This window comes from Homo sapiens, chromosome 14 (genome assembly GCF_000001405.40).
Source record: "Homo sapiens chromosome 14, GRCh38.p14 Primary Assembly".
Classification (NCBI taxonomy): Eukaryota; Metazoa; Chordata; class Mammalia; order Primates; family Hominidae; genus Homo; species Homo sapiens.
The window spans coordinates 74,741,211-75,303,532 of record NC_000014.9 but is presented as its reverse complement, the minus strand read 5'-3'; the positions used below and the strand labels follow the sequence as shown (position 1 = coordinate 75,303,532).

At 44.7% G+C, this 562,322-nt stretch overlaps 12 protein-coding genes, 4 long non-coding RNA genes and 6 pseudogenes across 93 annotated transcripts, besides 64 other annotated features; 11 read left to right on the top strand and 11 right to left on the bottom strand.

The window, feature by feature from the left end:
* Nucleotides 1–7,122: 7,122 nt before the first annotated feature.
* Nucleotides 7,123–9,129, bottom strand: LINC01220 (long intergenic non-protein coding RNA 1220). The gene is made up of 3 exons (NR_038421.1): nt 8,992–9,129; nt 8,796–8,856; nt 7,123–7,413 (listed from the first exon to the last, which is right to left on the bottom strand). It is a non-coding gene; the product is annotated as a long intergenic non-protein coding RNA 1220 (long non-coding RNA).
* Nucleotides 8,892–9,351: a silencer, noted in NCBI's record as "silent region_5944". NCBI's record gives its function as "represses an Ori minimal core promoter by ATAC-STARR-seq in GM12878 lymphoblastoid cells {active_cell/tissue: GM12878}" and the evidence as "EXISTENCE:reporter gene assay evidence [ECO:0000049][PMID:35858748]".
* Nucleotides 9,422–9,561: an enhancer, noted in NCBI's record as "active region_8743". NCBI's record gives its function as "activates an Ori minimal core promoter by ATAC-STARR-seq in GM12878 lymphoblastoid cells {active_cell/tissue: GM12878}" and the evidence as "EXISTENCE:reporter gene assay evidence [ECO:0000049][PMID:35858748]".
* Nucleotides 11,072–11,651, top strand: DPPA5P4 (developmental pluripotency associated 5 pseudogene 4; annotated as a pseudogene).
* Nucleotides 14,204–14,388: a silencer, noted in NCBI's record as "fragment chr14:75755848-75756032 (GRCh37/hg19 assembly coordinates)". NCBI's record gives its function as "represses an EF-1alpha promoter that drives an FKBP-Casp9 reporter gene in an ReSE screen in K562 erythroleukemia cells {active_cell/tissue: K562}" and the evidence as "EXISTENCE:reporter gene assay evidence [ECO:0000049][PMID:32094911]".
* On the bottom strand, nt 21,303–24,705 carry FOS (Fos proto-oncogene, AP-1 transcription factor subunit). The gene is made up of 4 exons (NM_005252.4): nt 24,410–24,705; nt 23,405–23,656; nt 22,866–22,973; nt 21,303–22,750 (listed from the first exon to the last, which is right to left on the bottom strand). The coding sequence occupies exons 1-4, from the start codon at nt 24,548–24,550 to the stop codon at nt 22,109–22,111; spliced, it is 1,143 nt and encodes a 380-aa protein (NP_005243.1). The 5' UTR covers nt 24,551–24,705; the 3' UTR covers nt 21,303–22,108.
* Nucleotides 21,716–22,275: an enhancer, noted in NCBI's record as "H3K4me1 hESC enhancer chr14:75747961-75748520 (GRCh37/hg19 assembly coordinates)". NCBI's record gives its function as "activates a minimal SCP1, AML or CMV promoter by ChIP-STARR-seq in primed H9 embryonic stem cells {active_cell/tissue: H9 hESC(primed)}" and the evidence as "EXISTENCE:reporter gene assay evidence [ECO:0000049][PMID:30033119]".
* Nucleotides 22,276–22,835: an enhancer, noted in NCBI's record as "H3K4me1 hESC enhancer chr14:75747401-75747960 (GRCh37/hg19 assembly coordinates)". NCBI's record gives its function as "activates a minimal SCP1, AML or CMV promoter by ChIP-STARR-seq in primed H9 embryonic stem cells {active_cell/tissue: H9 hESC(primed)}" and the evidence as "EXISTENCE:reporter gene assay evidence [ECO:0000049][PMID:30033119]".
* Nucleotides 22,862–23,787: an enhancer, noted in NCBI's record as "NANOG-H3K27ac-H3K4me1 hESC enhancer chr14:75746449-75747374 (GRCh37/hg19 assembly coordinates)". NCBI's record gives its function as "activates a minimal SCP1, AML or CMV promoter by ChIP-STARR-seq in naive H9 embryonic stem cells {active_cell/tissue: H9 hESC(naive)}" and the evidence as "EXISTENCE:reporter gene assay evidence [ECO:0000049][PMID:30033119]".
* Nucleotides 23,788–24,715: an enhancer, noted in NCBI's record as "NANOG-H3K27ac-H3K4me1 hESC enhancer chr14:75745521-75746448 (GRCh37/hg19 assembly coordinates)". NCBI's record gives its function as "activates a minimal SCP1, AML or CMV promoter by ChIP-STARR-seq in naive H9 embryonic stem cells {active_cell/tissue: H9 hESC(naive)}" and the evidence as "EXISTENCE:reporter gene assay evidence [ECO:0000049][PMID:30033119]".
* Nucleotides 24,374–24,433: an enhancer, noted in NCBI's record as "active region_8742". NCBI's record gives its function as "activates an Ori minimal core promoter by ATAC-STARR-seq in GM12878 lymphoblastoid cells {active_cell/tissue: GM12878}" and the evidence as "EXISTENCE:reporter gene assay evidence [ECO:0000049][PMID:35858748]".
* Nucleotides 24,804–24,863: a silencer, noted in NCBI's record as "silent region_5943". NCBI's record gives its function as "represses an Ori minimal core promoter by ATAC-STARR-seq in GM12878 lymphoblastoid cells {active_cell/tissue: GM12878}" and the evidence as "EXISTENCE:reporter gene assay evidence [ECO:0000049][PMID:35858748]".
* Nucleotides 25,214–25,303: a silencer, noted in NCBI's record as "silent region_5942". NCBI's record gives its function as "represses an Ori minimal core promoter by ATAC-STARR-seq in GM12878 lymphoblastoid cells {active_cell/tissue: GM12878}" and the evidence as "EXISTENCE:reporter gene assay evidence [ECO:0000049][PMID:35858748]".
* Nucleotides 26,032–26,541: a silencer, noted in NCBI's record as "silent region_5941". NCBI's record gives its function as "represses an Ori minimal core promoter by ATAC-STARR-seq in GM12878 lymphoblastoid cells {active_cell/tissue: GM12878}" and the evidence as "EXISTENCE:reporter gene assay evidence [ECO:0000049][PMID:35858748]".
* LOC124903434 (uncharacterized) lies at nt 32,753–32,858 on the top strand (annotated as a pseudogene).
* Nucleotides 43,238–45,812: an enhancer, noted in NCBI's record as "VISTA enhancer hs1481". NCBI's record gives its function as "enhancer in: heart[3/5]" and the evidence as "EXISTENCE:transgenic organism evidence [ECO:0001131][PMID:17130149]".
* Nucleotides 43,972–44,231: an enhancer, noted in NCBI's record as "active region_8741". NCBI's record gives its function as "activates an Ori minimal core promoter by ATAC-STARR-seq in GM12878 lymphoblastoid cells {active_cell/tissue: GM12878}" and the evidence as "EXISTENCE:reporter gene assay evidence [ECO:0000049][PMID:35858748]".
* Nucleotides 44,412–45,390: an enhancer, noted in NCBI's record as "H3K27ac hESC enhancer chr14:75724846-75725824 (GRCh37/hg19 assembly coordinates)". NCBI's record gives its function as "activates a minimal SCP1, AML or CMV promoter by ChIP-STARR-seq in naive H9 embryonic stem cells {active_cell/tissue: H9 hESC(naive)}" and the evidence as "EXISTENCE:reporter gene assay evidence [ECO:0000049][PMID:30033119]".
* Nucleotides 46,090–46,589: an enhancer, noted in NCBI's record as "H3K27ac hESC enhancer chr14:75723647-75724146 (GRCh37/hg19 assembly coordinates)". NCBI's record gives its function as "activates a minimal SCP1, AML or CMV promoter by ChIP-STARR-seq in primed H9 embryonic stem cells {active_cell/tissue: H9 hESC(primed)}" and the evidence as "EXISTENCE:reporter gene assay evidence [ECO:0000049][PMID:30033119]".
* Nucleotides 46,090–46,653: a biological region, named in NCBI's record as "H3K27ac hESC enhancer GRCh37_chr14:75723647-75724146".
* Nucleotides 46,484–46,653: an enhancer, noted in NCBI's record as "experimental_36704 CRE fragment used in MPRA reporter constructs". NCBI's record gives its function as "activates a minimal promoter by MPRAs in K562 erythroleukemia cells, with activity observed for the non-introgressed 14:75723668 variant allele {active_cell/tissue: K562}" and the evidence as "EXISTENCE:reporter gene assay evidence [ECO:0000049][PMID:34662402]".
* Nucleotides 48,388–49,587: an enhancer, noted in NCBI's record as "BRD4-independent group 4 enhancer chr14:75720649-75721848 (GRCh37/hg19 assembly coordinates)". NCBI's record gives its function as "activates an origin of replication core promoter dependent on BRD2, P300/CBP, MED14 and CDK7 cofactors, and independent of BRD4, by STARR-seq in HCT116 cells {active_cell/tissue: HCT116}" and the evidence as "EXISTENCE:reporter gene assay evidence [ECO:0000049][PMID:35650434]".
* Nucleotides 53,286–53,405: an enhancer, noted in NCBI's record as "active region_8740". NCBI's record gives its function as "activates an Ori minimal core promoter by ATAC-STARR-seq in GM12878 lymphoblastoid cells {active_cell/tissue: GM12878}" and the evidence as "EXISTENCE:reporter gene assay evidence [ECO:0000049][PMID:35858748]".
* Nucleotides 53,606–53,775: an enhancer, noted in NCBI's record as "active region_8739". NCBI's record gives its function as "activates an Ori minimal core promoter by ATAC-STARR-seq in GM12878 lymphoblastoid cells {active_cell/tissue: GM12878}" and the evidence as "EXISTENCE:reporter gene assay evidence [ECO:0000049][PMID:35858748]".
* Nucleotides 65,183–66,863: an enhancer, noted in NCBI's record as "VISTA enhancer hs1657". NCBI's record gives its function as "enhancer in: somite[7/7] | heart[7/7]" and the evidence as "EXISTENCE:transgenic organism evidence [ECO:0001131][PMID:17130149]".
* Nucleotides 73,235–73,790: a transcriptional cis regulatory region, noted in NCBI's record as "candidate enhancer chr14.1538 targeted for multiplex CRISPR interference". NCBI's record gives its function as "positively regulates NEK9 gene expression in K562 cells {active_cell/tissue: K562}" and the evidence as "EXISTENCE:mutant phenotype evidence [ECO:0000015][PMID:30612741]".
* Nucleotides 80,016–80,913: an enhancer, noted in NCBI's record as "H3K27ac hESC enhancer chr14:75689323-75690220 (GRCh37/hg19 assembly coordinates)". NCBI's record gives its function as "activates a minimal SCP1, AML or CMV promoter by ChIP-STARR-seq in primed H9 embryonic stem cells {active_cell/tissue: H9 hESC(primed)}" and the evidence as "EXISTENCE:reporter gene assay evidence [ECO:0000049][PMID:30033119]".
* Nucleotides 80,914–81,810: an enhancer, noted in NCBI's record as "H3K27ac-H3K4me1 hESC enhancer chr14:75688426-75689322 (GRCh37/hg19 assembly coordinates)". NCBI's record gives its function as "activates a minimal SCP1, AML or CMV promoter by ChIP-STARR-seq in primed H9 embryonic stem cells {active_cell/tissue: H9 hESC(primed)}" and the evidence as "EXISTENCE:reporter gene assay evidence [ECO:0000049][PMID:30033119]".
* Nucleotides 81,811–82,708: an enhancer, noted in NCBI's record as "H3K4me1 hESC enhancer chr14:75687528-75688425 (GRCh37/hg19 assembly coordinates)". NCBI's record gives its function as "activates a minimal SCP1, AML or CMV promoter by ChIP-STARR-seq in primed H9 embryonic stem cells {active_cell/tissue: H9 hESC(primed)}" and the evidence as "EXISTENCE:reporter gene assay evidence [ECO:0000049][PMID:30033119]".
* On the top strand, nt 101,364–101,452 carry RNU4ATAC14P (RNA, U4atac small nuclear 14, pseudogene; annotated as a pseudogene).
* Nucleotides 126,525–127,097: an enhancer, noted in NCBI's record as "H3K27ac hESC enhancer chr14:75643139-75643711 (GRCh37/hg19 assembly coordinates)". NCBI's record gives its function as "activates a minimal SCP1, AML or CMV promoter by ChIP-STARR-seq in naive H9 embryonic stem cells {active_cell/tissue: H9 hESC(naive)}" and the evidence as "EXISTENCE:reporter gene assay evidence [ECO:0000049][PMID:30033119]".
* Nucleotides 126,771–127,010: an enhancer, noted in NCBI's record as "active region_8738". NCBI's record gives its function as "activates an Ori minimal core promoter by ATAC-STARR-seq in GM12878 lymphoblastoid cells {active_cell/tissue: GM12878}" and the evidence as "EXISTENCE:reporter gene assay evidence [ECO:0000049][PMID:35858748]".
* TMED10 (transmembrane p24 trafficking protein 10) lies at nt 126,921–172,064 on the top strand. Its single transcript, NM_006827.6, has 5 exons — nt 126,921–127,178; nt 151,390–151,501; nt 155,796–155,869; nt 167,647–167,773; nt 168,527–172,064. The coding sequence occupies exons 1-5, from the start codon at nt 126,954–126,956 to the stop codon at nt 168,646–168,648; spliced, it is 660 nt and encodes a 219-aa protein (NP_006818.3). The 5' UTR covers nt 126,921–126,953; the 3' UTR covers nt 168,649–172,064.
* Nucleotides 150,505–151,169: an enhancer, noted in NCBI's record as "H3K27ac-H3K4me1 hESC enhancer chr14:75619067-75619731 (GRCh37/hg19 assembly coordinates)". NCBI's record gives its function as "activates a minimal SCP1, AML or CMV promoter by ChIP-STARR-seq in naive H9 embryonic stem cells {active_cell/tissue: H9 hESC(naive)}" and the evidence as "EXISTENCE:reporter gene assay evidence [ECO:0000049][PMID:30033119]".
* Nucleotides 155,533–155,827: a silencer, noted in NCBI's record as "tiled region #744; K562 Repressive non-DNase unmatched - State 13:Ctcf". NCBI's record gives its function as "represses a minimal TATA promoter and a strong SV40 promoter by Sharpr-MPRA in K562 cells {active_cell/tissue: K562}" and the evidence as "EXISTENCE:reporter gene assay evidence [ECO:0000049][PMID:27701403]".
* Nucleotides 155,533–156,067: a biological region, named in NCBI's record as "Sharpr-MPRA regulatory regions 714 and 744".
* Nucleotides 155,773–156,067: a silencer, noted in NCBI's record as "tiled region #714; K562 Repressive non-DNase unmatched - State 12:CtcfO". NCBI's record gives its function as "represses a minimal TATA promoter and a strong SV40 promoter by Sharpr-MPRA in K562 cells {active_cell/tissue: K562}" and the evidence as "EXISTENCE:reporter gene assay evidence [ECO:0000049][PMID:27701403]".
* NEK9 (NIMA related kinase 9) lies at nt 176,331–224,180 on the top strand. Of its 5 annotated transcripts, none has more exons than XM_047431919.1 (22): nt 176,331–176,411; nt 179,310–179,487; nt 182,359–182,414; nt 182,953–183,023; nt 184,598–184,703; nt 186,207–186,338; nt 189,220–189,330; nt 190,130–190,194; nt 193,162–193,212; nt 193,656–193,848; nt 196,046–196,190; nt 196,831–197,031; nt 197,537–197,583; nt 199,536–199,691; nt 201,768–201,876; nt 202,380–202,541; nt 206,263–206,433; nt 208,102–208,161; nt 212,055–212,263; nt 214,892–215,053; nt 216,303–216,515; nt 218,847–224,180. In XM_047431919.1, exons 2-22 carry the CDS (start codon nt 179,445–179,447, stop codon nt 218,967–218,969), a joined length of 2,586 nt encoding a protein of 861 aa, XP_047287875.1. In that variant the 5' UTR covers nt 176,331–176,411; nt 179,310–179,444; the 3' UTR covers nt 218,970–224,180. The 5 variants fall into 5 exon arrangements, with proteins under 5 accessions (XP_047287875.1, NP_001316167.1, XP_005268266.1 ...); NM_001329238.2 differs by lacking the exon at nt 176,331–176,411 and adding an exon at nt 176,485–176,628; XM_005268209.4 differs by lacking the exon at nt 176,331–176,411 and adding an exon at nt 176,485–176,628 and having other exon boundaries at nt 196,831–197,067.
* Nucleotides 176,432–176,561: an enhancer, noted in NCBI's record as "active region_8737". NCBI's record gives its function as "activates an Ori minimal core promoter by ATAC-STARR-seq in GM12878 lymphoblastoid cells {active_cell/tissue: GM12878}" and the evidence as "EXISTENCE:reporter gene assay evidence [ECO:0000049][PMID:35858748]".
* Nucleotides 176,572–176,621: an enhancer, noted in NCBI's record as "active region_8736". NCBI's record gives its function as "activates an Ori minimal core promoter by ATAC-STARR-seq in GM12878 lymphoblastoid cells {active_cell/tissue: GM12878}" and the evidence as "EXISTENCE:reporter gene assay evidence [ECO:0000049][PMID:35858748]".
* Nucleotides 186,925–187,107, top strand: HIF1AP1 (HIF1AP pseudogene 1; annotated as a pseudogene).
* Nucleotides 204,272–204,469: a silencer, noted in NCBI's record as "fragment chr14:75565767-75565964 (GRCh37/hg19 assembly coordinates)". NCBI's record gives its function as "represses an EF-1alpha promoter that drives an FKBP-Casp9 reporter gene in an ReSE screen in K562 erythroleukemia cells {active_cell/tissue: K562}" and the evidence as "EXISTENCE:reporter gene assay evidence [ECO:0000049][PMID:32094911]".
* On the bottom strand, nt 223,545–233,892 carry ZC2HC1C (zinc finger C2HC-type containing 1C). 7 transcript variants are annotated; one of them, XM_011537155.3, is made up of 3 exons: nt 233,585–233,892; nt 231,622–232,978; nt 223,545–226,001 (listed from the first exon to the last, which is right to left on the bottom strand). In XM_011537155.3, exons 2-3 carry the CDS (start codon nt 232,957–232,959, stop codon nt 225,969–225,971), a joined length of 1,371 nt encoding a protein of 456 aa, XP_011535457.1. In that variant the 5' UTR covers nt 232,960–232,978; nt 233,585–233,892; the 3' UTR covers nt 223,545–225,968. The 7 variants fall into 7 exon arrangements, 6 of the variants coding, with proteins under 6 accessions (XP_011535457.1, XP_005268119.1, NP_078919.2 ...); XM_005268062.4 differs by having other exon boundaries at nt 233,608–233,892; NM_024643.4 differs by having other exon boundaries at nt 233,784–233,892.
* Nucleotides 233,146–233,697: an enhancer, noted in NCBI's record as "H3K27ac hESC enhancer chr14:75536539-75537090 (GRCh37/hg19 assembly coordinates)". NCBI's record gives its function as "activates a minimal SCP1, AML or CMV promoter by ChIP-STARR-seq in naive H9 embryonic stem cells {active_cell/tissue: H9 hESC(naive)}" and the evidence as "EXISTENCE:reporter gene assay evidence [ECO:0000049][PMID:30033119]".
* Nucleotides 233,698–234,249: an enhancer, noted in NCBI's record as "H3K27ac hESC enhancer chr14:75535987-75536538 (GRCh37/hg19 assembly coordinates)". NCBI's record gives its function as "activates a minimal SCP1, AML or CMV promoter by ChIP-STARR-seq in naive H9 embryonic stem cells {active_cell/tissue: H9 hESC(naive)}" and the evidence as "EXISTENCE:reporter gene assay evidence [ECO:0000049][PMID:30033119]".
* Nucleotides 233,874–233,993: a silencer, noted in NCBI's record as "silent region_5940". NCBI's record gives its function as "represses an Ori minimal core promoter by ATAC-STARR-seq in GM12878 lymphoblastoid cells {active_cell/tissue: GM12878}" and the evidence as "EXISTENCE:reporter gene assay evidence [ECO:0000049][PMID:35858748]".
* On the top strand, nt 234,043–250,290 carry ACYP1 (acylphosphatase 1). Of its 6 annotated transcripts, NR_126393.2 has the most exons (4): nt 239,509–239,579; nt 239,972–240,063; nt 241,771–241,849; nt 249,874–250,290. NR_126393.2 is itself a non-coding variant. In NM_001302617.2 (3 exons), exons 1-3 carry the CDS (start codon nt 234,242–234,244, stop codon nt 250,087–250,089), a joined length of 390 nt encoding a protein of 129 aa, NP_001289546.1. In that variant the 5' UTR covers nt 234,043–234,241; the 3' UTR covers nt 250,090–250,290. The 6 variants fall into 6 exon arrangements, 3 of the variants coding, with proteins under 3 accessions (NP_001289546.1, NP_001289545.1, NP_001098.1); NM_001302617.2 differs by lacking the exons at nt 239,509–239,579; nt 241,771–241,849 and adding an exon at nt 234,043–234,323; NM_001302616.2 differs by lacking the exon at nt 241,771–241,849 and having other exon boundaries at nt 239,509–239,561.
* Nucleotides 239,169–239,338: an enhancer, noted in NCBI's record as "active region_8735". NCBI's record gives its function as "activates an Ori minimal core promoter by ATAC-STARR-seq in GM12878 lymphoblastoid cells {active_cell/tissue: GM12878}" and the evidence as "EXISTENCE:reporter gene assay evidence [ECO:0000049][PMID:35858748]".
* MLH3 (mutL homolog 3) lies at nt 252,066–289,758 on the top strand. Of its 17 annotated transcripts, XR_245681.5 has the most exons (14): nt 252,066–252,153; nt 253,815–257,157; nt 261,056–261,154; nt 261,833–261,918; nt 263,518–263,622; nt 265,121–265,193; nt 270,043–270,114; nt 271,354–271,465; nt 272,831–272,990; nt 280,515–280,538; nt 280,641–280,719; nt 284,553–284,704; nt 286,332–286,525; nt 287,671–289,758. XR_245681.5 is itself a non-coding variant. In XM_006720116.5 (13 exons), the coding sequence occupies exons 2-13, from the start codon at nt 253,878–253,880 to the stop codon at nt 286,449–286,451; spliced, it is 4,362 nt and encodes a 1,453-aa protein (XP_006720179.1). In that variant the 5' UTR covers nt 252,066–252,094; nt 253,815–253,877; the 3' UTR covers nt 286,452–289,758. The 17 variants fall into 17 exon arrangements, 13 of the variants coding, with proteins under 13 accessions (XP_006720179.1, NP_001035197.1, XP_024305306.1 ...); XR_007064004.1 differs by lacking the exon at nt 263,518–263,622; XR_001750225.3 differs by lacking the exon at nt 270,043–270,114.
* Nucleotides 252,264–252,453: a silencer, noted in NCBI's record as "silent region_5939". NCBI's record gives its function as "represses an Ori minimal core promoter by ATAC-STARR-seq in GM12878 lymphoblastoid cells {active_cell/tissue: GM12878}" and the evidence as "EXISTENCE:reporter gene assay evidence [ECO:0000049][PMID:35858748]".
* RNU6-689P (RNA, U6 small nuclear 689, pseudogene) lies at nt 282,666–282,772 on the bottom strand (annotated as a pseudogene).
* EIF2B2 (eukaryotic translation initiation factor 2B subunit beta) lies at nt 291,167–300,612 on the bottom strand. Its single transcript, NM_014239.4, has 8 exons — nt 300,380–300,612; nt 300,138–300,258; nt 299,834–299,982; nt 298,633–298,796; nt 297,572–297,667; nt 296,819–296,956; nt 295,745–295,811; nt 291,167–294,502 (listed from the first exon to the last, which is right to left on the bottom strand). Exons 1-8 carry the CDS (start codon nt 300,540–300,542, stop codon nt 294,345–294,347), a joined length of 1,056 nt encoding a protein of 351 aa, NP_055054.1. The 5' UTR covers nt 300,543–300,612; the 3' UTR covers nt 291,167–294,344.
* Nucleotides 300,254–300,934: an enhancer, noted in NCBI's record as "H3K27ac hESC enhancer chr14:75469302-75469982 (GRCh37/hg19 assembly coordinates)". NCBI's record gives its function as "activates a minimal SCP1, AML or CMV promoter by ChIP-STARR-seq in naive H9 embryonic stem cells {active_cell/tissue: H9 hESC(naive)}" and the evidence as "EXISTENCE:reporter gene assay evidence [ECO:0000049][PMID:30033119]".
* Nucleotides 300,976–301,065: an enhancer, noted in NCBI's record as "active region_8734". NCBI's record gives its function as "activates an Ori minimal core promoter by ATAC-STARR-seq in GM12878 lymphoblastoid cells {active_cell/tissue: GM12878}" and the evidence as "EXISTENCE:reporter gene assay evidence [ECO:0000049][PMID:35858748]".
* Nucleotides 321,736–322,359: an enhancer, noted in NCBI's record as "H3K27ac-H3K4me1 hESC enhancer chr14:75447877-75448500 (GRCh37/hg19 assembly coordinates)". NCBI's record gives its function as "activates a minimal SCP1, AML or CMV promoter by ChIP-STARR-seq in naive H9 embryonic stem cells {active_cell/tissue: H9 hESC(naive)}" and the evidence as "EXISTENCE:reporter gene assay evidence [ECO:0000049][PMID:30033119]".
* Nucleotides 322,360–322,985: an enhancer, noted in NCBI's record as "H3K27ac-H3K4me1 hESC enhancer chr14:75447251-75447876 (GRCh37/hg19 assembly coordinates)". NCBI's record gives its function as "activates a minimal SCP1, AML or CMV promoter by ChIP-STARR-seq in naive H9 embryonic stem cells {active_cell/tissue: H9 hESC(naive)}" and the evidence as "EXISTENCE:reporter gene assay evidence [ECO:0000049][PMID:30033119]".
* Nucleotides 322,986–323,611: an enhancer, noted in NCBI's record as "H3K27ac-H3K4me1 hESC enhancer chr14:75446625-75447250 (GRCh37/hg19 assembly coordinates)". NCBI's record gives its function as "activates a minimal SCP1, AML or CMV promoter by ChIP-STARR-seq in naive H9 embryonic stem cells {active_cell/tissue: H9 hESC(naive)}" and the evidence as "EXISTENCE:reporter gene assay evidence [ECO:0000049][PMID:30033119]".
* Nucleotides 337,099–338,298: an enhancer, noted in NCBI's record as "BRD4-independent group 4 enhancer chr14:75431938-75433137 (GRCh37/hg19 assembly coordinates)". NCBI's record gives its function as "activates an origin of replication core promoter dependent on BRD2, P300/CBP, MED14 and CDK7 cofactors, and independent of BRD4, by STARR-seq in HCT116 cells {active_cell/tissue: HCT116}" and the evidence as "EXISTENCE:reporter gene assay evidence [ECO:0000049][PMID:35650434]".
* Nucleotides 340,058–340,207: an enhancer, noted in NCBI's record as "active region_8733". NCBI's record gives its function as "activates an Ori minimal core promoter by ATAC-STARR-seq in GM12878 lymphoblastoid cells {active_cell/tissue: GM12878}" and the evidence as "EXISTENCE:reporter gene assay evidence [ECO:0000049][PMID:35858748]".
* Nucleotides 347,769–361,703, top strand: PGF (placental growth factor). 4 transcript variants are annotated; one of them, NM_001293643.1, is made up of 7 exons: nt 347,769–348,365; nt 349,590–349,629; nt 353,980–354,176; nt 354,950–355,026; nt 357,125–357,154; nt 357,258–357,320; nt 360,800–361,703. In NM_001293643.1, the coding sequence occupies exons 1-7, from the start codon at nt 348,291–348,293 to the stop codon at nt 360,825–360,827; spliced, it is 510 nt and encodes a 169-aa protein (NP_001280572.1). In that variant the 5' UTR covers nt 347,769–348,290; the 3' UTR covers nt 360,828–361,703. The 4 variants fall into 4 exon arrangements, with proteins under 4 accessions (NP_001280572.1, XP_047287432.1, NP_001193941.1 ...); NM_002632.6 differs by having other exon boundaries at nt 347,936–348,365; nt 349,587–349,629; nt 360,800–361,699; XM_047431476.1 differs by lacking the exon at nt 357,258–357,320.
* Nucleotides 347,790–347,889: a silencer, noted in NCBI's record as "silent region_5938". NCBI's record gives its function as "represses an Ori minimal core promoter by ATAC-STARR-seq in GM12878 lymphoblastoid cells {active_cell/tissue: GM12878}" and the evidence as "EXISTENCE:reporter gene assay evidence [ECO:0000049][PMID:35858748]".
* Nucleotides 348,070–348,139: a silencer, noted in NCBI's record as "silent region_5937". NCBI's record gives its function as "represses an Ori minimal core promoter by ATAC-STARR-seq in GM12878 lymphoblastoid cells {active_cell/tissue: GM12878}" and the evidence as "EXISTENCE:reporter gene assay evidence [ECO:0000049][PMID:35858748]".
* On the bottom strand, nt 353,306–360,804 carry LOC107984690 (uncharacterized). The gene is made up of 3 exons (XR_001750826.3): nt 359,101–360,804; nt 354,534–358,293; nt 353,306–354,228 (listed from the first exon to the last, which is right to left on the bottom strand). It is a non-coding gene; the product is annotated as an uncharacterized LOC107984690 (long non-coding RNA).
* Nucleotides 357,025–357,074: a silencer, noted in NCBI's record as "silent region_5936". NCBI's record gives its function as "represses an Ori minimal core promoter by ATAC-STARR-seq in GM12878 lymphoblastoid cells {active_cell/tissue: GM12878}" and the evidence as "EXISTENCE:reporter gene assay evidence [ECO:0000049][PMID:35858748]".
* Nucleotides 368,526–369,093: an enhancer, noted in NCBI's record as "H3K4me1 hESC enhancer chr14:75401143-75401710 (GRCh37/hg19 assembly coordinates)". NCBI's record gives its function as "activates a minimal SCP1, AML or CMV promoter by ChIP-STARR-seq in primed H9 embryonic stem cells {active_cell/tissue: H9 hESC(primed)}" and the evidence as "EXISTENCE:reporter gene assay evidence [ECO:0000049][PMID:30033119]".
* Nucleotides 379,978–380,748: an enhancer, noted in NCBI's record as "H3K27ac-H3K4me1 hESC enhancer chr14:75389488-75390258 (GRCh37/hg19 assembly coordinates)". NCBI's record gives its function as "activates a minimal SCP1, AML or CMV promoter by ChIP-STARR-seq in primed H9 embryonic stem cells {active_cell/tissue: H9 hESC(primed)}" and the evidence as "EXISTENCE:reporter gene assay evidence [ECO:0000049][PMID:30033119]".
* Nucleotides 380,048–380,107: a silencer, noted in NCBI's record as "silent region_5935". NCBI's record gives its function as "represses an Ori minimal core promoter by ATAC-STARR-seq in GM12878 lymphoblastoid cells {active_cell/tissue: GM12878}" and the evidence as "EXISTENCE:reporter gene assay evidence [ECO:0000049][PMID:35858748]".
* Nucleotides 380,198–380,607: a silencer, noted in NCBI's record as "silent region_5934". NCBI's record gives its function as "represses an Ori minimal core promoter by ATAC-STARR-seq in GM12878 lymphoblastoid cells {active_cell/tissue: GM12878}" and the evidence as "EXISTENCE:reporter gene assay evidence [ECO:0000049][PMID:35858748]".
* RPS6KL1 (ribosomal protein S6 kinase like 1) lies at nt 380,273–399,582 on the top strand. Of its 30 annotated transcripts, none has more exons than NR_163404.1 (14): nt 380,273–380,353; nt 381,048–381,555; nt 381,972–382,256; nt 383,564–383,688; nt 384,928–385,020; nt 391,692–391,739; nt 392,153–392,285; nt 393,385–393,990; nt 394,343–394,432; nt 394,601–394,683; nt 396,003–396,098; nt 396,409–396,515; nt 396,912–397,088; nt 397,381–399,582. NR_163404.1 is itself a non-coding variant. In XM_011537206.4 (14 exons), exons 3-14 carry the CDS (start codon nt 381,992–381,994, stop codon nt 398,649–398,651), a joined length of 1,812 nt encoding a protein of 603 aa, XP_011535508.1. In that variant the 5' UTR covers nt 380,273–380,353; nt 381,048–381,523; nt 381,972–381,991; the 3' UTR covers nt 398,652–399,582. The 30 variants fall into 30 exon arrangements, 27 of the variants coding, with proteins under 27 accessions (XP_011535508.1, XP_016877169.1, XP_011535509.1 ...); NR_163405.1 differs by having other exon boundaries at nt 396,003–396,103; XM_011537206.4 differs by lacking the exon at nt 396,912–397,088 and adding an exon at nt 387,013–387,060 and having other exon boundaries at nt 381,048–381,523; nt 398,534–399,582.
* Nucleotides 380,749–381,520: an enhancer, noted in NCBI's record as "H3K27ac-H3K4me1 hESC enhancer chr14:75388716-75389487 (GRCh37/hg19 assembly coordinates)". NCBI's record gives its function as "activates a minimal SCP1, AML or CMV promoter by ChIP-STARR-seq in naive and primed H9 embryonic stem cells {active_cell/tissue: H9 hESC(naive and primed)}" and the evidence as "EXISTENCE:reporter gene assay evidence [ECO:0000049][PMID:30033119]".
* DLST (dihydrolipoamide S-succinyltransferase) lies at nt 399,790–421,617 on the bottom strand. 6 transcript variants are annotated; one of them, NM_001933.5, is made up of 15 exons: nt 421,517–421,617; nt 420,909–420,942; nt 417,899–417,947; nt 414,386–414,438; nt 414,184–414,258; nt 413,581–413,636; nt 412,366–412,477; nt 410,547–410,699; nt 410,109–410,185; nt 409,124–409,221; nt 405,034–405,164; nt 403,537–403,610; nt 403,161–403,244; nt 402,300–402,467; nt 399,790–401,337 (listed from the first exon to the last, which is right to left on the bottom strand). In NM_001933.5, exons 1-15 carry the CDS (start codon nt 421,577–421,579, stop codon nt 401,203–401,205), a joined length of 1,362 nt encoding a protein of 453 aa, NP_001924.2. In that variant the 5' UTR covers nt 421,580–421,617; the 3' UTR covers nt 399,790–401,202. The 6 variants fall into 6 exon arrangements, 4 of the variants coding, with proteins under 4 accessions (NP_001924.2, XP_047287021.1, XP_047287022.1 ...); NR_033814.2 differs by lacking the exon at nt 413,581–413,636 and having other exon boundaries at nt 414,184–414,256; NR_045209.2 differs by lacking the exon at nt 417,899–417,947.
* Nucleotides 404,570–404,714: an enhancer, noted in NCBI's record as "145 bp enhancer 140 fragment used in the MPRA reporter construct; PK_construct_1641". NCBI's record gives its function as "activates an SV40 promoter by MPRA in HepG2 cells {active_cell/tissue: HepG2}" and the evidence as "EXISTENCE:reporter gene assay evidence [ECO:0000049][PMID:23512712]".
* Nucleotides 404,636–404,649: a transcriptional cis regulatory region, noted in NCBI's record as "HNF4 motif; enhancer activity is reduced when this motif is scrambled". NCBI's record gives its function as "necessary for full MPRA enhancer 140 activity {active_cell/tissue: HepG2}" and the evidence as "EXISTENCE:site-directed mutagenesis evidence [ECO:0005528][PMID:23512712]".
* Nucleotides 410,402–410,551: an enhancer, noted in NCBI's record as "active region_8732". NCBI's record gives its function as "activates an Ori minimal core promoter by ATAC-STARR-seq in GM12878 lymphoblastoid cells {active_cell/tissue: GM12878}" and the evidence as "EXISTENCE:reporter gene assay evidence [ECO:0000049][PMID:35858748]".
* Nucleotides 421,273–421,602: a silencer, noted in NCBI's record as "silent region_5933". NCBI's record gives its function as "represses an Ori minimal core promoter by ATAC-STARR-seq in GM12878 lymphoblastoid cells {active_cell/tissue: GM12878}" and the evidence as "EXISTENCE:reporter gene assay evidence [ECO:0000049][PMID:35858748]".
* Nucleotides 421,273–421,685: a biological region, named in NCBI's record as "ReSE screen-validated silencer GRCh37_chr14:75348551-75348777".
* Nucleotides 421,459–421,685: a silencer, noted in NCBI's record as "fragment chr14:75348551-75348777 (GRCh37/hg19 assembly coordinates)". NCBI's record gives its function as "represses an EF-1alpha promoter that drives an FKBP-Casp9 reporter gene in an ReSE screen in HepG2 liver carcinoma cells {active_cell/tissue: HepG2}" and the evidence as "EXISTENCE:reporter gene assay evidence [ECO:0000049][PMID:32094911]".
* Nucleotides 426,944–427,443: an enhancer, noted in NCBI's record as "H3K4me1 hESC enhancer chr14:75342793-75343292 (GRCh37/hg19 assembly coordinates)". NCBI's record gives its function as "activates a minimal SCP1, AML or CMV promoter by ChIP-STARR-seq in primed H9 embryonic stem cells {active_cell/tissue: H9 hESC(primed)}" and the evidence as "EXISTENCE:reporter gene assay evidence [ECO:0000049][PMID:30033119]".
* Nucleotides 427,388–450,500, top strand: PROX2 (prospero homeobox 2). Of its 5 annotated transcripts, NM_001384314.1 has the most exons (7): nt 427,388–427,638; nt 432,296–432,430; nt 438,201–438,277; nt 439,525–441,003; nt 445,019–445,126; nt 446,538–446,732; nt 448,231–450,500. In NM_001384314.1, the coding sequence occupies exons 4-7, from the start codon at nt 439,699–439,701 to the stop codon at nt 448,399–448,401; spliced, it is 1,779 nt and encodes a 592-aa protein (NP_001371243.1). In that variant the 5' UTR covers nt 427,388–427,638; nt 432,296–432,430; nt 438,201–438,277; nt 439,525–439,698; the 3' UTR covers nt 448,402–450,500. The 5 variants fall into 5 exon arrangements, 4 of the variants coding, with proteins under 4 accessions (NP_001371243.1, NP_001229936.1, NP_001073877.2 ...); NR_169190.1 differs by lacking the exon at nt 432,296–432,430 and having other exon boundaries at nt 446,415–446,732; NM_001243007.2 differs by lacking the exon at nt 438,201–438,277.
* Nucleotides 429,279–429,933, bottom strand: METTL5P1 (METTL5 pseudogene 1; annotated as a pseudogene).
* Nucleotides 444,098–445,027, bottom strand: LOC124903348 (uncharacterized). Its single transcript, XR_007064269.1, has 2 exons — nt 444,767–445,027; nt 444,098–444,700 (listed from the first exon to the last, which is right to left on the bottom strand). It is a non-coding gene; the product is annotated as an uncharacterized LOC124903348 (long non-coding RNA).
* Nucleotides 447,653–448,852: an enhancer, noted in NCBI's record as "CDK7 strongly-dependent group 2 enhancer chr14:75321384-75322583 (GRCh37/hg19 assembly coordinates)". NCBI's record gives its function as "activates an origin of replication core promoter dependent on BRD2, BRD4, P300/CBP, MED14 and CDK7 cofactors, with strong dependence on CDK7, by STARR-seq in HCT116 cells {active_cell/tissue: HCT116}" and the evidence as "EXISTENCE:reporter gene assay evidence [ECO:0000049][PMID:35650434]".
* Nucleotides 461,472–461,631: an enhancer, noted in NCBI's record as "active region_8731". NCBI's record gives its function as "activates an Ori minimal core promoter by ATAC-STARR-seq in GM12878 lymphoblastoid cells {active_cell/tissue: GM12878}" and the evidence as "EXISTENCE:reporter gene assay evidence [ECO:0000049][PMID:35858748]".
* Nucleotides 461,514–464,367, bottom strand: LOC105370569 (uncharacterized). The gene is made up of 2 exons (XR_944033.3): nt 463,388–464,367; nt 461,514–462,932 (listed from the first exon to the last, which is right to left on the bottom strand). It is a non-coding gene; the product is annotated as an uncharacterized LOC105370569 (long non-coding RNA).
* A 1,847-nt stretch (nt 464,368–466,214) lies between these two features.
* On the bottom strand, nt 466,215–540,217 carry YLPM1 (YLP motif containing 1). 6 transcript variants are annotated; one of them, XM_011536966.3, is made up of 22 exons: nt 539,171–540,217; nt 531,787–531,841; nt 524,850–525,086; nt 522,949–523,128; nt 521,208–522,199; nt 503,836–505,953; nt 500,857–500,977; nt 493,736–494,153; nt 493,531–493,623; nt 493,113–493,308; nt 491,795–491,913; nt 490,751–490,905; nt 487,268–487,330; nt 486,843–486,962; nt 486,426–486,602; nt 486,256–486,339; nt 485,219–485,302; nt 482,396–482,476; nt 479,226–479,277; nt 474,190–474,320; nt 468,086–468,268; nt 466,215–467,758 (listed from the first exon to the last, which is right to left on the bottom strand). In XM_011536966.3, exons 4-21 carry the CDS (start codon nt 523,021–523,023, stop codon nt 468,122–468,124), a joined length of 5,226 nt encoding a protein of 1,741 aa, XP_011535268.1. In that variant the 5' UTR covers nt 523,024–523,128; nt 524,850–525,086; nt 531,787–531,841; nt 539,171–540,217; the 3' UTR covers nt 466,215–467,758; nt 468,086–468,121. The 6 variants fall into 6 exon arrangements, with proteins under 6 accessions (XP_011535268.1, NP_062535.2, NP_001397981.1 ...); NM_019589.3 differs by lacking the exon at nt 531,787–531,841; NM_001411052.1 differs by lacking the exons at nt 503,836–505,953; nt 531,787–531,841.
* Nucleotides 540,170–540,509: an enhancer, noted in NCBI's record as "active region_8730". NCBI's record gives its function as "activates an Ori minimal core promoter by ATAC-STARR-seq in GM12878 lymphoblastoid cells {active_cell/tissue: GM12878}" and the evidence as "EXISTENCE:reporter gene assay evidence [ECO:0000049][PMID:35858748]".

The window sequence follows — 562,322 nt, the reverse complement described above, 5'->3', positions numbered from 1 at the left end:
TTAAGAAGATCCCCGGTCGAAGGACAGGCACAGAGGCTCAGGTCTGTAATCCCAGCACTTTGGGAGGCCAAGGCGGGTGGATCAGGAATTCCTGCTGGTCAGGAGTTCGACACACAGCCTGGCCAACATGGTGAAACCTCGTCTCTACTAAAAACACAAAAATTAGCCGGACGTGCTGGTGAGTGCCTGTACTCCCAGATACTTGGGAGGCTGAGGCAGGAGAATGGCTTGAACCCGGGAGGCGGAGGTGGCAGTGAGCCGAGATCACGCCACTGCACTCCAGCCTGGGCGACAGAGTGAGACTTGGTCTCAAAATAAAAAATAAAAATAAAAAAAAGAAGATCCCCGGGGTAATTTATAGACACATTAAAATTTGAGAAGTACTGGTTGAAAGTGTCTAGTCATAGAAAGGGAAGCTTCTTCCTCAAAGGAAAAGAGGGTAGGAAAGGAGCTGGCTAAGGCCTCCCTTGAAGCCCCCAAATGTCCTGTTCCTTCGACCAAGCAACCAACATCAATCAAGATGGAATTGGAGCCACAGGAGAGGGTGTAAAAGCATTTCATTGGTCATAAATGCATAGGCTTGGCCGGGCGCAGTGGTTCACGACTGTAATCTCAGCACTTTGGGAGGCCGAGACAGGCAGATCACTTGTGGTCAGAAGTTCGAGACCAGCCTGGGCAACATGGTGAAACCCCATCTCTACGAAAAATACAAAAATTAGCCAGATGTGGTAGCACGCACTTGTAATACCAGCTACTCAGGAGGCTGAGGCAGGAGAATCACTTGAACCAGGGAAGTGGAGGTTGCAGTGAGCCGAGATGGCACCACTGCACTCCAGCCTGGGGGACAAAGCAAGACTCCGTCTCAAAAAAAAAAAAAAAAGGCATAGGCTTTTTCCATTTCAATAAATGCTTATTGATTGCTTACTGTGTGCTGGGCATCAGGGATACAATTGTGAGCAAAAATCAGACCCTGTTCCTGCCCTCATGGAGCTTTCAGCCTAGTGGGGACACCAAGTGTGTGTAATCCCATAATCACACATAACTACAAACCTTGTCCTTGCTCTGCAGGTTCAGAGAGAGGGCCATGACAGAGTAAAGGGAAAGGGAGTGGGGATGAGGGGCTGCTTTATATGGAATGTTCAGAGAAATCCTCAGAAGAAGTCATCTTTTTGTTTTGTTTTGTTTTCAGAGTTGAGGTGTCACTTTGTCATCCAGGCTGGAGTAAAGTGGTGCCATCATGACTCATTGCAGCCTCCACCTCCAAGCCTCAAGCGATCCTCCCACCTCAGCCTCCCAGCTAGCTGGGACCACAGGTATGCACCACCACGCCTGGATAATTTTGTTTATCTTTTGTAGAGATGAGGTCTCACTGTGTTGCCCAGGCTGGTCTTGAACTCCTGAGCTCAAATGACCCTCCTGTCTCGGCCTCCAAAGTGCTGGGATTACAGGCATGAGCCACCAGGCCTGACCAGGAAGTGAGCTTTAAGCTAGAGATCTGAAGGATGTGTGGGAGTTAGCCAGGAAAGAGTAGAGTTCCTGTGCGGGGGGTGGCGGGGGAGGGGACAGAATGTACAAAGGTCACGCAACAGAGAGGAACATGCTTACTCAAGGAACTGAGAGAAGACAGGCATGGAGTGATGCAAGATGAGGCTGAGACAGAGGAGGGCAGGAAGGGGCAGCTCGATGGGGCCAGGGACCAGAGGACACAGGCTCACCCAGACCTGATTGAGGTAGCCCCCCAGTTCCCAAAGTGACTACTGCATGGTTCTGCCTCCCGGGGGCCCTGCACCAAATGGCCCATGTGGACATCTCACCTCTGTCCTTCCAGTTCCCATTCTCTTCCTATCCTCCCCTGCTCTCCCCGCTACTAATCCTTTCTTTACCTCGTCACCATCAGCTCCTCTATTGCTTATCCTCTTCTCGCTTGCCCTCCCCAGCATCTTCCTCATTCACCCTTTTTTTTTTTTTTTAAGGCAAGGTTTCACTCTGTTGCCCCCAGGTTGGAGTACAGTGGCATGATTGTGGCTCACTGCAGCCTCAAACTCCCAGGCTTAGTTGATCCTCCCAAGTAGCTGGGACTACAGGTGCATGCCACCATGCTGAGCTAATTTTTTTTGTATTTTCTGTAAAGATGGGGTTTCACCATGTTGCCTAGGCTGGTCTTGAACTGCTAAACTCAAGCGATCCACCAGCCTCGGTCTCCCAAAGTACTAGAATTACCAGCATGAGCCACTGCACCCAGCCTCATTTACCATCTCCACCTGCTCCCAACTTTTCCAGGAAATCGAACGTCAGTCTCCAAGCCTATCTTCCCCTGAAAAGAAGATAATCTTTAAGTCAGACACAACCAGCATTCATTGAGAGCTCACCATGTGCTGGGCCCGGCATCACTTTCCACATTTTTTTCATTTAACCCTCACAGCAATCTTATCCAATAGCTACTATCATTCCAGTTTTACACTTGAGGAAATCGAAGTGTAGAGACAGTAAGTAGTTTTCTCAAGATTACGCAGCTAGAAACTGGTTGAACCAATACTACCCTCCTGTGTGATAACAGGGACTGCACATTGTCCTGTTTGACAGCGTACTAACTGCACGACTACATTTCGAAAGCCTTAAAAATGTGCACACCCTTTGGCCCATTTCTGAAAAAGTCAACTTAGATGTGTACAGAGGTCCCTGCAGCATTTCTACAATAGCACAGAATTTGGAAACAACCCAAAGGTTCAACAATATAGGGTTGGTTAAATTGTGGGTCATTTAGAACTAGAAACCTATATAACCTTTTTTTTTTTTTTTTTTTTTTTGAGACAGAGTCTCGCACTGTCGCCCAGGCTGGAGTGCAATGACACGATCTTGGCTCACTGCAACCTCCGCCTCCCAGGTTCAAGCAATTCTCCTGCCTCAGCCTCCCAAGTAGCTAGGCTTACAGGCGCGTGCCACCACGCCGGGCTAATTTTTTGTATTTTTAGTAGAGACAGGGTTTCACGGTTGGCCAGGCTGGTCGCGAACTCCTGACCTCATGATCCACCCACCTGGGCCTCCCAAAGTGCTGGGATTATAGGCATGACCCACCACGCCCAGTCTCATGACTATTAAAGTGATCATGTAAAAAAAATTTGATGTCCATGAACTACCATGTAGAAGAAGCAAAATGACAATACTTGTAATTACAAGTATTACAGCATGGTCCTGTTTTTGCAAAAACTACAGTATGTGAATTGAAGTAGAAAACTAACATGCAGAGAGGATCCTTGCGGCCAGGAGTTTGACACCAGCCTGGCCAACATAGTGAGACCCCCCACACACACACCATCTCTATAAAAAATAAAAAATTAGCCCAGAGTGGTGGCATGTGCTTCTAGTCTCAGCTACTCAGGAGGCTGAAGTAGGAGGGTCACTTGAGCCCAGGAGTTGAAGGCTGCAGTGAGCTAGGACCGTGCCACTGCACTACTCCAGCCTGGGTGACAGAGCAATATTCTGTCCAAAAAATAAATAAAAAATGAAACTAGTGTGTGTATTGGAAAGGTAGAATTAAAAATGTTGACAGTGGTTATTCCTGTGATGGGATTACAGTCAATTTTTATTTTCTTTATTTTTTGATGATCTGAATTTTCAAAGGTTTCTACCAGGAGCATGTATTTCTTTTGGGAAAAGTTTTTTTTAAAAAGTGAGGAGGTGTTGGAAACTTCCCATTTATTATGTTGTCATCTATTTTAAAAACAAACATACTACTTTGCTGAGAACGTTTTGAAAATATTTTTTTCCTATTACAAAAGCAATATGTGCTTGCCAAAAAAGGCAATCAGAAAGTACAGACAAGCAAAAAGAAGAAAATAAAAACACATTCCCTCCTACCCAGGAACAGCCAATATTAGCACCTTCATGACTCTTCATAAGCTATGTTGTTTTTTTTTTTTCAAGAGATGGTGTCTCACTATGTTGACCAGGTTGGTCTTGAATTCCTGGCCTCAAGTGATCCTCCCACCTCAGCCTCCCACAGTGCTGGGATGAGCCACCACGCCTGCCATGTTTTTTTTAAAGATAGCTCAACCTTCAATTTCTGCTCCAGGAGCTATTAAGGGCCCACCCTGTTGCCATTACTGGAAATATGAGTTTAGAAGGAGGTTTGCAGAGTCCTCTGTGATCCCCAGTTCCTAAGATGGTTTTGCCAGGTCTCAGGCTGTGTTTGAGGCCCCCAAATCACAGCTAGTGGTAAGCGTGGTAGACACCCTGGCCCTGGCCTGTTTCGGAGCACAAAACTCCTCATGTGTCATGGGGGCCCGGAGCTGTCAAGTACGAGGACCTTAAGAGTAATTCCTCACACGTTTAGGATTGCGACACCCTATCATTGTTTGATGTTGCAACCCTCCTTCCCCTTTACTGAAGGAATACATGCAGCATTTGCATATTTCGTTGGGTACTTTTCCACACGAGTTGAAGGGAATTAAGATTAATTTGGCTGCAAGACTACCAAAACCCTCCTTCCCCCACTCCTCGGATAATTGCAGGCAATCAGTCAGGGGTGTCTTCAGTTGGAGTGAAGGATGGCAGCTTTGAGGAGCCGTGAAGGCAGGTTCTGCCATGAGGAAGGCCACCCCAGGCCTGGGAGTACACCTACCAAGGCCAGATATCCCTGGGCCATTCTGACACTCCCCCGCACCCCACGCACACACAACAAGAGGTTTCCAAGGCCCACCCACACCCTCTCTACTAAAATCTCCCCTCCTGGGAAGGAGAGCCGGAGAGGCCTCCAGCTCCTGGCATCCAGCCCCAGTGGGTCCACGCCCTCAGCACAGCCCTGGAGCAGAAAATGTTCTTAGAGCTGATGTGCAAGTCACACCGTTTCTGCTTCCTCAAATGGGGTGATATTTACTCCTGGCGCAGACCCAGGCCCACCCTCCCACCAAGCTCCACAAGTTGAGCTGGTCTCATTGCTATCTGATATGTTCAGTCTTTCTGGAAACTTCAATGACCTTGGAAACTCTATTTTCCTTTACATGTGGCTGCTCTTGTCCACAATAATAACTATAGCTTCTGTTTATTACACTCCTTCTGTGCCAGGCACATTACAAACATGCAATACCCACAACAGTCTTTTGAAGTAGACACAATTATTCCCATTTCACAGATAAGAACACTGAGGTTCCGAGAAGTTATCTGTGCAAAGTCACACAACTACCGACAAAGATAGGAGTCAACCCAGACCTGCCTGACCCCAAAGCTTATGCACTGCCCTGAAAGGTCACTGCTCGAGGGAACCAAGAGAACATATAATCAATCCCCATTCCAATGACAAGACAGCTAAGCTGGAAAATTCATTTACAAACAGTTACATGGTACTTACGAGGTGCAAGGTGTTGCTTTAGCACTTTACAAATACCAGCTAATTCACCCTCATTGTATCACTATGAGATAGGTACTTTTTTTTTTTTTTTTTTTTTTGGAGACGGAGTCTTGCTCAGTCACCCAGGCTGGACTGCAGTGGTGCGATCTTGGCTCACTGCAACCTCTGCCTCCTGAGTTCAAGCGATTTTTCCTGCCTCAGTCTCCAGAGTAGCTGGGACTACAGGCGCGTGCCACCACACCTTGCTAATTTTTGTATTTATAGTAGAGATGGGTTTTCACCATGTTGTCCAGGCTCGTCTCAAGCTCCTGACCGCTGGTGATCCGCCCACCTTGGCCCCCCAAAGTGCTGGGATTACAGGCAGGAGCCACCATGCCCGGCCTTTTTTTACAGAGGAGAAAACTGAGGCACAGAGAGAAGAGTAAACTTGCCCAGGGACATACAGCAAGTGGTAGAGTCTGGATATGAAGCTAACTCTAGGGCCCGTGCTGCGTCTTCTATCCCAGAAGCAGAGACCCACCTCTCCTAAGTCATTGTCCTTTGACCTGTCTACAGCACCGCCACCTTCCTCATCTTTCTGAGAGTCCACTTCAAATTTCAGACTTCCTCATCCCACTCTGGGTGATGTTAGTGTTCTCTTGTGAAATTGCTTTGTGAAATGACTTACTGTGCAAGGCCATATTTGATTAGATCACTATCCAGAGTCCCTAAAGAACTAAGAGTTCTGCAAGGTTTATTGAAGCAAAACCTCAGTTGTTTCTGTGGAAGCTAATCAATTAATTAATAAACAGGGGCTTATTGAGAGCAGTTTGTGTCCCCAGCCCTGTGCTGGGCACCCTGGGGTCTGTGAACACAAAAGATGCACAGACTTGGACCCCAATAAAGAAATACAGTATATAAGTGCACACTGTGTGCTGAGCCTGTGTACAGCCATATTTCAAAAGACATATAGGATGGCTGGGCGCGGTGGCTCATGCCTGTAATCCCAGCACTTTGGGAGGCCAAGGCGGGTGGATCACTTGAGGTTAGGAGTTCGAGACCAGCCTGACAAACATGATGAAACCCCGTCTCTACTAAAAATACAAAAAATCAGCCAGGCATGGTGGCGGGTGGCTGTAATCCCAGCTACTCGGGAGGCTGAGGCAGAACTGCTTGAACCCCAGAGGCGGAGGTTGCAGTGAGCGGAGATTGCGACACTGCACTCCAGCCTGGGTGACACAGTGAGACTCCAGCTCAAAAATAAAAAATAAAAAAGACGCATAGGAGAGGAAAGTCAGAAGTCAGGAAAAGTTTTTAGGCAAGGGGTGGAATTTGAAATAGGCTTTTTTTTTTTTTTTTTTGAGATGGAGTCTCACTCTGTCACCCAGGCTGGAGTGCAGTGGCCTGATATCAGCTCACTGTAACCTCCGTCTCTCGGGTTCAAGTGATTCTCCTGCCTCAGCCTCCCGAGTAGCTGGGATTACAGGCGTGTGCTACCATGTCCAGCTAATTTTTGTATTTTTAGTAGAGACAGGGTTTCACCATTTTGGCCAGGCTGGTCTCAAACTCTTGACCTCAAGTGATCCGTCTGTCTCGGCCTCCCAAAGTGCTGGGATTACAGGCGTGAGCCACCGCGCCTGGCCTGAATTAGGCTTTGAAAGAAGGGACAGGGTTCCGATAGCAGGAAGAGAAAGAGCAGATTTCGCAGCAGAAGCAACAGGCATGTTTTCTGCATCCAAATCGGCCAGATCCTCAGAAAGAAACGAAAGAGAGAAAAGGCTAGAATGGTTCGTGTGTTTTGGTTTGGCTTGGGTTTTTTTTCTGTCAAGTTTTGCTATTTCCACCAAAGTGAATACAGAAAAACTCCCTTGCTGGCAGCACCGCGACGAGGCTTCTGGATTGGAGAAGGGCGCGCTGCCTCACATGTGCACTAGGGGGCAGAGCTGCCGCGGGGCTGCTGTAACTCCAAGAACAACCAGAGGGCAAGGGGAAGGATCCCAGCCCCTTCCTCAAATCAGGCGGCTGCAGGACGGGAGGGCAGTTGGAAAGCAGTCGTCTTCTTAGTCCGAGTTGCCTTCATATTCAGCCTAGAAGTTAGGGAAGAAACAGCGTGTAAGAGGAAGTTGGGTGAGACTGAAAGGGGAAAGAGAAAGAGAGAAGCATTGAAGAGGCACTCTTCCCCACCCCCAGCAAGGAACCCTCCATGTGCCATGAAAAGACTTCCAAACAGCAGAAAAGGGTTAGGGCTACTCCTGCCTCCTGCTGTAATCTTGGCTGAGAAAAGTTTAATGCAAGGCTTGGGTAACTATGAAAAGTGACCAACTGCTAGACTAAGACTGGTTTCAGAACAGCCGACTCCTGTTCCCTGGACAGGGGTGACCATTCCAGCTGCTCTAAGGAGGAATGCTTGAGGCTTTAGGAAGTACACAATTCTTGGCCATCCCCCCCAGGCCCTGGTGTCATGGTGTGGGCTGCGTGTGGCAGCAGACGTGACAATGGCGTTCTTTAAGAGCCCTGAAGTCAATATTTAGCCTAAATGTACAACCCACCAGCTGAGCCAGGCAACAGGGTTCTGAAGCACAGGAAATTAGAAGCACCTAGGCGATGTGGAACACTATTTGAAGCTAGATATCCTGACTTTTATCAGTTTCTAACTAGCTGTGCAAGTTTGGATGGTCGAACCAACTTCTCTGAGCTTTAATTTCCCTGTTGGCGAAATAGGTTAAATTAGATTAAAAGTCTCCGATGTGACTTCCAGCTCTGAAACTCTGGAAAACACACACTCCTTCAGCCAGAGGAACTGGGGAATCTAGGGGGCAGGGATGGGGGTGGGAGGATGGTGACAGGCGTCTTGAAGGATTAACCCCACGCTTCTCCTCGCAATTGCAATCGGCTCCCCAGCAGCGGCCACTGCGGCACTGCCTGCCCCACCCCCGCCCTCTGGGCCCGGCGGTACACACCCACGGCTCCCTCAGAGACTTCTGGAATCTCGCTGGATTTCTCCCAGGAATGCTTATTGCCCTTTAGATCTGCAAATCGCTTTACATCAGCAACCCTGCCGCGCGATTATTAATCATCTCAATATTCTCCCCCATCCCCTACCCTCCCCCTCGCCCGGCCTGGAAGAGGAATTGCAGGGGTCCGGATTTATGAAGGTGATTCGTATTATTCATTCAATAATCAGTTAACTAAAGTTCATTAAGCGCCTAATAGGAGCAAGGTGCAGAGACACACAAATCCAATCACCACAGGGGGCAGAACTGTAGGGGGTCGATGCTCAAAGAACTTCACTGATATTCCAGTTATGTCCTGGGGAGGGGGTGGTTAGAGGGTGATGGAAAAGCTCCCCTCACAAGCCTGATGACAGTGCTGCAACCATTATGGACCACCCCCACGGTTCGTTTTATCATGCCAGGAAAAGGAAAATGGCCTTCCCAAGGTCACTTATCCCCCGAGGGGCAACACTGACCCCAGAACCGCCGTCTTCAAAGCTTTCCACTGTGCCATGAAGGAAAATTTTGAGTTGAAGCCTATAAAATACAGCGTTGGGCGAGAGATGGCATGATTTCCGGGCACAGAGTGAGAAAATCGTGATCCCAGATCACCCACCCACAACAAACGAGACCGCCCCAAATCTTGACTGCAGCTACAACCAGCAGACGCACAGGAATGCTGGAAACAGCTCATTCATCCATCGCGGCGCCCTCTCTCTGGGCCCCCAGCGCCCCTGCCCTTGCCTCCGCCTGGGTGGGTCCCGGGACAGGAGGCGGGGGTCTCGTGGCTCGGAGCCTTCGCCCAGCATTCCAGGGGCGGGGCAGGGACCGGGGGCGGGGCGCGGCGGGAGTCCCGCCCACAGCCTACCCCGGGCCGGCGGCGCAGTGGCTGAGCCAAATATGGGCAGAGCGGAAGCGGCGGGCCGGCGTCACGGCGCCGGGTGGGGGCCGCGCTGCGGGGCGGTGACGGGAGTCGCTGACGGCGCCTACGTGTCACCGTGGAAACCAAACAGTAAACAGAGGACTCGCGAGCTCCTGGCACCGTCTGGCCCTGCGACCTGCCCTGGAGCAAAGGGCCGGAAGCTGGGAAGGGCCAGGAGAAACCTTGGCCTGGCCGACGAGGACAGGGGCGCGGCAAGGGTGTAGAGAGGGCGGTGGAGGGGACGCTGAGAGAGCACTCCCAAACGTCCCTCCCTGAGGTCCCTGGAAGCCGGCTCTCCCTCTGCCCACGGGCCAGCAGGGGCTGGTCAGGAGCGGAAGGAGGCCCTCCTGTCCCTTCTTTTTCTTTTCCTTTGTTTTTTTTTTTTTTTTTTTTTTTTTTTTTGAGATGGAGTCACGCTCTATCGCCCAGGCTGGAGTGCACTGGCGCGATCTCTGCTCACTGCAACCTCTGCCTCCCGGTTCAAGCGATTCTCCCGCCCCAGGCTCCCAAGTAGCTGGAACTACAGGCGCGCGCCACCGTACCCGGCTAATTTTTTACATTTTTAGTAGAGACAGGATTTCACCACGTTGGCCAGGTTGGTCTCCAACTCCTGACCTCAGGTGATCCGCCCGCCTCGGCCTCCCAAAGTGCTGGGATTACCGCGCCCGGCCTCTCCTGTCCCTTCTGAGGGCCTCCGTGCCTGCAAGGTTGTTGCGGATACTGATTTTGCTTTGTTTTTCCTTTCTAATGGCTAAGAGTTCAGGCATTGAAGCCACACTGCCTGGACTCTAATTCCAGCGCTGCCACTCCAGTTGGATGATCTTGAGCAGACCTCTGCGCCCCAGACTATATTATTATCTACAAAAATAAGGATAATAGCAGGACCTACCTTTAAGAGTAGATGAGGACTTTTAAAATGAGTGTGTGTGTGTGTGTGTGTGTGTGTGTGTGTGTGTGTGTTTGGAACAGTGTCAAGCATGTTGTGAGCCCCAAGTTAGTGTTAAGTGTTTATTTTTATTCCCAGGCAGCACAAGAGAAACTTACGTAGTATTAGTAGTGCATCTCCTAAATCTACTACTGACGTAATGTTTTTTTTCTCGAGTCTTCTTTAGATTTAAAATAAAAGGGGGCCGGGCGCTGTGGCCCACGCCTGTAATCCCAGCACTTTGGGAGGCCAAGGCAGGAGGATCACTTGAACCTAGGAGTTCTAGACCAGCCTGGGCAACATAAGGAGACCCCGACTCTACAAAAATAAAAAAAAATAGCTGGGCATGGTGGTGCACACCTGTGATCCCAGCTACTTGGGAGGCTGAGGTGGGAAGATCTTGGGCCAGGGCAGTCAAGGCTGCAGTGAGCCTTGATTGCAGTCACTGCACTCCAGCCTGAGTGACAGGGAGACCCTCTCTCAAAAATAAATAAGCAAAAGGAATTATCTATTTTAAAGATAATATTCAAATCTAGTAAAAATATTTAGTTATTAACTAAAATGTGCATTTGTCAAATAAAAACATGGCAAAACACTGTATCACACTGCTTCGCAATTTTAAATTTTAAACACGAAAACTCCAAATGGTTACATGGAACAGAAGCAACTCAAATTCAGTCTTCACAGTCATTGTGTTATCTCTGTTTTTTAAGTAATTTTTTAAAATGAAGCGTACATATTACATTATTCAAACTCAATAGTAATCCCAGCAACTGTTTAGGACTTAAAACAACCAAAGATTTTTTCAGGAAGAAGTACTTTGTCACTGACAACATTAGAATTGCCAGCTCATAGTGTTTATTTAAAAGGCAGACTGCCCAAAGACCTGAAAGGCCCAGAGGTGTTCTAGGTCCCGACGCGGCTGCTGGAAGCCACCTTTGGTGAGTGTGCCCAGTGCTGGCCTGGGTGCCCTACCTGGGAGCTCTCATCCCCTTCCCCCAGCAGGCCCGTATGGATAATCCCTTACATCGAGCAGATGAGCAAGGCCATGCTCCAGCTGAAGGCTCTGGAGTCTTCAGACCTCACCGAGGTCGTGGTTTACAGCTCCTATTGGTACAAGCTCCAAACCAAGTGGATGCTCCAGTCCATGGCTGAGTGGCACTGCCAGCACCAGGAGCAAGGGATGCTCAAACTTGCAGAAGCCATGAATGCCCTCAAACTAGACCCTTGGATGAAGCGAACCAGCTTCCGGCCAATGTGATGGAGGCCAGGATGTAGAGATTAGGTTGTGGCCAGAGCCGGAGTGGTTCCAGCTTGGTTTAAACTCTGCTCCAGCCTGATGAATTAAGGAAAAACCATCTCTTTGGGGATCTCTGCCCTTGCTCTGAGTCCTGTTGTGAATATCTTTTTTGAAGGTTGCCAATTAAAGAAGAAAGTTTTGGGGTTTTCTCATTTTTCTTTATTAAGAATAAAGTTTTAAATAAGGGAAAATTTTTAAAAGGCAGACCAACTTTTTTTGGTTTTATTATTCGTTTGAAATTCTAAGCAGATAATGTGATCCCTTGTGGATAACAAATCCTAGAGTGACCCACAGTGATTCCTGCTTCCTGATGTCCATGCCTTTGTGTAATTCCCTCCATCTGAGTGCAGGTGGAACCTGAGACTTGCCTCTTAGCAATAGAAAATGCAAAGGTGATGGGATGTCACTCCCGTAATTTTATGTCTGTGTATGGCCCCATCTTGCTGGCATGCACTGGAGAGGTTCTTGTCGCAGGCTTGATGAAGTGAGCAGCTGTGTTGAAGAAGTTTACAAGGCAGCCTCTAGAACCGAAGGGTAGCCTCAGCCAACAGCCAGCAAAATGCCAGAGTTCTTAGTTATACAGCCACAAGGAAATACAGTCTGTGAACAACCTGAGTGAGCTTGGAGGTGGACTCTTCCCCACTCAAACATCCAGCTGAAAACACAGCTCAGCTGACACCTTGATTGCAGCCTCGCGAGACCTTGAACACAACACTGTTCTGTTCAGAAGATGGATGGAGTTTGCTAGATAAGCAACTGGCTATACCTGGACTCCTGATGTTCAGAAACTGTGAGATAATAAATGTGTGTTGCTTTAAGCTGCTAAGTTTGTGGTAAATTGTTATACAGAAATAGAACCAAATACATTCTCATTGCCTATCCCTAGAACAGACTGCTCCCACCTCCCCATGCTTGGTACACTTCTGTGGCTCTGTACACACTGCTCAGGCCTCCCATCTTAAAAAGGTTCCGTGAGAGGATTACAAGGAGTGTCAACTGCAGAGCATGCCCCAGTGTTGCTACTAGAACATCAAGCATCTAAGAATGATGTGGTGCGGGCACTTTAGGGCATTTTCGTAGCAGTCTCCTGATGTCATCAGAGTTTTGAAGATGGAAAGGGAGCTTAGAGATTTTTGAATCCCACCCCTAATCTGGCATAGGAAATAGTCTCAGAGGGGTTGAAATCTCACCCCAGGTCACATAAGCACATCTTTAAGAGCAGATGTTCACATTCTAGCAATGCAGTTAAGCACTTTGGGTTTTAGAGTCACAAAGAGCTGGATTCAAATCTTAGATCTGCTACTTACCAGTTGTGTGACCTTGGTCAGCTTATTTAACCTTTCCTAAATTGTTTTCCTTATCTGTAAAATGACACTAATCATATCTGCCTCATAGGATTGTTGTGAGGACTAAATGAGAGCATTTATTAAACAAAATAATTATTGTATGCCCATTACGTGCCAGTTGCTAGAGGTACAATGATTAGCAAACCAAAGTCATTGATTTAGCATGGCCTATAAAGTGCATAGCACAACCTGGCACAGAGCAAGCACATGTGAAATACTGGGCATTATCAATATTTTCTCTTAAGGCTCCAGGTTCTATCCCAACCATTTGCCTCCAGACAAGCTCTATAAACTCATATCATAGAACCTCTGCTGTGGTTCCAACTGCCCACATCTCCCCATAGATACTCCCCAGGCATTGCAAACTCAACATGTCCAACATAGAATTTACCTTTTTAACCCCCAAACCTGTTCCTCTTCCTATAGTCACAAAGCCATTGGTGGAAACACAAGCCTCCCGTGTTTCAAGCCTGGTAAACCTGACGGTGAGCTTGGGTTCCTCCCTCTCCCTCACCTCCACCACCTACTCAATCACCAGGTCCTGACCCCCTAATTACCTCTTGTTCCCTCTCCATTCCCACCACCACTGCCTTGGTTCAGCCTACACATAACTGAGCTAAGTAAGCACCAGGCTTTTCATGATCTGGTCACAGTGATCTCTTCTTGGCTGATCTTCAGCCCCATCTATTTGATGATGCAATATTGATATAAGTGAAATTAAATGCACTTGCGTGATGTTCTGTAATTTACATCTCCTCCTCATCATCTCCCCCTCACTGCCCCCTCACACACTTTGTAGTTGAGCAAAACCAAATTCAGTGTTTTATGAGTCTGTGCCCTTGCAGTGCTAATCCTCAGCCCAGAAGCTCTCTACCCTGCCACTTGCTCATCTAGCAAGCTCCATACACCTTCGAAGCCTAGCTGAAAGGTCACCTTCCTCAGAGACTCCCCCAGAGAGAGTTTGTCACTACCTCTTCCATGTAACTCCTGAACCTGGTGTTAATTTCCATTGTTACAGTGTATTATAAGGTTTGTGTTTACCTGTCTTTCTCCCTTACTTGAGCTCTTTGAGGACAGGATTGTCTCTTCCTCACACTGAATTCAATACCTGATACATAGCAGACACCCAGAAACTTTTTATTAAATGAAATGAAGCCCATACATGTTCCCCTGACCCCCATCTCCCTAAACTATAAAGATAATAAAAGCAGCTAACATTTCTTCTTTTTTTTATTTTTTTTTTTCTGAGATGGAGTTTCGCTCTTGTTGCCCAGGCTGGAGTGCAATGGCGCCATCTCAGCTCACTGCAACCTCTGCCTCCCAGGCGCAAGCAACTCTCCTGCCTCAGCCTCCCAAGTAGCTGGGATTACAGGTCCCACCACCACGCCCAGCTAATTTTTGTATTTTTAGTAGAGATGGAGTTTCAACATGTTGGCCAGGCCGGTCTTGAACTCCTGACCTCAGGTGATCCACCCACCTCGGCGTCCCAAAGTGCTGGGATTACCGGCGTGAGCCACTGTGCCCAGCCAAAAACAACTAACCCTTCTATCATACTTCTGTGTGCCCAGATGCTGTGATATTCAGTCTATACATACCAACTTATTTAATGTCCACAACAACCCCAAGAAGTGGATACAATTATTATCCCCATCTTACAGGAGGGAAAACTAAGGAGCAGAGAGGTTAAATAACTTACCCAAAGTCTAGGAGTGAGGATTCAGGGCTAAGTCTATGCTTTGGACCACTCTGCTAAATTGGATCCAATTCTTGCCTGGGTGCGGTGGCTCACGCCTGTAATCCCAGCACTTTGGGAGCCCAAGGCAGACGGATCATTTGAGGTCAGGAGTTCGAGACCAGCCTGGGAAACATGGTGAAACCCCATCTCTACTAAAATTACAAAAAGTCACCAGGCATGGTGGCATGCGCCTGTAATACCAGCTACTCAGGAGGCTGAGGCAGGAGAACCGCTTGAATCCAGGAGGCAGAGGTTGCAATGAGCCGAGATTGTGCCACTGCACTCCAGCCTGGATGACAGAATGAGATACTGTCTCAATACATAAATACATACATACATACATACATTGGATCCAATTCCCCAAATTTAGATCAATATATTATATTGTTTTGATAAATTTAGCTGTGATGATAGTCACATCACTGACAAAAAGCCTAAAAACAAATCATTGCTTCCATAGATTTGACCAAAAATTGTTCCCCAAAGTAAGCATGGCGGCAACTGGAGACTGGGTCACTTACATTTAGCACGAAGGTATTTCGTTTTGCTCAGTCTAGACCCTTTAATAGGGGCCCCTTTGTATGGGTCTGCTTCTAACATAACCAACAATTAAACCCGTGCGGGTTCCCAGCCCTCCCAGTCACCTGACTGTACCAAACCCAATCACCTTGAGCTGAAAGGGAAAAGGGCTTATTAAGAAGAGCTGGCTGGGCTCGGTGGCTCATGCCTGTAATCCCAGCACTTTGGGAGGCTGAGACCGGCGGATCACCTGAGGTCAGCAGTTGGAGACCAACCTGGGCAACATGGTGAAACCCCATCTCTACAACAATACAAAAATTAGCCAGGCATGATAGCAGTTGCCTGGAATCCCAGCTACTCTGGTGGCTGAGACGGGAGTGAGGCAGGACAATCGCTTGAACTCAGGAGGCAGAGGTTGCAGTGAGCCAGCCTGGGTGACAGAGTGAGACTCCGTCTCAGAAAAAAAAAAATGGAGAGCTGATGGCCATAAGGCCAGGCAGGCTCCAGAGCCCTTACTGCTCTGTGTCCTCTTAAGCAACTGAAGAATGCTTGGGCAAAGGAAAGGCAACTTAGTTTAGTCCAAAAATAGATGTGTGGAACCACGAAAATAAATTGTGTTGCAACGGAACTGGTTTACGTTTCTGTTGCTTTCTCCCGCATGCAAAGGAAATGGAAATCTATCCAACCATCCCCCTTCAGAGACTTTGCACTGATTCCTCAGGATTCAATGTACCCTATTTCTACCTGCTTCTCCTCAGGTCTGGGCATATTCTTGGCAAATGATAATTATGATGATGATGTTGATGTGATAATAATGATAGTAGCTAACCCTTATTCTTCTATTTTAATGCAGACTAAATTATAGGTTTTACCATTTAGCACACTGATTGCTAGGAACCATTGAACTCAAATGGGATTTTTGTGATAGTCTGAAAGTTTTATAGCAGTAAGAGTGAAAAACATAATTTTGTTTGTTTCTTTGAAAATGATTATATCTAAATTTATATATGCATTCATTCTGCATTTAATAGCGAAACAATTTCTCAACCTATAATTAGCCTAGAAGTGTCACTGACCTACAGCTTACTTGTATTTTTTGTACCCCTTAAAATTCTTTCCCAAGCTAGCTAGCTCCTCATCTTAATATTGTAGAATCCTCGAAGGCAATTTTTTTAAACAAATGGGCATACTCTTCTACCCTGAAAAAAATCTGTGAAGTATATAGTTTATCTTCACTTTAAGTTCTAGCTATGTCCCTGTCAATATTTTTGTAATTTTCATCTGCATTCATTCACTCATTCATCTTCTTTATTCAACATGCACTTGAGGGCCTAATAGACACTAGAGATACAAATGTGATCAAGACAGAAAAGGTTCCCGCTCACATGGAACTTACAGTTCAGGGATAAGAGACAGACAATTTTCTTTTTTTTTTGAGACAGGGTCTTGCTCTGTCACCCAGGTTAGAGTGCATTGGCACGATCTTGGCTCACTGCAACCTACACCTCCTGGGTTCAAGCGATTCTCCTGCCTAAGCCTCCTGAGTAGCTGGGATTACAGGTGCACACCACCCACCCCCAGCTAATTTTTGCATTTTTAGTAGAGACAGGGTTTTGCCATGTTGGCCAGGCTGGTCTCGAACTCTTGACCTCAGGTAATCCGCCCACCTAGGTCTCCCAAAGTGCTGGGATTACAGGCGTGAGCTACTGCACCCGATGAGACAGACAATTTTTTAAAAGGAAAATAACACATAAATTAGATATTGCAAGTAGGGATACAGGCTGTGAAAAAACAAAGCAGGATAACTAAATAGAGAGTCCTAGGGAGCAAGTATGTCCCGAAGTCACCCTAGATAGAATGACCAGGGAAAGCCCCTTGGAGGACATGTCCTTTGAGCAGAGTCCCAAATGACAGGATGCCGCCAGCCTGGGGCAAGAGGCCCCGGCAGAGGGACTGCAAGTGCAGAGGCCCTGCTGCAGGAGTACGTGTTCTATGTGCCAGGAGTGGAAGGAAGGCTCGTGAGCAGAGTGCCTGTAGGGAAGAAGGAAAAGAGATAGAGTGGGAGAGGAATTAAAAGTCAACTTTTTTTTTTTTTTTTGGTGGAGGGGTGGTGTTTAGGAGTAGAGGTTTAATAAGCAAAAGAAAGAGAAAGGAGAATAACTCTCTCTTCAGTAGAGAGACAGGGGACCCTGAGTGAGACTTCCTAAAAGTCAACTCTTTAATATTAATAGGAAAACAGCACAATTTAAAGCATTCTGCTATTCAGCATTCAAGTGAGGCTCATATCTCTTTTTTTTTTTTTTTTTTTTTTTTTGAGGAGTTTGGTTACTCTGTTTGGAATGAGTCTCATACACCATTTAGAGATCAATTTTGTTTTAGCTTTTTTTCAACTGTAAAAACATTGAAACTTTAGACGATTACCTCAAGATAATCAACTGAGAACTTTTACTGTGCCTCAATTTTTTTTTGTCCGTTAATTAAAGATAGCATAATTGATTTACTTTCATTCACACATGGGAATTGCTGTTGATACAAAATTACTGTTATTAGAACAAATTGTTAAATCCTACCCTTTAATTTTGATAATTACACAAGATGCAGTGATGTGCAAAGATGATGCAGAATCTACAATCCACTATTCTACAGAGATAAATATTTTTCCTCTTCCCTCTTCCCATTGAAAATTAATTTGGAGCCAGAAGCCCAATGGCAGCTTTGAAGTTGAATTGGCAGAGGTCATCCAGGAAGACAGTGAAGGAATTCCAGGAGGCAAGGATGGGAATGGGGTATATTTTTGCAGCCAGACATAAAAGATGTAAAATTCCCATTGCTTAATATACTAACAGGGACCAGGAGAGGAGAAGTTAAAGAATATGTGTGGAATATATTTCTGTGTATGGAAATAGCACAGAATTTATTCATCCACTGGGCAAAATATTAATTAACCTTGTACCATGTGCCAGGCACTGAGCCAGTTCTGGGGATCCTGGTGAGCTAAACTGGACATAATCCCCATGAGGAAATGACTTCTGCCTCTATCCCCTTCAATTATATGTATATGTCTTTAGCAATGTTGAATAGTGGTGCCCTCTGGTAGTTGTTTTCTTTTTTGTTTGTTTTTTGTTTTTTTGAGACAGAGTTTCACGCTTGTCACCCAGGCTGGAGTGCAATGGCATGATCTCAGCTCACTGCAAGCTCCGCCTCCCAGGTTCATGCCATTCTCCTACCTCAGCCTCCCGAGTAGCTGGGATTACAGGTGCCCGCCACCACACCCAGCTAATTTTTTTGTATTTTTAGTAAAGACGGGGTTTCACTATGTTGGCCAGGCTGGTTTCGAACTCCTGACCTCAGGCGATCCACCCACCTTGGCCTCCCAAAGTGTTGGGATTACAGGTGTGAGCCACCGCGCCTGGCAGGTAGTTGTTTTATTGAGATTAGCATGAGGCCATAGCTTGTGGGTAGGAATCCGACAAAGTCTTTTTCAAAAGAAAGTTGAAGGCCAGGTATGGTGGCTCACATCTGTAATCCCAGCACTTTGGGGACCAAGGTTGGGGGGATCACTTGAGGTCAGGAGTTCGAGGCCAGCCTGGCCAACATGGTGAAACCCTGTCTCTACTAAAAATACAAAAATTAGCCAGGAGTGGTGGCAGTTGCCTGTAATTCCAGCTACTCAGGAGGCTGAGGCAGGAGAATCACTTGAAGCCGGGAGGCGGAGGTTGAAGTGAGCCGAGATGGCAGCAGAGCGAGACCCTGCCTAAAAAACAAAAAAAATAAACAAAAAACAAAAACAAAAAATTTCCCAGAGTTAATAATCCCTGAGAGTTGTCCAGTCCTGAGTGAGTAAAAGGGATTTGGAAGGAGCCATTTAGCTGGAGAAAGGAGGAAGGAATTTCTTCTCTCAAGCCCATGAAAGTGGTCAGCAGGAAGCTTGGTGGGATGTCAACCCTGGGGATCCGATGGTCTCTGATTTCCTCTTTCTGGACCTTTAACGCCATCTTGATGTAGCAGCCTGGTCTCCACTGGGCTGTGCAATAAGCTAGAGCAAGGGTCTGTGTCTGGGCCTTGGCCAGGGCTGTCAAAGGGAAAGCAATGCTCACCCTCTAGAGTAAGCATGGGGCTGACAGGGACCATGATTGAGGTCCCCAGGAGCAGGTCAATGTCCGAAGGTCCAGCTGCCCTTCTTCATCTGGGAAATCGTCTTCCTTTTCTTCCTCTGGTTGTTATTATTGCACACCTACAGGAACCAGCTGGGTTCCTTTTTTTTTTTTTTTTTTTTTTTGAGATAGGGTTTTGCTGTGTCACCCAGGCTGGAGTGCAGTGGTGGTGCAATATCAGTTCTCTGCAACCTCCCCCTCCCAGGCTCAAGTCATACTCCTGCCTCAGCCTCCTGAGTAGTGTAGCTGGGACAACAGAAGCACACTGGGTTTTGCCATGTTGCCCAGGCTGGTCTCAAACTCCTGGACTCCAGTGATCCTCCTGTCTCAGCCTCCCAAAGTGCTGGAATTACAGGTGTGAGCCACCGCTCCTGGCCCACCAGCTGGGTTCCTTACAGGGTAGATCACCTTGTTATTTCAGACCAGGTGTTTGTTAGTTATATTAATTCTGTATTTAGTTTAGGTATATTTAAAGGCTATAAAATATTTGCCCTTTGAACAGCAAACAGGGATCCTAAGGCCACTGTCATCACAAGTCTAGCAGAAACAGCACCCCAAGTGGTGTGTGATATAGGAGTGATCTAAAGAGCGGTAAGTTGCTTTTAAATGTCCATTTTTATGGGAGGGGCAGAGATATCATAGACGAGAACATCAACCTCAGTAAAACTGTCATTTTGAATTAAAACTTTTAACTCGGTTGAATATGACACCCCATAAGCACCCAGTGATTTTCATTATCACCAAAGCATTAGAAGACTGGCGCTGAAGCTCTTCTTCCACCCAGTGTGTGTGAAAACATAGTGCATGGTGCCTGCATGATACTCGCGAGCAGAGGCAGAAGGGCGGTCTCCTTTCCCTGTGGTTTGTACGTGTGCATGTGTGTGTAAGTGCCCCATTACCAGAGACGTCCCGGACAAAGGTCACGTTCTTCCTTAAGATGATAAAGTTTCTAAGTTAAAGCTTGTTCAGAGTCATGTTGACTTCTCCTTCTTGAGCTATTATGTAACTTTTTGTTTGCAGAACGATCAGCCATTATTTGTGCTGTTTGAGATATCTTTTGATTTCTGAGCAACTTTTTCTCCCCCACTTCCGCCCACTATAAACTGAATGAAGGGCATATGGTATTAGAGAAACCAGAAACCACAATGCATTTATTAATAAGGGATAGGGCAATAGCCCTCCTTCCCTTTCGAGAATAAAAGAGTACAAAAAAATGTACACATTAGTGAAAACTTTTTTTTTTAAACAGAGTTTCAATCTTGTTGCCCAGGCTGGAGTGCAATGGCGCAATCTCAGTTCGCTGCAACATCCGCCTCCCGAGTTCAAGTGATTTTCCTGTCTCAGCCTCTCAAGTAGCTAGGATTACAGGCATGCACCACCACACCAGGCTAATTTTGTATTTTTAGTAAAGACGGGGTTTCTCCATGTTGGTCAGGCTGGTCTCGAACTCCCGACCTCAGGTGATCCGCCTGCCTCGGCCTCCCAAAGTGCTAGGATTACAGGCATGGGCCACCGCGCCCGGCCTGAAAATTTTTTTTAACCAAGTATCAAGAGGCAGTTCAGCCTGCTGGATACGATAACGAGCAGGAAGATTCTAATGCCGATAACGGAATATCAAGAAAGTTGTTTATTCTAACCATTCTTCAATTTGCTCATCTTTGAAGTAGAATAACCCTCCACGTGATTTTGTGAGAATAAAAAGTTAAAATAGTCTGTACAAAGCTAGGTTCTGTTTGCTTAAAGGGTTCCTTTAAGATCAAAACATCTGAATTTAATATTAGCACAACAAAATTTAAATATTTCCCCCTGCGAGTACTGAAACAGAAAAAATGTATTCCCACAAAAGCTGTTACACAGCGGTTTCCCGTCCCCAGAAGCAGTAGAAAATCTTAGCATTCCAATGGAAGGCATGTATTTGTAAAATATTCTAAAATCAGCTCTATAGTTTCCTTGTCCTCTTTGATAAGGGATCAGACAGAGGGTGTGTCCCCCTCCAGCAGCTACCCTTCTTGACAAACTGGTCTCCAATAATACCTTTCAGAAACTTACAAGACTTCCAGAATGAAAAGAGCACAAGGTTGGTCGCATTCAACTTAAATGCTTTTATTGACAATGTCTTGGAACAATAAGCAAACAATGCTTAAATTTTTCATTCAAATTCACTTTCCACATGTCAAAAGACCTCAAGGTAGAAAAAAATAAAATAAAAATATAAATATCTGAGAATCCATCTTAATAAATAAATTAAAAACACAATAAAACGTTTTCATGGAAAACTGTTAATGTCAGAACATTCAGACCACCTCAACAATGCATGATCAGTAACATTACAATGAACATTGATGTTGAAGAAAAACTACAGTACATGGATATAGCTATTTATTTCTATCTACCAGAAAATAAAGTCGTATCTTTTCTTAGTATAATATTGGTCATTTCTAATCAGAACACACTATTGCCAGGAACACAGTAGTTATTGTTAAAATCAGCTGCACTAGATACAATTTGAAAATATCCAGCACCAGGTTAATTCCAATAATGAACCCAATAGATTAGTTAATGCTATGAGAAGACTAAGGAGAAAGAGAAAAGAGACACAGACCCAGGCCTGGCTCAACATGCTACTAACTACCAGCTCTCTGAAGTGTCACTGGGAACAATACACACTCCATGCGTTTTGCTACATCTCCGGAAGAGGTAAGGACTTGAGTCCACACATGGATGCTTTCAAGTCCTTGAGGCCCACAGCCTGGTGTGTTTCACGCACAGATAAGGTCCTCCCTAGGTCTACAGGAACCCTCTAGGGAAGATGTGTTTCTCCTCTCTGTAATGCACCAGCTCGGGCAGTGGCACTTGTGGGTGCCGGCTGCCTCCCCTTCCCTGCCCCCTCACAGGGCCAGCAGCGTGGGTGAGCTGAGCGAGTCAGAGGAAGGCTCATTGCTGCTGCTGCCCTTGCGGTGGGCAGCTGCACAGCTGGGGAAGGAGTCAGCCTCGGGGTAGGTGAAGACGAAGGAAGACGTGTAAGCAGTGCAGCTGGGAGTACAGGTGACCACCGGAGTGCACAGGGGCTCCAGCTCTGTGGCCATGGGCCCCATCCCCAGGGAGCCACTGTGCAGAGGCTCCCAGTCTGCTGCATAGAAGGACCCAGATAGGTCCATGTCTGGCACGGAGCGGGCTGTCTCAGAGCCACTGGGCCTGGATGATGCTGGGAACAGGAAGTCATCAAAGGGCTCGGTCTTCAGCTCCATGCTGCTGATGCTCTTGACAGGTTCCACTGAGGGCTTGGGCTCAGGGTCATTGAGGAGAGGCAGGGTGAAGGCCTCCTCAGACTCCGGGGTGGCAACCTCTGGCAGGCCCCCAGTCAGATCAAGGGAAGCCACAGACATCTCTTCTGGGAAGCCCAGGTCATCAGGGATCTTGCAGGCAGGTCGGTGAGCTGCCAGGATGAACTCTAGTTTTTCCTTCTCCTTCAGCAGGTTGGCAATCTCGGTCTGCAAAGCAGACTTCTCATCTTCTAGTTGGTCTGTCTCCTGTATACAGAGGGATAAAGGAAAGCATAAGACACAGTCTTACTCAAGGGCCCTTATGCTCAATCTCCAACTTTCCCCTTAAGTTTTAAAAAGGAGCAACCCACAGAGTACCTACCGCTTGGAGTGTATCAGTCAGCTCCCTCCTCCGGTTGCGGCATTTGGCTGCAGCCATCTTATTCCTTTCCCTTCGGATTCTCCTTTTCTCTTCTTCTTCTGGAGATAACTAGAATAATCACAAAAAAAGACCGACATTCAGTAAAAGTGTCTGCCATCACCTCCATTCACCCACCCCAGTAGAACTGGCTCCTGCAGCTTCCCTGCTTCCTGGCACCCCACTGTGAAACCATTTCTGACCTGCAGTTGCAGACTAGGTGTGACTTGCATTTAAAATAAGATCCTCAGCAAGAGAACAAAGAAGAGCCCAGTCTGAAAGCATGCGGTAAGAAACTTAGGGAAGAAACTATGAGAGTACTTCTTAGGGTGAGACTCAGAGTCTGAGTTGGGATGGAATGGGCTTGGAGCCAGGGCTCCCAGTTACGGATGTGCAGCCAGCCCCATCAGTGGCTTCATCCTCTGTACTGGGCTCCTGCATCTCCGGGGCTGCTTCCCACCCAGCCCCCACATTCCCAGGAAGAGTACGCTAGAGTTCCTCACCTGTTCCACCTTGCCCCTCCTGCCAATGCTCTGCGCTCGGCCTCCTGTCATGGTCTTCACAACGCCAGCCCTGGAGTAAGCCCCAGCGGAGGGGGCGGGGACTCCGAAAGGGTGAGGGGCTCTGGTCTGCGATGGGGCCACGGAGGAGACGAGGGCGGGCTGCACCAGCCACTGCAGGTCCGGACTGGTCGAGATGGCAGTGACCGTGGGAATGAAGTTGGCACTGGAGACGGCCAGGTCCGTGCAGAAGTCCTAGAACAAAACAGAAGGGGAAAGCCGACGTGAGCGAGCAGGTTCCGGACACAGGTGGGGCGAGTTCCCAGTGCCGCATGCAGCAGTGAAGAGAAACGATCCTGCCACGGACATTTCATCTTAAATGTCCCTCATCCTGGATGAAAGGTCTCCCCCTTTTCCTCCCAGGCATTCCGCAGCGCAGTGCCTGTCTCTTCCATCCTGCCGCTGCGTTCCCGTTATCCCTTCAGCATCACTTGCTTGAAAGGGGGTTTGTTATAAATATCCCTGACGTCTGCGCTGACGCAGGCGCCGCTCCGGAGTCTCCAGAATGAACTCGCTTTTTATCAATGAAACTGCCTTACACACCCGCCCGCTGCACCCTCCTCCCTCATCCCTCCTCCGTGCTCCAGGCTGCCGGGGGAGGGGGGATTGCCGCTTTCTGCCACCTCCCCGGAGAAGCCAGGCTCTAGTTAGCGAGTTTGTGCTTGGGACACGTCTGCTCCAGCTAATGTCAGAGATCCGTCCTGGAGTGCAGACCAGAGGTTGCTCAGAACGAACCTGCCTCCCGAAGGGGGAACCAATTCTTACTATGGCAAGCGTGCGTGCGCTCAGAGCAAGTCCCGAGCCCCCGAGCCGGCACCGCTCCGGCCACGGCAGCCTCCCTCCAGGCACAAGGGAGCCCCCTACTCATCTACTGGAGCGTCCCGCCCGGTGTCTCCTCCTCCGCGACCCCAAGCCCCCGGCCCCGCGGCGACGGGAAGCCAGCCTTACCTGCGCGTTGACAGGCGAGCCCATGCTGGAGAAGGAGTCTGCGGGTGAGTGGTAGTAAGAGAGGCTATCCCCGGCCGGGGACGCGCTGCTGCAGCGGGAGGATGACGCCTCGTAGTCTGCGTTGAAGCCCGAGAACATCATCGTGGCGGTTAGGCAAAGCCGGGCGAGGGGCCGAGGGGCGGAGACAGGTGGGCGCTGTGGAGCAGAGCTGGGTAGGAGCACGGTCACTGCTCGTTCGCTGCGCCGCGGCCGCCGGCTCAGTCTTGGCTTCTCAGATGCTCGCTGCAGATGCGGTTGGAGTACGAGGCGCCGCAGCCACTGCTTTTATAACAAGCGTTTTATGAATGAGTGTAAACGTCACGGGCTCAACCACGGTGGCGCCAGAGGGGTGGCGCGCGGGCCTGGGCGCTTCTGCGGCCGCCCGGCTGCGTCCCCAGCGCTCGCAGCTCCCTGCCCCCGCCTTGGCGCGTGTCCTAATCTCGTGAGCATTTCGCAGTTCCTGTCTCAGAGGTCTCGTGGGCCCCCCAAGATGAGGGGTTTCGGGGATGGCTCCCCCCAGGGCTACAGGGAAAGGCCGTGGAAACCTGCTGACGCAGATGTCCTAATATGGACATCCTGTGTAAGGGGGGAGGGATTGACGGGAACTGCTCGCGGGCTGCAGCCAACACCGAGGGTGCAGTGCGGGGGGAGGCGGGGGCCGCGGCTGGGGGAGGGGAGGCGGGAACGGCGCAGAATGAGAGAGAACATTCGCACCTGGTTCAATGCGGACCCTTGTTCCCGAGGTCGGGGGGGATGGGGCAGAGAGCGCCTTTTTACCCTTGTACGGAAACTGAAGACAGTTCTGAGGCTCAGAGATAGGAGAAACGGCATCGAGTACAGGACCCCGAGGACTTAAGCCTCGGCTCCCGAAGGAATGCGCCCCTACCCCCATCCCCAATTCTAGCCCTAATTCAGTGCAAAGCGTGGAAGCAGACCTTCATCCCCTAACCTCCAGCCCTCGGGCTCGAGCAATACTAGCACTGTTCCTGCGTTTGGAAGCAGAAAGTGGAGGATCCAAAATAAGAGAATACGATAACCTACTTTACGATACTGGGTACTTTATTTATTTATTTTTTTAAAGAAGACAGCGCATTTATTTATTTATTTTTCTCGGCCATGTGTGGGAATATTAAGGAAACTGTCAAATCCCTGAGACACCAGCAGATAAACACTGTGCAAAACCTACGTGCGAAGACATTTGAAGGGGGTGTCTGCCCGGTTCTGAGCTGGGCCCCAGGGGTAGGGAGTGCGAGGTGTGGTTATGTGGGCAGGGTGGTCAGTTCGGGATGACAAGGCGGGGTGTGCTTCCTGCGGGGAACTCAAATCTGCGCTGAGGGCTGGTTCGGTCCCGCCAGGAAGCTGTGCTTACGGGAGCCCGCAGCGGGTGATTTTCCAGCGCGGACTTGGAGGGTGGAGGACGGGGGCTGGAAGGACAGTGTCCAGCTGCGCCTGGGCGGAATACCTCGACTGCTGGGACCCCAGGAGCGGCTCCACGTCCTGGAACACGGGGCTTTGGGGAGGCAAGGTGCTCCAGAGTGTGCCACGCCCCCCAATCTCCTGCCCTGCTGCGTAGGACAGCCGGGGTCACGCTGCCGGGGCTCAGCCCCAGCGCGCTGGCCACCTCCAGGGCGCGAAGACGCATGTCCCCGCACAGCCCCGGTCTTCCCTTCTCCACTCTTCGGGCCCGGGGGTCGGGGCCCGCGGTGGGCACCTGGAGAGGGGCGAGGCAGGATGAGGCCGGCGGGCGGATAGTTCGGGGCGCGCGGGGAGCCGGACCGCAGACCTGCCTCCAGCCGCCGCGCCCGGGAGCCAGGAGATCCTGCTATAGATAGTAACAGGGAAGCGGCTGTTTACAGCAACACAGCGCCGCCAGGGCCGTCTCCAGGCAACGCCGCGCGGCCGGGCGCGCCGTCGGCCTGGCGAGGCCACCCTCCCTCCCAGCTCCCCTGGGCCGCGGCCTCCCCGGCCCGGCCGCGGCCGCTCCCGTCGCCTGACATCATCCGCCGGGTCCGGGGGCTGAGCGGCCCGCGCGAGGCTGTGCGCTAACCTCCATTCTTAGAGATCCAACCCGGCAGGAGCGGGGAGGGCAGGAGGCGGGGATTCGTGGAACTGGGCCACTTGCTATTTTTGCATTCCCTGTCACAGGCAGAGGTGAAAACAGAATTTCATCATTGTATGTCATTGGTTTATGTTGGTGGGAATTTAGGCGCTTTTTTTTCTCACTCATAAAAAGGGAGGGAAACGGAAAAACACACATAATACGTAAACACAGATTCCTTGGAGCTGCTCTGAATCCTAAAGCAATTCTGCGGCCTTCGGTACTTCTAATTCTATCCTTGATTACAGAAAGAAAGAGGGGGACGGGAGGGAAAGGGGTTATGAAGCCAAATACATCTCTCTTATTATTAATATTAGCTTCAGACAAAATAGGTCAAGCTTTGAATTCCTGAGTCTGGCCATGACTGCCATTCACAACTAGATCTCAGGCCACTTAACAGGAAACCTGACTGGGTGCGGTGGCTCACTCCTGTAATTCCTGCACTTTGGGAGCCCGAGGCGGGTGGATCACTTGAGGCCAGGAGTTCGAGACCAGCTTGGCCATCATGGTGAAACTCTGTCCCTGCTAAAAATACAAAACAGCCGGGTGTGGTGGCGCACGCCTGTAGTCCCAGCTACTCAGGAGGCTGAGGCAGGAGAATTGCTTGAACCCGGGAGGCAGAGGTTCCTGTGAGCCGAGATCGTGCCACCGCACTCCAGCCTGGGCAACAGAGCAAGATTCTGTCTCCAAAAGAAAAGAAAAGAAAACCTAGAATGATTTGATTTACTTCCCTTTCAGGTCCAAAGCATCTCGGCCAATACCTAAAAGATGTGTCAAGATTTTATATCCAGGATTTATCTCAAATACACTTATCCTGCCTTTGCCAATTAAAAAAAAAAAAAAGAAGAAGGGTCTTTGAGTGAGCCTATTTCCTCCAGATAGCTTAACTCTTTCCTTCTGGCACCATTATGACCAGAGTTGGAGACTTACTAAATCCATCCTCTGGAAAGGACAAACTAAGTCCATCCTCTGGAAAGGACAAACCATTATTTAACAAATAATTTTGTTCAATTATTTATTTAACAAAACTATTGACTGGGCTGGAGGCTGGTGCTCACTGTAATGAAGAGGGTAGGCCTGTCCCGACCCTCAGAGAGATTCCAGTCTCATAGGAAGACCAACAAGTCAATCGAGCTTACAGGGTAGCAGTAAGTGGTTTGAAAGAGGTAAGAAAGGGGTGCCAGGCAACACAGAAGAAGGCTTGGAAACAGGTCCCAGAGGAGGTGACTGCAATACAGAGATGGGGCTCAGATCCTCTGTCCTCTGGATAATGGAATGATAAAGATTGAGTAAGGCCAGAGCATCATCCAGGCAAACCAAGTGCTCAACCAGAAGCCACAGTATAGGCCAATACAATCTCAGACTCCCTCTCCTGCCCCACTAACATCCGAACCTGTGATCATTCTAACATATTCTCACATCTCAATCTGCTCATGGTATCCATTTCAGGACTGCAAAATCACATTCTAAAAAGTGGAGCTCACACAAGGTAGCCTAAAAATGAAGACAAATCAGAACAAACATGTGAAATTATTTTTGCCATTTGCAGATCTGCAGGTCAGGGTGACTTTGAGACAGGTGCTTGTGTGCCTCCGTGAGCACGGCGCTGCCTTCCAACAGGGCAGGGATTTCATGCTCTGGACAAGTCTGAGCATATAAAACCAAAATGTGTGTAGTTCATGATTATCTATGTGCTGAGTTCCTCCTATCTGGGGATCCAAAAGTGAAAAGGAGGGTAGAATTCCACATCTGAATTTTAACCCAAATTGAAAAAAAATTCACTTTCCCTCTACAGTGTTTCCTCATCCGATAGACTTTTCCTACTTTGCACTCTCCCTGTGGCACTTGAAGGAGACCTGACCCCACACTTTTGAAGTCAGTGCACATTGTTTAGCCTGGTGTTATTGCAACATTAAGTGAAAGGCTGCTGTCTGTACCGCCTACGTAAATGCTGCCGCACACAGCCCATCCCCAGCATGCAGAAGTAGTTGTTTATTTGGGGAAGTCTGGTCTAGTGGTGAAGGGTTGTGGTCAAAGCACGGGACCAGAAGTCAGGAAGATGCATATACCGAAATCAACTTAGACTTGTTTGGTAACTTTTCGCCTTTGTCTTGTTCATGTGCTGATATTCACTTAGGATCTAGCACAGTGCCTGAAACATAGTAGGTGTTCAATAAATACCCCTTTTCTTTTTCTTTTTCTTTCTTTTTTTTGAGACAGGGTCTCACTCTGTTACCCAGGCTGGAGTGCAGTGGTGTGATTATAGCTCACTGCAGCCTTGAACTCCTAGGCTCAATGCCCCTACCTCAGCCTCCCAAGTAGCTAGGACCACAGGCACATACCACCATGCCCAGCTAATTTTTTATTTTTTGTAGAGATGGGGTCTCGCTATGTTGCCCAGGCTAGCCTTAAGCTCCTGGCCTCAAGTGATCCTCCCACCTCTGCCTCCCAAAGTGCCGAGATTACAGGCGTGAGCCACCAGGTCTGGCAATAAATATCTCTTGAATGGATGAATGAATGCATGTCCTCATCCAGCCAAGGTGAATGTAGACGGTTGTGCTTTTTGGGTACTTAGAAAGCAAATAGATAATGTTCTTTAAATCTTTGGAAAGGCTGAACAGGCTCTTTTATTCTGGGATATGAATAGGCAAAAATTGGGAAAGACAAAATTACAAGATGTTTGGGCTATTTTCAGCTGGTACAGCCTCTGTGTATAAAGAACACCCCAGTGGTTCATGATGAAAGATCAAACTTACCCTTGTTCCTGAGCCCCATGAGAAAGACAGCTAGTGCCCATATATAAATACCACATTGTCTGCAATGACAATGACCATGTTACCACTACCCTTTAATTTATTCATTCTAAATGTCTGGACCCAACAAGAGAAAGAGGCATTCCACAATTCCTGTGGGACTCACACACACGTGAGCCCAGTGAAGGGTCTTAGGAGGTCGAGGTTACTCATTCGATGGCTCAGACCGTGAGCAAAAAGATTGCCCCTATTTAGAACACTGGAGGCACAAGATTACCATGCCACCCCCCCCCCACACACACACACATGCCACTACTGCAACTAATTAGTACTAGAGATTTAGCCTCTTTGAGAAAAACTGTTTTTTCCTTCTGAACAACTCTTGGCTTTTTGACAGGAGAGGATGATTCAATGGGATCCCCGTCCTTCTGCTAATGTGAGCATTTAAACAAAGCTCTGTGTGGTCCCTGAGACATGCTCCATCTGGAGCTGAGGAAACTGGGGAACAGTGGCAGTGCCAAAGACAGGCACACTGCAGCCCAAGCCTGAAACATCTTTTGCAGCCACCAGCAGTATGGGAAACTGGTTCTGTCAGTGTTGCAGAATCTTGCTTTAGAAACAAGTGCTCCCTACCAGCAGACAAGCACAGCTTCTCCAGGCTGTCAGCTCCTCCGATGTCCTGAGCTGACCTTCTGCAGCTCCGGCGGACTTAGCTGCTGAAATTCCAAAGGAACCCCGTCGACGTCACTAAACCTACAGGACAAAAACACACCCCAAGAAACCTCAATTCCAGGGCTCCCATCCAATGAGAAAAATCTCATAATCACCATGTGCAGGGCCAGGGGTGGCTAGAAGAAGCTGCCACATGACGCGATTCGAGGTGTTAAGACATCTTCAGCAGAGGTCACACCATGTCATCCATGACCTTACTCTTACTCAACAAGACAAATCTTTTTTTTCTCTCTCTCTCCCTATACTGAAAAGTTGCAAAGGACAGATTTTATTTATTTATTTATTTTTTGAGACTGAGTCTCACTCTGTCGCCCAGGCTGGATTGCAGTAGCATGATCTCGGCTCACTGCAACCTCCACCTCCCCAGTTCAAGCGATTCTTGTGCCTCAGCCTCCCAAGTAGCTGGGATTACAGGCGCCCACCACCACGCCTGGCTAATTTTTGTATTTTTAGTAGAGATGGGGTTTCACCGTGTTGGCCAGACTGGTCTCGAACTCCTGACCTCAGGTGATCTGCCGGACTTGGCCTCCCAAAGTGCTGGGATTACAGGCATGAGCCACACCACCCGGCCACAAAGGACAGATCTTTAAAAGAGACATTGGCCATTGTAATGCCAAAGAAATTCCCCTTTCCCAAACCAGGAAAATACTGACTAGTATGTATGAATTCATTTAGGCTGCCCTCTGATCTAGAACTCGTAATTTCATCCTCAGATGTGACAACTTTTTGTCTTAGTTTAGTACATGATTGTGTTCCAAAAGAAAACTTTCTATTGTAACTCCCAGGTGAGGTCTGATTTCTCCACGGATGTTTTATTACTCTGGAGTACTGAGTTAGAGATTGATGGTGAAATTCCCAAAATGACTCTTCTGAAGAATTCCATCTTTAAACTCTGGCCCATCCCAGACTGTGAGGTAATCAGTTAGGACAAGGGCAGATTATACACTGGCAGAGTCTACTCTCCCACCTCGGGGGGCTCTGAATTAAATCAGAACACCAAACAGAACTGTTATCCCCCCAAACCTGTTTAGAGGTCAGTTTACAGAATGACACTTAGATAAAAATCTACACTTCTTATGAGGATTCCCAGTCCACAGGCTTCAGCCTCTGCCTTGCCTTCCAACCTTACCTTGAACCACTTTCCTGCACTCCACTCCAGCTACATTGGCCTTTCTCTCCCTCAAATATGCCAAGCTGCTTCTGCCTCTGGGCCTCTGTACCCACTCTTCCCTCTTCCTCACAGACCTTGACAAGTTGACTCTTCCTCCTGACCAACATCTGCTCAAATGTCACCTTCTCCAGGAAGCCCCTCCTGTCTTCCCCATCCATTGTTGCAAACTCCTTTGCCCTTCAGTCACTTTCTGTCATGTTACCTGGTTTTCTTTTCTATCTAGCACTTATCACTACATTACCCTGTCCATTTATGTACTGTTTCATTGCCATCGTCAACTAGTCCGTAAGCTCCACAAGAGCAGGGACCTTATCTGTCTTATTTAGCAGTTATCTATCCTCAGTACCATGCTTCCTGACACCAAGGCACTCAAATCCTTGTAGAATAAACGTATATTTTTATTTTTGTTTATTTATTTTTTTGAGACAGGGTCTCACTCTGTCACCCAGGCTAGGATGCGGTCGCTCACTGCAGCCTCGACCTCCTGGGCTCAGGCGATCATCTTGCCTCAGCCTCCCAAGTAGCTGGGACCACAGGCATGGGCCACCAAGCCCGGCTACTTTTTTTTATTATTTGTAGAGATGGGGTCTCACTATATTGTCCAGGCTGGTCTCGAACTCCTGGGCTCAAGCAATCCTCCCACTTTGGCCTCCCAAAGTATTGGGATTCTGGGCGTGAGCCACCGTGCCTGGCCTATGAATAAATGTTAAACAGAGGTTCATCAGTTATTGTCCTTGTGACGGAGAAGGCAGCATGGATTCCCTTTCTGGACAGAGAGCTTTGATGGGTGGTTTATTACCTCTATCCTTCTCAGGTTAGGAAACCAAAATCCTAGTCAGCAATTTCTTTTTTTTTTTTTTTTTTTGAGACAGAGTCTCGCTCTGTCGCCCAGGCTGGAATGCAGTCTGCAACCTCTGCCTCCCAGGTTCAAGCGATTCTCTTGCCTCAGCCTCCCGAGTAGCTGGGATTATAGGCATGTGCCACTATGCCCAGCTAATTTTTTTTTTTTTTTTTTTTTGAGACAGAGTCTTGCTCCGTTGCCGAGGCTGGAGTGCAGTGGCACCAGCTTGGCTCACTGCAACCTCCGACTCCTGGGTTCAAGCAATTATCCTGTCTCAGCCTCCTGAGTAGCTGGGATTACAGACAGGCACCACCACGCCTGGCTAATTTTTTGTATTTTTAGTAGAGACGGAGTTTCACCATGTTGGTCAAGCTGGTCTCAAACTCCTAACCTCAGGTGATCCACACGCCTCAGCCTCCCAAAGTGCTGGATTACAGGCGTGAGCCACCGCGCCTGGCCTAATTTTGTATTTTTAGTAGAGACAGGGTTTTTCCATGTTGGTCAGGCTGGTCTCGAACTCCTGACCTCAGGTGATCCGCCTGCCTGGGCCTCCCAAAGTGCTGGGATTACAGGCGTGAGCCACTATGCCCAGCCCCTAGTCAGCAATTTTCTTATCGGGCATAATTTAGATGCTTATAAACCCAAGGGGTATACCCATCCTTAGAACTACAAAGACCCATCACACCTGCTGTCTAAATGTTTCCACATAATCACTTCTTGGCCTTTTGGCTAAGATCAAGTGTAGTAAATGTTTCCACTACCTACCGCACAAGATCGTACGGGATGCTTTAGTTTTAAATCCACAACCACCCCACCCCAAAACAATGATTAGCACAATGAGAAACTTTACCTGAGGTTGGTTACACCCCAGATCCTTTCTTTTACACAAATTTAGCCTAATTCAAAATGAATTTTTTTTTTTTTTTTTTTTTTTTTTTTTTTTTGTCAGAGTCTCACTCTATCACCTAGGCTGGAGTGCAATGGCGCGATCTCGGCTCGCTGAAACCTCCGTCTCCTGGGTTCAAGCAATTCTCCTGCCTCAGCCTCCCAAGTAGCTGGGATTACAGGAGCACACCACCACGTCCTGCTAATTTTTTGTATTTTTATAGAGAAGAGATTTCGCCATGTTGGCCAGGCTGTTCTTGAACTCCTGACCTCAGGTGATCCACCCACCTCAGCCTCCCAAAATGCTGGGATTACAGGCATGAGCCACCATGCCCGGCCAAGAAACTTTTTAGAAAATATGTGTGCATAAAAGTAAAAATCTAACCAATTTTTAGTTTAAAAGTGCTGGCCACAGGGCCACAGTAAACATTTATGGCCCTAATAGTGAAATGATTATGGTGTCCTTTCAAGTAATTAAAAACAAAAGCAACACTGCGTTGTAAAATACATTTTTATTTAAAAAAGTAAAACTCATCCGGGTGCAGTGGCTCACGCCTGTAATCCCAGCACTTTGGGAGGCTGAGGGAGGCAGATCACTGGAGGTCAGGAGTTCAAGACCAGCCTGGCCAACATGGTGAAACCCCCGTCTCTACTAAAAACATAAAAAATTAGCCCAGTGTGATGGTGGGCACCTGTAATTCCAGCTACTTGGGAGGCTGAGGCAGGAGAATCGTTTGAACCCAGGAGGCAGAGGTTGCAGTGAGCTGAGATCGCGCCACTGTACTCCAGCCTGGGCGACAGAGCAAAACTGTCTCAATAAGTAAGTAAGTAAATAAATAAATAATAAATAAGGAAAACTCATAAGTATGCTGAAATAATGCCCGGATGTAAGTTCCATGAGGGAAAGAGACATTACTGTTTCCCCGTTGCCAGATCAGTGCCTGACACAATACTAAGCCTTCAGTCAATAGAATAATGAATACAGCTTTCTGATTTCTTTCTTGAATGCCCCCCACCCCTGCCCCAGAATGTGCTTAGTTGGTTTCTTGGGCAGCCCAGCAATGACTGGGCACGTGGCTGGGGCCAGGTCAGTATTTGTCAATTGTTTGGATCGCACAGAACTGTGCTCACATACCACAGGCTCAGCTGAGGCCAGCATATAGAACCTACAACAGGAGCTGATCTGGCAGCTATAAACAGAACACCACACACCTGCCGGCTTCAGATTGGTTAGCATAGAGGGCTGGGCTGGGCCCACAGGATTCTTCATTTAAATCATTTGGCAGAACCATTCTATTCCTTTCTCCAGATTCATCAGGTGGCTGGGAATACATCATGAGTTACCTGCCCAGAGGGTTTCTGCGGGTGAAGAATCTTTGCTTTCACCTGGACTTTGCTTGCAGTGAATGGGAAACTTCACAGCAGGTGAGGAATTGGGAGTTCCTTTGCTACTAGTACTTTGATATCCAAGGCAAGTTTGTTTGAACCTGGGGCTTCATCCAGCTGATGTCTGTCTGAGCTTAGAATTTGGAAAAGAAGGAAGTAAGAGGTTATGAAATAGGCTGGGGAAATGGAAGAAAAAAAAAAAAAGTTCTTCAACTAGCACTCTACTCATTGGCCCACGAAATCAACGGTTTCACCAAACAACAGCTCCAAGCCCCAGGTCATAATTTCTATACTTCTTACCCATTTCTGGCCCATATGGTAAAATGACCAGAGAATAATGCAGAAAGCTGAGGAATTTCAGATTAAGATGTTTTAGATTTACATTTAGATAAGAGCAGCCCTGAGGCATTTATTTCACACATCTAGTTTGAGATTAATTCAGTCGTATTCTTATCAGATATCTCTAGCCTGCTTTCTATTTTTCCATTGGTTTCAGAATTCTTTCCAGGAAAGAAATGACTTTCACATACCTCAAAATATTATTACCTTGTATAAGGGTCAGAAAAAAACCAATTACCTACAGTTACTTTGTATGGACGCTGCAAAGTTAATCCCTTCTTAACTCAAATTGTACAAAGTCAATTATCCTATTCCTTGCTACTCATTCATCACTTTTATTGAGCACCTACTATGTACCAGTCACTAGACTCCACAGTAAACAGGCAAGCTTCCTACCAACATGAAGCTTATAGTCCAGTAATGAATTAATAAGAAAACAAAAATGTCAGATAAAAGTAAGTAAGTGCTGGGCAGGTAATTTTTTTGTTTGTTTTTTGTTTTTTGAGACAAAGTCTTGCTCTGTCGCCCATGCTGGAGTGCAGTGGCACGATATTAGCTTACTACAACCTCTGCCTCACCAGTTCAAGTGATTCTCGTGCCTCAGCCTCCCGAGTAGCTGGGTCAACAGGTGTGCACCACCAAACCCAGCTAATTCTGGTATTTTTAGCAGAGACAGGGTTTCACCATGTTGGCCAGGCTAGTCTCGAACTCCTGACCTCAAGTGATCTGCCCACCTTGGCCTCCCAAAGTGCTGGGATTACAGGTGTGAGCCAACATGCCCAGCCTTGGGCAGGTAATTAAAATGGAAGAATATGTTGTGAAGAAGTGTGTTGCTACTTTGGACTGGGTAGAAGAAGGAGACAATTTCCATGAGAAGCAAATGATAGCAAGGAACTAGCCATGGAAGAACAAGGAGCAGGGTATTCAGGGCAGAGGAGATGCTTCCCAATGTAAGGTTATGTACTGAGAAACATAAGTGCCAATGCCCCCACACCTTTGAAACCAGCCGTCTTTGCAAGGTGCACCTCAAACCCTACTGCCTGACTTACCAACAGCAATCTCCTCCTCCCTCCAGATCTTTGGATCAGTGCTACTAAATGTAAAAAGTTCCCAGCTACTCCCAGCTCACTTTCCTCCCTAGCTGTCCCTACACTTCCAACAGGATATGGATAGTTGTATTTTATTCTCACTCAATTACAGCCCATCTAGATCCTTCTTATACGTAGCTCCACACTAATGTTGATGATTGGTAAGAACTCTCTCAAAAGCTTAGAGTCTTAAGTGAAATCACTGAAAAATAGTGAAGTAAATCACCGACACCAGGCTTGGAGGTCTTCCAGGGCCCTTTTTTACAGGAATTTGAAAACAGGCACATTCCATTGTGTCCTTTGTTAGAGAGCTGTTGACAATAAACAGAGTTCAGAATTTGTGCTGTAAAACAGCAAACAGTGAACAAACCAAGGCTTTCTCAAACAGGGCCCTACTTTCCTGGATTCTGCTGATCCTTACACAGGATTTAAGCCTGTATATTTGAGAAGTTTATGGGAAACTAGACTCTCAAAGCATTTGCTTCTCAAATTCTTTGTTATTTTGACTGCACTGGAGACTATTCCACAAGCCACTATCAGAATCCACCCATCTCTGGTTCCCGTAAATATTATGTCTACACAGAACTATGTGAACTATTTCTAAGCTAGAATATGAACCAGGGCTTGAAAGCTTGCTGGTGGAAATGACCTAAGAAGAGCTTTAAAACTTAAATTAGAGAAAATTCAGTAGCAAAGGAAAAGTGGGCTAAAGGATTATGTGCATGTTTGTAGCTCAGAAGCTAGTTCAACTCTCAAAGATTGATTATTCAGCCCACCCTAGATTATTTAAATCCAGCAGCAAATGTATGCTGACATATTTCTGGGGGCCCTAGGGTGACACTCACTAAGGCAAGTAAAAGAAGCTGAAGTCAATTCCCAGAGAGGTGATTCCTTTTTTTTTTTTTTTTTTTTTTGAGACGGAGTCTCGCTCTGTCACCCAGGCTGGAATGCAGTGGCATGATCTCAGCTCACTGCAACCTCTGCCTCTTAGGTTCAAGCAATTCTTCGTGCCTCAGCCTCCCAAGTAGCTGGGATTACAGGCGCACACCACCACACCTAGCTACAGAGAGGTCATTCCTAGCGTAGTTGGGACTGATTGTTCCAGGTAATGGGGACCAAGGGAAGCTGAGGTGGCAACTGCCAACTGTCAGTGATTCCTGAGAAGGCAAAAACTAGGCAGCTGCTGCCATGCATCCTGGAGCTGAGAACTAAATTCAATCTGATTGGGAATGTCTTTAAAAGAGAGGCAGGGTTGGGGGAGAGAGAGAGAGGCAGGATCTCCCTATATTGCCCAGGCTGGTCTTGAACTCCTGGGCTCAAGCAATCCTTCCACCTCCGCCTCCCAAAGTGCTGGGATTACAGGCATGAGCCACTGCACCCGGCCTGATTGCAAACTTCGGATGCAGGAATCTCCTCTCATCTTTGGCAGTCCTGTCCTCTAGAACGTTTGTGAAAAGGCATGGAACATGGAATTAAATATGAGCTACTAGCATTATACATATGTTCTCTGCCTCCACCTCCCACTCTTCGTCTCAGTTCAGCCTACTTTTTATCTAGATCTCAAACTTAAAATGTCACATCCACATAAAGGACTTTCCCCAGCAGCCAGGCTGAATTAGGAACCTTTTAGAAGCCCTCATTCCACCCTAGGCTTTTCATGATTAGCACTTACCACCATTTCTAGTAATACATTTATTTAGAAAGCATTTGGGCTAATTTCTAAAAATTAAGTTCCACAAGAGTAGGGATCTTTGTTTTATTCACTGATGTACCCCCAAGGAGTTAGAGAAGCCTGATCCTAATAGCTGTTAATTGTTGAATTAAATGAATTCATTTAATGTCTATCTCCCCACTCCAAGAAGGCAGACACCTTGCCTATTTTACTCATCAATGACTCTCTAGCCCCTAACACAGTATCTGGCATATAATAGCTGCTCAAAAAATACTTCTTGAATAAAGAGAAATAATGATAGCTAATATTTATTGAGTGCTTGCTCAGGAATTATGCGAAGTGCTTTACAAATATTGTTATGGTTTTTGTTGTTGTTTTGTTTTGAGACGGAGTCTCACTCTGTCACCCAGGCTGGAGTGCAGTGGCGCAATCTCAGCTCACTGCTACCTCCACCTCCCGGTTCAAGCGATTCTCCTGCCTCAGCCTCCTGAGTAGCTGGGATTACAGGTGCCCGCCACAATGCCTGGCTACTTTTTTTGAGATGGAGTCTCACTCTGTCACCCAGGCTGGAGTGCAGTGGCATGATCTCAGCTCACAGCAACCTCTGCCTCCCAGGTTTAAGCGATTCTCCTGCCTCAGCCTCCCGAGTAGCTGGGATCACAGGCACCCACCACCACACCCGGCTAATTTTGTATTTTTAGTAGAGACAAGGTTTCTCTATGTTGGTCAGGCTGGTCTCGAACTCTCAACCTCAGGTGATCTGCCCACCTCGCCCTCCCAAAGTGCTGGGATTACAGGTGTGAGCCACCATGCCCGGCCTACTTTTTGTATTTTTTTTAGTAGAGACAGGGTTTTACTATGTCGGCCAGGCTGGTCTCAAACTCCTGACCTCAAGGAATCCTCCTGCCTCGGTCTCCCAAAGTGCTGGGATCACAGGTGTCAGCCACCGCACCCAGCCTTGTTATGTTATTTAATATTCACCACGATTCAATGATGTAGGTATATTATTCCACTATTTTGGTTGAATAGGTTCAATAATTTTTTTTTTTAGTAGAGATGGGATCTCACTATGTTGCTCAGGCTGATCTCAAACTCCTGGCTCAAGCAAATTTTCCCACCCCAGCCTCCCAAAGTACTGGGATTACAGGCGTGAGCCACCACACCCAGCCAATTCAATATAATTTTTAAAATAATGATCTTATAATTTTCTAATCCACACCATATAATTGGGCTAAATATTTCCCCAGTGTAGTTGATAGTGCTCTGGTGACCTGCATAAGTAAATTTATTTCCCTAAGTACCTACCAGGGAATGACTAATAAGAGAGAAACTCAGGGCCAGGTGCAGTAGCTCACGCCTGTAATCCCAGCACTTTGGGAGGCCCAGGCGGGTGGATCACCTGAGGTCAGGAGTTTGAGACCAGGCTGACCAACATGGTGAAACCCCATCCCTACTAAAAATACAAAAATTAGCTGGGCATGATGGTACGTGCCTGTAGTCTCAGCTACTCGGGAGGCTGAGGCAGGAGAATCGCTTGAACCTGGGAGGCCGAGGTCGGCAGTGAGCCAAGATCGCACCATTGCACTCCAGCATGAGCAACAGAATGAGACTCCATCTCAAAAAAAAAGAGAGAAACTCAATCTCATGGGCCTTAATTATGCTAATGTTGCTTGGAATTAAAATATAGGCTCAGCTTCTAGAGACATTGGGCTTTGGAGAAAAATTTATCTATGTTGTGCTGGTTGCATTGGGTTCATATGCAACCACAGAAAATATAGAATGCTTCCAGTTTTGCTAGGGGACACTGGAGGCAGGAAAACAGTATGCGCCAAATCTTGCCCAAGATGCTGGTTAAACCTGCTTTGCCAGCGTCTCCTGTACCTACCTGGGACACCAGCTGGAAGGCAGGTTTGTTCCCTCCTCTGGGAGGAACCATGCCAGTCCCTAACACTCTGCCCCATCTGATCTGGCTAGATCAGGCTTTGGGAAGTCAACAATCCCACCTCGCCAGGTAAAACCAGAAGTGTTCAGGTGGTGCAGCATGGTCCCAGCAAGGAATGGACTCACTGAAAACAAACTGATCTGCCCAGAGTGGAAGTAATTCCAAGAGAATTATTCAAAGTATTATATTCCCCATATCAGAACCCATTCTGGTGAGATTATGTTACTCTCCTTTAACAAAGAAACTGGTGACCCAAAGAAGCATCGTGTGAGAAGTGGTCATCTTATCAGGAACATTAATTCTTGAGTTAAATTTTTACCTCTCCTTGATTTCTCTATCTGCTCTTTGTCACTGTCAGCACCACCCCATAAATACTGAAGAAGAAACAGGAGTGTCCAAGGTAAATAGGAAAAATAAAGACAAAGCAGGGAATTTGCATACAGCTACATATCTTTGATTTAAAAGGACTATCCTTCAGTTTTAAATAATGTCCTTTTTTTTTTTTTTTTTGAGACAGAGCCTTGCTCTGTCATGCAGGCTGCAGGCTGGAGTGCAGTGGTGCGATCTTGACTCACTACAACCTCTTCCTCCCACTTTCAAGTGATTCTCCTGCCTCAGTCTCCCAAGTAGCTGGGATTACAGGCGTGCACCACCACGCCCGGCTACTTTTTGTATTTTTAGTAGAGGTGGGGTTTCTCCATGTTGGCCAGGCTGGTCTCGAACTCCTGACCTCAGATGATCCACCTGCCTAAGCCTCCCAAAGTGCTGGGATTGCAGGTGTGTACCACCGTACCCAGCCAGATAATGTCCTTTTGACTTTTTTAGTGTTAAAATGTCTTCTCATTTATGAAATGATAGTGATAATAAGTAGTAATTGTTGTTCGGTAAAATTCAAAGTTGGCAACCCATGTCAATTCCCAAACTTGTAAAAAAAACTTTGCTTGCCCCTATAGTATATGGGAGTCTCTGGATGACTGCAGTGGTGTCTTCGGAGGTTTTAGGTGAGGATGGGGAGAAGCATTTCCCCCCTCATCTGTGAGTGGAACTACGGGTCTGCTGGGTGGGTTCCGAGGGTCCTGTGTCAGCAACTGGTACACCATGAAGGTTGACTTTGACTAAAATGAATAATCTCTAGGATTCCAGCATCTCATTTCTCAGACCTACCCAAGAGCCCAGTGCACCTGTCTGGTGCCATCTCACCTGTCGGGGAGGAACATGTCTGGTAATGTAATTTACATTAAATTTCAGGAGCCTACTGCTCACAAGAGAATTTGTCTTTTAAGAGTAGGACCCAAAGGGAATGGCAAATGCTTAATCCAAAGAAATATATTGCTGATGATGGAATTTTAGGGACAGTGAGGGAGCATTCCTTGGCATAGGGCATATCAAATCACATAGATGGGCATTTATCCAGTCTCTCTATGAATTACATCTCTTGACACTTGACCTTGACACTGCTCCATTTACAGACCACCTCATCTTGCAGAATATTTTTAAACTTTAAAATACCCTCTGACTTACGGTTTTTGAAGCCCTTCCACAAGCATGACCTAGTATGACCCTCCTAACAGTCCCGAGAGGTAAGGAGGCCAGGTAGCAACATCTCCTTTTTTTTTTTAGAAGGAATTTCGCTCTTGTTGCCCAAGCTGGAGTGCAATGGTGCAATCTTGGCTCACTGCAACCTCCACCTCCGGGGTTCAAGCAATTCTCCTGCCTCAGCCTCCCAAGTAGCTGGGATTATAGGCATGTGCCACCACACCTGGCTAATTTTTTGTATTTTTAGTAGAAATGGGGTTTCACCATGTTAGCCAGCATGAGTGGAAGAGTGAATTCTATCATGGCTGAGATGTGAAGGAGGATAGTGTGAACCTGGGCCTTGAAAGGCCAGGTAGGTCACAGCTCCTACACATCCTGGCCTGGGCCAAGGCCTCTTCTTTGCCAGGGAAACCTGGCAAGTGGAGGCTTCACTCAGCACTAAGATGGAGAGGTGTTGAGGGAAAATATACCCACAAATAATAATCAAGCATTTATGCAGCATTTAGTATTTCCACACCACCAACTAATAATCACTGTATCATTGCAATCCTCTTGGGTCAAAGCAAACGTGTGGGGTCAGTGAGTTGTCCAGACCCCATTTTATAGATGAGGAAATAGGTTGGGGAAATTAATCATCTTGTGGTTTAAGGAAGTCAGCAACATAGAAGGACATCATGGTCCTTATGTTGAATCTGGTCATCTAAACAGAGAGGCTCAGCCGAAACACAAGGCAGCAAAAGAATATGCATGTGTGTGCGCATGCAAGCATATATGAAACAAACTGCTTCTCACGATACAATCAAAACGATATCTATTTGGTATTTCCTAGACTAAAAATTCGCTGGGTCCCACATCATGGCCCATGACCATGTTTGGGTCAAACAAAAAGAAAGAACTGGCCTGGCCGGCTGTGGTGGCTCACGTCTGTAATCCTAGCACTTTGGGAGGCTGAGGCAGGTGGATTGCCTGAGCTCATGAGTTCAAGACCAGCCCGGGGAACACGGTGAAACCCCGTCTCTACTAAAAATACAAAAAATTAGCCGGGCGTGGCAGTGTGCACCTGTAATCCCAGCTACTCGGGAGGCTGAGGCAGGAGAATTGCTTGAACCTGGGAGACGGAGGTTGTAGTGAGCCGAGATTGCGCCATTGCACTCCAGCCTGGGTGACAGAGCGAGATTCCATTGAAAGGAAGGAAGGAAGGAAGGAAGGAAGGAAGGAAGGAAGGAAGGAAGGAAGGAAGGAAGGAGGGAGGGAGGGAAAGGAGAGAGAAAGAAAAAAAAGAAAGAACTGGCCAGGCGCGGTGGCTCACGCCTGTAATCCCAGCAGCACTTTGGGAGGCCAAGGTGGGCAGATCACTTGAGGTCAGGAGTTCAAGACTAGCTTGGCCAATACGGCAAAACCCTGTCTCTACTAAAAATACAAAAATTAGCCAGACGTTGTGGCAGGCGCCTGTATTCCCAGCCACTTGGGAGGCTGAGGCAGGAGAATCACTTGAACCTGAGAGGTGGAAGTTGCAGTGAGCCAAGATCCTGCCACTACACTCCAGCCTGGGTGACAGAGCAAGACTCTGTCTCAAAAAAAAAAAAAAAAAAAAATTCTAAGACTGGGAGATGGAGAAGGACATGGAAATTTGGAGGTTATAACTGATGCCCTTGGACAGAATCATAAAATGGGTTCATATGCTAGAATCAAATCTAGGCACTTAGATATTCTGTCATCTTTCACCTTCCTCCCCTCTTCTTCATCCACACTGAGAAAATGCCCTCAGTCACCTCTTCCAGCTTTTCAGGTCATCTTCAATGTACAGTGTAAATATTATCTCGTTATTCCTCTTTCAGTGTAACCCAGATATATTGGCTCTCAGAGACCAAGACATGCTATATTCCTGGAAACATAAAGAGAGATGATAGAATTAGAAGGGATGTTTGATGGTCTAAAATGGATCTTATATCCGACTTTCAAATATTCCCTGGCAGTGTCAGGACAGAAGGGAGACTAGCCTAGCAATTTAATATATTTACTGGGTAAATAGTAAGCACTTGCAGTCCCTGACTTAATCAGAATGAAGTTCATTACGATAAAGAGCTGTGCCCTTTGGTCCTGTTTGCATTAAGCAGGCTCTTAATTTCATTTAATTTCACTACATCTCTGAAGGAAATTATAGGCTATAAGGCTAGCCAAAGAGTCGGAGGGGAGGACAGATAGCAAGCATATCCACCAGAGGAGATAGAGGAAAGGAGGTAGTGGGCTAAGATTAGAGCATAGAGGACAGAGATTCCCCTTATCAACCCCAATCTATGAAACTAATTTTACTTTCTTGTTTTTAACTTGACGTTTGTATCAGTCTCTCTCTTTCTCTCTGGGTTTTAGAAACATGTTATCAGGTCATCTAAACCTTTTATGAAACATTTCAGACTTGTACGTGCATGAGCTGGTGAAGATTTATTATATTTGACACCATAACTACAGATTTTAAGGCATTCTTTTAAGCGCAACTTGACTGAAACCCCTGAGGCTAGATCGCTATCTTTTGCCAGATGTTAACTTGGTTTCACTGATGGAAACCCAGGGTAAGGTTAAAACTGTTTCTGGACACATTCGTACCTTGGAATGTTTAACTCCATCAGTATATTAGTATTAGATATCAAGAAACCTGGGCTCTTGATCTGTGTTCATCTCTGTCTTCAATTTCTTTCTGTTTCTATTGGAGAAATCAAATGGTCCCCCCGATTTGAATTAAAACAGGCGGAGAGGAAAGAATAAGATCCAATGAGCCCATAAATAGAAGTACCCACCCAGGTCCTTTGGGATTCTTTGGTATCTATTCAGGTTACAAGAAATCTGCCCATCTCTGGGTGGGAATACGGATAAATGATGTCATTCAACAGAATTAGGACCAGACGGGGAAATGTATCCAAATCCTGCAGGGGGTAGCACTGAATGCAGGCTTTAGATATGGAAAGGCCTCCGAGTGCTCTCAAGCATAAACAAGAGTAACCGTGAAGGCAACACAGTTTCTGGGATGTGACTGAGAGGGTAACGGCACTTCTGAGATGTGCTGGGGGGTGGGAGCAGGGGTTATAACACCAAATATTGGGTTGTGACAGACGCCGGGCATGAGGGCCATAATTCCCACAATGGACTAGAGCACAGTGGAACTATGTCATCTGCTGGGCTGTAATCGGTAGGAGCAAGCTGCACGTTCAGCACGTTTTCTCCTGGATCCCATCCTTGGCGACCGATCTAGACCTCAGCCTCCAGGATCTGTTAGAGAAATAAACAAGTGGGAGACAACAACCAAAACAGCAACACAGTCGAGCGGGCGCGGGAGACGAAGCTCCGCCTTTGGAAGCCTCGGGCCAATCAGAAGCCTGTTGCTGGGGCCCGGTGTTTGGCCGCCTGACGTTCCCATGGAGACGGAAGAACGTTACACACCAAACACTGGCGACGTTGACGTCTATGCATTATATCCATGGAGACGACAGAGTAAACGTCATCCCCCCACACTTCCCCGCCTCCCTTAGCGCCAGGGGCTGAGGGAGCGACGCAGGCGTCGCCGTCACGTGCTGGACGCCAGGAGCGAAGCCCGGTGGGCGGGGCCTGTTGCTATGACTGCAGCTGCGGCTGTTTGGAGCTGCAATTAGAAAGTGCTGAGGTGGCAGTGGAGCCAGAACCGATTCTGGAACAGCTTCTCCCGCCCCCGGGCCAGAGAGGGTTCCCCAGCCCCTGGAAAGCCAGGACACCCCCTAGGCTGTCCCAGCACGCCTCAGCCTCAGGTCCTGAGCCAACATCTCTCTGCGCTGCCTGTGAATCCAGACTGTGACTCCAGACTGAGGGCCAAACCGAGACCACTCCCTCCACCGTCAGTTGGCCATAATTGTCAGGGTGACCTCCCCGACCGACCGTCTCCACCGACCGTCTCCTCCAGACAGCAGCCCACAGAACAGCCACCGACCAAACTGCCTTGCCCATGAGACAGGAGCAAAACCAGCTTAGAAAACTTTCCCACTGTTGGAGTAAAACCCAGAATTCTCCCAGAAAGGAGAAGCATAAGGAACTTTGAATTTATCTTTTATACTTTAAAAGCAGCAGAACTTGAGACATTCATTCCTCGGAGCTTTGTTGAAGAATTGAGGAAGGGGTGCTTAATAATCCCATTCAAGAATAGTTCCTCTGGAAGGGAGAGAAAACTCAGAAATCCCTGAGTACTGTGATACTCCAAAATGGGAAGGCCTGGAAAAACCTAGGTCATTAAAAACTGAAGCTTAAATTTCTACATTGCTTAATTTTGTCTCAACTGCACAAGCCAACAGAGTGTGAGAAATCTCTCTGCGTGCCAGCCTCCCTTTTCGTCACACAACTCTGGAAACAGTTATAGGAAGATTGCAGCAACAAATTGTAAACAAAACCAGGTCAAGAAACAGAGGAGAGGGCCAGGCAGGGTGGCTCAGGCCTATAATCCCAGCACTTTGGGCAGCTGAGGCAGGTGGATCACCTGAAGTCAGGAGTTCAAGACCAGCCTGGGCAACATGGCGAAACCTCCTCTCTAATTAAAAAATAAAAAATAAAAATAAAAATTAGCCAGGCTTGGTGGCGGGCGCCTGTAATCCCAGCTACTCGGGAGGGTGAGGCAGGAGGATCGCTTGAAACCAGGAGGCGGAGGTTGCAGTGAGTCAAGATCGCGCCACTGCACACTCCAGCCTGGGCGACAGAGCGAGACTCTGTCTCAAAAAAAAAGAAGAAAGAAACAGGAGTGAAAAGTTGAGATGACCATGTGAAGCCAGCCAACCTGAACAAAATGTAACTTTTGAATGATAAGGCACAGCTGAGCGGCCCAGACTTTGAATTTTCTCCAAATATCATGATCTTCCATCCTGGCTGAATTTAAATGGTGTCTTTTGTATTTGGGGGAAAGCAGAGGGGATATTATTTGCTGGAATTAAAAGCAAGCCATTTGGGTGAGCACATAGTCTGTTGCAGATGGTGGAGGCATAAAGAGGGATTTCATGTAAATGAATGGCATTCGGAGTTGGCCTGGGCTTTCTGCATTCCTCCACCAACACATATCCAATCCCATTGTCTATCTCTGAGAAATCAGCACCTCAGGGTCCCTTCCCTGTTACTCCATAGTAGCCCTCCCTGGGCCCCCATTCAGATATTTTGCCACCTGTCCACAGAGCATATCCGTTGCCTTTCAACATTCCCTTGCTCCATCCTCTGACCTACCTATTACTCACTTCCCCGACATCCTTCCCTAAACACTTCTTGACTCCCTTCCCACTCAATTGCCACTCCCCAGGATTTTACCCAGTTGATCATTGCTCCCCAAACCCTTGCCCCATCCACTCATCCCCACCATAAAGTTTTTCATGTCTGGTCCTTACTTAATAGAAGACAGTAGCTTATTGGAACTTCTGTCCAGTTCCAAGCAGAGGAAGAAGGGCACAGTGAGTGGAACAAAGCCATGATCAGCCCTTCAGGAAAAAAAAACCCTGGCCGGGCACAGTGGCTCACGCCTGTAATCCCATCACTTTGGGAGGCAGGCGAATCACTTGAAGCCAGGAGTTCGAGACCAGCCTGGCCAACATGGTGAAACCCTGTCTCCTAAAAATACAAAAGTTAGCCAGGTGTGGTAGTGCAGGCCTGTAGTCCCAGCTACTCAGGAGGCTGAGGCAGGAGAATTGCTTGAGCCTGGAAGGCAGAGATTGCAGTGAGCCAAGATCCCACCACTGCCCTCCAGGCTGGGCGACAGACTCTGACTCAAAAAAAGAAAAAAAAAAAAGGAGAAAAGAAAAAAGAAAAAAATATTGGCCGGGCGCAGTGGCTTACGCCTGTAATCCCAACACTTTGCGAGGCTGAGGCGGGTGGATCACCTAAGGTCAGGAGTTCGAGACCAGCCTGGCCAACATAGTGAAAACCCGTCTCTACTAAAAATACAAAAAATTTAGCCGGGCGTGGTGGCGCACACCTGTAATCCCAGCTACTTAAGAGGCTGAGGTAGGAGAATCACTTGAACCTGGGAGGCCGAGGTTGCAGTGAGCCGAGATTGCGCCACTGTACTCCATCCTGGGCAACAAAGTGAGACTCAGTCTCAAAAATAAATAAATAAATAAAAATAAAAACAAAAACCCAGATAGTAGTTGAGATTCATGCTATATATCCAACCATAATGCAGATTCTGCTTATTACAGGATTATGGGCAAGGTAGCAATTTACTAATTCTGGTATTTTCAGGGAAGAAATGACAATTTCTACTTTTTTCTGTCAACGAATGGTTAAGCTAGACTTCTCTTTTCTAAACTCCACCTAGAGCATAAAAGCAGCTGGAAAAGAGAGAAACTTCAAATTCAGGTTAATGAGAAAGCCTGATTTATGGGTAGATTAGATTGAATCAGTTTTTGACATGGAAATGAAGTGGTTTGTGTTTTGTTTCAGATGGGAAAGCACTGATGCAATTTACCTCTAGGCACAGAAATAACCCATTTTAGGCCTGGCATGGTAGCTCTTGCCTGTAATCCCAGTACTTTGGGAGGCTAAGGCAGGCGGATCACCTGAGGTCAGGAGTTCGAGACCAGCCTGACCAACATGGTGAAACCCCGTCTCTACTAAAAATACAAAATTAGCCAAGCATGGTGGCGCATGCCTGTAATCCCAGCTACTAGGGAGGCTGAGGCAGGAGAATCACTTGAACCCGGGAGGCAGAGGTTGCGGTGAGCCAAGATCATGCCGTTGCACTCCAGCCTGGGCAACAAGAGCGAAACTGTCTCAAAAATAAAAAATAAAAATAACCCATCTTGTCATCTAGAAAAGAAGTGGAACAGCAGTCCTTCTTATCTCCCTACTTGAAACGCAGAGTTAAGTTCGAATAAGATGGTCGTATTTACTTTGCCATTCTCTCTCTTGAGGTCTCTCTTTCAGTCCTTCAGGCTAATCAAGGACCCAGCAAGCCACTGACACAGTGTATGAGAAGGAGAAAATAAAGGCAAGATTTATCTAATACTTTTGATATGCTAGGACTATGTAGAGTACTTGAGAGTACTCTATGTGTTATCTCGTTTTATCCTGTTAATATCCATGAGAACTAGGTCTTCATGTGCCCACTTTTACAACGGAAGAAACTGAGATTCAAGTAGTTAAGTAAGTACAGAGCCAGGACATCTCCAATGATGCCATGGAATGCATGGAAAACCTCCACTTGGATCATTCCACGAGCTTTCTTTTCCATAGGGAGACTCTAGCCCCCTTTTCCAAACTTTTTTCTTTTTCTTTTTTTTTTTAAAGAAGGGAAGATTGTGAGATCTGCTAGAGCTTCATGAAAAGGTGCTGACACCACAAAGAACACAAATTCATCCCTGCCTTCTGGGACTAGCCTATATTTCCTCATTGGCTCAAGATCCAAGGAGGCAAAGAGAGACATGCCCCAGAGCACACGCAGCAGAAAGGTTTGGGTGGTTCGGGGAGACTCTGACCTGCCCCAGGCTAGGGAGGGCACTACCTGAGTTCAACAGCTCCCTGGACAGCTCCACACAGATTTATCTGCAGCTGTCACTTACAACCAGCTCCTCCTTCCTCTTCTCCCTCCTCCCCAATGCCTGACCCTGCAGGGAAGCACGTCCAGCACGAATTCTTTCAAACCTCAGCTACCTTTAGGATTTTTATGTGTCTGAAGAGTTCCCTTCTTGACAAGCAGCATTAGTCAAGTCCAGTAGGTGGGAAGGGCATTTCCCGGTGATCCTGGGCTTGGAGGAAGGGGAGACCCTTCTCCCTCCCGGCTTTGGCAAGCAACCATAGAGAGGTCCATGTGGGTGGCAATGAATACAGACAAGCCAGAGGGGTTCTTGCTGGACAGGAATGCCCACGGGCCACACCTTCCTCAGCCCTCAGAGCACTTCATCATGTCTGGACCCGTGAATGGGGTGGCAGTGCCAGGGAGTGGGTTCTCCCAGTGTCTGGCTCCAACAGCTGGTTTACTGTGATGATTCTATTTGTGTTCCCTGTGTTCTGTTTGGCTTGGCAGCAGGGAAGGAAGAGGGCAACAGGTTCACTCCAGTTTGTACTGGGTTGTTCCTGCAGCCACACCCGGGCATTAAAGCAGGCGGCTTGCACCCTGGATGCCTTTACCTGGGGGCCCTTGGTGTGCAAAAGCAAAGCGTGGGAAGTATTTCCTTTTCATGGGCCAGCCAGGTGTGGCTGGCATTTCACCTATTCCTGTATTACTAACGTCATCCAGATTCAGGTCAAAGGGCAGGTTTCCTAGACTCCCATCACGCTGAGATCCGGGATCAGGGGATGGTTGATCAAGTCCATTTGGGCTGGATTACCTGAGTTCCTACTACTCATGGACACTTAACTCCTGCTTCTAAAACAAAATCTGTCCAGGCACAGTGGCTCATACCTATAATTCTAGCACTTTGGGAGGCTGAGGCAGGCGGACCACTTGAGCCAAGGAGGCCTAGACTGCAGTGAGTTATGATCATGCTACTACACTCCAGACTGGGAGACAGAGCAATACCTTGTTTGTTAAAAAAAAGAAAAGAAAAGAAAAGAAAATTCTGGACCAAGCGCAGTAGCTCATGCCTGTAATCCCAGCACTTTGGGAGGCCAAGGCGGGCGGATCACCAGAGGTCAGGAGTTTGAAAACAGCCTGACCAACATGGAGAAACCCCATCTCTACTAAAAACACAAAATTAGCTGGGTGTGGTGGCACATGCCTATAATCCCAGCTACTCGGGAGGCTGAAGCAGGAGAATCACTTGAACCAGGGAGTCGAAGGTTGCGGTGAGCCAAGATCACGCCATTGCACTCCAGCCTGGGCAACAAGAGCGAAACTCTGTCTCAAAAAAAAAAAAAAAAAAAAAATTCTGAGGTCAGGCAACTGTGCTGTACCTTGAAGGACTGGTGTCCCCAAAATTGAAATATGGTCTCTCCTAAAGCATACAAATTAGGGGTTCTTTTTATACAAGGTGGTAGCTTTCAAGGAAAACAGACTTCAAGGTCAAATAGACTTAGTCTAGAACTCTGGATTTGCCCCCTTACTTAGATGAGCCTCCATCCAGAACTAAAATCTCTAGCATGTGAAAAATAACAGCAAATATTTATGCTACTACATGCCAGGCACTGTTCTAAGCATTTTTGTAAAAACTCATTTAAGCCTCAAAACAACATAAAGAGGTGAGTAGGTGAGTAGATTATTGTCATCCCCTCTTACAGATGAGAAATGGAGGCAGAGAGGTTAAGGAGATTTTCAAAGGTCACACAGTTGATAAATGACAGTGCTAGGATTCAACGGAAGGAAGTCTGGAACCCATACGGAAGCGGAACCAGAACCTCTGGAACACATCTCAGAACCAGAATGGTAGCGATGTTCCTGGAGAGCCCTGCTGTGCCGGTGGCTAGATGCCTTAGACAGCAGACACAGACACAGCACCCCAGACCCGCCCTGTCATCTCTATGCTTCCCTTCTGAGGCTCCCAAGTCAACTTTGGAAAGGGCCTTTCTTTTTTCTGAGACAGGGTCTCGCTGTCTTTCCCAGGCTGAAAATCACTGAAATGCAGTCACTGAAATGCAGTGACTTTATCCTAGCTCACAGCAGCCTTGACCTCCCAGGCTCAAGTGATCCTCCCTCCTCATCCTCCTGAATAGCTGGGACTACAAGCCCCCACCACCACACCAGGCCAATTTTTGTATTTTTTGTAGAGATGGGGTTTCACCATGTTGCCCAGGCTGGTCTCAAACTCTTGGGCTCAAGCGATGGCCCGCCTTAGCCTCCCAAAATGTTGGGATTACAGGTGTGAGCCACCGCACCCAGCCAGAAAGGGCCTTTCTACTAGCCTAAACATTGCCCTTGCCCTGGACCCTGGGGCAGCCTTCCCTTGAATGCAGGGATTTCCTGGCTGAAGGTCACAGTCATGGTCATCCAGCCAGATCAACGAAAGGATCTTCAGAAGTGCACTAGCTTCCATGGGCTCCTCACCTGCTCCAGGGGCAAGAACAAGGCCTAGCATTATGACGCTATGGACCTGTCATGAATGAGCATTCTTCCCGGCAGGCAGGCTTATGCCTCTCTGTGCTCCTTCACACGCTGGGGGCCGGCAGAGCCAGGCTGGCATGCTGGGCATAACCAAGCATGTCGAGCAGGCAAGGCCACAGACAGCCCTGCCCTGAAGAAAGTGGCCATGACCTAGACAGCTGAATAATGAAACCATTTCCTCTCCAGGAGAGACCTGAGCACATGGCTGCAGGGCCTGGCAAAGCCATAGGCTTTGTTCCTGGGGCCGCTCCCTACCCGGATGAGATAATGTGCATTGTGGGGCTTGAGACAGTTAGAATGACTTCTTAAACGGAAGCAAGGTGTAGTTCATTACCATCACCCACGTTTACTGAGTGCCAAGTGTGCTTTATGTGACTGATAGGAATTCGTTTACTTTGTCCTTAAAACAACCCTGTGAGGTAGGTTCTTATACTATCCCCTTTGACAGATGAAGATATGGAAGCACAGAGATTGCTCGAGGCCAGGGGTTCAAGAGCAGCCTGGGCAACATGGCAAGACCCAGTATATATATATATATATATGTGTGTGTGTGTGTGTGTGTGTATTTTTTTTTTTTTTTTTTTGAGACTGAGTCTCGCTCTGTCACCAGGCTGGAGTGCAGTGGCGCAACCTCAGCTCACTGCAACCCCCACCTCCCACTTCAAGCAATTCTCCTGCTTCAGCCTCCCAAGTAGCTGGGACTACAGGTGCCTGCCACCACATCCAGCTAATTTTTTTGTATTTTTAGTAGGGACGGGGTTTCACCGTGTTGGCCAGCATGGTCTCAATCTCTTGACCTCATGATCCACCCACCTTGGCCTCCCGAAGTGCTGGGATTACAGGTGTGAGCCCCTGCGTCCAGCCTTCTATATTTTTAGTTTTTTAAAAAAGCAGTAGAGGCATAGAGAAGTTAACTTTCCCAACTCAGCACAGGCAATAAATGAGATTCAAACTCAGAAATGGCTGACTTCCCAGACTGTGCTAAACTATCTAAAGCAAAATGGAGGCCCTTTCCTCAGGGTCAGTGAAGACACAAGACCAGAGAAGGGTCTTGAGACGCTTCCATATTAGGCTGGGGATCCAAGGCCCTTGTCCAGTTACTGGGGACCCTTGGGACCATAGCCCATGCCTCCAGAAGTGTCATCTGATCCAACTTCCAGGCTCTCACTGGCCACTCTGGAGCTCAATGAGCCAGAGATGGCTCCACTAATCCCTTAGGCTAGCTAGAGCCATACTACAAGTTTACAACTCAGCTGGAACCTGGCTGGCCCCACAAGAACAGCAAAGGATGGGGACAGAGAGTGGGTACAAAACTGTGACTGTCTTACTTCTGGGTATTTGTCAGGATGTGGCCTTGTCCATCTGGGCTGGGGCTCTGTTTGTGACTGGGACAGCATCGTGCTATAGGCCAAAGCTTAAGCTCCCAAGACACCCTTCTATTTCTTTACAGTGCCTCTTCTCCCTCTGCTTCCTCCTGATAAAATACACATATCTTAGTAGCATTTGACAACACCAGCCCTGGAGCTCGACTCCCTGGGTTCAAATCCCTGCTCTGCTACTCATTGCAAACTATTTATCTTACGAGTTAATCTTTCTGTGCCTCAGTTTCCTTCTCTGCAAAATGGGCACACCAATACTACCTTCCTTATACTGTTGTTGGAGGACAACAAGATAAGGTGTGTGGATGGCAAATGCTTGACAAACAGTAGGCATTAACGTGGTGGTGGTTTATTATATATTTGCTTCCTTCCTTCTCAGTATACTGAGATAAGTTTATTGAACGCTGGCTATAAGCTACAACCTACTGGGCTATTGTTTGTACTCCTCCTTCCATGCCCTCCTACCATCAATTCTTAGGTTAGTCCTTTTTTTTTTCTTTTGAGATGGAGTCTTGCTCTGTCATCCAGGCTGGAGTACAGTGGCATGATCTCGGCTCACTGCAACCTCCACCTCCTGGGTTCAACCATTCTCCTGTCTAAGCCTTCCAAGTAGCTGGGATTACAGGTGTGCACCACCATGCCTGGCTAATTTTTGTATTTTTAGTAGAGATGGGGTTTCGCCATGTTGGCCAGGCTGGCCTCGAGCTCCTGGCCTCAGGTGATTTGCCTGCCTCGGCCTCCCAAAGTGCTAGGATTACAGGTGTGAGCCACCGTGTCGGCCCGTAGGTTAGTCCTATATGGGGAGATTTGGGCTTAAAAGGAAAAACCAAAAAATAAATAAAATAAATAAAAAAGAAATCTAGGAATAGGCACTCCTGGAACGGGACAGAGGTCCCATTAGACTGGGTGAGGGGTCTTTGAGAAATACCTTAATGCCAATTGTCTTCACAATTTTAATGGTTCAACATGCGAAGGGAGCCAAGGCTATTAATTTGTAACAGCTGCAAAGAAATCATGTCAACACCTCAGTATAGATTCTCTCTGTGGGCACAGAGGTTAGGTTGAAAGTCATGAGACCTAAAATAATTATTGAGCAACAGCATTGTAGGGGATTACTGATGGCAAAATAAACAACCTTCAACAGAATCCACCCCACTTGGTTGTATCCTCCGGGAGACTCTCACCTCCTTTTTTTAGATTGTCATCTCAGTCTGACTACAAACCATGTCTTAATAGATAAAGCTTTGATTCCACCTCTAACATAAGAGCAATACAAACCCACATGCCTACTAAATATAAGTGGCTGATGATATGGGCCTAGGATAGAAAGTGAGCAACTTAATGGGTGAGTTCATGCCGCAAAGGAGAGTCAAGGTGAAGGGGTACCTTATCTCAAATCTGAACAAAGACGTATATTTCCTGTGAAGTCTGATGAGAAAAAGAAGAAAAAAAATGTGGTTTGACTCCATCACACAAAGTAAGTCACAGTGGGTCCTGCTCTGCTGTAGAACTTTAAAGCCTGAGCGGCAGGCACATTTGTGGTTTGGTTGTGTTATCCGATTCTGCGGCTGACACACGCTGCTTTTAGTTCATGGCTGTAGAGTTTCCAGTCTCCCTTGGGCTCTTACGTTATGGTTTCAGGTTTCAGCGTGGCCACACACCTCTCTCCACTATTCAGGTGGAACAGCTGCAAGGGTTCCCCCTGCAAAGAGATCATAATAATAGCAGTAGCTGCCACTGAGGCCTGGCCCTGTGCCAGATGCTGCTTTGTTTTGCATGGTTTCATTCTTTATGCCCACTTTGCAGATCAGGAAACTGAGGCTTAATACAAGTAAAATAATTGATGTAGGGCCACTCAGGTAGAAAGGTGCTGAGGCTGGATTCACACCCAGGACCATGTAACTGCTGAAACTGAGAGTTTATGCACCAGATCATACTGCATCAGCATATTCCTCCTCTTTCTACACTTTCGTTTATGCCGTGCTTTGTCCCTTTTCTCCTGCATACCAGCTGAGCATGTCCTCTTTACTCTGCCTGTCCCTCAAAGACCTGCCTCCTCTGTTCCAGTGCCCCACCCGTGTCAGCCTAAAGTAGCCTCTCATCCCTCTGAACTTTTTCACCTGGACCATTTACTTTGGCACTTAATTATGCATTATTTTGTGTTATTATTTAAATGTTTTATTGCATAGGCTTTGTCTCCCAAACTGAATTACAAGCTCCCAGAAGTCAGGATCAGCTTTTCATGCGGCTTTTTGTTTTTTGTTTTTTGTTTTTTTTTTTGAGACGGAGTCTCACTCTTGTCGCCCAGGCTGGAGTGAGTGGTACAATCTCAGCTTACTGCAACCTCCACCTCCTGGGTCCAAGCGATTCTCCTGCCTCAACCTCCCAAGTAGCTGGGATTACAGGCACCCACCACCACGTCCAGCTAATTTTTGTTTGTTTGTTTTTTTTGTATTTTTAGTAGAGACATGGTTTCACCATGTTGGCCAGGCTGGTCTCGAACTCCTGACCTCAGGTGATCCGCCTGCCTCGGCCTCCCAAAGGGCTGGATTACAGGTGTGAGCCACCGTGCCCGGCCTTCATACAGCTTTGTATTCCTTCCAGCACTCAGCATAGAACTGTGCTCAGTAAGAGTCTAGATCCTGCTGAGGAGCACCAGGGGAAAAGATAAAATGCAATAAAAATGTTAAAGTCTGAAGAAATAAAAGAAAACCGAATGCCGTGGCTCATGCCTGTAATCCCAGCACTTCGGGAGGCGGAGGCACAGGCAGGAGGATCACTTGAGGCCAGGAGTTTGGGGCTGCAGTGAGCTATGATTTTATCACTGCTATGCAACAGAGCAAGACCCTGTCTCTAAAAAGAAAGGAAGAAAACTCAAAATAAATATTCCAAATGTGGCTTCTCCACAGAGGTTATTTTCAGCAAGTGGGATTCATTCTGAGCTCAGCTGCCTTCAACCCTCAATCTTTCTGTAGTGTCTAGCCTAATAAATAGGCGACCTATAAATATTTAATGAATGAAAGAAAGAATGAAACCCCATCTCCGTCAGTTAAAGTAACTTGGACAAATTATCTTAACTCCTCCAAACCTCAGTTTCCTCATCTGTAAAATGGGAATCATTCTTGGAGCGTTTACCCCAGAATTAGAGGCATGTGAGGCACCTCTCACTGTCCCTGGCACATGAGAACTACCATAGTTATTATCACCGTTATTATATTCTAAATCTTTCGTGGGAAATGGTTCCAGCAACTCGAAAATAAAGGACATAGCCACTAGTCTGATGACTTTAAGGTGGAAAATTGCTGCACAAGATGATCAAAACACCCCTAAGCAACCACATGGCCCACAGTTTTCTGCATATTGCTATTTACCAGGTTTCAGGGTTACGTTTTGTTTTTGCTTGTGGCCAAGTTGGAACCCCCGTGGTGTCTTCCTATGGAACTCAGCTTACCGTTGCTGCGGGGGCCCACTTTTCCTTTCTTTATTAAGAAAAGGAAACAGGAAATCGAATGTAAAACCCTCCGACGGTTAGTATCACACCAAAGTTGTGAATTTAACCACACCCCCGCCAGGAAATGGAAGTACAGTTCTCACAGTGATGTTCCCTCACCTTTCATGGCCCACGTGGTATTTTTCAGCTTTTAGTTAGATAAGGTAGATGAAAGGGCTGAACTTTGGGCAGTGGGCTGTCATTGGGTAATTGTTGATTTGGGCATAGATTAGCACACAGATTTAATATTGTACTAATCGAGAAGGGTCTTCCATTTGCTCTGTGGCTATATGGCTCTATCAGATGTCACAAACTTGGGGGTTGGGGAGGTCCGTGCAGTGGTGGGACCGTGGCTCACTGCAGCCTCGAGCTCCCAGACTCAAGTGATCCTCCCACCTCAGCTTCCTGAGTTGCTGGGACTACAGGCACGAGCCACCGAGCCTGACAACATAGTGTATTTTAACATTTGCTTCAGTTGTCAACATTTAAAAACAGAGAAGCCAGGCATGTTAAGTCACACCGATAATGTCAACACTTTGGGAGGCTGAGGCAGGAGGATCAAGACCAGCCCAGGAGTTCGAGACCAGCCTGGGCAACATAGGGAGAACCCCGTCTCTACAAAAATAAAAACGAAAAAATTAGCCAGATGTGGTGGCACATGCCTGTGGTCCCAGCTGCTTGAGAGGCTGAAGTGGGAGGCTTGCTTGAGCCCAGGGGGTCGAGGCTGCAGTGAGCTGTGATTGCACTATTGCACTCCAGCCTGGGCAACAGAGCAAGACCCTGTCCCCCCAAAATAAAATAAGAATAAAAACAGGGAGATTGCACACATGTGCACATGCACATACATCCATTCTGGATTTACAGACTCTCCTGGGGAAAAATAGTGATAGTGGGTTATAGACGCCACTGTTAGGTGGGCACGTGTCTTGGGTTTGGTGCAGCAGCCCTCTGCACTCATTTGCTTCACCTGCCTGCCCCCAGGGCATTGAGATTCCAGGCTTAAGTCTTGTGTATCTGAGAGGCATTCACAAATCTGCCACTCCCAGGAGACAGGTATAGTTTCCTGACACCTTAAGCCTGGCCTTCTGTATATTCAATCTTTTGCTTTCACCTTCTCTTCCCTGCCTGAGTCTCCTGATTCCAAGTCACTAGTCCTGATGACCCCAGAGATGGACAGATGCCTAGCCTAGGCATAAGGAAAGTTTGCCATTTCTTTGCTCCACCCCAGGTTAGGTCTGTATGTGAGACGTATCTACAAGGAAGCTTTGGAAAAGCAAATCAATTGAGGAGATAATAGCACCATCAGGTCACCCCCGAAACTGCACATTTTCCTTCGTTGATGTGTTTGGAACTCTTGCTTTGCCACCCAGCACTCATTCAGGCTTCTTCTGGCAACTGGATTCCCATTTTCCTCTAGGAAATTACCCTTCCCCAATCCTAATCTCTGTGCATTAAGCGCAGTTGACTCTACCTCTCCCTCCATAGATGGCCTGGCCAATCAGAGCACTGCTCAATTCCTCTGCTGTAGTGATTGGTTCAGAGGTGGGCACATTACCCCCGTGAAACACAATGAGACCTTTGCCGGGATTGCCCAGAGACAAGCATGTGCTGTTTTCCACTAGACTTGAACCTGAGCACATACAGACCTAGAGTTGCTGTCCGCCACCTTGCATGAAGAGCCTGAGAATTGCACTGGCAGTGAAGGATAGCCCTACTTAAAGATAAACAGAGATGGGGTCCTGGAGCCCTAGATGAAGCCTTGCCTGATGCAGCCTACCTTGTACTTTTTAATTCTACAAGCAGCTCCCTAGAGAAACTAGACCAGAATGTTTTTAGGTTTCCTACCTGAAGTCAATTTTCCCTAAAAAACAGGCACCAGGTGAGAGAGGGTGAAAAGGGGTACACTTTTTTTTTTTTGAGATGGAGTCTTGCTATGTCGCCCAGGCTGGAGTGCAGTGGTGCAATCTCGGCTCACTGCAACCTCCACCTCCCGAGTTCAAGCGATTCTCCTGCCTTAGCCTCCCGAGTAGCTGGGATTACAGGCGCCTGCCATCATGCCCAGCTAATTTGTTGTATTTTTAGTAAAGATGGTGTTTCACCGTGTTGGCCAGGCTGGTCTCAAACTCCTGAACTCAAGTGATCCGCTGCCTCGGCCTCCCAAAGTGCTGGGATTACAGGCGTGAGCCACTGCATCTGGCCGAGGGGTACTCTTTTTATGTACCTTTCAGGTGATTCATTATGTTTCAATAGGAGCCTCCAGATAGCCAAAATAAAGGGTTAGTTTAGTTTTTGTTTTTTTGAGACGGAGTCTCACTCTTGTTGCCCAGACTGGAGTGCAATGGCACGATCTCGGCTCACTGCAACCCCTGCCTCCCAGGTTCAAGTGATTCTCCTGCCTCAGCCTCCCGAGTAGCTGGGATTACAAACTCATGCTACCATGCCCGGCCAGTTTAGTTTGTTTTTATTTTTCTGCACTGGATACTCCTACTCAAGGTTTGTTGTTTTTTAATTATAAAAGTAATACATGTTTTTAAAATTCCAATAATCAAGAAGTAAGTAACACTAATAAAAAGGTAAAGTCTTCTCCACCTTCATCCCTGGAGCCACTTTTTAGAGGTAGCTTTGGGGAGTAATAATATTGATGAGAATAATCACTAATGTTTATAAAGGGCTTACTGTGTTCCAGGCATCACTGTAAGTACTTTACATGTGTTTTCACACTGAATGTGTGGGATAGAAATGTTAAAGTTGCAAAGCTAATAAAATCCAAATAATCTGACTCTAGAACCACTACACTGCCTACAATTAGATGTTTAGTCATAAATATACACATACACATATTTAAACCACAGTGAGTTCATGTTACACATTCTGTTCATAATCATCTATTTTAACTGACTATCATCTTTGACACCACTCAATGTCACTTTCCCGTTAAGAACGTGGAGCTCTTGGCTAGGAAAACTTTCCTGGATACAGATGACTTTCAGGATGGCAGCCCATTCATTTCGGAGTTGAGCTTCCCTAGGCCTCCAGCAAATAGTAATAACCCTCATGTCTGAAGCAGGTGACAAATGGAAAAGAGGTGGGCATCAGCCTTAGGATATTGAGCTTTTAACCTATTGGTCATTGGTTGAGAGATGTCCATGTGTTACATGCCCTTTGAGGGCAGAGACTATGCCTTAGACCCAAGTATATTTCCAGAGCCTAGTACAGTGTGTTTGGCATGGTTGGCACAGAGAGAGTGCTCAAGAAACATTTATTGAGTGAATAGATAAAGAGACTACTTGTTGAAAATCACTTTGGTGCAGGGCATCAAGAAATGAGACTCATGCTGGGTCCTCTGTGGAGAGGTTCCTAAGCCCTAAAGGTGAACACAACTGACCTGGATTCATGAGCATTTATTATTAATGACGTCATGCTGATGTTCAAACAGGATTTCCACAGTTTCTCATTCTTACGCATTGAAGTAAAACAAATATCTTGCATACCATCAGTAGACAGTTTTAAAAGGGCATCTGGGCCAAGCATGGTGGCTCACGCTTATAATCCTAGCACTTTGGGAGGCCGAGGTGGGTGGATCGCTTGAGGCCAGGAGTTTGAGACCAGCCTGGCCAACATGGTAAAACCCCATCTCTACTAAAAATACAAAAATTAGCCAGGCATGGTGGCACGTGCCTGTGGTCCCAGCTACTCGGGAGGCTGAGGAGGGAGAATTACTTGAACTCAGGAGGCGGAGGTTGCAGTGAGCAGAGATCACGCCACTGCACTCCAGCCTGGGCAACAGAGCAAGACTCTGTCTTAAAAAAAAAAAAAAGGCATCTGGTCCATCATAAAGGTGGTATAGAATGGTGGTTATAAGTTTGGGATCTAGGTAATCCCAGCACTTTGGGAGGCCGAGGTGGGTGGATCACAAGGTCATGAGTTCAAGACCAGCCTGGCCAAGATGGTGAAGCCCCGTCTCTACTAAAAATACAAAAATTAGCTGGGTGTGATGGCGGGTGCCTGTAATCCCAGCTACTCGGGAGGCTGAGGAAGGAGAATCGCTTGAACCCGGGAGGCAGAGGTTGTGGTGAGCTGAGATCGCACCATTGCACTCCAGCTTGGGCAACGAGTGAAATTCTGTCTCAATAAATAAATAAATAATAAGTTTGGGATCTAGAGTCAGCCAACCTAGGTTCAAATCATCCTAGCTGTGACATGTACTAGCTGTGTGGTCTTGGCATGTTACTTAATCTCTCTGTGGCTTTATTTTCCCATCTGTGAAATGGGGCTAGTAAGAGTACCTACCTCATAAAGTTGTGGGGGTTATCTGAGTTGATGGATATAGAACGTTTTTTTTTTTTTTTGAGACCGAGTCTCGCCCTGTTGCCCAGGCTGGAGTGCAGTGGTGTGATCTCAGCTTACTGCAACCTCTGCCTCCTGGGTTCAAGTGATTCTCATACCTCAGCCTCCCAAATAGCTGGGACTACAGGCACATGCCAACATGCCTGGCTACTTTTTGTATTTTAAGTAGAGACGGAGTTTCGCCGTATTAGCCAGGTTGGTCTCGAACTCCTGACCTGAAGTGATCCACCCGTCTCAGCTTCCCAAAGTGCTGGGATTACAGGCATGAGCCACCACACCCAGCCTGGATATAGAACCTTTAAATGAGTAATAAGCATACAGTCAACATTCAATAAATATTAGCTAGTACCTTTACTATGGAGAGTCCTGTTATGTGACTTTTAAAAAGAGACCAAATTAAATGATGATATGAGATCTTCTGTAATTTCTCCCTCATCATGTCCCGTAAAGCCAAATGTGCTACTGATTTTGAAATATTGTACATGTTGAGCACAGAATATATTGTTTTAACTTGTTCTCATCCCTGGAAGGCATTCCAATTCATTATTAGTTTCTTGGCAGTTAAAGCACATGCCTTTCTGGTAATACTGCCTAATACACATAATCCCTTTAATACCCACCCACTGAGTATAGCGAGTGCTCCCTCCTCCGTGTCATTGGCTGCAGAATCTTCTCTCCCTTTCCCCTAAGTGGCCCAGCGTCATCGCATTCAGGGGGAGCTACTGTAACCACTGCAGCTGTTCTAAAATTGCAAGTGTGCCAACAGCCATCTTCCTTTCCTCTCTAGTCCCGCAGGCTCCTGTTCACACAGGCTTTCTCCATCTCCCTCTCTGTCACAGCGGGCTATCTGTCAGGATTCATGAGCCTAAGAAGGCACTGTCTAAAATTCTGAAAGCTGGCCAGGCACAGTGGCTCACGCCTGTAATCCCAGCACTTTGGGATGCCAAGGCGGGCGGATCATTTCAGGCCAGGAGTTCGAGACCAGCCTGGCCAACATGGTGAAACCCCGTCTCTACTAAAAATACAAAAGTTAGCCAAGCGTGGTGGCAGGCGCCTGTAGTCCCAGCTACTCGAGAGGCTGAGGCAGGAGAATCGCTTGAAGCCGGGAGGCAGAGGTTGCAGTGTGCCAAGATCGCACCACTGCACTCCAGCCTGGGCGATAGAGCGAGACTCAAAAAAAATAAAATAAATAAAATAAAATTCTGAAAGTTTCCCAAAAAAATGCCCGTTATGTACCCACCTTTCCCACTGCAAGTTTGTTTATTGATTGATTGAGATAGAGTCTTGCTCTGCCACCCAGGTTGGAGTGCAGTGGCTCAATCTCAGCTCACTGCAACCTCTGCCTCCCAGGTTCAAGCAATTCCCATGCCTCAGCCTCTTAAGGATTACAAGCATGCACCACAATGCCTGGCTAATTTTTGTTTTTGTACCATTAGTAGAGACAGGGTTTCACCATGTTTGCCAGGCTGGTCTGGAACTCCCAGCCTCAAGTGTGATCCACCCACTTCGGCCTCCCAAAGTGCTGGGATTACAGGTATGAGCCACCACTCGGAGCCCCCACATTGCAAGTTTATTCTGGAATAACATCATTATTATTCTGTTATCATGGGGCAGACTCTGAGAAGAGGAGACAAAGGACTTAGGACAACAGTCCATGTACACACACACACACACACACACACACACAGATCTGTCTTTGGAAGATAAGTAGGCAGTTTTTGACACAGTATTAAATGAAAATATTTTGGGCAGTGATGCCTTCAGAGTATAGAAAAGCTAGGTCCGACGACGCGCGGTGGTTCACGCCTGTAATCCCAGCACTTTGGGAGGCCAAGGCAGGTGGATCACGAGGCCAGGAGATTGAGACCATCCTGGCTAACACAGTGAAACCCCGTCTCTACTAAAAATACAAAAAAATTAGCTGGGTGTGGTGGCAGGCGCCTGTAGTTCCAGCTACTCGGGAGGCTGAGGTAGGAGAATGGCGTGAACCTGGGAGGCGGAGCTTGCAGTGAGCCGATGGTGCCACTGAACTCCAGCCTGGGCGACAGAGCGAGACTCCGTCTCAAAAAAAAAGGAAAGCTAGGTCCTACTTTAATAAAGCCTAATAAATGAAGATGTAAATATTAAAACAGATGAATTAAGTGGTGATTAACTGTCTTGTAAAAAATTGCTTTGTGTATATAGGCAGTATCAGGGATTTAATTAGTCTCTCTCCATGCATTTGAACCTGATTTATAGCATGAGGTCTCTTTTAATCCTATCTCCACTTCCTCAAAGATACTGATGTCAGCTACCACCAGAATTGCTGAGCTGAATTCCCTGACCCAAGGTGGCTCGGTTTAATTCAGTCAAGTATTAGGCATTCAGCCTGTTGAATCCTCTCCTGTGCCCAGATCCCTAAGGCCAGCCTCACCCAGGGTGTGGCCTGGGCAGAGAGGGCAACCCGCCCGTGGGATGGAGCTGCAAGGTTCTGATGGTCTTCGTAGAATCACAGCTGGCTTGGCAGTTTCTTGGCAGTTTCTTGACCAAGCGGGAGACATAGATGGAGGCATGTTGTCTTCCAGGAAGGACACGGAGGTCCATATAAAAATTCTCTACTCTTATCCCACAGATGCGTGGTGGCATGGGAGTGCGGAAAAGGCAGGCCCCGCCATAGATGGTGGGAAAACCGCTGGAAAGATGCTGATCCATGGTGGCTGATCACCATGGTGAGATGGGTACCATACTAATGGTTCCATCCTCAACAGTGCTACCTGCATGATACAACTGTGGGCAGGACAGGCCAGGTCTATTCTCTGCCCTTCTGTTTGAGGCTTTGGAGACAGACAACTGCAGGCCCACTGGTTTTACTCATGGTCAGACTTCCCAGGACCTGGCCTTTCCTCTTCAATGTCACTGTCATTTCCCACAAACCCTATCCCTCACAACATTTGAGAAAGCTTTAGTTCAAAAATGTGGCTTCTTCCCCTATTCATTCATTCGGCAAAAACTTATTGGGCAGGCTGAGCAGTAGGCCCAGTAAGGAAATGCAGTCTTGGCTGGGCGGGTGGCTCATGCCTGTAATCCCAGCACTTTGGGAGGCTGAGGCAAGGGATCACTTGAGGTCAGGAGTTTGAGACCAGCCTGGCCAACATGACAAAACCCCATCTCTACTAAAAATACAAAAAAAAAAAATGAAATGCAGTCTTGTCTTGTAGAACCCCAGGAAAGATTGCAGAGCATTCAAGCACTGCAGCAAGGGTGAGCAAAGATGGAGTAGAAAGGGACCTGATCCAGGTGTGGAGGAGTTAACACATCCTGCTTGAGTTGAGGCCTGAAAGAAGCTTTGGAATTTTTCAGGGGAAAAAAAGTGACAGGAAGGGCATTCTAGGCAGATGGAATGGTGCATGCTAACACACAGAGGATGGGAGAGTTCAGCACATTTAGCTTTAAGGTGCCAAGGACAGGATACCGTAGCTCATGCCCATAATCCCAGCAATTTGGGAGGGTGAGACGCATGGATCACTTGAGCCCAGGAGTTAAAGACCTGCCTGGGCAATATGGCAAAACCCCATCTCTACAAAAAAAAAAAAGTGGAAAAATTAGCCAGGCGTGGTGGCACATGCCTGTGGTCCCAGCTACTGGGGAAGCTAAAGTGGGAGGATGGGAGGATCCCTTGAACCCCGGAAGTCGAGGCTACAGTGAGTCGAGATCACGCACTGCATCCCAGCCTGGGTGACAGAGTGAGACATTGTATCCAAAAAAAAAAAAAAATGTGCCAAGGAGTGGAAGGAGGAGAGGGCTGGTGTGAAGGGTTGAGAGGATTGCAGTTTGAGCTGAGCCAGAGAAATAAGCAGGTCCCAGGTTGCAGAGGGCCTTGTCTACCTGGTAAAACATTTAGGTTTTCTCCAGAGAGAGAAATGAAGGGCCATGGAACAGGCTTACCCAGTGGGATCACAGGATTTGTGTTTTAGAAAGGACACAGACAGCATGATGGAGTGGCATTGGAAGGCAACAAGCAGACCACTAAAGAGCCAGAATGGTGAGCTCCTGCCCCCAGCCATGGTGGGGGGAGGACATGAGTAGCAAGATTCTGCCTAAATTAATTATTAATAAGCGACGCAGTGATTCATCTATACCTTCCCCATTCCTAGCTTCATTTCCCCATCCAGCCCCTAGGAGCCCTGACTTTGATTCTAGTCCGTTTCTGTTTCCTTCTTCCCTTAGCTGCCCTCTTCACTGGAATTCTCTAAGGTGCCTGTTCAGCCCTATGGAAACGGCTGCCAGATTCTTCTGTTTTCTTCATGGAAAGCTCCCAAGTTTTTCTCTCCAAAATCCCTTAGAAGTGCTTTGGCCAGTGGAAGAGAGGGGTCTTCAACGTCTTTCAAAGAACAGCTAAGAAATAGTGGCTCAGTGAAGTTGCTAGTTATGGGAACGCCACCTGCTGTGGGAGCTGCCAGTGACGGGAAGCCCAAATCAGCAAGATGAGCCCCAGCCGCAGGCCTCACATTCTGGCAGTCTCCACGAGCCAAGAGGTGTCCATGCCAAGTCCTCATTCCCATGGTGATGCCTTATGGGCTCCATCATGTTAGCCAGAATATACCCTGGGAGATTATACCTGGGAGACACGTAGCTCAACAAGTACGGAACATGTCTTCCCTGCTGGTATTGGGGGGACAGGATGAATATCTGTCTGATAAGCTCACTGAGATATGTTAGGCTTGTTCCCTGTGAATAATTTATATTTTGAGAAACCTAGTACTTTCAAATTCATACAATAATGAGCTGTGTTATATTAGGATTCTGTTGTATGTTCACCTATCAAAATTTATACCTTAAATACTCACACTCAATATGGGGAGATACAAAGATAATTTAGATATCATATATGATTAACTATAGAAAACACATATCTTTTTTTTTTTAAGAGACAGGGGTCTCACTATGTTGCCCAGGCTGGTGTCAAACTCCTGGGCTCATGCAATTCTCCTACCTCAGGTTCCCAACATGCTGGGATTACAGGTGTGGGTAACCATGCCTGGTCAGAAAACACATATCTTAACACAATACACGATAATCACAATAGCAGGAAACAAGTTTTGTTTTGTTTTGTTTTTTTAATCAGAAAGGCAACATTTCCAGGTGAAAATTTTCCTCAGTGATGTAGGAAATGCCATCTTCTGTCATCAGCCCATCTCTAAATTCTCACTCTCACATTTGTTCATGTAGCTGCTACTCCTAATTCCAGATGAAAAATTCCTGTCGTTCAAAGGCAGAGCCGTTTGTAATTTATGCAACCCCTGGGTTCCATCAAATGAAAAGAGTTACTGAAATAGAAGTTATTCTTATTGCCATGCCAACAGCAGACCCACAACCTCAGCTTACAAACACATTCTGTGCTAAAGCCCAAAGCACATACCCTCACGTGCCTCCATCAGAAAGATCTTTCCATTTCCTTCAAGAACAGACCTCCTTCACGTACAATATCCCTCCCAGTAGCATACGTAGGCCTCATTCCTCAGGGAGCTGGCAGGAACACACACACACACACACACACACACACACACACACACACACACTCCTCCAGCACACACCTCCTTTCTCATTTTCCAGAGACCCGGGGGTGTGTGTGTGTGAATGTCTGAACTGATGACATATTGTGACAGAGGACGCAAGACAGTGAGGCACAGCCTCAAAGCAATGCAGGTCACAGCAATAGGCTTTATATAACCCAGAGCCATGGAGAGACCCAAAATAGCAGCCTCCCTGCTGCTCAGTTAGTCTCCTCCATCAACCAGGGATAAAATTAGAGCAGGCGCTGACGTGCACCTGCGTCTGCACAGGGACTCCAGGGAGACAGTGAGAACAGGCTCGACACTCTGCCATCGGCCACGCAGACTGCCAGATTTTTCAGACCCAATCTGTTACCAGACAGAACTCTGTGTGTGTGTGTGTGTGTGTGTGTGTGTGTGTGGTACACACACGCACGGGTGTACATGTGAGCCATGTGGAGCCCTGCTCTGAGAACATTTCAAGGGAATGGCTGGGAAGTTTGGCGGCATGGGGCTTTGAGAAGAATGTTCCAGGTTTTTGGGGGAGGAAGTCAGTCCCCACACCAGTCCCCATTTTACTTCATAGTTCCTTCTCGCCGCCCTCCCTACCGCTTCTCTCTGGCCTGTGTGGGGTCAAGTTTGGCTGGGAAGTCCTTCCTCTAAGACCTCGTTCTGCAAAACAAACAACAAACTAAAACAAAATCCTGCTGTGTTTATTTCAATTCAACCAAACACACACAGTCTGGAGAGTAAAAGCTTGTGCCAAGAGGTCCAGAGGAGAGACAGGCTGGTGAATGTGGCCGACTGTTCTGCAGGCCCCGGGCCCCCACTTTGTCTGGAAGCCATGAACGCTGCTTACAGGTGGGATTGGCAGAAATCCTGTCCTGCCGAGGCAGCAGGTGATTTGTTCTTTTTCTGCTTGAGGGAAAACAGGGCAGAATGATTTTTTCCCCCAAAAGATGCACAGTTAAAGGTTAGTCATTTTGTACCAGATATGATACAAATTTCAAGGGAGGAAGCATGGCTGACCCCAGGAACCAGAGACCAGATAAATAGGTACAAACTAGATGGAATGAGACAAGATTGTGTTTTGTTTTGTTTTTAGGAAAGAGCCGTCATCCCACACTATGACCTCTGAAATTCTACTATTATACATTAATTTTGGGAAGTTTATGTTCTTGGACTTCCCTTTTAAGTAAATACTTTAGAAGCTGGCCATGGTGGCGCGTGCATATAGTCCTAGCTATTTGGGAGACTGAGGTGGGAGGATTGCTTGAGCCCAAGAGTTCAAGGTTACAGTGAGCTACAATCATACTACTGCACCCCAGCCCACTGGGTGACAGAGCGAGACGGCCTCTCTAAAAAAGTTTTGGCCAGGCGCAGTTACTGGCCAGCTACTCGGGAGGCTGAGGCGGGAGGGTCGCTTGAGCCCAGGAGGTTGAGGCTGCAGTGAGCAGTGACTGTGCCACTGCACTCCTGGCTAGGTGACACAGTGAGACCTTGTCTCAAAAAAAAAAAAAAAAATGTGGGGGGCTGGGCGCAGTGGCTCACGCCAGTAATTCCAGCACTTTGGGAGGCTGAGGCAGGTGGATCACGAGGTCAGGAGATCGAGATCAGCCTGGCCAACATGATGAAACCCTATCTCTACTAAAGATACAAAAATTAGCCAGGCATGGTGGCACACGCCTGTAATCTCAGCTACTCCAGAGGCTGAGGCAGGAAAATCACTTGATCCAGAGAGTCAGAGGTTGCAGTGAGCCGAGATCGCGCCACTGCACTGCAGCCTGGTGACAGTGCAAGCCTCCATCTCAAAAAAAATAAATAAAAAATAAAAAAATTTAAGAAGAAAAAAAACACCTTAGTGAGTGGTAATATATTCAACTATTTCACATGGAGGTATCCATAATTTATCCTTTTCCTTTTAAGGTAACCCAAATAAATCCTGGATTCCCATATAGCCCAGGATCTGTGCAGTATCATTTTCACAAAACAAAACAATATACACACGCATGCGAGAGCACACACACACACACACAATAATCTAATTTTTAATGGCCGGGTGTGGTAGCTCACACTTGTAATCCCAGCATTTTGGGAGTTCAAGATGGGTGGATTACCCTAAGGTCAGGAGTTTCAGACCATCCTGGCCAACATGGCGAAACCCCGTCTCCACTAAAAATACAAAAAATTACCTGGGCGTGGTAACACATGCCTGTAATGCCAGCTCCTCGGGGGGCTGAGGAAGGAGAATCACTTGAACCCAGGAGGCAGAGGTTGCAGCGAGCCAAAATCGAGCCACTGCACTCAATCCTGGGCAACAAGAGCGAAACTCCGTCTCAAAATAAAATAAAATAAAATAATTTTTAAAATAATTCCCATTTTTATTTAAATATTGAGAAAAGCAACAAAAAGGATCTGACAGCAAGCAAAGCCACACTCTGAACTTCCCCTTTCCCTCCTCCAAGTCTTTTTTTTTTTTTTTTGAGACGGAATCTTGCTCTGTCACCCAGGCTGGAGTGCAGTGGTGTGATCTCAGCCCACTGCAACCTCCACTTCCCAGGTTCAAGCAATTCTCCTGCCTCAGCCTCCCAAGTAGCTCGGACTACAGGTGCGTGCCACCACACCCAGCTAATTTTTGTATTTTTATTTTATTTTATTTTATTATTTTTTTTTTTTTGAGACAGAGTCTTGCTCTGTCGCCAGGCTGGAGTGCAGTGGTGCGGTCTTGGCTCACTGCAACCTCTGCCTCCCGGGTTCAAGCGATTCTCCTGCCTCAGCCTCCTGAGTAGCTGGGATTACAGGCACACAACCACACCCGGCTAAATTTTGTATTTTTAGTAGAGACGGGGTTGCACCATGTTGGTCAGGCTGCTCTCAAACTCCTGACCTCGTGATTTGCCCACCTTGGCCTCCCAAAGTGCTCGGATAACAGGCGTGAGCCACCACGCCCGGCCCCCTCCTCCTCTGAGCCCTTTAAAAATTCCAGACACCCATAGATATTGCTCTCCCTCTCTCAACCTCTCCCTTAGCTCTTTATTTTTGTGTCAATTGACCAGCATCTCTGGCTTCTTTTAGTCCTCTCCAATCTGCTCACTCTTTGGCTTCTTCAAGCACAAAAAGGAAGCAGCCGAGGCTGACTCAGTAAGCAAGAATCTGTTCCCCCTTCAAAGTCCAGGCGTAAGGGTTCAGAGACAGTGCGGCTACTCACCCTGCTAGACCGACAGGGCTGTGGGGCTGTGGCGGGTGGGGTGGGGGAGATCTCTGAGGAAAGGACTTTGCTAAAGGAGATAGGAAGGAAGGGGGTGGAGAAATGGAGTGGAGGGAACTTCAAAGTGAAATTTCTGTCGTTGGACAGTTTTTGTCTTTGGCCTACCTTGTACAGTCACCAAGAGTTGAGACCAAGAGCTTATTGAAAGTACACGGTACTTTGTCTTAGTATTCTGTCCACCTTTTCTGTACTCTCTACCGGCTTTCAACCTCTGGTCTCACTATCCCCACTGAACATTGGCCCCACTGAACAGCCCCGCTGCTACTGAACAGGTTTCTTCATGCCCTTTGTTCATGAAGAAACTTTGTTCTTGACTTTCTCTTTCTTTCTTTTTTTTTTTTCTGTTTTTTTGAGATGGAATCTCTCCCTGTCACCCAGGCTGAAGTGCAGTGGCACAATCTCTGCTCACTGCAACCTCCGCTTCCCGGGTTCAAGCAGTTCTCCTGCCTCAGCCTCCCTAGTAGCTGGGATTACAGGTGCACACCACCATGCCCAGCTAATTTTTGTATTTTTAGTAGAGACAGGGTTTCACCATGTTGGCCATCAGGGTCTCAAACCCCTGACCTCAGATGATCCGCCCACCTCAGCCTCCCAAAAGTGCTGGGATTACAGGCATGAGCCACCGCACCCGGCCCCATCTCTCTTTCCATAATGTTCTTTCCTCTCTGCCCTTTCTCCTACCCACTTGTCTCCCTTCTTGGCAGCCTAGAGAACTTAAATTCATTCTTCAGTACTCAGCTCAAAGGTTACCCACCCTGGCACTTTCCCCTTCCCTTCCCTCTCCCCGTCTCGCACATGGTATGCAGAATTCTAAGATGGCCTCCAAGATTTCTGTCTCCTGGTATACACATCTTACATAATCCCCTCTCCTTGAGTGTTGGCAGCATTTGTGAATATGATGGGATGTCACTCTCTTGATTATGGTAAAAAGGATTTTGCAGATGTAATTAAGGTCCCTAATCAGCTGATTTTGGGTTAATCAAAAGGGAGTTTAGTCTGGCTAGGTCTGTCCTAATTAGGGGAGACCTTCAAAAAGGGACTAGGGGCCAGGCATGATGGCTTATGCCTATAACCCAGCACTTTGGGAGGCAAGAGGACCTCTTGAGCCCAGGGGTTGTAGAACAGCTGAGGCAGCATAGGAAGACCCCCATCTCTACAAAGAAAAAATTGTTTTAATTAGCCAGGCATGGTGGCATATGCCTGTAGTCCCAGCTACTTGGGAGGCTGAGCGGGAGGATGGCCTAAGCCCAGGAGTTCGAGGCTGCAGTGAGCTGTGATCGCATCACTGCACTCCAGTCTGGGTGACAGAGTGAAACCCTGTCTCAAAAATAAATAAATAGCCAGGCACGCTGGCTCATGCCTGTAATCCCAGCACTTTGGGAGGCCGAGGCAGGTGGATCACCTCAGGTCAGGAGTTTGAGACCAGCCTGGCCAACATGGTAAAACCCCATCTCTACTAAAAATACAAAATTAGCTGGGCATGGTGGTACATGCCTGTAATCTCAGCTACTCAGGAGACTGACATGGGAGAATCACTTGAACCCAGGAGGTAGAGATTGGAGCAAGCCAAGATCATACCATTGCACTCCAGCCTGGGCAACAAGAGCAAAACTCTATCTCAAAATAAATAAATAATAAAACCCTGAAAACAAAAAGGGACTAGGATCCTCCCTGAAGTCAAAGAGAATTTCCTGCTAGTCTTGAAGAAGAAAGCTGCCACCTTATGAGAGGATGTGTGAAGTGGGCCATGTGACAAAGACTTGAGGGAAGCCTCTAGTTGATAAGAGTGGCCCCTGGTGACAGCTGCCAAGACAACAAAGGCCTCAATCATACAGATGCAAGAAACTAAATTCTGCCAACAATCACGTGAGCCTGGAAGAGGACCTCAACCTCCAGAAAGAAATGCAACCCGGCAGACACCTTGATTGTCAGCTTGTGAGACCCTGAGCAGAGGACTTGGTTCAGCCATACCTGTACCCCTGACACATGGAAACTGTGAGATAATACATTGTTGTTGCTTTAAGCTGCTAAATTGTAGTAATTTATTACATAGTAGTAGGAAACTAATACCACCACCCCTCCCAAGAATTCTTCATCTTCTGGATTCTGTAGCACATTGCACTCATCAGTATTATAACCCTCCCTACACCATATCATACTTATCCCCCACACATCTGCCACCCTACTGTCACTGCAATCCCAGGCCCAGTCTTCTTTGGGCGTGGTACCAAGTATCTGGGAGCTAATAGGTAGGAAGTAATACATGCTTGTTGAATTAATGTCATGCAAACCCAAAATTGGCTGCTATCTCTACTGCCTGAGTATTTTTAACAGAGGTAATCTTTTCTTTTTCTTTTTCTTTCTTTTCTTTTCTTTTTTTTTAGACCAAGTCTCACTCTGTTGCCCAGGCTGGTGTGCAGTGGTGTGATCTCAGCTCACTGCAACCTCTGCCTCCTGGGTTCAAGCGATTCTAGTGCCTCAGCCTCCCGAGTAGCTGGGACTACAGGCGGGAGTCACCACGCCCAGCTAATTTTTGTATTTTTAGTAGAGACAGGGTTTTACCATGTTTACCAGGCTGGTCTCGAACTCCTGACCTCAGATGTTCCACCCAGCTTGGCCTCCCAAAGTGCTGGGATTACAGGTGTGAGCCACCGTGCCCGGCCAGAGGTAATCTTTCTGACATCTTGTGTGTGTGTAGGGCTGGCTCAGTTGTCCATAACATTTTGTATGTACATACATAGATTTAATTATTAATTTAATGAATTCTATAGTAGCCCCTAAAAGAAGATATGGTTTCAGATTTCCCCTCTGGTTTTAGGCTATAACATTTCTCTTGAATGTTCTGAGAATATCAGATCCTCCATGACAATGTCTTTAAAATTGTGTCGAGTAACACTAACCCTTAAATGGGCTGTGGGCAGCTGTCAAGTTTCAGGCCTCAACTCTTGGCAAGACATTGTCTCTCTCAGAGGCCTTTAGAATGTCTCCAAAGCACGCTACAGTGTATCTGCTGAACTGTTAGCCAACAGCCTCTGTATCTCATGGGCAGGTATCAGTTTCACTGTTGTAATATCCCCTCAACAACCATTGCAATGGCCAGGACATGTGGCCTGGCCTGTGGTTCAGAAACATAGTCACTGTAGCCATATATGACCCCAGAAACAGGGAACAGGTCTATGAGGTTGATTTGCCTGATTCCTACTCCACCCCCACATATGTGTATGCACACACACAGACACATACATGCATGTGTGCACACACACCCATATACATGCAGGTGTGCACACACACCCATATACACGCATGTGTGCACACACATGCACCCACCTTATTGGCGCCACTGATAATATAAAATACCTGTAACAAGGGACAGAACTTTTTATTTTTCTATGTGTAAGAAGATTTATGGGGTAAAAGCTCCTGAATAGGCCGGGCGCGGTGGCTCGTGTCTGTAATTCCAGCACTTTGGGAGTCTGAGGCAGGTGGATCACAAGCTCAAGAGATCAAGACCATACTAGCCAACATGGTGAAACCCCATGTCTACTAAAAATACAAAACTTCGCTGGGCGTGGTGGCGCACTCCTATAGTCTCAGCCACTAAGGAGGCTGAGGCAAGAGAATTGCTGGAACCCTGGAGGTGGAGGTTGCAGTGAGCCAAGATCACGCCTGGGAAACAGAGCGAGACTCCAGAAAAAAAAAGAAAGAAGAAGAGAGAGAGCGAGAGAAAGGAAGAAAAAAGAAAGGAAGGAAGGAAGGAAGGAAGGAAGGAAGGAAGGAAGGAAGAGAGAGGAGGGATTTCTCAAGGATCAGCGTATCTAAGCCAAAGGCCTTAGGGGAAGGGAGAGAAAGGAAGTGCGGGGCTTGGCAGGCACCTCTCCCTGCCTTTGATTCAGACATTCCTGGTGCTTACTGGGTGTAGACACTTTTCTCTCAGCCTGCTTCCTTGTAGGCAAAATGGGTGTAATAATCGCACTCACCTCATGGGGTTATTTTAAGAATTATATGAAACAATGCATGTTAGGCAGACAATTCAAGGCTCAGCACACAGAAAGCCACCCTTTAGCTATTACCAGTATTTGACCTGTAATCAGGCTCAAAGAGTGTCTTTTAGGGTCTCAAAAATTGGGTGCAAATTGGCTCTCCTCAGTAGTTGGTGGTTGCTCATCAGGTGTTTAGGACGTCTGCAAAGTAAGGAGGTCTGACAGACTCCTCATTGTAAGCTGTTCCCTAGTCACTCTGCCCCCATACTGGGAGTGGCAAGGGAGGCATTTGGCAAGAAACCCAGCAGTGAGACAATAGGTGTGAAAGATGAACAGGAAGTGTGGTTTGGAAGCAAGTGCTAGCACCAAACCACTCATGGAGAACACCTAATCTGGCTGCTGATTGGGCGCTGAGCCATCACTCATATCAAGCTTCAATGGGAAGGTTTGTATCCATGCCCAAACTTACAGCACACGGACCTTCACCAGGGAGATTGACTGAACTGGTGACCAAGGGCTCCCTTGAGACAGCATGGCCTTTGGCCTTCCAGGTTCAAATCCTAGGTCACTCAGTTACTACCTGAGGCACATTATTTAACCTCTTGGAGCCCCATCTGTCTTATCTTTGAAACAGGCATGGCTGTTGGGAGGGTTAGTGGAGATAACATGGAAAGAGCCTAGCACAGGGCCTGGCCCACTCCACAAATGCGAGCTCCCTCCCATTTCCCCTCCCAGGCATCTGAGACACCCCTCCACCCCTTCCTTGTCTCCTCACTGAAGACAGTTAAGCATGCTGTCTGGGGATGACGCCAGTTCTTGATTATTTGATATTGCCACACATCTGGCCTTATCACTGACTATTGACTATAAGACTGGCTGCCCTCTGCTCCACCTGGCTCCTTCCGGCCAGGTGGCTTCTCCTGACGCACTTGGACAACAGTGAAGGGTTGGGCCAGGTCGCCTGGTGGCACCAGGGTTGATGTGAAAGAGTTTTTCCTCAATATTCCAAACTTAAGAGAAGGAATGACTTTAAAAATGCATATGTATCTGCATGCCTGAAACACACACCTTTGAGAAGTTTCCTTCCTTTGAGTACCCAGACTGCAGTTGTTCTGACAAGTGCCCTGCCTGATCCTCCCTCTGAACACTTTCGTAGTTCCCAAGCTTCTCTTCCAGATAATCTAGGGTTCCTGTTTCTCAGCTCATCTCCTAAATGTTGGGGTTCTAGGAGATTCTGCCGTCAGTGCCCCCACCCACCATGCTCTCTGCATGACCTCAACCACAGCCATACCCTGCTGAGTTCCGAATCCATCTGCCTGGCTCTTCTGCCCACACATCTGCATACACAGCTGCCTCCATTTCCACCTGGTGGTTCTTAGACTTAACGTGTACAAAACAGAATGATGGATCTTCTTGACACACACCTAATTCTTCTATATTCTGTGCCCCAGTAAATGGCATGTCCTGCAAACCCAGAAGCATAAGCAAATCTCTTGATCTCCCTCTTCTGTTAATTCTATTTCCTTAGTATCTCTTGACTGTATCCCCTCCTTCCCATCTACCTTCCACCTCTGCATTCTGGCTGCCGCTGTATCTCCCCTGTAACACGGGAACCACGGCCTCAGTGGGCTCCTTGCTTCTAGTCGTTGTTCTCCACCATTGCCCCTAGAGACAACTTTCTAAAATGTAAATCTGACGGCACGCCTCCTCTTACTTAAAAATCTCTCAGCCAGGAGCGATAGCTCACGCCTGTAATCCCAGCACTTTGGGAGGCTGAGGCGGGCAGATCATGAGGTCAGGAGATTGAGACCAGCCTGACCAACATGGAGAAATTCCGTCTCTACTAAAAATACAAAAATTATCCGAGCGTGGTGGTGCATGCCTGTAATCCCAGCTACTCGGGAGGCTGAGGCAGGAGAATCGCTTGAATCCGGGAGGCGGAGGTTGCAGTGAGCCAAGATTGTGCCATTGCACTCCAGCCTGGCAACAAGAGTGAAACTGTCTCAAAAACAAAAACAAAAACCTCTCAAGGGCCCTTTCTCAGTCAAGGTCCAGACGGGGAACTGAAATCACACCAGCTATTGTAACACATTGTAACAGGGTCAATTTAAGATAAAGAATTGTTTACTAGGTCCAAAACAAAAAAGAATTGTTAACTTCAACTTGGAAAGTGAAATGACAAAGAGAACACTGAGGTATCACTGAGGCAGCAACTGCAGGAAACAGCTACTCCTCCTCCCAGGACTGTGGGAACAAAGGGAAAAAGGTGGGATTATTCATTTAGGGAGGAGGGATCCATGGCTTTAATGATAAGAAACAAACTAGTATGACATGCAAAGTCCTCGTGGTCTGTCCCCTGCTTTCTTTCTGGCTTCCTCTGTAGTCACAGCACCGGCTTCCTCATCCTCAGCCCAGGCTGAGCCACTCTGCTCTCACCACTCCATGCTTTTTACACGTGCAGCTGCTGCCTGGAATACTGTTCTTCACCCTTTTTCCTGGTAACTCACCATTCATTCACAAGACTTTGCTGACCGCTGCCCCACTTCAGGCTGAGTTCAGTAGCCCCCTTTCTTTTCTTTTCTTTTCTTTTTTTATTTTTTTGAGACGGAGTTTCACTCTTGTTGCCCAGGCTGGAGTGCAATGGCACAATCTCAGCTCACTGCAACCTCCACCTCCTGGGTTCAAGCGATTCTCCTGCCTCAGCCTCCTGAGTAGCTGGGATTACAGGCAAATGCCACCACACCTGGCTAATTTTTTGTATATTTTAGTAGAGACAGGGTTTCACCATGTTGGTCAGGCTGGTCTCGAACTCCCGACCTCAGGTGATCTGCTCACCTCAGCCTCCCCAAGTGCTAGGATTACAGGCATGAGCCACCGTGCCCAGCCTCAGTGGCCCCCTTTCTTTTATTTTTTTGAGACAAGGTCTTGCTCTGTCACCCAGGCTAGGTGCAGTGGCACGATCTCAACTCACTGCAGCCTCAACCTCCCGGGCTCAAGCAATGCTCCCATGACAGCCTCCCAAGTAGCCAGGACTACAGGCACGTGTCACCATGCCCAGCAAATATGTAAATGTTTTGTAGAGACGGGGTTTCACCATGTTGCCCAGGGTGGTCTTGAACTCCTAGACTTAAGCCATCCACCTGCCTCGGCCTCCGAAAGTGCTGGGATTACAAGTGTGAGCCACCGTGCCCAGCCTCAGTGGCCCCCTTTCTTAAGGGCACCCATAACATGCTGGTCATATCACTACCACATCACACTGTATCATCATTGTCAGTTTAGTCATCTACGAGCTCCATGGGACAGGACAGGGGCAGTCCCTTTTTTCTCTTTGCCCCTCCAGTTTTCAGTATTGGCAGGTACCATGCACTCATTACATTGTTGAGTATTAAAATCAAACCCATGTTGCCTCTCATATAAATAAATAGTATTCTCCTGCCTGATTTCCCCACCAAATCCAACCTTCCTAAGGGCCAGCTCTGGTCCTATCTCTCTAATAATCAAAAAATCTTCAGTGGCTCCCCATTGTCTGTGGCATAAAGTCCAAACTCCTTAGCATGCCATGTCTGGTGTTGTCTCTGACCTTGCTATCTAGGCTTATTGCCCCCTACACCCCTGCATGCACCACCCCTGCCAGGCTCCTCCCATGCCAGGCCACTCTATTTCCTCAGCACCTTGGACTCTGTCCCTCTGGATCAGAGTTCACTCTGTTACCTTCACCTGGAATACCTTTTGGGGCTACCTTTCCCTGTTGCAATTCTCACCAACCTTCAGGGCCTGGTTCCTAGACCATCTGCCTCAAGAATCCTTCCTGCATCCTCCTGAAGCAGTGGAGGATCAAGTCTCGAATGTTGAACAGGACCTTTATATCCCTATGGGGTCGGTCTAGCTTCTACTCACTAGTCTCACCTTCTCTCTTCCCACTCACCTCTTTGCTCTGTCTGCCCTAGAATGCTGGCCTTCTCTGGGCTCCTGACATGTGCCAGGCTGTTCCATGCTGCTCAGCCATTGTGCATGCTGTTCCTTCTGTCTGGAAGGCTGTCCTGCTCACCCTTCACCCACCTCACTTTCCTGACCCCAGACCATGTGAGCGCTCTCTATTGGCATTCTGTGTGTGACCTTTTATTCAGTTGTGTCTCCCGGCTCTGCTGGACTCTATACTGCATGAAAGAAGAGACTGTGTGTATCTTTTTAATTATTATTATTATTATTATTTTAAACGGAGTTTCGCTCTTGTTGTGCAGGCCAGAGTGCAATGACGCGATCTCGGCTCACCACAACCTCTGTCTAACAGGTTCAAGTGATTCTCCTGCCTCAGCCTCCTGAGTAGCTGGGATTACAGGCATGCGCCAGCACACCCAGCTAATTTTGTATTTTTAGTAGAGACGGGGGTTTCTCCATGCTGGTCAGGCTGGTCTCGAACTCCTGACCTCAGGTGATCCGCCCGCCTCAGCCTCCCAAAGTACTGGGATTACAGGCATGAGCCACTGCAGCTGGCTACTTTTTATTATTTTTATTTTTTGAGATAGATTCTCGCTCTGTCACCCAGGCTGGAGTGCCGTGGAACAAATCCGGCTCACTGCACCTTCTGCCTCCCAGGCTCAAGCAATCCTCCCACCTCAGTCTGCTGAGTAGCTAGGATTACAGGCGTGCACCACACTCCTGGCTAATTTTTTTTGTATTTTTAGTAGAGATAGAGTTTCACCATGTTGGCCAGGCTGGTCTCGAACTCCTAACCTCAGGTGATCCGCCCTCCTCGGCCTCCCAAAGTGCTGGGATTACAGGTGTGAGCCACCATGCCCAGCCCTGTGCGTGTCTTGTTATCATTCTATCCCTAGTGCTTAGCACAGTGCCTAGGCATACCAGATGCTCAAAAATGTTTATTCACTAACAAGTTTCTCCATTTATACCACTCTCAGCAATCTTCAGCAAAATGGTTATTTGTATATACATACTTTTCCCCATCTTGATCATAAGCTGCCTTTTTTTTTTCTTTTTTTTTTGAGACAGGGTCTCACTCTGTTGCCCAGGCTGGAGTGCAGTGGCACATTCTTGGCTCACTGCAGCCTCGACCTCCTGGGCTCAAGCAATCCTCTCACCCTCAGCCTTCTGAGCAGCAGGGACTGCAAGAGCATGCCACTACACCCAGCTAATTTTTTGTATTTTTTGTAAAGACAGGGCTTTGTCATGCTGCCTAGGCTGGTCTCAAACTCCTGAGCTCAAGCAATCCACCCGCCTCAGCCTCCCAAAGTGCTAGGATTACAGGAATAAGCCACCATGCCTAGCCATAGCTGCTTTTTAAATAAAAATTTTAAAATACCTTTTTGTTTTGTTTTGTTTTGTTTTGTTTTGAGCAGGAGTCTTGCTCTGTTGCCCAGGCTGGAGTGCAGTGATGCCATCTCGACTCACTGCAACCTCTGCCTCCCAGGTTCAAGCAATTCTCCTGCCTCAGCCTCCCGAGTAGCTGAGATTACAGGCGCCCGCCACCACGCCTGGCTAATTTTTGTATTTTTAGTAGAGACGAGGTTTCACCATGTTGGCCAGACTGGTCTGGGACTCCTGACCTCAAGTGATCCTCCCGCCTCAGCCTCCGAAAGTGCTGGGATTACAGGTGTGAGTCACCGCACCTGGCCAAAAATACCTTTTTATTATGTACATTTTGAAAGATACACAAAAGTCAAAAAATAATGTAATAACCCCCCTTTTCCATCATGCTACCTCGATAGTCATCAACATTTGGCCAGTTGTATTTCATCTGTCCTCCTTTTTTTTCTGCATTATTTAAAAGTACATCTCAGACATCATGAATCAAACACTTCTTGAGAGCTGATGTGTCTTGTTTATGTTTCTCATGGCCTTTAGCTTAGTATCTGGCCCCAACAGATGAAAATTGTTAACTGAATTAATCAAGGAAAAATGTGATTCATTCATTCAAAAATTCATTCAACAAATACTTATCGAGCAGCCACTATATACCAGACACTCTTCTAGGCATTGGGGATAGATTCTAGTGGAAGGACACAGGAATGAACAAATGAATGAATGAATAAATGACAAAATTTTAATTTTTTTATTTTTTTGAGACAGAGTCTCACTCTGTCACCCAGGCTGGAGTGCAGTGGTGCGATCTCAGCTCACTGCAAACTCCGCCTCCTGAGTTCAAGCAATTCTCCTGCCTCAACCTTCCAAGTAGCTGGGATTACAGGCTTGCACCACCACACTGGCTAATTTTTGTATTTTTAGTAGAGGTAGGGTTTCACCATTTTGCCTAGGCTGCTCTCGAACTCCTGAGCTCAGGCAATCCACTTACCTTGGCCTCCCAAAGTGCTGGGATTATAGGTGTGAGCCACTGCACCCCGCCAAAATGACAAAATTTTAAAGAGCACATTACTGCAGATTACCTGGGGCAAAAAAAAAAAAAAGAAAGAAAGAAAGAAAAAACCCCATAGTGATAAGTGGTATGCAAATAATTAAAACAGGTGAATGTGATAGCAAGTGATTAAGTGGCTACTTAGAACAGGTGGTTAGGGAGAGCCTCTCTGAGAAGGTGACCTTTATACTGCGTCTTGAATGGCAAGAAGGAACCAGCCGTGGGAAACTGAGTGAGAAAAGCAGTCCAGATGGAAAGAATAGCAACTGCAGTGTCCCTAAGGCAGAGCCAGCTTGACTGTTTGAGGAACAGAGAGAAAGGCAGTGTGGCTAGAGTGTGGGGGTGGGGGAAGTGGCAGGAGTGAGGTCTGAGAAGCAAGCAGAGGCCACATCCTGTAGGGATTAAGGGTTTTGTTGAAGGTTTGTCTGGAATCCATTGGAGGCTTTGCAGGGGAGTGATACAATCTGTTTAAAAGATCATTTTGCAGGCCACGTGCGGTGGCACATGCCTGCAATCCCAGCATTTTGGGAGGCTGAGGCAGGTGGATCCCTTGAGTTCAGGAGTTTGAGATCAGCCTGGCCAACACGGTGAAACCTCATCTCTACTAAAAATACAAAAATTAGCCAGGTGTGGTGGCACGTGCCTGTAATCCCAGCTAGTCAGGAGACTGAGGCAGGAGAATCACTTGAGCCTGGGAGGTAGAGGTTGTAGTGAGTAGAGATCGTGCCACCACACTCCAGCTTGGATGACAGAGTGAGACTCCATCTCAAAAGAAAAAAAAAATCATTTTGCAGCCTGTGCAATATATCAGACCCTGTATCTACAAAAAAAACAAAATAAAAAATTAGCTGGGGCCAGGCGCAGTGGCTCACGCCTGTAATCCCAGCACTTTGGGAGGCCGAGTGGGCGGATCACAAGGTCGATTTCATCCTGGCCAATATGGTGAAACCCTGTCTCTACTAAAAATACAAAAATAAAAATTAGCTGGGTGTGGTGGCGCACACCTGTAGTCCTAGCTACTCAGGAGGCTGAGGCAGGAGAATCGCTTAATCCTGGCAGGTGGAGGTTGCAGTGAGTAGAGATCATGCCATTGCACTCCAGCCTGGGTGACAGAGCGAGACTCTGTCTCAAAAAAAAAAAAAAAAATTAGCTGGGCACATGCCTGTCGTCCCACCTACTTGCAAGACTGAGGCAGGAGGATCACTTGAGCCCAAAAGGTCAAGGTTGCAATGAGCTGTGATCACACCACTGCACTCCAGCCTGGACGACAGCAAGACTCAGTGTCAAAAAAATTTAATAAATAAAAATACTTTTTAAAAAATAAAAGATCATTTTGGCTGTGGTGTGGAAAATAAGGCATGTGGTGGCAGGAAGACCAATGAAAAGGCAATTGCAAAAGTTTAGGAAAGAATGATGGTGTTTTAGGCCAGGTAGGAGCAGCAAAGATGGAGAGAAATGGAAGACACAGGAGATGTGTTGGAGGCAGAGTGGATGGGTCTTGCTGACGGATTCGATGTGGAGCTGAGGGAAAGAGTCAAGGATGATTCCTGAGAGAAGGAAGGCCACTCTTACAGACTAAGGGGCACCAGTGACGGGGAGGAGGCAGTCGGGGGTTCCAGCTAGTGAACAGCAGTGTGGGCATACATGACACCAGGTGGAGTCAGCCAAGCTCACACAGTTTTACTTCAGAAGCTTCAGCACCAGCCTCAGGTTCCTCGTCTGTAAAATGGCCATGACAATAACATCCTGAGCATTTCATTTCAAAGTTAAATGAGAAGGTGCATGAAGGGTCAGTGGTGAGCTAATGCATAGTGAATGTCCTTACCCATTTCCTCTTCCTAGAATGCACCCTCCCACCATAAGCTTCGGTCTGCGTCTGCGGAGCCGTCCTGGGGAGTGAGTGTACTTCCCTTGCTCGTCGGGGAGTGTCATACTCCCCAGGGAGAACCCGATTGACCCACTCACTGGTTGGGTAATTCTTGTACTTTTGGTACTCCCCGCAGGTGGGGCTGGGACAATAGGGAAATCGTTGCCCCAGGGCTAAGGTTTTTTTAGGGGATGAGTGAGACCCAGGATTCTTGGGGTCCTGGACTTCCCCAAAAAAGGGTAAGAATGAGAAGGGAGCAGGAAGAGTAGGAGGCTGTGGGTGCTGCTCCTCTGTTTATGTGGGATCCAGGGAGGCAGGACCCCCAGAGACTGGGGGCTCTCTGCTCATGGCTCCTCCCCTGGTCCAGTGATTCAATGAACAGACAGGGCCCCAGGAACTTGCCTTGGCTTGTACTTGGGGAAATGCTTCCGGATCTCCTATAACTAGAGTCAGAGAGCAGGGGCCAGGCCACCTAAAAGTGGCTCTCCCCACTGTCTCCCTCCTGGCTCCCCAGACAGCACAAGTGCTAACATTTTTAAAAGTTATATATGTATACGTATGTGTATATGTATGTATATATACACACGTATGTCATATTTTGTAAGTATGTATATGTATAGAAAGACTAAAAAACAGACATTACAATGTTAAAGGTAGATTTTCTCTAGGTGGCAGAATTGTGAATTATATTTATCTGTGATTTTTCTGTATTTTCTGCAATGTGTTTTTTCCCAAAAGGGCAAAATATTACAACTAAAGAACTTCTAAAATATCTTTCTTTCAAAGTGCTCAAAATCTTCCATGATTCTGATCTCTCCCTGAAACCCTCAGCATGGGGAGAATTTGTATAAGAGTGATAGTAAAGATCATTCTTTTTTTTTTTTTTTTTTGAGACCGAGTCTCGCTCTGTCACCCAGGATGGAATGCAGTGGCACGATATCGGCTCACTGCAACCTCTGCCTCCCGGGTTCAAGTGATTCTCCTGCCTCAGCCTCCTGAGTAGCTGGGACTGCAGGTGTGTGCCACCACCATGCCCAGCTAATTTTTGTATTTTTAGTAGAGATGAGGTTTCACCATGTTGGCCAGGATGGTCTCAATCTCCTGACCTCGTGATCCACCCGCCTTGGCCTCCCAAAGTGCTGGGATTACAGGCATGAGCCACCACGCCCAGCCTACTCTTTGTATTTTTAGTAGAGACAGGGTTTCACCATGTTGGCCAGGATGATCTCGATATATTGACCTCGTGATCCGCCCGCTCGGCCTCCCAAAGTGCTAGGATTACAAGCGTGAGCCACCACACCCGGCCACTTTGCAGTTTTTCTAAATTAAATTAATTTTTTTAACAAGCAGATTGCTTTTTAAGATAAGGAAAGTTAACAAGGATTCTAATCTGCTTTTGAGTTACATTTACATTTTCTGGGCGGGCACGGTGGCTGACGCCTATAATCCCAGCACTTTGGGAGGCCAAGGCTGGCAGATCACGAGGTCAGGAGTTCGAGACAAGCCTGGCAACATGGTGAAACCCCATCTGTACTAAAAATACAAAAATTAGCCGGGCAAGGTGGTGGGTGCCTGTAATCCCAGCTACTCGGGAGGCCGAGGCAGGAGAATTACTTGAACCTGGGAGGCGGAGGTTGCAGTGAATGGAGATGACACCACTGCACTCCAGCCTGGGTGACAAGAGCAAGACTCCGTCTCAAAAAACAATAATAATAAAATAAAATAAATTACATTTTCTTAGTTGCTGGACTTAATCTCAGGCATTCTCCTTCCTTTGTTTCACTAATTGCTCTGCTGGTGCACCTGCCCACGTGGCACACCACTTCCATCTCGCACGGCTGCTGCCAGCTCGGTGCACTTCCTAAAATGTCTCACCAGGGAAGAAAGACATCCTGCGGCCCATCCTGGGGCTCATTCACAACAGATCCTACAGCCCCGAAATAAACAGCCAGGGTGTTTCCTCTTCCTAAAGGGGAAGCAGAAGCTCCTGGTGAGCAGAGGGAAGGGTGAGCCCTGTCTAGACCACCATCCCGGGGGAATTCTGTCCACACAGTTCCCCATGGAAATCCCCAAGGCCTAGAGCAGCTCTGCTGACTCAGGCCATTCTAATTGTGTCTCGGAAGCCGGCCAACCTTCCCTCTCCAGCACCCTCCATCCCATACCTCCTGAGGAAGGCAAAAGATCCCAGAGGCACCTACCTGCGTGCAGGGTGAGCTTCCAAAAGAGAGTCTGCTTAGGTAAGGTAATGGTTCCAATTAGAGTTTCCTTGATTGATTGGGCTTTCATGTCTCACCTTGAGCACTGCCTGGAGATAATCCTCTGCTCCCATCTCTGGGAACTTCCCTGGCTGGGGTATGGCCCAAAGGGACTCCGAGAGTAGCCGCATTTTACCGGTGCACGTAAATTGCTCCATGTTCATTTCTGAGTAAAAGAATCAAGTGCAGTGCATGGGCAATTTACCCCTCAGGTTATATTTGGCAATGTCTAGTGACATCTTGGGTCATCACAACTGTGTGCTACTAGCATCCAGTAAACATCCTCCAATGCTCAGGATAGCACACAGCTCCTCCTGACCCTACCAAATAATTAACCAGCCCTAAATGCCAATAATGCAGAGATTGGGAAACCCTGGTCTAAGGTGTGCCCTGTACTTAATAGATGCAAAGAAAGGGGGCACTAGGGAATCCCAAGACTTGGGGATATCTGGAAGATCCACTGGGAGAAGGATTTTCCTAAAGAATATGAGCAATGTTTCCAAACTGCTGGCTCCTACCAAAAACATGGTATATTTCTATTTCTTTTTTTTTTTCTTTTTTGAGACGGAGTCTTGCTCTGTCACCCAGGCTAGAGTGCAGTGGCACGATCTCAGCTCACTGCAACTTCCGACTCTCTGGTTCAAGAGATTGTCCTGCCTCAGCCTCCCGAGTAGTTGGGATTACAGGCACGTGCCACCACACCCAGCTAATTTTTGTATTTTTAGTAGAGACAGGGTTTCACCATGTTGGCCAGGATAGTCTCGATCTCCTGACCTCGTGATCTGCCCACCTTGGCCTCCCAAAGTGCTGGGATTACAGGCGTGAGCCACCGTGCCCAGCCTACTTCAAAAAGACTTTTAAAAGCTATTATGCTATAGGTAGTTTTTTTTTTTTTTTTTTTTTAGTTTAGAGGCAGGGTCTCTCTCACTCTGTCGTCCAGGCTGGAGTGCAGTGAAATGATCATGGCTTACTGCAGCCTCAACCTTCTAGGCTCAAGCTATCCTCTGGCCTCTACCTCCTGAGTAGCTTGGACTACAGGCACGCACCATCACATCACGCTAATTTTCTATTTTTTATAGAGATGGGGTCTCACTATGTTGCCCAGGCTGGGTTCAAGCAATCCTCCTCCTGCCCAGCCTCCCAGAGTGCTGGGATTACAGGCATGAGCTGCTGTGCCTGGCCACAAGTACTTTTTTTTTTTTTTTTTTTAGACAGAGTCTCACTCTGTAGCCCTGGCTGGAGTGCATTGGCGTGCTCTGGGCTCATTGCAGCCTCCACCTCCAGGGTTCAAGTGATTCTCCTGCCTCATCCTCCTGAATAGCTGAGACTGCAGGCGCTCACTGCCGCACCCAGCTAATTTTCGTATTTTTAGTGGAGACAGGGTTTCACCATGTTGGCCAGGCTGGTCTCAAACTCCTGACCTCAAGTGATCTGCCCACCTCAGCCTCCCAGAGTGCTGGGATTACAGGTGTGAGCCACCGTTCCAGCCACTTTTCGTATTTTTAAGGAAAAAAAAAAAGCATATGGGAAAGGATAGGGGATGGAAGGAGAAAAATCTGGATTCTGGCCACTAGCTTTGCTCTGATTCCGAGCACTTGGTAATTAGACATAGACTCTTCTGTCAGGAATCTGGCAAATAAAACAAAAGAATAGGATCCATATTTGTTATGTTAACCCTTGTAATTGTCTGGAAGCTTGACCATGCCTGAAAGTATATCAACACAAGACAAAGTGAACTAAAAATTTAATAACATTCTGGTTCATTTAACTAACAGGTGGTCAAATGTCTATAGTTGAAGTTGCATCCATGAACATTTGAATTAACTATGGCTGCAGTGATAACACTTGCCAGGTCTTTGCTTTACTTCTCCCTGCAAATCCTGGGTATTTACTTGGGTATCTTGAGCCTCTGGTAAAATGCTATTGCATGTCCTCCTCCTTTGACTCTCTTCCCAAGAGCTGCTTTGATTCGACAAGCCTCCACTGAGCCCTTCAAATGTGCCCTGCAGTGTAGTAGTTGCTGTGGATACACTCATAGTACGTGGATGCTAATTTGGGATTAGTATGGCATTTTGAGACAGAAGGCTTGAAAAAAATGGTACTGCCTCTAATGGAAGAGGACACTAAGTGAGTGAGTGGGAGCTGGGTTGGTCTGGAAGACAATGACTCAGGACATGAGGTGATCAGGGCATCCCAGTGGAAAATGTTTATGAAGTTGTTGGAGCTGAAGGGTTGGATCTTAGGTGAGAATATGAGCTCAAGAACTAAATGTGGAAGTCTTCCATGTAAAGGTGAGTCCACTGAGAAGGGCAGAAAATAGAACAGAAGCCCACCGGCTAAACCTTGAGGTGCAATTCAGAGATGAAAGGTAGGAGGAGGCTAAGAAAGCAGCCAAGGAGATGAGTAAGAACAACTGGAGAAATAGGAAGAAAGCCAGGAGAGCTCAGCACTATTGCAGTTTAGAGTGAAGTGTGTTTTGCTCTGCTTTTTTGTTGTTGCTGTTTTAATTTTTATTTTATTTTATTTTATGAGACAGGGTCTCCTTATGTTGACCAGGCTGGTCTTCAACCCATCAGCTCAAACGATCCTCCTGCCTCAGCCTCCCAAGTAGCTGACATTCCAGACATATGCCGCCATACCAGCTTTGTTGGATTTTTGTTTTTGTTGTTGTTGTTTGGTTTTTGAGACAGGGTTTCACTCTGTCCCCTAGACTGGAGTGCAGTGGCACAATCATGGCTCACTGCAGCCTCCACCTCCCAGGCTCAAGTGGTCTTCCCACCTCAGCCTCCCAAGTGGCTGGGACTACAGGCAAGCACCATCACACCAAGCTAATTTTTAAATTTTTTGTGGAGATGGGGGTCTCTTTATGTTGCCCAGGCTAGGGTTTTATTTTTATTTTTATTTTTAGATGGAGTCTCGCTCTGTCACCAGGCTGGAGTGCAGTGGCACGACCGTGGCTCACTGCAACCTCCACCTCCCAGGTTCAAGCAATTCTCCTGCCTCAGCCTCCTGAGTAGCTGGGATTACAGGCACATGCCACCACACCAGCTAATTTTTGTATTTTTAATAGAGATGGGGTTTCACCATGTTGGCCAGGATGGTCTCCATCTCCTGACCTTGTGATGCTCCTGCCTCAGCTGCTCAAAGTGCTGAGACTACAGGTGTGAGCCACTGCACCCAGCTAGGTTTTATTTTTTAAAGGGACAATAAAAAGGTTTCAAAGCTTCATAGCATGAACACTGAGAAAAGGCCTCTAGGGTGTAAGATGACCAACGTCCTAGTTTGCCCAATATTGTCCCAGTTTTAGCACTGCCAAGTCCCACATCCCAGGAAATATCTTAGTCCCGGGCAAACAGGACCGTTAGGATGTGCAGAGCCTTACACTAAGATACTAAGTTGGGCAACCAGGAATGTCAATATATACCCTCTAAAAGACCACATTAAAAAAAAATCAGATCCTGCATTTGCCACATCCTCTGGGCATGACCTTGGCCCGGACACAGGCCAGGGTTAATAAACTGTACTCACTGGATCCAGTCTTTGAAAACCTTTGATCGCTTTTGAGGTTTTTGGCCTGGAAGCATTTCCTATCATAAAATTTAGTTAAGTCAAACTCTTATTTGGTTCAAGTGCTCTTTCTCTGCATTGCCTTCACCCAAGCGATTGCTTTTACTGGAAACTCAGGGGTCAAGATAGAGCTGACGGCTTTCAGAAAAGAGAGTAAGCCTCAAAACTGATGCACCTGATAGAAAGAGTAAAGAAAATTAGTTCACTCCATCAAAGCTGGAGATCCAATTTTAAGGAAACTGCAACAGACATGGGGAGCTACAAGGTATATCTCTGGCAACCTCCAGGGCCTGTGGCTTTTCTGAAGACCCAAGGTATTGTGTTTTAGTTAGCAGTTATCACAAGGCTCTTTTTCCAATAGTATCTCGTGGTGCTTGGAAGTCGGAGGAAACTGAACGGCTTGCATGGTTTTGGTTTTTGTTTTTTACATGCCTTTGGTTCTGCCCATTTCCTCTAAGCTGGAGGCCAAAAACTGGCAGCTTGGATGGACCAATTCAGCCCGCAAGTGTGTTTTGTTTGGCCTACATGTTGTTGTTTTTTAAATTTTGAATTAGTTGCCAACATTTAAAAATCAGTAGATTTCACACACAAAAATCCAGATTTCCTGCTTTTCTTGAAAAATTGGAAGATATGAAGACAAGGGGGCTGCAGGTTCACGTGGCAACAATAGACAGGACCTGAGCAGCAAGACCCCCTTTGAATGAGGCCTGGGTGCCTCCCTGAGCTTCAGCCCCACCTAGCTCTCTACTTTCCTTTCCTTTACCTACCGGGCCTATTCCTAAGACTCCACAGAGAATGAGGCTTCCAAAATACCTCAGTCATTGGTTCTGAACCACTTGCCTTGACCTATTTCCTGCCCTACATCCCAACATGTTCCCAAGCCTTGGAGGTTCCGACGTCATGACTGCTTTCTTGTTTGTGGATTCAACTCATCCTCCTGGACCGACACCTGGTACCATTCCCTCCCACCACCACCACCAGGTTACCTGTGCTCCCTGCCCACCCTGCCCCTGCCCCGCCAAACCAGGAAGACACACCCATGCTCCGGGCTGCTGGAAGCCACAAAAACCAAACCACAGGCCCCTCCACTTGGTCTGCTCTCACTTTATATCTGTCCCCGATCTTTTTTCCCACTCCCCACTTCTTTCAGGTCCCACCTGGTTGCTGACCCTTCAACTTTCTCTTTTGTTTCCATCCTTGAAATCATCCCTTGGACTTCACCACAGAGTTCAGCTCTTCTTGCTGTGACGCTTGGCCTCTCTCAAGATGGAGTTTAAACTTTGCTTATGCTTCTACTTACAAAATCTTCAACTCAACCCAGCTCCGGGCATTGGAAATGTATTAGCCAGAGTACTGCTAGCTGCTATAACAAACGCATCCCTAAAAAAATGATAATAGGCCAGGCGTGGTGGTTCATGCCTGTAATCCCAGCACTTTGGAAGGCCGAGGCGAGTGGATCACCTGAGCTCAGGAGTTTGAGACCAGCCTGGGCAACATGGTGAAACCCAATCTCTACAAGAAATACAAAAATTAGCTGGGTGCAGTGGCATGCACCTGTAGTCCCAGCTGCTGGGAGGCTGAGGCAAGAGAACTGCTTAAGCCCAGGAGGTGGAGGTTGCAGTGAGCCAAGAACATGCCACTGCACTCCAGCCTGGGAGTGAGACCCTGTCTCAAAAAATAAACAAATAAATAAATAACTGTTAAAATGATAATCACAATAATATCCACTTTGGCCTTAACTAGAGCATGGCAGAAACAACAAAAGGCGGTTAATGTGGTATGAACTAAGTTCCTGTGTCAGGTTGCCGGCACATTATCTTTGTTCCTTTAATGAGAAGGACTTCGCTTGCAGATATGGCTCATGACTAACTTAAGTGGTCCGATCTTTGGGCAATTGCCCTTACTTTGTGTGCTTCTTGGTCCAGTAATGGAATCCACGAGCAGTAGGTAATTGTAGCAGCCTCAACTATCAAATAATATTAGAAGTCAACAGCTATAATCTGAAAAAAAAAATTCCCAACATTTCAGCAGCTTAACATAATGAAAGTTTGTTTCTCACTTACATAACAGTCAAATGTAAGTTGTCCTGGTCCTAGCCTTTTTCCACCTGTGGCTCAGCCATCTTCCAGGGCCTCAGAATCTTCTTTATCCAGCTGGTGGGGAGCAAAAAGGAGAGAGTGGCAAAGGAATCCCCACTTTTTAACTGCCTCTTGGAAGTGATACACATCATTTCTACTCATATTCCATTGGTGAGAGCTAATCATGGATCCCCACCTAAATGCAAGAGGAGATGGGGAATATAGTCTGTGGTGAGGTGCCACCCCCAGTGACAATGACATGCAATGGTAGTAAGGGCTTCAATTTTGGGTGGACAGCTGGCTATCTCTGTCACAGCACCAAGTCCAAGCAGAGGCCCACATTGCTGGTTCCCTGGATGAGCAATGCAAACGTTTTGCCACTGTGAAGTAACCGTGGAAGTGCGTATCCTATTTCCCATTAGGGATGAGAAAGAAACTGCACATTTTCCTCCAGGATTATAGTAGCAGTCAGAACTCTCTATGGTAACTGATAGAAACCCAAATCAGCCTAAGAAAAAGGGCACATAGGTCAGGCACAGTGGCTCATGCCTGTAATCCCAGAACTTTGGGAGGCCGAGGTGGGCAGATCACTTGAGGCCAGCAGTTCGAGACCAGCCTGGCCAACATTGCAAAACCCCATCTCCACTAAAAATACAATAAAAAATTAGCAGGGTGTGGTGAAGCATGCCCGTAATCTCAGCTACTAGGGAGGCTGAGGCACGAGAATTCCTTGAACCCAGGAGGCGGAGGTTACAGTGAGTCAAGATCATGCCACTGCACTCCAACCTGGGTGACAGAGCCAGACCCTGTCTCAAAAAACAAAACAAAAAAAAAAGAAAAAAAAGAAAAGAAAAAGGGCACATGTTGGCTGTCATAATTGGGAAGTCCAGGGGGTTGAGTTAGTCTAAAGTACAATTGCATCCAGGCACTCAAACATGAATATTAGTTATTTCTTCCTCTCTCCGTTTCCATGTCCTGGCTGAGTCCCCTCTTTTCTCCTGTAGATATTCTCCACGTGGCAGGGAAGGTGGCTGACAGCTGCCCTTGACTCACATCCTCCCAATCCCATGTTCTAAAAGGCAAAAGCCCTTCTCCTCTAGCCCCAAGTTTTAAAACCACAGAGAAGTCTGTGATTGGCCTGGCAGGGGTCACTGGTCTACCAGGGAGACGAGTGAACTAAGAGTTCCTTTCCCACCACATTGAAGTGGGGTAAGAGCAGCTTCCTCAAGAAAGCAGGTACTGTAGGACAGACAAAGCAATAAATGCCTGCCACAAACACGATGTAGACTCTGCTTTGACCACACAGTCTCTGACCATACCTCTGTGGCCAGCCCAGACTCTGAGCCTCAGTGCAGGTCCTGGGGAGCTGCCTCCTGAGACCAGAGCACACCCACTGTGCACTGTTTTAGTTAAGGTTATAGTTTCTACAAGAGTTAATAAGGTCTTCACGACTTTCTATGAATTCACCGGAAGGAACTGGAAAAGGGCTATTGGTAAGTTTTTACAAGATTTGAAGAAAAAGTTCCATCAAAGGGGTATAATTGCATAATGAATATCATTGGAAAATGCATGCTTTTTAGGCAGGAATTTACTTCAAACGTTGACTTACCTCATTTACTCATCCATCCAACAAATAATTATTAAGCACCTGTAATGAGCCTCGTTTGGAGTCAGGTGCTGGACATGCAATGATGGGTAAGTTCAAGTCCGTGGTCTCACCAGACTTAATGTCTCTAGTATATAAGAATACAGAGAAATACAGTTGAGGCAAAATGTGATGCCATGACCAAGTGTTTAAGATAATATTGTTACATAAACAAACAAACATACAAAGACATTTCTTCCAAGCATGGAAGAAGTTCCTGATATCCTCAAGAAAGAAAAATAGGAATCAGGAACCAATGGCAGCCAGGCTGTCTTGGAATTCATGATATATGGCAAAGCACTTCTGGAGTGTTGGTGCCACTGGTATGCCACATTGCCAGGTACATTCTTGGGACCAGCCACAATCTGATCCCTTCCTTGATTGCTACTTAGGTTTGGATAGAGAATCTTTTCCATGAATACACATTTCCAACCTATTGTTAAATCAATGGCAATTGTTTTATATTTATAAAAACTTGTTTTATATTTATGGAATACTATTATCCAAGATGAAGAAAATCTATACAGCTATCTACCTCTTAATTTTTTTAGTATTTTTTTTTCTTTTTTTTTGAGACAGATTCTTGCTCTGTCCCCCAGGCTGGAGTGCAATGGCGTGATCTCAGCTCACTGCAACCTCTGCCTCCTGGGTTCAAGTGATTCTCCTGCCTCAGCCTCCTGAGTAGCCGGGACTACAGGTGCCTGCCACTACACCCAGCTAATTTTTGTATTTTTAGTAGAGAAGGGGTTTCTCCATGTTGGCCAGGCTGGTCTTGAACTCCTGACCTCAAGTGATCCACCCACCTCAGGCTTCCAAAGTGCTGGGATTACAGGCATGAGCCACTGGGCCCAGCCCAGTAAATTTTTTATTTTGAAATAATTTTAGATTTACAGAGAAATTGCAAAGGTAACACAGAGAGTTCCCATATACCCTTTATCCAGTTTCTCCTGCATTCTTACATTACCATGGTACATTTGTCAAAACTCAGAAACCCACACTGGTACATTACTAGGAACTAAACTCCCTGCTTTATTCTGATTTCACCGGTTTTTCTTCTAATGTTTTTTTCCCTGTTCCAGGATCCAACCCTGGATATGACATTGCATTTTTTTTTTTTTTTTTTTTTTTTTTTTGAGACGGAGTCTCGCTCTGTCGCCCAGGCCGGACTGCGGACTGCAGTGGCGCAATCTCGGCTCACTGCAAGCTCCGCTTCCCGGGTTCACGCCATTCTCCTGCCTCAGCCTCCCGAGTAGCTGGGACTACAGGCGCCCGCCACCGCGCCCGGCTAATTTTTTTTTGTATTTTTAGTAGAGACGGGGTTTCACCTTGTTAGCCAGGATGGTCTCGATCTCCTGACCTCATGATCCACCCGCCTTGGCCTCCCAAAGTGCTGGGATTACAGGCGTGAGCCACCGCGCCCGGCCATGACATTGCATTTAATAGCTCTTGATTTTTGAAGATCATTATTCTTCAGGCATGAGTCAATGCTTCTTCTTTTCCTCCTTGCTGCCAATGTTTTAGATATTTCATGGTTCATTAGTACCTCCACCAGAGTGTGAGCAAGGGAAGGAAACCGTTTTGAAATGCAAATCAGCCAAATGTTGTTATTTATTCATTTGTGGCAGTTAGCTCGGTTACTAATAAGGCCAAGGTTACTGGCTTCACCTCTGTAAATGAGTCAGCTGCCTTAGCAATGACGGGGGAGCTGTTGTCCAGTGGCCATTATTTGCACCCCAAACCCTGTTAAGCTTCTCTTAAATGCAAACTTTTCACCACTGTGAGGTAATGGAGGTAATGGTGGGAGTGTGTATCCAATTACCTTGCTACTCCAGGTGTGACTCATGAACCAGCAGCATCAACATCATCTGGACGTTTTTAGAAATGCAGACGCTCAGGTGCTACCCAGATCCAAGAAGGAATCTGCACTTTAACAAGATACCCAAGTAATTAAGAACCATGGCCAGGCGCGGTGGCTCACGCCTGTAATCCCAGCACTTTGGAGGCCGAGGCAGGTGGATCATCTGAGGTCGGGAGTTCAAGACCAGCCTGATCAACATGGAGAAACCCCATCTGTATTAAAATACAAAATTAGCCAGGCGTGGCGGTGCATGCCTGTAATCCCAGCTACTCGGGAGGCTGAGGCAGGAGAATCACTTGAACCCAGGAGACAGAGGTTGCAGTGAGCCAAGATCGTGCCACTGCACTCCAGCCTGGATGACAGAGCGAGACTCCATCTCAAAAAAAAAAAAAAAAAAAAAAAAGCATGGCCATGCAACAAATATTTATTGAGAAACTACTCTGTGTCAGGTGCTGGAGTTTCAAAAGTAAAAAAAAAAAGAAAACATCTCTCTGTTATTCTAGACTTATAGTCTAGTAGAGAATAACAGGTACAATTATAAAGACAATTGTATTGATGGGGTACTGCCAGGGAACAAAAGAGGGCCTATTCTTGAACTGGGAGACCAGAGAAGATTCTCAAAGAATGTCATATTTAGCTGAGACCTGAAGAATAAGAAGATTTAGCCAGTTGAAAGAAGGAGGAAGATACAGGGGGTGAGGATGGAGAAAAGCAAGTTAGGGATGGAGGAACTCAGAGGCAAGGCAGACCACGGTGGCTTCTGCAAATTGCACATAGTTCAACACAGTGAGAACATCAAACGCCAACACTGGGAATGTTTGAGGTGGATGATCTGGAGATTTTCTTCCCTCTCTAGTCATCAGCATCATCAACTCATATTATTGAGCATCTACTATATGCTGAGCACCATGATAGGTGTTGGGGATATGGGTAACAAATGTCACAAACCCATTATACACAGGACATCAGTCTAGGTTTGCTACATACTATAACAACTGGAGGGAAGAGGTACACATACATCAGAGGTCCTGCGGGAATGCTCAGGAATCGCCCCTGGGCAGAAGAGTCCAAGGGAGGCCAAGCCTGGAATCAGATAGGGTAAGTGGAGTATGTCAAATATTGAGAGGCTAAACAAAGGGGTCCCAGCTAAAGCATGCCATAATAAAAGAGTACATGGCTGTGGCTCACACCTGTAATCCCAGCACTTTGGAAGGCAGAGGCGAGCGGATTACCTGAGGTCAGGAGTTCGGGACCAGCCTGGTCAACATGATGAAACCCCATCTCTACTAAAAATACAAAAATTAAGGCCAGGCACGGTGGCTCACGCCTATAATCCCAGCACTTTGGGAGGATGAGGCAGGTGGATCATGAAGTCAGGAGTTCGAGACCAGCCTGACCAACATGGTGAAACCCCATCTCTACTAAAAATACAAAAAATTAGCTGGGCGTGGCGGCACGTGCCTGTAATCCCAGTTACTCAGGAGGCTGAGGCAGGAGAATCGCTTGAACCTGGGAGGCAGAGGTTGCAGTGAGCTGAGATCATGCCACTGCACTCCAGACTGGGCGACAGAGTGAGACTCTGTCTCAAAAAAAAAAAAAAAGCCTGGAATGATGGTGCGCGCCTGTAGTCCCAGCTACTTGAGAGGCTGAGGCACAAGAATTGCTTGAACCCGGAAGGCAGAGGTTGCAGTGAGCTGAGATCGCCTCACTGCACTCCAGCCTGGGTGCCAGAGCCAGACTCTGTCTCCAAAAAAAAAAAGAAAAAAAAAAAAGAGTCCCTTAGGGCTAGAGGGCTAGAAGGTGCTGCTGAGGAGGTCAACATTGGGCAGGGCATGAGAGGTATATTAGTTTTCTATTCCTCTGTAACAAGTCACTACAAACTTAGTGGCTTAAACACACCCATTTATTAGCTCACGGTTCTGTGGAATTCATGGTTCAGAGTCCGGCAGGCTCAGCTGAGCTCTCTGCTTAGGTTTTCACGCGGCTGAAGTCAATATATCAACCACACTGGGCTCTTATCTAGAGGTGCTGGGGAAGAGCCCACTTCTAAACCCATTCAGGTTGTTGCCAAAATCCAATTCCTCATGGCTGTAGGACTGAGATCCCTGTTCCCTTGTTCGCTGCTATCTGGAATCCGCTCCCTGTAAGTAGATGCCCCCATGTTCTTCTCAAACTCCCCGCTCCATCTTCAAAGTCAGCCGCAGTGCATCGTCCTTTGAATCTCTGACTTTCTCCTCTGCTACTATCCAGAGACAGCCCTCTGCCCTCAAAGGCCCACATGATTAGGGCAGGCAGACCTGGATAATCTCCCTGTCTTGAAACAGAACACAATCACGGAACTGAAATCCCATAATATTCAGAGGTTCCTGGGATTTGGACATCTTTTGGGAATCATTTTAGAAATGTTGTCTCCTACAAGAGCAAGGAATCAAAATAGAGGCTTAGAATTTTAACTGGCAGGCCTTTGTAGCAGCCAAAGTTCTGTGAGCATAGAAGTGGGGTCTGCATTCTGATGGCCCCCTGGGAGGTGTGCCTTTGCACTGTATGAGTACACACATTTGCAAAAGGTCTCACACCCACTCCGTTACTTCTGTGATCTCCTAGGATATTCCGATAGTCATAGTGATTTTGGAGGCGAGGATCCTCCTTCCTCTGAATTAGGTCAGGCTGCAAATCTTCTTGCTGTCCCCATGAAGGGTCCCTGTTATGTCCCACAACAGCCCAGATCTGGAGCTCAGTCCTGTTCTCGTTTTGTTTGTTTGTTTGTTTGTTTTTTGGGACAGTCTCGCTCTGTCACCCAGGCTGGAGTACAGTGGTGCAATCTTGGCTCACTGCAACCACCGCCTCCCGGGTTCAAGCAATTCTCTGTCTCAGCTTCCCATGTAGCTGGGAGTACAGGCACGTACCACCACGCCTGGCTAATTTTTTGTATTTTTAGTAGAGATGGGGTTTCACCATCTTGGCCAGGCTGGTCTTGAACTCCTGACCTGGTGATCCACCTGCCTCGGCCTCCCAAAGTGCTGGGATTACAGGCGTGAGCCACCGTGCCCGGCTTCCTTTCTAGTCATGGCACAAAAACCCACTGTCTGTGGCATTGGTGGGTGCAGCAGGGGACTTTAATGAGGGTTTGAGTCATGCCCTCCATCCTCTTTCCAATAGCACCAAGCATCTCACTCCTCAGAGGGCCTTCATCCTTCTTGGCTCTCTTCCTTCTCTCTCCTCCAATGTCGCTTCTCTCAGTGCTTTACCTCGTCCCTGTTTCTCAAAAGCCAGCCCTGTGTCTCCTTTCTTCTTATGCACAGGGATTCCCTTTTCCCCACCTCCGCAGCAGAATGTTTCCACTTCCGATGATTTGGCTAAGGCTTTGCCTGTCACTGCCTGTAAGGATCTACCAGATTAATTCCTTAAATCAAGACCACCTTCCTCCCACACCTTCATCTTGCAATGGGAATGAAGGTGAAGGTGGTTTCCTTCTTCCACCTTCACCTGTTATGGAAGGAATGAATGAATGGAAGTACCCAGTAACACAGGAACATGGGGGTGGGAGGAGCACCTCCCCAAGCAGGTTACAGGGAAGCAAAGCCCTGAAAGGGTGACTAGGAGGGTGGAAACCAGATCCCAACTGAGAAAAAGAGGATTTTTTTGGTTTTGTTCTTGTTTTTGAAACAGGGTCTTGCTCTGTCACCCGGGCTGGAGTGCAATGGCGCCATTCTGCTCCCTGCAGCTTCAACCCCCTGGGCTCAAGTGATCCTCCCACCTCAGCCTCCCAAGTAGATGGGGTCTTGCTATGTTCCCCAGGCTGGTCTCAAACTCCACAAGCAATCCTCCCACCTTGGCCTCCCAAAGTGCTGGGATTACAGGTGTGAGCCACTGCACTCAGCCTTTACTGGGCTTTATTATTATTGTTATTATTTTTGAGACACAGTCTCTCTCTGCTGCCCAGGCTGGAGTGCAGTGGCCCGATCTCAGCTCACTACAATCTCTGCCTCCCGGGTTCAAGAGATTCTCCTGCCTCAGCCTCCCAAGTAGCTGGAATTACAGGAACATGCCTCTGTGCCCGGCTAATTTTTTTATTTTTTGTAGAGACAAGTTCTCACTATGTTGCCCAGGCTGGTCTCTAACTCCTGGGCTCAAGTGATTCTCCCACCTTGGCCTGCCAAAGTGCTGGGATTACAGACATGAGCCACTGTGCCCAGCTAGGAGTTTTTTTTACCAATACAGACAGAAGAGAGTGGGAGAACAAGGCCTGCTTTAGGAAGTGAGGAAAATGCACAGAACTGGCCTTGAAGGAAGACTGAGACTCAAGTTAGTCAACAGGAAGAGGACAAGGCTTTCCAGGCAGAACCCTATTAACCAGGAAGGCAGGAAGGGGGGACTGTTTGGCTGTTTCTTAACCAATCACTAGAGCTCTTTAACCAGAATGGAGGGCTGTCATAGAATATGCCAGGTGTTAAGGGATGAGAGGTTAACTAACGGCGAACTTGTAAAAGGTATAGTATACAAGGCTATTACTTCCCCCAGGCAATGAGGAGCCATTGAGGTTTTGGTGTGGCATGTCAGTTTGTGCTAGCAAGGTCACTTTTATTGACTTAACCTGTATGTTTGTAAGTGTGTACCTTCAGATTACACAAAACCTGGTTTTACACACATACACACATGCATACTCCCCCAATTCACATAAGAGCGACTATTTGGTAACATAAGAACCTGCATTAATGGTGGGTTTCTGTGGTCTTTTTTTCCTGCCTTTGGCTTAGTGATTTCTTAGTTCACTGAGAATCAGCAGCAGAGCTGCCACTAATAGGCAATTTGATGAATATGACTAATTGGCTCTCAGCATCCATTCTCACCTTTCTTTTCTTTTCTTTCTTTTTTCTTTTTCTTTCTTTTTTTTTTTTTTTTTTTTGAGACATGGTGGTCTCACTCTGTCACCCAGGCTGGAGTACAGTAGCATGACCTCAGCTCATTGCAACCTCTGCCTCCTGGGTTCAAGCAATTCTCCTGCCTCAGCCTCCCAAGCAGCTGGGATTACAGGGGTGAGCCACCACGCCCAGCATACTGGACTTTCTTATGTTAAAAATGCTCTCCAGCTACAAACTCAGACTCCCTCAAGTTAGAGTTCTGGATGATGCGAGTAGGCCTCATTAAATCTGATGCACTCATGAGAGATTTGAAAGGCAAAAGGAAGTTGAGTCATGGGCCCCTTTCTTCCTGCTTTGGCCACGTTCTGCTGCAAGCAATGTCAAGGAGATGTGGGGATCCACAGCAGCAGTCCAGTGTGTAATTTCCAGATCCATGACTATCTACTGGAACTTGTGGCAGAGGAGGTGGAGGTGATACCTAATCCCTGGATTACAGCTGTGGTGGTGGTGAAACCTTAAACTGAGCCATCCCATTAGCAGCCTCCTGATTATGAAGGAGTTACAGGTCCCCTGGGAGGTCAGTTCTGGGGTGCTTGGGTACTCAGTCCAAGAGGGAGCTCAGTTCCCAACCTTCTGATAAAATAAAATTATTAATTTTCTGCCGGGTTTGGTGGCTCATGCCTGTAATCCCAACACTTTGGGAGGCCAAAGCAGATGGATCACCTGAGGTCAGGAGTTCAAGACCAGCCTCACCAACATAGTGAAACCCCGTCTGTACTGAAAATACAAAAATTAGCTGGGCATGGTGGCAGGCACCTGTAATCCCAGCTACTCCAAAGGTTGAGGCAGGAGAATCGCTTGAACCTGGGAAGAGGAGGTTGCAGTAAGCCGAGATCATGCCACTGGTACTCCAGCCTGGATGACAGAGCAAGACTCCACCTCAAAAAAAAAAAATTATTAATTTCCTTCTTGCTTAAAATACCTTGGGTAGCTTCTGTTTCTTGCTTTGAACCTTGACTTCTGCAATAAGAGGATATATACAAAAGGGTAACTTTTCAATAAATAGACTCAAAAAAATCTTACATTTGGCACCAAAACTACAATGAATTAGGGGGTCTGGAATCACTGGCCTCTTAGCTCATGGACATTCCTAAGCTAATGCTCCCCAACTGTGATACGTATACCTCTAGTGGCACACAGGAGGATTTTAGCACATGAGTGAACATTTACACAATTTCAATAAGTGTATATTTATTTTAATGTGTACTAGAAAAAAATTTATAGGTAGCATACCAGACCCGATTTCATGAATCAGCAACTTCAAGAATATGATTGTTTACAGCAAGGCTAGCATAGGTAGTGACTATGCCAGCGAAAATATGTTAATTAATGAAAAGTATAAAATAAATAGCAGATGGATAACATGAAGATTTGGCAAAAATCATGAGGATGGTATTCAAACAACTGAAGTTTGGCAAACCCTTTCCTAGTTATTCATTCTTATGAGTCCCCTCACTATAGGAATGGGGAGAAGCCAGTTGGCACCGTAAGTCCTATTCGCCCACCTGTACCACACTCCCACTCCCAAAGATCACCATTCCTTTTAAACTCCAGCAATTACTGAAAAGTCAATACTGTTCTTCAGTGTCCTAGAGAAAACTCCCAGAACCTGAGGTTTATCACATGCCAAGGCTGAATGAGCCCATCAGCAGGACCAAAGGGTGGAGTTGGGAGGAGAAACTGCAAAATGAGCCTGGCTCCAGGAACAGCATGTATTCAGTACAGAGCCATAAGTTCAGAAATACCAGACTTGGGTGTGTTTGTTATGGAGACTTACTATAGTGAAAGGAAAAGCTGACAAAGTCATCTCTCGAGTCCCTGTCAAAAGCCACAAGCCCCAGACACACTAACAAAATAAGGCGACGGTTAGGAGCCAACATACCTCTCTGTCCTTGTTTTCATTCCAAAGACCTCAGAAGAGATCTTGCAGATATATGACTCTAAATGTAATGAGTACAAATTGCAAGTACTCAAAAGCTAAGCTTTGATAATGCTTAACTGCAAGAGCAAAGAGATAAGATGAGACACTGGACTAGAGGACATTTAGAAAAAACGGTCTAATAGATCAATGGTTTCCAAATGCCCATCTACACAGACCAGTGTCTTCTATGGAGGATGGCTGTGTGTTTTAAAATTGTAGATTCCCAGTCACTTCCCAGAGAGGATTCTGGTGTAGGCTGGAGATGAACTCCTGGGGTCCCAACTGCCCCAGATGGCTCAATCGAGTTTACAAACTACTTTTTGAGCCCTTGTGCCTCATATCTGGTTACTTCGTTCCATTCTCCGCCAGCCCAGCCTGGTTCATTCCTTCCACAATGGTTGACATCTAATAGCTTTCTAACACATCTCCTGCCTCTCTCTGTCTCTGTCTCTCTCTCTCTCTTTCTTTCTTTTTTTTTTTTAGACGGAGTTTTGCTCTTGTCACCCAGACTGGAGTGCAATGACGTGGTCTCAGCTCACTGTGACTTCCACCTCCCAGGTTCAAGTGATTCTCCTGTCTCAGCTTCCCAAGTAGCTAGGACTGCAGGCACGTGCTACCAGGCCCAGCTAATTTTTGTATTTTTAGTAGAGACGGGGTTTCACCATGTTGGCCCAGCTGGTTTCGAACTCTTGACCTCAAGTGATCTGCCCCCCTCAGCCTCCCAAAATGCTGGGATTACAGGCATGAGCCACCACGGCTGGCCCTCTCTTTTTTTTTCTTTTTTTTTTTTGGCCGGGCGCGGTGGCTCACACCTGTAATCCCAGCACTTTGGGAGGCCAAGGCGGGCGGATCACGAGATCAGGAGATCGAGATCATCCTGGCTAACATGGTGAAACCCCGTCTCTACTAAAAATATGAAAAAATTAGCCGGGCGTGGTGGCGGGCACCTGTAGTCCCAGCTACTTGGGAGGCTGAGGCAGGAGAATGGTGTGAACCTGGGAGGTGGAGCTTGCAGTGAGCCGAGATCACGCCACTGCACTCCAGCCTGGGTGACAGAGCGAGACTCCGTCTCAAAAAAAAAAAAAAAAACTCCATTTAAAAAAGAAAAAAAAGAAAAACAAAGGAAAAAGAGAAAGCAATGTCCAGTGGCTACTAGAGCAGACATGTCTCGTCTGTCTGGCCAGCATCTGTTCCTTTGGAATTTGTCTCCTTTTCTCTGTTGTGCAGAATTCTGGAGGTCAGCCAATCCCAGGTCCCATGAAGGGGGCACATGACCTAAGCTAAGCCATTCAGACTCACCTGGGCATTTGAATTTTGAACAGAGATTCAGGGATGGGAAGTTTGAAGTTGAATCATGAGTTAATCCCCAGGAGATCCCCTCTTGCCTGGTCAGATTTTCCTTCAATTCTATAAACTCCCCAATATCCTTCCTTCAGATGGCTTTTTTTTTCCTGTTAACTCAGAATTCGTTCTTATCTCCTGAAACTGCAGAGCCCTGATATACTTCTCCATTGTCCATAGCATGAAGCTTACAAAGTTCTCACCCTATATTACAGATTCTCCCCATTCTGTTTATGTCTCACATGACGGCTCTGCCCTAACTAAGCTTTAAGCCCCTATGTGATCTTCTGTGAGCCAGCAATTAGACAGTCTGCATTTTATAAGCAAGGAGGATATATAACTCATGTCTATAAGGCCTTGAGGTCCTGTGCTAGATGGCATGCTATGTTTTGATCAGATTTAATTGAGAACTAGCTCTGATATTTTATTTATGTATTTATTTATTTATTGTAGAGATGCGTAGTCTTGCCATCTTGCCCAGGCTGGTCTTGAACTCCTGGGCTCAAGCAATCCTCCCACTTCAGCCTCCCAAAGTGCTGGGATTATAGGTGTGAGGCCCCATGCCTGGCCCTACATATTCTAAAATAAGAAAAGGTGTTCTGCTATTTAGAAATGACTGCCAAATCATCATTCTTTTCTTGGGTTTGTGCTACTGTCCAACGAGCGCATAGTGAGGGCAGTACTGCTAACACATACCAAAAAAAAAAAAGCAAAAATAAACATAAAAAACAGAAGTACTTTCCAGAGACTAGGATTACAGACAACCTGGATATAAACTAAGTTCTGGAGGTATTTTAAAAAGAGTATTCTAAAGAGTATATTCTAGGCCAGGCACGGTGGATCACACCTGTAATCCCAGCACTTTGGGAGGCCGAGGTGGATGGAACTCCTGAGGTCAGGAGTTTGAGGCCAGCCTGGCCAACATGGTGAAACCCCATCTCTACTAAAAATATATAAACTAGCCAGATGTGGTGGTGCATGCCTGTAATTCCAGTTACTTGGGAGGCTGAGGTGAGACAATCACTTAAACCTGGGAGGCAGAGGTTGCAGTGAGCCAAGATCACGCCACTGCATTCCAGCCTGGACAACAGAGCAAGACTTCGTCTCAAAAAAAAAATAAATAAATAACTTTAAAAAGAGCATATCCTATTCCTTTGGTTGGAAATTAGATTTGGAAGTTTAAGATAGAGGGCCCAAACAAACTAGCCCACTGACTCTTAATGAGGCCAAATCCCTCTGGGTTGTTGTATCCTGGGAATTTAAATCAAGTGGAATATATGTATACATTCTGCAAAAGGAAAGGAGTGCAAATTCGTAACAACACAAATAAAATTAAGAAACAAGGTTGTTTCCAGATAGATGGCAAGGCTATTAGTGGATTTTCTTTCCCTTCCTTATCTGCCCTGCTCGCTCGGCCAATGTTATTAGCTCCAGTCACCAATTAGCCATTGCTATCTGGGGCCGCATTCACCAGAGTTTTTTTATTCCCTGATAATGGAGAGAGGTAATGAGTGAGGTAATTTCTCCTTCAAGAATGATGCAATGAGCAAGACTGTGTTGGAGTCCAATAAACTCGGGTTTATATCCTGCTCTGGCACTTGTTGGTAGATTAACTTCGGGCAAGTTATTTCCTCTCTCTAAGTCTCAGTTTTTTTAATCTATAGAATGAGGACAATAATGCTGGCCCCATCCTCAAGATTCTGATTCCTTTGGTCCATGGTGGCTTGAATCCTTGGAATTTTGTTTACAGTGCCCAATGTGTTGTTGTGAAGATTAAATGTATAAAAAACTCTAGAATAGTGCCTGGCACTGAGTCGAGGCTCAATCATTATTCCTTTCCCTTCTCCTTTGGTGCCCTCTTCTCTGGCACCATCTGTCCATTTCTACCCCAGACCTCTGATCACATTATCTGCAGGTATACCTATATGTCTGTGTACATGAAAACACATAATTTAATACATAAGCATGCTATGTCCATTTCCACTTATTTGTTCAACAACTAGTTATTAAGAATTCATCCGTGCCAGGCACTGTGACAAACCAGTTAGACAAGTTCCCTGTTCTCATGGAACTTGCTTCCTAGTGGGGAGTATTGTAGGTGATAATGATAGGGAGGGACAGGAAGGGAAAGGAGTGCCACGTGGACTAGGCAGGTGAGGGAAAGCTCTCTGAAGAGGGGACCTCTGAGACCTGTAGGATGAGGAGGAGCCAGCCATGAACTAGGCTGGGGAAGAGCACCAACCACAGGGCACAGCAAGTGCAAAGGCTCTAGGGCAGGACCAGCTTGGTGAGTGTGAGGAACAGGAAGGTGCTAGTGGTGGCCGGGTGCGGTGACTCACATCTATAATCCCAGCACTTTGGGAAGCCAAGGCAGGTGGATCACCTGAGGTCAGGAGTTCAAGACCAGCCTGGCCAACATGGTGAAACCCCATCTCACTAAAAAATATAAAAATCTGCCGGGTGCAGTGGCTCACACCTGTAATCCCAGCACTTTGGGAGGCAGAGGTGGGTGGATCACGAGGTCAGGAGTTCGAGACCAGCCTGGCCAATGTGGTGAAACCCCATCTCTACTAAAAATACAAAAATTAGCCAGATGTGGTGATGCGTGCCTGTAGTCCCAGCTACTTGGGAGGTTGAGGCAGGAGAATGGCGTGAACCGGGAAGGCAGAGCTTACAGTGAGCGGAGATCGCACCACTGCACTCCAGCCTGGGCAACAGAGCGAGACTGTGTCTCAAAAACAAAACAAAACAAACAAACAAACAAAAAAACATTAGCCAGGTGTGGTGGCAGGCGCCTGTAATCCCAGCTACTCGGGAGGCTGAAGCAGGAGGATTGCTTGAACCTGGGAGGTGGAGGTTGCAGTGAGCCGAGATCGTGCCACTGCACTGCAGGCTGAACGACAAGAACAAAACCCCGAATCAACAACAACAACAAAAAAGGAAGATTCTAGTGGTGTCAGGGCTGAGAGGAAGGTAGGGGAAGAGCCAGATCCCAGAGCGTCCTACTGCCCCTGGTGAGGAGTTGGGATTGAAATGGGACATACTGGAGATACTGAAGTGGGAAAGGGATGGGATCTGATTTATGTTTTGTTTTGTTTTGTTTTGTTTGAGTTGGAGTCTCGCTCTGTCACCCAGGCTGGAATGCAGTGGCACGATCTTGGCTTACTGCAACCTCTGCGTCCCAGGTTCAAGCGATTCTCCCATCTCAGCCTCCTGAGTAGCTGGGACCACATGTGTAATTTTTGTATTTTTAGTAGAGATGGGGTTTCATCATGTTGGCCAGGCTGGTCTCAAACTCCTGGGCTCAAGTGATCTGCCCGACTCAGCCTCCCAAAGTGCTGGGATTACAGGCATGAGCCACCATGCCCAGCCGGTTTATGTTTAAAGGCCTCATTCTGGTTGCTGTGTTTCAAAGGGTAAATGGCAAGGGGCCAGGATGGAAGCAAGTTCAAGTGATTACAACACATACTTCATACCAGACATGCAGACACTTGGAGATAGAAGGAGCTCTGGTCCAGAGACATGGGAATGCCTTGGGAACACTGGTCCTCATCCACCTCTGCACAATGCAGGCACCTAGGGCACTGTTAACAAAATTCCAGCCACTGTGAACCAATGGAATCAGAATCTTGTAGATGGGGACCAGGCTAACAGTATCTTTACAAAACTCTTGGGATATTTTATGGGCGTCCAGGTGGAAAACCATAGTATCTGGGTAAATTCTTCAGGGCCCAAGCTCTGGCTGCTGCCTCAGACACCTTTCCAGCATGAAACATTTGTTACTACAACATCCTTTCCTAGAATGGGCTGAAATCGGCCTCTGGGGTACCTTCCCTGCACACACACTCCTGTGGGGCCAGCCTTTCCTTCCACCCCTACCATCACCCAAGGCAAACCTTGGCCAAGGGGACTGAGGGAACCCGGACTCAGGGAACATGAATGGGGAAGGGAGGAGCTGCCAGGCTTCTGGGCATGCCGTCTGCCCCGCTGCCTGGCCGTCTGCCAGGCTGGTACCCAGGAAGACTGGCGTGTGCTGCTCAGAGAGTACAGCCTCACAGCAGCAGCCGCCATGTCCCCAGGAGGTGAACTGCTGTCTTCTCCCACCCAGTCTACTCACATTGCCAGAGAATTTTAGAACTTCAGAGACTTTAGCATAAATAGTTTCATTCTAATTTAACCATGGGTTGTCGGGGGAGGGAGCCAGACACTAAATATAGCCAGTCTTGTATTTCTGGGGCACTCCTGGAAGCTTGAGAAGGGGGAAGGGAACTTGGTCGCCTACATTCTGGCAGGCTCTGTGCTATACAATTTACAGTCCTCGCAAAAGAGCTATGAAACAGATGTTGTTATTCTCACTTGGAGATTAGGGAACTGAGGTTCAAAGAGGTAAAGTAACTTGACCAAGGTCACACAGTTAGTCAGTGCTGAGGCCCCATGGAAACCGAGGTTGGCTTCACACCAAAGCTCATGCTCGGTCCATGGATGCATCTGTAGCTGCCCTGTGCTTCCTCTTGGTGTCTTTCCCCAGAATCTTCCTCCAACACCAGGAGTATCAGCATCCCTCTTTTCCGTGTTAGCCCATTGGAGGCCAGGAGGGTCGCTAGCCCAGATCCCGAAACCCTGTGACTCCTTGCTGGCCCATCACTCTGTTTCCTTCTCCTCACACCCACCCATGCCTTCTACCATGGCCAAGCCTCTTCCAGCCCTTTTCTCCTCTTCTCTCCCATTTTTCCTGCAAACCCAGGCCAGAGCACGAAGCAACCCTAAAATACTAAGAAATAGCCAAACATGTAGGTTTAAAGGTTGTCCATTAGCAGGGCGCAGTGGCTGACGCCTATAATTCCAGCATTTTGGGAGGCCGAGGCGGGCGGATCACCTGAGGTCAGGAATTCGAGACCAGTCTGGCCAACATGGTGAAACCCCGTCTCTACTAAAAATACAAAAATTAGCCAGACGTGGTGGTGTGTGCCTGTAGTCCTGACTACTTGGGAGGCTGAGGCAGGAGAATTGCTTGAGCCTGGGAGGCAGAGGTTGCAGTGAGCCAAGATCACGCCACTGCACTCCAGCCTGGGCGACAGGGCAAGACTCCGTCACCACATTAAAAAAAAAAAAAAAAAAAAAAAAAGGTCCATTTAGGTTGCCTGTTTTGATGTAGGAGTGAAGAAGGGAAGCCATCACTCCCCTGTGCCTTGATATGCTGATGACTGCTTTGCCTGCGTTCCTCTGATTTTGTGTGCTGACTCCTCAACACTGAGAAATTTCCCAACTCCCGCAGGCCTACAGAGATATCTCCTTCACAGGCTGTGCCCACAGGATAAGCATTTACCTAGGAAACAGACTTATCCCATAATAATCTCTTGCTGTTGCATATGGGTATATTAAAACTAACCCCCTCCTAGCACTTTGGGAGGCCAAGGTGGGAGGATTGCTTGAGTCCAGGAATTTGAGACCAGCCTGGGCAACACAGTGAGACCTCATTCCTATAAAATTTTTTTTTAATTAAAAAAACACTAACTCCTACCACCACCCACTCCCGCTAAACTAAAGGGTTATGTTTATACCCTTATGTGTATGTGTGTTATGTTCATGTGTGTTCCCCACTTACCCAACACTTCCGTTTTGAATGTGTTCTTGTTGACTAGATGATTGGCTGACCCTGTAGTATATAGGGACCCCTCAATTCATATCTGAAAGGTGGCACCACAGGGACTGTGGAATGTCCTTATCTCAGGTGCTCTGCCAGGCCCTCTAGGGATCTTAGTTAGTCCTCACAACAAACCTAGACAGCATTACTCCCATTTCACAGCTAAGGAAATTCAAGATCAGAAAGGATGTCACTTGCTCCAAGGTAAGACAGGGAGTAGAGAGCAGAAATGGGATTCCAGTCCGCGGTGCTCTGGTCCGCAAGACCCGCGGCATCTGAGACGCCTCATGTGCCTCATCTCTACCAGACTCGAGATGCCCCAAGGTGGAGACCAGGCTTGGGTTCCCCATGGGCCTTAGCACAGAGCCCTACATAGGGCAGTTGTATGGTAAATGTTTGCTCAGTAAATTGTCAGAGGAAGTTTACACTGATTACCAATTGTGTGAGAACCAGCACTGGGGAAAGAGGAAGTGTTTGCACAGTGATAAGGCCTATGTGCCTGATGGTACACCCCATGCCCTGGGCCAGTGGTGAGAGTGGGAGGTGGGCAGCAGAGGGGGGCAGTGCGAGACGCCTGCCCTAACAGGGCTAAGGGAAGAACTGTGGTGCCCAAGAGACCCTGGATATAGTGGAGGATAGGAGGGACATCCTGAGGGTTGACTGATTGCCAGCTCCCCGGCATCAAGACCTTCAGGTTCTTCCACTAGAAGGAGCAACAGAGACACAGGGGAGTGAGAGGGAGGCAGCCTCTCAATGGACACAGGGTCACCTGGGGGCTGTGGGGGAAGCCAGCCAGAGTGGCTGTGTGTGAGGAGAGGACTCTGAATGGGGATGCTGGGCCAGGCGGCATTTGGGTTTGGGAGACCCTGGGAACAGAGGTAGCATTTGAGAGAGCTTCTCAGGAAGGTGGAGGAGGAATGTGGCCTGATTCATCACCTCTGAGAAAAGGACATTTTCTCGGAAGGCCCAGACCAAGAATGCAACAGAAAGGCATAGTTTGAAGGGATCAGATAAAACTTTTTTTTTTTTTTGAGATGGCATCTCGCTCTGTCACCCAGGCTGGAGTGCAGTGGTGTGATCCCAGCTCACTGCAACCTCCACCTCCTGGGTTCAAGCGATTCTCCCACCTCAGCCTCCGCAGTAGCTGGCACCACAGGTGCACACCACCACACTCAGCTAATTTTTGTATTTATAGTAGAGAAGGAGTTTCACCATGTTGCCCAGGCTGGTCTTGAACTCCTGACCTGCCTGCCTCAAGTGATCTGCCTGCCTCGGCCTCCCAAAGTGCTGGGATTATAGGCGCGAGCCACCACGCCCCGCCCAGAAAAGATGGAACTTGATGTAAGGAAGCTATGTGATGGGAGGTTTAGGGAGTTGGTTCAAGGGGATGGTGGGCCTGATGACCACAGGGGGAATGTCTTCGGGGTCAAGTAGAAATGCAGAATAGCCATAAAGTTGGGGCCCAAGCTGATATTTCACGTCCCTGCCTTGCCCTTCACTGGCTATAGGACTTCGAGCAAGTTACTTAACCTGTCTGACCCTCAATTTCCCTATAAATGAAATGGGAGATAATAATATTACATGACTTATACCCTTGTTATAAGGATGAAATGAGATAAAGCTTGACCTGAGTTTGGCGCAGGGCCTGGAAGAAAAAAAGGTCCAAACAACATTAATAATAATTAATGATGGTGGAAAGATCAGCATATGTTCCTGGAAGAGAGGGATCCAGAAATATAGTTAATAATAATATTAATAATAATAGCCACCTATAATAATAATAAATGCCTATAATCCCAGCACTTTGGGAGGCTGAGGTGGGTGGATCATGAGGTCAAGAGTTTGAGACCAGCCTGGCCAATACAGTGAAACCTCATCTCTACGAAAAATAGAAAAATTAGCCAGGTATGGAGGCACACACCTGTAGTCCCAGCTACTTGGGAGGCTGGGGCAGGAGAATGGCTTGAACCCAGGAGGCAGAGTTTGCAGTGAGCCAAGATCACACCACTGCACTCCAGCGTGGGTGACAGAGTGAGACTCTGTCTCAAAAATAATGATAATAATAACAATAGTTTTTTTAAAAATAAGCCATTGCCAGCCTGTTCTGTTTCATGACAGCTTACATTTACTAAGTGTATACCATGTGATAGATACTGTTCTAAGAAGTTGGGAAGAGTGGAAATTATTCCAGCACTGTAATGCCAGCACTTGGGAGGCTGAAGCAGGAGAATCACTTGAGCCCAGGAGTTTGAGACCTGCCTGGCCAACACAGTGAGACCTCGTCTCTACAAAAATCTCTAAAAATTAGCCAGGTATGGTGATGTGCACCTGTAGTCCCAGCTGCTTGGGAGGCTGAGGATCTCTTGAGCCTGGGAAGTCAAGTCTACAGTGAACTATGATCACACCACTGCACTCCAGCCTGCATGACAGAGCGATACCCTGTCTCAAAAAAAAAAAAAAGACATTGTTCTAAGCACTTTACATGCTTTATTTCATTTAATCCTCCCCACAAACTTATGAAGTAGGCACTATAATTATCTTCATTTACATGAGGAAGCAGAGATGCAGAGAGTCCAGGTAACTATCCTGAAGTCACGCAGTTAATGGATAGTAGAGCTTGGATTTGGTTGTGTCTTTGTCCATTTTGTGTTGCCATAACAAAACGCCACAGACTGGATAATTCATAATGAATAGAAATGTATTTGACTTACAATTATGGAGGCTGGGAAGTCCAAGAGCATGGCCCCAGCCTCTAGCAAGGGTCTTCATGCTGCGTCATCTCATGGTGGAAGGCAGAATGGCAAGAGAGGGTGAGAGCAAGAGACACAGAGGGCCAAACTCATTTTTATAACAACCCACTCTCACAATACCAGTCTTACTCCTATGATAATGACATTAATCTACTCATTAGGGCAGAGCTCTCATGGCCCAATCACCTCTTAACAATTCCATCTCTTAACACCGTCATCGTAGTGGCAATTACATTTCAACATGAGTTTTGGAGGGGACATTCAAACCATAGAATTCTACCCCTGGCCACACAAACCTCATGTCCTTCTTACATACAAGATGCATTCACTCCATCCCAATTGTCCCAAAAGTCTTAACTCATTCTAGCACCAACTCAAAAGTCCAAAGTTTCATCTGAATTAGATAGGGGCGAGATTCAAGGTATAATTCATCCCAAAGCACATTCCTCTCCAGTTGAGAGCCTGTGAAATTAACAAGTTTATGTACTTCTAAAATACAATAGTGGGTAGGCATAGGATAGACGTTCCCATTCCAAAAGGGAGAAATTTAAGAAGAAATGTGTAATTGGTCCCAAGTAAATCCAAGACCCAACAAGGAAAAAGGGAAAACAACATTAAGTCTTTTTTCTTTCCCTCTCTTTTTGAGACAGAGTCTTACTCTGTCACCCAGGCTGGAGTGCAGTGGCAAAATCATGGCTCACTGCAGCCTTGACATCCCAGCCTCGGCAATCCCCCACCACAGCCCCCTGAGTAGTTGAGACCACAGGAATGCAACATCACACCTAGCTAATTTTTTTTTTTTTTTTTTTTTTTTTTTTTTTTTTTGCAGATATAGAGTCTCTCTGTGTTGCCCAGGCTGGTCTCCAACTCCTGGGCTCAAGTGATCCTCCACCTCAGCCTCCCAAAGTGCTGGGATTACAGGCATGAGCCACTGCACCTGGCCATAACATTAAGTCTTAAAGCTCCAGAATAATCTTCTTTGACTCCATGTCCCACCCTTCTAGGCACACTGGGGTGGGGATTGGGCCCTATGGCTTCACTGGCCTCAGTTTAACCAGCAGTTATCATGGGTTGGAGTCACATGCTTGTAGCTCTTTCAGGCTGATGCTGCAAGCTGGTACCTCCACAATTCTGGGGTCTCAAGAGTGGCCTCATTCCCATGGCTCCACTAGGTATTGCCCTAGTGGGGACTCTGGGGCAGCTCTGACCCCACATTTCTGCTCAACACTGCCCTAGTATGGGGCCTCTGTGGGCTCTCTACAGTGCTCCTGCAATTCTTCTCTGCTTGGGCCCCTGGGCTAAGATATCCTTTGAAATTTTGTAGAGGAAGCCATGTCCCTACAGCTCTTGCATTCTACATGGCTGCAGAAGTAGCACCATGTGGACACACCACCAAGGTTTACCACTGTTTGTTTGTTTGTTTGTTTGTTTGTTTGTTTTGAGACAGAGTCTCACTCTGTTGCCAGGCTGAGTGCAGTGGCACGATCTCAGCTCACTGCAACCTCCGCTTCCTGGGTTCAGGCGATTCTCCTGCCTCAGCCTCCCGAGTAGCTGAGACTACAGGTGCCCACCACCACGCCAGGCTAATTTTTGTATTTTTAGTAGAGACAGGGTTTCACCATGTTGGTCAGGTGGGTCTCAAACTCCTGACCTTGTGGTCCACCTACTTCGGCCTCCCAAAGCGCAGGGATTACAGGCATGAGCCACTGCATCCAGCCTGGTTTTTTTCTTTGTTTTTCTTTTCTTTTCTTTTTTTTTTTAAGACAGATTTTCACTTTTGTTGCCCAGGCTGGAGTGCAATGGCATAATCTCAGCTCACTGCAATATACGCAACCTCTGCTTCCCGGGTTCAAGCAATTCTCTTGCCTCAGCCTCCCGAGTAGCTGGAACTATAGGCACGTGCCACCACTACTGGCTAATTTTTTTTTTTTTTTTTTTTTTTTTTGACGGAGTCTTGCTTTGTCGCCAGGCTGGAGTGCAATGGTGCAATCTCGGCTCACTGCAACCTCTGCCTCCCGGGTTCAAGTGATTCTCCTGCCTCAGCCTCCTGAGTAGCTGGGACTGCAGGTGTGTGCCACCACCATGCCCAGCTAATTTTTGTAGTTTTAGTAGAGATGGGGTTTCACCATGTTGGCCAGGATGGTCTCAATCTCTTGACCTTGTGATCCACCTGCCTTGGCCTCCCAAAGTGCTGGGATTACAGGCGTGAGCCACCACGCCCAACCTAATTTTTTGTATTTTTAGTAGAGATGGGGTTTCACCATGTTGGCCAGGCTAGTCTTGAACTCCTAACCTCAGGTGATCCACCCGCCTTGGCCTCCCAAAGTGCAGGGATTACAGGCATGAGCCCTTGCACCCGGTCTGTTTTTTTGTTTTTCTTTCTTTCTTTTTTGTTTTTTTTAGACAGATTTTCACTCTTGTAGCCCAGGCTGGAGTGCAATGGCTCAATCTCGGCTCACTGCAATATATGCAACCTCTGCCTCCCGGGTTCAAGCAATTCTCTTGCCTCAGCCTCCCGAGTAGCTGGAACTATAGGTACGTGCCACCACTCCTGGCTAATTTTTTTTTTTTTTTTTTTTTTTTTTGACGGAGTCTTGCTTTGTCGCCAGGCTGGAGTGCAGTGGTGCAATCTCGGCTCACTGCAACCTCTGCTTCCCGGGTTCAAGTGATTGTCCTGCCTCAGCCTCCTGAGCAGCTGGGACTGCTGGTGTGTGCTACCACCACGCCCAGCTAATTTTTGTATTTTTAGTAGAGATGAGGTTTCACCATGTTGGCCAGGATGGTCTCAATCTCTTGACCTTGTGATCCACCCACCTTGGCCTCCCAAAATGCTGGGATTACAGGCGTGAGCCACCACGCCCAACTTAATTTTTTGTATTTTTAGAAGAGATGGCCAACCATGTTGGCCAGGCTAGTCTCAAACTCCTGACCTCAGGTGATCCACCCGCCTTGGCCTCCCAAAGTGCAGGGATTACAGGCATGAGCCACTGTGCCTAGCCAAGGTTTACCTCTTAGATGTTTTAGTGGGTCAAGTATCACCTGGGCCTGCATGAGCCATGGCTGGGGCGGCTAAGGAGTGCCGCACCAGAATTCATGGAGCAGACCAAAGATAGTTCTGGGCAATGAGCCAGAGGGCTCCCAGACCAGTCTCCTGAAACCCTTCTGCCCTCCTAAAGCTCTGGGCCTGAGCAGCAGCCTTGAAACTCCCTGTAATACCTTTAGAGTCATTCTCCCATTGTTTTGATGATCCTTTCTGGGTTTTTTTTATTTTTTATTTATTTATTTTATTTTATTTTTTATTTATTTTTAGACGGATTCTTGCTCTGTCGCCCAGGCTGGAGTGCAGTAGTACCATCTTGGCTTACTGCAACCTCCACCTCCTAGGTTCAAGCGATTCTCCTGACTCTGCTTCCCAAGGAGCTGAGACTATGGGCACACACCACCGCACCTGGCTAATTTTTTTTTTTTTTTTTTTTTTGAGATGGAGTCTTGCTCTGTCACCCAGGCTGGAGTTCAGTGGCACAATCTCGGCTCACTGCAACCTTGGCCTCCCGGGCTCAAGCAATTCTTCTGCCTCAGCCCACAGAGTAACTGGAGCTACAGGCATGCGCCACCATGCCCGGCTAATTTTTGTACGTTTAATAGAGACAGGGTTTCACCATATTGGCCAAGCTAATCTTGAACTCCTGATCTTGTGATCTGCTCGCCTCAGCCTCCCAAAGTGCTGGGATTACAGGCATGAGCCACCGCGCCTGGCATTTTTTTTTTTTTTTTTTTAGATGGAGTTTCGCTCTTGTTGCCCAGGCCTGGAGTGCAATGGCACGATGTCGGCTCACCCCAACCTCCACCTCCCGGGTTCAAACGATTCTCCTGACTCAGCCTCCCGAGTAGCTGGGCTTACAGGCAAGTGCCACCATGCCTGGCTAATTTTGTATTTTTAGTAGAGATGGGGTTTCTCCATGTTGGTCAGGCTGGTCTCGAACTGCTGACCTCAGTTGATCCGCCTGCCTTGGCCTCCCAAAGTGCTGGGATTACAGGTGCGAGTCACTGCGCCCAGCCTAATTTTTGTGGTTTTTTTTAAGTAGAGATGGGGTTTCACCATGTTGGCCTGGCTGGTTTCAAACTCCTGACCTCAAGATCTGCCCACCTTGGCCTCCCTAAGTGCTGAGATTACAGGCATGAGCCATCATGCCTGGCCTAAAATGCACACTCTTGAGCCCCATCCCTAGAAGGCCTGATTCATTGAAAGCAGTGACAGTGGGGGCTAGGGCAGAAAGGACAGACATGTATATTTTTAACCAACTCCTGAGGTGATTCTGATGCAGGTGGTCTAGAGGCAAGAGGAAAAGACATGTACAATATGGGCGTAACTAAATGGCTTGGTGGAAAAATCATGTCTATGTGGTAGGAACTGGCAAGCCCTCCTGGACAAGGTAGCATTCCATCTGGGCTTTAAGGATGGGAAGGATTTTATACATTCTTCTACACTTTTCCATCTGGAGGCTGATTGGGTGCCCACCCCCTCTCCCCTAACCCTCAAAGACATGTTGAAGTCCTAATTTCTGGAACCTGTGAAGGTAACCTTATTTGGCAAAAGAGTCTTTGCAGATGTAATTAAATTAAGGATCTTGAGATCATCCTGGATTCTCTGGATGGGTCCTAAGTCCAATGAAAAGTGTCTTTATGAGACACAGAGAGAAGAGAGAAGGCCATGTGAAGACAGAAGCAGAGATTGTAATGATGCAGCCACAAGCCAAGGAATGCCTGGAACCACCGAAGAGGCAAGGAAGGATTCTCCCTTAGAGCCTTCAGAGAGATTGCATCCCTGCCAACACCTTGATTTCAGACTTCTGGCTTCCGGATCTGTGAAAGAAAATATTTTCTGTTGTTTTCAGCTACCCAGTCTGTGTTCATTTGTTACAGCAACCGGCACTTTGGGAGGAAACGAACACAGTCTTTCATCCTAGTCCCAAAAGCTGCTCTGGGGAGGTCTTTGCAACTACATTCGCCCCATGGAGGTCAGAGCCTGCAGACACTTGAGCCGTGCTTGCCAAATACCTGGCTGGGACCCCAGACCCTGAAGGAGGATGGTGAAGCACAACTGTTAGTGATGTAGTATCATCGTCCTTCTGAACTTGATACTTCTTCACTTCTCTTTGGATGCAGATTGGAAGAAGTCAAAGAAAGGCTCGTTCTCAGTTTCTGCCTTCACATTTTACAAGGGAGGAAGTCAACATCTAGAAAGGGTAACTATCAGCCCAAGGCCACCCAGCAAGTGGGTGGCAAAGGCAAAGCCTCTGTCCAGAGCACACTCCTGTGGGTTGCCCAGTCTGTATCATTAAGGTCTGGTTGTGATAATGACGTAATAATGTTACTTTAATTTTACTCCAAGAAAAGTTGATTGCCTCTAATGACTTTGCTTGGTGGTCAGTCTTCTTGTCTCTGACCAACATGTGGGTAGTGGCTTTTAACCTCTGGCTTAGAAATGAGGATGGTCTTCTTCCCCATAGTTGTGTCTTCTGCTTTAGGGATACAAGTTGAGCTATCTTTGGAAGCCGTCATCCAAAATGCAGAAGTTGGCCATCTGTAGAACTGACAGCACTGGTTGCGGTTTTGAAACACCAAATGTTGGAGAAGTGCGTCTTTAGAAAGGTTATTAATACTTCCTTTGTCCACGTGCCACGATGACTTTCTGTAAGGGAGAAGAAAAAAGCTCCCCCATGTGCCTGTGCAGAGAGCTTCCTCCTCTTCTCAAGTCCTCCTAGCTTCCCATTCCTCCCTCTTTGCTAAAACTTGAGCTGGTAGCACATGGCCAGCAGAGGAATGAACCTTGTCCTCAAGCTGGTATTGCAGGTACTCTACTTACCAGAAGACAAATTCACATAGCATTCTAGGTGAAAGGGTGGCAGTGCTTCAGTGGGGGAAACAGGATTGTAAATCAAACTGAGCAATATTTATTGAGAGCATGCTACATGAAAGGTATTGAAAGGTTAGGTGCTGAGATAGGAATGGGCAAGCATTACTTTGGAGCATTGGTTTTCAACTATGGATGTACATTGAATCACAGGGGAGATTTTAAAAAAATACTGATACCCAGGTTACATCCCACATCAATTACATCAGAATGTCCGGGAGTGGGAGACAGGCATCGGTATTTTCTGGGGTTTTTTTTTTGTTGTTGTTGTTTTTTTTGAGACAAGGCCTCGCTTTGTCACCTAGGCTGGAGTGTGGTGGTGCAATCTCGGCTCACTGCAACCTCCACCTTCTGGGTTCAAGCTATTCTCCTGCCTCAGCCTCCCAAGTAGCTAGGGTCACAGGTGCATGCCACCACGCCTGACTATTTTTTGTATTTTCAGTACAGATGGGGTTTCGCCATGATGGCCAGGCTGGTCTGGAACTCCTGACCTCTGATGATCCACCCGCCTTGGCCTCCCAAAGTGCTGGGATTACAGGCGTGAGCCACCGTGCCCAGCCAGCATCAGTGGTTTCTAAAGATCCCCAGATGATTTCCAATGTGCAGCAAAGTTAGGGAACCACTGAAACATACTATTTCCATGTGCCATACCCGGATGTTTTGTTTTCATTCATCTAAGTTGGTAGTTTTTAAAAACTGCTCAGGTGATACTCAGAGACCATTCATTCCAGTAGATAATACAAAGAATATAGGCCAGGCACGGTGGCTCACGCCTGTAATCCCAGCACTTTAGGAGGCTGAGGTGGGTGGATCACCTGAGGTCAGGAGTTCAAGACCAGCCTGGCCAACATGGTGAAACCCCGTCTCTACTAAATATATGAAAAATTAGCCGGGTGTGGTGGCACGCACCTGTAATCCCAGCTACTCGGGAGGCTGAGGCAGGAGAATCGCTTGAACCGGGGAGGCAGAAGTCGCGGTGAGGCCAGATTGTGCCATTGTACTTCAGCCTGGGCAAAAAGAGTGAAACTCGATTTCAAAAAAAAAAAGAAGAATGCAGTCATACAGGCAATATCAAGATGCCTGCAGCTGGTACTCTTTTTCCATCTATATGGTCCATCTCTCTCACAGGATGGAGCTTTTGTTGAAGGATAATGAGTTTCAGCAGATTTCAGAGCCAACCAGTGATGGTGGATGCCAGATACTGACCTCTTAATGGCCTGGAGAGGAAAACCAAAACTTTCTCAGAACCAGGAATGAAGATCTATAACGATGTAGTTCTTCACTCTAGACCACAGAACTTTAAGGTTTCAGAACCCTTTTGAAGTAATCCCAAGCCCTCTGAGAATCTTCTTGTACTCAGGCTTCAGGCACAGCTGTGTCCAGGTGCTGAATGTAGCTAGTGTTTGGAGATGGATGCGTTTTGACTCTCCATTAATCCTCCTTTGGAGGTCTCAACTCTGGAGCTATTTCTCAAAGCTCTGAGCAACTTTCCCATTTCTTTCTTTCTCAATATTTTTTCCCCTTCCTTTGTAGGTCTACAGACATAAGGTAAACCAGGGCCCCCACAGTTCCCACTGGTCCGTCCTTACCCCACCTCTTTCTCCCATAGAGTCTCATCTTTACAATTCTATTTTTCTTTTTGTCTCTTGGTTCCTCCACTCAGACTAGTTCAGTGGATTTCTTTTTCCCTCATTCCTTCCTTGGGATATTGTCTTCCTGGCCTCTAGGACTTCATCTCTCTGCACCAGGACCTGGGGCCAAAGCTCTTCATAAGCAAGTAATGCTTATGGGGCAGAGGAGATGCCTCTCTTCTTTTAGTCCTGTTCTTTTCAACTTTGGTTTATTTTCAAAGAATACGAGTAGTGGTGATCGTTCATGTAATGGTTCTTGCATTTTCTGAACTTGTTCTTTTGAGACACATCTTATGTATTTTGCTTGCATCATCTCTAAAATTCTTCCTAATAAATTTTGTTGTTGTTGTTAAATCCAGCCCACTTATATCAATCACTAGAAGAACTTTGGTCCTGGCATTCAGACTTACAGGTTATATAATAGCATCTAAGACAGGGTTCTAATTGTTTATCTCAACAATATCCTGTAGAAAACATTGATAAAGGGCATTAACTGTCACGAGAAGCTGGTGGGGGTTGTTCTGAAAAAAACTTTCTCAAACTGTTTTTTTCCTCTCCTCTCACAGGAACATAACAATCAACACAGAAAAAGTTTTTTTTTTTTTGTTTTTTTTGTTTTTTTTTTTTTTTGCTGGAGTGCAGTGGTATGATCTTGGCTCACTGCAACCTCCACCTCCTAGGTTCAAGCAATTCTTCTGCCTCAGCCTCCTGAGTAGCTGGGATTACAGGCACCCACCATCATGCCCGGCTAATTTTTGTATTTTTAGTAGAGAAGAGGTTTCGCCATGTTGGCCAGGCTGGTCTCGAACTCCTGACCTCAAGTGATCCTCCCATCTCAGCCTTCCAGAGTGCTAGGATTACAGGTGTGAGCCACCATGCCTGGCCCAGAAGAAGACTTTTGAGTTCAAATGTATGAAAGTTTTTCCTCACATACCAAGCAGCGGGGCATCCTCTGATTCAACTGCAACACCATCTACCTGGAGATAGCATCAGATCCTACAGGATGAGGGCTCTGTCCCCAAGACTTCCCCCAACTCCGCCCCCAACCAAACCAAAGTCCAGGCCTTCGGAACTTCTACCCAATGGGCTTTAAGTAGGGTTTCCACAACTCCCTCTTTGAGTTTGATTAATTTGCTGGAGAGGCTCATAGAACTCAGGGAAACAGTTAAGTTTTTTGGCTTATTATAAAGGATATTACAAAGGATACAGATAAGAGATGTGTAGGAAGAGGTATAGGGGAAGGAGCAGGAAGCTTCTACGCCCTCCCTGGGTGCTCCACCTTCGAGGAGCCTCCATGTGTTCAGTTATCTGGAAGCTCCCAAAACCAGTCCTCTTGGGCTTTTACGGAAACTTCATGATGTCAACATTCCTTCCCCCAGGGAATAGGGAAGGACCCTCTCTGGGGAAGGTCTTAGGACCCGCAACCAGAAAGGTGGGGGAAAATTAGAGTCCTGCCTTGGGGCAGGTGAAAGGAGAGCAGAAGAAGGTCAGCAAGATTCTATTACCTGAGGCCTGCCTCTGAGGACTGACACACCCAACATTACAACAAAAAACTGTAACAAGGGCTATGGGAGTTATGAGCCAGAAACTTGGGAGAAAAATCATATGTATACCACAGGGGTTCATGTTTCCCACCTAGGCAGATAAAAATATAGCACCATACCATGGGAATCTGGAAAAGAAAATAAATCTTGTTTTTTTATTTTTTCTTTTTTTTTTTTGAGAGGGACTTTCAGGTTTCACTCTTGTTGCCCAGGCTGAAGTGCAATGGCGCAGTCTCGGCTCACTGCAGCCTCCACCTCCCGGGTTCAAGCGATTCTCCTGCCTCGGCCTCCCAAGTACCTGAGATTACAGGCTCCCGCCACCATGCCTAATTTTTTGTATTTTTAGTAGAGAGAGGTTTCACCATGTTGGCCAGGCTGGTCTCGAACTCCTGATCTCACGTGATCCACATGCCTCAGCCTCCCAAAGTGCTGGGATTATAGGCATGAACTACCACACCCGACTGATAAAAATCTTGTTTTTTCAAGCAAAATGAGTTGGGAGAGGCTAGTGGATCTTTTACTAGCCTCTGAGTGAAAGTAGAGAAAGAGTGCCCAAGAATTTAAAACTTCTTAGTAGAGTGGAAACTAAATCGTAAATACCAAGTTTTATCAAATGTAATGACAAAAATTGGTCTGCAGTTAGGAGCTCTCATTTCTATTTTCAGCTCTAACACTGACTCATTGTATGACTTGAGGCAAGTCACTAAGCAGTTTCAGACCTCAGCTTCTCCATATAAAAAATGGCAATTAAAATGTTGTACCTACTACATAGAGGAACTAGCATTTATGGAGCAACTGCTCTATGTTCATCTCGTGCTAGGAGCTTTATAATATGTTGTATTTCATTTATTCGATAAGTATTTGTTGAGCACCAACTATGGACAGGATATTGTGCCTGATCTCAGGGAAAGATCAGGCAAAAATCAAAGCCCTTGCTCTTCTGAGCTTAAATTCCAGTAGGGTGGGGTGATAATAAACAAGAAAGATATATATATAAGATACTTTCAAACAGTGACAAGAGCCATGTAGATAATAAAACCAGGGCCGGGTGCAGTAGCTCACACCCATAATCCCAGCACCTTGGGAGGCAGAGGCTGGAGGATTGCTGGAGCTCAGGAGTCTGAGACAAGCCTGGGAAACAGAGTGAGACCTCATCTCTACTAAAAAAAAAAAATTAGCCAGGTGTGGTGGCGTGTGCCTGTAGTCCCCAGCACTGGGGAGGCTGAGGTGGGAGAATCGCTTGAGCCAGGGAGATGGAGGCAGCACTGAGCTATGATGGCGCCGCTGCACTCCAGCCTGGGTTACAGAGCAAGACCCTGTCCCTAAAAAAAAAAAAAAAAAAAAAAGAGCCGGGCGCGGTGGCTCACACCTGTAATTCCTGCACTTTGGGAGGCCAAGGCAGGCAGATCACTTGAGGTCAGGAGTTCAAGACCAGCTTGACCAACATGGTGAAACCCCATCTCTACTAAAAATACAAAAATTATCCAGGCACAGTGGCAAGTGCCTGTAGTCCCAGCTACTTGGGAGGCTGTGGCATGAGAATCGTTTGAACCCAGGAGGCGGAGGTTGCAGAGAGCCGAGATCATGCCACTGCACTCTAGCTTGGGCAACAGAGGGAGACCTCCATCTCAAAAAAAAGAAAAAAAAAGAGAGAAAAATAAAGATAATAAAACCAGATAATGTGGTAGAAAGTAACCCAAGGGGGGGGATACTTATGTGGGGTGGTGACATTCAGTTGGGACCCAAATGATGAGAAGCAGTCAGCAGAGTATATGAGACAACAGCTGAGGAGAGCTCCAGGTAGGCAGCAAGGTCCAAGGCTCTGATGCAGGTAGGGGCTTAAACTGTTTGGAAGGCCAGGTAAGACATTAATGGGTAGGATAATCACAGAGAGGCAGGCATGAGCCAGAACACAGTGGCCTCAGCCTTCAGGCTGTGGCTGGGTGTTTGGATTTTAATCTAGTTGATCTGCTTTACTTAAAAAAAAAAAAAAATCAGAGAAAAAAAGAAAAAAAAATCATTCTGGGTATGTTAATGAGTACGATTATTGTCAGGCAATAATAAAAGCAGAGATAACCATTAAGGAGGCTGTTGTCTTGTTTGCTTAACTGACAGAAATAAATTTTTCTGTAAAAGGTCAGATAGCAAATATTTCAGGCTTGCAGGTCACTTGAGCTCTCTATTGCACATTCTTCTCTTCTTTCTCCTCCTCCTTTTTTTTTTTTAACAGCCCTCAAAAAATGTAAAAGCCATTCTTAGCTCTTGCACAATAGAAAAACAGGAGGTTGCATGCCAGATTTGGCCTGCCTAGCTAGGCAGCAGTTTATGGACCCCTAGCTTATAGAGAAGTAGAAACTGACCAGCATACATTTTAGGACCCAATCCAGAACTGACGGGACTTGATGAACTGACTCTGTCTGGGGAGAAGGTTAGTTAAAGAGGAAACAAGAATGGTGTCATTGACTAGGCAGAAGGTGGTGCCATTTACTGAGATGCGGAAGAAGTAGATTTGGGAGCGGGGTGGGGGAAGAGGGGAGAAGGGAAATCAAGAGTTAAGTATGAATTGCCTATTAGTCCTTCAAGTGGAGATGTCAAGTAGGGAGCTCGATATAGACTCTGGAGCTTATGAGAGAGGTCAGGAGATCCATGTTTGGGAATTATCAGTCTACAGACACATTTAAAGTCATGGGATTGGGCTGGGGATGGTGGCTCATGCCTGTAATCCTAGCACTTTAGGAGGCCAAGAAGGGTGGATCACCTGAGGTCAGGAGTTCGAGACCAGCCTGACCAATATGGTGAAACACCATCTCTACTAAAAATACAAAAATTAGCTGGGCTTGGTGTCGTGCTCCTGCAGTCCCAAGTCCCAGTTACTCGGGAGGCTGAGACAGGAGAATTGCTTGAATCTGAGAGGCAAAGGTTGCAACGAGCCGAGATTGCGCCACTGCACTACAGCCTGGAGGACAGAGCACGATTCCATCTCAGAAAAAATAAAAAATCTAAGGCTGGGCGCGGTGGCTCACACCTGTGATCCCTGCACTTTGGGAGGCCGAGGTGGGCAGATCACCTGAGGTCAGGAATTCGAGACCAGCCTGACCAACATGGAGTAACCCTGTCTCCACTAGAAATACACAATTAGCCAGATGTGGTGGTGCATGCCTGTAATCCCAGCTACTCGGGAGGCTAAGACAGGAAAATCACTTGAACCCTGGAGGCGGAGGTTGCAGTGAGCTGAGATTGCACCATTGCACTCCAGCCTGGGCAACAAGAGTGAAACTCTGTCTCAAAAAAATAAAAATAAATAAAAAATATAAAAATAAAGTCATGGAATTGTATGACATCACCTGGAATGCAGCAGAAGTTTCCAGGACCAGGTCCTGGGGGACTCTAACATTTAGAAGACCCATTGAAGAGGCCCTTGGAATCACTCTCTGGGTCAAAGAGTATGGCATGTGGCAAATATTGCCAAATTGCTCTCCAAAGGGGTCTTTTGTATCCTCACAAAACCCATCTTGTCTTAGCTATGTAAACACACACTCCATGTGGTGCTATACACATGAGTAGGCAGGAACAACTAAGTCAGGAATCCTTGATGGCTTCTGCATGGAGCTGGGGAGTCTCAAGCCACACTGCAGGATTAGGCTGGTGCAAGGAGGTGTCAGGAAAGGGTCTAAGCACTCCCAACCACAGAATCACTAAGCAAGCTTGTTACAAATGCAGATTTTTCTTTTTTTCTTTTTTCTTTTTTTTTTTTTTTTTTTGAGACATGGTCCCACTCTGTCACCCAGGCTGGAGTGCAGTGGTGTGATCTTGGCTCACTGCAACCTCTGCCTTCTGGGCTTAAGCAATCTTCCACTTCAGCCTCCAGAGTAGCTGCGACTACAGGCATACACCACTATGTCCAGCTAATTATTGGTATCTTTTGTAGAGATGGGGTTTTGCCATGTCACCCAGGCTGGTCTGGAACTCCTGGACTCAAGCAATCTGCCTGCCTCAGCCTCCCAAAGTGCTGGGATTATAAGCGTGAGCCACTGTGCCCAGCCCGAATGCAAATTTTTAGTAAGAGCTTCTGATTCACCATCTGGGGTGAGGTGTATTTTAAACATGCCCCCTCTTACACAAAGGAAAATTTGAGAAACCTATGGCTTAGGGATAGATTGGCAGAGGGTGTCTTCATGATATTTCTTCACCTCCAGAGGCTCCAGTGGCTCAGGAATCTTAGGTGGATTTGGCTGGGGAAGTTTCAGGATGACAGGACGGCAGAAGACTGCTGGCCAGAGAGAAGCATTTACTGTAGTTATGGGACACTTTCCATTTGCTCTCCAAGTCAAATGAGGCCTTTCTACCATGCAGATGTAAAACGGTATCTTTTTTTTTTTTTTTTTTGAGTTGGAGTCTCGCTCTGTCGCCCAGGCTGGAGTGCAGTGGCGCAATCTCAGCTCACTGTAACCTCTGCCTCCTGCGTTCAAGCGAATCTCGTGCCACAGCCTCCCAAGTGGCTGGGATGCAGGCGTGAGCCACCACACCCAGCCAATTTTTGTATTTCTAGCTGAGATGGGATTTCACCATGTTGGCCAGGCTGGTCTCGAACTCCTGACCTCAAGTGATCTGCCTGCCTCAGCCACCCAAAATGTTGGGATTATAGGCGTGAGCCACCGCGTCTGGCCCAATGGTAACTTCTTTTTTTTTTTTTTCTTGAGATGAGTCTCGCTCTTTCGCCAGGCTGGAGTGCCATGGCGCAATCTCAGCTCACTGCAACCTCCACCTCCCAGGTTCAAGCAATTCCCCTGCCTCAGCCTCCCAAGTAGCTAGGACTACAGGCACGTGTCACCACGCTGGGCTAATTTTTTGTATTTTAGTAGAGACGGGGTTTCACCATGTTGGCCAGGATGGTCTCCATCTCCTCCTGACCTCATGATCCGCCTGCCTCAGCCTCCCAAAGTGCTGGGATTATAGGCTTGAGCCACGATGCCCGGCCGGTAACTTCTTTAACACAGGTGCAGGCTTAAAAGTCTTGGTTCCATTCCACAGCATACAGAGGAGAATTGTTTTTGTTTGTTTGTTTTTCTGTGTCCTTATATAGAAACAAGAGTGTATTTTCCATTTTTTTTAAGAAAAGATAGACATGTTGGTGACACTGAAACTGTACCTATGCTTTAGATACATTATGGATTAAACAAATTTATGTGAAAACAGCTAAAGAATAATGGGAGAAATTTGTGGTTGCGCTTTCTAAGGTACCAGTCTTAAATTCATTGTACCATTATTTATTGTACCTAAGTGCTAGGCACTGTTTTAGGTTCAGAAGATAAAACAGTGAAAAAATAGATAAAAATCCCTGCCCTCACAAAACAGACATTCTAGTTAGGGAGACAGACTAATAAACACAATAAGTAAGTAAAATGTATGCTTTATTTGATAGTAATGAGTGCTAAGGGGAAAATTATAAAGGAGGGAAGAAAGACAGGAGGTGTTGGAGGATGGGGATAAGTAAGACTACAGGACAAGAAAGGACTGGAAGCCGGGCGCAGTGGCTCACACCTGTAATCCCAGCACTTTGGGGGCTGAGGTGGGCAGATCGCAAGGTCAGGATGTTCAAGACCAGCCTGACCAACATGGTGAAACCCTGTCTCTTCTAAAAATACAAAAATTAGCCGGGCATGGTGGTGCGCGCCTATAATCCCAGCTACTCAGGAGGCTGAGGCAGGAGAATCACTTGAACCCAGGAGGGGCAGGTTGTGGTGAGCTGAGATCGCACCACTGCGCTCTAGCCTGGGCAACAGAGCCAGACTCCATCTCAAAAAAGAAAAGAAAGGACTTGAGAGCTGTGACACAGAAAAGTAACTGCTGTGCATCTGAGTTTCTTCATCTTTAAAATAAGAAATAATAGCATCTTCCTGAGGATAGCTCAGGCCCCTAGACTGCTTTTGTCACTTTTAAGCTTATGAGGTTTGGGGTACTGACAAAGATTCTCTCCTTGACCAAACTTTACCCACGCTGTTCTGATCTGTCTTCTCAATAGGCTCTGACTTTTGGACTTCCATGACTCTGCATTGTCCAATTTTAGGAAGAATCCTGCTAAGTTAGTTTAGCCAGAATCTCCCCTTACTCCCAATATTTCCTTTTAGTAATTTTCCATCCACTGACCCTGATTTTTGGCTGTAAATCCCTACTTTTCCTTGTATTTGGAATTGAGCCCGATCTCTCCTTCCTACTACAAAACCCCATTGTCATAGGCCCTTGTATTACCTATCTTGGCAGTCCCCCTTGAATAAAGATTTGCTTTACAATTTTTTTTTTTTTTTTGAGAAGGAGTCTCGCTCTGTCGTCCAGGCTGGAGGGCAATGGTGTGATCTTGGCTCACTGCAACCTCCACCTCCTGGGTTCAAGCAATTCTCCTGTCTCAGCCTCCCAAGTAGCTGGGATTACAGGTATCCACCACCATGCCCGGCTAATTTTTTGTATTTTTAGTAGAGATAAGATTTCATTATGTTGGCCAGGCTGGTTTCGAACCCCTGACCTCAAGTTATCCGCCCGCCTTGGCCTCCCAAAGTGCTAGGAGTACAGGTGTGAGCCACCGCCTCTGGCCTGCTTTACAGTTCTTTAACAAATGTCATGAAGTATTTTTTCTTTAACAGTATAATTATTTGGCCTCTCAGAACCTCGGTTTCCTCATCTGTAAAATGAACAGATTGTCCAGACTATTTCACAGGGTTTTTGAAAATGTCAGAGGAGATCATTATGATATGTGAAAATATTTTAAATTGCATTATCTATTATGTAAATGTAAGATGGAAATTTAAAGGAAACACATACACAGTTTTTTCATGGGTTGAGATCTCTTGCTATTGGTCAGCAGAGCCTCAGGAATGCAAGTAGACAATGAATTAGATAACTGCTTATACTGATTCCCTGCATTGGCAGGGAAAAGGCCAATGCAAATTATCAGGATGTACTGTGTGGACTACCAATCTTATCTTAGATCAGTGATACAACAATCCAACTAAATGCTCCTAAGTGGACACCTCATAAAATAATTATTGTATGGCATTTGTCAAAATTTTAAATGCTTTACAGCTCCTTTGTTTGTTCTTGTTTTGTCTGTGGGATTTCATTTCTAGGAAAATAACTAAATGGACTAAGTTTAAAAAAAAAAAACACCAATCATGTACATTACTAAGGGCAGACAGTCCATCTTCTGGATATTTCTGAAGATGCTCAATAAACGTTAATCAAAGTAGGTAATGATTCCCAACATGGGCTATTGTGTCTTCCACGTTTATTTTCTACACTTGATGTTAGCCAAAAGGCCAAGGAGCAATTCCATTTTCTTTCTTTCCTTCTTTCTTTTCTGAGACAAGTCTCACTCCGTCGCCCAGGCTGGAGTGCAGTGGCGCCATCTCAGCTCACTGCAACCTCCATCTCCCGGGTTCAAGCAATTCTCTGCCTCAGCCTCCTGAGTGGCTGGGATTACAGGCGCCCGCCACCAAGCCCAGCTAATTTTTTTGTATTTTTAGTAGAGACGGGGTTTCACCATCTTGGCCAGGCTGGTCTTGAACTCCTGACCTCGTGATCCACCCGCCTCAGCCTCCCAAAGTGCTGGGATTACAGGTGTGAGCCACCGCGCCTGGCCGTTTATTTTAATATATTCTTCAGCTCTGAATATTTGCTAGTATCCCAGTAATAGTTTGTTAAATCAATAAACGTGTTGACATACATGCATAGCATAATGTCTGGCACACAGTAGGTACTCCATTGAATGAATGCATGAATTATTACCGTGTCAATTTGCTTGTCTATTTGCAAATGTTAATAGTTAATTTGATCCCTAAAGTGTTTGTGAACTTAAAACACACACATACGCACTTTCCCTGACAACGCTTATCTGCTAACCCCTTAATTATGTTCATCTGAGACTGGACCAAAACATGTTGTTTTATTCAATTTAAATACCAAATTCAAATTTATTTTGAATATAGCTTAGAACACATTCAATGTTTGCTAAAATAATAATAATAATAATAATAATAATAATAATAATAATACCATGTACATTCAGTTAGCCAGACAATTACTCCAGCCCAAATACCCTGCTATGGGACATGAACCGGATGTCTGCCCGGCACACATTCATCAGGTGACCCCTAAAACTTCTTCTCTAAGGTCCACACTGTCTAATAGCCAAGTTGAAATCTTTCCTCGAAATTTTCCTCTCTAGTGTCTCAGTGCCCCAGGTGTCATCAAGGTGTCAAAGGCGCTTGGGAGTGCCTGCAAACCGCCCCATCCCCGGAGACACAGCCTCATTCCCCGCCCTCGCGCCTAGGCGGCCGGTGGGCGGGCCCAGCGAAGGGCCTTGTGGCTGTTTCCTATTGGGGCTTGGTTGCTATGGTGTCACTCGCCTTTAAACTCGTGGGTACATCTTTCGGAAATTAAAGGAGAATTACTTCCAGGGCTGCCCATACTTGCCATGGCCGACTCAGTAGTCACTAACTTCAACAAAAATAAAACTGTTGCAATAGTATTCTATTAAAGCTTCTTTAACTGCTTAAACTTGCGGTTTTGACATGGTACCTATCCTTTCTTCCCTTTTCAAAAGATTCGCTATAGAGTCTTTCTCTACATGCCAGTCTCCAAAATGGCGCGGACGGCATCAGAAGGTCAGAGGTGAGTCACGTGGGTCCCCCCGGTTCCGGCGCGGTTGAGGCCTTCGGTGGTGAACGAGTCTCCAGCACCATGTCTGGTTTGTCTGGCCCACCAGCCCGGCGCGGCCCTTTTCCGTTAGCGTTGCTGCTTTTGTTCCTGCTCGGCCCCAGATTGGTCCTTGCCATCTCCTTCCATCTGCCCATTAACTCTCGCAAGTGCCTCCGTGAGGAGATTCACAAGGACCTGCTAGTGACTGGCGCGTACGAGATCTCCGACCAGTCTGGGGGCGCTGGCGGCCTGCGCAGCCACCTCAAGGTGCGGCATTGGGCGACGTGGGGCCGGGAGGGAAGACGGCAGGCTTAGGCGAGGGGAGGCTCGGGTTCGGGGGAGTCGGGCCGGCGGAGGCCTGGGAGTTGTTCTGGCCTCCCGGGAGCGCAAAGGACGTGCGGTGGAGCCCGCCCCCTCACCCCGCTGGTTGCCTGTCGCGGGGCGGGGCGGGTCACCAACGCCTGGGAACCCCAAGAAGGGCTGCGAGGCTTTGGCGGATGTGGTGACACCTGAGCTGGGGCGGTTGTCAACGTCCTATACCAGTTTTGGTCTCAGATACATTGAACCGTAATTTGGTTCTCCAAATAAATGTTGGGGTGTTGAATATTTATACGGATTGGCATCATAAGATACCGCGATACCTGCAGGAAAGTAAAGGAGACAGAGCTAACCGTGATTAATAAAATGTTATTTATTGAGCATCTGCTGTGTCAGTTACTGTGCTACTTTGCATATATTACCATTTGGTTCATGCACTACCCTATGAAGTAGGTAGGTACTGTTAGCCCCATTTTACAAATGAGGAAACTGAGACTCAGAGGTAGGATAAACTAGTAAGTGTCACAGATGGAATAGATTCTTTTTTTTTTTTCAAAATTATTATTATACTTTAAGTTCTAGGGTACATGCGCACAACTTTCAGGTTTGTTACATATGTATACATGTGCCGTGTTGGTGTGCTGCACCCATTAACTCGTCATTTACATTAGGTATGTCTCCTAATGCTATCCCTCCCACCTCCCCCCACCCCACGACAGGCCCCGGTGTGTGATGTTCCCCACCCTGTGTCCAAGTGTTCTCATTGTTCAATTCCCACCTATGAGTGAGAACATGCGGTGTTTGGTTTTCTGTCCTTGCGATGGAATAGATTCTTACTTAGTTTGGTAGTTAAGTATGTTGAGGGAAAAGCGCTGCAACCTTATTCCTTCCTTGTTTTAAATTTGTAATTTCTGTAGTTGATTAAAGTCGATTATTGGTTACAAAATGGTCTCAGTCTCTAGTCCTTTTTCTTTGGTATGCCAGAATCTGGACTTGGCTCTTTTATGTAAATACCAACTATGCTCTTGGATGGTGACAACTACTGCCATAATACCAGTTTGATTCTGTTTTGTAGCTAAGAGTAGCCTGGCCTGGTCTTTGAGACATTAATATAATTTGATATCTGTCAGTATTTGGTTGCATTTTAGGTAATTTTATTCATTCACAATAAGCAAAGTGTCTTTTTTTTTCTTTGTAACACAATGGGGCTTTTGTTATACTAAATAGAAACATTTTTACTTTTTTTTTTTTTTTTTTTTTTTTTGAGACGGAGTCTTGCTCTGTCGTCCAGGCTGGAGTGCTGTGGCGCGATCTCGGCTCACTGCAGCCTCTGCCTCCCGGTTTCAAGCAATTCTCCTGCCTCAGCCTTCCGAGTAGCTAGGACTACAGGCGCCAGCCACCACACCCAGCTAATTTTTGTATTTTAGTAGAGATGACGGTTCACCATGTTGGCCAGGATGGTCTTGATCTCTTGACCTCGTGATCTGCCCGCCTCGGCCTCCCAAAGTGCTGGGATTACAGCCGTAAGCCACCGCGCCTGGCCTCGTTTTTACTTTTTAAAAGGGTTTCAGATATAATAAGACCATAACTTATGTTAAAGTAGTGGAACCCAGTAGTGTGGTAATACATGTAATTTATTTCTACTTTATTTGGGAGAGACAAACTATTTTCAGGGCAATTAATCTGTGACCCATCATTTTATTATTCTGTTTGGGTATCAAACTCTCTACCCAGGAAAATAGTGATGGCATGATTTTAGAAGCTTAGATATAGTGTTTCCGGGGTGGGAGATCATGCTTCCAACTCTTCAGAGGATGTTCATGGACTCAGGGAATTTCAGCAATGAAAGAGACCTTGCTCTCATCTCGTGTTGCTGTCTGATTTGTTCTTATATTTTAAAGCCCTTCAGTGGCTCACTATTGCTTATTGATAGTTTAAATTTCTCAACATGCTTTGTTGTGCTCTTCATGATCTGTTTCTGAGCTATACGTGTGGTCACTTCCCACTTTGCATTCTACATGGAGCCACCCTGGACAGTACCCTGAACTCACTTATTTTCTGAACTGTTTTTGTTTATGCCTTGACCTACTTACTAGACTGTTAGTATCCTCAGGGTAGGAACTATTTTCAGGTTCATCTTTTCTAGAATGCCAAGCATGTTACCTTGCTTCTAGTAAGTACTCTATAAATAACAGGAACTGTAGTTTAGCATGGCCTTATGGGAATTACATTGAATTTAGGGCTGCTGAAGGCACCTCAACAGCAGGACTTTAGGCCGGGCTTGGTGGGTCATGCCTGTAACCCTAACTCTTTGGGAGGCCGAGGCGGGTGGATCACCTGAGGTCAGGAGTTCAAGACCAGCCTCAGCAACATGCTAAAATCCAGTCTCTACTAAAAATACAAAAATTAGCTGGGCATGGTGGCGTGTGCCTGTAATCCCAGCTACCCGGGAGGCTGAGGCAGGAGAATCACTAGAACCTGGGAGGCAGTGGCTGCAGTGAGCTGACACCGTGCCACTGCACTCCAGCCTGGGCAACAGAACAAGACTCGGTCTCAAAACAAAACAAAACAAAGCAAAACAAAAACCAGCAGGACTTTGTGCACACACCCTAGCACTTTACTATCACTCAGTTGCTCTCCTGTGTCTGCTCTGTTCTTTTGCTACTAACCAGCTTAATGGAACCACAAGGGTCCTAAACCCAAATGCCAAATAGGTAATATCATTGAATAAATTGGACCAGGTATTTTAAAAAAAAAAGCAGTGATGATAAATGGGAGAATAATTGGACGTAGTAGAAACTGTTAATTAGGGGTGACCAATACTTAGTTCTTGATGAGACTTGCCATGCAAGCATGTGGGCCTTTTTGCCACATCTGATTTTTCCCTTCCCCTCCCCTCCCCTCTTCCTTCCCTTCCTTCCTTTCTTCCTCCCTCTCTCCCTCCCTCCCTCCAGTGGCACCATCACAGCTCACTGCAGCCTTGACCTCCTCAGGGCCCAGGTGATCCTCCTACTTCAGGCTCCTGAGTAGCTGGGATTACAGGCACATGCCACCATATCCGGCTAGTTTTCATATTTGTTTGTAGAAATGGAGTTTCGCCATGTTACCCAGGCTGGTCTCGAACTCCTGGGCTCAAGTGATCCGCCCATCTCGGCCTCCCAAAGTGCTCGGATTACAGGCATGAGCCATTGCACCTAGCCCACATCTGATTTTTCAAATGAAATAGGAACACCAGATTTTGATGTGAAAGCTCCAGACTTTTAAATTTCATCAGCCAGGTTTCAGCACTGCAGAGCTTGGGAGCTCCCGGCCCACCCGAGGGCCATGGATCTCATTGTCCTCACCACTGCTTTGCCACTCCATTTTCCTCAATAAAATGGTTTGGCCCCCTAAAAATTAAAAAAAAAAAATTTCACCAGCCAATTCAGATTGGTTCGGGCATTGATTTGTTTTCAGTGTTATAGGGAATAGTATAGTGAGTTCACCTTTCTACCCATTACTCATATTCACCAATTATCAGGATCTTTCCACACGTGTCATCTTAACTGCTTCTGCCATATCATTTCATGCTAAATTGTATTAAAGTAAATCCCAGATGTCATGTATTTCATTCCTGCCTACTTCAGCATGCATCTCTTTAAAAATATAAACCACAATGTTACGTGGCTAATCACGCCTCACAAAATGAACAATGATGGCCAGGCGCGGTGGCTCATGCCTGTAATCCCAGCACTTTGGGAGGCCGAGGTGGGCGAATCACGAGGTCAGGAGTTCGAGACCAGCCTGACCAACACGGTGAAACCCCGTCTCTACTAAAAATTTAAAAAAAAATTAGCTGGGCGTGGTGGCACACATCTGTAATCCCAGCTGCTCTAGGCTGAGGCAGGAGAATCTCTTGAACCTGGGAGGCGGAAGTTGCAGTGAAGTATGATTGTGCCACTGCACTCCTACCTGGGCTACAGAGTGAGACTCTGTCTCCAAAAAAAAAAAAAGAACAATGATTCCTTGATACCCAGTCCATATAGTATGATCCCACTTGTCTCAAAAATATCTTTTGAAAGTTAATTTGTTGTCTCTCTCAAGTGTCTAATCTAGAGCAGTCTCCTCTTCCTCTCACCTCCTTTTTTATCCTTGCAATTGAATTGTTGGAGTCAATTGCTCTTAAAAGAATGTACAGCATTTCGGAGTTGTCTTTTGCTTCCTAGAGGTGTCTTTTAACCAGTTCTTCCACTATATTTTTTGTAAAAGGAATCAGCTGTAAAGATGTAACCAGAGGTTCAGCAAACCACCATGGCACACGTATACCTATGTAACAAACCTGCACGTTCTGCACATGTACCCCTCCAGAACTTAAAGTGTAAAAAAAAAAAAAAAGATGTAACCAGATTCAGGTTTAATCTTTCTGTCGAGGGTGTCACTGCAGGAACACACAGTACTTTTTGTGCCCCTTATTGCTGCTGCTAAGATTGATAAGTGGATTAAGGTGTGTCTTAGTGTCCTATTGCTGCTGTAACAAATTACCACAGATTTATGGCCTAAAACATCAGGGATTTGTCTTAATCGTTCTGAAGGTCAGAAGTCCTAAAATCAGGGTTTTGGCAGAGCCATGTTTCTTCTGGAGACTTTTTGGGAGTGGGGTGGGGATCAGTTTTCTTGCCCTTTCTAGCTTCTAGAAGCCACTTGTATTCTTTGGCTCATATCTCCTTCCTCCATCTTTAAAGCCAGGCTGGGCGCGGTGGCTCTCGTCTGTAATCCCAACGCTTTGGGAGGCCAAGGCGGGCAAATCACTGAAGGTTAGGAGTTTGAGACCAGCCTGGCCAACATGGTGAAACCCCGTCTTCACCAAACATACAAAAATTAGCTGGGCATGGTGGTGCACACCTGTAGTCCCAGCTACTCAGGAGACTGAGGCAGGGGAATCGCTTGAACCTGGGAGGCGGAGATTGTAGTGAGCCGAGATCGTGCCACGGCACTCCAGCCTGGGTGACAGAGCGAGACTTTGTCTCAAAAAAAAAAAAAAAATTAAAGCCAGTAGCATAGTATCTTTAACTCTCTCCCTTTCCTTCCCTTTTCCATCCTCTGCTTTGTTCCTCACCACCCCTTCTTCCTCTCTTCCTCCCTCCTTCCCCGGCTATCATCATCTCATCTCATTCTCTTACTCACCTGCCTCCCTCGTTCCCTTATAAGGACCCTTGTGATAATCTTCTCCACCTCAAGACCCTTAATCTGATTTAATCACATCTGCACAATCCCTTTTGCCATGTAAGATAACACATTCGTGGGTTCTAGGGATTAGGATGTGGACATCTTTGTGTGTGGGAGGCATTTTTTTCTCTACCCGGGTGGTAATAGCCCAAAGCCTTCATTGTAAAGTTTCCCATTAACCTTTCACTTAGGAATCCACTGATGACTACTGTGTGCATTTATTATGTCATTAAGGTTGTGAAATGATGACTTTCTAATTCCGTTACTCCTTCCATATTTATTAGCTGAAATTATTCTTAAGGAATTAATATCATCTGATTATCCTAAAATTTATCATTCACATTGGTAGGATAAATGCAGAATTTATTTCTTCTAATTGATAATTGTCAGAGTAAGGAATTGTTGCCCTTGTCATTTTCAGTGTTGTCCAAGAGTTTTTGGGTTTTTTTTTAAAGTATTTTACTGAACTCTTTTTAATTGTTGGCTTCAACTTTTAGAATCATTGTGTTTTAGGCAGTTGTTTCCATTCTTTATGCCCAATTTGTCCCTTTGGTTCCTTCATATTGGCTCCTGTATTTTTTCAACATAATCCTGTTAGGTTTTGATAGCATCCTTGTTTTCTGGCACAACAAAGTGTTCTAGGCTTATCTTGTATATGTCTATCCTCTGACCTCAGAACAACTGTTTCTCTAAGGAATTCTAGTTCCTTTTTGTGGGGATTGGTATTTGGAGACCACAAGCTAGGTGTCATTTTTGAAAATGTAATATACCATGCAAGCCACAGAACACATTTGTGAGCAGATGCAGCCCATAGCGGCTTTCAGTCTTTTTCATGGTGTCCGTTCACTTAGTTCCACTTTTTCTTTTTTTGTTGAGATGGAGTCTCGCTTTCACCCAGGCTGCAGTGCGGTGGTGCAATCTTGGCTCACTGCAGGCTCTGCTCCCCGGGGTTCACACCATTCTCCTGCCTCAGCCTCCCAAGTAGCTGGGACTACAGGCGCCCGCCACCACGCCCGGCTAATTTTTTGTATTTTTTGTATTTTTTGTATTTCACCGTGTTAGCCAGGATGGTCTCAATCCCCTGACCTCATGATCCGCCCGCCTCTGCCTCCCAAAGTGCTGGGATTACAGGCATGAGCCACCACGCCCGGCCGTTCCACTTTTTCTTATATTTTGACGACTGCTTCAAGGATTCTCCCTATGCATCATTTTAGCTTCTGGAGTGCAACTCCTAAGTGCCAGAGCTCCTTTTCATATGGTAGGCCACATTCTAGGTCTCAGTTCAGCCAATGGATTGTCTTGTCTTTGGTCATATTTCCACCCCTGCTTTAGGCAGCTGTGGTTTGATTTGAGGTAGGAGGAGAACTGGAGACTGGTGCAGAACCTGGCCAGCTGAGCTTAGCATTTGGTGGTTGTGCTGAATGAGGCAGTCTTTTTTTTGAGATGGAGTTGCGCTCTTTTTGCCCAGGCTGGAGTGCAATGGCATGATCTCGGCTCACTGCAACCTCTGCCTCCCAGGTTCAAGCAATTCTCCTGCCTCAGCCTCCCAAGTAGCTGGGATTATAGGCGCGTACCACTACTCCCGGCTAATTTTTGTATTTTTAGTAGAGACGGGGTTTCACAATATTGTCCAGGTTGGTCTCAAACTCCTGACCTCAGGTGATCCGCCCGTCTCCCAAAGTGCTGGGATTACAGGCGTGAGCCACTGTGCCTAGCCTGAGGCAGTCTTTCTTATAAGGGTCTCTGTGAATATAGTGCCTTGGTTAATCTGACTGATTCACCTTCTTTCTGTCTAGGAACATCTCAGTATCCAGTGAATGCACCTATGTTATCATATACCACTCTGTGTTGCAGTTGTGTATTTGCCCATCTCCTGGGATAAACTATAAGCTGCTTGAACAGAGACTAGGTTTCATTCATCATTGCAATGCTTGTCTAAAATAAGGCCTGGCACATAGTAGGACCTTATCCTAAGGAATTAGTGAACAGACGAGCAAGCACTGTCTTTGCCTCATCTCTGATCTTTCCCTCTTCCATTCTCTTTATTTGCTTCCTCCCACTCTGACTCTAGCTATACTGAACACCTTACAGTTCTTTGAATATAATGTTCTCTTTACCTGGATCAATGTTTGACTTTCTGTGTCCCCTATGTGTCCCATTGGCTTATAACTTCTTTTTTCCCCCTCACCAAAAGTTGTATGAAAAGATACTGTAGTACCATTACATCCTGTTTTACATGGCACTTTTCATGTAGTGTAGTGTTTACTTTGTGAACTCTTTAATGTCTTACTCATCTTTGTGTCTTTAGTTTAACGTACACATTGTTGTATAACTGAGTTAAACATCTTAGTCTTCTTGAGAAGCCTTGTGGTATGGTAGAGACTAGATCTGAAGTAAGATAGATTTGGTTCAGATCCCAGCAGCTCCACCATTTAAAGGTTATGTGGGTCTTGCAGGGATTACTTAACCCTTCTTCTCTGGTCCTGTTTCTGTAATATGGGAATCGTAGAGCTCATAAACTTGTTAGAAGGACTGATTGAGATGGGTGAGGTTTTTATTGTGCAGGGCCCATTATGGTGCTCCATAGATGTTAGTACTCTTTTCTTTCCTCTGTATTGAATGAAAATTGAATTGCTTCTCAGAGCCCCTCATGCTATATGTCATTGAAATAAGTAGATATGGAGTATTTTAATGAGAGGAATTATGAGTAGTTTGTGATTCTTTCATTCATTCAACAAATATTTATGTAATATTTAGTATGTGTCAGACCTGGCTGAGAATATGGGGATAAACGGGACAAGGTCCTCAAGCTCTTGTGGGGAACAAAGACAAAAAACAAGTTAAAATAATAGAATTTCAGGTAGTGATAAGCACTATAATGAAAGTTCAGGCACTAGGGAGTAGGGGGTGACTGATGGGTTAAAGGGTGTTTGAGTGGTCAGGGGAGGCCTTTCTGAAGCAGAGAGAGATAAATGGATTGAAATGATGGGTGGTCCTCTCCTGCAAAGATTTCTATTTCAGACCTATATTGAGATGCATTTTGTGTTAAGATCTCCAAACTGAGTCTATTCCATACTTCCCTACTCATTTCATAAAGTGAGGCTAAATCAGGCTAACTAGTGTCAGGTATAAAGACTTTGCTGCACATAATTGAAGCAGGAAGTATCAACTCGTCATTTACAGTGAATATAGAAGTTTCCTCCATTACTTCAGGTCCATAATAAAAGCCTGTTGTAGGGACTCAGAAATTTGGGTAATATTTTTATTATTATTTTGCTCTGGCTGGAGTGCAGTGGCATGATCATAGCTCGCTGCAACCTCGAACTCCTGGCCTCAAGTGATCCTCCCACAGCACTGAGATTACAGGCATGAACCCCTGCACCTGGCTGAAAATTTGGATCTTATACCAAGTTATGATTTCTGTCCTTCCCAACTAGCTTATAGATAAGAAAGCCAAACAGATCCCTTAAAGAGTTCAGCCTTGAATCACAGGCCTACCACAACTTAAGCCTAAAAATTATGAAGAAGTAACTTGGCAGTTGGGAAACTATTGGCTTATAACTTCTTTTTTCCCTCACCCAAAGCTGTATGAGAAGATACTATAGGCCAGGCATGAGGACAGAGAGGAGAGGGAGGAGGAAGGAGAAAAGGACAGTGGTGGGGGTGGGGGCGAGGAGGAGAAAAGAGAGAGAGGCAGAGGGGCGAAGAGGCAGGGGAGGGAGGAAGGAAGGAAAAGATGGTATATATGCTATAGTTTTCAGATTATTTTGTTTGGAATTACTGTATTTCAGCTTTTTTATTACTGGTATCTGTACTGAGGTCTGTTCTGTGCTGACAAGGAGAAAGAATAGGATGCTTCGGCTGGGCGTGGTGGCTCACGCCTGTAATCCCAGCACTTTGGGAAGCTGAGGTGGGTGGATCACGAGGTCAGGAGAATGAGACCATCCTGGCCAACATGGTGAAACCCTGTCTCTACTGAAAATACAAAAATTAGCCAGGCGTGGTAGTGTGCACCTGTGGTCCCAGCTACTCAGGAGGCTGAGGCAGGAGAATCGCTTGAACCTGGGAAGTGGAGGTTGCAGTGAGCCGAGATCACGCCACTGCACTCCAGCCTGGGCGACAGAGTGAGACTCCGTCTCAAAAAAAAAAAAAAAAAAAAGGAATAGGATGCATGTTGCTCAGTCATCGAAATGAACCATCCTTTTTATCAATAACGATCCCATGAACCCTTACTTATGCCAGACTTTTTCTGTAGGGAGAAATATGGCCCTTTCAGCGTGAATTTAACGTGACTGTTGTTCACTGGGTTAGAAACAGGTCAATAAATAGATGGTTCAGTACAGAAGGCTAATTGGTACATTGACATTTAATAATATAAATCGAATTTCTTTTTGTATTATATACAAAGTTCCTAGCTTTTAATTATAACTTGACCTTTGCGTCCTTCTCCATAAAAGTTAAAGGATACATTGCTTCATTTAAATCTCTCTTATTCAGTAAACAGTTGTCTACAGCCTTCCCTGTTTTGAACTGATCTAGAGAAGGGGGCTGCTTCCAGTTTGAAATTGCTACACCATATCTTTATGCTGACTTCTGAAGACTGAGTCTGGTTTCTAGGAAAGTGGAACAAATATATAAAGGTAACCCAGTAGGGGTGCAGTGACTTCTATGCTGTTTCTTGTGTGAATTGCTGACTGGTAGTTTGATCCTGAGCCATTGCCCCCATATGCATATAGAGCCTGGCAGCCTGGACAGTAGAGCCCTCTGTGAAATCAGCCAGCTGGCCACAGACCTGAACTTGGGCTCCCAAACAAGTCTCCGACTTGAGGGAGGTTGATGTCATCTGCTTTATCCTGTGCTCCCAACCTCATTGTTCAACATAAAATGTGGGAAATCAAGGGAATAGTTGTTAAGAAAGAACAAGACTTTGTTTGTGCTCATAATGAAAGGGTCACGCTGGAGGTTTTTACCGTAAATAACTTTGGAACAGTATGAAAAAAAACATTTGATCTGGCTTCACCCCCGCAGTAGTATTGTTAGGGCAGCAACGGGTCTTTCGTTCTCGTTCCCCTCCTTTCCTCCCTCTCTTTCTCCCCTTTTCTTACCCCCCCACTCCTCCCCCAAGTCAAGCATGACGTATTGCCTATGTTAAGTTAATGTAGCAAATGCTGATAGAAGCAGGAAGAGAGCATCTATCCATTATCATGCCAGTGCCTGGAAATTTGCTATTTCTGGTTTTCAGCATTTCTAGAAAAAGCCTCCTAGCCTCCTTGATCATATTTTAGCTTAAGCAATACTTATGTACTATGTTATACTATCAGTGAACTGTACTAGAAATTTGAAAGAATTTAGTGTTGCCAAATGCTGCCTGTGGGCTAAGTTTGACTTTGTTCTGGGCAAAATCTAGATGTGATCCTTTTATTTCAGGAATATATTTGATAGACTTTGTACATGCTTTTGTTTAAAAGATCAGCTTAAATTCATTTTATGCCCATTAAATGTAGCACCTAAGCCGTCAGAGTTTATGTTTTTCGTTTTTGAGATACAGTGGTCCCTTTTGAAAGTGTTTCTGAGGCTGGGCATGGTGGCTCACGCCTGTAATCCCAACACTTTGGGAGGCTGAGGTGGGAGGATCACAAGGTCAGGAGTTCGAGACCAGCCTGGCCAACATGGTGAAACCCTGTCTCTACTAAAAATACAAAAATTAGCCGTGCATGGTGGCGTATGCCTGTATTCCCAGCTACTCGGGAGGCTGAGGCAGGAGAATCGCTTGAACCTGGGAGGTGGAGGTTGTGGTGAGCCAAGATCATGCCACTGCACTCCAGCCTGGGCAACAGCGTGAGACTGTCTAAAAAAAAAGAAAGAAAGAAAAAGAACATGTTTCTGATATATTTTTCTATCTAAAGCCATAGCATCTTTAATGAGTTGGTGTTCTTTCTGCTTTTTTATATCTTAGGGGAATAGACCCTTTGGCTCAGTATTCACTTGTGAATTCTTATGAAGAGTAGAGATAATTATATATGCAACCTCAATCCTCTCTCTCTTTCCGCCATATCTAATGTTGGATTCTTCATGTAGTTTATTCCTTATTAAGTTAAAAACCACATACAGGAAAAGCTGGCATCATCTTGGATTCCTTACTGTCTCTCTTTTTATCAGCTAAAAGGATCAAACATCTGCTTTCTTAGGCATTTTGTATCCTTTCATTTTCTAAATCTTGCTGCTGCTTCCTTGAGAGTGTACCTGACTACCCCTTTCTCTCTGTTTCCATGCAATAGCCATTTGGGCCCTAATCATCCCTGGATTTAGTGAACATAGCACAATTTATCTAGTTTGCCATCCATTAGTACTCTTAGGTTAGAACATATGGTTAATGGGCCAGAGATGGTGGCTTACGTCTGTAATCCTAGCACTTTGGGAGGCTGAGGCAGGCGGATTGCCTGAGCTCAGGAGTTTGAGACTAGCCTGGCCAACATGACAAAACCCCGCCTCTTCTAAAAATACAAAAAAAAAAAAAAAAATATATATATATATATATATATATATATATATATATATATATATATTAGGCCAGGTGCAGTGGCTCACGCCTGTAATCCCAGCACTTTGGGAGGCCGAGGTGGGTGGATCACATGGTCAGGAGTTCGAGACCAGCCTGGCCAACATGGTGAAACCCTATCTCTACTTAAAAAATAAAAAATTAGCCGGGCCTGGTGGCGCACACCTGTAGTCCCAGCTACTTGGGGAGGCTGAGGCAGGAGAATTGCTTGAACCCGGAGGTGGAGGTTGCAGTGAGCTCTGATCGTGCCACTGCACTCCAGCCTGAGCAACAGTGCAAATCTCTGTCTCAAAAAAAAAAAAAAAAAAAAGCCGGGCATGGTGGCATGCATCTGTAGTCCCAGCTACTCTGGAGGCTGAGGCACAAGAATTGCTTGAACCCGGGAGTCAGAGGTTGCAGGGAGCTGAGATAGTGCCACTTCACTCCAGCCTTTACGACAGAGCAAAACTCTGTCTCAAAAAAAAAAGGAAGAAAATGTGGTTAATGACCTAAATATTTATGGAGTTCTGAGTTATCACCAACAGTTATAACAATAATATAACACCTATTGAATGCCTGCTATGTGACAAACACTGTTCCAGGCAGTTTACCTGTATAACATTTAATCTTCACAGTAGCTGGGCGTGGTGGTGTGTCCTTGTAATCCCAGCTACTCAGGAGGCTGGCACAAGAGGATCTCTTGAGCCCAGGAGTACATAACCAGCCTGGGCAACACAGTGAGACCCTATCTAAAAAAAAAAAATCCTCACAATAACCTTATGATGTATGTACAACTGTTGTCCTTATTTTACAAATGAGGTAGACAAGTTAAGGAACATGCCCAAGTGTTTACAGCTGGTAAACGGCACACCTGTGATTTGAGCACGGACCAGAAAGTCTGACTCTAGAACCTTCCATCTTAAAAGTACTATGTTGTATGGTCTCTCAGAGAGAGAAAAGGCTAGCTATTCCTGTTTCCGTTCTTTTTTTTTTTTTTTTTTTTTTTTTGATACGGAGTCTCACTCTGTCGCCCAGGCTGGAGTGCAGTGGCGAGATCTCGGCTCACTGCAACCTCTGCCTCCCGGGTTCAAGCGATTCTGCTGCCTCAGCTGCCTGAGTAGCTGGGACTACAGGCGAGTGCCACCATGCCCGGCTAGTTTTTGTATATTTAGTAGAGACAGGGTTTCACCGTGTTAGGCAAGATGGTCTCGAACTCCTGACCTCAAGTGATCTGCCTGCCTCAACCTCCCAAAGTGCTGGGATTACAGGCGTGAGCCACCGCGCCTGGCCCGTGAGTTTTTTGTTTGTGTGTTTGTTTTGAGACAGGGTCTTGCTCTGTCACCCAGGCTGAAGTGCAATGACATGATCACAACTCACTGCAGCCTTGACCTCCTGGGATCAGGCAATCCTCCTCCCTGAGGCTTCTGAGTAGCTGGGACCACAGGTATGCACCACCACACCAAACTAATTTTTTTTTTTTTAATTATTTTTAGAGGCAGGGTCTTCCTGTGTTGCCCAGGCTGGTCTCAAATTCCTGGACTCAAGTGACCCTCCCCTTTCGGCCTCCTAAAGTGCTGGCGTTACAAGGTGTGAGCCAGTGGGCCTGGTGGACCTTGTGAGTTTTGAGGACCCTGGCCAGGTATTTTGTAGGTTGCCCTCTATTGGGCATTTGTCAGATGTTTTTCTCATGATAAGGTGAGGTTATGGGTTTTGGGGAGGAAGACCACAGAGATAAAATGTCATTTTTTTTTTCTTGTCAAAACCATGATTCACTTATAAAGTGTCATTTTCATCACATCATATCAACATGATTTGTCACGTTGATACTGCCCTTGATCATTTGGATGAATTAGTGTTTGTCAGGTTTCTTCACTATACAATATTCTTTTCTTTCCTTTTTTCCCCCTTAATGATGTTTTGGTCAGTCCACTACAGAGTAACTCTTTTTTCCCCCTTTCTATTCTGTGTTCTTTAGAAGGAAGTCACTTTATGTAGCCCACACTTAAGGAGTGGGGAGTTATGCTTCACACTCCTTACGGGTGCCTACATAAATTATTTGAGAATCTTCACGGAAGATTTGTCTCTCTTCCTTATTTATTTATTTAATCAATCATTTATATGTAAGTGTAGATTCATGGATGTTTACTATGTACTTTGGATTATAAACCAGTACTATAATTGTTGCCCTGATTGTTTCAGCTTTAGCTATTGGGAGCCCTTTAGGTTCCTGTGTCCCTTTGACATACCCGCATTCTTGTATTTTTTGGATTTTCATTTTTGTTTGTTTGTTTGTTTTGAGACAGAGCCTTGCTTTGTCACCCAGGCTGGAGTGCAGTGGCATAATCTCCTCTCACTGCAACCTCTGCCTCCTGGGTTCAAGTGATTGTCATGCCTCAGCCTCCTGAGTAGCTGCAATTACAGGTGGGTGCCACCATGCCTGGCTAATTTTTGTATTTTTAGTAGAGATGGGGTTTCTCCATGTTGGCCAGGCTGGTCTTGAACTCCTGACCTTAAATGATCTGCCCCCCACCCCGCCCCGGACCTCTGGTTTTTGTTTTTGAGCACTTCTTACTTTCTGGCACTATAAGATGCTCCAGGCTCATTTTGTACATTTCCTTCCTCAGTCTTAGGATCATTTCTCCAAGGAGCCCTGGTTGCTTTTATTGGAGAAGGGAATTAAGTCTGGGTGGATAGTGTTATTTTTAAGGCATCTTTTTCTGGTACCTTTTTTTTTTTTTTTAAATGCAGTTGTGCTAGCAAGTGGCCAAAAGTAGTCCCGTCCTTCCTGCAACTTTAGAGTAAGGGTGGAATTCTGTGAGCAGCAGGAGTGGGCTAGGATGGGGAGAAATGTAGTGCTTAGGGGCAGGGCAGAGAACCAGGTCTCACCTCTGCATTAGATCAGGTCATTCATTGTTAGGGAGGGTCACTAAAAGAACTCATTTGAACTGTACTTGTATCTTTAGCAAGATGATGGTTGAAAATGAAGAGTCTGTTAGTTACAGTCCTTTTACGAGGATCTTCCTGATAAATTGTTGTTCGTGGTTACTTCCAGGAAAATTGTCCCTTAGATAAATTTGTGAGCTTTCATCAGAAAACAAATGATGTCTCTTTAGTCTTTTAATTTTGGCTTCCAGAAAACTTAGAACCAAATTTATTTTACAGATATCATTTGCTCAATTTAGGTTCTTGATAAGACTTTTTTCTTCCCTCAGGTGAACTCTATTCCATTTTATTCCTAATTGCCTTATTGACCTAAGCTACTTATAGATCCTTTTGAAGTTTTATTTTGAATGTTTGGTAAAGGAATGAGAGCAGGCTTCAGTGGCAGGACCTGCTCAAAAATCTGTTTCCAGCCACTGCCTAGCACGGTCCAAGAAAATCCAATTTTAAATGAGTTTATCTTCCCAGTTACCTGTTTTCGCACTTCTCACAGGCTCAGTGTGAGTATTCACATATTCTTGACATCACCTACTCTGCATATAAAATTAACACTTTTTTTTCCTTCTCTTTTTTTCTTGAGATGGAGTCTAGCTTTGTCGCCTAGGCTGGAGTGCAGTGGCACAATCTCGGGTCACTGCAACCTCTGCCTCCCAGGTTCAAGTGATTCTCCTGCCTCAGCCTCCTGAGCAGCTGGGATTACACGCGCCTGCCACCATGCCCGGCTAATTTTTTATTTTTAGCAGAGACAGGGTTTTGCCATGTTGGTCAGGCTGGTCTCAAACTCCTGACCTCAAATGACGTGCCACCTTAGCCTCCCAAAGTGCTGGGATTACAGGCATGAGCCACCGTGCCCATCCCCCCTACTTTTTAAGTTGTGAACTTTGTTTTGCTTTTCTTCAGAAGGTGATATCTAGAAACAAATCTTTATTACTTCCTATTCCTTGATGTCATATGGGCAAATTTTATAGCTTGGTATTACCTTTGTTTAATTAAAGAACTTTATTATCACTATTATAAGTATTTATTGTTAAAAGGAAAGAAAAGAATCCTTTTAAGGTCTTGCTATTATAGTAGGTAAAAGTAGCAGTTATTGATTCACCAAGGTGGTTCTCTAGGACAATTTAAGAAGAAAAAAAAAACCTCTCACTTCTTGAGAAACCAGATGACCTTTTAAGGTGATCTGTAATTAGAACATTTTAATGAAAGGAAATTAAGCTATCATTTTATTTTTTTAGCCTATTAGACTTTGCTGGCTCTGGTTAGTCATTGAGTTTGGCCCAGTTTCCTATTCCCTAATTTTAGCTACCTGGTTTATGTAATGATATTGGGGTTGGGAGATGTGATTTTTGTTTTGTTTTGTTTTTCTTTAAGACTAATGACTTGGCTCCTAAATAACTACAAAGTTATATGAACTAGATAGGAAACCTACTGATTTTCAGAAAAATCGTGAGATGTTTTAGAATGCCCAAACAGGCCATATGAGTGAGCCCCACCTGAAAGTTCAGTTGTCAGGTTGCCTGCCTGGATTTCCAAATATCCAGATAAATTCCCTCATGTAGTTGTGTCATCTGAAGGTTATAGGGAGTGTAGACATGTGGAGGCCTTGGGCGAACTTCCAGCATCATCACACACTATTTCTGGGAGGTAAATTTCATGTTGATAAAAGGTGCAGGCTGCAGTGGCGGGCCCTTTGCCTTCAGCCTCTTGAAATGAATTTCAGTTTTTGCCTTAAAATGAGTCTTTAATAATCTTCGGATGTCATAGAGAGAAGAGACAATGCAAATGGTTCTTCTGTGATTGCAGTTCCTCAGTACAATGTGGTAGAGGACAATTTAAATAGTATTTACCCCTTTGGAGTACCAGCTGGAGATGTGATTTTCCTGAAGTCTTTCAGAAAAACATAGCAGATTTCTTAATTCATTTTGTAAGGTACTTTTAGCAATGACTTAAGAATTTTATGACGTGCATTTAAGCTCCTTTATGATGTAGAGAGACTCCTCTCCTTAAGTTAAAATAAAAAAAAGTTTTTGAAGGACACTGTTCATATCTTGGAGGAAAATTAAGAGATTATAATCTCTTCTTCCAGGAAATAAGGTGGTTGGGCAAATGTGTGCAAATCCTGCAAACACTGTTAAATTCAGTTGTTTGTCCTAGGCCAATGACTTAGTCTCTTTCCTTGCCTTAGCATGGAGATGATGAAATCTGTGATGACTCTTTTCAGTACTTTCACCTTGATGCTTATTCCAGGCTGTCCTCTACCAGTTTCACTTACATTTAGACATTTTCAGCAACCTGTAATTATTAGCCTTCTTCCTTCAGAATTAAGCCAATGCAATGAGCAAATCTGGAAAGTTATGTTACCCAAGTTCAATGTTGTCTGCAACTTTATTCTTAGGAGGAAAGTCCAAATCCAAATTAGGGTCTCTAGATTGGCTTGGAATGTGAAAAATCTGTTATTCCTGCTGTCTACCTTTTTGAACTTCTTCTTTGCTCTTAAATTTTGTCTTTATGCTTTATAAAGTGAGAATCTTGGGGAAGTGAGTATCTTTGTGGGTCAACTGATTCTGAAGAAAGGAAGAGAGGCATCACACTGATGACTACACATTACTTTGTGATTTGGTTAGTTCTCAGACCTTTTTGACTGATATGTGTGTATCCAGGGTTCTAAGGTATTTATTTATTTATTTATTTATTTTGAAACGGAATTTCACTCTTGTTGCCCAGGCTAGAGCGCAATGGTGCGATCGCGACTCACCACAACCTCCATCTCCCGGGTTCAAGTGATTCTCCTGCCTCAGCCTCCTCAGTAGCTGGGATTACAGGCATGCGCCACCATGCCTGGCTAATTTTGTATTTTTAGTAGAGATGGGGTTTCTCCATGTTAGTCAGGCTGGTCTCGAACTCCCGACCTCAGGTGATCTGCCCGCCTCGGCCTCCCAAAGTGCTGGGATTACAGGCATGAGCCACCACACCCGGCCCTCTGAAGTACTTTTTGGCTGGGCACGGTGGCTCATGCCTGTAATTTCAGCATTTGGGAGGCCAAGGTGGGAGGATCACTTGAGCTCAAGAGTTCGAGACCAGCCTGGGCAACATAGGGAGACCCTGTCTCTACAAAAAATAAGACAATTAGTCGGGTGTAGTGGTGCACACCTGTAGTCCCAGCTACGCGGAAGACTGAGGCAGAAGGATGGCTTGAGCCTACGAGGTTGAGGCTGCAGTAAGCTGTGATTGTGCAGCTGCACTCCAGCCTGGGCAACAGTGAGGCCCCCTCTCAAAAATAAATAAAAATAAAGTAGTCCTTTTTTATGCTGCTTCTTTCAGTTTATGATTCAGAAAAATTATCACACAAACAAGAGGCCTTTAAGAATCTTCAAGGCTAAATTTCCCTTGATTGTTTAGCTGATGCTAACTTCAAGGTCTTTACCTTGTGGCTGCCTGCTGATCTCTCTAAGGTGGAGAATGCAGACTGATCAGTGCTGTGTTAACACTTGAGAGGACTCTCAACTCTGATTTGCACTGATGCAAAGATTCTATTAGTCTTTCTTGGCCACTGTACATTCCTCTTTTTTCAGACATTCCTTTTGGGGGAAGGCAGCATGGGATGCAGAAAGAGAGTGGGTTTTGGACATTTCTCAAATCCACGTAACACTATTTATTTATTTTTACTTCTTTTTTTTTTTGAGATGGAGTTTTGCTCTTGTCACTCAGGGTGGAGTGCAGTGGTGCGATCTCAGCTCACTGCAGCCTCCGCCTCCCAGGTTCAAGCAATTCTCCTGCCTCGGCCTCCTGAGTAGCTGGGATTACAGGCACCTGCCACTACGCCCAACTAATTTTTGTATTTTTAGTAGAGACGGGGTTTCGCCACGTTGGCCAGGCTGGTCTGAAACACCTGACCTCAGGTGATCCACCCGCCTCGGCCTCCCAAAAGTGCTGGGATTACAGGTGTGGGCCACTGCACCTGGCTATTTATTGAGACATGTTCTCACTCTGTTGCCCAGGCTGGAGTGCAGTGGCACAATCACAGCTCACTGCAGCCTCGACCTCATGGGATCAAGCAGTCCTCCCATCTCAGCCTCCTGAGTAGCTGGGACCACAGGCGCATGTCAACCACACCCAGCTAATTTTATTTTTTGTAGAGACGGCATCCCACTATATTGCCCAGGCTGGTCTCAAACTCCTGGGCTCAAGTGATCCTCCCACCTTGAATTCCCAGAGTGCTGGTATTACAAGTGTGAGCCACTGCACCTGACCAACACGATTTATTTATTAACTGCTATAATGGACAAGTTACTAAGTTTCCTCATCAGTAAAACAGGAATAACAAGACCAGTTTCCATGGAGTTGCTGAGAAGATTAAAGATTATGTTTGTAAAGTATATAGCATGATTCTTTAACCCTTTTATCTTTCCAAACCACTCAGTTGCAGAACCCCAAGCTCCGATCAGTTCATGCATGTGCCTTTTCTTTTCTTCTGCATCCTGGCTGCTAGGTTGTACCGCTAGAAATGTGTGGTTCATTATCTTAGCTGAGATCTCAGTGCTACCCAGCAGTCATTCTATGTGATGTTAGTCAGCTTTCTTTCTGTCCTGTGGAGAGGGCAAAATTGTTGGCCCAGAAGAACTTGGTTCTATAGGTGTGTTTTGTTTTTCCTTGAGATAGTTTTTCTTTTCTTTTCTTTTCTTTTCTTTTCTTTTCTTTTCTTTTTTTTGAGACGGAGTCTTGCTCTGTCACCAGGCTGGAATGCAGTGGCGTGATCTCTCTCACCCTGGTTTCAAACGATTCTCCTGCCTCAGCCTCCCAAGTAGCTGGGACTACAGGCACGCATCACCATGCCCAACTAATTTTTGTATTTTTAGTAGAGACGGGGTAGGATGGTCTCGATCTCTTGACCTCATGATCCACCCACCTCGGCCTCCCAAAGTGCTGGGATTACAGGTGTGAGCCACCGTGCCCGGCCTGAGATAGTTTTTCAAATGTTGGGATTGGTTGTAAAGATTTAAAAATTAAGAGATTTCAAATGAAAGTTAAAATGTCTACCTTCTCTTGAAAAACTGGATGATCTGAAAACCTGGAGTGCCATGGCAGTCATTGGCTTTTCCTATAACACAGGCCATCTTTTCTAGTTTGCTGTGTATGGCTTGTGCTGGTCCAGTAGACTCAGTATGTTTCTCACTTGATCTCTGTGGGCATTTACTTTTTGGTTTTGTCCTGTAGACTCTACCTCCTTAAAATCCCTCAAACTCTTCAGTTCATGGGTTACTAAACTTTTTTGTAATTACATAAAATTATTTAATTAAATACAATTTAATAAACCTTAATAAAATTAAATAAAATTTAAAATTATTTTAATTAAATAAAATCTGTCACCTTCTCTCTATACTGAAGGCCCTTCTCCTTTCTTACCTGGAGTACTGGAATAGTGTCCCAACCCACCTCCTTATCTCTAGGGTTCTCTCTCTATAGTCTGTCTTCATAGTACTGGTAGCGTCATCTTTCTGAATTGTCATTGACTCACATCATTCTGTTTCAAATTCCTTATTGCCCTTCCACTTTGTACTAAATGAAGCTTAAACTCCTTAGCATGCTATTCTAGTTCTACATGATTGGGCCAGTACCTCTCCAGGCACTTAACCTCTCTGGGCCTCAGTTTCCTCCCATGGAACACGGGGGAAATAATTCTTGCCAGTAGGGTTATAGTGAGGATTAAATTTAAAATGCTTATAAAGCAGCAACACATTATTTGACACTTAGTAAGTATTCAGTAAATACTAGCTATTAGTAATATGATAATGCCATATTTTTGTTTTATGTTTTTCTGGACCCAGGCCTTCATATTTGCTGTCTCTTCTACCCTGAACTTCTTTACCCCTCTTTCCCTTGATTGAAATTCATCCTTTAGGACTCAGCTCATGTGCTACCCCCTCCTAGATACACTCCCTGACCCTCCATAATCCCATGGCACTTGTGCATACCTCTGGTAGCATGCCTTGCACATTGCAGTGAAGCGCTCTCTCTCTGTTAGCTTTATTGAGGTATAATTGGCAAATAAAAATTGTTTATATTCAAGATATATAATGTGATGTTTTGTTATACATACACATTGTGAAGTGAATACCACAATCAAGCTAATTAACATATTTCATCACCCCATACAAATGTCTAACAAATACATTAAAAGTTCCCCAGTATCACTAACCATCAGGGAAATGCAAACCAAAACCACTATGAAGGCATATCATTTCTTATCACTCTCCTCTCCTCATTTAGACTCATAAGCCCTTTGAAGACAGGAACTATCTTACTCATACTTGTATCCCAGTGACCAGCACAGGTCTAGGTATCTTAAATGTTTGATAAATTAGGCCGGGCGTGGTGGCTCACACCTGTAATCCCAGCAGTTTGGAAAAGCCAAGGCAGGCGGATCACTTGAGGTCAGGAGTTGGAGACCAGCCTGGCCAACATGGTGAAACCCCATCTCTACTAAAAACATAAAAATTAGCCGGGCTTGGGGGTGCATGCCTGTAGTCCCAGCTACTTGGGAGGCTGAGGCAGGAGAATCACTTGAATCCGGAAGGCGGAGGTTGCAGTGAGCCGGGATTGCGCCACTGCCCTACAACCTGAGTGACACAGCGAGACTCTGTCTCAAAAAAAAAAAAAGGGCCAGGTGAGATGGCTTACACTTGTAATCCCAGCACTTTCAGAGGCCAAGGCAGGTGGATCACGAGGTCAGGAGATCAAGACCATCCTGGCTAACACGGTGAAACCCCGTCTCTACCAAAAATACAAAAAATTAGCCGGGTGTGGTGGCATGTGCCTGTAATCCCAGCCACTTGGGAGGCTGGGGCAGGAGAATCGCTTGAACCCGGGAGGCAGAGGTTGCAGTAAGCCGAGATCGCATCACTGCACTCCAGCCTGGGTGACAGAGCGAGACTCTGTCTCAAAAATAAATAAATAAAAATAAATTTAAAAGTTTGACAAATTAGCAAATGGTGCTGGATGGCAGAAGACAGTTGACTAATACTACTGTTTATTAGGGAATTTAGAAGATGTGCCATAAAACTTTTTTTAGTTAATCTGTCATTTCAAATTTATCTAGTAGTGATAACTTTTCTTTAGTTATTATCAATTTTTTCCAAAATAAAATAACTTTATTATTATTTTTGAATATAAGTGATCCAGTGATACATGCCTTTTTTTTTTTTTTTTTTTTTTTTTTTTTGAGACAGAGTCTCGCTGTGTTGCCCAGGCTGGAGTGCAGTGGCACAGTCTCGGCTCACCGCAACTTCTGCCTCCCGGGTTCAAGCGATTATCCTGCCTCAGCCTCCAAAGTAGCTGGGATTACAGGCGCCCAATACCACTCCTGGCTAATTTTTTTTTTTTTTTGTATTTTTAGTAAAGACGGGGTTTCACCATGTTGGCCAGGCTGGTCTCAAACTCCTGACCTCAGGTGATCCACCTGCCTCGGCCTCCCAAAGTGCTGGGATTACAGGTGCGTGAGCCACTGCACCTGGCAGAGCTACCACGCCCGGCTACATGTCATTTTCAAAAAAGGCCGGGTGTGGTGGCTCACGCCTGTAACCCCAGCACTTTGGGAAGCCGAGGCGGGTTGGATTATGAGGTCAGGAGATCGAGACCATCCTGGCCAACACAGGGAAACCCTGTCTTTACTAAAAATACAAAAAAATTAGCTGGGCATGGTCGTGGGTGCCTGTAGTTCCAGCTACTCGGGAGGCTGAGGCAGGAGAATCACCTGAACCCGGGAGGCGGAGGTTGCAGAGAGCCGAGATCACGCCACTGCACTCCAGCCTGGGGACAGAGTGAGACTCCATTTCAAAAAAAAAAAGGGAAAAAAAAATAGAAAGTCTCACCCCTCAGAAATAACTACTGTTATAAAGTACTTTTAAATATATAAGCTTAAATGTGTGCTACTTAATTTTCCTGCTTAAAATTTCCCCTTAAAAGAATTATGTTTTAACAAATAGCATTAGAACATCCAGTTTAATGTAATTAAGCCACTACTTTTGTGTTCCACATTGCAAAGTAGCTTCCAGTCTTAAGTGATGAAATATGCTTTCTACTAAGACAGCCACGTGCTCTAGAAATGAAGGCTAAGATCCAGTCTGTTAAATTACCATGGAATTCCCTTGCTTTGTATGTGGCTGTTTACTTAGCAGTATATGCCCTTTATTCTGTGCTGATAGGCCATTCTTTGGTAATAGAGCAGCTTAAGTCTGAAGAGCTAAAGCTAAGGATCTAGAAGAAAGGAATAATCATTTATGGAAGCCAAAGATACCTTTTTTTTTTTAGGATAAATTTCTCTCCTTTTTGTTTTTGTTTTTGTTTTTTTGAGACAGAGTCTTGCTCTGTCACCCAGGCTGCAGTGACACGGCAAGCTTCCCAGTACCTGGGACTATAGGTGCGCACCACCATGCCTGGCTAATTTTTGTATTTTTTGTAGAGATGAGGTTTCGCCATGTTGGTCTTGAACACTTTTTTTTTGAGACAGAATCTCACTCTGTCATCTGGGCTGGAGTGCAGTGGCGCAATCTTGGCTCACTGCAACCTCCGCCTCCCAGGTTCAAGCGATTCTCCTGCCTCAGCCTCCTGAGTAGCTGGGACTACAGGCATATGCCACTGCGCCCAGCTGATTTTGGTATTTTTAGTAGAGACGAGGTTTCTCCATGTTGGTTGGCCAGGATGGTCTTGATCTCTTGACCTCGTGATCCATCCGCCTCGGCCTCCCAAAGTGCTGGGATTACAGGCGTGAGCCACCGCGCCCAGCCAGGTCTTGAACTCTTGAGCTCAAGTGATCCTCCTGCCTTGGCGTTCCAAAGTTTGGGATTACAGGCGTGAGCCACCATGCCTGGCCAGAAACTTCTTTTTTGTTTCCTGTGTTTTGTTCCCACTCTACCTGGCCGTTGACATAATTAACATGAAATTTGCAGGAATAGATCTCCTGGATTGTCTTCTCTATGTATGCTTTTCTTCCTGCTGTCCTTGTATTGTGTGTCCTAATTTTATTCTCCACCCACACCCCTTCCCCATCAAATTTGTTTTATAGAATAAATGTGTTTTTATATATCTTTGTCCCTCTTGTATAATCTTTTGATAATTGTCTACTTTCATTTTTGTGACATGTTCCTCTATGCGGAATGATACTAGTGAGTTTTTGCCAATAAATCCAATGTATGTAACTTGGAGCATTAGCTAGATTAACTTTTTGGTATGGTAAGACATCCTATAGCAGCAACAGATTTTAGCCCACAGTGTGATTAGGCTATTTGAATGGATGAAATTTGCTGTATTTGGATTTAATCTTCTAATCCAGTTTTTGTCTTTGGGGATGGTTGGAACATAGTCATCATAATGAGAACTATCAATTGTCTTTCATAGATAGTGTCTCTATCTTCCCAGTTTCTGTAAGTTCTCTTCCTGAGTGTTATTTGCTGCCTATTCTTACTACTTTTCTTATTTTAGATCACAGATTCTGCTGGCCATATTCTCTACTCCAAAGAGGATGCAACCAAGGGGAAATTTGCCTTTACCACTGAAGATTATGACATGTTTGAAGTGTGTTTTGAGAGCAAGGGTGAGTAATCAAGAGTGTTTCTCTGGATTAAGAATCTTCTCCAACTCTAATGCTCCTTAATACAGTCAGCACTTAATATCTAGTTTCATTTGTATTCTTTATTTATTCTGATTTGGAGACCTGTTACCTTGTAGTCTTTGGAGCACCTTTTAAAAGGTCGACTACATGGAATAAAAGATTGAATAGGTGGAACAGAGAGAATTTTTAGGGCAGTAAAAATATTCTGTATGATACTGTAATAGTGGATACATGTCATTATATGGTTGTCCGAACATTACATTTGGAATGTACACCAAGAGTGAATCCTAATGTAAACTGTGGACTTTGGTAGATAGTGATGTGTCCATGTAGGTTCATCATTTGTAATGAATGTACCACTCTGGTGGGAAATGGTGATAATGGGGGAGGCTATGCATATGTAAGAGGAAGGGGGATATGGGAAATCTTTGTGCCTTCCTCTCAGTTTTGTTGTGAACCTAAAACTGCTCTAACAAAGTGAAGTCTTAAAAAAAAGGCTGGGCATGGTGGCTCATGCCTGTAATCCCAGCACTTTGGGAGGCCAAGGCAGGCAGATCACTGAAGGTTAGGAGTTTGAGACCAGCCTGGCCAACATGGTGAAACCCTGTCTCTACTAAAAATACAAAATTAGCTGGGCATGGTGGCTCGTGCCTGTAACCCTAGCTGCTCAGGAGGCTGAGGCAGGAGAATCACTTAAACCCAGGAGGTGGAGGTTGCAGTGAGCAAGATTGTGTCACTGCACTCCAGCCTGGGTGACAGAGTGAGACTCCATCTCAAAAAAATAAACAACAACAACAACAAAAAAAACTGGCCGGGCGCAGTGACTCACGCTTGTAATCCCAGCAGTTGGGAGGCCGAGGCGGGCGGATCACCTGAGGCCAGGAGTTTGAGACCAGCCTGGCCAACATGGCGAAACCCCATCTCTACTAAAAATACAAAAATTAGCCAGATGTGGTGGTGGCACATGCCTGTAATCCCAGCTACTCGGGAGGCTGAGGCAGGAGAATTGTTTGAACCCAGGAGGCAGAGATTGCAGTGAGCCAAGATCGTACCACTGCACTGCAGCCTGGGTGACAGAGCGAGACTCTGTCTCAAAACAAACAAAAAGGATTGTCTGTTTGCCAGGCAAATGCAGAGAGAAAAATTATGAAGGGTCCTTTTACAAAGGAGACTCTTTAGGGCTATGATGTCAGCTAAGAGGATAGGCTGACAGTTCTATGCAAGAGACTGTATAGTCTGGACTCGACCATTCTGAGAAATGGTGGTTAGGTGATTTCGTTGTGCAAATATTAAGTGTACTTACACAAACCTAGATGTTATAGCCTACTACCCACCTCGGCTATATGGTATAGCCTACTACTGCTCCTAGGCTACAAAGCTGTAAAGCATGTGACTGTACTGAATACTGTAGGCAGTTAGAACACAATGCTATTTGTGTATCTAAACATAGAAAAGATATAGTAAAAATACAGTATTATAATAATCTTATGGGACCACCTTCATATATGCAGTCTGTCCTCGACTGAACTGTCTTCATGTAGTGCATGACTGTACTGTGCTGTGACAATCAGGGAGGTAGTTGGAAGACCTTGTAAGAAAGAAGATATCCTGATCATTTGGACCAGGTGGGGCTGTGAACTGCTTAAGTTTCACAACTTTTTCAATGAGGAAGTACATCTTCCATGGACAATGTCGTAATCAGGATTACACATTGGATTTGGGAGAACAGAACACTCTGGGTGCCACATTTTGTTTTGTTTTGTTTGAAGACTTGTTGTTTTCATGCTCAGAAGACACATGTGACTTGTCTTACTTTGTTCTCAGTCTTACCCTGTGCAGTCTTATTTATATTTCTCTTGCTTTCGAGTTAATCTTTCCAGTCTATCCAAAAGAAGTCCTTTTTTTGTGTGTGTGTGAAACAAGAGTCTTGCTCTGTCACCCAGGCTGGAGTGCAGTGGTGCGATCTTGGCTCACTGCAACTTTACCGGGTTCAAGTGATTCTCATGCCTCAGCCTCCGGAGTAGCTGGAACTACAGGCACGCACCACTGCGCCTGGCTAATTTGTGTATTTTTAGTAGAGACGGGTTTCATCATGTTGGCCAAGCTGGTCTCGAACTCGAACCTCAAGAGATCCACCTGCCTTGGCCTCCCAAAGTGCTGGGATTACAGGCATGAGCCACCGTGCCCATCCCAAAAGAAGTTCTTTACTGTCTTTCAAGCATGCCATACTCCGATTTTAATATCTGAGCCTTTGCTCATGCTTTGCCGTCTGCCTAGAGTACTTTGCCTAAGTCCTGCCTTTAGGTGTTCCCTTTTTAGTGAAGTCTGTCCACAACTACAATCTTCTCTCCTCTTCCCTTTGCTCCATATTGGAATTGTCTGAACCAGTTCCTTTGGCTTAAACTTTTACAGTGCTTTGCATTTTCACCATAGTTGTTTTGTGTATATGTCTTAGATCCCAATTGAATTATTTGAAGGCAGGGATTGTATCCTGGCTTAGTCCATTTTGTGCTGCTATAACAGAACATCGCAGAGTGGGTATAAACAGTAGAAATTTGTTTGGTTCATGGTTCTGGAGTCTGGAAAGTCCAAGATCAAGGGGCCACATCTGGTGAGGGCCTTTTTGCTGTGTCACAATAACATGGCAGAAGGTATCACATGGCAAGAGAATGCACAGGAGAGCAAGAAGGGGCTGAACTCACTTTTATAACAAACCTACTTCTATGATAATGACATTAAATCTATTGATGAGGGCAGAGCCCCATGACCTAGTCAATTCTTAAAGGTCCTACTTCTCCGCCAGGCACAGTGGCTCATGCCTATAATCCCAGCACTTTGGGAGGCTGAGGCAGGAGGATCGCTTGAGCCCAGGAGTTCCAGATCAGCCTGGACAGTATAGCGAGACCCTGTCTCTACAAAAAATACAAAAATTACCTGGGTGTGGTGGCTCACGCCTGTAGTCCCAGCTACTTGAAAGACTGAAGTGGGAGGATTGCTTGAGCCCAGGAGTTCGAGGCTACAGTGAGCCATGATGGTGCGTGCCACTGCACTCCAGCTTGGAAGACAAGAGTAAGAACCTGTCTCAAAAAATTTTTTTTAATTAAATAAATAAAATTAAAGGTTTTACCTCTCAACACTGTTGCATTGGGGATTAAGTTTCCAACACATGAACTTTGAGAGGGGCACATCGAAGCCGTAGCATATCTCTTTAAAATCTCCAGCACAGTTTTAGTACTTAGTGAGTTTTCAATGAGTAGTTATTGAATTGACTTCAGTTCATTTCAGAAAACTTCCAGTGTCTCTCAGGCATCAGAGGGTACAGTACCATTCAGTGTGGCTTATGGTTTCAGGAACCCCAGTGCTTCAGTGGCACTGTTTCCCACAACTTCTAATTTCATGCAGGCAGTTGTAAATTTTATAACTAGGTGAATTCCAGGGGATTGGGGCTGAACAGTTTTCTGGGGCTCCTTGGGTCTTTTCCTTTCTCCTACTTGATGATTTAAGATTAGAATGCTTCTTTGATCCAGCTGAATCAGATTGACTCTTCTAACATGAACTCTATTATAAGAAGCATCCCTGAGATTTGAACACTTAAAGTTGTTTTTTTTTTTTCCTTGAGCTGTTGTAACTCTTTTAAGGGCTTAGTGGGAATAGCTCTATGACATTGTACTCCTACTGAACTAGGCCATACATTGATCAAAATGTTTGAATTAAAGTGGAATATTAGATAAAACTTATGTTCTTTTCAGTACTCAGATTTATATTAAGTAAATCCAAGCTTAGCACATATCCAATAATCCTAATTCATCATGGCCTTCCCTCAAAATTTGACAGGGCAACCTTTTCAGATGTGGAAATACACATTTTCAGCCGAAGTTGTTGCCTACTATCTCTTGATTTATATGCCACTCAATTTCACACTGTTTTGATTTTTGAGTTTTATTTCCCAATTCAATAAGCCTGTGTGGTTTCCCTTCTGTTCTGTTCCTCTGTAGTACCAGTTGCAGTATCTTGTGTCCTTGCCTGCTCAGAGATGTTTGCCAGCAGCATGTTCTTGTTGCTTTCCGGCACCCCACACAGATAGAGGCTTTGTCTGGAATGTTTGTGATTTTAGCCAGAGCCAGGAATTTTCTGCAACTGAGCAGGGGGAGGAGTTGTGGCTGTTTCCCTCTATTGAGAGGGTAGGGGTTCTGTAGAGGGAGGGCGGGCGGGTGGGTGGGTAATTTCCCAGAATTTTAAGTATTTCACACAATGATTCCTTTGATTTCTTTCTCAGGAACAGGGCGGATACCTGACCAACTCGTGATCCTAGACATGAAGCATGGAGTGGAGGCGAAAAATTACGAAGAGGTATGTCCTGCTCTAACAGCCAGAGGAGGCAGCAGTGTGCTATGCTGTGAGGTTTCTGTGACCTCGGCAGGCCAACAGGCTGTGCTTTGCCCAAAGGGCTGTGGTTTCTTAGCAGTCTTGTGACAGCCAGCCATGATCTTACTGATACAAAAAGTGGTATTAACAGCCTTAGCCGGGCGCGGTGGCTCACTCCTGTAATCCCAGCACTTTGGGAGGCCAAGGCGGGTGGATCGCCTGAGGTCAGGAGTTCGATACCAGCCTGGTCAACATGGTGACACCAAGTTTCTACTAAAAATACAAAAATTAGCCAGGAGTGGTGGCGTGCGCCTGTAATCCCAGCTAGTCTACTCGGGAGGCTGAGGCAGGAGAATTGCTGGAACCTGGGGGGCAGAGGCTGCAGTGAGCCGAGATCGTGCCACTGCACTCCAGCCTGGGCGACAGGGCAAGGCTCCATCTCAAAAAAAAAAAAAAAAAAAAACAGCCTTGAAGAATAATTCTGGCTGTGCTGTCAGCCAAAGACTGAACAAACTGTCCCACAGAATGTTGGTTTGATAAAACACTGAAGCATATGGCATTAGTTCTCTTGAACTGTGTGTGTGTAGAGAGAGATATTTTAAATTTTTTAAAGCTGGAATTCAGTTATTTGTTAATGCCCAAGGTTAAGAAAAGTGATTTGTTTTTAATTCCTAAGACTTTTTCCCCAAGACCAACAGTTGTATATCTATCTATCTATCTATCTATCTATCTATCTATCTGGGGCATGGATTCAGTGCTGTTTAGTCTTGAACAACTGTTTTGTGTTTGGGAAATAACAATAGTCAAAGATAGTTTTTAGTTAAAATAATTTCAAACTTTCAAGGAAGAGGGCAGGATGGAGGAAAAAGCTGCAAGAGACTAGGAATGGTGATAATAGAAATTTGATGCTGATAAGAAGTTATTTATTATAGACTAATAAAAACTGACACTTATTTGGGTGACAGGGAGATGGAGGTGTACACAGAATGAGGAGAAGGACAACAGCCTTTTTCATCTCTGCGAGACTTGGGGGCAGCACAAAAGGGTTCTTCAAATGAAGGGCACCTTTGAAAAACCACAAGAACTATTTAAGACTAGATAATTGATCTTTACAGAAAGATAAGAGTATTTTTACCCAACAAAACAGTACGTAAGGGCATGAAGGAGGAGTGGGGTACAGGAAATAGAATGGGCTTTTGAAGAATGCAAACTAAGTAAATGAAGGAAAATTGGTTTAAGTGATTTAGGAAAATTGTCTAGGAATAGTGGAACAGAAGTTGCTCTCTCTTTGGACAGCACTTTGGAAGGGAAATATCCTAAAATGGAAGAAGATTGGAAATGACTGGTTAATTCTGCAACAGGAAGTAGTACAACAGTTGCAGCTCTTTCCTTGTTCAAATCCTCAATTGAATGAAACTAGGTAGCGTTATTTAGAGGCAGTAAATAGGAGCAAGTGATACAGTTGTGAATGGGAGACAGTTTCCGGTAGAGAATTTTCAATTGTTTGTTTCTGTTTCCAGGCTAGTTTAATTTAAATAAATAAAACAAGAAGACCTCTTTATTTGATGAACTTGAGTAAATTGAAAAATTTTTTTAAACCTTCATGATTCAGAAGAATCTTAATTATATTTAAATAAGATTATGTTAAAGTGCTTTTATAAGATATAAAACACTAGGGAGAATGTTCTCATTATTATAAGGTAGAAGAATAGGTAAAATGATTTCCAGTTTGTGGTTACTGCTTCTGTTCCCGAACTGTGGACCATTCTCAGTTGAATTTGTACTCTGTGGAATTTTACCTATTGTAATCTTTTTCTCCAACATGATGCCTGTCATTAAGGGTATTTATTTATTTATTTATTGAGATGGAGTCTCGCTTGGTTGCCCAGGCTGGAGTGCAGTGGCGGGATCTCTGCTCACTGCAAGCTCCGCCTCCCGGGTTCACGCCATTCTCCTGCCTCAGCCTCCCGAGTAGCTGGGACTACAGGCACCCATCACCACGCCCAGCTAATTTTTTGTATTTTTAGTAGAGACGGGGTTTCACCATGTTAGCCAGGATGGTCTCGATCTCCTGACCTCGTGATCTGCCTGTCTTGGCCTCCCAAAGTGCTGGCGGATTACATGCGTGAGGCACCGCGCCCAGCCCAAGGGTATTTATTAAATAACAACACATCAATGCCCTATTAGACAGTAGACATAGCTAGTTCCCCTCAAAAACAGATGACATTATTGTGGGTTTATATAAAGAATGCTTTGGACACAGCTGTCGTATAGCATTTTAGAACCCCTATACCTCCTGGAATTTCCATCATCCTTGGACTTTATAGACATTAGGAAAGGGGCTTTATCTTTCCTGACCTTTTGCTTAACCCAAGAGGGGAATCCCTAGCCCAAAGAAAACCACGGTGCTTCCTTTGCCTGCTTCCTGCTTCAGACGTCTGACATGTCCTAAGCCTGCCTTTACGCATGTAGTTACAACACAGCTCCAAGGTTCTGCTTCTTAACCAAGAAACTCCTCCCCACTACTTTCTTTAACATCTATCCCCACCCTCCTGCCCTTCACCCCTGCTCCCCAGCAGCAGACCAGATTGATGTAGAGGAGGAATGGCTATGACACAGTCCGAAGACCAGCCCTTTCTTCAGTCTGCAGCAAGGCTGCCTTGAACCTTGCTTAGAAATGGCTGTTAGCTGGCAGGGCACGGTGGCTCACACCTGTAATCCCAGCACTTTGGGAGGCCAAGGTGGGTGGATCACCCAAGGTCAGGAGTTGGAGACCAGCCTGGCCAACCTGGCGAAAACCCCATCTCTACTAAAAATACAAAAATTAGCCGGGCATGGTGGCGGGTACCTGTAGTCCCAACTACTCGGGAGGCTGAAGCAAGAGAATCACTTGAACGATTTAATTTCAGGCCCTTGAGATAATGGAGAGGCTTTATCTCCAGAGGATTTGGAATCTTTGGCATCAGCATTAAGATTCGGGAATGTGGCATACTTCTTTAATTTTCATGTCCAACACATCTCTCCCTCATATCTGTGGACTCATAATTCTGAAATCCCATGTGGTCCTGTAAGATTGAATAGTAATTGTACCACACTACCTACCTAAATTGTTATTAATTAATCCATGTGAAATTGCTATGTAACACAATACAAATGTAAGATGATATTATTTGGAAGACAGAATGCTTGTCATACTGTGAAGAAGCATTAAGTCTTGTTGTTTGAATTCTTTAAAGAGAAAGAATGCCTTTGTCCTCGGAAATAAAGCACTTTTGATTTTGATTTCTTGCATTTTATTTTATGAACCTCTGACCACTGTCTCACTTCTGCCCTTCAGAGGGTGTATCTTTGTAGATTCAGGATGTGAACCGAGCCACTTCTTTTTAGTTTGTCATCTGTGAACTAGAGCAGTTGTTTGTAGGGACTTACTGTCTGTGCAGTTGGGAGAATGCAGGCAATTACTGTCCGACAAAGAAGGAGCTATCTGACACATCTTCTAACTCCTGGGCTGTGTGTCCCACGAGTAAAATACCGCTTTGCCTAGGCGATTCTATTTGTCTGTCATTTGCTATCAATCTATATTCCAAAAACACAGCTGCCCTGGTTGGAGCAACAGCTGAAGACTTTCCAAAAGTTCTGTTTCTCTGAGTGCTCTCAGGAAGGAGGAACTCTGATTCCATGTACTAGATCCAAAGTCCTTTTTTTTTTTTTTTTTGAGACAGAGTATCACTCAGTTATTCAGGCTGTAGTGCAGTGGCGTGATCTTAGCTCACTGCAACCTCTGCCTCCCGGGTTCAAACAATTATTCTGCCTCAGCCTCCCGAGTAGCTGGGATTACAAGTGTGCACCACCACACCCAGCTAATTTTTGTATTTTTAGTAGAGACAGGGTTTCACCATGTAGGCCAGGCTGGTCTCCAACTCCTGACCTCAAGTGATCTGGCCACCTCGGCCTCCCAAAGTGCTGGGATTACAGGCATGAGCCACTGTGCCAGCTCTGTTATGTTTATCTTGCTTGTGTTAGACTAGATGGTCTTCACATTTATTGCTGTGCTCCTGGAGTTGGTGGGGGCTGTGGTGGGAGGCATGGAGGCAGCAAACTACTTTGACTGAATTTGTCTTGTCACAAGAAGCTTCTCTCTTGGATCTTGATGCTCCACCAAGGAAAAGAATTTAGAGATTCCCTAGAGGTTAGATTAACACCTCTGTTTTAAGAAGCAGTTTTTTCAGAGAATTAATACCTTTTCTTGGTACAGTTACATATAACTCTGTGAACTCTTTAGATTCAAATCTTCATTATAATGGAAGATTTGGATATGGTTTTAGAAGAGTTTAATTTTACTGGTATTTTGGAGGTGTTATACAGAAAAAGGCTTTGTAACTTGTAGCTTTTCCAAACAGTACCTACCATGACCAGTAAGAATGATGTTAATAGATATGGTGGTAGAGAAGGCTTTCTCCTAGGCGGCGGGCCTCATGAAAATAGATGCAGGCTGGGCGCGGTGGCTCACACCTGTAATCCCAGCACTTTGGAAGGCTGAGGCAGGTGGATCACCTGAGGTCAGGAGTTCAAGACCAACTTGGCCAACATGGTGAAACCCTGTCTCTACTAAAAATACAAAAATTAGCTGGGTGTGGTGGCAGGCGCCTGTAATCCCAGCTACTCGGGAAGCTGAGGCAGGAGAATCATTTGAACCTGGGAGGCAGAGGTTGCAGTGAGCCAAGATCGTGCCACTGCACTCCAGCATGGGTGACAAAGCAAAACTCTATCTCAAAAAAATAAAAAAAAGAAAGAAAAAAAATCAATGCAGAGTGCTTTTAGTATACAAGAAACACTTGCTTCAGGGGACCAGCAGCACTTAGCTACTTTGAGAAAGTTGGCTTCTTTGAAGAAGGCATAGAGTGGGCAGAACAGGTCAATTACAAGTGTTTACCAAGTCTCAGGTCTTTACGACTATATAAACTATAAATCATTTTAATTTCCTTGAGTTCAGGAGCCAAACTAGTGTGGAGGGACAGGATAAAAATAAAACAATTTGTGAATATGACAATATATGATTGAGTGTTAACTGTGTGACACAGTATGTGTTGTAGGGCTTCAGGGAAGACAGTGTGGACAAGAGTGGTTGAAGGAGGCTTTCAAGGAGGCTTGAAAGATAGGTCAGATTTGGGTACAGAGAGCATAAATGCTTTTGGAAGTCAGGGATTCTGTTCTCGAATTTTACAGCAGAGTTTGGCAGTTTAAATGCTGTGATCACCCTGGGTAGGGAGTTAAGAGACCATGGTACTGTTAATTTTGGTTGGACACCCAAAGGGCTGAGTAACTTTATGGAATCTTTAGTTTCCTCATTTGAAAAATGAGGGACTCACTGCAAAATGAAGCACCTTGTAACTATAACATCCTTTGATTATTTAACAACTACATGCAGCTTGCCAGGGGGATATCACCCCCTATTGGAGAACCTGTGGTGCACATTGTCTTACAGACTTGGCAAAACATACCTCATGCTTCCAGTGATGAAGGAGAGTAGAATAGAATACCAGCCTGCCTTCATGAAACATGTATAATTTGGCATTTTTACAGATACTCTGAACAGTTCAATCAACTGCTTACAAGAGCAGAACAACAGAAAGTGGGAATTTTGATATTGAGGATTTTTTAGCTTTTTGTACTGTGATATAAAGCCTCAATGCTATGTATTGAATGCTTAGTCCAGAGCAAGTAAAGAGCGTCTTCTTGAGAATACTTACCATGATTTGTTTTAAAATTTTACTCTGTTGCCCTGCAAAAATAATAGCAATGGGAAACCCAGGAAGTTTATTAGTCAAACTTTATTAGTCAAGCAAACAGGACAACTTATATAGATCCTTGTGGCCTAATATAGCTTGTTCATTTCACCTTTGATTCAGGAAAAACTTAGTATACTCATCTGGTTTTCTTTATTAAATTTCTAGTACTTACAGAATAAACTCACATAGACTTGGATTCTAATGCCAACTGCACCAAGCTGTGATACTTTGGGCAAATTATTTAATACCTCAGAGCCTTAGTTTCCTCATCTGCAAAACTTAAGGATAAAAATATTCACCTTATAGGGTTACGAGGATTAAATGAGATTACAAAATATACTACATTGTGAGCATATATGAATGGCTCTGATTCATTATACTACCTTTTTCATCCCCTTCCCTAATTTAGTCTCAGCCTAACTTTTGAGCCTTTTATTTGCTATTATCCCCTACCCTCCCCAAGCACAAGTGTGTGGCAGTTATGTGTGTACATGCACACATACCCTATAGTCTAGTTTCTAGCACACCAGACTACTTATGTCTAGACTATTCGTAGTTGCTAAACATGCCTGCACTTTACTCCCTCCGTGTTTTGGTTTACAGGTTCCCCTCAGCCTTGAATGCCCTCTCAAAAGTCCTGCCCAACTTGTGAGACCCAGCTCACCCACTTCCTGTTAAGCTTCACTTTGTCCTCCCAACTAGAACTGTTTTTAATGTGTATTTTTTGTTATAGAAGTTACTACATAAAGCCATATATTATGGTTATAACTTACTATATAAGCTGTGAGAGCTTAAGATCATAACTTACCTTGGTACCTTGCACATAATAAGAACTCAGAAAAAAACGTTAAGGCCTTAAAATGTTTAAAAAAAATCAAGAAACTTTTTTATATTTGTTTTAAGCTGGTAATAAAAGTCTATTGTTATATATTCTTGCAATAAAGTTTTTTTTTCTTTATTATTATTACTACTTTGTAATAGAGATGGGGTCTTGCTGTGTTGCCCAGCCTGGTCTCCAGCAATCCACCTGCCTTGGCTTCCCAAAGTGCTGGTATTACTGGCATGAGCCACTGTGCCCTGCCTGCAGTGAAGGTTTTTTGTTTTTTGTTTTAAACCACTGACTACTACTACTACTTCTTCATTTATTTATTTTTTTGAGACAGAGTCCACCCAGCCCAGGCTGGAGTGCAGCGGTGCCATCTCAGCTCACTGCAACCTCTGCCTCCCAGGTTCAAAGGATTCTCGTGCCTCAGCCTCCTGAGTAGCTGGGACTACAGGCATGCGCCACCATGCCCAGCTAATTTTTGTAATTTTAATAAAGACTGGGTTTCACCATGTTGGCCAGGCTGGTCTCAAACTCCTGGTCTCAAGTGATCCATCCGCTTCAGCCTCCCAAAGTGCTGAGATTACAGGCGTGAGCCACCACACCTGGCTAATTTTTTTCTTTTGTAAAAATAAACAGGCCAGGCCCAGTGGCTCACGCCTGTAATCCCAGCACTTTGGGAGGCCGAGGAGGGCGGATCATGAGGTCACAAGTTCGAGACCAGCCTGACCAACATGGTGAAACCCTGTCTCTACTAAAAATACAAAAATTAGCTGGGCGTGGTGGCACGTGCCTGTAATCCCAGCTACTTGGGAGGCTGAGGCAGGAGAATCTGGGTGACAGAGCAAGAGTCCATCTCAAAAAGAATAAACAACAGAAATTTATTTCTCATAGTTCTGGAGTCTAGGAAGTTCAAGATCAGGGTGCCAGTGTGGTCAGGTTCTGGTGAGGGTCCTCTTCTGAATGCATACTGCCTCCTCACTGTGTTCTCACATGGAGGAAGGCGGAATTACTTTCCTTAATAGCATTTAATTGTTAAGTCCGTCAGATTTTGGTGGTTTGAAAAGATCTTTGTTCTTTGATTTCCTCCAAATATTATTTGGATTTCTAGGTTTAGATTCAACATAGAAATATATCCATGATTGTTGTTTTTTACTATTGAGTATCCATGGTGTACTAGGTGTTTGGAATGGCAAGCTAGATTTCAGTACTGTTTTAGTCTCTTGAGATTTCTTTAAGATTTCTAGATTTTAAATTAGTATCATGAGTGAAGGTACTTATTAGGCAAAAATGGCTTCTAGGAAATGAGACCAAAATGAGACCTTCATCCCACTAATGAAGGTCTGAAAATAATTTTCTGGATGAAAGATGGGATTCAATAGATTTTTTTTTTTTTTTTTTGAGTCGGAGTCTCAGTTTGTCTCCCAGGATGGAGTATAGTGGCATGATCTTGGCTCACTGCAGCCTTGACCTCCCAGGCTCAAGTGATCCTCCTGCCTCAGCCTCTCGAAGTATTGGGATAACAGGTGTGAGCCACCACGCTTGGCCTCAGCAGAGATTTTGTTGAGGAAATAAAATCAACTTTGAAGATAGGAATTTGACTGTTTGGTTATGAATAGAGGTGTAGAGTCTGAAGTAGCACCTGTACTAGAAAAGGGGTTGGGAATTGAATGATTAACTAAACAATGTGGAATACTAGCTGTGTGGAATGCTGTGCAGCAGTTAAGAATAAGATGAATTGATAAGCACTGACATTTTTGGAAAGATCTTACTAAATGGAAAAAAGCTATAGAACAATGTGTGTAGTATGCCATTTATAAATAGATTTTAAGTTATATTTTTCTGTGTACATTTACATACAAAAGCATAGTGTCTCAGAAGAAAAGGTGTGGAAAGATAATACATCAAGTTTATAAGCATCTTTACCTCTGGAAAGCAATGTGGGAATTGAGGAACCATGAAGGTAGACTTTTGGTTTATATTCTCTTTGCTTCTGGATAGTTTAAATTTTTAGCCAAAGAATATATTTATGTGTTGGTTGTACAACTAAAAAATAAGTTTTATTACTGGAAAGGGATTGGGAACAGCTTGTGGGGGGCTGTAATCTACAAAAGCCATCTTCAGTACCAGGTTTAATTCCATCATTGTTTTTCGGGTTTTAGGTCTCTGGACTATTGTCCTTTAACAACAACAACAACAAAAATAAAAAAAAAAAAAAAAAAAAGAAGCAAAGGCTGTGGGATTCAGTAGGCTTTAAAGTAATTTTTTTTTTAATATCATTTTCAGCTGGCAGAGGCACAGCCATAGTTTCACTTCCAGTTTCTTTTGCAAGTTTCTATTTAGGGAACTTTAAATAATTTATCTCTAAGAAGTATCATGCCATTTCCTTTATACTGTCTCATTTAGGAAGCTCTGAGTGGGGAAGTATAGAGCAGGAGGGAAGATGTTAGACTAAGGTTCAGCTTGTATAGCTCCTGTATTTTTCTTGAGGAATTTTTTTTTGTTCTGCAGCTCTATATGAGATCAATGAACAGATATATATTCTGGGTTAATGACAAAACCTGGCATTTGGCCATTCACTTAGGAAAGTTAGCTCTGTGCATTAACTATTGGTTAAATCTTACACCCAGAAGCTGTTCTGCAGTTACCAGTCACACCGTTAACTCTAGCCAACATTTTACAAACGCAAGAAAATGTGCTTCTGGTGAGAGAAAACTGTAGGTGTATCATCGCAAGTCTATCACCATATTTTTATGGACCTTAAATATAAACTCAATTTTTACATCCCAATTTTAACAGCAGTTTGTTTTATTTTAAATAACTTTTGTTCATCACACATTTAGTGAAGAATATAATAAGAAAACATAAAATAAATGCCTCCTATTCATCCCTTGTTAACTGCTGTTAACATTTCACAAAGAAAAGGACAAGGACAATGAATTGAACAAAGGAGAGAAAAAAAAGTGGGCCATAGGGAATGTACAGTAAATAGGGAGTAAAGAAGCAGATATATAAACAGAATTATTAAGGCCAGGTGCAGTGGCTCACGCCTGTAATCCCAGCACTTTGGGAGGTCGAGGTGGATGGATCACCTGAGGTTAGGAGTTCAAGACCAGCCTGGCCAACGTGGTGAAATCTCATCTCTACTGAACATATAAAAATTAGCTGGGTGGGGTGGCACACACCTGTAATCCCAGCTACTCAGGAGGCTGAGGTGGGAGGATTTTTTTGAACCTGGGAGGCAGAGGTTGCAGTGAGCCAAGATCATACCACTGTACTCCAGCCTGGGCAACAGAGTGAGACTCCATCCTTAAAAAAAAAAAAAAAAGAAAGAAAGAAACAGAATTTTTTTTTTTTTTTTTGAGATGGAGTCTCGCTCTGTCACCCATCCTGGAGTGCAGTGGCACAATCTCAACTCACTGCAAGCTCCGCCTCCTGGGTTCACGCCATTCTCCTGCCGCAGCCTCCCGAGTAGCTGGGACTACAGGCGCCCGCCACCACGCCCAGCTATTTTTTTTTTTTATTTTTAGTAGAGACGGGGTTTCACCGTGTTAGCCAGGATGGTCTCGATCTCCTGACCTCGTGTTCCACCCACCTCGGCCTCCCAAAGTGCTGGGATTACAGGTGTGAGCCACCACACCCGGCCAGAAACAGAATTATTAAAGAATTCTCTATGTGGAAACTTTAAGAGCAACTGGTATGTAAAAGTTTTAAGATCTGGAAAGCTGGCCGGGCATGGTGGATCACGCCTGTAATCTCAGCACTTTGGGAGGCCGAGGCAGGTGGATCACGAGGTCAAGAGATCGAGACCATCCTGACCAACATGGTGAAACCCCATCTCGACTAAAAATACAAAAAATTAGCTGGGTGTGGTGGCGCACGCCTGTAGTCCCAGCTACTTAGGAGGCTGAGGCAGGAGAATCACTTGAACCCAGGAGGCAGAGGTTGCAGTGAGCCAAAACCACACCACTGCACTCTAGCCTGGCAAGAGTGAGACTCCATCTCCAAAAAAAAAAAAAAAGATCTGGAAAGCTCTGGTGGTGTATCTCATTTTAAAGCAAAGCATAATCTAAGACTGATAAGAAAAAAACAATAATGACATCTTTGCTGGTGTGACAGATGCCTCTAGTTATTAGATACTCTTAAGAGTTTTCTTAGGGGTCTAACTTGAGAGCAGAAGACAGTTAATTTCTTTCTCACATCCTTCATTCCTCAGCATACAGGGAATTCCTTGAAGATTTCTTTTGATAACTGGCTGTGTCATTCTAAAAGAAAAAAATACATAAAAAATTCAGTGCAGTTTTCTCACATCTGAGCTCTGATATTAAACCTTAAAGTTGTTGTAGGATTTATATGAACCAGAATTCTCTAATTGTGTATTTTGAATTATTACTTTAATGCTATAACAACACATGCTCACATTCCTATGTACTGTCAAAGGTTTAATGAATTTAGTGGTTTTTCTTCTAAAACCAGGTTTGACTTAATATGACTCCCACATTTATTGTATTAACAATAGTTTACTTCTTAGACATGAGTGGAAGTGCAAAGTAAAGTGCTTTACTAAAGTCAAAAATCAGCTGGGCATGGTGGCTCACACTTGTAGTCCCAACACTTTGGGAGGCCAAGGCGGACAGATTGCTTGAGCTTAGGAGTTCGAGACCAGCCTGGGCAACATGGCAAAACCCCATCTCTAGAAAAAGTATAAAAATTAGCTGGGTGTGGCAGTGCATGACTGTGGTCCCAGCTACTTGGGATGCTGAGGCAAGAGGATTGCCTGAGCCCAGGAGGTCGAGCCTGCAGTGAGCCAAGACTGTGCCACTGCACTCCAGCCTGGGCAACAGAGTAAAACCCTGTCTCAAAAAAAAAGTAAAAAATCTTGAGACAATAGTATATCTTACTTTATAGCCTACGGTTATTATATTACTTCTAAGATTTTAGTCAAAATTAAAGTATCAAAAAAGGTCTGAAATGGAAAGATATAGTCTATAGGGAAAGAAAGAAGCCCAAATTTTAAAATATGTTAGGATGATTGATAGGAGAGAATTTAAATCTGGTGAAACTTTAAAAAAGACTTCTCTGTTGCCTTCTTTATGTTCTTGACTGAAGCGATGTTTTCAGAGAGCTGAAAATATTCCATTCTTTTCCAGATTGCAAAAGTTGAGAAGCTCAAACCATTAGAGGTAGAGCTGCGACGCCTAGAAGACCTTTCAGAATCTATTGTTAATGATTTTGCCTACATGAAGAAGAGAGAAGAGGAGATGCGTGATACCAACGGTGAGGGGGAAGGCGACTCTTACTTCTTAAGTGACCCATAAATGAGACAGTCTCCAAACTTTCAATTCTGGTGTACCCTTTTCTCAGTTTTGCCAAGGTGGGTATATGGAGGGGAAATTGCTTGCTTCGCTGTTGTTGCTGCTAAAGGTAAATGAGCCTTGTTAGATTTTCAAGAGAGTAGAAACTCCTACTGTGATAGGCAGGTGACAACATCCTCAATTAGTCTATACCCACATCAAACTGATAGCACCAATCTTTGTAATTTTCAACATTTATATATAGGATAATGAACTTTTATTTTTATTTATTTACTTATTTTTGAGATGGAGTCTCGCTCTGTCGCTCAGGCTGGAGTACGGTGGTGCGATCTCGGCTCACTGCAACCTCCGCCTCCTGGGTTCAAGCAATTCTCCTGCCTCAGCCTCCCAAGTAGCTGGGACTATAGGCACAAGCCACCATGCCTGGCTAATTTTTCGTATTTTTAATAGAGACAGAGTTAGCCAGGATGGTCTCGATCTCCTGACTTCATGATCTGCCTGCCTCAGCCTCCCAGAGTGCTGGGATTACAGGCTGGGATTACACCATGCCCAGCCAGGATAATGAACTTAAAAAGAAAAATTATCTGAAATCCTACTGTTAGACCTAGGGACAGAGTGAAGTTAATTAATTGCCTTTACCCACCTCCCCTGCCATTGTTTAGCCAGCTGAGGAGGCTCACTTCATTATGTTTACAATGCTTTTGTTTTTTTTTAGAGTCAACAAACACTCGGGTCCTATACTTCAGCATCTTTTCAATGTTCTGTCTCATTGGACTAGCTACCTGGCAGGTCTTCTACCTGCGACGCTTCTTCAAGGCCAAGAAATTGATTGAGTAATGAATGAGGCATATTCTCCTCCCACCTTGTACCTCAGCCAGCAGAACATCGCTGGGACGTGCCTGGCCTAAGGCATCCTACCAACAGCACCATCAAGGCACGTTGGAGCTTTCTTGCCAGAACTGATCTCTTTTGGTGTGGGAGGACATGGGGTACCACCTACACCCAACAAGTCAATGAGGGACTTCTTTTTAATTTGGTAGGATTTTGACTGGTTTTGCAACAATAGGTCTATTATTAGAGTCACCTATGACAAAAAATAGGGGTTACCTAGATAATGCCAAAGTCAGCATTTGTCCTGGGTTCCCTTGTGTGATCTGTTTGGACTATGTTTTCTTTTCTTCTCCCACTTGCTCAGCAGCTTGGGCTTCCATTCTAGTTCTTTTACCAAGATTTTTGTGTGACCATGTTGACTTCATTTGGATTGCCCTCTTTCAATTTCCTTGTGAAAACACCCTTAACTTTCTCTTTACCCTTAGCTGAAATGTTTACATAGCTTCTGGTGATATCTTTTCATGATTTTATATCTCTTAAAATGGTGATGGATGTGACACCTCATAAAAGTGAGCTTTGAACTGTAGATAACTCTTAAAGAAAATGTCATTTTAGACAATTAAAATATTTGTGCTCAACTGCTTGAACTTTTTTCGTGTATGTGTATTTAATTCTATGCAATATTATCACATGTGTAGATTCATGTGACCACCATCACAAGAGACAGAACAGTTCTGTCACATGGATCCCTTGCACTGCCCTTTTACAGCCGCAGCCACATCCCTTTCTTATACCCTCACCCCAACCTGTGGCTACCACTGTTCTGTCCTCCATCTCTGTAATTTTGTCATTTCAAGAATGTTGTATGAATGGAATCATACAGAATGTAATCTTACGAGGCTGATCTTTTTTCATTCAGCATAATTCCCTTGAAATCCATCCAAGTTGTTGCATGTATGAATAGTTTCTTCCTTTTTTTCTTTTAAAAATGTTTTATATATTTAGGGGGTATAAGTACAGATTTCTTACATGCATATATTGCATCGTGGTGAAGTGGGGGCAGTTCCTTTTGATTGCTGAGTAGTATTCCATGGTATGGATGTACCACAGTTTGCTTAACCATTCACCCACTAAAGGACATAAGAGTTGTTTTCAGTTTTTTGCCCTAATAAAGCTGCTGTGAACATTCATGTACAGGTTTTTATGTGAACATACATTTTCATTTTCTGGGATAAATGCTCAAAAGGGCAACTGTTGGGTTGTATGGTAAACACATATATTTTTGTAAGAAACTACCCTACTCTTTTTCCAGAGTGGCTCTACTTTTTACATACAGCCACTCATACAATTCAGACAGCAATGTATGATTGATCCAGTTTCTTCACATCCTCACCAGCATTTGGTATTACTACTATTTTTTATCTTAACCATTCACATAGATGTGTGTAATGATACCACATGTGGTTTTAATTTGCATTTCCAATGGCTAATGATGTTGAGTATCTTTTTGTGTGCTAATTTGCCATCTATGTATCCTCTTCGGTGAAATGTCTTCATGTCTTTTGTCTATTTTCTATTTAGGTCATTTGTTCTTTTTACTATTGAGTTTTGAGAGGTTTTTTATATATCCTAGATAAAATTCCTCTGTTAGATATGTGGTTGCTTGAATTTTTAACATAACTTCTACCAAGGAAAAATAAGTAAAATTTCCAACCCTTGCATGGCCAGTCACTTACTTAATTCCTGTCCTTCAGTGTTCCATCTAGAGAATTAAGAGATATGATGTATAAAATAGACATCGAGGGCCATTAAGAGAGTAAATACTTAAAAATACATGTTATGAAAGCAAAGCCAATAATCACTGTAGGAGTATGAGTTGCCTAAGGGCCAAAACTAATGTAAATAAGAGAAAGTGTGGATATAAATGACCATTGTTTATAAACAGTTATGAAAAATGCTGTGACTTGAAATCTTTCCCACATCTCCCAAGAAAGTAGGTAGGAGTTTATCCTTTCCGTAATCTCTTTTTAACCCTGCTGACTATTACAGGGCTTGTTTAATCACAGTGGCAAGAATTACATGTATCTTACAGTAAAGAAACAGAATACTGGAATCGTTAGAGAACCCTGATGTGTTGACCTGGATAAAGTACAAAGGTGGAAGAGGGAATGAGTTATGCTGTTAAAATCTCAGGCTATTCTGTTAATGTTCCTGCTACTATGAACCCAAACTTTTTTTTTCCCCCTTTTGACTCCTTGTGTCTTCCTCTCCTGTGGCATAAAAGTAGTTCTGTCGTTAACTTGTACAACATTGCCATCTGCTGTTGAGAATTGGTAGGTACTGCTTCTGAGAACCTGGCTGCAGATCCTTAGCATAGGCAGCAAATGTTGAGAAAGTCTATCTGTAGTATTACATATACTAAGTTACAGAGGATGCATCCAAGTAGAGAAAATAATATGTGGGTTAAGATACATCCTTAAACTTTTTTTTTTTTGGGGGGGGGGGGACGGAGTCTTGCTGCAACGCCCAGGCTGGAGTGCAATGGCACTATCTCAGCTCGCTGCAACCTTCACCTCCTGGGTTCAAGCAATTCTCCTGCCTCAGCCTCCTGAGTAGCTGGGAATATAGGTGCACACCACCATGCCTGGCTAATTTTTGTATTTTCAGTAGAAGCAGAGTTTCACCATATTGGCCAGGTTGGTCTCGAACTCCTGACCTCAAGTGATCTGCCTGCCTCAGCCTCCCAAAGTGCTGGGATTACACGCGTGAGCCACCACACCCAGCCTCCATCTTTAAACTTTTAAATGTGAAATTTCTATCATGTACCGTTAGCCTAACAAGATTTTCTTTCCTATTTCTGACTGGTGCCTTTCCCCTTTTTAGGAGCAACGAAAGCTACTCTCTTAGTTATGTTCTTGTGATGTGACAAAATGTCAAGAAGATAGGAGAAGAGAATATTTTATTTCGTTGATGCTTTTGTTCCCAAGTGTGACCCTAAACTTAAGCTTTGTAGGAGTTGACATTCTTTCATGTCCCTTCCCTTTACTCATGCCGAAACTATCAACTGGGACATTTTGTGCTTTTGGTTTAAAAGTTAATTGATATTATACTTTGGTTTTATCTAAAAAGTAAATGTATTTGCCTTTGACAAAAGACTGACACAAGAGCAAATAAGCTTTAAAATCGGGTGTTATGTGCTTTCCTCCATTTTTGAGCATATTATCCAAAATGGTCTGTATAATATAAATGAGAATGATGCAGTTTAAGTAAGCCTTGTTATACCATTGTCATGGACCCCTGTCATAAAGCCATTTCTTGGTTTGTTTGGGAAAGAGGCATATGGGATTTATACAGATTCACTTGTAAATGTTGGATTGGGGATTTTTGTGTAAATTTTCTCAAATAAAGGCTAGCAGAAACCATTTTAGGTGTACTGTTACTCTTGAGTACTTCTATGTCTGGATTGGTGATAATTCTTCCATATTTCTCTTTTAAATTATGGCAAATTATACCTGATGAATTAGAGAAAAAATATTGTTATTCTTCAGTTACTGCAGATCGATAGTTTATATGAGCTAGTAAAAGATTATCATATTTTGTATGTAATATATGTAAATTATATATATATATATAATTAAGAATCCTTAATTATGCATCCTCAGACCAAATATGGTTCTGTAAGCTAGGCATTTTATTCTCTTTATCTTCTCTCTTTTGGAAACTGTTACTATTAGGTTCGCACAAAAGTAATTGTGGTTTTTGCAATTAAAATTGCAATTGCATAGAATCACTCCTACAGAGAGCCATCTCCCCTGCCTTTCATTCCTAAAAGACCCCCACCCCCCACCCCCGGTATATGAATCCTCAGGACTCACTTTTTAGGCCTATCATATCCAATGCAAAACCCCACTCCAGGAGGTAAACGTCTTTTCTCCTCTCCTTTCACTTACAGTTGAACATTTTTCACAAAGCGACTTTCCAAGAGCCAATATGAAGTGCTTTGCACACCCACTGGCTGGCCTCTTATTTATCCTCTTATCTCCATTCTCCCTCAAATAAATTTTATTATGAATCCATAGTGTGTAAAGTAGTGGTTCCCATTATTGGGGTATAATTTTTTTTTCTTTTCTTTTTTTTTTTTTTTGAGACGGAGTTCACTCTTGTTGCCCAGGCTGGAGTACAATGGCATGATCTCGGCTCACCACAACCTCCGCCTTCCGGGTTCAAGCAATTCTCCTGCCTCAGCCTCCCGAGTAGCTGGGATTACAGGCATGTACCAGCACGCCCAGCTAATTTTGTATTTTTAGTAGAGATGGAGTTTCATTATGTTGGCCAGGCTGGTCTTGAACTCCCAACCTCGTGATCCACCCACCTCAGCCTCCCAAAGTGCTGGGATTACAGGCGTGAGCCACCGTGCCCGGCCCAATACATGCTTTATAAATCATTTATTTAGTCTGCTGCAGTGGTGTCTCATAAAATGTTGAGCTGCATGTATAATTTTAAATTTTCTAGTATCACATTAAAGAAGTAAAAAACAGGTAAAATTTGCTGATTCTCCAGCCTCCCGAGTAGCTGGGATTACAGGCACATGCCACCACGCCCAGGTAATTTTTGTATTTTTAGTAGAGATGGGGTTTCACCATGTTGGCCAGGATGGTCTCGAACTCCTGACCTCGTGGTCTGCTCACCTTGGCCTCCCAAAGTGCTGGAATTATAGGCATCAGCCACTGTGCCCAGCCGAAAATTATTTTTAGTAGTGTATTTAACCTAATATACCCAAAATATTATTTCAACATATAGTTAATATAAAAATGGTTAATGAGATGTTTTGCATTCCATTTTTCATATAAAATCTTGAAAATCCAGTGTGCATTTCAAGCTATACCGCATCTATAGCTTAAAATTAGACTAGCCACAATTCAAGTGTTGAGTAGCTATATGTAGCTAATGGCTACCGTGGCAGACAGTGAAGGGTATAAACTTGGGTTGGTCTTTGGTAGATTCTTTCATCTTGACAGTAACTCTATGGCCCCTGGGAATTTGCCATTCACAAATTGGAAACTAATGCAAAATAGCATTCTAACCATTCACTTGTTAAAGTACAATGTGGAAATAGTTTGGTTTCAACCAAAGGCGCTTTAAAATTTTACACCTTGGCCAGGTGCAGTGGCTCACACCTGTAATCCCAACACTTTAGCAGGCCAATCACTTGAGGTCAGGAGTTCGAGAACCAGCCTGGCCAACATGGCAGAATGCCCTCTCTACTAAAAATACAAAAATTAGCTGGGCATGGTGGCGGACGCTTGTAATCCCAGCTACTCAGGAGACTGAGGCATGAGAATCACTTGAACTTGGGAGGTGGAGGCTGCAGTGTGCTGAGATCATGCCACTGCACTCCATCCTGAGTGACAGAGTGAGACTGTCTCCAAAAAAAAAAAAAAAGTTATACCATTAGAATAAATGTTGACTATTTTTGAACTTATAAATATTCAAAGGTAAGACAATTAGTTTCAGTTATATCCAATATAATGAAGAATTCAGCAGGAATGTCTCTGCTCTATAATAGGACATGTTTCTTCTAGGCTTGTAGTATCTATGCATTATCATTAGAACAATTCAGTTTCAGGCCAACCACGTTATAGAAAACTAGTTCCTCGTTGCAAAGGTGCCAGAAAAAAATGAATTTTTAAGCTTAGGCTGAAATCTATTCAGCCTCTTTGAAAGTCAGCATTCCCAATTTTAAGTAATTGGTTTTTTCCCATTCAACTGAGAAACAATTTATTGAGCATCTTTTCTGTTTAACAGAGTTAATCGAGAATAACAGAATTAAGTTAATAGAATTAACAGATTTAAGCCAAACTAAACTCTGGAGTTTATCTAGATAAACAAGAGGCAATACCTATCCTCAAAGTGCCTTCTAATTAATAGGAGGATGTAGATGGAATGGCCTCTACCTGAAATGATCTCTCTACTTTGTTTAGACTTAACATTTTGTATATTCCTGCACTCACACAGCAAGTTTGGCTTGGACAGATGCCACTCCTAAATGCCTCTCTAGAATCTTGCACTTTAATAGCCCTTATAGAAACTGTTTTAATTGCCTGGTGGTTTTCTGTTACATGTAAGCTCTCTTAAAGTAGGAACTTTTCACAAATCGATATGACACAATGTATTTTTATGTATTTGAGACAGGTTCTCACTCTGTTGCCCAGGCTCGAGTGCAGTGGCATGATCTTGGCTCACCGCAACCTCCGCCTCCCCAGTTCAAGCAATTCTTGTGCCTCAGCGTCCCAAGTAGCTGGGATTACAGGTGTGTGCACGCCTGGCTAATTTTTGTATTTTTAGTGGACACGGGGTTTCACCATGTTGGCCAGGCTGAACTCGAACTCCAGGCTTCAAGTGATCGGCCCTCCCAAAGTGCTGGGATTACAAGTGTGAGCCACCACGCCCGGCTAGGCACATGGCTTTCTCTTAGCCCCATCACATCCTGCTTTTTCAGATTGCTGGGTTCAACTTCCCAGCTCCCTCTTACTAGGTCTGTCACATTAAGCAGGTTACTTAGGTACCTCTGTTTCTGTAAAATGGGAATGTTAGGATAATACATAATACATAATACATAGGATAATACATAATAATGTGAGATAATACGTAAAAAACCTTTAGCATAGTACCCAGAACATAACACTCAATAAATGTTAGCTGTTATGTCTGTGATGTAGACCACATTCTCACAACAAAACAAGCTTGGAGATGAGAAGTTGCCCAAGGTCACATAATTGCCCAAGGTCACATAACTGATGGAACACCTATTGTTCACCGTATTGCTGTTTTCCTACTTGACGGTAGGGAGAACATTATTGCAGATTTCCTGTTCCCAAACAGTGTGTGGCACCAAGTGCTCAAAGAATGTTTCATGATATCATATGGTCAAATATCTGGAAAAACACATAGAATAAATTGAATCTGGAAAAAGAGACGGGGGAGAAGGAAAGTGTCAGGAGAGTTGACTTAAAATATTTTTGGAGTTGTGTAGAAGAGGGAGGGACTTAGGATGGCCCTGGGAGAAAGAACTCGGCCCAGGGACCGAGATGACCGGAGGCAGACATTTAGGCTGTCTATATTATTATTATTTTTTTTTTTTTTGAGACAAAGTCTCGCTCTGTTATCCAGGCTGGAGTGTAGTGCGCGATCTCGGCTCGCTGCAACCTCCTCCTTCCGGGTTCAAGTGATTCACCTGCCTCAGCCTCTGGAGTAGCTGGGATTACAGGTGCCTGCCACCACGCCTGGCTAATTTTTGTATTTTATAGAGACGGGGTTTCACCAGTTGGTCAGGCTGGTCTCAAACGCCTGACCTCAGGTGATCCGCCCGCCTCGGCTTCCTAACATGCTGAGATTACAGGCGTGAGCCACCTTGCCCGGCCATATTATCTTTACTATACTATCTCTCTAAAAAAGAATGCTGTCCAACGTTGGAATGGGGAAGAAGGTGTACACTGGGAATGCTTCCCCAATCACCCTCTTGTCACAGACCTGACGTCAAGATGAGACTGGACGACCTCTGGGCCTCCAAGTTGTATGAGTCCGGACCGGGGAGGCAGAGAAGGGTCAATAGACCCGAGAGGCCGTACCGTCAGTGATGCCCTTGTTCCCGTGGGAGCCCTTCGGTTCCACGCGGTTCCCACCACGCGCCCGCCAACCCTAGCCCGAGGCCTCACTTTGCAGGCCTTCCCCGAAAGCGGGAAGCCTTGGCCGCTAGACTAGCCAAGAGGGTAAGCAAAGGCGGAGGAAACTCAGCCAGGCCGGAAACACAGAGAACTGTTTCCGGGTCGGGGGGCAGGAGCCACCATCGAGCTTCGCGGGGTTGCTGGGCTGACGGATCCGCGGGCCGGCATCTGAAGCGAGCGGGACGCAGCGCGGCCAGGGCCTCCGGGCATACGCAGGCTGGTCCCCAAGGCCCGCGGCCGCCGCCATGTCGGTGCTGGGCGAGTACGAGCGACACTGCGATTCCATCAACTCGGACTTTGGGAGCGAGTCCGGGGGTTGCGGGGACTCGAGTCCGGGGCCTAGCGCCAGTCAGGGGCCGCGAGCCGGCGGCGGCGCGGCGGAGCAGGAGGAACTGCACTACATCCCCATCCGCGTCCTGGGCCGCGGCGCCTTCGGGGAAGCCACGCTGTACCGCCGCACCGAGGTAGCGGCCCTCGGCGCCGGCCGCCCTGTCTGGCGCTGTCGGGTCGCCCCGAGTCCCTCCTTCTCGGCCCCGCTTTCCCAGCGTCGTGAGCTTAGTGCTTTAGGCGCCCACGGGGTATATGTCTTAGGGTCTTCACCACTCTTCCCACTCACCGGCACTAGAAATTGGCTAGATCATTGGTTTGACTAGTCATTTTTGATTGTCCTAAGTCACCTAACCGTCTCTTGAGCTTTAGTTTCCCCATCTGTAAAATGGGCTTACTGATAATACCTTGAAATCATCTTTTTCTTTTTTTTTTAAGATTATCTTGAGAATCAAACGAAGGCTCTGTTCTGTAAATTAAAGTGGTATACGAATGTGAGGTATTGCCAAAACTTCCTTCCTCTCATGCTGTATATATAGTTCTCCAAGGTCGGGGTGAGGAGGAGGGGCATAGCTTCAAAATCCCCACACCCGTGGCAACTCCGTTATTTTTGTCATTATCTTTAAGTTCAGCAGTGATCACTCAGTTGGAAGCTTTTCTTGAAGCTCATTGGGAAGATCTTTGTGTGTTGGTTCTTTATCAGTGTTTATCTTGCAGGGTTTATGCATGGGAAATACTTTGTTGGTATATTCTAAGCCATTAGTTCTTAATTTGGGGGGCACAAGGACCCCTTTGATAACCTAAGCAAAGTAATCTTGCCCCCTCCATCAACACATTTGCACATATGCACATCCTTTGGAGAGATCCATGGATCACGGAATCCCAAGTTAATATATACTAGTGTAAAACCCTGCAGTGATTATTCTACTTCCAAAAACTAACGATACACTAGATTTGATCATAAAATCTTACTTTAGGGTAAACATTTAATGAGAACTTGCTGGGGTTGCTGAAGGTGATTCATCCGTCGGAAATCCATCTGCAGTTCTGGTGTGTGTTCCAAGCCAGCATACTTTTAAGGCTGAAAGATGGAGAAGGAGAGAAGTGGTTGCAAGAGAATATTTTTAAGTGTTCTTTTTTATCCTGATGCCACGTTAATGTATGATGTTAGAGTTAGTTATTCTTAGTAGTCTGTTTTCTTTTTTGCACTCAAAATGAGAAAGAGGAGATAAGGATTGTTATTTCTATATTTTAGTTAGAGAAACTAAAACAGTATACTTAAGTGACTTGCTCACTTAAGTTACAAGTAAATCTTGGACTAGAACTAAAGTCTCACATCTTGCCCATTGCCTTTTTATTATTATCCTGTTGAACTTGATTACTGGGTTGGTTTTGAGTTAAATTTGATTACACTTCCCAAAAATTGCATAGCGTTGTCCATATCACCAAATATTTATTAGATCTGTGAATTTACAAAAGTTCAGAAGCACTCTTTTTCTCTAGAAGCTTATATTTCAGTAGGAAAATAAGTTGACCATTGTTAGTAAACAAATAGCATTAAGTTGCATATGTAGAGATATGAAAAGAATGAACAAATATCATTTCAGTGTATGGGGTCTAAAAATTAAAGACATGGTTACAGTAAAAGCTTCATCAGAGTCTTTTCAAAAACACTGTAAAGGCTTGGCAGAGGCATTCAAAAGGATGGGGAGGGTTACATAGGTGGAGATGCTCCTGGGCTAGGAAGCAGGGTCAGCAAAGAATGAGGCGAGGCACAGTGGCTCATGCCTATAATCCCAACACCTGGGAGGCCAAGGTGGTCGGGTCGCTTGAGGCCAGGAGTTCTAGACCAGCCTGGGCAACACAGTGATACCCCATCTCTTAAAAAAAAAAAAAAAAAATTTAGCTGAGTGTGGCAGTGCGTGCCTGTAGTCCCAACTACTGGGGAAGCTGAGGTGGGAGGATTGCTTCAGCCCAGGAGTTCAAAGCTGAAATGAGCTATGACTGCACTCTAGTTTGGGCAACAGAGTGAGACCCTATCTCTTAAAAAAAAAAAAAAAAAAAGATAGTAGACATCAGGAGCTACAGGATACATAAAAGTATGAGAGGAGATTATAGAGTTGCAAAAGGGGTCATGACTTCTCTTATCCAGAAAGGGTAGGTGAAAATCACTAGGGAAGTCTAAATTTATAAAACTAGAGGCAAGTTTAGTATTTTCATTTTAGAAGCTGGGACCAGCTATAGATAATTGCTCCCCAGTTCTCTGCTTCTCCAGTATTCTTGCCCTGCCATAATCACCATCATGATTAGCAGTCTGTCATAGTATCCTCAATAGAATCTTTTTGAGATCTATCCCCAGCCCATATTTTTACCTGGAACTGACATCATGCAAATTAAGTATGACAACAACGTTTTAATGCTTTACTTCCCCTGTCCTGCAATAAATTATAATGCTAAATTGTACACATAACCTTTAAAGTCTGTTAAAAGGAAAAAATAAGAGGAGTCAGTCTGTGCCCCTCTAGGAAGTTTTCCTTCTAGGCTTACAGATCTAGGTGTGGATTCATTTGCTGCCAGGCAAGAGGAAAAGCACGATACCTCTGTTACTGTGTTTAGGATGACTCACTGGTTGTGTGGAAGGAAGTCGATTTGACCCGGCTGTCTGAGAAGGAACGTCGTGATGCCTTGAATGAGATTGTTATTCTGGCACTGCTGCAGCACGACAACATTATTGCCTACTACAATCACTTCATGGACAATACCACGCTGCTGATTGAGCTGGAATATTGTAATGGTAAGATAGAGTTCAGTGGGACTTTTCCAGCAAGACTTTCTTAGACTCATAATTACGTTGAGGAGAAGAATATAAGAAGAGACATATACAGTGATAAAAACTTTAAATGAATTTCTAGAGTTTAAGAGAAACTTTTCAGGCCTTGGAGAATTTTTGAAGTGGTGTACGAAATAAGGAGAGGGATTTTCCCCTGCATACCCAAATTTTCTCTTGTGATTACAGTTCCATTTTCAAACTATCTTTTCTTTGGTTGGATTTTACCTTTATTTTTCAAGGTTTTTCTTTATGAAATGACATTAGTTAACCAGAGTGTGGCTTGGCAGCACTTGATACAGTATTTAATAAGATCTTATAGGTGATATTTATTTATATTGTCTTCAGCTAAAGCTATCCTATTGAAAAGTGGTCCAAAGATCATAACTGAGTGAAAGTAATATATAGTAAAGCATGGCCCTATTTATCTGGTCCCTGATTTCTTCACATCATTTTGCTTGTAAGATAGCAATATAGCCTAGTTGTTAAGAAAATAGACTCTAAAACCAAGTTTCTCTACTTTCTAGCTCTATAACCTTGGCAAGAAACTTAACTTCTCTGTGCCTCAGTTTCCTCATTTTATTTTTATTATTATTATTATTTTTTTTGAGATGGAGTTTTACTCTTGTTGGAGTAAAGGCTGGAGTGCAATGGTGCCATCTTGGCTCACCACAACCTCCGCCTCCTGGGTTCAAGCAATTCTCCTGCCTCAGCCTCCCAAGTAGCTGGGATTACAGGCATGCGCCACCACGCCCAGCTAATTTTTGTATTTTTAGTAGAGACAGGGTTTTGCCACGTTGGCCAGACTGGTCTCGAACTCCTGACCTTAGGTGATCCGCCCACCTCCGCCTCCCAAAGTGCTGGGATTACAGGCTTAAGCCACCATGCCCAGCAGTTTTGTCATTTTAAAATGAGTTTGTTGGCCAGGGACAGTGCACACCTGTAATCCCAGCGCTTTGAGAAGCCAAGACAAGCAGATCACTTGAGCATAGGAGTTTGAGGAAAGCCTAGGCAACATAGTGAAACCCTGTCACTACCAAAAATACAAAAAATTAGCTGGGTGGTGTGCACCTGTAGTCACAGCTACTTGGGAGGCTGAGGAGGGAGGATGGCTTGAGACTGGGAGGCAGAGGTTGCAGTGAGCTTGTGAGCTCAGACCGCTGCACTCCAGCCTGGGCGATGGAGCCAGACCCTGTCTCAAAAAAAAAAAAAAAAAAAAAAAAGCTGGGCGTGGTGGCTCACGCCTGTAATCCCAACACTTTGGGAGGATCACAAGGTCAGGAGATCGAGACCATCCTGGCCAACATGGTTAAACCCAGTCTCTACTAAAAATAACAAAAATTAGCTGTGCATGGTGGCGCGTGCCTGTAATCCCAGCTACTCGGGAGGCTGAGGCAGGAGAATCGCTTGAACCAGGGAGTTGGAGGTTGCAGTGAGTGGAGATCATGCCACTGCAGCCTGGTGACAGAGCGAGACTCCATCTCAAAAAAAAAAAGTTTGTTGATAACAGTACCTACTTTCTAGGATTGTTGTATTACATGCATAGTGCTTGGTAGGTAGAAAGTGTTTGCTACATACTGTACTAGCTGTTAATCATCTTATTGCACAGGAGAACCTCCAAAGCCCTTTTCTGAACTGCATGCTAAAGAGGTCCCAGCATATTCGTCACTTACGACTTCCTTGTGTAAACTCTTGTATATTATGATCATTGGTGATCAATGCCATATACAAGATTCTGTTAAAAATTTTCGAAGTAGCAGAAGCCCTAGGTAGTTAACTTCTTTTGTGGTTAGGAAGAACTGGAACAAATGATACATTTATTGAAACTGAGTTATTAAGTTGCAGGGGAAAAGAAGTTGTAAAAACTTACCCAGGGCTAAAGTGTAAGTTATAGTTGCAGGTGGGATGTAAGATGAACCATGATTACTTGCAGTCTGTATTACTTGGTAAAGGAAAGAGAGAAGTAAATTCACACTTATTCCACAGGAAGAAATTAGTAAAGAGAGTAATGATAGGAAACAGTCTAGGGGTAGACCCTAAATTTTGGGAAATATTTCGGTGTGAAGTAGAAAATTTGTCAATATATACCCTATAAATACAAAACATTGCATCACAGGTGTAACCCAATTTTTTTCTTTTTTTCCTGAGATAGACTCTCACTGTCACCCAGCCTGGAGTGCAGTGGTGCGATCCCAGCTCACTGCAACCTCCGCCTCCCAGGCTCAGGCGATCCTCCCACGCTCAGGCGACCCTCCCACCTTAGCCTCCTGATTAGCTGGGACCACAGGCACATGCCCCAACAGCTGGCTAACTTTTTGTATTTTTGGTAGAGACAAGGGTTTTGCCGTGTTGCCCAGGCTGGTCTTAAATTCCCAAACCCAAATGATTTGCCCACCTCAGCCTCCCAAAGTGCTGGGATTATAGGCGTGAGCCAATGTGCCCAGCCTAATCCAGATGTTATAGTAGTCACAACTGGGAGAGTTGTTACAAAAATATTGTAGAGTCCTTAAAGGAGAGTTCTAGAAAAGAAATCTGATTTTGAATATACTTCACTTGTTGGGAACAACAAGAATGGTCTTTACTCACATCTTTTCTAAAAATGTCTTTTTTTTAATTACGCCTCTTGTGTTAGAGAGGGAGATCTTTGAAGAATATTTCTGATGCGGTCCTTGAGAGATGGGAAGAGTTTTGTGCCCATGTGAAAAGTCAAAAGAAGTAGTTGCCTATGGAGAGAAAGCAGAATCCTTCATTTCCTTGTGTCACCTAAAAAAACCTGTTACAGGAGCCAAGCTTTGATCTGTATTAAGCAATTCAAATCTGTGTCTTGTTTAATTGCAGGAGGGAACCTGTATGACAAAATCCTTCGTCAGAAGGACAAGTTGTTTGAGGAAGAGGTAATTCATATTTCTGTGGAAGGAAGTTAGAATTGTAGTGTTGTAATTCTTGCATTCTAGTTCTGTATTTACTCTTCCAATAGTGAAGAGTGTTTTTTTCCTTTTGTTCAGACTCCTTCCAGGCTCTGATATTCATGAGAAAGGAAACCTCTAACAAGGAAGCTGTCTATAGCTGCTTCCTAAACGTTTTACCTCCACATCATGATTCTCTGTGGGCTTTCTTTCCTGGTTCTATTACTGCGTACTGGTATGCCCAGTTTTCTATAACTTTGCATTCTTCCTGAATTTTCCTACATGTCTGCTTTACCATACTATATATTATAATGACATTGGAACTATTTTATGAGGAACCTGTTTTTTGTGGTTTTTTACCCCTTCACTTTTCTTTGCCTACTCAACCTGCAAGGAAGAGATGTCAAGTCATGTTGAATCATAACTTCTGGTTGCAGTTTTCTTTGTTTTGTTTGTTTATGTGTGTGTGTATTTACTTAAATGGAGCTTTTTGTTTCTAATCCAAATATTTATTTTTTCTCTGCAGATGGTGGTGTGGTACCTATTTCAGATTGTTTCAGCAGTGAGCTGCATCCATAAAGCTGGAATCCTTCATAGGTAAGAAGTAAAAAAAATTATGGATGGATTCTTCCCTACCAATTCAGCCCCTACCGTGGATACCCCCCCAACAACACTTTTATTTTCTTGGTTAAGCAGCCAAGAGTTTTTCCATTGATATCACTAGGAAAGGAAAGTAATGAGCAATATTATTTTCACTCCCTGAGGTTAAACCATGTTTATGATCTAGGAAGAGTCTCCTCAGTAGCCAAGTACTACTGAAGTCATTTTACAGACAAAAATTTTAGAGTTCAGTTTGTTAATTCATCAGTAAAGCCTAGAAGGGCACTATGAGAAGTAGTATTTGGTAAGAATTCACAGCAATAATAATTGGCAATTCTTTTTAATTCTATAATTAAGATCTTTTAATTTAAATAAAAGCCTCTTCACTCTGTATATTTACTTGTACAAATTTACCAGATCTTTAAAAACAAGCATGATTGCATTCATTTCTAGCTATAGAAGAGAAGCATCTCAATAACATTTTCACATCATTATGCCCTTCTTAAGTGAGTCATTGACTGGTGCCAGAGATTAATTATAATACACTAAGATTTCTTTTTTTATTGGTTTGTTCATTCAGTTAACATGTATTTCTTGATAGCTATTAAATGGCTTCTGTTGCATGTTGTTATTTTCTTTTTAAAAGTAACAAAGTATATTGTTCTGGTTTATTCGCATCTTTCAATAAAGGAAGACATAGTGAACCAGGCACAGTTATTTTGTTTTACATATGGTCAATTTATCTTTAGAAAAATAGCCTGTGATTTTATTTAGATGACTAAATGGCCTAATCATATCATTGCAGGGACATGTAGGCCTCTTCTCTTGCCTTAACAGATTATTTGAAACTTTGACACCAACCAAGTTTGTTAAAGTTGCCTTGATATCACTTAATTCAAGGCATAAGTGATAGTTGAAGAGGTGTGGTATCTTATGGGAATTATGGTTACCTAGAGCACCATTTTCCTCATCTGACCGTCTCAACTTTTCCTAATAGCTTCAGTAGTATGGGAGATATTTCTATGCTGTGAAGCCCTAGAGGATGAAGTTAATTCTCTGCCTTCACTCCTTTAAAGTCCCCACTTCAGTGTTAAATAGCATGTGAAAGTGATGACCACTGTGGGATGTTTAGGATATCCTAAATGAATGAGCAATGGTAACACTCTTTTTTTGTTTTATTTTGTTTTAGTTTTTGAGACAGGGTCTCACCCTGTTGCCCAGGCTGGAATGTAGTGGTGCAATCATGACTCACTGCAGCCTCAGCCTCCTGGGCTCAACTGATTCTCGGTGCTTTAACCTCCCGAGAAGCTAGGACTACAAGTGTATGCCACCACTCCTGACTAATTTATTTTTTGTAGAGATGGGGTCTCACCATGTTGCCCAGGCTGGTGAAGAACTCCTGGCCTCAAGCAGTACTCCTGCCTTGCCCTCCCAAAGTGCTGAGATTACAGATGTGAGCCACTGTACCCGGCCCACACTCATTTTTATTCTGTAATAATCCTGGGCAAGGCGGGGGATGAAATAAAACAATTATCTGTGTGAACTTAATTTGCAGCATCTTTTTTTTTCAGAGATATAAAGACATTAAATATTTTTCTGACCAAGGCAAACCTGATAAAACTTGGAGATTATGGCCTAGCAAAGAAACTTAATTCTGAGTATTCCATGGCTGAGACGGTATGTGTTGCCCTTGTCTTAATTTTTATTTTATTTTCTAGCACTGTGAAATATAACTGTACTCCCTAAATCTTGCATACTTTTCTCAATATTCTTGCAAGTTCTCCATACTTTTAATGCATGTCTTCAGAAGTCTTTTTCCTGGGCCCACTAGCAGGCATTTAAGTCATTGCCCACGTTACAGCTCTGACCTCATAGCCTTTTTCCAGCACTGATTAGGGACTTATCTAAAAGCAGCAAAATGCTTTACTGTTTTGTCCAGGTTAGGATCTTTAGTAGATTTCACTTTATCTCTTATTTAATGTTTGAGCTCAAGGTGTTAGACATCTCTTTGTTTTTCCTTTGAATGCTTCTGGTTCAAAGAGAACCCTATATTTCAAGTGAAGGCTGATGCTCAGAGAACAATCCATTCTTTAATATTATACACAGTCTGAACTGCACAGGGGTCCCTTCTCACATGATTTTGAGAAAGATCATTGGTAAAGAGTAGACATAAGTTGATCTTTAGGACAGTAATCTTATCCTTTTAGGAATTATAAAACCCAGTTGTTATTCTTCTAGTTTCACAATGCTCTGTCCTTAAAAGAAATTGAAAACTGATTTTGGCCAATAATTTTTTTTTTAATAATGTCAAGGTTTGCCTGCAAGCAATTTAGATGTTTAGGGTTTGGAGTCTCTGCTTCAGGGACTCAGATGTTTCTATGATGGAGGCCAAAGTGAGCTTCTGAAGAAGCAATCATATCTTTATATGGATTTTTCTCATCAAGAACAATCTGATAAAACCAAGACTTGACTTTTTTTAGCTAGTTAAATGCAAAGAAGGAATGATATGAAAATTTATAAAAGCCATGTAAGCCATCTGAAATTTGCTTTGCTTTGCTGCTTAAAGCTGACTATGAATTTTATTAGAGCTGCTAGGGCATTCATTATATCTCATCTTGGGAGAGGCATGACTTCTTAGGACATTTTTATTTCCAAATTTATTTTTGAAGTCAGAAAATCTTTTTCAAATTCAAAGGAAATTCGCTAGCTGTGTTAGTATAACAGATGCCAAATTGGGCATTTTAAAAGTTTCATTGCGCGTATTTTAGTTAGAACATCTAATTCCTTCATTGAGTTACCATCTCCCCACTGCCAGTGTTTGGATTTTTTTCCCATTGGTGAACTTCTACTAAGTATGTCTTTAAGTTTGTGTAAAGTCTTCAGTAGGCCTTGAATGCCTGAAGCCTCTGTGATCTAGGAATCACAGAGCTATTGAGCCCCTCAAGTTACCACAGTTCCTTTGTCACAGAGATTGTCCCTTTATAATTGACCCAAGAGGTTTGATATGAATAAGATTTCTTTCCATAGTGGCATCGTCTCATAAAAACCATTTTGGAATCTGCTGATGAATGTTTTATGGTTGTTATGACTAGTTCCTAGGAAATTTAATTAAGCTGTTGAAATGTTAACATAGTTACCTCAGAAAAGAAGTTATTCTTTGATTGTTTCTTTGTTGCTCAGCTTGTGGGAACCCCATATTACATGTCTCCAGAGCTCTGTCAAGGAGTAAAGTACAATTTCAAGTCTGATATCTGGGCAGTTGGCTGCGTCATTTTTGAACTGCTTACCTTAAAGAGGACGTTTGATGCTACAGTAAGTTGGCATATTATCCCCATATTGCATTTAGCAGGTTGCAAATGGTACAGCTTGACTAAGCAGATCAACTCTATTCCCAGGCTTCTGATTTCTGGCAAAAATAACCTGTATTCAGGTACAAGATTAGTAATCTATTACTAAAATGCTATAGACCCAGCCAGGCGCAGTGGCTCACGCCTGTAATCCCAGCATTTTGGGAGGCCGAGGTGGGTGGATCACTTGAGGTCACCCCGGCCAACATGGTGAAACCCCGTCTCCATTAGAAATACAAAACTCAGCCGGGTGTGGTGGCGCACACCTGTAATCCCAGCTATTTGAGAGGCTGAGGCACAAAAATTGCTTGAACCCAGGAGGTGGAGGTTGCAGTGAGCCAAGATCATGCCACTGCACTCCAGCCTGGGCAACAGAGCAAGACTCTGTCTCAAAAAAATCTCCAACTTGAATTCCCTGTTGAAATGATCACTTGAACCCGGGAAGTGGAGACTGCAGTAAGCCAAGATCGCACCACTGTACTCCAGCCTGGGCAACAGAGCAAGACCCTGTCTCAAAAAAAAATTAAAATTAAATTAAATTTAAAAGTTCATCTCTTAAAAGCAAAAAATGGAATATGATGGTTCACTTTTTCAAGCAGTAGGAATTGGAACATTATTAACAGCAGCCAGATGATCATGCAGCTACTGCATCACTTTCCTAGAAACGTGTAAAAGAATGCAAATCTAGTGAACAGAATGGAAGGGAGCAAAAGATAATTGTTTTATTTGGGTCTCACTCTGTTGCCCAGGCCTGGAGTGCAGTGTCGTGATCATAGCTCACTGCAGTCTCAAACTCCTGTGCTCCAGCAGTCATCCCGCCTCAGTCTCCTGAGTAGTTCGAACTACAGGCATGCCTCACCACACCTGGCTATTTTTTGTAGAGATGGGTTCTCACTATGTTACCCAAGCTTGTTTCAAAATCCTGGCCTCAAGTGATCCTCCTGCCTTGGCCTGTGCTAGGATTACAGGTATGAGCCCCCATGCCCAGCATATTTATGCCTTTTTCTAAATTGTTACTTCTTTGTGCCTTTATTCTATCTTGTAAACACTTCTGACATAGCACCAGTATCACTTTATTGTACTTACTTTTTTTATATAGCTGTGGTTTTGCCAGGTAGTCTAAAACCCTTCCAAATGTTTGCTTTATTTTCTGCAATACCTAACACATCGTGGGTGTTAAAAATATTCATTAACTAGGAAAAAAATGTTTATCTGTTAAAAAATAAATAAAGATTGTCATTGCTTTATGGACAATGAATCCCTTTAAGTCTTTTTTTCTTTTTTTAAGTAAATTAAAGTACAACCTGATATAAAGCAGTGCTTCTCAAACTTTAATATGCATACAAAATCATCTTGTTGAAATGCAGATTTTTTTGGGGGGTGGGGTTGATAGTCTGTGTTTCTAACAAGCTCCCAAGTGATGCTGATGCTGCTGGTCCATGGAGCACACTGAGGGGCTAAAGTGGATTCATATCCAGTTGCCTCTACCAACCAGGTGTGAGAATTTAGGCAAATCACTTCATCTCTTTGATCCTCTGTTTCATTATCTATAACATGGTAACAATATATATTCCCCACACGGAGATTCTCTCATAATGTATATGAAAAATGCAAATGTAAGATAATGCAAATTCATTGCCCTTTCATAAGACCTATTCATTTTTCTAAATCCTGAAGGTTGTTCTAGTATATCATCTAATTCTCCTAAATAGTATGGTGGAAGAAAAATGACTTGGAGTCAGAGGCTGGGCGCGGTGGCTCATGCCTGTGATCCCAGCACTTTGGGAGGCTGAGGCGGACAGATCACCTGAGGTCAGGAGTTCGAGACCAGCCTGGCCAACATGGTGAAACCCTGTCTCTACTAAAAAATACAAAAATTATCCAGGCATGGTGGCGCATGCCCGTAATCCCAGCTACTCAGGAGGCTGAGGCACAAGCATCACTTGAACCCAGGAGACAGAGGTTGTAGTGAGTGGAGATCGTGTCACTGCACTCCAGCCTGGGTGACAGAGTGAGACTCTGTCTTAAGAAATGTGTGTGTGTGTACGCACACACGTGTGCATATATGTACACACACGTGTATATATGTGCACACACGTGTGTGTACATGTACACATGCACATATACATATATACACATATATGTGTGTGTATATGTATGTGTGTATATATGTGTATATATGTATATGACTTGGAGTCAGGCTTTGGTTGGAATTATAGCTCCATTTTTACTATCTGTGATTTTGGGCAAGTTACTTTACATCTCTGAGCCCCATTTTTCTCATATATAAATTGATAATGATAATAATTTCCTTGAATGGTGTTAGTGAGGCTAAAAAATATCATATATGTAATGTGCCTGTCTAGTTTGTAGTAGTCTCTCAATAATGTGGTGGTGGTATTACCATAATATTGTTAGTATTATCATCTTATTATTATTACTGCCTTATCTGTTGCAGCAGAGTATTGCCTGTACAGCCACAATTAGGATATATAAATTAGGACGCAAGTTAGTTGGCAAGGGAACTACATGAAGCCAACAAGGATGGCTAATCTTGCTTTCCTTTTTCTTGGGATTCAGTTGAAAGGTCAGATTATAATATACTCTGAGCATCATATTATTGGCCACATAGTTATAGATTGTATGGCCAGTTGGCTTCATTCTGTCTGATAGCATCAGTGCATCCCTAACCATTTTTTTTTGATGCATACTAGTAGTTATAACAAGAAGTCAGACCTATTGCCAATTCTTTAAATAATGGTCACAGACACCTGAGAGCCCCTACCAGTAGAGTATAGCATCATCTTTATATAACCAGGAACAATGCAGTCATCATTTTCTCATAGAACCCACTTAACCTGTGTGTGAAGATCGTGCAAGGAATTCGGGCCATGGAAGTTGACTCTAGCCAGTACTCTTTGGAATTGATCCAAATGGTTCATTCGTGCCTTGACCAGGTAGGTGTGACTTAAACATTCACTTCAGTTTCGTATTTCCCCTTCCAGCCTCAGTGTTTGGTGTATGGCATAGCTATAAACCATACAAAACCACATCCACTTCCCCAGGGTAGAGTGTATTTGTGGCTATACCCAGAATAGGTATTGGTAATTCATTATAGTTGTGTGCTTCAGTGAACAAATTCTTACTTCATTCTGTTTTGTAAGTGTTAGTTTGTGAAATGAATTTCCCATCTAAATTGTGCTCGATTTTTTATGACCAAGAGTAATTTCTGAATATAGATTTCAAAAAACTGCAATGAAAGATAATTTACCACTTCTAATACAGAATGTCTGTATTTCTCATATCTCATGGTTCCCTTGCTGTGTAGTTCTAGTATTATTCAAAGTATGTTTCATGAAACACTGGAGTCAGAATCACCAGGGAATGGGGGAGTTTTGTAAGTAAAAAGAAGATTCCTGGGCCCCACCCCAGACGAACTCAATCAGAATCTCTGTGGATAAAGCCCAGAAATCTTTATTTGTAACAAACACCTCAGGTAATTCTTCTGTTCTGTATATATTGAGGTTCAAGAGCCACTGCCCTAACTGAACAAGTGAGGAAGATGCATTATAAACATTCTCCTTCATGTACAAGTGTTGATTATAATGAGGTGAGAAGCATAAAATATGGAGTATCACATAAGAAATGATTTTTAAAACAAAAGGATAATGCAGTGGTCTTTGACTAATTAACATCTTTAGATCCGATGTCGCCCATTTCCATTAAGTGAAAACTAACCCTATTTTTACTTTTTAGGATCCTGAGCAGAGACCTACTGCAGATGAACTTCTAGATCGCCCTCTTCTCAGGAAACGCAGGAGGTAAATTATGAAGAAGTCACTCCATTGTCTTTTCTGAGATAGTTGACTTTTAGAGGCTTGATCAGAGTACTAAAAGAAAGAGTAGTGTTTCCTGACTTGGTTGCAATAGTGCTATTTTCTACCAACATCCCTGCTTTTATTGCTTAGGGGTGGCATCTGACTTTTGCCTCCTTAGCCTGTGCTGTTTTGTTGTAAATTTGTACTAATGAGGCCCAAGAGCCCTTCACTCCCCAACCCATTGGTTTTAAACCTTAGAGTTGAGGCATTAGAGTGCAGTAAGGAAGAGGGGTGTCTGGACTCAGACATCCTTATGTTTGTATCTGAATTTTGTCATTATCTTTGTCAAGTTATTTAACATCGTTATTTCTTGGCTTTCTCCTCTATAAAGTAAGATGAGGTCAGGATTAAAGAAGATAACGCATAAAAAGTGGTCAGCCCAGGGCCTGGCATAGGGTGCCTATCAATTGTAGTGTGAGTTGGACTGGTCCTTTGGTTTTTTTGTTTTTTGTTTGTTTTCTGAGACAGAGTCTCACTCTGTCACCCAGGCTAGAGTGCAGTGGCACAGTCCTAGCTCACTGCAGCCTTGAACTTCTGCTGCAAGTGATTCTCACACCTCAGCCTCCCAGGTAGCTAGGACTACAGGTGTGCACCATCATGCCTGGCTAATTTTTCTATTTTTATAGAGACGGGGTCTCACTGTGTTGCCCAGGCTGATCTCAAAGCTGTTGCCTAAGCAATCCTCCTGCCTCAGCCTCCCAAAGTGTTGGGATTACAGGCATGAGACACTATGCCCAGCCTGAGCCTTTGTTTTTCACTGCATTTGTTTAGGTGGTAGGTTGGAGTTGGAGGAATCCTCTTCAGGTACATTTTGCCCATATTTGAAGTCGAGTTTTATTGACTCCTCAGAGGTTATTTCCTGAGATTATTCTGTCAGATATCTTTAGAGATAGGAAGAACATCCTTTATCCCTCTGTTCCTCTAGGAGGTTTCATACCTTAATTTAAAACATTTATCTTCGTTAAATATTTGAGTCTGTATTTCATCCTATTACACTATTTTTGCCTTGCTACGCTTCTTCCTCCACTACCAGTTTTTTGTTTTTATATCTTCCAAATATTCACATACAATGCTCTTTTCAAGTCTTGCTCTTGGATACATTCTGTACATCCCTAATTGCATATTTGCTGTTTCATCAGTACTTTTATTCTACTATGCCATTTAATTAATCTTTTCTGGTTCTTCTCTAGTTGGTCTGTAGCCAGTGTTTTAGTGCCTGAAATTATGTACAGTACTCCAGATACAGCACCATGACCTTCCATTTATGTTTTGTGCACGTGCAGGCAGTATCACCCTTTTGGTCTGGTGAAGCATATTTAAAATTTTTGTCTGGCTTATTTCACAGCAATATAATGATTTATTTTATTTTATTTTATTTACTTTTATTTACTTTATGAGAGTCTCACTCTGTTGCCCAGGCTGGAGTGCAGTGGCGTAGTCTCAGCTCACTGTAACCTCCACCTGCCAGGTTTAAGCAGTTCTCCTGCCTTAGCCTCTCGGGTAGCTGGGACTACAGGCAGGCGCCACCACGCCTGGCTAGTTTTTGTATTTTTAGTAGAGACAAGGTTTTACTACGTTGGCCAGGCTAGTCTCGAACTCCTGACCTCAGGTGATCTGCCTGCATCGGCCTCCCAAAGTACTGGGATTACAGGCATGAGCCACCACACACGGCATAATCACTATTTTAAGTCACTATTTTAATCTCTTATTTCTTGAGTGTAGGCATGAAATTTTTACTGAGATAATTATAGATTTGCCTGCAATACTTTGTTGGAACTTTGTACTTTGATGGAAAACATAAGACAGAGTTTTCCAGACAGAGAATATAGCATAAACAAAATCATAGACACAGGAAGTTGTGGAAAATATTCAGGAAACACAAAATTCTATTTGGCTAGATTAGTGGTTCTAGACCTGGGATTTTTGATGCAAAATATCAGGAGCTTTCAAAAAGTACTGATGCCTGAGCACTACTCTAGGAGCTCAGCTATAATTGATTTAGGTAGGATGACAGCCCTGGGCTAGAACGTGGGGTGCAAACAAAAGGAAGGAAGTCTGGAAAAATAGGTAGGAAATCTTGCATGCCAGGCCAAGAAAATTGTGGTTAATTCAAGAGGTAGTGCAAAAGATAGAGTGGGTATCACATCCACTGTTGAGAGATGGTGGATGTTTGCGAGAGGGCAGTTCACGTGATGAGAGGCATACCTAAGGAAGAGTTATTTGGCAATATTAGTATCTGTGTTAAATTAGTATAGTAAAATGATTAAGACTGTAGTAAGTGAGGCTGATTAGGAGGTATTATCACAGTACAGGTGGGAAGTAGAGCTACCCAGAACTAAGGTGGTGAGACTGGAAAGGAAGAGGTGAGTACAAAAAGTACTATATAGGTAGAATCTGTAGAACCTGAATATTAAAGAAAGGGAGAGAGATGAATCAGAGATGACTGAGGTTTTAAGCCCAGTTGACTGGGAGAATTGGGGAAGGGTGTTGCGGCTAGTTACAGAAATAGAGGAGTCAGAAAGAAAAGCTCATTTGGGAAAAAGCTAACAAGCTCATATTTGGAGATACTGAGTTTGGGAGTCAGTGGGCAGACTAGATGAAGGTGTCCATCAGATACTAAATATGTACATCAGAGGTTCTCAAGGCTCTCTGTTCCAGCCTGGACCATTTCTCAGAGACAGAAAGCAAATGGCCCCAAACTGCTGGCCTTTGGGTATTTAATGAATTGTCTAATGAAAGGACTATATAACTGTTTTGAGTTGTATTGAGGTACTTTGCTAAAAGTATTGTGATGTTGTAGGATGCATACAGTTTATAAGAGGATTAAATCTGTGAAATGTATTAAACAGACACCTTTGCAATATAAAAACCTATTATTTCACTCATGTATCTTTGCTTTTCTTTTGGTAGAGAGATGGAGGAAAAAGTCACTCTGCTTAATGCACCTACAAAGAGACCAAGGTAATGTTCAAGAGACTCTTAAAAACTAATATATCCGAAATTACAACCAGGGGGTTCTTTCTTGAGTGTAGGCATTATTTGATCCGAGGATACTTTGGCATCCTTTCAGGAGCCAGCATCTGCTTAAATGTCAGACAGTCATTTCTAAGAAGAAAGCTATAATTTCACCCTCACACTAAAGTGGCCATCATTACCATGATGAATGTGGAAAAGTGTAGGTGTTATGGGTCAGACTGGAATCTGATCTGGCCAAGCTGTGATGAAGCCCTGAGGCAGGAATTGCAAAGTCTGCTGTGATAGAGCACATTGAAACAAGTTGTCGAGAAAGAACATACTTTCTCATACCATAATTGGCAGTTCTTCTCAGGGAACAGACTGGAAGCATTTTTCTTTGATATTGTTTTTAATGTTAAATGTTCCTTTGTTCTGGGGGTTGTTGGCAGGTCAAGCACTGTGACTGAAGCACCCATTGCTGTAGTAACATCACGAACCAGTGAAGTCTATGTTTGGGGTGGTGGAAAATCCACCCCCCAGAAACTGGATGTTATCAAGAGTGGCTGTAGTGCCCGGCAGGTCTGTGCAGGGAATACCCACTTTGCTGTGGTCACAGTGGAGAAGGAACTGTACACTTGGGTGGTAAGTGAACGCTAAGCATTTTGGAACAGTGCTGTAAGCCTAATTGTTTACTGGGCCCACGATGTCTAAGCATTTTATTAGTTGAACCTATACTAAGGGAGTGGCAACATGGGGTGATGGAATGGAAGCTCTTATAAGAGCAGGGATTTTGTCTGTTTAGTTCACTGATGTATGCCCAGGGCTGGTACATATTAGGTCACCTATAAATGTTTTTTGAATGAATGAATGAGAGAGGGAGAGAAAAATTGAAAGACTCAGGAGACTGGGGTTTCCCATTTACAGCTGGATGATTTCAGACAAGTCACTCAATTACTCTGTTATATTACCATGAGGTTCAGAGCAACTATTACCTGTGAAATAGCTTTGTAAACAAAGGAAGGACTATACCATGTCAGGAAACCCCTGAAGCCCACAGCAGTGATTGAAGATGGCTAGGTATATTTTGTGTAGAATTTGTTTGTTGCCCTCTAGATTCTCCCCTCTCACCTTCCTTAACAAATTGTCTGTGTTTGCTGTCTGTTTCCTTATCTCCCACTCTCTCTTCATTCACCTACAATGCAGCTTCCATCTCTGCCACTGCCACTCAATTGAAACTAGTCTTGACAAAATGACCCATAAATTGCTAAAATAAAACAGATGCTTTTTAGTCCTTACCTAGCTTGACCTCTCGGCAGCATTTGACATAGTTGACCACTCCCTCCTTCTTGAAGCTTTGTCTTTACTTGCCTTCTGTGATAGCATGTTCTCTTGGCTTTCCTCCTGTCTCTTGCTATGCGTTCTCAGGCTCATTTCAGGCTGCTGGAGAGAAATTAGTATCTTAAACATTTATTGGCTGGGCGTAGTGGCTCACAACTGAAGTCTCAGCACTTCGGGAGGCCAAGGCGAGTGGATTGTTTGAGGCCAGGAGTTTGAGACCAGCCTGGCAAACATGACAAAACCCCATCTCTACTAAAAATACAAAAGTTAGCTGAGAGTGGTGGCGCATGCCTGTGATTCCAGCTACTCAGGAGGCTGAGGCATGAGAATCACTTGAGCCTGGGAGGTGGAGATTGCAATGAACCAAGATTGCACCACTGCACTGCAGCCTGAGTGACAGAGCAAGACCTTGTCTCAAAAAAAAAAATATATATATATACTGTCACACACACACACACACACACACACACACACGCACACGCACACACATATATATATAAAATATGAGGACTTGTAGTATACTCATTTAATAGAATTATTTTTCTCTATAAAACTGTTGAAAAGGCCAGACATGGTGGCTTACACCTGTAATCTCAAAACTTTGGGAGGCCGAGGCGAGTGGATCACCTGAGGTCAGGAGTTCGAGACCAGCCTGGCCAACATGGCAAAACCCCATCTTTACTAAACATACAAAAAATTAGCCAGGCGTGGTGGCGGGCACCTGTAATCCCTGCTACTTGGGAGGCTGAGGCAGGAGAATCGCTTGAACCCAGGAGGCAGAGCTTGCAGTGAGCTGAGATCGAGCCACTGCGCTCCAGCCTGGGTGACAAGAGCGAAACTCTGTCTCAAAAAAAAAAAAAAAAGTTGAAAAGTCATCAAGGACTAGTCTCATTGCTGTATAGCAGCCTCTTTGATGTAGCCAGATTCTTTATAACTCTTCCATGTTTCAGGGAAACTGTGACCAAAATTTATGAAACTTCTAGTACAGATTTTCAAGAAGCTATATTCCTGTAGAAAGCAACAAAGTTAGACTATATTATAAAGAATTTTTTTCACCATCACCTGTAATTAAATATATAGTTTACCTTAGACTTGAAGGACAAAGATTAGATTAATGGATATTAATCTGGATACTTTTTAAGTTTTCTTTACCTGTTGGCAGGATCTGTATACTACTTGCTATTAAAATGTTTAATCCCTTTGCCCATTTTTTTCTAATTTCTAAATTTCTAGCTCTTTTTTTCTACTGTTTTTCTTCATATGAAGTTCCATTAAAGATCAGCTTTTGGCATGAAAAATTAAAACTTCATAAGACCTCTCAGCCGGGGATGGTGGTTCATGTCTACAATCCCAGCACTTTGGGAAGCCGAGGCAGGAGGATCACTTGAGCCCAGGAGTTCAAGACCAGCTTGGGCAACATAGCGAGAACCCATCTCTTTAAAATTTAAGTTTAATAAAATGTAATTAAAAAAAAAAGTCATAAGACCTCTTTATTTCACAGAACATGCAAGGAGGCACTAAACTCCATGGTCAGCTGGGCCATGGAGACAAAGCCTCCTATCGACAGCCAAAGCATGTGGAAAAGTTGCAAGGCAAAGCTATCCGTCAGGTGTCATGTGGTGATGATTTCACTGTCTGTGTGACTGGTAAGCCATCAGCAGAAAGTGTCTTAAGTGCATTTAATGTGGGGGTATTTTGCTTAATGCTGTGCAATCTTAGTTGGGATTTTAAAACAAAAGACAGTATACAAAGAACCAGAGGACCTTGAGCAAATATACTCATTAATAATAACATACCAAATTTGCTATAGTATTAGGGGGTGGTGAGCAAGGAGAAGACAGGTGGGTAACAGAGAAGAGGTGGGATCAGGAGAAAATGTGTGTCGTGGTTGGCAGGAAAAATAATCTTACCACCTCATCAGGCTATGAATAACACAAAATTAGGATCAAGACCTAAGTTTAGTTTTGGTCTTGTCATTACTTAGTTAATGATTCCTTGGGACTTATTTTTTTATCTATATAACAAAGATGGCCCCATTAAAATTTTAAGTCCTTTTAATGTGATAATGCTACCACTTTTTAAATTGTTTAATATAGTAGTAGTAGTACACATGACTCTCTGACATAGAACTCTAGACTTGCACAGTCTGTCCTTTTAATTTCTTGGATATAATCAATTCATGTGAGATCATTTGCTGGGGTAGTCCTCATTCCAGCCCTGCCCAACTTTCTGATTAGATAAAATAAGTCAGTCCTTTGATGGATTCTGTTTTCCTTTCTTTTGCAGATGAGGGTCAGCTCTATGCCTTCGGATCAGATTATTATGGCTGCATGGGGGTGGACAAAGTTGCTGGCCCTGAAGTGCTAGAACCCATGCAGCTGAACTTCTTCCTCAGCAATCCAGTGGAGCAGGTCTCCTGTGGAGATAATCATGTGGTGGTTCTGACACGAAACAAGGAAGTCTATTCTTGGGGCTGTGGCGAATATGGTAGGGGTAGCCTTGTCTCTGTCCACTTCTTCACAGGTATACAACCTGACTTCAAAGTTGTATGCATCTAAACCCATCATGCAGCCCCTAAATGAGAAGTGTTAATTCAGTAAATCTTTTTTTTTTTTTTTTTTTTTTTTCTCGAGACAGAGTCTCTCTCTGTCACCCAGGCTGGAGTGCAATGGCATGATCTGGGCTCATTGCAACCACCACCTCCCGAGTTCGAGTGATTCTCCTGCCTCAGCCTCCCGAGTAGCTGGGATTACAGGCACACACCATCACACCCAGCTAATTTTTTGTATTTTTAGTAGAGATGGGGTTTCACCACACTGGCCAGGCTTGTCTCGCTCGAACTTCTGACCTCATGATCCACCTGCCTCGGCCTCCCAAAGTGCTGGGATTACAGGTGTGAGCCACCGCACCTGGCAAAAGAGAATCTTACAGAACCTATTCACTGGGAAGGAAGCCCTCATTATAATGATTTTCATTCTTATGTGTGTTTCAGGACGACTGGGTTTGGATTCAGAAGAGGATTATTATACACCACAAAAGGTAAAATCAGAAGCAACTTATTTCTAAAACCTATCTTAAGTCGCACAGACTCCAATAATATGTCCTCTTTCCTTGGCTCTGTTGTATCAAGGTATTTATTTCCGAAGTGTTTCCTGTTTGGGAGACTGACAATTTAGGATTCCTGATTTAGCACCCTGTGGTCTTGTCATCTGACCAAATCACAGAAAATTGAGAAAGTGGATACAGCGACTGTGGACATTGTGAAGTCACATCTTACTCAGGGATGACAGCTAAAATCAGCGTGTACAGCAGAAAAGTCACATATAGCTACAAATACCCTGGAAAACTCGAGAAGATACTGTAAAGCAGTATACTGTCTCTTAACCCAACACAGCCATTTTCCTCTCCTGTTTCTACAGTTGACCACCAGATGAAATATTAATAGTTGTTTTTGTTTAGCGGTCATGTTGCATGAAACATATTATCTAATTACTCTCAGCCTTGCCAGAGCTGGCCCTGTGAGAGGCTCACAGAGGCTGATACCAGCTGGGGGAAAAGCACAGTCACATCTCTCCCACCTACCCTAGGGCACAGGCTTACCCATTGGAGGGTTGGCTAAATCAGCTATACCATTTATTGTTAGCAGTGTTTTGGGTTTTCTGTTTTCTTTTTTTTTTTTCTTTCCTTGGGAACTTTTAGCCAAACCAGTTTTTATTTATATTTTAAAAATTAAATTATTATGCATTTCTAGGGACCATCCTCAATGGGATTCCCAGCTGTTCCTTTTCTCCTGGAAAGGCTGTGGCAGAAACTGAGGGTTGAGGTTTCAGGTTTTACACACATCCATTGTGACCCCACACATGCATCACCCCACCTTCTCCAGTCCTGTCTAGTTAGCTGTAAAAAGATATGAGCATTTGGAAGTCCTAGATATTACCTCAGTACTCTGTCACCTCTCCTATAAAATGACCAGATTGGGACCCCACAGGGCTACTGAATTTCTGTAACTGTCAAGCAGCCTTCCATCTCAAAGGACAAAATCAGCAATGAATTGAAGCTTCTTTCTCAACTTTTTGACAGGTCACCCTAAGTAGGACCTATTACTAAGACAAACTGAGAGGGTGCTGTCTTGTTTAGTTGACCTGGAACTGTCACCTTTTCTTTGATATTGTAAAACTTGAGCTCTTCGTTGACAACAGTAGCCTTGACCGAGCACAATGGCTCACGCCTGTAATCCCAGCACTTTGGGAGGCCGAGGCGGGCAAATCACTTGAGGTCAGGAGTTCGAGACCAGCCTGGCCAACATGGTGAAACCCTGTCTCTACTAAAAACACAAAAATTAACTGGGCATGGTGGCACACGCCTTTAATCCCAGCTACTCAAGAGGCTGAGGCAGGAGAATCGCTTTGAACCTGGGAGGCAGAGGTTGCAGTGTGCTGAGATCATACCACTGCATTCCAGCCTGGGCGACAGAGCAAGACTCCACCTCAAAAAAAAAAAGAAGAAAAGAAAATAGTAGTCTCAGCCAGGCGTGATGGCTCACACCTGTAATCCCAGCACTTTGGGAGGCCAAGGTGGGTAGATCACCTGAGGTCAGGAGTTCGAGACCAGCCTGGCCTACGTGGCAAAACCTCATCTCTAATAAAAATACAAAAATTAGCTGGGCGTGGTGGCATGCACCTGTCATCCCAGCTATTTGGGAGGCTGAGACAGGAGAAGTCGCTTGAACCTGGGAGGCAGAGATTGCGGTGAGCTAAGATCGCACGACTTCACTCCAGCCTGGGCAAAAGAGGGAAACTCTATCTCAAAAAAAAAAAAAAAGAAAAAGTAGTCTCTAAGACACTGGGCAAACCTGAAAAGAATAGAGCAGTCCTCACTTTCCTGTAGTCATTCTGCTAAATGCAGCATGTCTCTTTTGAAAGAATTTGAGAGCTTTTTTTCTAATACGAATTATATATTTGGGATTTCTTTTTCTGATTTTTTTCTTGCAGGTGGATGTTCCCAAGGCCTTGATTATTGTTGCAGTTCAATGTGGCTGTGATGGGACATTTCTGTTGACCCAGTCAGGCAAAGTGCTGGCCTGTGGACTCAATGAATTCAATAAGCTGGGTCTGAATCAGTGCATGTCGGGAATTATCAACCATGAAGTGAGTGTCCTGATTGGTGTTCTAACCACATCATCAGAATTTCTCTAGGTTGGAATTTCTTTGAGATGCCATTATTGGTTAGTGACCATGGAATTTGACTTTAGTTATGGTCTCATAGGCATTGTGTGCAGAAAAAGAAGCCAGCCACAAAGAGTACATGCTATATAGCTCTATCTGTGTAAAATTTAAGAACAGGCAAAATTAACTTATACTGGCAGAAATCAAAACTGTGGCTACTTATTGAAGGAGGGGTATTAACAGAAGAGGTGGAAGGGATCCTAGAGTAATGGGAATGGTCTATATCTTGATCTGTAATGGTTTTACCAGTATATGTATATAGAAAAATGTGTCAAGCTGTGTGATATTTTGCAGTGTGTTATACTTCAACAAATAAATTGATTACAAAGAATAAAATGATGAAATTCAGCTTTTACCTTATTGAAATAGGAACAAGCAAATTAATGTTATAAAAAAAAACATATTTCCATGCATCACCTTCCTGGAGTTTTTTTGATTGATTGGAGTTTTTTAGATTTCTCCCAAATCACTGATCCTGTTTAGGCTTATCGAATGTAATTACCATTCTGTCTTCAAAAATGTTAGCAAATTCACCACTGATATTGTCTTAGTTTCCTTTTTTTTTTTTTTATTATACTTTTAAGTTCTAGGGTACATGTGCACAACGTGCAGGTTTGTTACATATGTATACATACGCCATGTTGGTGTGCTGTACCCATTAACTCGTCATTTACATTAGGTATATCGCCTAATGCTATCCCTCCCCCCTTCCCCCACCCTATGACAGGCCCCGGTGTGTGATGTTCCCCTTCCTGTGTCCAGGTGTTCTCATTGTTCAATTCCCACCTATGAGTGAGAACATGCGGTGTTTGATTTTTTGTCCTTGCAATAGTTTACTGAGAATGATGGTTTCCAGATTCATCCATATCCCTACAAAGGACATGAACTCATCCTTTTTTATGGCTGCGTCTTAGTTTCCTTTTTGTGTTAATATAATGAGTTTTGTCATTTTCCAAAGAATAAAATTAAGAGACAGAAGTTTTCTGACTCAATGAAAAAGGTAAGAATTAATTTTTAAGCAATCTCTAAAGTAGTGATTTTCAATTAGGAGAGTACAAATTCAGGGCAAGGCTGGAGAGAGTGTCTTTGTAGTTTGAAAAGAAATATTCAGTTGCCGGGCACGGTGGCTCACGCCTGTAATCCCGGAACTTTGGGAGGCTGAGGCGGGCGGATCACGAGGTCATGAGATCAAGACCATCCTGGCTAACACGGTGAAACCCTGTCTCCACTAAAAATACCAAAAAAAAAAACAGCCAGGTGTGGTGGCGGGCACCGGTAGTCCCAGCTACTTGGGAGGCTGAGGCAGGAGAATGGCGTGAACCTGGGAGGCGGGGCTTGCAGTGAGCCGAGACCGCGCCACTGCACTCCAGCCTGGGCGACAAAGCAAGACTCCGTCTCAAAACAAAACAAAATAAAAAAACAAAAAAAACAATATTCAGAATTACTATTACTTGATTTATGTTTTCATTATAGCAGTGGATTTGTTGTGAAATTTTAAACTTAAATGAGAGGATTCTTTTTTAATACTAATTCAAAGGGAACATGAGTTTTAATTAAGTTGAGAAACACTACCCTATAGATGAAATTAGATCACAGTAAGCTGATTCCTTTATGGGCTGGAGACAGTCCTCAGGACTTTAATTCTTTGCCCTGCCCTTGTTAGATATGCAGAGTGTATAACCAAGGTAAATGTCAACGATTCTCTCCTTATATAAATACCTTCTGGGATGGAAAGTTCATGTTTTATAAACCCTAAGTCAGAATCTAAAACTTTGGTTGTCAGAAAGTTCTGCCTCATGTGCTGCATTCTCTGATTACATATTCAGCTTATTTCCTCTTGTTTTCTGTTGGAGATGGAAAACTACCTGGCACCCTCTTCTTAGTAATATAACTTACTTGAAAGGCCTTTTGGTCACCAGGACTTTTTTCCATTCTCAGCCTGATTTTCCTTCGATTTTCTTACCTCATGCATCTGCTTTGTGTTTTATTTTGTTTCAGGCATACCATGAAGTTCCCTACACAACGTCCTTTACCTTGGCCAAACAGTTGTCCTTTTATAAGATCCGTACCATTGCCCCAGGCAAGACTCACACAGCTGCTATTGATGGTAAGTTGATTTACAACTGTATCACATGCCTTAGTAGCTGAGCCTCTTTTATTCTATCAGGTATTAGGTTTTCTTTATATGTATATCATCCCGATTTCCCCTGAAAATCTAGTATTATTTCATTAATGTATTCAGGTACATATTTTTATTGATAATTATTATAAATGCATAATAAATACATCCTTTTATGAGAACACCACACCTATGATTCCAGACATCTGTTGTCTCTGATTAGCACCTTTTATAAGTATTCTAAGGTAGTACTCATTTTTCTCACTACAAATACAGTACTGGAGAGAGAATACAATATCGAGTCGCTGACTGGATCTAATTGGTTATAGTGCCTAGATACTGTATTTGTCCTAGGTCCAGGATCATGTGGCTAGTTTTATATTTGTATATTCTAACAACCGGAAGCTAATCCATGAAGTCTGCTTGGCTGCATCTTCTCTGGGTTCCAGGACTCATTTGTGCCTTGTTATTTCTTTTTGCTTCTCTCTCAGAGCGAGGCCGGCTGCTGACCTTTGGCTGCAACAAGTGTGGGCAGCTGGGCGTTGGGAACTACAAGAAGCGTCTGGGAATCAACCTGTTGGGGGGACCCCTTGGTGGGAAGCAAGTGATCAGGGTCTCCTGCGGTGATGAGTTTACCATTGCTGCCACTGATGGTGAGTCTGTACATATCATTTCAAGCTTTCTGGACACATGGCTGTGTTTCAGTTCTTGGCTGGGAAAGAAATGGACTAGTTATTTGTATAGCTGAATTGTGGATGTACTTTTTTATTTGTATTAAATTGGTGGCCGGTTATATATATTGAGCTTTATTAACTTTTCATGTGTTCAACATAGTGATTGTTTTTAAAGGCCAGATTTCTAGATAATGATAGGTTAATGTTCTACATTCCTCCTTTTTTCATTTCAGCTTTCACTTTTTTGGTAAAATGTTATAAGAATTATTAAGTACTTCTATATAACTTGCCCAGTATCTTGTTGATTGATTTCAGTAAACATTGATTGGGTAGCTGGAGAGAACAGCATATTTTCTCTGTTGGCTGGGGTCACCTGTACTGCAGTGATGTCCATAGGGACTGCTAAGGTTTGAAGGGCTGCTTTCCGCTATATTATGTATCTCTCAGATTTCTGAGTTGGTCTAATTGATTTTTCTCCTCTCTTTTCTCTGAGACGATTTTTTTGTTTGTTTGTTTTGTTTTTTGAAACAGAGTTTCGCTCTTGTTGCCCAGGCTGGAGTGCAATGGCGCAATCTCGGCTCATCACAGCCTCTGCCTCCCAGGTTCAAGCGATTCTCCTGCCTCAGCCTCCCGAGTAGCTGGGATTACAGGCATGCGCCACCATACTCGGCTAATTTCTGTATTTTTAGTAGAGACGGGGTTTCTTTATGTTGGTCAGCTGGTCTCGAACTCCCAACCTCAGGTGATCCGCTTGCCTCGGCCTCCCAAAGTGCTGAGATTACAGGCGTGAGCCATTGTGCCTGGCCTTTTTTTTTTTTTTTTTTTTTTTTTTTTTTTTTTTTGAGATGGAGTCTTGCTCTATTGCCCAGCCTAGAGTACAATGGCGCGATCTTGGCTCACTGCAACCTCCACCTCCCGGGTTCAAGTGATTCTTGTGCCTCAGCCTCCTGAGTAGCTGGAACTACAGGCACAAACCACCACGTCCAGCTAATTTTTGTATTTTTAGTACAGACAGGGTTTCACCATGTTAGCCAGGCTGGTCTCGAACTCCTGACCTCGTGATCTGCCCACCTCGGCCTGCCAGAGTGCTGGGATTACAGGTGTGAGCCACTGCACCTGGTCCTCTGTGGCTATTTCTTTCCGCAGTATTGTCTGGTTCCTCACTCCTCTTCTTTTTTTTTTTTTTTTGAGACACAATCTCACTGTTGTCGCCCAGGCTGGAGTGCAGTGGCGCGATCTCAGCTCACTGCAACTACCGCCTCCCAGGTTCAAGCGATTCTCCTGCCTTAGCCTCCTGAGTAGCTGGGATTACAGGCACTCGCCACCATGCCCAGCTAATTTTTGTATTTTTAGTAGAGATGGGGTTTTGCCCTGTTAGCCAGACTGGTCTTGAACTCCTGACCTCAGATGATCCACCCGCCTTGGCCTCCGAAAGTGCTGGGATTATAGGCGTGAGCCACCACTCCTGGTCACTCCTTCTCTTCTGTACTGCTGCTGTTGCTATCCTACATTCCCTTCCTTCTTTGCTTGCTTTTTTCCTCTTTTTTCTTTTTCCTGTGTCATCATCTGAACTTCTAAATTTTTGTAGCCACTTTTTTCACTTGACTGGTAACAACTCACATTTCATTTTCTCTCTTTTTCTTTTTGAGACAGAGTCTCGCTCTGTCACCCAGGCTGGAGTACAGTGGTATGATCTCGGCTCAGTGCAGCCTCCACCTCCCGGGTTCAAGTGCTTCTCCTGCCTCAGCCTCCCAAGTAGCTGGAATTACAGGCGTGTGCCACCATGCCCAGCCAATACATTTAATCTTCTTATCTTTTGACTCATCAACTTTTTTGTTGTTGCTTGTGCTCTGAGATATCCTTGTTTTCTTTTGGTCCATGCCTGTTCTGTACTCATGAGGGGTCTCAGGGATATTGTGATCTGTTACCATATTTAAATAAACCAGCATTCAGAACAGCACATTAACTCTCTCTGCTTGTCCCAAAATAAGGGACTTTAAGGAGCAAACTGTTTAGGTCAGACTTGGATAAATGGAAACGTTACACAGGACAGTCAGGATGTCACTGAAGATAAATTTAGTGCAGCAACTGCAGTAGCACTTTCTGACAGGGCTTCAGAGAGCTCATGTTTCTTGAATAGATCTGTGTAGTTCATGACTTTAACTTCAGAATGAGGAATGTAAATTTGGATTCTGTGGCTGGGCATATTACCTCTTGATGTTCCTATACTCCTCTGAACTGTACTTGATGGCCTCATTCATGTCCAAGTCCTCTTTTAGGCTCTAGGAATATAGAAATGAGTCTCAGAAAACTCCTGCTTTCAAGGAGCTCACACTCTAGTAGAATAGGGGACTAGCACAGGCAGGTGTTAGGTGCTATAATAGCAGCAGCCTAGTCTTCTAAGTCCTGGAGTACCCCAAGGCTCACTTGTCTCTCCAAAGTGAGCTTGTTCCCTTAAATTCCCCCTATACATTGACTGCTTTATATCACCAGGCTTGACCTTCAGACTCATTTATTCAACAGCTCCTCAACTTGATGTCTAAATTTAGGGTGGGCCATATAACCCAGTTATCTTAGACCAATCCTGATTCATGCCTTCATGCCTGTTGTCCTGGCTTAATGATTAATAGCCACCCTGTTTCATTTTTTTTTAAAAGCCTGATTTGGATAAGAAGTTATAGGCATCTCAGACAAACTTAGTATACTCAAAATCAAACTTCTGATTTTCTGCCCAGATCTGTACCTCCTGCAGCCTTCCTGTCTCAGTAAATGGCAACTTCCTCCTACACTCCACATCCCATCCATATTGGTTATCTTCAGAATAAATCCAACCACTTCTCACCATCTCCACTACAACTGGTCTCCCTGCTTCCATCCTTGCTCCCCTGCCATCAGTTCTCCTCAGTAGACAGAGGGATTCTCTTAAATAACTACTGCTCAAAACCTCCAGTGGTTTCCTCTATCAGTCAGTAAGTGCCAGAGTCATCACAGTGGCCCGACTGGCCCTATGTGAGCAGGACCTCAGCCACCTCCTGACCCCTTCTGTTATTCCGTCCCTTCCTTTACTTTGTTCTAGCTGCAGGGGTCTCCTTGTTCCTTGTTTGTGCTGCTGACATTACTTTTGCTGTTGCTCTTCTCTCTGCCTGGAAACTCTTCGTCACTCCAGTAGATCTCTGTTCAAGTGTCAGAACTCCTCTGACCTACCCTATCTAAAATAATGATATCCCACCCCACTGTTACTCTTTGTTTCCACTTATTTTTCTCCACCATTTATCTTCATAGCATTTATCACCACCTTAAATATTAGGTGTATATTTATTATTATCAGTCTCCCCTACTAGAATGTCAGTTCCACAGGGCAAGGACTTGGTTTTGTTCACTGCTCTATCACCCCATGCAGTACCTGTCATGAAATAGATGTTCAGTCACTGTTTGAATGAATGACCAATAAAAAGTTGTTGAAGAAAAAGGTGAATGATTGGATGAATGAATGAGTGAATGGCAGTACATAGGAAGAGTGGGCATTTTTACCCAAGTGGAATCAGGAAGAGTTTAAGCTTTATATAGGAGAATAAACAGCTTTCCCTTGTTTAGTACATAGTGGGAAGTCTTTCTAGCTCTAGGATATAAAGATGGGGAACCCGGAGAATTGGGAAGCCAGTGTTCTGTTAAATGGTCTACTGTTTAACTTTTTTCCTAGATAATCACATTTTTGCCTGGGGCAATGGTGGTAATGGCCGCCTGGCAATGACCCCCACAGAGAGACCACATGGCTCTGATATCTGTACCTCATGGCCTCGGCCTATTTTTGGATCTCTGCATCATGTCCCGGACCTGTCTTGCCGTGGATGGCATACCATTCTCATCGTTGGTAAGAGTTTCATATGTCTGGGGTTGGGATGGCTTTGACAGAGGATGGACCCACATCTGAGTACTGTTAGTCACATTGTTGGAAACAGAAATGTCCTGAAGAAGCCATTTCTGTAAGTCTTGTAATGGTCAAGGATGCCATGCCTAGTGGTGGGAACAGAACATTGTCATTTCCTGGAGCTTTGCTATCTGCCATCTCTTGATTATTTTTTAATATAAGTTTGGGCTCTGCCTGCCCCCTTAGAATTGATTTTTTTGGTTGTTTTTTTTTGTCTTTTTTTTGAGTTGGAGTTTCACTCTTTTCGCCCAGGCTGGAGTGCTATGGTGTGATCTCGGCTCACTGCAACCTCCGCCTCTTGGGTTCAAGCAAATTCTCTTGCCTCAGCCTCCCAAGTAGCTTGGACTATAGGTGCCTACCACCACGCCTGACTAATTTTTGTATTTTTGGTAGAGATGGGGTTCCACCACGTTGGCCAGGCTGGTCTAGAACTCCTGACCTCAGGTGATCCACCTGCCTCAGCCTCCCAAAGTGCTGGGATTACAGGCATGAGCCACCGTGCCTGGCCCTAGAATTTGTTACTTCTAATCATCCACCAATTAATTTGTTGTCTGTGCTCATGCTTTCATGAGAAACATTCAGTACATCCTTTAAAAGAAACTTTAAATTATAAGCACTTTCTGCATAAAGATTACTTTGTTAGGAACTACTTTATAAATGCCTGTGTAAGGGTTTATAAGTCTACTTTTAGATCAGTGGTTTGCAACCTTAGCAGCACATACATTAGAATCCTTGAGAAGCTTTTTTTTTTTTTTTTTTTTTTTTTGAGACGAAGTCTCGCTCTGTCGCCCAGGCTGGAGCGCAGTGGTGCGATCTCAGCTCACTGCATCCTCCCAGGTTCAAGCGATTCTCCTGCCTCAGTCTCTCGAGTAGCTGGGACTACAGGAGTGTACCATCACACCTGGCTAATTTTTGGATTTTTTAGTAGAGATGGGGTTTCACCATATTAGCCAGGCTGGTCTTGAACTCCTGACCTCATGATCTGCCTGCCTCGGCCTCCCAAAGTGCTGAGATTACAGACATGAGCCACTGAACCCGGCCAAGAAGCTTTTAAGAATACCACGGTCCAGACCCTATCCCTGACCAATTAAATCAGAATCTCTGGGGTGGAACCTACAGACCTATGCAATGTTACTTCCTTTTTTTAAATTTTGAGACAGAGTCTCACTCTGTTACCCAGAGTAGAGTGCAGTGGCACAGACACAGCTCACTGTAGTTTCGCTCTCCCAGGCTCAATTGATCCTCTCACCTGAGCCTCCCAAGTAGCTGGGACTACAGGCCAGTGCCACCACACCTGGCTAGCTTTGCATTTTTTTTTAGAGATTGGGTTTTGCCATGTTGCCTAGGCTGGTCTCAAACACATGGTTACTTTTTAAAACTTCCCAGGTGATTCCAGTGACCAGCCAAGGCAGACAGTTGCTAATGTAGATAGTGAATATACTTAGAATAGCAAGTGGTGCTTAGCTTATGATACTAATTTCTAAAACTGTAAGTTATAGTTCTAAAGTTATCTGGAGTCAAGGAGAGCAATTATCTCCCTATCCTAGTCTTCTCTCATTTTTCTTGCCTATATCAGTATACAGTGCTTACCTACCAAATATTTTTTCTCAGAGAAAGTATTGAATTCTAAGACCATCCGTTCCAATAGCAGTGGCTTATCCATTGGAACTGGTAAGTACCAATGTTTCAGGTACCAGTGGTTTTCTGAAGTGTGGGTCTTTTGGTTAGATTCCATGTAGACTCCAAAACCCAAAGGAAAATGGGAAATGTCTTTGGGAAGTGAGGAATACAGTGGTTAAGAGAGAAGATCATATTTTGTTTGGTTTTGCAGTAAGTTATAACTTTTACATTGTGGTCAGAGAGACACTACATCATCTTTGCCTCCAACGCATATGCAAGTAATTAAGTAGCTTGCCCAGTACTGTAATATGACTTATGTATTATTCCTTTCCTTACTATTCTAGGGGGTAATGAGTCCTCTACTTCCACGGTATTCCCAGGGGTATTCCAGTCTAAAGAAATAGTTCACCAAAACAGGCACTCAGAATAAAACTCGGCTAAACTTTCAGTGTGGTTAGGAGAATCATCCCAAAGATCTCTGATAGATTTCCTTTGACTGCTGTCTTCATGGTTCTCTATTATTGGGGACCATGCTAGGAAATTGAATCTATTTTCCTTTTTGGTTTTCTACCTGCTAGAGTCCCTGTAGTCTTTGATGTCTCAGAACCAGGATTCTGATTTATTTTATTTATTTATTTTTTTTGAGGCACAGTCTTGCTCTGTCATCCAGGCTGGAGTGCAATGGCGCAATCTCGGCTCACTGCATCCTCTGCCTCCCAGGTTCAAGTGGTTCACCTTCCTCAGCCTCCCAAGTAGCTGGGATTACAGGCATGCACCACCACACTCAGCTATTTTTTGTATTTTTAGTAGGTTTGGCCAGGCTGGTCTCAAACTCCTGGCCTCAAGTGATCTGCCCACCTCAGCCTCCCAAAGTGCTGGGATTACAGGCATGAGCCACCATGCCCAGCCCAGATTCTGATATTGTTTGGAATCAAAACACATAAACACCCAGAATAAAAGCAGATTAAAGCTGGGCACAGTGGCACAGCCGTTAGTCCCAGGTACTCAGGAAGCTGAGTCAGGAGGATTACTTGAGGCCAGGAGTTCAAGGTTACAGTGCACTATCATCATGCCTATGAATAGCCACTGCAATCCGGCCTGGGCAACATAGCAAGACCCTATCTCGAATAAATGAATAAATACATAAACAATCGGTCAATCAAACAGATTAAACCTCCAAAAAGAAACAGCTGAAAACATGATCTAGACTTGTTGAACTTCAGTTTACACATATACACTGACTTATTACACCATATTATATATAGTTAAGTAGCCCATTGCTTGGCATCTCTGTTTATGTATATTAATATCTGTCAAAACTGACTGAAGATCTTTCGCTAAGCACAGCAGTTCTACTACAAGTTTGTTTTACTAGAACAGTATTTAAAGGAAAAACATAAAATTAAAAGCAAATGTCCATTGGTGGGAAGATGTAAACTCGAGGAAGAGCAGGGATTTTTGTCTTTTTTATTTATCAATTTTATCTACTTCCCTAGAACAGTGCCTGGCAAATGGTAAATGCTCAGTAACTATTTGTTGATTAAATGCGTTATAACCATCCATTGGAGTGAAAGTGAACATCTCCAAATATTTCCATAATGTGAAATGTAAAAAGCAAGTTGCAGCAGACTACATGCCTTTTTATAAAGTTTAGAAACAAGTAAAATAGGCTGGGTGTGGTGGCTCACGCCTGTAACACCAGCACTTTGGGAGGCCAAGGCAGGCAGATCACAAGGTCAGGAGATTGAGAGTATCGTGGCCAACATGGTGAAACCCTGTCTCTACTAAAATACAAAAAAAAATTAGCCAGGCATGGTGGTGCACACCTGTAGTCCCAGCTACTTGGGAGGCTGAGGCAGGGGAATCACTTGAACCTGGGAGGCAGGGGTTGCAGTGAGCCACGATTGCGCCACTGTACAGCCAGCCTGGCGAAAGAGTGAGACTCCATCTCAAAAAAAATAAATAAAAGTAAAATGAATAGTAATGTATTATTTAAGGATACATAAAGGCGATAAAGTTTTTAAGAAGAAATGATAAATATAAAATTAAACAGAATGGTTTCATCTGGGTAGGAGGCCAGAGAAGGAAGGAATTCACACGGCAAATACAGTGATATAGGTAATGCTCTAGTTCAGCAGTGTCCAGTAGATCTTTTTGCAACAATGGAAATGTTCCATATCGGTGCTGTTCAGTATAGTAGCTACCAGCTTTCTGTGGCTATTGAGCACTCCAGAGAGTGGCTTGTGTGACTGAGGAACTGAATTTTTAATTCTCTTTAAGTTTAAGCGGGCACATATGGCTAGTAACTCATATTGGATAGTGCAATTCTAGTTCTAGTGGCAAATAGACCTATGTTTATTGTTAGGCATGAAAATTTACACGTATGTTAAAATAGTCTTAGGTATATCTAAAATGCAGCATAATCTTAAAAAGCCATTTAAAACAAAAAGTAAGCTTCAGAACTCACTTTGGTAACTATAGTTCTGCTGCTTCCGTAGGATCTCAGCATGACCCAGTTAGTCCCCAGGCCAGCACAGCAGGTGATAATTAACCCTTCTTTACATTTAGCCTCAGAAAATACCAGGCATCAGAACAAGGATCCCTGAGGAGTAAGAGAAAAAAAAAAAGAAAATACCAGGCAATTTTTCTTTAACTTTGACAGATTAATCTTCTTAATTATATTTTTATTTGGCCCATATTAAAATTCAGTTTCATTTCCTGACCACACATCAGCTAGTCTTCATTAAGGTTGCTTGGAATATGCTGTATGATATGAAAGAATCAGCCATTATATTATAAAAATGGATACAGATAGTCGTCAGAGAATGTAATATTCACATTAAATTTTGAAGAATTGGCCGGGCGCAGTGGCTGACGCCTGTAATCCCAGCACTTTGGGAGGCCGAGGCGGGTGGATCACTTGAGGTCAGGAATTCAAGGCCAGCCTGGCCAACATGGTGAAACCCTGTCTTTACTGAAAATACAAAAATTAGCCAGGCATGGTGGCGGGCACCTGTAATCCCAGCTACTCAGGAGGCTGAGGCACGAGAATCACTTGAAGCCAGGAGGCGGAGGTTGCAGTGAGCCAAGATCGTGCCACTGCACTCTAGCCTGGATGACAGAATGAAACTGTGCCTCAAAAAAAAAAAATTGCTGGGTGCAGTGGCTCACGCCTGTAATCCCAGCACTTTGGGAGGCCAAGGTAGGTGGATCACCTGAGTTCGAGACCAGCCTGGCCAACATAGTGAAACCCCGCCTCTACTAAAAATACAAAACTTAGCTGGGCATGGTGGTGTGTGCCTGTAATCCCAGCTACTCGGGAGGCTGAGACAGGAGAATTGCTTGAACCTGGGAGGCAGAGGTTGCAGTGAGCCAAGATCGGGCCACTGCACTCCAGCCTGAGCAACAGAAGCTAGACTCGGTCTCAAATAAAAAAAAAAAAGTTGAAGAATTCAACATTCAGATTTTCCCCGGACAGGGAGTTAATGGTAAGTTTATCTGGCAACTTTAAGAGGAGTTTGGCTCAAATATTAAAGACCTTTTTATATAAGATAAGTGTCTATGGAGGATGCTGGAATCTGAATGTATCTCTTAAAGAAGCAGAGTAAGCATGGGTGCTAGATTTGGTGGGCTGTGGTTGGGGGGATTGTTTGGTAATGCTTTTAGAATATTGATAACCTGCTATGGATACAAGATAAACAAAGTTGGTAAATGGAAGTGAATTATCATTATGAGCATCCTGATATACAAATACAACTATACAAAATTACAAAACATAGTTTGTATGAAAACCAAAAATTTAGTCCCTAACATTTGACTTGCACTGTTGCCATTGCACTTCATGCAGCTTATAGGCACCTTTCCAGGGTAAGTAGGGTTGTCAAATGGTAAATCTGTCTTGCTGCATAGCAAAGCTGTCTATTTCTGTGCTGTATATCTGTCAGTGTTTCAGAGCTCTAGCCCGGGAGGAGGCGGCGGGGGCGGCGGTGGTGAAGAAGAGGACAGTCAGCAGGAATCTGAAACTCCTGACCCAAGTGGAGGCTTCCGAGGAACAATGGAAGCAGACCGAGGAATGGAAGGTTTAATCAGTCCCACAGAGGCCATGGGGAACAGTAATGGGGCCAGCAGCTCCTGTCCTGGCTGGCTTCGAAAGGTAATTCCTTTGGAAGAAGTAACTTGGATAAAATATGTGGCCCTTTGCAGGAACTAGAAAGAGCTGTCAGGGTCTCTCAGTTTTCCAAGTACCTAGTAAACTGTTGTGCATCCTGAATCCAGCCTTCTGATTTCTACCTGGAAAGAAATTGCCTAATCACTAATCCTTTTTTCTTTCCAAAAAGATAAAAAATGTTCTCATACCCTTGTTACTTAAGTGAATGTATTATAAGTTACTATAACCTACCTTGATGGCAGTTTTTGTAGTACATGTATATAAAGATTAAGCTTACAGATTTTATACTGTCATTTATAGAAATGGAATATTGGAGCAGTTGGAATGCCTTACAATAGGAAAATGGTTGATGAAAGTTGAGATACAGAAAGTAAAAATGTTGGATTGGGCACAGTGGCTCATGCCTATAATTCCAGCACTTTGGGAGGCTGAGGCAGGAGGATCACTTGAGCCTAGGAGCTCAAGACCAGCTTGGGCAACACAGCAAGACCTTGTCTGTACCAAAAATTTAAAAAATTAGCCGGGTGTAGTAGTGTGCACCTATAGTTCCAGCTACTCAGGAGGCTGAGGCAGGATGATCACTTGAACCTGGGAAGTCGAGGCTGAAGTGAGCCGAGCTGTGCCATGATTGTACCACTGCAATCCAGCCTGGGTGACAAAGCAAAACCCTGTTCAAAAAAAAAAAAAAGTAAGAATGTTGAAGTATATTTATTTTCATGGAAAGTTACTCACAACATATGGCTATGCAGAAGAGGATGATATATCTGTATGATCTCATTCTTTTAGGAAATATGTAACACACAAAAGAATGTCAACAAGACTATGTATTGACAGTTTTTAAAGTGGTTGTCTGTAAGTGATGGAATTGCTGGTGAATTTTATTAGTTTCCTTTGCCCATTTGTATTTTCTCATTTTCTACAGTAAATATTTATGGTTTGTGAAATTTTAAATTTTTTACCAAAAAAAAAAAAAAAAAGACCGAGCATGATGGCTCCCAGCTGTAATTCCAGCACTTTGGGAGGCCAAGGCAGGAGGATTGCTTGAGCCCAGGAGTTTGAGACCAGCCTAGACAACATAGGGAGACCCCATCTCTATAAAAATTTAAAAAAAAATAAGGCCAGGGCCAGGCATGGTGGCTCACATCTGTAATCCCAGCTCTTTGGGAGGCCAAGGCGGGAGGATCACCTGAGGTCAGGAGTTTGAGAACAGCCTGGCCAATCATGGTGAAACCCCATCTCTACTAAAAATACAAAAATTAGCCGGGCAAGGTGGCTCACGCCTGTAATCCCAGCACTTTGGGAGGCTGAGGCGGGCGGATCACAAGGTCAAGAGATCAAGACCATCCTGGCCAACATGGTGAAACCCCATCTCTATTAAAAATACAAAAATTAGCCGGGCGTTGTGGCGCACGCCTGTAGTCCCAGCTGCTCAGGAGGCTGAGGCAGGAGAATCGCTTGAACCCAGGAGGTGGAGGTTGCAGTGAGCCGAGATTGCGCCACTGCACTTTGGCCTGGTGACAGAGCGAGACTCCGTCTCAAAAAAAAAAAAAAATTAGCTGGGCATGGTGGCACGCACCTGTAATCCCAGCTACCTGGGAGGCTGAGCCAGGAGAATCACTTGAGCCCAGGAGGCGAAGGTTGCAGTGAGCCGAGATCGCACCACTGCAGTCCAGCCTGGGCGACAGAGTGAGACTCCATCTCAAAAAATAAATAGATAAATAAATAAGGCTGGGCGAGGTGGCTCACACCTGTAATCCCAGCACTTTGGGAGGCCAAGGCGGGCAGATCACTTGAGGTCAGGAGTTTGAAACCAGCCTGGCCAACATGGTGAAACTCTGTCTCTACTAAAAATACAAAAAATTAGCCAGTTGTGGTGGTACACGCTTGTAATCCCAGCTACTTGGGAGGCTGAAGTAGGAGGACCACTTGAACCTGGGAGGTGAAGGTTGCAGTGAGCCGAGATTGTGCCACTGCACTTCAGCCTGGTGACAGAGTGAGATTCTGTCTCAAAAAAATAATAATTAGCCGGGCATGGTGGCACATGCCTGTGGTCCTAGCTACTCAGGAGGCTGATGTGGAAGGATTATTTGAGTCCCAAAGGTCAGGACTACAGTGAGTCATGGTTGTGCCACTGCACTCCAGCCTGGGCAACAGAGCAAGACCCTGTTTCAAAAAAAAAAATCTGTAGGTTTAAAGCTCCCTGTCTAATAAGACTAAACTTGCTAGTGATTTGAGGAGCGTGAACAGAGGAAGCAGCATGCTGTTCTGTCTGCACCTTTAGCCTCAGCTTTCAGCAGTGTTGCAGCCAGCCTCACTGACACTTCCTTGGAGCGCCCCAGCTCACTGAATAGCCTGTGTAGAATAAGCGTGTTGGAGTGACACACCAGAAACTCCAGCCTGTGTTCTTTGAGTTTGCCTTTGCATCACTGTTTCTCTGATGAAGGGGTGGCAGTTTTTTCACAGGTAGGCTGTGATATGTTGTTAACCACAACTGTCTTGCCCACTAGAGGGTGCTGAAGTCATGAGAGAGGGAAAACTATAGCAAAAAGAAGGGAATTTGGGAGGAAGCAAATACTGCAAACAGACTAATGAGATTCTTTCTCATATACATAGGAGCTGGAAAATGCAGAATTTATCCCCATGCCTGACAGCCCATCTCCTCTCAGTGCAGCGTTTTCAGAATCTGAGAAAGATACCCTGCCCTATGAAGAGCTGCAAGGACTCAAAGTGGCCTCTGAAGCTCCTTTGGAACACAAACCCCAAGTAGAAGCCTCGGTAACTGAGCTTTTTGCCTTTGAATCACAACTAGGTAAACAGTCACTGCAAGCTCTGCCTGGTTCTTCTGGCCTCGCTCTAGCTTTTGGGTTTCAGCTGCCCTGCATCAACTCATTATACTGTCTATTCAGCAGTACTTAAAGCCTCAACCCAAGACTAAACTGAGTTGCCTCAGAAAGGTATTTACCCTTCCACATTTCTGACAGGCTAACACCTTTCTAAAGGGATTGTCTTTTCCCTCTGCCTCAGAAATACCAAAATTCAAATTCAGTTTTTCATGACACTGGCAGGGTAGGTTAGAGGCTCTAAATATAAGAAAGAAGTAATACTGGTAGTCTAGTGAGGAAGCAACACATGTACACCTAACCTTGGTAAAAATGACATTGTGGTAAATACCTCAGTAAAACTATAATCCAAGGTCATGAAACTTTTTCTATAAAAGGCTACATAATTATTTTAGACTTTTCCTATTAAAGGCCACATAGTAATTATTTTAGACCATTTTAGACAGAAATGTGTACAGCCTCTTTTGCAACTACTCAACTCTGACATTGTAGCACAAAAAGCAGCTTCAAGTAATACATAATGAATGGGCATCCTTGTGTTCCAATAAAATTGTATTTACAAAAACAGGCAGTGGGCCAGAATTGGCCTATGGGCTATTTGTTGAACCCTCCTATAAAAAAAGTACAGTAGAAAAGAGAAAAATCCAGACTAGGATCATCAGAAAGCTTCCCAGAAGAGGTAATAATACCTTTGAAACTTCAAGGTGAATGTTTTAATTTCTCTGTCAGTTCACCTTCTTAAATTGTGTTGGTGGTCCTGTTTACTGACCACCTCTCAGATCTTTTCTAAAGTGTGATTCACTGCATATCATGAATATTGACCCTTTGGGTCTGTGATCTGAAAGACTTGTTCCAAACCAAATCATGCTTTTCCCTACTTCAGCATTTTAAATGAGAAGATACCAAGGTGCTTTAAAATTTTTCACAAAGTCCTCCAAAATAGATGATTGGTCTCCCACCTTGGCCTAATGGGGACTGAGGCAGAGAGTTCACTTTCCATGTTATGTCAGTGCCCATCGCTGTTATAATCCTAGCATTTCTGTTTCTCGTACATATATTCATGTGTATATATGATTTATCTTGTTAATTTAAAAGTAAAATCCGATTGCACTTAGAGGAAGTTTGGATTGAGGAGCTATGACACCTGGGCAGAACCTCCTGCAATCTCCTTCTTGTCTCTCTAGTCACCTCGGCTGAATCCTGCAGTAACCTGTGCTGGGAAGGGAACACCACTGACTCCTCCTGCGTGTGCGTGCAGCTCTCTGCAGGTGGAGGTTGAGAGATTGCAGGGTCTGGTGTTAAAGTGTCTGGCTGAACAACAGAAGCTACAGCAAGAAAACCTCCAGATTTTTACCCAACTGCAGAAGTTGAACAAGAAATTAGAAGGAGGGCAGCAGGTGAGAGCATTAAAAGAATAATCCAATTTCTAAGCCTGTTTTGAAGAATCACAGAAACAAAACACAAAGTACTGAAATAGACTTGTTCCTTTGCAGGTCCTTACTTTTTTTTTGAGACGGAGTCTCGCTCTGTTGCCAGGCCAGAGTGCAGTGGTGCTATCTTGGCTTACTGCAACCTCCGCCTCCCGGATTCAAGCAATTCTCCTGCCTCAGCCTCCCGAGTAGCTGGGACTACAGGTGTGCACCACCATGCCCGGCTAATTTTGGTATTTTTAGTAGAGACAGGGTTTCACCGTGTTGGCCAGGATGGTCTCGATCACTTGACTTCATGATCCACCCGCCTCAGCCTCCCAAAGTGCTGGGATTACAGGTGTGAGCCACCACGCCTGGCCGATCCTTAGTTTTTAATGATACCATTTTTGTAATTATAATCCCAGAAGCCTTGGGCCTTGTTCAGGCACCTAGATTGAATCATTTTCATCACTTGCATTGCTTTTTCTTAGTGTATGTTTTTTCTTTTACAATACTTAATTACATACCTCTGAAAATAGACATTCTCCTGAACAACCACAATACTATAACCACACCTAAAAAAATTAATACTAGTATTGTCAATTCTCATCTAGTATCCAGCTGATACCTCAATTTTCCCAGTTTTCCCCCACAAAAATGTCCTTTATAACCATTTTTTATCAGACTAGAATCCAGTCAAGAATCCCACATTATATGTATGTCTCATTTCTTTTCATCTAAAACAGCTCCCTCCACCACCATCACCTTTTTTAAATTATTTTATTTTTATTTTTATTTTTATTTTTATTTTTATTTTTTGAGACAGTCTCACTCTGTTGCCCAGGCTGGAGTGCAGTGGCGTGATCTCGGCTTACTGCAACCTCCACCGCCCGGGTTCAAGTGATTCTTCTGCCTCAGCCTCCCGAGTAGCTGGGACTATAGACGCTTACCACCATGCCCAGCCAATTTTTGTATTTTTAGTAGAGATGGGATTTCACCATATTGGCCAGGCTGGTGTCAAACTCCTGACCTCGTGATCCACCTGCCTCGGCCTCCCAGAGTGCTAGGATTACAGGTGTGAGCCACTGCGCCAGGCCTTATTTATGTATTTATTTTGAGACAGGGTCTTGCATTGTCACCAAGGCTGGAGTGCAGTGGCACAAACATGGATCACTGCAGCCTTGACTTCCTAAGCTCAAGTGATTCTCTGACCTCAGCCCCCCAAGTAGCTGGAACTACAGGCATGTTCCACCATGCTCTGCTTCACCTTTTAAAAAAATACTTTTATGACATTGACTTGTTGAAGAAACCAGGGCAGTTGTTCAACAGAATGTCCCACATTCTAGATTTGTCTTGTTTTCTCAGGGTGTTGTCTAACTTGTTTTTCTGTCACCCTGTCTTTTCTGAAAACTGGAAGTTTAACCTAAGGCTTGATTAGATTCACATTAAACATTTTTAGTGAAAATACTTCAAAGGTGATGCTGCTTGCATTATTTTTCGAGAGCCATGCTATTGTTTTATATAGAGGGAAGTAGAAGCAGAGAAATAGGGTTAGGCCCTTGGCTTTGCCATTTGCCAGCTGTAGGTGTTTGGGCTACTTTGTTTTCTCTGAGCCCTGGTTTCTCACCTGAAAGAAAATAATAGACACCTTGTATGGTTCTTTGGAGGATTAAATGAACTAATGTTTATGAAATTACTTTAGAAAATAATATACAGGCTGAGCACGGTGGCTCACACCTGTAATCCCAGCACTTTGGGAGATTGCTTGAGCCCAGGAGTTCAAGACCAGCCTGGGCAACCTGGTGAAACCCCATCTCTACCAAAAATAAAAACTAACTGGGCATGATGGCACACGCCTATAGTCCCAGTTATTCAGGAGGCTGAGGTGGGAAGATCACCTGAATCTGGGGAGGTCAAGGCTGCAGTGATCCGTGATCACACCACTGCACTTCGGCGTAAGCAACAGAGCAAGACCCTGTCTCAAAAACACACACACACACAAGGTAAGATTGGCAGCTATAGCAGGGAGAAGATTGTTTTGCCCAGGACTTTTTCCATTTTAAAACTAAGAGTTCTGCATCCCAGGAAACCCCGCAGTCCTGGACAAACCTGGATAGTTGGTCACCCTACCTGCAGTAAATATAAAGGTATGGACTGTATCTAAAATAGTGCCATGAGCGTCTCACAAGATCGTGGCTACAAATCCTTAGCCACGCCTTAGCCAATGCCTTAGAAGTTGGCATTGAAAATATAGTACTGAACTACTTCTGTGACTAGGTGGCACTGTTGCTAATGTGGAACCGTGTTTTATCCGGACAGGTGGGGATGCATTCCAAAGGAACTCAGACAGCAAAGGAAGAGATGGAAATGGATCCAAAGCCTGACTTAGATTCAGATTCCTGGTGCCTCCTGGGAACAGACTCCTGTAGACCCAGCCTCTAGTCTCCTGAGCCTGTAGAGCCCCCAGGAGACTGGGACCCAAAGAACTTCACAGCACACTTACCGAATGCAGAGAGCAGCTTTCCTGGCTTTGTTCACTTGCAGAAAAGGAGCGCAAGGCAGAGGCTCTGAAGCACTTTCCTTGTACATTTGGAGAGTGGCATTGCCTTTTAGATAGGATCTAGGAGTGATTTTATTGTTTTGGAGAATGGAAGGGCCCCCATGGCCCTGGCTTTGTCATCAGTGACTGCCATAGCAACAGCAGCTCTGTACCTCATCTGTTGATCCCACCTTTGAAGAGGAGACACAGTGCTCACCTTAATTGCGCTGGTAGCAGCTTATATCCCATGTATCATTTTCACCATTGATTGGAAGCTGCCTTGGGAATTCAGTACCAGGCATTACCCCTCTGGGTGGGAGAGGGAGAAGTGTAAAGTTGGAGTGGGCTGGAATCAGGTGTGGCCCGCCCAGTGTCCTCTGCAGAGTGGTGAAGTAGTCTGGCCCTCTTGGGAGCCCTGAGTCCAGGAAAATATGTCTGATGGAGTCAATCTAGGGCTTGTTTCGAAAAAGTTCAGTTACTCTGTGCAGCTAAATGCTTTAGGAGGAAAGGTAGGCTTAGGTTGCTTTTCCTCTGAGGGTTGATTGAAATTTCTTCAGTGAGGAATAGAGAAAGGGCAGGACCCTCCTCATCACACAGCTGGTGTTTCAGGCTGTGACCAATGCAGGGTGGGATTTCCTAACTGTGGATGAGGGGATGAGGTGTCTCTGAGGGATGAGGTGTCTCAGAGAATTGAGTCCATGGGGCAGTCAGAATAGCCTTAAGAGAAAATCATGAAGGAGAAGAGGTCCTCCTTTAGCTGCCTCTACTTGGTATCTTAGAGAGGGCTTAGAGGGCTCTCAGTCTTCTGCCCATGAAAAGACTTCTTTGAGCCTCTGCCTTCATGGCTCTTAGGGTTCTGATCTTGATATCAGCAGCCCCAACCACTTTCTTTCTGAATGTCTAGTCAGTATTTTTCCCCTTTTGGTGTTTTATGAAGCCATGTGGTAACGAATGAATCTGTATCATTTTTCCTACCTGAGTGGCCCAAAGCCAGCACCAAACCCTGGGAGTCCCTGAAGCCTAACAGAACAGGTAGAACTTGCAAAAGGAATTTGGCTGAGAGCTCACTTCTAATCCTGTACTCACTGTGTCTTTGTAGATAGAAACAAGCTAGCTTTACCAAAGAGAAATAGTGTCATAGAAGAACAAAACTTCATATAGAAAGTTCTAGGCAAGTATTTGATGGTTTCCTTAAGGATGTGAGCTTTGTATTTCCACCTAGCCTTGTAAAATGTTCCTGTGGTATTTTGTGTCACACATCCTACCTTTGATGAGTCTCACATCCCACCTTCCTATAAACAGCTAAATTAATTTTGTTTCATCTTCCCCAGACCAAAATGTTTGATAATCTTATCAACATTGTGGGAGGTCTTGTGCAATGGAAATTTTGCCATTTCTCCAAAACTGGTGGCATAAAGGCTGATGCTTGGGGAGAACCCCATTGCTCGGGACAGGCAACTCTGTTCAATGGGATCTTCTTTGGTTTGATGTTCCCATTGTTTTCTCAGTTCTGGGAAGCCTAGTACATTAGTACTAATGTAATCACTGAAACCTTTTCTTGAAATAAGGGAAGCAGCCAAACTTTGATTAAAGTTGCAAGTTCTGGGGACTTGCGGGGGTTGTCATAAACTGTAACAGTGGGTTTTGGTTCAGCATGTAAATGCAACTTTGATTTTCTTGAGGACCGATTGACCTGTCATGTCCCTGTATCCTCATGCTCATCATCTCAGCAGGCCTGAGAGGCTGGGTCAGTTTGGGTGTTCATCATGAGGATTGCTTCTGCCATGGAGCTGATGGACATGGGCAGGTTGCTGAGAAGGTGGGGTGAAAGTGAGTGCCGGGGGTGGGTGAGTGCCCTGGTCTTGTTCATAGGGGAGCCTTTCCCTAGCAGTGGAACGCTGTGGTCATTTTCTCTAGCATATTCCCTTGGGAAGTCTAGATTTGCTATTAATCTGGCTGAGAATCTAAGTTCTGTGCCTTAGAGACAGTTTGCACTTTCCCATATTGTGCCTGGGACAGCCATATGATTTTTTTTCCCACCAAACAAGTATGCAAACAGAAACCAGTTCAAAGGGGGATGGAGTAAAAGATGAGGCAGTAGAAATGCCTTTGAATGGTTTTCTGTAGCTAATTCTCTTTAAATTTTGTCCTGCTTTTTTTCTTTATGCAGTGCTAGGTGTTTTAAGTTTTCTAGTAGTATTGCTTTTGAGTTACAGTATAACCTGAGTTACTCCTCTGCTCTAACATTGTTGCAGAAGAACTAGTTTATTGTTAGCCAGGTTGCTTGAAAGGTTGAGAGTGGAGTGGTTTGGCATTTCTGTTTTAAATAAACATTTAAGCTCTTAATCAGTACTGTGCTTCAGTAAGCCTGTGCATGGACCTTAGTCTCTGGGGATAAAACATCCAGATTCTAAGCCTCCGTGAATCTTTGATTCTGTGAGTCTTTATATAAATAATGTTCTTGGAACAGAAACAATGCAAGGGACATCTGCACAGAAATATTCTTTGCTTCTCTCCAGTTTCTTATTCTTGCCAGCAGAATCATTGCTGCTGCTACAGCTTTTTTCCCAAAAATGTCTAAAAGTGCCGAAAGTGCAGAGGGAGGGAAAAAATGAGCCACTAAAAGAAGGATGATCCTTTCTTGTACCTACCTCCTCAGTCTCAGTGGGGGCCTTTCCAAGTGATAATGCCAGTTTATGGTTTGTAAAACTTTTCCTTCAAAGAGATTGAACTGAATTTGGTCTCCCTGGCATAGCACAGCCAAGTTACAACTTCTCTTGGCTGAGCATTTCACTGAAGTTTAAAGCAAAAGTACACTAAAAAATTTCATTTCACTTGCCATATGTTCACAAACATTCATAATAGAACAATTCAGGGGCAAGAATACATTTTAAATAAATTCATTCACATGAAATCCCTAAACCTCCAAAAAAGTATTCATGATGGTCAGGGCAGAGTGGGCTATAATCAGGACTATAAAACATGTTCCTAACTGCTGCAAAGCCAAAAATCATTTATTGTTTCAATGATTAACTGTGGAAATAAACACGCTGATCATTAAACCTCACAGAATGATGAACATTAGGGAGAAAAACTCCACTATGTCACATCTCTGTTACCACCTGTGTAGCTGTGGAGAGTGATAAATTGATAATGAAAGCAAACATTGGCCAGAAGGTGCTGTGCTGCATTACATACATTGCTGTTAAGAAATACTGTCTCGGGCCAGACGCAGTGGCTCACGCCTGTAATCCCAGCACTTTGGGAGGCCGAGGCGGGCGGATCACGAGGTCAGGAGATCGAGACCATCCTGGCTAACACAGTGAAATCCCGTCTCTACTAAAAATACAAAAAAATTAGCTGGGTGTTGTGGCAGGTGCCTGTAGTCCCAGCTACTCTGGAGGCTGAGGCAGGAGAATGGCGTGAACCCAGGAGGCGGAGTTTGCAGTGAGCTGAGATTGCGCCACGGTACTCCAGCCTGGGCGACAGAGTGAGACTCCATCTCAAAAATAAAAAAAAAAATACTGTCTTGGCAGGACAGGCGCGGTGGCTCACGCCTGTAATCCCAGCACTTTGGGAGGCCGAGGTGGGCAGGTCAGGAGTTCAAGACCATCCTGGCTAACACAGTGAAACCCCATCTCTACTAAAAATACAAAAAATCAGCCGGGCGTGGTGGTGGGCGCCTGTAGTCCCAGCTACTCGGGAGGCTGGGGCAGAAGAATGGCGTGAACCCGGGAGGCGGAGCTTGCAGTGGGCCAAGATCACTCCACTGCACTCCAGCCTGGGTGACAAGAGCGAGACTCCGTCTCAAAAAAAAAAAAAAAGAAATACTGTCTCGGCACATCTGCATACATTTTTAATGAAATGAGTTTCCACATGAGGAGTTTCCCCGTGAAATTTCTCCTATGGTGTAACCTTATGAACTTTATAATGTTTACTTGCACTAAACATTTCTTGGATAAAGTTGTATAAAATACAGACATTAAGAAGCAGCATGCATTTACTGTCATCGTCTGAGCTATCCAGGAAGAAATTCAGATTTTTTTAAAAAAAGGTTCTTATCTCTTCCCAGAGACCAGATCAAGATAAATTTAAAAGATGAAAGATATTTCTTTTTTTTTTTTCTTTTTTTTTTTTTGAGATGGATTCTTACTAGGTCACCAGGCTGGAGTGCAGTGGCGCGATCTCAGCTCACTGCAACCTCTGCCTCCTGGGTTCAAGCAATTCTCCTGCCTCAGCCTCCCGAGTAGTTGGGACTACAGGTGTGCGCCACCACGCCCAGCTAATTTTTGTATTTTTAGTAGAGACGGGGTTTCACCATGTTGGCCAGGATGGTCTCGATCTCTTGACTTTGTGATCCGCCCACCTCGGCCTCCCAAAGTGCTGGGATTACAGGCATGAGCCACCATGCTCGGCCTTGAAAGATATTTCTAATATAACCAAGGCCTAAACATGTAGAGATTAAAGGGAACACTTAAGGCATTGACTATTGTTTTATTTCTTTAGCAAAATGAGAGCAAACAACTGCTTCCTTTTTAGAAAGCACTCCCCACATATAACAACAATTTGTTCTCTCTGGAGGGCCCGGATCTATGACCTTACTAACATCCAGCGATCCCAAATCCAAGTGCCTGTGGTACCAGGCAGATAAGGTAAAGAAGTGAAGCAGGCCAAGTGAGACTGCAGTGGTCTGGTGCTACCATTCCCATCTGGAGGAGCATCTGATTCTAAACCCCACCCAATTTGTGCCATGCGGGTTGCTGGCCCAGTGTTTCCAGAACTTCCAGTTTTTCAAGAGATGTTCCATATCCCAGTTTTTAAATGTCAGATCATATTATGAATGCTAGGCCAGCGAAATAAAACATCTGTGGAGCAAAGCAATCCACATGTTGCCATTTTGTGACCTTGGCCACAGCTTACTCTTGCCATCTATTGCAATGTACTGGTTTACATTCCCACTTAAAGTGTACATTTCATTGAACTTGCCTAGGGAATGTACCTATTAGGTTAAATATCCATTATCTCTGTGTGAGGTTTCCTTAAGGGGCTAACCATAAAGCTTTATTATGTGATACCTCCTTTCCTTTGGAACAATTAAAAAGAGTGCAAAGAAATGTGTGCTCCTATTTAAATATATAGGATTTTTTCCCAGCCTGTGTCCTGCAGCTTCACCGCTAAAGCCTTAACTCACATTTCAAATTGGTCTGATCTGTTAGCCCAATTTTTTTTTCTTTTTTTTTTTTTTTTTTTTGAGATGGAGTCTCACTAGGTCACCAGGCTGGAGTGCAGTGGAAATGGAGCAAGAGTGAGTGGCCATTTGTTACTTAGTAAAATAGGATTTTGTTGTCTGTCTAGCCCTGTTGACTAGCTCAAATTGAGCAGTTTTTCTCCAGTATTTTAAACTAACAATTTGAGTAATACAGAACAGTAATCCTAAGATTTCTATCTGTTGTGCTAACTTCACTCCTATCTGAACTGATAATACTCTCGCAGACATTAACTTATCAGTTCTCTGATTTCACTAGTGTAGGACTCACTCATCTTCTTGTTTAATTTTAAATCTCCAGACCTCACTAATTGAAGGTCTAACTTGTGCTAGGCAATATTCTACACAGAGAAAATTAAAAAGATTTGATCCCTTTCCCTTCAAAGTTTACTCTCTGAAATAGAAGTTGACTATGCTATAATTGCCAAGGGCATGTGACACTGTGCAGTGTCCCAGCTTTGTTTTGTTTTGAGATGGGGTCTTGCTTTGTTGTCGAGGCCGCTCTTGAACTCCTGGCCTCAAGCAATCCTCCCACTTCAGCCTCCCAAAGTGCTGGAATTATAGGAATGAGCCACCATGACCAGCCTGTCTCAGCTTGCTTTGATGGTAGATTTTGCTGCCTCTAAACAGTCATTTAGCCAAACCGATTTGAAAGTAGAGTGCTACTAACAGCTAAAATGGAGGTTTCTTTCTTAACATATGAAACCCATTAGAAAAGAACAAGTAGAGAGAAGTATAATGTGTTTCCCCCCCAACACCCATCCCTACCCTGTAAAGTACATAAAGATCTTTCCTTTATTACACAGTACACCATAGGGAAGGTTTAGGAGACATTGGTGCCTTAACCTTACATACTTGTATTGGGTTTTGGCCAGGCTTATGCACCAGGGAGACCAAGGATAGATTTCCATTAATAATGCCTTATAGCAAAATTGTATTATCTTTTATAAGAGTTACTATCTGGGTGATCATGCCCCTCTGACACCAACACATCCTAATAACTCCAGCTTCTACAAAAGCAAGAGTTAACAGGAACTCTGAACATACATGCAGTGACAAGAAGGCAGAACCAGATGCAGGCACTTAACTAGCACAAACCACAAGTCAGGCATGCAAGAAAAGAGCTTTAATGGAGCCTGCTCATGACTCTTCAGTGTCTTCACCCATCAATTCTGAGGGCAATAACATAAAGCATACCAGCCCAAGGTTGTAATTTAGTGGGAAGCTGGGGCTTCCTTCTGCCTCCTGCTGCTTAGCAGTGGCTCTCTCCTCACAGATTTTAGCTCTGCAGGCAGATCTGGGAGCTGTTTGATTTCTTTCTGCTTTGCATCAAATTCTACTCCCATTTACTGCTGAAGAGAAGCAGAGCTTTCTGAACTATCCAAAAGTTTCCATTGTTGTCTGCTCAACTATAATGCTTCCTTAGAGGTGGAAGACAGTTCTTGATGGTCTTACACTTGGGAATGTGTTGCTCAGCCACCTTGGGAGCAAAGTGGTGGCTACACTGAGGACACTGAATGCAGTCTGGGTTTTCTGCAGGCAGGATGGGAGGCAAGTGTGAACAGTTTCCACCTTTGGCAGTTACCTGCTGGACCTCTCGAGCCTGGCGGAACGTATGGATAAAAGATTCATGCTTCTATCTCCAGTTGCTCTTCTGAGGAGGTTCAGCCTGTAATGTAAAAGGGAGACTGATCATTCAAGTTGGCACCTATCTCCTTCCTGAGTCTCTTGTAGAATAACAGTAAGAAAATGAAAAGGGTACTAATCTGCAAGGTCAAAGAGAACAGGAAAGGAGCAACAGCGGTAACTGACTTGCCAGCGTTGAGGCAAACCAAGGGCCTGCAAAGGAGGTACTGCTGAGAGGCAAGCCACTTTCCCAACAGAACCTGAGAGGTTCAGTGCTTGGAAGTACCCGATAGTGGAAAGTAAGGAGGTACAGGACTGAAAACAAGTAGGACCCCACGGCTCCTCCCACCTTATGCATCCAAGTGTTCAACACCCAAGCACACTCACAGAAGAGCAAGGATTTATTCTCTGGAGAAATTGAACCACACAGATTTCTGACTCAGGAAATCTAGACACGTGGAACTGGGTTAATCTTGGGGCTGAAAATGGGGATTAAGTACAAGTGTACATACCAAATTATCGAACTGTCAGCCTCCTTCCCCCACTCAGCCCCCAGAGTACCAAGCATATTGGCATCCTCATAGGAAAAAGAGGGGTACTCTGGATACACAGAACAGTCCAGAGAAAAGCCTTCAGATACTGACCTTGGGAAACGCTAATTAAAAGACTCACTATCTGGGAACCTTAATATGAAGATCCTTAGTCAATGAGCCCCACTTAAGCTTAAATATGAAAGGACAGCCAGGAATCATCAGATATTTGCTAAAAGCTCTAACAAGAAAAAGAGCCAAAAAGTCCACAAACAAAAACTTAGGAGGCAGCAACAAGGCAGGTGGCAGAAGAAAACTTTTTTTTAACATGAGACCATATCAACAAAATGAGTATTAGAAGAGATTGTGTCCATAAAACAAGAAGAGTATACTGTGAAAAAAAGACAACCAGAGAACCAGAAAGAACTATTGTAAATTAAAACTTTGATAGCTAAAAATAAAAATTATTTAAATAGAGGCCAGGTGTGATGGCTCACGCCTGTAATCCCAGCACTTTGGGAGGCCAACGTGGGGAGATCACAAGGTCAGGAAATCAAGACCATCCTGGCTAAGACGGTGAAATCCCATCTCTACTAAAAATACACAAAATTAGCTGGGCGTGGTGGCACACGCCTGTAGTCCCAGCTATTCAGGAGGCTGAGGCAGGAGAATTGCTTGAACCTAGGAGGCAGAGGTTGCAGTGAGCCAAGATCATGCCACTGCACTCCAGCCTGGGCGACAGAGCAAGACCCTGTCTCAAAAAATAAATAAATAAATAAATAGAAATGTTGTAAACTAATGTCAAGAAAATTTCTCAGAATGGGAAAAAAGATCAAGATGGAAAGTAAAAAGAAAAGATTAGAAAATTAGAAAGTTAATCCTGGAAGTCCAACATGTGACCAATAAGAGTTGCAGAAGGAACAGAGAAAGCACGAGGAGAAAATTATTGTTGTTTTGTTTTGTTTTGTTTTTGTTGTTGTTGTTATTTGAGATGGAGTCTTGCTTTGTCACCCAGGCTGGAGTGCAGTGGCGCAATCTTGGTTGACTGCAACGTCAGCCTCCTAGATTCAAGCGATTCTCCTATCTCAGCCTCCCAAGTAGCTGAGACTACAGGCGTGCGCCACCACGCCCGGCTAATTTTTGTATTTTTAGTAGAGATGGGGTTTCACCATATTGGTCAGGCTGGTCTTGAACACATGAGATCAGGTGATCCACCTGCCTCAGCCTCCCAAAGTACTGGGATTATAGGCGTGAGCCACAGCACCTGGTGAGGAGAAAATTATTAAGGAAATAATACAATTAACATTCCTAGAATTAAAGGTCACACATTTTGAGATTGAAATGGCTTACCAAGTATCTAGCACAATTATTGTAAAGTTTCAGAATTTCAAAATAAATAGAGAATCCCGTAGCCTTTTAAAAAAAAAGGTTTCTTGTAATGGAACAGGAATCAAAATGGCATTAGATTTCACAACAATACACTGGATGCTAAAAGCTAGTGGGAAATACTTTAAAAGTTCTAACAGATAATCATTTTCCTCCTAGAATTCTGTACCTAGCCAAATCATCAAATGGGAGCCTGTCATATAGATAGTGTCATTCATTCCAAGACAATATACCTGCTATGCACCCTTCTTAGTAAGCTTCAGCAAAGGAAGGAGTAATGCAAGAAAAAGGAAGACACAGGATGCTGGAAACAGAGGACCCAACAAAGAAGAGAAGCAAAGAGAAGTTCCAAGAGAATGAGTTTGCACCAGGCCTAGAGAATACCCAGTCCAGGTTGGAGCAGAAGGGATCAGAGTGGCTGAAGGGAGGTTTTCAGAATTAAAAAATCAAACTGATAGATTATGAGAGGTGTTTGAGCATTACAAAAACGTTAACAGATGTCTGATATCAGATGGATCGTTGCGGGGGAGAAAAAGACAGGTATGTAGAAAATGAAGGAAATGAAAACATACGTCCATTATTAATTTTAGGTACATGTGGGCAGAGACAGAATTTGTTCACTCATTAATGAACAAAATTTACTTGATCATTACAATGTGAAAGCTAACTACTTTTAACCAAAAATTGTGATTCGACTACAGTGGAAGGATAAGAGAAAGAGAACAGTAGGAGAGAGGGAATATGAAAGAGAACTTCACTCCCAGCTTCCATAAGAAGTTACCAGGTAGAACAGGCACCGTGGCTCACGCCTGTAATCCCAGCACTCTGGGAGGCCGAGGTGGGCAGATGACTTGAGGTTAGGAGTTCAGGACCAACTTGGCCAACTTGGTGAAACCCTGTCTTAACTAAAAATACAAAAATTAGCCGGGCGTGGTGGCACTCGCCTGTAAGCCCAGCTACTCAGGAGGCTGAGGCACAATAATTGCTTGAACACGGGAGGTGAAGGTTGCAGTAAGCCAAGATCAAGCCACTGCACTCCAGCCTGGGCGACAGAGACTCCGTCTCAAAAAAAACAAAACAAAACAAAAAAAAACAGGTAATGTAGAAAATTGATAAATCAAGAAAATAAGCATATTATTTGGAAATATGGAAAGGCAGACCAGAAGAACCATCTAACAGAACTGAAGGCTGCCTCCGGGGGCTGAATTAGGGGTTCCATTATAGGTCATTCAGTACTACATGTTTTTTAAATGCATGCAAACACTATTAAATTTTTTAAAGAGAAAAAAGACAACTAGCTCTTGGTGATCTGGCATTGTTAATGATGAATAATAGGAAGAGATACTATCAAAGGAAAAGAAAGGATCCTTCCAGAAAGTCTCTTGCCAAAACAGACAAGAAGGCAAGAGAGTATTAGCGATGGTATCCAGGAACCTTTAAAAGAATTCGAAGACCAGGCACGGTGGCTCATGCATGTAATCCCAACATTTTGGGAGGCTGAGGCGTGTGGATCACAAGGTCAGGAGTTCAAGACCAGCCTGGGCAAGATGGTGAAACCCCGTCTCTACTAAACATACAAAAATTAGCTGGGTGTGGTGGCGGGCACCTGTAATCCCAGCTACTCAGGAGACTGAGGCAGAGAATTGCTTGAACCCGGTAGGTGGAGGCTGCAGTGAGCCAAGATCGCTGCAGTGAGCCGAGATCGCGTCACTGCACTCCAGCCTGGGCAACAGGGCGAGACTCGGTCTCAAAAAAAGAATTTGATCAGGGGAAAGTTCCTCTCAAAGAATTTGATCAGGGGAAAGTTCCTCAAGTATATGAGATCCTTTAGTAATTTACTTCTTATACTCTAATTCCTATAATTTTATTCCTCATTGTACTGAAATTCTATTCAGTTAACACTTATTAAGCACAAAGCACAAAATATGTTCCCTGTCCTCAAAAATGCTTACAGTCCAGGAGAGAGACAGGGTGTACGTCTGCTGGGAGTTACGTGAAGATTAAAGGATACCAGGAAAATCACCTGTTCTTGAGTACTCTAGAGGAATGACAGGAAGGTACAACCACTCAGCTTCCAAAGGCACAGCACTGTGGAATAAGATTTGAGACATTACCAGGGTGGTGCAGGTGCATCTTAGTCTAGGTCCCTTCTGTCTTGGTGTCCTCAATGTCACACATTCCCACAAACTAGTTGCCATAAAGCTGGAGCATCTGATCTCAGGAACCTAATTATTTTGCTTCACCGTAACTGTATTTACGAATTTAAGAAACACAAGATTCTTTTAGGCTCTGGCCAAAAATAAATCGCTACAGTGGGACATAGAGTGAATTCCCAGTGGATTACTGGGTTGAACTGAAAGAAAACAGGAAAAAACAGTAAGTGGTGATCATATTATTATCTGCAAGAGCAAAATGCTGATTTCTTCTTTGGAAACTAGATTTCAGGGAGATGATCTCTGAACATGGATGGGACTTCCTTGTGATTTCTCCAAACTACTAAAAGAAAGAACTCTAATTGTAAACAATTTCTTCTAACAACCATCATATAAATGTGAGTTTTTAAAGGCTCCAGCAAATACACAGAAACTGTAAAGTGCCAATGGACAAGAGGTGCCAGCACAGCGGAGGGAGGGTTGGGAAGAAATGAAAACAGAATGACACTCTCTTATTCTTCTGGAATATTAGAACTAGATGGGGCCTCTGAGATCATATGATCTACGCTTTCCCAAACTTCAATCATCTGCACTTTCACTTCATCCTTACAACTAATTAATATTTTTCTGTAAATTCATGATCCCTGGAAATCAGGGGCTTAATATATTGTTATATTTTCCTAATATAACACTAAACGACGAATCAATTTTTCTAATACAACACTAAACACTAAAACTACTAAAATAAAGTTTGTCAGCATGCCACACCTTGAGAAATAACCATTTTATAAACCAAGTGGCACAACCTTGACATGTCATTCATTTATGAGACAATCTTCTCCAGATATGTCCAAATGTGCCTATGAAGTTCACCTAAATTTATCATGTAAGTGTCACGAAACCCTTACTTTTTCCAACCTGGTTTTTCTAAAGTGAGAAATAATTGGCAAGGGCATGGTTTGTAAGATAACCAGAAAGAAAGTCCTTTTTACCTTCAAGGTGTTTACATTCTAAATGGGCAGAAAAAGAATTCCAAACTTAATTGTGTTTCATCTATTTACTAAGAAGCTATGTTAACACTGAGCTAACCTTAAAAGAGTGAATAGTTAAAGGAATGGTCACAGATCCTAGTCTTGGGAAGTGGCAGAATACATTGCAAAGAGTGAGGAGTTCTCTCCAGGTGACAAAAGGCTGCATTTTTTTCTTTAGATTTTTTGTGTCTTTTAAATTTTCTACAGTAAACTTTTATTACTTTTATAATCCAAAGGACACAAATTCTATGTCTAGATTTTTTAGTCATTCCAACCAAGATTTATATGCCGACTCTGCCACTTAAAGCTGTTTGTGACCTCAAGCAAGTTACTTAGCCTGTCCAAGTCTTGATTTTTGAACTGATACAATGAGAGATAATGTGGAGATCACATGAAAAGCTCCCGTCACAATGCTGGCATACAGTAGTAATCAAGAAATGTTAATTCTAGACGTCAATTCTTCCTACATGACACATGAATTTTCCCTAAAGAAAACTGATGATGACAAAACAGACCCCTACAATGATCACCACACCAAGTCACATCCATAAGGCTCTTGTTACCTTGGCTGAAGCTGGCCCCTTCCAGTTCAAGTACTGCTCTAGTTCTGTGCCCTTAGCCCGGGCCCTGGAGGAGTCAAACACTTTCCTCTTGGAACCCCGCATCCTGCTGCAGATGTTGGAGTGTCTCTCCAGCCTGAACGAGAGGAATTTGCGCCCACAGTGGCTGCACTCACCCAGCTGTGGCTCTTCAATGGAGCCGCTGGAACCTGAGGAGTCTGGTGCCATGGACAGGCTGGAATTTCTGGCGGATCCCTGCAAAGCACCGACTGGTGTTTCTGAAGGCGGGGAGAATTTCTCCACCGATGGCTCTGAGACTGGGTCTCGAATTTTATTATTGCTTGCTACCAGCCTTTCCCTTTTGAGCCTCTGGATTCTATAATCAGAGAACTGGAATGGACCTGAATTTTGTTGAGACCGTCCCCAAGTTTCATCCTCTCTCCTGTCTCTACTAAATTCTTCCTCAAACTCAAATTCTGGGGAGAAGATAGGTTTGTACATGGTGTTGCTTTTATTACCTTTAACTCTGCTCCTGGGGAGTATAATTTTCTGTAGCTCTCCGTTTTCATTTTCCTTGGCCTGTTCCTTTTGCGTCTGGATCCTTCTGAGTTCCTCCTCTGTCTTCTTCAGCTTTCCCCTCAGGAGAATCTGCTTTCTTCGGATTTCCTCCTCTAAGCTCTCCCCTGCAGCTTCTAGTCTTCGGATCTGCACCCACTCCGTCCTGTCAAAGTTTGCCACGGCCTTCTCCGCCTGCGTGGCAGCAAGAACAGTACCAACCACAGAAAAGTTGCCCTGGTTCCTCACACCAAAGTTCCTAGATGAAAACTCTCTCGGCTCAGGGGGCCTTGGGTAGACATTATGGTCCCCATCAGTGCCAGCCTCACCTGTACTGCACGACTTCCTGTGGACCATGGGTTTCAATGGGAACGCCCGGTCCACTCCAACTCGTTTCTTTGTAAAGGGGATAAAGTCCTGGTTATTGGCTTTGGGATACCAGGATTGAGGGCCTGACGAGTAAAACAAACCATTTCCTTGGCCCTGGGAATCACTTTCTGGATCTTGCTGGCTGATTCCAGTACAGTGGGGATAGGAGTAGCTCCGGGCTTTTGTTTGGGTGTTCCATTTGGGGTGAGTATAGACTTTATCCAGAATCAACTCTTTGTTGCTCAAAAGCTGCTTCTGGAAATTGTTCCTCAGGTGCCCCTTCAAGGACTGCTGGGAAGAGTCACCTTGTTCGTAAGAGTCTTGCTTGGCTGAGTGGGGCCCTGGAGCTTCCGTTGTATTATGTGGGAGCATAACGCCCACAGGCAGATGTGACGCCAACCGCTGGAGACCAGCCATTCAGGGCCTGGACTGACGCCTACGGGAGATTTAAACCAGATACACGGGAAGAGTTTGTCTGAGGTTCACTCTCGGCTGCTAAAGCAAACTATTTCTACATTTGCCCTGCCCACATTCCCTTAAACTTTTCTGGGGACAGTGTTGCTGGACCTGCCAAAGCTTCCCTTCAAAAACCATTTGGTGAGTGATTATGCACAAGACACTGTGTTAGGCCCTGAGGGTAGAAAAACGAAGGTGCTACAGGTGTTCCTGCCACCTAGCTTTCCTTTCCTCCAGCACCAGCCTCTGCCACGCACAGTATACTCTATAGTAGGTGGAAAGAGCACCTGACTAGAAAGTCAGGTTCTAGGCCTGTAACAGGACAAGCGACTTCTCCCTTGCTGGCCCCCGTTTCTTCCCCTGTAAACTGAAGGGTTCCCGCAGAGTCCAGCCTCACCATTTTACAGGTGAGAAAGCTGTGGCCCAGAGGTAGTGACTGGCACAAAGAACTCTCAGGGCTTCCCTCCTGCTGGAACCGTGCTTGATTCCAAAGAGCACAAAAGCTGCTAGGGCCTGGAGCAGGTGCCTGGCTGTCAAACCCTCATCCCAGGAGTCCCCGTGGCGCAGACTGTAAAAGTTTTGTAACCTGAGCGTTGAGGGCCACCTGACCTGACCGCGGCCGGTTTTAGATCCTTAAGGCTGAAGTCACGTTTTGTCCCGAAGGGTCAACTGGGGCGCCCCCACTTCGGACTCCACCTCTGGGGACAAGTCCTCTCGCTCTCCTGCCCTTCGGTCCCTTAGGAGGTGGAGGTGCTGATCCCATGTCTCCCCGCCCTTCTGCGTACCTGAGGCCCTCGGGCACCGCTCCTGCTCAGGGAAAACCCCAGGGCCTAGTTTCCCAGACCTGACCTCCCCATCAACCGACAGCCGCGCAGGCGCTCTCAGCTGGCTTCTGTTATTCCCGGTGCCTGGAAACCGAGGCACTGGCGCGCCAAGCTCCGCCCCTCGCCGCGAACTCCTCGGGGAGACGCGCGCAGGCGCAGTGCACCAGCGACCCGGGGCGACCGGGGGTGGGGGTGCGGTCAGCCCAAGGTCACTTGACCCAGTCAGTGTCCGGCCAACTCTGCAGCTCGGTCCAGCCCTGCCCTTGGGGAGCCGGGGAGGGGCGGGAGAGGCTTTTCTGGAGCTCCTTCAAAGAAGAACTTGTACTTTTCTGAGAACGACGCTCCCAGACCTTGGGGTGTGCCCTTGTCTGGCAAAGGGCGGAGGCCCTGGCTGTGCCTCCGCGTGCTTCCGCCGCAGGATGCCGGCGTCCGCCCGCCTGGCGGGAGCGGGGCTGCTGCTGGCCTTTCTCCGCGCGCTCGGCTGCGCTGGGCGGGCCCCAGGTATGGCTGCACGCGCGCGCTCCTTGCTTGTCCTCGCCAAGGCTTTGGAACTTGCTGCCAACGTTTTTGCTACGCAGTATCTTTCCGTGGTAGTTTTTGTGGCCAATCTAATTATTTTGATATTATAATGTTTTACTCACGTGGTAATTCTAGCCGTCTCTACTTAGGGCCCAGGAATGACTCAGCCAAATGTAATGATGATAAAGTTAACTACCAGATCGAAAATAATCAGTATAACCTGGCTTCAACAGTAAATGATACTCTATCTTGTTGACATCAAAAGAAAGTTCATTTTTCTTCTTCGCTTCAGTTCATCTGTGTAAGCCGTTTGGAACAGGCAGTTCGCTTTTTCCCTGTAACTACTCAATTCATGCACATGGAAAATAATGTAGACAGCAGTCATCAGTGTTAATACTTCAACATGTCATATTACAGCTGTTACCCGTTACAAGGAAATTCCTTGGTGGACCCTCCAGATCAGTCTTTTTTTTTTTTTTAATTCCTCGTTTTCATCCCTAGTTGACTCTACCGCCTCTCCGTATATGCAGCTCCAGACGTTTCCCACTCCACTCAGGGTCCCGATTATCAACTCCCACAGCTTCCCTCAGCAGAATTTACCGGCTTTCTTTTTCTCTTTCTCTCTCTCTCTGTCTCTCTCTCTTCTTCCTCCTCTCCCTCTCTCCTCTGTTTCTGTCTCTGTCTGTCTCCCTCTCTCCTCTCTCTCTCTCCTTCCCTCTCCTCTATGAGAAAGAAGGGCGACTTTCCATTGAGTTCCATTGAGTTCTCTTGAATTAGTCCTTTTCAGTACCCTCCGGGAATTGACTCCATCACTTTACCCCTGCATTTTTGTTTTGTTTTGTTTTCTGTTTTGTTGGTTTTTGGGGTTTTTTAAAGTTGTTTGTTTTTTGTTTTTTGAGACGGAATCTCGCCCTGTTTTGTTGCCCAGGCTGAAGTGCAGTGGCGCACTCTTAGCTCACTGCCACCTCTGCCTCCTGGGTTCAAGTGATTCTCCTGCCTCAGCCTCCCGAGTAGCTGAGATTACAGGCGTCTGCCACTACACCTGGCTAATTTTTTGTATTTTTAGTAGAGACAGAGTTTCACCATGTTGGCCAGGCTGGTCTTGAACTCCTGACCCCAGGTGATCCGCCTGTCTCAGCCTCCCAAAGTGCTGGGATTACAAGCATGAGCCACCGGGCCTGGCCTTTGTTTTTGAGACAGGGCCTCACTCTGTTGCCCAGGCTGAAGTGCAGTGGCACAATCACTGCTCACTGGAGCCTCAACTTCCACAGCTCAAGTGATCCTCCCACCTCAGCCTCCCGAGTAGCTGGGACTACAGGTGTGTGCCCCCCACACCCAGCTTACTTCTTTTTTTTTTTTCTGTAGAGACAGGGTCTCCCTTTGTTACCCAGGCTGGTCTCAAACCCCTGGAGTCAAAAGAGATCCTCCCGCCTCAGTCTCACAAAGTACTGAGATTATAGACGTGAGAGACGGCACCCTGTCTGCATCTTGTTAACTTCAAGTTATACCTCTCCATAAACTCTGTCTCTTTGGTTTTAACATATACTCAACTTTCCCCTGCAAAACAAACCTTACTTCCCTTGACCTAACTTTCATATTACAGTCCCATTCATTTCTCCTCTTCTCCACAAGACTTCTTAATGGAAATCTCCACATTTGCTGCCCACATATCCTCATCTCCCCGTCATTGTCCAGTTCATTGTGGCCTGTCTTCTACTTTCTCCACTTTATTTAACTACAAAGCTACCAGTGACTTTCCAAAGACAAAAGCTTCATTTTTTCAGCCTACTCATGTGACATTACTGATTATCCACCCACTTAGAATGCTCTTCTCAGTTCTCCTGTGCCCTCTTGGTTTCTTCTTTCATGTTCTTGCTCCATCTTCTTCCAAGTCTGGCATTTATCTTTTCCCCATCTACTCCCTAAATTTAAGTGTTTTCTGAAGCCCTCTTATTTCATATATATGTGTGTGTGTGTGTGTGTGTGTGTGTGTGTGTGTGTGTGTGTGTAGTTCCAGACATTCTCTTCTTTAATGATTTCAACCAAATGCTGAAATTTCAGGTTTCACCTGTGTTTAAATGACAGCCAGCTTAGCTTTAGTCTTTCTCATTAGTTACAGACTCAAATTTCAGGACTGCCCATTTGACACCTCCACAAGATTGTTCCTTAGGAACCTCAAATTCTGTAAGACAACATAAACTCTGATCCTCTCCCATTCTCAAATCTGCCTCTCCAGTGTGCCCTTGCATGCTCACAGCATCAGTCTTCCATGCTTCCCTCTTTGTTGCCTCTTCCTTCTAACTAATCACAAGTTTTATTGAGTTTTCTTCCTTTTTTTCTTTGAGACAGTCTTGCTCTGTCATCCAGATGGGGGTGGAGTGGCGCGATCTCAGCTCACTGCAACCTCTGCCTCTCAGGTTCAAGCAATCCTCCTGCCTTGGCCTCCCTAGTAGCTGGAAGTACAGGTGTGCACCACCACGCCCAACTAATTTCTGTATTTTTAGTAGAGATGGGGTTTCATCAGTCTCAAACTCCTGACCTCAGGTGATCCACCTGCCTTAGCCTCCCAAAGTGCTGGGATTACAAACGTGAGCCATCACGCCTGGCCTATTGAGTTTACTTCTGCAATGTCTCTCATATATGACTCTTCCTTTACATTTCTGCTGCCCCAGGTGAGTTTTTCCTCACTTCTCCTTGGGATGGCATAGCCCTCCTAACTTCTGCTCTTGCCTTCAATATCTGCTCTTCAAACCCATCCTTCATGCTGCAGGCAAAATAATCAGTCTAAATATTTCTCCACCCCCCCCCAGCTTTATTAAAATATAATTGACAAGCAAAAATTATATCTATATTTGCAGTGTACAAAGTGATGTTTTGATAATGTATGCATTGTGCAGTGATTAAATCAAGCTAATTACTAAATGCTTCTGATCCTACCATTTCCCTCCCCAGTAGCTTCTTCTTTACCTATAGAATAAAGTTGAAATGCATAATTTAGCATGGCATCTCTACCTCCCAGATTAGGTCCAGCCTACCTTTTCAGTTTTGCCTCCCCTTAATAAGCCACAGAGTTCAACCCAGTGAGTCTCATCCCTGACTGTGTGTTAAGACTACTTGGAAAGCAATATCTAGGGGTGAGGCCTGAGGATTAACATTTTTAAAGCTTCCCCAAAGATCCTGATGCACAAGCAGGGTAGCAAACCCCTGGTCTAGCCACAACTGGCTACTTGTACTTCTTCATCTCCATGGTACTACATTACTCTAAGCTCCACATACTGGGAGCTGGTAGAGCATAGCATTCATGGGGATTGACTCTGGAACCAAATCCCAGCTCCATCACTTACTGGTTGTGTGACCTTGGATTAAATGCTGTTTCCTCCAAGAACTCTTTCCCTGTCTTCCCAATCAGAATTAATTTGTTTGCTCCTTTGTAATATTTTCTGTCCTTGTTATAGCACAGGGCTGGTTCCTGATGAGCTCTCAATGGATTTTCATGGAATTAAATTATCATGCCATATATTTTATTGTCATTATTTGCATGCATTTGTGCCCCTACACTAAATTAAAAACTCTTTGAGGGCAAAGATTTTATATCATTCATCTTTGTATATCCTAGAGTGCCCCATTCGTATTAGACACTCAGTAAGTTTTGAATTCTATAAACTATTTTTTAAATGAATTTTAGAGAAAGAAATACCATTAGCAAGATACTCTATTTAGAGTTATTTTCAAATATTGCCAAGTACAACATTCAATCCAGCTTGTTCACCACCAACCCCCCACCTCTCAGCACTAAGGTTGTATGATTCTCTAGGATATGGATCCTCACTCTAGCGGGGAACTAGCAGAATGATGAATTTCCGTGCCTACTGTCACAAACCCATATCTCATTGTCAAGTCTGCCAACCTGGCATATTCACATAAGGAGTCTTTACGTTATGAAGAGGTGTAATGTATACAGTCAATCCACAGAGGATCAATAAACACCACAGTTTTCCTTCACACACATGAATCATAAGGGTAGCTGGATTCAAATGTTTACACATCAACTCTAATTTTAACCATCTTCATCCACATCCCCCTTGACAATTCCCTGTTCCCAAAATAAATTCGTGTAGTTTGGCCATTTGGCTTAGATTGACTGACTCAACTGTAATTCTGGAGCCATGAGTTATTTTGCTTGTGCTCTTGCTTTATTTGTGTAGTTAGCTGGTTATTTGTTCAAGCATTATTTGACATTTTCTTAGTAAAGGAGACCGGTGAGTAGCTTCCAGAAGCCCAGAAGCAGACATAACCTCCATTGGGACCTCCTGTGCACTTATGCCCCGTAATCCCCTATTCCAGATTGTTATGACCCAAACTTTAAGGAGAACTGAATGAAAAAGGACAGAAAGGTTAAATGTATCCTACTCAACATATTTATGATGTTTATTTTTTTATTTATTAATTTATTTATTTGAGTCAGAGTCTCCCTCTGTTGCCCAGGCTGGAGTGCAGTGGGGCAATCTCGGCTCACTGCAGCCTCCACCTCCCAGGTTCAAGCGATTCTCCTGCCTCAGCCTCCCGAGTAGCTGGGATTACAGGCGCCCGCCACCATGCCCGGCCAATTTTTGTATTTTTGGTAGAAACGGGGTTTCACCATGTTGGCCAGGCTGCTCTCGAACTCCTGACCTCAAGTGATTCGCCCGTGTCGGCCTCCCAAAGTGCTGAGATTACAAGCTATTTATGATGTTTAATGTGTGCTGTTTGTCTCTCACCTCCAGAATTAAGCTCCTCAGGACAGGGATCCTGTTTTGTTCACTGATGTTTGCCTGGTCACCTAGAACAGGTGCCTGGCACACAGTAGCTGTCAGTCAGTATTTAATTGAATGATTGAATGTATCCCCATGTACTTCTTCGTCTATGCCTTTCTCCTCATGAGAAAATGAGAAGAGGGTTGCGCTTGTTGACTGAGATGCGATGAGGGCTAGGTTTGTGGAGGCCCAGCCGAGTTCCTGGACAGATCCCCAACCCAAAGCTTTTGGGTTGCCGGACAACCGCGTCCTGAAATCCCACCTTCTGGGCGGGCCCGGGCCGAGGCGCCGTCTCTGATTGGTCAGCTGGAGGTGATGGGCATGAGCGACAGCGAAGGAGCAGCTACACACTAAACTTCCGGGCGCGGAGGTTTGCGCGCCTTGGTGAGCCGTTGGCGTGGTGGTCCCGGAGTGATCCTGGCAGCCGGTGGGGAAGACAAGGAGGGTGAGCCGCCAGGGGCCCCCAGGGTGTGCTTCTCAGGTCGATTAGCCCTAAAATGTTAGTAGCAGGGGATTCTGGGAGTTAGTAGCAGGGAATTCTGGTAGTGAGGGAGCGGGACCGGGCATGGATGTAAGGAGGTCATCGGTCCTCAGGTTATTTCCCCAGAAGAGGCTTCAGCGGGCAGCTGCGATCCGAAGCTCCCTCTCCCGGCGTCTGGTTCTTCCTTCACACACACCTTATCACATCCACTCACGTTTCCATTTCCAGGACCTTGAAGTCGGGGAGAGGTCGCAATGGTTAAGGATGGACAGGGGTGGGTGTGGCCCTTTCTGACTCAGGCTTGCGGGTCCTGGAATAATAGCCCTTCACTCTTCTGCTTTCCTGGTTTCTGACAGGTTTGAGCATGGCAGAAGGAAACACCCTGATATCAGTGGATTATGAAATTTTTGGGAAGGTGCAAGGGGTGTTTTTCCGTAAGCATACTCAGGTATGTGGCCTGCAGGCTTTGGGGTGGTAACCTAGGTTGTGGGCATAGGAACAAGGGACGTGTTCTTGACAAATGTGAACTAGAAGCCGCTGGCTATTTGGTAGCTGCATGGCAAAGAGGTAGTTTGTAGAGCAATGAGTATGAAAATGCTGTGCAATCGGTAAAACATGGTGTAAATGGAAGATCACCCTGCTGTTATTATTAGTCAGTGGTGCCTGAGCATCTAGATACACATATTAATGAGCTTCTCTCTTCCAAGGGAAATAGAGGGCTTCCCCAGTGCTCGCCGTTGTGGCATCATCAAACCAAGTCAGGTTTCTTATAGAAAGGCTAACATTGATTGAAGAGCTGGCATTTAGATGACCTGATGTCATGTATATAACATATATAAATGCTTCCTCTGCAGCTGCTGCACTTTCTTCAGACCTCTTTCTCCAAGCTTCCCTCAGTTCTCCACTTAATTTCTTTCTATTCTTTTTTGGTTTTGAAAGAACATTTACCTTTTCCAGCTGACGTTTTTCTTATTAAAAACTCTTTATCCATTCCAGAATAGGTGATGGGAACACTGAATGTGGAGCCTGGTATTCTTCCTAGAGCAATAAAGGATTATTTGAGGGGATGGACAAACTGTTGGCAGCCTCTACCTCTGCTTTAATGTGGCTAATCTTCCCTCAACAGGCACACACAAATGCAAGCTCAATTTACCCTCTGCCTTCTGTAGGTATTGGCTATTGCCTTCCCAGTGTGTCGCTAATCCCACAGATAATGAGTTAGGACTGCAAAACTTCTTTTTTTTTTTTTTTTTTTTTTGTATTTTTAGTAGAGACAGGGTTTCACCATCTTGGCCAGGCTGGTCTTGAACTCCTGGCCTCGTGATCCATCCGCCTCAGCCTCCCCAAGTGCTGGGATTACAGGTGTGAGCCACCGCACCCGGCCAGGACTGCAGAACTTCTTAAGTGTCTCATTCCTGGGACTGTGGTACTTAAAATTCAAATTCTAACCTGGAAGGAATCTTTGAAACATGAATGTGAATTGTCAATACCTCTTTCCCTTTTTCTTTTTTTTTTCTGAAGGATGGTGGCACAGTCACAGCTTATTGCAGCCTTAACCTCCCAGGCTCAAATGATCCTCCTTCCTCAGCCTCCCAAGTAGCTGGGACCACAGGTGCATGCCGCCACACCCAGCTTTTTTTTTTTTTTTCTCTTTTAACAGAGAGCTATGTTGCCCAGGCTGGTCTCAAACTCCCAGGCTCAAGTGATCCTTCTGCCTCGGCCTCCCACCAGTGTGCTGGGATTACAGGCATGAGTGACCATACCCAGCCAATACCTCTTTTTCTTTTCTTTTCTTTTTTTTTTTTTTTTTTTTTTTGAGACAGAGTTTCATTCTTTTTGCCCAGGCTGGAGTGCAATGGCACGATCTCAGCTCACCGCAACGTCCGCCTCCCGGGTTCAAGCGTTTCTCCTACTTCAGCTTCCCAAGTAGCTGAGATTACAGGCATGTGCCACCATGCCCCGCTAATTTTGTATTTTTAGTAGAGACAGGGTTTTTCCATGTTGGTCAGGCTGGTCTTGAACTCCCAACCTCAGGTGATCCGCCCACCTTGGCCTCCCAAAGTGTTGGGATTACAGGTGTGAGCCACTGTGCCCGGCCAATACCTCTTTTTCTAATTATTCAAAAATCATTTCTTCCCATCTGACACTCAAATAGGAAATGACTGTTGAAAACAGAATTGCTGAAACTCACAGCAAGAGCTGTGTTCCAGTTAGCTTTGCTACCAGTTATGCAGGTAAGTTCCTGTAAATTAAGGTGATTGAGATAACAGCTTCAAAGATTAGTCAAAGTTGTTGAGGGAAAAGGGTCAGATAGTGGTATGCATAGCCCATCTTTCTCTACCTGCCCCTCTCCCCAGTTTAAAGAGAGAATAACAGAATGCAGAAAAACAAATATTGATTGGAAAACTGCATATAAAATGACATCTATTTTTTCTTAATTAGGCTTGTAGCTTATTCTTTACTATTTATAATCATTTAAATATATATGTTCATTTGAACAGTTGTTTTGCTGCAATGTTTGCTGTTGATATTATCTAGCCTCTTATTTAAATTCCTTCATTTCTAGAGAAGTGACAAATAATAATTCAGGGACTTTTGAAAACTTGGAATATAATTTACATCCCATAAAACCCATCCTCCTAAAGTGTATAATTTGGTGATTTTTAGTATATTCACAAAATGTTGCACTAATTCCAGAACATTTTCATCATCCCAAAAAGAAACCCCTACCTAGGTTAGCACTCACTCCTCATCCCCTGAGCCCCTGGCAACCACTAACCTACTTTCTGTCTCTATGGATTTGCCTATTCTAGATTGTTGTTGTTGTTGTTGTTGTTGTTGAGACAGAGTCTCAACTCTGCCTCATTCTGTCACCCAGGCTGGAGTGCAGTGGCGTGATCTCGGCTCACTGCAACCTCTGCCTCCTGGGTTCAAGTGATTCTTCTCCCTCAGCATCCCAGGTAGCCGGGATTACAGGCATGCACCACCATGCCCAGTTAACTTTTGTATTTTTAGTAGAGATGGGGTTTCACCATGTTGGCCAGGCTGGGTCTTGAACTCCTCACCTCAGGTGATCCACCTACCTCAGCCTCCCAAAGTGCTGGGATTACACGCATGAGCCACCGTGTTCAGCCTATTCTTGATATTTAATATAAATGGAATCATACAAATGTGGCCTTTTTTTGTGACTGGCTCCTTTCACTTAACATATTGTTTTCAAGGTTTATCTACACTGTAGCATGTATTAGTATCCTATTCCTTTTTATGGCTGAATAATATTCCATTGTATGGATATACCACATTTCATTTATCCATTCATCAATTGATGGAAATTTGGGTTTCTGATTTTTGGCCATTATGAATAGTAGTGCTGTGAACACATATGCACATATTTTTATGTAGACAATGTTTTCAGTTCCATTGAGTATATACATACCTAGGAGTAGATTGCTGGGTCATATGGTAACTTTATGTTTAGCTTTTTGAGGAACTGCCAAACTTTTCCAAAGTAGCTATACCATATTATGTTCTCACTGGCAATGTGTGAGAATTCCAGTTTGTCCACATCCTTGCCAACAATGGTTACTGTCTTTTATGTTAGCCATCCTAGTGGGTATGAGGTAATATTTCATTGTGGTTGTTTGTTTGTTTTTCAGGTATTAATGAATTTAAAAGGATTTAAATCAAGGAATGTTCTCCAACTACAGTGGAACTAAACCACATTAAAAAAATAAAAAGGATAACTGGAAAATCCCAAAATATTTGGAAACCATATAGCACACTTACTTCTAAAATTGTGGTAGAATACATATAACATAGAAATTATTGTTCTAACCATTTTTAAATGTACAATTCAGTGGTCTTAAGCACATTCACATTGTTCTGTTTATCTACAGAACGCTTTTCATCTTGCAAAACTGAAACTCTGTATTCATTAAACACTAACTCCCCATTTTCTCCTTCCCCCATGCCCCTGACAATCATAAATCTACATTCTATTAATTCAACTGCTCTAGTTACCTCATATAAGTGGAATTTTACAGTATTTGTCCTTTTGTGGCTGGCTTATTTCACTTAGCATAATATCCTCAGGGTTCATCTGTGTTATATCATGAAAGTAAAAACAATTTCCTTTCTTTGTAAGACGGAATAATATCCTGTTGTATGTGTATACTTTCAGTGTGGTTTTGATTTGCCTTCCTAATGACTAATGATGTTGAGCATCTTTTCATGTGCTTATTGGCATATTTTATGTCTGCTTTGAAGAAATGTCCATTCAAATATTTTTGCCCATTTTTAGTTATTTGCCTCCTTATTCTTGAGTTGTAAGAATATTTTTATTCTGGATACTAGTCCCTTATCAGATGTATGATATACAAATATTTCTCCCATTCTGTGGGTTGTCTTTTTAATTTCTTGATAGTGTCTGTGAAGTACAAAAGTTTTTACTTTTGATGAAGTCAAATCAAATTTATCTGTTCTTTTTTTGCTTGCACTTTTAGTGTTATATCTAAGAAATCTTCCTAATCCAAGGTCATGAAGGTTCATGCCTATGTTTTTTGTTTGTTTTGTTTTTGTTTTTTGTAGCAACTGGGTTTCCCCATGTTGCCTGGCTGATCCTGACCTCAAGCAATCTGCCCACCTCAGCCTCCCAAAGTGCTGGGATTACAGGTGTGAGCCACCACACCCAGCTGCTGTCATGCCTATGTTTTCTTTTCCTTTTTTTTTTTTTTTTTTTTTTAAGACAGAGTCTCGCTCTGTGCAGTGGCGCGATCTCGATCTCGGCTCACTGCAACCTTCCGCCTCCAGGGTTCAAGCGATTCTCCTGAGTAGCTGAGATTACAGGTGTGCTATATCACGCCCAACTAATTTTTGCATTTTTAGTAGCGACGGGGTTTCACCATGTTGGTCAGACTGGTCTCGAACTCCTGACCTCGTGATCCACCCGCCTCAGCCTCCCAAAGTGCTGGGATTACAGGCGTGAGCCACCGCGCCCAGCCGCCTATGTTTTCTTCAAAATTTCATAGTTTACACTCTTAGATTGAGGTCTTTGATCCAGTTTGAGTTAATTTTTATGTGATGTGAGGTAGGAAATCCAGCTTTATTCTTTTGCATATGAATATCCAGTTGTCCCAGCACCATTTGTTGAAGTGAGTATTATTTCCCACATTCGTCATAGCACCCTTTTCAAAAATCAACATAAATGTAAGGATTTATTTCTGGACTCTCAATACTATTCCATTCATCTATATGTCTGCCTGCTGTAGTTGAGATGTTTGTCCCCTTCAAATCTCATGTTGAAATTTGATCCCCAGTGTTGAAAGTGGGACATAATGGGAGATGTTTGAGTAATGGGGCCAGGTCCCTCATGAGTAGATTAATGCTCTTCCTGGGGGGTGGGAGGGTCAATGAAGTCTTACTCTATTAGTTCCCTGGAGAACTGGTTGTTATTTTTATTTATTTTTTTTGAAACGGAGTCTTGTTCTTGTCGCCCAGGCTAGAGTGCAGTGACACAATCTCGGCTCACTGCAACCTCTGCCTCCAGGGTTCAAGCAATTCTCCTGCCTCGCCCTCCCAAGTGGCTGGGATTACAGGCACCCGCCACCACACCCAGCTAATTTTTGTATTTTTAGTAGACACAGGGTTTCACCGTGTTGGCCAGGCTGGTCTCAAACTCCTGACCTCAGGTGATCCGCCCGCCTCAGCCTCCCAAAGTGCTGGGATTACAGGTGTGAGCCACCGTGCCCGGTGAGAACTGGTTGTTAAAAAGAGCCTGGTACCCCACCTCTTCCCACCCCTGCCTCACAGTGGAAACAGCCTAAGGCCCTCACCTGATGCCAGTGACAGTCTCATGCTTATACAATCTACAGAATCATGAGTCAAATAAACCTCTTTTCTTTATAAATTACCCAGCCTCAGCAGGTAGTTCTTTTTTTTTTTTTTTTTTTTTTTTGAGACAGAGTCTTGCTCTGTTGCCTAGGCTAAAGTGCAGTAGTGCGATCTCGGCTCACTGCAACCTCCACTTCCTGGGTTCAAGCAATTCTCCTGCCTCAGCCTCCTGAGTAGCTGGGATTACAGGCACCCACCACTGCGCCCGGCTAATTTTTGTATTTTTAATAGACGGCGTTTCACCGTCTTGGCCAGGCTGATCTCGAACTCCTGACCTCATGATCCCCCCACCTCGGCCTCCCAAAGTGCTGGGATTACAGGTGTGAGCTACCACGCCTGGTCCTCAGGTAGTTCTTTATAGCAACACGAAATGGTCTAAGCCACTATCCTTATGCCAGTACCACACTGTCTCAGTTACTGCAGCTTTGTAGTAAGTTTTGAAATTGGGAAGTGTGAATCCTTCAACTTTGTTTTTCCTTTTCAAGATTATTTCTAGCTATCCTGGGTCCCTTATGTTTCCATGTAAATTTTAGTATCAATTTTTCGATTTCTGCAAAAGCACTGGGATTTTGATAGAGATTGAGTTGAATCTGTAGATCAATTGGGTAGTAATATCATCTTAACAATGTTAAGTATTTCAATACATCAGTAAGGGATGTCTTTCCATTTATTTAGATACTCTTTAATTTCTTTCAAGAATGTTTTGTAGATTTCCATATATGTCGTGCAATTCTTTTGTTAAATTTATTCCTAGACACTCTATCTTTTTGATGCTATTATAAATGGAATTGTTTCCTAATTTCATTTTCAGTTTTTCATTGCTAGTGTATAGAAATACAATTGATTTTTGTATATCAATCTTATATCCTACAACCTTGTGAGACTGTTAATTAGCTCTAGTGTGTGCCTGTGTATGTTTCTTAGGACTTTTTGTATACAAGATATGTCATCTACAAATAGAGGTAGTTCTGCTTTTTCCTTTCCAATCTGAATGCCTTTTCTTTCTCCTGCTGTGGATAGACCCTCAAGTATAATATTGAGTAGAGTGGTAACAGCAGACATCCTTGTCTTGTTCCTGATCTTCGTGGGAACGTTTTTAATCTTTCACCATTAAGTATGATGTTAGCAGTGGGTTTTTCACAGATTCCCTTTATCAGGTTGAGGAAGTTTCCTTCTGTTCCTAGTTTGTTGAGTGTTTTGATCATAAAAGAGGTATTGGTTTTTGTCAAATGCTTTTTTGCCATCTATTGAGATGATCATATAGCTTTTGTTTTATTAATATGGTGTATTAAATTGATTACTTCTTGTATATTGAACCAACCTTGAAAGAAATCCTAGTTTGTCATGGTATACAATTCTTTTTCTGTGTTGCCTGATTTGGTTTGCTAGTATTTTGCTGATGATTTTTGCATCTCTGTTCATAAGAGATATTGGTCTATGGTTTTTTGGTTGTTTTTTCTCGTGACAGCTTTGTTTTTGGGAGGCTGAGGAAGGAGGATCATTTGAGCCTGGGAGGTTAAGGCTGCAATAAGCTGTGACTGTGCCACCATCCTTCAGAAAAAAAAAAGAAAAAGGAAAAGAGGTATTGACAATTCACATTCATGTTTCAAAGATTCCTTCCAGGTTAGAATTTGAATTTTAAGTACCACAGTCCCAGGAATGAGACACTTATTTTTCATTTTTATTTTTTAGCTTTAGTTTTAGTATGAGGATAATGCTGGCTTAATAAAATGTGTTGGGAAGTGTTTCCTCTTCTTTTTTTTAACCCTTAATTCTTGGTTTGGATCTTCTTCTATTTTTTGGAAGAGTTTGTGAAGGGTTGGTAAAGGATTTTTTTTTAAACATTTGGTAGAATTTACCCATGAAGCCATCTGGTCCTGGGCTTTTTATCTGTGGGAAGTTTTTGATTACAAATTCCATCTCTTGGTATAGGTCTATTCAGACTTTCTATTTCTTCTTGATTCAGTTTTGGTTGTTTGTCTTTCTAGGTATTAGGTTTGTTTTCATCCAAAAAAATTTAATCTAATTTTTTGGCATATAATTGTTCATAGAATTCCCTTTTATCCTTTTTATCTTTGTAAGGTTGGTGGTAATGTCTCCTTTTATTTCTGATTTTAGTAATTTGAGGCTTTCATCCGTTTTTCTTTATCAGTCTAGCTAAAGGTTGTCAATTTTGTTGATCCTGTCAAAGAAGCAACTTTTGTTTTATTGATTTTCTCTATTCTTCTGCTTTCCATTAATTTCTGCTCTAATCTTTATTTCCTTCTTTCTGCTCATTTTGAATTCAGTTTGCTCTTCTTTTTCTAGTATCCTAAGGTGGAAATCTTGATTATTGATTTGAAGAGAGTTTCTTTTTAGATTGCAACTAGAGGTGGTGATTACAGTCCTTGAAATGTTGTCAGATGATTGTTTAAGCAAAAATATGGTTATGAGGTAGAATTCACTTTTTGGAATTTTCTTAGGGGAGAAAAACCCTGTTGGTGCAATAGATATTCAAAACTGAACATGAGTCAATAACATTATGTCATCATTAAAAAAATAAGAACAGAGTTGAGCACACAAATGAAACCAGTAGGAAACGCCCATTCTCAACACTGGTCAAATTTTGGAGTGTTCTGTTCAACTCTCAAGAGTTCAGATAAGGCCAGGTGCAGTGGCTCATGCCTGTAATCCCAGCACTTTGGGAGGCCGAGGCAGGCGGATCATGAGGTCAGGAGATCGAGACCATCCTGGCTAACACAGTGAAACCCCATCTCTACTAAAAATACAAAAAAATTAGCCGGGAGTGGTTGCGGGCGCCTGTGGTCCCAGCTACTGGGGAGGCTGAGGCAGGAGAATGGCATAAACCTGGGAGGCGGAGCTTGCAGTGAGCTGAGATCACGCCACTGCACTCCAGTCTGGGCGACAGAGCGAGACTCCGTCTCAAAAAAAAAAAAAAAAAAAAAAAAAGAGTTCAGATAAATCACATTGCAAATTTTTAAAGATTTATTTGACTGTGACAACCTCCTGTTTAAAACTGCACATTCTTACAGCTATTTACCATATAAGATAACTCTTAAGAACTGGAGATAGTCAGCTCCCCTGGGTTAATTTGAAGCAGAAGAGGGCAGTTGTTATACTGCCCTGTCAGTTGGATGCGGAGTCTTACTCAAAATTCATTCTCAGCATTCTTCTTTTATGGTATCTTCTTTGGCACTTAGCAGCGCATCAGGTAGGCATCTTCTATTTTTCTTCATTCCTTAATTTCCTTTGTATCCCTCAAATGGTTATTTATTTGGCTGGAGTCTGTTTTGTTCATTAAGCAAACATGTCTTTGCTTTGAACATGTCTTTGATTTGATGGATACTTAAATTCCTCATCAAACATTTTGTTGCTATGCATAACGTTTTCTTTGGCCAACTCCAGCAATTTCCCACATTTTGACATGCAATCATGTTAACTCCCATTTTCTTTTGTAATCCAACATCTTCTATTTAGATAATTACTTTAACAATCAATGACTTAATATTCTAATCATAAATTTATACAAAAATAAAATTACCTCCAAAACATTGCTACCTTTCCTAAACATTCAGTCTTGCCACAGTTTAATAAAAGGAAAGAACATTAAAAAGGATAAGACACTGTAATGATTAGATGCTTTTTATAAGCCTAAAGGCATTGTGATTATTTAGACAGAAGAGAAGAAAGTGAAGTGAAAACCTGATAGTTATGTAGTCTCATGGTTTGCTGTTGAGAGGCTGAACACCAGCTGCTTTCCTTTTCTAGGAAGATAATAAAGTGGGCTTTGGCTACAACATAAAGATGTTGGGTTAGACAGTTTCACTACAGTAAGAACAACGGGATGAGTTGCCCAGGAAATTGTGAAATACTTTCTAATGATCTTTAAAGATATAATGAACACTAATTCATCTGGATTTGTTTACGTGTGGTCCTGGTTAAAGGCAAAGGGAAGGATCAGATAACTTCATGTTTTTTCCATTTAACATACCCAATAGATTCTTGATTAGGGGAAGGGAAAATGAGCAAGATACAGTCCAGTATTCTAAAAACAATCAGCCTTAGGGGATCATTTCAAAAGCATCTGTTTTGGACTTAAGTCTTTGATACTTAACCAAATTGACTACACAGTGAAAAATTCTAGTGCCTGGGTTTTATAGGGTAGAAGAAAGACATGCAGTCAAGTGGCCAATACTTCATGTGAAGATAAGCAATGAGATCCTTCTTGCTGTCTTTCTTTTGACTGTTCTGGGCAATATCAAATTAGTTTCAGTGGCTTGATTCTAGGCCAAGATTCTGGCAACAGATTGTAGTCTTACCTTGTTTTCTTCAATCTCACTGGATCTCTCTCTCTTTTTACCCCCCTTAGGCTGAGGGTAAAAAGCTGGGATTGGTAGGCTGGGTCCAGAACACTGACCGGGGCACAGTGCAAGGACAATTGCAAGGTCCCATCTCCAAGGTGCGTCATATGCAGGAATGGCTTGAAACAAGAGGAAGTCCTAAATCACACATCGACAAAGCAAACTTCAACAATGAAAAAGTCATCTTGAAGTTGGATTACTCAGACTTCCAAATTGTAAAATAATGGCCTGAATTTAAGTTTTCTAAGATAAACTCAGTGGTTTGGTTTTTATTATTAATAGAGATAGAACTATTGTGTGTTAATATTAGCATTAGTCAATAAGTTATTTTAATGTCAGATTTTTGAATGTTATTATATATTACCTGTATGATGGAAGGATTACCACTGTACACAAATCTAATCAATAAAAACGTTAGAACCTTCTGCTTAGAGTACTTTTAAAAAATCTTCAGTGAACTTCCTTTTGGGCGAAATGAGAGGTCTTTATTCAGTAAACATTTGTAGGAAGAGGATTTTGAGGTAATTTAAAGAGGTCTGAAAGAAAAAAAGTCTGAGTCATTTCTTTAAATGGTTTCTATGAAATGTTCTTCAAGAAATTCCATGCCTAATAAGAACAAATACCACAAGTTCAATTTGTTAGCTCTGTTCACCTTATGTTTGGATGAATTACTTCTGCTGTTGTTTCTTTTCTCTGGGTAAGGAATTCACATAAAGTTATGTTATGGGCTGAACTGTGTCCCACCAAATTCATATGTTAAAGTCTCAGTCCCCAGTACCTCAGAAAGTGACTGTATTTGGACATAGGGCCTTTAAAGAGGTGATTAAGATTAAATGAGGCTGTGAGGGTGGGCCCTAATCCAATCTGACTGGTGTTCTTATAAGAGAACATATTGGCTATAGACACGTGTGCAAAAATCAAAGACCCTGTGAAAATGGCCATCTACAAGCCAAGGAGAGAGGCCTCAGGAGAAATCGTTGCTGCCAACACCTTGATCTCAGACTTCCAGTCTCTAGAACTGAGAGGAAATAGACTTCTGCTGCTTAAGCTACTCAGTCTGAGGTATTTTGTTATGGCAGCCCTAGGTATAGTAATAATCATAAACAGTTATCAGGATTTTGCTTAATCAGCCCTAGAAGACTGGTTGGTTGGGTTTGGTTAGTCACTAAACTAGCATATATCAAATGCTTACCAGGTCTGACAAATTCGTTATAAATTCCACTTTAAATTCTCAATGAAAATGAGATAGAAAGCAAAAACTAAGGACTGGTTAACAATTCCAAAACACTTTATTCTCACAGCATTCTCAGAGTTCTGCTCTCCTTTAGTTATTTTTATAACTAAAAGCTGTGGTGGCACTGGGGAGATTCAAGTCAGTGAAGAGAGTCTTGGTGTTGTCATCTGTAAATTAAGAGTTGAGCAAAGGCCGGGTGCGGTGGCTCACGCCTGTAATCCCAACACTTTGGGAGGCCGAGGCGGGCAGATCACCTGAGGTCCGGAGTTCGAGACCAGCCTGACCAACATGGAGAAACCCCCGTCTCTACTAAAAATACAAAATTAGCCGAGTGTGGTGGCGCATGCCTGTAATCCTAGCTACTCGGGAGGCTGAGGCAGGAGAATCACTTGAACCCTGGAGGCGGAGGTTGCAGTAAGCTGAGATCGCACCACTGAATTCCAGCCTGGGCAACAAGAGCTAAACTCCGTCTCAAAAAAAAAAAAAAAAAAAAAAAGAGTTGAGTTAGACAGTTTCTCAGCCTTTTCCAGCTCCAAATGCCATAATTCTAAGATGGCAGGCTCTGGAATTATTCATTCATTCGGTGCCTACCATAGGCCAGGCACTGTTCTTGGTAACTGGGATACAGCAGTAAACAAAATATATAAACTCCTTACCTTCACATAGCTTACATTCTAGGGAGAGAAGACAATAAGTAAACACATAAAATATATATTGAATTAAACGGTAGTTAAGAGCAAAGGTGAAAATGAGAAAAAAAAGGAAAGGGAAAACACGGGAAAAAAAAATAAAAACAAAAGTAAAAGCTACGACATAGTCTTTAACACCATGCCAAAAGGGAATAAGGATTGAGACTGTAGGTACCGGTTCACTGAACCCTGGGATGCGGATCCTTGGCTGGAACAACTGGTGCGCATGCGCACTGGTGTCTCGCGGCCTGGCGCGCCCCCTCCGAAGCGCATGCTCGTGGGCACGCACGAGCCTCAAGATCCAAGGTGCGCGCGTCGGCGTCCGAGGCGGTTGGTGTCGGAGAATTTGTTAAGCGGGACTCCAGGTGACTCTGGGGGAAGCACGCGACGAAAAGATGATGCCGGGGTCTCTTCTAACACCAGAAGGGCCCTGATGATGGCTGCGCGCAGCTTTCGGAGCCGGATGCGCGAGGGCCCCGGAGGCCCGGCGGCCTGGCGGCCGGGCGGGCCCAGTTTGGGGACAAGGACGGGGCTGGCCAGGGAGGGGCTGGGCCTGGCGGGAAGGCAGCGCTGCCCCGGACTCGGCCCGCGCGGCCCTCCCAGGCCCCCGTGCCCTGGATCCAGGCCCGTGCGTCCCGTCAGTCCCAGGCGCTGGGAGGCGTCATCAGGAAATCATTGGGTTTACATTAATCGGAATACTTGTTAAACGTTTACCCGTCAGTTGCTGCCGGCTGCTTAGTGCATTAGCTTAGAAAGCAGCAGAAATTCTGCAGTTAAGAGCCCTGATTTGTCCCGAGTTTGGAAAACCGGCCCCACCGCCTGCAGGGGCCCACCCACGTGGCTCTCACTGATGGAGAAGAAGGGGAGACCTTTAATGGCACTGGAATCTTAGGGTTTGGTTTTTTTTGTTTTGTTTTTTGTTTTTGTGTTTTCACTTGCAGGAAAACTTAAAATCAAGTTCAGGCAGCCCCATGCCATCATTATTATTACCAAGGTAGTTTATGCCCATCTGTAAAGACCAAAAGAATATTAATAATGACCTTCTGGCCGGGCGCGGTGGTTCACACCTGTAATCCCAGCACTTTGGGAGGCCAAGGCGGGAGGATCACTTGAGTTCAGGAGTTCGAGACCAGGCTGGTTAACATGGTGAAACCCCATCTCTACATAAGAGACAAAAATTAGCCAGGCATGGTGGCGAGCGCCTGTAATCCCAGCTACTCGGGAGGCTAAGGCTGGAGGATTGCTTGAGCCCGGGAGGTGCAGGCTGCAGTGAGCCGAGATTGTGTCATTGCACTCCAGCCTGGGTGACAGAGTGAGACTGTTTCAAAAAAGAATAATAACGACTTTCTAAAAACATCAGAGTAATACATGAACAGGATTTAACAATCAAATGGCAAAGAAAGGTTTATATGAAAAGGAATTTTCCTGCTTTATCTTTTCCCATTCCCAGCCTCTTTCCCTGAGGTGACTATACTTAACCATAATAATAATAACCTCTTAATGCCCCCAATCTCTCTTTGATACAATTTGATTCTTAAAATTTCTTCCTATTGCTTCACCTTATTACAATGTCTTAGCAATTCATTATAAGTATTTTTCTAAAAGTCATGGTTATTGTGTAATGTATAAATGTTATGAAACTAGCTTGGACATTTTTGTCATGAATAATTTCTAGCTAATGTTCCTTAGCTGTATTTAATTTAGGCATCTGTTTTTGGTGAAGTGGTTAGAATTTCGAATACTGTGTTTACTGGTCAACTTCAAGTGTAATTATGATTTCACTTTAGGACATGTGGGATTTAGAAAGGAGCATTGAAAATTATGAAATTATGAATTTTTTTTGGATGTTAATCCATTGCACCAAGCATGAGCTGTGCCTAGAGATCAGCGGTATAACTTTGTTTTGCTTTGTTTCACAATTTGGTTTAATAAGAGTGATTTCATTTACCTCAAGTGCTATTTCTTCATAATGCTGTGTAATGCTAAAGCTTTGATTATGTGCGTGTGTGGTTTTTTTCTCCAATAGGCAATTATTTCCAGTCAGAGAAGGAAACCAGTGCCTGGCATTCTCACCATCTTTCTACCTACCATGATCAAGTGCTTGTCAGTTGAAGTACAAGCCAAATTGCGTTCTGGTTTGGCCATAAGCTCCTTGGGCCAATGTGTTGAGGAACTTGCCCTCAACAGTATTGATGCTGAAGCAAAATGTGTGGCTGTCAGGGTGAATATGGAAACCTTCCAAGTTCAAGTGATAGACAATGGATTTGGGATGGGGAGTGATGATGTAGAGAAAGTGGGAAATCGTTATTTCACCAGTAAATGCCACTCGGTACAGGACTTGGAGAATCCAAGGTTTTATGGTTTCCGAGGAGAGGCCTTGGCAAATATTGCTGACATGGCCAGTGCTGTGGAAATTTCGTCCAAGAAAAACAGGACAATGAAAACTTTTGTGAAACTGTTTCAGAGTGGAAAAGCCCTGAAAGCTTGTGAAGCTGATGTGACTAGAGCAAGCGCTGGGACTACTGTAACAGTGTATAACCTATTTTACCAGCTTCCTGTAAGGAGGAAATGCATGGACCCTAGACTGGAGTTTGAGAAGGTTAGGCAGAGAATAGAAGCTCTCTCACTCATGCACCCTTCCATTTCTTTCTCTTTGAGAAATGATGTTTCTGGTTCCATGGTTCTTCAGCTCCCTAAAACCAAAGACGTATGTTCCCGATTTTGTCAAATTTATGGATTGGGAAAGTCCCAAAAGCTAAGAGAAATAAGTTTTAAATATAAAGAGTTTGAGCTTAGTGGCTATATCAGCTCTGAAGCACATTACAACAAGAATATGCAGTTTTTGTTTGTGAACAAAAGACTAGTTTTAAGGACAAAGCTACATAAACTCATTGACTTTTTATTAAGGAAAGAAAGTATTATATGCAAGCCAAAGAATGGTCCCACCAGTAGGCAAATGAATTCAAGTCTTCGGCACCGGTCTACCCCAGAACTCTATGGCATATATGTAATTAATGTGCAGTGCCAATTCTGTGAGTATGATGTGTGCATGGAGCCAGCCAAAACTCTGATTGAATTTCAGAACTGGGACACTCTCTTGTTTTGCATTCAGGAAGGAGTGAAAATGTTTTTAAAGCAAGAAAAATTATTTGTGGAATTATCAGGTGAGGATATTAAGGAATTTAGTGAAGATAATGGTTTTAGTTTATTTGATGCTACTCTTCAGAAGCGTGTGACTTCCGATGAGAGGAGCAATTTCCAGGAAGCATGTAATAATATTTTAGATTCCTATGAGATGTTTAATTTGCAGTCAAAAGCTGTGAAAAGAAAAACTACTGCAGAAAACGTAAACACACAGAGTTCTAGGGATTCAGAAGCTACCAGAAAAAATACAAATGATGCATTTTTGTACATTTATGAATCAGGTGGTCCAGGCCATAGCAAAATGACAGAGCCATCTTTACAAAACAAAGACAGCTCTTGCTCAGAATCAAAGATGTTAGAACAAGAGACAATTGTAGCATCAGAAGCTGGAGAAAATGAGAAACATAAAAAATCTTTCCTGGAACATAGCTCTTTAGAAAATCCGTGTGGAACCAGTTTAGAAATGTTTTTAAGCCCTTTTCAGACACCATGTCACTTTGAGGAGAGTGGGCAGGATCTAGAAATATGGAAAGAAAGTACTACTGTTAATGGCATGGCTGCCAACATCTTGAAAAATAATAGAATTCAGAATCAACCAAAGAGATTTAAAGATGCTACTGAAGTGGGATGCCAGCCTCTGCCTTTTGCAACAACATTATGGGGAGTACATAGTGCTCAGACAGAGAAAGAGAAAAAAAAAGAATCTAGCAATTGTGGAAGAAGAAATGTTTTTAGTTATGGGCGAGTTAAATTATGTTCCACTGGCTTTATAACTCATGTAGTACAAAATGAAAAAACTAAATCAACTGAAACAGAACATTCATTTAAAAATTATGTTAGACCTGGTCCCACACGTGCCCAAGAAACATTTGGAAATAGAACACGTCATTCAGTTGAAACTCCAGACATCAAAGATTTAGCCAGCACTTTAAGTAAAGAATCTGGTCAATTGCCCAACAAAAAAAATTGCAGAACGAATATAAGTTATGGGCTAGAGAATGAACCTACAGCAACTTATACAATGTTTTCTGCTTTTCAGGAAGGTAGCAAAAAATCACAAACAGATTGCATATTATCTGATACATCCCCCTCTTTCCCCTGGTATAGACACGTTTCCAATGATAGTAGGAAAACAGATAAATTAATTGGTTTCTCCAAACCAATCGTCCGTAAGAAGCTAAGCTTGAGTTCACAGCTAGGATCTTTAGAGAAGTTTAAGAGGCAATATGGGAAGGTTGAAAATCCTCTGGATACAGAAGTAGAGGAAAGTAATGGAGTCACTACCAATCTCAGTCTTCAAGTTGAACCTGACATTCTGCTGAAGGACAAGAACCGCTTAGAGAACTCTGATGTTTGTAAAATCACTACTATGGAGCATAGTGATTCAGATAGTAGTTGTCAACCAGCAAGCCACATCCTTAACTCAGAGAAGTTTCCATTCTCCAAGGATGAAGATTGTTTAGAACAACAGATGCCTAGTTTGAGAGAAAGTCCTATGACCCTGAAGGAGTTATCTCTCTTTAATAGAAAACCTTTGGACCTTGAGAAGTCATCTGAATCACTAGCCTCTAAATTATCCAGACTGAAGGGTTCCGAAAGAGAAACTCAAACAATGGGGATGATGAGTCGTTTTAATGAACTTCCAAATTCAGATTCCAGTAGGAAAGACAGCAAGTTGTGCAGTGTGTTAACACAAGATTTTTGTATGTTATTTAACAACAAGCATGAAAAAACAGAGAATGGTGTCATCCCAACATCAGATTCTGCCACACAGGATAATTCCTTTAATAAAAATAGTAAAACACATTCTAACAGCAATACAACAGAGAACTGTGTGATATCAGAAACTCCTTTGGTATTGCCCTATAATAATTCTAAAGTTACCGGTAAAGATTCAGATGTTCTTATCAGAGCCTCAGAACAACAGATAGGAAGTCTTGACTCTCCCAGTGGAATGTTAATGAATCCGGTAGAAGATGCCACAGGTGACCAAAATGGAATTTGTTTTCAGAGTGAGGAATCTAAAGCAAGAGCTTGTTCTGAAACTGAAGAGTCAAACACGTGTTGTTCAGATTGGCAGCGGCATTTCGATGTAGCCCTGGGAAGAATGGTTTATGTCAACAAAATGACTGGACTCAGCACATTCATTGCCCCAACTGAGGACATTCAGGCTGCTTGTACTAAAGACCTGACAACTGTGGCTGTGGATGTTGTACTTGAGAATGGTAAGTACGTAGTATTCATGTGCATGAGATGCTTTTGAAGATGGGAATGCTGGACAAGGAGTAAGATCCTCATTATCCAAAGAGATTATCTCAACAGATAGAACATTTTGAAGACCACTTATAAAACATATGTTGTATTTTCATGCTATATGAAGATTTGCTACGTCCAACACTACTTTTTTTTTTTTTTTTTTTTGAGACGGAGTCTTGCTCTGTCACCCAGGCTGGAGTGCAGTGGTGCGATCTCAGCTCACTGCAACCTCTGCCCCCCTGGTTCAAGCGATTCTCCTGCCTCAGCCTCCAGTGTAGCTTGGATTACAAGAGCATGCCACCATGCCCAGCTAAATTTTTTTATTTTCAGTAGAGACAGGATTTCACTATGTTGGCCAGGCTGGTCTCAAACTCCTAGCCTCAAGTGATCCACCTGCCTCGGCCTCCCAGAGTGTTGGGATTATAGGTGTGAGCCCGCACGCAGCCTCTAGGTCCAACACTATTTAAATGGAGAAGTACAGTGAAAGGATGTCAGTGTGTGTATATGTGTCTATGGGTGTGTGTATGTGTAAGAAAGGGGGTGATGGGTATATACCTAGAGCAACAACAAAAGGGGTGAGACTGTCCAATTTTAATAAAAATGATACTATTAATAGTTGGGAAGATCCACAGTACTTTCCTACCTTGTTTTCCCTTCCTGTTAAATGCCCAGCTTTCCTAGAAATGTGTCTTTAAAGGCACCTGCAGTGTCAGCATGGTATTTTACTGGAAGTTTCTCTGCGTGGCTTCCAGGTTAAGGGCCAGAATGATTCTGTAATCATCCTAGGTTTCCCAGTAAACTCTATGGCTTAGTACAGTACTACATTTATGAGCTTTTTCTTTCTAGAAAGTAGGACTTGTCCATGAATTTTCAAAATATAGGTCAAGTATATACTTTCATGACTATACTTTTCAAATGTACTTTATTATAATGCATATGGTAAAATCTCCTTGATGTGTTTATGGTACAAGTAGCTGTTATTCAGGAAGACAATAATATGGCATTTATTTATTTGAGACAGAGTTTCACTCTTGTTGCCCAGGCTGGAGTGTAGTGGCGTGATCTCGGCTCACTATAACCTCCGCCTCCCAGGTTCAAGGGATCCTCCTGCCTCAGCCTCCCAAGTAGCTGGGATTACAGGCACCCGCTACCACACCCGGCTAATTTTTTGTGTTTTTGTAGAGACAGGGTTTTACCGTGTTGGCCAGGCTTGTCTCGATCTCCTGACCTCAGGTGATCCACCTGCCTCGGCCTCCCAAAGTGGTGGGATTATAGGCGTGAGCCACTGCACCCAACCAATATAGCTTTTAGATCGTACCACAGGGCTACATTAGAGCCTGCACTAGGACTCTGGGTTCTCGGTCCACATTTAAAGTGATATTGCTTTGGCAGTGTGTTGAGAGCCAGATGTTGGGAGGTGATAAAGCTGATTTCCATCTGGCTATAATCTTGGCTTTGCACTAGGAGGATAAACATTACATCTGTATCCGTATTTAAAATTTTGAATGCTGCAGAAGAATGGAACATGTATAAATGTAGTTATAAGTCAATTTCTAATTTCTCCTGACGATGAATATCTCTAGCAGAAAGCTGTGGTTTCTTTAAGGTTAAATGAAACCTTTACTTTTCAGTGTTTTTCTGTTTTTCCTTGTGAAAAAAAAATCACTGTAGTAACTTCAGTAGTATTTCATAGTATTTTGTAGTATTCATTAGGAGAAAACTCATTTCTTTCACTGTTGTTCCTGAGACTATCAAGTTGCTCTTAAAGCCACTTTATGTGCTTTTCAATCTATGTGGTTTTATGTCCTGACTTACACTGAAGGCTTTTCAGAGGTAAATCTACAGCACTGACACCTCATCTTCCTGAAATGCAACTGCTTCTGATATGGTGCCAAAAAATAACTGGATTACATTATACTGTGAGATGGCTGTTGCTAAAAGAAAGGGGGAAATCTTAGCTGCCATATTCAACGTAAATATTTCTTCCTTTTGAATATAGACGTTTAAAACACTTTAACCTACTTAACATTCTGGATTAGCATACTTTTTTATGAACTTTTGAGGGTCATGTTAACTGATAGTTTCCTAATGAAAAATATTTTTGGTATAGAAAGAAGTTCCATGAACAGATGGCTCCTCAGTACCCTGCTACCTTTCTGGAAATGGCTGATATACATCATGACATCAGGACATTGTCAAACTTTACATAAAAGTGTTACATGAAATAAATTGTTAAAAGACAATTTTTTTTTTTTGAGACGGAGTTTCGCTCTTGTTGCCCAGGCTAAAGTGAAATGGTGCGATCTCGGCTCACTGCAACCTCCGCCTTCTGAGTTCAAGCGATTCTCCTGCCTCAGCCTCCTGAGTAGCTGGAATTACAGGCATGCGCCACCATGCCTGGCTAATTTTGTATTTTTAGTAGAGACGGGATTTCTCCATGTTGGTCAGGCTGGTCTCAAACTCCCAACCTCAGGTGATCTGCCCGCCTCGGCCTCCCAAAGTGCTGGGATTACAGGCGTGAGCCACCAGCCTAAAAGATACATTTTAATGTACAGAAGGAGGATCTATAAAGGTGATTTTGAGGAGTAGTGTCAAGTCCCCAAGCCTTGGTAATTTTTTCTTTAAAATATATTTTATGCAGTTCTTTCTATTGTAGTTATAAACCTTATTTCACTTCATTATCTTAATTTTATCATTCTTAACCTCTCCAGGTTTAGTCCAACAGATTTATCTCTCATGTTTTCCTCCTGTTCTAAAGCTGTCAAATTCAGCATTGTTTCTAAAACTCAAATCTGATTATCCTTCATGGAGAAGAACAGCATTTGGGCCAGATCTTACTAGACTCTGGAGTTTGAATTGAGAACCTTTCATTTGTCTACCTGTTCACTTTTTCATGCAGCATTTGTTGATCATCCACACTGTGCTAGGTGCTGTCACGTTGCAGGTTAACTGACTTTGCTTTTAGGAGTTCACAGTACTATTAGGGAAGATAGCTATCTAAATATAATTGTATTATAATGAGACAAATGTTAGGATAGAGACATACATTGGAGATAAGAGACATAAGTTGGAGATTTGTGAAGGTTGCACCAAGTTATGGCTGACAAGTACTGCTGTATGTCTAACACAGGGCTTCTCTGGGTAATTTTTTGTTGTAAGGTTTGTCCTATGCATTGTAGAATATTTAGCAGCATCCGTGGCCTTTATCTGCTAGATGCTAGTAGAACGTAGAACCCTTTACTCAAGTTGTGACAATGAAAAGTGTCTCAAGCCGGGCACAGTGGCTCACGCCTGTAATCCCAACACTTTGGGAGGCCGAGGCGGGTGGATCACAAGGTCAAGAGTTTGAGACCAGCCCGGCCAATATGGTGAAACCCCATGTCTACTAAAAATACAAAAAAATTAGCCGGGTGTGGTGACGCATGCCTGTAATCCCAGCTACTCGGGAGGCTGAGGCAGGAGAATTGCTTGAACCCGGGAGGCGGAAGTTGCAGTAAGCCGAGATCACGCCACTGTACTCCAGCCCGGGCGACAGAGCGAGACGCCGTCTCAAAAAAAAAAAAAAGGGTCTCAAGACATTGCCAATGTCCCCTCGTGCAAAATTGCCCCCCAGTGAGAATCACAGTGACCTATTCTAGGTCTTCATTCTGTCTGGTATGAATAGATAATGGAACTAAGCATTAATATAGAGTCCTATATGGACAGCATAATTTCATTAAAGGATTTCTGATTCTCAATCTAGTGTTTAGTAGTCTGCTTTATGTCTTGACTCAGTTTGTGCAGAAAGAGGTTTTATGTGATTAAATTTTTAAAGAGTTTACTTGTATTTTAAGTTCACATTTCTAGGTTTTTCTTTCTTATATTTAGGGTCTCAGTACAGGTGTCAACCTTTTAGAAGCGACCTTGTTCTTCCTTTCCTTCCGAGAGCTCGAGCAGAGAGGACTGTGATGAGACAGGATAACAGAGGTAAGGGTGGCAGAGAGTGCTGGGGCACACAGTACACATCGTACCACCTAACTCAAAAAACAAAGCAGGCTTGCATTAAGCTTGATCAGTGCCAGCTGTGCTGTACTGGAATCAGGAATTCCCCACGGCCCTGTTTAACAGCGGAACTAATTAATTCAGCGCATGCATTTAGGTCAGAAATTACTTTTCCAGACTTGAGGTCAATATTTGCTGATTATGCATAGTCTGTGGTGTCTTGTGATTAGGGGACATGTTTCTTATTTTTAAAAAGGCTGGACTTGCACTCCAAGTTGCTGTAGTTTTATGTAAGCAAAACTCTTCAAAAAAAGCTACAGACATCAATTTTGTGTGTATGTTTAAAAATAGATAAGGTATATTTTGCTTAAAGGCAGTAAGGCTATAAATTTGAGCCATAGCTTCTCTGTCAGTATTCCACAATATCTCTTTTAACAGTTTGGAGAAAAGCTGTAATGCCAGAAGATACAGTCACCAACTCTAGTTTAAAAAGTAACAGATCAAAATAATTTAGAGATACAGCAAACACTGAACATTTGTAGAACATAGAAACAATGTACGTGACCTTTGGTCTTGAGGCTATGGCTCACCAAACAGGAAATGCCATTCCCTCCTTTCCCTGTGGTTCTGGATGCCAACTTTACCTGTTCCCTTTTGCCCTAGATACTGTGGATGATACTGTTAGTAGCGAATCGCTTCAGTCTTTGTTCTCAGAATGGGACAATCCAGTATTTGCCCGTTATCCAGAGGTGGGTCTGTAGCAGTTTTTCTTTGCCTTTTTTTTTTCTTCTTCTTCTTCTTATTTTTTAAATTTTGAGATGGAGTTTTGCTCCTGTTGCCCAGACTGAAATGCAATGGCATGATCTCGGCTCACGTAACCTTCGCTTCCCAGGTTCAAGCAATTCTCCTGCCTCAGTCTCTCGAGCAGCTGGGATTACAGGCACCTGCCACCACGCCCAGCGAATTTTGTATTTTTAGTAGAGATGGGGTTTCTCCATATTGGTCAGGCTGGTCTCTAACTCCCAACCTCAGGTGATCTGCCCGCCTCAGCCTCCCAAAGTCCTGGGATTACAGGTGTGAGCCATCACGCCCAGCCTTTCTTTGCCTGTTATTTTAAACTTTGAGTTTCAAGATGGGTACAGTGGCATGCACTTATAGTCTCAGCTACTCAGGAGGCTGAGGTGGGAGGATCACTTGAGGCCAGAAGTTCAAGGCTATATAGTGTGCTGATTGCACCTGTGACTAGCCACTGCACACTATAGCCTGGGCAACACAGTGAGACTCCATCTCTTAAAAAATAAGTAAATTAGTTAAAAATAAAATTTGAATTTTATTTAAGCTGGGTATGGGCATGCAAGACTATATTAATTTGTAATTATGATTGGAAACTGGGCATATTTCCAAATTATGTATTTGGAAATTACTGTTTAATGTAGAGGGGAGAAATAAAATTTATAGCATTTGGGAACTCAGGCATTTTGGATTAAACATGTATAATCAATGTGAGAACAGTGAATGTGTTTACCACTCTCAGAAACCCTGACTTGTAGCTTTGGCACAGTATTCAGGGTGGTGATAATGAAATTGTTATCATTAGATAAAGCCACACATCTTCTACTGGAGGAACAGTTCCTCATTGGCCCCGCATGGATGTTCTCTCCTCAGTGTATTTTCACAGAATGTACTGTGCATGTTATAAACAGGGTGTATAATAGATGAGCATTTGTTTACCAGTTCTTTCCTCAAGATATCATTTGAGGACTTGATCATGGAACATAGACAAATTGTTGTTGTGAAACAATTTTTTTTGTTTTGTCAGTAATTTTGTTTATAAGCAAAAATTTTTATGTAAGACTCATTATTCATAAATTCTTTTGAATTTTTTTTTTTTTTTTTTTTTTTTTTTTTTTTTTTGTGACAGAGTCTTGCTGTGTCGCCCAGGCTGAAGTGCAGTGGCGTGATCTCAGCTCACTGCAAGCTCCGCCTCCCGGGTTCACACCATTCTCCTGCCTCAGTCTCCCAAGTAGCTGGGACTAAAGGCGCCTGCCGCCACGCCCAGCTAATTTTTTGTATTTTTTAGTAGAGATGGGGTTTCACCATGTTAGCCAGGATGGTCTCGATCTCCTGACCTCGTGATCTGCCCGCCTCAGCCTCCCAAAGTGCTGAGATTACAGGTGTGAGCCACCACGCCCGGCCGATTCTTTTGAATTTCTATAAATTCCCTGAATTAAACCCACCTCTAGTAGGCTAAATAAAAATGAATGCTTTTAAAGCACTCTGATATCTTTGGTAAAACAATTCTGACACAAAAATTAAAATTTCAATTATATTTTGCTGAGTCTTTCTAGGTTGCTGTTGATGTAAGCAGTGGCCAGGCTGAGAGCTTAGCAGTTAAAATTCACAACATCTTGTATCCCTATCGTTTCACCAAAGGAATGATTCATTCAATGCAGGTAAAAGATTAACTTCAAAATCTCATAAATATATATATATATATATATATATATATATATATATGGCCTAACTCTTCTAAAATTTGATTTATTTAATGATATAGACCACCTTGGTCAAGGCACGTGTGTGTGTGTGTGTGTGTGTGTGTGTTCTTACTAGAACTTTTATCATCAGAAGAAAAAGCAAGGGATTAATTATAATTACAAAGAAAGAAATATCTTTAGTAGTGTAAGTAGGTTTGGAGGGAATGAATTATGGATTCAGGCTGACAGTTTCAAGGATTCTCAAGGTTCTCCTGCAGAAGATTATATATTGACTTTATATTTGGCAATAATTTATAAATCAAAGTCCTTTAGTGACCTTGTCCTTAAGTGTGCAACAGTGCCCTTTTAGAAATTACCTTCTATTGTGTGAGCCTACACAGGTTTGGGAAAGCCCATATTGAGAAGTCATTTCACAAAAGGGACCCTTTGTCTGATCTGCTTTTCTATTTTGCCTTGTGTTTACCACCATGGCTGTCTTATTCCCTTTGTTTTCAGTACGGAAACAAATTAGGAGGCTAACAAATTTGGGTAAACTCCTAACCTGGCATTGACCTGGTACCAGAGCAGGCAAGCAGTTGATCCAGAAATAGACCCTGGGGCAGTGGTATAGGCTCGGGGGTATTGGAGAGCCTCAAGTACCTAGACAGAGAGGAACCACCAAGGTCTAAAGCCACCAGTGGCTTTTAACTTACTTCTTTAATAGACTAGCAGCCGGGCGCGCTGGCTCACGCCTGTAATCCCAGCACTTTGGGAGGCCGAGGTGGGTGGATCATGAGGTCAGGAGTTCGAGACCATCCTGGCTAACACGGTGAAACCCCGTCTCTACTAAAAATACAAAAAATTAGCTGGGCGTGGTGGCGGGCACCTGTACTCCCAGCTACTCGGGAGGCTGAGGCAGGAGAATGGCATGGAGGCAGGAGAATGGCATGAACCCAGGAGGCAGAGCTTGCAGTGAGCCGAGATCACACCATTGCACTCCAGCCTGGGTGACAAAGTGAGACTCCGTCTCAAAAAAAAAAAAATTAAAAATAAATAAAAATAAAAATAGACTAGTTTCTCCATAATCGTTTTCCTTGCTTTCATATAAATTTTAAAAATTTATTTCAGCCTGTATGTTAGCAATCTCTGGTCACATTACCTATTCTCAAGAGTCACTCTGTTGGGAACATCTCAGGCCTTCTCTAAAGTATTGCTAGCACACCACTCTGAGACGTGGGAGTCTGTCTTCCCCTGTCGCCTCCCTCCCCTTACATCTTCTGATCAACTCCACCTGCCCATTCTTTCATCCTTCCTAGTGACTTTTTCTGGTTCATCAGAACCTTACCCAGTCTCAAAGAAAGGAGTGTGATAAGGCAAACAACTCTAAATAAAATACAGTTCTGTATCTTTCTATGCAAATAAGCCTTTGTTAATTTTTATTTAGTGTTGTACCACTTATTTGAATGTCTGACAGGTTCTCCAGCAAGTAGATAACAAGTTTATTGCCTGTTTGATGAGCACTAAGACTGAAGAGAATGGCGAGGCAGGTAAGAATGGAGTTTAGCCTGAATGATTAACCAGCTGGTCTTCTTGTAACCTTTTTTTAATGATTATTTTTGGTATATAATATAGTTTCAATGATTTGGATGGATTAGGGAAAGCCAATCTAAAACTAAGAATATTATGAAGGCTGGGTGCGGTGGCTCACACCTGTAATCCCAACACTTTGGGAGGTGAGGCAGGTGGATGGCTTGAGGCCAGGAGTTCAGGACCAGCCTGAGCAACATGGCAAAACCCCGTCTCTACTAAAAATACAAAAATTAGCTGGGCATGGTGGTGTGCACCTGTAGTCCCAGCTACTCAGGAGGCTAAGGCACAAGAATCGCTTGAACTTGGGAGGCAGAGGATGTAGTGAGCCGAGATTGCGCTATTACACTCCAGCCTGGGCGACAGACATTTAGTTTTATGTTCATACACATACATATACTCAGGATGCACATTAAACTATCAAGAGTATTTACTTTGGGAGTGAAAATGAGGGTGTGCAAAGGAGATATTTCAACTTTTACTCTTTTTGTCTTTTTTTTTTCCTTTTTGTGGAGAACGGGGTCTCGCTATATTGCCCAGGTAGGTCTCGAACTCCTGGGCTTAAGCTATCCTTCCACCTCTGCCTCCCTAACAGCTGGGATTACAGGTGTAAGCCACCACGCCCAGCCCATCTTTTATTCTTTTAAATATTTTCTATTGTTTGACTTTTTAATAATATTTTCATGTTTTCCCTTTATAATAATAGAAAGTGTATATAATGAACTCTGCTAGGTTTGTCAATATTTACACAGAATCTCTTGGTGACCTGCTCTAATGAAACAATAATAGTTTGTAAATATATTAACTCATTCAACAAGTATTAATTGAGTGCCCATTGTATGCCAGGGACTGTACCAGGCCCTAGGGATACAATAATGAGAAAAGATATATATGCAAGAGAAAAAAATAATTACACAAACATAAAATTTTAGTTCTAGCCCCTGTAATGGAGAAAGAGATACAAGATGCTCTAAGAACCTGTATTGGGAGATTTGATTTCATCAGGGAGTTCAGGGAAGTGCTTCTTGGTAAAATGAGGTCTGAATATGAATATGAGTTAACTAAGTAAAGAAAGGAGGGAACAACCATGCAATTTGTGATTTATTCTCCTCAGTGAGTGGAAACAGGGCAAGGGGAACTGGAGATGAGGCTAGAGAAGTAGGTAGGAGTCAGATCTTAAATGCCAGCTACAAGCTTTGCTTTGTCCCAATACTGTTGGAAACCATTGAAAGCTTTTTTTTTTCATTTTTTATCATTTGTATTTTGATGTTGTTTTTGGGGTGGTACATGTCACATCACATTTGCATTTTAAAAAGATTGCTCTGGTTGTAGTGTGGAGAATGGAGTAGGAGTAGGGGTGGAGTCCCAGTTAACTGTAGATTGACTGTTAAAAGAATATTGCAATATCTGAGACATGGTTAGATGGGACCAGGGTGGACTAGAGAGCAGTGAATGTATTGGAAAGATATTTAGGAGATAGAGTCAGCAGGGCTTGGTGATGGATTGGATATGGGGAAAGTATGTAAAAGATGACTTCTGGTGTTCTGGCCTCCATAGCTGAGTTGATGATGTTGCAGGACCCGTGTTGCAGGCAGAGCAGAGAGGATGAAAATCATGAGTTCAGTCTTTGAAATGCTCCAGAAGAGATGTCAAGGTGGCCAGGCACGGTGGCTCACGCCTGTAATCCCAGCACTTTGGGAGGCCGAGGTGGGTGGATCACCTGAGGTCAGGAGTTGAGACCAGCCTGGCCAACATGCTGAAACGCTGTCTCTACTAAAAATACAAAAATTAGCTGGACATGGTGGCAGATGCCTGTAATCCCAGCTACTCGGGAGGCTGAGGCAGAGAATTGCTTTAACCCGGGAGGCGGAGGTTGCAGTGCGCCAAGATCGCACCACTGCACTCCAGCCTGGGTGACAGAGCGAAACTCTGTCAAAAAAATAAAATAAAAAGATGTCAAGAATGTGGTTGGATATTACAAGTCTGGCCTAGACAAGTGTTCTGACATGGAGATACAAATTTGAGCCATCAGATGCAGAAAAGTGATCACTGAAACCCTGGATATAAATGTTATCACCTAGAAAAAAGAAGAGTGAGGAGAGGTCTTGAATCTAGAATAATTCTAGCACTTAAGAGCTCGGTAGAAGAGGATGAACCAGCAAAAGAGACTGTGAAAGAACAGCTAGAGAAATAGGAAGAAAACAGAAGAATGTTATGTTGGAAAACCAGGATGTCATGCCAAACGCTGCCAAGACATTAAGTAAGATGAGGATCATCTGATTTTGTGACAGTAGAGATTAGGGATTTTAGCAAGTGAGAGCTGTTTCAGAGAATAGACAGGACGAGATGCTGATGGTGCTAATGGAGACTGCAAGGAGATACTCAGAAATGTGCCCATGACACGGAAGAGGGACTACAGAGGGTGAGGGTGACAGAGGACCTTTTTTTTTTAATGGGAGAAACTTGAGCACATTTGCAAGGGATGCCTGATGGGATAAAGTCCCTGAAAAGGCCTGAGTGGCTGAGCCCTGAGCAGCAGTGGAGGGCTGGCTCCAGCTTGATAGTACCTGCAGGCAAGTGCTAAAGTTTTAGAGCATTTATTCTCTATGTATTTCAAAATATTCCCTTTACCTTGTTTAGTAAATGTCATAGCAGATCAAAGGCAAATTAACCTAAAGTTCTGTCAGAATTATCATGAATATAGAATTTGTGAAGATCAAATTCCTATAGTTTTACTATTTCTAGAAAAGTAATAGTTTTTTGTTGTTGTTGTTTTTGAGACGAAGTTTCACTCTTGTTGCCCAGGCTGGAGTGCAATGGTGCAATCTCAGCTCACTGCAACCTCCGCCTCCTGGGTTCAAGCGGTTCACCAGCCTCAGCCTTCCAAGTAGCTGGAATTACAGGCACCCGCCACCCACGCCCAGCTAATTTTGTATTTTTAGTAGAGACGGGGTTTCTCCATGTTGGCCAGGCTGGTCTCGAACTCCTGATCTCAGGTGATCCGCCCGCCTTGGCCTCCCAAAGTGCTGGGATTACAGGCATGAGCCAACCCGCCTGGCCAATTTTTTTTTTAAGTTTTCATTATCTGGAATTCTTTGTTGTTTTTGAGATCAGAATCTCTACTAATGATACTCAAGATGGGTGTAACTACAAAATCTGCAGATGTTGAAAGAAGCAAAATGGATCTGTTGAAATTTCTCTTTTTTTCTTTACTTTTTTTTTTTTTTTTTTTTTTTTGAGATGGAGTCTTGCTCTGTCGCCCAGGTGGGATTGCAGTGGTGCAATCTCGGCTCACTGCAGTCTCCCCTTCCCGAGTTCAAGGAATTCTTCTGCCTCAGCCTCCCAAGTAGCTGGGACTACAGGCACCTGCCACCACGCCCGGCTAATTCTTGTATTTTTAGTAGAGACAGGGTTTCACCATGTTGGTCAGCTGATCTTGAATTCCTGACCTCAAGTGATCTGCCCTCCTCAGCCTCCCAAAGTGTTGGGATTACAGGCATGAGCCACAGGCCCAGCCAGAATCTGTGTTTTAATAAGATCCCCAGGGGGTATGTGATATGAACGTTTGAGAAGCCCAAGTCTAAGGCAGGATAAACATGGCCCGAGGGGAATCTGGGCATCACCTCTTTCTGTACAGCCAGGGAGATGGGAATGGTTTTTACATTTTTTAATGGTTGGGAAAAAAAAAGAAGACTATTTCTTGACACATTAAAATTATATGAAATTAGTATTTCAGTGTCCATAAATAAAGTTTTATTGGAACACAGCTACGATATTCACATATTGTCTATGGCTGCTTTGGCTCAAAAAGAATTGTTGAGTAGGCATGACAGAAATCGTGTGGCCCAAAAAGCCTAAAATATTTATGATCTGGCCCTTCAGAAAACGTTCTCCGGCTTGTGATCTAAAGTGCACTGGAAGTACATTCTTTGTGGGTTTCCAAGTAGCTTGTACACCAAGGTTAGCTGATTATAACAATGTGTTGTTTAACGATCCTTTATCATATTAAAGTTGAATTAATAAGGCAAAATCAGTATTTAAACATAAGAATTATATATTCAAGCTTCAAACTTGAGGAAATGCCACTTTGACTTTTTTTTTTTTTTTTAAGATGGAGTCTCACTCTGTCACCAGGCTGGAGTGCAGTGGTGCAATCTCGGCTCACTGCAACCTACACCTCCTGGGTTCAAGCGATTCTCCTGCCTCAGCCTCCCAAGTAGCTGGAACTACAGGCGCGTGCCACCACACCCAGCTAATTTTTGTATTTTTAGTAGAGACAGGGTTTCACCATGTTGGCCAGGATGATCTCGATTTCTTGACCTCATGATCCGCCCGCCTCAGCCTCCCAGTGTGCTGGGATTACAGGTGTGAGACACTGCACCCAGCCCTGACTATGTTTTCTAAATGAGATGCTGGTGAACTAAAGAGTTTCTTAGTTTACCTTTTGTTTCCTAAAAAATGAAATTATGGGGAAAATAATAAAACTTATAGGATAAAAATTAGTAATACTGGTAATCTCTGGAGAGAGAAACTAGAAGGGGTGGGGGCAAGAGTATAAAGGAGACTTTATTAAATTCCCTTTTGTGCCTTTCAGAATTGGATCTGGGATTCAAACATATGGGATAAGTTTGCTATCATTTTCCCCATAATTTCATGTTTTAGGAAATAAAAGATACAATTGTTACTCCTCAGAATGTTTTGTCTTATGCTGTTGTTAGATAGTTTGAATTAAGTCTTCTCTGTCCTCAACACACATGATGGTTGTCGTCTTGCTCTGAGAATCAAAGTTCACAATCCTTGCTCATCTAGGTGGGAACCTGCTCGTGCTGGTGGATCAGCACGCTGCCCATGAGCGTATACGTCTGGAGCAGCTTATCATTGGTAAGGATCTGTTTGCAGCCAGAAAAAATTTGAGACTCCCAGCAGAATCAGTACACCTCAAAGAGCTTTTCTAACTGCAACTGTTGTGAGAAAGCACACTTTGTACTGTATGTTCAAAAATTAAACTAAAGTCCTGCAGTTTGGCCTGTGTTATAATTGAAAGAATGTGGTAGTTCACTAATTGAAAGATGTGAACTTATTTATGTGGTCAGAGGCATATTTGCCAGATGTTATTAACAACCCAGAAGTACGCAAGGATAGGCTGCTTACTCTGACATCCAGCACAAAGCTCTGCCCCTCCATATGCCCGGTGATCTTGGCATGCCTTCCCACACTCCATCAGGCAGAGACCAGTGGCAGCTCAGAAGGCCCAGTATGCTGTTTTGATTTTAAAATTTAGTTTGCTTTTGAATATGCAGTATAATCAAATAGATCCAATTCTGAAAGGCACAAAAGGGAATATAATAAAGTCTCCTTTCTATCCTTGTCCCCACCCCTCCTAGTTTCTCTCCCCAGAGACAACCAATATCTCTGGTTTTTAAATCTATCTTTCCAAAGCAATATATGCTTTTTAAATGTTTTTTTTTGCTACCCTTTTCCTCATCATGAGGCAGTGTGTTCACCAAGTGGTAAAATACCAGGAAAGTCTTTACTCCTGTGGCCAATGAGTAATGTCAAAGAGTTAGGCAAGGACCTAAGGAGTGCTTCATGGACTAGAATGGCAATGATATTACTACTGTTTTCACTTTTCCTTATAAAATGACGGCCTAAGAGTTGGGAAAGATATAGTAAAAACAGTGTTAGAAAAACTTACCTCTACAGGCCCTGCACCATTTGAGAATAGTACTAATTCTCTCCAGAGACTGGGAGACCCTGCTCAAGGAAAGGGAAGCCTTCTGGAGCCATAAGACTGTGTGGTCAACCCACATATGTTCCTGGTAATCCACATTATTCACCTCTGTCATCAAAACAACATTTATTAACTACAGGAACATTGGCTTGTTCATCTGAATGTAAGATGCAAGTCTTATATTTCTTATTTTGAAAAATACTACCAAAATTGTTAATAGGCTGAATATTTATTAGTTTGACTTTAAAAATGGAAATCCAAAATCTAAAACTGAACATTAAACATTCTGCTTTGCATTAGAATGATTATCTCAAGGCCGTGCTTTATTTTTATCTGAATCTAGAAGACTTCCCTTCCTACTCTTAACCCATTCATCTTTCTGCCAATAGATTCCTACGAGAAGCAACAGGCACAAGGCTCTGGTCGGAAAAAATTACTGTCTTCTACTCTAATTCCTCCGCTAGAGATAACAGTGACAGAGGAACAAAGGAGACTCTTATGGTCAGTACCACCATGAGAATGTGATGTTGATGGTATCAATTCTCACAATAATTCTGTGAGGAATAAGCATAACTATTGTTCCATTTCTCAGATGAGACCAAGAGAGGTTACAAGACTTGTCTAAGGTCATAGCAGTTATTAAGTAGTGGAGCAGGCACTCAAAGGCAGGTCGTCTGACTCCACAGGCTGTTTGTTTCCTTTTTTAAAATATATTTTTTTCTGCATCCAATCATCCATTAAAATATTTATTTTGTGAGACATGGTCTCACTCTGTTGTCCAGGCTGGAGTGCAGTGGCACAATCTCTGCTCACTGCAACCTCCACCTTCCAGGCTCAAGCAGTCCTCCCACTTCAGCCTCCCAAGTACCTGGAACTACAGGTGAGCACCACCATGCTGGACTAATTTTTGTAATTTTTTGGTAGAGATGGGTTTTCGCCATGTTACCCAGGCTGGTCTGAACTCCTAGGCTCAAGCGATCCTCCCACTTTGGCCTCCCAAAGTGCTGGGATTACAGGCGTGAGCCACTGGACCCAGCCTATTCTTTCCACTGTATCCCAGCTGAAGAGTATAGGATAGAGTTTCCCTGATAATTTTTTCCAGCAGTTGGCTTAGAACACTCTTCTCATTTCTTGGAACAGTCTGTGTTTATGCCATGCTTTGTGAAAGCAAAGTTTCTGCAGTAATTGGTCCCATTCTGCTTTGCTTTGGTGCATTCTAGACTCTTAGTTTTCATTATCGTAATCATAATGGGAAGAAAGTAAAACATTGGGATGTAAGGAAGGGGCGAATCATATAGTGAGTCACAAGATAGGATATTTTTCCTCTTCTAGGCAGCACAAATTATTGAAAATGAAAAAGAAATTTCTCCCAATATGTTTCAGGTTTGGGAATATGATACTGCCAGTAAATCTTTTTTTCCCTATGACATAATTTATATTAGAGGCAGATCTATTTACTTACATCCCGTTAGTCAGGACTTCTCAATTCCTTGGGCTGTTAATTACCTCCCTGCTTTAATGCTGATTCAAATCACTCTCAGACCTTTTCTTCATGCCAGACTCCCTTAAGTGCCAGCAGCCAGAAGTTAGCAGTTCCTCAATGAAGAAAACACACTTAGAAACAAGACTTAGACACAGATTGATTCCCAATGGAAAAGAGAAAAACAATAAAGGTTACTGTAATTCAAAAAGGAAATTTGATAATAAAAAATCCCAAACACCCACACATAAGTGTGAGAAAAACAATACGGTTGTTAAGCCCTGTGGCAGCTTTTGAAAAACTATTAAGTAGTATTTGGAACCAGTAGTGAAGTGCAAATGAAGTAGCACTCTTTTTTTTTTTAACATTTGAGGTTATCTCTTTAGGTGTTACCACAAAAATCTGGAAGATCTGGGCCTTGAATTTGTATTTCCAGACACTAGTGATTCTCTGGTCCTTGTGGGAAAAGTACCACTATGTTTTGTGGAAAGAGAAGCCAATGAACTTCGGAGAGGAAGATCTACTGTGACCAAGAGTATTGTGGAGGTAAGACACAGCTGCAGATGTTAAGGAAATTGCTGAGTGATGGTAACCTCATATTTTGTCTGTAGATTCTCTGAATTCATCTTTTCTTCAACAAGTATTCATGGTATTTACCTGCGGTGTGCCAGGAGCTAGAAATTCAGAGATGAGTTAGCTCAAAATAAGGAAGAAGGGCATTTAAAGAATTATAGTCAGTGAACTTTGGCTAGTAGAGGTATGTGTTTTGCTTTCTTCCCAGTGATAAAGGTAATGAAAACTAAGAGTCTAGAATGCACCAAGATAGTTTTTCAGAAGTGTTATGGAAACACAGAATGACTTGTGTGCCTGGGGAGGTGAAGTCAATGAAAATGTCACAGAAAAGCTGTTTTCTTAAGAAAAGTTTTTACTTTTGAGAGACCAGGTCTCACTCTGTTGCCCAAGCTGGAGTGCAGTGGTGCAATCATAGCTCACTGTAGCCTTGATCTCCTGGGCACAAGCAATCTTCCTGCCTCAGCCTCCCAAGTAACTCGGACTACAGACACGCACCACCATGCCTGGCTAATTTTTTCCTTTTTTTTTTTTGTAGAGATGGGGGCCTCACTATGTTGCCCAGGCTGGTCCTGAACTTCTGGCCTCAAGCAATCCCCTTGCATTGGCTTCCCAAACCCCCGGCACTACAGGCATGAGCCACTGCACACAGCCAGAAAAGTCTTACAGAATAGTGGGAAACTAGGCTGGGCAAGGTGGCTCACACCTGTAATGCCAGCACTTTGGGAGGCCGTGGTGGGTGGTTCACCTGAGGTCGGGAGTTCGAGACCAGCCTGACAAGCATGGAAAAACCCCATCTCTACTAAAAATAGAAAATTAGCCGGGCGTGGTGGTGCATGCCTATAATCCCAGCTACTCAGGAGGCTGAGGCAGGAGAATGGCTTGAACCTGGGAGGCGGAGGTTGCATTGAGCCAAGATTGCACCATTGTACTCCAGCCTGGGCAACAAGAGTGAAACTCTGTCTCAAAAAAAAAAAGAAAAAAAGAATAGTGGGAAAGTGCTGAGTACAGAAGAGGGGAGAAGGGCATTCTAGACAGAGGAATACATATCAGAGACTTGAGATACATCCTATGTTTAGGGAACTATCAATAGATATGGCTCAAATTAAGATCTACAGTTGATCCTTGGATAACTTGGGTCTGAACTGCGCAGGTACACTTAAATGCAGATTTTCTTTCACCTCTGCCATTCCTGAGACAGCAAGACCAACCTTTCCTCTTCTTCCTCCTCCTTAGCCTATTCAATGTGAAAATGATGAGGGTGAAGACCTTTATGATGATTCATTTCCACTTAATGAATAATAAATATATTTTCTGTTTCTTATGATTTTCTTAACATTTTCTTTTTCTTTCTTTCTTTCTTTCTTTCTTTTTTTTTTTTTTTTGCGATGCCCAGGCTGGAGTGCAATGGCACAATCTCAGCTCACTGCAACCTCCACCTCCCGGGTTAAAGCGATTCTCCTACCTCAGCCTCCCAAGTAGCTGGGATTACAGGCGCACACCACCATGCCCCGGCTAATTTTTGTATTTTTAGTAGAGATGGGGTCTCACCATGTTGGCCAAGCTGGTATTGAACTCCTGACCTCAAATGATCCACCTGCCTTGGCCTCCCAAAGTGCTGGGATTACAGGCATGAGCCACTACGCCTGGCCAACATTTTCTTTTCTCTAGCTTACTTAATTGTAAGAATACAGTGTGTAATATATACAACACACAAAATATGTGTTAATCAACTGTTTATATTATTGGTAATGCTTCTGATCAACGTTAGGCTATTGGTAGTTAAGATTTGGGGAAATCAGGCCAGGTGCAGTGGCTCACGCCTGTAATCCCAGCATTTTGGGAGGCCAAGGCGGGCGGATCATTTGAGGTCTGGAGTTCAAGACCAGCCTGGCCAACATGATGAGACCCCGTCTCTACTAAAAATTAAAAAATTAGCCAGGCATGATGGTATGTGCCTGTAATCCCAGCTACTTGGGAGGCTGAGGCATGAGAATTGCTTGAACCCGGAAGGTGGAGGTTGCAGTGATCCAAGATCACTGCACTGCACTCCAGCCTGAGTGACACAGTAAGACTCCGTCTCAAAAAAAAAAAAAAAAAAATTGGGGGGAAATCAGAAGTTATACTTGGATCTTTGACTGGATGGGAGTTGGCTAGATGGGTTGTCAAGGTCAAATCATAAAATAATTTAGCATATTCTACTAAGTAGTTTGCATTTTATCCTATAGGCAGCCAGTGAAAACTTTTAAGCAGGAGAGTAAGGTCCATTTTAGATTGCATTCCAAATATGATTACTTTACATATATGTTTTGGTAAAGGTTTGGAAAGCTACTGCTGGGCTGTGGCATTGGAGGTATTAGAGAGAACTATTACTTTTTATTTTGATTACTTATATGTTTCTTTTTTTATAGCAAATATCATTTATTTTGTCTTTATTGTCTTTTTCCTCTCCTTTCCTGTTTTCTATTATAGTTTTCTGTATTTCTCTTTTTTTTTTTGCTCTACTCGTTTAGAAGTTATATATTCCATTTATATCCTTTTAGAGATTAGCCTTAACTTTTAGCATGCATACTTATCAAAGTTTAAAAGTAATTCACTTCTCTATCCTCTTCCTAACTGTACCAAAATCTTACAAACTGTTCATCTCCCATCACCCTCCTCCCATCTTCCATGTTGCTGTCTAGTACTTTAATTCCACCTTGTTTTTAATTCCCTGGTGGTCATTTATTTTATAGTCAATCTTTATTTAGATTAAAAAAAGTGTTCACCAGAGTCTTTGTTCACCATTGCCTCTTGCATCCTACTTATTCTGTGTTCTTTTGGGTTTTTTTTTTTTTTTTTTTTTTTTTTTTTTACTGAAGTAAATCTCTTACAAGATCTTTTATCCACAAACAGATCTTGAGACAAAAAATACAAAAATATAAAAATAAATAGAAGTTATTTTAGTAAGAGTCCGTGGGCCAGGCATGGTGGCTCATGCCTGTAATCCCAGCACTTTGGGAGGCCAAGGCGGGCAGATCACCTGAGGTCAGGAGTTTTGAGACCAGCCTGGCCAACGTGGTGAAACCCTGTCTCTACCAAAAATACAAAAATTAGCTGGGCATGGTGGCAGGTACTTGTAATTCCAGCTACTCGGGAGGCTGAGGCAGGAGAATCACTTGAACCCGGGAGGCGGAAGTTGCAATGAGCTGAGATCACGCCATTGCACCCCAGCCTGGGTGACAAGAGTGAAACTCTGTCTCAAAAAAAAAAAAGTCCGTGAATGATAAGCTGTCTTTTAAAGTATCTTTATTTTGTCTTCATACTTGCATGATTATCTAGCTAAAAACAGAATTTCACATTGCCAGTTATCCCCCCCGCATTTTGAAAATATTTCACTACTTTTGACTTTCTATTTTATTTTATTTTATTTCATTTTTTGAGACAGAGTCTCACTCTGTTACCCAGGCTGGAGTGCAATGGGATGATCTCAGCTCACTGCAACCTCCGCCTCCCAGGTTCAAGCGATTCTCCTGCCTAAGCCTACAAAGTAGCTGGGATTACAGGTGCCCACCACCACACCCAGCTAATTTTTGTATCTTTAGCAGAGATGGGGTTTCACCATGTTGGCCAGGCTGGTCTCAAACTCCTGACCTCAGGTGATCTGCCTGCCGTGGCCTCCCAAAGTGCTGGGATTACAGGTGTGAGCCACTGCACCCAGCCTGACTTTCTGTTTTAGCCATTGAAGTCCTTAGTCAATCCAATTATTACTCTGTAGGTAATCTGATTTTCCCTCTGGTTGCTTTTACGATGGTTCACTTTGTCTTTGGTGTTCTGCAATTTCCCTATGATGTATCTTTGTATGGATTTATTTTCATTTCCTTCTGGAGATTCACTATGCTTCTTCAGTTTGGAAAGTATGCAGTCATTATCACCTCAAACGTTTCTTTCCCATTCTCTCTCTTGTCTCTTGGAAATTTTGTCAGATATCTACTGGGCCTTATCTTTCTACTCTGCATGCCTCTTCAACTCTCTTCCATATTTCCCATTGCTTTCTCTCTGTGATACATTCTGTGAAATCTCCTCACTTATCTTCCAGTGAACTAAAGTATCTCTTCATCTTCTGTTTAATTATGTGTTTAGCTTATCCACTGAGTTTTTTATTTCAGTGACTAAATTTTTTATTTCAATGGCTATATTTTTTATTTCCAGAAGTTGTGTTTTTTTCCCCAAATCTCACTCTTCCTTTTTTATGGTGTCCTGCTTTTTTCATGATTGTTCCTTCTCCTTTATCAGTAGCTTTCTTGATTTGGAGCACAGGCAAATCCACACCCACCTCATCTAGAAGTCTGAAGTGCTTTAGTAATATCTAAAATAGTAAAATCTAAAATTAGAGGATAGATGTAGTAGATAAATTGGGGGATGGATTTATGTGGGAAGATTTGAGTCAGGGAGAGCAGCTGACGGGTTATTGCAGTGGTTAAGGTAAGAGAAGATGAGGATTGGACTGAGTCAGTAGCAGAGGGAGTAGAGAGGAGTGACATATCTGAGACAGAATTTGGGAGGCAGAAGCAAGAGGACTTGGTGAGCAATCAAACGTGAAAGGAATAAAGGAGAAAACAAAAGCAACAGTGATTCTGAGGGTTGTAGCATGGATGGCTGGAAGGATGGTGGTGCCATTGACAGAGAAGGGACACAGATGAGGAGGAACAAACCTGCCTAGGAGTTCCATCGTGAAGGTGGGTTTAGACACAGTGAATGTGCCTGCAGGTGGAATGCCCAGTGGATAGGCACACTTAAAAGATCTGGTACTTGGAAAATAAATCTGGGCTGTACATATCTATCTGAGAGTTAACAGTATATATATATTGATAGTATCAGAAGCTGGAGAAGGGCCTTGAGGAAGTGAGGTTGTCCAGGGAGAATATGGAGAGTGAAAAGGAAGAGACAAAAGAGTGGAGCCTGTGGAACATCAGCATCCAGGGTGCGTATGCTTTGGAAAAGGTCTGGAAAGCTCTGCTGAAAAGAGGAAATTCTAAGGATGGCTGAAAATACTTGGTTAGAGAGGGAGGAGGAAAACCAGGAAAAAGCAATATTGCCAAAACTAAGGAAAGTTTTAAGCAAGGAGGGAATGGTCAATAACGGCTATGAAGTAGAGCCTGAAACGCTGGACTTGACTGTCATGAGGACATTAGTTGTCTTGTGGAATCATTTCCTGGGGATGAGGTGGGGCAGAAGATAAGAGTGCAGTGAGTCAGGAGTGCGTGAAGCAGGAGGAAGTGAAGCTAAGTAGACAACTCTTTCAGGAACTTTGGCTACACACAGAAGAAGAGAGATGGGGTGAGAGCTAAAGGTTAGAAGTGGTTGGGAAGTGTGGGGTGGGATTCAAGGCTGAGGAAAGGTGTTTGTTTGCTTTAAGACAAAAAAGACGTAAGCAGGTTTGCAGGCCAAGGGGGAAACATTCAAGAGGAAGAGCAGCTGTCAGTCAGCTCTTGGGTCATCTTGGCTTTGCCCTTTCCAGAATCGCCTTTGGATCAGACAGATCCAAAGATTTGCTCTGCTTCCAGCAAAGCTCTTTCCTCCCCACAGACATGCTTTCTCTAAGACCCCTGCTCCAAATTGTCCTAAATCCAAAAGATAGGATCTGTTAGAGTCTTTTATTGTAATTCAATCCCTAATATGTAACCAGAAAATTATAAGAAAAACTTTTCCTGAAGGAACTTAAAAGACTACTGTTAAGGAGTTTGCTTCAAATGGAAACAAACCTCTGGTTTCATAAAATCTTGATTATCCTATGTCAGGCTGATCAGGAGAGACTTTGTGTGATTCTGGAAGAAGCTGGAACAGTTTTGGTGTTTTGAGGAGGTAGCTATTTGAATCCTAGCAGTTGAAAGATCATTAATACATCCTTCTATAAAGCTCTATCTTCTAGCCTGGTGAGGAGGTGGAGGCTGCAGTGAGCTGAGATCGCGCCATGGCACTCCAGCCTGGGCAACAACGAGACTACGTCTCAAAAAATTAAAAATAATAAATAAATACGGCCAGGTGCAGTGGCTCACAACTGTAATCCCAGCACTTTGGGAGGCCGAGGCAGGCGGATCATCTGAGGTCGGGAGTTCGAGACCAGCCTGACCAACATGGAGAAACCCTGTCTCTACTAAAGATACAAAATTAGCCAGGCGTGGTGGTGCATGATTGTAATCCCAGCTACTCAGGAGGCTGAGGCAGGAGAATCGCTTGAACCCAGAAGGCAGAGGTTGCGGTGAGCCAAGATCGTGCCATTGCACTCCAGCCTGGGCAACAAGAGTGAAACTCCATCTCAAAATAAGTAACTAACTAACTAAATAAATAAATAAAAAATAAAATAAAAATATTAAATTATCCAGCATTAAACAGACCATTGGAATATAAAATGGACTGAGATGAGACCCATCACCCCTTCACTAAGCTTACAAACAGATGTTTTACCATCCCAGATGTACAAACACAAGAATGTTTGCTCTCCATCCACACTAAGCTTTGTCAGTGGATTGAGTCTTATGAGACCATCTTTCTGTTTAGGTTTGTTTGGGAAAACATGTGATTTTTAAATTATATGTAATATAGTATCTACTACCTAGCTCTTGATAACTGTGCCCATTTATAGGCATGGCAGACTAGAGTATAGATGAAGGAGGGAAGAGAATTTCCTGAGTCTGGTTTTAAAAGAAAAGGTACCATGTTGTAATCTTAGGAGCAGATTTACACATAGCCTTTTCCAGGAGTAAAGAAATGATTTTCTTATAAAGAAATCATTAAATGTGCAACAGGTTTTTTTCTTTTTACCTCCAGAGGTTAAACAAATTGGTAGCATGAAATAGTGTCTGCTTTAAATTTCTTTAAGCTTCTTTTGTAAATATTAATATCCACAGGGATATAACTATTGAAAAGGTTACCCCAGGGACAGAGACATGCAAGGGAGGAGAAATTTCTCAACAAAGGGCCTCAGAAAATAAACTTTCTGACCTGAAGGGAATTGTCCCCAAAAAGCCCGTGGGAACTAAAGTGACTGTTTACTTATGTTTATGATATTTAAGCAAGTGTTATACTGAGCAGTGGTTGTGTTGATGGTTGTTGTGTATTTATTCTCAGTTTGTGTGTAATATTACGCTTGTTCTGGCTAAGATTACACACACAAACAGACAGCCTTTTAGTGAGAAGCCTTCCTGATGTTTTGAATTGGTTGAATCATCAAGGCTACTCTCACCAGCTACATAACCTCATTAGTTGAGAAGCTATCTCTGGAGGAAGTCTCAGTAGCTAAATATATTCTGTGTTCAATAAGAGTTCTATTCAGTTGCTTGGTTTTTTCATATTCAAAGTGCCTTACAACAAATAAATTTGTACCCAAGTGCTGTATTGCTGGAACTCTTTCTTTCAGGAGGCATGATTTAAAGAAGAAAATTGAGATATTTTGTAAACTATCAAAGGGCAAGTAAAACATAACCGTAGATTAAAGCCGATTTTCCTTTTGCTTTGCAGGAATTTATCCGAGAACAACTGGAGGTAAGCTTTTCCTTTATTTTGGGGTTTCACACAGAAGCACCACACATAAAAGGCTTCGTTGTTCCGTTTTCTTTTCCTGTTAATAACGTGTTTATGCATTAGCTACTCCAGACCACCGGAGGCATCCAAGGGACATTGCCACTGACTGTCCAGAAGGTGTTGGCATCCCAAGCCTGCCATGGTAAGCCCTTCAACATAGCAGTGATCAAACACCTCTGCATGCAGAGCCCTGGCAGGGCTGCCGGGATTACAAAAGAGGCAGAGGGTACATTTACTACTTGACTCTTGGAGAATACAATTTAGATCAAGAAACTGAATATACCCTTTTAAAAATCACTTTTACAAAAACAAAATCCCAACACAAAAATTTGACTATAGTGCTGCCTGACCTATATGAGTGGAGGAATAACTCCTAGAGGAGATGCATTTTGAGATGAATTTTGAATGAGCTGGGGAACATGGGTTCATAGCATGGAAAGGGGAATTCACTATAGGGAGAGTAAACAGCCTGTGCAGAGAGGCAGAACAGAAACAAGTTAGTTATATGAGAAGCAGCAAAGAGTATCAAGAAACTAGGCAGGTAAGAGAACAGAAACCTAGAAGGTCACAGCAAAACCTTTGGATTTGATACAGAAGGCATTAGAATTAGCAAGCGTTCTTTTTTTATCTTTCCAACTTTCATTTTAGGTTCAGGGGGTACATGTGCACTTTGTAACATGGGTGAGTTGCATGTCGCAGGGGTTTGGTGTACAGATTATTTTGTCACCCAGGTAATGAGCATAGTACCCAATAGGTAGTTCTGATCCTCACCCACCTCCCACCCTCCACCCTCAAGTAGGCCCAGGTGTCTGTTACCCCTTCTTTGTTTCTATGTGTATTCAATGTTTGGCTCCCACTTTTAAGTAAGAACATGCAGTATTTGGTTTTCTAATTCACTTAGGATGATGGCCTCTAGCTCTATGTTTTTGCAAAGGATGTGATCTCGTTCTTTTTTATGGCGACATAGTATTCCATGATGTATATGTACCACATTTTCTTTATCCAATCCACCATTGATGAGCATTGAGGTTGATTCCATGTCTTTGCTATTGTAAATAGTGCTGCAGTGAGCATAACACATGCATGTGTCTTTATGGTAGAATGATTTCTGTTTCTTTGGGCATATTCCCAGTAATAGGATTACTGGGTTGAATGGTAGTTTTGCTTTAAGTTCTTTAAGAAATCTCTAAACTGTTTTCCACAGTGGCTGAACTAATTTATATTTCCCACCAGCAGTGTATAAGTGTTCTGTTTTCTTTGCAGCCTCACCAGCATCTGTTATTTTTTAACTTTTTAATACCAGCCATTCTGACTGGTGTGAGATGGTATGTCACTGTGATTTTGATTTGCATTTCTCTAATGATTAGTGACATTGAACATTTTTTATATGCTTGTTGGCCATGTGTATGTCTTCTTTTGAGAAGTGTGTGTTCATGTCCTTTGCCCATTTTTTAATAGGGTTTTTTGGTTTTTGCTTGTTAATTTATTTAAGTTCCTTATAGATTCTGGATATTAGTTCCTTATATAGATTCTGGATATTAGACCTCTGTTGGATGCAGTTTGCAAATATTTTCTCCCATTCTGTAAGTTGTCCGTCTATTCTGTTGATAGTTTCTTTTGCTGTGGAGAAGCTCTTTAGTTTAATTAAGTCTCACTTGTCAATTTTCGTTTTATTGCAGTTGCTTTTAGAGTCTTTACCAGGAAATCTTTGCCAAGGCCTACGTCCAGAATGGTATTTCTGAGGTTTTCTTCTAGGGTTTTTGTAAAAAGATGGAATGCGCCCAGGCGCGGTTGCTTACGCCTGTAATCCCAGCACTTTGGGAGACCAAGGCGGATGGATCACCTGAGGTCAGGAGTTCGAGACCAGCCTGGCCAACATGGTGAAACCCCATCTCTACTAAAAACATAAAAATTAGCCAGGCGTGGTGGCGGGCACCTGTAATCCCAGCTACTCAGGAGGCTGAGGCAGGAGAATCACTTGAAACCAGGAGGTAGAGGTTGCAGTGAGCCAATATCACGCCACTGCACTCCAGCCTGGGTGACAGAGTGAGACTCCATCTCAAAATAATAATAATAATAATAATAATAATGAAGATGGAATGCTTCATGAATTTGCATGTCATCCTTGTGCACGGACCATGCTAATCTTCTCCGTATCACTCCAATTTTATTATATGTGCTGCCAAAGCGAACACCATTGAGGGTTCTTGAGCAGGGTAATATGATACAATATAGAAAATGGGGAGCTGGGTGAGGCCCTGTGAGGAAGGTGCCTGCTTCTCCTTCACCTTCCGCCATAATTGTAAGTTTTCTGAGGCCTCCCCAGCCATGCAGAACTGTGAGTCATTTAAATGGTCTTTCCTTTATAAATGACCGAGTCTTGGTCATTTCTTCATGGCAGTGTGAGAACAGACTCATACTCCTCTATCACCAAATGTCATCATTGCCACCTTCAAAATGTATCTTCGGTCCGTCTGATTCAGTCTGTCTGGCTCCTCCCTCATTTTTGCCACTGTTGAGCTCTCTTACTTAGTTCTTCACATCCACTCTGGCTCCCTTTCAAGCTGCTCTTCTCTCAGCACCCAGAGGAATCTTTTTGAAACATCCCTCCAAGCATGTTGTTCTTCTAACTAAAATGTGTCAATGATGACCCATTGCTCTTGGGATAGAAATGTGATTTTTTACTGTGGCCCACAAGGGTCTTCGTGATTTGGCCCCTGCCTGCCTCTCCAGTGTCACGTCATATCACTCTCCACCTTGTTCTTTACATCCCAGCCTGCTTTTTTGGTCTTCTGCTTCCTGTGTGCTAAACATTTGTCAGCGTCGGGGCCTCTGCACTGGCCTTCTCCTCTACCTGAAACACTTTTCTCTCCTTCTTCAATTAGCCACGTCTTTCTTAACCTAAAGTCTCAGCTTGAATACTACTTTGCCAGGAAAGCCTTCCTTAAGCTCCTAAACTGGGTTTGGTCTTCCTATTATATATTCATATCCTGTATTTTATAGCACCTATATTTATCATTTAAATTATTGTATAATTATCTGCTTCATGTTTGTCTCCCCTATTAGACCATAAGCGCCATGAGGATGGAAATTATCTGTCTCACTAACTGCCTGACAAAGCTCCCAATACAAAGTATATACTTAATAAATATTTGTTGACTGGGTAAATTGTGCATAAAGGCAGGTTATAACAATATGAGAGTTTAGATTAGGAAGATTATTATGGAAATTAGAAAAAAAGAAGCAAATAAAATGAACATTGTAAGGAAACAATCAGAGATTGCTATTGGACGATCCATGGAGAAAGATAACCCCAACTTCACAAACCCATAAAGAGTAGGCAAAAATACTGCTCTTGCCTCTTGGAGAAAAACTCTGAAAGCCAGATCCTAACAAGTTAAGGAATGCCTCCTACAGAGATTAGAAATACAAATACTCCGTAAGAAAAAGCTGAGAGACAGAAGGTCAGTCCTGAAGCCTTAGTTTCATCCATGGTCATAAGCACTAATTTATTTCCCTCTTTTTTTTTTTTTTTTTTTTTTTTTGAGAACGGAGTCTCGCTTTGTTGCCCAGGCTGGAGTGCAGTGGCGTGATCTCGGCTCACTGCAACCCCCGCCTCCTGGGTTCAAGTGATTCTTCTGCCTCAGCCTCCCAAGTAGCTGGGACTATAGGCGCGTGCCACCACACCCGGCTAATTTTTGTATTTTTAGTAGAGGCGGGATTTCACCATATTGGCCAGGCTGGTCTTGAACTCCTGACCTCATGATCTGCCCGCCTCAGCCTCCCAAAGTGCTGGGATTACAGGTGTGAGACACCATGCCCGGCCTATAAGCACCAATTTCAAGCAGGATTAAAGCTTCATTAAAGAAGCCTAAGAAACATGTTACTTTTTCCAGATATTTGGCAGTGACCCAAGGTCAGCATTGGTTTCCCACTATATACACTATAACCTTCTTGTTTCTGTCTTTCATTTAGGGGCCATTAAGTTTAATGATGGCCTGAGCTTACAGGAAAGTTGCCGCCTTATTGAAGCTCTGTCCTCATGCCAGCTGCCATTCCAGTGTGCTCACGGGAGACCTTCTATGCTGCCGTTAGCTGACATAGACCACTTGGAACAGGAAAAACAGGTACATTAATGACTAACAGGAGCAGGAGGGAGCAAAGTTTATTTTCTCTTTCTTTTCTGGCTTTTACTATGCAACTGTAATCTGTCTTAACCTTTCCAAAATAGGAGAGTTTTGCAAAATCTGCACTGGAAGTTTCACATAAAGCCTCACCCATTTCATTTTCCAGCTCAAATCCAAAATGGAACTTAGACTGAACTGTCAGGTCACCTACATAATGGCTTTGTATTTTAAAACTTAACACATGTACAGACTTATGTACCCTGAATATCTATTGCCTGCTGGCTCTAGGTTTCATAATATGCAGTTCTTTCTGAAGCTACTGAAAGTTGGTAGAAGCACAGCAAATTCACTGTTGGCAATATAGAGCCTCAACTTCCAGTTTCTTGATAGTACCTGCTGGAAACGGTGATCTGTGACTGTAGCTGGCCATCCCCAAGGATCTTGAGTTATGGTTTGAGGATCATCAGACAGGGACCCAAGCTTGGGGATCTCTACATTATGCTTTGGCCCTAATTACCCAGCAACCTGCAAACTACAATGTGGATAATGCAGAAAAGGCACAGAATGGCTTAAATGAAGAACTTCTGTCCTTGTTATAATCTTCAGTGAAGGAGAACATGGAGAACATAACAGGAATGTCCCTGTTGCTGCTTTCCAAAATCTTTCCTTTTTTTTTGTTTTTTGAGACGGAGTTTTGCTGTTGTTGCGCAGGCTGGAGTGCAATGGTGCGATCTTGGCTCACCGCAACCTCTGCCTCCCGGGTTCAAGCAATTCTCCTGCCTCAGCCTCCCGAGTAGCTGGGATTACAGGCATGCGCCACCACGCCCGGCTAATTCTGTATTTTTAGTAGAGACAGCGTTTCTCCATGTTGGTCAGGCTGGTCTCGAACTCCCGACCTCAGGTGAACTGTCCACCTTGGCCTCCCAAAGTGCTGGGATTATAGGCATGAGCCACTGCGCCCTGCCCAAAATCTTTTCTTTTGCTAACCTTTCCCTGCTAAGGGATATAAAATCTTTTCTTGCATGGAGTTTTCAGGTACTAATGTTGTCTGACTCAACTAGCTGATTTTACTTCATTAAAACCTCTTTGTTTCACAAAGAAAAATATGAAGAAAGTTTTTCTCCATTGCTGAGAGCTGGGAATCTAGACTTAAAGTTCTGAGTCCCCTTGGATCCTTAAAACAATCTGTAATCTCTATTGAATCCAGAAGTTAGAAATCTAAACAGATTATAACAGCCAGACTTTGGAAATATTTGTATGCTACCTACATTTTCAATTTTTTTTTTTTGAGACGGAGTCTCACTCTGTCGCCCAGGCTGGAGTGCAGTGGCATGATCTTGGCTCACCACAACCTCCGCCTCCCAGGTTCAATCAATTCTCCTGCCTCAGCCTCCTGAGTAGCTGGGATTATAGGCATGCGCCACCACACCCGGCTAATTTTTTTTTGTATTTTTAGTAGAGACAGGGTTTCACCATATTGGCCAGGCTGGTCTCAAACTCCTGACCTTGTGATCCGCCTGCCTTGGCCTCCCAGAGTGCTGGGATTACAGGTGTGAGTCACCTCGCCCAGCCTGTATGCTACCTACCTTTTCATATTGCTAATTGAAGTTATTCTTTCTTCCCATAGATTAAACCCAACCTCACTAAACTTCGCAAAATGGCCCAGGCCTGGCGTCTCTTTGGAAAAGCAGAGTGTGATACAAGGCAGAGCCTGCAGCAATCCATGCCTCCCTGTGAGCCACCATGAGAACAGAATCACTGGTCTAAAAGGAACAAAGGGATGTTCACTGTATGCCTCTGAGCAGAGAGCAGCAGCAGCAGGTACCAGCACGGCCCTGACTGAATCAGCCCAGTGTCCCTGAGCAGCTTAGACAGCAGGGCTCTCTGTATCAGTCTTTCTTGAGCAGATGATTCCCCTAGTTGAGTAGCCAGATGAAATTCAAGCCTAAAGACAATTCATTCATTTGCATCCATGGGCACAGAAGGTTGCTATATAGTATCTACCTTTTGCTACTTATTTAATGATAAAATTTAATGACAGTTTGATTGGTTGCTTGGTTTGTTATTTGAAGGGTGTGATTTTTGTTTTTGTACAGTTTTTTTTCAAGCTTCACATTTGCGTGTATCTAATTCAGCTGATGCTCAAGTCCAAGGGGTAGTCTGCCTTCCCAGGCTGCCCCCAGGGTTTCTGCACTGGTCCCCTCTTTTCCCTTCAGTCTTCTTCACTTCCCTATGCTGCTGCTTCATGTGCTACATCTCAGACTTAAAGAGTTTCTCTACTACAGTGAAAACATTCTCTAGGGTCTTTCATCAGGCCTTTAGTTATTTTAGGGATAAAAACTATTGATAAAAAGGACAAGGATAGAACAGAGAAAATTTAAAGTCCTGTTCCGGGTTTTTTGTTATGTTTTCTTTAAAAACTCAGAGACTGATGTTCAATATCCCAAACCAGTAAAATGGTGAAAATACTATGAGCTTGTTTTTTAAAATATGATTTTTTTTGGTACTTTATAAAGTATCTCTTTATGTGAAAGCAATTGTCATATCAAAACACAGCATACATACGTTCAACCTAACCAAATATCTTTACACTTTTTCTTTCAGGAGACAAGGGTTCTTTGGGTCCCTTTCAAACGGTATCTTGGTGTTATTACATTATGCCTATCTATTGCCCTTATAATATCACTTGGGACCAGGACTGATCGTTCTGCAAATGCTTGTTATGCCATTCTCAATCTATTTTTCCCGCACCTTTTCACATGATTTGTGGTTAATAGGACTCAACAGACTAAAATTGCATAGTAGAAAAAAAATGCAAAAAGCCAGCTGGTAATGTTTATTGCAACTGGGGTGCTATACAATTAGTAAGATGATGCAATGAGAATTTCTACTTTTGTATTTCCTGACCAGCCTGCTCAAAGTGGCTTTTATATCAATTGAATGATTTTCCTCATTTTTTAATACAGGAAACCAATTCGTGCTCATGGAAGAAAAGTTCCTTTGCCAGCAGCCTTGAAGTGAATCTTACAGGAGCAATGAAAGTATTGCATTCATTAGCGTCTGCCCCAGAGAAGGTTCAGAGAAAACCTTCACTTGTTTTCAAGGGGATCCTTGTAGATTTACGTAATTGGAATCCTGAAGAACAGGCCCTACTGTCTAAAAAATGGCTTTTATTCTTCTAAATACATATAAACGGATGTTTTATAGATGGGAAGACATGACCTTAGAAAGGAGAGAGTTTTCAGAGGATTTGCCAGGCTGTCAGGGGCTCTGCCTCCAGGCCCAGTGTGGCAGTGTGGCCTCAGGGCCTCCGCCTCCCTGCTTGAGGGCTGCATGGAGGCCAACTGTCCTGGGAGTTGTAAAAATCTTTTAAGGCCAGACCAATTTGAGGGATTTTAAAAAGTGTCTCAGTGCCTCTTATGATTTCAGAAGGTTTTGCTATATGTAATCCCAACTACTGTTTTCTTGAGAGTAGCAGAGGATTAGAAAAAGTCCTCCATAAATTATGTAACCGGCCTTCCTGACTAGCCTGACTCAAGCAATGTAAGAGATAATTATTCTGTTTTCATAATTTATAAGTGTGGGGGCATGCCTCAGCATAAAAACAACCTATTAGGGAAAAATATCTAATAGATTACCTTTATCGCCTGTTAGGGTTTTATGTTGTTTTTAACTCAGATGCCATAAGAACAAAGATACATGTAATTTATAATAGTAATCATTAATACCTATATTGTGCTTTAAGGTTTACAAAATAATTTTTCTCATACTTTATCTTAGTTTAGTTTCTTGACAGTCCATGAGGTAAGGTGGTAGCTTTATCACCATTTTACAAAGTGGGAAACGAAGGTTCCTCTTAGGAACCTAGTTGTCACCTTTGTATAATAAAACTTCGAAGCTCGGAGCTGTTAACTGGTTTGCTGAAGGCTTAGCTGTAAGAGCCAGAATTCAGACCCAGGTCTGAGTGACTTCAAACTGCACAGTCCTTCCCATTATTACCCATATGCTATCCCTTATATTTTTAATTTATTAGGAATTCATTCATTTATAAACTTGGTGATTCACCTTTATTAGATTCTGGTCGCTGAAGGCTTTAGTAACTTCAGAGTAAAACTTGAGAGATGAGATGTAAAATGCAGCCATTCTTGAGAGTTCCTTTTTCTGTAACATTCATCAACACTTCATTGAGAAGTGAAGGTTCCTATGGCTGTCTCTACCTTCAAGAGGCTTAGCTTTAGTCACTGAGAAAGACAAGGAAACTAATGATAGAATATAGTAGCTTCTTCTGGCGTTAGGTATCACAGAGTCACAGCTAGTTACAGCTAGCCCTTTATTATTGAAAGAAGAGGAGCTAGCAGTCCCACTATCAGAATTAAGACTAGAGATGGTAATAGGAGCTAGTATCAGAAAAGCTTAAGGCAAAGCATAAAGTGTAGGCTAGAATGAAGCTGGAGAATGGGGAGGGGGCTTGGGTAACATCCAGAACCTGGCTGGGGACCTGGAACTACATGAGATGTAAGAATGGAGAGGTTCTAGCAGTCAGAGGTCAGGTACAAATGAACAGCTGGGATCTGCGCATGGCAGACAGTGAAAAAACCCAGGCAAGCAAAATGGTCAGAGCAGAAAGGGGCCCAAGGCCACGTTCTTGAGATGTGGAGGGGGCTGAGGAAGCCACGCCAAGTAAGGACAGATGCAGCTCAGCAGTTCCTAGCGAGCCCTGACAAGCCAGCTCAGCTGAAGCTTCGGGTGGGAGCCAGTCATGGCACAGTGGAGTGAAGGAAGAGCAGTTTCAGGCACCCAAAACCTGACCCCCACGACCTGTTTTCCACCTGAAGAGCCACCCATTCCATCCAAACCCTTGGCAAAAGTCTGCTAACAGAGAGAACCGGCCAGTATGCTGGCCAGTCGCGATCATGCCTGTCTTTACCCTCTAAGCTGAAGCTGCTCATCAACGGTGAGATGGCAAAAAGGTGGGTCCAGAAGAGGGGAAAAGAAGGGAGTCTGTGAAAACAAAATGCTGAAGAATCTGCATCAAATAAACCCTTCCTTCCTTCCTTTTTCCTTCCATCCCTCTCTTCATTCAGCAAATCTTCAGTGAGTTCCTTTCTAAATGTATTGTATCAGAACTTGTGGGGGATATAAAGAAAAAAAAGAGGTTATCACATGGCTTAGGATGTTTCCAACCCTTGGATCATTTTCACCCCAGGCCCATTAGTTACAGAGCACTCAGTCTTACCCAGAAGCATCGGATATAGTCCAGGCAACCGGATCCAAGCGTGTGGGAATCGCAGTGTGCTGCATGTGGGAATCTATCAGGCCAGGATGATTCAAGCAGCAGCCTGCAGAAGTGGGATTTGGCCAGCCTTGCCTGACTCTGGCCTTCCAACTTGCTCTTATCTACTTCCAAAGTAAGGAATGCCCCATGATGGGCCGAGCAGTCCAAAAAAAGTGGCTTGGAGTTAGCTACCGCAATTAGCAGTTTCTCATTATTCAACACTGCATTACCTCTTTTTCATATTAACTGCAGAATTTTATTTTTATGTATTTATTATCCTTCCAAACCCAGTGTTGTAGGAAGAATATTACATATAAATGATAACTTAGGAATCTTGTCAAGTTTTTGTTTCTTCAGCACTAAGTAGCTTATTTTCTAGGCAGGTCTTAATTCTAAATGTAACATGCTTGAAAAAAACACTATTGAAAGGATCCGTCTCTTCAGCATAGTATTTAATATACATATCAGGCAATCACCATCTCAAGCATGATTAGACTCAAGTGCTGCCCTCCATCGTGTGAGGGATGCTGGGAGACTGGAAGCTTAGACTTTAGCTCTTTAAGTTGGTGCAAAAGCAATTGCAGTTTTTACTATTAATAATAATAATTGCCTAGCCATTGTGCAGTACCTTGCAAGAGCTCTTTGGCAAATGAAAGAATAATTCAAAGCAAAGTAGGCCAGATATAAAACACTTCCAAATCACATTTCAAAATTGTTCTTTCATGTCAACTAGGTGCATGTCTGCTAAGGGAGTTTTTGCAAGGACAGGTGGATAGTGTGAGGCCTTTACAATAATCACATCACCATCTGGTACTATCTGTATGGCAGAGCAGTTCTGATGTAGTTGTAGTATTATAGATCATTACAGAGTATGCCAGTCATTCCATGATGGAACTGTGACTGGCAGCCTTCATTAGCCCAAAGACTGATGCAACAGATTGCTTTGAGAAATAGTTTTGAAGCACATCCATGAAACATATGATCCTATGGGTTCCAGCATTGATTTCTTTGAGGTATCATTTTACACTTCAGTTTTTCCTGGTAGAGTATTTTTCAGAGATGTCTCTTCTGAGGCTAAATTAGGAATTTCTGTTCCTTATTCAAGTTCCAAGAATTGTGCCTTTCCTGCCCTCTGCCCAAACTGGAAGATAGAAACCGTGGGAAAAAAGTGTCTTTACAAACTGCACTGTTATCTAACTTGGTTTATTTAGCATATTGAGGAAGACTTTCACATCCATGGAATCCTAGTTCTATTAATTCTCTCCAAGCTACAACAGTTGTTTTTTTGTTTGTTTTTTTCCGAGTTTCTCGGTTCCGCCAGCAAGGCAGGGGTGGGAGGTGGGCACCCCTGATACCAAGGCTGACAGGTAGTGAGTTGATGTGGAACTTCTGTTTCCTCCTGTTCAGTTCAGGTTCTCTCTTTCTGATACTTACCCCTCCTCAAATAGGGAAACGGAGAGAGGGGAAATAAGAAGATGAGCCTTAATAGGGTTTACTTAATTGGGGTCATAAAGATTCTAAAAAGTATGCATTCCTGCAGTTCTGTTCTAGGCACTGTAAGAGCTGACCAGAAAGAGAGCTTCTACCCTTATAACCTTCATCCAACTCAGTCATGCCTGGGAAGGATGTTGGTGCTAATTTTAGACACAGAGACTAAGATGGACAAAGGACAAGTATCATAAAGCATTTTTGGAGCCAGGAACAGATTTAAGTTCCTTGCCTCACTGCTGCTCTTACTCCAAACCACACAATTGTACCCAAGTGAATTGCTGTTAGAATTGGTGCCTTTGGAGGAGACAATTGCTCGTAATTGGTAGCTACAAGCCACTTCACTGAGAAAGCGTGGGGTCTTAGATGCTTTAAGAAATAATAGAAAGACTGAGCCTGAGTGAGTCAGGCTCTTCTGAGTCATACAGCTTTTAGGTCAGTGTAAAATGCCGACTTTCTGAGGTCTTACTTTTTTCCCCTCTCTGGAAGACCTAAGGCAAAGATCGCTCTCAAAGAGATATCAAAGAATAGAGACCTTTCCCTCAGAACCTACCTCTGCCCAGTGTTAACCAAAATGTGGTTTCAAATCACCTGTTCAAAGCCCACAGGCTATTTGTTAAACATGCAGATTCTTAGTGCTCCCTCCACCCACACAGACACTGCACAAGAGGCCCTGCTTTGGACCACTAGTTCCTAAACATGGCAGAAAATCTGGATCACCTGGGAGACTTTTTAGGTTAAAAACCGGAAACAATATGTAAGCATAAACATGTCAACAAAATTAGAGGATGTCCCTCTGCTTGCTGTGCTTGGTATTATACTTCTATACTGTTTCCCTATGCGTGTACATATAATTTTGTTTTGTTTTTGTGAGACAGAGTCTCACCCACTGTTGCCCAGGCTAAAGTGCAGTGGCCCAATGGCACTGCTCACTGCAACCTCTACTTCCCAAGTTCAGCCTCCCGAGTAGCTGGGACTACAGGTACCCACAACCACACCTGGCTAATTTTTGTATTTTTAGTGGAACTAAAAATTTTATTATAGTATTTTAGTTTCGCCATTTTGACCAGGCTGGTCTCAAACTCCTGACCTCAAGTGATCTGCCCTCCTCAGCCTCCCAAAGTGCTGGGATTATAGGCGTGAGCCATTGCGCCCAGCCAGTGTTGTTTTATGGAAATGAGTCCGTATTATGCATATTGCTCTGCAGCTTGTTGTGTTTTTTTTCCCCAGCTTGTTTTTAACTAACAGAGTATCAAATGGACTTCCTTGCAAATCTGTCCCATTCTTTTAACACCAGGATCACAACTCAAATGCCTACAGGGGTTAGGCAGATAACATAAATGAGTTAAATGGATCCAGTAGGAACTGCAGAAAACTGGAGATGTTCCATCCAATGGCATCAGATGTTACCCAACCACAAACTAACTACTGCCATTTGGAAATGTTGGCCCAGAGTTGCCAAATTTGAGTTTTCAAGAAAAGCAAGAAATCTGAATTTTTGAAATGTGCAATCTCCAGATTTTTAAATATTGGTAACAAATTCACATTAAATGCAGTGAACCAGCCCAAATGCCTTCAATCCAGACACTGCCCCTCCAGCCATCCTTTTGAAACTTCTATTGCCATGTATAATGTTCCACGGTGTAACTGTCAATACTTAACCTTTCTCCTATTGCTGGACACTTAGGCTATGACATTACAACTACTACACTGAACACTCTGTATAAATCTTTTTGCTTGTACAAATAATTCTAGAAATACAGCTTCCAAATTGCCCTCTAAAAGGCTGTACCAATTTATAGTCCTATAAACACTACATGAGACTATCCTTTTCTGGGAAGCTTTAAACAGATTCCCAGGTAGTAACCCTGAGATCAGATGCAGTAGGACTGAGATGAAACCCAAGACTGTGTGAGTGAGTGATCGGAATCACTCTCAGGTGATTCTGATGATCAGCGAGGTTTTGGAACTACTGTTTTAGACTATGAACAAACTTTGGGGCCAGGAGCAGTGAATTGTAAAGGAAACTATACTTTCATTTGTACTTGTTATTTTTTTAGAGACAGAGTCTTGCTCTATCATCCAGGCAGGAGTGCAGTGGTACAATGATAGCTCACTGAAGCCTTGAACTCATGGGCTCAAGTGATCCTCCCACCTCAGCCTCCAGCATAGCGAGGCCACAGGCATGTGCCACCATGTCTGGCTAATTTTTTAAAATATTTTTTTGTAGAGACAGGATCTTGCTATGTTGCCAGGCTAATCTCAAACTCCAGGCCTCAAACAAGCCTCAAACAAGCCTCCCACCTCAGCCTCCCAAAGTCCAGGATTACAAGTGGGAGCCACTGCATCTGGCCAGTACTACCATGTTGTACACTTTTCCCGCTAACTACAGCCCTCTATGCAAACACAAAAAAGGCTCTGCTGCTGCTGTTTCAAGCAGTTCTGTCAGAGTAGGACAATAAATAAACCAACTATGGAACCTTCAAGTGGCTTTTATTGGTAGAGCCTAGAAAAAGTGTCATAGCCATTTCTGAGCAAAAATCTGTATCCCAGTAAGGTATTCAGTGTTATGTTTAACACACTACTGAACCAGAAAGTTTAAGTTCCTGACACAGACGCAACCAGGTCACTAAGAGGCTCCAAAATCAACAAGTTAAGCCCTGCTGCTCTGTTAAGATCTGAAAGGCAAGACACAGTCCTGGATGTGTGCCCTTGTTACGGGGTGACTAAAAAGGCAGGCAACAGTATCAAGGATTTTTTTTTTAGGTGGACTCCTGTGCACTCCCACATTGCAAGGATGTGCTTCAGCAGCAACACTCAAGTCTCCTCTTCATTCTGTATCTGCCTAAGCAATCTGCTTAGGACACGTGTGGTCGGTCATAAAACATGATCATCAGGATGGTAGAGTTCACTCATCAGGCGGTAGATGTAGGAAGGTGCATTCCCACCAATGTTGGAGATAAAGAGGGTAATGAGCTCTGGGGGAACGTAGTCAAACACAGGGCAATGCACGCTGACCTTCTCCAGAATGTCCCCTGAAAGGCAAGCACACATGCTAAAGGTAAAACTGAGGCTCCCTCTCTCATAATTAAGTAGCATATAGATTCCAGGCTCGAGAATGCAGGCATATTAGCTCCCCAAGGACGGGAAGCTATGGAAAAATGCAAACCAGAAGAGATGACTTCAGATCATGACAATCCCTGCTTACAACTCTCCCATGCCTCTGCACAGCCCTCAGAATAAAATTCAAACTCAGGATTGAAGTTTAAGATCTGGGCCCTCCCTGACACACCACATGAATTACAATTTGGACCACTCTCCCCCTTGCTCATTACTGTCTAGCCATGTATGGCCATCCTTTTCTAACTGGCTAAGCCCCTGCACCAGCTCATAGAAAACTATGATCTTCATATGGTGGACTCTGTTCATTCAGGACTCAGCTGAAATGTCATCTCATTAAGACCCTTCCTCAATCTCAGGCCCCTAGCCACTTTCTACCACATCAGCCTTGCTTGTCCTCAGGCATCCCATGACCTGATACTTTCTCATCTGTCTTCCACAATAGAATGTGTGGGAACAGGGCCTTATCTTTTTCATTCATTGTTTTATCTTCAGTGCCTAGAAGAGTGCTGGATACATTGTAGGTGCTCAATAACTATTTCTTGAAGATTGAATGTTTATTTAAATAAAGGGATGAAGTCAATCAACTTCCAAGAGGAACTAGGACCCCAACCAACTACTATGCGTTGCTCTCAGATGGTGTGTAAGGCCACCCTTGCTGATGAGGCTGCACGCGTAATGAGCTGAGCTGCTGCCTTCAGAAGAAGCCAGAGAAAAGAACCCCAAGACATGAGACTATCCAGGCTACAGGTGAGTTTTCTAAGGAGGAACATTTCACAACCTGCTTCCTTTGGGAGTCAATTCACCAAAATGACTCCTTATAGCAGGAAAACAGGTACATTTTCCCAACTGGTTGTTGTCTATATCTCAAACAGCATGCAAAGCCAAACCCAGACAATGCTAAATGATCCAACCCACAATAGCCCCAACAAATCTAAAATATATTTGTCTCAGAACAAATTAACATGGACTTGGTCAGGTCCTCAAGCACTTTGAGCTTCTAAAGAAAACAGTCCCCACAAGAAGTATGATAAAAAACACAACTTGACAGCATTCAGTTCTACTGACCAACAAAACAACAAAAAGACCAAAACACATGCACACACAAACCCCGAATACACACAACACATGCACGCATGCACACACAGCTTCTGTACCTTCTGTGAATGGCAGGACTTCTTCAGGAGCCACAAACTTATGAAATGAGTCTTCTTCATTGGGGAACTAAAAAGGAAAAAATTTATAAAAACTAGAGACCCAGCAATTCCACTCCTAGGTATGTACCCTAGAGATGAAAACATATGTCCACACAGAAAACTTATACACAGATGCTTATAGCAGCATTATTCACAAAAGCCAAAAGCTGGAACCAACCCAAATGCCCATAAACAGATGAATGGATTAATAAATTGTGGTATGTTCATATAATGGAATATTATTCAGCCTCGAAAGGAAATTCTGACATTACAACATGGATGAACTTTGAAAACATCATGCTAAGTGAAAAAAGTCAGGCACAACATGTCACATATTATATGATTCCTTTTATACAAAATGGGCAAATCCATAGAGACAGGAGCAGATTGGAGGAGATGGGGAGAAGGACAAATAGGGAGAGATTACTTAATGGGTACAGGGTGTTTTTCTACAGTGGAGAAAAAGTTTTGAAACTAGAGAGTGGTGGTTGTACAATGCTGTGAATGTACTAGATATCACTAAATTGTATACTTTAAAATGGTTAATTGTATGTTATGTGAATTTCACCTCAATTTAAAAAATAGAGACCTATAAATAGGTTGATGTTTTCAAAGCAAATAGCTTCTATCACTGATGAAATGGCTCTTCACTTAGTCCTTGCTTGTATTCAGGTTACAAAGGACAGGCCCTGCAACAATAACAAAACTGATTCTATGATCCTACTTTCAACCTGCTTGGCATTTTCAGAAATGGTCAGGCGACAGGGAGTGGTGGCAATCGTAAGCAAAGGACCTTTCCCAACTACATATTGTCCTTACAATCTTGACTTCCTAAAGTTGACAGCTGAGAACTCTCAACTGTTTTACTGAATCAAGACTTCTGTGGTTCTTTCCAGCCTCCACTGGGTGTAATCCATTGAGTAAATGCAGATAAATGGAGGCCCTGGAGTGAGGTGGTTGAAGTCCCAGAGTTCAAGCCTACCCTTTGGCTTCCTTCTTTTCTGCTGGCTTCTAGCTAGAGACAGACACACTTACCTGTGGAGAAAGTTTGAACATAGGTGCACAGACGATGAGTGGGGTGGAATGGTGTTTTGCTGCCAGTGCCAGAGTGTGAGTTCCTGTCACAGCTCTCAGGGCCCCATTGGCCAGGATGGTCTTCGTGCCAATGATCACCTTTGGGACAAGACAAAAAATGTGAGCCATCCTGGGGGTGGAGCCCTAAAAGGGCCACTGGCCACAAAAAGCTAAATGCTTAGACCTCAGAATTGGTATCGTGAGGGGTCACAGACTGGTAGAGGTGAAGGGATCCCTGGCTCAATACAAGTTCTAGCTTAAAAGTAGGTTTCCAAGGAAAGAATGAATGTAAAATGGGACAAGAAACTGCAAAACCTACTGCTCTCAGTCCCATATTTTCTGGAAATTGAGATGCCATACCTTCTGAGAAGCCAGGAATCTTTTTCATTCACTATCCACAACTGCCAAGCTCTTTGAGCATAAGGCAGGAGCCCTGTAGCCAATCCCTAGAAACTGACACTCTTGCCTTAGTTCTATTTAATACTTCATTCTTTTCAATGCTTCAACCAAATTTAGAGGCTACTCCAAGAGAGGAACAATGATGCAGAAAAAAGGGAAAAGAAATTCAGTTAACAGATTAAAAAGGCCTAAGTATGTACTTTGAAAGGTGCTAGAAACTTTATTCTCTCACCGTGGATATTACAGGAGGAGATAAAAATCAATATTTTAGAAACATAATCTTCATGAATTCAACATAACTCCAGATATACCCACCTTGTTGACTCTTGACATAACGGCAAAAATGGCAGCATCAGTCATGACAGTTGTCTCAATACCTGCTTTGGACAAATTCACAGCCATTTCATGACCCTGCAATGGGAGGGAAAGGCTGATTCTAAGAGAAAGAGTGAGAAATAGTGAAAAGTGCTCTCAAATGTAACTGGATCTGGGGAATTGTGTGATATGGGCATATCCAGCACATAATTTCCAATAGATAACTCATTTTTCGGACAACTGATTTTTCAGACTCTCATAGCTCTGGTAAGCTGTAGGGAAGCCCAGGGGAAGCTAATAAATGTCTAATGCTCCACAGCAGCACCAGAGCAGCCATAAAACTGGAAATACAACATGCATGTATAATATAATCACGATTGCTGACAAGATAGCTCCTGGCTCATTATTTTAAAACAACCTGCATCCTTACATATTTCCTTTTTGAGACCTATTATTTACTTAGGATCAAGTGAGGTCAGACCAAGCATTAGTCATCCCCAAGGTAATTTACCCTGCTTTGATTCCTAAAAGAATCAAGTTATCTTTCCTTGAACCCAGCAGCTCGCCATCTTTTTTTTTTTTTTTGAGACAGAGTCTTGCTCTGTCGTCCAGGCTGGAGTGCAGTGGCGCTATCTTGGCTCATTGCAACCTCTGCCTTCCAGGTTCAAGCAATTCTCCTGCCTCACCCTCCAGAGTAGCTGGGATTACAGGCATGTGCCACCACGCCCAGCTAATTTTTGTATTTTTAGTGGAGACGGGGTTTTGTCATGTTGGCCAGGCTGCTCTCGAACTCCTGACCTCAGGTAATCCACCCGCCCAGCCTCCCAAAGTGCTGGGATTACAGGCATGAGCCATCGCTCCCGGCCCCAACTTTCTTAAACCACTATTTATGAATGTTCACAGGACGAACACCTTGAAAATTCACTTAATGTTTTACTTGATCTTCTCAGTGTCTCAAAGTCTTGCTTATCAATTCAAGGTTGGAATGGCCCTACCCATCTCTCGTTTATTTCTTCTTCATTTTTCATTTTTCTTAGTAGCAACTCCAGCAGTCTCCTTACCTGGCAGAAAGGAGCACACTCTGCTACAATGACATGGAATTTCCTCTTTCGGGCAGCCTCTTTGAGGAAGGCCTCTACTGTTCGGGAGAAGCCAATGGTCATGATCACCTCATTGGAGTGAATGTGCTCCAGAGCCTGGGCTGCAATGTTCTCCATTGTCCCTTCTGTAAGAACGGTTTTGCAAAAAAAAAAAAAAAAAAAAAAAAAAAAATATATATATATATATATATATATGAAATTGCTATATCACAAACACACATTACGCGTATACGGAAAAAGATGTCTGCCCTTCACATGCACTGCCCACCTAGCAGACCCTGGTACCACAGGGTTAATGTGCTTAAAGTGAAATGTCACAATTTCTTTTTTTTTAATAGAGACAGGGTCCCACTATGTTGCCCAGGCTGGTTTTGAACTCCTGGTCTCAAGCAATCCACTCACCTTGGCCTCCCAAAGTTGTGGGATTACAGGTGTGAGCCACCATGCCCAGCTATGTCACAATTTCTTAAAAGCCCCACTCCTCTGGGATTTTCTGCCTGCCCTCTTCCAGAAGTACCCCTACCTATGAACCACCTCTGTCACTACAGAGCTCCTTACAACTGATTTTGAAGACAGTAGATTCAGCCAAGGAATGGCAATCTGGGAAATCCTAAAGTGCTGAGAATAGGGTAAAGAGAGCTTCGGCCTAAAAGAAGTCTTCCTCCAAAAGGTGGCCACAACACTTCTACATGAGAGAGACTGGCCAGAGAAGAAAAAATGGGGGAGCAATTTGGAAGCAGCTTCTTCATCCTCTGATTACAATGAATATCTGCAAGTCACTTGGACCGCAATGACAAGGGGGATAGAAATGGTATACGTGTACGTGTGTATAAAAATTCAGATAGTGAAGGAGGTCTATCGACCTTGGCTCTCTAGGGAGTTCATTTTGTTTCTTTACAATGAAAATAAAACTCTGTCCTAATAGAGTCTGTTCCACTCCACAGATCTGTAGTCTATCAAGGGTTGGTCTGTAAGGAAAAGTAGAGAGGATTACTTTGGTCCTGTCACCTGTTGCAACATTTCCTAATCAGGAAGGAGGACAAACCTCTGAGAACCAGAAGACAGCTAATCTCCCATCTCTGCTAATGAACAACCTTCAGAGGCTTCTGTTCCCTTATGTGCCTGTGACCAGTCCCATTTTCCCAGCGATCAGGCCTCTTACCCAGCTCCACTAGCAGCTCATTAATCGCCTCAATGATGTTGGACTGGAGTTGGGCATAATGGAAGCTGAAATCCTCGTTTAGGCCTCCGGATGTCAACAGTTTGTGCAGGGACTCCTGCTGATCACTCTCGTCGCTGCGTCCATGGAGTCTATAGAGGCAACAAGACCCAAAGAGAGAGGTGGGGAGGAGTGGTCAGGCAGGTAACAAGGGCTGTTCAGCTCCAATAAAGTCTCCGAGCAGGTAGAGGGGCCCGTGCAAAAAGTGTCACTGGATCCAACCAGGAGCCCAGGACGTGAGCCTGACCTGCCATACTCCTCCCGGATAATCTTGAGCACTCTCCGCACCATGTTGCCCACGGTGGTCTCGGAGGGCTGAGCGGCCGTCATCCTCCTGCCCTCTCTGCGGATCAGCTCCATCAGCTCCCCTACAGTCCAAAAGAGAGAGGATAAGAGGAGCCAACGCGAAGTGAGGCCTGGGAAATTTTCAGCCCTGGGATCGGGAACAGACAGGGGCCAGGTTCGCCGGCGGAGGCAGGCCGGCCTCACCCGCGTTGCTCCAGCGGTGGTCCGTGATGATCTGGCGCAGCAACCCTAGGGTCTCCCGAGCCATTTCCTCGGAGCTGCGCGGCCCACCACCCCGCTTCAGGGTCTCCACGAAGCTCTCGATCCTCTCTGACAACTCCGAGCCCTTCGCTGCGGATCCCGGCATCTTTAAGGTAGCTGCCTTCAGCCTTCACCGGCGGAATCCACACCTGCCAGACCACACAGTTTGCACTTCCGGGGCGGGCGAGGTCGGCTTCCGCTGTGAGGGGATGGGGGGAAACCTCAAGTTTGAGTGGAAGCCGGCTACGCCCTTCGTTGCCGATCTCCCGCCCCCTTCCTCTGCCTGAGCCAATCAGAGACGTGGGGCTCGGGTTGTTCAGTTATAACCGGGCGTCCGCGCGCCCCCGCGCCTCGGGGGCTGGAGGATCGGAAGCGGCCTTTCTTGGCTCAGCCGACGGTGAACGGAAGTAACCCGTCAGGCCTGTAGAGGGTGGCTGGTCCCGTTGCTATGGGAGCAGCAAGTCTCTACGCGCCCCTCACCGCGACTTAAGGCTACACTGAAGAAGTTGCGGCACTCCCTCCTGTCTTCCCAGCTCGGTGACTGCCCGAGCTGTCACTCCCGAGTGTCAGCTGACACTGACGCTCTGAATGCATGTCCAGGGTCGGCTGCCCCTTGGGCAGACGTCTCACTTTTGTTCTGTTACATTGCTTGGTACCGTTTGCGCCTGTGTCTAGGAGGTTCATGTCTCTGAAAACAAGGACGATATCTTTTGTTGCTTTTGTATTCTCAAGGCCTAACACGTCTAACAGAAGACGGCGAAATTAGAGATGAGGAAGATTAAGGAGATTCAAAGTGGGAGCCAATACAGAAGCAAAGATGACATCCTCTGATTTGGACAGAATTGTCCTCCTACAGAGAGGCCAGAGAGTATAACATAATACCAAGAGTTACCATTTACTTAAAGCTTACTGGTTCTTGGGCACTGTGTGTGAATTGTCTCAGTTAATAAGGTCTGAAATAGGTCCTCTTATCCCCATTTTACAGATTGGGAAACAGACCCACAGAATTTAAGCAGTTAATAAAGGATTGGGTTCATACTTAAATCCAGGTCTACCTGAACCCAAAGTATGTGTGTAATAGAAATCTCTATTTCCTTAAGATAAATTCTTCAAAGTGGAATCCATAGGCGAGCACATTTTAGACTTTTGTTACAATTAACAAATTGCCCTCCAAAAAGATTATGTCAATACCAAAGTTAGCCAAAGGTAGTACAAAGAAAAGAAAATTACAGATTAATATCTCTCATGAACATAGAAGCAAAAATTGCAACAAATTATTAGCACATCAAATCCTGCAATACATAAAAAAAGAATAATATGTAATTACAAAGTGAAACATAAACCTGGAATGCAAAGCTGATTAAACACTTAAAAATCAATGTAATATGCCATATTAACAATCTGAGAAGTAAAACCACATGATCATGTCAATTGATGCAGGAAGAAACATTTGACAAAATTCAATATTCATGGTACAAACTCTCAGAAAACTAGAACAAAAGGGAACTTCCTGAACTCGATAAAGGGTATCTACAAAATCCTACACCTAAAAATCATACTTCACAGTAAAAGATTGCTTTCTCCCTAAGATCAGGACAAGGCAAGGATGTCTACTTTCACCACTCCTATTTAAATTATACGTGAAGTCCTAGCCCTTGCAATAAGGCAAGAAAAAGAAAAAGCATACAGAATGGAAAGAAACTGTCCCTGTTCACAGAAGACATGATAGTGTACACAGAAAATCCCAGAGTCAACAGCAACAAAAACAAAACCTCCTAGAACATAAGTTTAGCAAGGATACAAAAACTATATTTCTATGTATTAGCAATGAGCATCAGAAATTGAAGTTGAAAATACAGTTGCTCTAAAAAGCCATAAAATATGTGTCAATTTTGCTGTGTTTTAGTTTTTATTTATTGATTTGTTTGTTTATTTTGAGACAGGGTCTCACACTGTTGCCCAGGCTGGAGTGCAGTGGCATGCTCACTGCTCACTGCAGCCTCAACCTCCCCTGGCTCAAATAATCCTCCCACCTCAGCCTTTTGAGTAGCTGGGACTACAGGCACACACCACCATGCCTGGCTAATTGTGTGTTAATTTTTAAATGTCTTTAAAATTGTATCAATTTACATGCTGGCTAGCATTTACCATATTATAGCCAATTTTGGATATTGTCGTTATTTTTTCATATATCAAGTCATTAAGAAAATAAGGTATATAGGCCAGGCATAGTGGCTCATGCCTGTAATCCCAGCACTTGGGGAGGCCAAGGTGGGCAGATCACCTGAAAGTCAGGAGTTTGGGACCAGCCTGGCCAACGTGGGTAAACCCTGTCTCTACTGAAAATACAAAAATTAGTGGGGGGTGGTGGCATATGTCTGTAGTCCCAGCTACTAGGGAGGCTGAGGCAGGAGAATAGCTTGAACCTGGGAGGTGGAGGTTGCAGTGAGCTGAGATTGTGTCACTGCACTCCAGCCTGGGTGACAGAGCAAGACTGTGTCTCAAAAACAAACAACAACAACAGCAACAAAAAAAACAAGGTATATAGTATTTTATATATACTAAAGAATTTATATGTGTGTGTATGCAAGTTATAAAGCATGACGACAAACAGGTTGAGGAATGTGAACCAATCCCTCACTTTGAAACTAAAATATTCGAATTAATAGAGATAGAAAGCAAAGCTGTGTTGGCCAGGCACAGTAGCTCACACCCGAATCCCAGCACTTTGGGAGGACAAGGTGGGAGGATGGCTTGAGCCCAAGAGTTGAAACCAGCCCTGGCAACATATCAAGACCCCCAGCTGTACAAAAAATTTAAAAATTAGCTAGGTGTGGTAATGCATGTCTGTAGTCCCAACTACTTGGGAGGCTGAGGGGGGAGGATCTCTTGAGCCTGGGAGGTCGAGGCTGCAGTGAGCTATGTATGATCCTGCAGTGAGCTATGATCCTGCCACTGCACCCCAGCTTGGGCAGCAGGGCAAGACCCTGTCTCAAAAAAGATAAAGGAAAGAAAGAAAGTAGAACTGTGATTGCCAGGGTCTGAGGGGAGGGAGAGAGTTGCTGTTTAATGGCTACAGAGTTTTAGTTTTGCAAGTTGAGAAGAGTTCTAGAGATAGATGGTGGATAATGGTTGTGCATTTATTTATTTATTTATTTATTTATTTTTTGAGACAGGGTCTCACTCTGTCACCCAGGCTGGAGTGCAGTGGCACGATCTCAGCTCACTGCAAGCTCCGCCTCCCAGGTTCACGCCATTCTCCTGCCTCAGCCTCCCCAGTAGCTGGGACTACAGGTGCCTGCCACCACGCCCGGCTAATTTTTTTGTATTTTTAGTAGAGACGGGGTTTCACCATGTTAGCCAGGATGGTCTCTATCTGACCTCGTGATCCGCCTGCCTCGGCCTCCCAAAGTGCTGGGATTACAGGCGTGAGCCACTGCACCCGGCCTGGTTGTGCATTTATATTTCACAACAATGTGAATGTACTTCATGCCAGTTTAGTTTCACTAAACTGTACACTTAAAAAGGTTAAGATGGTAAAATTTATGTTCCGTGTTATTTTACAATTTAGGAAATATGTGGTATATTTCACTTTTTTCTGCTCAATATGACATTCATAAAATTTATCCATGTTGTTACATGTACTTGTTATTCTCTTATTTGCACTGGTGAATTTGTACTGGTAAGAACTTGTAGTTCTCTTATTTGCACTAATATTTCATGTGACTGTAGCATAATTTATGTATTCATTTTTTTCAACAGATATTTGGGTTGTTTCCAATCTTTTTAGGGGGGTGGGTGAACATAAACTATAAATAGTCCTGTGTATGTCTTGGCACTTATATAAGTGGAACAGCTAGATCAGAGGCTATACGAATGTTCAACTTTACAAATAGATCTAGTAGTACAAAGTGGTTCAATTAATGTATGCTCCCTCCAGCAATATTTAAAGACTTTCAGCTGACCTACATCCTTACTGACATGTGTTATTACCAAACATCTTATTATTTGGGAATCAGGTAGGTATAAAAGTATATTTTACTGTGGTCTTAATTTGCATTTTCCTGATTACTGTTCATATTTTCATGTGTTTGTTGGCCATGAGTTTTTTGTGAATTGTTTGTTGTGCCTTTTACCTACTGTTTTTGGCTTAAAAATTTTTCCAAGTAGATTTGTAAGAGTTCTTTTTATATTCTAGATACTAATCTTCTTTCAATTATTTATTATATAAATAAGTGTCTTCTCCCAATTATGGCTTGTCTTCTTTACTTTGAGATGTCTTTGAACAGAATTCTTGATTTTAATGTGTTAAAATGTATCAACCTTGTCTTTTTTACATAATGCCTTTTCTGTCTTATTTCAGAAATTCAGCCAAGTGCAGTGGATTTGCCAGGTGTTGGGATTACATACCTATAATCCCAACAATTTGGGAGGCCAAGGTAGGAGGATCACTTGAAGCGAGGAGTTCTAGACAAGTCTGGGAAAAATAGCATGATGCCATCTCTACAAGAAATTTTTTAAATTAGCCAAGTACAGTGGCAGCTACTATGTGCCTGTAGTGCCAGCTACTTGGGAGGCAGAGGTGAGAGGTTTGCTTGAGCCTAGGAGTTTGAATTTGCAGTGAGCTGTGATAGCACCACTGCAATCCAGCCTAAGCAACAGAGTGAGACTTCAACTCAAAAAAATAAAAAAATTTAAAAATCCATCCAGGTGCAGTGGCTCACGCCTGTAATCCCAATACTTTGGGAGGCCAAGGTGGGAAGATCACTTGAGCTCCAAAGCTTGAGACCAACCTGGGTAACAGAGCAAGACCTTGTCTCTACAAAAAAAAATTTTTTTTTAATTAGCCAGGAATGGTGGCTCACACCTCTGGTCCCAGCTACTTGGGATGCTGAAGTGGGAGGATCTCTTGAGCCTGGGAAGTCAAGGCTGAAGTGAGCCGTGATCATACTACTGCTCTCCAGCCTGAGTGGCAGAGTGAGTCCTTGTCTGAAAACAAACAAACAAACAAACAAAAAAACAGAAGACATTCTTCCCTAATCCACAATTATAAATATAATCTCCTATATTTTCTTCTGATTACTAAAACATTTATCTTTACATATAATTGGAATTGGAATTACATATAATTTGGAATTGCTTTTTATGTAAGGTGAGAGGTGTGAATCCAATTTTATTTTTCCATTCTTTCTCCAGTGATTTTTAATGTCACCACTGTCATATGTCAAGTTTCTATAATATGTGAGTCTGTTTGGTGGCTATTTGGTTTCATTGCTGAATTTGCCTATTTCTGAATCAATATGATATTATCTTAACAATTGTCTTTTTTTTTTTTTTTTTTAAGATAGGGCCTCACTCTATTGCCCAGGCTGGAGTGCAGTGGCGCCATCACAGCTCACTGAAGCCTTGACCTCCCAGGCTCAGGTGATTGATCCTCCCACCTCAGCCTCCCCAGTAATTGGGATTTACAGACACAAGCCTTTTGTATTTTTTGTAGAGATTAGGTTTTGCCAGGTTGCCCAGGCTGGTCTTGAACTTCTGGGATCAAGCTATCCACCCCCCTTGGCCTCCCAAAATGCTGGGATTATAGGCATGAGCCACTGCACCCAGCAACTATTGTTTTATTGAAAAGTTTTTATCTCTGGTAAGAAATTTTTTCTTGCTTAATTCTTTTCTTTAAAAATTACTTAACTAGTTTTGAGCCTTTGCATTTTTATTTTATATTTTATTTTATTATTATTATTGTATTTATTTATTTATTTTTTGAGACAGAGTCTTGATCTGTCGCCAGGCTGGAGTGCAGTGGCGTGATCTTGGCTCACTGCAGCCTCCGACTCCCTGGTTCAAGCAATTCTCCTGCCTCAGCCTCCCGAGTAGCTGGGATTACAGGCATGTGCCACCGCACCCAGCTAATTTTTGTATTTTTAGTAGAGATGGGGTTTCACCATGTTGGCCAGGATGGTCTTCATCTCCTGACCTCATGATCTGCCCTCCTTGGCCTCCCAAAGTGCTGGGATTACAGGTGTGAGCCACTGCACCTGGCCTATTTTTTATTATTATTATTTTTTGAGATGGAGTCTCACTCTCTTGCCCAGGCTGGAGTGCAATGGCAAAATCGCAGTATGATCCATCCACTCCAGCCTCCCAAAGTGCTGGAATTACAGGCGTGAGCCACCATGCCTGGCCAATATTTTATTTTATTTTCTAGTGACAGGGTCTCATTCTGTTGCTCAAGCTGGAATGCAATGGTGCAATCTTGGCTCACTACAGCCTTGACCTCCTGGGCTCAAGCAATCCTCCTGCCTCAGCCTCCCATGTAGCTGGGACTCTAGGTGTGTGCCACCATGCCCAGCGAATTTTTTTATTTTTTGTAGAGACAAGGTTTCACTATGTTTCTGGGCTGGTCTTGAACTCCTGGCCTCAAGTGATCCTGTCTCAGCCTCCCAAAATACTTGGATTACAGGCATGGGCTAGTGGCTCAGCCACTTCCATATATATTTTAGAAACAGCATTGCTGAAACGTATTTAAATTAAAAACTTTATTGATATTTTGGTTGGAATTGCTTTAAATCTATTAATCAATTTGAAGAGAATTGACAACTTTAAGACAATAAGATACCAAGTCTTTCCATGAACATGGTATATATTTCCATTTATTTAGGTTTTTACTATCTTTCAGTAAAATTTTATAATTTTCTCCATGTAGGCCTTGCACATCTCATGTTAAGACCTATTATTAGCCACTTTCTATTGTGTCCGGAATTGGTGGGTTCTTGGTCTCACTGACTTCAAGAGTGAAGCCGCGGACCCTCGCGGTGAGTGTTACAGCTCTTAAGGTGGCGCGTCTGGAGTTGTTCATTCCTCCCGGTGGGCTCGTGGTCTCGCTGGGCTCAGGAGTGAAGCTGCAGATCTTTGCGGTGAGTGTTACAGCTCATAAAAGCAGCGTGGACCCAAAGAGTGAGCAGTAGCAAGATTTATCGCAAAGAGCAAAAGAACAAAGCTTCCACAGTGTGGAAGGGGACCTGAGCGGGTTGCCAATGCTGGCTTGGGCAGCCTGCTTTTATTCTCTTATCTGGCCCCACCCACATCCTGCTGATTGGTAGAGCTGAGTGGCCTGTTTTGTCAGGGCACTGACTGGTGCGTTTACAATCCCTGAGCTAGATACAAAGGTTCTCCACGTCCCCATCAGGTTAGTTAGATACAGAGTTTCGACACACAGGTTCTCCAAGGCCCCACCAGAGCAGCTAGATACAGAGTGTCGATTGGTGCATTCACAAACCTTGAGCTAAACACAGGGTGCTGATTGGTGTGTTTACAAACCTTGAGCTAGATACAGAGTGCCGATTGGTGTATTTACAATCCCTGAGCTAGACATAAAGGTTCTCCAAGGCCCCACCAGAGCAGCTAGATACAGAGTGTCGATTGGTGCACTCACAAACCTTGAGCTAAACACAGGTTGCTGATTGGTGTGTTTACAAACCTTGAGCTAGATACAGAGTGCCGATTGGTGTATTTACAATCCCTGAGCTAGACATAAAGGTTCTCCAAGGCCCCACCAGAGCAGCTAGATACAGAGTGTCGATTGGTGCACTCACAAACCTTGAGCTAAACACAGGTTGCTGATTGGTGTGTTTACAAACCTTGAGCTAGATACAGAGTGCCGATTGGTGTATTTACAATCCCTGAGCTAGACATAAAGGTTCTCCAAGGCCCCACCAGAGCAGCTAGATACAGAGTGTCGATTGGTGCACTCACAAACCTTGAGCTAAACACAGGTTGCTGATTGGTGTGTTTACAAACCTTGAGCTAGATACAGAGTGCCGATTGGTGTATTTACAATCCCTGAGCTAGACATAAAGGTTCTCCAAGGCCCCACCAGAGCAGCTAGATACAGAGTGTCGATTGGTGCACTCACAAACCTTGAGCTAAACACAGGGTGCTGATTGGTGTGTTTACAAACCTTGAGCTAGATACAGAGTGCCGATTGGTGTATTTACAATCCCTGAGCTAGACATAAAGGTTCTCCAAGGCCCCACCAGAGCAGCTAGATACAGAGTGTCGATTGGTGCACTCACAAACCTTGAGCTAAACACAGGGTGCTGATTGGTGTGTTTACAAACCTTGAGCTAGATACAGAGTGCCGATTGGTGTATTTACAATCCCTGAGCTAGACATAAAGGTTCTCCAAGGCCCCACCAGAGCAGCTAGATACAGAGTGTCGATTGGTGCACTCACAAACCTTGAGCTAAACACAGGTTGCTGATTGGTGTGTTTACAAACCTTGAGCTAGATACAGAGTGCTGATTGGTGTATTTACAATCCCTGAGCTAGACATAAAGGTTCTCCAAGGCCCCACACCAGAGCAGCTAGATACAGAGTGTCGATTGGTGCACACACAAACCTTGAGCTAAACACAGGGTGCTGATTGGTGTGTTTACAATCCCTGAGCTAGATATAAAGACTCTCCATGTCCCCACCAGACTCAGGAGCCCAGCTGGCTTCACCTAGTGGATCCCGCACTGGGGCTGCAGGTGGAGCTGCCTGCCAGTCCTGTGCCTTGCGCTCGCATTCCTCAGCCCTTGGGTGGTCGATGGGACTGGGCGCCGTGGAGCAGGGGGCGGCATTCGTAGGGGAGCCTCGGGCTGCACAGGAGCCCACGGAGGGGGTGGGAGGCTCAGGCATGGCGGGCTGCAGGTCCCGAGCCCTGCCCCGCGGGAAGGCAGCTAAGGCCCGGCGAGAAATCGAGCACAGCGCCGGTTGGCCGGCACTGCTGGGGGACCCAGTACACCCTCCGCAGCCACTGGCCCGGGTGCTAAGTCCCCCATTGCCCGCGGCCAGCAGGGCTGGCTGGCTGCTCCGAGTGCGGGGCCCACCAAGCCCATGCCCACCCGGAACTCCAGCTGGCCTACAAGCGCTCCCCGGTTCCCGTTCGTGCCTCTCCCTCCACACCTCCCTGCAAGCTGAGGGAGTGGGCTCCAGCCTTGGCCAGCCCAGAAAGGGGCTCCCACAGTGCACTGGGGGGGGCTGAAGGGCTCCTCAAATGCCACCAAAGTGGGAGCCCAGGCAGGGGAGGTGCCAAGAGCAAGTGAGGGCTCTGAGGACTGCCAGCATGCTGTCATCTCTCACTATGTTTGTTGCTGTTGTAGATGATTATCATTCTTCTTCATCATTGCCAACTTGATAGTGAAAATACAACTCCTTTTAATTTTCATTCTTTGCTTATTAGTTAAGATGAACATTTTTTCATATATTTATTTGCATTTCTTCTCTTATGAATTTCTGGTCATATGGTTTGCCCCTTTTTCTGCAATGTGTGGCAGATATTTTGGTCATCCACCCAAATTCATTTCTTTCTTCTTCCTCGTTAACAGAACTGATTTTGCTTGATTTCTGTCTACAGATAAGGTGACTGTAACTCATGGGTAAACCCTAATTGGTCTAAACCAATCATGGTAATTCCATTCTCCTGTTTTTACAAATTGGTGTAGCGTAACCTATTTTCTAGCCAGCAGGATATGAAAGAGGTCTGTTTGGGATTACCTGGAAAGGTTTCCCTGCTCTTAAGAAGGAAGCAGAGAAGACTACTTAGTCTCTTCTATCGCTGGTCTTTTTGAATATGATGCCTGGACATACTGCAGCTGTCTTGTGACCTGAGGTCTCAAGACTTGGGAATAAGGTTAACATGCTGAGGATAGGAGAACAGAAAAACAGAAAGAAGCTGGGTGTGGTGGCTCACACATGTAATCTCAGCACTTTGGGAGGCGGAAGTGGGAGGATCGCTTGAGGCCAGGAGTTCAAGACCAGCCTGGGCAACATAGTGAGCTCTGCCTCCCCCTTACCAAAAAAGAAGAAAAGAAAAACAGAAAGGACCTAGGCTCTTGACAATATCAACACTTAATGGGTATTTTATGTATATTAACTCTTTTCATTCTTACAAAAACCTTGAGATAGGTGCTCTTAATGTAACCATTTTCAAAAGAGAAACTTGAGGCAAAAATAGGTAACTCGCTCAATGTTACACACCTAGTAAGTGGAAGAGCTGGAATGTAAACACAACAGTCTGGCTTCAGAGCCTGAACTTTTAGTCTATGTACTGTGGTATCTTTTATTAAAATTTTGTATGAAATCAACAAAACCAGAAGTTGCCCTACCTTTAGACTCTTTATGTAAAATGATACATTTCTCTATTGTTTATATAATTTTGAATGGAGTTCTCTATCACTTGCAGTCCAAAGCAACTTGATATTGGGTATTTATCTGTTTTTAGTTGATTTGTAACATCTATTTATATACTGCATTTAAGATACCAACCATTTGACTGCCATTTGTGCTGCGATATTAGTATTTTTAGAAATTTTGTCCCAATTCTCATATATTCCTGTGGGAGCGCAAATTAAAGCACCTTTTAGTAGCTGTTTTAGTTGGGAAAACAGCAAAAGACTTTAAAATGTTCATTTATACCCTTTGAGCCAGCATATCCATGTTTAGAAATGCATTCTAAGGAAATAATCAGAAATAGGCATACAGTTATCCACAATAATATTTTTCTTTTATTTTTATTGTTTTCTTTTCTTTTTGAGACAGAGTTTTGGTTTTGTCACCCAGGCTGGAATGCAATGGTGCAATCTCGGCTCACTGCAACCTCTGCCTGCCGGGTTCAAGTGATTCTCCTGCCTCTGCCTCCTGCCTAGCTGGTATTACCGGCCTGAGCCAGTACACCTGGCTAATTTTTGTATTTTTAGTAGAGATGGGGTTTCACCATGTTGGCCAGGCTGGTCTCAAACTCCTGAACTCAAATGATCCGCCCACCTCAGCCTCCTAAAGTGCTAGGATTACAGACGTGAGCCACTGCGCCCAGCCCACAATAATATTTTTCACTTTATTATTTTTAACACAAAAATCAGAAATAAACCTAAATATTAAAAATTAGGAGATTGGTCTAGAACATTATAGTACAAAAAGTACTTTCAACCTGGCTGTTACCATGCTTGCGAGCTATATTACCTTGATATAAAGTAGTCTGATTAACATTTGGAGCTAAAATGGTATTAGCTTTATTCTCTTTATTCTCTTCTTTATTCTCTTAAACTTGGAAGATGAGCTACTTTCTATTGAAAGTAATTCTTGTTTTTGAGACTTGAAAGCTGAAAGGTACCTCAGGTGCTTTATAGTTTCCATGTATCTTTGTGATTCTTCAAAACTGAAATGGAAATTATGATTGCGTATTTGTTATATAATTATTTTCAAAACAAAAGAATGTTATAGTACAGTCATACAATGGAATATCGATTTTTGGAATTTTGATATGGTAAATGCTTAACAATAAGGAGAACTGTTGATAACATATTGTCAGTTTTGTTTATTTTCTATTTTTATTTATTTATTTTTTTTTGAGATGGACTCTTGCTCTGTCACCAGGCTGGAGTGCAGTGGCACGATCTAGGCTCTAGGCTCACTGTAACCTCTGCCTCCTGGGTTCAAGCAATTCTCCTGCCTCAGCCTCCCGAGTAGCCGGGACTACAGGTGCGCACCACCACGCCCAGCTGATTTTTGTATTTTTCATAGAGATGAGGTTTCATCATGTTGGCCAGGATGGTCTCCATCTCTTGACCTCATGATCCGCCTGCCTTGGCCTCCCAAAGTGCTGGGATTACAGGCGTGAGCCACCACGCCCGGCCGTATTATCAGTTTTAAAAGGCGGATTGCACACAATCACTCTTGAAAATAGTTGGGCAGTCCCTTTCAAAACTAATAATGAACTTATAATACAACCCAGCAATTGTATTTTTGGTGATTTATCCCAGAGAAATGAAGAACGTCTACATAGGAACTTGCAGGTGAATGTTCATGGCAGCTTTATTCATAATAGCCAACAACTGGAAACTACCCAATGTCTTCCAACTGGTGAATGTTTACACAAACTGTACATCCATACCATGGAATACAGCTCGGTAATAGAAAGGAATGAAATATCGATATATCCAACAACTTAGACTAACCTCAAGGAAATTATGCTGAGTGAAAAAAACCCATCTCAAAAGTATAGGCCAAGAGTGGTGGCTCACGCCTGTAATCCCAGCACTTTGGCATGTTGGGACAGGCAGATCACTTGAGCCCAGGAGTTCAAGACCAGCCTGGGCAACATGACGAAACCCCGTTTCTACTAAAAATACAAAAAAAAAAATTAGCCAGGCATGGTGGCACATGCCTGTAATCCCAGCTACTCAGGAGGCTGAGGCACAAGAATCACTTGAACCCGGGAGGCAGAGGTCACAGTGAGCTGAGATCACGCCACTGTACTCCAGCCTGGGTAACAGAGCAAGACCCTGTCTCAAAAAAAAAAAAAAGTGTACATACTGCATAACTTTACTTATGTAACAATCATGAAATAACATAATTATAGAAATAAAGAATAGATTAGTGGCTTCCAGGAGTTACAGATGGGTGGGATGTGTGGCTACAAAGGAGTAACACTAGGAATCTTGTGATATTAATAGTACACTTGGGTTTCTTGATTGTGGTGGTGGTTATGCAAGACTACCTGTGATAAAATTGTGCATATACACACACACACACACACACACACACGGAATGCATGTATGAAATCTGAATAAGCTCTGTGGATTGTACCAATGTCATTTTCTTGGTTTTGACATTGTGTCATGGTTGTATAAAATGTTAGCATTGGAGTAGTCTGGGGGGAAGGATGCAAGAGAGAGAAGGATATACATTTATTTGCAACCTCCTGTGAATCTACAATTATTTCAAAATAAATAGTTAAACAAACAAAACCAGGATTTATGAAATAAAAACATCTATTTAAAAGAAAATTATAAAATTATAAAGCATTACATTTGGGGGATGGTCATTTTTTTTTAAGAGACAGGGTTACTGTGTCGCCCAGGCTGGGGTGCAGGGGTCCAATCATAGCTTACTGTAGCCTCAAACTGATCCTCCCCCTTCAGCCTCCCAAGTAGTGAGGACTACAGCTACAGGTGTGGGCCACCACATCTGGCTAATTTTTTTTTTTTTTTTTTTTTTTTTTTTTTTTTGTGCAGACAGGATCTTGCTATGTTCCCCAGGCTGGTCTTGATCTCCTGGCTTCAAGAGATCCTCCCATCTTGGCCTCCCAAAGCACGGGGATTACAAGCGTGAGCCACTGTGCCCAGTGAATTTTTAAAGTAACTCTAGCTGTAATTGTTAAATGACACAATGCTAAAATAGATCTTGAAAGAGGCTGTTTAAAGTCTCTCTCTATATGTATTTTTTTTAAGACAGAGTCTTGCTCTGTCACTCAGGCTGGAGTGCAGTGGTGCAATCTCGGCTCACTGCAACGTCCGCCTCCTGGGTTTAAGCAATTCTCTGCCTCAGCTTCCTGAGTAGCTGGGATTACAGGTGCTTGCCACCACGGCTGGCTAATTTTTGAATTTTTAGTAGAGACGGGGTTTCACCATCTTGGCCAGGCTGGTCTTGAACTCCTGACCTCGTGATCCACCCGCCTCGGCCTCCCAAAGTGCTGGGATTACAGGCATGAGCCACCGTGCCCGGCCTAAAGTCTATAATTTTTTTAAAGCAGGATGTAAAAATAGTATATTTGGTGGGACCTCAATTTCACTCTAAAAATATACTTTATTTGTATGTATTATATATATATAAATATACACAATACACATATTCTTACACATACATATATATGTATATAGGTGTGTGTGTGTGAAGTGTGTATAATGACATATACTATGACATTAACAGTGACTATCTCTGGATAGTACGATTACAGGTTTATCAGAGACAATTGCTCCCAAAGCCACTCTCCCCTCCTATAGTAATAGAGTTTTAGCTGGGAAAATAGCCACCCAGAATAGAAACTACATTTCCCAGTCTCCTTCACAGGTAGATGTGGCCATGTGCCTATGTTCTTACCAATGGGAAGGTGTGGAAGTATTAACATTTTGTTGCTGCTTTTGAGAACCTTCCCTAGGAGATAGCTGGGATGGGTCTTTGGCCTCTTCATGACTTTCTCTTTCTTGCTGCATTTCTGCTCTGCCAGCTTAGGTGATGAGGATACAGGTCCTACTGTAGGGATGGCAGAGGAGTGAGCCAGAAGGAGCCTGCACACTCTGAGGTCTCTGCGGAGTGGAGCTCCCATACCAGCCTGGAATATTCACCTCTGGGCTTCATACAGCTGAGAGCTAAATAAACTTCAGTCTTGTTTAACTTCCACAGTTATCTAGGAGTTTCCATCACTTGCAGTCACACCCAACTCTAATAAAATGCAAGAATGATTTTTATTTTTATTTGTGTACTGTTCTGTATTTTCCAAAATTTCTACAGTTAACATATGCCGTTCATAATGAGAAGTAAAAGTTATTTGTAAGAAACATAAGAAATCCATCAGGCCCATTCTTTCAGCCAGAAATATGATTATGTTGATCAAATCTTCCAGATTTTCCAGAAATGTCCCAATTCCAAACATTATGGCTGATTGTCTGCATAATTATCAAATAACAGTTTCCTGGACTTAATTTGGAGAATACGGTGATTATGATGATAATTCTGAACTGGGGGCAGCAAGGCTTACTAAAATGTTTGTGTCTTTATCCTTCTGTTCCAAAGAATCTCCTTTAGGCCATAGGATCACTTCCTTTTCCTGAAGGCCTTTGACTCAACACTTGGGCATGTGAATGCACTACTGTTTTTATCCTTCTCTGATTGTTTTGGTGGATAAGTCATGTCTCTATGCAACCTGAGAACAAGTGCTATTGTAGTAGACACCTGTTGTTTTTGTCTGCCCTGCACCCGCTTTCCGTTGGGAACTGCCCTTCCTCATCTCATGTGATTTGGGTGGAACTGTCAATCCCAGCACCTCCTCGTGCCCCAAGTGGCCCCTAACCACAGGCCTGGCCCCCCACACCTGGGACTGGTCCATCATCCAACTTCCACGCTGATTGGTCATGCAAAGCCATTCAGTCCTGTGATTTGCTATATGGACCCTGGAAGAAAGCAGGTTTCTGTCCTCATCTGCTGTAAAGAGGTTGGCTTTGGACTAGCGGTGGCTACCTTTCCTGCCTCATGGGGAGAGCTTGTCTAGTGTAGGAGAAAGTCAGCCAGCTGCTCCAGGAGAAGCAAGTAGAGCCCAGTCCTAGACAGAGGGAGAAAGAACAAATGAGCTGATGATTTGAGATGAGCTGATGATTTGAGATGAGCTGACATGGGCCCTTAGATCTAGCCATGGCTGAAGGTACAGCCACCCTTGGACTTCTCAACAAATTCCCCTTTGGCTTAACTTTTTGGGTTGCTAGAGCCTTGCCTAAGCTTCTTGTGTCCTCCCAGGAGCCCAAGCCTATTTTCAGTCAAGGGAGGAGTGTGTTATTTGGTTGCTTCTGCTAAACAAGAAATTAATCTTGCTCTAAATACAGATTTATATTTTGTGGCATCTGGCTCTGTTCTTGAGCTTCCCTGACACTTTATCATGATCAATTGCTAGGAATCGTTTTTTTTGTGTGTGTGTTTTTTTTGAGAAGGAGTCTCGATCTCGTCACCCAGGCTGGAGTGAAGTGGTGCAATCTCAGCTCACTGCAACCTCTGCCTCCTGGGTTCCAGTGATTCTCCTGGCTCAGCCTCTTGACTATCTGGGATTTACAGGCACGCGCCACCACGCCCGGCTAATTTTTGTATTTTTGGTAGAGATGGGGTTTCAACATGTTGGCCAGGCTGTTCTCAAACTCCTGACTTCAGGTGATTCACCCGCCTCGGCCTCCCAAAGTGCTAACATTACAGGCGTGAGCCACTGCGCCAGGCCAATTGCTAGGAATTTGAAGGGAAAGTCTAATGACAGACACAGGTAGTGGAACCCAGGGTACGTGATTAGAAAAAAAAAAACAATCTTACCCTATTGTTAGTAGGATTGTGTATTAATTGTTGCTCTTCATAGATCAACATATTTAACATGTAACAAATATTTATTATGCACCTTTATACCAAGCACCAACATTGCATACTGGAAACAGGCCCTGTACAAGGAGAAACTCAATACTAATAAACAGATCATCCCTTATACTTTAGAGGATTTTTGCTTTTTGGTTAGAGACTTTCATTTTCCTTATCTCTTTTGGTGTCTACAACAGCCCTATGAGATGGGTTGGTTCTGGTCAACAGATAGTTATTCTGCAATTGATAGGTCCCTTCTGCTAAGTGAGAATGTCCAATCATTTAGGTACACAAAACAATATAGTCTGAGATTCTGAAAGAAAAAACAAGTGGCGATCAAGGCCCAGTAGCCAGTTATTCTCTTAGTCACTGAACGTTAAATCATTTAAAAGCTGGGGTTTGAAAGTCACACACATCTCCTGGAGTTTGCCCCTCACAAGCTGGGTGACCTTGTCTGTCAGTGGAGATGTTAGTAACAGGGAACTCTGATAAATGGTAAGGATCTCAAACATTTAGAGACATGTACTACTACTGGCCTTTTTTTTTTTTTTTTTTGAAACAGAATCTCATTCTGTCACTTAGGCTGGAGTGCAGTGACACGATCTCATCTCCCTGCAACTTCTGCCTCCTGGGTTCAAGTGATTCTCGTGCCTCAGCCTCCTGGGTAGCTGGGATTACAGGCGTGGGCCACCACACCTGGCTAATTTTTGTATTTTTAGTAGAGATGGGGTTTCACCATGTTGGGCAGGCTGGTCTTGAACTCCCGACCTCAGGTGATCCACTGGCCTTGGCCTCCCAAAGTGCTGGTATTACAGTCTGAGCCACAGCACCCGACCTACTACCGATCTTTAAAGTAGCAGGTCTGGATACCCATTACATAAGAGAATTTTTAGAACTCTCCATAAAAGGTGATTCTGGTAGACCTGGTTGTAATTTCAGACTGGACAATTCAGAGAAAAATAATATCGACTTTTATTTTGATAACTCCTCTCTTTCAAGGACTCCCCAGTTATTTTAACTACCTGAGAATGTCTCTTTCAAGGACTCCTTGCATGGTGGTGCAGCCCCGTCCAGATGCCTGTGTCCTGGGTCCCAGCAGATTCCTGCCACTCTTGGAGCAGACATGGCCCTCGGTGACCAACCTGCAGGCAGCAGACCCCAGAGGCCCAACACTCCCTCACTCGCATCTGACTCCCCTCTGTCCCAGGAATAGTTTCTGTCCCTGGTTTGATGGCCGTGGCCAGGAATATTCTAACAGACAGTCATTGTCTAACTTCAGAGGGTAGTTTGATTAACTGGTTTCTGAGCAGGGTTTTCGGGCAAGAAGGCAAAACTTCTCAAGCTGCTCTCTCCATTGCACAGAATGTGGAGGTGGGGATAACTGAAGTCAGAAAATTCTTTCCAGTCTCAGCTAATTTCCCTTCTTGGGGCTTGAGGAAGAAGAATCACAGTGGCCTGCACTGATGAAGCACCTGCATTGTGCCAGAGACTTTTTATAATCACCTCGAAGTCTCCCAGGGCTCTGTACGGTAACATAGGCATGTTAACATCTTCATTTTACAGCAGAAGAAGCTGAGGCTCAAGTTGAGTGGCTTGCCACTGGTGGGGACCAAGTGTAGGTTCTAACCCAGGGTGTCTGTCTCCAGAGACTGCCACAGTGCCTCCTAATTCCACCACGGCCACATCCTTCTTGTTAGAATGGGAGGAATGGCCTTGAGGGGTCAGACAGGGGCCAGGCTCCCACCAGCCTCTAAAGCCTTCAGGACCTTGGTGATAGAAGCTCTGCGTCCCTCTCCTTGCCCCCTGAGTATGAAGCTGACAGATGAAAGTGGAATGGGTGCCAAGGAAGCTGGGCGTCAGGCTTCTGAGAGCCGAGCCCCAGCCTCGATAAGATGCCTGGCACACACCTGAGGGCACCGGGGAGTGGAGAGGAAGAGTCCTGCTGGGTTCTGAATGCGGGGCCGCCAGTCCCTATCCCCTAAGGGAAGAGAGCACAGAAACTTCCCAAGGCTCATAGGCCCCAGCCTGGGGTGGACAGCTCTGCAGAGCCCAGTGGCCAGTCACACTCCGTGGGAAAGCCTTGGCCCTGGCCCCCCCGGGAGCCACGCTGGTGCCGCCTCCTGCCCACGGCTTGGCTCAGCGGGTTCCCAAGTGGCTTTACTTCCTCCCCCCTCTTGCTCCCACCTCCCACAGTCCCCAGGGAGACAGGGAGGCCACTGGCAGAGTTGACCCTCAGTCCCCAAGTCCCACAGGCCCCTGCAAGCGCCTTCCCCCACACACCTCAGAGCCAGGCTTCCCCAGGAGGAGCAGGAGGGGACTCTACCCCTCCCCAAGGAGCCCCTGCCCCAGGTCCATTTAGGGCTGGCCGGCCCCATCCCCACTCCTTCCGCTGTCCACTGAGGCTCCACTCTCGGCTGCAATAACAGGGCTTTGGGTATGGGCTGTTGTTTTTGCAGCTGGGATGGGGCGGAGCAGCAGCGGGAAGGCGTCTAGGGCACTGACCGTCTGAGAAAGCCCCGAGCCCACATTCCCACTAGGCCCAGGGCAGCCCCTTCAGGCTAGTGACAGAGCTGTTCCTGGGGAGAGAGGCCCATGGGCGAGGCCCAAGCATAGAGGGCAGGCAGAGAAGGAGGCCAGCCAGTAGGGCTGAGAGAGTTTAGGGGAGCCTAGGAGCCCCACGCCCTCTCTGAGCCACCCCTCCCCAGATGACTGTGGCCTCCCTCGTTTCTAACTGCAGCTGGACCCAGCCTCTCCCCGCTCGCCCAGCCCCCGCACACATCTGGGAGATGCTGGAGAAAGCTTCTTTAAAACCAAGAACAAACACAACCAAACATCTCATTTACTAAGGGGAAAATGCTGGAAACTAAAAAGAATGAAATCAAGATCACCCCTAGTCCCTTCATTCAAAAATATTCATTATGAACATCTTGACATATTTCCCCATAAGCTATTTTTAAAGTTGTGGTAAAATAGACATAACATAAAATTTACCTTTTTAAAAATTTTATTTATTTATTTTTTTTTTTTTTTGAGATGGAATCTCGCTCAGTTGCCCAGGCTGGAGGGCAGAGGTACGATCTCAGCTCACCGCAACCTCTGCCTCCCGGGTTCAAGCAGTTCTCTTGCCTCAGCCTCCCGAGTAGCTGGGATTACAGGCGTGTGCCACCACACCCGGACCAATTTTTTTGTATTTTTAGTAGAGATGGGGTGTCACCATATTGGCCAGGCTGGTTTCGAACTCCTGACCTTGTGATCTGCCCACCTCGGCCTCCCAAAGTGCTAGGATTACAGGCATGAGCCACCGCACCCGGCCCTAAAATTTACCATTTTAACCATTATTTTGTGTACAGTGGCATTCGTACATTCACACTGTTTTACAACCATCATCACCAGCCAGCTCCAGGACTTTTCATCTTCCCAAACTCTGTACCCATGAAATACTAACTCCCCATTCCCACCTCCCCCCAGCCCCTGGCAACCACTTTTCTACTTTCTGTCTCTCCAAATTTGGCAACTCTAGGTACCTTGCCTAAGTGGATCATACAGTATTTGTCCTTTCCTGTCCGGCTTCTTTCACTGAGCATATTAGCTTCAAGGTGCATCTATGTTGCAGCATGTGTCAGAATTTCCTTCCTTTTAAATGCTGAGTAATATTCTGTTGTGTGTCACATTTTGTTTATCCATTCATAACCTGTTTTTCAAGATTATACTTTGTCAGATGTTAAATACTCTGATTTTTTTTTTAACTCAGCTGTTGCCATGTCATTAAATTTTTTTTCTCAACATGATTCTTTTTTTTTTTTTAAGACAGGGTATCACTCTGTCACCCAGGCTGGGATGATTGTGGCATAATCACAGCTTACGGCAACCTTGACCTCCCAAGCTCAGGTGATCCTCCCACCTCAGCCTCCCAGGTAGCCGAGACTACAGGTATATGCCACCACACCCAGCTAATTTTTTGTATTTTTTGTAGAGACAGGGTTTTGCCACATTGCCCAGGCTGTTCTCAAACTCCTGGACTTAAGTGATCTACCCTCTTTAGCCTCCCAAAGTTCTGTGACTACAGGTGTGAGCCACCATGCCTGGCCCTAAACATGATTTTTAGGGCTGCCTTTTCATTCCTCGTAGATGGAATGGCACGTATTTCACCAGTATCCTACTCTTAAATACTGAGATACTTTCTTTGTCTGCTTGGTTTGTTTGTTCACTATTATAAATGGCCCCGAGAAAAACATCTTGGTAGAAATTTTTTGGAGGGCCCTCCTGTGGCCCTGCCTGACTTCTGACGTCTCAGGTGATTTCCCAAGGGAGAACCCCAGGAGTAGAATTGCTCTTCAAAGTGATAAACACTCCCCAGTCTCTTGATAAATATCCCCCCAAACTTTCCAGAAAAATCATGCCCACTGCTCCTCCATGAGCAGGGTAGGAAATCCAGAGGCTTTTCCTTTGCTCACCACACATTCAGCAAATTTCTGAGCATCCATGGGCCTGGCCCTGAGGACCTGGGGTGCTGGGCTGTGCCTCATCTCTCCCTGGAGAAAGGTGGAGAGCTCTACAAACAAGGGTTCAGGGACTCCTGCAGCTCCCTGTCTTAAATCCTTGATGGCCATGGAGCCGAGTGGCTCGGGAGAGAGCCAGCCTGGGCAAGGAAGCAACTAGTGGGGTGGGGGTACAGCATCTCTATCCCAGGTGTGGCTTAAGGCTGGCCTAGGTCCACTCTGCAGACCCCTTAGTGGCTGCCCAGCCAGCCCCATGCAGAGGAGTAGCTATGTAAATGACAGCTGTTGAGGGTTTACTATGGGCCGGGCCCACTGACCCCTCACACAAACCCTGTGCTACAAGTACCTTTATTATCTCCGTTTTGCTGACCAAGGGACCGGGTTCCATTTGGTACTGTGTTTAAGGCACACAGCTGGTGTGCAGTAGAGCTGGGATTCATAATCAGGTCTAACTCCAGAGCTTGTGCTCTAGATGGTTCCCACGTCCTGCTGCTTCTCCCAGGGGCTCTCCTGGCATCCCAAGTCTGGGAGAAGAAAAGGAAGCACTGTGGGCCAGTGATGGTCTGTGGGGTGGGATCAGCTCTGCCCTCTCTGCCCAGCCTTGCTCAGCCCTAGGCCAGAGACCTCTGGCCACAGGGAATGAGGAACACTCCATGTCCCAGAGGGATCTGGCTAGGGCAGGAATGGGGCGACTAGGGCAGGGGCAGCGGGATCCACGCTGCACACAGAAAGCCTGATTGTGTACAGACTGTGTTCTTTGGAAAAACAAGTATCATGAAGTCGTCTTGTTTTGGACAATCTGATGTCCCAGAGACCCAATGCCAAAAAAAAAAAAAAAAAAAAGGGCTGAGGAACTGGAGCCAGCACCGTTGAAGCCTTCAGGTGAAGCTGGCCCTTCAAGGGTGGGGAATGGGAGCTCCCGCAGGCTCCCAAGCTGGAACCCGGTGCTGACGGCTCCTAGGGGTCCAGGCTTTGGGCCGGAGAAATTATTCCACATACAGATGGGAGCAGATCAGAGGAGCTCAGAGTCCTCTCCCGGACCACAGCCTGGAGGGCCACGTGCAGAGGGGCCTCACCACATCCAGGAAGCACCAAGATCCGCCTGAGCCCAAGGAGCAGGCGCAGAGGCAGCCAGGTTGGGGGCCGGCCAGGCCTCAGGCTGTCAGAGCACCCTACAAGGCAGGGAAGGCTGCTCAGCATGAACCCAGGCGGGGAGGGAGATCTTTTTTCCAGAACAAGACTCCCTGTGGGGCGCAGGAAAGAACTCAGTGGGCTCAAGAGTCTGGGACGTGCCTGCCTGACTCCGCTCAGGTCAAGAGGGCAGCCCACTGGCCTGGCCTCACCAGCCAAAGCCAACACAGGAAATGCCAACCAGACCTCAACATCCGGGCACCCAATTTGCTCTGGCTGGCAGGGAGCGTCGGTCTTCCCGGGCTCAGTTGTTGGCAGTGCTAACCAGAGGGAACCATGGCTTTAGTGCTCGCTCAGCGGATGCGGGGTCCCCGGGCATGTCCTCATGGGCTCTCAGCCCCAGGACAGGAGGAGCTGGGCAAACACACAGGAGACCAGCAGGCAGCAGGAGGGAGCCAGGCGTTTCCCTGGACGGCGGCCATCGGGCTGTTGTTGGGATCCAGTTTCAAGCTCCTTCGAGGAGAGCCGCATGGGGTCATCCCCTCCACGACGCCCCAGGAAGGAGACTGATGAGCAGACAGTTGTTAACGCCGCGCCGCCGCCGCCACCGTGGTGATTAAGGCCGCAGTAATTGGCCTCGCAGCCAGGCAGGGGCCGGGCCTGACAGCCGGCAGCCGCCAGGGTCTGCAGAGTAGGGGAGGGGGCGGCCCGTGCTGTAGCTGTGTGCGCTGATGGGATTAGGTTGTGAATTGACACTCAATCCTCCTTAGTGATTTCCTTCCTGGGGCCCCAGCCAGGGCCAGGACTGTGGGGATGGGGGTGGGCTGTGGGCAGAGAGCAGACATCAGCCTTTCCAGGCTCCTTTTAAGCTGGCCACTAGCTGGGGTGGGGGTGCAGGGTCTTCATCCAGGACTAAGCTTGGCCAAAGCCTGCTCTGCAGTCCCTCCGCAACTGCCCAGCCAGCTCCATGTGGAGGATGAGCTTTTCCAGTAGGGACCTTCTTTCCCACATTCCCACTGGTGCTTGGCGCTAGTCAAGCCTTGCGGGTGGCCTCTGTACTCCCAGCATGGAGCCTGGCACAGAGTAAGTTTACTAAGGATATTGGCAAACGGAATGGATGGATGTCCTCTTCCCTGATTGGCCTAAGTGCCTTGTGGGAGAATCTCTGTGACCCCCTCCAAGGTCTGGGTGGTACCTGTGGGAGCATTTTTTTACAATCTCAGGAGTGAAGAGCTCTCCAAAGACCACTAGGTCCCTGGCCCTGCCTCTCCCAAGAGCATCCCTCCAGCCCTCTCTGCTGGGCAGCTGTTCCACACTTCTGAGTTCTCCCCCCTGCATTCGTGCCTGTGTGCATGAGCATGTGTGCGCATGCATGCACCTGGGGATGTGTGCTTACGTCCGCCCAGGAGGGACACTGGCTATTTTCTTCCCCACGCATCCTCCGTGTCCTCTTGGCTTCCCGGGGTCCCTCTCGGAGGTCCTAGGCAGGAAGGAGGAAGGCTGTGTGTCTGGCGTGAAGGCCTGTGGGTCACGAGCTTTCCAGAGCCTTCCTTGTTTACTCTTCAGGCCGAGGCCCAGGCCACATCGGCCTCCCACCTGCTTGTCCCCTCAGGCTCTTCCCTGAGGGAGTGCCCCAGGCTCTCTGTGAGTAAGAGCTGGCTCTTGGCTGCTCTAGGCTATGGCTGGAATAAGGGGCATCCCCTCCACTGCTGGATGTGCTGGAGGCCAGGGCGCTAGAGACGGCAGCAGCCGTGGAGGGAGCACACAGGCCCAGCTGTCAGCCTCAGTAGGCAGGGGCAGAGCCAGCTCCCACTGGTGGTGTTAGGCAAGAAATGCCCCTAAGGCCTGGGGAGACATGTGCATATCCCAGGCACGTTCAGGCTGAAATGCAATCCGTCTTGCCTTCTTGCCAGGTTTGCCTTGAAAACCCCTCCACTGCCAGCTGCTCAGCTCTGCCCAGCCTAGGCCTCCAGGGCCCCAGGCTCCGCTGCCTGAGGAAAACCTGGATCCTTCAGGGAGGAGGGGCACCGCCGCCGCATTCCAAGGAGACCTCACACCCTCCCTCGCCTGCTGCTGCTTCCTTCTTATTCTTCGGCCCCTCTCCCCCATCCCAACCCACCACCCCCCCAGGGCTTTTCTAGCCCTCTGCTCCTCACATCCTCCTGCCCCCAGGGAAGAGGCTGAAAGCTGTGGTAGGATGAGCACGAGGCCTGGCTGTGCAGCCCGGGACAGCCAAGAAACTTCTCTGAGCCTCTGTTTCCTCATCTTTAAAATGGGAGTGACGAATGTCCACACCCTAATTACTGGCCTTGGAAGGATATCAATGATGCATTGCTGAGCGAAAGCAGCAGGATGTAATTCAGAAGGCATTGGAGATGCTCTGGAAAGATAGCCAATAAATTGCAGTCAGAGGCTACCTGCAGAGTCTGGGGGTGGTGAGAGAGGGACAGAGGAGTAATGGGTGTGTGGTGGGGAGAGAATTTTCACTTTTTACTTAATATACCTTGAATTTTGTTTCAGCAAGTATGTACCCCTTTTGTGATAAGAAAAAAAATGAAGACATTATTTTTCAGAGTTGTTCCCAGCTTTAAATGTGAATGTGTATTTGAATGACGGAAGAAGCCTCGGGCATGTGTGGCTGGGACAGGCTGCTCTCCTTCCCCGGAGCTAAATGACTCAGGTCTCCTCACTTGTCCACCTCCTTCCCTGAGGGGGTTAAAGCAGCAGCACTTCTGGAACAGAGAGAAGGGAGCCCAGAAGCCCCAGCAAGGCCAGAGGCCCACTGGGCCACAGTGGGGTGGCATGGAGGTGGCACCCCCACCCCGCCTTGTCCCTCCTTGTCTCCTGGCTGCGGTGGCCGCCCGGCAGGCCACTAGGGCTGCCCACTCTGCCTGGCTGGAGACCTGCTTCCAATTATCCATGAAATCTGAGCTGGAAGAGACCTATTAAAGCCCCATTTAGTTTGATCCCCCTGGGGGCCAGGGATCTTTTCCGGCGACATCCCCCTCCTTGTCCGACTGGGACTCCAAGCCCTTTGGATGTTATCTCCTCCTGGGTCAATATTGTGACAACTCCAGCTGTGACCCAGGCCACCCCAGAGCCAGAGCTGGTCTGCGCCTGGCCTGGCGAGGTGCGGAGGGGTGGGGGTGGAAACCCAGCTCCCTTCCCACCTTGAGGTTCCCGCTGCCCACTCCCCTCCTTTTTCCTTTTTTTCAGCTGCAGCAGGACCATCCCGCCTCCAGCCTGGCCTGCACCCCACGTTCCAGGCTGGTCCACAGGTTGCTCAGTGGCTCCTGGACCTACCTGGTCATCCCATAGGAAGCTCTTACTGGTAGGGACTGTCTTTCCCATATTCCCAGTCGTGCCTGGTACAGGGTTGCATGTTTCATAACACCCTGTTACATAAGAAATAATAAATAATGGTGATTAATGACTGCCTCCCCTCGTCCCTGGGCTTGCCTGGGTCAGACCTCCCAGGGAAGGCACAGGGGCTCCTGGAGGAGAAGGAGGAGGAAGAGGAGGAGGAGGAGGGGAGCAAGGGGTGCAGGGGGCACCCTCTATCCCTCCACATCCTCCCCAAGCACCTCTGCGTGTCTGCATGTCCTCCCCACAGGCCACTCCCTAGAGAGCAAGAGGAAGCCACCAGAGAGGGTAAGCACAGGCCCTGAAGCCCCCCAGAGAGGGAGGCCCCAGACAGAGGGAGGCCTCAGGGCTCCTGTGACCCTGCCTGCAGGGCGCACTCTCTCTGTTCAGTTGGCCTTGTCTCCTCGAGACCACCCTGGTGGAGGGATGATGCCTACCGAGGCCCCTGGCTCCCACCTCCCCGCAGCCGCACCCAATTTGGGCCTCTAAGCACCTCTCGTGGGTGAGACGGGGCTGGGCCTTTGGGGGTGGTCCGCTGGGGGAATTTGTGGCTTCTTTCCCAATTCTGGAGCAGCAGGGAGGGAGTGAGGAAGCCACTTTGGGGGCACGGCTGGGGCAGCCACTTGGAGGTGAGAGGAGGGCAGCAGGAAATGAAGGATAAGAAGGTTCTGGAGGAAGCAGAGAAGGGAAGGAGCTTGGGAGCAGTGCCCAGAAGTGTGCCCGGCCAATCCTCCCTGCCAGACTCCCCTCTGGGTCCCCACAGAGCTGCAGAGACCCCGAGACAGAGCCAGGACTGTGTGGGGAGGGAGCACTTCTAAAGGTCATCCCAGCCAGTCTCCTGCCTCCGACCACCTCCACCAGCCCCATGGGTGGATATGGATCCTGTTGTCCAGATCTTTGTGGACACAGATTTTGCAGCCTTTGCCACTGAAGGACTCCTTCCTTAAGTCTAGCTAAACCTTCCTTGCTGCACTTTAAACCTGTATTTCCTTGTTCTATCTAAAGTGGGTTCACATAAATGGATCCTCCTGCACCATTAACCTATTGCTTTGTTCCTCCAGAGTTCACTCCCCAGAGGAAAGAGCACCATTTGATCTAGCAGCTCCTAGGCACTCTGGCCCCACCATCATCCCCACCACCAGGCGCAAACTTGCAGGCCCAGAGACAGAGCCTGTTGCCTGGGGACCAGGGCAGAGCCATTACCCTTTGCTGAACCTGTCCTGAGTCCTCCTCATCCTGGGTACCACTTCGATGGGGGACACGGTGTGCTGAGGGCTGGAGGCCAAGGGCCAGGCCAGTCTGGGGCTGGACCCCTGCCACTCACAGCTGCTCTTTGCTGCAGCCTGGCAACCTCACAGGAATTTCATTTATCTCTGTCAAAAGTCAGGATGCAACGTGAAGCCTTCCTCACTTCCCTGGAGGTTGAGGGTGGCGAGGTGTAGAAGGCAGACTGGCTTTGGCCTTCCCCAGTACCCCTGGGCTGGGCAAAAGGAAGCTCACTAGAGCACATATACCCCACATGCACATAGAGATTCACCAGCATGTACAAGCACACACCTGCAATGCACATCGATGCATGCACACATTTTGGCATGTCTGCACAGGCTCACCTGCACAAAAATGTTCATATGCACATGCACGCGCCCACTTTCACACACGCACAGGCATGCTCATTTTTGCACATAGGTCCTATCTCCATGTACATGCTTGCTCATATCTTCATATGAACATATGTTCATCCACACACAATGGCACACTCCATGTGTGCGCACACGGGAACATTAATGGGAGGCTGTTAGTTACTGCTTCCTTCAAATTTATGGAATGTATCCTGGAAGTTGTTCAAAAGTCCATAGAGAGGAGGAGCAAGGGGAAGGAAAGGAAGAAAAACACCAGGCCCCTAAGAGGGGGTCTCTCCCATGCCCTTTGGGAGCCACTGGCCTCCCAGGACACCAAGAGACACCAGGCCTTGCAGAGTGGAGTTTCAAGAGGTGAGCATGGTGGTAGTGCATTCCAGGACAAGGGGTGGCCTGAGCAGGGGATGGAGTGGGGAAGGTTCAGGCCAAGTTTGGTGGAAGGCTAGGAGACCACTTTATTGGAGCAGAGGGTTCTCCGGCTCAGCCTAGGGGATGATGAAGCCAAAGAGTGCAAAAGGGCTTTTTGCAATGGGGGCCAGGGAACTTTTCTAAGCAGGAGACTGGAAGGATCCTAATGGCCCTTTGGGAAGCTTCATTCACTCAATGCCTCCTACATGCTTTGTCTAAGGGGGCACAGAGGGGAGATGGATGATTCTGCCTGGAGCAGGTGGGAAGGGCAGAAACAGCTCCCCATTTGACATGGGCCTCAAAGGATGGATTGGAGTCATCCAGACAAGGAAGGACAGGAAGGATGACCAAAGCTGGCAATGGAACCTGGCAGCTGTGTGTATGTGTGGTGGGAAGGAGGGCTGTGCTCTTCATTCATGTGTGCCCCGTAGAGCCAAGCACAGGTTGTCCTGAGGAGCTGAACACAGTGTCTGTGCCAGAATCAAGGAGTCCAGGCAGCTATGACGGTCCCCCAGGACATGTAAAAAGAAGCAAGTAAAAATTGCCTGATGCTACCCTGGGCCAGGCTGACCTGACCCAGGGAGGAGAGCAGCTGAGTGAGTGCGAGCCATTAGGGAGGACACAAGACAGGTGCCAAGGCCAGCTGGCTGACCCACCAGAGAGACCCACTTAGGTCTCAGGGGTAACAGCCATTTGTTTCCCCACCCAGATAGAGAACATGTGGAGGTATGGGAAGCTACCTGGCCGTACTCCTCTGACACCTCCCCTCCCTGGGAAACCTCCACCAAAGACATTCCCGCCAGCCCACCCACCCTACCCCCACCATCCTGCTGTGGTCAAGTGGCCAAGGGCCCAGCACTCCAGGCTCCAGCCCCATCACGGCCCCCTCCAGCCTCTATCTCTTCAGAGCGGGAAACACCACATCCCAGCTGTCTGTCCCAAATCCACCTGGAGGCCGGCCAGCTTGGCCGAAGCCCAGCTTAGTTAGGCCAGACCCAGGAGACACTGCCGGGAAGAGGCAAGGACTGGAAGGAAGCGGCTGGGCCAGAGACGGGCCCCTCTCTGGGGCTTACCCAGTAGGGTTCCTCCTGGCATACCCATGGGTTTGCCCATTGCCATTCACTTCTGAGCCCCTGGTCCCTTGGGCTGCGGGCTCCAGGCCTCTCCCTGCAGCCCTGAAGAGATACAGGTTGCCATAACAGCTGGTGGTTGGACTCCACCCTGATCGCAAAAGGCTTCGGGAGGCCTGGCCTTGGGCCCCACTTGGGACAGAAGTGAATCTGGTTGGAAACCCGGAGTCCTGTCCTGCAGACTTGAAAGCTTGTCAACAGGCTTACGCAGAGACCCTCACCCTGAGAATAACTCCCTCCTTCCTCATCACCTTCCCACCTCCCGCAGCCAACAGCTTGCATCAGCAGCAACAGCTGCTACAGGCCCAGGGGCAGCCTGGGGCCACCACCATCACAGTGGGAGGTGGAAGAAGGCCAGGCGCGTGGGGCCCAGGGCTGCTCCACCCTCCCTGTTCTGGGCAGCAGGCAGCGCTCATCCTCCGGACCCCAGTCCCACGGGCCTCCAGCTCCTGAAGAGGCTCCTCTCTCCCTTCCCCTCGGCTTTATCCTTTACCCACACCGCTCCCAGCTGGGAGACACTTTTCTGCTTCCCATAGCAACTGGAGGCCACAATTAGAGGCACCTCCAGAAATGCCCTCTGACGGGATGTTTGCCGCATTCCATGCAAATTCCTTCTTTCCCCCTTTTGCCTACTAAAAAGAAGAGCCAGAGAAACCCAAGGTCAGGGGTCAAAGAGCAGGACAGGGACAGCCAGAGGAGGAGCAAGACAAGCACCTGAGAGACAGTCCCCAAAGGCTGCCTGGTTAGAGGGCAGGAGACACAGGAGAGGACTGGAGACAGAGGCCCAGGGTTGGGCGACAAAGTGGGGTGAAACCTGGGTGCTCCTGTGGGGGACAGGTGGCCAGCGCCAAGACAATCTAATGAGGGCAGCGGGCTGGCCCCCTCCCCTTCCTCACTGCCACTCTCAGCCAGGCCTGAGGCTCTAGGTCACCTGCTAGTGCGGGAGGCAGTTAAGGGTGTGAGCTTTGGGGCCAGACACTAAGGTGTGTCCCTAATAGGCTGTGTGCTGCCACCTCTCTATGCCTGGCTTTCTTCATCTGGAAAATGGGGCTCCTATTGCACCCACTCTTCTTGTGAGGCTTAAATAACCGAACACATATGAAGTGTGCAGCAGAGTTCCTGGCACCTGGAAGTAATTCTAGATTAAGCTATCATTACTCCTGTTTTCTGAGCCTTAATTTCCTTGTTAGTGAAAGGGAGGTGAATAGTACTCGTAGTCCCGGGGCTGTGGGGATTGGGTGGAGTGAGACCCTCAGGGTGGTACGTTCAGTAGATGTCAGTGCAGATCCTACCCCAAGCCCACCTGCCCACCCCACACCCCAGCCCCACTCCTCGCTCTGCCGCAGAGGCCCTGGGGCAGGCCTCATGCCCAGTCAGTAACAGGTGGCAGAGCTGGCAGGGCACAGGTACAGCCTTGCAGGGGATGTGGGGGGTGGTCCCTCCTGTTTCCTTCCCCCAGCTGCTGGCTGCGCAGGCTGTGTCTGGGAGGAAGGCTGAGTGGAGGGAGGCAGCAGGCCCAGCCACGTGCAGCCTGGGCTGAGTAAGCGCCCCACTTCCTGCCGCCACTGTCAGCAGCTTCAGCCACCGTGGCCAGCGGGAGGCTCACAATGCTTGCTGTGGTAGGAGCTCGGGGACTGGGCAGGGTCACTTCCCTGAATTGTCCTCACCGCTGGCTCCTCCCAGCACACCTGGCCACCCGCCTGCTGCCTGGGGAATCATGGGGTGCCTGGCCCGGCCTGCAAGCACCATCCTGGGTGGCAGCCGGCACCCAGGCCTCACAGGCCAGGAGGTGAGACCTTGGCTGGGCACTTGCTCTGGGGTCTGGACACAGCACAAGGCTGGGACCGCAAGAGCGCCGCCAGGCTGGGTCTGAGTTTTGGCCCAAGTTGGCTGTGCCCTCAGCCAGGCAGCAACATGAGCGACCACTATGTGCAGGACTCTGCATCAGGGCTGGGCTCAGGCCACACTCCCTGCAGCCCTCCCTGGCAACATCTCCCACTATCTTGGTGGGCTTCAGGCATTAAAGACCCCAGCAGGCACACAGCCAGAAGAAATGCAAATGGCCAACACTGGCACAGAGAAATGTTCAACTGGACCAGCCAATAACAAAGGAAATATGTCCAAAGCCAACCCTGAGGCACGACTTTCATGGAACTCATGGGCAAAGATGTCAAAGAATGATAGTACCAGGGACTGTCAGGGTGTAGGGATCTCATCACTCTTAGACGTTGCAGGAAGGACTGCACACTAGGATGACCTTTTTGTAAAGCAAGTTGACAATAAGTATCGAAAGCTTTGACCCAGAAATTCTACTTCTAGGAATTTAAAGGACATGAGCAGCAACTACATATAGAGATGTCCATCACAGCATTGTTAATAATGGAGAAAACATTAGGTAAATCCTAAAGCCCAATTATAGGTGAGTTTGAAAAGAAAAATTTAGCCAGGCGCAGTGGCTCACACCTATAATCCCAGCACTTTGGGAGGCCAAGGTGGGTGGATCATTTGAGGTCAGGAGTTCGAGACCAGCCTGGCCAACATGGTGAAACCTTGTCTCTACTGAAAATGCAAAAATTAGCTGGGCGTGGTGGCAGGTGCCTGTAATCCCAGCTACTTGGGAGGCTGAGGCAGGAGAATCACTTGAAGCTGGGAGGTGGAGGTTGCAGTGAGCCGAGATTGTGGCACTGCACTCCAGCCTGGGCGACAGGAGGAGACTCTGTCTCAAAAAAAAAGAAAGAAAGGAAAGAGAAAGAAAGAAAGAAAGAAAGAAAGAAAGAAAGAAAGAAAGAAAGAAAGAAAGAAAGAAAGGAAGGAAGGAAGGAAGGAAGGAAGGAAGGAAGGAAGGAAGGAAGGAAGGAAGGAAGGAGGAAAGAAAGAAAGAAAGGAAGGAAGGAAAGAAAGAAGGAAAGAAAGAGAAAGAAAGAAAGAAAGAAAGAAAGAAAGAAAGAAAGAAAGAAAGAAAGAAAGAAAGAAAGAAAAGAAAAAAATTTAGCCATGCAGTTTTAAGTATCCCCTGGGTAAGTGGTAAGTATTTAACAATATGTAAGTGTTAAGAATGATGTCAAACAGTGTGCTCTCAAACTTCAATGTGCACAATAATTCCCTGGGAATCTCATTAAAATGCAGATTCTGATTCAATAGCTCTGCGATGAGACCTAAAGTTCTGCATTTCAACAAGCTCCCAGGTGATGCCAATGCTGCTGGTCCCCGGACCACTGTTTGAGCAGCAAAGCTGTAGAATTTTCACCATTGATATGAAAAGGCCTTCCCAAAATATGATAAAATGAAGAAAAGCATGCTGCAAAACAGATGTCATTTTATTTGTTTATTTATTTATTTATTTGAGACAGAGTCTCACTCTGTCACCCAGACTGAAGTGCAGTAGTGAGATCAAAGCTCACTGCAGCCTCAAACTCCTGGGCTTAAGTGACCTTCCTACCTCAGCCTCCCTAGTAGCTGGGACAAGAGGCATGCACTGCCATGACTAACTAATTTTTAAATTTTTTTTGTAGAGATGAGGGTCTCGCTATGTTGCCCAGACTGGTCTTGAACTCCTGGCCTCAAGCAATCCTCCCACTTTGACTTCCTGAAGCGCTGGGATTACGGGTGTGAGCTACCACACCTGCCATGACGCCATTTTTATAAGGAAAAAAATATATGCATGCACAGAAAATATCCACAAGGATATAACAAAATATTAATAAGGGTTTTCTCTGAGTAATAAGATTGGATAATGTTTATTATTTATGCTAATTTGTATTTTCTACAATGAATATACATTAATTATTGAATTAAGACAAATTTAGTGTGTTTTTACTGCGGGGCCACACTCCTAAATGTAAAGGGTAGTTCTCACTTGAAGGGGAGGCATTGGTAGACCAGTTATGAAAAGTGCGTCACTTGGTGCAGGAGTCAGCCCTGAGCTGGGAAGGCCTGGCTGGGCAGAGGTCTGGGAACAGGATTCTCTTGACCTGGACCATGAAGCTTCGAGGAATTTCCAGGTGGTGGACAATAAGCTGAGCTGTCCACATGGAGGCTGGCACAGGATGGAAGCTGAGGCCCCCAGCCCTTGACGCAGGAGGGCAGCTGTCTCAGACTCCAGATGCCGACCCATTCCCAACCCCTTGGCGTTTGTTTCCCCTCTGATCTTCCTTCCCTTGAGTAAACACTGGGACCAATGAGGTGGTAGCAGCAGGAGTCAGAAAGAGAGAGATCTCCTAAGGGAAGGTGAATCTGGTTTTGAAGGCAGAGATCAGATTCCCAGGATGGCTCCAGCAGAAGTTCTTTCTCTAGGACCAACCTCTGAAAGTCCAGATTTTGCTTCGACGGGGGACAGATTTCTCTTACAAAGTGGATACTACATGCTCCTGCTTGAGGATGATGTGATTCCAGAGAGGGGCATCAAGCATTTGCTCAGTATTTTGTGGGATAACGTGCTGGATGACCTTGGGTGGTCCCTGAAAACCTCACCAGCTGAGTTTTCTCAGCCATAACAGAAAGTACTATTTTGTGTGCTTCATAGGGCTGTGAGCTTCAAATGGCTTTTTTGTTTGTTTGGTTGGTTGGTTGGGTTTTTTTTGAGACAGGGTCTCACTCTGTCACCCAGGCTGTAGGGCAGTGGTGTGATCTCGGCTCACTGCAACCTCCACCTCCTGGGCTCCAGCTATCCTCTCACTGAGCCTCCTGAGTAGCAGGGACCACAGGCACGCACCACCACACCCAGCTAATTTTTTGTATTTTTGGTAGAGATGGTGCCTCCCTATGTTGCCCAGGTTGATCTCAAACTCCTGACCTCAAGTGATCTGCTTGCTTCAGCCTCCCAAAGTGCTGGGATTACAGGCGTGAGCCACCGCACCTGGCCTCAATTTTTTTTTTAATTTCTGCATGTGGCCAGAAGCAGTAGCTCATGCCTGTAATCCTAACACTTAGGGAGGCCGAGGCGGGCAGATCACTTGAGGTCAGGAGTTCAAGACCAGTCTGGCCAACTTAGTGAAACCCTGTTTCTACTTAAAATACAAAAATTAGCCGGGCATGGTGGCACATATCTGTAGTCCCAGCTACTCAGAAGGCTGAGGAAAGAGAATCGCTTGAACCTGGGAGGCAGAGGCTGCAGTGAGCCGAGATCACATCACTGCACTCCAGCCTGGGTGGTAGAGTGAGACCCTGTCTAAAAAATAAAAAAATAAGAATCAGCCAGGCACAGTGGCTCACGCCTATATGGCTCACAGACTATAGCGTTTGGTACTATCCATGATTTCAGGTATCCATGGGGGGTCTTGGAACCCCAGCACTTTGGGAGGCAGATGAGGGTGGATCATGAGGTTGGGAGATAGAAACCAGCCTGACCAACATGGTAAAACGCTGTCTCTACTAAAAATATAAAAATTAGCCAGGCGTGGTGGTGCGCGCCTGTAATCCCAGCTATATTCAGGAGGCTGAGGCAAGAGAATCGCTTGAACCCGGGAAGCAGAGTTTGCAGTGTGGCAAGATCACACCACTGCACTCCAGCCTGGGCGATAGAGCGAGACTCCATCTCAAAAAAATTAGCCAGGCATGGTGGCACGCACCTGTAATCCCAACTACTCGGGAAGCTGAAGCATGAGAATCGCTTGAACCTAGGAGGCAGAGGTTGCAGTGAGCCAAGATTGTGCCATTGCACTCCAGCCTGGGCGATAGAGCAAGACTGCCAAAAAAAAAAAATTCTCTGCACATTGTAAAAGGATGTGCCAAGGCTGAAAATCTCCCTATTCTTCTTGTTCTTTTTCAGAGAGAAGATGGCAGGAACCTTCTATGTTGCCCTCAGTGGCTTACCAGCTGAGGTTCTGCTCCCCTAGACGTCACCCCTACCCAGACCATGAGCTTAAAATGTTTATTTTTCTATGTCACTGGTTCATCTCAAGCATGAACATATGAGATGTTTTGGGGGCATGTTTAAGATGAATTTAGCTGGACTCCAAACACAGCCTTTAATAACATTGAATCATGGAGTGAGAAAGCTGTCCCATTTCCAATTCTCTTTCCAAACTTTTAATGAGCCAAAAGAAAGCCTTGGTTAGGAGGTAATGTGTCTATAACACCTCACTAACACTTGCTAATTTTCCTTTTAAACAAAAAGAAAGTGGGCCTTGGGCTTAGATTCTCTGCCAGCAAATCCAGCTATAATTTAATTGATTTTTGTAGTTACCTTTCTATTTAAGGTAGTGATACAAAGTTTCCTTTAAAAATATTTTTAAGTAAAAAAGAATCAATTAGCTTAAACAAATATAGTAGTCCCCCTTATCCAGTTTTACTTTCCATGGTTTCTGTTACCTGTAGTACAGTACAGTAAGACATTTTGAAAGAGAAATAGAGAGATGGACCACATTCACATAACTTTCATTACAATATATTGTTCTCCTTGTTCTATTTTTTTTTGAGACGGAGTTTCTCTCTGTCACCCAGGCTGGAGTGCAGTGGTGCTATCTCAGCTCACTGCAACCTCTGCCTCCTGGGTTTAAGCGATTCTCCTGCCTCAGCCTCCTGAGCAGCTGGAATTACAGGTGCACGCCACCATACTCGGCTAATTTTTGTATTTTTAGTAGAGACAGGGTTTTACCTGTTGGTCAGGTAAAACCCTGTCGGCCAGGGTTGGCCAGGCTGGTCTCGAGTGCCTGACCTCAAATGATCCACCCATCTTGGCCTCCCAAAGTGCTGGGATTACAGGCTTGAGCCATCTCGCTTGGTCTTTTTTTTTTTTTTTTTTTTAATAGAGACAGGGTCTTGTTATGTTGCCCAGGCTGGTCTCAAACTCCTGGCCTCAAGTGATCCTCCCACCTCAGTCTCTCAAAATGCTGAGATTACAGGCATGAGCCACTGAACCTGGTCTGTTCTATTTTATTACTTATTGTTGTTAGTCCCTTACTGTGCCTAATTTATAAATTAAACTTTATCACAGGTATGTAGTTATGGAAAAAAACAGACTATATAGGGTTTGGTACTATCCATGATTTCAGGCATCCACGGGGGGTCTTGGAACATATCCTCGATAAATAAGGGGGACTACGGTAAATAAGTAATACTACAGATGGCGATATGGTTCACCTGTGCCCCCACCCAACTCTCATCTTGAATTGTAGCTCCCGTAACTCCCACATGTCGTGGGAGGGACTCAGTGGGAAGTAATTGAATCATGGCGGCAGATCTTTCCCATGCTGTTCTCGTGATAGTGAATCTCACGAGAGCTGACGGTTTTATAAAGGGGAGTTCCCCTACACAAGCTTTCTCTTGCCTGCTGCCAGGTAAGATGTCCCTTTGCTCTTCCTTCATTTTCCATCATGATCGTGACACCTTCCCAGCCATGTGGAACTCTGAGTCCATTAAACCTCTTTCCTTAATAAATGACCTAGTCTTGGGTATGTCTTTATTAGCAGCACAAGAATAGACTAATAGAGATGGTATTTGGATATGGCAAGCAGCATGACTGTGGCACATGGTTATTGATAATTTTGGTCTCTGGGGAGATGCAGACATCCCTAGGAGAAGTGATACCTCCAAGGGACTCTTCTGAGACCCCTGCCAATTGCTGCTTTACTGTCTCCGTGTGATTCCTTGGCTTTTCTTTCTTTTACTGCTGAATTTTCAGCTCCTCAAAGGCTGAGACTGTGTCTTAAGCCTCAGAATCTCTCCCAGTACCCAGCACAGGGCCTGGAACAAGGTAGATGTCATTCAGAAAGTGCTAAGTGGCCAAGCAAGGTGGTTCTGTAATCCCAAGACTTTGGGAAGCTGAATCAGGAAGATTGCTTGAGCCTAGGAGCTTACGATCAGACTGGGGAGCATGGTAAGACTTCAGCTCTGCAGATAAAAAAATTAGCCAGGCATGGTGGTGCACCCCTGTGGTCTCAGCTACTTGAGAGGCTGAGGCAGAAGGATTCCTTGAGCCCAGGAGTTTGAGGCTGCAGTGAGCTGAGCTCGTGCCACTGCACTCCAGCCTGGATGACAGAGCAAGACTCTGTCTCAAAAAAAAAAGTGCTAAGAGGACTGAGATCAGAAGTCAGACTCCATGCAGCATAAGGAACCAGGAGCCTGAGTTCTGGTTCTGACCTCTAACCTTGCTAGCTGTGTGGGCCTGGACAAGTTCTTCAGCTTCTCTGAGTCTCCCTCACCTCATTCATCTGCCTCACAGCGGTGTTTCCAGCACAAAGTATATGAAAGGAGTCTGAAATCATACGTCTCTATAAGAGATTATTAATACTATTATTGGTTGAATCACAAATCTATTGTCACTGAAAATCTTTCCAGTGCAGACAACCAGAAGTAAAAATGAGGAAAAAAGGGAGGTGCTACGAGGGAATGAGAGGCAGGAGGCCTGGAAAGGGGGAATTGGGCCCCTCCTTTACAATCTGATCCGGGTGTGGGATCACCTGCAAACTGCCTGATATGGTTTGGCTGTATCCCCACCCAAATCTCATCTTGAATTGTAGCCCCCATAAGCCCCACGTGTTGTGGGAGGGACCCAGTGAGAGGTAAATGAATCATGGGGGTGGGTTTTTCCCATGCTGTTCTCGTGATAGTGAGTAAGTCTCACGATATCTGATGGTTTTATAAAGGGCAGTTCCCCTGCACACGCTCTCTTGTCTGCTGCCACGCAAGACGTGACTTTGCTCCTCCTTCCCCTTCTGCCATGATTGTGAGGCCTCCCCAGTCATGTGGAACTCTTGAGTCCATTAAACCTCTTTTTCTTTATAAATTACCCAGTCTCAGATATTTCTTCATAGCAGTGTGAAAATGGACTAATATACTGCCCCCTGTGACCTCAGCATAGGCCTTCCCCAGCACGGGACCCCGGCAATGTCTAATGCAAAAAGCATGGTCTGGCATCATATAACTAGTGTTCAAGTTCCAGCTCAGCCACCTACTGGCTGGGTGACCTGAGGTAAGTTACCCAACCTCTCTGTGCTCATGATTCTCATCACTAAAGTGGGACCAATGCCAACCTCTCAAGCCCGTTGTGAGAAATGAATAAGATCACACATGTATACATGAGCCCTGACATGTAGTAAGTGCTTGGTGAATATGGGTTCCAGGGAATTCTGCAGGCTCCTGGAAGAAAGATACGGAAATGATTCAGGTGCATGATGTCATCTGGAGCATTGAATTCATCATCTGGGAGAACTGGACTCCCCAGAGCTTTCCTGACCTGAAGCTAGAGCTGGAAAGTAAGAGAGTAAAATCACAGATGTCAGTTTCCAACTCCACCTCCATTCTCACCCCACGCCCTCCCACCCCCACCTCATTACACCCAAAGTAGGGGCCAATCCTGTCCCTTAGGATCTCTTGGGCTATAGACTCGAGACCTTGCTCTTTCAGATGAAGGAAGCTGGAGGCAGAGGAGGATCTTTGGAGAAGCAGCCAAGTGTTCTTTGACTCATAGAAGAGTCCAAGGCCCGAGGGGCCAGCTGGAGGTCCACTGTCTGTCTGCTGAAAGCTCTGCTAGACTTTCTGTCTCCTCCACCCCTGGAGATCCAACCATAAGTGGAATTAATCCGGCTCCCCTCTGCACCCCTTGCCCCCAACACAGTTTCCTTCCTGTGCTCCATGGGAGATGAGAGCTGAAAGGGAGGGATGCATCTGGGGAGGCTGGTCTAGCTCAGCTGGACCACAACATCTGTATCCTTAGCTGTGGCCTCCTCGTTCCTGCTTCAAACTGGGAGGGAATGGAAGAGCCCAGTTCTTCCCAGGAAACTGATGTGACTCACTTCCCAGGAGGAGCCATGGAAGAATGCAATCTTTTCTCTATGACACTCATATAGAACCATGGGACTAATTTTCTCACCTTTAGAAGGCAAAAATGGGAAACAGCACATTTTAATAGAAAACTCCAAAATAATAGTGGTTTAAACAAGATAGAAGCTTATTTCTCCAACACATAATAATAATTCTGGATGTAAGCAGGTCAGGGCCGGTATGGCAGTTCCACACAGTTTTCAGGGTACCAATTTCCTTGCAAATAATTCTCATGGCCCAGGATGACTGCAAGAGCTCCTACCATCAGGTTTGAATTCCAGGCAATGTCTGGCAGATAGGGAAGCAGTGAAACATGCTCCTTCCTTTAAAGATACTTCCCAAAGGTCAAGCCCAACATTTTCACTTACACCCAGACCCTAAGAAATTCTAAGGGGTCAGGGATTGGCCAAAACGTAGTTCCAAGGCCACAGCCAGCTCCAAAAAAGGCTGAGAAACAAATTATTTTATCAGGATGACACTGGGTCCCATCCCTCTCCTCCCACGGTCACTGTCTTGATTCAGGCCACTCAGCTCTGCAGTAACCACAGATCTTGTTTTCCTGCCTCTGGGACAAACCCTTCACCTGTCCTCAGTTGTTTCTCCAAAACACACATCTGGCTATATCACTCCCCTGCTCAAGAACCGGCGATGGCTCCCTAGAGCCCTTGGAATAAACTGTGAACTCTCAGTCTGGTCTTCAAATCTCTTCACAACCTGACCCCAGCCAGCCTCACCTCCAGGCATAGCCCTTCCCCTCCCCTGCACACAGTCTAGCCCCATCAGATTCCTAGATGTTCCTCAAATAACCCATACTGTGTCCAGCTTCACTCCTTGACTATAATGCCCTTTCTGCCCTTCTATTCCTCATAAGCTTCAATCCGTCCTGTAAGATGCTACACAAGCATTACTTTCTCCAGGTCACATCTTTCTTGACCCCTTTCCTGCTCCCTCTGTGGGCCTCCTCAGAAGTCTCCCGAACACTCTGTCTTCCACACGCCTGAATGTGCTGGAGAGGACAGGCCACCTGGAACGTGCAGACCTGCTCAGCTGCCTGCAACCACAAGTCTGCGTCAGAGCCCCTGGAAGCTCTTTTTTGCACAGACTTGGTATTAAGCCAATGTTAAGCTGTTCTTCCTGGACTGGAAGCTGCTCGAGAGCCATCACCGTCTTGGTGTCCCCAGCACTGAGCCAGAGCTGGCACCGTACAGGGTTGAATGCAGGAAGAACTCATAGAACACTCAGTTTCTTGTCTCCTTCCTCCTTAGCTCAGGCCACCCCTGCCAGGAGCCTCTGCTCTTTGTCAGGGATGAAATCTGAGCCTGCCACACAGGTGCTCTGGTCCTGTGGAATCACCCACCCTGGCCTCGCTCTCTCTGAAGCACAGAGGACAACTGACCAAGCTGTAACACTCCAAGGGATGACAGTAAAATGGAACAGATCCAGCTCTCCCAGTGTCCTCACCCAGATCCATGCTGCTCCAATTATGAGTTTAGTCCGTACTGTCCCCACTGACCTCCTGCTCCCTAGCAGAGACAGCGTCACTCCCAACAAGCACATTAGCCCCTTGCCATCCCCCAGGCTCCCCGGATCAGGATGAGCACTGGATCTCCTGCCAAGCGGAGACTCCAGACCTTCACCCCAGTGCCAGCTCCGGGATGCCGAGTGACAGCCTTCGGGGCCAGACTGGCTGCCTCCCGACTCTGCAGCCTTTGGACACAGTGTGCAGAGGGTGAGGGGCCGCTTCCTCTGTCTCTGAGACATGGGGGACCCCAAGCCCCTCCCACAGTCGCTCAGGGAAGTCCTTCAGTTACCACCCAGAAAGCAGGCATTGCTTTTTTTTTTTTCCCCATTTGGGGTGGGGAAGTCCCCTGAAGAAGACTTTAGTCACACTGCCACCTTGAAGACACGCTGGGGCATTAAGACCTCCTTCTCCAAGAAGCCTCAGGCCCTGGTCCCGGGGCCCATCTCCTCTCCCTTTTCACAGAATCTTCTAGCAGGGCTCGGATGCCTTCCCTAAGGGAAGGGATGGTCAGGATTCCCAGGCCAGGGAGATCCAATATGTATTTTGATTCCCCACCTTTATATACACACGCACACACGCAGCCTAGCATCATCTTCCCCACCGTTTATGCTCCCTTAGCATTTTGTACCTTGGCTGTGTTCATCAGAGGCTGATTCATAATTATCTGTGGTTGTCTAGGAACTGGGATCACCTCTGTCTCCTTATGTGCCTGGCACACAGAACAGGCCCCATGGACATGGGCACCCTCTTCTCTCTCATCTTATCCCCAGATCCTTCTCTATGGAGAAGGGGGTCTTGGAGGTTGGCTCCTCCCCTTGGAGGGCTGAGAAATAACCCAGAGACTCTCCTGTTCTGGGATGGCTTCCCTGACAGGTGACCAGGGTGGTCTGCTAGGAGCTTGGAGGAAATGTATTTTCTCCCCGAAACAATCAAGATCACTGAAGTTGTTAAGCATTTACAACGTACTGTGCTGCATGATTGGCTTCCTCTTCCTCATTTAAGCCACACAGCCCGCCCCTGAGATGGGTTAGGAAGCTGCAAAGACTTGCCCAAGGTCACACGGCCAGTAAGAAGCAGGATCTTAATCCCTCCCCGACACTGTCTCCTAGGTCAGCCTCAGCTGATCCTTGTCCATTTCTCTTGCTTCTGTTACTTGCGGGCTGCGGGACCCAGGACCTCGCATGAGTGACTTCACCTCTCTTGACCTCCATTTTCTCAGCTGAAATGTGGGCACAATAATACTTCCCTTGAAGGTGGTTCAGAAATTTCCAAGTATTGAGCGTGTTAAGCAGGGAGCCTGCACAGAGTAGGTGCAAATGGCAGGAGCCACCACCTGCCAGCATCCCCCAGGCCTCCCCAGTGGAGTGGGGGCAGAGGAAGTGGTGACCTACTGCCCCCTCTGAGGAGAACCACCCAGCTGTCAACCCGAGGCGGGACCGCCCCGAGCGATCGCAGGCTCTCCATTTCTCCAAAGCCTCCGTTCCTCATCACAGCCAATTAGTTACAAATAGCTTCCTCTCCTCGTGTATCACTTACACAACAGAAAGGGGTGATTGTTCCTGAGGAAGAAGGTCTCCCTGGGCCCCTCTCGCCAGAGCAGCTGAGAGCTGCAATGGGGATGGGAAAGGGGCTTAGGAGAAGAGGGGCACAGTCCCGGGAACTAAGGATGTGGTGGGTCCCAGGCAGGTGGGAAGGGACTGGCTGAGTGTCCACCCCTGGTGGGCAACAGACAGGTAGGGGTCCAAGGCTTAGAAAGGGCCCTGTGTTGTAAGAGCAGAAAATGAAGATAGCTCAGAGGCCTCGCTCCTGAACAGCAGCTCACCAAGCCATCCCCAGCTGGGAAGGGACTGGCTGATTGTCCATCCCTGGTGGGCAACAGACAGGTAGGGGTCCAAGGCTTAGAAAGGGCCCTGTGTTGTAAGAGCAGAAAATGAAGATAGCTCAGAGGACTCGCTCCTGAACAGCAGCTCACCAAGCCATCCCCAGCTGGGGAGGGATTGTCACCCTCTGGGGTACCTGGAACAGAGCAGGTGCCCGGCCTCTGGATTTCAGAAGAGCTTTCTACACCACTGGGATATAAACACCCTCTCTCAAATCAGCCATGGCTGGCACTCCAGTCCTCCAGTTTTCTTCTTTTCTTTCTTCTTCCTTTTTGTTGTTTTGTTTTCCGGAGACAGGATCTCACTCTGTCGCCCAGGCTGGAGAGCAGTGTTGTTGTGTTATCACAGCTCACTGCAGCCTCAACCTCCTGAGCTCAGGCAATCCTCCTGCCTCAGTCTCTTGAGTAGCTGGGACCACAAGAACACACCACCATGCCTGGCTATTTTTTTTTCATACAGATGGGGTCTCACTATGTTGTCCAGACTGGTCTCAAATTCCCCCCAGGTTTCAATAAAGCCCAGGTTATTGAAGCTGGGTCCTGGAAGAGCCTGGGAGGAGACTCAGTGTTCGGGAGGCTGTCTGGACATGAGGTGTGGGCTGTGGCTCCCAGAGCCTCCCTATGTCCTTGATGGTCCTTGACTTTGCTGCCACCATTAAGCCAGGTCCCTCCATTAAAGCTTAGGGCCAAGCACGCACAGAGTCCCCCTTTGTCACCACTCTTAGCACAGCTGAGACCAGCTGGCATTTTCACAAAGGGCTTTACTAAATACTAAGGGAGAACGAAAGGGAAATAATTACAGAAAACACGAAAAACCCAGCCCTGGCTGCCAAGTTCCCAAAGTACAGGTTTCCATTCCTTTGGTGATGACACATTGCCCCAGAAGCCTGGGACAAGGCCGTGGGCACCTTGCCTGGCTTCCCTCGTTCCCAGCTCTTGTGGCAGATGCCATCTTCTTTCCCACTCCTGGAAACACTTGGACACCCATGGGCTCTTCTCCTGGCCCCCTTCCAACAGGGCCCCACCCCAGGCCTCCCACTGGGTTCTGGTCTCTGGCCTGAGACATAAGCCTTGTCCCCTGGTGGCTGGTGGGGCTGTGGTGACCAACCCAGCACATGATTACACAGTAACAAGAGATGGTTCCCCCACACTCTCCGTCCCTCACCATCAGAGGGGCCCACCCAAGTTGAAAGTTCTTGAGTATGGGGTCTAGGAGGGGGCACCTCTGAACAGCTGAAGGGCACGTGAGTAAGGGAGGGCCAGACTTGGGACATTTTCCCCATGCGGAAGGTCTAGTCTCTGAGGATTGATCCAACTCAAAACATATCAATTAAGGCCTACTATGTCCCAGACACTGAGCAAGGTGTGGAGGCTACAAGGGTAAACAAGAGACACAGTACCTGCCCTCTTAGATCTTACCATCTTTTAGGCAAGACAGATAAGCAACTGGGCAATTGTGATACTGAAGGCCAGGTGCCATGATGGAGGGGAATTCAAGGTACTGTGGGAACCTGTACCAGGGATGTCTTACCCAGTGCTGGTTGCCAGGGAAGCCATGGAATCCTGCCTAGAACAAGTGCATAAAGAGAAGAAGAGCTCAGGATGGAGGCTGGGGTGGGTCCACAGGAAATCGCAGCCCAGGAGGCAGGGCAAGAAGGCAGAGGCCAACCAAGCATCTGCTTGCTAGCAGCTTTGAGTAGCTGCTGGCTATAATGCAGGTTCAGTCTATAAAGTGAAAAGGCCCTTGGCCCAGAGCTGCCCACTGTTTCCCTTTCTACCAGTCATGAAGGGGAAGATAATCCTTGGATGCTACACTTCTCAGCCACCCAAGTCCGGGACTCAGGAACAAGGTCAGAAGCAGAGGGTGTTTACCCAGGACCACTTGAGACACCTCTCCAGAGGCAGGTGCTGAATTGTCGTTAAGAGAGGACAAGTCATCACTGGGGAAAAGTTCATAGGGCCAAGACAACAAAGAGGCTAGAAAATGGGAAAATGGCTAGAAAATGGGGAAGTGAGTCAGGAAGCTGAAAGCCTACAAGCTGGGATGGGTTGGGGCAGGTGTTTCAGGCTAACACGATGACTAATAATATGGGAAACTGTGTTTGCAGGATGCCTTGGGGGCCAGGGGCTGGCCTGCAGACTGGAAGCCATGACTGCTCAGGGTCCACTGCATTGTCATGGCCCAGTGTTTCCACACCCAACCCCTCATGTTTATCTGTATCTGCCCGACTCCCCGCATAAGAGTCAGCTCCTGAAATCAGGGCTCCTTCCTTCCACACATCAACCATCCCAAGTCTGTCAAGCATCCATTCTGCTCCAGCATGGGGAAGACCCAGAAACGGCTCAAGACATCAGCCCTCACCTTCAACGTCCTTGCAGTAAGGTTGGGAGCTAGCGCTTAGGTTCACTGGAAAGACCTTTGGAGAAAGATCTCGGCTTGATCCCCATCACTGTTCCTTTTTAAGTAGCTAAACGACTATTGGAAAATTACATAAACTCCCTGGGCCTCCATCTTTCCATCTTCAAAATGGAAATAATTAAAACCTACCACTACAATGTGATCAGAATTCAATGAGTCAAGGTGGTTAGAGCACCAAGCACACTGTTTGGCATATAATAGATGTTCAATAAATATTACTTCTCTCCCTGAAACAACAGCAAGAGATTGTGGTGATAAACAGTTAAGTGTTGAGTTGTGGGCACTGACTGCCACCCCCTAAGCACCTGGGTCTACTTCAAGGGCCTCAGTGACAGTTGAGGATTGAGAGCCTGCACTGTGATGGTGAGAATTAGTGTTTGTGTGCACCTATGCAAATCGCTCCATTTTCTTTCTCCACTGCCACAGGCAGAAGCATAAGATTCTTTATTTTCTATCTCATGTCCATGCTACAGGACTCTGCTCTGTAACTGTAGTTTGTTTTTTGTTTGTTTGTTTTGGTTTGTTTTTTTGAGATGGAGTTCTACTCTGTCGTCCAGACTGGAGTGCAGTGGCACGATCTCGGCTCACTGAAACCTCTGCCTCCTGAGTTCAAGTGATTCTCCTGCCTCAGCCTCCCGAGTAGCTAGGATTACAGGTGCCTCCCACCACGCCCAGTTAATTTTTGTATTTTAAGTAGAGACGGGGTTTTACCATGTTTGCCAGGCGGGTCTCGAACTCCTAATCTCAGGTGATCTGTCCTTCTTGGCCTCCCAAAGTGTTGGGATTACAGGCGTGAGCCACTGCACCTGGTCTAACTGTAGTATTTTTATTTCTCTAATACAAGTCAAAAATTAAATTAGAAATCGTGATCAATTGCTACCATTCTTTGCACCAAAGGTGCTTTCTCAGTCCTCGCACAACCCTATGAGGTAAGTACTGTTATCATTCCCACTCCTACAGATGGAGGAAGCTGGGGCTCTGAAAGCAAAGGAAGCTGCTTGAGGCGATGTGGCTGGTCAATAGTGGGGCCAGTGTACAAAGGAGCACAGCCTGGGCAAGATGGCAAGACCCTGTCTTTACCCCCAAAAAAAAAAAGTTTTTAAATTAACTGGGCATGGTAGCACACACCTGTAGACCCAGTTATTCTGGAGGCTGAGGCGGGAGGATCCCTTGAGCCCAGGAATTGGAGGCTGCAGTGAGCTATAGCCAGTGCTACACCAGTGCACTGTAGCCTGGGAGAGAGAGCAAGACCTCGTTTCTAAAAATTAAAATTAAAATTACAAAAATTTAAAAAAAAAACAAGGGAGCAGAATTACTAGCACAGCTGCTCTGGACTGGATGTGAGCAAGAACAAACTTTGATTCAATCCATGGAAATGTTAGAGTCTCCTTGGTCTCTGCCGCTGAGCCTACCCTAGGCTAATTCATCTCACAGCCCAGGAAGCTGGGTTTAGAAGGGTATGGTCCCCAATTTAGTGATGAAGGACTGAGGTGCACTTGTGGGAACCACAGACTTCGCCCAAGGTGTTGAGTTCACTCAGGAAAGAGAACTTCGGCATCCCCAGCCATCGGTATCCCCCTACTCCATGAATGTAAACTCAGAGAGACCCTCCATATCATATCCCTAGCACCTAGAGCAGTTCCTGGAGCATAGCAGGGCTCAGGCAATACATGCCAAATGAAAAAACAAATTAATGAATACAGGCTGGGCGCGGTGGCTCACACCTGTAATCCCAGCACTTTGGGAGACTGAGGTGGGTGGATCACTTGAGACCAGGAGTTCTCGACCAGTCTGGCCAACATGACAAAAACCTGTCTCTACTAAAAATACAAAAATTAGCCAGGCATGGTGGTGTACACCTGCAATCCCAGCTACTTGGGAGGCTGAGGCACAAGAATCGCTTGAACCCATGAGGCAGATGTTGCAGTGAGCCGAGATTGCGCCACTGTCTACCAGCCTAGGCGACAGAGCAAGACTCTGTCTCAGAAAAAAAAAAAAAAAATACAAACTCATACACAATAGACACATCCCATGCATAAGTGCTAGAAACACTCAGTTATAGACAAGCATATACAATGAAGATACTTAAGCACACGCGCACACACTTGTGCACAATACACACCTGTGCCCACATACACAAATCCATACCCAAACTAAAGACACACACAAACACGTGTATGTATACAAAGATGTTATGGGCAACATATACAATACATATATGCACAAACACACACCTACTCACCCTCACACACATGCACAGTGACCCTCCACAATGATTCTGGGCCCAGGAAGCAGTTTGTCTACCCCACGAACCCCAGCTTGTTTGAAGCTCGTCAGGATGTTCCTTGCAGACCCCGCTTAGCCAGCTGGTGACTGGCCCCCGCCTCCTGAACCTCCAGGCTTAGGGCCGGCCAGGCAGGCAGGCTGCATCTCTGGCAGCCCCTCGTGGGTGGGCAGGCAGGCAGGCAGTGGACGCAGAGGTCACTGGGGTGAGAGCTGGGGCTGCCCTGGCCTCCCTGCTCTTGGCTGGAATGTGAGCTGTAGGGGCCACTTCCCAGGCCTCGCTCCTCCCCCACAGCCACCCACCAGCCCCAGGCCCAGCCAACTCGTGACTCCCAGTCCTGCCAGGTTCCTGCAGCCTGGGAGCTGGACACAGAAGGCAGTGAGAGGAGTGGTGGTAAAGAAAGATCCAGAACCAAGGGAGGGCACACACAAACGCAGAGAGAGAGGCACAGTCTTCACCCACAGAGACAGACACACACACGCAGAGACAGGCAGGCGTGCAGACTCACAGTCCCACCGAAAGATACACATTCAGACACTTCCAAACACACCCAGATACACAGCGGACACGAACAGATCACACAAGCATACAGAGATACAGAGAGACCTGACCCCCACACAGAGGCGTATTTGGAGGTACAGTAGTCACACGTACTCAGACCACACAGAGGCTCAGATGCACCGCTCATGGATATTCACAGACCCGCAAATGCCCATGCACACGCGCAGATGCACACAGACCCCCGCGCAGCGTACAGTTCCTCCTCGGCCAGGGACCAGGAGGAGATGCCTGAGTGAGACCACTCTCTACCACAGGGGGCTGCCCCGCAGGGAGGGCCTGGGAAGACTGCTTCCCAAGGAGGCAACAGGCCTGATCCTCCAGCCAGGTGCCCTGAGAGGTTTCCTGTGGGAGGCCCACTGTGTCCGTGCCTGGCTAGGAGGGTGGTAGGTCGGGTTAGAGTTCTGGAGTCACGTAGGCTTGGGTTTTGTCTCTGCCAGTTCCTCGGACACACAGATGCGCGCACACACACAACACACACACACTTTCCAAGAATGCCTATGTCCATTCGACATATGCAGGCAGGGGTGCTCTCGGAGCCTCGGTTTCTTCATCTATATAACCTGGCTAGGAATCCCTTGGCCCCCTAGGGGTGTGGGCATGGCTGCCTTCCCAGGCATCCCGGACGGCCCTTCCTGCAGAGGCGGTTAGATCATGAGCCTTGACGGCTGACGCTGGACTCCTGGATGCCCCCATCCCAGGTGACCGCCCTGAGAGCCGAAGCAGGGCTGTGGGCCCTGTGGGCGGGCGCGGCGCGGCCCGGGGAGCTGCGGGCTGGGCTCGGCGAGGCGTCTGGACCTGCCGAGAGCCCCTCGCACGCACTGCGGGCTCCGGCGCTGCGGGCTGGCCGGGCGCTGCGGGCTGACCGGGCGCTCCGGGAACTCGGCTCGGGAACCTCGTCTGCGGTGGGCGGGGCCGGCCCGGAGCCCCGCCCCGGCTCAGTCCCTGAAACCCAGGCGCGGACCGGCTGCAGTCTCAGAAGGGAGCTGCTGTCTGCGGAGGAAACTGCATCGACGGACGGCCGCCCAGCTACGGGAGGACCTGGAGTGGCACTGGGCGCCCGACGGACCATCCCCGGGACCCGCCTGCCCCTCGGCGCCCCGCCCCGCCGGGCCGCTCCCCGTCGGGTTCCCCAGCCACAGCCTTACCTACGGGCTCCTGACTCCGCAAGGCTTCCAGAAGATGCTCGAACCACCGGCCGGGGCCTCGGGGCAGCAGTGAGGGAGGCGTCCAGCCCCCCACTCAGCTCTTCTCCTCCTGTGCCAGGGGCTCCCCGGGGGATGAGCATGGTGGTTTTCCCTCGGAGCCCCCTGGCTCGGGACGTCTGAGAAGATGCCGGTCATGAGGCTGTTCCCTTGCTTCCTGCAGCTCCTGGCCGGGCTGGCGCTGCCTGCTGTGCCCCCCCAGGTAAGAGCTACCCCCACCTAGCCTGGCTCCCCAGACCTCCCCATCCCAGCACTGGAAGCATGGGACTCTGAAATCACAGACCCACTCCAGGGAGCAGCAACTCCAAGGATGTCCACACACTTCCTAAAGGCCAGGCTGGACTTCTTTCGTTTGGGAAGAGACCTCAGGCTGGCTGTCCCCCAGGTCCTGGGGGCTGTCTTGGTGGGGGCAGGGAAGCCACAGGGAGGGAGGGAGGGAGGGAGGTTTCCTGTCTGGCCCCTGGAGCCCTGGTGGCTTTGCTAAAAGCATCTGTCCACTAATCCCAGGCGGGTCCCTGGCCTTGTGGTCAGGGTCGAGGCCCCATGGCCAACCAGGCGTCCCCAGGACCTCTGACCTGGCCTGGTGGGGGTGGCGGAGGAGCCAGCTGAAGAAGCTGTTGGTGGGGAGGCTGGCCCTGCCCCCACCAGGGCTCAGGACTGAGCCGTGGGCTCCTGGGTGGGCTGGGGACGAGACAAGGGGTCTCGCTGTGCCTTTTCTCCTGGGTGGGTGGCCGGAGGTCCTGAGTGCAGGGCCTGGGGAAGTGAGCAGGGCCCTTTTCCCAGGAGCCGGGTGAGTCTGGCTGGGAGCCAGCTTGGGCAGTGAAATCCTGACAAAGCCAATGAACTGCCTTCCCACTGCGTTGTCCCACTGCCCTGGGAGTCCCCAGCCCCAGCCCAAGAGTAGGAGTGGGCTGGGCAGTCCCTGAGGAGTCCGAGCAGCCCAGCCACCCGCCTGCCTGCTGCAGGGCTGGCCAGAGGTGTAACGTTACCGGCTGCACCAGCTCATGGCGCCACCCGCTCCAGCCCCTCAGCTCCCACCAGCTGATCACCTCCCCCTGGGCTCTGGCACCCAGCCAAGGCGGGCTGTGCAGGGCCCAGCAGGGTTGGCCTGGGGGCTGGGTAGAAGGCAGACCCGCAGGATTGGAAGATCTTTGGGATGCAGCAGGCCAAGGGTCTCCAAAAGCTTCTAGCCTCCCATCCTTTTCCAAATGAGGAAAACTGAGGCCAGAGAGGGGTGGGACCTAACCTACCCAGGGTCCAGTGAGTTTTTAGTGGTACTCAGGCTGCTCTGAGACAGGGCAGAGCATGTGCAGCAAGTGGGAAGGAACCCAGAGGGGCCCCTACCTTCTTGCCATCACACTTGGCCCAAGAGTGCAGAGCTCCAAGGTACCCCCAGCTCACCTCTGCACTTTTCTGTCCATAGCAGTGGGCCTTGTCTGCTGGGAACGGCTCGTCAGAGGTGGAAGGTAAGCTGGCCAGGCTGGGGGTACGCATGCTCCCCAAGCCCCTCTCTTCCTTTCTCCCAAGCCCAGGTGTGGCATGAAGCGTGGGTGCAGGTTGATAAAAGCTGGGGAGAGCCTACAAGCTAGACATGCTGGGTGATGACTTTGGCAGGGCCTAAGAGATCCCCTCATGGTGACCCAGAGACTAGAGAGGTGTGGGCTGGAGTCACCAGCACACGGAGAGTGGGGCTGGGGCCAGTATAGCCAGGGTTCATCCAGCTGGCTCAGAGCCCTTCCCCAGCATGATTTAAGGGTATGGATGGGGTCTTGGAGGACAGGGTGGGGAGTGAGTGCCAGGGGCCAGAATGGGGGTCTGGGAGCTGAATGCAGTGGGCAGTCAAGAGGATCAGGAATGGGTGAGGGGCCCTCCCCAGCAGCCCAGCCCTGGTGGAACTGCCGGGATCTGACCATGCGTTTCCATTGATTATAAACAGACAGAACATAGTCGCGCCCTCCCTGGCCCCTCCACTCCCCGCCCTGGTTGCATCAAGAGGGAGTCTTCAAAGGGCAACGAGACGTTTGCCAAAGAGACATATGTACAGAAGGCAGGAGGCCCATGCCAGGCCCCCTACCTCGCTCCTCCCTCCCTGCCTCTCCAAGACGTGCAAAGTGGCCACACACCACCGCTGAGGTTTCCCCTGCGCCATGGGAGAGTGGGCATGTAGGGACATGCACACGCACACGCGTGATAGCCATCTGCGTGCTGGGAACACCCTCTGCTGGGCTGCCTGCCTGGCAGCCCGCCTCTCCCGGGCCTGGCCATACTCTGACACCTAAGGCTTAGGCCCCTAGACCCCTGAGCAGGTAGAGGAGGTAGCTGCCCTTGACCTCATGGATGCCTCCCTTGCTGTGCCTCTGGAACCAGCACAACATTATGCTCCTTGGGATTTGGGGAAGGACCCATCCCCTACCTCCACACTATGCCCTTTTTGGTGCTTTTAGTGTAGGTCAGGCCACAGCTACCAAAGATGCCTTAGCCTCAGTTTTCTCATCTGTAAAATGGGAGCCTTGGCTACATGATGTCTATGGTTTCTTCTTTTTCCGAGATTGAAAAAGGGACTTGTCCTCTGACTCCAGGGAGGAGAAATGGGTGTACATATCACCCAGGATTTGAGGTGGGGAGGCCTGGAAGTGTAGATTCATTAGGTCAGCTCTCCTGTCACACTTATCAATCAGGGAGTCTGCAATCTGACCGGGAGAAGTACAACGAGCTTTGCACCCCAGCTCTCAAAATCTGAAAATGGCATCCCCACCTGTTAACACCACAGCCAGAGACAGCATGGCCAGCCATGGGCATTGATTTTTACTATTACTATTCACGGTAACAATGTTAGGCATTTTCTGTCATTCTGTTTTGACCACAGGCTGTGAAGTAGGAAGGGGTTGTACTCCATTTTTACAGATGCAGGCAGGCCCTGAGGCTCAGAGAGGCCCTGGGGGTCGCCCCAAGCCTCAGACACTCCTCATGGATCTGGCAGAACCAAGTGCTCCCAATAGCTCCGTGGCTGAGCGGGCATGAGCAGGGTGTCCCTTGTGGCAGGCTGTCTGTGTGCCCTGCCAGTGACCATGGAGAGGACACTTGTGGGCTTGGGCTGGTGGCCAGTGGCTCTGCCCAGCCCTGTGGCCCGTCTCCAGTGCCCTCCACAGAAACTTGCTCTCAGGATTAAGCATTTCTCTCCTGGGGTCTCCCCCATCCCAGGTGGTAGGTAGGCAGGTGGGAGGCTCACTCACAGGGCTGGCGAGAGAGCTGAGGGCACACTTGCAGCCTCAGGAGCAGCCCTGGGGACCACCCAGCCCTGGCAGTGCCTGAGGGGGCCCTGAGGGGGCCACAGCTTCCCGTTGCTCTCACCTCCACCCCCTCCCGGAGCAGGTCTGGGGCCAGCGGAAGTGCTCTCGGGGACAGCTGAGCAGAGCTCTTTCCTGAGGGACACAGCCCACATCTGGGAGCGGTCACTGTACTCCCTCAGCCCGGCCCCTCACCCAGCCCCTTTTGTTTCTCCCACACACCCATAGCGGGGCCTTCAGGGATGAATTGCCCTTTCCTGGTGGCTGCCAGGTAAACCAGGCTCCAGCCCACCTCCTTCTCAGCCCTCCCCCAACACAGTTCGGCCACAGGGCTGGGAAAGTGGCAGATTCCAGGGTTTCAGGGACCCGGAACCTGCATGGTGGGATGTGGGGTGAGGAAAGGAAATCCCTTCTTCTGCTGCCGAGGCCCAGCCAGTTCTGCCAAAGGTGGCCATGGCCCCGCAGCCCAGCTGGGTGGGTGTCTGTTTGCAGGATGGAGGGGGCTGGGGTGCCCCTTCTCTGCTGCTGTCCCCTCGCTGACGGCTGGTCCCAGGGCAGGAACCTGAGTCTTCTGTGGTGCTTTGGCAGCTCATTATTCCTCTGCTGTTATTTATGTTTTCCAAGGTGGAGATTAAACGTTCAGAGTCACGTAGTGCTCATGAAGATTTTAAACTAAACACACAGCTCAAGGAGCTGGTGATAGGGAGGTGCTCTCTGACCCAGGATTGCAAAGGCAGGCTTCCCTGCACTTTGGGCGCCTTTGGGGAGAGAGGCCTTGTTTCCCACTGGGTTCCGGGGCAGTATCCAGTGGCGCGGAGTGGTAGAGTCAGAGGAGGCCTATGGATTCCCCCCACCACCAGCCCCTAGGCCCTAGTGCCCTCTAAGCAGAGCACGGCAGAATGGAGCAGAATGGAGCAGCAAACAAGCAGATAACACTGTTTATTGCCTCTATGACTGCCTAGCCAGCTCCACATGGACACACCGCCTCTGGGTATTTTCCACCAGTTTGCAGCCTTTCCCGAGGGCCTCTGCTAGGACTGAAGTTTATTTTTCTTCCGAGATTACCAGGAGGCTCATGTCCTCATAGGCTCAGTGGAATGGACTTTGGCCCCTTCTGCCTCCTAGGCAGAGGCATGGAAGAAATGAGGGGTTGCTGGGAGAGGCCATTGTTCCATGGCAGAGGCTGCAGGACCCCCAGCTCCCCATTCTTCCCCACTAGCTGAGGATGACCATCAGATGCAGAGCAGGATGACCCAGGCCTGGGGGTGTTTCTCTGTCCATGGTCTCTGGGCTGGGCTGGGTTGCAGGCACTGATTCACAGGCGGTTGGTCAGAGAGGGAAAGACCTTAGCAACCATTTATTCCCAACCTTCTTTTTTCCCACCTGAGGAAACTGATCTATCCAGAAAGGTTAAGTGATCTCCCCAAGGTCACATAGCCAGTGTAGGGCCAGGACTGGAAGCCAGGTGTCTGACTCTGGCCACTCTCCCTGTGAGCCTCTATTTGGGGCCTGGTCCTAGGCCTTCCCCCGAAAGAGCAGCATCTTTTGAGGGATTCCAGATCAGCCCCCAAAAGATCCCATTCACGATCGCCAGGACATCGTGAGGTCAGGGATGACCCGGATGATCCTCAGTGAAATGTCATCTAATCAACCAGGAGTGACTTAGCCTGTGTTTACGGGTACGTCCATCTCTGCCCTCATGGAGCCTCGAGTTGGTTGTAAAGGAGATAAGAGCAAGCAGTGCCGGAGATAAGGCAACCCCTTGAGGCCAGAGGCCAAGCAGTGCTCAAGGGAGGCTCATCTGTGTGCACTGGAATTGCTGGGGAAGTCTTCAAAGAGGAGGTGGGGAGGCAGGTCGTGGAAAATGGCGGGTGGACTTTATTTGGATAGAAATGAGAGGAGGGGGAAGAAGAGCAGCTGTACGGGCTGCAGAGTGCACAAGCCAGAGCTGGGAGTGAATGTGGTGCTGCCGTGGCTCAGTGTGAGCGCTGGTTGGACTCAGTGGAGAGGAGGGTCGGGCCACATTGCTGGATGTGGTCTTGGTTGCCAGGCAGAGGAGCTGGCACAGAGTGGGGCAGGAAATGAGGGAGCCGTGGAAGGTGTTTGAGCAGAGGAATAAGGGAAGGCCAACCCTCCCTGCATGACTCCAGGAATGACTGTTTTCTGCAAGTTCTCCAAGTTGGAGGAAGCACCGGGTCAGGCTTGAGAAAGATCCAGAGGGCCTGGGTAGCTGCCGGGGCTACAATCCTCAAAGCTCCAGGGAGCCAAGGCAGACGTGGGTGCCTGAGTTGAGGACAGAGCAAAGCTTGGGACCCTGAGAGATTCTGTTCCATGGGGATTTCCATCCAGCAGATGAGCTAAGGGGCCCGCAGGCATTTCGGAGGGATCACATTAGGAGTTCAGAGTTGAGGGAGCTCGGATGGGGCTGGGGGCTGAACCTGGAAGGCCAGCAGGGCCTTGGGAGCCAGGTTTAGGGCTTCAAGGGGCAGGTCTCTGCTGGCCTGACCCAGCCCCCTTGCTTCCTCGCAGTGGTACCCTTCCAGGAAGTGTGGGGCCGCAGCTACTGCCGGGCGCTGGAGAGGCTGGTGGACGTCGTGTCCGAGTACCCCAGCGAGGTGGAGCACATGTTCAGCCCATCCTGTGTCTCCCTGCTGCGCTGCACCGGCTGCTGCGGCGATGAGAATCTGCACTGTGTGCCGGTGGAGACGGCCAATGTCACCATGCAGGTAGGTCCATACCCTGCCCAGGGGGCCACCGAATCTGCCCACTAGAAGGTACCTGGAGAGGGAAGAAGATAGGCCCAGGTCCCAGGGCTGGAGCCTGACTCCCAGGCCAGTGCTCCTACCACCCCAGCCCAGGGCCTCTTCTTCCTAAGCCCTCCGATGGCTCTGAGCCCACTCATCTCCACCCCCACCAGCATTCTCAGCCTCACGCTGAGTCCTATCCCAAGACTCAGGGTGTCTAGTTAAAGCTGGAAAGAAATCTGCTTGTATAAAGTCCCTGTTGACACCAGGAGCATTTGGTCCCTTTTCAAGCAAGTGCAGCTTACATGTCACACACGCAGTGGTTTACTGAGCACTTACTGAGTAATGCCAAGCACTGTCCTAGGCGTGCCACAAGTGGTGTGTCATTCAATCCTTCAAGGCTGGTGTCATTCCCATTTCACGGATGGGGAACTCAAGGTTCAGAGATGTTATTTCACTTGTTCAGCAGGTAAAAGAGTCAAGATCTGAACACGGGTCTCTCTGACTCCAGAACATGAGCCCCCTTCCTGTGCTATTGCTGTGCTAGTGCTCCCGGGCAGGGAGGGACAGGGGCCTCCCTCAGATCCCCATGCAGCTGAGAGAGCTGTTTGCCCCACGTTCAGAGTGGAGTGAGGGCCTGTAGTCCACAGGCTAGCAGGAAACAGAGTCGGGTTCTCCTTACAAGGAGAGAGAGAAGAGTGCCGGAAACTCGTGGGCCACTCCCCAATCCAGGCATCAACTCTTTCTTCCTTCAGCTCCTAAAGATCCGTTCTGGGGACCGGCCCTCCTACGTGGAGCTGACGTTCTCTCAGCACGTTCGCTGCGAATGCCGGTAGGTCTCCGGGGTCGGGTGGGTAGCAAGGAAAGGCCCCCGTCCTCTTGGCAGCCTCAGCAAAGATGGGTCCCAGGGCAGAGGCAAAGGCTGCCCATCCCCGCTGCGGGCTGAACTTTTTTCCAGACTGAGGGAGACCAAGAGGGCAGGACCAGGGGTGGCTACCATTCATTTTGTCCCCCCACCAGCCAGTTTTGCCAAGGGAGCTGGTCCCAGCAGCTGGGGTACAGCTGTTGAGATACTGCAAGGGAAGAGAGAGGGTGGGTCCCTCCCAGCCTCGCAGGGGTTCGGTGCGTGTCGTTCCCCTTCTCTGGGATGGGAGGCAGCTGCCACGGGCCTCTGAAAGAGGTGCCTGGAGGCAAAGACATTGCAAGTCTGAACTTCGTTCTGGGGCAAGCTGTGTGCCCACAGGAGCGGGCAAACGGGGCTGAGAAGCAGCAAGAAGGACAAGCTCGGGTAGGAGAAAAGGGGCAGAAGAAGAGTGACACTGTGGCTTCCTTGATGTTGCAGCACCCCTCTACGGCCCCTCCCAATCCACAGAGCCTCTGACCAGCACCAGTCTTGCTGCCTGTGCTGGGGGCACTTGGAACATTGGTTAGCAGGAGCAACAGGCCTGGCACTGCCAGCTAGGTTCAGGGAAGAGAGAAATGGGCTGAGCTGCTGCTCCTGGTACTACTGGGCCATGGATGAAGGCACCAGACTAGAAGTCCAGAGCCCTAGCCAGGGGCGGCAGGAGGGAAGACTACCACTTATTGTGTACCTATTCTGTGCCTAGCCCCGCAGGAGGCACTTGAATGTTTCTCATTTAGTCACATACATTTATTGAGCACCTACCACATGCCAGGCATTGTCCTGATGGGATGCAGTGGTGAGCAAGGTTCCTGCTCTCATAACAACCCTGGGAGGTAGGCCCTATTGTCATCCCCATTTTACAGATGAGAAAATCAAGGCTCAATACAGTTTCATGATTTATCACAGCTAGTGAGTGTGGGAGGAGGGATTCTGGGCCCTGACCTAACTCGTAAGCCTTCGTTTTTCAGGCTACCTTTCATGGCCATGACCACTTTTCTAATAGCCCCCAGGCTTAGCCTTGCCTCCTGGGCAGGGCTATGGCTGCCCCTTTTGTTGGAGTGTTGGAGACCCTGCCTCAACTTGTTTCCACCCATCCCTCCAAGCCAGAGCTTAGCCATATAACAAGAGCTCGGTAATGAACCCTCCTGGGTGCAATGCTGGGTGGTGACCCAGAGTCACCTTCTCCATCCCCTTTGCCCTGACAGCCACTCTTTTGGGGCAGGCAGATGAAGAGACTGAGGTTCCAAGAGTGTCTGTCACTTGCCCAATATGGAGAGGTACAACCAGACAGTCCCAAGAGGCCCTGGTACCTTGCCCTGGCTCCCAAGGGAGGAACCAGCTGAGGGTAGCATGTCCTGGCCCCAAAGCTGACTGCTACCATGCTGTCCCATGTCTCTACCCACTGTTCCCAGTGAAGACTGAGGCCCTATCCCCTGCCAGGGGCCAGGCAACAGGGACACCTTTCTTCTTGCTTCTGGGCCAACAGCCACAGCCCTGGGAGGCAGAGCCCAGACATGCCTGGTGACTTCAGGGCTGATGCTCCCTCCTTCCTCCCACCCCGTCGCTCACTCCCCATGTTGTTCCGGATGGAGTGGGGCTGTGCCCTGACAGGCAGCCAGTCCGCTGTCTGGCCATCATCTCCTGTCCCTGAGGAAATTCCCAGAATGCACCCTGGAAGGAACGGAAAAAAGCAGCAAAGAAAGTGAGAAAGAAAAAGCAACAGAGAACAGACAGAAACAACCAAATTTGATGCCAAGAGGCTGAGAAGTGCAGAAGCGGGTGGCAGGGGTCCCCAGGAGGTTGATTTGTCCCTCTCGTGGTGGGGTCACCAGAGCCTGGAGTGGGAGTGAAGCCTTGAGGCTCTGGCCACCTCTCCCTTGCCAACTCCATGCTACCCCCTAGTGGCCTCAGTGTCAGCTGCAGGACCAGGACTGGGGATGTCGGAGGGGACCTGTCCGGGCGGCAGGGAGCCCCACTTATTGCTTTCCTAACGTTCCTCTGCCCCTCTCTCTGTCTGTTTCCCTAGGCCTCTGCGGGAGAAGATGAAGCCGGAAAGGTAAGTGGTTTGGCTGGGGCTCGGGGCTATTCTCGGGCCTGCCAGCCTCTGTCCTAGCATGGGGTTCCCCAGCCACCTTGTCCTGACGCTTGGCTTATTGCAGGAGGAGACCCAAGGGCAGGGGGAAGAGGAGGAGAGAGAAGCAGAGACCCACAGACTGCCACCTGTGAGTGTGCGGGGTCCCAGGGATGGCGAGGAGGCTGGGCCCGAGGGGAGCCCCGCCTTGCCGCCAGGGTTAGGTTGGGGAGGGGGAGAGGCAGGACTGAGGCCAGTCTTGGGGGCAGAACAGGGAGCTGCACCTCCTCAAGACTCTAGGGCCCAGGAAGCATCAGTGGACCTTGGTTTTTGTCCCGGCTTAGCCCTAGGTTTCCATTGACCTTCAACAAATCATTTCACCTTTGTCAGCCTAGCTTTTCTCTGTGTAGAATGAGGGGCAGGAGGTCCAGCAAACATTCAGTCACTCTACAAACATTTACTGAGCACTTACTGTGTGTCAGGTACATCTGTGAGCAAACAAACAGGATTCCTGCACATTAGTGTTTACCTTTTAGTGATTAAAAGTCTGTCATCAGCTGAGACGTTATCTGGGGCCACTTCCTAGTAGCCCCGGGGAACATGTGCCCCTCGCCACTGTCTCCCAGGAGTATTTTTGCCTGTGGGTCCCCTTGCTGCTTCTAACCCACTTCGTACCTTGTGGGCAGCAGAATGGAGCCCCAGGCCTGAGTGTGGCTGGGAGAGAAGGATGAGAGGAGGGAAAACCCAAATCTGTGAGAGTAAATAGAAAAAATAAAATATTTCACGTGCACAGTCAATCAGTCACTGAAGAGAGGTGGCTCTCCTTCAGGGGCTAAGCCTCCCCCACGCACGTGACTCCAGGAAGTCATTTCGTGCTATGGAGTGGAGTTGACCCAAGCCCTGACCCCATGAGCCCCACTCCATGAAGACAGGGATCCTGGGGACTGCGCCCCCTAGGGGTTTATGCTCTCATCTCTTTTCTGGGCCCGCGCGGCAATTTGGGAAACAAGCTGGCAGGGAAGTCCATCCAGGCCCGAGTTACCCGCCGGCAGCCGGAGGCAGAAAGTGTCCCGTGGCTCCTGTTCCCAAGGCAGCAGTCTTCAGACATTTCACTCGGGAATCTCCTGAAAGAATTTCAAAAGTGGCCGGGCGCAGTGGCTAACACCTGTAATCCCAGCACTTTGGGAGGCCGAAGTGGGTAGATCACTTGAGGTCAGAAGTTCGAGGCCAGCCTGACCAACACGGTGAAACCACATCTCTACTAAAAATACAAAATTAGCTGGGCGTGTTGGTGCATGCCTGTAATCTCAGCTACTTGGGAGGCTGAGGCAGGAGAATCGCTTGAACCCGGGAGGCGGAGGTTGCAGTGAGCCGAGATCACGCCACTGCACTCCAGCCTGGGTGACAGAGCAAGACTCCGTCTCAAAAAAAAAAAAAAAAAGAATTCCAAAAGCCCATGTGCTCCCTTGCCCATTCTTAAGTTGACATTGAACATTTTCATCAGAATTATAAGTCAAGCCAGGCTCAGTACCTCATGCCTGTAATTCTAGCACTTTGGGAGGCCGAGGCGAGTGGATCGCTTGAGGCCAGGAGTTCAAGCCTAGCCGGGGCAACATGGTGAAACCTCGTCTCTACAAAAAAAATACAAAAACTAGCTGGACGTGGTGCCATGTGCCTATAGTCCCAACTACTCAGGAGGCTGAGGTGGAATGATCACCTGAGCCTGGGAGGTCAAGGCTGCAGTGAGCCGAGATAGATCCACTGCACCTCAGCCTGGGTGACAGAGTAAGAACCTGTCTCAAAAAAAAAAAAGTATAAGTCATTACAAAGGATATAATTTCTGGCATATTATTAATATTTTAATACAAAGCTATTGTAGAACACTCTCCAGGTGTATCCTATTAAATACGCCATTTTAATGTTATACTCACCATCATCCACTTTTAAGAAAATGAACAAGCAGGCCAGGCGCGGTGGCTCACACCTGTAATCCCAGCACTTTTGGAGGCCAAGGCGGGCGGATCGCAAGGTTAGGAGATCGAGACCATCCTGGCTAACATGGTGAAACCCCATCTGTACTAAAAATACAAAAAATTAGCCGGGTGTGGTGGTGGGTGCCTATAGTCCCAGCTACTCGGGAGGCTGAGGCAGGAGAATGGCATGAACCCGGGAGGCGGAACTTGCAGTGAGCCGAGATCACGCCACTGCACTCCAGCCTGGGACAGAGCAAGACTCCGTCTCAAAAAAAAAAAAAGAAAATTAACAAGCAAAAAAAAAAAAAATACAGGAACACTTCCTTTCATAATTATATATTTACATTGTTTCTTTTTTCCTGGAACTTGTATTTCCATTTCACTCCCCACCCCCAAGAATTTCAGCCTAGTGTAACAGTACTTTTAATTTTCAGAAGTCTTTTATTGATTACCTTGTCATATTTATCTGCCACAAAAAAATGATATATGAGTTTGAATTATTTTAAATTTCCTGTGAGCATAAACCTAAATTAAATTTTCTCCTGGAATAAATTATCAAAATAATTCTTAGTAGCACCATTTGGTCAAAACAGCACAAATACTTCCTATTTTAATAGATGTTCAACATAAAAATACAATCAATTTGATTGGGAATGCATCTCAATGAGATGGATGTGGCTACCTCGTTTCAATTAGTGAATGAATCCATTAATGAATGTTACTTCCTGCCAGACTGAGACAGGATTCTGCATTAATTTAATTCCTGTTTATCATTTTTTTATTGATGAGAAGGTTGAGAAACCATGTTCACATAAATAAGTAAATGAGACTAGATGTCACTCAATTACTTGAACTCCTTCCTTCCAAGTTATTTGCCAGAAATCTCAAGGTGCTCTGCTAAGAACAAATTACTTCTCATGATATCCTGGCTGACAATTTGGTTAAGCTGTTCTTCAGTTTTGTTGAAAGCCTTGGTTACCCAGTCATTAGCCATATTTTCTTTCTCAAGACCTACATCAATATCTCAAATTGTTCTTTTTTTCATGTCCTCAGAATACTTTTACCTGGCAGCAAAGCACTTTATGAGGATTTAGAATGAGCAAGATGTGTTGTGGCCAGAGAAGCAGATCTCAGCCACTGCCTCACAAAAATAATTTTAAGGCAATGTAGACCTGGAGGCTGAAAATGGATTTCTTTAAAACCGTCAGTACTCAGGCCTCACGTGCGTCTAGCGGTACTCCCCTGTTTGGAGACTGCTGTCTTAGGGTAATCAGAGGCATGATTGCATGGAGTGTGATTAGGTTCAAATGTGGCTCTGTCACCGACTGGCCGTGTGACCACAGGCAAGCTTCTTCACCTCTCTGGGCCTCAGTTTCCTAATCTTCACAAGAATAATCAGGGTGCCTTCCTCATGGAAGGTTGTTGAGGGTTAAGAAGACAGTGCTTGGCACAGGGCTGGGCACATGGGTAAGTGTTTGGTGAAGGGTAGCTCCCAGCTTCTCCTCAGCTTGAAGCAAGCAGGGACCCAGGAGCACTGCGCCCTCCCCATGCTCCCTGCCCAAGCTCCTCCTCTGGGCCTGCCCCCTCCTCCATAGGAGGAGACCGCACCCTCCACAGTGTGCTGATACCCGCCCCGTCTGTGCTTGGTCTCTGGCAGGTGCGGCGATGCTGTTCCCCGGAGGTAACCCACCCCTTGGAGGAGAGAGACCCCGCACCCGGCTCGTGTATTTATTACCGTCACACTCTTCAGTGACTCCTGCTGGTACCTGCCCTCTATTTATTAGCCAACTGTTTCCCTGCTGAATGCCTCGCTCCCTTCAAGACGAGGGGCAGGGAAGGACAGGACCCTCAGGAATTCAGTGCCTTCAACAACGTGAGAGAAAGAGAGAAGCCAGCCACAGACCCCTGGGAGCTTCCGCTTTGAAAGAAGCAAGACACGTGGCCTCGTGAGGGGCAAGCTAGGCCCCAGAGGCCCTGGAGGTCTCCAGGGGCCTGCAGAAGGAAAGAAGGGGGCCCTGCTACCTGTTCTTGGGCCTCAGGCTCTGCACAGACAAGCAGCCCTTGCTTTCGGAGCTCCTGTCCAAAGTAGGGATGCGGATCCTGCTGGGGCCGCCACGGCCTGGCTGGTGGGAAGGCCGGCAGCGGGCGGAGGGGATCCAGCCACTTCCCCCTCTTCTTCTGAAGATCAGAACATTCAGCTCTGGAGAACAGTGGTTGCCTGGGGGCTTTTGCCACTCCTTGTCCCCCGTGATCTCCCCTCACACTTTGCCATTTGCTTGTACTGGGACATTGTTCTTTCCGGCCAAGGTGCCACCACCCTGCCCCCCCTAAGAGACACATACAGAGTGGGCCCCGGGCTGGAGAAAGAGCTGCCTGGATGAGAAACAGCTCAGCCAGTGGGGATGAGGTCACCAGGGGAGGAGCCTGTGCGTCCCAGCTGAAGGCAGTGGCAGGGGAGCAGGTTCCCCAAGGGCCCTGGCACCCCCACAAGCTGTCCCTGCAGGGCCATCTGACTGCCAAGCCAGATTCTCTTGAATAAAGTATTCTAGTGTGGAAACGCTGATCTAGTGGGTGTGTCTTCCGGGGCAGTGAGCGTCAGCCGGGAACGGAAGCCAGACAGACCCAGGGATCGGGGTGTAACAGGAAGAGCACAGCACCTTCTCCGAGCCTCAGTTTCCTTATCTCAAAAGCCTCGCTCAGTCGACGAGAGGGCATGTCACAGCTCACGACAACATGTTAGCTTGCTCCTTCCTTCCTCCTTTTGACAGCTGAGGACACTTAGGCCCAAGAAGGTGAAATGGCTGATGGAGAGTTAAGAGCACTGAAGCGGGGGTCAGAGGCCTGGCTTTGTCTATAACTCACCGAGTGGCACTGGGCTTCCCTCTGCCTTCACGTTTCATCTCTGACCTGAGGGGCCTGGCTAGATGGCTCTTCTGGCTTTGACACATTTCTACTGGGGCCCAGGCTCAAGTCTCGGTGGCCCTGGGTGGTCACTGGAGACTGTTCCTGTGGAGGCCACTTCAAGGCTGCCCCGGAGGTCGCCCAACCTGCTTCTACAGCACCCTGGGGTCGCCCCTTCCCTAACGAGGAGCTCCCAAGATGTAGTTTTGTTTCCAAAGTTGAGGAGAGGCTGGTCCCAGCCACTTTTTAACAGCATCAAGAGCACAATCTCCTCCTCTCCCAGGGCTTAGGGCTGCCCCAGCCCAGTGCCGCAAGGACTCCCGAACTCCTCCGGCCCTCCTGATAGACATCCTGGGCTGGGTCTCAGGGCGCTGAACGGCAGCACGTATAGCCTGCTCGGGCTGCTGAACAGACGCAAGGACCAGCAGATGCTGCCCGGATTTCTCTGCCTTTTACCCCCCAGTTCCTTCCGTCTTCCTCCTCAGTGCTTTGGCAGGAAAAAAATAAATCTTCTTATTATTTTTTAATGGTTTTTTTTTTGAGACGGAGTCTCCTTCTGTCGCCCAGGCTGGAGTGCAGTGCCACAATCTCGGCTCACTGCAACCTCCACCTCCCAGGTTCAAGCGATTCTCCTGCCTCAGCCTTCTGAGTAGCTGGGATTACAGGCGTGCGCCACCATGCCCGGCTAATTTTTGTATTTTTAGTAGAGACAGGGTTTCACCATGTTGACCAAGCTGGTCTTGAACTCCTGACCTCAAGTGATCCACCCGCCTCAGCCTCCCAAAGTGCTGGGATGACAGGCATGAGCCACCATGCCAGGCCTATTTTTTTTTTAATCCAAACCACTTACTATCAAACTCCACTCTGCTTCTGACCTGCAAGGGGTGTGTGTGTGTGTGTGTGTGTGTGTGTGTGTGTGTGTGTGTGTCTGTGTGTCTGTGTCTTTGATGTTATATGCTGCTATATGTATTGGGGGAAGAGAAGTTCCCCCATTCTCTCCTCAGCCTCACTTCCTCATTTGAGGCTGCTGAGGAGAAACCCACAGGGACCCAGGGGCACAGGGGCCTGCCTGGGGCTTTGAGGGGAGCTGGGGATGTCCAGCGGAGTGGGGTGGCCCTGCTGAGGCAGCTGTCCTTGGTGCCCTGTTCACCGAGGCCTGGGGACTCTGCAGGACACGCTGGTCAGAATGTGCTTCTGGCTGTGGTCATAGACGGGTGTGAGTCAGCCCCAGGAGACATACTTTGCCAAAGAAATGCACTTCCTCTCCTGCCTCTCCTCTCTTTAGCTGCAGCTGTTCTGAGCTGTTGCCTTTGACCCACTGTGAACTGGGAAGAGCACCCATCCCCTCCCACTGGCCAGGCCTCTAGCTCAGCCCTGAGGACCCCAACCCAGGCCCGGTAGCATCTTCAAGGCTTTTGGCTCCATAAGGTCACCCACATGGCGGGCAGCCTCCCGACCCAGGCCAGTGACCCCTGTAGAGAGCAAGACAGAAACCAGAAAAGCTCCTGGAAGCCAGAAGCAAAACTCCACATCCGTGGGCAGGAGCCTCGCAGCAGGAATGGGTAGGAAGGAGCCAGCTGGCCTACTTGACTATATTGGCAGCCGTTCCAGCCATTTAGGTCCTAGAGGGATTTGCTTGTCATCTATTTGTGGAGCACCCTCTGTGTCCTAGACACTGACTAGGCATCCAGGATCCAGTGGGGACAGACACACAGGACCCTGCTCTCGTGGACCACACATGCGAGGGGAGAGACAGCCCATGCTCTAGTGCCAGAGGGTACTGGGTGGGCCTTTTCTGCTGCTCGAATGGGTGGCCGGACTCAGAGCTAAGGAAAAAGGGCCTTGAGTACCCCATATTCTAAAACAAAGGAACCATTTGAGACTAGGCCCATTTGCCTACAGGATTTATTAAGAGATGGTTAAAGCAATTCTGCTATGCCCCCAAATCTCCCAGCACCCCCTTCCTCAGTCTCCATAAGCAGAAGACCAGGACAGGGGAAGGAAGAGAGAGGGAGATGGGTCACTGGAGTCCTGGGGTGCTGACTCCCTCCCCTCCTCTCCCTGGATCTGGATTTGCTGTTGAGATCAGCCCACGCGCCATCTGGACAGGGAGGTTGGGGGAGGGCAGGATTGAAGAGGCAGAGACAGACAGGGCAGGGACTCCTTGGGGCACCCAGCAGTCGTTGCCCATGGGTCAGGTGGACATGGCGGAAGGTGCATGTCCTTGAGCTGTCTTGTCCATGTCCTCCCAAGAGGGAGGCCTGCAGCTGTGCAGACCCACAGTCGGTAGGCTGTTGGGTGGAGGTTGGGGCAGTGGCTGAGTGGTGGGGTGAGAGATATAGAGCTGAAGGGACCTCTCACATCAGGGAACAGTGGTGCGAGGTGGCCCTGTGGTGAACCCACAAGAGAGTTAGCATCTGAACGCCATCATGCCGGGAACATTCATAGCCAGAGAAGAAATGGCCACAGCTGACAGGGACTTTCCTGAAAGCTCTCCCTCCCCATCTGTGTGAAAGAAGAGAAAAGGGGAGAGAAAAGGAGGAGGAGAGAGAGAGAGGAGTGGGGGTACAGGGGCAAACTACACCCCTCCCCACTCCCCTGGGCCAAATCCAGACCCTGCCTGGGGAAGGGAAATGGTTAGTCTTGGTTAGATGGACCAGCCTAGATGGGGCTGGGCCTTTAATAAGCTAAAGCAACAGGAATACTAGAAGATCTGCCCAAGATACTGTTACGGGACAGAAAAAGGAGAACCAACATAGTTCATCTAGAAGCAATGATGGAAGGGGGAAAAAAACTTGCTCAATAAGCAAGTTACCCATATAAACAAATACATTAATAAGAAAATGTCTTGCTGCCAAAATGCGTTCTCTCATATTAGAGATGCTCTTGAATTATTTTACATTCCTCCTCTTAAGAGGTGAAGTGTCTTCCCTCTGTTTGAATCTGAATTGGCCTGGGTCTGCGTTGATCAGTAGACTATAGCAGAAGAGACCCTATACTTGTTTCAAGTCTAGCTTTCAAGAGGACTGGCAGCTTCTGCCTTGGTCTGTTGGAACCCTATGCTATCATGTAAGATGTCCAACTACCCTGAGGTCACCATGTTGGAAGGAAGCTCAAGCTGGCCGTATAGAGATGTGGAAAAAGAGAGAGAGAGAGAGACTCAGCCAACCCCAAGCTATTCCAACCCGCAGCCATTACAGTTATCTTAGCAGATGCCCCAGATCTTACAGAGCAAAGACAAGCTGTATCCACTGTGCCGTTTGATTTCCTTGATGCACAGAAACATAAAATACTATAATAACAAATTGTTTTGAGGTAGTTTGTTATGCAGCAATAAGAAACCAGAACAGAAAATAAGGAAAGGTGAAGAGATAGCGTTGGGGGGAAGGTACTCTAGGTCAGGAGGTTATGGATGGCATCTCTGTGGAGATGACATTGATGGTAAAGTTTGAAGGACAAGAAGGAGTTGGTCATGTAAAGATCAGGGATAAGAGCACTCCAGAGGGCACAGCTGGTGGAAAGTGCTGGAAGGAACCCCAGTGTGGCTGGAGCATGATGGGCAGGGAGGGGGGATATGGGATGTGATGTTGGAAGTAGCCAGGGGCCAGACCATAAAGGGCTTTGCAAGTCAGGGTAAGGAGTTCAAATTTTGTTATAATGTGAGATAAACCACTGCAGAGTTTCAAACAGGGGAATGAAATGACATTAGATACATTTTTTTCTTTTTGAGACAGGGTTTCACTCTGTCACCCATGCTAGAGTGCAGTGGCACAATCTCCGCTCACTGCAGCCTCCACCTGCCGGGTTCAAGCGATTCTCATGCCTCAGCCTCCTGAGTAGCTAGGACTACAGGTGCACACCACCACACCTGGCTAATTTTTGTGTTTTTATTAGAGACAGGGTTTTGCCATGTTGGCCAGGCTGGTCTCAAACTCCTGACCTCAAGTGATCCACCCACCTCAGCCTCCCAAAGTGTTAGGATTACAGGCGTGAGCCACCACACCCAGCCATTAGGTACATTTTTGAACAATCACTCCACCCACTATGTGGAAAATGGTCTCTAGGAGTGTAAAACTTAGAGTACAAATACCACTTCAAAGGCTGTGGAGAAGCCAGGCAACCAATTATGGTGGTTTGGTCTAGGGAGAAGTAACAAGGATAGAGAGAAGTAGATTGTTTGGTCTTAATCATGCACGTGGGCTGGTAACCCTGATCATTTATTCACTCATGAGCATTTTTTGAGTCTACAAGGCCTAGGTATTTTGTAGTAGATACATGTATGACAGGGCAAAGTATATTAGCAAGCAAAAGTCTTCCCTACCTACTAAAGAAAATTCTATTCTGCAATAAATAAGGGGAATAAGGAGAGAGATCACAGCTGGAGGGCTAAGCTGGTCTACCTAACAGCTAGGAAAGAGAAAGCAAGCAGGTAGGCAGAGGGAAATAAAAGGCCTCGGGGCTGGGACTAGAGAAGGAGTTTGGGGTTTTGCTGTGGAGTCTCTATTGATATAAGACAGTTTGAGAAGGGCTTTGAGGAAGCACTGTCATGCTCCCTAACATTGCAGGCCCGAATGTTCTTTGAGAGACGCCCACTCAGTGAGACACTAGGCAGAGACTGAACCCAGGGGAGCACCTCGATTAGCTAGGGTTACGCAGAGAGAAATAAGACATTGTCGCTGACCTTAAAAAGTTCGTCAGCGGAATCAGATATACACAGGTGATTAGAATAGAAGGAAAGCAGGCCATGTAGCTAAAAGAATGCAGCTGAAGAGCTGCTAAAGCCACCTGAGATGACCTGCAGCTGGGGAACATCAGAACTGGCTTTGCAAAGCTGGTGGCATTTGAGCTGTGACTTGAAGAGTAGGCAAGATTTGGGTCTGGGGAGATGACTGGGGAAGCCATTCTAGGTGGAGGCAACCCATTAACAAAGACCCCAGAGCTGGCAAAACCCCTACCTGTACAGGGACTCTCCAGCGGTTCAGTTTGGCTGATGCTTAAGGCAGGTGAATCAGAGGGTGATGGCTAAGGCTGGTAGGCGGGCTGGGCCCCGGGTGCCATGCTGGGGAGTTAGGGCTGTGCTAGGCTGCAAGAGGCATGTTTTTTAAACAATAACGTGGCCGGGCACAGTGGCTCACGCCTGTAATCTCAACACTTTGGGAGGCCAAAGCGAGAGGATTGCTTTGGCAATGAATTGAGGTCTTTACAAAAAAATTTTAAATTATGGCCGAGCATGGTGGCTCACGCCGTAATCCCACCACTTTGGGAGGCCGAGGCAGGTGAATCACTTGAGCCCAGGTGTTTGAGACTGGCCTGGGCAACATGGTGAAATCCCATCTCTACAAGAAATACAAAAATTTGCTGGGCATGGGGCTACAAGCCCCAGCTACTCAGGAGGCTGAGGCTGGAGAATCTCTTGAGCCTGGGAGGTGCAGGTTGCACTGAGCTGAGATCGCGCCACTACACTCCGGCTTGGGTGACAGGGTGAGATGCCATCTTAAATTAAAATTAAAAAAAAAAATTAGCCAGGTATGGTGGTGCACACCTGTAGTCCCAGCTACTTGGGAGACTGAGGCAGGAGGATTGCTTGATCCCAGGAGTTTGAGGCTGCAGAAAGCTATGATGTCACTGCACTCCAGCCTGGGCAACAGAGTGAGACCCTGTCTCTAAAAAAAAAAAATTAGAAATTAAACAATAATATGATATGATCATGGAATTTAGGGCTGAAAGAAAGTTTACAAATAATCCATTTCCACCTCCTCATCTTACAAATGAAGGAGCTGAGGCCCAGGCTGGTCCAAAGCCATGTAAGTTAAGCGAGTCAGAATTTAAAACTGTACCATAAGTGACTGACGTGGAATTGAATCCGAAGCCTGTGCTCACTGCCCCTCACCACCTCACCTCCTCTTGAGGATGGAGAGAGAGAAGGGCAGTGGGGCGGTAGGGAAGTGAGCTGGGTCCGCTCCCAGTCTGAGAGGCGGGCCAGACCATCTGCGGGTGGATTGGGTGGGTCAGCAGAAGAGGCCCCTATGAAAACTCTGGTGGGAACTCGAGGCCCCAGACAGGGTGGTGACAGGCCAGAGCCTTGGTGTGGAAAGATGGCCGTCTGTCAGCACCAGATCCCAGCAGCTGTTTCCCTAAAGAAGCCGGACCCTTCCTTTTCCTGAGGGAAGCCTGGGGCGCTCTCCTTCCCCCTGACCTTGGCTGTGACTGAGGCCGAGGAGGCCCCACCTCAGAGGCTCCAGGCCAAAAAGATGGTTCTTTTCTAGTCCCTGAGGTAACTTTGTGACCGTGGAAACCCTCGAGCAGGCAGGTCAGGCCGGGAGGAAGTTGAGGGCTCCCTCGCAGAGGTGGGTTCCCCGAGAGGTGTCGCCTGGGTGGCGGGAGAGGGTGCTGCCATTCTAGTAACTTCTCCCTGCACCACTCTCTGCAAGGTTGTTCCACTCCCTGTCCTCAGTGGCCTCTCCACCGCCACCCCCAGCCCTCGGTCTTCCCCTTCTCCTTCTCTCTTCTCTGAGGCCCTGCCCCCACACACCCAGCCTGGGCCACCCAAGAGTCACCACGTGGGCCACAGCGCTGGGTGTTTCCAGACATGGGCCACCTGACGTCCTCAGCGGGGGCCTAAGGCTTGGGCTGTAACAGCAGTACCCTCCCTCCTCCTCTCCCTTTCAAAGCCCTCTCTGCCACAAGCCTCTCCTGGGGCCTGCGAAGCCCTCTCACTTGCCAGACACGCTGGAAAGAAGTCCTGCGAGGGTGAGAAATCTGCCCGAGGAATTCCAGCCTCTCGGAGGAGGTGGCGGCTGACAGCTGGCCATGGCTGCTGTGCGGAGAAGCTGAAGTTGAGGTCTTGGGTTCACAAGGGGTGCCAGGCACGTCAGGGTCCAACCTGGGGGGGTGCTGCAAGTCCCCATGTCAGAACCTGGGGTGCACCCTGGAGCTGTCGCTCCTGGATTAGCCGGAAATACAGCTTCTCTCCAGACATGGGAGAGGCAAAGGAGGTCACAGGACTTTCCTCTCACATCCAAACCCAGGAGGCTCTGGGTGCCTGGGATCCTTCTTAGGAACCAGCCCTGGCCAGTCAAGATGAGCTCCAGCAGCGGAGAAGACACACAGGCTGCTCTACTGAGACCTTCCTCTTTGTGTGTATATAGAGCTATCTGCCCTTCCCCTTCTTCCCCCTAGAATAAAACATGCCCACCCTCTTAGGAAAAGACTAATTGGTATGTGGCTATGATATCAAGTGACTCTTAGAACCAATTATAAACCTGGTTTATATGGCCATGTGTTTCAGTAACTGTGCTGCTGAAACTATGCACTCAATCAGGACTAGCCCCACGCTTCTGAAAATAACCAGTCGGCAACAGCTGCATGCCAATGACTGTGCCAAAGATCAACCAGCACACGTTGACCCATCCTTAAACCACACACTTCCCAAAACCTGTATGGGATTAATTCTCTGCTTTGCTCAGAGATACGCTGTGCCTTGCAAGTACAGCTGTCCCTTGCTTAAGCATGCAGTAAATTCAGCCTGTGGTTTCAGATAATGAGTGGTTACACCTTTCTTCAATACCCCCCCAAAAAATCTGTCTTATAATCTATCACAAATTTTCCAAAATCCAAAGAATGAGCAACACTTTGTTTTTTCCAGCTTTGGTACAAAATTGGGGCCAGAAACTCCTCCCCCTGGTCTCCCTCTCTCTGATCCCTCTGCCCTCCTCCCAGGACCCAGCTCCCTCCTGGGAGATTGTGGTGGACCCTCGTGTGTCCCCACGTGGAGCACCTACAAAACAAATACATTTCCTTTTTGATAAAGTGGATCACATCTCTTGGCATAATTTTTATTATGGTGCATTATATCCAAAGACCCCACTACCACCATCACCACCAAGGATGAAGACAGGGAAGAAAGGAACAGATGAAGGAGACACCCTGTCACATATACTCAACTCCCCATACCAAAATGGGATCGTAATACATTTGTTATTTTATAACTTGCTTCCTAAACTTAACATATGATACACTGGCCAGGTGTGGTGGCTCATGCCTGTAATCCCAGCACTTTGAGAGGCCGAGGTGGGTGGATCACCTGAGGTCAGGAGTTCAAGACCAGCCTGGCCAACATGGTGAGACCCCATCTCTACTAAAAAAAAAAAAAGAAAAGAAAGAAAGAAAAATTAGCCGGGCATGGTGGCGGGTGCCTGTAATCCCAGCTACTCAGGAGGCTGAGGCAGGAGAATTGCTTGAACCTGGGAGGCGGAGGTTGCAGTGAGCTGACATCACACCACTGCACTCCAGCCTGGACAAGAAGAGCAAAACTCTGTCTCATACATACGGAGTTGTATTTCCCTTCTGCTACAATATGATTTTTAAGTCTTGAGTTGTATTGCATCATTTGGATATCCCATAATTTGATTAAAGGGTCTATTGTTGGATATGTAGGTCCTCTTTTTTTGGTGTTGTTTTAATAAATAATACTGTGATAAACATCCTTGTGGATATGACTCTGTGTGAAGAGGTTTTTCCCATCACAGAAATAGGAATGGCAGCAAAAAAAATCAAACCCATTCTTCCTCCAGGTGCCTTTCTATCCCGGTCTTGTGCTTTAGAGCAACATGTTTTGAAAGAGATGTGTACACTTTCAGTCTCTTTCTTGGCAGTTCCACTCACTACTGTAACGCAGCCCCTGCTAAAGTGACTCTAGGGACCTCCCTGGTGCCGATCAGCATTTTCCATTTTCATCTTACTCAGCAGCACGTGTGGCTCTTAGAATATGCTCCCAGTCCTTTCCTCAGCCTGGAAGATCCCATGAAGTCTGATCCCTGTCCTCCTTTGCAGCCCTGTCTCTTGCCATGCCGCCTCTTTCTCTAAGGGCCAACACACTTGTCTTTTTCTCAGTTTCTGGAATCTGTAGTGCCCCTCAGGACCTTTGCTCACACTGTTTCCTCTGCCCGGAAATCCCTTCCCCCTCCCACACCCAATCCCTCAACTCTGTTGACTAACAGACACACATCATCTGTAACTCAGCTAAAAGGTGCTTCCTCAGGAAAGCCTCCCAAACACTCCTCTGCATCACGTTGGGTCTGGTCCACCACTAGAGACTTAGGGAACTCCGTCTACTCCCTTACAGCTCTCCTCACTATATTATGAAAAATAAGTACATAATCCCAAAACTATATTCAATAATTTTTTTTTTAAAGAAAACAAGGTTTTACAGGCTGGGCGCTGTGGCTCATGCCTGTAAACCCAGTACTTTGGGAGGCTGAGGCGGGTGGATCACTTGAGGTCAGGAGTTCAAGACCAGCCTGGCCAACATGGCGAAATCCTGTCTCTACTAAAAATACAAAAATTAGCCAGGCATGGTGTTGCGCACCTGTAATCCCAGCTACTGGGGAGGCTGAGGCAGGAGAATCACTTGAACCCAGGAAGCAGAGGTTCCAGTGAGCCGAGATTGCACCACTGCACTCCAGTCTGGGTGACAGAGCGAGATTCTATCTCAAAAAAAAAAAAAAAAAAAGAAAACAAGAAAACAAGGGCTTGCGACATTGCCCAAGCTGAATGCAAACTTCAGAGATCCTCCCACCTCAGCCTCTCGCCTCAGCCTCCCGCTTCAGCCTCTTGCCTCAGCCTCCTGCCTTAGCCTCTCGCCTCAGCATCCCACTTCAGCCTCTTGCCTCAGCCTCCCACCTCAGCCTCTCACCTCAGCCTCCCGCTTCAGCCTCTCGCCTCAGCCTCTCACCTCAGCCTCTTGCCTCAGCCTCTCAAGTAGCTGGGACTACAGGTTTGAGCCACCACACCTAGCTATTCCATATATAATTTTTTAAAAGTAATTTTAACATTAGAAATTATATGCCAATATACTTTACTGTTTAAAAGCATAGAACAACTACAGGTGTTACAAAGCTCTAACTGACCGCTGCCCACTCTATTCCCCAAGAGGTCCCTTCCCCCACTCCCTGGAGAACTCCTCTGTTAGGGGCTTAATGTAATCAGTATAGTGGTCCAAACTTGGGTTCTGGAGCCAAACTGCTAGGGTTGGATTCCTAGCACTCCCAGTTCCTAGCTGTGTGAGCTTAATCAAGTTACTTAACCTCCCAGAGTCTCAGTTTTATCATCTGTAAAGATTAATAATAATAGCTAATAGTGTGGTTTTAGGATTTCAGTAAAGCCAGGCACAGTGGCTCAAGTCTGTAATCCCAGCACTTTAGGAGGCTGAGGCGGGCGGATTGCTTGAGGCCAGGAGCTCAAGACCAGCCTGGGCAACATGGCAAAACCCCGTCTCTACTAAAAATAACAAAAATTAGCCAGGCGTGGTGGCACATGCCTGTAATCCCAGCTACTCAGGAGGCTGAGGCAGGAGAATCGCTTAAACCTGGGAGGCGGAGGTTACAGTGAGCCGAGATCATGTCACTGCTCTCCAACCTGGGCAACAGAGTGAGACTGTCTCAAACAAAACAAAAGAAAACACACACCCAGAATGTCTGAAGTGGCTGTTAAATTACTCCTCCCTTTTCCAGCTACATCTCTGTGTGAGGCCGGATTTTCTTCACCTACTTCAACCAGAACAACTCATCACAGCAGACTGAACACAGAAGCAGATATGACAGCACAGCGGTCTTCTATCCCTAAGGTCAGCATTAAAGAGGTTTTCAAAAAGGAAAATAATTCTACTCCTGTCACCAAATACTTTTAAAATATTTTCATAAAACATTCATGTTACCATATGTTGGATTTCTTGTTATTTTTAAATAATGAAATATCCTTAAATGTCTTTTATAATACACTAAATATCAATAGAAATAACGCAGATAAACAAAGGCTCTGTGTTGATGAGACCAAAAAGTTAGAGAACTGCTTCTTTCAAGTCTATGTTGTTTACCAAGAAGCAACCCAGAAATTATTTCAGTTACTTTAGCTACTGAAATGAATATCCCTTAAGAGTGAAAAACGGCTGGGTGCGGTGGCTCACACCTGTAATGCCAGCACTTTGGGAGGCTGAGGCAGGAGGATCACAGGGTCAGGAGTTCGAGACCAGCCTGACCAACATGGTGAAACCCGTCTGTACTAAAAATACAAAAATTAGCAGGGTGTGGTGGTGCACACCTGTAATCCCAGCTGCTCAGGAGGCTGAAGCAGGAGAATTGCTTGAACCCAGGAGGCAGAGGTTGCAGTGAGCCAAGATCGCACCACTGCACTCCAGCCTGGGCAACAGAGCAAGACTCCATCTCAAAAAAAAAAAAAAAGGAGTGGAAAACATCTCAGAATCTTACTAGGTGGGACCATGGTTTCCTGCCAGTCCCTGTCACAAAGCTCTCTGTGACATGGGGAAGGAAATTCCTCCTGAGTTCTTGAGGTCGTGCTGTGGTGCCCACAGTGTGTGATGGCTCACTCGGTCTTAGGCCAGTTAAGCTATGAATTTGTAGATCTTTTTAGATTGTCCTTCAAATTTAATTATTAGATTTGTAAACATTCTGCCTTCCTTTCGTGAAGTATTTTCTAAAAACCATGAAGCACTTTAAACTTCATTTGATTTTGACAATTCCCCTATTACCTATTCTGAATTACCTGGACACTAAGAAAGGTGGCCATGGAATGTTTAAGACCACTTAGTCAGAAAGTCTGTTTAAAATTCTGGTGTCAGGCAAGTACTTTGTAAAGAAAATAGAGATGGTGAAATTATTGCAGCTGTTCTAGTAGGATGCAAATACAGCAGCAATGCAGCTGCATGAAGATTAGTGCTGCACTGTCCTGATAGCCAGTACAACCAGCAGATCAGAAACATGAAAATGTGAATGGCGGCCAGGTACAGTGGCTCACGCCTGTCATCTCGCCACTTTAGGAGGCTGAGTGGGGAGGATCACTTGAGCCCAGGAGTATGAGACCAGCTTGGGTAAATCACAAGACCCCCGTCTCTACAAAGAAGTTTAAAAAGTAGCTGAGCATAGTCCCAGCTACTGTGGAGGCTGAGGTGGGAGGATGGCTTGAGCCCAGGAGGTCGAGGCTGCAATGAACTGAGATTGCGACACTGCACTCCAGCCTGGACGACAAAGCAAGAACTTGTCTCAACAAAACAAAACAAAAACCCACAAATCCTGCATTTCTGGACCTACAGATTCGCTTCCTGCACCCACAGACATGGGGCACTTGCTCTTCCTGCTGCTTCCATGCCCTGCAGTTGTGCTGGGGCATGAGATGCAGCTTTATTTCCTGTCATCTCTGTGTTCTGTTTCCTGGGTTTTCAACACACATCGTATGTTTCACTGACACAGTTTGGATTTGTTGCCATTGAGCATACAGGTTTCCTTTGGGTAGATATATTGTTTAATGAAAAAAATCAAGGTTCAATACAGTGTATAATATGCCCAGGAAAAATGGGAAGAATTGATTGACTGAGCCCCAGTAAATTGATAACTGCACCTGGTAGTGGGTCCTGGAGGCACAGAATAGGATACAGACTTCCCTGCACACCCTTTAGAGGGTGTGGATATTTTTTATTTACATTTATTCTCCTTTTTAGTTTGTTTTGCTATGAAATATTTCATATATATAAAATAATACAGGCCGGGTGAGGTGGCTTAAGTCTGTAATCCCAGCACTTTGGGAGGCCGAGGCAGATGGATCACCTGAGGTCAGGAGTTCGAGACCAGCCTGGCCAATATGGTGAAACCCTGTTTCTACTAAAAATAATACAAATATTAGCTGGGCGTGGTGGCGGGAGCCTGTAATTCCAGCTACTTGGGAGGCTGAGGCAGGAGAATCTCTTGAACCCCGGAGGCAGAGGTTGCAGTGAGCCAAAATCACGCCATTGCACTCTAGCCTGGGCGACAAGAGCAAAACTCTGTCTCAAAATAATAATAATAATAATAGTACGATGTTTACATAGGCCTAAATATTAATAAAAGAATAAAAGTTTTTAAAATATAGATATAAATATAAATGGCATCATATTGTAGGTGGCACTTAGGAGCTGACTTTTTTTACTCAGGAATATGCTTTTGAGATCTGTACATGTTCATGCACATAGATTTGGTTCAGTTTCATTGTTTTAAAATGCTGAAAATAATAATTTAATATATGAATATCCCACATGTTATTAACTTCATATTGATATTACTTATGATATTATGTTTGGAATTTATTCCATTTCTTAATATTGCAAGCAATGTTGCCATAAATATCCATATATATTCTTATGTATCTGGGCAAGCATTTTCCTAGATTAAATATCTAGAAGTAGAATTGATAGATTATGTGTGCAGGTTGAGCATCCCTAATCTGAAAATCCAAAACCCAAAATGCTCAAAAATCTGAAATATTTTGAGCACAGACATGACACCACCAGTGAAAAATTCCACACTTAACCTCATGTGATGGATAGCAGTCAAAACACTCAAGGACCACCTGTAATCCCAGCACTTTGGGAGGCCAAGGCAAGAGGATCGCTGGGCTCACCAATTGTTGCTGTTGAGTTTTCCAGGTGGATGATCGCATCACCAGAAACTATGGCAATTTGGCCTCTTCCTTTCCAATCCTTAAACCTCTTGCTTGTCTTTAAATTTTTATTGCATTAGTTGTAACTTCCAGTACATTGTAGAAGAGTAGAAGCATTGATTCATTTCTGACTGCATTGGATGTAACATTCAGGATAGGTCAAGGTATATTACAGTAACAAACGATCCCAAAATCTAGTGGCTTAACACAATAGAAATTTATTTCTCACTCACATTTCATGTCCAACACAAGTCTTAGGGCTGAGGAGGCATCCATTTATTGTTTCTCAGGGATCCAGGCTAATTGAGGCTCTGCACCTCCATGGTCAGCTACTTCCAGGATCACTAAGGCAGGAGGAACAAGCTTTGGGAGCTTCCACCCTAAAGCAACATGTATTCTGTTCACTAGCATTTCAAAGCAAGTGCCATGGCCAAGCCTAACTTCTAAAGCGGTAGAGGAGTAGGACCCTTCCAGATACCAGAAAAACAGTCGGACCGTGGCAATGTTTCCAATGCTGCACCATTACAAATGGTGTTTGCTCTAAGTTTCTGGTAGATAACACCTTATCAAGTTAAGAAGTACGTTCATGAGTTTGTTCAGTTTGTTAAGCAAGTTAAGAGGTTGTCTTTATCGTGAATGCATGTTGACTTTTATCAAATGACTTTATGCCATCTGTTTGATGAGCAAATGCTGTTTTTTCTCCCTTAGTTTGTTAAGGCATTTATACATATTGTTTCTCCTCCCCGAACATTTCCTTCCACTGCCCTCTCTAACCACTTTTCCTGGTTAATTCCTTCTCATCCTTTAGTGTTCACTCATTCATTCAGCAAATATTTATTGAATAATACTATATGCCAGATGCTGCCCTAGGCACTTGGGATACAGTGATGAATAAAGCAGACAAAAAAACCCTTGCCCATGTGGATCTTACACTGGGGGTAGGAAATGAAATAAACATAAAAACAGGCCAGGCATGGTGGATCGTTCCTGTAATCCTAGCGCTATGGGAGGCCAAAGCAGGAGGATTGCTTGAGCCCAGGAGTTCAAGACCAGCCTGGGCAACATAGTGAGACCCCCGTCTCTAAAAAAAAAAAAAAAAAATTAGCTGACATGATGGCATGTGCCCATACTCTCAGCTACTCAGGAGGCTAAGATGGAAGGAGTTGCTTGAGCCCAGGATATTGAGACTGCAGTGAGCTGTGATTGCACCACTGTACTCCAGCTGGGTAAAAGAATGAGACACCATGTCAAAGAAAAAACAAATAAGTTGTATAGCATCAATAGTAAGTTATGTAGCTAACAGTGTTAAGTACAATGGAAAAGAAGCAGAGCAGAGGGAATGAGGGGGAATGAAGATGTTGTGGGTGAGGTATGGTCAGAGTAGGTCTCACAAGAAAGTCACATCAGGGCAACGCCTCAGAACAGGGGCAGGGGCTGGGCGTGGTGGCTCATGCCTGTAATTCCAGCACTTTGGGATGCCTAGGCGGGTGGATCACTTGAGGTCAGGAGTTCGAGACCAGCCTGGCCAACATGGTGAAACCCCATCTCTACTAAAAATACAAGACTTAGCCAGGAGTGATGGTGTGCACCTGTAATCCCAGCTACTTGGGATGCTGAGGCAGAAGAATCGCTTGAACCCAGGAGGTGAAGGTTGCAGTGAGCCGATATTGCACCATTGCACTCCAGTCTGGGGGAAAGAGCGAGACTCGGTCTCAAAAAAAGAACAAAACAAAAAAAGCCAGGGGCAGGGAAAACCAGACAAATACGTGGTGGCAGACAATTTCAGCCAGAAGGCAGCTGCTGGGCAAAGCCCCTGGGGTGAGAGCTGCCTGGTGTGTCCCAGGAGTTGCAGTGGAGTGAGTGAGGTTGGTGAAAAATAATGGAGAGGGGCAAGGGGCTGTGCGAAAAAATAAGAGAAATCAGGATGGTTCCAAAATGTTTGGCCTGAGCAACAACAGGATGGGCGGATCATCAGGATGGGGATGGGAAAGGCTTCAGGTGGAAAAGGTTTCAGGGCAGGATCAAGAGTTCAGGCATTGTTTTTTCTTTCTTTTTTATTGTAATAATTTTTTATTGAGATATAATTCACATACCATAAAATTTACGATTTTATTTTATTTTTTTGTTTGTTTGTTTGTGTTTGAGACGGAGTTTCGCTCTTGTTGCCCAGGCTGGAGTGCAATGGCACGATCTTGGCTCACTGCAGCCTCCGCCTTCTGAGTTCAAGCAATTATCCTGCCTCAGCCTCCTGAGTAGCTGGGATTATAGGCATGCACCACCATACCCAGCTAATTTTTTTGTATTTTTGGTAGAGATGGGATTTCTCCATGTTGGTCAGGCTGGTCTCCAGCTCCCAAGATTTCAGGTGATCCACCCGTGTCAACCTCCCAAAGTGCTGGGATTACAGGCGTGAGCCACCGTGCCCGGCCAAAATTTACCTTTTTAAAATATATAATTTAGTGGTCCTTAGTATTATTCACTAGGTTGTACAACTCTTACCACTGTCTAATTCTAGAACATTTGATGACCCCAAAAAGAAACCCCATACACACTGTCCCCTCCCTGACATGAACTTTCTGTCTCTGGAAACTTCCTATAAATGGAAGTATACAATATGTGTCCTTTTGTGACTGGCTTCTTTCACTTAGTATACTGTTTTCAAGGTTCATCTATGTTGTAGCATGTATCAGCACTCCACTCTTTTTTATGGCTGAATAATATTCCATTATACGGATACATCACATTTTATGCATGCATCAGGTGATGGACCTTGGGTGTTGCCACTTTTTGGCTATTATGAATAATGCTGCTATCAACATTCATGTGCAAGTTTTTATGTGAACATATGTGTTCAATACTCTTAAGTATACACCTAGAAGTAGATTGCTGCGTTATATGGTAAATCTATTTTAACTTTTTGAGGAACTGGCAAATTGTTTTCCAAAGCAGCTGTTCCTTTTACATTCTCATCAGCAATATGCAAATTTCTCCAGATCCTTGTCAACACTTATTATTGTCTTTTTCGTTGTGGTCATCCCAGTGGGTGAGAAGTGGTGTCTCCTTGTGATTTTAATTTGTATTTCTCTAATGACTAATGATGTAGAGCATCTTCTCATGTACTTATGGCATGCATTTGCATATCTTCTTTGGAGAAATGTCTATTCAAATTACTTGCCCATTTTTAAATGGGATGTCTTTTTATTGTTGAATTTAAGAGTCCTTTATATATTCTAGATACTAGACCCTTATCAGATATATGATTTCCAAGTATTTTCTCCCATTCTATAGGATGTGTTTTAAAAGTTTACTTTTGGGCCAGATGTCATGGCTCACGTTTGTAATCTCAACACTTTGGGAGGCTAAGGTGGGTGGATCACCTGAGCTCCAGAGTTTGAGACCAGCCTGGGCAATATGGTGAAACCCCATCTCTACTAAAAAAAAAAAAAAAAAAAAAAAAAAAAAGGAAATTAGCCGTACTGCAAACCTAGGGTGGTAGGTAAAGAAGTGAGGCCTAGAGTGTATTTTGGTTTGTTTTCTTGTTTTGCTTTTAAGAGGGGAGAAACAAGCATTATGTTTGTATCAGGTGGGAATTATCTAGTGGGAGAGACGGGAGAATCGCTGGAGTGGTGTCGCTGAGTAGGTGATGGCACGGGACTGATGCCCACCTGGAAGGGTGGCCTTCGATGGGGCACAGACAGTCACCTGTGGAAAAAGGTTGGAAGCAGAGTGTGGGCACAGCCCCGCCCGCGGGCCAAGAGCAAGCCTGTGGGAGTCTGTGCGCCACTGCTGTCAAGGGAAGGATGAAGCAACAGTGCTGGCTGAGAGTGAGGATAGGGGGACGGGTGGGAGTCAGAGGGAGAAAGTATGAAAGGGTGTCTAAGGTAGAGCAAGTGCAGCCGGGGGACAGTGTGAAGCCAGTCAGCACTGAACCTGCAGGTGAGATCTGTGTCACAGGGTTGCCTGTGATCTGTTGCCCCATCACCCAGGCTGGAGTGCAGTGACACGATCTCGGCTCGCTGCAGCCTCAACCTCCCGAGCTCACTCCATCCTCCCACCTCAGCCTCCTGAGTAACTGGGACCACAGGCACACGCCACCATGCCCAGCTAAATTTTGTAATTTTTATAGAGATTGGGTCTACCTATGTTGCCCAGGCTGGTCTTGAACTCCTAGGTTCAAATGATCCTCCCGCCTCAGCCTTCCATAATGCAGAGATTACAGGCATGAGCCACCGCACCCGGCCTATGTCTTGAATTTTAAGCTCGGTTCTGATATCAAAAGCCTTCTATTGCTGGGTTCTTTACTCTCGGTAGCCCTCACTAGACTGTAAGCCCCATGCGGATGTAAACAGCGCTGTCTAGTTCACGGCTGTATCTCAACATCCAGCTCCTCATGCATGGGAGACTCTCAATACATAGCATTGAATCGTTGAATAAATGAATGAAGCAATGAATGAGAAAAGTCCTAGAAGTGGCACGTCTAGATTTCTGAAGCAGCCCCTTCCGCATCCCTGGATGATTCTAGACCTGCTCTCCCCACCCACCCCACATCCCATCCCACCCTCCCCTCTCTAAACCGCCCCCCGCCCCTCACAGCCCAGCCGTGCAGACCTTGCGGCTTTAAGGCCGGCAGGAGCCGAGCCGGGCGGTGATTGGTGGTTTATTCTAAGGCTCAAGTATGAGCTCATCCGCAGCCAATGGCCGCGCTGCACCGGCTGGCCCCGCACGCTGGATGCCGGAAAGCAGCGGCCCGCGGCGCGCTCTGGCGTGAAGGGCCGGTACGTGAGGGGGAGGCCTGGCCCGCGGACCCGGCTCCCAGCTCGGGCAGGTACGGTGTTTTGTCCGGTCCCTTCTCCACCCTCCCAGGCGAGGGGCCCCCTCGGCCGTCCCTCCACCCTGGGACCGTGCACCTTGCGGCTGGGGCCCCGTGGGTTGCACGCGCCGCTTTCTGTGTCCAGGCGGGGCCGGCGGCTCTGCCCGGCAGGACCCTGCCCGGCGGGGTGGACCCTGAAGCCAGTCCTACCCGGGCACCCCCCAGAGCAAGGCCTCAGAGCCTCAAGTTCCCCTGGGCTTGGCCGAGCAGGGATGGTGCGGCCTCCCTCTGCCTCCTGGCCGCATCCTGGCCGGGATTCAGCTCCCCGCCGGCTGAGGCTGTGGGTCTCCCTCCCCGCCCCACCGCCCATCCTGCTCTCTCCTCTTTCTCTCCAAATGACCTGGGGTTGGAAGTTCCGGGTCCTGCCCATTCCCAGTGGGACCTGGGAGAGCAAAGGCGGGGTAGCTTTGTGGGCCTCTCTCTGAGCCCCTTCCCTTCCCGCAGCCACGGCTGTCATCCCTTTGGCCGCCTGGGTCACACATTGCTCAGGAAGAAGCTGCTGTCAGGTCCTTGGAGGCCACATGACCTTCTCAAAAGTAAAGCCAGGAGGACAGAGCGACCCTCCCTGGGGCTGGGTCACCCTGCCCTCTTCTACCCCCCATCCAACGTGGCACCGAGTCTGCCACTCAGTCATTCCGTCTGCCAACAGTTCTTACAGCCCAGCTCTGTGCTCTGCTCTCTGCTGGCTCCAGGAGGGGTCCTCACTCGCTGACCACACTGACCTCAGGACCAAGGGAACAAAACACAGCAGGGGCAATCCATCCGGTCCACGGAGAAGTGCTAAACCCCAAAGGGTAAATGAGATTCCCACAGGAGGAGCAGGGAGGAGACAACAGGCAGGGTGGAGGGAACAGCATGAGGAACAGCATTTGAGCCCAGCGTGTGTGGCCTCCATGTGCTGAATGCGTACTGGATACCAAGCTTGCTCTACGGAGGCCCTGTGAAGGTGGCTGTGGATCACAGATATCCTCAGCTCTCTCCAGAGCTCAACACAGTACCAGATGCTCCAGAAATGTTTGCTGAACTGAATTTGACTGGAAAGGAAAACAGAGCCCCAGGCCTGCGCGGTGGCTCACGTCTATAATCCCAGCACTGTGGGAGGCCGAGGCAGACGGATCACTTGAGGTCAGGAGTTCAAGACCAGCCTGGCCAACATGGTAAAACCCCGTCTCTACTACAAATACAAAACATAGCCAGGTGTGGTAGGCAAGTGCCTGTAATCCCAGCTACTTGGGATGCTGAGGCAGGAGAATTGCTTGAACCTGGGAAGTGGAGGTTGCAGTGAGCCGAGATCGCACCACTGCAATCCAGCCTGGGTGACATAGCGAGACTCTGACTCAAAAAAAAAAAAAAAAAAGAAAAGAAAACAGAATCCTGAGCTGGTTATGATTCTATCATTACCACCACTTAGGAAGGACCTGGATCCATGAAAAGACCTTACCCACTTTAGCTCTGACCCCTTCAGTCTTTGGAGGTGAATATGAGTCTCCCTGACATTCAGTGGAGGAAACTGGGGTGCGGATAGGGGTGTTGCTACCAGCTAGGTCCTCCCTAATGCATTTGCCCATTCCAGGTCCCAGCTGCAGGGCAGCCATGAGCCTGGTGGCCTGTGAGTGCCTGCCCAGCCCCGGCCTGGAGCCTGAGCCTTGCTCACGAGCACGGTCCCAAGCTCACGTGTACCTGGAGCAGATTCGCAACAGGGTGGCTCTGGGAGTGCCTGACATGACAAAACGTGACTATCTGGTGGATGCGGCCACGCAGATCCGGCTGGCCCTGGAGCGCGATGTTAGTGAGGACTATGAGGCGGCCTTCAACCACTATCAGAATGGCGTGGACGTGCTGCTCCGTGGCATACACGGTGAGGACCGGGGCTGGGCAGGGCTGGGGTGGGTGGGGAAGGGCCAGTGCAGGGCTCTTCCTGTCACCCATCTGTCTTGTCCCCTGTCCATTTGTACTGAGTGAGCACGGCACTATGCTGGCCTGCAGGGCCTCCATAAAAGACAATGATAGCTGGCACTTATTAAGCAGTTTCTACATGCCAGGTACTATTCTAAGGGCTTCATGTAGATTCATTCATTTGAGTGTCACAGTAATAGAAATTACTATATATGTTGTTGTATGTTGTTCCAAGCACACAGGAACCATTTTTTACATTCTCATGTTCCAGATGAGGAAGCTGAGGCATGGGGCAGTTCAGTAGCTTGCTCAAGGCTCCACAGCTATCAAATGGCACAATTGGGGTTTCACTTCACAGGCTGTGTACTTGGCCCACTACACCTGACTGTTCCTGGAGCTGGGCTGGGCTCCTGCCCTCTGGGAGTTTGCATTCTAGTGGGGGGAGACTGATGAGTTGATTTGGACCATTATAGTCTCAGGTAGGAAGAGGATTAGTGGGGAAGTGAAGAGAGGAAAGAGGGAAACTGAGGTCAGACTGGGCCGGCCTAGAGCATTTTCTAGATGTTAGATCTCTAATCTGAGCACTGGAGAATGGTAGGTGCGTTATCCAGCTGAAGAACTGGCTAGAGTTCCAGAAAGAACATTCAAGGCCTAGAGGCGAGAGGGGAGGTCCCTCCAGGGCAGCATGAGGAACTTCCATGTCAGGGGAGAGGCTGGTGCTGAGGCCATTTTGAGACGCCTGTGGGCCCTGGTGGCCAGGCCTTGAGGTGGGCACTGGGCCCTTCCTGCCCTCTGGCTGAAGAGACCCTTCAAGCCTGGGCTTCCAGTCTGTCCAGCAAATTCCTTTATCCCCCGATCCTGGTCCCCACCCTAGCCTTCTTTACACTGGGCATCAGAGATGGAAGAAGCAATGCTCTCTGGAATCTTCTATCCCCTCCTCTGAAAAAATGGATGGGGAAATCCCCACCCTGTCCCTTCCCAGGGTGTGACAGCCGCCAGCAAGGCGGTGGGTGCTAATGGTGAAGTGCTGTCTGCTGAGGAGTGACCCTGGTTCCTAACCTCCTCCTGCCAGCTCCCTTCCTCCTCCTTCCTGGCTGGCCCCCCACCCCAGAGGAGGGGCTCATGAAGCAATCTGGGGGCAGAATCTGCCGAACCAGCCTTAGAAACAGGAGCTCACTCCTTGGGAGGGTAGAGGGCAGGCAATGGGAGCTGGAACTCCAGCCCTCCGAGGCCATGGCTGGGGACCCTGGTGACTCTTGTCTCCCACAGTTGACCCCAACAAGGAGCGACGTGAGGCTGTGAAGCTGAAAATTACCAAATACCTGCGGCGGGCAGAGGAGATCTTCAACTGCCACCTGCAGCGGCCGCTGAGCAGTGGAGCCAGCCCCAGCGCGGTGAGGAGACCCCCCCCACCCAAAGGCCTGAGCGGGAGGAGGGCTCTGAGGGGAGACTGCGGAGGCCCCGACACCCACAGGCCCGCCCTGGGCTGCAGGGCAGAGGCCGGCAGTGGAAGTCATTATTTGGGCTGGAGTGTGCCAGGGCGGCCCATCTTCTTTTCCTCCTGGCTTCCTCTCTCTCCCACGCCTCATGGTTCATTCATTTTCAAACAACTCACTGAGTCATCTCCAGTCGTCTGCCTCCCTCACAGAGCACTTGCCATGTGTGCACATAGACATCTGCCAGCCTTGCACACCGTTCAATTTACACGCTTATGTGTGTCCACACTCAGAGCCTCCTGATTCTGTCTCTTGTGAACCGGCATGCAATTTGGAGCAGACCCCGACACCCTTGTGTGCACACACACATATCTGTGTGCATGTATGTGCACACACACAGTCCCCACATGGCTTTCTCTAAACCAGTAAGTGTTCAGTGAGGGTGGAAAATGCACGCACGCTTCTTACCCCACGGTTGCGCGTACTCACGCAGCCCTCCTTGGCTCACTGCATCCTGTACGGCTGCCTTTCCCCAAAGTAGGTGCTTGGTCTTCAAGGCACGTTCCCTGAGACTCACACGTTCCCAGGTTACTTCCCTATCCCCACCTTGGGAGCATCTGCATCTTTTGAGATGGAGTCTCGCTTTGTCACCCAGGCTGGAGTGCAGTGGCGTGATCTTGGCTCACTGCAACCTCCGCCTCCCAGGTTCAAGCGATTCTCCTGCCTCAGCCTCCCAAGTAGCTGGAGTTACAGGCAGGCGCCACCATGCTCGGCTAATTTTTGTATTTTAGTAGAGATAGGGTTTCACCATGTTGGCCAGGCTGATCTCAAACTCCTGACCTCAAGTGATCTGCCCGCCTCGGCCTCCCAAAGTGTTGGGATTACAGGCGTGAGCCACTGCGCCTGGCCTAGATGGGGCTTTTGAGAGGGGGCTTCTGAAGCCCAGAGAACTTCATGGGCCTTGGACGGGCTCAGCAGAGAGGTCGGCCTGACCACCCTGGACCAGTATGGGTGCCTATCGGTAAAGGCCAGCTTTTCCACCCAGCCTGCCACTGTGGGGTGGGGCCTGCCTATACCCCTGCCCTCCCAGCTGTTCTCCTTGCATCCAGAAGCCCCTGCCTGATGCCTGGTGAGAAGGCCATGGCCAAGGAGGGCTCGGCCCTGAGGCTGTGTGTGGCCTGTCTCCCTCCTCTGCAGGGTTTCAGCAGCCTGAGGCTCCGGCCCATTCGCACGCTGAGCTCTGCCGTGGAGCAGCTGAGGGGCTGCAGGGTGGTCGGGGTCATCGAGAAGGTGAGTGAGTGGACACTCGCCTTGCAGGAGGGAGACAGTGTATGCAATTTGGGGTGGCGGTGGGGAGAGAGACATGATATGCTGAAAGCAGGTCTGTAGCAGTGGCCCCCACTCCTCCAGAGGAGGTGGGCAGGGGTCAGTGGGGAGTGCGAGTGCAGTTGTTTCCAGCAGTTCCCACCTCTCCCCCATCCCTAACACGCATGACTTTGGTCCTGGGTCCTGGGGAGGAAAATGCAGGGAACGGGAAGAGGCTGATTGGCCAGCCACAGTGGCTCACACCTGGAATCCCAGCACTTTGGGCCAAGCACCAGGCCAAGGCAAGAGGACTGCTTGAGCCCAGGAGTTAGAGGCCAACCAGGGCAACATAGCAAGACCCCATCTCAAATAAAATAAAATATAAAATAAAATAAAATAAAATATAAAAAGAAGAGGCAGACAGGCCCTTTCCACAGCCCTGCAGCTCAGATCCAGAAAACCTGCTCCTTGGGAGAGTTGGGACAGAAACTGCAGGAGGAGCGAGGAGCTATGCCCAGGGCACCCTGCCAGTCCTCGAGGCCCTGCTCACTCCCACTTCCCGCTTCCCACAGCACCCCCACCACACTCACCCTGAACCCCAGGGCTGCAGCCAAGACGCTCTACCGAGCACAGCTGGGGACTTCCTGCGGCTGGGACGTGCTCAACTCCAGAAACCTGTCCAGAGAGGGCCCGTTCTGGCCCGTCCTTGCCCAGGGCCTTGGCAAGTCTGCCCTTTTTTTCCTCTCCTGACCTAACTGTAACTTTACCCTGTCCCAATGCTATCTCGCATGCTTTGCCTTATTCAGGGCAGACAAGAAGATAGGAGGCGACGTCCCAACCCTTACTCGGGGCACTCATTGTTAGAGTGCTTCTGATTAGAAGGACAGACAATGAGGTCAAATCAGAGTCCAGCCAGTATGAGGTTCCCCTCTTCCCCTGAACCCTGGAATAGTCACCCAAGAAGTTCTTTACCAAGCTGGCTAAATGGAGAGCTTCCTAAAAATACAGATGCCCAAGAATCTGTTATTTAACATACTCACTGGGTGATTTTGGTAGATCTGGGGGCCCACAGAGAAAAGGAGACAGTCCTGTACTTCCCACAGGCAAGAGGATGACATGCTGCCTGAGGGAAGGCCCCGCGCTGGGCACCACCCCGGGTGGCCACGGGCAAGCCCCCTGCTCTCTGAGCTGTGGTTTCTTCCTCTGGAAAGTGAGATGAGAATTCTCCCCCAATGGGGTGATCTGGGAGGTAAAACAAAACAATTTTGGGGAAAGACCTGGCACATGCTGTGACACTGAGTACGTGCTTGATGGCTCTAAATACAAGTGACAGGAGTGAGCTGGGAGGCACGCAGGCTTCTGCTCCCGGGCCTTACTCCAGCTGCTTCTCCTGGGTCCCTGGGGCAGGTCCCAGACTGTCAGCGCAGGCCCTGCCAGCTTCCATCTGCCACGGTCCCCTCCCCACTGCTTGAGTGTCAGTGGCCACGACCCAACCTTGGCTGAGCACAGCCGTTCCCAGGGACTGGCCGGGAGGTGACTGACACCGTGCCTCCCGGTACGATCCCGCTGAACCATAGGTGTTGTGGTGAGAGGGGTTCTGAGCTGAGTATGATAGGAAAACAGCGAGTTGAAGTTATATGGCTTTGTTTCTTAATGATCGGAGTTCTTAGAGTGTTTAGGTGCAGATGTACACTGTGACACAGAATTCCCCAAACTTGTTTAGCCTCAGGAAAGTGGTTTAGGAATCCAGTGTTTCGAGGCCCCTGCAGATGGAAAGCACAAATTAAAGCCAAGCCCAACCATTTTTTTTTTTTCTTGACACAGGGTCTCGCTCTGTAGCTCAGGCTGGAGTGCAGTGGCGTGATCTCGGCTCACTGCAGCCTCGACCTACCAGGCTCAAGCAATCCTCGCACCTCAGCCTCCTGAGTAGCTGGGACCACAGTCTCAAGCCCTGCTATTGTCTTCTATTTTTTGTAGAGAGATCTCGCTGTGTTGCCCAGGCTGGTCTCGAACTCCTTGCCTCAGGTGATCCTCCACCTCCGTTTAGGCCTCCCAAAGCACTTGGGATTACAGGCGTGAGCCAGTGGCCCGCCGCATTCTATTTCAGGACTACCCTTCTTTTTTTTCTTTTTTATCCTGTCTTGGGTACTCAACTTAAGGACTTCACCTCCCTCCTGAGATCCTACTTCCTTTCCCTGTGTCATGCCCAAGCCAGGAGCATCACTTTCCTCAAATTAGGAAAGGTGTTACTGCCCCTGGGCCTGGGTCCCTGCAGCCAGACTTGGATATACTGTCACCCTTGTTCCATTCCACAGCTGTGCCCAGACAGATCTGGGCAAGTGGGCAGTGCCAGCCAGCAGCAACCCTCAGGCCCAGGGAGGAAGCAAAGGGCTTGCTCGGGATGATGCTTGAGTGACCCCTAACGTGTCCGGCTGTTAGGATAACTAAGGGCTGAAGAGATGGTGGCAGGGAGCAGTGAGGTGGGTGGGTCGGGACTTGGCAAGCAGCCAGAATACCCGAGGGCCTGGCCTCAGAGCCTGGGGGCCAGGGAGACATCACCGGGTATTTGCTGAGCCTCGTGCAGGAGCCAGGCTCTGAGACAGGGTGGAGGAAGAAAAAGAAGGTCATCCAAGTCACTTCTTCTTTTATTTGGCTTAAACACAGGGGTGTTTTTTTTGTTGTTTGTTTTTTGGGTTTTTTTAGTTGTTACCAACATTTGAAAATGTGCAGATTCTTATAAAAGTCCAGATTTCCTGCTTCTCTTGAAAAAATCAGATCTGGAAACGCTGGCCTCCCATTCCCCTGTGGCAGCAGGGAGTGGAGGAGGAGATGCCTGCCTTAGACGGGGCACCAGCCCTCCTTTCTGCGCCTCCACCCTGCCTATTTGCTCACATGCCTGGCCCCTGTGGACCTTTGAGTTTAAGAACTTGTTTGAAACCTTTAGGCTTGTTTGTTCCATGGGAGAGTCCTCCTGGGATTTTGATACTTTGTGCATCTTTAAAGAAAAGGTTTACCGTGTTTCACCAAAGCTTTAATTGTCCCTCTGTCCCAAGAATTCAGTGGGTCTCTTTATTTAAAACAATTGCTCTTTTTTAAAAGGTGAGAGAAAGCACTCAGAACTGCCTTCCATCTTCCCAAATGGAAGGCTCACCCGACAGTTGTATGGAACCTTCTCATTTACAGAGCTGTGGCATTAAATCCTCACAGTCACCATGGGGGAACGAAGCCTTATAGGGTGCTGTTCAACACAGTAGTCACTAGGCACATAAGCCTCTGTGCATTCATATTCATTAAAATGAAGTCATCTGTGTCTCAGTTGCACCAGTCACATTTCAAGTGCTCAATGGCCCCATGTGGCTACTGGCTTCCATATTGGACAGTGCAGACATATAATCCTGCCATCATGATAAGAAGTTCAATTGGACAGTGCTGCATTTTAATACTTGTCCTACAGAGAATTAAACTGAGGTTCAAAGAAGTCAGCGGGGCTGGGCGCAGCGGCTCACACCCATAATCCCAACACTTTGGGGAGCCAAGGTGGGTGGATCACCTGAGGTCAGGAGTTCAAGACCAGCCTGACCAACATGGTGAAACCCCGTCTCTACTGAAAATACAAAATTAGCTGGGTGTGGTGGCACATGCCTGGAATCCCAACTACTTGGGAGGCTGAGGCAGGAGAATCGCTTGAACTTGGGAGGCAGAGATTGCAGTGAGCTGAGATCACACCATTGCACTCCAGCCTGGGCAACAACAGTGAAACTCCGTCTCAAAAAAATAAATAATAAACAAAGAAGTCAAGGCACTAGACAGTCCTCCATCCTCCAAACCACTGAGTAAAAGGAGTTTCTTGTTTGGTTGGATGAATGGGAAAATGCCTGCTGCTTTGCTGCCCTTTTGAAATATAATGAAAGAAAAAGGAGAAGAAAAAGAAAATCCCCTGAATCCTGCCGAACTCCAAGATAATCACTGTTAATGTTTTAGTCTAATTATTTCTGAATACTGAGGTTGGTTTTAATATGTTTTTAACAGAAATCTTTCAGTGTATGGATCAAGGTTTATTTCTGGCCTCCTCAGCCTTCCCTCCTTCGCTAGTTTTTTTGGACTCTGTCAGTTACAGGCCCTTGCCCAGGACCAGGTGGTGGGGAATCCCACTTGGCAAGGGACAGTGGGGAATTATCTGGGGTGTCAGGATTTGTGGGAAACTCTGTTCTCCTAAATGACTCCAGAGTTTTCTTCCTTGCTTTTTCTAACATTGCACAAGTTTGGTCAGGGAGCCAAGCCCAGGCTGGACTCGGTCTCTGGCTGTTGGAGGAGAGACCTCTGGTGGTTGGAGAGGACACCTCGCTCCTGCTGAGAAAAGGGTCCTGGGCGCTCTCATCTAGTCCACTGCCTTCCTTTCACTGATGATGGAGAAACAGGCTCAGGAGGGAAGGCCATTGCCAGGGTCACCTGGTTGTGCCCCCAGTTCCAGTAAAGTCTGCAGGGCTCCGGGATCAGCCTGTCTGGGTTCAGGTCCTGACTTGACCACTTTTTAGCAGTGGGACAGTAGGCAACATAACCTCTCTGAGGCTCAGGCCTGAATTTTGGCAGGATTGTGGGGATAAAATTAAACAACCTATGTAAAGTGCTTAGCACAGAGTAACCACTTTACAGCCAGGGTGGGCTTCCCCTCGGATGACACTGGTAATAATCACGACAGGTTATCAAGGGTGTGTTCTGCGGCAGGTGCAGGCTGCTGCTCTGCCTGAATTGCCTGCTTTAACAGAATCCTCTTCAGGACCCCCTGAAGGAAGTGCTGCTATGACCCCGTTTTGTACTTAAAAAGAGCAAGGTTCAGAGAGGCCATGTGACTTGGCAGATGTGATCACTGACATTCTCACAGCCTTTCCACTCACCAAGGGCTTTCTTGGTTTTTTGTTTTTTGTTGTTTTGTTTTGTTTTTGAGATGGAGTCTGTCTCTGTTGCCCAGACTAGAGTGCAGTGGCTTGATCTAGGCTCACTGCAACTCTGCCTCCTGAGTTCAAGTGATTATCCTACTTCAGCTTCCCAGGTAGCTGGGATTACAGGCGGGCACCACTATGCCCAGCTAATTTTTGTATTTTTAGTAGAGACGAGGTTTCACCATGTTGGCCAGGCTGGTCTTGAACTCCTGACCTCAGGTGATCCACCCGCCTTGGCCTCCCAAATTACAGGGATTACAGGCATAAGCCACCACACCTGGCCCTCACCAAGGGCTTTCAGAATGGCTTCAACAATCCAGAGATGTAGGGAAGGTAGGCATTTGGAATTCCTGGTTGGTAGATGAGAAAATCAATTCAATTTGCCCAGGATCGAAGCCCAGTGCCCCTTCCCCTACCCTGATCCCAAGCTGTGGCCTTCCTCACTGCCCAGCAGCCTGGCCTCAGGGCCCAGTTCCCACCCCGACCATGGCTGGCCACAGCCTCCCTGGGGAATGTCCGCAGGGCAGGCCAACAGCCAAGGAGTCACAACCCCAGGGTGCTGGCCTTGCCTCCACATGCCCTCACCTGGGCTGAATCCTCTGCCTTCCCGCCCTCGACGTACCCATGTGCCCGCTCCTATGCTGGGGCCCGCCCCTGCCCACCATGCAGATGAGTCAAGGGCCCAACTCCAAACATGGCCCTGACCTTGCGATTGACAGCGTCTGCCTCTAATGGAAACCAACACAAGAAGGAGAGGCTGCTCTCCAAAGACGGCCTCTCAAGCGGACTTTACTTATTTATTTTAAATTTTTATTTGCAGTCAGGAGTACATGTGCAGGTTTTTCACATAGATAAACTTGTGTCATGGGGGTGTGTGTAAATGAAGGGGGTGGAGTGGAGTGGGAAAAAGGCCTGAACGCAGCGTGCCAAGCCCACACAACATGGCTGCGCTGGGGAGACCTGGAGTCACCTCAGAGCTGCGGCTTCCTCAGTTGTAAAACAAGAGATCAGAGGAAGTGACTGGCTCTGAGGTCCCTTCCAGCCATGACACCTCAGACCCTGCAGGATGTTGGGGCTCTAGCTAAGGCCTTGGGTGAGGGGTTGATCTCTGGAGGTCCAGTTGGAACAGGGCTTCTCAGTTGATCTCTGGGGTCCAGGTGGAACAGGGCTTCTCAGCTGATCTCTGGGGTCCAGGTGGAACAGGGCTTCTCAGCCCTCCCGTCAGGTGGCATGAGGCCTGGCCCAGCGTGGGCAGGGAGAGGGCAGGGCATTCTGCTCGCATGCCCACCACGCACACAGTGAGCCAAGGCCCGGGCTGCTCACAGTGCATGTGTCTAGCACCTACTACATCCCTGCACTGTGCAGGGCTCCGGGAATACTGAGCTCACAGTCCAGTGGGAGACAGATTAGACAGTGTGAAGAGGCTCTCCTAAGGGTGAACTAAGAGAGCATTGGAGGCAGATTAGGGACCCCAGCCCCTGTAATCTTGGGAAGGCTTCCTGGAGGAGGCAGCATCTGAGACCACAGGTCTAGCAGGGGTGGGTGAGCAGGATAGGATCGATGTCTGCTTCAGGAGTGCCACCAAAGCCCGCCCTCCCTGCCCTGCCACTGGAGTGAGTCAGCCTCAGTGGAGGAACCTGGGAGGGGGTCAGGCTGGGGTCACGGAGCCCCAGGAGCTAGTACCTGCCTTAACCAGTGCCTCTTGGACTTTGGCAGGTGCAGCTGGTCCAGGACCCGGCAACCGGAGGGACCTTTGTGGTGAAGGCAGGTGCCACCCTGCCCCTGCCACTCTGCATTCCCCTTGGATCTTTCTCAGGGCTCTTGGAAACTCCTACCCAGAACCTGCATTTGAAGCCTGCACTCCCTCCCACAAAAGCTGGTTGTTCTGCCTGAACATGCCCCACTTTCCAGATGGACACACATGCATGCACACACACACATACACATACACATACACATACACACAAACACACATGCACACACACTGCCCCCTCTTTGGCTAGAGGGTGGAGGACCCAGATTCTACAGGGGCAGTGGGGGTAAGGACAGGTCAGGAACTGAGGGAGGCAGTTGCTCCACCCTCATTCGGGTGCCCCTGAAGCCAGGGCTAGGAGGTCCCCTAACAGCAGCAGTCTCTGGCCTGTCCCCGGCTGATCTGCCTGCCCTGCTGCTCCCAGAGCCTACCCAGGTGCCACATGGTGAGCAGGGAGCGGCTGACCATCATCCCACACGGAGTCCCCTACATGACGAAGCTGCTCAGGTACTTTGTGAGCGAGGACTCCATCTTCCTGCACCTGGAGCATGTGCAAGGTGAGCAGGCCTGGGGCCCCCTGTCAGCTCCCCAGGCCTTTGGGGTATGTCGTCAACCCTTAAAATGCGGAGCCCTGGCAGGGCGTGGTGGCTCACGCCTGTAATCCCAGCACTTTGGGAGGCCGAGGCAGGCGGATCAACTGAGGTCAGGAGTTCAAGACCAGCCTGGCCAACATAGTGAAACCCTGTCTCTACTAAAAATACAAAAACTAGCCAGGTGTGCTTGCACGTGCCTGTAATCCCAGCTACTTGGGAGGTGGAGGCAGGAGAATGGCTTGAACCCGGGAGGTGGAGGTTGCAGTGAGCCAAGATCACGCCACTGCACTCTAGCCTGGGCAGCAGAGCAAGACTCCGCCTCAAAAAAAAAAAAAAAAAAAGCTGAGCCCTGGGGAGGGGCGGAGCTTGCACCAGATGTACAGCACAGACCAGGGGACCCGGCCTTTCTGGAGGCCAGTCAGGCTGTTGTGGGCCCCTGTGTGGTACCAAGGGGGCAGGGGACATCCTGGGGTGGATGTCCACATCGTGGGTGGGCGTGAGAATCACAGCTGTCTCCTCTGTCGCTGTTTCCTCCAGCGTTGGCTCTTTTCATTTTTCCGGGTTGTGCCGATCCCTTGGGAGTGGCCAGACAGGGTGGTGGTGACTGAAGTTATGAGGACAGGAACTGGGCCATGTAGCAGATACTGATGGTTGTATTGATGACTTTTTAAAGTGAGGTGCACATCTGGGGTCATGACATATAGTCATCATAAGTGTGTGCCTGACTTTTCTTTAAATTTCTTTATATCGGTCTCCCTAAAAACAGTGTTCACACTAGTGAACCCACCACCCAAACCACAGACACTGATAGTGCTGGACATCTCTCGGTGGTGTGCCAGTTTGTAAGGCTGGGCCCACTTTAGTTGGGTCAAGAGGAGGGCAGAGGGCATTCTAAGCTGAGGGGTGGGAGGGAGCAGAGGTGAGGGGCTGAACTAGGCCAGGACACCCAGAGGCGGAAAGTCTGCGCCCAAGACAGAAGGGAGGCAGGAGTGGGAGCCGGCCCTGGCATCCATACTCTTTTTCTCCCTGTCCCCACGCTCACCGCTCCCTCTGCATGGCCCAGGAGGCACTCTCTGGTCCCACCTGCTCTCCCAGGCGCACTCCCGACATTCTGGGCTCAGCTCTGGCTCTACCCAGGAGAGGATGAAGGCTCAGCTCAACCCCCACCTCAACCTCCTGACCCCAGCGAGGCTTCCCTCAGGCCATGCCCCTGGCCAGGACAGAATCGCCCTGGAGCCTCCTAGGACTTCTCCGAACCTTCTCCTAGCTGGGGAGGCCCCATCCACCAGACCCCAGAGGGAGGCTGAAGGTGAACCCACAGCCAGGACCAGCACCTCTGGCTCCTCGGACCTTCCAAAGGCCCCAGGTGGCCACCTGCACCTTCAAGCTAGGAGGGCTGGCCAGAACTCAGACGCTGGGCCCCCTCGGGGGCTCACTTGGGTTCCTGAGGGGGCCGGCCCGGTGCTAGGGGGCTGTGGCCGAGGCATGGATCAGAGCTGCCTGTCAGCAGATGGGGCCGGCCGGGGCTGTGGCAGGGCCACCTGGAGTGTGAGAGAGGAGCAGGTGAAGCAGTGGGCGGCAGAGATGCTGGTAGCGCTGGAGGCGCTGCACGAGCAGGGGGTGCTGTGCCGGGACCTCCACCCCGGGAACCTGCTCCTGGACCAGGCAGGTAGGTGCCCTCCTCACCCCTCAGTGGGGTGGCCCCCAAAGCGTCCAGGCAGAGGACGAGAGATCCCCAAAGTCGAGGGGACCTCCAAGGTTGTCTGCTCCTCCCTGGCCCCAGCCAGCCTTTCAGGGGGCCTAGGCTGGAGTCTGTTGGCCGAGGCTCCTGGGAGTACCCTGTGGGCTCTGTGGGCCTCAGAGTGCTGTGCCTCTGTGGAGGGTGCTGTGCCCCTGCCGAGTTTCTGCCCAGCAAGGCCATTGGCTCCTACCGCATGACTGTTGGGGGAAGCCCTGCAACCCCCTCCCCTGTATCAGCTGTCCTCAATCTGTCCCCTCCTTTTTCCTCCCACACACTGGAGGTCACATCCGGCTCACATATTTTGGCCAGTGGTCAGAGGTGGAGCCCCAGTGCTGCGGGGAGGCCGTGGACAATCTCTACAGCGCCCCAGGCAAGAAGGGGGGAGGCCAGGGTGGGCCTTAGCACCTGGGTGCCTTTGTGTGGGTTGTGCCCAGAGTCTGAGAATGACAGAGCGGGTGGGTGGTGTCTGGGTAGGCTGAGGAGAATGGAAGAGGCCCTCTTAGGTGAGGCTGGGACACCTGTGTTCTTGTTCCCACAGAGGTGGGTGGGATTTCCGAGCTGACGGAAGCCTGTGACTGGTGGAGCTTTGGGTCTCTACTGTATGAACTGCTGACGGGAATGGTGAGTGGCTGGGCTGGGTGTAGTGCCCTGGTGGGTGCCACTGAGTGTGGGATGGGCCAGGCTTAGTCCATCCAGCCAGTCTGGGCAGAGACTGCCTGGCTGTCCTACCAGCACAACTGCCCCCGAAGCCAGGGACACACTTAGCACTCCCAACACATTAGTTGGCTATAGCTAAGGAGACTGTCAACTTCTATGAATACGAGTAGAGTGGGATGGTCAGGGAAGGTTTCTGCCAGAGAGCCTGGGCCCAGGTGGTGTCAGATTTGGAGGAAGCGCGGAATGTGACACAGCCCTTCTTCCCTGGAAGGCTGTTCAATCATCCTGAGCCCGCTGTTCACTCCTCCCACCCATGACCTCGTTGGCTGTCACCCCCAGACCTTAGCTGGAGGATGGGAGAGAGGGGCTCTTTCACCCAGGCAAGCAGCTGCCCTGTCCAGCCTGGGTCAGCCAAGAGCTCAAAAGATCCCCCTGCAAACACTCCGGGAACCTGTGTTTGCAGGTTGCAATCAGAGCAGGCACTCTTGGGAACAGTTGATGGCTCTGCCTTCTGTCCTCCCCTCATGAGCTGAACACTGCAACTGAGGCCAGTTATGTAGGCAGCAAGGGGGAGGCCAAATTGCATTTGAGCAGGAAATAGCCGAAATGGATGCAGCGTGAACTGAAGTCCAGAGCTGACCAGTCCATCCAGGCTCCCTCCTGCTTTCGTCCCATGGCACGGGGTCCCGAAAGTCCTGGCTGCAATTTCCCCCAGAGTGGCTCTCTCTTTTCCTGTCTCCTCCCACCTCTCCAGCCCAGAGCTCTTGGCCTTCCTCCTGGGGGTTCCTGGAAGCTCATACTTCCCTCCAGACAGACCCTCTGCTCCTCAAAGCTGTGCCTTTCTGGGGTGTGGAGAGGTCCTATTTTCTTTTATTGCCACGCCGCTGCCTTGGCCCCGATGGTAGCATGCCATGGCCTGCTGCCAAATGAACAGCCCGTGTGGATTTTTAAAATAAGGAGACAAGTTCCATCACTATTCCCAAGAGTGCCTGCCCTGATTGCAACCCAAGATAGTTGCTTCTAGCAAGCTTGGAGCCAAGAGACCTAGGTTCAAACCCTGAACTCAGCACAAGTCCCTTTACCTCTCTGGGCCTGTTTCTTGCCTTTCGTGGATAACATAAAGGCACTGCTTAGCCATCAGGCACTGTGTCTGGCTGTAGCAACTATCATTATTGTCATCCTCCTCATGGGCTGTGACATGGGGAAAAAAAATCCTGGCTGCCACTGGAGTGTAGACGGTCCTGGGGTTGCCTCCTCAGAGGCCCTTCCCTGTGTCCTCCCAGGCACTGTCCCAGAGCCACCCTTCAGGAATCCAGGCCCACACCCAGCTCCAGCTGCCCGAGTGGCTCAGTCGCCCAGCGGCCTCTCTGCTGACTGAGGTGAGGTGTAGCCCGGCCAGAGGAAGCAGCTGCCTAGCCTGAGGAAGGTGCTGGGAGGGGCACAGAACTGTGTCTGAACCACGTGTGCTTCGTGCTCAGTGTCTGATGTGGGTGCAGAGGGCAGTAGGGGCAACACATTTCTATATGTTGGTGGCCAACCACCACCAATGTTCCCAGGGTAAAATGGGGGTTCTGTGGGCCAGGCTGCCAGGGAGCAGGCCCCCTAGAGGCCATAGTGGTTGGAGTCCCTGGAGGTCACCCCATGCCTCCACAGCTGGAGTGGCCCAGCTGACTGGGCCTCTCTCTGCAGCTGCTGCAGTTCGAGCCTACCCGGCGCCTGGGCATGGGAGAAGGTGGTGTCAGCAAACTCAAGTCCCATCCCTTTTTCAGTACCATCCAATGGAGCAAGCTGGTGGGGTAAGAGGGCAGAGCGGGTGACGGAAGCAGCTGGCCTGGTCTGGATCGCCTCTCCTCCTTGCCTGACACCCAACCCAGGGCTGGCCCTCTATCAGCGGGCTTTGGGCGAGGAATGGAGGGCACTGTCTGTCCTGCTGGGCTCCCACTGGGGCCTCAGAATTATGGCCACCACCCAGGAAGGGCCAGCTCCTGGAAAAGCTGGAGGTGGGGGCAGTCAAGGCTTGCCCTGCTAAGCAGCTTGAACCATCTACCCATCAGTCAACAGACCCGTTGAGCATGTGGACTCACCATGTTAAAGGTTGCCTTCTGTGGCACTGGCGCTGAGCTGTTGACCACCTGCTGCACCCTACTGTGAGGTTCTGTGACTCACTCACTGCCATGTTGTGCCCCACTCAGGACATCTCTGGAGACTCATCTCAGGACACTGATCCACTGGCTCAGTGGACCCAAACCAGACTGTCCTGGCTAGTCCTCTTAGTCACACAGCGAGTAGGCCTCTTCCACCAGAAGCTGTTCGTGCAGCTGGGGAGGCCCAGAAGCAGGGATGCCATCTGTTGTGCAGGGAGGGATGAGGTAGGGGACAGGATGACCCCCACCCCCACCCCCCCACCCCCGATTCCTGACCATGCCCCCTATCTTGTGATTTCAGACTTGGGAGAGCAAAAGGGAGGGGAAGAAAATAAGAGTAATGGGGGGAGGAAGGAATGCATGGGTCTGCCCCTTAGAGCAAGTCTGAAACCAGAATCAAGAGTCCTCCTCCCCAGTGGGCCTGTGTGGGGGAAGAGGGGCAGCCTGCCCCAGGGGTGCAAGAGGACAGCAATTCAGCTTCCAGGCCAAAGCAGTTTAGACAAGGTGTGCCCATCAGGACTCCCTCTCAGGCCCTGGCTGTTTACCATGTCACTGCCTACTGTGACTTCATGCCCTTTTGGGATAAGAAACCACAAAACGCATGGAACAACTATCCATGGCTCTTAGCCAGAAATGTCTTGCCTCTGGTCTCTGAAAAGCTGGGGTGAGTGGTTACCTCAAAGACAATTGCCTCCAGTTTGGGGGCTCCTCTCAGGGTTCACCCTGTCACCGGGGCGTGGGACCGACCTGGGAAATTTCCACTAGAGTTTTGCCCTCAGCTCCTCCCTGCCAGCATCCCAGTCACCACCAGGTGGCGCTTCTGACACGGTCCACGTGCCTGGCTCTGAAGGCCCAACTGTCAGACCAGACCCCTCACTCATGGTGGGGAGACTTGACTTCCTCGGGCTCTTCAGGAGACTGAGACAGAGAAGACAAGTGAAAGCGCAGCCTGTACATGACTCTCTGTGGTCCACGTCCTGCCTCTCCCTGGGGTTTACACGGCCCCAATAAAGCCTGCTCTGGCCTACGGTGTTCTCGCTTCTTCCATGCAATGACCACGGCTCATTGGGGCAGGTTGGAAGGCTCCCCTGTAGAAGCTCCAGAGTGAAGTCAAGAGCGAGCTTGGGGCTGCCAGGAAGTAGGACGCAGGGCTGGTGGTGAGCAGCATGCCATGTGGGCCTCAGGGGAAGGGGTGGGGTCGGGGAGGACCAGGTTCTGTGGGGAAGAGGATGAAGAAGCCTTGGAAGAGGCTCATGGTGCCTGGGGGAATACCAGTTTCATCCTCACAGTGACCCCTTGCAACAGACGGTAGCTCCTGAGAAAACTGAAGCTCAAAAAGGTTAAGGACACAACCTAGCCAGAGTTGCAAGTTAGTGTTCCTTCTGCTACTCTCCCTAAGTCAGGCTGGACCACTTCCAACCACCGCTTCATGAAGCACAAGTCCCTTCTGGAACTTCTGTGCTTCATCCACCCAAAGCTACACATCTGACACTTTGTTGGGCCCTGAGTTTAGAATACTGTGGGTCCCAGCTCTTACAGTCGACCTCCTTTCGATAAAATGGGGTAAATAATGCCTATTTTGCAGGTTTACCAGATAGATAAATTAAAGCTTCTAACACCAAATCCTGTTCTTCCTTTCATTCAACCTAATTTGTTTTTCTATCTACTAGAGCTCTAGTTCTACTCTCTGGGACCCACTTCCCTCCTGTGACAGACCTTCACAGAGGGATGGCCTCACTGCAAGAGCTCAGCAGACAGGGACTCTGGAAAAGACAAGGCTGTGTTTAAGCCTGGACTCCATCACACCTGCCACCTGCAGTCTAGGTTAGCTACCCACCCTGTACACTCACGCTCACTGACCACTGCTCCTAGGTCATCAACCCTCACCTGTTCATGTGTATTGACCTTGAGCATCTTGGTCCACAAGGCTATCAAATCCAAATGAAATGAGATGCCCCCACTCCTCCCAAATCCATCACTGAAATAATGTAAGCCCACACAAAAAATGCAAGTCTACTGGTGTTTTGAAAGGGCTTCACAAAGATGGTGACCCCAAATTCTCTATTCTAGAGTATGGCTTGACAGGCTCAAGGAAGGTGGGGCACTAAGAGACTATGATGCTTTATGGAAACAAAACAAAAAACATCCTAAGCCCCCCAACCATCTGTATGGACCCCTCGTCTCAGTCAAGGGTATTCCAAAGTTAACCTGAAACGCTAGTTCGGGCCATGGTGGGAAGAGGGAGCCAGCCATTCCTCATTATACTCCCCTCCCTTTTGGAATTACTGTTAAAACAGGCTCCTTAAGTCTGATGAGAAGCATTTACAATCTATTTTCTCTGAAGCCTGCTGGCTGGAGGCTTCATCTGCATAAAACCTTGGTCTCCACAACCCCTTACTGTAACCCAGACATTCCTTTCTATTGATTCCAGGTCTTTAGATAATAACTCTTTCAACCAATTGCCAATCAGAAAATCTTTGATTCTGCCTATGACAACATCCCCAGGTCTTGAGCTGTCCTGCCTCTCCAGACCAAACCACTGTACATCTTACATGTACTGACTGGTATCTTATGTCTCCCTAAAATGTATTAAATGTATAAAACTAAGTTGTAGCCAGACGACCCTGGACACATGTTCTCAGGATCTCCTAAGAGTTGTATCACAGGCCATCAGTCACTCACACTTGGCTCAGAATAAATCTCTTCAAATATTTTTACAGAGGTTGACTCTTTTTGGCAACACTTTCCCGGCTGGCAGTCAGGGTTCTACCTTCTGTCAAATTATGAGTGTTAAGTTCCACATAAGGGATTTCTGATTTCACAAAATAAGCAACAGGACCTTGAGTGGCTTTCAATAATTTCAGTGCAACAGTGCTGGGGACTTGTACCACCTCAGTAGCCAAAAGGAACAGATACAGGAACCCTGTTTGAGAATATCTGCCCTTTAATTTGCATTTAAAATCAGTTTCTTTAAATACTTTAGTTACAAGTTCTGAATAGTGAAGACAGAGTAGTAGATGCTGCAGGCACTCAGTATTGGCTCCCACCCCTTCCCCCCTCCCCCACCCCCAGGCCTCACTTCTTGGCTTAAGATACAAAAGGGCACTCTCTACTGGCCCTGGTGTCAAACGTCAGCAGCCTCAGGCCTGGATGCAGTTGGATACAAAGCCATGAATCCCAGTGGCTCCAAGGAATTCCAATGATTGTGCCCAGATCCACGGGCAACACACCTTAGAAATGACCTCATCCGTTTCACCACTAGGTACTAACACCCTCAGGGTGGTTTCCTACCCCAGTCCACGTCCTCCAGATCTGTGTCCTGCAGAGGAAGAGACAAGGCCCCGCTATAACGCAGGAAGGAACAAAAACTGCCTCCTCAGCCCAGGTGCTTACAGCAACTTAACTGAAAAGCTCAAGGCAATGTGAGTCAGTCTAGAGGAGACCTCCCTTCCCTAGTCTCTACCAGGCTCTGGCCCTTCCTCGGGACCACGCTTGGTCCCACTGCCATGATGTGCTAGAATCTGCTCTAAGAACAAGGTGCTAGAATGAGGCCCAGCAACCAGCAAAGGGGTTGGAAAGGGTTGCTACAGCCCCAGCTGTGTGAGATTGTGCCAAGACGAGTCTTCTTGGTGTCAGCCTATGATGGAGAGCGTGAGGGCAGGCCTGGGCTCTCCTTCTATGATGATTACAATGCATGACCTCAGGGGACCTCTGCCCTCTCCTCCCACTCACACACCCAGATCCCCTGGCCTGTGCTTCCTGGAAGAGGTAGAAGAGGCATCTTGAAGTCAATGACAACGGAGAATGAAGGTGCCATTGAAGAAGCAAAGCAGCACCTCTTTGCCTGTGTTCAATCCCTCCACACAAGTGGAATCAAGGGAGAATGTGCACAGCCAGGACAGAGGCTGCTCTGAGCTTGGGAGGCACAGCATCCTCCTAGAAGTCTCTGCAGAACAAACTTTCAAAAGATAGGAACTTAATCACATGGTCCCCAGGGGTTTCTCTATAGTATACCAGCACTAGGGAAAAGCAAAATCATCTTTGCAGAGAGCTGATGGAAGAAAGGCAGGAATATGAATGAGCATCCATTAAGGCTCTCTCTCTTAAGCCTAAGGAATTAAGATATTCGAGGCTATGAGACAGGTGCAGAGAGGGAGAGCCTGGCAGGAACGCCAAGAAAAGACCTGTGACTGCTGGTTACACAGTGCTCTGCTTCCTTGCTTGAGGCCAACAGCATGTGTCTGCCTGTCACCAGGCTAACCCGGGACCCATGAGGGGACAGGGAGAAGACTGGTTTTCAGTTCCTGCATGATCAACTTGTAGGGTGTGTGGGTTCCTCCTAAAGATCCAGGAGGAGGACTCTGGGATCCTCTACCGCTGCCTTGATTTTGCGGAGGAAAGTCACAGCCTCTCTGCCATCAATCAGCCGGTGATCATAGGTCAGTGCCACGTACATCATGGGCCGCACCTCTACCTACAGAGAGGAAAGGTAAATAGGTTTGTCTCCAGCAAGCCACAGCCAGCCTCGCTGAAGGAGATTTAGCACAGCCCATAAGAAAGTTCCTAATTCCAGAGCCTTTCCTATTGATGTTGCCTCTGCATATTTACAGTATTTCAAAGACCAGGACTTACCCTCAGTGCAAAGCTTCCCCACTCAGAAACAAAGTTTGCCAAGAAAACTGTCTTCTCACAACTGCCTTTTATTTTTTAAAAACATACTCTGCCCTCTAACGCATCTGCTGCCTACAAGGAAAGTTTTCCCTTCAGTTCTGGCTGCCTGTACTTGCTTCTCTCTGGGGTTAGAATTTAAAAAAAAAAAAAAAAATTAAGCCAGGGTCTACAAATTCTGGAATTGTATGTGTAGCTGGGTGTATGGGCATTTTCCAGGAAGATCTACAGACTGTGGTTTCACACAGGAGTCAGTAACCCAAAAGGATTCTAAACACAGGAGTTCCCAGAAAGCTTTTTTGATACCAACGTATCTTCTAAGGGCCAGCTCAAGCCCCTTTTAATACTTAATTCTCTGAACTCCCGGGAAATTTACAAGCTTTATCATACAACTTGGCAGCTCACAGACTGACATGCATAATTGTCATCTGTTTCCCAGGGGCAAGGGACCACGTTTCCAACTATATCCCCCACTCCATAGAAGCAAACAAGCCTCCTCAGCTCAGTGGTTCTCAAACTTGAATATGCATCAGGATCATCTGCACTTCTTCTTTAAGTCTGGGATGGGGTCTAAGAATATGCATTTCTAATAAGGTCCCAGATGATGCTGATCCAGACCACAATTTGATAATCAGTGCCTTAGCTATTAGAAACTAAGAAATGGAACTTAGGCCTGAAATTATAGTTAATGTTTTACAATTAGCATTTAGTTGGATTTCCCTTTCATCGAGACCTAGCCACTAGGACCTTAGAAGTGACGGTTCCTACCTTGCCTCCTATAGCCACTGGCCTGTCAAAGATGCCATGCATCCCCAGGATGGCAGACTGAGGGGGGTTGATAATGGGTGTTCCAAAGAGCGAGCCAAAAACGCCTCCATTGCTAATGGTGAAGGTACCGCCATCCATATCTTCAATGGCAAGTTCATTCTTTCGGGCCTAAAAACAGATTTCATAATTGAAATATCAAGCCAACCCAGTTTCCTTCACCTAAAGTCAGTCCATAATCCCAGCGCTTTGGGAGGCCGAGGCAGGAGGACTGCTTGAGGCCAGGAGTTCAAGGCCAACCTGGGCAACATAGTGAGACCCCCATCTGTATAAAAAACTTAAGAATTAGCCAGGCATGGTGGTGCACACCTGTAGTCCCAGCTACTTGGGAGGCTGAGGCAGGAGAATCGCTTGAGCCCAGGAGTGCAAGGCTGCAGTAAGCTATGACTCTACCACTCTACTCCAGCCTGGGCAACACAGCGAGACCCTGCCTCTAAAAACAAAAAAGCAAAGGAAGTCCAGAAAGCTTGTATCGAGATCGATGGCACAAGCGCTAGCTTCCGTGTGACAGTTGTTCGGCTAAGGTGTCTATGACCAGTGCTCCACCAGAGAAAAGGCACAATTTCATACAGTTGAAGACTTCAAAGATGATCTTTTCTAGCAGGTCTCATCTGATGAGATTTCAGTTACCAGAGCATGGTAAACTCCACCAGATATATAAAATACTTAGCTCTCATGGGCAACTGCTTTTCTCAGGGGCTATGCACTTGACTTTCCATGAGCACTGCTTGCTAGTGAGCCCAGCCTTCTGAAGGCTCTCTTCCCTCGCCTGCTTAGCAGCTTGTATACATCTTTCTACTTTACCTTCTCTCCCAGTTCAGTGATGGTCCGTTCAATATCTGCAAAATTCATAGCTTCCACATTCCTGATGACTGGAACCACCAGACCCTGAAGGGGGTGAAAAGCTGTTTTCAGTTGCAAATTAATAGTACCTTTTATAGTTAACAACTCCCTTGATTCAACCCATGGTATGCCCTCCCTAGAATACCTTCATTACTCAGTGTGATTAACAGAAAGTGTTAAAAGAATGCGGCATGGTTTAAAAGAAAAAAAAGGTTACTTTTACTAACTCCCTTCTAAAAATACAGAATTAAAGAAATGATTTCTCTTGTGTGATCTCCTTCACACAGATAAGGTGAGGGTCTAAGACCAACATTCCCCACCTCCTGCCCCAACATACCCGTGGGGTGGCCACTGCAACACTGATGTCAATATAATCCCTATACACCACCTCTTTGGTTGTGTCGTCAATCACTATGAGAGAGAAAATACATGTTACATACAACTCCCCAGGAAGGCCAAGACTAATGAGGTAATATGTGCATTAACAGAGTAAAAATCTGCAGAGCTTGATACAGTGTGGGCTGACCAACCACCATGAACACCACTGCATTATGCATGGCAGCTGGCATTCCACTTACTCCCATCCCAAGTATAGTATCTCCCAAGTCCCTGACTGAGCCTGGGCATAGGAGCATCCATTTCTTTGGCAGCCCTAAGAAGGGCTCAACACACTGGCTTCCATAGGATAGGTATGCACTAAACTCTCGTTAAGTAGCTCTAGTCAAGCCCTCCTTTAGCAGAGAATGACTAGGGTTAACAAATGTTCCAAAAAAGGGCAAATTAGCAAAGGAAAAGGGATATAGAGATACTACCCATTCTCTGCTTCCAACTCTCAACAAGAGGAAGAGGGGAGATCCAAGAGTAAGCGGGGTGATCTGGCTTTGAAATATGCTACCTCAAGAGATGGCAAACCAGCATCTGAAAATGTACACCTAGCAACTAATGGGAAAATAAAGGCTTGGGAATCATTTCCGCAGAAAGTCCATGTTGTATTGTTAGATAAGACATCCAGAGGAAGCATGTAATGTGAAAAAGAGGCCACGAGAACTTTTGAGAGCCGCCTACATGTGTGGGCAAGCAGAAGGGGGCCACTGAAAAAGATGAGAGCCAGTCAGGGAGGCATGAGAAGAATGGGAAAAAGAAGAGGTATACATTTGGGCAAAACAAAGATGGCCTTCTACCTCCCTAGAGCACCACTCAACAGGAGGGACTAGGGCTTCTACTTCTAGACCTTTAGGGCCCCTGACACTGCTGAGGATGGCAAAAGTAGCACTGACCCCTCTCCAATCTCCCAAGGAACAGAGAAGTGTGTCAACAGGAAAACAAAGTGCTTGTTAGGTCAACACTACAATGACGTAGGTAAGTAAAAAGGAAAGAAAATAAGCACCAGGTCCATGAGAGGCCAAGCCGAAGCTCCCAGTGAGGCCCATCGACCTAAGATCAAAGGTCAGCCAGGAGCCTACACCAACTGTGGAAGTCAGGCCCCAAGGTAACAGGGCCTGTGGAGCTGGGGGAGGGGAGGAAGCCAGAACACGTGCTTCCACCTTGACAGGAGACAGCCTGGAGAGCTGGGCTATCCCAGAACTGCCTGCTGCCTGAGCAGCTGCCGAGCTGTACACTGGGAAGAGAAACTGTTCTGCCCAGCTGGCGGGTAGAAAGTAATCATGATGCTGCTTCAGGAAGGTGAACCAAGAAATCCCTGGGGAAGATACTGATATTTCTATAGGTAGCAAATAAAAAGCCTTGGTCTGTTGATCCTCTGCATGTGGGAGCAGGTCTGTGCTCATACACCTACCTCCCAGGACCTCTCCAATTCCAGCCACAAGCAACTCACCTGCATTTACAACAGGCTGTTCCTGCAAGGCAAAGGCTGAGGCCTTCACAAATGCCGACATGAAGCCTAGTTTGAGGTTATGTTTCTTCAAAAAAGCCTCTTTGTGCCGAGCCCTCATCTCCTGGATGTTACTGTGAAAATATTACAAAACAAACTGACCACAAAGCCTGCATTTTGACTTTCACACAGGTTTCTCAATCCATATACACAATTAGGTGAGAGCTTTTCCCTCACTCTGGACCATTACCTTAGTTCAAGTTTTGAAATAGTCTACCTGAGGTTAACACAGTAACTCTGTTCTTTTACAAAGAAATCTACAGGAATCAGGCCCAATCTGTCTTTAAGGTGGGTTGATCTCTTTACAGGGCTCCTTCATGGTCTAGAAGTCACAGATTTCAGTGACACATCATATGAACAAGAGATCACACAGCACACCAACATCCTTGCCCTGAATAACTGAGCTATCCATCCTGAAAAAAAATTTTTTAAAGTATAAACAAAATCTACAAAATAAGCAATATTCTTTTTATTTCTTGTTAGAATACAAAAAAAAAAAAAAAACCCCACCAAATCTGAGTATAACTCCCGTGTGATATTCCTCCTATCTCTTGATTAGTGGAGACTAAAATAAACAGCTCATGGGTACATGAGGCTCCATGCGGGAAAAAGCAGTCATGACTCTGCAGGGAAGGGTATAACCCAGTGTTCTTTCAGGCCCACGGAAAGTCATATCCGTTCTTCATCTTTCCAGGGTTGGCAGTTCCATCCACTTATTCTTCCAAACAGGTACTAACACCTTACTACATGTGAGGGTCAGGGCCAGGTACCAAGATACAAAGCTAATTAAGACATAGTTCTTGCCCTAAGATTAGTTTAATGGCTGTGATTTCCTTGGTATTTAGAAAAGTGGCCACTTGTGGTTTAGGCTGGTTCCCTTCAGATTAAGCAGCAAGCCTTCTGAAAAGCCTTTACAACATGAGCAGCCTTTATTCTTTTGGGACTGGTTTTTTTTCAATGACACATTGCAGAGTTAGTGAGAAATGGCTTTCCCATCACTTTGCTGCATAAACCTCAGTATTTATCGGAATGCAGTAATGCAGTTCTACGATGAAAATTGAATTTAACTTTATCTCAGGGCCAAATGCTCAGTTCTCCCTTTCTCCCTCTAATGGCCTAATTCGACATTAGCATGAAAGGTAAGATGTGGTACAATTTTAACAGCCCCCTTCAGATCTTTTGTTTTTGAAAAAGGAAGTTTTTCCAAGGGGGACTGATTGGGTTTAAAATGCTTGTTTTCCTGATTCTAACCTTATTTAGTGCTAGGATTACCACCCTAAAGACATTACTGGTTCCCAAGACACAAGAGCTGCAGAAGAGGGAAAGAGATGTGATAAACATCTCTGCTCTCAAACCTGCCCAAATGTTATTGTCTGGTCATTAAGTAGCTTCTATTTCAGAGCTCTGCCCTTGGAGGCAAAGGCTGGGACAATAGAGGAAGGGAGAAGGTCTCAGAAAGGTCCCTTATGGGTTAGCTGATCAGCACAAGACCCAAAGGGCACTCGATCTAAACCAAATTAGGCTGCAGCAAGACCGCAGGCCATTGTTAAGTGACACCTTGATTAGCTGCTGAAAGGAGATCCAGCTATTACGCTTCCTTTCCAATCAAAGCTGTTGGGCCAACTGCATCTTTCAGGGCCACAAATATTTACATGTTTTGTCTTAAGAAACTGGGTAGAATTTCAAAGTCCAATTCAATTTGTGTACAATTTGGCCCTAATGCACTGAAACATAAGCTGCAGCCTTTGTGATTCATTAGTCAAGGTCCTTCCCCTACATCCTATGAACAAGAGAGAAATCTTTGGCTTGAATGTCATCCAGTCTCTTCGGAAAGTTTCCCAACAGAATGGATGACATCTAGTAAAACAGGTCACAGAGCCCTACTCTGAACAATGCCACAGCGCACTATCAAGAAAACACTCCCTTCTCCCTATTTTTCAAACCCTTTCCAAAGAAAAGCAAATTTCTCTAATGAAAAGTAGATTCGCAGACTAAACCCTCAGGACAAAAAGAAAGAAAGAGATGACCTGAGACTTGACTTGCTTCCTGAATTAAATATAAACTCCTACCCTGGCATTCAAAACATTCTGAAATAAGGATCCAACCTTCTTTACCATTCTTTGCTATACAAAATCCTCACAACAGAAATGATTTTTGACAATTTCTCAAATGTGTCTTCTACTTTCCCATCTCATGGTCTACACTGTTAACATCATCTGGAATGACCTTTCTCCACAAGGCTGACAAAATGCTAGTCACTCTTGAAGACCTGTTTAAAAATTCTTTTTTGGCCAGGAATGGTGGCTCATGCCTGTAATCCCAGTGGGAGACCAAAGCAGGAGGATGGCTTGACCCTAGACGTTCAGGAGACCAGCCTAGGCAACACAGCGAGACCTTGTCTCTACAAAAACTAAAAAAATTGGCCAAGCCTGGTGGCACATGCCTGTAGTGGTCCCAGCCATTTGGGAGGCTGAGGCAGGAAGATCACTTGAGCCTCCCAAGTAGCTGAGACTATAGGTCCATGCCACCATACATAATTTTTTTTTTGAGACACAATCTCGCTCTGTTGCCCAGGCTGGAGTGCAGTGGCGCGATATCAGCCACTGCAACCTCCTCCTGGGTTCAAGCAATTCTTGTGCCTCAGCCTTCCGAGTAGCTGGGATTACAGGCATACGCCACCATGCCTGGGTAATTTTTGTATTTTTAGTAGAGGCAGAGTTTCACCACGTTGGCCAGGCTGGTCTCGAACTCCTGGCCTCATGTGATCCACCCACCTCAGCCTCCCAAAGTGTTGCGATTACAAGCGCAAGCCACCGCACCCAGCCCTCACTTGGCTAATTTTTAAATTTTATGTAGAGACAGTCTTGCTATGTTGCCCAGGCTGGTTTCCAACTCCTAAGCTCAAGCGATCCTCCTTCCTCACCCTCCCAAAGCTCTGGGATTATAGGCACGAGCCATGGTGCCCAGCGTCTATCCCCACTGAATTCCACAGTACAGTACTCTGTATACAGTACGCACTCAAAACACGTTTGTCAAATTTCTCTTCCTGACAGTGCTGATACTTGAACACATTGAAATCTTGAAGAAAACAGGTAAGTCAACAATTAGCTCACTACAGAAATGGGCATACCTAGTGAATTAGTACCTTTGGTTAACATTCTAAGGTTATTTAAAAACACAACTTGTTTTCCATTTCACTGTCAGAGCTGGGTAAAATGAAAGACAAGCCCAGCCTATCTTTGCCTTTTCATCCACTCGATTCTGAATCACTTAGGAAAATATGTAAGTGACGGGGTCAAACAATCCTCCCATCTCAGCCCCCCAAGTAGCTGGGGCTACAGATGTGCACCACCACACCTGGCTAATTTTTGTATTTTTTGTAGAGGTGGGGTTTCGCCTTGTTACCCAGCTGGTCTTGAACTCCTGGACTCAAGCAATCCGCCTGCCTCGGCCTCCCAAAGTGCCAGGATTACAGGTGTGAGCCACTACACCTAGCCAAGGCTAAGGTTAAGGTCATGGAGGAGGCAGGCATAGTATTAGGAAAGCCAATTAGAGAAGAAGCCAGCGGCTCACTCTGTGAAAGTTAACAATAAACAGGCCAGGCGCGGTGGCTCACGCCTGTAATCCCAGCACTTTGGGAGGCCGAGAAGGGCAGATCACGAGGTCAGGAGATCGAGACCATCCTGGCTAACACGGTGAAACCCCGTCTCCACTAAAAAAATACAAAAAATTAGCCAGGCGTGGTGGGGGGCGCCTGTATTCCCAGCTACTCTGGAGGCTGAGGCAGGAGAATGGCGTGAACCCGGGAGGCGGAGCTTGCAGTGAGCCGAGATCATGCCACTGCACTCCAGCCTGGGAGACAGCGAGACTCCATCTCAAAAAACAAAAACAAAAACAAACAAACAAAAAACAATAAACAAATACCTCTTCCCTGACAAGTTAGTTTTAGAATCAGCACTAGATAAGGAGTGGGGCAAGTTCGTGTTCTCTAAGAAAAAGGGGCCTAGGGGATAAGAGGGACTAGAGACACTACCTCATGTCAATCTCATTAAAAGTTGTCAGCATTGCACATGTATTCTGGGCCTCCTTCAGACGCTGAGCAATGCGCTGCCGCATCCTGTTCATTTTCTCCTGAAAGTAAGAGTGGAACAAGCATTGACAATCTGATCTCTCTGGGTCAAGCATTCCCCGTGTAGTCAGAAAGAACACGGCTTGCCACGAGTAGATGGCCAAGGACTACAGTATCTAAGTACACGAGCTCCAGGCTTCCCTTTCCTGTGGTGGCCCTTTCTCCTCCAAGCAAAAACATGCAAACACAGGCCAAAACTACTCACTCAGATGTGCCTAAAGCTTGACCAAGAATGAAGGCTCAGAAACAGTGATTTAAAAACCAAAACCCATTTATAAAAGAATGTAGTGTAGTGTAGTCTAGCCAACATAAGAATCATAAGAAAAAGGGCACTTTCTGTTGATAAAGATTTGCATAAGAATAGCTATTTGTGGAACAGAACCTCATGAGCAACAAACTTTCGAGGCTATCATATTTTTAGGAAGTATTCTCAGGCAGAGGAACCACAATCCTGACCATACTTCCTTGAGGCTTTATGTCTGCACCTGACAGCTATTGCTACTGAGTATTATCCCTTAGCTACAGCTAAGTATCCCAGAAGTATAGGAATAGAGCTCACTAAACCACCTCTCTGAAGCGTGTGACATCGTGGGAGGACGGGGGTGAGTTACTAAGCTACCACCCCTACAAATATTTAACTTACCCAAGGCTTTCACTGGTAGCATAATATAGTAGGAAAACCACTGAACAAGTGTTCAGAAGACCTCAGGTTCTAGTCCTATCATTTGATGGTTATGTGACTATGAAGAAGTTATATCCTAAACTCCCTTTATCAAGGTTGAGGGAATGAGCTGCCAGGCATTCAAAGGTAGGCATCACCACACCCATACTCCACTAATCTCAACACTGCCCCCTGCCTCTTTCCTGAAAGTGGTCCTCAGAGGCTTACCCGATGTTCTGAACGCAGACCTTTGCCAGCTCCTGGCTCAGCTAGTGGTGGGGCAACAGTGGGTTTTACTGCAGACACTGAAAATGAAAAGAGGATAAAGCTGCATCAGACAAGGAAAGAAACATCTGCTGAGTTTGTGCCAGTGCTTTCATATGTACTGTTACTTAATCTTCAAGATATTCTGAGGTATATTAGTATCACTCCAACTTCACAGATGAACAATCTGTTCAGATAAATTAAGTGACTAGCCTAAAGACACACAGCTAGTAACAGAAAGCTGAGATGCAAAGCAGGCCTTTGGATACAAAGTCTAGAATTCTTTCTACAAAGCAGCCAACCTGGCCTGTTCAGAACCATCATCAGTCTAGAGTTTACCCTTTGAAGGAACATATTAGACGAGATGTTCTCCCACATGACATGTGGGAGTTGGAAGCCTACCAGGTTTGCCAGAAGGAGGCTGTGAGGGCGAGGGCACCGGTGGCATCTGAGTGGGTATGGGTGCTGCAGGGGGAGGAACTGCCGCTGCTGTAGGTTCTGCTTTTGGGGCTGCAGCAGCAGGAGCTTCAGCCGGCTTGGCCTTAGCAGGAGCAGCTGAAAAACAAGAAAAGTATATGCCACTGGCACTGTCTGAAATGAGAAGCAACCAAGCAAAATTTAGTGGCAAAAACTCTAGCTCCAATCAAGTAACGAATGTCTACTGGGTATCAGCAATATGCAAAGCACTATGAGACACACACACAATGACATAAGGCACTATTCTCTAGTCCTCAGGGTCCCTAAATGTCCATCAGATAACTGGCTCAACTTAGCTCCCTTCCCAATTTCACAGGTTTCCACTGAATAAATTCAGCAAGTACTTTCAAAGCACCTATCAAGCCCAAGAAAATGTAAACTTCCAAGGAAAAAAAAAAACACCTAGGCAATTTAAAATATTGAAATGCATACATAAACATATTTCTAATTACTGATACTCTTCATCCTCTATTTTAACATTATATATGCAAGAATACTATTAAAAAATAGGCTGGGTGCAGTTGCTCACGCCTGTAATCCCAGGATTACAGGCCAAGGGATTACTCCCCTTGGGAGGCCAAGGCAGGCGGATCACAAGGTCAACAGATCAAAACCATCCTGGCCAACATGGTGAAAGCCCGTCCCTACCAAAAATACAAAAATTAGCTGGGCGTGGTGGCATGTGCCCATAGTCCCAGCTACTCGGCAGGCTGAGGCAGGAGAATCACTTGAACTCCGGAGGCGGAGGTTGTAGTGAATCAAGATCAGGCCACTGCACTCCAGCCTGGCGACAGAGTGAAACTCCATCTCAAAAAATAAAATAGTCATCGAGGGTTGACTTAGGCTTAAGAAAGCACTTCATCCAGGATGACTCATAAATCACTGAAGTGGCCAAGTAATAATCTCACAACTTTAAATGAAATGTTTGTTTCTGTTTTTCACCCATCTGGACATTATATCCAGGGTTAGTGCTAAGACAAACTTCTGCAACAGGAGGACTACCTTATTTCCCAGCCTTCTACCATACATGTTTTCTACTCTGAGCTTCTGGTCTTGCCTGACTAACCTCAATCATGCGGTCTATCTGCCTTATTAGTGTAACAGTGAAAAAGAAATAGACTTCTGTGACTCGTTGGTCTACGGGTACGATTCTCGCTTAGGAAAAAGAAATAGACTTTTTAGTGGTTATAAAATTTAACTAAGAGTCAGATAAAGTTATTAATCTCTAATCCTATCAGGTCCAGTACAAATTCGTTTCTCATTTCTTCCCAAAAGAAATACCAACCCTTCCTAGAGATATGAGAGAACAGATGTGAAAAGAAACAACACTGAATTCCCCATAAAAGACAATGAGCATTTCCTTTGAGCATTCTGTCAGTGCTCAAAAAGTTTTGAAGCATTTCAGATTTTGGATTTTCAGTTTTGGAGCATTTCAGATTTTGAATTTTCAGATTAGGTATGCTCAATCTGTATATCTATAAGAAAAGGTCCAGTTTCTCAGCTCCTGCTAAGAAACACCCATGGAAAGAACAGAGTATAAGGTTTATTTTTTAAAAAATACACTTTTCTTTTAGAATTTGACATTTGAAGTTCACACTATATATAAATTTACCCCTTATTCCCTCAACTAAGGGCAGCTGGAATGACAAGAGTCTTTGACATATCGGGGAATTAGCACATTATGCTCAGTCCCAATCCCAAGAGGGAACACTGGAGACCTTGACCACCAGGAGAACTTCTTTACCACCAGTTTTCCTGAGTGTGAAAAGTGGAGTGCCTCCTTCGACTTTTCCCCCATCAGGTACCAAAAGAGCTTCAATCACGCCATTTGCTGGTGATGGAACCTGCACAGATGTCTGGAAGAGGAAGACAGATGGAGGAAGTCCAAATGTTTATCCAGCATTAGAAAATTAGCTGTATAGAATCTCCAATGAAGCCAGGCACAGTGGCTCATGCCTGTAGTCCCAGCATATTGGGATGCCAAGGCAGGCGGATCACTTGAGGTCAGGAGTTCAAGACCAGCCTGGCCAACATGGTGAAACCCCATCTCTACTAAAAACTACAAAAATGTAATCCCAGCTACTTGGGAGGCTGAGGCACGAGAATCGCTTGAACCTGGCAGGTGGAGCCGATATCGTGCCACTGCACTCCAGCCTGGGTGATAGAGCGAAACGTCTCAAAACAACAACAACAACAGCGTATCTCCAGTGAGTAACAAGAGTTGCAACACAATATATAAGGCCTTGCACACAAACATCTAAGGCCATAATTTCAGAGCAAGGGTGATAACAAGTCATCGCTACTGTGAAGATTCACTTTCTGTCCTTTCTCAGAAACATTCAGGCAATATTCAGTTAATATGTTTCCAAGTGATACAGGAAAAAGTGGAAACAGCTTATTTACCCTCCCCACCCCCTCACCACACACTACAAGACTAAAGCTACTAAATGAAGTACATAGTACACACACAGCAAACAATTTAAAGTTAAATGCAGGTCAGGTGCGGTGGCTCATGCCTCTAATCCCAACACTTTGGGAGGCCAAGGCGGGCAGATCACCTGAGGTCAAGAGTTTGAGACCAGCCTGGCAACACCTGTCTCTACAAAAAATACAAAAATTAGCCCGGCGTTGTGGCATGCGCCTGTAAGCCCAGATACTAGGGAGGCTGAGGCAGGAGAATCGCTTGAACCCAGGAGGTGGAGGTTGCAGTGAGCTGAGATCAGGCCATTGCACTCCAGCCTGGGCAACAGAGCAAGTCTGTCTCAAAAAAAAAAAAAAAAAAAAAAAGTTAAATGTAAAAAGTTGTTTTTTTTTTAAATTGAACAAATCCAATAATTTTACAACTGAAGTTAGAGCTAGTTAAAAATTATCTCTAAACAATGGTTAAGTCCCTGTTTCTTTCATTAGGTTAACTAAGGGAAGCCCATGAAAAGCTGGTACGAATATAAGATAAGCCTACCTTGTCAGTTTCAATCTCACAAACCACTTCATCTTCTGCAACTGTGTCTCCAACAGCTGAAAAGACAATCAAAGGCTACAAGGCTACCTGTTAGCGGGGAGCCTCCAGTAGCCACAAAACCCATTTTGGCAGGTATGTTATAAGAACCCTTTCCTACAGGGCCAGCAGAAAGTACATATGTAAAGAAAACGGCAGAGCTATAAATTCTACAACTATCCTGAGGGGAGGGGAGAATTTTAGATAGCACTTAAACTTAAGAAGTGAGAGGAGCCAGGCGCAGTGGCTCACGCAGTGGCTCAGGCCTGTAATCCCAACACTTTGTGGCAGGCTGAGGTGGGCAGATCACCTGAGGTCAGGAGTTTGAGACCAGCCTGACCAACATGGTGAAACCCTGTCTCTACTAAAAATACAAAAAACTTAGCCAGGCATGGTGGTGGGCACCTGTAATCCCAGCTATTCGGGAGGCTGAGGCAGGAGAATCACTTGAACCTGGGAGGCAGAGGCTGCAGTGAGCCGAGATCATACCACTGCACTCCAGGCTGGGAACAGAGCAAGACTCTGTCTCAAAAAAAAAAAAAAAAAAAATAGGAAACTAAATCTTACCTTTCTCCCACCTGACATCTCCCTCTGTGACAGATTCTGCAAACGCTGGGGTTTTGACTGTAACCAAGTCATCCTCTAGGAAAAATGCAAAAAAGAAAATCATAAGTAGTTCATTTTTCCTTTTTAATATTTTTCTTTAATTAAACTCAATCAATTGTTGCTCTTCCCATAAAATTCCATTCCCAAGAAAGCAGGTACTTACTGCATACAGCTGTAGTTCTGAAAAAGCGAACACTGAAGACACTGTTGTTAATGCTACAAAAGAAACACACGTTAACTCCTTTTAACAGGCGAACCACTCACATTTTAGTCTAGTTAAGGCCCCATGGGTCACCTTCCCCTTAAACAGTGACTCTTGACCAGGGGTGTCCATCAGTGTCACTTGGGGAGGAACTTTTTCAAAGTTCACTTGTCTAGGCCTCTCCCCCAGGGATTCTGACTCAGCAGGTCTGGAGTAGAGCCTAACGACCCAGGTACCTTAAATGGTGAGCTCCCCAAGTATGCTCAGGCCCCTGTGCTGCAATGCAATGCCAACTCTCACAAAACAGACTTACATTTGGCTCTTTCAATAAAAAAATAAGCACCTTGGTCCTTTGCAGACCGAAATGACTTAGCTTCTTGATTTGGTTTTTTGTTTTTTAAGAGATAAGAGTCTTGCTCTGTCACCCAGGCTAGAGTGCAGTAGCATGATAATAGTTCACTGTAACCTCAAACTCCTGGATTTAAGGGATCCTCCCACCTCTGCCTCCCGGGTAGCTGGGACTACAGGCACATGCCACCCAGATAATTTTTTTAAATTACTTTTTGTAGACTATGGATTTCATTGCCCAGACGGGTCTCAAAGATCCTACCCAAAGTGCTGGGATTACAGGAGTGAGTCACCATGTCCAGCCAGGTCTCTTCCTTAACTAAATCCGAGATAGATTTACGGCCTGCCCAGGGTACAAGCCATTGTGCAAGGTATAATGGAATTTCTGCCCTCAAGATAACAGATTTAGATCAGATAAGGCAGCAAGATTAACAAGGTTAACTCGGAAGTAAAACAAGGTGTTATGCCAAAAAAAAAAAAAAAAAACCCAAAAACAAAAAAACCACACACAAACCCCATATGGTATCTCCTACTCGGTTCTCTTGCTAGAAAACAGCACATCAACACATTCTGGATTCATTCAAAACGAACCTCAAAGACCAAGGCGTTTACTGATATGGCCTTTACAGTAAATAATATAAACTGGAGAATCAGCTCACCCTGTATGCACAAAGCCATTAACAGTGGTTACCTCTGAGGGGTGAGAGATGTAGACATATATGGTATCTCTGGTTATGTGTTGCACACTTACACAATTTGGGAGAATGATTTGGATGGGGACTTTCACTTTTTACACTTCAGGATTGTCTGAATATTCCACAACAAGCATTTTTATAATAGAAAAGTAAAAGAGATTTAAGTTGTCTTTAGGTATTTTTACTTTTATAATGTCAAAATAACTATAAGGTCTATGTATAACCAAGAAAAAATGAAGATATTTAAAAACTACAAGAATACAAATTGTTCTACATATAGTTTGTAACCTTGTAAAGTACATGCCTATAGGCAAGAACTAACAGGTAACATGCAAGTGCAGAGGCTGCTCTGCAAGTCATCCAGGAACCCGGAGTGGTGGCCACCACTACCCAAGAGGCATTCGGGGGGCTAGAGGACAAGGATAAAAAAGTCTTCTCATGGACACCCTTTTTACTTTTTGAATTTTTAATCATGTAAATATAATACTATTAGTAAAAACATAAAACCAAAAATTGTTTTACAATAAAAGATTTATTAAATAAAGTGGGTACCTTATTCACAAAAAAGGCACAACACACACAAAGATACTGGATTAGGGTGACATGATTGGGGTGATCCCACACAAAGTTTACTTTTTCTTCATTATTTACTTTCAAATATTTAGTGTATTTATTGTAGAGAGTCATGATTGCCCCAATTTTCATTTGATTGCAGATGAGTAATACATTTTGAATCTCTAAATAACTAGATGTTCACTACAGAATATTAGAAATAGCAAAAAGAATACTTACAATGGGATCATACCACACAGTAGAAAATGAAATTATTTTGTAACCTGCTTTTTCCCACTTTTCATAGTGTGAACATGTGAACATGCTATAGTTTAGCCAATCCCTTGCTCTTTGCCATTTTAAGATAAATCTGATAATATTTATATTATCAGATATTAAATCTGAGATAAATATACCAGGAGTTCTTCAGTATAGATTCCTAGAGATGGAATTGCTAGATGAAAAGGAACACACAGGCCGGGCAGTGGCTCATGCTTGTAATCCCAGCACTTTGGGAGGCTGAGTCGGGCGGATCACCTGATGTCAGGAGTTTCAGAGACCAGCCTGGCCAACAAGATGAAACCCCGTCTCTACTAATACAAAAATCAGCCAGGTGTGGTAGCGTGCGCCTGTAATCCCAGCTACCCAGGAGGCTGAGGCAGGAGAATTGCTGGAACCCGAGAGGCAGAGGCTGCAGTGAGCCGAGATCGCGCCACTGCACTCCAGCCTGGGTGACAGAGCAAGACTCCATCTTGAAAAAAAGAAAAAAAGAAAAGGTACACACACTTCAAAGACTTATGACTATCAAACTGCCCTCCAAAATAACACCGGGATTCATATTTCTAGTACTGAGTGCAACATTTACTCAAATTTTAAAAAATCAGCCAGGCACCATAGCTCACGCCTGTATCCTCCACTTTGGGAGGCTAAGGCAAGTGGATGGATTGCTTGAGCCCAGGAGTTTGACACCAGCCCAGGTATCATGGCAAAACAACCCCATCTCTACAAAAAATACAAAAAACAACCGGGCATGGTGGCATGTGCCTGTAGTCTCAGCTACTCAGGAGGCTGAGGTGAAAGGATCTCTTGAGCCCAGGAGGCTGAGGATGCAGTGAGCCAAGATCAGGCTACCGCACTCCAGCCAAAGTGGCAGAGCAAGATCCTGTCTCAAAACAACAACAACAAAAACCCTCATTGTGATGTAGAGTAAGTAAGAAGCTCATCCGCTGACCTCTTCACTTTGAGGATTCTCCCTGTAGAGTAAGCAGCCTGACAGCTGCTGAACAGGTTACTAGAGAGCATTCTCTTAGCACCACCACAAAAACACTTGGAATGCAAAGCAGCATTTAAGCAACATTCATACGCAGAAGTTAATCTGAAACACACATGGGTAGCCTTTCTCCAAACTCTGCATTATGCAATAACAGCATTCCCTCCAAACTAGTCAGTCAGTCCCAGGACTCAACCAGTTTTATGCTTTTACTGTTTTTAAAAATGAGTAACTATGCTACTGAGAGGATGCTCTCAATCTCCACAATAAATGTAACCTCGAGCCTTTCAGCTGCACTTACATCCAAACAGAATATCTAGGAGCACCCTTCTATATCCCATAAAAAGAGGATTCCAACTTAACTTTCATTATAATCCAAACACCTGTGGAGAGTGGGCACACTCCCAGTCCAAAACCTGACACGGAGCTGATGCTCAAGGAACATCACATGGGAAAAGTGAACATTGAGGTTAGTCTAGGGACTCAACATAATCACCTCAATTTCTAGGTCTGGAGGCCAGTGAAGAAATCAGATGGTCAAATTTAGAACTTTATGTCTTTAAATAAATAACCCGTGGCCACATATCTGTACTCCCCAGTGATACTTACACAACCTTCCTGCTGTTAGGGTAACCTGGTCCCTGGCATAAGGAGACCCCTGCAAGAAACAAAATAACTCTTAACCAACAACTCTTATCTCACAAAGGATACATGCTGGGAATGGAAAAGGTCTGCTCACCCCCAACCCTGAGACAGAGCAGGATCAACGGCAACGGATATAATCTTTATCATAGAGTCCTGCTTCTCAAACTTTTCCAAAGTAGCCTTAGTGGCAGAGAGCAAATGGGTATGTGAGATCGAGTGGGTATGTGTTTGGCTGGGGAGGAAAGAGAAAAAATTTGATGGCACAGCCCAAAGTGATTATATAATCTCATCTACCTTAAAAAGCCAGAACTTTTCATTATTCCTGTATGTTTTCATAATAAAATGTCTCTACTCGCCAAGTCTTCAAATACAACTGAAGCTTGAGAAAGACATGGGATGGCTTATCCTGTGACTATACATAACCCAATTTGAGAAGCAAGGAGGATGTTTGGTCTGGGTTTGAAAAGATTGGGTTGGAAATCTTATCACCTGAATCCTAGTAGCAAAGACTTGGCTACTTTAGGCTCGGGGTCTCCAGTTTGTCCTAGAGCTGAGAAAATCATGTCCCCATCTTTCAGTTTATTGACTTCCCATGCCTTTCTGAAGTCTTCCACCCTGGTCACTCTCAACAAGGTGAGAGACCCTTTCTGCCCACCAGCTGTCCTTATCATAGTTAACTGCATTTCCCCAACTGATGACTAGTAACTACAGCTGCCTCTTCTGAATTCTTTCTTATGTCTTTTTTCTTTCAGATTAACAACTCTTTCTGAACCATGGGCTCAGGACACACCAAATGAGAGCTAGCCCTCTCTTATGCCCACCTCCTCACAAGCATCCCAAGATAGGTAAGCCAGTCACCTTTATGTCCAGCAGCCAATGACTATGCAGTGCAAATTCTAAGCATAGTATGTTTTTGAACTAGAATAGATGGCGGCTCACACTGATTTTGGGAACCTGGAGTCCAATTCAGAGTTCATCCTACAGCAAATTTCATTTGTACAGTGCTTTAGGGTTTATAAAAAGCTTTCCCATAATGACCTCATTTTGATTTTACAGTCTCACAACTCTCTGAAGTGGAACGACCATCTGCCATTATTCCCATTTCATATAAGTAGGACTTTTGGAGGTTAAGCGACTAGCCCAAGGTGAATCCCTGAGCCCAAATGCAAATCCCCAAGTGCAAGGCTCTTTCCATTGTCCTGCCCACCTATGAAGTGGAGAAAATGTTTACTGACATTGTTCAGGGTTCCCACTTGAAAAACATGTTTGTTATTGAGAGTCCACTACAAGCCGACATTGTGCTAGGGGCTTTATGTTCTCATAACTCTCAGGATAAAGTCCACACTTTACGCGATCCTGTACCGTCCAGCCCACTCTATCTTTCCTGCCAGACAGGCTTCTTCCCATGTCTATCACTGGTCAAGTCCTTTCCTGTCTGAAAACCTTTGCACAAGCAATTCCCTTTGCCTGGAATACATTTTCTTGGCTCTTTTATATTCAGGTCTCAGTTAAATGTCACTTCTTCAGGGAAGCCTTTACTGACATTCCCAACCTTCCCAAGCTGGTCTACATCATCCCACCCTCTCATCACACCCTTTAATTCCTCTCTCGTAGTAACCAAAATTTATGCCCTTGTCGGAGCATAAATGTATATTTGCTCTCTCTCTCCAGCTAGCCCATAAAATCTCGAGGCTAGAGTCTATCTATACCCCTGTTACCTAGAACAGTGGCTGGCATATAGTAAGCACTCAATAAATGATCTGTTGAGTCCATGAGTAAATGAGAACATGGTGGGTTAAGAGTTCAGGATGGGTCAGGTAGACCTGGCTTATCAACAGCTGGGTGGGTGACCATGGCCAAGGCTTTTAAGCTCTCTTGTCTTGGGTTATGCATTTGTAAAATAGAGAAAATACTTTTTACTGTTTTGAGATGATTAACTAAAAAATTCACAGAAAGCACTCATATAAATGCTTGGCACAAAGAAAGCCCACAACAAGGTCAACTCATTCAACAAATACTTAGGCTAGGCATATAACAGAAAAAAAGCTATGGATGACACTTTTTTCTTTTTAACTGCTAGGATAAAATCTAAACTCCTTCAGTCTCTATACCATCTTCTATCTCTTGCCACTCTCTCCCTTAACCAAAATACTCCGGCCAAATCACCTTTTTTCCAGCTCTTAAGTTCTGCCAACCTCTTTTCTTCCTCAGGGTCTTTGTGAATGCCATTCTCTTTCTCCTGGGCTTCACTGGGTTAGCTCCGTCACATTCTGCTAGCCATAACTTTTTTTTTTTTTTTTTTTTGAGATGGAGTCTCGCTCTGTCGCCCAGGCTGGAGTGCAGTGGCGCGAACTCGGCTCACTGCAAGCTCCGCCTCCCGGCTTCACGCCATTCTCGTGCCTCAGCCTCCCGAGGAGCTGGGACTACAGGCGCCTGCCACCACGCCCGGCTAATTTTTTGTATTTTTTAGTAGAGATGGGGTTTCACCGTGTTAACCAGGATGGTCTCGATCTCCTGACCTCGTGATCCGCCCGCCTCAGCCTCCCAGAGTGCTGGGATTACAGGCGTCAGCCACCGCGCCCGGCCATGGCCATAACTTTTAAGTCACCTCCTCAAAAAGGGCTCTTCTGTCCACCCTCGTTTCCTTCTCAGCAGTTACAAAAATTTGCCTTTGTTGGCTTGTTTAGCAACTGACACTATCCAACTAGCCTAGGAGCTCCACGAGGGCAAGAACTGTACACTTCTGTATCCACTCCTGTATCCCTAGCGTCTAGCACAGTGCCTAACACAGTAGAAACTCAACTACGAGCTAAATGAATAAGCGATAGCTCGTGATTATGTAGCATTGCGTCTCACTACTCTCTGAACCAAACTGTCTTTAAATATTATGAGAAACACAGGCACCCCCGAGTTCCTCACATACTGCTCTGCCCAGGAGGAGAGCATTTTAGGTGACGGTAAGGGCAGAACTTACCAGGCAGGGAACGTCTCCCTAGAGGGCAGTTCCCCTGTTGAGAAAGAAGACATTATCGACGTCACCCAAGATGAAAAAAAAACCCAGCTTTTTCTTTTAAGTACACGCTCAAAGCTGTCCCAGTGGTGGTGACAGGTGAATCTCGTAACTCCGAAGGTAAATGCAACACACCGTGCTGGCAGACCCAATCAACACGCTGGGCCTGCCAAACTATCTCAACTTCCCAACGGGACTCATTAATACCCACTGATTTTAACAGAGCAAGACGAGACGGGCGCCGAATCCCGCCGGAGGACTCCGCCGCGCCTCCTCCCTAACTCTGAGTCAAGTATCTGGACGGGCGCGGCTCCCCAGCTCCCGCGCGGAGGGTGGGGTACAGCAGGAAACGTTCCCCGCAGGCTGCCTGGAGAAGGCAGGGGGCCGCTGGGCTCCGCAAAACGGTCCCGAGGGCAACCACGGCCCCGGGCCGCCCAGCCCGCGCGGCCTCCGCGTCCCAGTGCCCTTGGTGCCCGGCCCGGCCGGCGCGCCGCGCCCCTGCCTTCCAGGCCGCCTCTCTGCCCGCCAACAGACTCCTCACCCGTCGGGGCCCCGGCTCGGCCAGACCGTACCTTCTGGAAGGCGGAGAGCGAGCGGCTGAACGCCCGAGACACACAGCGGGATCGGGACAGCATCACGGCGGAGGAGCCGAGGGCGGGCGGACACCGGATATAGGGCCGGACAACAACCGGAAGTGGGGCGGGCCGCAGTACCCGCCGCCCGACGAGGGGTGTTCGGAGCGAACCACTGGCAGGGGGTGGGCGCACGGCGGCGCCCAGTATCCCGGCTGCAGCGCAGGAGTCCCGCTCTCTGGAGCAGGCAACCCTAAGGCGCTCTTGGGGCCCTCCGCACTGCCTGTCAGCCTGAGGTGGTTCTCCTGAAGGTGTATACGACTGTCCCGCCACCACATTGCCCCCGGGGTCAGGCCTTCCCCTACCCTTCCACAGAACTGGCTCTGAGCTTGGCGCCCTTCTCTCTTGGGACCCGAGGGCACCGCGCCGTTCCGCCTCTGTACCTTGGGAAGAGAGCAAAAGAGGGGCACGGACATTGAACTGAAACCTTGGCAGACATGCATGCCTGATCTTACACTTGTGTGGCCTGGGGCAGATGACATTGCCCCCCACCCCCAGTCTCAGGTCCCTTAACTATTAAAAAAAAAAAAAAAGGCACTTGTTACTTCCCTGTCTTCCTAACCCCGAGTCAAAGAAACAGAATCCCAGGAATTTCTAAATCCCATTGCCTTTTTACGAGTCGGATATCTTCACCAACTATAGCCTTATTTCTCAACAGCTTCTGATCTCCCCCCAACGCAAATTCCAGCCAAACTAATTGTTCCCCATACATCTTGTGCATTTTGGAAGTTGTTCGTTTGTCACCCTATCCCTAGAATATAAACTCCCAGCTGTTTTTTTAAGAAACAAGGTCATAGTTCACTGGAGCCTCGACACTCTGGGCTCAAGCGATCCCTCTGCCTCAGCCTCTGGAGTAGCTGGGACTACAGGTGCCACCATGCCAGGCTGACCTCCCCACTTTGAGTGTGCCATTCTTCCCGCTGACTTGAAGTGAAAGCATATAGCATCCCCTTCCCCTCCTTAAGTATTCAGGCCCCTTGAGTATTCACCTTTAAGGCTCACCTTCCTAATGAAAAAGATGTGCTTTAAACCTCTGGCTGAATTAGTAACACATAAATGTATGAATGAATGAATGAACCACTTGGTGCCGTTCATGATGATTTCTTTATCTGAGGCATTTTGCCTGGCCCTCAGGACCTTTATTTTTTATTTTTCTAATTAATTTATGTTTTAATATAAATTGAGACGGGGTCTCACTATGTTGCCCAGGCTGGCCTCAAATTCCATCAGGACCTTTACAGTGCCTTCACTCACCTGAACCCTGAAAGCACTGCCACTGAAATTCTGGAAGGATGGGCCAAAGTCCTAACTAGAAATAGAGAAAACAGCTCTGCCCTGCTGCTACCCACAATTAACTCCTCAGTAGCTTTCACCTGAATTATTTGAAAAGCTCCCTAAGCAGTTCTAAGCCTCCGCTCTCGCTTTCTCTAGCCCATCATCCTTTATATCTGTGTCAAAGATCCTTCTGAGCCTGGTGTGGTAGCTCACGCCTGTAATCCCATCACTTTGGGAGGATGAGGTGGGTGGATCACTTGAGATCAGGAGTTCAAGACCAGCCTGGCCAACATGGTGAAACCCCATCTCTACTAAAAATACAGAAATTAGCTGGGTGTGGTAGTGAATGCCTGTAATCCCAGCTACTCGGGAGGCTGAGGCAAGAGAATTGCTTGAACCCAGGAGATGGAGGTTGCAGTGAGCCAAGATTGCACCACTGCACTCCAGCCTGAGCAACAGAGTGAGACTTCGTCTCAAAAAAAAAAAAAAAAAGAAAGTAAAGAAAAAAAAGAAATCCTTCTGAAATGCAAACCTAATCCTGTCACTCCTCTGATTAAAGTCTTTCATTGCTTCTCCTGGTCGGATAAAGCAAGGGAGATAAAGTTTATCTCCCTTGTAGGATAAAGTACAAACTCCTCAACTTGGCCAGGCACCTGATAATCAGGCCTCTGATTATGTTCTGATTCTCTCCCCACATTCTCACAGATTGTGAGCTTTAGTCAAACCACACTACTGGCCATAGCCTTGCTGAGCTATTTGCATGGGCTGTTTCCTCCTCCTATTTGCCTAGGAACTCCTAGTCATCCTTTAAATCTCCTTCTTAATCCCTTCCTAACCCCTCTGGCAGAGTTAACAGATACATTTTCTATGCTTCCAAAGCACTGTGTCTGGGTTTCTACATTGCATTTTATTGTAATGTCCTGTTTACCTGTCTGTCTCCCATGCTGCATAGAGCAGCAGGTGGAAAGAGACCACTCTCTATTTTCCTGAATTTTCCAAACACAACACCTGGGACATCAGAGTTCCTGGGACTCTGTAGGTACTCAATAAATATTTGTGGAATGACTAAATACTTCCATGTTTACAACATTGGTGGACACAGCTGAAGAATCCAAGAACGGTAGTCAGGGGCTATGGCAATTTCTTGCCAGTGTTGCTGTTAATATTTTTCTTAGATAGCTACCCAGTCCTTTCACGGTCTTTTTTTTTTTTTTTTTTTTTTTTTTTTTTTGAGATAGAGTCTTGCTCAGCTGCCCAGGCTGGAGTGCAGTGGCATGATCTCATCTTGGCTCACTGCAACCTCTGCCACTCGGGTTCAAGTGATTCTCCTGCCCCAGCCTCCCGAGTAGCTGGGACTGCAGGTGCGTGCCACCATGCCCAGCTAATTTCTGTATTTTTAGTAGAGACGGGGTGTCAGACAGGGTGTCACTGTATTTTTAGTAGAGACAGGGTGTTGGCCAGGATGGTCTCAAAATCTTGACCTCATGATCCGCCTGCCTTGGCCTCCCAAAGTGCTGGGATTACAGGCTTTCACAGTCTTTAACAATTTTTGAGATTCTTATAGAAGGTGTAGAGGCTTCAGGCTGGGCACGGTGGCTCACGCCTGTAATCCCAGCATTTTAGGAGGCTGAGGCAGGCGGATCACGAGGTCAAGAGATCAAGACCATCCTGGTTAACACGGTGAAACCCCGTCTCTACTAAAAATACAAAAAATTAGCCGGGCCTGGTGGCGGGTGCCTGTAGTCCCAGCTACTAGGGAGGCTGAGGCAGGAGAATGGCGTGAACCCGGGAGGTAGAGCTTGCAGTGAGCTGAGATCATGTCACTGCACTCCAGCCTGGGTGACAGAGCTAGACTCCGTCTCAAAAAAAAAAAGATGTAGAGGCTTCAAGACTTCAAGCCTGGTTATAATGTGGCAAAGCACTTCTGGAGTTTTAGTGATCACCCAAGTTAATCTTAGATATTACAGTCTAAAGACACCACACACACACACACACACACACACACACACACACTCGAGCATGGTTTCATACAAAATCCCATTGAGAGGGTAAAAGTTGAAATTGATTTCCTCGAGATTCACATACGAGCTTCCATGGACTCCAAGCTGCAACCCAATAAGCTAGGGCACTCCTTCATTTAGAGCTTCCCAAGACACAGCACCATCTACTGGGGCAAGAGTTTATGAATATAAATTGTGGCAGGGCTCAAAAGAGAATTTTTTTTTTTTTTTTGAGTGGAATCTCACTCTGTTGCCAGGCTGGAGTGCAGTGGCATGATCTTGGCTCACTGCAACCTCTGCCTCCTGGGTTCAAGCGATTCTCCTGCCTCAGCCTCATGAGTAGCTGGGACTACAGGCGCCCACCACCATGCCCGGCTAATTTCTGTATTTTTAATAGAGACAGGGTTTCACCATGTCGGCCAGGATGGTCTCGATCTCTTGACGTAGTGACCCCTCCACCTTGGCCTCCCAAAGTGTTGGGCTTACAGGCGTGATCCACTGTACCCGGCCCAAAAGATAATTTTTAAAAACATTTTCATTGTAAAATACGTATTAAAAAGGATATAAAAATCTATGTGTCCAGTTTAAAAGAAAAATAATAAAAGGAATTCCCATACTTGCTGCCCAGCTGAAGGAATGGAAAAGTTCCCTGTGGTCTCCTCCATCATCACACCCAGTTAGCCACTACTATACTGAATTATATATTAACCATCCCCTTGTTTTCATTATAGCTTCAATATGCTTATGTTCTATACACATTTTTGCCTGTGTTTTTAAATTAAGAAAAAGATGTCTCCAGCAGTGGTCTGATATAGAAAAAAATAAAAAATGAAAATGAAAGATGTATTTACTTTCAAATTAAATAAGAAAAAAGGTGTGTTTTTAGAAAGGATTAAGTAGCTCATTTACCTCAAATCCCCCGGTTTTCTTATGTGTGTTCTGAACCATACATTCACATCCTTGCCTATGAGTTTATGAATATTATCGGCCAGCTAGTAGATGGGGCTATAGCCTATGCTTCCATCTTTGGGCTCCTTAAAATAGGGACTATGCCCTATATTCACTCAGTGTTACCTATGATACCTAGATTCCATCTATCTGTCTATCTCTTCATTCAGTTGTAATTCAAAATAATGGACTGATGAATACACAATGAAAATCTAGACATGTTTTTGTGTGGGTATTTTTTTTTGGTCTATTTTTTAACTTAGTAGAAATGGAATCACAGTGCCTGTATCATTCTGTAACTTACTTCTTTTTTTTTTTTTTTTTTTGAGACGGAGTCTTGCTCTGTTGCCCAGGCTGGAGTGCAGTGGTGTGATCTCGGCTCACTGCAAGCTCTGCCTCCCAGGTTCATGCCAGTGTCCTGCCTCAGCCTCCCAAGTAGCTGGGACTACAGGCACCTGCCACCATGCCCGGCTAATTTTTTGTGTTTTTTAGTAGAGACGGGGTTTCACCGTGTTAGCCAGGAGGTCTCAATCTCCTGACCTTGTGATCCACCCACCTCGGCCTCCCAAAGTGCTGGGATTACAGGCGTGAGCCACTGCGCCCACCCTTTTTTTTTTTTTTTTGTAATGGGGTCTCACTCTATCGCCCAGGCTGGAGTACAGTGGTGCAATCTCGGCTCACTGCAACCTCTGCCTCCTGGACTCAAGCAATCCTCATCCTCCCACCTCAGCCTCCCAAGTAGCTAGGACCAAAAGCACATTTTTTTTTCTTTCTTTTTTTTTTTTTTTTTGGTATTTTTGGTACAGATGCGATCTCTCTATGTTGCCCAGGTTGGTCTTGAACTCCTGGGCTCAAGTGATCTGCCCGCCTCAGCCTCCCAAGGTGCTGGAATGACAGGCGTGAGCCACTGAGCCCAGCCTCTGTGACTTACTTCTTTCAGTCAACATTGTATTTTGAGGATTTGTCCACGTTGATGAGTTGAGCTGTGGTTTACTAATTTTCATTGCTGTATTTCACAACATCCCCTCCACTTCTCAAGCTGAAGGAGGAGGGGAAGGCAAAATTTGGGTTACATTCGGGAGTAGGTGGGTTTGGCCAGTGAGTTCTCCCAGATCTGTCAGGGATGGGTGCTTTTGGCCCAGCAGCAGCTTCCTCAGCAGTGTTCAGGCCTCTGTGGGAGGGAGGGACCACGCAGCCTCTCCTTCCTGCAGATCTGAGATGCCATGGTTTGCTGTTGGGCTGATTCCAGTCTTCTCAGGATGCTTGAGGGACAGGGAGAGGATGTTCATATTGGAGCTGCCTCTCTGGGGAATTTGAAAGCAGAAGTCAGGAGCTTCCCGCTGGAGGCCAGAGCAATGAGAGAAGCTGGGTGATTCAGTCCCCAAGTTTTCAAAGGGCTCTGTGGTCCATAGGCAAAGACAGAAGAGATGGCATTTCAGGAAGGCCCTCTCTGAGCTGGCTTTTCTGGGCACCTGAGTTGGGGTGGCGTTGAGAAATGGCATGGGGGCAGCCAACCAGCTGGCCTCAATTTGCATATTCATAAGCCCCCCATGCCGGTTGGCTGCGCTAAGCAGCCCCCACTGTCCCCAGAGTCAGCGGCTGCAGCAAGACTGGGTCTGTCAGACAGTGCCTTGTGCTAAGAAGGGGCCAGAGCCTCCCCTCACCCAGCCACGGGCACCCGGCCTGCCTGGAGAGGAAGCAGGGAAACCAGAAGCACTTCCTGACCATGGCTCTGTCTGCCCAGGGCTGGTGAAGAGTGGGCTGCTCCGTCTTCTAGAGTGGTTGGCCCCACCTGGCCACAGAGCCCAAGACAAGGACCTCCCAGAGGACCTCTTCCCTGTGAGTAACATCATCCTTTCCATTTACCTTGCCAGAGTACTTTTTAAAAAATTATGGAACATTATGAAAATTGTCAAATATGCAGAGAAGTAGACAGAGTAGCATAGCAATACCCACCCCTATACTCATCACCTAGATTTAACAATTGTTCATATGTATTTGCTTATTTTTGTTGGCTGAAATACTTTCAGGCAAATTATAGACATGGAGACATTTCACTCCCTAATTCCTCACTCCATAATACTGTGTATGCATCTCTGGAGCCCTTTTGAAGCTCTTCTTTCATTAGATTCTCACCCAAGTTCTCAGTGAAGGGATGATTATCATCTCCATTTTATAAAAGCTGAAACGCAGAATATGCGGCTTTAGGGCCAATGACTGGGAGTAGTGCCCAGACCTCCTAACTCCCAGCCCAAGTGCTTGTACAGCCACATGAAAGGATCTCTGATGTCCAGGGGTGTTTTCCTAGAGAGCAAGGAGGCATTGCAGCTGCTGTGTGACCTTGGGCATGTCACCTTACCTCTCTGGGCTCCTGGTTCCTCATCCATAAAGTAAAGGCATGTCATGAAGATCCTCGGACCCCTAACGCTAGCCTGTGACATTTCCCTTGGTTTTTAGAAAAATGAGAAAAGACAATGTAAAGAGTTTTTCGCAAAGCTAAACTTATTTGCATATTATGCATTTCCCCCTTTTATTCTTTTAAAAACAAAGTGGTTAAGATTTTATTTTATTTATTTTTTATTTTTTTTTGAGATGGAGTCTTGCTCTGTTGCCCAGGCTGGAGTGCAATGGCACGTCTCAGCTCACTGCAACCTCCACCTCCCGGGTTCAAGCAATTCTCCCTGCCTCAGCCTCCTGAGTAGCTGGGATTACAGGCATGCACCACCACGCCCAGCTAATTTTTGTATTTTTAGTAGAGACAGGTTTTCACCATGTTGGCCAGGATGGTCTCAAACTCCTGACCTCAGGCGATCTACCCATCTCAGCCTCCCAAAGCGCTGGGATGACAGGCGTGAGCCACCCCGCCCAGCTAAGATTCTTTAAGAAATAAAAATCATGTGTCATGAAGGGAGATGAAAAAATTTTAAAGAGGAAATAAAAGTGATGGTAGATAGTAGTCTTTTGTATACTTATTTTTTGTGCCTTCACCTGCAAAATAAAATGTCAGTAACTCTCAAACTGGTCCAATATCTTTCCTCTTCGTTTCATTTTTTATTTTTAGTAAACCAATTTTTATTCATTTTAAATAAGTTTTAAACTACTTTTGTTTTGGGGGCTTTTAAAATGAAAACTGAGTTAGGTCCACTCCAATGCCCACTGATTTATTTTTAGGAAATTTGTATAGGCCGGGCGCGGTGGCTCACGCCTGTAATCCCAGCACTTTGGGAGGCCGAGGTGGGTGGATTACGAGGTCAGGAGTTCAAGACCAGCCTGGCCAAGATGGTGAAACCCTGTCTCCACTACAAATACAAAAACTAGCTGGACTCGGTGGTGGGCGCCTGTAATCCCAGCTACTTGGGAGGCTGAGTGAGAAGAATCGCTTGAACCCGGGAGGCAGAGGTTGCAGTGAGCCAAGATCACGCCACTGCACTCCAGCCTGGCAATAGAGCAAGACTCCATATCAAAAAAAAAAAAAAAAAAAACTTGTATGATGCTGGCAGGTCATCCCAAAGCTCTGAAATCATATCTATCTTGATTTCCCATTCTGCAGCTTTCTTTTCAACATGTTCTCTGAGGATTTGTGTAAAGAATATACTGCTGTTCTTGCCATTTCCAAAGCGGTCTTTAGAAAAGCCATATCTATCCCTTTATTATTTTTGGTCCCAAAAGGCGGATTCATAATTACTGTATCAAATGACTTGACATCCTGTTAGATAACAGGCACACATCACATTGAACCATGTCAATATTTGTTAACTCAAACTCTTCCACATTCCTATTAACTATTTCCAATACATCTTCATCTCTGTCAAATCCAACACAGAACCCTGCTCCTCACACTGCAGTTCCCATGCTAAGCATTCCACCACTACAGCCTAGATCTGCAAAAACTTCACTTTCAATGTCATCATAAGTGCTATGGATTGCATACAGCATACATGCTGCAATGTGAAGCTTGGTGGGATACTGTTCTAGAAGTAGCTTGGCCTTTTCGAATCCATCCACTTATTGCAGGTGACTCTCTAGTTCCTTAAGCCTTAATTCCTTCATTTTGTTTTTTTAAAAATATGGACTCTCAGGGTTTGAAGGCACAGGATCTCAGGAGGCGACTGGCACCTTGGCCGGGGCCAGAAGACCTCTTCATTTTATTAATGGTTGACATCTAAAAATATAAAAATCTGGAGACCAGCCACTGTACCAGATGCTCCTAAGCCCTTTCCAGCTCTGGAGTTCTATGGCTGTGGGGGCTCCTGAACCCCCCCTAGGAGGAAAGGAAACCAGTTTAAGGAGTGCCTATTTCCCGCACCAGAGAATGCAAGGCCCACCACATGTGATCCTCACCACAATCCTAAGAGAGTGACTGTTATCAACCCCATTTTACAGCCAGAGAAACTGAAGGGGAAAAGGCAGAGTTAATTTGTGTAAGTTCACATAAGAGCTAACAAAGGGCTGGGCGCGGTGGCTCACGACTGACTGTAATTCCAGCATTTTGGGAGGCCAAGGCGGGCAGATCATGAGATCAGGAGATTGAGACCATCCTGGCTAACATGGTGAAACCCCGCCTCTACTAAAAATACAAAAAATTAGCTGGGCATGGTGGCACGTGCCTGTAGTCCCAGCTACTCGGGAGGCTGAGGCAGGAGAATCACTTGAACCAAGGAGGTGGAGGTTGCAGTGAGCCAAGATCGCCACTGCACTCCAGCCTGGGTGACACAGCGAGACTCCATCTCAAAAGAAAAAAAAAATAGCTAACGATTCCCCCCAGGTCTAATACCTGGTAGATCATTCCATAGTTCACAGCCATGCAGTGGTTGATGCAGACCACCAGGGCTTCTGACTCCATTGTGTCTGTGTCTGTGGATGGACAGGGCTGTGTGGCCTGGGCCTGTCAGTCTGACCCCCTCTCCTCATTTCTGTCATTAGCCAGTGCAGTGAAGAGAGCCTGTTCAGGGCTGGACCAGAGATGGATGGGTGGCCTCCGACCTGTAGCAGAGTGGGGACAGTGCAGGGGGCCTCTCATCATAGAGAATAAAACAGGACAAGGCTGTATATGAAAATGCCTTTGAAAAGCATAAAAACGCTATGTGACTTTGAGATGTGCTACCCTGAACAAGTCTTCATCAGTAGCAAAAGTTAGCTCTGTCTGGCAAGTATTTGGATGGGCGGCTGTTCAGGAGTACAATGGGTAAGGCAAAAATGTATTCATATACAGATGTGATTAAGTCATCATTATTATGAAATGCCAGTGGTGGGCCCTTAGATCCCATAATGAGTGTTGATGAAGGTAAAAGCAGCTGTTTCAGGATAAGGCATTTTCCTCCATACCTTTCCAATCACGTTGGGTGGTCATCTACTAAGCACAAGGCTGGTCCAGTTGGAATCCAACTGAATCTAGGAAATGAATGAACAAAATACTGCAAAGAAAAACATGTTTTCCCAACAAAAACCAGGCAGGAATTTTATCAAGGAAATAACAATAAAACTGCTTGTATAAATCTGATTTGAGCTTCAATGACAGTGATGAGAATGAGTTAGCATCTCTTGGGCTTCACGAGGTACCTTTTACCTAAGGACTCTCCATAGCCCACCTTGCTTTATTGATTGGTTCTCTTGTGACCCAGCTGAAGCGCATCAAAGGTGTTTGCTGTTCCCTAAATGTGTACACATCACAGAAGGGGAGACATGGCCTGTGAGCTGCCAGTCTCACCTCAGCTGGCCTCATAGGCAGCCCTTCCCCTTTGTCCCACTTGGGCAGAGCTTCGGGAGCTCTCCAGGGATATTCCATGGAAGGACATAGACCCACAGGGAGAAAGGCTGCCATGTAGGAGGTGATCTGTGCAGGTGATGATGCCACAGACACTGGCTGTTCCTTTTCAGCTCATGCCCCGGTGCTCTAACACAAAGCTGAAAGGAGACAACACACAACTTCTCTCGTATGTTCTTGTTTGTTTGTTTGTTTGTTTGAGACAGGGTCTTGCTCTGTTGCCCAGGCTGAGTGCAGCGGTGCTATCATGGCTCACTATAGCCTCGACCTCCTGGGTTCGAGGTCCTCCCACCTCAGCCTCCCAAGTAGCTGGAACCACAGACAGGTGCCACCACATCTGGTTAATTTTTTCTATTTTTTGCAGAGATTGGATCTGATATGTTGCCCAGGCTGGTCTCGAACTCCTGGGCTCAGGTGATCCTTGAGCCTTGGCCTCCCAAAGCACTGGGATTACAGGCGTGAGCTACCACATCTAGCCTTATGTCGTCCATTATATACTTGAAATTCAAACTCACCCTCATTTTACATTTTCCAGCTATAAAATCCTATGTGCCTTCGCAGTTATCTTATAAGCCCTGTGTTCTATGCTTGTGTTTGTAGCTAAATTTGCTTCTCCAGTGGGGTTTTTTATTTCTGGTACCGAGGAATATGTATCTGGGAAAGAGTTAATGAGAAAAAAGTGCAGTTTTTTTAAAAAAAATAGACTTTATTTATTTTACTTTATGTTTTTAGAGACAGGGTCTTACTTTGTTGCCCAGGCTGGAATGCAGTGGCTATTCATTGGCATGATCGTAGCACACTACAGCTTTGAACTCCTGGGCTCAAGCAGTCTTCCCACCTCAGCTTCCTGAGTAGCTGAGACTACAGGTAAGCACCACCACATCTGTCTAGACTTTATTTATTTATCTATCTATTTATTTATTTTTTTGAGATGGAGTCTCGCTCTGTTGCCCAGGCTGGACTGCAGTGGCTTGATCTCGGCTCACTGCAACCTCCACCCCCGTGGTTCAAGCAATTCCCCTGCCTCAGCCTCCCAAGTAGCTGGGATTACAGATGCATGCCACCACGCCCAGCTAATTTTTTTGTATTTTTAGTAGAGACAGGGTTTCACCATGTTGGCCAGACTGGTCTCGAACTCCTGACCTCAGGCAATCCACTCCCCTTGGCCTCCCAAAGTGCTGGGATTACAGGCGTGAGCCCCTGCGCCCGGCCTAGACTTTATTTTTTAGAGTGGTTTTAGGTTCACAGCAAAATTGAATGGAAAGTACAGAGATTTCGCATATATCCCCTGCCTTCAACATGCATAGCTTTCTCCATACATGCAAATGTTTAATTAACAAAGGCAAGATTGCCTTTTTTCATTACAAAACTGAAAACATATCCATTAAAAATTTAGAAAATTCAGAAAAATAAAAAGAAAAAATAGAGAAAAAAATTACCTGTGGTTCTATTACCCATAAACAACATTTTGATGTATTTATTTCTCTATAATGTATGGGCGTGTGTGTGTGTGTGTGTGTGTGTGTGTATTTTTTTTTTTTTTTTGAGGCAGGCTTTCCCTCTGTTGCCCAGGCTAGAGTGCAGTGGCGCAATCAGAGCTCACTGCAGCCTCAACTTCTTGGTCTCAGTGATCCTCCTGCCTCAGCCTCCCTAGTAGCTGAGACTACTGGCACAAGCCACCACAATGCCCAGGTGATTTTTTTTTTGGAGAAACAGGGTTTCGCCATGTTGCCTGGGCTACTCTCAAACTCCTGAGCTCAAGCAATCCTCCCACCTTAGCCTCCCAAAGTGCTAGGATTACAGGCATGAGCCACCATACCTGGCCTCATATTTTTCTTTGTATTTTTAATATCTAATTTTCTCTTACCCCCCCACTCCAGTTTTATAAAATAATGTTACATAAACTTTACTTAAACACTATTTTTCAAAACGGTTGCATAATATGGCATCATGTAGATTATACCATACCTTAACTAGTGCCTACTCTTATTAATAATACTTGGATGGCCATCTTTGACATAAATTTATGAGTCTAGCCATCATTTTCTTGGCTTAACTTCATAGACATAGACTCACTGATTCAAATGGTATAAACATTTTTAAGTTTCTTAATATACAATCCATGAATATTTCCAAAAAATATATGAAAACTGAGCAAGATTACTGAGAATCAAAGAAATACACATAATGAGGTAACATTGTCACCTACCATAACGGCAAAGATTTAAAAGACAATGCCCAGCGTTGATAAAGATAAGGAGATGTATGTTCTTTTATAGATACATTGGTAGGAGCATAAATTGGCTATTTAAAAGTATATATATACAAGTAACACACGAATATATTCTTGTAAAAATTCAATTAATATAGAAATACACAGAGTAAAAGTTGAGATCAGGCATGGTGGCTCATGCTTGTAATCCCAGCACTTTGGGAGGCCAAGGTGGGTGGATCACCTGAGGTCGGGAGTTAGAGACCAGCCTGACCACCATGCAGAAACCCTGTCTCTACTAAAAATACAAAATTAGCCGGGTGTGGTGGTGCATGCTTGTAATACCAGCTACTTGGGAGGCTAAGGCAGGAGAATCGCTTGAACGTGGGAGGCAGAGGTTGCAGTGAGCCGAGATCACGCCACTGCACTTCAGCCTGGGCAACAAGAGCTAAACTCCATCTCAAAAAAAAAAAAAAAGTTGAAGGTTCTGCTTCAGTCCCTCCTCTCTACCCCCAGTCAGTTGGTACATTTCTGGAGGACAGTTGGAAAAGAAGTAGAACAGTTTAACGTAGTCTCAGCCTTTGATGCAATATTTTCACTTCTAGAAATGTAGTCCCCAAAGAAATATGTAGGAGTGTTAATCCCAATATTATTCATAATAACAATAGCTACAACTTATCAGCAATAAGTAAGTGCCAGGAACTGTTCTAAAAATATAACATGTGTTAACTTATTGGATCCAGATGTGAATTCCACAATAACCATAGATATTATGGTTATGCCCATTTTACTGATGAGAAAACTGAGGTACGGAGAGGTCACAAACTTAGCTAAGTGGCTCTAGGGATTCAAGTCTAGGCAGTCTGATTTGTGGGTCTATGTTCTCCATCTATCTCCATACTATCTTATTTTTTTTTTTTTTGAGACGGAGTCTCGCTGTCGCCCAGGTTGGAGTGCAGTGGCGTGATCTCGGCTCACTGCAGGCTCCGCCCCCCTGGGTTCACGCCATTCTTCTGCCTCAGCCTCCCGAGTAGCTGGGACTACAGGCGCCCGCCACCATGCCCAGCTAATTTTTTGTATTTTTTTTAGTAGAGACGGGGTTTCACTGTGTTAGCCAGGATGGTCTCGATCTCCTGACCTCGTGATCCGCCTGCCTCAGCCTCCCAAAGTGCTGGGATTACAGGTGTGAGCCACCGCGCCCGGCCTGTCTATGCTTCTATAATAGTGAAAATATAAGAAGGAATCTATCAAAGGAGAACTTGTTAAGTAAATTAGGGTACATCTATACAATGGAATATTATCAGCTTTCACAACGTTGCTGTAGATTGATATTCATCCACATGAAAGATTTAAAAATGGAGGCATAAAACTATATATCTATAATACCATTTTTGTTTATATATATATATATATATATATATATATATATATATATATATATATAATTACGAGAAATTATAAACTTCTCTGTACATGGAGAAAAGAGCTTGGCAAAAATGATGAACACCAAAATTTTAACTGATTTTCTCTGGGAGTGGCATTAGAGTGTCTTTCTTTTCCTCTTAATACATTTCTATATTTGGGAAGTAAAATGATCCTACATTACTTTCATCGTCTAAGAGATGCAATAAAGCTATTTTTAAAGGATTATGACAATTGCTACCTCCATCAGTGAATATGAGAGTGCTAGTAGCTAATTTTCAAACAGAAAGCATCACTGCTTCATGCAGACTTACCCAGATAAAGGGCTGTGGGCAGCACGCCGGCCTCAGCACAGAGGTTTCCTGTTTCTCAGCAGCCCAGAGGCAGAGTTTCCATGATTGCATGGGCGTAAACATCTCTGGGTACCCAGCCACAGTGGAGTCTGGCTGGATTTCCAGTTTCTGGCCTCAAGATATTTCTGTTCATTGTTGCTTCATTAAACACACTGGTCCCATCTGTTACCCTAGTAGATCTGTCTTCTGGAGCACACAGACTACACGGAACCTCAGAAACAATACCTTGAATAACCCACAAGGGAGATTCAGCAGCTTTAGTGGTTCTATGCTCTTCTCCTCAATGACTCTATCTACCCGTCTGTCTTTCTGTCTGCATTGATTTTGTTCCATGCACAAGCCTCCATGCTAGGTGCTAGAGAGATCTGAAATAAAGTATTGTCTATTGAGGAGACAAAAATCAATATAAATGAAGTATTTATGGACAATTTATTCAATGGAGTTAGCAAACATCTGGTAACATCTGGCAGTCAGGCACTACTTGGGAACACAAAGAGGGAGCTCACAGACCAAAGGGGAAGATGCATTGATCACTTCAGAGAGGAAGTGACATTTCAGTTGGATTTTGAAAGAGGAATAAGAGTTTGTCCGTGGAAAAGTGGGAGAAGGGCTGGTCGGGCCAAGAGAATGTAAATGCAAAGACACGGAGGCTGGAAGGAGCCTGGCCTGTTCAGTGAACACAAAGTCCAGGACAGCTGGACACAGGCAATTGTTGAGGGTAGTGGCTCCAAAGGAGTTAGATCGAGACCATGTTTGTGAAGAGCTGAGACATCTGAACCTTCTAGTCCACAGGAAGCTAGCAAAGACTTTGATTCCATAGAGGGGCATAAGCAGAGCTAGCTACATTTTAGAAGATTAATACCAGTGGCAATGTCATGGGGAAAATGGAAACAATCAAAAGAAAATTTCCACCAGTTCCCATCACATTTATCCACCTGCCTGTACTGGTGTGCCTCCACTGCTCTTCCTTTTGCTGCATGGATGAACTGAGCATTCCCCTGTCTAAAGTCAATCCCTCCTTGTGTGCACTAGATCTCTTCCCCTCCTTCCTACTCAAGCACATGGCTCCAGAAATTCTCCCCCTCTTGCCTACATTAACATATTTCATCTTTCTGCAGCAACATTGTTATCAGCCTACAAATATGCTGTTATTCTGCCTATCTTGAAAAACTCTCTCTTGACCCCATTTTCTCTTTCAGCACTGTCTCATTTCTGTCCTCTTTACAAAACTCCTTGAAAGAGTTGTCAGATTCAATGTCACCTACTCCTCTTCTTGTCCTCTCCCTTAAATCCACGTCAATCAGGCTTTTTTCTCCCTGTACTCCACCAAAACTGTTGATCAAGATTCCCAGTGACTCCACATTACTAATTCAAATGGCCAATTTACTATCCCTTTGTGACTTGGCCTCTCCCTCCTCCTAGAAACATTTACTTCACTTGGTTGCCAGGACCTCGCACACCCCTAGGTTTCCCCCTGCCTCTCTGACTGCTCCTTCTCAGTTGCCTTGGTTGATGCCAGCTCATGCCCCCAGCCTCTTCATGTCCCTGTGTCCCAGGACTTGGACCTTGGCCCTCCTCCCTTCTCTGTCTACATTTACTCCCTTCGTGACCTCATCCAGCCACATGCTGACCACCCTCAATTTTACATTTCTAGCCCAGATCTCCCTGACTGAACCCCAGGCTTATTTCTACAATTGCTTTCTGGTTTTTTGTTTTTTGTTTTTCGAGACGGAGTCTTGCTGTGTCACCCAGGCTGGAGTGCAGTGGTGTGATCTTGGCTCACTGCAACCTCCACCTCCTGGATTCAAACAATTCTCCTGCCTCAGCCTCCCAAGTAGCTGGGACTACAGGTGCCCGCCACCACACTCGGCTAATTTTTGTATTTTTTAAAGTAGAGACAAGGTTTCACTATGTTGGCCAGTCTGGTCTTGAACTCCTGACCTCGTGATCCACCCGCCTCTGCCTCCCAAAGTGCTGGGATTACAGGCATGAGCCACTGCACCCAGTCTCCAATTGCTTTCTTGACATCTTGACATTTAGATGTCTGTCTAGTACTTATATCAAATTTAACATATCCAGGGTATCGTTGTAGTGTCCCTGTTGGTTAAAATATCAGTTCTGCCAGTTTAATTACTATGATTATGATTTTTTTTAGACAGAGTCTCGCTCTGTTGCCCAGGCTGGAGGGCAGTGGTGTGATCTCGGCTCACTGCAACCTCTGCCCCCCAGATTCATGCCATTCTCCTGCCTCAGCCTCCCGAGTAGCTGGGACTATAGGCGCCCGCCACCACGCCTGGCTAATTTTTTGTATTTTTAGTAGAGACGGGGTTTCATGAATGTTAGCCAGGATGGTGACCTGTGATCCACCCGCCTCAGCCTCCCAAAGTGCTGGGATTACAGGCGTGAGCCACCGCGCCCGGCCCAGTTCAATGATTATTATTAGTTAGAAAGCAAGTGACGTGGTTGGAGTATAGTGTACTTTGATGCTTTGTGGGAATAAAACAGCTTTAGGCAGTCTTTCCTGAAATAGCTCCCTCCTTCTCCCCAACCGCTCTCTCCAGTTTCCAACCCTTTGTTGTGCTTTCTCTTCACAGCAGGTATCACACACTGAAAATATATTTGTTTGTTTATTCTCTGCTTTCCCTGCTAGACTGCCTGTTCCAGGAGGGCAGACTATGCTGATCTTGCTCACTCCATGAGCCCAGAAGAAGGCCCGACACACAGCAGGTGCTCAATAAATAGTTGTTCAATAAATAGTTGAACAGTGAATGCGTAATCTGATTTTTCCAAGAGTTAGGACGGCAGTGTTTTTTTTTTTTTCTTTTTCTTTTTTTTCTTAAGACAGAGTTTCACTCTGTCGCCCAGGCTGGAGTGCAATGGAACAATCTCGGCTCACTGCAACCTCCGCCTCCTGGGTTCAAGTGATTCTCCTGCCCCAGCCTCCCAAGTAGCTGGGATTACAGGCGCATGCTACCACACTCAGCTAATTTTTTTTATTTTTAGTAGAGATGGGGTTTCACCATGTTGGCCAGGCTGGTCTCAAACTCTTGACCTCAGGTGATCCACTCGCCCTGGCCTCCCAAAGTGCTGGGATTACAGGTGTGAGCTACCTTGCCCGGCCTGAATTTGCTTTTTTTTTTTGAGATGGAGTCTCGCTCTGTCACCCAGGCTGGAGTGCAACGGGGCAATCTTGGCTCATGGCAACCTCCACCTCGCAGGATCAAGTGATTTTCCTGCCTCAGCCTCCCAAGTAGCTGGGATTAACAGGCGCCCGCCATCACGCCCAGCTAATTTTGTACTTTTGGTAGAGACAGGGTTTCTCCATGTTGGTTAGGCTGGTCTCCAACTCCCAACCTCAGGTGATCCGCCTGCCTCGGCCTCCCAAAGTGCTGGGATTACAGGCGTGAGCCACCGCACCCTGCCGAATTTGCTATTTCTAGAAGTGCCTTGGGTGATTCTGTTGCCCTTAGTCACTAGAAAAGTCACTCCGAATCAGACAACGCTTGGTTTGACCCCAGTCTGTCACTTACGAGCTGCATGACCATAGGGAAGTAGCTTCTTCTCTGATCTTGTTTTCTTATCTGTAGACAATAGGCATGACCACATTCTCATGGAGCTGTTATGACACATTAATTAAATTAATGGATGTAGAGTTCTTGGCATAATGCCAGTTGTTCAGGCGGCTGCCACTACGATATTATTATTATTATTATTATTTTATTGTTATGCCCAAGCAGGAGAAGATTTTTCTCCCTGTAAGATCACTCTCGGAGTCTCCTCAAAGTGGGGTTCTGAGACCAGCAGCATCAGCATTACCTGGGAGCTGGCTTAAAATGGAGAATCTCTGCCCCACCCCACATCTACTGAATTGAAATCTACACTTTAACGAGACCGCGTTGAATGTTTGCACATTCACATTTTAAAAGGACTGTTCAAAGTCACACGTACTCTTTTCTTCCTGTCTCTAATTTCAGGAGTCTGCCCAGGAGGTTCATGAGCCCTGGCATCCCAGAATCTGAATCCTTCCTCAGTGACAGTGGCTCTTTACCCTTCTAAGTGCAGAGGAGGAAGCCCAGCGCATTCTGGGTGCACTTCCAGCTGAGGAAATAAGGAGGAGGAATTCCTGAAGCCCTGAACAAGTGCCTGGGATGGATCCAAACTCCATCTTGCTTTCTCCTCAGCCCCAGATCTGCTCCCACCTAGCAGAAGCTTGTACGGAAGGCGAGAGAAGCTCATCCCCTCCAGAGCTGGATAGAGACTCCCCGTTTCCCTGGAGTCAGGTCCCCAGCTCCAGCCCTACAGACCCCGAATGGTTTGGTGATGAGCACATCCAGGCAAAGAGGGCCAGAGTGGAGACCATTGTCCGAGGCATGTGTCTCTCCCCGAATCCTCTGGTGCCAGGCAATGCGCAAGCTGGGGTCAGCCCACGCTGCCCAAAGAAGGCCCGAGAGAGGAAGAGGAAGCAGAACCTTCCCACACCGCAAGGCCTCCTGATGCCAGCCCCTGCCTGGGACCAGGGCAACAGGAAGGGGGGCCCTCGTGTGAGAGAACAACTTCATCTGCTGAAGCAACAGCTAAGACATCTGCAAGAGCACATCCTACAGGCTGCCAAGCCCAGGGACACAGCTCAGGGGCCAGGAGGCTGTGGCACGGGGAAAGGCCCTCTGAGTGCAAAGCAGGGGAATGGCTGTGGGCCTCGCCCCTGGGTTGTGGACGGTGACCACCAGCAAGGTACCAGCAAGGACCTCTCTGGGGCAGAAAAACACCAAGAGTCTGAGAAGCCCAGTTTCCTTCCTTCTGGAGCACCAGCTTCACTAGAGATTCTGAGGAAAGAGCTGACCAGGGCAGTGTCCCAGGCTGTGGACTCGGTATTACAAAAGGTACTATTGGATCCACCAGGCCACCTGACTCAGCTGGGCAGAAGCTTCCAGGGGCAGGTGGCAGAGGGTAGAAGCGAGCCCTCACCTCCTGTGGGAGGGGCCTGTAAAGATCCACTTGCTTTGGCTGCCTTGCCCAGGAGGGTCCAGCTACAAGCTGGGGTCCCAGTAGGAAATTTATCACTGGCCAAGCGTCTAGATTCTCCTAGGTACCCTATCCCTCCAAGAATGACCCCCAAACCCTGTCAGGATCCCCCAGCAAACTTTCCCTTGACTGCACCTTCCCACATCCAGGAAAATCAGATTCTTAGCCAGCTACTGGGTCATAGATACAACAATGGCCATTGGAGTAGCAGTCCTCCCCAGGACTCATCTTCCCAGAGGCACCCCTCCTCAGAGCCTGCCCTACGACCTTGGAGAACTACTAAGCCGCAACCATTGGTCCTGAGCCAGCAGCAGTGTCCCTTGCCTTTCACCTCTGCCCATCTGGAAAGTCTACCCCTTCTTCCCTCGGTGAAGATGGAACAGAGAGGCCTGCATGCTGTCATGGAGGCACTGCCTTTCTCTTTGGTCCACATATCCTTTAATAGCAATTGAAGTTCTCATTGTTGGCCAGGTGCAGTGTGGCTCATGCTTGTAATCCCAGTGCTTTGGGAGGCCAAGGTGGGAGGATTACTTGAGGACAGGTGTTCAAGACTAGCCTGCACAACATAGCTAGACCCCATCTCTAAAAATAAAAAATTATCTGCACATGATGGCCCATGCCTGTAGTCCTACTCAGGAGGCTGAGGCAGGAGGATTGCTTGAGCCCGGGAGTTCGAGGTTACAGTGAGCTATGATTGCACCACTGCACTCCAGCTGGGCAACAGAGAGAGACAATGTTTCAATAAATAATTTAAAATACCATTGACACTGTGCAGAGAAACAAGAAAACTAAAAGTTGAAGAGGAGCTGGGGACAGATCACTCAGGGTCTTCTTAATGTTGCTCTGGGCCTTCAGCTTATAGTGGTGACCACATTCTGGAATTTAAGGACCTGGGAAGGTTCACTTAGCTTCTTCTATGACCCATCGGGTTCTGCCACTTGACTTATTCCTTTGGGTCTAAAAGGGTTTTGTTTTGAGACTCAAATAGGCTTCTGAAATACAATGAATACCCTAAGGAAGAAAGAATCCATAATTTGGTTGTCAGCCACCCATAAACTTAGGAGGAGAGGGTCAAAGGAATGACGTCATCTAAGGTATGGCCTCCCCAACCCCATAGCTCTACAAGCAAAAATCCTATATTGTGTAGATAATTCCTGGGGAGCAGATGAGGAACAAGAAACTTCTGGGCCAAATGGAAAAGGAGTTTTCCTCGGGGATTAAACCCAGAGAGGTGGCTGGAAACGGCCAGAGGTCTCCAGTTTAAGGAACAACTTCCAAGGTGCAATGGAGTGCCTGGAGACTAGGGGCTGGGCATATGAAGGGAGAGGAGGCTCCCCATGAGGAGGCCTGAGTGGCCCAGGCTGATCTGCAGGGCTCTGGATCTTATTGCATCATCTTTGCAACCCTTAAGTAGACACTACTCTCTTAATGTATTTCCCAGAGTAACCCTCGGGATATTAATAATTGTTGAGTTAGAAGAAAAAGTACCTTGGGGAAATACTGAGATAGTTTCTTTTCTGCAGGAATTCTCAGAGCCTTTAACATGAGTAAATGGAAGCTCTAAGAGGAGAATGTACACAGCCCCAAACCCATATGACCACTTCTAACAAGCATCTTGCAGAACTTAAGTTCTTGAGAATATATTTTGGATGTTGCTTTTTAAGCTAGCTGTGCTCACGCTGCTGCTTCTTGTGTGCAGCTTTGAGGGGAATCTCCAGAAGCTGATGAGTCTATGGAGTTGCATATCCAGGTGGGAACAGTCGTGTCCTTTGCCTGGCAACTACTGTGAGGGCAGCAGGATGGGGTGGGACCAGCTCATTACCATGCCAGAACCTGCCTTTGTGTCCTAAATGCCATGAGCGCCCCCTGCCGGTCAAAAGTGTTGGAAACACCCCAAAGCTTTCCTGGAAGTTAGCGAGCAACTGTAAAACCAATGCTGAGAACACTTCACTTGCCACCACTCTTGGAGGCAGAGATTCCACCATAGACAGATTTTCTTTATAAGAAAGGCTACCTGTCTGGGCCTTTGATAACCACTAGTTGACTCTCCATTAAATTCAGACAGCTGCAAAAACACCTCAGTCTCCCAGAATTTGCTATTTGTTGAGCACCTACATGTGCCTGTTCCTGCCCCCTAAATTGGGGATTGGGCTCAGAGAGCTTCTGGAGGTTTGGGGCCTATCCTAAGAAATACCTAAGCCAGGACTGGCTGCATGGGTGAAGTACTTGACTATCTTTGGAATGACTTGGGACCCCCTAGCAGCACCCTGGCCCCTCAACTCTTCCCTCATTCCTGCTGCCTATATTCCAAGAGATTTATTCCTGTGGGCCATGAAAGCCACCTGAGAGCAAGCTGCTTTACAGCATAAAAAGAACGTTCACATTCACATGACATCCTGTGACATAGGTAGGGCAGATGTGAAGATCACGAGGGGAGCATTGACAGAACACCTTCTCGGTGGCAGGCATTGCTACCAGCACTTCACACATATGTGCCCACCACCACTTAGCTACAATTCTGAAACCCATAAAGCTTTGACAGGCCCTATGATTTTCCCCCCCTAAGAATGATGCAATCTTTTTTTTTTGGTAGCAAAACCTGGCTTGCACTGATTGGAGGCTATTAATAGATTTTATCCCACTTAGTATAGTCATACGTTCTGCTGCAGAAATGTTAATGTATTGGATTATACACTGTCTCAGCTGTGGATGTTAATTAATGTGTGGTACACACATCGTATTATCTTTATAAGCTAACAAATTCTGAAATCCAAACTCCATTTGGCTCAGCATTTCAGATAACGGGTTTAGACCTGTATTATCTCACCGTTCTCAAGCATCCACTCTAAGATCGGGTATCCGAGAAGCAGAGACAGAGAAGGGAGCTAACTCGTCCAAAGTCCCAAGACACACTAATGAGCAACCAGGATTTAAACCCGGGATCTGATGGCCAAGTACAAGCTTTAACCACTATACTCCACATCTTAGCAATGAGGCTCAGAGCAGTTAAGTGGCTTGCCCAAGGTCACACAGCTAATAGATGGCAAAATCAGTGTCTGAAACTGGGTCTTTGGAATCCCAATCCAGGATTCTCTCCACAGCATTTGTGGATCTGTAGGAAGGGTAAGTAGGGGCTGATGGGGCAGCAGGGAGGGATCTCCTGTGCAGCAACTAGGTGCCTGGGCCACCTATAACCATAGTCAGTTGGTCTGGTTTCTTTTGGTTAAACAGATTCATCCTATGTGGAAGTCTTCACTGTCTTAAGCTACAGCTCTCGGATCTGAGATCCCAGGTTACTCTGTGTAATGCTTCTCACCCAGCCTAAGGACTGTCCCTAAAAATGCAAAGCGTATTTGTGTAAATCTTTTTTTCATTTCCGTCCTGCCCTAGTGCTAGGCAGTCACATCACAATTCTCCGACTCTTGTTAAAGGGGAAGGAATCTGTCTGTTCCCAGAGTGAGGTATAGTTTGGAATCTAATTTCCATATATGTGTATGGATTAAGGTTGACCGTTCACTCACTTACTCCTTCACACAACAAATATTTATTGAGCACCTGCTATGTTCCTAGCACTGGGCTAGGCACAAAGATGAAAAGATAAGGTCCTCACTCTCAAGGAGCTCACAGTCTAGACGAGACAAACATACAGTAAAAATTCCAATAAGGTCATCGCTGCAACAGTTTGTACAAAGAGTCTTCATAGCCCAGGGTAAGGAAGGCCTAATTTGGCAAGGAAGGGTTTAACAGAGGTGGGAGCTTCTGAGCTGAGACCTGAAAGATGAGGGATAGTTCTGCCAGGCAAATGGAGAGTGGGTACCACCCAACCATTCAAGCTTCTTGAGCAAGAGCAAAATATGAGCTGGTATTCAGCCTGCTTAGATGTTTGCTGGTTATAAAGGCAACACTGTGAAGGCAATGATAAGAGTGACAGCCAGAATGGGGACCACCTAGTTTACTCTTCTCGTTTTACAGCTGAGGAAACTGAGGCAGAGAGGGGAAGTAAATCTCTGCTTGGGGTTTTGAAATGGTTTATCTGGGATAGAATTGCCATCTCTTCCCATCCCACTTGGACACCACACACACACACACACACACACACACACACACACACACACACAATACACCAACCTGTATTTGACATCTAAGACACCACACACACACACACACACACACACACACACAAAATACACCAACCTGTATTTGACATCATCTATGCTACATAACTTTTCCACATCGAGATGATTTTTACATTCTGTGACTTAACTGTGCACATATGTCATCCAGCTTATTTGACCAGAGTTTCCAGAGACAGAAAAATGGAGCAAATACACAATTCCAATCAGAAAAACAAAATGAAATCAAATAGAAACCACAGGAACAAGGAATTCACTAGTTAATTGATAAACTGGCATTTTAAAGTGTTCATTTTCCTTGACACTGAGATAAATCCAGGAGGGTCTAAACCCTGGTCACTTGAAGAAGGCCAAACTAATGTTTTTCTTCACACGATATCCCAGCTCCAACCTCCTGAAGGTTTATTTTCCTGATGTTCAGGTAAAGTCACTCAACTAAATGGCAGCTTCTGCAGAACTCCCAAGAGGCAGTGTGTTTTGCCTGGTGTGAGGCAAGTCCTAGGTCATCATATGTGCACTTCAAGCTCCCCTTAGTGTTGCTGATGGAAGCAATGTCCAGTTCTGGGCTGAGACTCTACCCAAATAACCGTGAATAACTTTAGGCTAGAAAGGCTGGCTGTCTAAATTCTTAAGCTACTGAGCTGTAGATAATCCCCAAAACAGAAACACATGGGCAGGAAAAGTAGAGGGAAACAGAAACACTAGTTAGTGGCCTTTTTGGCTAGTTTTCTGCCTTGGCTGGGGACACTATGAAAAATAAAATATAGGCCAGGCACAGTGGCTCATGCCTCTAATCCCAGCACTTTGGGAGGCCGAGGTGGGCAGATGACCTGAGGTCAGGAGTTCGAGACCAGCCTGACCAACATGGTAAAACCCCATGTCTACTAAAAATACAAAAACTAGCTGGCGTGGTGGCGTGCGCCTGTAATCCCAGCTACTCGGAGGCTGAGGCAGGAGAATCACTTGAACCCAGGAGGTGGATGTTGCAGTGAACAGAGATCACGCCACTGCACTCCAGCCTGGGCGACAAAGCGAGACTACATCTCAAAAAAAAAAAAACACACAAAAACAAACAAACAAACAACAAAAAATATATATAGAGAGGGAGAGAGAGACAGAGTGTCAGACACTGTCAAATTTATGTTCAAATTGCTATAGTTCAAAACTGAGTGAAAGTACATACAGATGAAGTGTGACAATAAGGAAAATCAAACTAATTGTTGGGACCAGACCTCCCCTGTTCCCATAAAAGGTTTCTGAGGGCCTCTTTTACTTTGGGTGTTGGGTTAGGGGCTGTTAATACTTTTGGTCTACATCATTCAAGCTTTTCTTTCCCTCATATTCAGTTGGTTGGTTGATCCCTGAAGCAACCTCTGATTTTGATTTCAATTCATTCCACAATTCAAAGTTGCTAATAAACTGCTCCCTGACCTACATCTTGCCCTTCCCTTGGCCCTTTATCCAAGTGGAAGGCCCCAGGCCTGCCATGCAGTCCACCTGGGTGCAGCAAAATCTGGCACCACACTGGTCGTGACCCCTAAGTCCCACTCAAACACCACAAAAAGCTTTTCATGGGTAAAACAACCCCCATAAATCTAGCATATCAAAAAAAAGTTATGTTCTAATGGGCACTGTAGCTAATTTAGATTTTTCTGAGTATAACTAAATAGGCTTGGAAAATAGCGGTGGCTTCGCTTCTTTTTTTAAAGGAAGCCCCTGTTAATGCTGGTTAAAGCCGTATATGAACCCCTATACTGAGCTGGAAGCAGACAGTTCTAATTCTGAGCACCTCGTGGCAAATGTCTGACTGGATGGACCTCTTGTTTGTACAGTTCAACCGCTGCATTACCTCCCAGATGATCAAGTGGTTCAGCAACTTTCGTGAGTTTTATTACATCCAAATGGAAAAATCTGCCCGGCAAGCAATTTCAGATGGTGTCACAAATCCCAAAATGCTGGTGGTTCTCCGCAATTCAGAACTTTTTCAAGCTCTCAATATGCACTACAACAAGGGAAATGACTTTGAGGTAAGACCATGTACTGGGTTCCCATGAGATCTGATGAGTGTCTTCCCTATATGATTCGAGTTTTAGGAAAGATCCCTCTTCTGTGTCTCCTTAAGTTACTGAGAGCCAGGGCAGCCTGGGCCAATCTCTGTATCATCCACAAAGATTACAGCCTCAACATCTTCACTTGGGCAACAGGTGGAAGCAGCAAACTGAGTCAACAGCCAGTCTTCATTCTGAAGCTTAGTGAGAGGGCTGCCAGGTGTTACACCATCTTAGACTGAATACCCTGTCATTATCAAGTTACATAACTTCCTGACCTTTTTGCCTTAGTGCCAGGAGGCTCAGGACTGAATGCTGAGCTCAGTTGTGGCACCTAGTCTTGGCCTAGGTTTTCTCAACAATTTCTATGCTTTTCATGATTTGATTCTTATCTGTATTTTCCCTTGAAAATGTATCAGTGGGCCTTCCATAGCAAGTCACCTCAAATCCTTTCTGGAAATAACAATAAACAACACTCAAGCTCAGTCCCTCGGGGATCCCTATGAAGGCACACTGGTGGCACCTCAGAGGTAAAGCGTCAGTGAAAGGTGAGCCTAGGTGTCACTGGCGCACATTCCTAATCAAGAGATGCATGTTGCCTCATGCACAGCTGACAGCTGTTAGGCTGGCATCTGATTCTGCAGGTGCCGGGTATATCTGGTCACAGATTACACTTCCCTCTTCTTGACTTCTCCCTTGACTGTGATCACAAAGAGTGGTTTATTGATACCTCCAAAAAATACAAGAACTGTGGTCATCCACTGGTTGACTGGTGAGTCAGAGTATGTTTGGAAAGCTAAGACTACCTGTGGGGAAAATTGTCCATGTCTCCCTTTCTGAGGCTCAAGGGGTCACGGCCAGTATGGGACAGGCAGCACTGCTGCATCTTTCCACATAGGGTGGTCATTTGACCTGCAGTGGCAGCAAGCCCCAAGCCAAGCTGGGTCTGGAGCTTGGCAGTGGGGCAACCCATCATTCATGGTGCCAGTCTGGGTTAGGATTCTAGAACAGCACCCCCGTCAACCAGCTCTGAAAGCAGGAGTGTAAGCTCTTCAGACCCAGCCCTAAAAGGCAGTGGAATGAGGTATGACAGTCAGAAGCTTGGGGGCACTCCTTTCCACAGTTAGTACTAGGGAAAAGAATACCGAAGTCTCTTTGAGCCACAGATTTACTTTCAGTAAGATTTTCTGACCTGCTTAGTTAAAAAGTCGCCCATTAGCGAGATCAGCTCCTCCTACAAAGGAAGTGTCCTTAATTCACCTTCTCCCAGGGCTTTCTCACTGGAGCTGTCTTATCAAGGTTTGTGTCTGATGAGGAAGCAGAGGAGTCCTAGGGTTGCAGAATCAGGGGCCACTAGAGCAGGGATGCTCCTAGCCCACTACCCAAGAAACAGGCAGCACCCGCTAGTGAGGGCTCTGGCACCAGTGCTTCCCAACCTCACGTCTTTTCTTTCTTGTGGGTCTCTTTGGAAATGCAGGTTCCAGATTGCTTCTTGGAAATTGCCAGCTTGACGTTACAGGAGTTCTTCAGGGCTGTCTCCGCAGGGAGAGACTCAGATCCTTCCTGGAAGAAACCCATTTATAAAATTATTTCGAAACTGGACAGTGACATCCCAGAGATATTCAAATCTTCCAGCTATCCCCAGTAGCTGTTTCGGGGTTAAGATCCCACAACGTGAGGAGTGACTGGCTAGGGTTTCCTGGGTTTGTCTTAAAGGGCAATTTAGCTGTAGTCATATAAAAAGGGCACAAGGAAATCTCCTCTATCAAAACAGGTACTATTACCATTTTGATCATTTATTTCCCTTTCCAGAATCATCAGAAATTTAACTATAAAATGTACTAACTATATTGGTGTATTGGTAGTATATTGTAAAAGGAACACAAGTTTCCAATCAGAAGACTTGAAGCTCAACTCCATTGTTTCCAGGTGTTGTGACCCTGGGAACTTCCTGGTATCTCTGTATCTGTAAAATGAGGTTGTTAAGGATTAAAGGACAGTATGTCCTATGCAATGTCATTCACACACAAATGTCAGTTTTTTGAGCCCCTCTTTCAGATAAGGTTATCTTATTTGGGGTTTTTACAAATTGCTGTTTTTAGTCACCTAATTATAAAGCGCCATCTATTTGCTAGATACTTTCACATACTTTAAGCTTTTCACCCTGAAAAGTAGTTATTATCATCATTTAAAAGATGACCAAACAGAAGCTTTAGAACTGCAAGGTAACTCGCCAAAGCCTATGAGGCTAGGACATCTGGGTTGATAGGGACAGTCAGGAGCCTGGAGGAACCAAGACTTTCTGATGCCCAACTGCATGCTGGACCCATCTCCTGCAGCTAACTCAGGATCTCAAGCAGGACCCCACCCCTAGTAAGCATCCAGCGCTGACAGGGCACCGTCACCTGACAACTCCTGCCCAGCACTTAGGAGCACTTCACCGCCCAAGATTTCTGCTGATCATTTCAGCAAACTCAAGACAAACTTTATGCAGGACTTGAGTGTTGCTGTTTATTCACATTTGTCTGCTGGAAGAGTTTATCAGCTGGATAATGCAAATAGTCTCCAGCTGACCATTGCAATTGGTGCCCCAACCTCATATATGCAGAAGAAGCTGAACTTCAGACTGTGAAAGGTAGAAAGGGCCTTAGGAGATCATCTGGCCCATGCTGCTTAAATTGGGAAGGAAGAACCGCAGTCCAGACAGGAGGCTTGCACAGGCTGTGCACAGCCTTGCAGATGATAAATGGCATAACTGGGACAAATGCAGCATCACACAGAAATGGAAATTCTCCCACTCCATAACAAAATTACAGTCCATGGCTGACCTTCCACTGATGAAGGAATTCATGAAATCAACATTTCCCCCTGCTGCTGGCCCAGCACAATTGTGACCCACTCTTGAGTATATAGGCAAGGCATGTACAAAGCTGAGTAACTGCATCTGTCTTCTAAGCTAGTCAGGATCAAGTCTTTGTAAGCACTGCCAAAGGTACGCCGGGTGGGGTGGGGTGGGGGTAATACACAGCTCGGGCTTTGTAGTCCTGATAAGGGGTGTCTGTGAGTTCATTAGCTTCTTTCCTGTCTATATAAAACAAGTTTCATATTCGGCTACTCAACTTCCATAATTTTTCTGGTGGGGTGTTGCTGGAGCAGATGAGATAAAATCCCTAAACTATTACTAGAACTATCAGCATAAAAAGTATGAAAGATGAATTTTCCTTTGAATTTTCTCTTCAAACAGCTGAAAGGAAAAACAAAACAGACTTAGCCCAAACCCATCTTTACAGGCTAAAGGTTAAGTGCCCTCCAGTACATCCAATTGCACTCAGAAGATCTTTGCCCTATTTTCACAAAAATGAAGGAATCTGCCAAACCTAAGTTTTAAACACAGGCAAGCATGGAGTGCTCTGAGCAAGGGCAATCAGTTTTCTGTGTCCGGACATAGTAGAAGAACCCTCTATCCAGAGTGACATTACATACCTAAGTTAGACATACAGGGGAAACAAGTTCACATGACTGTCCAATAGAGAGCAGCCCTTCTTCTGTCCCAAACCTGAAATTCATTAGTGTGTGTTTAAAGACTGAGCCAAGTCACCTCCAGGGCAGTGAACCTTGTCTCAGGGACCAATGAGATGAAATGTACAAGCTCAAATTGAAAACATTTGTGTACTGCAGTCTTTCCAGGAAGTGTTCTCTAACCACTGAGCTAAACACAGAAGAATGTATAAATATGTATGCTCTGCCAACAGAAGAATTCTATTTGATTATAATTTTCTGTTTCTATCAAGTGCGTATCCCTCTCTGTTGGAAACACATGGAGTGTAAGCTGAGTGGGTTATTATTTTAGCAATCATACTTTGCCAAAGATCTGGTCATTTTTTCCACTAAGGTATATGAGGGCACTATTCTTTTATTTTTTTGAGACAGGGTCTCACTCTCTCACTCAGGCTGGAGCACAGTGCCACGATCACAGTAGCCTTGATCTCCCAGGTTCAAGTGATACTCCCACCTCTGCCTCTCGAGTAGCTAGGACTACAGGCACATGTCACCATGCCCAGCTAAGTTTTTAAAATTTTTCTGTAGCAATGGGGTTCTCACTATGTTGCCCAGGCTGGTCTCGAACTGCTGGGCTCAAGCAATTCTCCCACCTCAGCCTCCCAAAGTGCTAGAATTATAGGCATGAGCCACTGTGCCCGGCCTTGGGTGCTACTCTCTCCTAGATTAGACATGTTCAAATACTGCATAATTGTCTTAATTTTTCAATGGTGGACTATAGGGTCTGCACTGTGGTTTATGATGATGGCACTACTGAGGAGTTAATGCCCAATTATCAATTAAAAGCAGGCAGTTGATTGGTATCCCATGGAGGAAAATGTTCATTAGGAACCTTTATTTCAAACACTGTTTCATATAGTATACAAAACCCAAACCAGACTCAAACGGTGAGAGGCTGAAGGACATGTAAGGGGTACCTAAACAATTTATTTTCCATCAGAGAATGAGCAAAGTATAAACAGCAAACAGCACAGCACTCTTTAATAAAGCTCTACACCCAGCCCTCTTACGTAGGTCCACTTTTAAAATGTTGTCTTTGCTTTCAATGACAAAATAGAGAGAATCCTCAGAAAAAAAAAATTTAAAATTGCACTTCCCTAATTTTACAAGTGTCTTTTGAAAATATATCTTTGGCTGGGCACGATAGCTCATGCCTGTAATCCCAGCACCTCGGAAGGCTGAGGTGGGAGGATCGCTTGAGCCCAGGGGTTTGAGACCAGCCTGGGCAATGTGGTGAGGCCCCGTCTCTACCAAAAAAGAAAATACAAAAATTAGCCAGCGTAATGGCGTGTGCCTGTAGTCCCAGGTACTTGGGAGGCTAAGGTGAGGATCACTTGAGCCCAGGAGGTTGAGGCTGCAGTGAGCCGGCAATCATGCTACTGCACAGCCCTGGGCGATAGAGTGAGACCTTGTCTAAAAAAAAAAAAAAAAAAAAAAAAGAAAAAGAAAGAAAGAAAAAGATAAAAATTATTTATTTTAAAAGTCCTAAAGGCCGGACGCGGTGGCTCACGCCTGTAATCCCAGAACTTTGGGAGGCCGAGGCGGGCAGATCACCTGACGTTGGGAGTTCGAGACCAGCCTAAGCAACATGGAGAAACCCCATCTCTACTAAAAATACAAAATTAGCCGGGCATGGTGGCACATGCCTGTAAATCCCAGCTACTTGGGATGCTGAGACAGGAGAATCACCTAAGCCCAGGAGGCGGAGGTTGTGGTGAGCTGAGATCGCGCCATTGCACTCCAGCTGGGCAACAAGAGCGAAACTCCGTCTCAAAAAAAGAAAAAAGTCCTTACAAAATTAGCCAAAATTTTGGTAACCAGTTTTCTGAAGTCCTATATAGTCCAGATTTTCATAATAATTGATTCTAGTCCTTTGATTTACAGTTTTGATCCTCTGCTCTGTAAAGCAGATCACAGTTTGATAATATATACAATCAAAACAAAACAGAAATTTTAAAAATCCTTTGATGTTTTTACACAAACTGTTAAGTATTGCACAGATTTCACATAAAGCAAGATCATCAGACAAGATAATGAAACAGTGGTGGGCACGAAAGAGATACTGAATACTTTAGCTAGAACAATATAGCTCTATCAGGCTGAGGATTATATACATTTGAATTTGAGTTCTGTACAAGTCTTAACTGCTTCAGGGATTGAACCTTTGGGGTGGATAGAAATGAACTTGTGACAATATGGCAAATATAATGCTTTTCATGAAAGTATTGTATAAAATATTCTTGGTCAGATTTACCACAAATATACACACCTACACCTGTAAAGTACGAGTTCAGATGATCCACTTTAGAGTATTAATAATGCATGCTGTACCTTTGAGGTAGATCATGGTATCTACATTTACAAAGAGTTACTAAGCACTCACCTGTGGAAGAAGATGATTCATGAAAAGAGTATTTTTCAGGATTAGACAATTCCTACACAAAGAAAAAGCTTTTTTTTTTTGAGATGGAGTCTCGCTCTGTCACCCAGGCTGGAGTGCAGTGATGCGATCTTGGCTCACTGCAGCCTCTACCTTCTGGGTTCAAGTGATTCTTGTGCCTCAGTCTCCCAAGTAGCTGGGATTATAGGTGCACACCACCATGCCCAGCTAATATTTGTATTTTTAGTAGAGACGGGGTCTCGCCATGTCGGCCAGGCTGGTCTTGAACTCCTGACCTCAGGTGATCCGCCTGCCTTGGCCTCCAAAAGTGCCGGGATTACAGGAATGAGCCACCACACTCGGCCCTCTTTTCAATAACCTAAGTACTATATATAACCAAGTGCCTAAGAGTTGAATGCTCAGTCCTATTTAAAAAAAAAAAAAAAAAAAAAAAAGCAAAACAGATGCTAGCCTCCAGAGGAAGGGAGTGTCTGATGAAATGTTGAAGGCAGGTGAACAATGAACACAGTAAAGGAACAACCCAAACCGTCGCCAGTTTTACATGTCCATCTGCTCACTAGGGGTCTGCTTTTCTTTCACCAAGAGTTCTTCAGGGTGATTTCATTTCTCACGATCTCACCCCTTCATGCTCAGAAACTCTTGTTTTGCCATTTCCAATTCTCCAGTCACACCTCAAACAAATGTCAATTCCTTTTCTTCCCTTAGGAAAACCTTTCTCTTTCCCCTATTTACTGATTTCTGTGGCTCTGACTTCCATGCCCTCAGTTACTGCTTCTGGACTGGAGCTTCAGCTGTCGGCAAGAATGTTGTTCCTCCCTTTACCCTTTCCCCACTTTATCCTCAGGTATCTGACCTAACAATGCTTCACCCACCCTATTTGCTTTCCACCTCACCTAATACCTTTCCCAAATCGAGTAGTTTGTTAGGTGCATGGGCTTTGGGGTGTGTTTTCATCCGGGCTCAACCACCTATCAGCTACGGATCTCTCTAAATTACTTACTCTTCTTGGCCTCAGCTTGGCCATCTGTAAAACAGAGATAATAATATAGCACCTACCTCATAATATTGTTCTAAGGTTCAGGTAAAACCATACATGTGAAATGCTCAACACACTTCTAGAGCATAGTATGTGCTCAGTAATTGTTAGCTGTATTACTGCTCAGCAGTCATAGATTGTTAGCAAAGTCATGAATTTGTACTGCTTCACAGTGAAAAAGAATTCTTAGCTTAACAACATCACTGACATGTAACACGGACACAACCATAAAACTTAGCTTTAAACTATGTTAATATAGTTTGGGAAGAAAACCCAGCTAAAAACCTTTGTGTTATAAAGTTTACATGCATTTCGTCATTTACTTTTTAAATACAACCCCATGTTGACATGTTTGACAAATGGCATTACGACTATTGCTGTTTCTTGGTTGGTTGCTCAGACGCTGACCTGCTTTTTCCTTACACAGGGGGATACACTGCATTTTTTTTATTTTTTTTTTATTTATTTATTTTTGAGACAGAGTCTTGCTCTGTGGCCCAGGCTGGAGTGCAGTGGTGCAATCGTGGCTCACTGCAAGCTCTGCCTCCCAGGTTCAAGTGATCCTCCTGCCTCAGTCTCCTGAGTAGCTGGGACTATAGGCGCATGCCACCACACCTGGCTAATTTTTGTATTTTTAGTAGAGACGGGTTTCACCATATTGGTCAGGCTGGTGTTGAGCTCCTGACCTTGTGATCCACCCACCTCTGCCTCCCAAAGTGCTGGGATTACAAGAGTGAGCCACTGCACCTGGCCTACACTGCATTTTTGACATCCTCTTAATTAAAAGCTCAGTGACTAATGTGGTATTTCTAAAATTATGCAACTTGCCATCTCTAACCACTGCTTTTTGGGGCTGTATCTATGTTCATTGAGTAGACTAGTTTTGGCTTGAATATTTTCTTAACTTCTGTACAGTTATTCAAAACATCTCTGTAGTTGTTCCACTTGTTAAAAGGGGCTGGCTGGTTCATTGCCTTCTTGACTGGGTCAGGGGTGGCGAGGGAAACATAACTGGAATCCTGGTTTTCCCCCCTCTTAACAGTTAAATCTATATTCAGGATTATTTTTTCATAAAGATTAGTTTTTTTTTTTTTTTTTTTTTTTTGCATACAGGGTCTTGCTCTGTCACCCAGGCTGGAGTGCAGTGGCAAAATCTTGGGTCACTGAAACCGCCACCTCCTAAGCTCAAGGGATCCTCCCACCTCAACCTCCCAAGTAGCTGAGACTACAGGCATGCACCACCATGCCTGGCTATTTTTTGTAGAGATGGGGTCTCACCATGTTGCCCAGTTTGGTGTGGAACTCCTGGGCTCAAGAGATCCGCCCACCTCAGCCTCCTAGCACTGGGATTACAGGCATGAGGCACCACACCCAACCTACTTTTTTTGATGGAAAGTAATCCAGCCTTTCTGGTTCTTTTCATTTATAGTCACTAATGTTGATTATCTTCTCCTCTGCTCTTCCATGAGTGTGGGTTGGTGATTATCAGAATATTTAAGGCTCTAAATGTCTTCTGGATAGTCTGTTTCTACATTGTCTTTTTCAAATCAAGCTTTATGAGACAATGGGATTGTCAACATGAAGTTTTGCTGACTTCTTACTGTATTAAATTTCTAACAAAAAAACACCATTACATCAGACAGAATGCATTTTTGATATACACCCCAAAGCTGCTTTTGCTCAATATTCCTATCTTGGTGTTTAGACACTTCTTTTCACACATCCCATTACTTCATCAGAGCTGAGCTTGCTGACTCTGAACCAATCAGAACAAACTCCAGAAACTCTTATTTCCTATAGAATTCTTGCCAAAAATGGTGCCCCAAAAAAGAATTTCTAAGGTAGACAGGGGGATGTGGGTACAAGAACAGAATACAAACTGTTTTGTTGATTGTAATTTATCAGCAAGTCCTGGGAACAGAAAGTTTAATAACAATGGACTTTCCTAAACACCTTAATTTTGACATACTATTGCAAAAATAATTTTTAAATTATCCTATCCATGAGGATTTATCCTTATGCCATGTGAACAGTAGACATGATTATGTATCCTTATGCTCTGGAGACAGTAATCACCTAAAAAATGTGAGTGAGGCAGGGTTTGACAGGTTGACTTAATGCTTAGAATATGCTATTTAAAGTGACTGTTACTATTTCTTTATTATAAAGCCATGCCTATTCAATTCAAATACATCAGGGCATTTCTCTGGGAGGCCAATAGTCTTCTTACTGTTTTAGGACTAAAAATATACAATGACTGTTTACTGAGCAGGTCTCAAATGTTCTGAAGTTTGGCAGAAAAAGAACTTCCTAGCATTCAATTTGTCCAAAAATTAAGATCAGCAACAGATTCTTATGCTCTGGGGCATATACTTCTCATTTTACTCCCTTCAAATAAAGCAAGTGGCCATGCTTGAACTACTCAAAAGCGTAGTTACTGAGAAAAGCACCAATATTGATGATCTCATGAAAAAAAAAAAACTAAAAAGCCACTTTATGTTGCAAAAGCTATGCTACTTACCCCCTCAAAGCAGCAGTCCCCAACAATATAAAGTCCTGAATTTAAGTCATGATGGGACTACAAGCAAAGTGACTCATTCTATACTCATTCTCTTAACAGTTCTTCACATTCCCACATGGAGTTCTGAATCTTGATTATGGTGGTGGTGATTACATGAAGCTACATGAGATAAAATTGCACAGAACCAAACACACACAAATACATGAAGTTACATTAGATAAAACTGCACAGAACCAAACACACACATACACATGAGTGCTTGTAAAACTGGTAAAATCTGAATAAGCTCTGTGGAGTGTATCAACATTAACTTCTTGGCTTTTAAAAGTTTTGACACACACTTCTCATTGTATAAGATGTTACCATTGGGGATGGCTGGTTGAAGAATACACCAGGACTTCTCTGTACATTTTTTTCTACAACTTCCTATGAATCTGTAACTATTTCAAAATAAAAATTTAAAAAACAATGAGAAATCAGAATCTTTGGGGAAAAGTTCTAATGAAGGAGTCACGTACTCTAAAGAAGACGCAAAACAGTCCATACCACCATAGAATGCATTTATAAGGACGCTTATGCCACAAATAGAGATTATCTTAGGTATCAAAGCAGATTAATTTAAAGAGATCATTCTAGCTTATTGAAAATAGCAATTCTCATTTTCTTGAGGTTTGTTCCATTTTGTATGTGATAACTGGAACTATGAACTAGTTCTCCTCTTAAAATCAGAAAGGACAAACCACAGAAAAATAATTTGTTCTGCCTGCCCACTGCACTTCTCTTCTCCCATCTACAACCTCCTCCACAAACCAAATTTCTCCTCTAAGCTTTCAAGTTTAAATAACATTGGACCACAACTCATGTCTGTCTATCGTGAGGAAACTTCACAACTGCAAAGGCCTAGGCTTGTTTCCAGGCCCACGGGCAAACATATGTTTTAGATTAAAAGGCATTTTAAATCTTGGCTTTATTTGCTCCCAAGAAGCCAGACTGTCCCTGTGCCTAAGCTGTTTCTTGGCTATCAAGCACCTTTGGAAACCGCATTAACTCTTTCAGCCTAGGTGGATTTTCTTTTGCACATTTAAAGAGTTTCATTAACAAGTATCCTTCCAACAACTGTATCTTCCACACCTGCAAAGTTAACCAACAGACCAGGGCCTTCGAAAGTTTTGCTTAATGAACCTATCATCAGCTAGAGATGAAATAAAATTTAAAATCCCCTTTACCCCACCAGTTCTCAAAGTTGGCTGCATATTAGAATGACCTGGTGGCCTTTTAAAAAATTACCAAGGCCTGGGTCCCACTCCTAGATTCTGATTTAATTGCTATGAGGTGTAGCCTGAGCTTTGGGAGTTTTAAAAGCTCCCCAGGTCAAAACCACCACTTGAGTGCACAACTCTTCACACTTTTCATATTTTATCATTCTTCCAAAAATGCATACATACAGAAAGGAGTAATCATCTATTCGAGTGTTTATGGAATCTAAGCAATCATTCCACCAGAACCTTACCAATCCAGGGGTTAAGGCCTCCAATGTCAGTCAATAGCCTTCCCTCTGGCCCCTGAAAATAAACACTGGGAATGCTGCCTTTCAGGTCTAGTAGAGGCCCTGCCAATGCACTCAGTTTCATATCTAGTGAATACAGAAGGCTCAGGTGAGAAACAGAAAATCCTCAAAGTATGTTCTTTTAATAAAAGCTTTACTACCTAAACAAATAAACTAGATCCTATTAAGAAAAGTGGGTGTTCCAGACTTCATTTTTTTTTTTGAAAATACAAAAACTGTATTTTCCGGGATCATTCAAACTTGTATGAAAAGAAGAGGTATGATGTAAGAAAATATTTTCACAGCACCTCTGGATCCAAGTTGTCATAATTCCAAAGGGAGCAGAGAATGACTTGGAAAAAAGAACTTCATGATTAAAGATTATTTCCTCAATTGACATTTTACCTTCCCCAAGATTGAAACAGCACCTATTCCAAAAGCAAACTGGTTATGAACTATCACTACCACTTAGAACCTATTTTGCTTATCCATATCAATTCCAAATCTAGATTCAAAAGGCAGAATTCAAATGAGTACAGCATATAAAACTGGAATTTTAAAATGAGAAAAAAAATTTTGAAACCCCCAATATTAAATTAAGACTGTTTCTAAAACACACATGTAGATAATTATTAGGAGAAAATAAAAAGAGAAATGGTTTCCCTGTAGCCCAGTAATTCAATTCTTCTGTATCTTCCCCAGGGAAGATTTTTGAAAATAAGCCTGCAAAAGGCATTTACAAGGATGTTCAATGCAACACTGGTATGACAGTGAAAAACTCACAAAAAAAGGAAAAAGTAAGCCATTATACACATATCATGGAATATACACAAACATGAATGCATGTATTTATATCTACCTATATATATATTTACCTATATATACATATATACATGCATGTGTGTATCCAAGACATAGTAGGTCTGCAGAACAGTATGTAAAGAATATCAGTCATGTAAAAAACAGTAAAACTGTATTTTTATAGGCAAGTACATATGTATACAAATACACACAAAAAGGTTTGGAAAAGCCACACTCCAAAATAATAGTAATTACCTCTAAGATTCAAGGTATTTGTGCTTAAGGGGGAGGGGGGAGTGTTGAGCTTTATCTGTAATATTTTATTTTTTTAATAATGAAAATGAATTCACATCTTCTGGATAGAATATATGAATTTGAAAAAGACGATGCCCAGAAACACTTCAATAAATTAAACATAATTATACCCACCTTGACTGTGACAGGTCCCAACAAAGCTTTAATGACACACATCCTCTTTCCTCAGTGGAAACAGCAGAAAGCAGTGGAGGGTTTAGAGCAGAAAATTCGGATCAAATTTGCATCCAGGTATAGTGGCCATTCAACTGCTCCACTTAACCAAAGGGAATTCTCACTGTCTTCTTTTCCTGGGATAGATGTGTGCCCACTATTTAACTGTATATACACAAGGTGCTTACCTGCAACTTGAGAAATGGAGGTACTGGAAGGATGTCACTCAAAAGGGGTAGCGGGGAGACAATATTCATGCTTCCATGTGAAAGCCAACAATGGACAAAAATCAACCCACCGCAAATTCAGCATCAGTATATTACATATGTATTGCCACTTCGCTCAATGAAGACAGAAATGCTTTTCCAAAATACTAGTAAAAAGGTGCTGCTCAAAATATTTATATGTAATAAAACCTGATGTTTCCTTTCTTACAAATATCTTCTTTGCCATAACTGTCTTTCAGACTTGTCATCATCCTTTAGAGCATGTCAGAAAAGTCCCAAAATGACAGCCTATTGGTAACATGTGGCTTCCAGATGTGATTTGTTTCTACTGTGACTATTTCACATAAAAATGCAGACTTCCACTTTATCTTCATCTAGTAACATTGGGTCTGTCTTTCTTCATTCCAACCACTGGCTGGAGAATTGTCCCCTGAGACAGGACAAGCACTCTGCACCATCCCAGCCTCCACCATACCCTACTGCTTCCTGAACCCTGAGGCTGAGAGGGCCAAGTACCCTGTTTTATTCTGCTTCTGCTGTTGTTTTTCTCACAGTAAAGAAAAAATAATACTGTACTTATGTCTCTACCAAAGGTGGGAAAACTAAGAGAGTGCCAAAAGTTTTGAGAATGAGAAACAGGGTATTTTTCTATAAGAGTGAAGAATATTCCCACATGTCTAATCTGCAAACAAAGTAAGTTTCTGTTGAAAGAATAAAACTAAATATATTATGAAATTACTGGCCAATTCTCTCATTTACACTTATCTTCCTGTCCTTTGAAGGCATTTGAATGTGCTACGCCTTAAGTATTGATATGCCACCAGCTGGAAGATACAGAGGTAGGGAAAAAGCAAACACAAGAATTGGTTTTATAAATTATACATATATGAACCTACATGAATTAATTTTATACTTAAAAATCACCAGGTCATCAATTCTAAATATACTTCTTGAGTAGCAACTATATGTAACAGATACTGCATATTATGTGTTACAAGGATGGAAGATGAGTAAAACATAATTCTCACCTTCTAGGAGCTTGTATGTAAGTGGGTAAGGATGGGGGGGAAGGATATATAAGTTACTCTACTAGAAAGGCAAATTAAGAGAAGATGGTAGGACATGTACAAACAAAGCCTGTGAGAGCTGGGAGGGAACAAGATGAGGAACAGATTCAGGGACGCAGTACCATGTGAGCTGGGCCTTTGGACAGTTTCTCCCACCACCGATCTTTTTTTTGAGATGGAGTCTTGCTCTGTCACCCAGGTTGGAGTGCAGTGGTGTAATCTTGGGTCACTGCCTCCTGGGTTCAAGTGATTCTCCTGGCTCAGCCTCCCGAGTAGCTGAAAATTTTTATATTTTTAGTAGAGATGGGGTTTCACCATGTTGTCCAGGCTGGTCTCAAACTCCTGACCTTGCATGATCCACCTGCCTCGGCCTCTCAAAATGCTGGGATTACAGGCATGAGCCACCGTGCCTGGCTTTTTTTTTTTTTTTTTTTTTTTGAGATGAGGTCTCACACCCTGTTGCCCAGGGTGGACAGCAGTATCAGCTCACTGCAGCCGACATTTTTGTTGCCCAGGCTGGTCTCTAATTCCTGGGCTCAAGTGATCTGCCTGCCTCAGCTTCCCAAAGTGCTAGGATTACAAGTGTGAACCACTGTGCCCAGCCAATAATGCTAATATCTAAAGGATGAGAAAAGCAAGGCAGAAACAATAGAAACCCCAGGGAATAAGTCACACAGTGTGGCTGCAGTGTAGTGCACATGTAGTAAGGACAGCTCAAGAGGAATCTGGAGAAGTAGCTGGGATCATGTTACTGATAGACTTTAACGCCAAGTTGATGAATTTGTCCTTAAAAAGATTAGGAATGGAGCGCTACCGAGTGAAGCAGGTAAGATGCTCATCACTGGGTGAAAGCAAATGGACTAGTTACATAAGAAATTACAAATTAAAGAAAACAAAATTATTAATAGTTCTGTAAGCTATTTGCATAACAATACACAAATGATTTTCTCTACTTTGTGGAGAAAACTCCACTGCTCTTGTACAATCACTGAATCCAATACTCTGTTAATTTTCAAGCTTCTGTTATTCATGAGAATTACCCAACCAAGTAGTAAGTGTTTAAGAGGGATCCTAGGTGTATAGCTACCTTATACATGAGAGTTTAAGGAAGTTGGTTTCAGAAGTAATCACATTGTTCCTGATAGTCATATCAGAATGTATTTCCAGGTCCACAGAGTTTAGTAAATACACACATGTCCACTTGCACACGACACACAAAATAAAGGAGAATTCACCATCCTAGAATTTATGAAGGTCTTCATAAAGGAGGTATTGTAGTTAAGAAAAAAGAAAGTGACAGGTTATGGACCAGGAAACCCAAATTCTAGTCTTGTTTTGCCACTGAGTAACAGTGAGACTTTGAGCAAGTCACTTCCCTTCTTTCGGTCTCAGAAACCTCATCTGTAAAACAAGAAGGATCTCACCAGAACCAACTCTAAGGTCTAACCACTTCTCTAAATATCAAAGGTTTCAAGCCGGCAGTCCACAAGTCAGATGTGGCAGGCAGGCTGTGAGGGCCAAAGCACTCACAAACAAAAAGAACCTGATGCTGAAATACTGGAAGATCTCACATAAAAATCCAGATTTTTCACTTTTTCTTGAAAACCCAGGAAATCTGGCAATATGAGACCTATATCCCCACATGGCCACAATCTGCTATGGCTGAGCAGGTGCTGCCCCCGATTGACCTGACCTATCTAGTTGTCTAGTTTACCAGTCTCCACCCTCTGCCTTGCTCATCTGTTACCTGCCTGAGTCTGTGACCCTTGCCATACACATAGGAAACATTCCCTGTATTTACTCACTCTACAGATATATGAGCCATGCACTGAGCCAGATGCTGTAAAAGAAATAAGCATCAGACATATCTACTTGAGAAATACAAACTCACTGTCAGAAATAACAGATCTGAGAGTGGAATTTCAAGTTATGGCAGAAGATATTATTTCAATTTTTCAAATATGGTTAAGAGATGGATCTGTAGCCTAGATCAGTATTTTCAGGAAAAGGAGTACGAATATTTGGTAAAAAGTTCAAGCTTCTTAAGTAGAAGACACAAAGTCAAGCCTTTCCCTATACAGTAAACCATTAAGTCCACAGGCTCTTTGTAGGATCACAAATGCAAGGCACTGCTGGCAGGCAGAGGGCTGTACATGAATGCAGAAGCTCAGCCCCAGTCATAAAGATGCTCCTTGACTATTTCAAATGTGAAAGCAATGGACCTGAAAACTGAGAATGGATCAGTCACTGAGGTGCACGTGCATATAAATATCCAGGTTCTGAGAACAGTGACCTAAGGTATTAACTCTCAGTCACGTGTGGACCAGGGGATCATCAGAGTCTCTGACCATTCTGGTTCTCTAAGACACATCATGGTTCTTTGCTTTGTCAGTCTCCTATCATGCAGAATTTTCCAGGAAACAAGATGTGCCTTCGTCATCTCATTACTGTCATACTGTCTTGAGAGTTCACCGCTGTGCTGTGCTGGTCCTTAAGTGCTTGTCATCCTTTGAGTATGTCTATGAAATGGTGCCATCGGTATTTTCCTTCATTGCTAGAAATCAGGCAAGTACAGGAAGCTGCAGAATGACTGAGTATATGTGAAATTCATAATTTATAACAGTAAACGAGAGCATGAATACCCATTAATAGAGACTCTGTAAGTTAAAATGATAGTAAAGACATAAAACATTCTGCAGCTGCAAAAGAGAATGAGTTGGAAAGCTACTCAGCAATAAAAAGGAATAAGCTATTGACACACATAACAACTTAAATGAATCTCAAGAAAATTACGCTGAGTGAAAAAAGCCAAAATGCCAATCCCAAAAGGTTACATACTGTATGACTTCATATTTATAACATTCTTTAAATGACAAGATTATAAAAATGGAGACCAGATTAGTGGCTGCCAAGGGTTAGAGATGGTGGGGTTGGGGGACTAGGAGAAAGGTGGAGGGTGGTTACACCAACCTACATATATGAAAGAATTGTATACAAATATACCCATACCATGTATTCCATGCCACGAAAAGAACAGAGATGCAGCTGAAACAATTTCTGAAATTTTTCAGTAAACCTCTTTATATTATGAAGGTACCTTTGGAAAACCAAAGAAGGAGGTGGGGGGGAGAGAAAATGTGAATATTTTATATATGATCTGAATGACCTCTAAAACATACTGGTAAAGGAAAAATAAGGTAGTGTGTGTACAAAAACCAGGTAAAAACATTAATACTTAATGCTTATCCACACAATTTTTCTCAACACTGGTTGCCTCTACAGATGGAGTCGTGGGAGGCTGAGGGTTAAGATGGATGGGACACTTGAACCTCCTGAGTTTTATACCTTTATGAACGCATTATTTATTCACAAAGTTACTTTCTTCTTGAATATGTGAAAATCAAGGCAAATCAATGATTCTGTGCCCTCACCTATGTTTATACCTGTGGTCTGACAACTACTTTCTGTTACTACTCAACCCCCTCTAAGTACTAAATTACCTTTTACACCTGAGCCTCTCAAGCCTCCGTACTAGTTCTGAAAATCAATGTCACTGGTTACCTGAAAATGCTTCTGAATAATTACTCTTTCAACACACTGTACTATTACATATGACATAGCTCAGTCTATGATAGCTGACTATAAAACGTGACAACTATCTTCAAGCCAGCTGGATATTTTGAATTTCAAAAAGAACACATGAGAACAAGTCAAAAAGTAACGATGATGGTGACTACTGATTTTTGAGCTTTTACTATGTGCTCAGTACTGTGCCAAGTAGCTTACATGCATTATCTCAATGTTTAATAGGTGTGTTTTGTTATTTTCATTTTATAGGCAGGAAACTGAAGCTCAGATAGGTTAAAATATTTCAGCCAGGCACGGTGGCTCACGCCTATAATCCCAGCACTTTGGGAGGCTGAGATAGGCGATCATTTGCTCCCAGGAGTTCAAGACCAGCCTGTGAAACATGGCAACAACCAATCTCTTAAAAAAAAAAAAAAAAAAAAAGGCTGGGTGTGGTGGTGCACACTTGTAGTCCCAGCTACCTGGGAGGCTGAGATGGGAGAATCACCTGAGCCCAGGAAGTTGAGGCTGCAGTGAGCTATATCGCGTCACTGCACTCCAGCCAACAGAGTGAGACCTTGTCTCCAAAAAAAAAAAAAAAAAAAAAAAAGTTGCTTAAGGTCATACAGCTTCTAGAAGAATCTGAACTTGTATTAGGGTCTGTGAATACTAAAAATGAGAAATCATTCTCCTTCTATGGCTTAGCAAAACTTATCTCAGCTGAGAATCTGTTGCTTTTATAATCCTAGTAATTAAGCCAGGCTCTAGACATCTTTACCAAAATATCTGCAATTTGCACAGTTAGCAGGATAAAATACTTAACACAAAAACTGAGGGGCCTACAAAATAAGAAAACCTCAGTTGAGATTCTTAGTCAATCTAATAAAAAATGTAATAGTCGATCTCTAGATGACATGGCACCTACTTTGGTTTGCTCAATGATCAAAACTCTTTCACGAGGAAAACAAATCCAACCAGAAAATTTAAGATTTTATCTTTGTCAATAAACTTCTGGATTTAACACTGATATCTGAATCAAACTCAAACTTCTAGAAAATTATATGAATCAACTGTCAATAGACTACTTGTGTATTATTATTAATGACTTCTGATTCTACAATCAGTCCCTGAATATTTCAAATACGGCACTTAACTCTAAATATTCTCAAACAGAAACATTTCTGGGTCTCGTCTACTGAATTCCTCACACAGGAAGTTTACAAGTAAAGTTAGATCACTTAAGTGAGAGATTTCACTTTCAGTTTAAAATGTCTGAAATCATCCTTTACAGAGCTGACAAAAAAAAAAAAAAAGCTGAAATACCCACCAAGGTATCAGAAACCTTTCCCAACATAAGATTATTTTAAGTAACATGACACCACAAAAGATTTAAAATAAAACTCATATGATTTAAACCAGCAACTTTCTAAGAGAAGACAATGTTAATAAAATTAAAATAAAATGCTAGCAAATAATGGAATCCAAAATTAGTCCTCTGCATTTCCAGGACACCTCTTAACAAACTTAAAATATTTGTATTATCAAGGCATTTTCTACCCACACCAAATTTCTTCTTCAAGATACCTTGGGCTTCCTATACGATACTGCTTCTAATAGTAATGTAAGTGCAAGAATTTTGTTAAGTCCCACATTGGACTAGCAAAATCAATTATCAGCTGGCTGTCTCTATTACTCTTTTTGGTGCCAAATCTTTTTTCATTAATCTCCTTGCATGAAGGTTGTTATACCCATTTTCTAAAGTAGGAGCACTCTATGTTCATTCTCTAAGGTCACGTAATCTATATCTTCTGAAAATTGGCAGAGGCCGTTTCTGACTATGTTAACTCTTCCCCAGCTTCCCACCCTGCCCTGGTATAAGAGCACAGACATAAAGCCATGGCTGTAAGGTGAAAACACACATATGCAAAATTACCCATGATTCCAAGTGACTCACGGATAATCACCACTCATTTCATTGGCATTCTAACTACTGTCAGAACATCACAAGGTTAAGGACAACTGAAATAAAGCATCCTGCAGAAGAACATATCGGCCTCCATTTCATCTGAACTAGAGAACACATTATGGAAGTTTTGTTTTTGATAATAGGCATTGGGTGGCTTTAGAAAGTAGTAAATGAGTCTTTGTACAAACAATAATTCTATTTGGCTATTTTTGCGACATATCTTCACTCTACATAATAAAGGCTGCTGAGAAAGGTCAGTACACAGAAATGTATTGTAGGCCAATAAGCAATGAAAATAGCTTATTAAATACTACAAACAGCAGAAGTTATTTAATGTAGCAATTTATACATTCAATATTGACTTAATGAACTTAAAGTCACTTGCTTAAAAATTCAGATTTTCAGGGAAGATAAAAGTACAGAAAGTTGTTAGAATTTCCATTAAATTAGGGGTATTCAGTACTATAATATCAATTTGTTGAACCCAAAGTGATACTATTCAAATGCTAGTAACTATTAGCTCTATTCATACAGTCTTTAATGTAGGTCATAAAAGTAAAGGATTTTCATCTGTGGCCTGAAAGAGAATATTTCAAAATATTGAAGTCTTCAGTGAACACATTTACAAATTACTGAGTTGGATTACAAAATGCAAATTATGCTTGAGGAAGAAGGCTCTCTCATCTTCTTTCATGCTAAAAGATGACTTTTTTCTTTGCAGGATGAAAAAGGGAAGAGTCCCTTTTCTGTGTTTACATAGAAATAATATTTGGGTTTTATCTCTGTATGTTTCTGGGTTCCACCTGGTATTAACCACAAGAGAGGAAATTCTGTGCAGAAGGCCATGCTTTCCAGTAATGAACAATCTGGCAAGAACTTGAAAACCTGACAGGCTTAAAGGTTACATGCCAGAGTGCTCTGCATCTTTATACTCTTTCCCTGCAATCTTCATTTAAAAATCCACAATTCAAGTTCAAATGAAGGCAACAAGCTTGAGTTCCACAGAATACATCAGTTCTGTCTACCAGAATTCAAAGCCAGATCAGGAAAAAATAAAAACCTAACAGCATAAAGGCAGAAAGTGAAAAGAAGAAGGAAGGAAAGAAGAGAGGGAAGAACAGAGAGAGGATCAAAAAAAATTTTTAAATAAAGCATCATGTTACAGAATGGATATGCTCCAGGGAACTGATGAATATTTGAACTTGGTCAGTCTTCAAGACACAAAGATAGAGAAATCAGCTATAAAACAAAGATGAGTGTTTTGAACATCATTTGAACCCTGTGTTTTACAACATGTGCTACGGAATCATTGAGCCATATAATATTCAATGAAAAAAAGGTTTTGGGATGTTCAGCTAGCATTTAATTAGGACATACCATATTTAAAAAGCAATTAAAAATAAAATTAAGAAAACAAGAGAAAAGGGCCCATGCTGTATAGCCCATGAATCTCATCGGCTTTATCATGAAAGTTTATTGTTTTTAATCCTAGTACAATCAGCTACCAGTTACATACAGTAAAAAACAGAAACAGCCACAAAGCAATGATGATAGAGATAGTCTGTGACATTGTACAGTGGAGGAAATACTCTCTGTTGGAATCCTCCAGCAGACCCCCGCCTGGCTTCAGCAGTTAAGCTATCACTCCCTCCCTCCCCAAAACAGTTAAAAGAAAAATTAACGTCTTGCTTGGGTACAGCAAGATTCTAATACCTCTTGGGGACACTGGAGAACTTTAAAAAAAACTAAAGCAGTAGAAACAAAACAAGAACTGAAACGTGGAAGCAAGGTGACACACAAAGAAGCTCCGCGAGGCCTTGGCTTCAGACCACCTCAAAGCGAACCACCTGGAAAGAAAAGAAAAGGCTGTCACACCTGGAAAGAACAGGCAAAAAGTTCAGTAGCCCTTAGTATAACATCATTTCAGTCCTTCCCAAATCTATAGAATTCAAGTTTTTCTCAAGGTTTTTATTTTTATAAGTGAGCCAGCTTGCAGAAAATGGCTTCCTTTTCTAATAGTATTGTAAATGTTAACAACTAGTACATACTTACTCTTTCAGAACTATAAAATAACACAAGAAGAGAGCATTTTTAGCAAAATATGCTGTCTTCTTTATCTCAAACCCTTTGAAGCAACCACACAGTAGGCTATTTATATGACTGTGTACTCTTACCTTAGAGGAATAATGACTCCGTTCAAAAACTAAGTCTCATATATATTTGGTTCGATTGAGGGCTTTTTCAGCCAGGTGACCACTTTCATCTGTGATCTTCTCCCAATCAGTCTGTCCGACCACAAAACCTATGGCCCTTTTCCTATCTGCATCCTTCTTCTCTTCCAGGTCTGCCCATCTGACCTAAAAAGAACATAGCATTAGGCTGAGCTTTAGGAAAAATAAATATGCAAAGAGCCCCCTCCCTCTCTGGACAGTCTAAGGGGTAGAATGACTCATTTGAAACCGCAAGTTTAAAAAATTAAAAACTAACCCAGGAAAACTGGGAAAAGCCATATATTTTAAGTCACAAAGAGAAAACTCTCTGGACAATCCAAGTCCTAACCATTCCAGCTCCTGAACAGTTCAGCTCAATCCTGTCCTCTCTTTCTCCTCTGCCATTCCTTTTTATTTAATAATTCACTGACCTCATTTTTTTTTCACCTGAAAGCAAAGCACTAATCTCTACCTAGTCTTCCTGTCTGTACTCACCCGCTCCAGATTCATGCTGCCAGAGTGATCTTCCTAAAACACACAGTTGTGATTCATTTGCTTTAACTCCTTCCCCTACCTACCAGGCAAAGTCCAAGAACTCAGGTCCCTCTTGATCTGGCCCCAACTACACTTTCCTGCAACATCTCTGGCCAGTGCCTATGGCATTTTATACAAACAATACAGACTTCCTTCTAGCACTCAGAGCGCATCGCACCATTTCATGTCTCTATAACTCTGCATATATGTACTAGTCATTCTTCCTGAAATGTCTTTTCCCTAACCTTATCCACTTGGCATGAGTCTAGTCATCCTTCCCTGACTTACCCCTTTTTCCTTTGCCAATCAAATAATCACTGCTTTCCACAGTTAACTTCCGGATTTTGATATGTCTGCTTTTGAACTTCCACACCGTAGTATAATTATCCACTTACAGATCTGTCTTCCCTAACAGACTATCAACACCCTAGATCAATAACTGAATTTTATTTATCTCTACACAAAAATATTTCTTGAAATTTAATCTTAGAGAAAACAGTAAGCTGGTATTATTACTTTCATTCATGAGATAAAGAGACCAAGAAACAGACTCAACTGATATAATTCATGGCAAGATTACAACTACAAATATATGGATCAGGGATATTTCCTATTGGTATTCTGATTTTTAATATATATATATTCTTACATATTATGCTTTTTAAAAATTTTTGTAATTTTTTTTTTTTTTTTTAGAGTCAGAGTCTCACTATGTTGCCCAGGCTGGTCTCAAACTGCTGGACTCAAGCAATCCTCCTGCCTTGGCCGCCCAAAGTGCTAGGATTACAAGCATGAGCCACCATGCCCAGCCACATATTATGTTAATATGTTTTTAAAAGTATATGGAGATATACATATTCTGTAAAAGTTCAGATTCTTAAAAAGAAACTATGAATCTGTTGCTTGCACTACACAGTATCAAAGACTGCAGAGAATGTATTTTAAACATGGCTTGTGATTTATTATCTGTGACAAGGAGAGAGAACCAGAGCATGGAAACACCATGCTCTTTACACTGAACCTGGGAATGCATTATTGCTCTAATGTACACTAATTACCATTTGCATGACTAGCAATGAAATAACTAGGCTTTTAACAGTATCACCTGGTCAAAGGGAGGAGCCAAAGTAATAGCAGTGGGAAGAAACTGGTAACATCTGACTTTCCAGAAAGTAGGTTTTTAGTGTATAGAAAACCTATGGCTCAATGTCTTTCATGGGCTTTAGTAAGAAGCCTAATAAATAATGTGGGCTTCAATATAGAAAAATCTTTGGGCATTCTGCTCATCAATGCTGAAGTACCTATTTTGATTAATTCATATATACAGCCAGGCACAGTGGCTTACACCTATAACTCCAGCACTTTGGGAGGCCGAGGCCGGCAGATCACGTCAGCCTAGGTGTTCAAGACCAGCCTGGGCAACAAGGCGAAACCGTGTCTCTACTAAAAATACAAAAATTAGCTGGGCATGGTGTGTGGTGGGTGCCTGAAATCCTAGCTACTAGGGAGGATGAGGTGGGAGAATTGTTTGAGCCTGGGAGGCAGAAGTGGCAGTGAGCCAAGATCACACCACTGTACTCCAGCCTGGGTGACAGAGAGACCCTACCTCAATAATAATTAATTAATTAAATTTAATTCATGTATATTCTCTCAGCTCCACCTGGATCAAGGATACACATTTTAGCGAAAGATCATTACGAACTAAGTCTTGGGCATTTATGTGAAAACACAATACTGTGCTCAGGATGCCGTGGGAATGGATTTAAATTTGCTGTGGGCTGGTTACTTTTTCTTTGTTCAGTGGCCACAGTTTGCCCCTTATATGGTAAGGCTCATTGAATAAAGAAAAAGTAAACAGCCCACAGCAAATTTAAATCCATTCCCACGGCATCCTCAGCACATAGTTAAATATACTTATCAACCTCAGCACATAGTTAAATATACTGATCAATCTCACCTTGCTACTTTTAAATCTACAGTTTAAATTCTAAGTTTTAAACTCAGATAAAATAAAGAATATAGGATTAGAAGAAAAAATGTGTAGGTGTTTTTGAAATGAGTAGTATGTTTGCGAATAAATGTTCAAGATTTTAACATTGGAATTAGGCCAGGCACAGTGGCTCACGCCTGTAATCCCAGCACTTTGGGAGGCTGCAGCAGACAGATCACCTGAGGTCAGGAGTTTGAGACCAGCCTGGCCAACATGGCGAAACCCCGTCTCTACTAAAAATACAAACAAAATTAGCCGGACGTGGTGGTGGGTGCCTGTAATCCCAGCTACTCAGGAGGCTGAGGCATGAGAATGGCTTGAACCTGGGAGGCAGAGGTTGCAGTGAGCCAAAATCACCACTGCACTCCAGGCTGGGCAACAGAGTGAGACTCTGTCTCAAAAATAAAAAACAAAAAAACAAAAAACAAATGAAGTTGGAATTAAAATATTTTGGAAACTATTGTATTTTGTTAATATCTCTAATTTATACTGATGCTATAGTAAAATTATTTATTTACATGTTGAATTCCTCCACTGGATGTCAGCTCCTTAAGAGGACTCATTCATAGACTTCGTACAAAGACATTCAACATATGGAATGAATAAATGATTACCGAACCACTAAACATACAAGGAGCAGAATAATGACTTTCAGCTTGAAATGGCTTCTTGAATATCAGTGTCCCTTTTAATTTTCCTAGAGGTACTTTTGAGACTTACGACATTTTTGCTGTTGTTTTTTCCTGTAAAAATAAATTTGTTATAATACAGAAAAATCTTAACTAGCCCTCAAAGGTTTGAGGTACTTATATTTCATCCACTGTAACTATAAGTATTTCTAAAATATACAAATTCAGCAAACAAACAAGGGAAAGGTTCACCTTCCATAGTCATCAAAGAAATACAAATTAAAGTCCAAGTAAGCTACCATTTTATACCCAAGCAAGCAAATATTTTAAAAGTAAATTATATTTTAAAGCCTAGCCATTTAGGCAAAATTCTAATATAACCAACTCTACAGAACCACGTTTTTGTTATAGAGGAAGTTAATCCCAAGAACCCATCTGATATCTGTAACAAGCTGAATCACAGAAACAAAGAAACCCAAGAAGGAATGAGTAATGTACAGCATTCTGTATTCTTTGCTACCTGTAGGATCTCCTGTGCTCTAATGTTGGTTTTGGTGAGTGGTTCAAGAGTTAAAAACTATCTGAAGTCAAGGTATAAGGCAGGGGAGGAGACTTAAAGAGGAGCAACTTTAAAGAACTAGAATGTGCACCACTCAGTTCTCTTTGGTCACCCAACCTAATAAAATAAACTGCATGGGATTACATACTCCTCAGTGAAGACAGTGATAGTTACCTGAGTAAAAACAGAGAAAATATTTCTCATTTTAGATTACTAATTGTTACCAGAACTACACTTTATTATTTGCAAGGAAGGGCCACTTCTGCCTCTGTTGGCTCCAGCCTTAAAACTGGAGTAAGAGGTATCACTATAAGCAGTCCTTTGGTGAGGCTGGGTGCAAATGGCAGTGGGCTCTCCCTTACCCATCCTTTGAAGCTACACAGACAAGGGCAGGCTTTGGAGTATCTGCAGTATTTTAAAAAGCTTTGAAACCTGGATTCTTTGTAATGGTGCCCATTACTAAGTACACTAAGCACATTAAGGCACTGAGAAAATTCGTTAAGAAAGAAATACAAAGAAATGATGCATAAAGATAAATGATGCACAACCTCATTCTTAGTAAATAAATGAAAAATGAGATACTATTTTTTTCACCTATCAGATTGTCAAAAGTTAAAGAGTTTGATTACAGCACTGCTGTAGAAAAACAGGCAATTATTTGCATGTAAGCGTGTAAAGAGAGACATACACACCACAACCTTCACATCTGTACTGGCAATAAATGGAAACACTGTAAGCATCCATCAGTAAAGACATTATGGTTTGGATGTTTGTCCCCTTCAAATCTCATGTTGAATTGTAATCCCCGATACTGAAGGTGTTTGGGTCATGGAGGAGGATCCTCGTGAATGTCTTGGTGCCCTCCTGACGGTAATGAGCGAGTTCACACTCTGAGTTCATGTGAGATCTGGTTGTTAAAAGGAGTTGGGACCCCCTCCCCTTGGTTCCTCTCTCGCCACGTCACATGCTGGCTCCCCCCTTGTCTTCCACCATAATTGAAGACTTTCTGAGGCCTCACCAGGAGCTGATGCTAGCACCATGCTTCTTGTACAGCCTGCAGGACAGTGAGCCAAAATAAACCTTTTATCTTCATGAATTACCCAATCTCACGTATTCCTTTATAGCAACGCAAACGGACTAACACAAAGGGACTAGTTAAATAACTGATTGTACAACCAAACAATGGGACACCAAGTAGCCCTTTAAAAAGAATGGTAGTTCTGTATATGCTTATATAGAAAGATCAAGATGGATTAGCTGAAAAAGACTTCTACACAACAGTATATATAATACGATCCCTTTGCTTTATTTTGTTTTAAAGGATATACACATCTATCACTATCGAATTCAACATTTATGTAAAGACCTATCTAATATCCTAGCTTCATTTCTCTATTCCCTTTCACAGCAAAACTTCAAAAAGTTGCCTATATATGCTGTACTGTACTTCATCATTTCTTATTCATTCTTTAATCTGCTCCAAACTGGTTTCTGCTGCCTCATCACTGTAGACTGATGACAAACTACAATCATCAGTGACCTCCATGTTGCCAACATCTAGCAGCCATTTATCTGTTCCAAACTTACTTGTCTTTTCTGCATCATTTAAAAACTGACTATACTCTTTCCTTCTTGAAACACCTCTATCTGAACTAAATTTTGGAGGTCTGGCGTCCTATTACCTTTTCCATTTATACTTTTTCCTTGGGCAAGATCATTCAGTCCCACGGTTTTAAATACCATTTCCTGAAATTTGTTAGTTCAGTCTGATCTCTCTGGTGAGTTTTATACTAATAAATCCAACAGTCATTTTGACATTTTCACTTATATTTCTAACTTAATTAGAAGAAAAATTAGAATTTCTCTCACAGAACTTAAATCATTTCTCTCAGTTCCAAAAATTATGACCTATGACTCCCCCAGTTTTCTCTCTCACTAAATGGTACTACACACATGCAGTGCTCATGGCCAGAGTACCAAGGGGTCACCCTTGATCTACCTTTGGACCCTCCACATCCCATCCATTAAGAAGTTCCACAGGTTCTCTTCAATACCCTACTCTGTACCTGGCTTTTTTTGCCCCATGACAAAATAGCACAAGTGACTGGCCACTCCCAATGCCTTTAAGGTTGACAACGTGCTAGCCATGTGAGGTTCTGTTCTCCAATTTTTTAAGCTACTTGTACATTTTGATGAGATAATTTATAAGGTATGACTCCTTCTTGGGATACATGACATAGCGTAAACTAAATCATTCTAAAAATAGCATCCATGTGATCATCTGCCTGTAACTTCCTAAAACCAGATGCCTAAATGGGCCCTTCATTTGTTGGCAGTTATTGACAAAGTCTCTTACCCTCTTCTTCCCAGGCTCAGAAGCACGAGTATCATAATCATCGGGGAGCTGAAGATAATCCTCCATTCTGCTGGCAATGGCCTCCCAGTCACGTTTCCTTTTAGTACCAGTCCTCAAGCCATCCAACTTGTCTGAGGGACAAACACAGAGCCGTAGCATTAAGGAAGAGTGTGAGTTTGCACACGACACACACACAGGGGAAAAGAAGGCTGGAACGCTTTCAGAGGGCATATCCACATTTTTGAGTGCAGCATCACTTGCAGATCCAAACTATCTTCTTGGCTGAGATAATATCAAGTTCTGTGCAATTTCCATTGTTTGGTATTCACACTGGTAGCCATTATGTTTACGATGTTGGTTTAAGAGCAAATATGGGCAAGGCAAGAAAAGGCACTTGGCTCCTGGCCTCCTTGTCCTCCCACCCACCACAGTTCTCATTTTCTGATGGCAAATGCAAAGTTGGGCTTTTCTAGACAGTGTCTTCCATTCTTTTTTTCTTTAACACAATATTAACACCACCCATTTCATCTGAAATCATGTTTGATACTGTGTCATATGAAAAGCAGGTTGTACCAAGAACTCAATGAGCCAAGCTAATGTTTAAGGTTTTAGATGAACATTTTTTTTTTTTGGATTTTGGTTGCTGTGAGTGCATTCACCATGAATTAATGTTCATGAAAAAGCTGACTATATGAGATCACCACTTTCTTTGCTTATACTATGAAGTTGACCATTCTGAGGCTAAGGGCTAGTCAGACAATTTTACCAGACCTGGTAATTCTTTCTGAACCCTGAATCTGAGAGGGCTAGGCTTTCCAACAACTCAAAAACTGTAATCAATTAATGAATAGGGATTGCGGATTCAGAAATTATGAGATATGAGTTTAGGTGTCTTAAAGAAGAACACGCAATGAAAATGTGTTGAGTCTTTTATTGGTTATTAATAATTGATTTTGAATACTACATGTAGGATATTATGAGTTATATACATTTTTTGCTACAATGAAGCACTAAACTTTTGAATCATCTGAAGTTATAGAAACACACTAGTATTAGGCAGGCCAATGAAGAAAAGCCTAAAAACTTCAGAAACACAGCATAACCACACTTCATTGAATTCCATAAAGAGTGTATATAATAAAAATCTTTCAGACACCACGTTGGAGAGAACTTGGTATGAAAAGTGCAATGAAAGCAGTGGCAGAAAGGGTGAGTTTACGTTTCAAATATAAAAGTTTTACACACAACTGTTACAAGCTTTAAAAACCAGTAAGATTTTGCATTCTTGGCAAAGTTTTTTGTTCCTAAGCCCCCTTCCCATAAAAGTGATTATCATTGAAAAATCAGTAAGGCGAACTGCAACAGTTTATAAAACTCACAAAAATTTTAATCATCTCATTTTGGCAAAATTTTAACATGTATGGATTCCACAGATCCAGTCTTCTAATTTCTGGAATCACATGGCTCTATCTACGTGTATATGACGGGCCGTATTATACATGATCTTAAAGAAGTGACCCCCTGACTGCACAGGGACACAGGTTATGGTATTAGAAAACCAACGAAGTCCCACAAACAATAAAACTGTTCTTGGTTCAACAGGGTACAGTATTACCAGAAGAGACAGAAGCTCCAACACACTTATTAGATAAACCTCAAAGGATTTCCAAACTTAATACGATCAACTTTGACATTAACATACTTCAAAGTAAAAATTTCATATTTCAGTTCCAACAACAGAGCACAGCCAGGCAGCAATACAGAAGGGCAGTGTGAAAACTGCAAGAACTTTTCCTCATACACTGGGTATATATGACAGGAGTTACAGTTGCAACATGGAATTTCAGAAGAGCATGTATTTCTAGTCTGAGCACCCTTTTTGAAATGTTTAATTTGAAATTTTATTGTGCAAATATGTTTAAAGTTTCCTTCTTGGGCTGAAGAAAGGCTCACACCTCTTCCACATGGCATACTGGAAACCAAACACACAGATGGATGGCATAAGGTGAGGGGAAAGAAATCTGGGGTGTTAATTACAGAATAAAGACTGGTGTTCAATACATGCACACTAATGATTTTCAGAGATTTCAAAAGATGAAGTTTTAAGATGAAGATGAAGTTTTAAATCCAATATGGCAGGTCACAGAATTTTACCACATATTTGAAACAGTATGTATTATAGCACAACAGAAAAATTCCTTAGATACATCTATGTATTTTCTAAATGTAAATGGTATTTCTGAAAATCTGTTCAACGTAAACATACAAGATTATGCACCTATACAAATAATAATTATATTCCAACTCTGAAGAGATGAATCTGTCTGACATGTAGAAAACCAATATACAACTCAAGAGTAGAGACAAATGACACTGAGATGAGAAAAGCAAAAGTACTTTATATGAAGAAACCTAAATTAGGATGGTAACAGTCTCAAATATTCTAGCTTCACAGTATGAGAAACTAAAATCATGTCACTGGAGTTTAAGTAGCTTCAATGCTGAATCCCACCACCTGATGTGGCAAGTAACAACCTGCCCTTGCATTATGATGCCTGTGTCCCAGCAGGGAAGAACCAGTCTGGTGGGACTGAAGGTGGGCCACAGGCAGCCTTCAACAACTCCATGCCAGAGGTAGCTCAGGCCTGTTCTGAACTGTTCTAAAAATCACATCACTTCCAATTTAACATTCAGGCACAGGCTGAACTGTGTACTAAACTTAATGAGCATAGACCAAGAATCTGCAATAAGCTCTAACCAGCTGCTTCAAAGACTATAGGTAAGTATGTTCTCACTGGCAGACTCATTTGTGAATCAAAATTCCTCTGTTTCAGATTCAACTGTTTTTGCTCAACATGTGACACTGCTAAAACTTAATACATTTCCACCCAGTATAATCATTTTCCAAGAGTAATTGGAGAATGTTGGTAAAGTACTCAGAAAAATAAATTGTACTTGGTAATCAAATTATATTAAATTTGTTATGATAAGGAAGGCAACATAAATAGGCTACAAGATCCGACACAAGATCCTCATGTTTTAGAGAAGAATCTTCTCAGTTGGCTCAATGGACCAACCTCAAAGTACTAAGCACTTTCAAGAATGCACACTAAATTTGCCTTCCTCTGTGGTGGGATTAGCTCTCAATACAGTGGTGCAAGATACAAGTCCTTATATACAACATCACTATCACTCTTGTTAAAAAATAAAAACCCGACTGTAAATATGTTAAAATTTATTTCCTAGATTTATTACCAGATCTTCAGTGCCTTTCACTGAAATGGTTTGTTTTAAAAATCCATTTCTGGAATTCATTGTCTACTATTCTGTCTTTAAAACTGAAAATTTGTATAAAATGTTTTTTTCTGAGAAGCAAATGGTAGACGGGCCAGAATGTTTTCCAGAAATTCCAAGAAATACCAATATTAATATATATTCTTGAATAATCATCACAACTAAATTCCCTTTTCCTTTTAAAAACAGAAAGAAAAGTAAAAGATGGACTGGCTTGAGTTTAAAACAGCATTACCCCAGATCATGTATTACATGAGGCCTCTAGAGATTACAAGTTAATATTTATCACTTTTACATTCCCCTTAACTATCTTTATTTATGATCTCTCTTTGCCCTAAAGGATAATCAATATTTAAGAGAACCAGAAGAGAGAAATGATCTTGGCATATTATGGGTCATTCTAATGTACAGAACTTCACAGAGAGTTAATCTAACGTCGAAATAAGCAGAACTAAAGCATTATTATTATTTTAAAAGTATTTTGTAATTTTTATTTTCCTACATATTTAATTGCATTTAAACACATAAGTGCTTTAAGGGTCTCTGGAAGATGACAATTGGTTATTATTAAGATTTCCCACAGAGGGAAGACTACTAGAAGAATATGTCAAAAACCACATATAATTTTCACATGACATAAACTAAAAAAAATCTTTTAGACTTGACAACAAAGCACCTATACCAGTAATGTAATAATAAAGTCCGTGGAACTGTCTTTTAACACAGAACCTAGTCAATACCAACTACTAACACAAGTAGTTGGGGCAAATTAAAGGCACAACTTATGTAATTGCATGTAAAATGCACTCCTCTGATGTCAGAAACACATGTCCCAAGCAATGAAGCAGCTCAGTGACTCAAACTTCCTGTATCAATTTAAGATACTTAGATGGTTCCTTTAGTTTTGGAGTATAATACCAGGAAAAGAAACATAAACTGACAGTCATACTTCATACATCAGTAAGGCTGATCTCAAAAAGTCCTTAGCACATTGTTTTAGATTTTTATTAATACATCTTAATCAACATGTTAAATGGTTCTCTTTAAGCGAAGTAAAACTGAAAAAATATTTTGCAGTTTTCACCAACAAATAATAGAGGGAATCCATTGGATATGTATGACTTTTTTGTTTGACAGATAACTTCACATTAAGCAACTCCAAATTCTGATTTAGACAATCATTTAAACTGGTTTACCTTGGAATTTGGCATTAACAATTTGAAGAAAAATTTAAACTGAATCTTATAAAGCAGGCTCCTCAAAAACCTGAATTATATATCTACTCCTCTCTACTCAGAAACTCTCATTTATTATACAAGGAGAATAAATGCCTTTTAATTAATTTTAAACTTTATATTATTTTTATTATCTAAAGTATTCATAATCAGGTTTAACTTTGGACTGCATTTAAATATTCTTTAAAAAAGAAATCTCATCAGCACCAACATTTCTGATTAATATAAAAGAATAGATTTTATAAGTGACAATATTTTGTTGCTAAATTATCAAATATTTCTGTTGACTCTAAAAACTTTAAATAGTATTGAAAGCAGTTCTTTTAAAATACTTATCACTTTGTTACAAGATATAAAAACTAGCAAAATAGATTGGAGGATATAAGGTAGGCCAGAAATCTCTGTTCAAGTAGAAGTTTTAGGAAATTTGTTCCTCTTATAGCAGAAAGATCTATGACCATTACCATCAGGTATCACATATAAAAACAGGAAAAAGGAAATACCCACCTAGCTTTGCCTCAGATGTGTCCATCTCCCATTTGCTTTTCGGAATGTAACCCTAAATCGTACACAGAGAGAAGCTCGAAGGGTTAGAAAGAGACACATACATGCATATCACGTTTGAACTGGAAAAGCATTAAAACTGGGAATGGATTCAGTTTCCACTGACTAGCTGTAAATACATCCTTAGGGGAAACACAATCTCATTATCTTTGAAGAAACTAAATGACCAAATTCACCAAACTTCACTGTCCACATTTCAGAGTAGTCACTTCAGAATAGTATCATGAAGGCGCTTTGAGGCAGCTACAGTTCAGGACTCACAATTGTAGTCTGAACAACAGCTGTATAGCAAATATGATAAGAATGTACAGGTAGTTACTGTGCTAATATTAATATTACTCAGAGTATCAGAGAATTTGTAATACTAGCTAGGTTATCTTCTAAATACAACTGCTATTCTCAAGTGATAGTAGCTATAAGATGCAAAAAGTGTTCTTCAAGATAGTTACTTTATATTTCAGTAATCTTAAGTACTCAAAAGAAAGGAAAAGAATTGGTGGCACTTAACCCAATTACCCGATTAGGAAGTTCAACTTCATTTTAAAATGACTCAATTCATTTACCAGTTAGAGCATACAACGGCTAATTTTACTGAATCAAATTCAGAACATTTTTATCAGTTGAAAACTAGATTATTATTTCTGATGTTTTTTAAAATTATGTTTTCCTCTTACATGAAAAACCAGAAATCTCCACTGGCAACTTACATCTTATATTTCATAAAATAACTGGGTGGCTTATTTCAAAGTCACTCCCAAAAGATTTTCAAATTTCCCAGTGTGCCTATTGAACTATGCAGTAATCATTTCTGTTTATTCACCTAGCAAGTATATGCTTTTACCATGTGATTTATCATTATTCCCCTTTACCTTCATTTAGACTGTTTTCCATTAGACCTAACATACAGAAATGTTAATATTGGAACCTAGTAAATAGGACAGATTCATCAAAGGTGTCAGTATCCTCTTTTATGAATCAATCTATCTCTCTACTGTTGGGAATGTTCAAGTTCATGAAACAAACTGACACACAGGTAAAGTAAGTCACAAAGCATTTTGAAGATTTCATGATGATAGCTTCTGTGTAAGAGTTTACTAGAGCATAATCCTATGGGTTTCATACATTTCTAGTCTACCAGCCAGAACTAATAATTCAATTTCAACTTACTAGGTAGTATTTTGGATTACAAATTATATATTTCCCAAATACATTTTTTAGAACAAACCAAGACAAAGCTATACTGAAGTGATAGTGCTAAAAGTACTGAAGACAAGTTACATCTTAAAAATCATCTGAAAACTTTAAGCATCACTGGAATAATATATTTATAAATTTTATCTACTAGGTTCACTGAAGCACTAAAGGAGGCAAACTATCATACCAATGATCCCCTACAAACGATTATCTTTACCAACAAAACTTTGGATTTCATCCAGCTATATTAATTAGTGCAGAGTGGAAAATGCAAGGTTTACTGAGAATTCCATTTAAATGATCTGAGTGGTTGGTATGAAACTTGCTCTTAACCCTTGGTTAACATATTCTCCAAGAATCTTTTACTCTTGGAATGGACTCCAATAGTAAAAGATTTCAATTCTGCATCTTTGAATGGGTTAAGAGAAGTTTTATAATCAAGTCAGGCAGACAAGTGTATTCATTTCCCCCTGCTGGAATCATCCTGTGCTTCCTTTAAACTATATTACTCTCCCATTGCTTGAAATTGTAGGCCACTTGGAAATAAAACAGATAATCCAGCAGGGTAGAATTTTAAGGCCTCCTTGCCATGACTCTGATGTAAAAATATAGTATTACAGTGTGTTTCACTTTAAAAAGTAATAGTACATTCAATTAAAAGTTCCCAAGTTTTGACCTACACCTAAGCAAGTCAGATGTTATGAACCACTGAAATCTCCACAAAAGAAAGACGGAGCTTCAGAAAGCTAAAACATTATAGACTTCTCACGTAATCAGTTTCTAGTACACACGCTGCAAATGGCTAAAGAAGTCATTAGCCATATTCCAGAAGAGCGTGGACCTTGTAGTGAATATCCTGCCTACATTTTAAATTATATATGCCAAAATACAACTTAAGAAAACTAGATTTAAAAAAAACACATACTGAGACTCAAATGCCATTAACTTTAAAACTTATTTTTTAATCCACATTTGAAATCTTGGAATGTAGAGGTTGACACCATCTTTATATAAACACAGTTTTTATCAAGAGTCCTCTATATCACACACGGGTTCGATGGGACCACTCCCTGGAGATTCTGTATACTCTAGGGGGTAGGAATCAGAGTTCTCATTTTGTACATTTTCAAAAGAATATGAGGAGCAACTTTAGCAAGGGCTCAAGTATTAAATAAACCGAGTAATATTCTGGATTTAAAAAGCAACACTATTCCAAGGCATTGCTAATCTCTGTACTTCAGTAAACACTGAAAAGTCAACGTAACTCTATAGGTCGCATATTCTTGAATGACAGGGAAAGGCAAACATCTCTACAGAGGTGTGATCGAAAGCATTTTACATTAGGTACACAGAAACTTTAAACTCACACTATGTAAGCCTCTAATCAGCCTGAGCAAAATCCATTGCCTACACAGTCATTTAATTTTTCCCCGTCACTTAGGATAAAATGCAGAAGAACAAATCTAGCAGCCAGTGGCAACCCTCTGCCTCCCCATTCAATAAGTTCTTCTGCCTCTGTTGACAGAAACTCAAATTTGGAGATCTTGTAGCAAAGAAGAGACAATTATGCATATGTTGGGTAGGCTGTGCCACATATCTGCTGGAATGTAAGAATGCCCTTTCATATGTAATTGATTTTCTTAAAAGGTATACTCCCCTAAAACCACCCACAAATAGATGAGTACAAGGGTAAGTTTCTTAGCACTCTGTTAAAACTTTCTCTTAACACCACATTAGAGGGTTCTTTTGGTCTGGGGAAAAATAAAGAGTATCCAAAAGTCTCCTTGAAGATGATTATGGAAACTTTTACCACTAAAGTGTATATCAACAGTAGTTGTCTAACCACAGATCTGAATTTAAACCTTCTTTAAGAATTTTAATAAAGAGACACTGTTCAAAGTGGTTGGTCTGTCTCCTACCAGTTCGCTTTCCTCTTCCTCTGCATCTTTCTTTTCTTCTTTCTGTTCTTCGATATTTGCATCAAAATCTTCCATCTCTACCTATACCAACCATTAAAAAAAAAAAAAAAGACTGAGTTAACATTTAGCAAAATATTGACTCCCTCATTGAGATCTGGAATGAATACAGTTGCCCAGAGCAAGACAGGCTCACTGTTACATACCAAGTAATTTTTAACACCCTAAATTTTGAAACAGAACTGATAAAAGACAGGATACTACTGCCTTTAATTTTCCTTGAATATCCATCTGTACAATTCCCTGTAAAGTTAAGTATAAGTGCTAAGTAGATGGTTACCTATTTTGAATGCCTATGGATTACTAGACTTTTAAAAATCTTTAACGAGTATTTTTCCAATCAGGTAAAAACATGTCAATGATTCAAATTTCAAAATATAAGAAAAAGTATAGTGAAAAGTGGGATGATATTGGCTTGGCCCAGAGTGGTAGCAACGCAAATAAGCAGATGAGTTACAGAGGTCATTAAAAGGTACAACTGACTAAACTTTCTTGACTACATGACAGGTCACAAGGGCAGAGTAAAGAGTCAGGCCTGGGCACAGTGGCTCACGCCTATAATCCCAGCACTTTGTGAGGTTGGGGCAGGAGGATCGCTTGAGTCTAGGAGTTCAAGACCAGCCTGGGCAACATAGTGAGACCCCATCTCTAAAAAAAAATAAAAAATTAGCTGGGCACAGGGCATGCGCCTGTAGTCTCAGCTACTCAGGAGGCTGAGGTGAGAGGATCATTTGAACCCAGGAGGTGAGGCAGCAATGAGCTATGATCATGCCACCGCACTCCAGCCAGGGCAATAGAGTCAGACTCTGTCTCAACAATGACAAAAGAGTCAGGGATAACTCCCAGAGCACCGGTTTCAGCAATCAAGTGGTTAGGGTTCTAATTACTAAAACAGAGACTACTAAATGAAAAACAGGTTTGGACGAACAATATTTTGGATAGGTTGAGTTTGAGGTATACTAAGATAATATATATTTTTTGTAGAGAATTTGGAAAATAATAGTAAAAAGAAGATTATAAAAATCACCTATACTCCCTCCATTCAGAAACACTACTATTTAGATAGTAATATAATTCAATCTAGACTTTATAACATTAATGGCACGTAAGTGACAATCTAAGCTACCGGAAAGATTCAGATGATCTATACAGAGGGTACAAAATAAAAACAGAGCCTAGGATGGAGCCCTAAGGGGGCCCTTTTAAAGAGTGAGAAGCAGGAGAAGCCAGTGAAGGAGACTGAAAAGAGATAGCCAAAAAAGTAAAAGGAAAACCAGAAAAATGTGAATTCACAAAAGCCAAGAGAAAAATATGTTTTTTAAGAAGGTGGGCATGGTCAACTATATTACATGTGGCTACAAAATTAATCAATAGAGGAAATGAGAACTGTCCACTGCCACGGAAATCATTAGTGAAAGAGTTGCCAGACAATGGTAGTGGCAGAAGCCAGAAAAAAATGGGTTGAGAAATGGCATGGGAATTAAAAACACATAAAAGAACAATGACGGTTGGGCATGGTGGCTCACGTCTGTAATCCCAGCACTTTCGGAGGCTGAGGTGGGCAGATTACTTGAGGCCAGGAGTTCAAGACCAGCCTGGCCAACATGGTGAAACTCCATCTCTACTAAAAATACAAAAATTAGCCAGGCATGGTGGCGCATGCCTGTAGTTCCAGCTAATAAGGAGGCTGAGGCAGGAGAATCGCCTGAACCCTGGAGGCGGAGGTTGCAGTGAGCCGAGATTACACCACTGCACTACAATCTAGGTGACAGAGTGAGACTCCACCTCAAAAAAAAAAAAAAAAAAAGCACAATGACAATATTGAGTATGGAAGAGGTCAAACAAACAGAAACCTACAACTGGTAAAAAATAGAAAATTTTTCCTTCCATCAAATAAATAATTAATTCAGGCAAGAATTACCAGTGAATGAAAATTTGTTGGGGAAAAGATATTAAGAGTATCTCCCTACAGATTACTTATCACAAAGAGAAAAAGGTAGAAAAATTTGATGGATATCACCTTAACCAAGTAATCAGTGCTTAAATCACCAATAATGAGATAAATTAACACCATATGGCTCCTGATGTGACACACTGAGAGGGCACAGTATCACTTATGTAGCATTCCCGCTAATGTTTAACCTGAACCTAAGCATGTGGAAACAAACAGACAAATTCAAATTGAGGGGCATTCTACAAAACAGGCCTATACTCTTCATAAATTCTTTATCTTTCATGACAATGACAAGGCTGAGAAACTATATTTTATATTAAAGGATTGAATCTTAGATTTTTGAAAATTTCTATATACCACGTTATAGGGACAACTGGTAAAATGTGAATATAAACTATATGTGAGATAATTCAAGAAATTTAATTCAGGAAATTTATATTACTTAATATAGTATTTTATCAATACTAAATTTCCTGCATTTGATAACTGTCATCAAATCAAAAGAGAATGTACTTGTTCTTACAAGATACCTACTGATGTATTTAAGGGTGAAGGTTTATAAGATCTGCAACTTAACTCTCAAATGGTTCCACAAAAACAGTGACATCATTAACAAGAATGTTAATAAGAATACATGCATTCAGAGAAAAATGTGGCAAAATACTAACCGTGATCTCAATGAAAGGCATATCAGTAGGTGTTCTTGTATGAATACTATTCATATAACTTTTCTGTAGGTTTTAAGTTTTTCAAAGTAAAAAGGTGAAAAAGTAACATCACTTTGCATTGCATTTGAACCAAAGGATACTCACCTCTTCAATAGCAGCATCTTGCAGCAAAGAACGAATATCTAGACGCATCATGTGACGAGGTGCAGTTTCCCAGTGATCAGCCATCTATTGAAAAATTCAGATGGTTGAGTTATCTCTAGAAACTACTCAAAGACCAAGTAAGCATCCAAGATAAACAACATTTAACAATATTTTAAAATATTGTTAAATATTAATTAAATATTTGTTAAATATTAATTTAATATTGTAAAGTCTAATGGGCTAATTTCTTTTTTTTTTTGAGACAGAATCTCGGTCTGTCACCCAGGCTGGAGTGTAGTGGCGCCAACATGGCTCACTGCAGCCTTGACATGGTGGGCTCAAGTGATCTTCCCACTTCAGCCTCCCCAGTAGCTGGGACCACAGGCACATGACACCATGCCCAGCTAATTTTTGTATTTTTTTGTAGAGACAGGGTTTCGCCATGTTGCCCAGGTTGGTCTCAAACTCCCAGGCTCAAGCGATCCGCCCACCTCAGCCTCCCAAAGTGCTGGGATTACAGGCCTAAGCCACCATGCCAGGCCATAACAGGCTAATTTCAAGAAGAGCTAGGAAAAGAAACAAAGGAAGAGAAACATTTACTAAAGCAGATAGGAAAGTTATTATGAAAAAAAAAGGAGATAAACAAGAGCTTCCAGACAAGAGTGCTGATACAGATAATATGAGGTTTAGAGTACAGTCACACATCACTTAGCAATGGGCATATATTATGAGGAATGGGTCATTAGGCAATTTTGTCATTGTGTGAACATCATGGAGTATACTTACACAAACCTAGATGATAAAGCCTACTGCACATCTAGGTTACAAACTTGTACAGCATGTTAATGTACTGAATACTGTAGGCAACTGCAACACAATGAAGTATTTGTGTACTTAAACATATCTAAACACAGAAAAGGTACAATAAAAATACATTATAATCTTATGGGACCACCATATATGCAGTCCTTCCTTAACCAAAACATCATTATGCAGCGCATGATAGTACTCTATTATTCTATGTTTCTTAAAATCACCTTATTTATTTCTTTAAGCTTTCTTCCATGAATATTTCTCTTGCCACAAGTCTGGTTATCTGCACTCATTTCAGCCAAATATACCTAAGCAAGAATGAATAATAATTAGGCAAAGATATATAACATTTACATGACAACACAAAGTACTTTAAAGTTCTTTAAGCTTCTACCTCAAATCCCTTGGTTTTTGCTGCACTCCAAAACTGGTCAAAATGCCTAACTCTGTCATTGATGGCATCCAGGATGATGAAGGGAAAAAAGCCATCATCCAGAGTCTTTTTGAAAGTTTTGAACATGCTGGTGCGGTAAGTCTCCTCCATCTCAGCTTCATATTCATATTCCATTACCTAAGGTCCCCCAAAAGAGATATGGAATTAGCAAAAGCAAAGAATCATCCAAAACCTTTTCCTTGGTTAGTATTTGGATAGAGATGACTTTGTAGTCTTTCCTTCACACCCAAGTACTAAAGTACTGTGTTCGGAAAAGAGAGAGGTCCCTGCCCTCAAAAAAGCCACATTTCTCTCCAAACACATTTTCCTTTAAATACTATTAATGAATCAGAACGAGATCTGAGATGAATACCATACCTTCTTTTTCACTTTCTTTCCAGAATCTGGATCTTTTTCTTCTTTTTCCACTTCAGTGATGAAGTAATCATCCAGGCTTAGAACTCTGGGTGCAGGTCCTCCAAATTCTACCTCCTTATCCTAAGAATCATACAGTCAAGAAGGTTAAAACGAATTTATGGAATAAATTAATGTTCACACCAAAGTTCCCTCTTGTGGCTAAATAATATACAATCTTCTGGTGGTTTCAAATCAAGCAGAGGCAAAAATGTTTCTCTGAGTAGATAAAAATATATATGGGACAACATCTACCACATGGGCCAACTGTAATGGATCAAATGGAAGACAATTCTATTGGCATTATGTTGCTTGCTATTAATAAGAAGGCAAGTGACTACTAACACAAGCAGCACAAGCAGCTGATTTTTCAGCTTCCCCATACTCACTCGAATAAGTTTTGCAACATGTGTCTTTCCACTGCCAGGTAATCCTCTCATTATAACAACAATCTGAAACAGAATAGACCAAAAAAAAAAAAAAATCACTGAGAGAAAATTTTCTGCAATGAGATAACAGTTAACAATGACCTACCATTTTCCAGGATAGACTATACAACAGGCCATGAAACAAACCTTCATAAATTTGAAAGGACAGAAATAATATAAAGTATGTCACTGGACCACAGTGGAATGAAATTAGAAATTAATAGTAAGAAAAAATTAGAGAAACTCACAAATACGTGAAAACTAAACAACATACTCCTAAATAACCAATGAATCAAAGAAAAAATGAAGAGGAACCAGAAATCAAGAGGAGCCAGAAACCAGGAGGAACCAGAAAATACTCTGAGATGAATGAAAAAAACACAACACACCAAAGCTTACAGGATACAGCTAAAGCAGTGCTTAAAAGGAAATTGATAGCTATAAATGCCTATAGTAGGAAAGAAATAGGTCTCAAATCAATAACTTAACCATCCACTTTAAGACACTTGAAAAAGAAGAGCAAACTAAAGAAACAGAGGAAAGAAACAATAAAGATTAAAGCAGAAGTTAATAAAATAGAAAACAGAAAAACAAAAGAGAAAAAGTCAATAAAACCAAACGGTGGCAGTGGTTCTTTAAAAAGACCAACTTTTTTTTTTTTTTTTGAGATGGAGTCTTGCTCTGTTGCCCAGGCTGGAGTGCAGTGGTGCAATCTTGGCTCATCGCAACCTCTGCCTCCCAGGTTTGAGCGATTCTCATGCCTCAGCCTCCCAAGCAGCTGGGATTACAGGTGCCTGCCACCACGCCCGCCTAATTTTTGTGTTTTTAGTAGAGATGGGGTTTCACCGTGTTGACCAGGCTGGTCTTGAACTCCTAGCCTCAAGTGATCCGCCCACCTCAGCCTCCCAAAGTGCTGGGATGACAGGCATGAGCCACCACGCCTGACTAAGATCAACAAAATTGATGAACTCTTACCTAGGCTGAATAGAAAAAAAAGAAGATTCAAATTACCAGAATCAGAAATGAAAGCTGGGCTCAGTGGCATGTGCCTATAATCCCAGTTCCTCAGGAGGCTGAGGCAGGAGGGTCACTTGAGCCCAGGAGTGCAACCCCAGCCTGGGCAATAGTGAGACTCTGCCTCGAGTAAAAAAGAAATGAAGGAGGAGACATTACTACCAACCTTATAAAAAAGATTACAAAGGAATACTATGAACAATTGTATGCCAACAAATTAGATAATTTAGGTGAAACAGACAAATTCCTGGAAAGATGTAGACTACTAAAATTTACTCAAGAACAAATAAACAATCTGAATAGACCTATAACAAGTGAAGAATCTAAGACAATAATTTTAAAAAACTACACACAAAGAAAAGCCTAAGCCTGGATGACTTCATTACTGAATTCACCAAACATTTAAATACCGACTCTTCCCAAGGTCTTCAAAAACATAGAATAGGAAGGAATAATTTCTAACTTACTTTATGAGGCCAGCATTACACCAAACCACATACAGACAAGAAAACTACAATATCTCCTATGAATATGGATGCAAAAATCCTCAACAAAATATTAGCAAGCTGAATCCAGCAACATATAAAAATTATTACACACCATGATCAAGTGGGATTTATCCCAGGAATGCAAGTTAACATATGAAATCAATTAATGTAACACATCATATCAACAGACTAAAAACCAAAATCACACGATCATCTCAACTGACACAGAAAAAGCATTCAACAAATCCAACATCCTCTCATGATAAAAACATTCAACAAACTAGGAATAGAAGGGAACTTTCTCAACCTAATGAAGTGCATCTACAAAAAAATTCCACAGCTAATATCATTCTTCTTTTTTTTAAAGACGGAGTCTCGCTCTGTCGCCCAGGCTGGAGTGCAGTGGCGCGATCTTGGCTCACTGCAAGCTCCGCCTCCTGGGTTCATGCCATTCTCCTGCCTTAGCCTCCTGAGTAGCTGGGACTACAGGTGCCTGCCACCACGCCCAGCTAATTTTTTGTATTTTTAGTACAGACGGGGTTTCACCGTGTTAGCCAGGATGGTCTCAATCTCCTGACCTCATGATCCGCCCATCTCAGCCTCCCAAAGTGCTGGGATTACAGGCGTGAGCCACCACACCCAGCAACATCATTCTTAATGGTAAAAGATTGTATTTTTTTCTCTCTAAATCAGATACAAGACAAGAATGTCCACTCTTGCCATGTCTATTCAACACTGCATTGGAGGTTCTAGCCAGGGCAATTAGGCAAGAAATAAAAGGCATTCAATTCAGAAAGAAAGAAGTAAAAGTATATTTGCAGATGACATGATCTTATACATAGAAAACCTTAAGAATCAACTAAAAACCTACTAAAAGTAATAAATGAATTCAGTGGTATTGCAGGATACAAGACGAATAAACAAAAATAAACCATATTTCCATATATTTGCAAGGAACAATCCAAAAATGAAATTAAGCCATCAATAATAACTTTACTACAGGGTACTATGTTCACTTTTTGGGTGACAGGCTCTTTAGAAGCCCAAACTCCAGCATTACACAAAATACCTGTGTAATGAACCTGCACATGTATCCTGAATCCATAATTTAAAAAAAAAATGTGAATGTATTAAACAATCCAATCAAAAGGCAGAGATTTTCAGACTGCATTAAAAAACACGATCCGCTGTGTCCTACGGAGTCAGAAACAGGAATCTGAATTTCTAGAGTGATTAGGGAGTTACCCTTGCAAGGATGGTGAAGAAATGTCAGAAATAAAGGGAACCTGAATGGAAAAAAAAAAAGATCCAACCATAGGCATACTACAGGAGACACACTTTACATTAAAAGATACAAATAGAATGAAAGGAAGGAAATGGTAAAAGATTTATCATGCAAACAGCAACCACAGGAAAGGTCAAGTAGCTATATAGTAATAGTAGGCAAAAAGACTTTAAAACAACAATCTATTAATTCTGTATATATGGAATTAAAATATCTGGCTGAAATCTCCAGTACCAGTTAATTCAAATGGAGTCAGTCTAATTATTCTGTAATAAGACAAATTTAATAGAATGCGCACATTTGGAGGTCACTAGGAAATTAAGCCTAAGCTAATCAAGTCTCCTAATTCTCCCTTTCTATTCCACACACCATAAAACCAAATCCACTTTTCCTCTCTTCAACGCGCAATTAATTGAGGTCTCATTAATATGTTTTAAAATTCAACATCTTTTTTGCCAAGTACTTTAGTGCTAAATTCTTAAAGATTCTATAGTGTAGGCCATTTATGAGATTATATGGTGATTTAGAGATAGTAAAACGTCTTGAATCTGATATTATTACTATGTTGCAGAAAAATAAAGAAATTCTTTTCAGGATATTAACAAGATCTCTTATCTTCTGGTTTGCACGAAGACGAATCAACTTCATAGGACTCACTCTCTCAGGTCTGCTCTCCCGGCCCGGTGGTTTCAAAATATCGTCCACATTCTTTGATTCAGGCTTCTTCTCGACTCGTGGAGCTGGAGGAGGCTGGTGGCTCAGTGAAGGAGCTGGCAGAGGCATTCGCTCCTCAGGATAAGTCCTTCGTTCTCCTAGGATTCCAGCAGTTGAACAAAATTACTATTTGTAGAGTAATTATTTTGAAATTCAACTCTCCCCACACATCCTAAGGTAATATAATTCAAACCAAGTCCAGTGATTTTGGGGCCACTTTTAACTTTAATTAGAGAAAATTTAAGGTAATGTAAAATCTACTGAAGTCAAGAAAATGAGAAGATTTAAGTATGATTTCAGGCAAATAGAATGTTCTGCAAAACACTGAATTCATCCTTGTTTGTATTAAATGTAGGAAAGTTAAGCAACAGGACATGGAAGAATAATAAATGCTTTGCTGGATAGTCCTAAGTTCTGTAACTTCTGCTTTATGGTTTTAAGAGTAAGAGTTATACCATCTTAGGAGAGCCTGTTCCTAAAAATAGGTATGAGTTTCTAGTTTAAGTGTAAATCATAGCAGTGAAAAACTAAAAGCAACCTAAATAACTAAGAATAAGGGTCTTGGTCTTATATTTTATCCACTCAATGGAATGTCACAGAGCCATTAATAAAATAGGTTTACATATGAAAAATGTGTATGGTGCAATATCAATCAGAACAATCACGATAAAGAAATTGTATTATTATACTTTGATTACAACTTCATAAATATGTCTGTAAAGAGCGAATGAGAGGAAAGCTACAAAATTATAATAGCTGTAGTATGGTAGGTAGTGAGACTATCAGTAATTTTGATTCTACTTTGTTTTAAAAATAAACATGCTTTATTTCATTAATTACACTGCTATTTTTTAGGACAATGCCACCAGCTCTAAGAAATCTGTGAATACGTTTTACTCTAAAAGTTTAAATTCATAGCTACAATGGAAAGCATCTCCCATGCTTTACATTCTCAACATCCTTGTAGTTAATAAGGCATCACTCTACCTCCAAACATGGATGGTCCTTCATAGACTGGTCGGTCAGACTTCCGGTCATAGGATGGCCTATCAAAACCCCCTCTTCTGGATGAGGAATGGTCTTTTTTGTCTCGATATGACTGAGCTCTAGAAGGTGTAATAGGAAGCGCTTCAGCAAATAAAAAATATTTGGGGTTCTCTGCTTTATAACGCAACAGCATTAACTGCCCAATTTTCTCTATAGGAAGGTACTCCACACAGTAAATGTTTACTTTTTTTTTTTGAGATTGGGGTCTTACTTTGTCAACCAGGCTGGAATGCAGTGGCGTGATCTCGGCTCACTGCAGCCTTGATCTCCAGTGTTCAAGCAATCCTCCCATCTCAGCCTCCTGAGTAGCTGGGACTACAGGTGCACATAACCACACCCAGCCAACTTTTGTTATTTTTTGTAGAGATGGGGTTTCGCCATGTTGGCCAGGCTGGTCTTGAACTCCTGAGCTCAAGAGATCCACCTGCCTTGGCCTCCCAAAGTGCTAGGATTACAGGCGTGAGCCACTACGCCCGGCCAATATTTACATTTTGACTTTGCTTTTTCATTTAGATTTACTTTATATACATACATCTAAGAAGTTCATGGGAAAGCTGGGCATGATGGCTCACGCCTATAATCCCAGCACTTCGGAAGGCCGAGGCAGGTGGATCACTTGAGCTCAGAAGTTTGAGATCAGCCTGGGCAACATGGTGAAACCACATCGTCATCAAAAACAAAAAAAAAATTAGCCAGGCATGGTGGCACATGCCTGTGGCCCCAGCTACTCAGGAGACTGAGGTGGGAGGATCACTTGAGCCCAGGAGGTGGAGGCTGCAGTGAGCTGAGACTGCGCCACTGCATTCCAGCCTGGGTGACAGACTGAGAGAGACCCCGTCTCCATACAAAATAGTAATGAATAAATAAATAAATAGTTCATGGGCTTGCCCCCCTTTCCCTTTTCCTTGGCTGGCTGCCAGAATGCCCTTAGGTATAATAATAATAATAATAATAATAAATAAAAAGCTCATGAATTGCAAAAATAAATTGCTTGCCTACTGAGTATGACTGCACCTTTATTGACAATACCATTTCCATTCCCTTCTGGCTATCTCCATCTCCCATTTAATTCTCTGGAATTCAAGCTACCAAGTCAAGGACCTACTTTCCTGAAAACTGGTCCAGAATTGTTCTTCCCCCTCCAAATTACATATACACATGCATGAGAAGAATATGTTACTTATTAAATTTCTCTTAAACTTTTACTGTTAAGTATACAGTAATTTGTACACCTAGCAAAGATTGTTTTATAGCATACCTATCATCTCGGGGTCGGCGTTCTCTGTCAAATCGATCCCGGTCATAGTCAATAACACCACGATCCCGGTCTCGATCTCTATGTGTCTCACGATCCCTTTTAAAATCTCGATGATCTGCTATGACATTACTTTGACGATCAAAATAAGGCTCACGATCTCTTTCTCTATCATAACGATCACGTTGGCCTGCATGCTCTACAAAAACAATTAGTACAAAATAACTATATCCCTTTTATAGAAATAAAAGCAGAAAACTATAAATCTAACTTCAGAGCTGGTATAAATTTTTGCCATAAATTCAACTAAGAATCTTTTAGCTGTATTAAATGGAGGCTCAGATAATCTCACCAAAAGGAAAATCATGTGATAATTAGGCCCTAAAATGTTTAAAAATACTGACCTCTCTGGGAATCCTACCTGTCTCAAAAGTTGATCTTTCAGGTAGTGGATCTGGGCGTAGAGTTATTCTTTCTCCATAAGGTATCTGTTCAACTTTATTAGTGGATATATCTGGTAAACAAAATCAGAGATAAAGTACTGTAAGAGTGAAGCTAGAGAAAGCTAAAGCTGAAGCTAACAATTCCTGTAGAATCCCAAATACAAGTGCACTATCATTACTCACCTCGGCCATGGCCATAATCAACAGTCTGTTGTACTGGTGGTGGCTTGGACATTGGTGGCATACCCATAGGCACTGGGCCAGGAGGGGGAATGGAAGAGTGAACAGGTGGGGGTGGTAATACTGGAGCAGATGGAATTGCTGCAGTTTCTGACTTAAATTCTGAATTCAGTCCTTGTTCATCATTTGTATCCCAGAGCCCATAGAAAGAATCTTCATCCCATCGTTCCTGTTCTACAGCTGAAGTTTGTGGCTTTATCACTGGAGGAGGAGGAGGTAGAGGTGGAGGAGGTGGAGGTGGTGGTATTGGGACAGGTGGCCTGGTCACAGGAACAGATGATCTTGCTGGTGGAGCAGAGGGTCTTACAATTGAACCTGGTGGTTTGCCCATAGGAGGGGGAGGTCTATACGACCCTGGAGGCTAGAGAACAGAATAAATAGCTTAGTGGACAAGTATACCACTATGTTTTTATAGATCAGTGGAAATTAAAATCTGGTTCTCAATTTATAAGAAAAAAGTTAACACCTTGGACTCATTCAAAATTTCGTGCTTCAAAACATACCATCAAAAAAAATGAGGACAAGCCACAGAAAGGGAGAAAACATAGGCAAATCTTATATTTGATAAAGAACTTGAATTCAGAATATACAAAACACTTAAACTCGGTAAGACAAATCATAAAAAAAAAAAAACTATGGCCAAAAGATGAGAATAGATATTTCTCCAAAGAAAATATATAAATGCCCAATAAGCACATGAAAAGATGCTCACCATCATTAGTCATTAGGGAAACACAAATTAAAATCCCAATGAGATACCATTTTCATATGCACTGGAATGGTTATAATTAATAAGACAGACAAAAACAAATGATGGCAAGGATATAGGAAAGAAAAACCCTTTTAGATTGTTAGTGGGAATAAATGGTGCCACTATAGAAAATGCTTTGCCAATTTCTCTCAAAAAGTCAAACACAATTTTTTTTTTTTTTTTTTGAGACGGAGTTTCACTCTTGTTGCTCAGGCTGGACTGCAATGGCGCGATCTCAGCTCACTGCCACCTCTGCCTCCCAGGTTCAAGTGATTCTCCTGCCTCAGCCTTCTGAGTAACTGGGATTACAGGCACCCGCCACCACGCCCAGCTGATTTTTTGTATTTTTAGTAGAGATGGGGTTTCACTATGTTGGTCAGGCTGGTCTCGAACTCCTGACCTCAGGCGATCCACCCACCTCAGCCTCCCAAAATGCTGGGATTACAGGCATGAGCCACCGCACCCGGCCAAACATAAATTTATCATATGGCTCAGCAATTTCATTTCTCGGTATCTATCCAAGAAAAATAAAAACATATGTCCATCCAAAGACTTGCACACAAACATTCATAGCCGTACTATTCAACAACCCTAATGTCCAACAACTGGTGAATGGTTAAACAAAATGTGGTATATTCATGTAACAGGTTATAAATAAAAAGAAATTTAAAAAGCAGTAAAAAGAAATGAAGTACTGAGTCATGCTACAACATGGGTAAACTTTGAAAAGAAGATAGACACAAAAGACTACATATTATATAATTCATTTATACAAAATGCCCAGAAAGGCAAATCTATATAGACAGAAAGTGCTGGGACTGGGGTAGGAATGAGGATTAACTAACTGTAAACTGGTGCAGTGATCTTACAGGGGTAATGAAAACGTTTTAAAATTTCCATACTCCAAATTAGGGTGGTAGCCACGTAAGATTCAAATGTCCCAGGCCAATACCAAATCTACTGAACTTCTGTAGGTGGGGTCCCACCAGTAATTCAAAATTTTAAAAAAACCCTCCATGAATAATTCTGATTTATAACCCTCGGTTAAGAACTATCTTCCTATGCTCAGTGTGCAGGAAGGAGAGAAATGAATAAATAAATAAGAACTATCTTCCTACTCTAGAGACCTATCTCCTCCACAAAAACAGTAAATTTTCAGTGAGAGAAATCCTAGATAGCCTCCACACTTCTGTTCCTTTCAGTTATCTGGTTGACAATAGTCATCTGTGGTGAAGCTGAGACCAACAGAGAACATGAGTACTATGAAACAACAAAATAAACTAAATGAACATCTAGTAATCTAAGGAGTGCCACTGTTGTGTGCCCTCCTTCCATTTGTTTTCCCAAAGCATCACCAGTTACCATCAGAAATGTCTATGATGGAGATGGTAGGACTTCTTAGCAAATTGGTCCTATCTACTCAATATTGAAACCCAGTTGCCAAATACATTTTATTTTTATTCTTTCTTTGGTAAAGACGGGGTCTTGCTATGTTGCCCAGGCTGGTCTTGAACTCCAGGCCTCAAGTAATCTTCTCGCTTCAGCCTCCCAAAGTGCTGGGATTACAGGTGTGAGCCACCATGCCTAGTCTCTATTTTAATCTTTGTAAGTGTGATTCAAACACTTACTTCCCATTTCTTAGTTCACTGTGTCTGGCTGGTTTGGTTTTATTTTTTTGTTTTTTGTTTTGTTTTGGTTTTTTACTTCTCTGTTATTCTAGGATGTTTTTTCTTTATTGACGCTATTTTAGATCCTGGAGAGCCCACAATATACATTATTTATATATTTGCCCATATATACACAGTACTTTAAAAATAAACTTTCTGAATAATAAAATGGAGTTGACTAATACAGAAGGAACATTATTTGACTGGAGGTAACTACTGGCTACAGTTAAAGACAAATGGCTATTACCTAAAGGTAAACTTTTAAAGTATGGCATGGTAAACTTTGTCAAGAAAATGCCAATATAGGATGAAGCTATTCAGTCTGGGTAGATCTATCAAGACAAGTTTTAAATATCTTAAGATCTCATAGATGTATACTTATAAATTTTTTAAAAACTGCTTTCTTCATTCTATATAGTGAAAGTAAAAGATACATTTTTTAAAATTATTGTTTATATGAGAAAGGGTTAATATCTATATTATATTAAGGATAATGAGTTAATTTAAAAAAAAAAAACCTGACTCAAACAGATAAATGGGTGAAGGACACAAACAGAATTTCTGTAAGAGGAAAGTATAATTAACAAATATGGGAAAATATTCATGTTCACTAGTAATCAAAAATGCTGTATTAAAATTATTAAATATACCAAAAATATTAAGTAGCTAATGCTTACGAGGCTATAGTATAGATGTTATACAATTATTTTTTTTCATTTATTTATTTATATATTTTTTTGAGACAGAGTCTCACTCTTGTTGCCCAGGCTGGAGCGCAGTGGCGCTATGTGCAACCTCTACCTCTCAGGTTCAAGCAATTCTCCTGCCTCAGTCTCCCTAGTAGCTGGGATTACAGGTGCGCACCACCTGGCGCGTGCCTGGCTAATTTTTGTATTTTTAGTAGAGGCGAGGGTTCACCATGTTGGCCAAGCTGGTCTTGAACTCCTGACCTCAGGTGATGCACTTGAGACAGAGTCTTGATCTGTCACCCAGGCTGGAGTGCAGTGGTGCAATCTTGGCTCACTGCAACCTCTGCCTCCCAGGTTCAAGCGATTCTCCTGCCTCAGCCTCACCTGTAACTAGGATTACAGGCACATGCCACCAAGCCCAGCTGATTTTTATATTTTTAGTAGAGACGGGGTTTCACCATGTTGGCCAGGCTGGTCTGGAACTCCTGACCTCTTGTGATCCACCTGCCTTGGCCTCCCAAAGTGCTGGCATTGCAGGCATGAGCCACCACACCCGGCCATTATACAACTATTATAGAGAGCTGTTTGGCTATGTGACAGGAATCATTTAAAAAGTATGCTTATTCTGGGCCAGGTGTGGTGGCTCATGCCTGTAATCCTAGCACTTTGGGAGGCTGAGGCAGGTGGATCACCTGAGGTCAGGAGTTCAAAACCAGCCTGGCCAACATGGTGAAACCCTATCTCTATTAAAAATACAAAAAAAATGAGCCAGGAATGGTGGCAGGCACCTGTAATCCCAGCTACTCAGGAGGATGAGGCAGGAGAATCACTTGAACCCGGGAGGTGGATATTACAGTGAGCTGAGATTGTGCCACTGCACTCCAGCCTGGGTGACAGACTACATTCCGTTTCAAAAAAAAAAAAAAAAAGTATGCTTATTCTTTGACTGAAGTGTCCCACTTTGGGACGTTAAAATCACTGTTGGCTGGGTGCAGGGGCTCACACCTGTAATCCCAGCACTCTGGGAGGACAAGGCATGAGGATCACTTAAGCCCAGGAGTTCGAGACCAGCCTGGGCAACAACGCGAGACCCTGTCCCTACTAACAATTTTTTTTTTTTATTATTAGCCAGGCGTAGGGTGTGTGCCTGTAGTCCCAGTTACTCAGGAGGCTGAGGTGAGAGAATCACTTGAGCCCAGGAGTTTGAGGCTCCAGTGAGCTATGATTGTACCACTGTATTCCAGCCTCCCAGGCAACAGAGCAAAAAAAAAGAGACAAAACAAAAACATAAAACTTACTCCTAAGAAGTTATTGGCCGGGTGCGGTGGTTCATGCCTGTAATCCCAGCACTTTCGGAGGCTGAGGCAGGTGGATCACCTGAGGTCAGGAGTTCAAGACCAGCCTGGCCAATTGGTAAAACCCTGTCTCTACTAAAAATACAAAAAATTTAGCCAGGTGTGGTGCCAGGCACCTGTAATCCCAGCTACTTGGGAGGCTGAGGCAGGAGAATCGCTTAAACCCAAGAGGTGGAGGTTTCGGTGAGCTGAAATCATGCCACTGCACTCCAGCCTGGACAACAGAGTGAGACTCCATTTCAAAAAAAAAAAAAAGGAAAAAAGAAAAGGAGTTATCTAAAATAAGAACCCAATACAAAGACATTCATTAGGGTAATATTAAGAATAACAGTGAAAGATTAGAAACAAATTCCAACAGAAATTGAATTAATTCAATAAATTATTGTAAATCAAAAAATAATATAGCATATAACAATATGGAAAGATGATTATGATTTGTTAAGCAAATAAAGCAGAAATGTGGATGTACAATCTGGCGCTTCTATTTACTAAGACACACAAAGATGAAAGATATAGTTATTATCTTATGGACTCAATTTAGAAAGAAAGACAAGAAAACAGACACTCAAAATGCAACATAATAAAGATGACAACAAAGACTAGTACAAGATGTTACAGGGTATGTACAAGGGTAATTGCCCTACATAGGTGGAAGAGAAAATAGTAGAGCTGAGTTGTAAAAGATAAACAAACATTAGCCAGTTGCAGGAGGGGATGGGAAGGCAAAGAAAAGACTCTAGGCTTAGAGAACAACATGCATACGCAAAGGAATGAAGAAGTAAAAGAATCTAGCACATTCACAAAATTGTTAAGTAGCTCTATGTGGAGGGAAAATGAAGCATCAGAGAGTGGAGTAGCAAGCAATGGTCAGCAGAGGTCAGGCCAGCTCAGGAAGAACAAGAAAGTCATGCAAGAGATTCTAAATTTCATCCTGAAGGCATGGGAGAACATTGAAGTTTTAAAGCCAGGTAGCCACATGGTGAGATTTGTTTTAAAATGTCCATCTGGCCACAAATCACATCGACGCTGCCTGAAGTGGAGTATAGGGGTAGTCCCAATCTCAAAAGGGCATGAGAGAACTTTTTAGGGTGATGAGAATTTTGTTTTGTTTTGTTTTGATTTTGAGATGGAGTTTCGCCCGTTGCCCAGGCTGGAGTGCAATGGCGCGATGTCGGCTCACCGCAACCTCTACCTCCCGGGTTCAAGTGATTCTCCTGCCTCGGCCTCCTTAGTAGCTGGGATTACAGGCATGCGCCACCACGCCCGGCTAATTTTGTACTTTTAGTAGAGACGGGGTTTCTCCAAGTTGGTCAGGCTCATCTCAAACTCCCGACCTCAAGTGATCCACCCGCCTTGGCCTCCCAAAGTGCTGGGATTACAGGTGTGAGCCACCGCGCCTGGCCGAGAATTTTTTTATCTTTTGGTATACATCTGTCAAAACTCGAACTATAGGCTTAAAATGGGTGTAATTATACTTGAGAATTTGATTCAAAGGAGGTAAAATCAATCAGCAGCAGGGTAGGACAAATCAGCAAGATGGAGCAAGATGGAGGGTTGATTTTCAGGTTTCAAGTTAGGGTGACTAGGTGATGGTGAGGAAAAAAGACAATTTAATGGGGTATGATAACGAGCCCCATTTTGAATATGCTGCATTTGACAGGAGTCACATCCACAGACAGAAACCCTGCAGACAGGTAGATGCGTACAAAGGTCAGGAGATCCGATCTGGGGAGTCAACAACACCATGGTGGTCACTGATGTCAACAACTATGTCTTACTGTTAAGTATTAGACCAGGATGGAAGGGAACACTGAGAAATGAAAAGTGTTAATTTGATGAAATGGTTCAGTAGAGGTTCAGTAGAGCTGTTTTCTTCATTATGCTGTCATAAAACTACCTGCAAGATAACATTTTAAACATTTGAAAAGCCCATTACTGGCTTAAAGGTAAAATAACAAAAATAAAAGAAGTCCTGGCATGCTCTTGGGAAAAAAAGGAGAACTTAATTACTCAAGTCTTTAACATAAACACCCCTTTTCATACTGCCTGAACAGTTCTGAAGTATGTACTGGGGTATGACATTTCCCCATCTGAAGGACTAGTAGCCTGAAGAGGTAGGAAGCATCACGAGGCCCACATCTAGCCCTGCCTAGATGGAAAACAGGACTTTTTTTTTTTTTTGGTAGAGATAGGGGTCTCACCATTTTGCGAAGGCTGGTGTCAAACTCCTGGGCTCAAGCAATCCTCTCGCCTTAGCCTCCCAAAGTGCTAGAATTACAGGTGTGAGCCACTATGCCCAGCCAACAGGACTATTTTAACATAAAAATTATTAGAAAAATTCTACCATTTTGTGAACAGAAGCTATGTAGTTCAGGTGTACTTGGTGTACTTATCAAAATCTGGGGAAAAGGAGCATCTCTACCACACTTTTGAACATGCTTTTAAGGTGTTCAAAGTTCAATTACCATAAACTTTTAAGTTTCCAAAATTTACATTTTATAGAGGAAATTTGTTATTTATTCAACTTCTAAAAAAAATCAAACAACATAGAAACATACAAAGTAGAAACCATTTCATTTTCTGAGCACACATTCTCCCATACCGGATACATTCCAGGTCTTGAAGATGTATTCTGCAATCTTGATTCCTGAGGTGGTAGATGGTCAGCCATCTGTGGCTCAGACCCGAAGTCTTTCATCTTTTGAAGCTGTTCTTTCTGTTCCCTGCAAACAAATAAAATTGACATAGTACATAAAGCATGCTTATTCCATTCCTAAGTGACTACAATTAATATTTAATTAAAAAAAGGAGACCTAAAAAATCCTTGTCCTAAAATTCTCTGCAGTGGCCATACACTGAGCAGCTCCAGGATTACCCTCTTTTGCTTTTATGTAGCTAACTCATCAGTCATTTAAGACATATAAATAATTATAAATTATTGAAGATATTCAAGAATAGATTCTACAACCTGCCTCAGTTGTTTTCTACTATCTCATCTACTTGTTATGTTTTTCTTTAATCCAACCAAAAGCTCTCTTGCTATTTTTTTTTTTTTTTTTTTGAGACAGAGTCTCACTCTGTCGCCTGGGCTGGAGTGCAATGGCGCGATCTCAGCTCACTACAACCTCTGCCTCCCGGGTTCAAGTGATTCTCCTGCCTCAGCCTCCCGAGTAGCTGGGTCTACAGGCATGCACCACCGCGCCCGGCTAATTATTTGTATTTTTTTAGTAGAGACGGGGTTTCACTATATTGGCCAGGCTGGTCTCGAACTCCTGACCTCATGATCCGCCTGCCTCAGCTTCCCAAAGTGCTAGGATTACAGGCGTAAGCCACCACGCCCGGCCTATTTTTTTCAACTCTTTAGACCAGAGGTTGCAAAATGGTGGCCCATGGGCCAAATATGGCCTAAAAAGGTTTTCAAAATGTGGCTTTCACATCAGTTTTTAAAATTTGAAATTAGCTGTCATATTTACAAAGCAAAATATTTCATATATAAATTCAAATCTTAAAGAGATATGGTAACACCAGGCCTACATTCCCACATGCCAACAATCAGCTGAGTGCAGTAGAGGCTGCCCATGTTAGATGAAACAACCTGTCACAATCTTCACCGTACTCTACAGAGTTATACTTGGCCCACTTTCACTCATTTTTGTTATCTGATTCTTGGGGACATTTTAATTTATGGCCCCTGCTGTAGATGGTGAGAACAACTGTCAGTCTATACCTTTAAAAACAACATTTCATATTCCTGAAGATAATTATGTAATCCTTCGGTTTTTTCTTTAAACTGACGAAATTCCTTTTACTTTTTTTCACAATGCCTACCTTAAACATAGGTAAAATCCACTACAATTTCTTAAGACCTTTTACAATTTTCTCCTTACATTAAAGTGACCCAAATGAGGGTCCACAAATGAGGGACCACAAAGTAAGGGTCAAGTGTGTAAGATTATTTACTGCTCAGGTAAATCCCATCATCACATCCCTTATGATACTCCTTACGACTTTACACTGACACAACATAAACGACTTGTATTCGGCTATGACATTATCCATCACTCCCTATATATTGTTTAATTATGTTCATGTTGCCTAGAAAGCTTTAAAAAAGGATGAAGCAGCAGCAGCACCTTTTATCCAGCATTACCATGCAAAGCAATAACGAATTAAAAAGAAATTTAAAAAGGAAAAAAAAAGAAACCTTGGCAGCTTAACAACACCAATCAGCTTGGTATTCTCCATAAATAACACAGATTTTAGAGTTTTAGACAGATTGAGTTCAAAGGCCGGGTTTGCCACTTACTAGCCAAGGGAACTTAACCTCTTTGAACTTTAGTGTCATTTGTGAAGTGGGGATAATACTACCTTATCTTTGCAGGCCTTTGAGATAGACAGACTGACATAATATACACTCAATTATTAGCAAGTGCCCAGTTACACGGTAGGTGTTAAAATTAAAGGTGTCTATAACTTAAAAGTGAATAGTGTAGTAGCTAAATATTCTATAGCATGCTTTCCACATTTTCTTCATGAGTAATCTGGAAAAAATAAACCTCTTAGCTATAGACCATACAAACCTGCCGTATCTGGTCTTTCATCATTACCTTTTCTTCACCGTATTTTTCTTTCCTAGTTCTAAAGTTTAAGTTATAATTTATTGTTAAGATCCACAAATGTAAACCAGAATTGAAAAATGGAAGAAATACATTGGAATTTATCAAAACCTAATCATTAATTGACTTTCTCAAAAAAATTGCTTTAAAAAAGTTTTCAATCTGTCACTGACTTCTAAATTCCTATCCCAAGATACAGCTGGTTTAAGGATTAAATGAGTTTATTATACACAACACACTTAGTACAGTTCCTGGCCCGGAGTAAGCATGCAATAAATGTTAGCTTTTGTTATTGTTGTTACCACAAGAAAAGAGGAAAATTATGTAGATACCTATACACAGTTGATTGTAAGTCAAGAAATCCTATTTTCCATTTCACAAAGAAAACATTTGGTTATGTAGAAACAAATAACATCCTCAAGGAGAAATATCTGCTTTTAGTTATAATGAAAGATAAAACATCCCCAAAAGAAAGTATCAATAGTTAAGACAAATCTGAGGATGCTCCTAAGCAAACCATTCTTAGCTTCAACAAAGAAAAATACAGCACTTTCCAAAGTTTTATCAATGATTAGTGAATATAAAGTCTATCAGATCTAATACCAAAGAACAAACTGATTACTGGAAAAAATGAAGGTTACACATGAACCCTGTGAAATCCAGAGCACTGAAAAGTTGAAGTTTGACACTTGAAACATGCACAGGCATGGCATGCCAGCAACACTTCTACAAAGGCCAAGACAGCAATCAATTTTCACATCTTAGGGCATAAGTTTATCATTAACACAGTTCCTAAATACCCATTCTAACCCTAAAACAGCACTGAATGACCAGAAATATAAATTAAAAGTATGTGATAAGAACTTGAAGTAAAATGATTCCATTCAAATATATCATATCACTTTAAAAAGAGCAGTCTGAATGTGGTTTTTATTAAAAGAAAGGATCTGAAGGAGTCAACTTACCGAAGCATTTTCAGTTCTTGTGCAGCTTTCAAAATGATTTCATGCTGCCTCTGACTGAGAACCATTACCCCTCCAAGGCCTTGGTCAGAGTCTAAGCTTGCATCGGACCCCATCATTTCTGAGGAATGATGTGAGGAGGGCATATGTTCCGCCATGGGGGAATGTCTATCCACATCAGATGGGTACCATCTGTCTGACAACCGTTCTCTTTCCCAGTCCATTCTGTCAGGAACATAATCTCGCTTTTCCCGCCATGTATCTCCTCTTTCTGGATACTCTCGAATCCTCAACTCACCCCTATCACGGAAATCTCGATCATACCCATGCTCTCGATTTCTTTCTTCTCTCCATCTATCATCCCGATATCTATCCAAAGGTGGAAGAGGTGGGAGGGGCGGTAAAGGTGGAAGAGATGGAATATCCCGTTCACGAAACTGTGATTCTTGTTCATCCAGTGGTCTCCCATAATCTCTGTCCCACTCATTATCCAAACTTCTATCATACATATCCATAGGTCTTGAAATCCGATCCACATCCCTGTCCATGTCCCTTTCCATTTCCCTATTGTAGTCCTCATCCATATCCTGGTCTCTCTCCCAATCATCCCACCAAGGGCCTCGCCTATCTCCATCATGAGACCGAGATGGTGGTGCTGAGAACCTGTCCTCTCTGTTATAGAGCTCTAGTGTATCATCTTGATAGTCACGTTCACATTCTCTCCAGTATCTCTCTCTATCCCAGTCATCGAGTCTTTCTCGTTCCATTGGAGCATTTCTACCATCTAATGGAAACTCTTCATGCCCTCGCTCTTCTCCATGGTTCCATGGAGCCCTAGGAGGCTCATCCCGGTGATATGGATACATTTTTTCCCCACCATCTCCTGGTTCTGGTCTGAATGGACCTCTATCACGACCAAAATCTGATCTTCCCAGTCCCCTTTCTCGACTGCCAGGCCCTCGAGGTGGTCCTCTCTCCCTGCTCCCAGCTCTTCGGGGTGGTATTCTCTCTCTACTCCCAGCCCTTCGAAGAGGTCCCCTCTCCTGACTGCCAGCCCTCCGAGGTGGTCCCCTTTCTCGGCTGCCAGCTGCACCCCTGTCCTGGCTCCCTTGAAGACCACCTGGCACTTTCTCCCGACTGCTTCCAGGCCTCACCAACCCTCTGTCCCGGCTACCTTCTCCTCTGTTCATCTTCTCTCGACTATCTTCTCTTCTACCCATCATCTTATCCCGAAAGTCTTCTTGCTTGACCAATCCTGGGCCTCGACTGATTGCCTGGCCGCGACCTCTGTTTACTAGACCTTTATCCCGTGTGTCTTCCATTCTGCTTTGCCCAGGACCTCTGTAAGATGAGCTGTTGCCTCTATTGCCTTCTAATCTATTATCTCTATTATCTGGCCGAGGCAGGCCTTTATCTTGGTTGTTTTCTGAATGGGGTAGACCAATACCCACAGGTTTAAAATCATTATCTGCTGTTAATGATGATGTTGCTACTGCTGTTCCTCCCTCCATCCCCCCTGTTTTTGAAGGAAAAGTAGATTGAGCAGGTACAGGCTTATTCGCAAGGGGTACAGGCTGAGTAACAGCTTGGGCTTTGTCGATTTGAGTCTCCATACTTTGAACATTCTGGTCCCAATTAGAGGGCTCTACGGGCCCTTCCGAGACTTCACTTTTAGGTGGCTCTTGTTGAGAGTCGCTTAGATTCTCATTTGACTGAGCCGCCTTGACATCCTTTACATCTGCAGCAATGGAAAATGCAGCTGATTGCATTTTAAAATTCTTCTGCTGGTTACTACTGGTGTCTGCTAATGGTTCTTTGTTTCCTGAAAGAGGTTCTGCTTGTGACTTAGGTTGCTGCTGATGCTGCTGTCCAAAAGCTGGTTTGGGGCCTTTCCACTGTGGTCCACTCTGTCGAGGACTTAGGGATGTACTGGGGGTAATATAAAATTGAGATGCTGGCCCCCGGGGAATCATTCCCCACTTGCTTTTAGTGCCCTCTGCTGGGTGACCTTCATATCTGGGTCTTGGCCCATCGGGGCGATTTCCTTCAAAACGAGGCCCTTTGGGTCTCGGTCCTTCACACCTTGACCCTAAATCCTCAAATCTTCGAGGACCATCAAATCTACAAGTAAAACAAAAGATATTACTCAAGACAGTAAAGCAGAAAAAAAAAATTCTCCATGTAAGAATATTTAAGGCACTCTTGCCTTAGAATTTGTTTACAACAATGACTCTTTTCAGTCATTAAATTAATCCTGAGTCACCAATATCTTAGAACCAGTATGTTAAGGTGGCAGTGCTCAGAAGGTCTTAGGACAGGCTTTGGAAATCATGTCAGTATTATCTAACTTACTTCAACACATCTCCTGCCGCAAGTCACTGATATACTGAACGGTTAAAAAGCAATTACAGGCCTGGCGCAGTGGCTCACACTTGTAATCACAGCACTTTGGGAGGCAGAGATGGGCAGATCACCTGAGATCAAGAGTTCAAGACCAGCCTGGCCAACATGGTGAAACCCTATCTCTACTAAAAAAAAAAAAAAAAAAAAAATACAAAAATTTAGCCAGGTGTGGTGGCAGGTGCCTGCAAATCCCAGCTGCTTGGGAGGCTGAGGCAGGAGAATCACTTGAACCTGGGAGGCAGAGGTTGCAGTGAGCTGAGATCACGCTATTGCACTCTAGACTGGGTGACAAGAGTGAGACTCCGTCTCAAAAAAAAAAAAAAAAAAAAGCAATTATAAATACTGTGCCTTAGGAGACAGAAAAGGCTGCTCATTTTAAAGAGAAAAAAATTAACAAATTCCATAACTAACTCTGAGCACTTCTGGAATTAAATTGTAACTAAAAACTAAATATGAAAAGACTAACAAGAAAATATAGGATGATTATAAATATTGTTAGAGCTAGCACTAACATTTTGATTGACAAAAGTTAAAAAAAAAAAAAAAAGAAACAGTAGCCCTATCTTAAGAGTAGGTTCTGACATTTTAAAAAGTCTGCACAGTTATTTTTGCTATAAACCCACTTGCTCATCCAGTAAAAAGAAAGTACACATCCTTTATCTGTCAGGCATTACATTACATCCAAGAGATACAAGAATAAAATGTCATATGTGCCCTCAAAGAGTTTACAACAAAATATAAAGATAATCTAAGTGTAAATAAGTACCAAGAGATGTAATGTCTCAAGTCTATGTGTACACAATAAGGAAAACAGAATTGGAGAGGCTTATGTTGAGTTTTAAAAGACAACTTCTCTGAAATCAAGCTGACAGAATGAGTTGGAGATGAGGAAAGTATGTGGCAAGGGCACCTCAAGCTAAGGAAGCAAGAGGAAAGGCGGAGAAACGTGTATCAGCAGAGCATGTTTGGAAGTGCAAATAGTTTAGCATGGCTAATGCAAAGGGGAAACAGAGTCAAGAGAGCTGATAAAGAGGGAAATGTGGAAAAGCAGCACACTAAAAAATAAGGTAAAGAAGTAAGCGAGGATCACTCTCCAGAAGATTGTGTATGCCTCATGTGGCAGAGACTACTGGTGGTCTTCCAATACCCATTCCCCACTTATCTACAATAACAGGCCTCCTGTAGCTAGACACAAGGCCCCCCAGACAAGACTCTCTTTCTCAATATCTCTTGCAGCTAGAACTGGCAGCCAAGTTCTGGCCAAGGAGCTGAGAGTGAAAATGATTTGCACATCTTCTGGGTTGTCCCCTTAAAGGAAAGGGCACATCCTCCTCTTCTCCATTTCCTTTTTCATGCTGGTTCTGACATGGTGGTGAAATATCCAAGACCAGGTAAATCAGAAGGAACTGGATTCCTGAACCATCACCTAAGTCCTAAGAGAGAATAAACTTCTAACTTGTTAAAGCCATCTGACTTGGATCTCGATTATAACAGATAAATTAATTCAGCTGGTTAAGGAGTTTGGTGTTACCTTATAAGCACTTAGAGCCACTAAATATAGTCTGATTTTTAAAAGATTGCTTTAGCAGAAAAATAGTGGACAGAGACAAAAAGTTTAAAGATCATCTTTACAATTTGGGTAAGTGAAGGTGATGCCTAGTCTAAGGCAGTGACTGATATGAGAATGTAGAGGAGGGGATAAAAGTGAGAGATGTAAAATAAGGTAGAATTGATAGGATTTTGTCACCAGTAGAAATAAAATGATAGTTGTAAGGGAAGAATTTAAGATGATTCCAAGGTTTCTGGCTTAGGTGACTGAGTAGTAGACAGTGATGCCTTTCATGACTTTTAATGAGTGCTAGGAGGCTTTTTCTTTCATTTCTTTGGGAAATCAATGAAGACTAATAAATTCAGTGTTGGCAAAATATTTATTTCCTATCCCTGTGACTTTAGGCTTTGTTGTTCTAAAAGTCTAGTTTCAAAGAGACGAACACATCCACTAGGGGACACAACAAATGATTCCACTAACCTGAAGTTGAGACCCCAACTTTACTCTGAAGTTCCAAATCAAGAGGCAATGGAGAGGGTTACTGTATTCACTGGGGATAACTGACCCTAACTTTCAAGAGGAATTTGAGTGACTATTGCACAATACAGGTGAAGTGAAGTGTGTCTGAAATGCAAGAGATCCTCTAGGACATCTCTTAGTATTTCCCATGTCCTGAGATTCAAGTCCACGGAAAATTGCAAAGGGTTTTGTAGAACTGCAAACAGCAGAAGTAATTCAGAAAGAACTGCTAATAGCCCATATCTTTCAAGAATGAAAGCCTGGGTCACCCCATGAGGCAAGGAATCCGAACTGGCTGAAGTACTTACTTAGAGCAAAGGGAATATGGAATGAGTAGTGGAAGAACATATATACCAGCTATGACCACATGACCATTGCAGAAATATGGACTACAATAGTTACAAATATTTCTTCCTTAATTTGATATATTTGTGTTTAAATATGTGTGTGTGTGTGTGTGTGTGTATTAACCAAATATTTTTTGGTTCATTAGTTTTCTTCCTTATTATCTAACATGTGTTAATAAGAGTTAACCTTATATTTCAGTATTTAAGTTACAGAACATGAAAGAGGGAGTGTGAATCAGGTGGAGAAGGATGAACTAATATTATCTTAAAGACAAAAAAAAAAGACTTTGTGTGCTTTTCTGGGGAAAGAGAATGTTTTTGGTTGTCCAGCAATAAATGTCTCATGTTAGGTGTGAAAATCTCCCTGTGACCCAACCTAATCAGAAACATATGGGAAAGACTGCCAGGCACGGTGGCTCACGCCTGTAATCCCAGCACTTTGGGACGCGGAGGCGAGTGGATCACTTGAGGTCAGGAGTTAGAGACCAGCCTGGCCAACATGGTGAAACCCTGTCTCTACTAATAGAAAACTTAAGCTGGGCATGGTGGCGTGTGCCTATAATCCCAGCTACTCGGAAGGCAGAGGTAGGAGAATCACTTGAACCCAAGAGGTGGAGAATGCAGTGAGCCTGAGGTGGTGCCACTGCACTCCAGCCTGGGTGACAAAGTGAGACTTTGTCTCAAAAAAAAAAGAGAGAGAAAGGGAATTTTGGGAAATGGAGTTTAGCTCAGCCAAGTTGACCTTTTACAAACCCATTGCAAGGAACTCAAAAATACACAAACCCATAATAAACAGAGAGAGGAGGTAATCAGAAGATGAAAATCTTGTTTGTACATTCTGAAAGACAAAGAACAAATATGAGTGGTAACTTACAGAGCAGGAAGAAACCAGTTTAGAGTACTGATGGCAGAAAGGGATAAAATCAAAAGAAGGCTGGCTTGCCCAGAGAACCTCAGAGAAGGTCAGGATTCTCAGACACTAGGGGGTGCTAGGGAAGGAAAGGAGTAAAACTTGGGGCTAAAAATACGTAAATCTATATTCGGAACCATCAACCAGCCTTTCCTTAGGCTGAATGTCTCTTAAATCCTTGAATTTGAGAGTCCCCTAGCAGTAGTAACAGTTCCTTACCCTATTCACATAAAGCAGAAACCTGACAGGTAACAAGCCCCTCTCATATACACAGAGCTCCCAATCAGTTTGTCAGTGTCTTCCATGCTTAAACATAAATGCACAGCCAAGGATTGCTAGATATTTGAGGAACACGTCCAAAATGAAAGAAAAACTAAAGATAAATAAATAGGATCTGAATTTGGAGAAAACAGAATGCAAAAAGCAGAAAAGAACTTTCAACTCAAATTGTTATCCTCAGAGAGATTCTTAAAGAGACTGCATCTATAAATCAAGAACAATGTGCTATTTATAAAAAAGATCAACGCCAGAAGAACCACAGAAAAAAAAATTTCCAATTCTCAAAATAAAAGATGCAATAAAGGACTAGAAGTTAAAGTATCTCAGGAAGTACAACAAAATGTAAGATAAAAGGCACAAAGATAATCAATCCAACAGATCCAAAATCCTACTAATGAAGAGTTCCAGAAACAGAAAACGAGAGAAAAAAAATGAATGAAGAAATAGCACAAAGAAATGTCCCAAAGTTAAGAGATTCCAATCTCTAGACAGAAAGGGGCCAGCATACTGACTACTCAGTACAATTAATAATAAAACTAAATAAGCAAACAAAAAACACTGAAATTTCAGAATACCAGAGATTTTTTAAGTTTGGGAGAGAGGAGGTCACCAAAACAGGAAAAGAATCAGAACAGTATAACACCTACACAATGTGATAGAACAAAATAGAACAATGATCCTAAAACCTTGAGGAATAATTATCTTCAACATCATATTTTATATCCAAATTAGCAAGTAAGTGTGAGATTAGAATAAAGACATTGTCAGATACAGGACGACTCAGAAAATTTACCCCTCACCCACACTTCCTTAGCAAGTTACTTGAGCATGCACTCCAGGAAATGGAGGTACTGAATGGTAACAGGAAGCCATGAGATTCGATAAACAGCAAATCACATTCCGGAGGGTCAGCAAGGGGAATGCTGTAGTTAACACCCATATGGCAGAGTGTTGAGGAAGAACGAAAACTTTATTTTTCAGGACAGTTAAATAAATATGTAATATCTAAAATGTGTAAGTGTTTAAGTAGTGAAAAGGGCAACATAATTATTTAGTGCTATGAAGATGGCGACCAAAAGAAACAGCTAAATAATTGAAAGAGGATGCCATTGGCAAAAACATTTGGAGGGCATGGAGCAGTGGGTGGCCATTTGGCCCAATTTTTTTAAACCATGCATATGAATCACTTTGATAAAAATGTAAACTGTATCTCTTTAAAGGGCACAGAGAGAGGATTAGCTCTCATCAGAAGGGCCGCTTCTCCTGAGACTACAAGATTATGAGCATGCTAAGTAAAGCTAAGGGTTAGAAGTGAGATGTTTTACTGGGCTTGATAGGTAAACTTGATTTCCTGTAAGGCAGGAAGCTAAATTATAAATATAATGCAAAATAAAAATGTTTGCTAAGATTGAGAAAGCAGCACTAGAGTAGATGGTCTATGCGAAGTAGTGAAGGCTTGGCAGAGCTATAATGGGCAAAGGCGAAAGAAGGTGACCAGAAACTTGTCAAAGTATATACATCACAATGCTAAGGATGGAGAGTATATATTTACAGAAGGAAAAAAAAGTATGCCGCTTTAGGGCTTGTGAAGGTGTGGTTCCTTTCTCGGAATTACACTTATTAATTTAAAGTGCCTCAATAATATATCAGATCATTAAAGTTGTATAAAATCATTTGCTATGTATTAAATGTAGCAATTATTTGTTCACATAAGTGATAAAAGAAGACTATCTTCCACAATGTACAAGAGTCCATGAGAGACCTTATTAACATGTTATCTAGTATTCTAATCAAATTCTAAATATGAGCAAAGTCCCTTCCTAACAAAATTGTGAATGCCTTGAGAATTTTATCCATGACTGACATTTTGGAAGAAGCAACTTTCACTGAACACATACTGATTGTCAGGTAATGAGCTGGTGCTAAAAAGAGAGTCATGCCTAACCTCAAGGAGTTCACTGTCCACAGGAAGAGTGAGACAATTAACTCAACAATTAGAACAGAATTTGATAAATATGGAACATGTTTGTCTTGCTAACCAAAGTATTCCCAATGTCTGATTTCATTAAATAATCCCAATCTGTAATTACTGAAGTGCTGCCCCAGGGCAGGAAAAATAGGAATAAATAAAGCAAAGAATGGCAAGAAGGGAATTCCAGACAAAGAAAAGAGCATGTGTAAAAGCCAGAAGAAAGGACAAAGGAAGTAGGAGGCATTAAAAGGTGTGCAGATAAGAGGACATGGCAGAAGGGTTGAAAGGGTAGGGTGCTTTGTTTTCAGACCAAATTGCTGATCAACAGCCAAGGCCCATCATTTTATTTTCATTCTGGGGGCCAGAAATTGTTGAAACCATTTGAAATACACTTTCAACACTACATATAAATGGCAAATATTTATCACTATTTGATTTTTTTTTGTCCTTTTCTGAGACAGGGTCTCACTCTGTCACCCAGGCTGGAATGAAGTGGCATGATCCTAGCTCACTGCAGCCTAGACTTCCTGGGTTCCAGTGATCCTCCCACCTCAGTCCCCCGAGTAGCTGGGACCACAGGTGCCTGCCACCATGCCTGGCTAATTTTTTATGTCACCAGGCTCGGATAATTTTTGTATTTTTGGTAGAGATGCGGATTCACCAAGTTGCCCAGGCTGGTCTCAAATTCCTGAGCTCAAGTAATCCACCTGCCTCAGCCTCCCACAGCGCTAGGATTACAGGCATGAGCCACTGCACCTGTCTATTACTGGACTTTCAAATTTTCAAAGTTCAAAGATGTTACAAAATGACAGACTCAAAACCGTTTTCATTTATAAAACTAGAGACCTTTTAAGGCTTTGTAACAAATATATCAAGAGATACTCATATTAAAAATCTGTATGAAAATAAGCCACCTTTAAATATAATGAAATACTATGACCCTTTTGACATATAAAAACATGTATTTAAAATATAGTAGAAACATTACATAAATTCACTAAATACAATCACATAAAAACGCATGCATTGTACCTTGGTAAGATAAAAAGAAAAATAAGCAAATATCTGGTTTTAAGTATTTAGAAAGTGTTTATTTGTATAGTTAAGTGTGTTATAAATCTCTTAAAAAACCCCTAAAACTAGGTATAAATACCTTAGAATTATAAAAATTTCAAAATTTGATATAAAACTCCAAAATGTAAAAACCTAAGAGGTATGATGCAGTTATACAAATACTTTTAAAGAAGGTATTTTATGTATTATACTATTTGCAGAAACATATTAAAATTAACAAACCATGGGAATTACAAGATACCAAATTTTGGAATTAAATTCCTTCCTGTTTTCTTTTCACGTGAAATAGCACCTGTTTTCTAAATATGTATAACCAAGGTCCTAAAATTAAAATTCCCAAAGATAAGTTATCACTATAAACAAGAACAACCATAACAAATGGAAATATAAAGAAAACCTATAGCACTCACAGTCCCTTACTAATCCTAGTAAGATAGCTATAGAATGGAAAAAGTCCACAATTCCAATCCTAAAGCCAGTCAAAACATAGTTGTGACTGATCAGAAGCCTTGATATTATAAAGATTTCAATTCTTCCTCCAAATGGTCAATGGATTCTATGCAATGCTCATCAAAATTCTAGCAGGTTTTTGAAAACTGACAAGCTGATTCTAATAAGAATAATCAAGACAATCTAGAACAGGGGTCAGCAAACTATGGCCTATGTTCCAAATACAGTTAAAAGTGATCTTTTTTACATTCTTGAAGGTTTAAAAAAAAAAAAAGGCTGCACATGGTGGCTCATGTCTGTAATACCAACACTTTGGAAGGCCAAGGTGGGCAGATGGCCTGAGCCCAGGAGTTTGAGACCAGCCTGGACAACACAGGCAGATCCCATCTCTACAAAAAATAACGTAGCCAAGCATGGTGGGACACATCTACAGTTCCAGCTACATGGGAGGCTGATGTGGGAGGACTGCTTGAGCCCAGGAGGTCAAAGTTGTAATGAGTTGTGATCCTGCCACTGCATTCTAGCCTGGGCAACAGAGTAAAGACCCTGCCTCAATAAAATTTTTTTTAAATGTGAAAAAAAAAAAAAAAAGAAAAGAAAGAAAAATATTTAACAGAGACCAAATGTGACCCACAAGGCCTACAAATATTTACCACCTGGCCCTTTATAAAAAGCTTGCCAGGCCAGGGATGATGGCTCACACCGGTAATCCCAGCACCCAGGGAGGCCAAGGCAGATGGATCACCTGAGGTCAGGAGTTCGAGACCAGCCTGGCCAAAACAGTGAAACCCCATCTGTACTAAAAACACAAAAATTAGCCGGGCATGGTGGTGCACACCTATAATCCCAGCTACTTGGGAAGCTGAGACAGGAGAATCGCTTGAACCCAGGAGGCAGTGGTTGCAGTGAGCGCCACTGCACTCCAGCCTGGGTGACAGACTGAGACTCCGTCTCAAGAAAAAATAAAAAAGAAAGCTTGCCAATCCCTTATCTAGAAGCACAGAATTGGAGGACCTACACTAACAGATAAATTTATTGTAAAGCTACAGTAATTAAAATATGACACTAATGCAAAGACAGACAAATAGACCACAGGAATGGAGAGTCCAGAAACAAACTCATTTAAACATTGAATTTATGATGAAGTCACTGCAAAGTAGTAGGGATGACTTCTTCAGTAAATGGTGTTGGGGTGAACTGGATAGTTATTCGGAAAAAATAAACATTGACCCCTACCTCACGCTATATAAAATCAGTTTTATATGGAGTATTGATTTAAAAATAAAAGGTTAAAGAAATAAAAGAAGAAAAAGTAAATAATAATACTTGTAGCCTTACGGTTTCTTTTCTTTCTTTTTTTTTGAGTCAGGATCTCACTATGTTGCCTACGTTGGAGTGCAGTGCACAGCTCACTGCTGCCTTGGCCTCCCAGGCTCAAGCGATCCTCCCACCTCAGCCTCCCACATAACTGGGACCACAGGCACATGCCACCAAGCCTGGCTAATTTTTTACTTTTTGTAGAGACAGGGTCTCACTATGTTGCCCAAGCTGGTCTCAAATTCCTAACCTCAAGCAATCCTCCTGCCTCAGCCCCGCAAAGGGCTGGAATTATAGGTGTGTGAGCCACCATGCCCAGCTGACAATATATTTCTAAGAACAGAAAGGAAATGTGGTGTGGTAATTCACTTAGTTATTAAACAGGAAGGACCTTATCTTATCACATATTTTGTGGCAAGAACCTGGACCATCTCAATTTGCTAAAAGGATATGTGACAGAAGGCCAGGCGCGGTGGCTCACGCCTGTAATCCCAGCACTTTGAGAGGCCGAGGCGGGTGGATCACGAGGCCAGGAGATCGAGACCATCCTGGCTAACACGGTGAAACCCCGTCTCTACTAAAAATGCAAAAAATTAGCCAGGCGTGGCGGTGGGCACCTGTAGTTCCAGCTACTTGGGAGGCTGAAGCAGGAGAATGGCGTGAACCTGGGAGGTGGAGCTTGTAGTGAGCTGAGATTGCGCCACTGCACTCCAGCCTGGGCGACAGAGCGAGACTCCATCTCAAAAAAAAAGAAAAAAAAAAAGGGTATGTGACAGAATTATTTCATCTTTTAAGATGTTTGTGTGCCCAAATTTAATGGATGAAAAGAGTTTGTCTTTAACATTTTTTTCACTATCCCTTTATTTTTATTTTTGAGACAGACTCTCACTCCGTCACCCAGGCTGGAGTACAGTGGTGCAGTTCTGCAACCTCTGCCACCCAGCTTCAAGCAATTCTCATGCCTCAGCCTCCTGAGTAGCTGAGATTGCAGGTGTGCACAACCATGCTCAGCTAATTTTTGTATTTTTAGTAAAGACAGGGTTTTCCCATGTTGGCCTGGCTGGTCTCAAACTCCTGACCTCAAGTGATCCGCTCGCCTAGGCCTCCCAAAGTACTGAGATTACAGATGTGAGCCACCATGCCCGGCCCCTTTATTCTTAAATTCTGTAAATTATTTGTAAAATTACTTTAAACTTTAAAATACAAAGGGTCCATTGGACCTAAAAGGTAAACGGTAAAGACTACTTTTCTACTATACTGAGATCAAACTGTCTTACTGCAGCGTTTAGTTTCTTTTTTTTTTTTGAGACGGAATCTCGTTCTCGCTCTGTCACTCTGTCGCCCAGGCTGGAGTGTAGTGACTCGATCTCGGCTCACTGCATCCTCCACCTCTGCATTCAAGTGATTCTTGTGCCTCGGCCTCCCGAGTAGCTGGAATTACAAGCGTGCACCACCATGCCTAGCTAATTTTTGTATTTTTGGTAGAGCTGGGGCTTCACCATGTTGGCCACGCTGGTCTCAAACTCCTGACCTCAAGTGATCTGCCCGCGTCAGCCTCCCAAAGTGCTGGGATTACAGGCATGAGCCACTGTACCCAGCATGCAGCGTTTACATTCAAGTGCTCATTAAGAAAATAAAAAGTCCTGCAGTGAGAAATTTGTAATACATATAATGGATAAAAAACTGATGTGTAGAATTCACAAAGAACTCCTACAAAATCAGTAAGACATAAAACCTAGTCAAAAAATGGGAAAAAGACTTGAATCAGCATTTCATAAAAGAGGAAATACAAATTAACAATAATCAAATAAAAAAAGTGAAACCTCATTAGTCATCAGGGAAATGTAAATTAAATCCATTATCATGATACCACTAAACATCCACTAGGATTGCTAAACCTTAAAAGTTTAACAATACCAAGTGTTGATAAGGATGCAAAAAAACTGAAACACTGAAACACTGCTGGTGAGAATATAAACTGAAACAACCACTTTGGAAAAATGTTTAACAATACCCATTAACGCAGAACATGTATATACTCTATAATCAGGCAATTCCAATCCTTAATAGATATCCAAACAAAATTAAACACACACAAACAAACACATACATCTAAAGGGACACATACAGCATCAAAAGACACACAGCAGCACTTTTCATAATAACCAAAAAACTTCAATGACCATTAATATTAAAATGGATAAACAGATTGTGTTATATTCATACAATGAACTATTGTACAGGAACGGGAATAAACTACTACTACACACAACATGGATGACTCTCACAATAATACAATGTCAAGTGAAAGATGCCAGACTCATGAGTACATACAGTATTATTTCACTCACATGAAGTTCAAAAATAGGCAAAACTAATCTATGGCTCAGTATAGCAGTTATCTTTGGGGTATTAGAAAATAACTGAGGGGGATGAGGGAGATTTCTTGGGCACCAGTAATTCCTATTTCTTGATCTAGTAGTGATACCATGTGTGCCTTTTTTTTTTTTTTTTTTTTTGAGACGGAGTCTCACTCTGTCACCCAGGATGGAGTAGAGTGGCACGATCTTGGCTCACTGCAACCTCCGCCTCCCGGGTTCAAGCAATTCTCCTGCCTCAGCCTCCCAAGTAGCTGGGACTACAGGCGCATGTTACCATGCCAGCTAATTTTAGTATTTTTTAGTAGAGATGGGGTTTCACCATATTGACCAGGCTGGTCTCGAACTCTTAACCTCATGATCCGCTCCCCCCTCAGCCTCCCAAAGTGCTGGGATTACAGGCATGAGCAACCGCACCTGGCCAATGTGTGTCTTTATTTTGTGAAAATTCACTAAGCTGAACACTTAAAATTGTGCACTTCTCTGTTACGTTTCAATAAGTTTTATTATATGTGAAAAAAAAGGTCCTGGAAAACCAACATCCATTGATATGACAGTTTTCTGGACCAACGGTAGTCTTCTGGAAGACTGAGTGAATCCAATGATATACACAGTGTCAAAACAGCTCCCCTAGACTCTCAACAATGTGATATGTTATTTACATGTCATGCAGTTTTGTCACATGACTTTTTAGAAATCTCGTTTTTATAAAGCAGCTTAAATCTGGATTTTGCAAAAACTCAAAGCCATTTACAGTACTTTATTTGTAACAGCATGTTATCAGTAAATTTGTTTAGTTGTGTTCTAAACTCTTGTTTTTCTAATCAGCTTTGATTATTTAAAAAAAGTGGCTTCTCATATCAGTTATATGTTTGATAGCAAAATCTGAATTAGAAATACAAGAAGTTCACAGGTTTCCTTAATAGTATAGATTATTCTTACCTCAGTCTTGTTCACTCACTAACCAGCTTCCCACTGATTTTTTACCTAGTTACACTGGAGAAAAAGAACTATGCCTGGGTAACAGTCCCAAACTATACTCTATAAGGGCTGAGTGAGCAAAAGCAGCAGGGGGTGACTGAAATGGCAATGACATAAGCTAGTTAGGGGAAACGTTTTCAAAACAAGGTGGATAATGTGAGTAGGATCCAATTCAAGGATTAAAAAGCCATCCTTATCAAAGCTGCAGATGAAAATGCTGAAGAGGGATATCACATACCTAAAACAATATAATCATCATTGACCAAGATTTCAGCAGACTGAAATGATGGTGCAAACCTAACTAGAAAACAATCTAAAGAGAAATGTAAAGTCTTAGAAAAAGGAACAAGAAAAACAAAAACAAAAAACCAACCACACAAGTTCAGGATAAGAGAGACTTGGCTTAATAAAAGCTAATGTGAAAAAGACCTGGGAAGCTAGATTGATGTTAAGTTCAACAAGAGTCAACACTGTGAGAGTGCTGAAAAAAACAAACAAAAAAGCAATTTGTTAAGCTATACAATATAAGCACATTATTTATAATGAAGTTGGTACTAGGCCCATGCTCCTCTGCATCTGAAGTAAGTGTTCATTCTGAAGGAGACTAACAAACTAAAGGCCCTTCAAAGGACAGTGAGCAGTACAGCAGGATGAGGTTAGAAACAATGTTAAGATGAAAAGAATCTGAGTTGTGATTGGCAGAGCAAACTGGGTGAGGTAGGGTGAGGGAGACATGAGGGTAATAGTTTTTAAATAACTGTAGTGACATGCTGTAGAAGAGGCATAGGATAATTCATTCTGTGTTGCTCCAGAGGCAAATCTAGAATCAACAGATAAAAGTTAAAGAATCACATTTAGGTTCAATGTAAAAAACAAACTTTCTAGAATCAATGCCTTATATGGCAGTGTTCCTAATCACAATGCCAATGTTAAGCATACAACTGCTCATCACAGAAAGTACAATGGACTTAAAGTGGGTCAGAAGTCCTTGGATTCTAATCTCATCTTGACCATTTACTAGCTGTGTTATATGAGGCAAGGTATTTACAACCTCTCTGAATCTCAGCTTTTCTTATGTATTTATTTACCTCCTGATATCACTAAGAGGAATAAATAAGATGATATGTGCAAGACTCATTGTGACAAACTGAAATGGAATACAAACGTGCGTTGCCGTAGACAGATATATTAGATAATTGCTAATATCCTCCCAGCACAGAGATTATTAACTTGAGAAGTTATTTTCTTCTGAAGACAAAACTTAAAATAGGTCCTAAATTCACACAGCCAAGATTTAGTAGGCAAAGAGAGAAAATATTAACATGACGGAAATCAAGGGAGCAGGAAATGTATGTTTCATGAGGTGTTAAGAATGTACTTCTCTGATAGCAAATTAGTTACCAGATCTAAAAGGCAATGCTCATTCCAGGAGATTAAGAACGAATTCAAATCAAGATGATACACATGCCAAATAAGCACTGACAGTATAGGCTTGAATCATGGCAGTAAACAGAGCTTAAATAGTACTTTTGCTTTGGGGACCCTCTAGACTCAACTGTACCTATTCTGGGGTTCTACTCACTCTGCTAAATAATCCTGACTGAGCAAGTTACGCAGTCCTCTCAGTGCCATTTTGTTAAGAGTAAATGGAGAATAATCTGCCTACTTCACAGGTTGTTGAGAAGACTTCCATGAGATAATAATGTGTGTAAAGTCTCTAGCAAGGCTTCTTGGTACACAGAGGAATTCATGTTAATTGCCCTTTCTCTTAACTTTGATTGTGGATGGAGTTTTGTGCCACACTGCTTTCAGAATTATAAGCTTGGGGAATAAAAGATATATTTTGTTTTCAAATGTTAAAATGAGGTTGAAAAAAATGATGATGTAGATCCACTGATACTGAGATGAAAATCTAAGCAATACGCAGATTGGTGGAAAAATAAGTTATAAGATAATCTACTCAGTATGATCCCATTTCTGCAACATATATTTTTAAAATGATTCTCTCCAGATGGTGGAATTAGGTGACTTTCACTTTTTTCTACACTTTTCTGTAATGTTTGAATTTTGTATAAGGAGTACCCATTTCTACTACAATTCCCAACTGAGAAAAAAACTGATTAAAGTATTTTTCTGGCTGAGCGTGGTGGCTCACACCTGTAATCCCAGCACTTTGGGAGGCCACGGCAGGCAGGGAGGCCAAGGCAGGAGGATCGCTTGAGCCCAGGAGTTTGAGACCAGCCTGGTCAACATAGGAAGATCCCCATCTCTACGAAGTATTTTTTAAAAACTGGCCAGATGTGTTGGTGCGCACCTCTGGTCCCAGCCACCTGGGAGGCTGAGGTGGGAGGACTGCTTGAACCCAGGAGGAAGAGGCTGCACTGAGCCATAATTCTATCACTGCACACTAGCCTGGGTGAAAAACCGAGACCCTGTCTCAAAAAATAATAATAATTTCCATAGAAAAGTTATCATTTAGGTCAACTTGGGGAGAAAAATCTATTTTTACAAACTTGGAAAAAATGAATTTAACAGTTTTTAGAAGGTAAAGAGAAAAAACTTACACACCAGCAATTTTTTTTCTTTCTAAATATGTTGTTCAGGATAAACAGAAGTATCTCCTTAACTGGGGAAAATATAAAGGATGTAAGCTCCATGGGGGCAGGAATTTTATGTGTTCTGCTATATTCACTGCTCTAAGTACAAGAGCAGGAACTTAAATATTTGCTGAATGGATAAAATAAAAGTCCTACTTACCTTATGCTAAATTTCACTGCCTCAAGCCAGTAGAATATTGGCTTATTCATCTTTATCTCTAACAACTAACAAATTATCTAACAAATAGTAATTGCCAATTCAATTATTTGTCAAATGAATGAAAAAGCAAACAAAAGATAAAGTTTAATATTATTTTTAAAGCTAATAAGTCAATACAAAATGATTAGCATTACTCTACAATACTACATTCATTCTGGATTATAATCTCTACATATAGGACAAAAGCAGAGACATCAAAGAAATGGGGGCATGTTACCTTTTCTAGATTACATACGTGATGTCTTAACAAGCAGACAATATAAGTACAAAGAGAGTATAAACATTGTATAAATGAAGCTTTTTATACCATCGAGAACCAAATAGCCTAAGTCAATAAAATAGCCAAACCAAAAAAAAAGAGAAAAAAAAGCAGACCTACCTTGGGCCTCTTGGACTTTCCAAGTAACTACTTCTAGGAGGATCTGGAAGCAGGCCACCTGATCTCACTGGCATGTCCTTCACTGCAGTGATTGGCTGAGATGGAGCAGCTGAAGACTCCCCAAGTCCTTGATCAGATGAGAATGAACTGTATGGCAGAGCAGACTTGCTCAAAGGAGCTTTTGAATTCACTTGTTCTGATGGACCAGCTGATTGCAACGGAGGATGGTAAGTTGTCGGTGGGGCAGAACCAAAAGACACAGGAGTAGGAAGCAGTGCTGGTCTAGGTTTCTCTGGAACTTGCGAGCTCTGTGAACTGGAGGCTGGTGGAACTGGGGCTGCTGTTAACTGAGGAGGTATCCCTTGTGGAACTCCAGGGGGAGGTATTCCTGGAGGAGGTGTAGCTGAAGACAATGGTGGGAGGGGCATGACAGGTGGAGGTGCTGTTGAAGAGAGAGATGGTGGGGGAAGAACTGGTGGTGGCCCTGCAGAAGACAGGGAAGGTGGGGGGAGAACTGGTGGTGGCCCTGCAGAAGAGAGAGAAGGAGGCATCCCTGGTGGGGGAACAGAGGTTGGTAGAGAAGGTGGCATAACAGGTGGGGGCATGCCAGGTGGTGGCACTGTAGCAGGGAGGGCAGGGGGCATCACTGGTGGTGGCAATGAAGGAGGCAACACTGGAGGGGGCATTGTAGGTAGAGGTGGAGGCATCTGAGAATATGGAACAAAAGGAGGTGGCATTGACATGTTCCCCATATACTGGTTCTTCATGTTCTGAAATGAATTGACTTTCTCCTGGAGATAGCTCTGAGTGGCTTTCATATGTCCCTGCCATGTTTTCCACTGCTTCTCATACTCCTGAAGCTGATCTTTATGAGGATAGGAATGGAGTTGTTCCTCCCATAGCTGAAACTCTCGCTCCCATTCTTGGTAAAGATGTTGAAACTGTTGCTGCTGCATCTCATAATGCCGCAGCTGCATATCTACAGACATGGTCTACAAATAAAGGGATAAAAACTATTTAAAACCATTCATATAAGATAATTAATCATAGGTTAAAATATTAATGAATCAAGGGCATTTGACGCTTTAGGAAATTAGAACACTAAAGACTTTGGGAGGCTAAGAATAAGTTCGTTAAGTTCTTTGAGTGATGATCATTCTTCTTCCTTCCTTTGGCTTAGACAACTTACTACAGAGTTGGAAAAACCAACCAAACAATAAAGCAAATACCTATCTTAGCAATAAGTATTTTTCAAGTTTTTAATATGGATAATTTCAAGAACTTGAAAAATGATCTGTTATTATAGATATACAGACACAACATTACCCCTCAAAGATACAACACAAACAAGTATCTAAGTCACTTTATCTTTTACGGTATATTTGCTTAGGTTTTTTGTGATGGCTGTTTTTGGCCTCTTTGCTTATCTGTTACTGTTGTAGTTTACAGGCAAAACACAGGTTAACCTGTAGCTATATGGTAAAAATCCCCAGCTCTTAAGACCCTTAGCAATAGTAAGCTAACATCTGGCCTGGGTTGACATGATCAGGAAACTCTACTATAACCAACCCCTCCCCAGTCCCCCAGGTAATGTGGCAGATAACTACTTGGGCACCCCTTGGGAAACAACTAATTGTCAACAGTTGGTATCTTTTGTTTTTTACACTTAAATCTTTCAAGAATAACAAATCCTTTCAATGTCTTGGGGCAACTTCCTATTGTGGACTATGGAAGCACTTGCCTGTATATGTGGTGGGGGCTGTATAATCTGCTGATACTGTTGTAGAATCTGCTGTAACTGAGTGTGCTTCTGCATTATTCCCTGATACTGGAAACCGACTCGATGCTGCTGGTGCTGCTGCCAGTGTGCTGCTGCAGCCTGCAACTGCTTTAACCTGGCATCTTCTTCTGGGTCCTCAGACTAAAGATAAAAGAGGACACATCTTTATGTAAGTCATAAAACAGCAAGCAAAAATATTTTATAAATGTATTATAAAGTCCAGAATCCCTACAACTCAGAAATATCCAACTGTCAAACACAGTATCTTCAGTTCTTTTTGGATTGAGAACAGCTATTCTATCTTTAGATAAAACACATAGCTCTATCTATACTATTATGGATACTAATACAAAGGAGTTTATAAATTCCATAGTCTTCACTGGAATAATAATCTTATTATTCCTAAATATGACAACAATTTTCCCAGTGGAAAGTGGTCCCAGGCCGGGCACCATGGCTCACACCTGTAATCCCAGAACTTTGGGAGGCCAAGGCGGGTGGATCACTTGAAGTCAGGAGTCCAAGACCAGCCTGGTCAACATGGTGAAACCCCGTCTCTACTAAAAATACAAAAATTAGCCAGGCATGGTGGCAGGTACCTGTAATCTCACCTACTTGGGAGGCTGAGGCCGGAGAATCACTTGAACCTTGGAGGCAGAGGTTGCAGTGAGCCAAGATCGCGTCACTGCACTCCAGCCTGGGCGACAGAGCAAGACTCCATCTCAAAAAAAAAAAAAGGAGGGGAGGGGAGGGGAGGGAAGAGAGGTCCCAGCTACTTGGAAGGCTGAGGCAAGGAGGATCACTTGAGCCTGGGAGGCTGAGGCTGCAGTGAGTTGAGATCACACCACTGCACTCCAGCCTGGGCAACAGAGTGAGACCCTGTCTGGAAAAAAAAAAAAAAAAAGTGAACCTTAAGTTATAGACCTTTTCACTCTATGAAAAATCCGTTTCTTTTTTTGTCACTTTTCACCAATGGACTACAATATAACCATCATGGTTTGATTAAACCCTTCATATAAGGCTCTTGGGAGAACAATGACCTTTGGACCAATATGAGAACCTCCCATGTGCCAGTCACTAAGCTGAGTGACAAGAATTATCACATTTAATGCTTGAATACCTCTATATGATAGCTACTATTGAATATACCCATTTTGCAGAGGAGTAAATTGAAGCACAGAATGGTTAACAAATTTGCCCAGTCACTACTGGCAAGTGGCAGTACCTGGATTATAGCCTGGGTAGCTTGACTCTAAAAGCTCAAGCACTCAACTATTGCCCTGTGCTGTCACTATGAACATATGCTGGCATCTTCCTTTAGTGCTTAGAGGCACTCAATTCAGAAGAGTATCCAACTCTTCACTCAAACTAGGAAAAATTTCCTTTTCTAAACCTGATACAACAGGCCAGGCATGGTGGCTCATGCCTGTAATCCAAGCACTTTGGGAGGCCGAAGCAGGTGGATCACTTGAGGTCAGGAGTTCGAAACCAGCCTGGCCAACATGGTGAAACCCCATCTCTACTAAAAAATACAAAAATTAGCCGGTCATGGTGGTGCATGCCTGTCATCCCAGCTACTCAGGAGGCTGAGGCAGAAGAATTGCCTGAACCTGGGAGGCAGAAGTTGCAGTAAGCCAAGATCGCACCATTGCACTCCAGCCTGGTAAACAGAGAGAGACCCTGTCTCAAAATAAATAAACAAACAAATAAACCTGATACAACAGACATCTGATTTCACAAATGCAACTTTATAGGTACCTAAAAAAACAAAAATATATATCCATTTATGATAAAAGTATACTAAATGAATCAGAAAAAAGCTAAATAATTTAATAAACACAAACAATTAATTATATGGTTACCTGGGGTTCCTCAGGTGGGAGAGGAGGTGGCACTTCCTCATTTGGAGGTGGCAATGGGGGCTCCTCAGAAGAAGGAGATTCTGGAACTTGACTGGTGGCAGGTACTGTAACTTCTTCTTTTACCGGCTCTGGTGTATCCTTTGCTACCACAGGACCCTTTTTGTGTCCTGGCAAATGAACTTTTGTCCTCTGTTGCAAACTAAGCAAGTGCTGTCGATACCAATACTGCTGCTGTTCCTACAACAGAAACAATTTTTGAGAATTTTGATTGACAATCATGTATCTCTGCAACTTGGTGTTGACAAGGACCTATCTTTATGTCTGTGTTCATGTGTCTATATGTAAAAAAAGGCAAAGCTAGACTGAGGAAGACAAATAAGTTAACAAGATCTTAAACACAGGCTACAGAAAAATTTCAGTTCCTCCCCCAAATTTATACATTTAAATTAAACCATACATATTAATTCAACATGCTTCTGTACTCTAATAAAACACATGCTTTTGGAGGTAAGAGCCATCTTTTTGATAAATGATCAGGGTAAATCTCTTCAGTATTCACAACTACTTATTTTTAACCTGGCTTCAGTTTGTTCCGATTTATTGACAGGGGTCTTGTAATTAATGAATATAACTGAACAGTCCTACCTCTCTTCTCTGCCTTCTCTCTTTCTCCTCAAGCACTCCTCCCTCTTTTCTTTCTTTTTTTTTTGAGACTGCATCTCACTCTCTCACCCAGGATGGAGTACAATGGCCTGAACATGGCTCACTGAAGCCTCAACCTCCCAGGCTCAAGCAATCCTCCCACCTCAGCCTCCTGAGCAGCTGGGTTCGTAGGCATGCACCATCACGCCCAGCTAATTTTTTTATGTTTTATAGACACAAGGTCTTACTGTGTTGCCCAGGCTGGTCTCAAACTCCTGGGCTCAAGCAATTCTCTTACCTCAGCCTCCCAAAGTGCTGGGATTACAGGTGTGAACCACTGCACCCAGCCTCCTCCCACTTTGAAACACCTGTTGTAGCATTAGTCTACCCATACTCAGATGTACACACATATAAGAGAATATGCTGTACACACATATAAGAGAATATGCTGTGTTTTATTTATTTTTTTTTTTTTGAGATGGAGTCTTGCTCTGTCACCCAGGCTGGAGTGCAGTGGTGTGATCTCGGCTCACTGCAACCTCCACCTCCCAGGTTCAAGTGATTCTCCTGCCTCAGCTTCCCGAGTAGCTGGGATTACAGGCACCCACCACCAAGCCCAGCTAAATTTTTTTATTTTTAGTAGAGATGGGGTTTCACCATGTTGGCCAGGCTGGTCTCGAACTCCTGACCTCAGGTGATCCACGAGCCTCGGCCTCCCAAAGTGCTGGGATTACAGGTGTGAGCCACCGCACCTGGCCAATATACTGTGTTTTAAAATGCTTTCTATTTATTTTAAAAGCCTTAGCTTTATCTTCCAAATTATGCTGTACTTTAATTTTCTGAAAGCTTATTTTGTGCTTTCATTTAAAAATTACAACAATAAGCTTAGTATGGAAATATTAGAAAATATAGCCAATCCTCATTATTCTTGGATTCTGTATTTGCAAATTTGCCTACTTGCTAAAATTTTTTTTTCTTTTTTTGAGACAGGGTCATCTCCCTCTGTCACCCAGGCTGGAGTGTAGTGGTGCAGTTTCAGCTCACTGCCACCTCCGCCTCCTGTGCTCAAATGATCCTCCCGCTTCAACCTCCCGAGTAACTGGGACCACAGGTATGTGCCACCATCTGGATAATTTTTGTATTTTTTGTAGAGACAAGTTTCACCATGTTGCCCAGGCTGGTTTCAAACTCCTGGACTCAAGTGATCCACCTTGGCCTCCCAAAGTGCTGGGATTACAGGCATGAGCCACCACACCCGACCTAAAATTTATTTCTAAACCCAAAATCCATACTCACTGAGCTTTCCCAGTCATTCACAAACATGTGGACAGCAGTGAAAAACATGAGTCCCCTGACTCATGTGTGCATTCCCAGCCGAGATGAAGTGCAAGGTGATGCTCTGCCTTCTTGTTCCAGCTCTATACTATAAATAAGTGTCATTTTCAGTCTATTTAGAGACACATTTGTCAAACTTTTGTGCTTTTTTGTTGATTTCACTATTTAAAATGGCCCCCAGGCATAGAGCTGAGATGCTGTTTAGTGTCCCAAGAGCAAGAAAGCGGTCTTATGTCTCACAGAGAAAATATCTGTGTTAGGTCAGCTTTGTTCGGACAAGTGCTACAGTGCTGTTGGCCATGAGTACAATGTTAATAAATCAACAATATGTACTAAATAAGGTTCTTTAAACAGAAACACACATAAACAAGGCTATGTGTTCATCAGTTGATAAAAATGTGACAAGAGACTCACAGGAACCTAACCCTGTATTTCCCCGAGGAGCACTGGTTCAGTATTCACTAATTCAGTGTCTGTGGTGAGTTTAAAAATCTCAAATAAAGAAAACTGACTACACAGGTAAGTAATAACTAATTAATTAAAATCAATAAAAGAAATCTCACCACTCAGAAAAAAACTACAGGAGTGTCATTATCCTAGTATTATATAATTTCCCATGGTTACAAGGTTGCATAAAGAAAACCAAAAGTTATCATAACACTAAAATATTCACTGATGAACTGCCCTGTATACTTATATGACTAACAAAAGCATATGATTCTACTACAATTGTATGGATGTAGTATTTCAAGAAAGTGATGTTGGAGAACATTGGAACTTATTACTGGCAGCTGAGGATCTGCTAGAAGTCCTACCAGTTAACAACCGAACAGTACTTTACAGTAAAAACTATAAAAGAGAATGGCCTGAATACCAAAGGTTGAAAAACAGTCCGTATAAAAATCGATAAATCCCTAAAATATTTTTTCAACATGTCAAAAAATGAAATAAAAGATGATCTATAATGTTGTTATATAATTTTCCCACAAAAATTACAGCAAAGAAACCCAATCTATAGTTTATTCTTTGTTCATTCTAAAACTTGGCTATGATTTCATTTATAACAATTCCATCAAATATAAAATCTGCTTATCCTTATCACTTTGAGCTTTGTTTTTCCAGACTGGGTCCCAATCAAATGTTTTATGTTTTACAATAAACTTTTGGTTCCTGTGTTAAATGAATTCACTTTACTTGCCTATTTTCTAATCCAATTATCTCTGGATAACTAGGATTTCCTACACTGTTAATATTTTATAGTATAACCTCCCCTAATTTTCCATATGCAAACAGATGCATTAAATATACATAATACATACCTTTTTCTCACCAAACATACTGATTTGTTACCTACTTTTCACTCAAAGAATGTAATTTTTCTTAGGGGACAGCTGCCTTCCCCTCTTTTTATATCCTATCTGGTAGTCAAGCATAGTGCTAGAGCACACAGTAGGATGTCAATAAATGGTTATTGATCAACTGAAGCCCTTCCCTCTCGGTCACTCATTACTATTACCTGAAACTTGTTCCAATCTATTGGGAAGAATAAATTCCATCTCATAAACTCCATCTTGACGTTTAACCCATGACTGGATTTTTTGTTTTTAACTATTATACATATAATCATCAGCTCCCAGGATATAATTACAGATGGTCCCTGACTTAACAATGGTTCAACTTATGATTTTTCGACTTTATGGTGGTGTGAAAGTGATATGTATTCACTGGAAACCATACCATGAATTTTGATCTTTTCCCAGGCTCAAAATATTCAGTATGATACTCTCTTGTGATGCTGGACAGCAGCAGCGAGCCCTAGGCTCCTAGTCAGCCACACATCATGAGGGCAAACAATCAATCCTCGGCCAGGTGCAGTGGCTCACACCTGTAATCCCAGCACTTTGGGAGGCCAAGGTGGGCTGATCACCTAAGGTCAGGAGTTCAAGACCAGCCTGGCCAACATGGTGAAACCCCGTCTCTACAAAAATACAAAAAAAAAAAGGCGGAGCGCAGTGGCTCACGCCTGTAATCCCAGCACTCTGGGAGGCCGAGGCAGGTAGATCATGAGGTCAGGAGATCAAGACCATCCTGGCTAACACGGTGAAACCCCATCTCTCCTAAAAATATAAAAAAATTAACCTGGCATGGTGGCAGGCACCTGTAGTCCCAGCTACTTGGGAGGCTGAGGCAGGAGAATGGCATGAACCCAGGAGGCGGAGGTTGCAGTGAGCCGAGATCACGCCACTGCACTCCAGCCTGGGCGACAGAGCGAGACTCCGTCTCAAAACAAAAAAAATACAAAAAAATTAGCTGGGCCATGGTCGCAGGTGCCTGTAATCCCAGCTACTTGGGAGGCTGAGACGGGAGACTCGCTTGAACCCAGGAGGTGGAGGTTGCAGTGAGCCAAGATCGCACCACTCACTGACTCCATCTCAAAGAAAACAAAACAAAACAAGAAAAAAACCAATACTCTACTGTGTACTGTGTGGCCAGATGACTTTGCCTAATGTAAACTTTCTGAGCACATTTAATAGCTAGGCTAAACTATGGTATTCAGTAGGCTAGGTGTATTAAATGTTCAACTTACATTATCCTCAACTTACAATGGGTTTATTGAGATGTAACCCCACTGTAAGTCAAAGAGTATCTGTACTTTTACTATTCAACGTAAGAAAACAGCACACTTGGCCAGGCACAGTGGCTCATGCCTGTAATCCCAGTACTTTGGGAGGTCTAGGCGGGCAGGTCACCTGAGGTCAGGAGTTCGAGACCAGCCTGGCCAACACGGTGAAACCTCGCCTCTACTAAAAATACAAAAATTAGTAGGGTGTGGTGGCACACACCTATAATCTCAGCTACTCCGGAGGGTGAGGCAGGAGAATCCCCTGAACCTGGGAGGCGGAGGTTGCAGTGAGCCGAGATCGTGCCATTGCACTCCAGCCTGGGCAACAGAGAAAGACTCTGTCTCAAAAAAAAAAAAAAAAAAAAAAAAAAAGAAAGAAAACAGCACACTGACCATGAAAGCCAAAGCCAATAATAATAATAATGTAGCATTAAAACACTTCCTTCCATTATTTTAATACTGAAAACATCAACAGACTTATCCTTCAGTTTTAAAAAAATTAGTACATTCTCTTTCAAGTAGAAGTTAAAAGTTTCCTTTTTTAAAGTTGCTTTGAAAGCATTATTAAAAGATACAAAGATGCAAACTATCTTTCACAAACTAAGCCAATGCTACAGATATGAAGACTGTACAGAATGAAAACTGTACAGGTCCAGATTCTTTATCAGCTTCTTCATCACCTATTCTCATGCTTTGTCTTAGATCCAGACCAGGGTTAAGAACTTGTTAAGGGCTGAAGTACTTGTTGATTCACTGACAGTATGCCTTGTAGGTCAATTTCTCTTTTTTTTTTCTTGAGATGGAGTCTCGCTCTGTCGCCCAGGCTGGAGCGCAGTGGCGCGATCTCGGCTCACTGCAAGCTCCGCCTCCCGAGTTCACGCCATTCTCCTGCCTCAGCCTCCTGAGTAGTTGGGACTACAGGCGCCCGCCACCACGCCCGGCTAATTTTTTATATTTTTTAGTAGAGACGGGGTTTCACCATGTTAGCCAGGATGGTCTCGATCTCCTGACCTTGTGATCCGCCCACCTCAGCCTCCCAAAGTGCTGGGATTACAGGCGTGAGCCACCGTGCCCGGCCGCCTTGTAGGTCAATTTCTATTTAATATGAACCCTATAAGTAGTAACCAGATCTAATTCAATCCTATGGTAGGCTTCAGCACATTTTTGAAGCTCTGCAAATAAATAATAATGATATCACTCACAAATGTCCTTACTGACCCTAAGAGAAGTGTGATCATCCCTATTTTAGAAAGAAAAAAAATGCCTGAACTTGCTAATGATGCCAGCTCTTCTGAATGTCCCATCATATCAGATAACTCCATTTCATATGGGATGTTGTTTTATAGGTAGAGGGAAATCATAATATAGGTCACATTTAAAACGAGATTGAATGAAGGGATTTCAAACATAAAGAATGTAGAACTATTGGCTGGGTGCGGTGGCTCACATCTGTAATCCCAGCACTTTGGGAGGCCAAGGCGGGCGGATCACAAGGTGAGGAGTTCGAGACCAGCCTGACCAACATGGTGAAACCCTGTCTCTACTAAAAATACAAAACTTAGCTGGGTGTGGTGGCACATGCCTGTAATCCCAGCTACTCGGGAGGCTGAGGCAGGAGAATCGCTTGAACCTGGGAGGCGGAGGTTGCAGTGAGCCCAGATCCTCGCGCCACTGCACTTCAGCCTGGGTGAGAGCGAGACTCCATCTCAAAAAAAAAAAAAAAATTAAGAATATAGAACTATTTGTCACAAATACTGTTATTAAGAAAGATGCTGCCGAGGCACGAATATCGCTTGAGCCCAGGAATTCAGACCAGCCTGGGCAACATGGCAAGATCCCATCTCTCTGAGAAAAAAAAAAAAAAAAGAAAGATGTTGATTTTAATTTACTCAGGAAGCACTTACTGACCACTGCTGCTAGTAATGAACTAGATACTAAATGATTTTCCAAGTGGAGAACTATAAAGGAGGTGAGTGTTTGTGTGTAATGTTTTAAAGATTAATTTTAGAAGATTACCTTCCCTATCCAGGTTATCATAAATGCCTATAAGACAATGTTCTATGTCTTATATTCTAAAGCAGGGGGCAGGGAGGACACCTGGTAAAATAATGAATTGGGTTTCCATTTTAGAAATTTATTTAAAATAGGCTTAAATATTTTTGAGATTCACATTCTACTGTAAGAATCAGGGTCACCAGATAAGCTTAGTCCCCACCTATTTTTATTTTAAATGCTCATTTACTTCATCTATTCCTCCAGCTCCTTCCCTCATTCTCTCTCTCCTTCAGTCAAACTTCTTGAAAGAGTTGTCTGTACTCACCATCCCCATTTCCTCACCTTCCATCACTCCTCAAATCAATGCAATATGGCTTCAGTCACTATGAAACTGCTCCTGCCAAGGTCAACAATAATCTACATGTCAGTAGGTGCAAAAGATAACTCGCAGTCTTTATCTTGCTTGACGTCTCAGCAGTACTTCACACAGCTGACGACTCCCTCCTCCTAGAGTCTGTTCCTTGACGTTCATGGCAACGCACTATCCACTATCTTGATTTTCCACCTATCACACTGGTGCCAAAGTAACTGTGGTTTTGCCATTAAAAGTAATAGCAAAAACTGCAATTACTTTTGCACCAACCTAATATGAATACCTATTTGGCCATTCTTTCATTGGTTCCCTTAGATACTGCTATTTGTGGAGCTAGGCTTAATGTCCTTTAACCTCAGTTCTTACTCTACACACATTCCTTGAGAGGCTTCATCTATTTCTGTGTCTTCAAATACCATTTTTATGCTGATGACTTATAAATCTATGTCTCCCAGATCTTACATCTAGACTCCAGAGCTATATCTAACTTCCAAGTGGACATCTCCATTTGGAATCTATGTCTCAAGAACCCCAAACTCAGTATGTCTGAAACCTAACTCATGATTTTCTCCTCACCCCCAGAAATGTTCTTCCTCCTCCTCCTTTAGGTTTTTCTGTTTTAGTAAATTTGACCACCATCCACCCTACGGCCCAGCCCAGAAACCTAAGAATCATTCTTGATGCCTCCCTCTCCATAACTACTCAACCTCAAAGTGAATTCTAGCAGCTAAATATTTCTCCACTCTTCCCACTTCTCTCCATCTCAACTAATACCATCAAAGTCTAAACCACTATTATCTCTTGCCTGGATTACTTCAATAACTATTCTCTCTAAATCACTCTTGCTCCTTTTAATTCTGCTCTCCACACTGCAAGCAGAGTGAGCTTTCAAAAATGCCAATCTGTCACATTCACCTATGTAAAATCCTTCAATGGCTTCCAACTGCCCTTAGAATGAAGTCCTTACAGGCCTTCCCTGATCTAGTTCATACCTACCATCCTCACCCTGAGCTTTCAGTGAGCCTTATTGAACTTAATTCTTTGAATTCTAACTTCTGGTTAATTTCTACTCTTTTTCTTTTTTTTTAACTGAGATGGAGTCCCACTCTGTCGCCCAGGCTAGAGAGCAGTGGGGCAATCTTGGCTCACTGCAACCTCTGCCTCCTGGGTTCAAGTGATCCTCCCACCTCAGCCTCCCAAGTAGCTGAGATTAAAAGCGTGCACCACCACACCCAGCTAATTTTTTGTATTTGTAGTAGAGACAGAATTTCACCATGTTGGCCAGGCTGGTCTTGAACTCCTGACTTCAAGTGATCCGCCTGCCTTGGCCTCCCAAAGTGCTGAGATTACAGGCATCAGCCACTGCACCTGGCCTACTCATTTTTTTTTTTTTTAGGTCTCACTCTGTTGCCCAGGCTAGAGTGCAGTGGCACGAGAACTCCTGGGCTTAAACAATCCTCCCACCTCAGCCACCCGCAAGTAGCCGGCACTACAGGCATGCAACACCATGCCTGGCTAGGTTTTTTTTTTTTTTGAGTCGGAGTCTCACTCTGTCGCCCAGGCTGGAGTGCAGTGGCGCGATCTCGGCTCACTGCAAGCTCCGCCTCCCGGGTTCACACCATTCTCCTGCCTCAGCTTCCTGAGAAGTTGGGACTACAGGCGCCCACCACCACGCCCGGCTAATTTTTTGTATTTTTAGTAGAGATGGGGTTTCACCATGTTAGCCAGGATGGTCTTGATCTTCTGACCTCGTGATCTGCCCGCCTAGGCCTCCCAAAGTGCTGGGATTACAGGCGTGAGCCACTGCGCCCGGCCACCTGGCTAGTTTTTTAAACTTTTTGTGGGCGGGGGGCGGGGGGGGGGGTGTCTCACTTTGTTGCCCAGGCTGGCCTTGAACTCCCGGCCTCTAATGAGCCCAAAGAACTGGGATTACAGGTGTGAGCACCCAGTCCTCCTACTTATTCTTTAGAGTTCATTTAAATATCACTTTACAGGCCCGGCGTGGCAGCTTACGCCTGTAATCCCAGCACTTTGGGAGGCCGTAGCAGGTGGATCACGAGGTCAGGAGTTCAAGACCAGCCTGGCCAAGATGGTGAAACCTCTTCTGTACTAAAAATACAAAAAAAAATGGCCGGGCACTCTGACTCACACCTGTAACCCCAGCACTTTGGGAGGCTGAGACAGGCAGATCACCTGGGGTCAGGAGTTCGAGACCAGCCTAGCCAACATGGTGAAACCTCGTCTCTACTAAAAATACAAAAATTAGCCAAGCGTGGTGGCAGGCGCCTGTAATCCCAGCTACTCCTGGGAGTAGCTGAGGCAGGCTGAGGCAGGAGAATTGTTTGAACCCGGGAGGCAGAGGTTGCAGTGAGCCGAGATCGTGCCATTGCACCCCAGCCTGGGCAACAAGAGTGAGACTTCGTCTCCAAAAAAAAAAAAAAAAAAAAAAAAAAAAAGATAAAAATACAAAAAAATTAGCCGGGCGTGGTGGCAGGCACCTGTAATCCCAGTTACTAGGGAGGCTGAGGCAGAAAATTGCTTAAACCCGGAAGGCGGAGGTTGCAGTGAGCCGAGATCGCGCCACTGCACTCCAGCCTGGGCAACAGAGCGAGACTCCATCTCAAAAAAATAAAAATAAATAAAATAAAATAAAAACAAATAAAAAATAAAAAATATCACTTTACAAAGGGAATCCTCTTTAATTAGGTTAGCGCTCCCAGCTATATTCAATTATTTAAAATATATTTGTTCTCCACCTCCTATGCGCTAGATCCTATGCAAGGTACTGTGAATACAGTGGTAACTTAAAAAAAAAACAAAAAACAAAAAACTTGCCTTTGCCAGTTCCTTGGGGAATAATCTAGTGATATTTTATAATCCCATAGCACTCTGTACGTCTCCTCTTAATTACTTACTAAATGTCTTCTCCCTTCCCCCACAACTGAAACAAGAAGTCAATGAGGGCAGGTCCCATGTCTATCTTGTTAACCATTTCATCTCCAGTATTAAGCACAGTACTCATAGTACCTGGCACATAGTTGCTAGTCCGTAAGTATTTAAACATTAAATAAATGATACCTCTAAAAACTAATCAAAGCCAACAGCTTTAACTAAATAAATCAGTCCTTTAAACACATAGAAAAATTAATTATTCAAAAAGACACATTCCGACCGGGCGCAGTGGCTCACGTCTATAATCCCAGCACTTTGGGAGGCCGAAGCAGGTGGATCACTTGAGGTCAGGAGTTCGAGACCAGCCTGACCAACATGGTGAAACCCCATCTCTATTAAAAATACAAAAACTAGCCAGGCATGGTAGCATGCACCTGTAATCCCATATACTTGGGAGGCTAGGGCAGAATTGTTTGAACCCAGGAAGTGGAAGTTGCAGTGAGCCGAGATTTCACCACTGCACTCCAGCCTGAGCGACAGAGTGAGACTCTCTCTCAGAAACAAACAAACAAAAAAACACATTCCATTAAATCATCAACACTTTACCCGAAAAACTAGAAAACACCTGGAAAAATATCAAGTATTTATCTTGTCCTTCCTATACCAACTGTATTTCCAATCAAATATCTGTGGCAAAAGTTTTTCTTTACATAACTCCATATAGTAACTGTGGAAGAAATGGCAGAAAAAAAAAATCACCAGGTTGCAACCTCTGTCTAATGAAATAATTTACTTAGGCAAGGTCTTTCTTCAATTGATGAACCAGTAGACTGAAACATTAGATGCAAGATTGATAGAAAGCTTTACAGTAGAGGGACCAATGGCATTACTAACAGTGGGACAACCAGGCATCGGGTGTCCCATGAGGAATGCAACACTTGCCAAAAGAAAGCTGAACTTAAATGAAGGTTCCAGAGTTAACTTCTAATTCAAAAAAAAAAAAAATGTGGAAGACATAGGAACAAGTCAAATGTGACACCATGAAAAAGCAGACAATGCAGAATGTCAGACATTCTACAGGAAAACTGACAACAGATTTTTCATCAAGTTCAAAGACATGAGGTAGAAAAAGAAAATAGGAGGGACTGACCTAGGTCAAGGGTTCTCAACAGAGGGTAATTTTGTCTCCAGGGGATACTTGGCAATGTGTGGAAACATTTTTGGTTGTCGGACTGGGGGCTGCCACTGGCATCTAATGGGTAGAGGTCAGGGACGCTGTTAAACATCCTACAATGCATAGGACAAGCCCCTCCACAACAAAGAATCATCCTGCCCAAAATGTCCATAGTGCCGAAGCTGAGAAACCCTGATCTATACTAAGAATCTTTTCAGTATTCTGTTTGGACTCTGACTTGAACACACCAAAAAAACATTGTTTGGGAACAGACTGTGAGGACAGAAAACAACAACACTGTTGAGTCAATTTGGGGTATTTTAACATGGATGGTATCAAAGAATTATTTTTAGTTCATTAGTATGATGAAACAATAAAGGAAATCTGAACGGATCAGGTATTAGATGATACCAAGAAACTGTTAACTTTGTTAGGTGTTAACAATGTGTTTATCTAAGAAAGGGTCTTGGCCGGGCACGGTGGCTCACGCCTGTAATCCCAGCACTTTGGGAGGCCAAGGCAGCTGGATCATGAGGTCAGGAGTTCAAGACCAGCCTGACCAACATGGTGAAACCCCGTCTCTACTAAAAATACAAAAATTAGCCAGGCGTGGTGGCATGCACTTGTAATCCCAGCTACTCAGGAGGCTGAGGCAGGAGAATCGCTTGAACCCGGGAGGCAGAGGTTGCAATGAGCCAAGATCGCGCCACTGCACTCCAGCCTGGGCAACAGTGTGAGACTCCATCTCAAAAAAAAAAAAAAAAAAGAAAAGGTCTTGGTTTTGTTTTGTTTTGTTTTATAGAGGTACTTGACTAAGAATGTAGGGATGAAATGACATAAGATCTAAGATTTGCTTTAAAATATTTCAGCAGAGGCCAGGTGTGGTGGTTCATGCCCATAATCCCAGCACTTTGAGAGGTCAAGGCAGTGTACTGTTTGAGCTCAGGAGTTCAAGACCAGCCTGGGCAACATAGCAAAACCCCGTCTCTACCAAAAAAAAAAAAAAAAAAAAATAGCCAGGCATGGTGGCATGCACCTGTAGTCCCAGCTACTTGGGATGGCTTGAGCCTGGGAGGCAGAGGTTGCAGTGAACTGAGACTATGCCACTACACTCCACCCTGGGTGACTGACAGAGCAAGACCCTGTCTCAATATATATATATGCAACAATAATAAAAAAGGCCTAGGTGAAGTAAACATGGCAAAATCTTGATAGCTGTTGAATCTCAATGATGGGTATGTATGGGGAATCATACTTTTTTCTCTATTTTGTGTATTTTAAAAATATTTCACGATAAGAAATTTTGAATGACACATTCCAAAAACAAAATATGAATCAAAGAATAATAAATATGTAGAAGGATTGCCAGAGACTGGTACTGGCATGAAGAAATATTTATCATCTAATAAACCAACATATCCTAAGTCTAGAACATGACAACTCTCGTATTTTATTCAACAAATCTGTGGAGAGCCTACAATTTGCAAGGCACTGTCCTAGGTGCTACGGTAATAAGAAGATAAGTAAGATAATTCCTGTCTGCAAGGGACTTACAATCTGAAGAACAGAACCAAACCAGATGGGTGAGCACAAGCAGGGCTTCATGGAAACCTTGATATTTGAGATATGCCTTGAAAGCAATACAACTCTAAGGGGAAACAGAGGGTTGAGGAGGTTAGGATGAATTCTAAAAAGAAGAAAGAAAGCCACAGGCTTCAAGGCTCTTCTTGATCTGGTCTATGTGCACCACAAGTCTCATTTTCCACCACTCTGCCTCTCACCAAAGAATTGCAGGCACTGAATATTCAAGACACTGAGTTCATTACAGAAAAGGGTACAAAGGCAGAAAAGTAAAAGCACTGTTCATGGTAACTATACATATTAAGGCCTGATCTGACACACACACTCCTCCCAAAAAAAGCCAAAAATACAATTATTTTGTCTCTCTGTAAGGTCAGAAAAACAGTCTAGTAGAGTGAGAATATAAATGTCCTATTTTGGCTCAGACTAACTGAGAATGTTTGACAACAAAAGCACTAAAGACTTCAGAGTGGGGTGGGAAAGAGGACAGAAAGTCTGTCTCTATAATAGAGCAATCTGGGGAAAATAAACTGGTGAGATGGTACAAATTTGATGTAAGCCAACAGAATCATTATTCTACTACTTTATTTCAGCATCCCAAGTGTTTTCTCCAGAAGATGTGCCAAGCATCATTTCTTAAAACAACTTGCTTCTGTTCTTAATTTCTAATGCCAAACCACCGTAAAATTATAATACTGCATCCCTATCTTTTGGAAATCTTTTATAGGTAAATCTGAGCGTTTATATTACAAGATTCTCTTTTTTCCTTAGTGAATCTAAGGTAAATTAGTAATCGCTGAAAAAGTGTCTACTTTAGGAAATCATAACAATTGATTTATTCTGCTTTAGTTTGACCTTCCCTCTCTCAAGGGGGAACTCGTTTATTACTGTTACCCTGTCAATTTGTCTGTTCTGCGGGATAAGAATGGCTGACTCTCTCATGAAAAGATATCACCAAACTTTTTTTACGTTGGCCAAATTGCAAGGCTGTTTCTTTGGAGTGAATGGTAATGACAATGAAACGCAGAAAATTGCTCATTATCTTAAAACAATCTTTAAATAATATGAGAAAAGGATGTCTGGGTCAATTCCTAAAATGGACCAATCGATCCCCAAAAGGGTCTCGGGACTCATCTATGTATTGTATATGTACCTATAAGCATAATTAGGATGCTCCTGGTAAGACAAGATTTCCATCCTTTTTCTGAAACCTCTTAATTCAGGAAGCTGACAACTATCCCTGGCCCCTAAGTAATATTTTTAAAAGAAGCTAACTAATCATAAAGTTTACAAACATTCAAGTGTCAGCCCTTGGCGAGGCCTCTTTTTCATGCTTTCTCTCAAATGGAAACTTTCGTTTAAAATACAATTTTAAAACAAGACCCTCTGCAACAAAATCTATTTGCAACAGCAACAAAATCTAAGAGGATGGTCAAAGAAACCAAGGAATGTATCTGAGAGGTAACTTTTGAGCCACCCCACCACTGTATGTAATCCATACACATCTACAAACGCTGTTTTTTTGGTAATTCACATCTAGCTAATTAAAAAGCTGAGCTGTCAGCCCTCTGACTCTTACGGAATCCTTTGGAGTGTTAGCTAGTCATTGTGTGTTGGAATTAGACTAACCACTGGTTAAAGCCCTGAGGCCTGCTCATTCAGGGCCCTCTAGGTGAAAGATGAGGTTCAGGCAGATGCTTTCTTACCTGTGGAGTCATCGTAGAGGGATCTGGCTCAGGGGCGGCTTGCTGCTGTTCAGTACTCTTGTTTTTGGCCCCACTCTCCAAAGGCTCTTGCTGGACAGTTGTCTTATTTCCAGGGGGGGCGGACGGTGGTGGTGGAGCTAGTAGTTGGGATTTAGAATGGCCCTGGGAGGGGCGGGAAGGAGATGCCTGAGAAGAGGGCAAGTAGGACTGGGAATGGCTCAAATAGGATTGCGAGGAAGAGGAGGAGGATGAGTAAGAAGGGGTGGGCGCCAGGTAGGATTGGGAAGGTGGGGACTGCGAAGGGGACGGCTGAGCAGGAGGCAGGTAGGGCTGAGATGAGGTCGGGGGGTAGTAAGAGGGTGGCGGCTGAGGTGGGGGCATGTAAGACTGAGATGGGGGCATATAGGACCCAGGCGGCACAGGGGGAGATTCAGGGGGGGATTCCAGCTCCATTGGAACCAAACCAGGAGGCCCGTCTCGTTGGTGGTGGAGCATCTGGTGTTTGTACTGCTGCTGCTTCTGATAGCTGAGGGCCGGCCCGGGTGGCGGGGGCATCGGTGGCGGTGGCGGCTGCCAGTCTCCGTAGCCGCCCCCCGGCATCACTGGCGGGGGCGGCAGAGGGGGCGGAGGAAGGTGGTGGGGCTGAAGCACGCACTGCATTTGCTTCTGGTGCATCTGCTGCAGCTGCTGGAGCTGCGCCAAGTGCTGTTCGCGGAAGCTCATGAAGCCCGAGGAGGAGGGGGCCGCGGGAGTCGTCGAGCTCGAGTACCCGGGCCCCGGCGAGGCCTCAGGAAGCGCCACTGGCGGCGGCGGTGGGACCGGTGGCGGCGGATAGTGGCTGCTCCCGCCATACCGGCCCCAATTCGGGTACATATCGAAAAAGAAGGCGCAGGGCTCGTCCTGGCGCCGTTACTCGTCGCAACCGACCTCCAGGAGCCGCGGCGGCGACGGCGACAGCCGGAACTCGCGGCGCCTACAGGCCCCGGAGCGTGTAAACGGAGCGCGCCAGTGCGCCGGCGCTCCCGAGCTGGGCCCGCGACCGGGAAGGCGGGGACGCGACTTGGGCGACTACGTCTGCGCAGTAACCACCGAGAGGAGAACAAAGGCGAGATAGAGCGGTCCTTTACTTGGCGACTCGTGGTTGCCATCTTCCTTTGGGTTCAGATAATGTAGGCTCCAGTAGAATGTTCTCATAGAACTGAAAAACCATAGAGTCTCACAGCCGAAAGAGGTGGTAGAGATCCTATCGCTCCACGGGTTCATTTTTGAATGAAAAAAAAAAAAGGTTCCATTCACAATAGCAACAATCGCAACAACAACAAAAAAACATAAAGCAACTAGGAAAAACTCTAACAAGAAAGATGTAGGACTTATATGTAGAAAGCTACAGAGTCATAAAGAAGCATATCCAAGTAGGATGAAATTAGACTTCAAATAATGGAGAGGCTTACCATGATCCTGGGTGAAAAGAGGAAAAATTGTAAAGATGTCAGTTTCTCCCAAATTAAATGAATAGACCTAACTCAATTCTCCCCAGAAATTCAACTGGGAACAAAGCTGTGAAGAATGGAAAGGTGTTTTCAAGGCAGAGTGTAAGATTACACCAATTCCTGCAGACATATAGTGAGTAACATCTGCAGGAATTGTAGAAGGGGAGAAATGGAATTTTTTAGACTGTCTCAACACATATAAATCGGTGTTGCAGAATCTCAGAGCAAAAGCAAAGAGAGCAAAAACCAGATACAAAGATGGTCTAAAGACAACCTGGAAGATAATCTTCCAAAAGCTCTCAACGTAATACCAGACATAAACTCTTACTTTAGCTTGAGTGAATCACTAAAAAGCAAAGCTAATACACTGAATTCTTTTGGGTGTGTGGGGGGGGGCGGGGGGAGGGAGAACTGTGAGAATATTGTGTCAGTGCATCACTTGAGTAACATGCAAATAATTGACCTTTCTTCCATCTTAGCAACCCAGATCTTCACCTCTCTCAGGAGGTGAATGTGAATGGAAAGTGGAGCAGCAAGGCATCCTTCAAAAGGAAGAGCTTCTGTTTTCAAATAGAAATTTAGTTATGTTTCTTTTAACTTTTTATTGAAGTATAACGAATATACAGAAAATTACATGTCAAAAGACAAAATTACAACAAATTTAGTTTAAAGATCTTAATTAACTTTTACCTGCTATTCTAGAATTGGGCAACGTCTCATTCTATAAAGCAGAAACAGTGTTCCAATGAGCAGAACAATCGGGATAATTTCATAGACAGAAAAGAAACGCAGAGGCAGGGCGCGGGGGCTCACTCCTGTAATCCCAACACTTTTGGGAGGCTGAGGCAGGCAGATCACCAGGTCAGGAGATCAAGACCAGCCTGGTCAACATGGTGAAACCCCATGCCTACTAAAAATACAAAAAGTATCCAGGCGTGGTGGTGCTCACCTGTAATCTCAGCTACTCAGGAGGCTGAGGCAGGAGAATCACTTGAACCCAGGAGGCAGAGGTTGGAGTGAGCTGAGATCGTGCCACTGCACTCCAGCCTGGGTGACAGAGCGAGACTCCATCTCAAAAAAGAAAAAAAAGAGAGAAACAGAAAACTAAAAGTGGATTGTTTGTTTCAAAGTTTCTTTTCTTATAAGGTTAAAGCAGAGAGGACTTCTTTATCATGCTGGCTAAAAATGGACTGTTTGCAGACTTGGCTATTATTTCTCTCTCTCCTGGTTTATTGAATGGTCAGATAAAGATTTTAATTTTGGCATGGCAACATCAATAAACTCCATTTTGGTTTGTTCTGTTGGGCCTAATGCCCAACTTGCTATAAATTTTATTTAACACATGTCTTAAGTAGACAGCATAGTAAATTTTCACAAGCCAATCACACTTGTGAAATCGGCACCCAGATCAGGAACCCAACCCAGAAACCCTAGTTAGTTGTGTTTTTAATATTTTGGGCTGACATTTTCTTTTGAAAAATGTATAAATTTAGGCCGGGCATGGTGGCTCACACCTGTAACCCCAGCCTTGGGAGGCCAAGGCAGGCGGATCACTTGAGGTCAGGAGTTCAAGAGCAGCCTGACCGACATGATGAAACCCCATCTCCACTAAAAATACAAAAATTAGCTGGGTGTGGTGGCACATGCCTGTAATCCCAGCTACTCAGGAGGCTGAGGCAGGAGAATTGCTTGAACCCGGGGGGCGGAGGTTGCAGTGAGCTGAGATCATGCCACTGCACTGCAGCCTGGTCAACAGAGCAAGACTCTGTCTCAAAAACAAAGAAAAAAAAATATATATATATATATACACATGGGGTTTCACCATGTTGGCCAGGCTTGTCTTGAACTCCTGGGCTCAAGTTATCCACCCGCTTCGGCCTCCCAAAGTGCTAGGATTACAGGTGTGAGCCACCATACCCGGCTGACATCACACATAATGGTGAAAAGTTGAAAGTTTTGCCACTAAGATCAAGTACAGACGTCCACTATCATCACATCTGTTATGAGTTGAATATGTTGAAGTTCTAACACCCAGTACTACAGAATGTGACCTCATTTGGAAATCAGGTAGTTATAGATGTAATTAGTTAAGATCAGGTCATGTTAGAGTGGGCCCCAAATCCAATGTATCTGGTGTCCTTAAAATAAGATGGTCATGTGAAGACACAGAGGCAGAGGGAGAACACTATGTGATGATGAAGGCAGAGACTGGGATTCTGGGATTATGCTGCTACAAGACAAGGAAAACCCAAGATTGGCCGCAAACCGCCAGAAGCTAAGAAGAAGCTGGAAAGAATTCCCCTACAGGTTTCAAAGGGAGCATGACCCTGCCAATACCATGATTTCAGACTTCTAGTCCCTAGAACTGTGAAGAATACATTTCTGTTGTTTTAAGGCACCCAGTTTGTGGTGCTTTGTTACAGCAGCCTTAGGAAACTAATACAATATCTTATCAGCATTGTAATGCAGGCCCTACTAATGCAATGGGTATAAAAAGAAAGGAAAAGGGAAGGAGGGAGGGAGGAAGGGAGAGAGGAAGGAGGGAGGGAAGAAAGGAAGGAAGGAAGGAAATAAGTATTGGAGAGGAAGAAACAAAATTGTCATTGTTTACTTATATTGTGTACATTCAAAATCCAAAATAATCTACAGGTAAATTATGGGAATCAAAAGATTGCTGGGCATAAAGCCAATATACAAATAAACATGTACATATATAATCTATACATAGATACCTTTCATAAAGAAACTGAGAAACTACAGAGTACAAGGAAATATTTGTGACGCATTTAACCTGCAAAGGATTCATTTAGACAATGTAGAGAAATCCCACAAATCAATTTGAAAATGACAACTTACAGGAGAAAAATGAGATGTGAAGGTATTTCACATAAAATAAAAGTTAAATTATCAATACATGTGAAAGGAATTCAACCTCAATAGAAACCAGGGTTATGTGAACTAAAGCCAAAATGAGATACCAGTATATGTACAACTCATCAACATGGCTAAAATAAGAGATGTAATATTGAAGGTTGGCAAGGCTGTGAAACAAATGAAATTCTCATACACTGCTGGTGGGAATGTAAATTGGGATGACTACTCTGAAATACTGTCTGGTAGTATCTACCAAATCTGAACAGACCATGACCCAGGAATCTTACTCTAAGGCATATAACCAACAGAAATGCATAGGTGTGGTCCGGGTGCAGTGGCTCACGCCTGTAATCCCAGCACTTTGGGAGGCCGAGGCGGGCAGATCACCAGGTCAGGAGTTCAAGACCAGCCTGGCCAACATGGTGAAACCCCATCTCTACTAAAAATACAAAAATTAGCCGAGCATGGTGGTGCATGCCTGTAATCTCAGCTGCTTGGGAGGCTGAGGCAGGAGAATCGCTTGAACCCAGGAGGTGGAGGTTGCAGTGAGCCAAGACCGCACCACTGCACTCCAGCCTGGCGACAGAGCAAGACTCCGTCTCAAAAAAAAAAAAAAAAAAGAAATGCATAGATATGTTCACCGGGAGACATAACTAAGAATGTTTATACTGGCAGTATTTGTTTGTTTTTGTTTTTGAGGCAGAATCTCGCCGTGTCACCCAGGCTGGAGTGATCACATTGTTCAACATTTTCATGAAGAAACATTTATTAAATCATAGCATATAAAAAAGTGCACAGGCTGGGCACGGTGGCTTATGCCTGTAATCCCAGCACTTTGGGAAGCCAAGGTGGGTGGATCACTTGAGGTCAGCAGTTTGAAACCAGCCTGGTCAAAATGGTGAAACCCTGTCTCTACTAAAAATAGAAAAATTAGCCAGGCGTGGTGGCACACACTTGTAATCCCAGCTACTGGGGAGGCTGACGCAAAAGAATCACTTGAACCCAAGTGGCAGAGGTTGCAGTGAGCTGTAAGCTGAGATCGTGCCACTGCTCTCCAGCCTGGGCGATAGTGTGAGTGAAACTCCGTCTCAAGAAAAAAAAAGTGCACAAATCATAAGTGGTACAGCTTGATGAATTTTTCACAAACTGAATGCATCTATTTAACTAGCACCCAGATCAAGAAAGGAAGCATTGCCAGAAGTCCCCTTTGTGCCCCTTCTAGTCACTATCTTCTCCCACTACTATCCTGAGTTCTAACAGTGTACAAATATACTATTTATTTATTTATTTTTATTTATTTATTTATTTATTTATTTATTTATTTATTTATTTGAGACAGAGTCTCCCTCTGTCACCAGGCTGGAGAGCAGTGGCATGATCTCGGCTCACTACAACCTCCACCTCCTGAGTTCAAGCAATTCTGCCTCAGCCTCCCGAGTAGCTGGGATTACGGGAACACGCCACCACGGCTGGCTAATTTTTGTATTTTTAGCAGAGACAGGGTTTCACCATGTTGGTCAGGATGGTCTCCATCTCTTGACCTCGTGATCTGCCTACCTCAGCCTTCCTCAGTGCTGGGATTACAGGCGTGAGCCACTGCATCCGGCCACAAATATACTATTTATATACAAACAAATAGTAGCACCATCACAGCTCACTGTGGCCTCAACCTCCCTGGCACAAGTGACCCTCTCGCCTCATCCTCCCAAGTAGCCGGGACTACTACTTACTGTGCACGGCACCATGCACAGCTAATTTTTGTATTTTTTGTGGAGGCAGAGTTTCAGCATGTTGCTCGGGCTGGTCTCAAACTTCTGAGCTCAGACGATCTGCCTGCCTAGGCCTCCCAATGTGCTGGGTTACAGGTGTAAGGCACCATGTCTGCCCATACTGGCAGTATTTGTAATAGCTGAAAATGGAAAAAACAACCCAAATATCCACCTACACTAGAATGAATCGTCAAATTGTGGTACATTTATACAATGGAATACAAAACAGCAATGAGAATGAGTGATCTACAACTATGTGCAACAATGCAGATGAACCTCACAAACAATATTGAGCAAGAAAAGCTACGAAGAAAAGAGTATATACTGTATATTTTCATGTATATAAGGTAAAATAATAAAACTGATTTATACTGTTAGAACTCAGGATAGTAGCTACTCTTGGGAGAGAGGGATAGTGACTAGAAGGAGGCACAAAGGGGACTTCTGATAATGCTCCATTTCTTGATCTGCATGCTAGTTACATAGATACATTCAGTTTGTGAAAAATTCATCAAGCTGTACCACTTATGATTTGTGCATTTTCCCATATGCTATAATTTAATAAATGTACCTTCATGAAAATGTTGAACAATAGTAGTTCAGAAGAATATTTATTGTACAATTAACTTTACATATATTTCAAAAATAAGCAAACAAATTAAAATGTTAGAAGTGAGGGTAGTAGTTGCCTTTGGGAAGAAGGGAAAGAGTAGGCCTGGTGGCGAGAGACATGAGTGGGTTTCTAGGGTGCTGACAATGTTCTATTTCTTTCTTTTTTTTTTTTTTTTTTTGAGATGCAGTCTAGCACTGTCACCCAGGCTGGAGTACAGTGGCACATTCTCGGCTCACTGCAACCTCCACCTCCCAGGTTCAAGTGATTCTCCTGCCTCAACCTCCTGAGTAGCTGGGATTACAGGTGCCCACTACCATGTCCAGCTAATTTTTTTATTTTTAGCAGACATGGGGTTTCACCATGTTGGCCAGGCTGGTCTTGAACTCCTGACCTCAGATGATCCACCCACCTTGGCCTCCCAAAGTGTTGGAATTACAGGCATGAGCCACTGCGCCCAGCCAATTTCTTGAACTAAGTGGTAATTTCACAAATATTTTCTTTGTTAAAACGTATGGAGCTGTACATTTATCCCTTGTGCTTTCCTGTCTGTGTGCTGTATGTCACAATTTTAAAAAACATTTTAAGCTGGGTGCAGTGGCTCACACCTGTTATCCCAGCACTTTGGAAGGCCGAGATGGGCCAATTGCTTGAGCTCACAAGTTCAAGACCAGCCTGGGCAACATGGCAAAACCCCATCTCTACAAAAAATACAAAAATTAGCCAGGCATAGTGGTGCATGCCTATAGTTCCAGCTATTCCAGAGGCTGAGGTGGGAGGATGGCTTGAGCCCAGGAGGCAGAGGTTGCAGTGAGCTGAGATTACACCACTGCACTCCAACCTGGGCAACAGAGTGAGACCCTGTATCAAGAAAAAAAGAAAAAAGTTTTGAAAAAAAAAAGGTGGGAAAAAGAAAAAAAAGTGATGGTAGTGGAAGACAGAGAAAGGTAAGATTAGGTGGAGGTGGGTGGAAACTCTTCTCTTGGCCTTTTCCTTTCCCACTTGGCCTGATAGCTTAAGGCTCTCAGGTCCTCTAACCAGATCCCTGCCCTCAACACAAAGGGTCTTTCAGCACCTAGTTGGGAGACAGCACCACTGTTTAAACAGGCCCTTTCACATTCCCCTCATTGTTTCAAGATAAAGTTAGGCATTGTTCTAGATGCCATGGGGATCCTATCCCCTAGAATCTTACTCTCGGGGAACTAACATATACTTCAGCCACTCAAAGTTTCTAGCCTGCACAATTATTTTTCAAAGATCATAGTCATTTTTGTTTTTTGTTTTTTTTTTGGAGATGGAGTTTTGCCCTTTTTGCCCAGGCTGGAGTGCAATGGCGCGATCTCGGCTCACCGCAACCTCCACCTCCCGAGTTCAAGCGATTCTCCTGCCTCAGCCTCCCGAGTTGCTAGGATTACAGGCATGCGCCACCACCCCGGCTAATTTTGTATTTTTAGTAGAGACGGGGTTTCTCCATGTTGGTCAGGCTGGTCTTGAACTCCCTACCTCAGGTGATCCACCCGCCTCGGCCTCCCAAAGTGCTGGGATTACAGGCGTGAGCCACCGCGCCCAGCAGTCATTTTTGTTATGCAGAATCCCCGTCTCCAAAAAATTTGTTCTTTTTTTAAGTTTTTTTTTTGTTTGAGACGGAGTCTCGTTCTGTTGCCCAGGCTGGAGTGCAGTGGCGCAATCTCGGCTCACTGCAGCCTCTGCCTCCTGGGTTCAAGCGATTCTCCTGCCTCAGCCTCCTGAGTAGCTAGGATTACAGGTGTGCACCACCAGGCCCAGCTAATTTTTGTATTTTTAGTAGAGATGGGGTTTCACCATGTTGGCAAGGCTGGTCTCAAACTCCTGACCTCAAGTGATCCACCGGCCTTGGCCTCCCAAGGTGCTGGGATTACAGGTGTGAGCCACTGTGCCAGGCAATTTTTAAAAAATTAATTAATTATTATTATTTTTTTTTGAGATGTCTTGCTCTGTCGCCCAGGGTGGAGTCCAGTGGCACAATCTCAGCTCACTGCAACCTCCGCCTCCCGGGTTCAAGCAATTCTCTTGCCTCAGCCTCCCGAGTAGCTGGGATTACAAGCATGAGCCACCTTGCGTGGCTAATTTTTGCTTTTTGTTTTGTTTTAAGAGTCCCACTCTGTTGCCCAAGTTGGAGTGCAGTGGCACAATCTCAGCTCACTGCAACCTCCACCTCGCGGGTTCAAGCGATTCTCCTGCCTCAGCCTCCCGAGTAGCTGGGATTACAGGCATGCACCATCACGCCTGGCTAATTTTTGTAGTTTTAGTACAGACAGGGTTTCACAGTGTTGGCTGGGCTGGTCTCGAACTCCTGACCTCAGGTGATCCACCCACCTCGGCCTCCCAAAGTGCTGGGATTACAGGCTTGAGCCACTGCATCCGGCCAATTTTTGCATTTATAGTAGAGACGGGGTTTCACCATGTTACCCAGGCTGGTCACGAACTCCTGAGGTCAGGTGATCAGTCTCCCAAAGTGCTGAGATTATAAGCATGAGTCACTGCACCCAACCTCCTTTTTAAATTTTTTTTAGAGACAGGAGCTCACTCTGTTGCCCAGGCTGGAGTACAGTGGCGCCATGACAGCCACTGCAGCCTTGACCTCCTGGGCTCAAGTGATCCCACAGCCTTAGCCTCCAGAGTAGCTGGAACTACAGGCATGCGCCACTATTCTTGGCTAATTTTTTAACTTTTTACTTTTTGGTGGACATAGGGTCTCACTATTTGCGCAGGCTGGTCTCAAACTCTTGGCTCCAAGGAATCCTCCTGCCTTGGCCTCCCAAATTGCTGGGATTACAGGTGTGAATGACCACATCCAGTCCAAAAAATTCTTTAAAGGAAGCCTCATTGTTGGTATAATGCTCTCCTCATGACAGCTTAGTAACATTGACTTCACATTATAAAGACCAACCCAGCCCATTTTTCAGAGATTAATTTCACCAATCCAGAACATGAAAAGTAAAGAACAATAAAAATATAAAGTGCTCTGATTCAGAATGGTCTAAAAGATGAGTTGAAGCACAAATACACAGAAGGTTTTGTGTGGGAGACCCCAGAGAAGTCAGCTGCCAATTGTCAGTTCTGTCAAAGTCAACTACCATTAGTCTCCTTCAGACTAGGTTTATAACCTAGCTGCATTTCTTACTTGTTACATTTCATTCTTAGGGTTACTAGAGTGATTTGAATGAGGCCTCTAAGAGGACGTGACATTTTATTAGCTAGTGGTTTGAGGACATATTCTGACTGGCTGGTGGTTTACATACCATTCTCTGGAATAAAACCTCTGCTAGCTCTTGTAGCTTATGCAATTGGAAACAACAGGATCTAGATGCAGATTAACTGCTATGGGGTCTACCCTTAGGCAGGCATTTCACCAGGATTCTCGATGGGTTGTGTCCAGACTCAGAGTAACCTGGTCATATATAACCTTGGCAATATTCATGCTGTGCTTCTTCCCTTCCACCGTCAAGGCTCTGGATGCTGGAAGAAACAAGGTTCAACTCTTTTTTTTTTCTCCCTAAGCCACTGAATGCCTTCTTAGATATATGGGATGATAGTGAGAGAAGGGTTCTGAAAGAAGGAGCCTTCAGTGCTCCCCTTCAGCTTCTATAGGGAAAGGGCTGGGCACTCTGATCTAAATTCTACTACTATATTGAGGAAAATGTAACATTTCAAGAAAAATAATTTAGGTACTATTAGGAAGAAGGAGTGGATGTGGGCAAGCAAAAACAATAAATATTCACTACCCTGGGGAAGGGGCCTTCATTGTCAGGCAAATGTGTTCAAATACAGGGACATAAAAAGGAATTTGGAAGTATAGACCAAATGCAAAAAGAACATCATCAAAAAGATCTCGAGTTTGGGAAGCATACCTTCTAAGGAGCATGCTTCCTAAGGTCATGACCCAGAAGTGATGCATATTACTTTCAGCCACATCATCTTGTCTATGATTTGGTTGGGCATGCCCAGCTGCAATCCAGGTGAAACTCATTAAATCTGTTATTAAAGGAAGAAGGGGAAAGTAGATCCTGGGACAACTGGCAGTATCTACCACACTGACAATACCAAGTTCTAATGAGGTTGTGGAAAAATTGAAATTCACATGTACTGTTGATGGGAGTATAAATATATACTTAGAGTAATTTGAACTGGGTGCAGTGGCTCATGCCTGTAATCCCAGCACTTTGGAAGGCTGAGACAGGCACATCACCTAAGGTCAGGAGTTGGAAACCAGCCTGGCCAACATGGTGAAACCCCACCTCTATTAAAAATACAAAAATTAGCTGGGCATGGTGGTGCATGCCTGTAGTCACAGCTACTCGGGAGCCTGAGGCAGGAGAATCACTTGAACCCGGGAGGCGAAGGTTGCAGTGAGCTGAGATCGCACCACTGCAGTCCAGTCTGGGCAATAGAGCGAGACTCCATCTCAAAAAAAAAAAAAAAAAAAAAAAAGGCTTGAAAAGATGAGCTAAGAAAACACAGATCCGAAAAAGAACAAAACAGAACTTCTAGTAGTAAAAAATCTAACTGAAAGAAAAAACCAAATGAGTGAATTTAACAATTTAGCAGCATATTAGACAAGGCTGAAGAGAGAATCAGAAAACTGAAAGATAGAATTCAGGAAAGATCCAGAATGCACACAAGAGAAGAAAATGGCAAATATGTAAAAGAGGTCAAAATATTTAGAAGATTGAGGCCAGGTGTGGTAGCTCATGCCTGTAATCTCAGCACTTGAGAGGCTGAGGTGGGCAGATCACTTGAGGCCAGGAGTTTGAGACCAGCCTGGCCAACATGGTGAAACCCTGTCTCTACTGAAAATACACATTTAGCTAGGCATGGTGGTATGTACCTGTAATCCCAGTTACTCAGGAGGTGGAGGCACAAGAATTGCTTGAACTTGGGAGGTGGAGGTTTCAGTGAGCCAAGATCACGCCACTGCACTCTAGCCTGGGTGACAGAGCAAGACTCCAACTCAAAAATAAAATATATATTACATATATATTTATATATATAAAGATTAAGTGAGAAGATCTAACAATTTTATTTTGTGCTTTTTCAGTTGTTGCACCTGTCTTTTTTTTTTTTTTTTTTTTTGAGACAGAGTCTTGCTCTGTCTCCCAGGCTGGAGTGCAGTGGCGCTATCTTGGCTCACTGCAAGCTCCGCCTCCTGGGTTCATGCCATTCTCCTGCCTCAGCCTCCCAAGTAGCTGGGACTACAGGCGCCCGCCACCACGCCTGGCTAATTTTTTTGTATTTTTTAGTAGAGACGGGTTTCACCATGTTAGCCAGGATGGTGTCGATCTCCTGACCTCGTGATCCACCCATCTCGGCCTCCCAAAGTGCTGGGATTACAGGCGTGAGCCACAGTGCCTGGCCTTCTTTTTCTCTTCTCTTCCTCTCTTTTAGATTGCTAGTTTCTTATTTATTGATTGATTGATGTAATTTGGCTCTGTGTCCCCACCCAAATCTCATGTTGAATTGTAATTCCCAATATTGGGGGAGGGACCTGGTGGGAGGTGATTAGATCATGGAGGCGGACTTCTCCCATGTTCTCATGATAGTGAGTGAGTTCTCATGAGATCTGCTGGTTTAAAAGTGGGTGGCACTCCCCTATTAGCTCACTGTCTCTCTCCTGCTCTGCCATGGTAAGACGTGCTTGCCTCCCCTTCACCTTCTGCCATGATTGTAAGTTTCCTGAGGCCTCCCCTCACCATGCTTCCTGTACAGCCTGCAGAACTGTGAGTCAATTAAACCTCTTTCCTTCATAAATTACCCAATCTTAGGTATTATAGATTTTTATAGCAGTGTGAGAACAGACAGATACATTTATTTATTTTTATTTTTTATTTTTTTTCTGAGATGGAGTTTCACTCAGTCGCCCAGGCTGGAGTGCAGTGGCACAATCTCGGCTCACTGCAACCTCCGCCTCCTGGGTTCAAGCAATTCTCCTGCCTCAGCCTCCTGAGTAGCTAGGATTACAGGCGCCTGCCACCACGCCTGGCTAATTTTTTTGTATTTTTAGTAGAGACGGGGTTTCACCATGTTGGCCAGGCTGGTCTCAAACTCCTGACCTCGGGTGATCCGCCTAGGCCTCGCAAAGTGCTGGGATTACAGGCATGAGCCACCATGCCTGGCCATTTATTTATTTACTCATTTATTTGAGACAGGATCTTACTCTGTCACCCAGGCAGGAGTGCAGTGGCAGGATTATAGCTCATTGCATCCTCAACTCAGGGGATCAAGGAATTGGAATCCTCCTGCCTCAGTCTCCCAAGTAGCTGAGACTACAGGTGCATGCTACTGCTCCCAACTAATTTTTGTATTTTTTGTAGAGACAGGGTCTCGTTTTGTTACCCAGGCTGATCTCAAACTCCTGGGGCTCAAATGATCCTCCTGTCTCAGCCAGTTTCTTTCTTTCTTTTTTTTTTTTCTGAGATGGAGTCTTGCTCTGTCACCCAGGCTGGAGTGCAGTAGTGCGATCTTGGCCCACTGCAACCTCCACCTACTGGGTTCAAATGATTCTCCTGCCTCAGCCTCCCGAATAGCTAGGATTACAGGTGCACACCACCATGTCCGGCTAATTTTTGTATTTTTAGTAGAGATGGGGTTTCACCATGTTGGCCAGGCTGGTCTCGAACTCCTGACCTCAGTTGATCCACCTGCCTCAGCCTCCCAAATTGCTGGGATTACAGTGTGAGCCACCGCACCTGGCCCACTTTCTTTTTTATAACTTATTTTTCCCTCTCCTGGGTTGCTTTATTTCTTTAGCTAATTAATCCAGATTTTTTTCCTCTCAATCATGTTAATTTTTTATTAGTAGTATTAATAAATTATTACTTATAAGCACATTGATAACAGAAATTGCACTGAGAAACAAAACAGACACAGGCCAAGCTTTTTGAATTTCAAATATGTTTATATTAACATATTCTATTTTAGAAAAAGCAGCACAAAGAATATGTCTTAAGTAGTTTATGTAATATAAAGTCATCTATGGGTCAATCCATTATACTTATTAAAGTGTATCTCCCACTTTTTAATTTCCAGAGTGAGCGAACATATTGTAGTATTTGTGGTGTAACTTATAATACACAATATATAATACACAAAATACACACAATATATAATACACAACAATAATTCAGAGACTATTTAATGATGACCTATTATGGGCTTAGATACCTCAGATGAAAATTTCTAGGGCATTAACATTTTCCTGTGATAAACTACAGTGACCACTTGGAATACATAGAACTGTGTGTGTCAAGGAACACACAGCATTATATATGAAATAAAGCATAAGTATTTATACATACCTGAAACCTGTGTTTTGTTTGATTGCATCATGTACTGCCCAATCTTCAAATAATATTGAAAACAGCCTTTAAAATAAAGCTTAGGCAAGCCACGGTGGCTCACGCCTGTAATCCCAGTACTTTCGGGGGCTGAGGTGGGTGATCGCTTGAGCTCAGAAGTTTGAGACCAACCTACGCAACATGGCGAAACCCCATCTCTACAGTAAATACAAAAATTAGCTGGATGTGGTGTCCCAGATACCTGGGAGGCTGAGATGGAAGGATGGCTTGAGCCAAGGAGGCAGAAGTTGCAGTGAGCTGAGATCATGCCACTGCACTCCAGTCTGGGTGACAGAGCCAGACCCTGCCTAAAAAAAACAAAAACAAAACAAAACAAAACAAAACAAAAACCAATAAAACAACCTTAAATGGATATGATGTTCTGATCAACAGTTCCTTTGATAATTAAACTTTCATTTCCCACTGTGCATTGCTTTGATCTACATATCCATATTTACTTTGTGTTTTTTTTAAAAAAGATAATATTAAATTTACCATCTGCTATGATTTGAATGTGTCTCCTCCAAAATCTACATGATGTCACTATAATAGTATTAAGAGGTGGCATTTGTTTTTTTTTTTTTTTGAGAGGGAGTTTCACTGTTGTTGCTCAGGCTTGAGTGTAGTGGCATCATCTCGGCTCACTGCAACCTCTGCCTCCCGGATTTAAGCAATCCTCCAGCCTTAACCTCGTGAGTAGCTGGGATTACAGGCATGCGCTACCATGCCCAGCTAATTTTTTTGTATTTTTAGTAGAAATGGGGTTTCAACATGTTGGCCAGGCTGGTCTTGAACTCCTGACCTCAGATGATCCATCCGCTTTGGCCTCCCAAAATACTGGGATTACAGGAATGAGCCACAGCACCTGGCCAAGAGGTGAGATCTTTAAGAGGTGATTAGGCCAGTAGGGCTCCTCCCTCATTAACAGGATTAAGGCCCTTACAAAAGAAGCTTTATGCAGCCTTTGACTAGCTTGTCATTTGTTTGCCATGTGAGGACACAGCAAGAAGGCCCTCACCAGATGCCAGTGCCTTCATCTTGGACTTTCCTTACACTCCAGAACTGTGAAAAAATAAATTTCTGGGTTTTTTTTGAGACACAGTTTTGCTCTTGTTGCCCAGGCTGGAGTGCAATGGTGCAATCTCGGCTCACTGCAACCTCCACCTCCCAGGTTCAAGCAATTCTCCTGCCTCAGCCTCCCGAGTAGCTGGGATTACAGGCACGAGCCACCACACCCAGCTAATTTTGTACTTTTAGTAGAGATGGGGTTTCAACATGTTGGTCAGGCTGGTCTCGAACTCCCGACCTCAGGTGATCTGCTTGCCTTGGCCTCCAAAAGTGCTGTGATTACAGGCGTGAGCCACCATGCCCAGCTTAATCTAGGAGTTTTATAGTTTTAGTCCTTATATTTAGGTTTTTAATCCATTTTGAGTTAATTTTTGTATATGGTGTAAGGTCCAACTTCATTATTTTGCATGTGGACATCCAACTTTCTCAACAGAATTTGTCAAAGAGAGTGACCTTTCTCCAGCATTACCCTTGTTAAAAATCATTTGGCCAAATATCCAAGGGTTTACTTCTGGGCTCTCTATTCTATTCTATTGGTCTACATATCTGTCTTTATGCCAGTTCCATGCTTTCTTGATTACTGCTGCTTTGTAGTACGCAATCAGAAATTGTGAGACCTCCAACTTCAGTCTTCTTTTTCAAGATTTTTTTTTTTTTGGCTATATGGGGTCCCTTGAGATTTTGTATGAATTTTAGGATGGCTTTTTCTATTTCCGCAAAAAGTGCCATTGGGATTTTCTTTTGTTTTTTTCTTTTTCCTTTCTTTTTCTGAGATGGAGTCTTGCCCTGTTGCCCAGGCTGGGATGCAGTGGCATGATCTTGGCTCACTGCAACCTCCATCTCCCAGGTTCAAGCAATTCTCCTGCCTCAGCCTCCCAAGTAGCTGGGACTACAGGAGTGCACCACCATGCCTGGGTAATTTTTGTATTTTTTAGTAGAGATGGGGTGTCACCATGTTGGTCAGGCTGGTCTTGAACTCCTGACCTAGTGATCTGCCCGCCTTGGCCTCCCAAAGTGCTGGGATTACAGGCGTGAGCCACCACGCCCCACCTGCCATTGGGATTTTCATAAGGATTACATTGAATCTGTAGATCGCTTTGGGTAGTATAGACATTTTAATGATATGGGGTCTTCTAATCCATGAGTGTGGGATGTCTTTCTATATTTTTGTATCTTTTTAAAAAAATTTCTTTTAGCAATGTTCTATAATTTTCAGTGTACAAGTCTGTCACCTCTTTGGTTAGTTTTACTGCTAAGTATTTTATCCTTTTTGATGCATAGCAAATGGGATTGGTTCCTTAATTTCTTTTTCAGATCAGTCATGTGATTATTACTATATAAAATGCTACTGATTTTTGTGTGTTGATTTTGTATCCTGAAACTTTGCTGAAATCATTTATTCATTGTAACAGTGTTTTGTGAATTCTTTAGGGATTTTGATATGTAAGATCATATCATCTGTGAATAGAGATCATTTTACTTCCTTTCCAATTTGGATATCTTTTATTTCTTTTTCTTTTCTAATTGCTTCAACTCCAACTTTTTAACATATACTTTATCAGTTGGTATAGGCCAAGGTCATGCTGCAGTAATAAAAGCAAACAAACAAACAACAACCCAAATATCAATGGCTTAAAACAAGAAATGCTTACTTATTGTTCACCCTAATGTCACCACCATGAACTGGCTGAGATGTTCTGTGGGACCCAGGCCAAGTCAGTTTCCATTTCCAGGCTTTCATGATTACCAACACAGGGCAAAGGGGGCACAGCTAATCACACAATGACTTAAAGCTTCTGTCAAGAAATGATACATGTCATCTTCACTCACATTGCATTGGCCAAAGCAAGTCGCTTTGCCACATCTGACTTTAAAGGTGGTGGGGAAGAGCAATGCTACCTTGGTCCGTAAAACAGAGAGCCAGAATACTTGGTGACCAGCACAAGCCGTTGCTACACTCTACCCTTCTGTTTACCAAATGTTGAACTCACTTTCCCAATCACAGGCAAAGTATACACAATTCCCTCACCCACAGAGACAATCTTAAAGTCCTGTCCAGTAATGTCATCATGCTCAAGGACCACCACATCTAGGTGATGCAGAGTAGAGGTATATGTAGGTGATGCAAGCAAGGGGTATATGTAGTAGTTTCTATCTCAGGAGGTGTGGCTTCACTTGATCTAGAGACCTATGCGACAAAAGGACAAATAATCTGCCTTTAAACACCACATATACAATGGCGGAATAGGAACAGAACATCCACAGTGAACACTCCCGTTTTAAAAAAGAAAAAAAGCTGGGTCTGGTGGCTCATGCCTGTAATCCCAGCACTTTGGGGGGCTGAGGCGGGAGGATCACTTGAGGTCAGGAGTTCGAAACCAGCCTGGGCAGCATGGCAAAACCCTGACTCTACTAAAAAAATACAAAAATTAGCCAGGTGTGGTGGTGCATGCCTATAGTCCCAGCTACTCCAGAGGCTGAGGCAGGAGAATCGCTTGAACCCAAGAGGCAGAGGCTGCAGTGAGCCAAGATCACCCCACTGCACTCCAGCCTGGGTGACAGAGGGAGATTTCTCTTAAAAAAAAAAAAAAAAAAAAAGCAGTCAGGGGCAGTGGCTCACGCCTGTAATCCCAATACTTTGGGAAGCCAAGGCAGGTGGATTACGAGGTCAGGATATCAAGACCATCCTGGCCAACATGGTGAAACCTCATCTCTACTAAAAATATAAAAATTAGCTGGGTGTGTTGACGCGTGCCTGTAATCCCAGCTACTCAGGAGGCTGAGGCAGGAGAATCCCTTGAACCTGGGAGGCAAAGGATGCAGTGAGCTGAGATCGCGCCACTGCACTTTATTTAGCCTGGTGACAAAGCGAGACTCTGTCTCAAAAAAAAAAAAAAAAAAAAGAATAGAAAAAGAAAACAAAGGACACACAGCAGTGACTAGTCTGGAGCACCCTACTTTGGGGATAATGAATTTAGAAAAGGTAAAAATCAAAAGATGGACAAAATATATAAGGTAAATGCAATACAAAAAGAAGTAGAAAAAGAAAGCATTTAAGTCCTGTTCTTAACATCAGAAAAAGTAGAATTTAGGCCAAAAATCATTAAATAAGGCAAAAGGATATATTATAATGCCTGATATGGTTTGACTGTGTCCCCACCCAAATCTCATCCTGAGTTTAGCTCCCATAATTCCCATGTGTTGTGGGAGAGACCCGGTGAGAGTTCATTAAATCATGAGGGCAATTTCCCCCATACTGTTCTCATGGTAGTGAATAAGTCTCACGAGATCTGATGGTTTTTTGGTTTTTGGTTTTTTTTTTTTTTGAGATGGAGTCTCGCTCTGTCACCCAGGCTGGAGTGCGGTGGCACGATCTAGGCTCACTGCAAGCTCCACCTCCCAGGTTCATGCCATTCTTCTGCCTCAGCCTCCCAAGAAGCTGGGACTACAGGCGCCTGCCACCACGTCCAGCTAATTTTTTGTATTTTTAGTAGAGACGGGGTTTCACTGTGTTAGCCAGGATGGTCTTGATCTCCTGACCTTGTGATCTGCCCGCCTCAGCCTCCCAAAGTGCTGGGATTAGATCTGATGGTTTTATAAGGAGTTTTCCTTTTCACTTCGCTCTTATTCTCTCCTCTGCCACCATGTAAGACATGCCTTTCACTTTGCATCATATGATTGTGAGGCCTCCCCAGCCATATGGAACAGTGAGTCCATTAAACCTCCTTTTGTTTATAAATTACCCACTCTCTGATACGTCTTTATCACCAGCATGAAAACGGACTAACACAATGCCAAAGGCTACAATTAGGAAGAACTATATCAGTTATGAGTATCCATGCACAAAACAATACAGTAGCGACTTTCATGAAGTGGAAACACTAAGTAGTTAAAAAAAAAAAAAAAAGCTGGGTGTGGTGGCTCACACCTGTAATCCCAGCACTTTGGGAGGCTGTGGGCAGATCACGAGATCAGGAGTTCGAGACCAGCCTGGTCAACATGGTGAAACCCCGTCTCCACTAAAGATACAAAAAATTAGCCAGGCATGGTGGCGCACGCCTGTAATCCTAGCTACTTGAGAGGCTAAGGCAGGAGAATCGCTTGAATCCAGGAGGCGGAGGTTGCAGTGAGCTGAGATTGTGCCATTGCATTCCAGCCTGGGTGACAGGGCAAGACTTTGCCTCAAAAAAAAAAAAAAAAAAAAAAGCACGAGTTTTAGGACACTCTAATGTATTTTTCTGCTTTTGACTTCTGAAAGAGTCAAAAATAAAAAGTATAAGCATAGGCTGGGCATGGGTGGCTCACACCTGTAATCCCAGCACTTTGGGAGGCTGAGGTGGGTGGATCACCTGAGGTCAGGGGTTCAAAACCAGCTTCGCCAACATGGCAAAACACCATCTCTACTAAAAACACAAAATTAGCCGGGCATGGTGGTGCATGCCTGTAATCCCAGCTACTTGGGAGGCTGAAGCAGAAGAATCACTTGAACCTGGGTGGCGCAGGTTGCAGTGAGCCAAAATCACGCGATTGCACTGCAGCCTGGGCAATAAGAGCGAAACTCCGTCTCAAGGCCGGGCGCGGTGGCTCACGCCTGTAATCCCAGCACTTTGGGAGGCTGAGGCGGGCAGATCACGAGGTCAGGAGATCGAGACCATCCTGGCTAACACGGTGAAACCCCGTCTCTACTAAAAACACAAAAAAATTAGCCGGGCGTGATGACGGGCGCCTGTAGTCCCAGCTACTCGGGAGGCTGAGGCAGGAGAATGGCGTGAACCCAGGAGGCGGAGCTTGCAGCGAGCCGAGATAGCGCCACTGCACTCCCGCCTGGGCCACAGAGCGAGACTCCGTCTCAAAAAAAAAAAAAAAAAAAAAAAGTGAAACTCCGTCTCAAAAAAAAAAAGTATAAGCATACAGAAGACCGAAATAATTGGGTAGATCTTATGGATAAATATTAAACCTACATAACAGAGAGTGCACCTCCTTTTCAAGTGTACATTGTACTTTCATGACATTTTCCATGTGTTAGCCCACAAAGAAAACCTCAATATTTTCCATCTTGCATATTCAAACAGCATATTCTTTTTCCATTTTTTCTTTTTTCTTTTTTTTCTTCTTTTTTTGAGACAGGGTCTCACTCTGTTGTTCAGGTTGGAGTTTAGTGGCGCGATCACAGCTCACTGTAGCCTCGACCTCCTTGGCTCAAGCGATCTTTCTGCCTCAGCCTCCCTAGTAGCTGGGACTACACAATTGCACCACCACACCCAGCAAATTTTTAAATTTTTTGTAGAGACAGAGTTTCACCATGTTGCCCAGGCTGGTCTGAAACTCCGAGGCTCAAGTGATCCGCCCACTCAGCCTCCCAAAGTGTTGGGATTATAGTAATGAGCCACTGTACCTGGCCTATTTTTTCTTTTGCGTGTCCTTTTCCATCTTTTAATTAATGAAGCATAATTTACACACAATAAAATGCCATCATTTTGTGTGCATTTTGATTTGACGAATCAATACATCAAGCAATCATCACAACAATCAAAATAGATAATTTTTAGAAACAATGAATTCCCCTCCCCACTAATTCCATTGTGCCTGTATCCAGCCAATACCCTACCTCCAACCTCAGGTGAACAATGTTTACTTTCTTCTTTTCTTTTTCTTTTTTTTCATGGACACCCCTAATACCATAACGATTTACTTTTTATCATTATAGATTAGATTTGTCTTTTCTAGAGTTTCATGTAAATGGAATCATACAGTGTGTAGATGCTTCTTGACTTATGTTGGAGCTACATCCCAATAAACCTTCTTTTTATTTTATTTTTTATAGAGATGGGGTCTCCCTATGTTGCCCAGGCTAGTCTCAAACTCCTGGGCATAAGTGATCCTCCTGCCTTGGCCTCCCAAAGTGCCAGATTACAGGCATGAACCCACCATGCCCAGCCCCAATAAATCTTGTGTAAATTGAAATATTGTAAGCTGAAAATGCATGTAATACCCTAGTAAACCCATTGTAAAGTCAAAAATCCTAAGTCAAACCATCCTAAGTCAGGCACCATCTGTATATTTTGTATCTGGCTTCTTTTGCTTCACTTGATTTTGTGATTCATGTATGTTGTTCTATCAGTGGTTTATACCTTTCATTGCTGAACAGTATTCCACTGTGTGAATGAACCACATTTTGTTTATCCATTTATCTGGTTATGCAGGGGTGCCCAACCCATGGGCCATGAATCACTAGTGGCCCATGGCCTGTTAGGAACTGGACCACACAGCAGGAGATGAATGGCGGGCAGGTAAGTGAAGCTTCATCTGTATTTACGGCCACTACCCATCACTCACATTACCGCCTGAGCTCCTGTCAGATCAGCAGCGGTGTTAGAGTCTCATAGGAGTATGAACCTTAATGTGAACTGCACATGTAAGGGATCTAGGTTGTGTGCTCCTTATGAGAAGCTAATGCCTGATGATCTGTCCCTGTCTCCCATCAACCCCAGATGGGACTGTCTAGTTACAGGAAAACAAACTCAGGGCTCCCACTGATTCTACATTATGGTGAGTTGTATAATTATTTCATTATATATTACAATGTAATAATAATAAAGTGCACAATAAATGTGATGTGCTTGAATCATCCAGAAATCATGCCCCACTGCCATCTGTGGAAAAACTGTCTTCCACAGTCCCTGGTGCCAAAAACGTTGGGGACCACTGTGTTTATGGTTGCTTGGTTTGTTTCCACTTTTTATTATGAAGAAAAATAATATGAGCAGCTGGGTGCGGTGGCTCATGCCTATAATCCCAGCACTTTGGGAGGCCGAGGCAGGTGGATCACGAGGTCCGGAGATCGAGACCATCCTGGCTAACATGGTGAAACCCCATCTCTACTAAAAATACAAAAAATTAGCCGGGTGTGGTGGCACGTGCCTGTAATCCCAGCTCTCAGGAGGCTGAAGCAGGAGAATCACTTGAGCCTGGGAGGCAGAGGCTGCAGTGAGCCGAGAACGCACCACTGCACTCCAGCCTGGTGACAGAGCGAGACTCTGTCTCAAAAAAAAGAAATTTAAAAAAAATATGAGCATTTGTATCCAAGTCTTTGTATGGACATGTATTTTCCTTCTCTTGGGTAGATACCTAGGAGTGGAATTGTTGAGTTGTATGGTAAATTTATTTTTCCCTTTATTTCCAGCTGTCCTGTGCCATTCTGTTCTAGCTATGTCTGTAAATAACACACAGCCACAAGATTAAAAAAAAAAAAATCAAATCTGAGCATCTGTCTTTTAATGAGGCTATTTAACCCAGTCACATTCATCATGACTACTGCATGTCTAGTCTTATTCCCACCATCTTACTTTTTTTTTTTTTTGAGATGGAGTTTCGCTCTGTCACCCAGACTGGAGTGCAGTGGTGCGATCTCGGCTCACTGCAAGCTCCCCGTCCCGGGTTCACGCCATTCTCCTGCCTCAGCCTTCTGAGTAGCTGGGACTACAGGCACCCGCCACCACGCCCAGCTCACTTTTTTGTATTTTTTTGGTAGAGATGGGGTTTTAGCCAGGATGTTAGCCAGGATGGTCTCGATCTCCTGACCTTGTGATCGGCCTGCCTCGGCCTCCCAAAGTGCTGGGATTACAGGCATGAGCCACCATGCCCGGCCCTTATCTTACTTTGTTTTGTATTTACCGTTGCTGCTTCTTCCCTCTCCTCTTCTACATTTATTTTTCCTTTTAGTTTTTTAAAAAATTTACACATAATGAAACATACAGTTCACCAATGGTGCAGTTCCATACATTTTGACAAATTCTGCTTTTTTTTTAATTAATTGAATTTCTTTCTGTTTTCTCTCTTGGTTTAGGAGACATACATTCGATATTAATTATGATTGGGTTTGGCTATGTAAAGTAAAACCCAGGTAGGCACTTCCAATGTGTTAGTAAATATGGTCTCTCAATTTTAAAGCTTGTATTTAAAGCTTTT

What these genes read in the sequence shown, in the direction of transcription:
- FOS (NM_005252.4), bottom strand. Translation starts at nt 24,550, where the DNA reads ATGATGTTCTCGGGCTTCAACGCAGACTACGAGGCGTCATCCTCCCGC. An exon ending in GGAGGGGCAAGGTGGAACAG is followed by an intron (nt 22,974 to 23,404) that starts GTGAGGAACTCT and finishes TGATTATTCTAG; the next exon opens with TTATCTCCAGAAGAAGAAGA. An exon ending in TGACTGATACACTCCAAGCG is followed by an intron (nt 22,751 to 22,865) that starts GTAGGTACTCTG and finishes CTCTGTATACAG; the next exon opens with GAGACAGACCAACTAGAAGA.
- TMED10 (NM_006827.6), top strand. Translation starts at nt 126,954, where the DNA reads ATGTCTGGTTTGTCTGGCCCACCAGCCCGGCGCGGCCCTTTTCCGTTA. An exon ending in AGTGTGTTTTGAGAGCAAGG is followed by an intron (nt 151,502 to 155,795) that starts GTGAGTAATCAA and finishes TTTCTTTCTCAG; the next exon opens with GAACAGGGCGGATACCTGAC. An exon ending in AGGCGAAAAATTACGAAGAG is followed by an intron (nt 155,870 to 167,646) that starts GTATGTCCTGCT and finishes ATTCTTTTCCAG; the next exon opens with ATTGCAAAAGTTGAGAAGCT.
- NEK9 (NM_001329237.2), top strand. Translation starts at nt 176,612, where the DNA reads ATGTCGGTGCTGGGCGAGTACGAGCGACACTGCGATTCCATCAACTCG. An exon ending in CGCTGTACCGCCGCACCGAG is followed by an intron (nt 176,831 to 179,309) that starts GTAGCGGCCCTC and finishes TACTGTGTTTAG; the next exon opens with GATGACTCACTGGTTGTGTG. An exon ending in CTTCTCAGGAAACGCAGGAG is followed by an intron (nt 190,195 to 193,161) that starts GTAAATTATGAA and finishes TTCTTTTGGTAG; the next exon opens with AGAGATGGAGGAAAAAGTCA.
- ZC2HC1C (XM_011537155.3), bottom strand. Translation starts at nt 232,959, where the DNA reads ATGGCTGGTCTCCAGCGGTTGGCGTCACATCTGCCTGTGGGCGTTATG. An exon ending in AGGGGCCAGCTTCAGCCAAG is followed by an intron (nt 226,002 to 231,621) that starts GTAACAAGAGCC and finishes TTTACATTACAG; the next exon opens with GCTGAACCTCCTCAGAAGAG.
- ACYP1 (NM_001302617.2), top strand. Translation starts at nt 234,242, where the DNA reads ATGCCGGCGTCCGCCCGCCTGGCGGGAGCGGGGCTGCTGCTGGCCTTT. An exon ending in CTGCGCTGGGCGGGCCCCAG is followed by an intron (nt 234,324 to 239,971) that starts GTATGGCTGCAC and finishes GGTTTCTGACAG; the next exon opens with GTTTGAGCATGGCAGAAGGA. An exon ending in TTTTCCGTAAGCATACTCAG is followed by an intron (nt 240,064 to 249,873) that starts GTATGTGGCCTG and finishes TACCCCCCTTAG; the next exon opens with GCTGAGGGTAAAAAGCTGGG.
- MLH3 (XM_006720116.5), top strand. Translation starts at nt 253,878, where the DNA reads ATGATCAAGTGCTTGTCAGTTGAAGTACAAGCCAAATTGCGTTCTGGT. An exon ending in TATTTGCCCGTTATCCAGAG is followed by an intron (nt 261,919 to 263,517) that starts GTGGGTCTGTAG and finishes GAGTCTTTCTAG; the next exon opens with GTTGCTGTTGATGTAAGCAG. An exon ending in GAACAAAGGAGACTCTTATG is followed by an intron (nt 271,466 to 272,830) that starts GTCAGTACCACC and finishes TTATCTCTTTAG; the next exon opens with GTGTTACCACAAAAATCTGG.
- EIF2B2 (NM_014239.4), bottom strand. Translation starts at nt 300,542, where the DNA reads ATGCCGGGATCCGCAGCGAAGGGCTCGGAGTTGTCAGAGAGGATCGAG. An exon ending in TGAGCTGCTAGTGGAGCTGG is followed by an intron (nt 298,797 to 299,833) that starts GTAAGAGGCCTG and finishes CCGTTCTTACAG; the next exon opens with AAGGGACAATGGAGAACATT. An exon ending in TGTTCAAACTTTCTCCACAG is followed by an intron (nt 295,812 to 296,818) that starts GTAAGTGTGTCT and finishes TTTCCTTTTTAG; the next exon opens with TTCCCCAATGAAGAAGACTC.
- PGF (NM_002632.6), top strand. Translation starts at nt 348,291, where the DNA reads ATGCCGGTCATGAGGCTGTTCCCTTGCTTCCTGCAGCTCCTGGCCGGG. An exon ending in TGCCTGCTGTGCCCCCCCAG is followed by an intron (nt 348,366 to 349,586) that starts GTAAGAGCTACC and finishes TTCTGTCCATAG; the next exon opens with CAGTGGGCCTTGTCTGCTGG. An exon ending in CACGTTCGCTGCGAATGCCG is followed by an intron (nt 355,027 to 357,124) that starts GTAGGTCTCCGG and finishes CTGTTTCCCTAG; the next exon opens with GCCTCTGCGGGAGAAGATGA.
- RPS6KL1 (XM_011537206.4), top strand. Translation starts at nt 381,992, where the DNA reads ATGAGCCTGGTGGCCTGTGAGTGCCTGCCCAGCCCCGGCCTGGAGCCT. An exon ending in GTGGAGCCAGCCCCAGCGCG is followed by an intron (nt 383,689 to 384,927) that starts GTGAGGAGACCC and finishes CCTCCTCTGCAG; the next exon opens with GGTTTCAGCAGCCTGAGGCT. An exon ending in CGGCCTCTCTGCTGACTGAG is followed by an intron (nt 396,099 to 396,408) that starts GTGAGGTGTAGC and finishes CTCTCTCTGCAG; the next exon opens with CTGCTGCAGTTCGAGCCTAC.
- DLST (NM_001933.5), bottom strand. Translation starts at nt 421,579, where the DNA reads ATGCTGTCCCGATCCCGCTGTGTGTCTCGGGCGTTCAGCCGCTCGCTC. An exon ending in AGATGTCAGGTGGGAGAAAG is followed by an intron (nt 413,637 to 414,183) that starts GTAAGATTTAGT and finishes TTGTCTTTTCAG; the next exon opens with CTGTTGGAGACACAGTTGCA. An exon ending in GTCTGCGTTCAGAACATCGG is followed by an intron (nt 409,222 to 410,108) that starts GTAAGCCTCTGA and finishes TCTTACTTTCAG; the next exon opens with GAGAAAATGAACAGGATGCG.
- PROX2 (NM_001243007.2), top strand. Translation starts at nt 439,699, where the DNA reads ATGGATCCAAACTCCATCTTGCTTTCTCCTCAGCCCCAGATCTGCTCC. An exon ending in TGCCTTTCTCTTTGGTCCAC is followed by an intron (nt 441,004 to 445,018) that starts ATATCCTTTAAT and finishes ACACTGAGATAA; the next exon opens with ATCCAGGAGGGTCTAAACCC. An exon ending in ACAAGGGAAATGACTTTGAG is followed by an intron (nt 446,733 to 448,230) that starts GTAAGACCATGT and finishes TTGGAAATGCAG; the next exon opens with GTTCCAGATTGCTTCTTGGA.
- YLPM1 (NM_019589.3), bottom strand. Translation starts at nt 540,043, where the DNA reads ATGTACCCGAATTGGGGCCGGTATGGCGGGAGCAGCCACTATCCGCCG. An exon ending in AGCCCCCACCACATATACAG is followed by an intron (nt 522,200 to 522,948) that starts GCAAGTGCTTCC and finishes CTTTATTTGTAG; the next exon opens with ACCATGTCTGTAGATATGCA. An exon ending in AAGATGCTGCTATTGAAGAG is followed by an intron (nt 482,477 to 485,218) that starts GTGAGTATCCTT and finishes TGGTTGGTATAG; the next exon opens with GTAGAGATGGAAGATTTTGA.